At 43.9% G+C, this 576,716-nt stretch overlaps 2 protein-coding genes and 1 long non-coding RNA gene across 6 annotated transcripts in view; 2 read left to right on the forward strand and 1 right to left on the reverse strand.

The window, feature by feature from the left end:
• The window catches only part of WDR37 (WD repeat domain 37), a 45,592-nt gene extending 11,125 nt beyond the window's left edge, over nucleotides 1-34,467 (forward strand). Inside the window, exons 4-15 of one of the 2 annotated variants that reach the window (XM_028751142.2) lie at nucleotides 302-397; nucleotides 550-614; nucleotides 2,089-2,172; nucleotides 8,570-8,705; nucleotides 10,771-10,842; nucleotides 12,018-12,062; nucleotides 13,792-13,868; nucleotides 15,166-15,403; nucleotides 16,964-17,105; nucleotides 29,118-29,252; nucleotides 30,228-30,342; nucleotides 31,076-34,467. In XM_028751142.2, the coding sequence (XP_028606975.1) occupies nucleotides 302-397; nucleotides 550-614; nucleotides 2,089-2,172; nucleotides 8,570-8,705; nucleotides 10,771-10,842; nucleotides 12,018-12,062; nucleotides 13,792-13,868; nucleotides 15,166-15,403; nucleotides 16,964-17,105; nucleotides 29,118-29,252; nucleotides 30,228-30,342; nucleotides 31,076-31,207 (1,337 nt within the window). In that variant the 3' untranslated portion in view covers nucleotides 31,208-34,467. The remainder of the gene's footprint in view (nucleotides 1-301; nucleotides 398-549; nucleotides 615-2,088; nucleotides 2,173-8,569; nucleotides 8,706-10,770; nucleotides 10,843-12,017; nucleotides 12,063-13,791; nucleotides 13,869-15,165; nucleotides 15,404-16,963; nucleotides 17,106-29,117; nucleotides 29,253-30,227; nucleotides 30,343-31,075) is intronic. The other variant, XM_077936764.1, reaches the window with a different exon arrangement.
• LOC144329298 (uncharacterized) lies at nucleotides 19,230-28,717 on the forward strand. The gene is made up of 2 exons (XR_013394782.1): nucleotides 19,230-19,695; nucleotides 20,072-28,717. It is a non-coding gene; the product is annotated as an uncharacterized LOC144329298 (long non-coding RNA).
• A 25,454-nt stretch (nucleotides 34,468-59,921) lies between the features above and the next one.
• ADARB2 (adenosine deaminase RNA specific B2 (inactive)) lies at nucleotides 59,922-422,462 on the reverse strand. Of its 3 annotated transcripts, XM_028750754.2 has the most exons (12): nucleotides 421,818-422,462; nucleotides 296,965-297,099; nucleotides 176,656-176,742; nucleotides 163,649-164,556; nucleotides 122,027-122,141; nucleotides 107,665-107,833; nucleotides 99,955-100,106; nucleotides 90,232-90,400; nucleotides 78,602-78,783; nucleotides 71,204-71,382; nucleotides 61,610-65,395; nucleotides 59,922-61,250 (listed from the first exon to the last, which is right to left on the reverse strand). In XM_028750754.2, exons 1-11 carry the CDS (start codon nucleotides 421,915-421,917, stop codon nucleotides 65,219-65,221), a joined length of 2,373 nt encoding a protein of 790 aa, XP_028606587.1. In that variant the 5' UTR covers nucleotides 421,918-422,462; the 3' UTR covers nucleotides 59,922-61,250; nucleotides 61,610-65,218. The 3 variants fall into 3 exon arrangements, with proteins under 3 accessions (XP_028606587.1, XP_028606589.1, XP_077792891.1); XM_028750756.2 differs by lacking the exon at nucleotides 296,965-297,099; XM_077936765.1 differs by lacking the exons at nucleotides 176,656-176,742; nucleotides 296,965-297,099.
• Nucleotides 422,463-576,716: the final 154,254 nt, after the last annotated feature.

The following is a 576,716-nucleotide window of genomic DNA, read 5'->3' on the forward strand; positions in this document are numbered from 1 at the left end:
TTCCTGAATTTTTATTTGCATTTACTAATGGCTCTTTTGCATCAGAGTTATTCCCGTTGGAACTGTAGTTTTGAAGCAACTTACTCATGGCAAAGCCTGCTGTGAAATTATGTCTGAATCTGATGGCTGCTGGTTTAAGATTACGCTTACTACTGATGCAAAAAGCCCTTTTGGTAGATGGAAACTGGAGACTAGTAGGCTGCACAGTTGAGACCTTGGAAATAGGGAATGTGTGAAAATTTAAAAGTTGTGATTGAATGCCTATTATATTAATTAACATTGATTTTTATGCTACTGCTAGTACGTAGAGAGATTGATACACTTAATGAACGCTTAGCAGCTGAAGGCCAAACCATTGATGGAGCTGAACTGAGCAAGGGACAGCTGAAAACAAAAGGTAAGAAGAAGGTGGACAAGTATACCTCTCTTAGTTGGCTTTTCATAACTTAAGTTGGTGATTTGTTGGAAGGGTGTTATCATAAATGTTCGAATAAAATAATGAAACAGCCTTTAAAAACTCACTCCCTTTAAATTTATTTGTCTTAACAGCCAGTCATAGTACCAGTCAGCTGTCTCAGAAATTAAAGACTACTTACAAGGCATCTACTAGCAAGGTATGAAACACACTGAACCTTTTATTTCCCTGCAGTATTTACTTGCTGGCCTAAATTTGGCAGTTTTCTGTTAAGTACTTTCTATTCGTAGATATGCTTAGTGAAGGCTAGCAAAATCGTTGGCGTCTGTTTTCTGCTCCTCTGAATTGTTGCTTCAAAATAATGTAATGAACGCATTGGAAAGGAAAGGAGGTTTGCAGCAAGGGAGAGCTGTGACAGGGTTTAAAAAAACCTGTTAATAGAAGATAGAAACTAATAGCATTTTGATTGTGAGGAATTCTGTAGGAATAAAATGTAGTTAAGTTAAATAGATGTTACATCCATTTCCCCCATGAATTTTACTAATTCATGGACATCATTTTTGTTGTGTCCTCGTTCAAAATGTAGATTCATAGAACAGATGCATCTTCTGATTGCAGTTACCAGTGACCTGATCGATACTTCGATCAATAGTGTGTTCTTGCCTCATGGAAGTATTGCTCAGAAAGTCACATACAAACCGTTCATGCTGTTATCTTCCACAGGGCTTTCAAAATATATTGCTTTTTAGGTTCAAATGTAAACTTTCGGTGTCTGCTGTGAACAGAGCTAAATAAATATTATAAATTCCTATGGTGGCAGTGTCAAATATAGGATCAGACACACATCACACTTACCCAGTGTTGATCATTAAGTTACATTGGGTTTGCTAGCTGCCCCTATTTACATATTTTGCTTTCTGGCTGGTTTCCGGAACAGCTAAGGTCAAGACCACTTTCCCACCTCTTGTGTTTTTTTCTGCATAAACAAAGTTTGGAGTTGGTCAGCCTTTCTTCTTTCTAGGAAACTCAGAAAGCTGTTGCAATCCAGCAGGGCTTGTAGCTTATACTCCCATCTCCACTGCTGAGTCTATGCTGAATGTTGCCCAAACCATTGCTACTTAGAGAGGTGGCCATACTGGGAATTAGAAAAAGACTTTGATTTCAAATTTGTAGGCCCTCCCCCCATTTGGATTGGGCCAGGAATGAGCTGAAGAAAGTGTGTGGAGCACTCTTCAGTACAGAATACTTCAGGGTAGTTTTTTTAGCTTACTTTTGATCGTACTTTTTAATGCACGCTTATTAGGCAAATACAGTCAATAGATTAAAAAGTTGGTAGTCGATCAGATGTAATTTGAATGTGCAAACCTATGAGAAAATGCCGAGATGCTTAAATTTGATAATGAATTGTGTTTAGTGTTCATTTTCAGTTTAATTTTCATTTTTATTTGTCTTTCTACATAGTTCGCAATGTCAATATGAATGTTGTGGGATGTAAATATCTCCTCCATTTTGCATTAATGTATTATTAATCTATTAAATATGAACAGCAGTTCACTTTCTTAAACAGTCACTAAAATAAAGACATTTACTATTAAGAGAGAGAGTGTGTGTTATAAATTGTTTTTCTTTTAAAGAAAGTGCTGAATACTTATCTCTTCTTACTTGCTATGTAGCGCTCAAATTCTTTCCCAGGCAAATCAGGTGGACCTCGCAACTTCAACGTGGGAAGCTGGGAAATATGGGGTGGAGACTCCTGGGTAACTGCTTTGCTTCCCAGTGTGCTAGTATGCATGCCCAGCTAAACAGTAGTGAGCGGTGGAACATGCAGAATGCCATCTTAACCAGTTTTCTTCTATGGATATCATATCTGTCAACTGTGCCCTCTTGGAGGACCTAGTGCCACCCATCCTTAACAATTTCTTGCTTTTGCTTTTGGATACTAATTGATGAGGTCAGAATCTGAAAGCCAAAAGCAGCTTTCCCCTCATTACATTCCTTTGCTACATTTGATGAAGGTGTTAGCGCCAGTCTGGATTAATACAGACTGACGAGTTCATCCCAGTTAAAACAAACTAGGACATTACTTTCTTTATTAAACTGAATAAATTCGGTATAATTCTCCACACTGCTTTTCTTGGTTTTTAGGGGTTTTGTAGCCAGTGGGTGGGTGGGGAGCTTATCAAGTGTACCTAGGATTCAGCATATGCTGTATTGCAGAGAATAAGTAGCAAAAAGACTGGTGTTTATTTTCTTATGAAGATGCTGCAGAAAATCTTGGGCTACTTAGTAAAGGACTAATTCAGGACTGCTGCTGCAGCTGGAACTAAAATCAAGCAAATTTCAAAACCTCACAGTAGCTCATATGCAATGTATTAAGCAGCGAGAATAACATTAACGAATGGAAAATTATAAAAGATATAGTCTTTTCCTTGGACATTCCTTTAAGAAGATTTTATCTTTTAATGACTGTGAAGTTTATTTAAGCAAATGTGTACCCTACTCTTTTGTGTGTGATAGCAACACAGAAAACGCAATTGTGTAATCGAGTCCTCACTACATAAGCCAGGACATGCAGCAGCTTAGTTCATTTGTAAGGACCTCTTCTGCTCCTGCATCATTTGAGTGGGGGGTAGAAAAGCCCAAGAAAGCGCAGTTAACTAGTTCAGTGCTGACTTTTGCATCCTGGCTTGTTTGGAAGCCACAGCCCATAGTTCCCAGCTTGCATGCAATGGGAACTTGCAGTGTTCTGGTTTCCTTCCCTGCTGGTGTGAAGGAAGAAGCCAAGGGGCTGCATGTGCGTATATAAGGTTTAGGCATTTTCTGGCTTAATAAGCCATGCCTTAATTACATAAGCTGGACATTGAGTGAAACTTGTTTCTAGGTAACGCTCACATCATAATAGATTCTTCTTGCCCTAACATGCCAGGTGGGAGAATCTGCATTAGATTGTTTCTGTTCTAGGCATTATCTCAACAGTTCATGGGGTTTCTATCCTGTCAGTGATGCAGAACTTTTCTCTAGAAGCAATCTCACCAGCACTGGCAAAAGGGACCTTAATCTCAAATACAATCTCCAAAACATGGGGGGCGGGGGATTTTATTTTATTTGTTTCTGCTCAAGGGCTGCATAGCCCTGCAAGCAAACACTCTGGGAGCTGCTTGCCCAAAGCAGATGGGGCTGAAGTAAAAAGTAGATACTTCAACCGATACCTGTGCAGGCAGTTACAGACCCCATAATGCAGTGGAAAGGGGGATATATTAATCCACAGTGCAGTGACGGGCAGGAAGATTTAAATCACATTCTTGGCTCGTTGCCACGATGGGGATAACAGGGGAAAGGCATGCCAGCCAGAGACGCTTATGGCAGCTGTGGGACTAGGATGAGTTGGTTCCCCCTTTCTTCGCAAGCACTGCAAATTGCTACTGAAGATCCCATAGGAGCTGCAGCTAGAACTGCTCTTCACCTAATATTCCACATGATTCATTATTTTATTTTGCTCCCACCACCATAGATGCCACCTCTGCCATAATCGGGATGGCTCAACCATTCCCTCTCTTGTCCCATCTGTCTGCATGAGAACCAAGCCCATTACTAACTGGCAGGCAGCTATAGTACATCCCATGCTACTAAACGGGAAGCCTGCCTAGCAACTGACTAACATAGAAGGTGCTCACATGTGCTGTGGCCTTGGGCCAGTTCTGCAGTGCTTGGGAGCGATAATGTCCTGCTCCACTGACACCTGGGTGGGGCATACAGCAGCATAAGTAGTAAGAAATGATTGCTAATCAATAAGCTGGGTGGTCTGGGAGAAGGAAACGGACATCTATGCTTGGAACATGATTGCCATGCATAACAGATATGGAAACAAATGGGAATACATGCGCTTACTGAGGCTAGTAGCCGTTAGAACAACTGCTGGTGGCACGTGCTACTGAGTAACAGGGTAGGTTTGCAGGAAAGCAAGGGGCAGGATCCTCAGACAAGTAGTATCAATTGGAGATAGACCCTACTTTTTATATTCATGGTTAAAATAATAATTAGCAGTAACCATAGTCTGGAGCTTAATACAGTGGTGCCCCGCAAGACGAATGCCTCGCAAGACGAAAAACTCGCTAGACGAAAGGGTTTTCCGTTTTTGAGTTGTTCCGCAAGACGAATTTCCCTATGGGCTTGCTTCGCAAGACGAAACGTCTTGCGAGTTCTTGCGAGTTTGTTTCCTTTTTCTTAAAGCCGCTAAGCTGTTAATAGCCGCTAAGCCGTTAATAGCCGCTAAGCCGTTAATAGCCGCTAAGCCGCTAATAGCCGTGCTTCGCAAGACGAAAAAACCGCAAGACGAAGAGACTCGTGGAACGGATTAATTTCGTCTTGCGAGGCACCACTGTAGACCCTACTCATTATACCCTACTCTGCAGTCATCCCAATACTGTACCAGGTTTTTGTTTCTTTCTTTTGGTTGTACTTCATTTTAATGGATCGGATTTGAAAATAAATTGCCTTTCTAGCTTAACATACTTTCCATATCTGTAACAGATTTGTAGAATTCTTTAGAGTAGGGCAGGAGGACTCTCCCAACTGAAATAAAGCAGCCAAAAAGGCAGGAAGAAATAATGTAAATGTCCCCCCCCCAAAAAATATATATATATATATAACAAGCTGTGAGGTTATATGTATGCTTGAGTACTTTTGCTTCTTAGAATTCAAAAGCGTTAGAATATTTAGTTTCCTCAGAAGTTTAAAGAACTTATGAAATCTTCCCATAATTCATTTCCTTCTGTGAGGTGAGGTGGGTGCAAGAGCCTAGTTGGACTCTTCCCCACTTCTTATTTAACAGTTGAGAGGTATCGGAGTCCTGTTGCTGTAATTCTACTGTTCCACTTCTCATGCGTAACTCCATTTTGTTTGAAGACATTTATTAAGTCTGACAACTGCATTTTAATACTGCCTTGAAAATTTTATGATTAATTCCACACTATGGTTCAAGTACTAATCTTTACCTAGTTCTGCAAGAATTAACCTGTTTCCTTTTCAATGCATCCATAGTAATTATTGCTTCTACTTGCTTTGAAACAATTCTGCTCATTAACCACTTAATTATGATTCCATCTAGGTCTCATTTCATCATTATAAAGATTAATAAAGAGGGGAAAAATGGAATACTTTCACTACCCATAGCATTGCAGTCTTCTTCTAGTCCTTCCTGTTTTCTTTCCCCCCTGAATTTAATTTAGTATATGGTTAGAACATCTTTTTCTTTTGTTTTTTAATCACTGAACAAGCCTAGGGCCTTATTTGTAATAACAGAATTGGAAATAATCGACCTCCCCCCCCCCCCCCCCCCCGGTTTGCTTACAAGATGGTACATGTTGCATCCAGGATTTTGGCTTAACTAGACTCTGATTACCAAATACTTTATATAACTACTTGTAATTTTAAGACTGCTTCTGGAGTTCTTAATTTTTTTTTAATTAAAAAGTTTAATATAGTAGCCTCCCATCATGCATTTTAATTCTCTTAATGATTTTAATAATCTGAAATAGTTCAGAAGGCATATATACATAATAAATAGTATATACACTTCCCTGATGGTAGTTCCATTGAACTCTGGCTTAGACATGGATAGAACTGGCTGCACTGTAAATTTCCTGTTGAGGAAAATACATGAGTGTAGCAATAAACAAATCTATGCTCAGAAGGGAGCTCACCTCTTTGAATATATTATATCCTCAGTAAGGAGTCCAACTTTCCAAGTATACTGGAATAACTCACATGTTTTGAAACGCTTGCCATGTTTTCTTTCTGTTTGAAAACAGCTCTTAGAAATGCACCTAAAAACATTGACCTCTAGTTTGCATGTAATGCTAAGCTAAACCATGGTTTAGCGCAACCGTGGAGGCTTCTTTTAAATATAGAAGATCCCAGAATGGTTCAGATAACACCCCCCCCCAAATAATACGCAATAAAACAGAACTAGATCAAACAACCCCCCACAAAAACCAATCTAATAATACGAACACATCCAAGCAGGTTAAATAATTCATGGGGGAGCCTATACAGCATATAGTTGAAGCTATGTATATGATGCTCTTTGCTGCACTGTTGCTAGAAGCCGCTGTGCAGGTGCTGTGTCCACAGTGTGTGAATGAGAAAAGGAGGTAGGCTGCACCAGGTGAGGTGCTTCCCTTCTTAGCTTCCCTCTCCACTTCTCTCAGTGGTCTGACAGTGCAGTCAGCCTGCCTACTTACCCTCCATTGGAAGCAAGTGCCCACTCTTGCCCGTCGATTGTGCCCCTGCTCCCAGCTAAATTCTGCACTGCTCAGGCTGTGTCCAGTTCTGGGAGCAACATTTTAAGGAGGGCACTACCCAGAGAAGGAAGATCAGGATGGTGAGAGGTCAGGAAACCCAAGTCCTATGAAATACTTTCCAGTTTAAAGCACTAGGTATGTTTCCTCCCGAAATCTGACATCTTGAGTAGATATTGCTATTTATTTTGGAAAACCAAGCCTGCTTCCTATCCCTGCTTTGCAGCAGGTGTAGTTTGTTGGTGGGGAATATTAGAAGTATTATTGTAACAAAAACCAACCTTCTTAGACATCGGAGACTTCAATCGGGATCATGGGATTTTCATTTAGGCTTTTATCTTCCGCCAGGGGTACTGAACACCCTTAAAACTTTTCGCAAAATCATTAGTTTTAATGTGCATGGGTGCAAAAGTAGGGTCTGTAAGGACATCTCGCCATCAAACCCCAGCGTGCTATCCTTCACATCTCCTCTGCCGCAGCCCCTTCATCAGACCCCATTCATCCCTAACTCTGCTCCATATTAAGTTCCCTTCCCCGTATGTCACTGAGGACCTCCCAAAGTCCTCTTGCTTGTCAAAGCAGCTGCCACTCCCTCCCGTTCTGTCAGTCACATCCTTGTCCAGGTCTTCTCCCTAACCCATTCCTCTCCCCCTTAGCTGCAAACACAAGCAGACCTGCACATTTGACACACGCTACACTTCTTGAAGCCTGCTCTGTGGGTTTAAATTAACTCCAGGAGAGTCTGATGCTGTGCTGCTATGCAGGAGCAGCCATTGGTGGACCAGCCTTTGTACCTTGGGGGCATTGCTTCCTGGCCCTGAATTATGGTTCAGCAACTCTTGTGAAAAGTGGTTGGGGAGCTGCAGGCCATGCTAGGAACATTTTAAAAGGGTATGACAAAGTCCCTAGGCCTCTGGTCCAATACATATTTCTGTACTTTCCTTTCTGTCTCCTGTGGCTTCTTCTACCTTTGACCTAAACTCCCAGCATTTACCAAAATCAAGACACATAATTATGCGTTTAAGCACATAGCTCTTTCTTTGATACAAATAGTACCAAAAATTCTCTGCCCACAGGTTGGGGGTGGATGGGGTGGTGAACTATTATTTCCTTTTTTCCTCTTCACTGTTTTTTAATGTAGCAATTGAAATTCAAAAAGGTTTTTCACCATTCCCCCCCCCCCCAAGGGCATTTAATCAGAACAGGCAAGCAGAGGGATTCATCTCTAAACATTAGTTGCTTCCCTCCCCCCCACCTAGTTTTCCCTTGTGTTGTCAATTTTTCCTTTTTGTTTTGTTTCTTGGGAAGGATGTTTCATTAACATGCAAAAGGAACTGGGCTGTGCTTCCAGGTTAATTGTTATTTCCAGTGTACTGTTAAAACCAGCTGATTTATCTCTTTATTTTGCCATTTCAAATGGCTCTTGGCTTTAGATCTTTACACAGCTCTTTCCTTCTCCCGCACCTTACCCATTTTTGGCCAGCTGAATTTAAGAAACAGACTTGTATGGCATATATAAAACATAGACGGAAGAAAAGCTAAGTGCTCCTCAGATTATACCGACCTGTTTATCAGGAGAAATGAAAGGAAAATCTGAGAGTTTGCTGCATTATGACCTCCTAAAATGCTTACACTGGGCCAAATTCTGCTCTGGCGCGCACAGTACAGTGTCCTGATTTGATACAGGACAAATTTGGTCCCATTATTTTTTAGGAGAGAACATCCTAGAGCTTATGCATCCATAAAATGTGCTACAGTTAAATGTATTAATGGCTTTTATGTTGTGCATTTGTGAGCCAGATAGTAAACAATTGTACATCTCTTCTTGTCTCATATCTACTCTTGCTCTCCTTAGATTGTATCTAGTTTCAAAACTACAACGTCTAGAGCCATTTGCCAGCTGGTGAAAGAGTATATTGGTCATCGGGATGGGATTTGGGATGTCAGTGTCACGAAAACTCAGCCATTGGTGCTGGGGACAGCATCTGCTGGTAATACTCTTTATTTTTTGTCTCCATTGCTATTTATGAGGGTGTACTATCTTAAAGGGTGTACTAAACCAAACATGGCCAACTAATGACCCATGGGTGGCTTCAGATCCTGCCCCATATTTAGACCCTTAGCCCTGCCTATATCAGATACAAAACAGCATGTTTGTGATTCAGAGGTTTGCCTATTGGATTCTTCAGTCAGTGGGGCCAGATCTTCTCCAACCAAACTGTACACATGTGCAGAAACTCTCACCACCACCCTAGCTTTGCTCTCCCCCCAAAAGACTGAAAGAGACCACTCTCATTACTCTAAACCAGTGTTTCCCAAAGTTGGGCCTCCAGCTGTTTTTGGACTACAGTTCCCAGCATCCCTGACGTCTGGCCCTGCTAGCTAGGAATGACGGGAGTTGTAGTCCAAAAACAGCTGGAGACCCAAGTTTGGGAAACACTGTTCCAAATCAAAGCATGCTTTCAGACTAGCATTTGACTTTTGTGTTAATCAAATCCTAAATATGGCCCCATTATGGTTTTGATCTCAGTTTTTTTGTTGCATTTATACTTTCTTGTTTTGCTATTCATCTCCCTTAAGTGTGGTTTTACTGATAACATTAACACAAAAAGTAAAGGTAGCAGTTTTGTCCTAGTTTAAAAATCTCTTTATTTTACATTCTGACACCCCACCTTTCTTCCATCATGCAACCCAGGGTAGCAAGCAGCGTCGTTCCCAGGAGGTCTCCCATCCAGGCACTAACCAGACTCAGACCTGCTTAGCTTCAGCAAGGTGGTGGCCTCAAGTGACTTCAAGTCATACCCTGGGACAGTATCTTTATTAGGCTAAGCAAAATGTCACAAAAATAGTGTAACTCAGGTTTTAAGAGGGAAGAGTAGGAAGAGGTAGTGGACATCTAAATGCAGATGCTATGCAGGTGTCAGGTTCCTCTTGTTACATTCTCTTCTTTATTTTTTCCCTTTCAGGTTTGTCTTTCAGCTCCTTTTCTTTGCCTACCCACTCTTGACCCCAAAACCAAACTTTAGAAATATGACCTAATTTCTGTTATCCGTTTTAAGACTTATCTGTGCTTCCATTGCTGAAAGATTATCCTGCTAAGGACACTTCTTGTATTGGGACTAGTGATAATCCCATAGAATTTGAAATATGCTGGCAGCTATTTGAGCCAGGGGCCGTAAATGTGCATATAACGGCAATATAACTTTTTATCTTTGAAAGAGAGGTAAATGAGGAATCTGAGATACGCTAGCACCATCTGCTGGACATCAGAGAGAGCAGGAGGGTATGATTCAGAGAAATTGGAGACCTGCACTTGGTCAAGAAAGTGCAGCTAACTTCCTCGCCAACACCTCCGAATTCACTAAGGCTGCTTCAGACATGCATGCTCATCGCTTGATGACTGCAGAATTGGGGGGTGGTTCAGGCCTTTCTCACTTGTTTTTTCTCTCCCCCCCCCCCTTAGCCCCCATGAGCAGGGAGGGAAACGTCCCCTTCCTCTTCCACATGCCCCCTTTACCATACTTGCAGTCTTCTAGTGTCCCAGACATTGGGGAATGAACGTCTGCAGCAGGGATCCTGCTGTACTTGAGTAGGCTTTCAGTGTAATTGGAAACCCCCAGTGGGGCTTTTCATGTGTGAATAAGACATCATAGGTAGAACAGCACAGGGAAGTTAGGACAGTTCAAAATCAGTGTTTTTCTGTGCAACCAATAGGCATTCTGCTGTGAGTATTGAGGCAAGGAGAAATCAAATAATGGGCATGCATGTGTGAACGAGCCTGAACTACAAACTGCCTCCATTCACTGTAAAAGTATTCTTCCTACTGAGAGCCACAGGAAAAGTACTCCCCTGAAATGCATTTTCTCTGACTTATAACTGTATGTTTAACTTCCAACTCCCTTTGTTGTCAAGCTCAACATACAGGGGCATACTTTGCTAGCACGTGTCTCACTGGTAGCCGTATGCTTTGTTACCTGTCACTATAATTCTGCAGGGCCTCCATTGCCTAAATTAAAGCATTTTTCTTTCATTTTCCTTCATTTTTAATTCTGACAGATCACACAGCTTTGCTTTGGAGCATAGAAACAGGGAAGTGCCTTGTGAAATATGGTGGGCATGCTGGATCAGGTGAGATGAAATCCCTGCTGTTAAACAGGAATGTCAGAAAAATAACTTTATGTATAATTTCTTCCTGCAATGGCATGTATAGATGTATGGTTTTAGTATGCAAAAGCCACTGGGTTGAATCCAATTGTTCCCTTCTGTGAACTGAAGGAGTTCTTCAATTTGCAGAAAAGTGTTTTGTATGGCAGAGGCTTCCACTAATTTCTGTCAATTTCCCCTTTCCCCATTGCATTCCTTTGTGCCACCTTTCACCATATTCTGTAGGCTTTCTCAAACCCACCCCCCAGGAGATATTTTTGGGGAGAAAGATGAGGAACATTTCCTCCTCTTTCATTGGTGAAGGTGTCCCTTTGATGAATGTAAGTGCACCGGGGGATTCAACCTAGTTTCTTAAGATGGTTTGATTCAAAGAGAAGCATATTAGTAGTCAAAGGAAAAACTTGAAACACAGTGGTTATAATTTGAACATTTCCATAAAATGCAATGGAGCAAGCAAGAAATAACAATATAAATGTTTGGTTGCTAAATGTGCTTTCAGATTTCAAACTTGATAGTTGTTGTGTAACTCTATTGAAATTCTCATGAAGATAAGATTTATTTTACCCATTACACAGACTGAGATGATAGAATTCTGAACAGTACCACCTCAGAATGCAAGAAATCAGGTTTCTGAATGCTCTATGTAAAAAGGTCACTCAGTCTATTTCCATTGATGTGCTAGCTAAATTGGATATGGGAAGTTCTTTTTTTTTCTTTTCTCATTTTTGCATGGGGGATCATTTCCCCTCTCCTTCCCTTGCAGTGTGAAGCAGAAAAATCTGGAATTGTGCTAACTCAGTTTGCATAGTTTTGCTCTGGAATTTTCTACAAGAACATTCCCTACCATTAGTCCTCTTGCTTCTGGGATATCACTAGAATCACCGGAGTTCTATCTTTAAATTATTCCTTACCCCACAATGACACTAGACACTGATCAAACTGCAAGCATATATTTTAACTCTTAGGTTCTGAAATGATTAAAGTACATCCCAACCCTCCCACAAACCACTGAACAGATCTTAAATCGCAGTGGAGGTCCAGATGTGCCCCCTGCCTCTAAGTTTAGCTACATGTACAGTGTGGACTTCCTGTGGATTGGTTGGTCATAATAATTGTGGTGTTGTTTTTCTTCAAAACAGTAAATTCCATAAAGTTTCATCCGACGGAACAAGTGGCTCTTACAGGTATGTCATTATCTTGGGCTCACTGAATAATATTCACAATACCCTTAGGAATGAATGGTTGTTTACCACTTGCTTCATGTGTGTGTTTGCTGATTACCTCTGTCAGGTATAGGAAGCTGCCTAATACCAAGTCGGACTATTCACATCCTAAGAGCAGCCCTGTTGGATAACGCTAAAGGCCTATTTAACCCAGTAGCTTGTTCCCAGAGTGCCGGGAAGCCCACAAGTAGGGTATGAGGACAATAGTCCTTTCCAGTGCTTGTGATTTTGTAGGTAGCATATCTATCATGACTATTAACCATCGACGGCCTGGTCCTCCATGAATTTGTCCAATTCCCTTTAAAGCCATCTTAGTTGGTGGCTGTCACCATGTCTTGTTGCAACAAACCCCACAGTTTAGCTTTTGTGCCATGTGAAGATGTACTGTCTTTCCCGAATCCCCCCTCCATTCCGCTTCATCAGTTCACCTAACTCATTGTTGTCTACTCTGCATGGAATATCGTTGGCTCTCTGGGTTACAAACAGAAATCTTTCCCCATCCTGCTTGGAGATGCCTGAGATTGTACCTGGGAATAAAAATGTGTGCTCTACTTCTGAGCATCTTCTCCAGAGCATTCTGTTGTCCTGACTCACTCACCTTAACAAGGTTTTATTTCTCTTTTCTTTGGCCATGCTCTATTTAAATATGCCTGTGTATGAGAGATGGGGTGCTTGCACTTTTATCTGTTGACTTAAAGGTAATTAACTTTGGGGTCAAAAAGGAAGAAGCTGCAGAATTTTTAAAATTCTGTAATCTGTGTGTGTTATAGGCATTTACAGGTCATCCCCTACCCTACCTCCTAAGGAGTGATGTAATTATTTTTTGGCCGCATAGATGACATAAAATTGTTTACAATGCCATTAAGGAGGAAGGGAAGGGATGTTGGAACTTTCATGAACTTGCACACACATTATAACTTGCATTGGAATGCAGCAGCAAGGAAGACTGATACTGAGGAGGGGGTAAATGTTTATATATTTTTTTGTTTATATAAAACTTGTATAGCCTCTTAACTGTAAATAAAACCTCTAAGTGGTTTACCAAAAAATTCTCTCAATAAGTGCAAATTATTTATATGTATGGCTAGATGTTAAAATGTGTGTGTATGTGTAAATTGAACAGGCTGGTCTCATTCTCTTTGCTTAATTGAACTTCGTGTAGTCCCCAAATAATGGAACATTTAATTTAGGCTGAATGTTAACTAAGTGGTCAGCAGCAGTATTTGTTCAAAAGTAAGTATTGTTTATGCATAAGTAACTCAGGCATTTGAGTCAAAATGGTAAAAATGCAATGACCTTAACACTGATCCTCTTTGGTTTGAAGCAGTGAGAACAAGTTCAAGCTTTCCTTCTCCCACCTTTTACCTGGGTTCCTCAAACACCATTTGACCTTGATGTGCAAACCAGCAAATTACAGTTTGAGCAAGCCAGTTTTGTAAACTAGGATCAAACCATTGTTTGAAACTTCCGTTAAAACTATTTGCCTGTTCATACATTATGGTAAACTGTGGTTTGAGGAAACCAAGAGGTTTTGCATCAAGGACGGGAGAAAAGGAAAGGGGACTGGTGGGACAGGAAGCACTCTAACTCACAACTTGTTCCAAATCCTCTGTACCATAGTTTAGAGGATCGGGAGTGTGACATCTGAATTATCTACTATATTTCCATAGTCTTTCAACTTTCTCTGCAGCTTCAGGAGATCAGACAGCTCATATCTGGAGGTACATGGTGCAGTTACCCACACCTCAGCCTACCGCAGACTGTAATGTAAGTGATTTAACTCCAATTTGATGCAGGATATTGAAGAAAAATTTTATTCTGCATTTTAAAACTTTGCAATAGTATATTAACCTATTTGAGAATATGCACCTTTTAAAACAATTTGTGATTATTTTCCCCCCACTTTGCATTTACTGATTACATTTTCCATTGCTGCTACATGTTTTTGGCGCACCATCGTCTAGGTGGACTGTGTCATAAAGTCCTTTAGCCTCACCCTGCAGCTCTGCTCAGGTGGCTGTTATTGATAGCTTCAGTGGAAGCTAGTTGGCATGTTACCTCTGCCATTAGAAACTCAGTATTAACACTACTAACAGGCACTGTTGATAATGCTCCCTTAGCATTCACAGCCACTCTGTAGTTCATCCACCATCTATGTTGCTTGCAGTCAGTTCCTCATGCAACAGAGGGGGACATGCCCATCACTATACTATTGAAGGGCATGACTGCATGGAAACACTGTTTAATCAAGATTTGCATAAGATCTTCAAGGAAAATATGTTGACAACACCAAGAGGGCCACAGCTTCCTCATACCTACTTCAGAAGACATTTTAAAAAACCCTACTGCTGATGTGCAGATTTATCTCGAAAGGCCCCAAACAAATTTACGTGGGAGTAAATATCACTTGAGAGACGCGGGTGGCGCTGTGGGTTAAACCACAGAGCCTAGGACTTGCCGAACAGAAGGTGGGCAGTTCGAATCCCCGCAACGGGGTGAACTCCCGTTGCTTGGTCCCTGCTCCTGCCAACCTAGCAGTTTGAAAGCACATCAAAGTGCAAATAGATAAATAGGTACCACTCCGGCGGGAAGGTAAATGGTGTTTCCATGTGCTGCTCTGGTTCACCAGAAGTGGCTTAGTCATGCTGGCCACATGACCCGGAAGCTGTATACTGGCTCCCTCGGCCACTAAAGCGAGATGAGCGCCGCAACCCCAGAGTCGGTCACGACTGGACCTAATGGTCAGGGGTCCCTTTACCTTTAAATATCACTCAGCATTGAACTTTACTTCCTATATCCCATGTCTTCTTCAAGTATCTCCTCTTTTGTTGTTGAGACTATGCTAATAGGGACACACTCAACAGCTCAGCTATCCTTTGCCTCATGGAATCTGACTCACTAGCTGTCTCCCAGATTACCTGCTTTGGGCATTATATTGCACAGTGGGAATCCCGATAGCAGAAACCCTTGTGTTTGTGATAGATTAATCCCGCATTAAGGATCATGGAAGCCACATTCAACTTGGGCAGTTTTAACACATGTTAAATATTTTCAAAATTAACAGCAAATGTCTGGAGAAGATGAAGTTGAGTTCTCTGATAAAGATGAACCTGAAGGAGATGGAGATGGTTCTAGCGATTGTCCCACCATCCGGGCTCCTTTAACTTTCCTAAAAAGCCACCAAGGTGTAGTCATAGCAGCTGATTGGCTAGTTGGAGGGAAGCAAGCTGTGACAGCTTCATGGGATAGAACAGCAAACCTGTATGATGTGGAGACATCTGAACTGGTCCACTCTCTGACAGGTACCTCTTTGTGTGGAAGTTTCATTTTTGTCCGTTTGTTTCATAGGCTAATTGTGGGTTCTAGGCTGCCACTGTTAATGTGGCACTTAGAAATTCAAACTTCCGGGCAAGGAAGAGTAACCCCCATTGTTTATAATGAATGTGAGATTCCTCTGTACTCTGTGTCGCCCCGTTTCTTCTTTGAACTTCCATGTTTCTCTTCTCTCAAAGGGTCAGTGTGCAATCTGAAAACAGACTCCCAAGGGGGGGGTGTAGAATATATTTCTAGCACTTTAACTGTTTACAAAGCGGTTGCTTTTCTGTTGTGATCGGGCAGTTTAGTTGCCTTTAATAACAGATATGTGAAGCAGAAATGGCCAGACTGTTGCTTTATTCATACAAAATGTATATCAGTTAAAATTTTTAAATGAGATCTTTGTCACAAAACATGGGCCAAGATGGCCATTCTGCTTATGTAGCTTTCTCCTATAGCTATTTTCCACCTGCTGTACTAGCCACAGAAGCTTAATATATCATGGATTATCATCAGATGTGCAACCAAAGCCTTCAATTAACTAGACATAAGAAATGAAACGTGTAATGTGGTTATGATTATTGGACCAGTTTCTGCCCAATGAAGAGTTTTGTGGAATTTGGTTCAGTTTTAATTAAGAGGTTCTTTCCTACATATGGTCATATTACCAAGTTACCTAGGTGGGGGTTTTTCGCCACTTTCACCCTATAGAGCAATGACATCTAGATTGTTTTTCCTAAACTATTTTGTGTCTGTAGGCACTGGGCATGGTATAACTTGTGTGCAGCTGCTCTGTCGCCAGTGGCAAGCTATAATGTGGCAGTTGTGTGTTAATTAGTAGGAGATTAAACTGCAGTGTGTACCTAAAGTAGAGGGATGAACTAGATGATTTGTGGCTCCTTGCAGCCCTGTGATTTTGCAGCTCTAAGCATAGGCCTTAAATTTTATATTCAGTCAATGTAAACAGCTGCTGCAAATCAGCTTTGACGACAATTTGTCTAAGCCACAAAGAACTCAACATGCAAAGAGCAGACTAACTTGTCTGACATTTCTGGTCACAGCTTTTCAACAACATGGGCAAGTCAGGCACTACTTTAGATGCAGAATTTTCTAGTGCATCTGCCTCAAACATGAACCCTGCACTTTTGAAAAAGGCACACCAAGATAGTTTAGTGGGTTGTTGGCCAGGTGGTATTTCCCCATTCAGAGTACCTTCCTTGCTCCTCTTATCTCTGCATGGTTAATCAAGGAGTCAGGCTGTCTGTTTTTGTTTTGGTTCTTAGCAGATCTTTGTAGAGTAAGCTGTATTCAGTATTGCTGAGGAATGGTAAAATGTTGGATTTATATGCTCTTAAATGCATTCCTTTAGATGAAATGAGGAGTCTAATCTATGTTAGCGAGGATCTGGGGTAGGTAGTAAAATTCTAACCCACCTTTTTGCCACCAAAGCATAAGAATTATGTGTCTGATGTTTTTCCTTCCCAGTGTTTGTGGAATTGAAAGGTCATGCATTCTCAATGCCTTAATATTTTCATCTGTGGTTGTAGGACATGACCAAGAACTTACACATTGTTGCACGCATCCCACCCAACGTCTTGTGGTGACCTCCTCACGAGACACGACTTTCCGCCTGTGGGATTTCAGAGACCCTTCTATCCATTCTGTGAATGTCTTTCAGGGCCATACAGAGTAAGTAACAGCAGTTTCTTAAAGTTTTTAAGCGGGAGGCTGGTTGCGTTGGGCTACTTGTACAAGATACTTGCTTTCTTTTTTATAATTATTATTTTTCCAAATTATTTCAAATCGAACTGATGGTGGGCTGGTTTTCCAACAGCAGCCCCCATTGCACCTTGAAGGCTCCTGGAAAAGTCCTGCCACCCCAGGACAGGTGTGAGGAACCTGCGGCCATCCCCATTGGGGGGTGTTTGAGCAGCCCTGTTCTTCTAGTGCAGAACTTGGGAACCTGTGGCTCTTCAGATGTTGTTGGACTGTGACTCATGGTCATGGACGATGGCAGTTGCATATGAACATCTGGAGGTCTATAGGTTTTCAATTCCTGTCCTAGGGCCTGTCCAGTGTTATAGCAGGAGGACTTAACAGAAGGTTTAGTAGAGACTAGGGATGCTCATATGATCTTGTTTCAAGTATTTATATTATGCTTTTCATTTAAAAAGTTTGGACAGCAGTTTACAAAACAAAATACAGTATACAGTGGTACCTCGGGTTACATACTCTTCAGGTTACATACGCTTCAGGTTACATACGCTTCAGGTTACAGATTCCACTAACCCAGAAATAGTACCTCGAGTTAAGAACTTTGCTTCAGGATGAGAACCGAAATCATGCGGCAGCGGCGCGAGGCCCCATTAGCTGAAGTGGTGCTTCAGGTTAAGAACAGTTTCAGGTTAAGAACGGACCTCTGGAACGAATTAAGTACTTAACCCGAGGTACCACTGTATAAAACATCAAAATCAACAAAATAGGATTCTGCTCAATATACCCCCCCCACTCAACCCCAGACTTGTGCGGTAGTAGGGATTTCTGGACTCCTTTAAAGGTCAAATGGTGTTTTCCTAGGTCAGCTGCCATAATCTGCTGATGAGTGCTTATCCTGGATTTTGGTAGTCCGTCAGATAGAGGCAACAGGGACTCTACATGAGTCTACTCAATTTCCGAGGGATAGTGTGGCAATCTTAATGTTGCAGTGTGTGTTGTGACTTAGGTCCAGGTTACCATGTAGCAAGCAGTCATAAGCATATTTAAAAATTCTTTTTTAAGATCGTAATGATCCTCCCCAGATAAAAAAAGAGGAAAGTGTTGGAACTGCTCAAATTTCAGCTGGAAGATACTATCAAAACAAGGATCATATGGTATGCAAAAGCCCTGCAATAATTATTCACAGTAGTAGCAACAAAGGATTGAGGTTAAATGTCAGGTGAGTTGCCAGGGCTCACTTACAATGGGGTGGTTGGCAGGAAGACTAGAAGTAAAGGCAGTAGAATCACATGCCCTGCAGTGTTCTTCAAAGTCCATGAAGGAGGTAACATTCAGAAGCATAAACCTTAGAAGTGTGGGATCCACCCATTGACTCTCAGCATGCCACAGGTCAGCACAAGTAATTGACTAATCTTATGTCCTGCTTTTCCTTTAGAGAGTTCAGATGAGCTTGCCTGGGTCTCCCACTGGTCTTCTATACAGGCACCGTACAAGTTGTAGCAAGAATATTACTTTGTGCAGGCTGCATTAAAGGACTGGTGCTGAAAGATCTACAGTAATTACCTTTTTGATTTTAGGCTCAATTCAAAGGGCTGTTTTTGACCCTACACAGCTTAGTTTCCATTTGGAGAGTATGCGGCAGACAGCCCTGGGTTGTTTGACCCTTTAACTAGTTCTCTTTTTCTCTCCCATAAAAACCACACTCTCTTTTAAAGTGTGCTTGCAGTTGCAGATTAAATATATAGTGCAGGTGGATGTTTCTTAAGTTGCTCTGACTGTTAAGACTGTTCTCTTAACTGCCATAACTGTACCAACTGCCATAACTGCCACAGAGTGTGTATGACAGCTCTTGCAATTAACCCATTACATGTGCATTTTGGATGCTAATATCCCACAGATCATGCCTATCAGCAGGAAGCTTCCTCCTGTATAACCCCACCCCACCAAATCTTAAGATTGTCCAGATAAATTCTCTCTGCAATCTGAACTGTGGTGCCTGACCATACAGGAGCCTTCTTGGTGGTGGTGCCCAACATACCTTCCCAGGAAGTTTCACCAACTCATCTGTCTTTATGACCTTCAAGTGACAGGTGGACACCTTGTTTCAATAAGCTTTTAGCTGAACTGGGTTATGCGCTAGAGTCCTATATCCCTGTTAATTGTTTTTATTTTGTATGTAATATATAATTGCATGCTCCTGTAAACTGTCAGCCTTGCTGTAGTATGGCATTTAAGCTTACTGAATAATAATAAATAGTTTAAGGAATGAGAGGTGTCAACATTTCGAGGCATCTGCTTTAGATGAAAAAGCTAGGCTCCCCCCCCCCCACCTGTAGTTTTTAGTGCTGCTTAAATTAAAAAGCTGCTTTGTTAGCACTGTAATTAGCTCTGTAATTACCTTTCGGACAAATTGAATTCCATAATGGCAACTTTTGACACCAAGAAATAGAGGTGAACGCATTAAGAACAACCGCTTTCTCTCATAATTTTCTGTCTATTACCAGTCTATTAGCATCCCACAGAGTTTCCTAGCAGGTCTAGCCATAAGTAAGGAGCACTGCAGGTCAGGGGTGGCGCTGTGGGTAAAAGCCTCAGCGCCTAGGGCTTGCCGATCGAAAGGTCGGCGGTTCGAATCCCCGCGGCGGGGTGCGCTCCCGTTGCTCGGTCCCAGTGCCTGCCAACCTAGCAGTTCGAAAGCACCTCCGGGTGCAAGTAGATAAATAGGGACCGCTTACTGGCGGGAAGGTAAACGGCGTTCCGTGTGCTGCGCTGGCTCGCCAGATGCGGCTTTGTCATGCTGGCCACGTGACCCGGAAGTGTCTCCGGACAGCGCTGGCCCCCGGCCTCTTAAGTGAGATGGGCGCACAACCCTAGAGTCTGTCAAGACTGGCCCGTACGGGCAGGGGTACCTTTACCTTTACCTTTAAGGAGCACTGCAGATCTCCATATACATAATTTCTTTTTCTTTTTAGTTAGCCACATCATCTAGCCTATGTGGATTTTTGCTTGTAGTGAGGGAGGCATCCACTGATCAGTGCTGAACATCCAACCCACAAGTCAGTTGTACAGTGGTTATCTGTAAAGTGGAGTTTGGGATAGTCAAAACATAGCATTGGCCCTTCTTTGGAAGGTCCGTCTGGGGTCAGTTTACTGTTTGACACTTTGGCAAGCGTCACCATGAGTATTGGGAAGGAGGATCTGTTACAACTGCCTACTTCTGTTGCCTACTTTAGCTTTGTGGGCTGTGAACACTATTAATGTCAGTGCTTTAAATTTTCTGCCTAGGATATTCTACATGGCTTAGGAGAGGGACTGTGAGAGTAATGGATTGTGTGCTGTGTGTACTGTCTTCAGAAACCACCCAGGTTAACTCTTTAAGGTTCTCTAGAAGTGGCAGGCTAAAAACGAGATTTAGCATGTGAAGGTGGAAAATAACATTTGTACCAAAGACTCAAAAGTTGGTTTCCTTAGAAGCTACAAGTGATTACAGGCAAGTGATTATGTCGGTGCCCCAAAAGTGTTCTCTCCGCCCTGCCCCGATCAGATGAAATTCCTACTTGAAAAGCACAGCTTGTCGCATTTTTTGAGCTAGTAACGTCAAAATTCCCTCCAGTGATTCCAGTAAAGTAGAAGCTACCAATGAAACAATTTGTATTGTATGCATGATCAAGATACTAGATGTATACAGGACAAACACTTTTTATGGATTGGCAGCCTAGCGATATTTGGTATCGCCCGAAGGAATAGTTTGACAGTAACTTTAGTGATCATTTATCTCCAGACAACATTCTTCCATTTTGTTTGTGGCTGTCTGCTTCTTTATCTGTAGCCCACTATATCAATGAATTGCTCCTCAACCTTTCTGTGGACCACCAGAATGGAGCATGTGGACCACCAGCGGTTCATGGACTGGAGTTGCCTTTAAACAGGGAGTAGTCATGTTAGTCTACTAGTGAAAAGTCCTACACACCATCCTCATGATTCAGATGTACATCCTCATGTATATCTATCTCTTCATCTGTTATCACTTGATTTTGTACAGCTCAGTGTGTACATAGGCACTCTGAGAAACTTTTGTAACAAGATTTAGCTCTTGGGGTCAGGAAGACCTTTGGTGGAAATAAACACTAGATTGCCTAGTTGAGTTATTTCCTCCCATGATGGCTGGAGCATGTACACTTGAGGCTTGCTCTCATCCCAGGCAGAATCCAGGGTCAAGTAACAACTGAGCTGGCTTATGTTTGCATGCTACATGGTAGTTGACTCACACCCAAAGATGCTATATAGAAGACAGGTTCATAAGTCTTCTTTGAGCCTATCCAGGGTGCAATAATACAGCACATTCAATAGGTGTCTATTTTCAAACTAAATTTATGAAGGTTGTAACTCTTTTAAAAGTTTTTATAATGAAGGAACATCCTTTTAATTAAAGATGCATCTCTTCATTCTAAAGGGATAGTTCCGTTAGATAGTAAAGGTCTATTGGCTTTTACATATATTGGATATAGCTATATCTATTGATTAGATCCCTTCTGCAAATGGGTGGCACTTCCCAGTGACAGAAGCGCTGTTTTACACCTCATGTAGAAAAGTAAAACTAAAGACAAAGAATCTTGCACAAGTGGAAGCCGAACATGCCTTTGTCAATATTGCATTGTGAAGTCTCGTGTTGAGTATTTGCAGAAGAGCTTTTGCTTCCTCACAGTTCTTTGGATCCAGTCTGATGATTCTGTGCCTATTTACTCCATTTTAATGTGTGTGCATATATATTTTCTGTTGTAAAAAAGCAGATAACACAAAATATGTTTGGTACATTAAAAAAACACAAAAAATCTAAGTGACCTATGGCACCCTTAGGTGCTCTCATCCAGTTTCTTCTGCGAAATTGTGCAGTTTTCTTTGCTCTGAAAGATAGGGTTGGCAAGTTTGCTGCCCCAGACAAGTGGGCAACTGCAAAATTTTAAGCTTTTTGATTTACAGATGCAAGCTATGCTTCTACAGCTGTGGTTAAAAATTAGTTAACCAATCTGGGTTGAATAATCTGGATGTGTTCCAGCAGATGGCGCCTTAATTCTGTTTTTAAAACCAGAAAAACACTATCTTTAACATTTCAGGCATATGCAGTTTCTATAAAGAATGGGAAGCTTAGCTATGTAGACTATAAAACAAAGCAGTTTGTGGTTTAGTTTTTTAAAATTTAAGCTACATGGTTTTTTCCAGTAGGATTTTGCAGGTGCCTTAGCTTAAATTTGTGTGTTTTAGAAACACAATCCCCCCCCCCCCGCCCCAGATAAGAAAGATCAGCATGAAGGATTAAGTGCAGGTAGAAAATGTTTGCTTCTGTGGCTTGGTGACACTTGATGTAAGAAAGTGATGGTCGGAAACTTCCACATGATACTGGTATATATAGTACTTCAGGATTAAAATATAAAACAAGGCTTGACATGGCAAGTTTTTCAACACTGGATAATAAGAGGGTGTTTGCAAGGGAGAGTGTGAAATAAATTTACATTAAGACTAAGGCTAAGAAAATTCAGCTGTGTTTATTTTTACTGGAAAATAAGGGTACCAGAATGAGATTTTGTTTTTTTTCAAAAATACATCTTACTAATGCATGTTTACTAAGAAAGAACCAAAACTGGAATCAGAACTTGCATTGCAATCCTAAACATTTCTAATCAGAAGTAAGTCCTATTGAATTCAGTGGGCTTATTTCCAGATAAGTGTGATTGTGATTGCAGGCTTAGTTGCTTTGAAAAGGGAAATTCATACATAAGCTTCTGCAAACATTTTAACATTCGCTTGTAGGCCAGGAAGCTTGTACACTGTAGAGAAATGCAAAATTGATGCCCTGATCTTGGGTATATGGATATAATCACTTGGTCTCACTGAATACTCTAATACATAAGTGCATGTGTACTCAAGACTGAATTATTGTTTGAAAGCAGTGACCTCCCCACAAAATGTGAGTTACTCATCTTTATCTGTGGGGTGAAAAATCTATAAGACTTTTCTGTGATAGGAGTAGTTAGGGAAGAATGGTGTTTTTCCTTAATGACACATACATGTTTCAGTTTATCTTGAACAGTTGCCTGGTCTGTATAGTAGCTTGTAAGTAAAATCCTAATGAGACTTTGGGAACCTTGGCATTTCTTAGATCCTTGGAAAGAAAACCCTTTAGCTTAAATTTATGCGGAGGTAGATATTCAACATTTAAATCTCATTTCTCCCTTTTTGTCCATGCATATATCAACAGCAAGGCTTTGGATGTGCTTTGACACATCTGACTTCACTTCCATGGAATAGGTGACAGTAGGCCTTGTGCTACTGGTTCTCTACAGATGCTGTGTCAGGTATAGGACTTATGTGTCCACATCTACCTATCTGCCTAGAATGCTTCATCAGCGATGGCATACCCCTGTGCATTCCTTACCATTACTGCGTCCTTTGATACCGGAATATAGCCAACTTACACAGGAGCTTCTTGATTTCAAAAGCCCCCATTCATTTTAACGATGATTTGGGGGGTGGGGGGGGGGTATATATTCTGATGGTTGGCAACTTGGTCAGGCTGACTTTCCCCCAGGCCCCAGTACAACATACCTTATTGTTCCTTTTCCCCTACTTTAAGCAAGCCCTACCATTCTTAGCTTTGATGTTCCTTGATGCCTAAGCACTGGGCTTCTTAGACATCCACTCAGAGTTCGTCCTCATGTTTTTCCCGCCCGCCCGCCAAATGTTTCTGCACCTATTCTTCACCATTAGCATTATGTTTCTGAATGGCTAACTTTGCTAAAGTTTGCCATTTGATCAATAAGGATTACTTCATGCTAGGGAAATGGTAATTATTCACAAACTACCATTTAAACCAGTTGCAATCTCTGCCTCGACACGTTAGCATTTTGCAGCAGGCATACCTCTTCCCAGAATGTAATGGATTTATCTGGTTCTCTCCCCCCCCCACTCCCCACAATGCACCGGCAACCCTCTCTGAAATACCATGCTGTGTGAGTGAAATGGGCACTGCAGTGTTAATTTTTTTGAAGCGGTTCCAAACAGCACACCGCATCAGCATTTCATGGTCCAGCATTTTCTGCATCATATTTTTTCCCCCCATGAGTGTGAAATTTCAGCAGATTGTTATGCAAAACAGTTTTGTGTCTCTGTGTGACTGGGGAGACAGCTGTTAGTCCTAATGAGGAGTGCTAGCATTACAGTATTTCCGTTGATTGAGACCCACGGAGGGAGCAGAATGTTCCAGATCAGGCAGTGGTGTGTGGTGAAAAAGTGCCACTCTGTCAGCTGGAAGTGTATGCTCGGCTGCTCTCTACGACAAGATAAATGAGTTTTGCCGGGGCTTGGCAGAGTCTGAAGTTTTTCCAGAGAATGGTAGTAGCACACCAAGTTCCCTGTGGGGGACCCACAGTTTAAGGGTGTCGTAAGATTACTGTCTCTTTGCCAACTTTTTTTTTTTATGCCCAAAGATACCTGTCACCCACCCGTGAGTTATGAAAAGCCTAATGCCTTTTAGCGTTCCATTAACACAGAGTCTTAATGATCTTTTGTTGACATTTTTCATTAATTTAGCCGAGGGGATGTTAACCACCATTTTAAGTTGGCCACGGTTGCTAGAGAACCCAGCATTGAGTGAGAAGAAAGTGGGGGAAATCTTAATTTACCCTCTGTCCCCCCAGTTCTTTATTTAAATGTTCCAGATTCTGCAAAGATTGAGCTTTGGGCACTATGTGTTTTGTCAATAAGCCTCCACACATTAAATCAAGTGCTTTACTTGACCCCCTGCTTTCCATTGACCTTAGAGTTCAAGCCTCCAATTTTGTCCATATGTATAAAAGTTGGCCTTGCTCCTGTATTGTTTGTTGCAGGAACGGCGATCTTGTAGTCCAGTGTCAAAGAAAGCTACCTGCTAAACTAGCTGAAAGGTGTAATAGGTTTGGGACAAGAAATAATGGTTCCTAGTGTGTTGTTGTGCCATGAGGTGCCATTTGTGGAGGACCTAAATTGACAGACTGCTTATAAAGCAGCATGGTAATTAAAGGGTTGCTTAGATGTCTTTATGCAGTTAGTGAACAATCTGTGAGGATGTTTCCTGCTCATTGAAATAATTCATGGCAGGTGTTTGCGTGCATGAGTATATACAATTTTATTTTTTTTAAGCCAAGTGTCCGCTGGAACCTTAACGGCTAACAAATCTATTGGTTCATAAGCTTTTGTAGGCAGGAGCCCACTTCATTAGATGCGTGAAGTGAACAGGGAAGTGGTAGTGGTGACTCTTATTAGGTGAGTGAGGTTAAAAATGAACATATTCTTATGCTACCATGCAGCCATCCAGTCAATTGAAATAAACATAAGAAGAGCCTGCTGGATCAAGCCAATGGCCAACTAGTCCACTATCCTGTTCTTATGGCCTCTCAAGCAGGACCCAAGCACAAGAACACTTTCCCCCCTTTGGTTTCCATCAACTGGTATTCAGAAGCATTAGAGCCTAACCATTATGGTTAAGTATCTTCTTCTTCTTCTTCTTCTTCTTCTTCTTCTTCTTCTTCTTCTTCTTCTTCTTCTTCTTCTCTTCTTTGGCGATTACTCGTAGCCAAGTAAGATTGTCTTCCATAAACACGGTTTTAACAATTGATTCCGTAAGTGACTGTGGAGGCCAATTCTGGACCCACACGTCCTTCCATAGTGGGGACATTGGTTTCCTGGTGGGAGTTGATCACAGTGTGGATTTGCCTTCCTCTTAGCACATTTCTCCCTTGCGTCCAGAGTTCGAGTGTCTTCAAAGCCCATGACACCTAGGAGTCAAGTCACTAGGAGTCAGCATGTCCAGAGCTGTAAGACTAAAAACAGCCAGCTCTTGCTGGTTACAGATCAGCTTCCATGTTACCACATGTGGCGTTATTATCTTTCTAATGACTTAACCAATCCAGCTCTCTAGTTAAAAGAAATTGCATTAGTGCATTGAGTTAGTCTTTAAGATCCATAAGAAACTTTGATTTTCCTGTTACAGCTTATTACTCTTATTATTCTTAAAGACTATATTTACTCCAAAGTGCTTGCAAGGAAAACAGATTTTCTTGGTGTTCAGTTTTTGGATAAGGAAAGCTCATACATGAAGATTTGGGAGTGCTTTGGGAAGTATTTATTTTACATAGAAATGCAAAGTGTACATCCTTCAAGGTTATTTAGCTTTTAGTAATAATTATTAACAGACCATTAAATTTATTGAGAGCCCCCTTTTCAAAATGAGAGCCTTTAATGTACAGTAGACGCACACATTTACAGCCAAATCAACATACACACATCACACCTAGCTTAAGACATGGTATTTATGGTGAATAAATATTCTTGAGACTTTACTCTGGTATCTGAAATCAATGTAACTGTATTCTCTCAACTTTGAAATGAAAGCCAGCCATGTGCCCTCCTATTTGCTAATAGGTTTTAGTATGTTACTGTAAAGAGGTTTGCATCACATGAAGTTTCCAGACTATCTTTTAAAGGCAGTTGCACATCAATAGTATTGCAGTAATCTAGCTTCGATAACTGAGGCATGGATAACTGAGGCCAGGTCTGTCTCCTCTAGAAATGGTTACAGCTTGTAAACCAGTTGGCAAAAGGCAGTCCTCTTCACCTGAATATGTGAGGAAATTATTGCACCAAGGAGCACCCAAACCAACCACCCAGACCTTTAAGGCGAATGCAACCTTACTTAGAATAGGCCACATAACCCTTACAGATTTTTAAGCACTCTTGAATAGCGGCATCTCCCTCTTGTTCACACCAATCCACTTTGAACTAATGCCAGACATTGGGTTGTCATCTCTACTGCCTCCCTGGGATCAGATGTTGAGAATAAGTGGTAGAGCAGAGTGTAATTTGCATTTGAATGACACTCCAGCACTTCACTCAGTGATATGACCAAAGGGGATATCCAAAGCTGCTGAGAGGTTCAAATGATTGTTGTACATTTGCCCAATGGAGAATTTCAGGAAAATAGCGGGTGGAGAGTGGCAAGCACAAATTGGAAATAGAGGGGATTTAACCAGAACAGAAATCTGATTAGATCCAATTAAGCTGTTCTGTTCCATTCCGTTTGGAAGGGGTTTGATGTGCATTATAATTGTAATGGTTTTAGTTATTTTTATAATTGCATATTCTATTGTTGTAACCCACTCAAGATCCTTAGGGTGAAGGGTGGGTAAGAAATCTTACTGAACATACATACATACATACAAGACATTTGAGAAAATCACTGAATTATGGCAGTCATCCATTCTAGCATGCACAAGGTTCAGTCCTTGGCATCTCTGGATAAACAGGGCCTCAGAGAGCAAAAATGGGGAAAGCTTCTTTCGTAGATCTTGGAGAGACCCCCTGTCAGATGGAGCATGCAGTGCTGGATTAAATGGACTTGTGATATAATGCACTCTTACATGTTTTAAAAATCTACTACTTCTGCGCAAAATCTTTATACTAGCTGTGTTTGATCTTCTCGGTTATCTAGCATTCATAAGATAAGGGTACTGCTAGTAAAGAGTTAATCTCTGGTATTTTCTGTCTTTTTCAAACAACACCACCACATGCAACCTATACTGTAACCTTTTGGGATGCAGTTTGAGATGCAAATTTAAACAAGTGGGGGGGGAAAGTGTTCAGGTCCTTGGGCAGAAGAAGTTGAAAAGCAGAGAGCTTTGAATGGTTTCTCGAAAATACAAGCTTTTAAATCTTAACTAGATGAATAATTTTAATGCATGATGAAAGAATCAAATCTATTGTCATACGTTGTGGAACAGTGAAATGCTCCGCTTGCGCGACTATTTCCGTATGTAATGCATATAGTTTGGGAGACGAAGACGTTCTCCTGGCTGTGAATGTGTATGGTAAGTGGCGATCTTCCATAGATTCTGTGGCTGTTCTTAATTGCTTGTGCCTCCACAGTAGGTCAGGCGCATAGGCATCTGTAATTGGGTATTGGGCTCGGAACGCTCAAGTGAAGACCTTTAGTTCTTGCCACATAATTACCCTGTGGCACTCTGATACAGCATTAAAAAACTTCGTACCACTGACATAATGGTGTTTGGATCTAATTAGACTTTAATTTGATGTCAATTTAAATTAAGAGGGCCTGCACATACTAGTCCATTGTGACTTGGGTAATACTAATCTCAATCAGTAGGCTGACTAGGACATGAAATCAAATTCTCACAGTACAATAGAAGTGACAGGAGCAACTTGACACCTTAAATTAAAATTACTAAAATCTGAGCAATTGATGTGCATGACCCTCAAGCTATACAGGATAGGTCATTAAATGCGATCCATAGAAATTGAGCTAAGAAGCACACTGTAATGAACCAGGGGAGGGAAAGAAAGGCTTTGTTAGCGTGCTGTGTAGGTGGAAACAAGCTCAAGGCTTTGTAGACTAGAATTAAAGCAGTACCTTAAAACCTCGGTCTTTGTCCTTTCAGATGTAATAGATAACATGCTCCTGGTTTCTGGGGTTACATATTTTTATCTTCTGATCCTTGATTTGCTAATAGTAATTCAAACATGGCATTTTTATTTTTTTTAAAAAAAAATCTTGATCTAGAGTAGGCATAACACAGAAACATGACGTCCACTTTTTCCTTATGACTGAAGGGTGATTTTTATATGTCTTATGAAGTCTCATTTCTTGTCGAAGAGATCAGTTGCCTTATTTTAACATGTACTTGTATGTTAAAAATATTAAACTTCTTGTTTGATAAGGGATGCTGTTGATTGATCTCGGTGCTCTGCAGCTTTTAGCTACCAACTTTGTGTTTCCAGTAGTAATCCACTTGTTAGGGTTTTAAAATCATTGGATTTAAAGTTTGCTTCTGTCCGCTCCCCCCCCCCAATAGTGTTGTATTGTAAAAGTGAAAAATGGCATGTCTATTTTAGGTAATAATGCTAAATATGGCTCTAATGTTCCCCCCTCCCTTTAAGCACTGTGACTTCAGCTGTCTTCACTGTGGGAGACAATGTTGTTTCGGGTAGTGATGACCGTACTGTGAAAGTCTGGGACTTGAAAAATATGAGGTCGCCTATTGCCACTATTCGCACAGATTCTGCAGTAAACAGGTAAGCCCAAACAGTCCAGTTCGTTAAATATAGGAGGTATTGGTTTGGTTTTCATGAATTATTATTATTTTTTTGCTAATGCTAGACTAGGCACAATGGGTGCTATGTCTTTGGGATTAATGATGTACATGTACAGCAGAGTAACAACTCTGATTAGACATCTCAGTGGTACTGTTTTAGTCATGGGGCCTAGTTTTTGTAGAAACTATTATAGTATTTTCAGAATGTTGCCCATGACAGTTGGGCTCTTCAAAGAGAGAGAATTGTAGAGAGGTGGAGTATTGCGTGCAAATCAGTTACAAATTCTTCGTGGGGATCCCACATGCATTCTGGGTTGGACAGACTAGTTCCTGATTTTGTATCCCAAAGAGAGCATGTGGCTCTGAAGCATTACCTATTTGAGTGGAGAGCTTGGTTCTAGACCTAAAGCTATCATATGTCTTTGGACCATTCTGTGGACATCAAAGCAAAACCAGTTTCAGGCCTCTTAGTCTGGTGCACCTTAGAATTTTTGTTTTTGTTTTTTAACTGTTTTGCATGACTGAAAATATTTGAATTTGCAGGAACAATTAACTGAATTTATGTAACAGGCCTAAGTCCAAAGGCTTGATCCAAAGTTTCTCATTCATTCAGCTAAAGCATTTTATTTGGATGTATGACCTTCTGAAATGTTCCTTAGTTCTTGGTGGTGATGGGAACCCAAGAAAATTCATGTGTGCCTGAGGAAAGCCTTGCAGTGACGTTCTTGCTACATTGCTGTGTGTGGTGGCAGCAGCAGTGTGAATTTTGATCATCGTCATCTTTAGAAACAAGTGTTTTTTCCAGTACTTGATTTTGTTGTAAAAATAAAGTAATATGTATTTGCGGGAAATGTGTACAAGATAAACCTCCAATTAAATCATTTTCAGTGAACTTGAACAACTGTCGGTTCTCATTTGTCAAGCTCCCTAGCTTATTTTTATCTCTCCTGTGCAGGATTAATGTTTGTGTCGGCCAAAGAATCATTGCCCTTCCACATGACAACCGGCAGGTTAGATTATTTGACATGTCTGGAGTGCGATTAGCACGGCTCCCTCGCAGCAACAGACAGGTACCAGAATTTTGAGTTCTATATGTAAGAAAGATCCCTGCTCCCAACCTCTTTTCTCTGTGTGTATGCATAATTAGAAATATTGATAGCAGAATACCTGATCCGAAGATAATGTCTTTAACAGTCGTCAAGTTGCATATATTGAACAGAGGTTGTTAGTGTAAAACAACTGCCTTGGATTAAGCCTGTTTCTGAGCCCAATTCAAAGTCTTGTCCTTTAAAGCAGGATTATTATTCATTTCATTATGAACTGCTTCCTAGGAACATCTCAGTATGATTTCACAATGCGACTTCACAGTACCAATAAGAAGCTTCTTTTCGATTGGGGCCATTGGCCCGCAGAAATGAACCATGGCCTTCAGGTTCTTATTTCAGAAGCAAATGAATGTTTTCCATTCCAGTACTTCCCTCAGATAAACTGGAATCTGGGCTTCTACATAGGGAGGGGTTGTAACTCACCGTAAGTCCCTGTTTTCCCTTTCCACCTCCAACCTCGAGGGTGGAAAGGAGAAGTGCAGGGAAACTTTGAAAGCCTTTTCCTCCCCCACCTCTTTTGCACCCCCAGAGTTGGAGATGCCAAGGAGTGAAAAAGGATCATGAAGAACTTTCAGAACCTCCCAGCACTTCTCCTTTTCATTCTGAAATGTTGGAGGTGGAAAGGGGAAGTGGCTGATTTGAGATAGGGACAGGTAAGGGAGCCAATATTCTAACGCAGCCATTTCTGTTGTCACAGGGGCATAGAAGAATGGTTTGCTGTTCAGCATGGAGTGAAGACCACCCGATCTGCAATCTGTTCACTTGTGGATTTGATCGGCAGGCCATTGGGTGGAACATCAATATTCCTGCCTTGCTTCAGGAAAAATGAGATGCTGAAAGAATCCTTCCCCGGACCCCTCAGTTTTGTTGCCATAGACTTTTTTTGTGCAGACTTTCCTGTAAGCTGGTCTGCTGTTAACATAAAAGGTGCACCTTGAAAGGGAGTGTGTTGCAAATGTTGTTATCACATTGTGCACAGTTTGCATGAAATGTACAGAAAAAATATGTGACCTTTTCAAAGAAGCTAGATTCTTGCATATGGACTTTTATAACTTGGCATCCACTGGTGAGTAGAAGGATATATGGCTTTCCTATGGAGCATATAAGTGTTCATAAGTTATTCAGCCTAGATGAACAGTAGGGCATTATGTTTGACTTAAATGTGAATTCTGTGTACTTATTGTGAAGAATATATAGTCTGCCTTTCCCTCATCATTTTACATATCTGCCTTGTGATTAAGGAGCGTATAGGGCTAAACTTAAGATGAAGGGTGAATTTCAGAAGTATGGTGGAGATTTCCCCTCCCATCTATATTTGAGCACTCCTGCTGATTTGAGCACTCCAATGTAGTATTTGAGTCTGATTTGAGCACTCCAATGTATTTATTTATTGGAGTATTTATTTCAATTCCCAATTTAAGGGAAAAATACAGGTTTTTTTAAAGCATTGGGCATAGAATGTTGGTTTGCCATGTTGAATATATTCCTATACATTTCAAGAACTAACTGGTTCACCCTTAACCCTGTTGGCTGGAGCCACCATTCTGTGTTTTGGTATTTTACATAACTGCAAACTACAAAATATTATAATCACGGCAATCTGAGCAAGTTTTTAAGCACTTTAGTTTATAGCAGCTGTTATAAACCACAAGCGGCAGATGAAATTTCCTAGAGAATGTGAGGCCTATATCTAAGAAGGATTTACATTGCTACATTTTGTGAAGTTTTTTTATTATATAAAAAAAACAGAGAATAAATCTTGAGGATGTTTGGGTTGTTGTTTTTAAAAAGAATGCACCTGTGTTTAACATATTTCAAAATGGGACCTCTCCCATCAATGTTCTGTTTTTGGGCCAACAACACTATGCCAGAGATCCAAAAGATCAGACTAGTTATACATGCCAATAAACGTGGCAAGCCACTTTTGAAATTAAGTGGCCTGTCAGAAGCAGATTGTAATATGGCGTTGTGCTTGGGAGCGGGTCTGCTGTTCAAAGACAAAAGTAAGGCAGCTCGTTGGACATGCCCCAACCCTTGGTCATGCTAACATTGTTCTTTGGATCCTGGCCATTGCAACTATGTGTGCTACCTCAAAAATGAATGTGGGGCTACTATGAATCTTGCTGTTTAACCTTGATAACACACTTTGGGTCTCATTCCAATGTGCTGTCATAAAGAGTAGAAGACAATCATACCAAATTTCAAGGTTGTACTTTGTCAAGACATAACTTGTTAACTTGGAAGGAAGGTCCTTGTGTTGTTTCACACCATTCGACAGGCGGTCCTTGGATGGGTTTTGCTCTTCCTGAGTTGTGTTGTTAGCTTGATGTGTGCGATTAATATTCCCAAGCATTTCTGGTAGCCAACTGTCTTGAAGAAGGTTAATGAGACCGTACATTAGGACTCCTTCATAGATGTTGTATTTGCAGCTGAGGGCAGGCAGTGCTTCTCTAAACCGTCTGTCCACATCTCAGGGTTGGAGCCAAAATAATCAAAGTGGTAATGTAGGTTGCTTATAAAAGGTTTAAAATTAATTCCCCTACATTACTTTGAGTTACACTTCCTTGATCAGTTCTCCTCTTCCTCCTCCAGTTATTGTGTTCCATAGCACTGTCCAATAGGAATTTAAGAAGCTGACTCTAGGGGAGAGAGTGGAGGCACCATTTATGAGAGTGCTGAAATCATAGCAAGTTGAGGCATAACGTTATAGCATGTCATATAGGAGTTAAAGTAGTTTATGGGGAAGATAATTAATGCAAGAAGCATATAATAAGTGAATAGCTTGATCTGTTTGGGGCAAAAGGATCTGTGATCCCAAAGCTTAAGTGGCTATGTAGCACTAAAGCCTGGAACGAGTAAATGACTGAGGCTTGTGATTATATTATCAAATGTATAATGATAAGTAAATGATGACTTGGAATTTGATTTAAAATCCATAAGAGATACCACTTTTTGCTTCCCTAATCCATGTCATCCTCTACCCATACTCGATGGCAAAACTCAAATGAGTTGTTGATGGCTTTATTGCATGTTTTATTATATCGTTTTGCAGCATGTGCTTCTATTTGGGTCTTGTCACAGAGTGACTGGATGGGGAAGCAGTGTAGAGAGAAGCAATCTTGCCACATCACTCCTTTATTTATCATTGTTAAAAGACAATGTTTTGCCTACATGCTCCCTAGCTAATGGGTGTTGCGGGCATTTCAGTTGAATGCAACAAACTCCTTTAGAATGTCTAGACCTGCCTTAGGGTAGAGCTTGGGTTCTCAGTGGTTTCATTGACTTGGGAATCACCCATTGAGTGGCTTGGGCTCATAGCTCTCCACCTTCAGTGAGAGATGATGGGTGCCAGTTGCATGGACAGTTCATATGAATGGAGTCTTTACATTTTTAAAATACATATTAAATAACAACAGTGGAGCGTGAAATTGATGCCCGCTGTCACTGAGCTTTATATATCACCAAAGGACCACCCTCCTGTAGCAGAGGTATCTACATGCTTGTTCCCACTCAGCCACATGTCTTGGCTTCATTGAAAGGAGCAAGTTAGTTAAGTGTTGTGTTGAGGCAACAGGTGCCTGTCCCAACAGTAGATGAATGGTAGCAGTGAAAACAATTATACATTTCACATTTTCTGGTCTTCACATGATAATGAACAGGTGTTCTAATAACTGCTGTGAGTATTGATTTAATTATGTCTTGCATTTCACATAGAAGGAAAGTGACTGTTACATATTTTCAGTATTGAAACTTAGTTTTGCATAAGATCGCTGTATCACTGGGCAAATCACAAAGACCTGTGTCTGTCTGTCTTTCTCTGTGTGTATGTGGTCTTCAAACAGTGCACATCATTTTTTTGAAAATGAAAACATCTGTACCTATTTCAGAAATCGGAAGAATCTTATTTTGATGCCTAAGTCTTTGAAAACCAACTTCCGCAGAGGAAGAAAATCCTGTACTCGTATGTCAGTGTAGAACCACTTGTTTTTTTGTTTACTGATATTCTGGTGATTTGATTGTGTTTTTTTAGATGTTCAATGTGTGTCTTTGTTGCAATTTGAAAATGCCATTAAATCATTCAGCATTGTTTCCGAATGTGTGTTTTTAATAAGCTCTAAATGACCTGATTTGTGCAAGTCTCACCTTGCTCTCTATGTCCTAAGTGAAAGCAGCCAAGTGGAATTTCCCCCAATATATTTCAGGTGAATCCCCCGCCCCCCCTATTTCTTCTGCTCCTTGAATTGGAACTAGATGTTCAGACTCAAGGGGCTGCTGCTGAAGAAACAAGCCTATGGGTCCTTTTCCTCCTTATCTATAACATTTAGAAACAACACAGTGATATTCATTACCACGGTTCCACTAACTAGCTGTTGCTTATGGGTCAGGAAAATTCACAGCTTGAGGTTAATCACATTTTGCATATTTCTAGACATTACAGATAAGAATGCAAGAATGAGATGCGGAGCTGTCATTATCAATGGTCCTCAGCTGACGGGGTTATGGCCTGATCTAAGGTGGGTCACAACAGGAACCCTACCATCATAAAAATATATGGTTAAAAATCTAAGATATGGCTTGTTTGCGTTCAAGGTGGTTCCTGGGTCTGAAAAAGTTGTAGCCATGGCTGGCAGGAAGAAAGCCAAGTTAGCTGTAGGAAATGGGACTTCTCTGTGTTACAAAATGCACCCTACATTTTGAAGTGTGTAACTTAAAAGTGGCCTTGACAGGTATTTGTACGTTTCCATTTCGTACCCTATTCTGTGCAAGCAAATCTTTAATTGCATCTTGCTACACAGGTTATGAACATCCTCCATGTGGCTTGTTTCCCCAGTGTTACGTTAAATTGATTTTTCTTTGCTTAAAGAAACGAGTCAAAACATAGATTCAGTACAATTTATTTTGATACAACAGTCCTCCGAGTATCACGAAACACTCTACAGGCTGAGCAGAAATAACGGATACAGCTTACAATAAGCTGAAGTCAAGATTGACAAGTGATCCAAAGATTGTCGCGTTCATATAAAAATGAAGTGTTAGGATTGCTATGGAAACATCTTGCATAGTTAACATCCTTCCTGAAATATTCTTGCAAAATTGTCATCAATAGCATCTTGAAGGCCTTATGCTATGGGTTTGTCAGGCAGCACAGGCGAGGCCAGGCATATTAAGTTATTGGAGTTAAACATTTCTCACAGAAGAATCCTTGCGAGCATGAAAATGGAATTGGGAACGGAACACCATGTTGCTCCTCTTTCCTTCAGTTTAAGAGGACGTAACGTAGGCTTGAGAGGAAGAACCCAAAACAGCCGGGGGAATCTACAGGCAGGTGTCTAGCCACTCAGGAACCATAAGGGCTATTGGGAAATGTGCAGATACTGACATGGTCAGGTTTCTTAACACCACTGTACCAACTCCAAATTATATGGAAGTCCCTTGTGTGTACTGCTTAAAAGTTGAAGAGGCTGTATTGCAGGCAGAGTAGGGGTTTGATGTGGTATAGTGGGAATAGGAAGATCGTGGTCCCCTGTGACTCTACCTAAACAAAGGTGGAAGCGATTATGTTTTAAAACAGTAATCGTGCTCCATAAACAATATTAAACGTAAAGCCAGACTTTCTTGATATAGAAGCACCATCTGCTGTTTAAAAGTTTTGTGCAAAATGGACCCTGCACGTAGCAGTACAGTGGTTGCACTGCTATAAAATAGCCCCACTTAATGGGGTGGTGGACAGCCAAGCTGTCTCATAAGGACTTATCCACCAGCAAACGAAAATTAAAGGGTTGTTCTTGAATATACTTACTAGTGCTGTGAAAGGTTGGCCAGGGTGACTGCAGCAGGCCATGCTATGGACATTTAAACAAGTGTTATAACCAGGGTGCTTTGTTTGTGTGGATGGGCAGGCACGAGGGAAGCAAAGCAAATATGCAATATACGATATTGGGAGGGGAGATTCAGCATCTTAAGAATCTCAAATTTCATTTTGGAAAAAAAAGCAAGTTCCTGGTCCAGCCTTTCTCACTGATGAGCCCCCCCCCCCCATTTTTTGAACTTAAACTCCCATCAGCCCCAGCCAGCAAAGCCCAATGGTCAGGCCTGATGGGAGTTCTAGGCCAAATATCCATTGAGCATCAGGTTGGGAAAGATTGTCCTAGTCCTTATAGCTGAGAAGATGTACATATCTGTGATGCTGGCTGAAATAAGAGAAGCCAGTGGTGTGGCCTCTTCTCCCCACCTCCGTGAGCAGAATACCCACAACAAAGGATTCAGGTATGTTTTATTTGCAAAATTTATGCAGGTTGCAAAATTTAGCATGTTGGGGTACAGAATTATAAATATTGGCACAGTACTCAATTTATAGCTGGGGTTTGTCAATGCAAGTCCAGTTTGCCTTCCTGAATGGTATTCTACTGTAAGACTACTAATATATTAAGTTCCCACTTTCTGACATTCTGTGTGCTTCTTCAAACAAAAGAAATGCCAGCAAGCGGGGATGGTAAATAAGTTAATATAACTACATTGTTTAATGTTTGGCTTTCTCACAGGCTAAGACAACATCCCCAGAGAAGGTGCACTTTGCTATTTAAAAGTGAAATGATGGAATAAGGTTTAATCTGATTTTAATTTCTTATCTAGCTTTGTCGAAATGTTATCTGCACCTTTGCAGCATAACTTATCAGAAGCCAAGGAAAACAAAGGTTTTTTTTTTTTAATGGAACCAATCTCGGAGGAAGACGTATAGCACAATACAAGGCTGCTGCTAATCCACAAAGAAAAGGGAATTTGGAATTTTGGTGTACTTGCTGTGTAAACCAGAGAGATGATGGAATTAATCAGATGTGGTGTGGCTTTCTTTCTGTGATCTGTTACTGTACAGCTGAGCTCTTACACAGTCCTTATTTTTGTATGTCTTGGTTCTAATTTTTGCAAATGGAGAAAGAGCACCATGTTATGTACCAGCTTGAAGGTGGCAGCTGTTGATATAGTTGGGTTCCTTGGAAGATGCAAGTCCAGGTAAGATCACAGTGCCAAGGTAGTGGAGGCTGGGCCATGTGAGCAAATGAGGCATTGCCCCACTAACCGTAGTCTCTGCTCAACCAGCCCCCACCTGCCTACACCATTACTTACAACCAGTCCTGGGGGTGAGACTAGCTGTAAGCTTCTTCCTCCTTAGCATATGTGTTGCCCTTGTAGAACTGGTTGAGGAGGAGGAGGGGAACAAAACGAGAAAGTGTTGGTTCTGCCTGTTTTTGGTTCCGGCTCCATCCACTTGTGGTGTCCCTTCCTCAATGAATAACAGCCACCACTGTCCCAAGGGCAAAAGGCCAATCAGGTCTGGTGAGAATGAGACAAAGGCCAAGTCTCTTGTTATTTTGCTTGCTTAGAAATTCCTTTGCTTAAGAAAGCTTGATGATTCTTAGGCTGCACGATAGCCTGCAGTTTGCTGACAAAATGTGGCAATAGAGCCATGGGGGAGGAGGCATGTTTTAGGAAGTGAGAAAAGTTCCAACTCCAATGTATATTTGAAGGCCTGGAAAAGGAAGTTTCCTGGACTCCCAACCTGTAAGCAGTAATCTTTGAAAGAGGATAATTATGTCAGTAACATAACAGGATTAACAAAGGAATGACTGGGTCACACATTTGACCACAAATGGCTCATAAGCAAGGAAGAGTTTTTTCATGATTGGTCTCTGTAGCTGTATTAAGATGAGAGCACTGAAGGGCAGTGAAGGAATAATGCAGGGCCAGAGGTGAACAGAGTTATATGTAATTACATTCTAATATTTTCAGCCCACACATAACATTGCAAAAGCCTTTCTCATATGCTGGACTTTAGCAAGCCTAGACAGATGGCTGGGTTATATTTATATACATACATTCATATAACTGGATAGCTCAGTTGGTTAGACCATGGTGCTGATAACACCAAGGTTGCAGGTTCAATCCCTGTATGGACCAGCTGCATATTCCTGCGTTGCAGGGGGTTGGACTAGATGATCCTCAGGGTCCCTTCCAACTCTACAGTGCTATGTGCTATGCTATGCTATATATCGTTTTATGTGTATGCTACCTTTCCACAGTTCAAATCATGCTCAAGGCATGAAAAAAAATACATACCTACAATATAACAAAAGTAGTCATAAAGAGTACGGTAAGTAAAATGTTTTAAAATACACAACCAAACAGAACAATTTCCACAAGATCCAAAATATACAGAACAAAAACCACCCAGCAACAACTGCCCTCCCAACAAAAAACTCCAAACAACATCCCAGCCAGAGTCTTCAGCAGCCTCAGCTTTTGCAGCTGGAGTCAGTCCTGCCCTCCCAGACCAGGTAGAAAATAACCTGCAAGGCAGGGAGCAGGTCCTCCAGGACTCGCAGCCAGGATGCATCATAAACCCACAAGAAGAGTGCTTCTGAATCAAAGCCAATTTATTCCAGCACTCTGTTCCCACAGTGGCAAACCAGATGTCCATGGGAAGCCCGCAAGCACGACCTGAGCACAACGGCGATCTTTCCATTTGTGATTCCAAGCGACTGGTATTCAGGGCCATGCAATGGAGGTAGAAAATGGCCATTGTGGCTAGCAGGCGTTGGTAGACATAGCCTCTGGGAATTTGTGTGAGCTTTAAGATTGGCAAAGTGGTGTGCTATTTTAAAATAGTACAATAAATGACGTGATATGGAATGGGTCCTGTGGTGGGGAGAGGAGGAAGCAGGTGCAGGGTTTGATGTTGCCTCACTTCTCTTCTTCCTTCTCACAAGGCAGATGGTGTCCATTGGCTCAGGGGCTGAAGAGGGGACTAAAGCAGACTTGTAGCAGTGCTTGCTAATACTCTTGAGTGAATTAAAGCCATTGCTCCCTTTCTATTTTATTTTATTTTATTAATTTGTATACCACCCTTGATCTGTAGATCTCAGGGTAGTTCACAGCATAAAAATACAAGATAGGAACAAACAAACAAAAAACCAACCGTAATCAAAACAACAAAAACAAAACAAATCAATAACACCCACACACAAAATTATCACAAAAGCCGCTGAACCAGTTCTGCCTCCTATAACTGGTTGTGATTCTCCAACATCTCGGACAGAGACGTCTTCCAGCCTTTCTGGAATCCTTTAGCTGGAGATGCCATTGGGTTGAATCTGTGCCATTCTCCTTTTACAGAGAAGTTAAGTGGGGGTGGATAAGAATCTCCATCCCTTTGAGAGGTTTACAGTCCAGAACAGGGGTGCTCATCGTGCTGACCTCCAGATATTGATGAACTTCAACTTCCTCCACCACCACTGGCGGTGCTACCTGAGGCTGATACGAGCTGCAGTCCAAAAACAGCTGGAGGGCACCATATTCATCCCTGATACAGAATAGCATCCATATCTCGATTAGAATATAGGAACACACGAAGAGGAAAATGAGTTAACCGAGAAGAGTCTATGGGGGAACCGGAAAGGATCTTTGCTTAAGGCTAGAGCCTTAAGTCATCCCACTCCTGAGCCCGATTTCCATCACACTGAATTGAATTAGGAAGCCTGTCTGGTTTTGATGCTTCATAACCTGCTTCATATCACTAAACCGCAGGAAATTTGGCATGGCTGCTTGTGCCCGCTTCTAGAATAGCAAATCCGTTGGCAGGCCTGCGCTGGGAAGTTGACACAACATCTGTCGTTAGCGCTGTGCTTGCCTATAGACCCAGTCAGCCGTCAGTCCCTGGTGTCTTGTGTTTCTGCTCAACAAATCCAGGCTGCCTGGTTTTGTGGCTGGGTGTTTTAAGGGTAACGCACCACTAGGAAGGGAAAGTGCACACGGGTCCTAAATCTGAACACCTGCAAAACTTTAGGCAGCTCCAGAGAAGAGTCCCATCTTCACAACAGCTGTGATCCAGAGCTCTGTGTCACTGACCGCCGCTGGTGGAGAAATGTAGGACATCCCAGCCGAGAGGCAAAAGCTTTCAGATAGGAACCTTTTTTGGCCCAATGTCCATAAGCAAAATTGGGAGGACCAAATGGATGTTTGCTATGTACACTAGGCTAGATTTGGGCCACACGAAAGTCAGGGGTTTATACATGTGCACATACCTGCCTCTCCATCCAGGCAAACAAGGGGCGTTATCCCAATTCAGGGACATCTTCTAGGCAAACTTGACGAAGATGCAGAGCAGTGCTTCATGCACCACCAATTCATTTGCAACCTCATGGGAGTTTAAGGCAGGTTCTGTTAGAATAGTGGGTTGTTGAGGAAATTCTCCCAAGTGCCCTCTGGATCACAAAATCCTAGAATTGTAGAGTTGGAAGGGACCCAGAGGATCACCTAGTCCAACGCCCTGCAATGCAGGAATATGCAGCTGTCTCTTACGGGAATCGAACCTGCGACCTTGGTATTGTCAGCACTACGCTCTAACCAACTGCCCTCCAGTGTGTGTGTGTCTCTGAGTTGTGTATACAAGCATATGTGCCTGCTTTTGCTCTGCTTTCATCAGATGCGCCTCGATTCCACTTAACTACATGTCAGCATATTGCTTTTCTGCCTCCGAGATACCTCTTATCCGTGGAAGATTTCTGAAAATACTTGACATGTATGAGGGTTTTCTTAAATGTGCTGACGGTCAGCCTTCTTGATCTCAACTGTTTCGCAGCTGTGCTTCCTTCCTTGGAAAGCCAAGTTCACTCTGCTGTTCATTCCCTGTTTCTTCTTCCCTGTTTTGATCTCAAGCAACCTTTTCTTGTGTCAAACCATGGTGTGTGAGAATAGTTTCACACAATAAGGTGCTCTTAGTGTTAAATTCCACTAGAGGGCAGGGCAAGACATACAAGGAAAAAAGCGTGTGTGTTTAAGTATAAGACTACATTTAGAGATTATTTGTCTAGTAGGCTAAAATGTGAGTAGGGTTAGGATTTATGTGCCTATAAGGCATCATCAGAACAATGCACTTGCTTTCATTCATTCGTAATTTTTGCTCTGTCAAGACAGATGCTTTGCATGAGAACATGCCTCAATCAACGCTTACCTTGAAAACAACCAAGAGAACATGCTGTAACTTTTACTTTTAAAATAATGCTGTACCCTTTCCTAAACCTCAAGGCAGCTTACTAAAACTTCAAAGTTTACGGAATGTTAAAAGGCATAGAATGCAGTAATATAATGTAACCCCCCCCCAAACCTAATATAAGCCATGGATTATAGAAGAAAAATTGCCCAGAAAACCAAACAACATACTGAACAATGAGATACTTTAACGTCTTTCATGAAGGGGTTTACATAAAATAATACAAGCTATTGTGTGTTGTTGTTTTAAAAAAGGGATAAAAACAGACATTAAAATTGTAGACACAATCAGCTTATTAAAACATAGATAAAATCAGACATGTTTAAAATGTACATAATAAAATTACATGGTTTACCTAAGCAAAAAGTGGTTTGTTTTTTTTAAGCAGGCATCAATAACTGTACAATGAAGGTTTCTGACTAATGTTGTTGTTGCCACCTGTCTGTCTTGAGATACAACGGAGTGGGCCTATGGGGACGAAGTCAAATCGTGGAAGAATCACAAGGCATCACCCAACCGTCTTAGGGACACTGTTCCAGATGTGTGTAGGGTGTGCTCCTTAACCTTTTCTTCTCCTGAAGGTGTCCTACAAGGCAGTGGGTACGGATTTTTCCTCAGGGCTTACTCCCAAAGCCTTTAGAAAGGACGAGTGGAGCTGCAAGGCGGTGGAAGTTTAGTGTCAGAGTTTTCTGATGGGCAACATTCCCAGATTGATGGGCCCCATCTGGCCCTCACTTCCTTCCCTCTGCAGCACATACAGAAACTGCCTTCTTGACCATTGGACCCACTGCTACATCCACCGGAGCCTGGCTTCATATGCAGGGGAAGTCCATAACTCACTGAGGGTTTGAGACCCATCAGCTGCCCAATCGGATCCGTTTCCCGGGATGTGGCCACTGTCAAAAGCTAGATAGCTTCTGGGAGCTACAGGTGAGAGCTGAGTGCAGGGTGGGGACCAAAGGTGGACAAACTGCCCCAGAAGGAGACCAAGATATCCCGTATCAGAGGTATTACCCCTCCCTTAACATCCCATACACCCCTGACGAATATTAATAGGCAGAGAACTTCAGAGAAAACAGCTGCTGCCACACTGAAGATTGGTGTCTCACAACAGCAGAAAGAACACTGGGTAGAATTCAGCGTAGGACACATTCATGCCATACATTTAAAGCACTATGATGCCACTTTAAATAGTCGTGGCTTTCCCCAAAGATTTCTGTGAATTGCATGTTTCCAGAGAGTGGTTTGACAACCCACTTTTCACAGAGAACTCTTGGAATTATAGCTCTGAGAGGAGAACAGAGGTCTCCTAAGAACTCTCGGCACCCATAGCAACTCCCAGAATGCTTTGCAGGAAGTATACCCTCCAACGTGCTGAGTCCCCGAACCGGGATGTCCGTCTTCTTGGCTGTGCTTCTGGCACAAGTCACGTGACCTGCACGAGAACCCAAAAGATGCGCTTTTATTGGGGCCGAAATCACAGTGCCCAAAATGGCCACCATGATCTGGCACGATGTCCCACCGGGACAGTTACAGGGTTTGAGGAAGTGTTTAAAGTGGTGTCAGAATGCTTTAAACATGGAGTGACTGGGCCTAAGATTGACTCAGAGTTGGCACATTGACATTAATGGACCTTAGGCATGTTCATGCATTTCAATGGACCTACTCTGAGTAAAACTTAGCTAAAAGGCACCCATTTTGTGGCACTTGCAAAAGCACCAGTTTCACATCGAGCCTATACGTGCTAAGGACATCAAGTAAACTGGCCCCAAACCGGTCCCTTTCAAAGGCTGCTTTTAGTCCATGGTCCCTAACTTCCTCAGCAAAACAACCATCCACAAAACAATGACAGACACCAAGAGCAGTGGGCCACAAATAGGCTGGGAATATTTTCAGGTTTCTTCTTTGCTAATTGGTCACAATGACACCCCTGCGCTGAAGTGAACAGAGGGACACTACTGGCTAATGGGGTCTTTTTGTATGAGGTTCATTCACTGCCTCATCAGAAATTGTCCTTGATACTTCAAGCTCCCTACTGCCTGTAAACTGTTTCAACACAAACACAACACTTTCTTTAACCCGGCTAAAGAATGCAGAAGAGCTGGCTAAGAGGCAGCTGATGAGGCTGTACATGAAGTGTTTTATTTATTTTCTGAAGCCTGTGCTTTAGGCCTCAGGCCTTGATATCCTCACTTGACTCTCAAAGTTCATTAAACACTGCCCTGTAAACCTAAGGCCCAGTATCGTCCCTGGCTGCCTGCTCTGCCAAGTTCTTGCTCTGTTACTCCCTAACCAGGATAATTTCCTAAAAAATCCAGCCAGCAGCAGTATTGGAAGCAGCAGCTGTGCCTAACCCGTCAGAACTTGTGCTCCTTTGTGCGCTGCTATGCCTGTAGCATGCTCAGGCCCCGGCTTTTATTTTTATTTTGAAAAAAGCACCCTGCTCCATTATGTCATTATTATGATCGTGATTGTGCTTAAGACTTTCCTAGGTACTTAAGAAAACAACACAGTCCTTGCCTGCAGGCTTTAATAGATGTGATACAAAAGGGGAAGACAGAATGGTGAGGGAACAAGGGAGGTTTTGGACCCTGATGCCTCATAAAGGCACAGCAAGGTTTAATGATGAGTAGGCTGAATGGCCGCTGAAGAAAAAGGGTTCTGGGAAATAGCTGGTCTCAGGCAATGATGTGGGCTGCTCTCGCTTGTATGTCCCAGGGTCCTTTTGCCACGGAAGACCTGTTGCAGCCATTGTAACTTCCGAAGGTTAAGGACTGGCTAACGGGGTCTTTTTGTATGAGGTTCGTTCACTGCCTCATCAGAAACTGTCCTTGATACTTCAGGCTCCCCTACTGCCTGTAAACTGTTTTTCTCTTTAGCAGGTACCTGCAAAGGAATCACTTGGTTAAGCAGCGACACTCAAGTTACATGTAAGAAAGGCCTTTGCAGTTTATCAAATGGATAAGCGGGAGCCAACTGCCTTGCTTATTGGTGAAGCAATTCTTCTTGCCCTAAGGAAGAGTAGCATTGGAAATGTGTTGGAATTTAAAGGTTCCCTCTTTCGGTTACGCAGCTGGTACTTTTGTGTTTGTTTTTCCTATCTGGGCGGGGGCATTTTGGAAGGGCATCAGTTCTGCGTCAGAAGAACTCTGGTGTACATCTAGGCCTACAGACTTAGATTGATTTTATACCATTTCCCTCCCCCAAAAAGAGTCTCCTCCAGGAGACCTCTAGCCCCCTCACAGAATCACAGTTCCAAAGATGCCCTCAGAAGAGAGAGTGACTGTCACATCTGTAGTGTGGATATGCTTAGATTGTGGCCCACTCACTCTTTGACTCCTCGCACACCATACTTTTAAAGCACCCCTACTGAGAATTCTGGGAACTGTAGTTCACCCACCACAGAGCAACAATTCTCAGCACCCTTCACAAACTACAGTTCCTGTGATTCTTTTTTTTGGGGCGGGGAGAGATTTCCTTAAATGTATGGTGTGTACACAGTGTTAGTTTGGCTGCTGAGAAAGGGGTTGTGTTGTGTGGCAAAATATGTTCCAGCCCCTCGGCCGACAACTCTGGAGTTTGCTCCTAAGAAAACCTTGACCGGCGCTATATTTAATGCAAAAAACCCGACACAAGCATTGACATCTCCAGACCTGAAGACGGCGGAGTCTGGATGAGCTGCAGCTCTTGACACTTGCTTGCTGGGCTGTAAAATATTTGCTTGTTCCGAGGGCTGCTTGTAGGTGACGTCCAAGAAGATGTCTGGAGAGTGCAAGGGAAAGCGCTGGAGAAAATAGGAGGTGAGGACCGTGAAGGTGAAAGAGGTGATGATGAGCTTCCAGTAACAGCTGGCAATTAATTTCCACTATCGAGACTTTCGCAACGTTGGCAGCCACACAAAGCTCACTTCGCCCTTAAAGTCTCACAGTAGCTGTTCATAGTGACTCGGATTTCCTGCTCAGTGTGGAATTCCAACCCTAAGCAAACCGGCATTTCTCACTCTGAAATGGGACAATGCGGTACACTATAAAAAATATAGGGTTTTTTGGGTGGGGAGCATAGCTGTCAAGCGTCCCTTATTTGGCGGGACAGTCCCTTATCCCAGTGCCATGTCCCGCTGCTGTCCCTTATTGATGAGGCTTCGTTTGGCTGCTGGCTGGGCTTTCTGCCTTTGGCTCGGAGGGGCTCAGAAGTTGAACATACCTGTGCCCGGAAAATCCCTTATTTTGGCTGCTGATCCCTTATTTTCGAGGCTGCTGGTCCCTTATTTTCAAATCTGTAAGTTGACAGCTATGGTGGGGAGGGTGGCTTGATGTTGACCTGTGCAGCTCCCACTGCTACCCATGTACCTAGCCTGCTAGGCATCTGGTACATGATTAATATTAGGCTCCTTTAGCTTCACACTACCAATGAATTGTGTAAGTTGCAGGCTCTTGCAACCACAGTGGCAGGCGCAAACCTTGGTGTACACCAGCTACACCTGGGAGACACTCTTGCCTTCATGGCTTGAGTGGAGCAAGTGGTGTGCATGCATGCTAATGCGCCTAATGTATTTGCCAAACTGCCAACATAGGCAGACACCTACTGGGCTGTTTATTAGCCAAATATCTGTATTGCAATTGTGAAGGAGGAGCATCTCTGCCTCCATTTTGCACACTGAGCTCTAGCAGCACTCAGCACAGTCTTGCAGTTGACACTGAAGGCCAAGCACAGTTTTGGGGGGCAATTAAAAACACAGGCTCTTTCCTGCAAGAGTTCTGCCACTGAGCTATATCCCTTTCTCAGCATTTTAAGGCACAATCGGCTAAAGAGAGCATGCATGTTTACCCCTGAACTTGAGTCTTCTCATCTGTGGGATCCTTTGAAGGCTGCTATCCTGTCTCCCAAGTTAGGTGCCTAGCCTGGGTGTGCTTCAGACATGAAAGCTGCATCTCAGCAGAAGTATGGAAACAGTACCAGTCAATACGCTGAGTATTCTCCAAAGCCAATCCCATTTCATTGGATGGGGGACCTATGCCCTAAGTTGTATAGCTTCACATTGGCTCAAGGATCAGATGCCTTTGCTTTATCTTAGCCCATCTAAATGAGCTGCGTGAGGCTGGGATTCCTCCGGCTCTGCATCCTTTTGTAGGGCAGACTGCTGCAAGGTAACATTCTGTTCTTGGAACGATGCGCTGAGCTCGACAACACGCCCTCGCATCCCCCCCGCAGGCCTGAGAGGCCCAGCAAGCATGTAAGAACACAAGAAGCCGGATTCGAGATCTGCCCTGGAGATCTCCAAACAGCATTTTGCCCTGAAACGCGAGGCTTCATCTGGACCTCAGCCATTCCCAGAGCCTTTTTGAAGTAGCGGCAGCTCTGACAGGAAACTGCGACGGAAAACAATCCATCTGTATTCTGTGCACAGATGGAGAGTCTGAATCGGCAGAACTTTCTATTTGTGCGCCTGTGTGCTTATTGATATATACATTAGAAGCCTGGAGCTAAAATGTTGGTTCTGTTAATAATTCAGATCGGAGTAAGAAACTTGGCCGGTTCCAGCACGGATTCTCGGTGTTCGTTGCCTCCTTGCCAAGGCCAGGGACTAAATGTCTTATGTCACCTCCATAGGAAGCTGCCTTATACTGAATCAGGCCACTGGTACGTCTAGGCCAGCATTGTCGGCACTGACTGCAGTGGTTCTCCAGGGTTTCAGATAGGAGCATTTCCTACCTTATCAGGAGAAGCTAGGGATTGGACCATAGCTGTCAACTTTCAGATTTGAAAATAAGGGATCAGCAGCCTCACCTGTCCTGGGGACAGTCTACGGGATATCTAACAATCCGGGATAGCAGCGGGAAGCAGCGGGAAATGGCGCTGGAATAAGGGAATTTCCCACAAAAAAAAAAGGGAAGGTTGACAGCTATGGATTGGACTTGCGCCTTTCCCCATGAAGATCAGCTGAGGATGCCCAGAAGAACGTTAAGTTGAAGAGCTTGCTGAAGCTTGACCCTATAACGTGCCCCCTCTCTGGCGCTGAAAATCATAATGGTGCAAGGAAGCAAGATGAGCACAGGCCGCCCCTGCTATGTGATTGAACCTTCCTCTTAGGCAGTTTTTTTTGCTGTTGTTGGCACCTGTCTGTTTCGAGACACAATGGAGTGCGTCTCCAGGCGCTAAGTCAAACTGCTGCGTTAGCAGCACAGAAGTGACTTCCCCGGGGCACAAGCCTGGGCAATGTGTATGGAGGTCCCGGGCTGCCCAGACAACAAGAGCCCCCTCTCGGTCTTGCTGATGTGGTCTAATGGAAAGCAGAGCAATATGCTTGGCACCAGCTTGGCTGCAGAAGTTGCCAGAAGGAGGCATACAAAATGCCATCCAACAGTCTTGGGGACTCCAATCTGGATTTGTGCAGGGTTTACTCCTTAGCCTATTCTTCTCCCGAATGTACCCCACAAGGCAGCAGAGGTTTAGGATCAGAGTTTCTCTTCTCCTAGAAGGGCTACCTTTCCAGGTGGACGAGTCCCCTCTGCCCCACAGTTCCCTCTACAGCACGTGCAGAAAGCGCCTTCTTGACTGTTAGACTATGGGTCTCATCTGTTCAATCCACTGGAGCCTGTCTTCACATGCACTGAGGTCCAGCTCCGAGGGCCTTCTGGTGGTTCCCTCACTGCGAGAAGTGAAGCTACAGGGAACCAGACAGAGGGCCTTCTCGGTAGTGGCGCCCGCCCTGTGGAACGCCCTCTCATCAGATGTCAAATAAATAAACAACTATCTGACTTCTAGAAGACATCTGAAGGCAGTCCTGTTTAGGAAAGTTTTTAATGCTTGATGTTCTATCGCTTTATTATTATTATTAATATTCTGTTGGAAGACGCCCAGAGTGGCTGGGAAAACCCAGCCAGATGGGCGGGGTATAAATAATAAATTATTATTATTATTATTGTAAGAAGAAGAAGAGAAGAGTTTGGATTTGGATTTCATATCCCGCTTTATCACTACCCGAAGGAGTCTCAAAGCAGCTAACATTCTCCTTTCCCTTCCTCCCCCACAACAAACACTCTGTGAGGTGAGTGGGGCTGAGAGACTTCAAAGAAGTGTGACTAGCCCAGCAGCTGCATGTGGAGGAGCGGAGACGCAAACCCGGCTCACCAGATTACGAGTCTACTGCTCTTAACCACTACACCATACTGGCTCCTAACTCCCTAAGTCCCTAAATCACTGAAGGTTTGAGACCCATCACCTGGTTTAGCCGGCCAGTTGAGCTGTTCCTGGTGTGTTGCTGCTGTCACATGCTGACAGCTTCTAGGAGCCACAGGTGAGAGCTGAGTGCAGGGTGGCGACCAAAGGTGGATAAAGTACCCAGAAGGAGCATGGTGTGTCCTCCACCAGAGATACTACCCCTCCCCTAACACCCAGTGTGAATGTTCATGAACATACTATGGTGTCATAGTAGTCCAGCCAATGGCTGGAGTGCAAGAGAATTTTGCACACTAGTGACAAATGATATGTTCATTACTCCCCTATAAAACCAGCATATATGAACCTTGTCAATCACCATTTTATCTCAACATCATGTTTAGCAGGGTTTTGTCTGTCAACATTATTAGAGGCCTGAAAGTTTACTGGCACAAGCAAATGGCTGATAGCTTTCTCATGGCGGGACAGGGAAACAAGTTCTTAAACGGCCTAATGGAAGCAGCCAGGGTCATGAAGAGTGTTGATAAAAGAGCACATAAACTGCACCAACGCTGGATTTAATTACCTGGGAAGCTAGCATGAGCAGGGTATTCATGCAGAACTATTTCAGCAAAGGGAAGTTGGTGATTATTAATCCCCATTCTCCAAGGCCGCATTACTTATCTTTCAGAGCCTCAGGCCAACAAGATGTTTCAGCCGTTGCTGAATTGCAAGCATATATGAGTGGCTTGTGAGACAGCAGCAAATGTAGCAAAACATTCCTTATTTTTAAAGGAGGTGGTGGCTATTCACTTCCGTGATGAAAACCATAAAGGCACAAAGACTTAACACCTGTGTCTATTTGGGCACGTGGAAAAATTCAGGAGTGTGCCACTTTAGTCCATGACGTACGTATTATGAACAACATGGGGAGGGAACCTACGGGACCGCCTCTCCTGGTATGTCCCGCAGAGGACCTTACGGTCTTCAAACAAAAACATCTTGGCGGTCCCAGGCCACAGAGAGGTTAGGCTGGCCTCAGCCAGAGCAAGGGCTTTTTTGGCTGTGGCTCCGATCTGGTGGAACGCTCTGTCACAAGAGACTAGGGCCCTGTGGGACTTGACATCTTTCTCCAGGGCCTGCAAGACAGAGCTGTTCTGCCAAAGCACAGAATTCTAGCCCAATGGTTGCCATTAATTTGATTTGACCTGATTTTATAATGAATTGATTTTAGAATGCTGTATTATTTTACTGTTGTTAGCCGCTCTGAGCCCTGCTTCGGCTGGGGAGGGCGGGGTATAAATAATTTATTATTATTATTATTATTATTATTATTATTATTATTATTATTATTAATATACAAAGGCAGCAAAGGATGCAGAGCAGGCTGTGGGTGAGGAGGGGACCCAGAAGTACAACATGATGACTTCCCAACAAGGTGGAAGTGATCTCTACACTTATTTGTTTGTTTGGATTTGATATCCCCGCCTTTCACTCCCTTTAAGGAGTCTCAAAGCGTCTCAAAGTTTGTTTAAAGCATTTTTTAAATGAAAAAAAATCTCATTCTTCAGACAAAAAAGGCTCCTAGAGCAGCTTACAGATATCACTGCTAAAGGCAGTCGCTGCCCTTAGGGTTATAATATAAAAGAAACATCACAAAGGGAAAATGCATTGGGAGGGAGGAGGAAAACAGCAAACTCAGCCATGATTACAAGCTTCTTGTAATGACTAAATGGAATGGAAGGATTTGAAGGGCAGGAGGAGCCAAAGCCTGCTGGAGAAACCTGATGAACCTGGCTTTCAAGCAGAGCTAACGGAGAACCCATGAAGCCCTATTGCTCCACCTGTCCTGTAGTTTGATGAAATGGCTGGGAGATGGGAAGAGGTTGCTGGAGGGATGTCATTTTAAGTGGCATATATTCAAAGCACTACGATACCTCTTTAAGCAGGCATGGCTCCCCTCAAAGAATTCTGGGAGCTGTAGTTTGTTATGGGTGCTGAGAGTGGTTAGGATGTCCTCCCAGAGCTACAATTTCAGAGTGGTTTAACAATCAACCCCACTTCGGAGAGAATTGCAGCTTGGAGGGTTGGGGAATGATAGGAGCTTCCTAACAACTCTCAGTGGGACGCGGGTGGCGCTGTGGGTAAAAGCTTCAGCGCCTAGGGCTTGCCGATCGAAAGGTCGGCGGTTCGAATCCCCGCGGCGGGGTGCGCTCCCGTTGCTCGGTCCCAGCGCCTGCCAACCTAGCAGTTCGAAAGCACCCCCGGGTGCAAGTAGATAAATAGGGACCGCTTACTAGCGGGAAGGTAAACGGCGTTTCCGCGTGCTGTGCTGGCTCGCCAGATGCAGCTTTGTCACGCTGGCCACGTGACCCGGAAGTGTCTGCGGACAGCGCTGGCCCCCGGCCTATAGAGTGAGATGGGCGCACAACCCTAGAGTCTGGCAAGACTGGCCCGTACGGGCAGGGGTACCTTTACCTTTACCTTAACAACTCTCAGCACGCTTAGTGAATCACAGCTCCAGGAATTCTCCGAGGGAAGCCATGGTTTTTTAAAGTGGCATCACAGTGCTTTAAATGTATGCATTCATTCATAAGTCAGTTCCTTTGCATTTCCACATTTTAAAAAACCCCTGTATGAAAATTCATATTTAAGTATGTGCTTATTTTATCGCAAAATTACCTAAAAGCACATTTTATTTCAATGTATTTTTAAAATGTACCCTAAACAGTGTATCTTTTTATGCATTTTGGAATGTTTTTTGAGCCAACAACTTCACGGCAAAATTCAGAGAAGTGCAAAATTCAAAGGATAATTGCTTTCAAGTCCAGGAGGGGGAAATTAGGCCAGTTTGCTTAAGAATGCAGACACAACAAAGTCTTCCTTCATTCCTGGAAGCAGATCCACATATGGTAGCCCATTGCTTACACCAGCCAGTCTTCTGTGTTGGAAGTAATGTGGCAGCTCCCCCATGTGAGAGCTATTCCCCGTGTGGGTGGGTGGGTGTCTGCCTGCCAAGTGTGATTCAAATACAAATCTGGTGTTTATCTTTCAAGAAAATGAGATTTAGAAATACAGAAGTCATCCATATGCTTCATCCGAACAACTGATTTGTATTTTTTGCTCTTCTTTTTTCTTTTAAAAAAAGAAACACAACATAAAAAACACCCACGAGACTACAGCTGCTGTGCAACTATTTTGGCAAGGTGAGATAGGTGATAAATCCAAGAGCATAGATGAACCCTAAGGACCACTGAAAAGTTCCTTGCTGAGAATAAAGAAAAGTTATTTGGGCAACTGCAGGGCTGAGGAACCTTAGGTCTAGCAGCCAAAAAGCAGCCCACCAGGCCTTTCTCTTCGGTCCATAAAACTCTTCCCGGGCCACACACTGCACTGCCTCGTCCCCCAAGTGTTTTTGCCTGGCTGGAATTTGTCCTTGTACTCTGATAATGCCTCTTTCCTTGTATGGCTGGAGAGCTGAGAGAGGTATGTGTCGTTGAAGTAGAGACTAGCCTGCTGTACGAAGCTGAAATTCACCTTCATTGCCCCGCCCTCTTTTGCCTCTGGCTCCTCCCACCACTATATAGGGCCAATGGAAGGTTGCCCTCAGGCTGGAAGATATTTCCCATCATGCTCTAGACTAGAGCCTCAGAAAGCCTGCTGCCTAGAAGACAATGCTGTGCATGTCTGAAGGAGGAGTGGAAGTCTTGACCTTCAGGGCAGCAGCTGGTTGAAGGAACTGAGGGAGAGCTGTGGCTGCCATCTTGTGTGATTTGGTAGCTTTACTTAATAGGCTGCTTTTCCACAGTCAGCTGTGCCCAAAGTGGCTTACAGCTAATATTCAAAACACTGCAGTAAGAGCATTGGAGAGACAAATAAAAACAGATTCAAAAATGACAAAAATGAACAATTTTAACACACACAGAACAAATTGCTGCACTCCAAAGAGTCTGCCCCAAATACAGGCTAGAGCCTCAGAAAGCCTGCTGCCTAGAAGACAATGCTGTGCATGTCTGAAGGAGGAGTGGAAGTCTTGACCTTCAGGGCAGCAGCTGGTTGAAGGAACTGAGGGAGAGCTGTGGCTGCCATCTTGTGTGATTTGGTAGCTTTACTTAATAGGCTGCTTTTCCACAGTCAGCTGTGCCCAAAGTGGCTTACAGCTAATATTCAAAACACTGCAGTAAGAGCATTGGAGAGACAAATAAAAACAGATTCAAAAATGACAAAAATGAACAATTTTAACACACACAGAACAAATTGCTGCACTCCAAAGAGTCTGCCCCAAATACAGGGTAGAGGACAGACAACTGGCATACAGGCTAGATGAGGTGCAGTTGGCTCCCATATAATTTACTCCAGAGGAGGGTGACAGCAGCAGAAGGCAAATGTTGGGGAGGGCAAGGAGGGCAAGTCTTTCCCCCAGACTCCTGGAAGCACATACAGACATGATTTTATTTGTATGTCGCCTTTCTCTAAGTAAAGCCGTGCTCAAGGTGCCTCACAACATGAATTTTTTATTATTACATAATTACAAACATAACAAAAGTGGACCTAAACAATGAATGAAACATCAAAAAGCACAACACCAAACCAAACAATTTCCACATCAATCTTAAATAAGCTGAAATAAAGATTCAGGAAAATTTGTATCACTAACAACAACAACAATCCCCAAGAGTCTGTTTAGCAGCTTCAGCTTTTGCAGCTGGAGTCAGTCTGGGCCCCGCCCTCCCAGGCCAGGTGGAGAAAGGCCTGCAAGGCAGGGAGCAGGACCTCCAGGACTAACAGCCGACTGCTGGTGCAGTTGGGTGGATTGTGTGTCCTACTTCACAGAACACAGCTCTCTATTTTGAAGGCTGCCCAGCCCAAATCTACTTTGAAGATAAGGAGCAATAAAAAGGGATAACAGGAGTCTTGAAGCTGCAGCAGAAGGTCAGCAGACTTAGCAGACGCACCTAGTTCCTCCTCCACTATGGTGAGCATTATTTAATTTCTAATTTATTGATAATTATTATTTCTAAATTTGCACCTGTACATATAATTACCATATGCAAATTTTATTCCGATTGGTGTCTGTTTTTCGTGAGGCAAAGCCTCTTACTGGCAATGCATTGCTAACCATTCTTGTGAGATAGAGCTCTGTTTTGGCCTTGTTTACTTAGTGTTCGGCTTTATTATCTCTCATGTATAGTTGGAAGCTGTTAAATTCAGTTGGTTTGTCTTGTTTTATATAATGTTGCATGGGCTGTTTTTTTTTTAATGATGTATTAACTTATTAACATGAAAAGGGTTGTAGCTCAGTGGCACTGCCTGCGATTTGCTTTCAGAAGCTCCTGGGGTTCTTCAATCTGAGACCCTGGAAACCCCTTGCTTATCTGATAATAACAAGTTATTCAGCTTCCTATGGTTATTTTAAATCGTACTTACTGTGTTTTTTGAAATGCTGTTGTCCGTTTCATAAGTTGTGAGCTGCTTTGAGCACAGTTTTATGGGAAAGTACCCCACAAGGAAACATAGTCGTGGTGATGTACAAACTGAATGGCTTTCTAGGACTTGTTGTGATCTTTGGCTTAGCAAGCTGGGGCCAGTGGGTAACCTCTCTCTGCACTAACTGTTAGTTAGTTGGAGGTCCTGGGCCTCAAGGAGGTTAAACTGGCCTCTACCAGGACCAAGGCCATTTCGGCTTTGGCCCCAGCCTGGTGGAACACTCTATCGCAGGAGACCAGGGCCCTGCGGGACTTGACATCCTTCCGCAGGGCCTGCAAGACGGAGTCGTTCCTCTTGGCCTTCGGTCAGGGCCCTATGGGACCCTGTAAGTTACCTCTTTGGCCCTTTTATCGGCTCATGTGGGACCAACATGGATAGCTGGCCCTGATGAATACTTGAGGTTCCCGACCCTCATGGGCAATCGTTTAATTTTATCCTGATTCTAATTTTTAAGCTGTATTTTAATCAATTGTTTGATTGTGTTTTAATGTATTTGATGTTAGCCGCCCCAAGCCTGGTCTTGGCTGGGGGAGGGTGGGGTGTAAATAAAAATTTACTTACTTACTTACTAACTGGAAGTTGTAGCCAAGGTTTGTTCTTGGCTAAGCTGTGGGCAGCAGCAAAAATGACCAGGAAGTAGCACAGCAGTTGTGAGCACCTCTCCAGATGCACCCATGTTTGCACGGTTTAACTAAGCCATGGTTTCGCTTGGTGTGTCTTGTATGTGGTGTGTGAACATCGAAATGAATGCGAGCCAAGCTCTAGTTTATGATTCTTTCTGGTGCTGCTTTTTTCATTAGTAGAGTCATACCTTGGGGTACAGATGCTTCAGGTTGCACGTTTTTGGGTTATGGATGTGCTAAAACCCAGAAGTACTGGAATGGCTTACTTCTGGGTTTCGGCGCTCACGCATGCATAGAAGCACTAAATTGTGCTTTGCACATGCGCAGAAGTGCCGAATTGCAACCTGCGCGTGCACAGACGCAGCGCTGCGGGTTGCGAACGTGCCTTCCGCACGGATCACATTCGCAACCCGAGCGTCCACTGTAGTGTGGTTCTTATGAATGCAAATAGTAGTACAGTGGTACCTCAGGTTACATACACTTCAGGTTATATACGCTTCAGGTTACAGACTCCGCTAACCCAGAAATAGTGCTTCAGGTTAAGAACTTTGCTTCAGGATGAAAACAGAAATCGTGCTCCAGCGGCAGCAGGAGGCCCCATTAGCTAAAGTGGTGCTTCAGGTTAAGTACAGTTTCAGGTTAAGAACGGACCTCCGGAACGAATTAAGTACTTAACCCGAGGTACCACTGTATTTTCATTCTGGCATTATGATCCGATACATCCCGTTGATTTGCCAGGATGCAAACTGGTTTGTGACATGGCAGCAGCAGAATAAGGCCAATAGGGGGAAGTCACCCAATTGGGCTCCATTTTCCAGCATAACTTTGAATTGTTCAAAAGCATAGGCACAGACAAGACTGCAGCCATTGCTCTTTCTGATGGCTGTTTGCTTGCAAAAGTTTAGGTTATTAAAACTTGAATTTCACTGAAGTCTTGTCAGTGAAACTTTTGAGTTTTGATGCTTGAAACTCTCAGCCAAGTCTAGGGAGTGTAAATGTGAAATTTGGTTTCTCTGGATCTCTGAAAGTGCTGCACATTAGTGTGTGTAATTTTCAAATACTTCCTCTCCCCTTCCTCTTCTGTTAGCCCTTCTTGAAAGCAAAGCAAGTGATCTGGTTCAAGGCATTCTAAAGCAGCCATGAATCAAAGGGCTTAAAAAGTGGTTTTTCCTAGTGACATGTCATTTATCCAGTACAGAGGCATGTCCATCAAGCCTTAACTGCAACAGAAGGACTTGTTTATTTTATCTGAGAAACAGACATGCAGCGAAACCCTCAGTTAAGACAATGTATTGCAGAGTTTGTGTTTTCCATTTATTCCAACAAACACAAAGGATACACACAGCAAAGCAATCCATATCTGCAAAGTGTGAGTTAAATACAGATCTCGTATGATCTTTCAAAGAAACTGGATTTAAAAATAGTCACATATATACTATCTGCAAATAAATGAATGTACTGTGCAGCCTTTATTTTTGCAATGGGTGGGGAAGGTAGCAATATGGCTAAAACCCAAAACAAGCAGAAAGCAATTCAAAGGGTTGCTTCCAGATGGCCCATTTATTGAACATTCATTGGGATTTCTTTGTGCAAAGTTTGCAGAGAGTTTATAGGATATTGTCTATTTCTTGAGCAAAATCCTCTGAAATTGTTTCTTGAGCAGGTTACATAACATTGCATCAAGCAATTGTTAGGCCACACCTTCCAGTACATTTTCCTGGCACTTTCCTTATTGTAAAAAGTCTAGTATTTATTTATTTAGAAGTGTGTTTGTTGCACCAGCGTGCGGAAAACTGCTTCAACTGCACATCCAGAATTGGCTGGCATGCGATTGAATGCTACCTGCAAATCAGCAACAGCTCTAGCCCAGTATTTTCTTCAGGGGAATACTGTATCTCAATGGAACAGCATTTGCTATTCATATTTAAATCTAATCATGAGAAAGGCACTGCCAGTCCCTAGACCGTACTTCACCAACCAGGTATCTTCCTGATGTTTGCACTACATCTCCCATCAGCCCCAGCAAACATCCGAAGGGCACCAGGTTGGTGAAGCCTGCATTAGAGAATACGGAGGTAGCTGAACCAACAGTCTCTCTCTATAAAAGCTTGATTTATGTTTAGCGCTGTGCTGAGCCGGTACTCCAATTGCTGCATAGTTTTCTCCCCCTTCAGAAGAGGCTTCTGTTTTTCTGAGTCTTTCACAGGACACTTTGGCATTTTGGGGGGATGTGGGTGGCGCTGTGGTCTAAACCACTGAGCCTCTTGGGCTTGCCGATCGGAAGGTCGGCAGTTCGAATCCCCGCGACATGGTGAGCTACCGTTGCTCTGTCCCAGCTCCTTCTAACTTAGCAGTTCAAAAGCACGCCAGTGCATAGCTGTCAACCTTCCCTTTTTTTGCGGGATATTCCCTTATTCCAGCACCGTTTCCCGCTGCTTCCCCGGATTGTTAGATAGCCCGTAGACTGTCCCCGGAACAGGTGAGGCTGCTGATCCCTTATTTTCAAATCTGAAAGTTGACAGCTATGCGCCAGTGCAAGTAAATGAATAGGTACTGTTCCGGCGGGAAGGTAAACAGCATTTCTGTGTGCTCTGGCTTCTGTCACGCTGTCCCGTTGCACCAGAAGGGGTTTAGTCATGCTGGCCACATGACCTGAAAAGCTGTCTGTGGACAAACGCCGGCTCCCTCGACCTAGAAGCGAGATGAGCGCCGCAACCCCATAGTCACCTTTGACGGGACTTAACCGTCCAGGGGTCCTTTACCTTTTTTTTTAAAAAAACCTTACTTTAGCATTTTTTCTTAATTTTAGAGGTGCAGGCTTGAGCTTATTTATCTTAGCACTCTTAACAGCTACAGTTCCCATGAATCTTTGAGGGAGACCATGACTGGTTAAAGTGGTCTAAAGCTGCTTTAACTGTGTGGTGCAATTTAGAGCCCCTCATTTAAATAGATGAAAAGCCAATTGTTCCCTGGGTGCCTAGGGTAACATAATAATAATAATAATAATAATAATAATAATAATAATAAAAAATTATTTCTACCCCACCCATCTGGCTGGGTTTCCCTGTTCTAGGTGGAAGAACAGTTTGTAAGAAAAAGCTTCCCATCCTGTGTGAATATCTGGAGGCCTACGTTAGGAATTCCTTAACTAGGAAACATTGTTGTCTTTGAATAAAAGGATCTATGATGGGAAAGAACCATCCATCAACACATCTCTGTGATTAAAAATAGACCAGGCTCTTTCTTGCCACTGAAACACGTAGATGACCTCCCCTTCTGCTGCCCTGAGTGTCTGAGTGTCCTCCTCTGTTTGATTTCAGCCTGCAGCAAGCTTGTACCAAACTGTTGAAAGGAAAGCTGAAGGTCTCCTCAGACTGCTCTCATTGTTTGTGTATAATCTTTATTCTGCTCCTGGGTACTTAGTCAAGGGCTGTGTAGGGTGGAATACTAATAAAAGCAACCAGAGTTTTAAATCGTAGGAGCAATGCCGGAAACTTCGGCTGTGGTTGAAACTTAGTGACAGGCGTGGTGAATGGGAAGGAGCAGAAAAAACAAATCCAGCAGAAATCCGTCCAGGCCTTTTATATCTCCACCCCCCCTCCGTCCCAACCTGATGAGGGAGATGGAGATGGGCAAACTAGTCTTGACCCGCCTTCACTGTCCTGGTGCCCTCCATCGTTTGGAGAAATGACTTCTGCAGCAGGAAGCCTTTTTGATCCATGTAGCAAATGTTAGAACCCAGCTTTCCAGAGTTCTAAAACAGGTGGGGATTCTGTGTGAGCTGAGCAGGCTCCTTCTTCCAAGAACTCATGGAGTGTGATGGGGCCAGGGGGCTGGAGCACTCATCTTCGCTCTCCCTCATCGCATATGGGATTTAAAGCAATTTTCCCACACGGTTCTTCACGTTTGCACATCAATTTGCAGATTCTCATGAAAACGTACCAGCATTTTCGTGTTTGTATGCACTTTTGGGCAATGTACACGTTTTGCAAAGCAATTTCCAATCATATAATTCGTTTTAAATGTTATTTTTCACGCATGTATTCAGGTTTATGCACACTTTGCCCCAGTACATGTGTTTCTGTGCACATTTCAAACTTTGGAGAAGTGTGACTTTCAAAGGAGGGCTGTGTTTTTGGTTTTCGTATTGTTTCAGGAAGTGTGAATTAAGAACATGGTGGCATAAGTTTCCTTGTAAGAACTTATGGATTTTTGGATGTATGTGTCTTGCTATTACTTTATTATTTTTGTTAACTTTTTGTGTGTGTTTGTGAAGTAAGAAAACTAATAAAAAGCACGCGTGCGCGGGCACACACACACACGTAGCTGTATGTATATATATACACATACCGTACTTTTCTGTGTACAAGACTAGGTTTTTATACTCTAAAATAATGTTTAAAATCTGAGGTCGTCTTATACACAGATATGTCCCCCCATTTTCTTAAATTAGTCCCCCAAAATAAGGGGGCCGTGTCTTATACATGGGGGGGCGGCATCTTATACACAGAAAAAATACAGTGTGTGTGTGTGTGTGTGTGTGTGTGTGTATCTAGCTATCATCTATCTATCTATCTATCTATCTATCTATCTATCTATCTATCTATCTATCATCTATCTATCTCTATATAGTGTGAATTAGTCTGCCTTTAAATGCATACTGAATCGAATCCTCTCCATCCCTAATGCTTCCCTTTTATTGGACTACAGTGCCCATCATCCCTGACCATGCTAGCTGGAACTGATGGGATTTGGAGTCCAATAAACCTGGAAGGCCAAAAGTGCCTCATCCCTGCCAGAGATGATTGACAGAGGTGTACCTCCCACCCTGGTTGTCATCAGTTTAAACTTGGAAATGACATCATTGTGAAATGCCACAGGAGTCCCTCAGTGATACAAATATTATTAAAAAGATAAGATGACCTGCACAAGAAATCGAAGTGAGTTCTGCAGGGCATGGTGCCCACTTGCAACTGTTCAGCTGGTGCCACTTGGAACGAATGATCAAGTAGCAGCAGAATGTTGCATCTTGCCTGCGGTTTTGTTCCACGCTGCTTGGCCTGTGTGTGTGTGTGTGTCTTTTTTTTGTGGGGTGTGGTGGCACCAAGCTGAATTTGTGTATGACCTGGATCATCTGTCTTTCAAACACAGCAGGGATGTTGCTAGTGCGGTAAAATCCTCTTAGTTTTTGGGCAGAATGAAGAAAGATCAACGAGAGAGAGAGAGCATTTCTTTTCCTCGGCGTTTTATTCACTTATAACAGAAACATTCACTTATCAGGTATCACTGAAGTGCAATTTACAGAACTTAGCAGCAAATTCACATCTGTAAATTCAGATTTAATTCTGTTTGTACAAATCTTACAAATGTACATCCATTCGTACAGTATTGCCATTCACTCATGCTCGCGTATGTACATTGTCTTCCCTTTAGAATATCCTCACGCGTCATTCTCCCTTGCTTCAGGAAATGCAGAGGTGGTGCTGAGCAATGGGTTTTGTCAGAATGCGTCAACAGAGCATCGCACGGGGGAATCAAACTTGGGGGGCCGTGGAGTGAAACAAAAAGAATCCTCCGGGGCTTTCAATGGAGTTATCAAACATAGCCCCCAGAATTTTGCCACATTTCTTGTTTGTTTCTTTTGCCTTGCCTTCAATGACAAGAGATGGTTTGGCAATTTGCTTATTTCTGCAGTATTGGGCTGTTCTGCCCAGAGAAGGTCCCAGGAGTGGGTGGGTGGGAGATTAACACAAAGGGTGAGTGAACTCGGAAAACACCACAAATATTTTTCAGGGCATATTATACGGGGCATTTTTGTAGGTGGCCAATTGGGGCAAGGGGCTCTGCTGCATAAATCCAGAGGCTGTTTCAAACCTCTACTTTTCACAGAAGTTTGCTGGAGCCAGATAAACATTTGAGAGCTCTGATTTTCTTCAGGCCTCATATGATATAGTTCCCTTTGCACTCAACAAAAATTCACTTTATAACAGAAAGTCCTATTGTATGGGCGAGGTGCTGGATGAAAGCCAGCTTCTACGAAGGTAAGGGCGAGGAAAGGAAGTGGGTTTAGAATTCTGCTTTGTTTGCTGTGCTGCGCCAATCATGAGACTGTCATGTATGCGCTCAAGCATGTGCAGAGTTCCAGCTTCTTTATATTTATTTTTTTTGCACAACCTACTAAGTACTTCTATAATGCCCTTCATTATGCTGGCCTGTGTGGGGAATAGCTTTGGGTTCTTTATAAAGAGGGGGGAAGTAAATCATTTCAGATCTTTCTTCTTGCTGGAAAATCCTTTTAGGGGAAAAAACAGCCCTTTATATTTTATTTTCTCCCCCTGCTTCCCTTTGTTACAATGATCTGTTAAGGCATAAGAGAGTGCAATGAAATCTCCCTTTGTATGTCTTAATGACACTGTTCTATTTTTCCTTTACTCTCTGCTTTGCTTAGTGTTCAAATCTGAAGGATTTTCCCTTCTTTTTTGTATATTTGTTCTTTCTCCTCACCATAATTGTTGCTTGGAAGGTCTAATGTTTATCTCTTTAATTTGGGAAGTTGTCTATTTGTAATAGGGACGCGGGTGGCACTGTGGGTAAAAGCCTCAGCGCCTAGGGCTTGCCAATTGAAAGGTCGGCGGTTCGAATTCCCGCGGTGGGGTGCGCTCCCGTTGTTCGGTCCCAGCGCCTGCCAACCTAGCAGTTCGAAAGCACCCCCGGGTGCAAGCAGATAAATAGGGACTGCTTACTAGCGGGAAGGTAAACGGCGTTTCTGCTCGCCAGAGCAGCGATGTCACGCTGGCCACGTGACCCGGAAGTGTCTCCGGACAGCGCTGGCCCCCGGCCTCTTGAGTGAGTTGGGCGCACAACCCTAGAGTCTGTCAAGACTGGCCCGTACGGGCAGGGGTACCTTTACCTTTACCTATTTGTAATGCCTTACAGTGACATGTCGCGACTAAAACGATTTTATCTATATTTTTAATGTATATGTTATGCAAAGAGATTTGGGTGATTAAGCAGTATATCAATCCTGTTTGGCATACAGGCTGTTCTTTAAAAGGCCCCTGTTTGAACCTTACACCCCAGGCTCCATGTTTATCATACTAAGAGAGCTGGTGTTATCAGGAGTCAAATCCCCTCTCCGTCATGAAACTCACTGGGTGACCTTGGGCCTAGCTCTCTGCCTAACTACCACACAGGGTTGTTGTGAGAACAAAAGGAGGAAAGGAAAAACCATGTATGCTGAACCTTGATCTCTTTGGAGGAAAGGAATGGGCATACATGTAACAGTAATAACAGCATCAAATCTTTTCCTTCGATGAATGTTTATTCTGCACTACACATCAGTGGCGACTTAACTTTTCTGAAAATTTTATGAGGGTTTTTGATGGACTGAGGCAGGTCAGTGGGTCCCACTGTGTTTGTGTTTATGTGAAACTTTTCATTCCATCAGCATGTGAGTCCTGTGATGAAAGTTCCCTCACTGTGCCATTTTTCTACACTTAAGTACCCTTGCTTAATAGGTGAGCTGGAGCCAAATTATTGTATTGTGAATGTCTTTTTTTTTTTGGGAGAAATTGAATTTCATGCTTAAAAAAAAAATAGCAGAGAGAATCCTTTAATCTTTTTTCCTGTTCTTGGTTTGACCTGCTGCTTTGATAGAACAGTGCCACAGAGTTATTACGGCCTTGTAAGGTCAAGACTTGAGTGCCTGCTCATATCTCAGCACAGATGGGCACGTTCTGTGCAGAAAACCTTGATGGAGAAATGTAATATGCTAGGACTTCAAATAAACTCCCTCCCCACCCCCCAGATGTTCTCTTTAAATGTCAGGAAAAGATGGGCTCTACACCTTACACACACTTTGTGTGTGTGAAAACTAAAGTGGATGAAAGAACAAAACAGGCAAGATTGACATTTATTTCTCGGTGGCTTGTGCACTGTGTTGAACATGTGGCATCCCAGGCTATGAGAGACTATTCACAAGATCCACATATCATTAGAATGGCAAAGCATCATAAATCCTTTGAAGTTCAGAGATAGAAAATAGGTTAATTTCTGCCTGGGAATTTCAAAAATCCAGTATTTTGTATTGTTTTTCTTTCACAATAGGGGATTATTGTCAAGAGTCGAGAGGTGTGCAGTTTGATGAGGAAAGAGAAGGGGGAATAATGCTGTTTCCAGGAGCTCCCGGAAACCTGGTCCCAGCTCTGCTTTTTCCCATATGCTTTTTAATCTCCCTGCATAGAAAATTAGTATTGTTTGGATGTGCAAGACGAGTGGGAGCATTCAAACATGTGGTAGCCACATGCTTTCCTAACCATGTGATTTCCCCAAATATGTACAGGCCCTCAATGACGCTAAAGTCCTATTACAATTCAGTGGGGTTCAGGCTGCAATCCTCCACACACTCACTTTGGAGTAAAGTACCACTGGTCAATGGGGTTTACTTCCTAGCAAACATGCATAAAGTCAGGCTGCATAGGACACAGGTCATTGGAGAAATTCCATTCATTCCATAGTCTCCGTCTATAATCTTTGAGAATTCTAGGAAAACAGACAAGGCCCCTGCAAACTGGAGGTGGGCAAATGTTGTCCCCATCTTCAAAAAAAGGGGGGAAAGACCCAGGTAACCAGTTTCTCTGGATTCTGACCCAAATCTCTCTTTCCCTACTGCACGCCACAAATCTGGTATTAAGGGCAAAATGCTTTCCAGACCAAATTAACGACTTTTTGAAAGGCTTAAGGCCTGTTACATCTTATTTTAGAAATGGAGCACTTTCTATCCTAAAATATCATTAGTATCCATTCCTAACTCATTAAAGCAATTCAGATCTTCTACTATTTCTACTCTAAGGAATTTTTTTTTGGTAGTTAATATGGAATGTATTATTTTTTGAAAACATTTCTGTAAGGGGAAGAGTTCTTTTTATTTTTAATCTTTAAAAATTCTAGTTTATCACAATCATATCATTTGTACAAGACACTATAGATACATCTTGTAATTTATAATCTAAAAAATAAAAATTTCATCAAAATAGTGTAGCTATTACTATTGCCTGGGCATCGATGCATTAATGTATTTACTGAATATGGCTAGTTTTACTGGCGAAAAGGAAGAAAGTATAGCATAAAGGAAATTCAGTGGGGGAGGGCAGTGAGAATGAGCTATGTGCTTGTGTTTGAAAAGTATTGGATAGCTCTAAGAAAGGACACTAAGACAGGTCACAGATAAGTAGCAGCTTGTTAAATATATACACATTTCATGAAAACCACAAGGTTAAAAACAAAACAGTGGTGGTATACCCGCAAATCCTGTCATTTGCAAAGACAAAAAAACAAACAAAACAAAACTACAATTGGGGTAGAGGTTAATTCTGGAGTTGCTTAGATTTTCTATAATGTTTCTCTTTGGGCATCCTAAATAACATTTCGCATGTATCAGAGGACTGCTGTACCGGCAAATTAGGGACCAGTTTGCACATTTACAGAAAAGAGTGTGTCCTGACTTATGCGACTATTTCACATGGCACAAAATAACTTCATGTGATGCACTTGGTCTGTATTCACATGGAGAAAGAACCACTGGTGTCTCTCTTTTCAGCCAGCGCAATTATGGGAACTGGGGAGCTATGGATGTTTCTGAGAGTTTGGTTCACAGGATGTTGTCCTCCATGAAATTGTGTCTGTGCAGATGCTACAGTTTCATCCAGCAGAAAGGGACTGCTAGGCTTGTTTGCTTGCTTTTGGCATACTTTATTCTGCGTCTTGGAAAGGTGATCAGAGCTGCTGTTCAGGCCAACAGAAGCCCTTTCCCTGATAACAGATGACTCTGCCCATCTCTGCTGGGTTTTAAGATGTTAGTGGACACTGATCACACTTTCGAGCCTATGTTCATAGATGCAGGGGCATAATATTTGTTGTATTTTTATCTGTTTGAATTATCCCAACCCTTTAGACACAAATACACACACACACACTCACACACACAAACACAGAGAGAGGGCTTTCCTCTTGTGTTTCAGTGCAAACGGTGACCTTCTGTGGCGTCCTGATTCTAAAAGTTACCTGCATGTGTTTGCTACCTAGAAAAACCTCTCATTCTCCAATGTTAATTATTGCACTAACGATGAAGGGGAACACGGCAGGGTTTTTCTTTTTTTTGTTTTAGCTAGAAGCGGGACCTGCTGTTGCCCGAAATGCAGGTGCCAGTTGGATAATTACAGTGATCTGTAATGTGCTACGAAACAAGGAACAAACAGTGAAGGTCATTTTTGTAACCTGGGCTTTGTACATCCTTGAGGAGGGAAGAAGGGTATGCAAAAGCAGTTTCCTAAAGTCAAGTTCAGTGCATTAATCAGAACATAATCTTATACTTAATGCATTGTTAGGATTTCCAAATTGAGATGCTTCTACCGGAGGTAAGTCTGGGACAGCATCCGTCACGCAGCCAGCTCCTGCGGTCCTCTCCTGCCCTTCTCTCCATCTTCAGTCAGCTTGATGGGGTCACGGCACAGAAGTGCCAAATGATTCACACAGTTAGCGGGAACTGATCTTGCTCCGGGGGCTTTTTCACCCAGGTGCCCAGACCGGCTTTCTGAAATGCTTTAAACAGCTGCTGCTTGACAGACTGGTATGTGTGCGCCAGCAGTTTGGCCTCGCTGTACACAGAGGGCAGATCTCCATGGCTTAATATCTGTGTGCTCAGCTGTAAGAGAGATGGGGTAGGGTGGGGGTGGGGGTGGAAAGCGGGGGGGGGGGGAATCCAAAACAACCCAAAGTGCAAATGAATGAACAGCAGCTGTACAAAATGGTTCTGTAAGCTACAAACAAATTGTGCTTAAGATTTTACGTGTTGGTTTCAAGTAACAATGGAAAGGGCTGAGAACTGAAAACTGGACATGATATTGACTCCGTCATGCAGGCTTAGTGCCAACAACCTACAAAAAACACTGTCCTGAGTGAGAAGCAGGATTTTGGAGATCAAAAACATAGTTTATACACCACTTGGAAGTGTGAACTGTAGTGCAGAGACTATAAATTATACTAGGGTTTTGGGTTTTTTTGCTTTCCTTTTTTTTGTGGCGGAAGGTCTTACTAAATAAAGTAATAATAATAATAATAATAATAATAATAATAATAATAATAATTTATTATTTATACCCCGCCCATCTGGCTGGGCTTCCCCAGCCACTCTGGGCGGCTTCCAAAAGAATATTAAAATACTGTGATACATCAAACATTAAAAGCTTCCCTAAAAAGTAAAAAGAATGCAACCCCCCCCCCCCCCCGCTGTGCATTGTTGTGTTCCTTCTGAATGGGTCTCCCTTAGCTTCTGGGAAGGGACCAGGGGATTTTGGTGGCCAAACTCTTCCTGTTAGTGTGCATATATCCCAAAAATTTTGTTTGGGATTTTGAAAGGAGAGCAAAATTGAGAATCTTGTGGATTTATTTGGTGCTATTCATCTTCCCCGACCCCAACAAATATGATTCAAGTAAAAATGTTTTACCCAGATTTGAAGAAAGGTGTATTACCACTTTTTAATATTATGTATAACTCCCAAAGTTGGGACGCGGGTGGCACTGTGGGTTAAACCACAGAGCCTAGGACTTGCCGAACAGAAGGTCAGCGGTTCGAATCCCCGCGACGGGGTGAGCTCCCGTTGCTCAGTCCCTGCTCCTGCCAACCTAGCAGTTCGAAAGCACGTCAAAGTGCAAGTAGATAAATAGGTACTGCTCGGGCGGGAAGGTAAATGGCGTTTCTGTGAGCTGCTCTGGTTCGCCAGAAGCGGCTTAGTCATGCTGGCCACATGACCCGGAAGCTGTACACCAGCTCCCTCGGCCAATAAAGCAAGATGAGCACCGCAACCCCAGAGCCGGCCACGACTGGATCTAATGGTCAGGGGTCCCTTTACCTTTATAACTCCCAGATCATATCCTAGGTTAATATTCACTGGAGCAGAAGTCCCCACAATATGAACTTTGACTATGCATTTAAGAGCCAACCATTTCCCAAAGCCCTGGGGCTCATGCATAGGCCTCAGCCCCTACTGTCTTTGGGGGGAAATACAGATTCAAACCCTGCAGCCCAGATTCATAAACCTGACATTCCTATAATGTCTTGTCAGCTCCCTTTGGCTATATCTTGACATGAGATATACAGTGATATACTTGACATGAGATATACTTGACATGAGCCAACAGTGTGACGCGGCAGCTAAAAAAGCCAATGCAATTCTGGGCTGCATCAATAGGAGTATAGCATCTAGATCAAGGGAAGTAATAGTGCCACTGTATTCTGCTCTGGTCAGACCTCACCTGGAGTACTGTGTCCAGTTCTGGGCACCACAGTTCAAGAAGGACACTGACAAACTGGAACGTGCCCAAAGGAGGGCAACCAAAATGGTCAAAGGCCTGGAAACGATGCCTTATGAGGAACGGCTAAGGGAGCTGGGCATGTTTAGCCTGGAGAAGAGGAGGTTAAGGGGTGATATGATAGCCATGTTCAAATATATAAAAGGATGTCATATAGAGGAGGGAGAAAGGTTGTTTTCTGCTGCTCCAGAGAAGCGGACACGGAGCAATGGATCCAAACTACAAGAAAGAAGATTCCACCTAAACATTAGGAAGAACTTCCGGACAGTAAGAGCTGTTCGACAGTGGAATTTGCTGCCAAGGAGTGTGGTGGAGTCTCCTTCTTTGGAGGTCTTTAAGCAGAGGCTTGACAACCATATGTCAGGAGTGCTCTGATGGTGTTTCCTGCTTGGCAGGGGGTTGGACTCGATGGCCCTTGTGGTCTATTCCAACTCTATGATTCTATGATTCTATGATTCTATATCTGAAATCCCAACATTTAGCGGGGCAACCGTGGAGACTGAAACATTTCTTTGAATACCAAAATTGAGTCTTAAAGGCCGAAGTTCTGATTCTGATCCAATTAATTATGTGTCTGCGCAGGAGTTGGCTACTGTGGGCATAGCTCCTGCTGCTCAAAAGCCCTTCCAGCAGTCAACGCTGTCTGTGTGCAGGCCCCACTCACACCATGAGCAATAAGAACAGAAGAGGAGAACTGTTGGGTCAGGCCAAAGGCTCATCTAATCCAGCATTCTGTTCTAAGCACAGCCAGCCAGATGCTTAAGGGAAGCCCACAGGAATGACCCGAGTGCAGCTCTCCCTGCCTGTGATTCTCAGCCACTGGTTTTCAGAGGCATAATGCCTCTGACAGTGGAAGGAGAATATAGCTGTCATGGCCAATAGCCACTGATAGCCCTACCCTCCAATATTTGTCTAATTCTCCTTTGAAGTCACTCAGGTTGGTGGACTTTGTAGTTGAGTGTATACTGTACCATGATCACCATTTCTTTCTTCATTCACCTGAGGTATGGGCTGGGAGGAGGAGGATTCCCTAGTCAAGGGGAGGGTTTTCAAATGCAAATCAAACTAACCACACTCACCCTTGAGGGCAGCAGGATCTAGACTCAATCTAGATTGAAAGCAGCATGTTGAGGATGAACATGAACTGTTCTGGATTGAGAAAAACTACCTTTTTGTAACAGATTAGCATGTGCACAGCCTAAAATAGTTATTAATGTATTCTACTCTCTCTCTCTCTCTCTTTAAAATGTTTATATGGTTTTATAGTTGGAGGTGATAATTATTATTATTTTTAAAAAAATAAATAAATAGCCTTCCACACAAGCTCTGAAAAGTAAGGAAAAAAGGAAAGACTCTATGAGTCATTCAAGGCTTCAGGCAGGCCAGTTTGAGAGAAAACGCAAGGAAAAACCGGCTCCCTTCCTTCCAATCTGTTATAATAAGAGATACTGTGAAACATGCCTAAGAGAGGGCAGTAATCGAGCATCTGGGATTTGCCCACAGCTGAGAGGCTGTCTTGTTGAGCGGGAGAATGGCATCTGAATGTTCTGAAATGCTCACCACCCCTGAGTTGCCTGCCAGAAAGCGTCTTAAGAGACAAAGACACGCATCCTCAGTCCAATAATCACCCCGGGCGCACCTGGGCGCCCAGAGAGAAAGAACTTTTTGTTTTGCAGGAGGATTAAATCAATCGCCTCCTTCCTGACCTGCCAAAAGACATAGCGCAACCAAGCCAAGAGTGTGAGAATTTGATGTTTGGGGAAAGGAATCAGAAGTCTTGGGAGAGCCGTAGACCTGGTGAAAGTTCAATCCGGCGAGTGAATTAGCATTTGCTGTGGGATTCTGCTCCCACCATTCTGGAATATGAGCCTGCGTACAAAGGGGCATTTTCCACCATTGCAACAGCACTACAGAATGCCCTTTCCCTCTGCTATAAATGACTTGATCCAAACTTCTTGTAAAGGCGTATCTTTTTTCTTAGATTTCCCTCCTGACCCATAAGAATAGACGTGGTTATTACTGAATTCCTGTTTTGATCTGGTTTTCTTATAATAGTGTTTTACTAGTTTTTATGTTGTATCTCTGTTTTTATGCCACAGCATAAAATACTGTGTTTTATGTATTTTTGTATATTGTTTAGAGATGGTTTAATTATGAAGCAGAATAGAAATGCTTTTAATGTCAAAAGCGAATGGGGTAAATTATTTGCCACTTCGCTTTTCTCTGATGTCACCAATAAATGTATCCTATTCAAATTGGGCACAATATTTGCAAATTGTATTTTGCCCTTGAGCATGTCTACTTGGAACACACACTCTCTTATTGCCAATGCAGATCTTCAAGGGCTTACATCATTTCAGGAAATTGATTGGCAGAAGGCAAAAAGTACACACTACTTTCCTCAACCACCATGCACACACAGGCCCTGCTATGTGAACACAATGCGTTCTCAGGAAATGGTCTGTTAGGCGAGTGTTTGTACAACAACACCCACCCTCCTCCAGCAGATGTCAAGGAGATGAGTAACTATACAACTTTTTGAAGACACCTGAAGGCAGCCTTGTATAGGGAAGTTTTTAATGTTTGATGTTTTATCATGCTTTTATATGTGTTGGAAGCCGTCCAGAGTGGCTGGGACAACCCAGTCAGATGGGCAGGGTACAATTATTATTCTTGTTGTTGGCATTTCCCATCAATTCCAATGGGAAAATTTCTAACGTGTTCCCAAGCACAGGCTTTTGATCCCCAAATAGTGAAAAAAGCCAGGGGAAACCCTCTGGAACCTTTCAAAAGGCAAACAAGGAAGAGAAATAATGCTCTTATTTGTCTGATCTATGCCCCTGTCTCCACCACCCACCATGTTCTCTGACAAAACCGCTGCCGTGGGCCAGGAAAACACAAAAAGTAAGGCGTGTTTAAGGCTGCTTATTTGTTTACAGTACTACAGGCAGGTCCAGCTGTTTGGATATCTGAATCGGTGGTGTGTTGGATAAGTGAATGATCGTGTTTTATAATGAGCGTTTGAATAGCAGGACCAGTGTGTAATTAATTTATGGCATTGGTTTTCATGGCTTTAAAGAAAGAGTTAGGCAAATGCATGCCAGGAGGATCGGTCTACCAAGGAGCTATTAGTCCAAAGGCAACAATACCACCAAGTACCATTTGCTGGAGAGCAACAATGGGAGAAGGCTGTTGCCCTCATGCCCTGCTTATTGGCTTCCCAGAAGCATCTGCCTGGCTGTGACTGGAAATAAGAAACCTGACTAGATGAACCTTTGACTTGATCCAGCAGAGCTCTTCTTATGTTTTTTAATGCCTCAGAAACCCTGGAAGTGTGTTAGGGCTCCTCCAGATCACCAGATTATTGCATATTCTGGATTTTTATTACTTCTCCAAAATACTTTATTTTTTTGGCACTCAGATAAGCTGAGTTCAATATGTGCTACTGTCTTTCAAGTGTGCATGTTGCATTCTACTTAAAAATACACGTGTTGGTGGTTATTAGCCTTGATCATATTCTCCACTTGTATGTACAGTCATACCTCATGTTACATTTGCTTCAGGTTGAGTGTTTTCAGGTTGCATCCCGCGACGACCCGGAAGTACCAGAAAGGGTTACTTCCAGGTTTCACCACTTGTGCATGCGCAGATGCTCAAAATGATGTCACGCACATGCGCAGAAGCGACGAATCGAGACCCGCGCATGCGCAGAAGCGACGAATCGAGACCCGCGCATGCGCAGACGCAGGTTGCGTTCTGCTCATGTTGCGAATGGGCCTCCGGAAAGGATCCCATTTGCAACCAGAGGTACCACTGTATATATAAACACCTTTCTCTCTCTCTCTCTCTCTCTCTCTCTCTTTCTTTCTTTCTTTCTTCCTTTCTCTCTCTCTCTTTTTCTTTTTCTTTTCACACACACACACACACACACACACACACACACACAGAGAGAGAGAGAGAGATGCTCTGCCCCGCACACTTGCTGGGCACCACATGTGTTTTGGACTATGATCGATATCCGAGTACAGAGTTTGCTGTAGGAAATGGTGCTTTGCTGATGATTCGAGGCCAGGGAGATGGCTGGGAATGCTATATTGTGATGGACACCTAGGTTTGCTTTCACCAAGGCAGGAGTCCTTACCTTTCCATAAAGCTTTGCCCATCGAGTGTAAAACAGGTGCTTGCAGAGTCGTGAAGGACTCCCGCAGTTCCTTTTTCCTGTTGTTGCATTAATAAGCTCGAGGTCTGTAGTGCCCGCTATCCAATTCACACTGAAACCAGGTGATTTCCCTGACTGCCGCATCTTGGCGTTGCTCACTCCTGTCGAAAGGGGAAGCAGAAAACATCAAAGCATTAAGATCAATAGCCCCTACCTTGCTCCTCCTGGAAGATAGGAAATGGAACTTTCTTTTTTTACTAGGAAATGACTTCCATTTCCACATAAACTTATTCTCATATTTCGACGGGATTGGCTCCAGTCTGCCAAATCTTATAGGTCAGAATTGTTGTGGTTGTTGCTTGTGTGTGTTTCAAGGTGTTTTGAGCACAACTGTTTTTGGTAAAGCAGCTTATGAATTAAAACATAATAGAAGATTCTGTGTTTTTTTAGCACCCGGTCCTTAGATTTAGAAAGGGGAAAGGGGACTGTCCAGGAGTAGATGAAACACTGCTTTCTTGTTCCTCCCAGACCATCCCTTCAAAGCCGAAATAAACCTGACTCTAACAAAAGTGATGGGAAGGGGGCTGTGGGAGAAAGGAAGTGAGAGAGTGGAGGAAAGAGGACTCTCTTGCCCATTAGGGAAGGGGGAGAAGTTTCATTCAGTTGCATTTAAAGGTGAACCTACTTAATTCTCACACCTTAAAACAATATGCATACTGAAACACAGCCAGCTTTTGAAATCTGAACTCCTCCTAATTCTGCAGTGCAGTTCTCCCGCCATGCAGTGTGTACAAATAATGCACATAATAGGGCAAAGCGTGCATTAAAATGCATATATTCATGAGAATAACCTGCAGAAATATTGGAGAAAATTGCTTTGCAAAAATGTGCATGTTAGGCAAACTGTACATGTACATTTAGAAAAAAAGCCACACAAAATGCTGGTGAATTTTCAGGAGTTTTTTTTTTTTTAACTGCATACCAATGTGGAAATGCGGAGATCTGAAAAATGAAAAACTGAAATGGACAGAGACCACATTCATCCGGCGCTATACCAGCTGCACTGGCTCCCGGTGGAGTACAGGATCAGGTTTAAGGTGCTGGTTTTAACCTTCAAAGCCCTATACAGCCTAGGACCCTCGTACCTACGGGACCGCCTCTCCTGGTATGCCCCACAGAGGAACTTACGGTCTTCAAATAAAAACATCTTGAAGGTCCCAGGCCACAGAGAGGTTAGGCTGGCCTCAACTAGAGCCAGAGCTTTTTCGGCTGCGGCTCCAACCTGGTGGAACACTCTGTCGCAAGAGACAAGGGCCCTGCAGGACTTGACATCTTTCCGCAGGGCCTGCAAGACAGAGCTGTTCCACCAGGCCTTTGGTCAGGGCGCAGCCTGACTCCCTCCTTTGGCAATCTTTACAAAACTTTAGTTTATGGTTGCCATCAATTTGTATTTTAATTAATTTTTATAATGTTTTTATAATGTTGCGCTGTTTTAGTGTTGTTAGCCGCCCTGAGCCCGGCTTCGGCTGGGGAGGGCGGGATATAAATAAAATTTATTATTATTATTATTATTATTATTATTATTATTATTATTATTACTCACATACCCATTTGCTGCCTCAAACCGCACCAGCTCACATCCTGCTTTATATGGGATTGAGGCAGAGGTGCATTTAAAGGAATAGGTCTGCCATCATCGTGTGTACTTTTGCCTGCTCTAACGCTAACTAGAGTTAAAACACTAACCAGGATTTGAAACCAGGGTTAAGAAGGAGTCCAGTCAATGTTAACCATGGTTATCTTTGGGAGACCTGGAAATAGATTAGCATTAAAACTTCTGTTCTGAATGGCTTCACGGAAGAATGTCACTACTATGCAGAAGGTGAGTTCCAAAATAATGTAAACCTGCTATAAGTCAGATTCATACACCTCTGCCCCCACATGAGGGGGGTGTGTGTGTGTACTTTGCTGGGCAATTTTGAGAAGAAGTTAGATTTAGAATTGGGGTGGGGGGTGGGGAACTACTGAAAATCAAAACTTTTCCAAGTGTAAAAACAGAATAAAAAAAAAGTTAAAATCTGAGATATTCCTGAACATCACAAACAGTGGAAGAGAATAGCTCCCTAATTATTGTAGATCTTCCTAAACAAAAGCAATTGTGCATCTTCCTTCATCCCCTGCCATCTAATTTTGTTAACTTCATTAGTACTACAGGTACAGGAGAGAGAATCGCATCCCATAATGCAGGAGGACTATGTCTACTGCACGGCAGGGGGAGGCTCAAAGAGCATGCTCTTGTCAGTGCTGGAAGATGGCAGCTACAAACAGGCTAATTAGGACTAGGTAATATTGCGGGGCACAAATAAGGTTACTCGGAGCAGGTGAGATAGCGGCTTGGCAGCTCAGCTGACAATCTGTAACGGTAGCTACAAACTCATTAGCTGGCCTTAGAGCAGGCATGGCCACCCTCCAGCTTTTTGGGACTACAACTCCCATCATCCCTAGCTAACAGGACCAGTGGTCAGGGATGATGGGAACTGTAGTCTCAAAACAGCTGGAGGGCCAAGTTTGGCCATGCCTGCCTTAGAGCAGTGTTTCCCAACCTTGGGCCTCCAGCTGTTTTTGGACTACAACTCCCATCATCCCTAGCTAACAGGACCAGTGGTCAGGGATGATGGGAACTGTAGTCCCAAAACAGCTGGAGGGCCAAGTTTGGCCATGCCTGCCTTAGAGGAAAGATCTGTTGTTGTTTTTTTTTTAGCATCAGACCACCTCATCAAATGTAGAACTGGATCAGTGCTGCAACACTGGGGAGGTTCTCTCCCCCCCCCCATTCCCTTTCCTTAGCATCACTTTTATGCTTCCCTTTAAAGTTGTTAGCCACTAAGTTGTGGGGCAGGAGTGTGGGAAACGAGGCATCTGTATTGCACTTGGTTTTTCTGCTCTTAGCCACTTTAGGAGGGGGGAAGGTTCTGGGTGATGTAGTACCCCCCCCCAAAAGCGGACACAGATCTGTATAAAACTGGCGTATGCTGATTTAAATCTACATATGCATGTTTACACATGATTACTATAATTTAAATAGGGATGCGGTACATCTCAGCACAGTGGGGAAGACCGTGACCAGGTCACTTGTGAATGAATCCCTGCTGCCCAGATGTTATCGATAGGGAACTTCAGGGCCCCTGCTCCTCTCCCTTCTTTGGGCTCCTCCTTTTTAAACAGCCCTTCAGATAGAGGCCATCTTCAAACAGAGGGCTGTTCCCTGTACAGCAAACAGAGCACTGCTCTCTTACTTGATTTCCATCAAGGAAATAGTGTGTATACGATACAATACGATATCTTTATTGTCATTGTCCCATACAGAACAATGAAATTGAAAAACTACATAAAACATTCAAAAACCCCTAAAAACTCTGGTATGAGGGATGTGTCGATGCCATTTCCCAGAATCATGGCCCTGATCCAATTCCGCCCAACCCACCTGCAGGCACTTTTAGGCAATTATTTTTTTTAATTAAAAAAACATAATCAGGAGATTTGATGACATAGCTTTCCCACATAATATTTAGTTTGGTCCCAAGACTCCTGCAATCCTGAATGAAGTGGGGTGCATGTCGCAGAAAAGCAAGCGTCTGATTGTGCTGCAGAGACATTTCTTCTTATTATTATGGGAAGGAAGGTGCTGGTGTTTCCTGTGCATGAAAATAGCGTTCCTCCATGAAATGGGAAGTAAATGTCCATGCTGCTGAGTTGGTAAAGTCATTAATGTTCATCATTTGACAGCTGAACACAGTGCAGAGCTCAGCGACTTGGAGGGCATATAATAGGGAGTATAAGATCGCGCATATGGGCTCTGTAGATAATCCTGGTGAGATGCAATATGGCATCTCCTGCGCTGGTCCCTGGCTCATTTATAACACGCAGCATCTGAAATCACATCTCCCACCACCTCCCTGTGTGCATGTGTGTGCGTGTGTTTGTTTTACACAGAAAAGCTCAGTGTGTTTGACAGATGATGAGCATGATTCGGTTTTTTCAGAAACCAAAGTGTAGGTTTTAATGCATGTGTTTCTATTATATTCATTTTAAACCAGGTGATTATTTTTTTTAATGTGAAACTGGATTTTTTTTTAAGGATCAAAAGGGGGGGGGGAAATCACTTGTTTCTTTAATAATTTATTTTTATGCGCCAACATACCAGTTCAGAAAACAGTACCAGAAACCTCACTGTCATAAGTATAATACAATATGGATCAGCCTTCCCTAACCTGGTGCCCTCTGAATATTTTGGATTACACCTGGGAAGCTGATGAGAGTTGCAGTCCTAAATATTTAGAGTGTACTAGGTTAGGGAAGGCTGATACAGGTTATATAAGTGTCAATGATTATGTTAGGCCAGTTCACCTCAGTAAATTTCCCTGCAGTAATTCCTACATGGGCTAAGTATCCCCCCTTAGAGTCAATTGGAAATGCCCAAGTAAAATTCATTGACAGCTGTTTAAGATCCTTCGCATTTCTTGGCTTGCTGTCATAAGTAACATCCATTTGCCTGGCTAAGTGGCAGTACCCTAAACTAGTATATACAGATGAGTTTGGATGGAAACATAATTGAGTTATCATCTCACACAGGGCTTTTAATCACATTTATGTCACTCTAATAGCAATTTCGATTCTTTCACCAGGATAACCGATCAGTTTGTATCTCCCCCCCCCTTTATCTTTTAAAGACAAAAACTACCAGAGATATAGTAATATAAATGTGTGTGCTGACACTGTCGTGCTATTTAAATATTTCCGTGTTGAGTCTATTGCAAGCAGATCTGAATGTATGACTTGACACTAATGCGCCAGTCTCTGTCAAGCTATCACCCAAAAGCTTAGCAGATGGAATGCCAGAATATGACAGCACTTGCTACGATAAGGCCTGCCTGGAATTAAGCCACAGGTAGAAGAACAAACATAGACGCAGCAGCCCTAATGACCAGAGGAAAGCAAAGCATTCAGTCAAATTAACAGCTTTGCATACATGCATTGACAATGAACGCAGAATACAAAAGCAAATTGCACACTGTCCCCAGATAACTACTGTCAATATAGAGAATCACTTCTGATGGAAAACAAAGAGTAACAGAAACTTGTGGAAGCTAAAATCCAAGCATCAATATTTGCTGATTTAGGAATGGAGACTGCGAGAATCTAATCCCCTGTCTTTTCTCTAAGAAAACTTGTGGAAGGAGCTGCAAGGAATTTGGAAACATTAGCATACCCACCAAGTGTCCCAGGGAAAAATGGGAAATCCTGTTTTTTCGTGTGAGATTGTGGTGGCCATTTTTGGTCCTGAGATCTCTTGTGCCACGATCTTACCCCCCAAAAGCACTCTTTTGGGGGACAAGATCGCAATGTGGCTCACATGACTTGCCCGAGAGCATGTCCCGGAAGATGCACACTCCATTTTTTTATCAGAAATATTTGGACGGTATGCATTAGTGCTGTAGTAAAGCACCAATCCTGTGCTATAGTAACTTCCTCTAATCCTACTCCAACAGGGAAGCAGTGGCTTTGAATCTGGGACCTGTACAAAGGTCTCATTGCATCAAATCTGACATGAGGATACTTTTTGGCCTTGGGCAATCACTGTCTCTAGGCCTCAGTTCCTCATTTCTTAAATGGGAACCATAAATAAACTGCCTCAGAGGTCTGTTATGAAAGTTAAATACAGCGAATCGCCTCACAATTAAAATAACAGTGGAAATTATAGTAGTAGTAGTAGTAGTAGTAGTAGTAGTAGTTGGAGGTCTTCCGATCAGCAGGAAGTCTTACAGATGGCCCAAAATACCTTCTAGTCTGTAGACAAGGCTAGAAACAGAGGGAGAAGTTGTCTAAAGAGGAGAAGACCTCTGGAACACAGTTCTTTAATAAAACTATTCGTTGTTCAACTCCCCTGACCTGTTTAGGTCTGCTGCCAGGACATCATGATGTTGTGTGTTTCCCAGCCCTTGGCAGAGGCAACCAATGGTGTGTAGAGAGAGAAGAAGGGAACACCCAACACGATGATGTTATGCCATGTGAAAACAGGAAACTCAACAGTTTTCAGTGGCAGCTCAGTTTGGGGTATAATCTAGCCTCCCAAGTGAAACCACCCATAAATCTACCCCTTACCTGTTGGTCATCTGCATGAAGATTCTTCATTTGCTTCACACCCTGGCTTTTTGCAAATGGATTCCCAGTTTGTTCAGTAATTCCTTTCCCTGGTACTTAGCTTAGTTCATTCAGCTGATGTGCTTTAGCACACCACTGAATGGGGAATAGGTTTAAATCTGTTCTTAAGTAAATTTTATGACTCAAGGCTCTAGTTTGGTTTTAACACTTATGCTGTGGCTTTAAAGTATCTGGATGAGTGGTGATATACATACCAAAGGGCCAAGTATAATGGAAAGATTGCTGTACTGGATAATGATTGCTTCCAACTATATGGCCTTTCAGGTCAGCCAGAGATGGGTTTAATCATGCTCAATGGTGCAAGCCATTTTTAAGAAGTCTAGTAGGATTCGGTCACAGAATAAGCCATCACCATCTGATTTCGAACTTGTGGAAGTTTTCTTTATATAATGTGCTTTGCTACAGTGTGGTACAACCAAATATGATCCTCTGCTCCTTGACAACTGGATCCAGCAGAAATCCTGCTAGTATTACCAAGGGGTATGGAGCGATGTCCTTGATCATGATAATCAGTTTAAGAAAAGTGGGTGCCATATCTTCTGCCCTGGCTTATAAATATATCACAGTAAAGATTCTTGGGACAGGAATTATTTGTGGTGGAGGACAGCCACTTCCAACAGGAATGGAGGCAGAGAGGTAAGAAGAATCTATTTCAGTTAGTATTGCAATCCTATATACACTTACACCTGGGAGTAAGACCATTCAACAAGGTAGAACGGGGTTCCCCAACCTTTTTGGATCTGGGGGCACATTTGGAAAGCTAAGAAACCAGGGGTAACACCACAAAATACCCATTTCACAGAAAACAAACAAACATCCAGGTAATGTTCTACACCCTCCAAACAGACAACTCCCCCCAATGTGACCCCTCCCAACCAAACATCAAAATATTGGGAGGGGCAGGGGACCTTGGCAGGCGCTGAGGGTGCTGTGGGGGTCCCTAGACTCTAAGTTGGGGACCTCAGCAGTAGGACCTACTTTTGGGCTGTGCTCTTAGTGCGGTAGAATGTCTAATCATCAGTAGCATCAAAGGAAAGTGAGAAAGAAGCAAGTATCCCAAGCTGTGAAGGGACACTTGGTTATGTTCCGTGCAGGAGCCCAACAGCACCAGCAATGGGGAAGCAGGCGGTTCATGCTTCCAAGCAAGGGTGTCCTTACCACTCAGGAGCAGCTGATTGCGCCGGTATGAGGCTGGCAGTTGACCGACATCTTCTAGTCTATGGCTCATTACCCGTGAAAGGTGTCCGGTGTGAGAGAGGCTCCCCACAATAATGCTATGCAGGTACACAGGCTCGATGAAGTAGCTGAGGAGAGCACCTTGTAAGCCGAGGACGTTCCACCTGCAAGAGGAATTCGGCAGTGAGAAAGGGGTTCGGCAGGTGACAAAATAAGATACAAGAGAGCACCCTTTTTCATTTGCCTTTTTATCCTGGGGAGAAATAGCAGACATCTTCAGCTGATTCCAACTGTAATTTTTGTGACAGATGATGGACCTTGATGCAGGCCAGAAATTCAGAATTCCCTAGCTTAGAAATGAGAATCTTACCTTTCCATAAGAACATAAGGAGAGTCTGCTGGACCAGCCAAGTGGCATTGGCCAACCAGATGCCCATGGGAAGCCCATGAGCAGGAGCTGAAGGCAACAGCACTCTCCTGCGGTTTCCAGCAGCTGTTTTGCAGAAGGAGACTGCCTCTGGCAGCGGAGGTATACGGAACAAGCAGGCCTCTCTAGTTGACCTTTGGGCCCTCTCCAAAAGTCATACACTGCTGTCCCCAGGCCACAAACCTCACCAGTGCTGCTCCACACCCTCCCAGTGTTCTTTAACTTGGCTGAAACCACATTTGAACTGTGATTATCTCACTTGCTTTTCTGGAGGGAGGACAAAAAGAGATGTTGTGGGTGCATGTAGAAGCACCTGGTTTTTCCATGGCTGGAATTTAGCCTACCACTGGCATGTGGCCCCAAGAAAGGTTGCCCATGAGAGTTGTGTCTCTCGGGCTGAAAATTGTACCCCTACCCCCTGGACTCCTATTCATCGAAGATGCCATCCATGCACACACAATGGAAGACTGAAAGATATGCATCTCAGCTTAATCGCAGTTGATGTTTCATATTGGAGGAAGCTGGATTGAGGGAAAACATATTAAGCAGAAGCATTTCTCAAGAAACGGTGGGATACGCATGGATTGTGGCTAACATCCTGTGTACTCATTGTCGAACACCTGGCGGAAGTGGGCTGGAGCCAGAATAGACTGTGATGTGTACACACAGTCTTACACAGGGGAGAATAGGGGTCCTTGTTTGCCTACATGGATTGAGAGGCACCAGGGTGGTGATGGTGGTAAACGAAAGCAATGTAAGCTGCAGGCAGTGCAAGAATTCTGATTCTTCACGCTTTTGCTATTGAAAGGGACACTCATTCTTCTCCCTTCACATTTGGTTGGGGCAGATCCATCTTAAAACACACCAATCTGCTGTCACCGTTCTTAATCTGGCCCTTGGTTTCTAGGCATTAATGTTGACTATTAAGGCCCTAAGCATCTTGGGTTGATGGTACCTTAGAGAACTCTATTTTGAGCATTCCTGTGCATGAACATTTCCAGGCAAGGCTCTGTTTCAGAAGCCTTCTACATCTGAGATTGGAGTTACATGCACTCAGTTTTGAAGCCCTCTGGCTGACCTTGGGTCAGTCACTGTCTCTCAGCCTAGTCTACCTCACAGGTTTGTTGTGAGGAGAAGCATTGCAGTACCTTGAGCTCCTTGGAGGAAAGGTGGGATGAATGTGATAAATAAATACAATTAACCCACTAAGAGCAGGAGCTTTTTCAGTAGTGTCTCTATTTGTGCAATGCTGTCCTCTATTAAGCCCATGGGACTCTCTGCTGGCCTTTAGGAAGCAAGGTGAAGACTTTTAATTTTGACAAGCTCTTGTGGGGTATAAATAACCAAAATAAGAGCAACAATAACATATGTTAATTGCTTTTCTCTGAACAAAATCAGTCTATGCATTTACAAAAAGCCTCGCTCCATTCTTGAGCAGCACTCCTGAAATGCTTTATCACAAAAATTGTGGGTTGTTTTTTTCCCAAACTTAGTTGCTCATGAGCTGAAATATGCTTGACATTTTAGAGCACTACAGAAAGGGTTAGAGAGATTTTGCTATTTAAGGCAACATCCAGTGGTTGCTGTGCTTAAAAAAAAAACGCATTTAAAGTGCAAATCTGTACCAGCAGGAAGCATTATGTAGCTAATTTCTTACATCATTGTTCTTTTCATTAATTAACATTTCTCAACCGTTAGTGCAATAATTGCGGTGCCTCTGTGCTGTATGTCTCTTTCCATGATTAATAAGGAGCCATTATACTTCCCTTTCCTGAAGCAGTCAATTAACACGAAATACTTTCCATTAATTACTGAATGTTTAAAACCAGCATGCTGTACCTGGAGAGCAATCTGCTCACAGAACCTGTGACAAAAATTGCTTTCAGAAGTTCTTTTGAAATTTTATTCCACACGCGAAAAAGAGCAAACCACAGGCAGTTTAGTTGGCTATATTAATTTGCTTCAGAAGCAGGGTCTGCCAATGAGAAACATCTTTTAATCTCATGGAAGACAAGGCAGCCATCTGGCTGCTGAGGATTTTGGAGTGAGACTGCCCCTCTCTCTTCCTCTCTAAACGCAGGTCATTAAAGTAATGTGTTCATCCTACATAAAACTCAAATGGAAGATAAAAGGTAATATTTATATACAAACAATTTAGTCCCACCATTTAAACAGTCGTTGGTTTTATGAAACATTTGCTTTGCTCTTATCAGATTTGCATAACTTTGTGGTGCCACTGCTGCTGAAGAAAAGATATGCAGAGATGTGTGTGGTCATTTCTACAGATGTCTACCTGTCTGTCTCATTTAGGCTACACGCTGTATAGTGTACACATTTACTTGGGAAATGATGGGAGTTACTTCTGAGTGGACACACAAAGGATTGTGCTGTTAGAGGCAGAGCTTAGCTGGAAAAAACCCTTCCAAGAATGGAAGCATGGAAAACAGTGTCGAATTCTCTGAAGTTATACAGTTTGGGATTTGATAAGTAATAGACTAAAATCATCAGAAAGCAATGATTTATTCGGGGTAGAAATATGTGCATGAACTCAGTAACACTTTTGATGTTCAGATTAAAAAACACCTGCCTCATTTAATTTGCTGGAAATGAAGAAGCATAGTATCTGCACAGGGGGGAAAATATCCAATGTTTAAATATGGCTACTTATTGGCTATAGGGAAAGCTCCGTTGAATTGGATCTATCTAGTCCCAGAATGATGTCTTCTTCAACAGCTAGTATTCAGACGCATTTGCTGTTTCTAAACATGAAGATCCACTGAGCAGTTTAAGAGCTCTAACCACTTCTGCCCCGCTCCCCCCAAAAAGAGCTACTTCATTTTGCAATTCCTGTTTTTCCAAGACAATGTGTGGCTGCACTTGCTCAGACATTTACCCCACAGAAACTTATCATGTCATGGCATCACTAGGCATAGAGGAGGAATAATTACAATTGGTTGTTAGAGAAGCAGGTACAAGTAAGAAGTTACTAAGTTGTGAATGCACATATCTTCTCGCTTTATCATGCAATAAATATACAGTTACAGCAAAATTCCAACCAAGTCGACTCAGAAGTCAGTCTTATTGAATTCAGTGGTGGTTAGGATTACGGTCATGGGCATGTGAGGTTAGGGTCACAGCCTTAGCTATTTACTCTATTTATATATCACCTTTCAGCAGGAACTCAGTTCTGGTACCTCTCAGGTAGGCACCATTGCCTACCTGATATGAGAACAAGGGAATATGATATGAGAACAAGGGAAGAATTCATGGTGAGTTCTGACAACTCTTTCTGCCTTTCTGTATTTAATCGAGCAGCTCTTTGGCTAAATTTGAATTGATTGATTAACATTCACTCATACCCTTTAAATTACCCCCTCCAATTGATTAATCAATGAAAGCCGTCATTCCCAAACTTTCCCCCACCATGGACCACTTGAAAATTGCTGAGGGTGTTGATGAACTGCTTAATTACCATATTTTTCACTCTCTAAGATGCACCTTTCCCCTCCTAAAAAGTAAGGGGAAATGTATGTGCGCCTTATGGAGCGATTGCAGGCTGCACAGCTATCACTGAAGCCAGGAGAGCAAGAGGGATCGGTGCGCTTCAGGGATAGCCCCACAAAGCCTCCTGAGCGAATAGGGAAGAGCACTCCCTCTTCGCTCAGGAGGCTTTGCGTTGCTTTCTTATTTATTGTTTTCCTCCCCTAAAAACTAGGTACGTCTTATGGTCGGGTGCATCTTATAGAGCGAAAAATACGCTGTTTTCCTGCCTCTTGTAGCAATGGTAATGGTCTGTGCTAGAAGCTGCATGATTTTTAATTCTATATTATGGCTTCTTTTGTTTCTTATATATGGTGTTTTGTTGTACTGCAACTTGAATTCCATAGAATAGAAGAAACAAAAGAAGCAATGGAAATAAATTAAAAATCAATATGAATATTCAATATGATGGATGTGCTATTTCCTGTCTTATACCACAAATCCACAGACACACCATGGACCACCTAACTGAAGTTTGCAGAGCACAGTTTGGGAGCTCCTGAACTAAAGCTTTACTTGCAGAATCTTCTGATTATACCGATTCAGTATTGCAGCCCCAGGTAGTGAACTCATTTCGAAGCCCAGAGAGGAGCTTCTGGAAATCTCGGACCAAAAACCAGGAGTAAAACCACTTTTATCATGTGATCTTCTCTTCAAGTGAACTAGGCCTAACTGGGTAAAGGAAAGTAAATTAGCTTTAGTCATAGAACAATTTATGCCTCTTCAGGAACAAAAGTATCTATGGCGAAACTCAGTTCTGGAGGAGGTTTGCTTCTGTTAGGTGCAAGAATGCTGCTGTGATTTTACTGCTTTCTCCATGGGCAACGTTTTCAAAATTAACATTATTATGCAGAGTAAATGTGCTGTTACATTCCAGCTTCTCAATATATCAAACTGACTTGTCTAGGTAAGACATATGATGGATTGTTTGACTCCCCCCCCCCCCTAATTGTGCAAGACTTTTAAAATGCCCCTTTCAAGGACATGTTCCCTACTTAGATAACATATTTTAAATAACTTTTGTCATACTGGAAAAGAAACCTGCTGGTTTACCTGCATAATGCATGGATTTAAACCAAATTATCTCCACAGAACCCAGGTGATCTGAACTGGCTTAAATTACACTGTGGACAGGGCTGTTATAGCTCCTTGTTTTTGATATGGGGAGTATAACACTGGTACTAGGGGCTTTGTCCACTGCCATTACTTCTATATTTATTACAGAAGTTGGGGTGGTCATTCTGCTTTCGGTACATCTAATTCCTACAAACATATGTGGTCCCCATCTGTCTATAATTGAAATGGCAGTAATGACATAGAAGGTATCAGAGAGGAGATAGTCTTCCATTCAGTAGGTGGCACTTCCCCCACCTTTTAAAATACCGTATTTTTCTGTGTATAACACTCCCCCCCCCCGTGTATAAGACGCCCCCCTATTTTGGGGGACTCAAAATTAAGAAAATGGGGGGAGATTGCCCTTGTGTATAAGACTACCCCCCTTTTTTAACATTATTTTTTGGTAAAAAAAAACCCCTAGTTTTATACACGGAAAAGTACAGCTGCCTAACATTACATTTAAGAATGGGAGTTGCTGTCCAGGGTCCTGAACAGCCAGCTCCTGAAAGCCCCATCACGTTTACCTATGGCAATAGACCTGGGTGGATCCAACGGCTGAAATGGACCATCAGTTGCTGTCCCAGGTCCTGGAACACCAAGCATGGTTACCTCCAGCAATAGTAGGGGCACCCAGAGTTTTCCTGGTCAACCTTTACCCCTTTGGTTCACCTCTACAGTACGTAATGTCACTTATACTGTGTTGGCTCTGCTCTTCCTGAGTCTGATGTGCACCATCACAAGGCTTTCCTGTTTACTATGCTGGAGGATCATGCAGCCAATTATCAAAGCTTCCTCCTGTATTTTCACGCAATAAGGATTGTTATTCATGGTAGTCTCCAGTCTGCAGAACACCTGTGGTTTTTCTAGTTACATGACAATTCAGCTATTATTGGTTTGGAAACTGGAACTACTACATTAGGGTTTGATCTGTATTTTAGCAGTGGGTGGTTCGTCTTTTTGTATCTGACAGTGAAGGACCAAGGCCAAATTCTGATTGATGCAGAAAGGGGTTAAGTAAGAAGAGAGAAGATTGCAAATAGACTTGTATCATCTGTGCAGATTGTCTCTAGTTGGGGGAGCTAGTTGTGTTAATTGATTTCCACTTTCATTAATAAGCTGCAGATTCCAGGGTCAAACCTTCCAAGCCAGCATATGCGATCCTGATAGCCTGTCACTAAAAGACATGCAAAAACTTTGATGTTTTTTATAGTTATCTTGGAACATTTTTCTTGCATGCAACTCATTTTGCTGATATCACTGTGTAAACAATTCTGCTTTAGCGCTTAAGCCTTTTCATAGGTGACATTAAGCTTTTCAGGGTCCCAGTGGAAAAGGAAGGGAGACTCCCAGCAGATTGGCCTGGAAAGTCTGAAATATGGTGCTCATGTACTAATCCAGGGGGTGCCAACATAGCACTTGTGAGCACATAATAACAACTTTATTATTTATACTGCACCCATCGGGGTATATGCCCATGGAAGCTTTCTCTGATGCCTGCAGGGTCCCCCTCTCCACCCACCCATCTCCTGGAATTAGGCTTGAAACAAGAATTCTGTTCTAGCCAACAGTGTGTGTTTGGCTGCCATGGGGTGTGATACCCACAACACTGTTTCTGGTTTGTAAATGTGTCCCTAGCCCCCAGAAAGTCATTGACCTATGTACCAATCAGTGGACAGAGCAGACATCTTATAAAAAACACATACACTACACCCAGGAAGTTTTAGAAATTTTAGATCCTCCTCTGGGCAACTCCCTGTAGCTTTTTGTTCCATCTGCTTCTCAAATTGTCCCCAAACTGAAGTGCATTCCACTTTAGCTTCCTGTTACCCATATATAATGTATTCTCAGACCATTTGTCAGCACATTGGCAGGGCCCACTGACACTGCTGAACCCCACACTGGGAAGTTGAGTCTGTGGAGTTGCCATTTTAAATCATATCAGGATAATTGTGGGGAATTGTAAATCATGGCTCCCAGTTGCCCAATGGCACTGCCAGCTAAGTATGTGGCTGATATCTTCCAGCAATATGATATTAGGCATTTCTGATGTTCTTAAAATGGACTTGGAATGCAGAGGGTAGCACTGAATTTTAATTTACTTGGGATTAACATGCACAAAAACTGCTGAATGCTGTGAATGATAACTGAATGGAGGGAAATGCTTTTTTGATGTTGCTTACAAATACCTTGTGAGCAAGAAAGTATGATAACAGCTGTTGGGATAAATTATTAATTGTGCATTATTTGCTCAGCTCCAGTAATTCTTTCCAATATATCAGAAAACTGCTACTCTGGTTCTCCTTCTCTTTGTAAGTCATGCAAAGTAGGCTGTTTTCAAGGAACTGGGGCCAATGTTCTCGATGCGGATTTTTTCTCCAAATCGCTGAAACCCCCAAAGGACAATTCAATCAAAGGACTGCTTACTCAACAATCTCATTTAGGCATATATGAATTCGTTTGAGCGTTTGGACCCCATGAAAATCAAATCAGCCAATATATGAACACATGAGATCAGTGGTGTGCAGTGAAATTTTTCACAGGGGAACATTTAGGGCCAGAGGCACTAACTTGTGAGGGTGACATATGTGTGAGCATTACACCTCCCTCCCTAAGCCAGGCAGAAGCTTCCCAGGCTTTGGGAAGGAGGCACCAGGCTTTAATACACCAATTTACCAGGAACATTTAGGGGACTAGCCTAAATGGGGAGATATAAGGATGCCTACCTCCCCAAATATATGTTTCTGTTATGGTGATGTTATGGACTGGCAGGATGCAGAGGAATGGTGGGAGGCATCAGCTGGGGAACCCCCAAGGGAAGAAAGCTGAGAGCCAGGAGACTGGTAGTGGAGCGATGATGAGTGGTCAGAGGGAGAAGAGGGAGCAGACTGGGAGGAGAAGGTGTCAGAAGTTGAAGAGGCAACAGGGTATTGTGAGCAGGAAGCATCTGTGGCAGAAAGCAGTCCAGGACCAGAGGCAGAACAGGAAGTTGGAGAGGAGGGTCCAAGAGACAGTGATGAAGCAGACTGATTAATAAGCCAGTGGATCTCCCCCTCCTGCTGTGACCAGCTCCCCTCACCCTTGGTGCTTTCCTGAGCTATTTTGTTTCTTTGAATAAAGAGACTTAATGTCAAGGCTGGGGTCAGATGCAGGTTAGCACGAAGAAACAATCAGCTGTCAGTGAAGTAAACTCTTTATTCAAGGAAATGGTCTACAACTCAGCAACACTTCCCAGTAGGTCTTATCCCTGTAGAGCAGTTGCCAGAGCTGAAGGTCCCACCTTCCACCCTTTCTAAGGCTCCTCCCCTCCTAGGCCTAATGAGCACACCAACTTTTCCCGGTAGGAGGTAGTTGCGAGGACAGAAGGTCCCTGCCTTCCACAGCTCCCTAAGTCGTCTCCTCTTCCTGCACTCTGTCTGGCCCTCAGGACTCCCAGGACTCTCCCACCTCTCCAGGACACAACTCTCGCAAGCCTTGCTCCATTCCTTGAATGCCTTTGCCTGGCTGGAATGTGTTCTTGAACTGTGATGGTGCCTCTTGTTTGCCTGGCTGGAAAGATACATATGGGTGTGTGTGGAAATACCTGATTTTGTATGTGTGTATTGTGGGATGTAAGAATCAAGTGCAGTCAAACACAACATTGCTAGAGTAGACATGAAGGTTGTCTCAGTCCTCCAGCCGGAACTTCCGACTTTCCAGGACTGAGACGAAACTTCCTCTATGTAACTTGAGATGGGCGTGGCCTCTCCTGAAGTAGAAAGAACCAGAACCACAGGCTGGCAACCATCTTGTCTCTCTTGTCTCTATTGATGCCATCTTAACAACAGCACTACTAAGATGCACCCTTGGCTCCAGGCCAAGAGAAGAAAAGGGGGGCTTTCTCCCATAAGGAGATAGTCACCACATTTAAACTATGTTCTAACCTTTTAAGACTACCTTCTGGGAACCTTTGCGTAAACAGATGATTACTTGTGAGTAAACGTTTTATACTTTACAGAAGACTGTGTAGCGTCTTATTTTAGGAGGGATTAAACGGGGAAAATACCAGGAAATATTTACCGAGACTCTAACGAGTCTGAGCAAGCTATCTGCTGTGTCTGTGTTTAAAAAGGGGGGATGTTAACTCTGCTGATTTTGTTGAACTTGAAAAGACAAGTTGGGATAGCATATCTTAGAAAATCTATCCTCCCCGCATCCATAAACATTTCCACATGTATGAATGAATGAATGAATGAATGAATGAATGAATGTAGTCTACTGTACAAAGGTAAGCTTGGATACACAGTCCCTGCCTGTTTTGCTACCTGTTCTTGCTATCCACTCCAGACCATTGCCGGGTCTGCTTCCTTCAAAGCCCCTCTGTGAGTTCATCCTCACCGGGACTGGACAGCAACACGAGCAGTTTCTTTCCTTTGAAAGGTGGCCTATACATTCCACTCAGTGCAGAGATGCCACCCAAAATAGCACTCCTCACCCTACTGCAACATCTAGCATATAGGGTGTGGTGTTATTGAGTTGTAAGTTTCTCCTGCTCCCATCAGGCATGTCCAATGGCACAGAGCAGGAGCAAGGAATCTCGCAAGGTGATGTCACTAGACATCATGGCTGGGAGGGGATGGCAGGAATTATGACATTTCTGACAGCATCCTTGTGGCATGTGTAATGCGTGGAATTTAGAGAGAAGACAGGTGGAAGATGAAGTAGGAAGTCTTGACAGCCAAGAAACCTGGAAGAGTCTGAGCCTCACCCCCAGACTGAACCCAGAAGCAGAAAGAAGTCCCCCAGGGAAGGATCTCAGATAGAACCAGGGATGCTTAAGGGATTTGGTTTCTGTGAGTTCCAGTGCAAGTTGACCTGATCTGCACCTTCTGAGTAAAGCACAGATTGAAACAACTATCCTTTGGAATATGCACTTTTCTTCATTTTACAACACAGTTCTCCTTTCAAAAAGTACTGAAATGCTTTAAAAGCATATATTTTAAGGATAAAATATGTTTAGAATTTAAACATTAAAATTTTGGGGGTACTTGAACAAGAGTTTACATATGCATTTAAATATCAAGTATTGTGTGGGTTAAAAATATTTTTTTTAATTCATTTGGAAATGGGATAGAATGGATTTATGAATGAACGCATGTGAAATGGACATGGGCCACAAATAGAGTGATCTAGCCATTCCTAAAAAGAGCCCTGGTGGCGGGTAGATGATCACTAAGGGGAACTTCACCTCTATTGCCTCTCTTCTTCTCACATTAACATGTTAAGAGCTGTCTAAAACCTGAGTTCATATTCATATCATTAATAAGTCATAACATTCACAACTGGAATACTTTTGAACATCAAAACAAAGATTATGCCTTTGATCCTGGAAACACAGAACATGACACTAGATTGCCTTATTTTACAGCTGTGGATGAATGTAAGAAATCTTTAAATACTGTAGACTGATTTTGTAGTGGATGAAGGCAGGTTTCTTTGGAGAAAATGAAGTTCTGGACACTGTATTGCAATTGAATTTCCCGTCAATATTAAATATAATATTGGTTTCTGAGTTTATATTTAATTTACTGTCTATTGACATTCAGAAAAACAGAGGCAGTGACAATATGGTTTGGAACCCTTAATTTACTTAGTCATTCTCTTCTGCCTGAAATTTGATTTTGAAACTCTGGTCATTCTTGGAAGAAACAGGGAAATTGTGTTGGAGACTTTCCCCTTCCCTCTTTGAGAAAATGTATTACAACAGGGGAAGATTTAACCCAACAATATTATTTTGCAATATTTTCATAGTCTGTGTGTCAGATTATTTCAATATATCACCATTGGACTTTTTGCTCATTCCTATGATTGGATCAATCATGTAAAAAACAATTGTGACTGTACAATATTCAAACAGATCATCTACTAAAAGTGAGAGCAAAAAGTAGCGTTTCTGTGCTGTAGCATCAAACCATCACAAACAAACAAACAAACAAACCCTCCTCCAAAAAGCATTACCATCCTCATATGTACAAAATCTTAAGGCCTGTGCATGGATTCAAGTCTATCATTAAAACGTTGGCCTGAGGCATTTTGCACAGTGTGTTCCACATCGCAATTGCCCGTCCAGTGCTCTTTGTGAACTGACACTGCATACCCCAGAATCCTCTACAATGCACAATAGGGTCTTCGTCAAGCAAGTCAAAGTCCTTGAAGCTAGACAGTCTGAAAACCACTGTTCTGAAACATCTGAGGAACAGATGGCAACCACCCCAGGGGAAGCCTGAGTTACCAAAGATCAAATCTATCAAAATCCTAATAGCTCTGATCCAATGGCTCCTGTATATATGTGAGAGAGCTGATGCACGTGGAACATATTCTGATATCGAAGTGCATGGCTGTAGCAATGTTCATGATAGGTGGTTATGGTGGCTACCATTTCCTTAAGAGTTAATTAAATTTACCACCAGAAAACAATCACCGTTTATAATTTTAATGACATTTCTGTGCTTGCTTGCTGCCCGACCGCTTAGCAATTTCACTATAAAGTTACCTGGCAATTTTGTCCGTGCAAGACATGGTGACCAGCTGCTCCCCCAATAACACGCCATCCCACATTTGCACCGCACTGGGATATCGGGCTGGAATGGTTCCTTCCCCAGATTCAATCTTCGTTCGAAGGTGCCCACGGTACTTTCTTACTATGTGCTTAATGCTGTTCACTGGAATGGAAAAAGCAAAGCAAAGCAAAGCAAAGCAAAGCAAAGCAAAGAAAAGAAAAGAAAAGAAAAGAAAGGAAGCGTCATTGATGATAACAACAGATCAAGAGCTTTTATATTTCTCTTCTAAGGTGAACAGTGATGGGCCAAGTAGAAGCAGAGGGAAGTGGTACTTCCCTCCTTCTCCATAAATATGATCTGGAATTTGCACATTAAAGCTGTACCCTATACACATTTACAGGGGAGTAAGCCCCATTGCATTCCACCAGGGATGGGCAACCTTGCTCAGCTTGAGCAACCTTCTGGGAGCCACATTCTTGTGGTAGGTGGAGGCAAAGACAAAAATGGGTGGAACAGTGACTAATACTTTTGTACAGTGGGTTCGTTTCTGCTAGGGCTGGGCGATACCTGGTTTTCAACATTGTGATATATCAGCAGCTAAACATTGCGATGTACTGATATATGATGATGTCTGAAATTGGAGATTGGGTGTGCGGCTGAGGGAAGGAGCAGCCATGGATATTTTGCATGTGGCTGATATACACAGAAGCTCTATTTGCCTGGGCAAAACTAGAATTAGTTGGCTCCAGCTACTGTTGGTCTCTCTGCCTTTTGCCCCATGAGTCCCAATGGACACCACCCCCTAGTGACTAATTCTCTTTTCCTGGATGCTTTAGGCTGTGATTTTGCACACTGAACTCATGGGACTGCCGCTGAGTAGACATGGATAGCATTGCATTGCCAGGCTGTATCCTGCGATTGGCTTCCTAGCTTCTGGCTCATTTGTGTCAGATGCTGCCCGCTGTGGAGGATGCGTCCTGAGGAAAGGCAAAGCACCTTTTCTGCCTTTGCCGCAATTGCAGGTGCCAGCTGTGCAGACTGAGCACAGCATCCCCAGTTGGCCTGCCATGCTACCATCCTGCTCACATCTGGATGCTGAGGATTGGAACGGCTGGACCAGTGCTGTTTATTTCAGGAATAAGTGCCCTCTGGTGGGAAGCTTTCAGATGTTCCATTACCTTGCCTAATTTTCTCCTTGTTTCATCCTTACCAACAAAGAACCTCATAGAGGCTTTACGTAAACCATGCCTCTCCTTTTTCTAACCTTGGCTGGCCTACTCTTTGATTTTTCAGATCTGAAGTCCTCAAATTGCAACCAAAGCACTGCACTGCCTTCTGTATTTCAAAGCTTGAAAATTAGAAATGGCAGAAGGGAGACATACACACACAGACATGCCCACAGATGGAAGGCGCTACCTGAAAATACCAGCAATTCCAGGACGGGGTTGAATACACTGCAATTTGCATGACTTTGATTATACTAAGTAAATGTTAGCTGACAAGGATCAAAGCCTGAGCAAGGTGCATTGACAGGCATAATTACCAAATGCAAACGGATTCAGACACAAATAAGAGCCTGCTCTTGACAGGCATTCTGCAAACTTCACTCCTATTCCAGGCAGATTTCGGGAACACCTGAGACCTACTTTTACATGTTCATTTGTTTGGGATGGAAAGAAAACCCATAGGGTCACCAAGCCCAACCGCCTGCCCTAAGGCAAGATTCTTCAAGGCACATTAGTCAGCCTGCCAAAGATTAGCCCACATCATGCAGCCCGCACCATGCCACCCACATGCAGATTGAAACAGCGAAGACAGGGCACCCCATTGAGATATGTACAGAGAACAGAACCTGCATACAGTTCAAGCAAATGAGCCAGGTGGACTGCAGCTTGAAACTAAACAATTAAGACTTCTGTGATGGGAGTAACGGATCACTCGTTCCTAACAGTAAAAACTGCACTTCTTACTGCATTCGTGCAGCTGCATGTAGAAAGCAATGTCCACAGTCCCAGAGACTTGCCCAGAATGCACCACTGCCTTGGACACCACCTGACTGTACAATCAATGGAGCCTATGTGATTGAGAGGTTCAGGTTTGGGCTTGGACATAGTCAGCCCTCTCAATAGCCTGAGAAGCCATGGACAAAATATGTCAAAAAAGAGCAAGCTGATGTTGAATTCCAGCATTTTAGGACCAAAAGCTTTGGACCAGCTCTGGCCAGCAGACCACTTTCTACCAGGTAATGGGCACCTCATTTCCCGTTACAGTCATAGCTCTTGTTACGTTCGGTTCAGGTTACGTCTTTTCAGGTTGCGTCCCGGAAGTACCGGAAAGGGTTACTTCTGAGTTTCGCCGCTTGCGCAGGCGCTCAAAATGACGTCATGCGCATGTGCAGAAGCGGCGAATCGTGACCCACGCACGTGCAGGTTGCCTTCTGCTCATGATGTGAACGGGGCTCCGGAACGGATCCCGTTCACAACCAGAGGTACCACTGTACTTAACTTGTTATTTAACTGCTATTTTTGCTTCAGCTTCTTTAAAAAGGCACACCTCTCAATATTTATTTTCTCATCCACTGGTAAGCCACAAGCTCCAGCCGGCTGCTGCTCTCTTCTTCAGTTTGATCCGAGCCTCTGTGGCTGTTAAGTCTTCCTGATTTTTGCATCGCTTATTCTCCCCCTTGATTATCTTCGCTAATTGCCGCGGGGAGGGGAAGGGAGGGTGGTAGGAAGGAGCAGGAGGGAGGGAGGGAGAAGTCAGCTGAAGATGCTACTTCATCCGGAACAAGATGTCAACCCGACCCCAGCATTAGAGAGGGCCAATTTAAAAATCATTTGGAGTGGGTTTATGATGTGTGCCTGACTAGACATTAGATGTGTAAATCACTGCTCAGAGCGTCAGAGAAAAGGGAAGAAGGAAGTGAGGAATTATTAGTATCAATTTTGATCCTTTGAATGTATAGAGATAAATCCTCCCCTCCTCCCCCTTTCGTTCCTTTCGTTTCTCTTTTTATATATAAAAAAATCTAAAATACTGTAAGTTCAATTATTTTTGCAATGATTTGCAACTAGTCAGCCTTTGTGTTATGACAGACGATGGATTTTTTTTTTTAGTAAAAAGCAAATTAAGAATTCTCCACTCCCCCACCTTAAAAAAATATAAAAAATTGCTGGAAATGAATGGTGATTAAACAGAATCACAAGAGTAAAAACCTGTCTGAAATTTACGTGTGGCTGCCTCAGAAGTTCATTTTCTATTTCTCTGCTTCACTGCATGCTACTCCCCCGCCATGAAGGGGGGGGGGGTGAGGCCTCTTGCACCCTCCCTTTTATACTCGCTTCTCAGTTCATTACGATAGTTTGTTTATAAAGGCTTGATAGAGCGCTTGGAAACAAAAGCGAGTTCAAACGGCAATGAATTCCACTAATCCTTTGGATGACAAATGCATTTGTAATAGGGCTGAAACCTACAAGCAGATGTCAACAAGGCATTATGTTGACTAATTGGTGAAGGACAATTTTAATAGGTAGGGATTCAAGCTGAGGGCACAATTTTGGTGCTCTTAGCATTGTTATAATACAGTGGAGCATGAATTCCAGATAGCTAACCTTGATAAAGGTAAAATAAAAAAAAATGAAGAAAAAGGTAAAGAAAAAGAAAGCCCAACAACTATCTCTCTGATATCTTATATCTAGGGCTTGCCATACGTCTGGAAAATTCCAGACATATATGGAAATTGGATGCCTAAATTGGCTTCCGGGGGGATTTTTTTTTTAATGTTAAGAGATCTCCAGAATTTCCTGAATGTATGGCAACCAGTTGTTTTTTGGGTGGGTGTGTGTTCCTCTCCCCTCCCCCCCTTTGGTTTTTTTTTAAAAAAATAATCAAAAGATTTATGGGGAAGGCTACACCTCGGCGGCAGTGGAAGTGATGAGAGGGCTGTGTTGGAGAAAGGGGTGCATTAGGGTCTGGCCGTTTTCAGGTTTTTCTGGGGGGCGTGGTTCTTTTTTTTTATTTAAAAAAAATTGCATGGTGAAAATCACTTTCTTTCCCTGCTCGAAGAAGAAGAATCAGCTCTTGGAGATGCTGGCGACGGCAGGGGGTGGGTGGGTTCGTTTGCTTGTTTTTAGAGGTTTCCTTAAAATAGCTCAACTTTTTGAAATATGGCAAGCCTACCTTATACCTTAAACAGACATATGCTTTTGTGGGGTAGAACCGGTTTCAATTTTGCCATTTTCATGCATTTGATGGAGTGTTTTTCACCCAAAGTGAAAAACAGCAAGGCTGTGTCCTTAACCTCACAGTTGTACTTGGAGACTGAAAATAACAATACAATGTGATATTTTCTGAAGTTTAGCCTTTCCCCTTTCTTCCAAATTGTTTGATCTCTTTAGTAATTTGTTTTAAATGTCTGCTCTGCTTTTGGGAGTGCAGTCCCATTATGTGTTTTACAAGCTAGTCTCTGACCATAATAATAAATAATAATAATAATTATTATTATTAGTAGTAGTAGTAGTAGTAGTAGTAGTAGTAGCAATTTGTCATTTCTGGGTCTGGATTATAACAGAATGTCTGAAGTAGAAAACACACAAATTAATCAGAGGAATTCAGATTCTGCACAGGTGGTTTGCTTGGAGATACCAATCAAAGCAAGAGCAGCTCGAAGGTTTCAAGAGCATTATTTTTAATTGCTAATTGCATCGCTCATCTAAAATTAGCACTTGAGCACCTCCATTTTGAAGGCGTTGCAGGGCCCATAGGGCAAAGCATGGACACCTGATGGGGAGAGAGAGAGAAGCACCTCAATTAAACGAGCTTAAAAATCCTGGCTGCCATTTTGTATTTACTCTTCAAAAATGAATTCCGAGAAGCACAGAGGCATAACGGAATGTAACAATATAGTTTTACCTATAATTCATTGAGGAGTAGGCTCTCTATGGCTGCTAGTCATGAGGGCTACATTACGACATTCAGGATCTGAAACAGCATGTATTTGAAAACCAGAGGTATTTGATTATTTAGGAATAACTTTCTGGCAGTAAGAGCTGTTCAACAGCGGAACAGTCTCCCTTAGAAGTTGGTGGAATCTCCTTCTTTGGAGGTTCTTAAACAGAGGTCGGGTAGCTGGCCATCTGCCAGGGTTTTTTTTAGATTCGACTCCTGCATTGGACTTGGGGTCCCTTCCAACTCTACAGCTCTGATTCTACTCCAGTTGCTGTTGTGTTCATGTCCTGGTTGTGGGTTTCCCATTGGCATCTGGTTGGCCACTGTTGAAAACACTATTCTGGACTAAATATATTGGATTTTGGTCTGCTCTTCTTATAGTCACACAACAGAGAGGAGCAAACACAGCTGGAGAGAGAGAGAGAGAGAGAGAGAGAGAGAGAGAGAGAGAGAACAAGAACAAAAGCCAGGACTCGAAGGAGACTCTCCACTATTCACATAAGGTCTGGCCAAATTTGTGTACTAGATACAGCGTTTCAGATACTGCCAAATGTTTTGCGTCACTGTGGCTCTCCTGTGCCATTTGTGCTGCAGCGCTCAAAGGGAGTATGGCTATACATTCCATAATATGCCATGCGTTCACTGTAGCAAGATGCCCACAGTGGGAAACTCATGGGCCGGTCACACATAGGATACTTTGGGTTTTCTGTGCTTTGGCTGGTATCTCTTCACCCTGCTCCCCGCCATCCACCTACCCACACTGATGCACATAAGTTGAGTAACCTCGGTGTGACCAGCTTGGAAACTTAGGTTTCTGCTTCATCATTCTGACACATTTAAATAAAGGGTTTGGGGCAGTGATTTAAAGCATTTTAGCATACATAAGGTAAAAGGTAAAAAAGGTAAAGGACCCCTGGATGGTTACATCCAGTCAAAGGTGACTATGGGGTTGTGGCGTTCATCTCGCTTTCAGACTGAGGGAGCTGGCATTTGTCCATAGACAACCTTCTGGGCCAGCATGACTAAACCGCTACTGGCGCAATGGGACACTAACGGAAACCAGAGTGCACAGAAATGCCGTTTACCTTCCTGCCACAGCAGTACCTATTTATCTACTTGCACTGGTGTGCTTTTGAACTGCTAGGTTGGCAGGAGCTGGGACAGAGCAACGGAGCTCACCCCGTTGCAGTGATTTGAACCACTGACCTTCTGATTGGTAAGCCCAAGAGGCTCAGTGGTTTAGACCACAGCGCTGCCCGTGTCCCATTTACCTTTAGCATACATACCTTGGAAAGACTTTCCTCCTTATCTATTTTTATTCTGAAATGGTACTGTAACATGGAATGAACAATGAGCCTTATCAAATTACAAGTAACCTTGTATGTTTTTTCAATAGTCCAAAAAAGGAACCTTTGCTGAGGGGCTTTGTTGCTAGCAAACTTATTTTGAATCAAAATTAACGGAGGTTAATGTCAAATGACCAAATAAAACTTTAATTGATAAATGTATTGATTCAACAGGCGGGCAGCCCTACTGTTTATGCCAGAGAGCCTGTGGCAGACATGTCTATTTGTGTGCTTCCTTGAGAGACATGTTTCTGTGCAGTGTGGTCCCCTGCTAGCTCTCTTCTGGGGGAGGAAGAATCCTGACTCTGTGCCTCACCCTCAGATTACCTACAAACCCAACGACCCAGATGTCGTGGCTGCATGCCGATCCTGTTGCGATGGAAGCACTACAGAAATGTGTCTGCCTCACAACTCCAGCACAGCTGTAGGTTAATAGGCAAGCAGGAAGAAGACCACATGCAGAGAAGATGCAATGGTGTGTTTCAGACCTAACGGGACTGTGGGATAAAACGGGAGCTGGGCTATCAGGAAGTCAATGGCACAAGGCAAGACAACATGTTAGCAAAAGATAGAAAAAGCAGCCTGGGGGGGAAGACAGCAGAGGCAGCCTCAGGGCAGACTTGATTTGCCTGCCTCTGCTGGTCTGTCTAGAACAGCAAAAAATGCAGGCTATGGAAGAAAAATGAACCGAGAGCAAAAGGGGTGGAAAAAGGGGAAGACCTTGGCCGAGTTTTCTCATGTAAAAAGTTGAGGAATCAAGTTTCCCCCTTGGAAAAACTTCTTCTTTTCCAAAGTCTGTGATTGGAAGAGTTTCAAAAACACAGATAAAAAGTGTACTATTGCTGTTGTCATATACATACACTATCAGGTCACATACTGCCTCATAGAGAAGCACTAGGAGAAAGAGGTCCCTCTTATAAGCTAACTCTCAAAAAGGAAAGCAACAGCGAGACAGAAGGGAGTGGAGGAAGCAAGAAAAACAAAACAAGGGATAATGTGAGCAAATGCACTTTGGCTTTGATTCATCTGAGAATGAGGACTAAGCCAGCAGCTTCCTGGGAAAAAAAGATGGGTTTCGAGGAGGGAGTTGAAAGAAGGTGCCATAGGTGGTTTTAGAGGGCATTTCAGGCATAATGGACAAGGAGGAGGAGAATGGGGCAGATCAAAGCTCAAATAACTTTGGAACAAACTTTGCATAACATAATACAAAGCAGTTCTGTACTTCAGTGCAGAGACACCTGTATGTCCCCTCTGGGCATGCTGGGATCACGTTACTGGCTTTGGCAGGCAGAATTCCACTTGCAGATATGGGAATAGGCATATATAACACTCACAAATTTAGAGAGGGCAGAGGAGTGGCCTAGAGCTTTGACAGCTGGTAAGAGCAGTGGTAATGCTAATTCTATCTTGATTGTATTCCTGAGATTTGGATCCAATTATTGGAGTATGCATGCTTGCTTCCTCCACCAACTTCTCCCAGGTCTAGCTCACCCCGCTTCTGCATTCTGGCATTCACTGTGAATAACATTAACCAGGCTTCTTGTTTAACTAGAACCAGAAACCAGAACTTAATGTTGGTTTAGGACCCTGATACAAGAAGAAACCTGTTTAGTGTTAACCACCATTAAGGTTGGAGTGAGAGAACGGAGCATGGATTGCATGTCTCCAGATTCCTTTGTATCAGCTGCAAATCTGGTCAGATCTGCCCATGTGCTTCCAGATCCTGGCTGGCTTTCCCAGAGGCTAACTGTGGTTAACAGAAATCATGATGGAGGTTCTTACTCCCCACATTCCCAAGGAGAGGTCCATAGCATCTGTACCACTGAAGCTTCCGAGTCCCATTGAAGGGAATTCCCACATAAAATGCTTGGCAGAGGTTACCAAGGCATGGATGACAGAGGCAAGACATACATTTTCTGTGTTGAGTGCAAAGGCCAAACAACGCATTCTATGGAAGATCCTTGATCAGATTTACCAACTTCTTCAAAGACATAGAAAAGCAGCCACATGGAGACCTGAACTGGATCAGGGTTGCAGTGCCATTTCTTCACTCAAAATTGCCCCCAGCCCCAGGAACTATGGGGATAATATGGGCAATTGTAACCCACTCCCTACATGGGGGTGGATGATTATCCTCTTTGGCCAAGATCCAGTGATGGCTCCTTTATTGCTGCTTTCAATTAAAAGATGAAGAAATACACAGATATCCCACACAACAAGTGGGATTGGTATGGAAAGTGTTAAAAGGTAAAGGTAAAGGTACCCCTGCCCGTACGGGCCAGTCTTGACAGACTCTGGGGTTGTGCGCCCATTTCACTTAAGAGGCCAGGGGCCAGCGCTGTCCGAAGACACTTCCGGGTCACGTGGCCAGCGTGACAAAGCTGCATCTGGCGAGCCAGCGCAGCACACGGAACGCCGTTTACCTTCCCGCTGGTAAGCGGTCCCTATTTATCTACTTGCACCCGGGAGTGCTTTCGAACTGCTAGGTTGGCAGGCGCTGGGACCGAACAACAGGAGCGCACCCCGCCACGGGGATTCGAACCGCCGACCTTTCGATCGGCAAGTCCTAGGCGCTGAGGCTTTAACCCACAGCGCCACCCGCGTCCCCATGGAAAGTGTTATACAAATGTTAATAGATAACTAAAGTGGTGTGTATGTCAATTTGCTGCCCTCTGGATGATACTGGACTACAGCTTGCATCATCCCTGACTACTGTCCAAGCTGGCTACAGCTGATGTGAATTAGAGTCCAGCAACATCTGGAGGCACCATATTGGCATTCTCATGGTAATATAGGACTACGAGCTGCTGCTTTACTTGCTATGCTTTAGTACTGTGATTTTAGCTGTGTTTAGTGTTTTTGTAGTAGCATGACAATGATTAATAACAAATGAACATATGATACCCATGGTTAAGGAATCAAGAGCTGGCTTGGTTAGGCTTGACAACAGCTGAATTAACTTCATTTAACATTAGTAAGGGTTAATAAGGGTTCCCCAGAATTATCTGCATTTAGCATTAAAGAAAGGTTTCCCTTGACTTAGGATCTGCAAGCTCCTTCGAACTGTTGTTTCAGATCTTAGTTAGGGGTGAAGTCTAGTTAACTGGGGTTAATGCTGGTGCTGATTAACTGCTTAACGGTGGTTAAGATGGCAGGGCGCGAATTTATTCCAGGGAAGGCAAAGAACTTGCAAAGAGCGAGTTTGTCCCTGAAGCTGGCTCCCAGTTCCTTAACCACTATTAAGAGGGAGCCCGTATTATTTCTATACAGGCCCATTGAGAGAGGTGTAACCATTGCATCATTTTCATAGTCAGCCATCATCTATTTAACAGGGAAACAGAGAAGGAAAACATTAAGGGAATCGAAAAAAGGCGGGGAAAGAAAAGCTGAAATGAAATGAAACCAGGGAAGTACAGTTCTTACAGTCCGTTGTGATTTCATAGGGGGAGTTGAGGCGTGCGTCTCCACAGGGCGAAGTGCTCACGTACAGATGGAACAGAATGTTCTCTTTTAGCCTGTAGCCTCCCTCTTTTAACCGCACGAAGATTGATCGCTCGCCGTCTTCTTGTCGTTTGCTAGGATCACAGAGAAAGGTTGCAGGTCATTTGTTACATTCCGAATCAGAACTAATTCTGCTCTCCCTATGGGATAGCTCGCAGGCTCTTTGTTGTATTTTCTTCCCTTATAATACCTTGTATCGCAGCATCTCTCTAGGTAATGCTTGTATGATCTCCACGGTGTCTGAGTTTAAAGGTCCAACAATTTAAAGCAGCCATACAATAAAATAAAATCAGAATCAAAATATGTTAACAGAATATTGTCATTATTTATCAATGCAAAGAATAATAATGAAATAATTGGTTTTGTATCCAGAAAAGGATCAAAGAAAGAAGAGTCAAAAGCTGGGTGTGTTTCAACTCTCTCTTTGGCAGCAACAAAAAGAGAGTGACTGGTGCCAGTACTATTATATAGTGAAGTTTCTAAATATTCAGTGCTTTACTGTGTTTTTAATATTTTGTTGGGAGCTGCCAAGAGTGACTGGGGCAACCTAATCAGATGGGTGGCATATAAATAATAAAATGATCATTTTACTTAACAGTTGCTGGAAAAAAAGAGTCTTTTTTCAATAAAATGATGGGGAATAGCAAATGAATTCTCCCTTTTTGTTTATATTTGGTGAGTAATACTATCATTAAGAGAACCGCTAACTATTATTTTATAACTGGAAAGCTGCAATCCTATACGCAGGTGGTAAGGCTCATTCAACTACTTTGTATTGCTATGAGCTTGTTCCAAATTGTATTGCTTAATGGATTTTTTGTTTTGTTTTGTTTTTATTTACCGTATATGCTACTGTGTTTTTGATAGTATAGTGATTGTAATGTTTGTTAACTTTTAATGCTGTCGTTATTGTGAGGCACTTTGATCTCAATGCTTGTTGCTGGAAAATCGGAATTCAAATATTAAAATCAAATCAATTCATACAGCAGTTTATTCCATGTCCCTGTTCATTTCCTCATTATATTTGCATTATGTAAAAGCCACTTCCAGAAAATGAATGGAATCTGGTACATGTTTAACACTCATTTCTGTGTTATTTGATTCCAGAAAAATAAATAAACCATGGGAGTTAAGGTAAGGCTACCAGATTCTTTTCAATGAATCCGGGGACACTTTTCAACTTCAATGGATTTTGTATGGGGACTGATTTGCAAATCCAGGGACTGTCCCCGGGAAATGGGGACATCTGGTAACCTTAAGTTAAGGGGTGAAATTTGAGGCAATATATTTACATACGGTTCTTTCCTGCTGTTTTCAAGGGGGAATCATGTGGGAATAGAATCACTCTTATGTGAAAAGGGCCAGGGAGTATCATTATTGTCCAATGATATTGTCAAAGTTCATTGGTATGAATGAACTTTAGTGTGACATGCTGGAATATTGGTCAAATAGCCACAGTTCCGTACTGTAGTGTGAAAGGAACATTAGAAAATGGAAAAGGAGCACTAGCATTATAATTAGAAAAACAAAAGCACTATTCTCTACCTCAGAATGCAACCTTAAAGGTAAAGGTAAAGCGACCCCTGACCATTAGGTCCAGTTGTGACCGACTCTGGGGTTGCGGCGCTCATCTCGCTTTATTGGCTGAGGGAGCCGGTGTACAGCTTCCGGGTCATGTGGCCAGCATGACTAAGCTGCTTCTGGTGAACCAGGAAACGCTGTTCACCTTCCCACTGGAGCGGTACCTATTTATCTACTTGCACTTTGACGTGCTTTCGAACTGCTAGGTTGACAGGAGCAGGGACCGAGCAAAGGGAGCTCACCCCGTCATGGGGATTCGAACCGCTGACCTTCTGATCAGCAAGTCCTAGGCTCTGTGTTTTAACCCACAGCGCAGTAAACATACACAGGATTGTTGCTGTGTATGTTTACTGCTGCCACGTGATTTCTGTTCTCATCCTGAAGTAAAGTTCTTAACCTGAGGTACTACTTCCGGGTTAGCGGAGTGTATAACCTGAAGTGTTTGTAACATGAGGTACCACTGTATGGTAATTCCACCCCCCCCCCGGAAACCTTTCTTACTTTCTACACTCTCTCTTTTTATTTATTTTTTAAGACCAGATGATTATGCAGGAATAGCTGGTAAATCTATTTCTCCTTCTACATGGGCTGAGACCCTAACACACCTATTCAAAGCAAAATAAAGACTCAGCCCACCTTTCACAAGTTTATAGCACACCCAACATACATTCAAAGCACAATCCTTCCCCCAAAAGATTGCTGGGAGCTGTAGTTTCCCTCCTCGTAGAGCTATGATTTCCAGTACCCTTAACCAACCACAGCTCCCAGGATTCTTTGTGAAAAGACGCATGCTTCAAAAGTACACAGGGCAAGCTTTAAATATCTGGTGCAGATCTACCTTGTGGTGCACATTTATTTTCCAGCAGGTGTAGGGATACTCTCTAGCATGTGAAGTGGACTTCAGGTTTATAGGTCTGATTAACAGGAATTTTGCCTGTCTGTCTAGGACAGGCATCCCCAAACTCGGCCCTCCAGATGTTTTGGGACTACAACTCCCATCATCCCTGACCACTGATCCTGTTAGCTAGGGATGATGGGAGTTGTAGTTCCAAAACATCTGGAGGGCTGAGTTTGCCTATGCCTGGTCTGGGAGGTTTTTTCTCACACTGATACATTTCACCCACATTCTCTTTTTCCCCAGGTTGGTTGCTCTTTTCCTTCTAACTCTGAATGCATCTCTCTCTCTCTCTCTTCCACAAGCACAATCAACAACCCTCAGCAGCGCCTTGTGTTTGCTTTCGACTAGCCTGCCTTCCAGCCCGAGCCTCTACCTCCTCCACAGCCTGCCTGCTGTTAAAACCGTTTGGCTGTCACTCTTCCATGCTTTGCTTGTTTTGTCGGTTTTTGATGCTACGATGCGTTTTCTGTCGAGTGAAATTTACAGGCACATTACCCTGCTTGACAGGAACGCTGAGCCACTGGGATCTCCTGAGGAGAGGGTGGACGCCTGCAGCTCTCTCATTTGCCTGCCACCTTCTGTGAAATCTCCCAACCACTTTAATTGCATTATCACCCTGCCACAAAACCCCCAGAACAATCGAGTACCTGAAAAATCCTGCCACTCAGGAGCTTTAAAGCAAAAATCCTCCCCCCTTCCTCATTTGGATGGAATGGCAAAGCAGAATCAACTGGGAACTGAGGGGGACCATGAAAGTGTCACACGTTGCCCTGTATTATTAGGCTAAGCTGTGCTATTGAGATAACCTGGTGGTATTTAACAGCAGGGATGGAGAGGTAAGTTTTTAAGGACTCAGTTCCGTAGGAGTATAGTTACTTATCTTCCTGGATAAAATGGAGCGATGGCACAGCTTCCTTCTTGTAGTATTTCCTCCCACCCACTGTTTACTCCTAAAAGGTGAAAATAAAGAAAACCTTGCTTTGTCAACTGATGCTAAAGTCTTGGGCAAAACCACTCAGAACCCCTGAACATGTTAACTCATGTCAATGGGCAGAGATGGCCTAGTGTTCATTGCTGTGTTTCATTTTGTCAACATCCTTCAGTCCTGTATACTTGAAGGAGTGTCTCCAATCCCGTCGTTCAGCCTGGACACCAAAATTCAGCTCTGAGGGCCTTCTGGCAGTTCCCTCACTGCGAGAAATAAGGTTACAGGGAACCAGGCAGAGGGCCTTCTCGGTAGTGGCGCCTGCCCTGTGGAACACCCACCCATCAGATGTCAAAGAAATAAACAACTATCTGACTTTTAGAAGACATCTGAAGGCAGCCCTGTTTAGGGAAGTTTTTAATGTTTGATGTTTTACTCTGCTTAATGTTTTAATTTGTTGGAAGCTGCCCAGAGTGGCTGGGGAGACCCAGTCAGATGGGTGGCATATAAATAATAAATTGTTGTTAAAATAAGACAGATGCCTCCCCCATTTTCGTGCCTAGTCTTTAGAATAGTCACTTACACATTGCTCAAAAAGAGGAAACGTGTCACCAAAAGTGAGCACACATTTGCATAATATTTACATAAATTAATATAGGTATGTTTCCTTAGATATGTATGAAAGCAGTGGTATACTCAATTTGCCTCTGAATCTGAAGGTGGTCTCCATATATTTATCTGAAAACCATGAATGCTTGGGGCCACAAATGACTCTGTCTTGCGGCAGTGAGTTCCATAAATTAATTGTGCTTATTTTGAAAATACTGCATGAAGAGAAATGAGAAGGATGTGGGCAAGAGGAATGGGAGGGACAGCCTTGAGACACTTTTGCCATCCTTTCACTATGAGTAGAAATTCTGCTCAACTTTACTCTGAAACATGCCCCACTATTTTTGAGCTAAACCCGAAAGACCTGATCAACATCATGTGTGAACAAGGCATAAAAAGGATTACCGTGTTGTGGAAGGGAAGGGAACTTAGCTTTGCAGTCATTTCAACTCAGAAGGTACTGGGGGTAGGCAGCATTTGTGTGTGTGTGTGTGTGTGTGTGTGTGTGTGTGTAGTTCAATAGAGCAGAGGCATCGGCTCCTGGTTAAATTGAGTGTGTGTGAGAGAGAGCCATCTGTAGAAGTTGTTGTGAACAGGGTTTTGTGTTGCTCTGAGAATTCGCTACACAAAAGGAATGTATCATCGATCCAAATAACATAATAACGTAACCGAATGTGCTGTGGAGATAGATCAATACGGAGCTTAAGATACAGTGATTGCACTTCTGTCTTCAGGGACTAGGATGCCATTCTTAACACAAAGCAAGCACAGGGACTACTAAGCAGAGAAAACATAATAATTTAATGTACACCCAAAAATGAAAAAATAAAATAAAATGCAGAGACTATAAGAGACAGTGTCAGTTACGGCCGATCTCTTTCTGGTTCTCGCTTTTACTCTCTTTCTTTCAAGTTATGACCACTTGCTCTGTTACTGACATGCCACATTTCATCAATGCCCAGATGGAACAGAGATGCAAAAAAGAAAAACACCACAATTACTGAATTTTTCACATACAGTGGTACCTCGGGTTACATACGCTTCAGGTTACATACGCTTCAGGTTACAGACTCCGCTAACCCAGAAATAGTGCCTCGGGTTAAGAACTTTGCTTCAGGATGAGAACAGAAATCGTGTGGCGGCAGCAGGAGGCCCCATTAGCTAAAGTGGTGCTTCAGGTTAAGAACAGTTTCAGGTTAAGAACGGACCTCCGGAACGAATTAAGTATGTAACCAGAGGTACCACTGTATTTACAGGTACAGCCCAACATGGACTCCTCCCCGTTTGCAGAGTGAAGAGCTTCTTTCACAAAACCCAGGGATTAATTTGAACTTTTGGCTCCCCAGGAAGCTTCCTCACAAGGGAGTGTGGCCCTCAGGCTGAAAGAAGTTATCTACCTCTTGCCCAGAGGTTTTCCCGTGACTGTGATATAAATAACCAATGTACATAACTAGCTGCATTCAAGCATTTAATATCACATAGTTTGGCCCTTAGATTCAGGGTGAGCCAAACCGGCTGAAGGGCCAAACTACATAGGGAAAGGCATTCATGACCGAGCGACGTCTAGGAAAAGCTAATTCTCCCTTTGTTTCCAGCCCTGTGATGTTTGTTGTCAGACAGAGGGAGCACTACGGTATCCTGTTTGGATTCCAGGGTGACTGTCTGCTTCACGCACCAACGGGCAGCTCTTTTAAGACCCAACAAACGTATTAATGATCAACAGTATACAAGAGAGCGTGTTCATCGTAAATAACCTTCCCCAGGATGACTCAGCAGCCGCGAAGGAGGAAAATGCCCGTAATGAGAAGACGGCTAGTCTTTCATTCGCTGGTCATTTACTGCTATTATCAGGCCTGTGTTTAAAGCATTCATCAAACACAACCAAGAGGCTTCGTGAAACACGGCTTTGTGATTAAAATCTAATAGCTGCTGGAAGAAAATAGGCTGGCATAAAGTGTCTCTCGACTAAATCCGACTCCCTGTGTAGAGTTATTTGGCTGCATGTCAACAACCTGGAAACATATACATACGACGCTGGCCCAATACCTTTTGGCACCTGAGGCGAGCCACAAAATTCCCCCTACCACCACCGCCAGGGAGGAAGATGGGAGTGAAGATCTACAGATGGAACAGAAGGGGAATAAAGATCATATTGGAAATGGTTGAAGTGGGAATCAAAGGCCGCCACTGGGTGGGGGAAAGGGCCCCATTCTGAATCACACCTGGCAGGTGCAGAAGCCAGGAGACCCCAGAGGGAAGCCCCACCATTTCTTCCCTAGAGGTGGGAGGAGACCAACAGCACCTCATAGAATCAGGAGGCGCTGTCGAGGAGGTACCAAGAAGTGCACTGCAGCCATCACTACTACTACATGTCCTAAACCCCTAGCCTACCTGGCGGCAAGTCAGTAGGTCAAGCCCCCAGTCCAGGGTCAGTCCACGTGTCCAAAGTCCAAACTGGAGCACAGCCCCGCAGAGATGCTGGAGCATCAAAGCTGAGGTCCATCAACACGGGCAGTTGAGCAAACTCAGCTCTGCTGACCTTCTGTACTTTGTGTGCTGATTGCAACATCTGGACTTGATGAAGCAGGTGACTCTCACCTGCTCCTAGCCTCTTCCCAGAGCTAGCCAGCCCCACCTGGCCAGCTAGGGAGCTGGGCTGTGGGCCCTTCCCTGCCTCAGCTTACTGGAGCGCCTACTCTCATTGCTCCCTATGCCTCAGAGTCCACCCTCTGGCTCTGGCGATGGGTCCTACTGCTCTGGTTCCTGCGCACTGACCGCAATCCCCTCATCATCCTCTGTCACCCTGTGAGTACTTCCTACGTCAACCTCTCCTTCCCCATCCCCAACTTGCCCTGGTGTGTCCCAGTCTCAGCTACACCCCTCAGTGGGGTCCTTTTCTTCCTCTTCCTCCTCCCCATAGTCCTGCCAGTTCATGACATCATGCCACATTGGCAGTGTCTGATACATATATGTATAGAATACTTTTCCTTTCCTGGTTTTAGCTCCCCCAGCCTTTATTCACTTGGCAGGCAAACATATACTCATTTTTTCATTCTATTTTGTTCTCTGCATAAATATCAGATGGTTGTCATTTCTTGGACATTACCGTATTTTTCGCTCTATAAGACGCACCAGACCATAAGACGCACCTAGTTTTTGGAGGAGGAAAACAAGAAAAAAATATTCTGAATCCCAGAAGCCAGAACAGCAAGAGGGATCACTGCACAGCGAAAGCAGCGATCCCTCTTGCTGTTCTGGCTTCTGGGATAGCTGCGCAGCCTGCATTCGCTCCATACGACGCACACACATTTCCCCTTTTTAGGAGGGGAAAAGTGAGTCTTATAGAGCAAAAATATGGTATTTTAATTGCTGTGAGATTGCATTGAACTCTGTTAATTATTTGCTGAGTTTGTTGGGTTTTGCCTATTTTATGCTTTTTTGGGGATGATATTATTATTATTATTATTATTATTATTATTATTATTATTATTTCGAGAGAAACGTTCACCAATCTTCAGTGTCACTGATTTATTGCGAGCCTCTTTAAGCTCGACGCTCTTGCTGGAGAAGCGGAGTACAAATACTAAATCGAAACCGAACCACTCAAGCGCAGTTTTACCTCAGGTGAAGCTCCAACTGCGAGTAAAGGAAGTGAAGGAAGGCCCTCCGCGCCACAATCTCTGCGTGGCAGTCGTTGACCACGAGCCCTTGGTCGTTAAGGTATTCTCCATTTATGCACTTGGTACCCGATGTCAGCACAATAACCTGAGCCTGCCGGACATCCAAACCTGCAGGGAGGCAAAATAAATAAATAACAAAAAACAACCACACACACACACACACAACCCCACACTGCACCACACCACACTGGCGGTTTTTTAAAGAATCACCTGGCAGCGTTAACACTCGTAATTGCTCGAGTACTTAAAGACCACGCTTTCATGTGGCAGTGGAGACAGCTCTAATAGGGTGATTACACGGCTCCTGGAATATGCAGCCATCTCGCATCTCGACACTACTGGAATAATGTGGGATCCCATTTCAGTCCGGACTGCTAATTCCTAGATAAAAGCCAGCCAGGAAGTTTACTTGTTGAAATCAATAACTACATCGCAAGAGGTGTACATCCCTGTAAGGAGGTAATAAAAGAATCTCTTGCAGTACTGATAAATAGTAGCCTGCTGGCTTTAGGGTGGTTTTTTTTTTTTTTATGATGGCAACATACATCCCTTGTAATGTGAGCTTTCATTTCTGTGCCACTGGAAGCACTAAATAAAAAGTAAGGGAGTTTTAGAGCTGCTCTTCTTTAGAAGTTGTACAGAAAACACAGGCCTTCCTTGTTGTCCGGGTCTCTGTTTTGTCAGCTGCTATTGAAGTGTTAGTTGTTCACCCAGATAGAGGTGCATGCAGAATAAAATCTGAGGCTGGATCTCCTCCGGCTCTCAAGCTCTACCCTTCTACGCTCAGTTTACTTGCCCTTTAATAAGCTCCATTGTTTGTTTGGTTATTTTAAATAACTTCAATTCCTGGCCTTTGTCCTCAGTCCTCAGGCAGGTTACATCTGACCCTCCAAGTGTCCCTGTTTTCCAGGGACAGTTCCGGATTTACAGAAGCTGTCCCATTTTCTGATTTGATCCCAGAATGCACTGCTTTCCCTTAGGAAATCCCTATTTTCATCAGAGAAATGTTGGAGGGTATGGTAGGACACCCCTATTTTCACTGGAGAATTCTTGGAGGGTATGGAGTTATGAGGCCCACGAGCCAAGGAGATAAGCAACTATTCAACCTTTAGAAGACATCTGAAGGCAGACCTGTATAGTAATACCTCTGTGAACGTCCGCCTTGTCTAGCATCCATCCCAGCGAATGTACGCGGCAAACCCGGAAGTACTGGTACGGGTTACTTCCGGGTTTGCCACTCACGCATGCGCAGAAGCACAAACCTCTCTGCACACGTGCACAGACACGCCGCTTTGCCCTGCATCCTTTTCGGCTCATGGTTGGGGCTCCGGAACGGATTCTGGACGCAAAACAAAGTACAACTGTATAGGGAAGTTTTTGGTTTTTTAATGTTTTATTATGTTTTTATATGTGTGCTGGAATCTGCCTTGAGTGTTTGAAGCAACCCAGTTAGATGGGTGGGGTATAAATAATAAAATTATTATAAATATTATTATGGAACAGGACATCCCTATTTTCATCGGATAAATGTTGGAGGGTATGTTACAACAGTAAATATATGAGTGATTTGGAGAAAGGGAAAGGAGGAAGCATCAAGGGGAGAGGACCAGTGGAGCAAATTTATCCTGTCCTCTACTGAGTCTTGGCAACCCAGATGGTTATTGGCTCATTATATATAATGTGGGGCCTGACGCCACCTTTCATATCTGCACTGAAACCACGGGCCATTAGACCACGAACCACAGCATTAATGAGTGACTGCAGTGATTAACAACAGCTCATCGTCAGCATACTTTTGAAGGAATCGTGCAGAACGGAAAATGCTCGTAGCAATAGGACATAAATTCAGAAGCACATCTGCAAGGAAACTAGTGTTTCCATCTGTAGAGAGATAAAAGCATTCTTCCTCCTAGCGTAAAACATTATCCTTTCTTTTATTTATTTGGAAACCTAGCTAGTTCTGATTCCTTAAGGCTCCAGGTAGGTTTCAACACTGCAGGGGTGGGGGGAGCGAGTTCAGCCGTCAGTTATAAATCAAGCTATGAGAAACATTAACCAAACAGCTAAATCATTCCAAGTAACAGACTGTAGTGGTGACCTCCAAAAACTAGCTCAGGCCAAGATGATCTTAAAAGAGGATCAGGCTGTAGCATTCTTCGAATAAAAGGAATTCCACGGTTGCAGGGCAGGCACTAAGAACGTCACACTTAATGTGTCTGTCCCAATATGAAGCATATTGCCATATTTATTCATTAGATTTATGTCTTGCTTTTTCAGATGGTTTGCAGCATTTTACAGTTTTTCTTTTAACCTCCCGTGTTCCTCATCATGGGGCTCATGCCTCCAAGCCCTCACCAACTCTTATAACTCGATCCCTCCGCTACCATTTTTATTGATCCGTAGAATTGTAGCGTTGGAAGGGACTTTGAGAGTCATCCAGTCCGACCCGCTGCAATGCAGGAATCTCAGATAAGCATCCATGGCAGATGGCCATCCAACCTCCAAGGAAGGAGAGTCCACCACTTTCCAAGAGAGTCTGTTCCACTGAACAGTTCTTACTGCCAATTTAGTCAGAATCTCCATTCTTTTAACTTGAATCCACTGGTTCTGGTCCTACCCTCCACAGCAGGAGGAAACAAGCTTGCTCTCTCTTCCATGTGACTGCCCTTGAGATATTTGAAGAAGGAGAAGAAGAGTTTGGACTTGATATCCCGCCTTTCACTCCCCTTAAGGAGTCTCAAAGCAGCTAACAATCTCCTTTTCCCTTCTTCCCCCACAACAAACACTCTGTGAGGTGAGTGAGGCTGAGAGACTTCAGAGAAGTGTGACTGGCCCAAGGTCAACCAGCAGCTGCATGTGGAGGAGCGGGGAAGCGAACCCGGTTCACCAGATTACGAGTATCTCCTCTCCATCTCCTCTTGCCCAACTCCCTCAACCACTCCTCATAAGGCTTGGTTTCCAGACCCTTGATCATTTTGGTCACCTTCCTCTGCATACTTTTTGTAATCCATTAGATAAAATCCATTATCCTCATAATCAGAATCTGAAACCAGGGTTTCAGGTAGATTTGTAGGCTCTGGGTGTGAAGGAATCTGGGCAATGTTAACCACGTAAGAGTTTATTTTTGGTAGTGCATCACTCATATATGATTGCTTCTGTATCTACGTGTGGTAGAGGTCTGTGGCTACTCTCAATCCCAGGTCCCTGATAGAATCATCTGCTTGCTACATGTGCACATGGCAGTTATTGGTATACACTTAAAATGTTTCACATGTATAGGTAAAAAAACAATAATCTGGAAAGACGCATGATCCAAGACGCATGATCCAACATGATCCAAACTGTTGATTTGTAAATAGCAGAAACATTCAGAGTTGATTTTTAGTGTAATAACAATTGTTGTTGTTTTTTGTTTTTTCCCCTGGCCGACCAAATGAAGAATGCTACAGTCACTCTAAGTAATTAAATAACCATTAAAAAGAATTAATCATAACACACATGCACACACACTTGCAGTTTACTGTTTTTATCCTGCTTTAACCCAATTTTTGCAAAGCCTTTATTATAAGACTCACTGACCCTAGAATCACACAATTTAAAATAAATCGGGAGAACTGAACTTCATCCTTTGTTATAACCTTAACACCTGATACATCTGTCTGACAAAGTCTTCTGAATATATTTCTTTCCCCTTCAAATCACTGCATGAAATAAAGCCTTACACCTTCTGGGGATGATGGGGGGAGTGGGGAAAGACTGGATGAAATTAGATATAAAGGGTGAACAATTTATAAATGGAGGGTTTTAATATTGGGCTAAACCCTTATAATAGTTTTCAATTTGAAAAGGAAATGAAGCAAGGTAGTAGGGGAGAATAAGGAGGAAGAGTTGCTTTGTCAGCCATGTGCTGGTGAAGGGGTAATTTAAAGTGGGGAGAAGGGACATAAAAACCCAGTTTGCATGTAATGCTAAGCCAAACCATGACATATCACTGACGCTGGAGTGCCAGGTGCAAATTAATGTCTGGGAGTGAGCAAAATACAGTTGAGGAACAGTGTTCCTCTAGCTCAGGGGTCAGCAACCTTTTTCAGCAGGGGGCCGGTCCACTGTCCCTCAGACCTTGTGGGGAGGCTGGACTATATTTTGAAGAAAAAAAAAAATGAACGAATTCCTATGCCCCACAAATAACCCAGAGATGCATTTTAAATAAAAGGACACATTCTACTCATGTAAAAACACGCTGATTCCTGGGCCGTCTGTGGGCCGGATTTAGAAGGCGATTGGGCCGGATCCGGCCCCGGGGCCTCAGTTTGCCTACCCACGCTCTAGCTCATGTTCAGTCCAGAAATTTGTTTTCAGTACCAGAAGTGAGTTTCCTGTCTCATGAAAATCCCCTCCTGGTCTCCCCCTCAAGATTTCTTCATCTCAGCCACTTAATTTAGAAGGTGAAGATTTAGAAGGAGGCTGTTTTGTTGTGGTCATGGTGGTTAAACGACTGGGAGTCAGAAATCTTGGTGATCTACTCAGTACTTTTTCGGGGGGGGGGGTGTTACGCAGGGGTACGCATACCTCTAAACATTTTGTGAATCTAAGTTTGGCCTCATTGAGGGGCAGTATTTCAAGATGAGTAGGAAAGTGATAGTACCTCTAAACATTTGTTTTTAGGAAAAAAGCACTGGATCTACGGCAAATCACCCAGAGATCTATCAGTAGATGCAAATCTACCTTCTTCCCACTCTGGGGTCAAGTTAAATTGCTGGGGGGGGGGGGATGGAGAAGTAAGAGGGGACCTTCCAGAAGATAAATAAACTAAAAGAGGCAAGGTCTTACCGGGATCATTTAGATTCTTGATAACTTATATATACAACTGGAAGCAAAACCCCAGCATCTAAGACACCAGTGTCTTTGCCAGCACTGCTATCTGGGATTTTAAAACTCAGGAGTGGCTCACCTGTGGCTCTCTATATGTTGTTGGACTACAACTCCCATCATCCCATTGGTCATGCTGGCTGGCTAGGGCTGATGGGAGCTAAACATATGGGGGACCACAGATAACTGGAATACTGAAAGTAGGATGCATAAAAAGTATGTTCTTGATAATGGTCAGTTATGGACTTTCCCCTTATTGTTTTGGGGGGCAGTTATGATCTCAAATATGTGGAGTGGCTAATCAGGCTGGGCTCTAAGCCTCAGCTTTCAAGGAACCATTTCCCATACGATGACAACTGGTTGTTAAAGCAATCCTAAGATCTGCTGAAGCTGAAAATCACTTTGAGGGTTAAGTTCCTTTTTCTTTAGGCATTTGGCCTCAACTGAACCCTTCCTTAAAACCCTAATCGGTCTCTAATACACTAGCGAATAGTTTTGTAAATTGCAAATGTTTTCTGTTACTTGTAACACAGCTTTGCAAATAGACTCTTATCAGCAATGCAAATGATTTCAGCCTTGTAAATAACCCATTATCAGCAATGCAAATGTTATCAGTCCCATGTAACCTAATTTGCTCTCTCTCTGAAAGATGAAATTTTGCTACCTACTTGTTCTGCCTGATTGAGAGATCCATGAAACAAGGAAGCTCATGTGCCCCGGGAAAAATATATAAATAAATGTATGTATGCAACGAACTACAGTACACCTTCATTAAACCAAATATTTTTGTTGGACCTTTCTGCTAGGATGGGTAAGGGAACTCCCAGTTTCTTCTCTGGACGGGATGGGGCTTTGGGGCAAATTGACAGAAATCTGAAATGGCAGAATTAAGTTAGCCACCCAATCCTATTTGTGTCTCCATGTGACAGCCCTTTAGATATTTGAAGATGGCTACCATATGAAGATGGCTAGCATGGGGACTGACGTGAGCTGTAGTTACCAAAACATCTGCCGGGCATCAGGTTGGGGAAGACAGGTCTGTTTCCCCCCCATTTTCCCCTTCCTCTAATGGTGATGACTGACGTGAACAAGTTGTTCGGTAAAAAGAGAGAGCGGGAAATAATGAGAGATTAAAGTCATCCTTGTGAATTATTCATGAGGTACAATTTCATGTAATTTTCAGTGCTGGTTCATATCTAGCTGGTAGGCAATAATTTGCTATTCTTTTTTGTTTGTTTTCCATTTAACAAATCAATCAAACGTGTGTGTGTGTGTGTGTGTGTGTGTGTGTTTTCTAATCACGCTGAACTTCCAGCCCCACTCTTGATTATTTTATTCATTTTATTGTTTCTGGAATAGGGCTCAACTGAACTTTTCTCAAAGCCAAGGTAGTCTCATTGCAGGCTATATCTGTGCCGTTTTTTCCTATAGTGACTTTATGGTCTTCATTAGACCATCCTCTGCCAAGGATATTGAAAAAAGAGAAAGGGGTGCTATATTGGGGTATGCGGGAGAAAACGGACCTCTCCCAGTTAATGTTATTGAATCCAGTTGGCAAACATCACTTTCTACATCAGCATGCTTAGAATGGCAGTCTAAGGCCCAACTGCCCCAACCACTATGAAACCCGTCCATAATGCCATTACCCTTTGGTAAAGGTAAAGGGACCCCTGACCATTAGGTCCAGTCGTGGCCAACTCTGGTGTTGTGGCGCTCATCTCGCTTTATTGGCCGAGGGAGCCGGCGTACTGCTTCCGGGTCATGTGGCCAGCATGACTAAGCCGTTTCTGGCGAACCAGAGCAGCACATGGAAATGTCATTTACCTTCCCACTGGAGCTGTACCTATTTATCTACATGCACTCTGATGTGCTTTCGAACTGCTAGGTTGGCAGGAGCTGGGACCGAGCAACGGGAGCTCACACCGTCGCGGGGATTCGAACCGCCGACCTTCTGATCGGCAAGTCCTAGCCTCTGTGGTTTAACCCACAGTGCCACCCATGTCCGTTATGCTTATTTTCGTGGCACTCTCTTTGAAGTGAACCCAAACCATCACATCCCACTTCTGTCGGCATTTTACATTGCCACCAACTCATCTGCCCAGAACTCCAGGAACCTGTCTTTTAAAATTGCAGTTGCCACCCTAGATTCCACTAAATCAACATCCATCTTAAGAAAGTCACTATTTTGCATTAGGTGACATTCCACCAGACATTCCAGGCTTTCTTTTGTGATGTGCTTTTCCATAGCAACCGCATATCCTCTGCTGAGGATATGAAAGAAAGAGAAAGGCCTGCTGCTTTGGGCGGTGTGTGCAGAAAAAAACTTTCAGATGGAAGATCCATGTGAAGTTTGACAGCCAGCCCTCCCTCTCCTCCCTCCAGCTGCATCCTGGGAGGAGTTGAGCAGGTGACAGGAAGAGTTGGGCACCAGCAGCTCAGCTGCTTCCTGGAGTATGCCAGTGCTGGTTATGGCTTGTGCCATCCATGCAGGGTAGTGGCAAGGGGCAGGAAGTGTGAGCGGAGAGTGGAATTGCCAGGGTGGCATGGAGGCAGCAGGGTGGGGGAATTGAAAAGGATGTTCAAAATAACTTTCGTAAAAAAACCCCCAGAAAAAGAAGAGTTTGGATTTGATATCCCGCTTTATCACTACCCTAAGGAGTCTCAAAGCGGCTAACATTCTTCTTTCCCATCCTCCCCCACAACAAACACTCTGTGAGGTGAGTGGGGCTGAGAGACTTCAGAGAAGTGTGACTGGCCCAAGGTCACCCAGCAGCTGCATGTGGAGGAGCGGGGAAGCGAACCTAGTTCACCAGATTACGAGTCTACCGCTCTTAACCACTACACCACACTGGCGTAGCTTTTCTTTTGGGAATTATAGGGACGGAACTACCTAAATTGTATAGAAATTTATTCATGTATGCTACTACAGCAGCAAGAATGCTACTTGCCCCAAAGTGGAAAGAAGCAGAAGTCCCAGAAAAGGAAGAATGGATACAAAAACTTCTGGAATATGCAGAAATGGCAAAACTTACCAGAAGAATAAGAAGATAACAAACTTTTTATAAAAGAATGGAAATGGTTTGTTGAATATTTACACATAAATTGCAAACAGATAAAAGCTTTGGCAAGATTATTGGAATAACCTGCAGTTTCATAAGAGTATATATTTCAAGTAGATAATTAAATGGATTTGAATACGTGGAAGATATTAAAAAATAAGGGACTGCAGAAAGAGGGGGAAGTAAGTCAGACTTTGAAATGTTAAATTGATTATAGAACGAATGAAATGTATAAACTTGAAAAGTACAAATAAAAACAACAACAAAAAAGCAATGTAGGGATTCCCTGAGGGCCTTCTTGCCCTGGAAGCAGAGCCTAAGACAAGGCCTGATCCTGAGGCCTAGAGATCCTAATGAACCTCACAGAGAGTGGGCTCATAGGGAGAAAATGACTCTCTCTCTCAGGCAAATTTGCTCTTATGTTGGATCAGCTCTCTTCACATCAGTGGGGAGTTCAAAAATAGCAGTGCACCACATTTTACATCCCTGTTCATGCAAGAATAGCCACCTTATGTCATCCCTAATTAGAATTCTCTTGCTCAGGATCGCCACGAATCCGATGTTGACAGAACGGGGCATAAATCAGAGTGGCAACAGAACTGATTAAATGTTTGCAAGCAGAGAATGGCTCCACGGGAGAGATTAAAATAATCAAATATGTATAACTGCACTAATTGATGCACTAAGGTAAGAGGAAAATGGCCTGGGAGCTCTCGAAAGGCGTAAACCCAGAGAAGGTTCTGTGTGAAGCAGGGAAAGAAAGCAACTGTTGTATTATAACGAAGATGGCTTCAGCACAATCAAAGGCAAGAAAATCAAGAAGGAGAGGGGATTATTATCAACAACGAAGGCTACTTAGAGTGGAGGAGGGTTCCCTAAGGAAGAGCCAAAAGACCCGCTGCTAAGTGGTACATTTAAATCTCAAATTGGGAAAGAAAGGCACTCAAGGGTGTAGTACGGGGAGCAATCCAGCACTTGCGGAGGCATGGATGTGATGACTTAGCAGTCTTTTCCGCTTCTGGTTTCTATGGCCCATTTCATTTACTCCCCTGTCCCCTCTGTGAACAGAGAAGAAGGAAAACTGCTGGCCTGGCGGAGAGTACGCTGATTTAGCAGAATCATATGCACCTCTGCCCATGCTTCTGAGGTGTTGCATCTGCCTCCATCAGTGTGCTGCAGTGGGGCACAGGAAGCTGTGATTATAGTCTCCACCTGTGCCATACATTTAAAGCAGTATCATATACCACCCTCAACAGTTGTGTCTTCCTCCAGAGAATCTGGGAGCTGTAGTCTGTGAAGGCTGCTGAGAGTTGCTCAGAGAACTTTATCCCCCTTCCCTCAAAGAGGGACTGACTGTTGAAGCACTCTGGGAAATCATCCCTCTGTGAAGGGTCTCCTGATCATCTCTTCATTCATGGACATAGGTTAGGGTCAACATCAGGCCCCTGCTAATGCTAACCAAGCCCCTGCCCCTGTTCCACACACCCCAACATGGCAGACCAAGCTGCACTAAGTGGATGGATTTCCCACCAAGCCTCTGAATAAGCTTAATTCTGGGGCACTGTGGAAAATTCAAAGGTTGGCTGACTGCTTGCAGCACTACTACCACAGCCAGAGGAGCCTCCCAGGGCCAGCTGGCAGAGGATGGGATCTACTAGAGGATCCTTTGCCCAGGGCCACCTGGAGCAAGCCCTGACCCCAGTTATCTGCATGCAGAGTGCTCCACACAGATCACTTGAAATTGGGCAGGCAGCAGCTCTGCTGAGCTTTTGGTGACTCCTGAAGTTGACTTTATTCACCCATCCAGCCTTTTGTGGGTGACTGATGCCAAACCCTGGGAGGTTATTGTCACAAAGCTACTGTGGCTATTGCTGCATTATACTTATTTATTGCTGTCAAGTATTGAAGTTCTCACGCTGGCCACCAGGCGTATTGTGTATATAGTTTTCATTCAGGTCCATATCAGTTAATTTAGGCGGGAAACCCTGGGTTGTTGTTGTTACAATGTTGACAGCCAGCTGCCTATAAAAGCAGGCCGGCTGAGCTGTTCAGTTCAGTTCAGTTCAGTTCCAGCTTACTTCCAGAACTACTTGGAGAAATTTCTGTGTCATCTGCTTTGTCAACCCACTACTTAATAATTGCCACGTGCTTTCACTCATTTTGTTTTAATGCACTGTTTTATGAAGTTGTGTTTTAGTGATGTACACCACCTTGGGATTTGTATGAAGGATGGCGTAACAAAATGTTAAGCAAGCAAACAAACAAAAACACAGCACCTTTGACCCTCCAATTCAATAGTGGCACCGCACTGGGTAGGTAGTCTACACATACGCTATGTTAGGGCAGGCAAATCACAGTATGGTAAACATGGATGCAGAGAGGCACAATCTCAAGGCTTCATTGTGAGAGCTTCTACCTTCCTTCTATGGATCTTGAGGGTCTTCAGAGCCCCAGGGGCTTCTCTTGCCTTCAGGAAGCAACTGGTCAGCTCTTCAGTTGACTTCAGTTGGTTTCAGTTGTCCCATCCTCAGAGCCCTTCTGAGATCTGTTTCTTTAAGCAGTTTTGCTTCCCCATTAAGCCCTCTGTCATTGGACCTCATTTCCTCCTCCTCAGTTCCGTTTGCAATGGCTTGGTCTCTCCTGCCCACATTTCACTGGACCCCAGAGTGGGCAAAGACCTTCCCCCTGTAAGCAAGCGCAGTGGTGGCTGATGCTGTTGCCTTTTTTCTCATCGACAGAGAGGAAGTCCTACATCTTTTTGCAGTCATACGCCCTCCTCATACGGAGAGCCAGTGTGGTGTAGTGGTTAAGAGCGGTAGTCTCATAATCTGGGGAATCGGGTTCGCGTCTCCACTCCTCCACATGCAGCTGCTGGGCTAGTTCTTGGGCTAGTCACACTTCTCTGAAGTCTCTCAGCCTCACTCACCTCACAGAGTGTTTGTTGTGGGGGAGGAAGGGAAAGGAGAATGTTAGCCGCTTTGAGACTCCTTAAAGGAAGTGAAAGGCGGGATATCAAATCCAAACTCTTCTTCTTCTCTGCTCTTTAAAACGTGGCAGCTATTTTGTGTTACTCCACATCTTCTACAGCAGCCATTTTTTTGTGTCAGATGCCCACAGCACTTTTCCAAAATTTCAAATGCACCTGTTGGCCCCCAAAAGTTGGCTCCCCCTGCTGCAGAGTGTGTCTGATGTAACGCAGCCCCCCAGAACTTGTTTGTGGAGGAGTTTTGTAAAGCACGCCTGCTTGGCTTTGCTGTTTTGACAATGCTTCCGACGGCATATTGGCTCCTTAAATCGCTGGCCTATTGTATCAGTCTGCTAATACATTTTACCAGGCAGTAAACTAAGGGCCAGGAATCAATTGCCCATCAATATTCTTGATTACCTTTAGGTGCCCTGCCTTCCGAATCTTAAAATGACTGGAAGGATCCATGGAGACAGATTGCCAACTTTTTACTTTTCTCCTGCTACCTCACTTAGCAATCATTAAGATCCATTTCATGAGATATGGGCGATAATTTGCCATCTTTTATCACAGCGTGAAATTGCTGTTTAGAGCCCCTTTTGTCCACTTCATCTTTATTTCATATGTAAGATAACTGAAAAGGCCTCCCTGCTTGCTTTTAAGATCAAAGTGATTGTCAGCTTCAGGGAAAAAAAGAGAGAGAAGAGAAAGAGAAAATTGAACTCAAAAAATCAATGTATATTGCTCTTCTGTGAGTTTCCTCGCCTCCTTCTCTGAAGAGGACCAAACTTCTTAGATTATGTATTTTGAAGAGAAAAGCAGACAAAGATGTCTCTATCTATATTTAAACTGTCAAGATGTATCAAGTTCAAATGGGAAAAATAGTGTTTAAATACCAGCCTTCCTCTTATTCACTGTAAGTGTGCAGAGGGCTTCCCCCCACTCTCTTTGAAGAAGGACTTTGAAAATAATAGATTAGCCTTAGAATGTGTGGCAGGGGCTCTTTATTATGTCCAGTAATTGCAGGTGGAAAGGAAATGTGCCATTACAAATCCAAAACATTTAAAAAGCCCTAGGTTAGGTCTCTAGCAAGACACTCCCAAATCAAAGGAATGCAAAACTTTTATATATATATATCTGTCTTTCCTTTAGGTGCAGAACATTTCACAGTGGCCTCTTCTCTCTTGCACTTGGGACAAGGTGAAAGATTCCTCCCATCTCGGAGTTCCCTAGGATGTATAGATGTTGCAGCTGCTTTTTGTCCCACTTGCAAGAGCCATGCCTGCCGAGTCCTTCGGCATGCATGGAAAACTTGGGAGAAGGCTGGGTTCTTCTTTCCCGTTGGAGATAAGTCTTGGAAAAAAGTCAGAAGGTCTCAGGAGGCTTCCCACCTTCCATAATGCTAGGAGAGTTGTGCAGCTTCTGACTTTCTTCAAAGAGAAAGTCTTCGGTTGGCTGCATCCGGTTTGGGCTGCTGAAATGACACATGCAGGCCAGGATTCAAAGTGCGATGCACATGAGTACCTTTTTCAGATCCCCCTTCTCACCACAGATGCTGCGCATCCTCAAAAGCAGCTCCTGAGGCTCATGGGATCATCTGGAGAGGAGTGCAGTGCAGCACAGGGGGACGCAGACAGGGTGGACCAGCCCATCTATGTGCAGGAACATGAATTCTGCTCACACAGGGTGCTGGTTGTCATGGGTGACCATCTTTGTGGAGGCCCAGATGTTGCCCAGAAAGTAACATGGTCCTTGCAAGAACAGATATTGGGTATTTCGTGTCTGGGATCTTTATGAGCCCATGGGTCAGCTATCTGCCCTGAATATTTATAGCTTCTTTAATGAAGGGGTGGACGGAATTGACTCCAATGACCTTCATTCTGCCCTAGACTGAACAGCGGTTCACTTCTGCCTCGTGATCTAGTCAGAGCCCATAGCAGTTAACATATTGCACAGCCTGAGTCTACAGTGCAGTGCCAGTTTGTTCCAGATAATTTAGCAAGCCCCCTCTGAATATGCATTGGATACCTCCTGCCTTCTCTGAAAAATCGTCTGTCAAGCTCGAAACATATGCATATGAGATAATGGTCTATATTTGATACACAATTTGCTGCCTTTGTACTTTTGCAAGCTGAAGTAAAAACTACGTAGGAGACAAAACACCTGGGATTGGATTAGAATCCAAAGTTTTGCCTGCAGAATTTAGAAGCGTCATGAATTTTCGAGCATCATGACAATACCACAGCTATTAAAAAGATTTGGGAAAAAACCACCCAGAAATATAAAATTTGTGAGATTAGACCTACAATGCATTTCTGCACTATAGCATGATTTCAGCTTCAGACATTCTTAGTTATCCAGAATGGAGTTACCCCAATAAATATACTTTTTAATCATTGGCAACTAGCATTTTTGTTTATCCACATCTCCCCCCCCCCCCAACTCAGCCTGCAATAGGACATGGGTTGGTTCCGTTGTGTATTAGCATGTTGCTTTGGGAACAATTTTTTGGACTGGAAAGTGGGGTACAAAATAATTAATTGAGGTAAGGTAGGATGGAATTATGCTTCCTATATAATTATAGTCTCTTCAATCATTTAATGAACCCGCTCACTCTGTTTTATGATTTATACATGTTTGAGTGCCAGGATTATCAGGAGCAGGGGCTTTTCTGTGATGGCCCCTAGCCCTCCCAGGACCCACATCTATGTTAACTTTTTATAAGCAAGCAAATGCTCCTTTATCTTGGGTATTTATTTTGAACTTGAAGACAGTTTCTGTTGTTTATCTTTGTGCTGCTCTTAAGGTGTTTGCAGTAATTTTGTTGACACAGTACATTGTGTATTTAAATGTATTCTGTATTGGGGCTCTTTGAGCTGAAAAGTGGGTTATAAGTTACGCTAATAAATAGTAGCAACTAACAATAGTACATACCAGAGAGGGCATGTGGCATGAAGAGAGCTCCAAGGGCCAGATTCAGAGGCTTGGAGGGCCACATTTGTCCTCTGGGCCTGAGGTCCCCCACCTCCACTCCTAGTGCTGCACAGCACAAAGTCTCAGAGCAACCATTGCAATATAAGAAGTTTGAATCACTGAATTCAAATACTATAAAGACCTCAAATACAATTGCAAAAACTACCTCCCGCCCCTAGTGGCCAGTGTAAACTATGTTTCATCTTCCACTAGAATAATGGAATCATAGAGTTGTAGAGTTTGAAGGACCATGAGGACCACCTAGTCCAACTCCCTGCAATTCAGGGATCTTTTGCCCAACATGGGGATCAAACCCATGATCCTGAGATTGAGAGTCTCATGCTCTACCAACTGAGCAATCCCACAGGACCTAGAAAAATAATAATTCCCAAATTATAAGGTTGCAAACCAGCATGGAAGAAAGTTTATGCTTACCTCTGGTCATGACAATTCCTGCAAGGGATTTGTGACGTGCATAGATGGCAGCAAAATTATCTGTCACCTCTTGAAACTTCTGTGTAATCATTTGATAGAGGGAATCAGCGAATTCCTGAAAAGACACAAGCAGAAGCCAGTCTTTCACTCTGCTGGACTGGAGCAATGGTCTGCAATTGCCAATAAAATAACTTCTTTGCCACCTTTCTCCTTCAATCAAAATGGCTTTGTCATTGCCTATATCCAGGTCACAACAAGCACAATGACACCACTTTAAACCTCAATGTGAAATTAATCTTATTGCTTCCACAGACACACACACAACTTTTTCTACCAGTAGTTACAGCAACCGCCATTGGAGACTCGCATAGATGTTGCCTGGCTCGTTATTGGTAAGACTTCAGGCTTGTTAAGAATTACACTGCATATTACTAGAAGCTCAAGATCTGCCAGCCAGAGACAAACTAGAATGAAAGGTGCTTCTGAGCACCTTCTAAAGCAAGGAATATGTTTTCAGTACCACATCTCGCAGCCCTTTCATGCAACAGTCCTCTCTGGTTTAGCTTCCTTAGTTTCCAACAGCCTAATTTAGGTGGGATGAGTGCAGAGAAAAGGAACGCCATGGTGCACCTGTTGCAGCAAAACTGGACGCCTTCATCTCCCCCCCCCCCGCAATAAAACATGGCTCTCCTGTATCAGTCTCTACAGCCACAGCAGGCGCTGTAACTCTCCAATGGTTTGACCCCTGAAGGTGCACTCCTCCATTGTCTCCTGAGACAGACAGATTACAACAACAAATTTAGGTGGAGAAAGCTATTTTGTTGTTGATACTGCTAACTAACTGGGTATGAAGTAGGATTCCATTGAGGAGGAGGAGGAGGAGGAAGAAGAAGAAGAAGAAGAAGAAGAAGAGGAGGAGGAGAAGGAGGAGGAGGGGAGGAGGAGGAGGAGTTTGGATTTGATATCCCGCTTTATCACTACCCGAAGGAGTCTCAAAGCAGCTAACGTTCTCCTTTCCCTTCCTCCCCCACAACAAACATTCTGTGAGGTGAGTGGGGCTGAGAGACTTCAGAGAAGTGTGACTAGCCCAAGGTCACCCAGCAGCTGCATGTGGAGGAGCGGAGACACGAACCCGGTTCCCCAGATTACGAGTCTACCGCTCTTAACCACTACACCACACAGGCTCATCTTGTGGCTCTGATCCACCATGGAGCAGATGATCTGGACTCGATGCCATCTCCAGCCTTCTTGGATTGTGAGTAGGAACTATAAAGCGATCTGGAAGGAGGGAGGGAGAGGATCAGTTCTGGATGAGACCAGCAGTGAAAGGAAGCCAAGGGGCATTTTTCTAACCTTCGGTTTTCCTTCTCGTTTTGCAGTAGCAGAACTAAAAGTTTGTTCCTTTCAATCCAGTCTTTGTGGATCATTTGTGAACTTGCAAATCCTACACTTCCCGCTCTGTACCCGAAACCTTTCTTTTGCTCAGCTAAAGTTCCACTGAGAGAAGACCTGCCTGGCCCAGGACCTGCCTGAAATTTGTTGGCGGAATGGGCTAAGCAAGAAAAGGAGCCCCCCTCTCTAAATGAAACCCTGTAAGTAAACATTTCATGCTGCGAGAACACCTCTGCCTTCTGCTCAGACATAAAGGAGCAAAATCAGAACACGCTTCCACCCGAGTGCTTTGTCTCGAAAGATTTGTTCACATCCTGCCTGCCATATGGTTCTGGAGCAGCTATAATAATAAGTGCTCATTAATTATTAAGCTTTGCTGTAAATAAATACAGAAAAAGCTGTCTCGGTATAACAGTACATGGATCAAGCTGTCCCAGCACAGATGTAAGTCATGCGTGTGCTCTGCTGTTGACATCTTTCCTCGCTTCCCGCTCCGAGTCTTCCTTTTAAAGTGAATGTTATCATCGTGTCTCTGAGCACCCAGAGACACCCTCTTTCCCAGCACACACACACACACACACACACACACACACACACACCCTTTCAAAACATGTGGCCACAAACCTGAGACTGTAACTGAGTTTGATCAGATGCTGCGGCCCATCCTAGCCATCTAACGCACCTCATTCACACATTGCATCATCATCATCATCAACATCATTATTGATGGTGGTGTAAAGGTGGGATACGCATTAAACGGATATGCAATTGATAACGGTGGGACTGAGGTTCAGAGATAGCGGTCTGATTTAGGCATAATGCTAAACCAGGCATAGGCAAACTCAGCCCTCCAGATGTTTTGGGACTACAACTCCCATGATCCCTAGCTAACAGGACCAATGGTCAGGGGTGATGGGAATTGTAGTCCCAAAACATCTGGAGGGCTGAGTTTGCCTATGCCTGTGCTAAACCATCATTATGTAAAGGAAGCTGCCCAAGCCGTGCTTCATGCAACCCTCTCCTCAGCTGAGCCAAAAGGAAAGAATTGGAAACACACACTTCTTATTTTTAACTAAGTATATGTAGCTTAGTGTTATGTTTGAAGAGGAAGCCCTGTAGTCTTATAGATGATGGCTTATTGAAACAAGCCATGATCAAACTGTGGTGTCAGATCCTTGCTTGTTCTAACCACAGTTCCTCATGTCTGGATGTAAACTATGGATAGTTAAAAACAGGAAGTGTCCACTTTCCTCCTTGCAGCCGTGCAGGAAGTTTAGAGGAGTGGGAAGACTCCAAAACTTGAGCAGGCTTTTTCATGCGATGCTACCCTATGATGCGGTGTTACATCCAAACCAGGTCAGCGGCTTACCTAAGGTAATGCAGGCACAGTTCAGGCAAGATTTCAAGCAGGGCCTCACCCTCTTAGCCACTAGGAAACATCTGATCAAGACCGTACAACCACCAGGCCAGGTGCAGGTCATCTTAAGCTATATAAACCACCATGCACCATGAACAAAAAACAAATGTGTTAGAGAAAGGACATTCCAGAGCAAATATCTCTGGATGGCTTAAGCATGTGAGCCAGTGTGGCAACCAGAGAACGTTCCTGACCTGATAGGAAATTTCCCAGCACCATAATGAGGTGAAATTGTAGTTGCCATTTCTAATAGTCTGGAGATGGGAATGATTCAGTTCAACAAAAATCAGTATGGATTGCTGATTTTTATCATCTTCAGTTAGAGCACAGTATTGAAAAGAAGAATGTTTCAATAACTTTTTTTTTTTAATAAAAAGGATCAAACCATAATGTTAATCTCTCCCAGCTCTACAATCTGGTCCATCTTGGTTTCTGTAGTGCCCTTCATGTAAACATCCCTGGGTGTTTCACACTCATTAGGAGTTAATTAGCTTGGAGGCACATAGGCCTCCTAGAAGAACTGCTTCTAAAATGTTAAGAGGGAACAAATGAAATTTTTAACATTGGCTTTGGAAATCTCACTAGCCACAGTTTCCTTTGCCTCATTTGGCAGCAAATCCTAAAGCAAGCAAGCAAGCAAGCAAGCACAAGAGACCCAAGTCGAGGCAAAACAGCAAATTGGCTCGAGGTAGAGAGAAACAATAAAAGGACTTGGCTTTTGCTGAACTCAAAAGACTGACCAGGGACTTTGAAGAACACTAAATCCATTACATGAGAAGTTAGCAGAAATAAGTCGAGTGGTTATTAAAGAGAAAGGAAAAACATCATGAAGCAGAAAATGTAGCAGTCTTGTGAGGCTTTGCACATGCTCCCATTGACCCAGTGTGCTCCCACCACTGGTTTGGAAAATGGTAGACACACAGCGTTCGTCACAATCCGTATCTACCCTGTATCTATCCTGCTGTTTCTTAGGAAATAATTTCAATTCATTTCCCCCCAAACCAGCTTTGACTGAAATTGGGGAAAAGAAGGGCCTTGGGCTCATCCTTTTATCCGATGCCTAGAAAGTACAGGTCCGATAGATTTCCCCTTTGCCCCATTCCTTTCCCAGGAAAAACCCAATATTTAGCTTTAAATCGGAACAAACAGCAATTTGCTGAAAACCTAACTTACGTTTGCTCTGATTTAAAACTAAATAGTGGTTTTCCCAGGGAGGGGATAATCCCCTTGTTGTGTTTTAAGTTTGAATTGTGAGCCTAGAGAACCACTATAACAACATAACTTAGGTCACAGAAGGTTATGTAGTAAGAGATGTTGTTGCTCAAGTTGTGCATGCTCGTTTCAGAAAGGCTTTGCAGGTGTCTGAAGTGGTACGATGGGTGTGTGTGTCGTCCTGGGCCTTTGATTCCATTTTTATGGAAGTATGTTAGCTTGTGAAAGAAGGAACATAGAAACATGGAGAAGCACATAGGTGGTTGCAGCTTCATGGATAATAGAACCACTCCTACGTATTCTGAGGTATTTCAGTCCTTCACTAGAACTTCTGTCATGCTTGCTCATAGCTAGCTTATGAGGAAAACCAAGTGATAGAAGAGTTTCCCCACTTCCTAGACCAAGTTGTCTGAGGGTTCCTGACAGCTAGACCTGGGCTGGAGACTTCACAGATCTTTCAAGCTTTGTAGCATCACGATGCTGTGTTTGATCAGGGAATTAATGTGTGGGAAGCAAGACAATTCAGTTAAAAGAATGCCTGAACATCTACTAACAATAAAATGGGGTGGGGGGGGTAAGGCACCATGTTGGCTTCCCCTGATCTAGTTCACAGTTGTCTTAATAACTCAGTAACTTGACAAAGGTAATTAAAAGCTTTGCCTGGAGATGCCAGAGTTTGAACCCAGAACCTCGGCATGCTGTGCCACGGGGCTTGGCCCCTTTCTTTTGAGTTTGTTGGACCTTCAGTCTGATCCAGTGGGGCTCTTCTGACATTCTTGTCCTTGATGGACATATTAAAAAAAAGGTAAAGGGACCCCTGACCATTAGGTCCAGTCGTGGCCAACTCTGGGGTTGCGGTGCTCATCTCGCTTTATTGGCCGAGGGAGCCAGCGTACAGCTTCCAGGTCATGTGGCCAGCATGACTTAGCCGTTTCTGGTGAACCAGAGCAGCACACGGAAACGCCGTTTACCTTCCCGCTGGAGCGGTACCTATATATCTACTTGCACTTTGACGTGCTTTCGAACTGCTAGGTTGGAAGGAGCAGGGACCGAGCAAAGGGAGCTCACCCTGTTGTGGGGATCCAAACCACCGACCTTCTGATCAGCAAGTCCTAGGCTGTGTGGTTTAACCCACAGTGCCACCCGTATCCCGGACATATTAAAACACCCCCAGTTATTCACGCAGGAAACAAATGATCAAGTTGCGACTCTCAATGCTAGGACACCAGCAAGAAAGAACTTTTTATTCATTTCTCAGCACTTTCCCCCTCAAATGGTATAAATAAATGAAATGGATTCAGGCTTGCAATGGCAGTCTGCAGGGGGATATTGACATTCAACAGGAATGGTAAGGATATTAAAATCAATAGATTGTAAAGGAAGAAAGTCTTTAGTAAACATTTTTCTACTGAAACCCCGTCTTTGGGCTTATTGGGCTCAAATATTAGAAAGGTTAGATTTGCATATGGGTGGGATGAAATCTTTCACTAAACAGGCACCATCAAGAGCACCGTTGGTTATCGCCACCCCCAGCACTTCATTTTTCAGTAAACTGTTGACATTTGGAGGCAAATGTTGAGCAGAGTAAAATTATATGAATATCTTTCATTGGTAATGAGGGATTTACGCCTACATGCCCAAAATAAAATAAAAGCTTCCTTCTTTGCATGAACCAAGAAAGAAAAATCTGTGGGGTATTTTTTTTAAAAAAATACTTCAGAAGTTCAATGCAGACCATGAGTTAATCATGCTTCAAGATTTCCTGGATCTCTGGGCCATTCAATATAACTCTCACTGCTTAGTGTGATCCTCATGCAGATTCTTGTCAATGGGAAAAGAAGAACCCTGTGCTGAATTATTTCTCTCTTCCTTTTGATGCATAGCCTGTGTGACATTCTTCACCCACAGAGTATTCTGGGCCTCCTATTAGGTCCACTGCCACAACTCATCATAGGGCAGGATTGAGGATGGTTCTTTCTCTTCCTTCTCCTTCCTACCAATACAATAACCATACCCTGGAGCTCTCGTTCAGCTTTGCTCTGTCCTCTTCCACCTCTCTTTCTCCGCGGCTTACAAAGCAGAAACAACCCCTTCCTCTGCCTTTGTTCTTCCAACCCCAGTTGCATACACACCACACATTTTGGTTCTGGGCCTGCTCCCCTCTGGCATGAGGCCCCTTCCAGTTTGCCCATGAGGGAATGTAGGCCTCAGGCTAAAATAATTTCCGCACAACTGTGGTAATCAGTCATCTGTATTATTTACTCTCAAAGATTAAAAAAAACCCCCCAAAACCCTCATATTGTTTATTGGAGAATTAAGCACACAAATAACATGCAAAACAGGTCAGGCATTTTCCTCCCACTGAAGTAAAGTGGGACATTAAGTCCACCTAATGTTCACCTCAGGAAAAGAATTTTTTTTGGCTGTTCTTGGTTCTCCCAGTGAGCACATAGTTGAGTGTTATGTAATCCCCAAAACTGGAAGCGCAAGTGAGTCAGACTTCCTCGGTCGACATTTCCATGGTTACCTATAAAGAGGAGAGGGTCATAGACGTCCCTCATGGAGGGACACACAAGTTGGCTGCATATCAGGTGTCAACACATCTTCTTACAGTGGAGACGTATGTCTTCCCTCTTCAGACTTCACCCCAGAAGATGATGCACACAACTCATCTGCTCTTGTTATTTTGATGCTTTTTGTACCCAGGCTGTGAATCCACCCTCAGAGCAGGGGCCATTAAGGTCTCTTTATCTGCCTTCCAAACTGTTGCTATTTTTGCCTCCGAGATCTTTAGAAGGAGGATAAGCTATTTAAAGCAGTCCGTGCATCATTCAGAACGTGTTCATGTTACTTGAATAGCAATCTGTAGTACCAGCATGCGTTAAAATGCACTGCGCTGAATGTTTTTAAGTGCTACCAGGTAGTGCTGTTGTTAATTTTGAAAAATCCCAACGAGATCTAAACACAATTTTTCAATGCCTCCCTTTAAACGGAATACACTGGATGTTACTAGTTGCTAAAATCCTCACGAGGATTACAGATGTTGGAGAATTCCAATGAAAACAGAAATTGGAGCTGAAATTGCCAAGGTTCGCCTGTTTGCAGGTGTGCAAACAGAATGGAAATCAGTCCAATAAATACAATTCTCCCCATTTGCATTGTGTTTACTTTGCATTGAAATGAATGCGGGTAGAACACCATAACGACAACGCAAGATACGTAATTTAGCCACAGTGGGCAGTGAGATGAATAACGTAGCTTTGGAGTTCAGAAAAAGAGTTGCTAGAAGGAATTACTGGATGGTAGACATGTGCTGTGCTTAAACCACAGAGCCTAGGACTTTCTGATCAGAAGATCGGCATTTCGAATCCCCATGATGGGGTGAGCTCCCGTTGTTCAGTCCCTGCTTCTGCCAACCTAGCAGTTCGAAAGCACGTCAAAGTGCAAGTAGATAAATAGGTACCACTCTGGGGGGAAGGTAAACGGTGTTTCCGTGCGCTGCTCTGGTTCACCAGAAGTGGCTTAGTCATGCTGGCTTAGTCATGTACGCCAGCTCCTTTGGCCAATAAAGTGAGATGAGCGCCGCAACCCCAGAGTTGGGCCACAACTGGACCTAATGGTCGGGGGTCCCTTTACCTTTATTCTTTAGTAGATTTACAAGAAGAAAAACATGCACCAATAAATACATATTGGAAAGGGGTGAGATTAGATGTAGATGCGCAAAGTATTTTTTTTCTTAAACCAAGACTCCTCTCCACTTTCCCTTTCTTTCTTTTTTTTTTAAAATGATATTTATTAAGAGTTTAAAATTACAGGAAAAAAAGGAAAAAGAAAAGAGAGAAAAAAGAAAAGTGCAGGTATAAATATGAAGATCTGCAGAAGGGACATGGAAAAGAGTTAAGAGCCTCGGACAGAAGATCACCAGGTTGATGGACTAGATGGAATAGATAGAAAGAACTGACAGAACCCGAGACCAGGAAGAAGAGACGGTGGATGAAGATTGGAAGAAAGTTTAAAAATTCATTTAGGGAAATATTGTAAAATTAATGAGTGTTAGAAAAATGTTGGAATGAAACTATTTGGCTTTAGTAGAAATGCTATAAGGAGTTATGTACAAATAAGTTTTTAAGCTTTAGGGCTTTTTATGGTAAGATAAGGTTAAAATAAATTAAGACAACCAAAGGACAGAATATAGTGAAAGATGGAAAGGATTTGCTGAGATAATTAATAATTAGAATGCAAAAAAGGGAGGTGTGAGGAGGTCGATGAAACAAGTTAATGAAAGATAAAGATATGGGAATATTGGATTTGCTTTTAATTATTATTTTTTGCTTTTGTTTTTGTATTGTGTGTTTTGTACTCTTTTTTCTTTTTATTGACTTGTATTGTTTAATTTCTTTTTTCCACTTTCCCTTTCAAGGGCAGCTCTGTCTGTCCCTCAGCGGCTGGTCTCTCTGCCTCTTCACCTGCTCTCCAGCAGCTGCTACGAGGAGCCCAAGAGAGGAGGCCGGCAGTGGCAGCCATGGAGAGGCAAGGGGCAGCCATCTTGCTCCTAAGAGGCTCCCTTGCAGCCACCACTGCCACTTGGGACAAGCGCTTTTAATTGAATAAGAAAGGAAATAAGTCAGCACAAAGGGGATGAGGAGGAGGAGGAGGAGGAAGAAAACACCCCCCAAACGCCCCAGTTTTTCTAAAGACTCGCACTTTGTTTCATTGCCTTTATGTTGTGCCTGGGTTTAATTAGAAACTTTAACTTCACATTAATGTGTTAATGTGAGGATGTTAACAGACGAGCCCTTCCATTTGAGGTTGATTCATTGCTGCTTGTACTGTCTTCTCGGTTTTAAAAAGATGCAAACAAACAAGCCCCATTTCAATGAATCGAGAGCAAACAAGCATTTCGACTGAAATAGCAGTTGTTCCCTCAAGGAATCGTGGATCATGGGGATAGGTTGCTGATTTCTCTCCTCTTTTCTTTTTGCCAATTCTGACTCCAGTTTTGCACGTGGTTGCTTAGGTAATGAAGAATGTAAATGCCCATTTTGCAGAATCACGCCCCGAAGATGATCCTGGACCCGCCAGCGAGTCCCTGCCTCTCCCCTCCTTCATTTTACTGATCCTTAACCCAAAAGCTTGTCCCTACAGGGGAAAAAAAACACAAGGCTGGCTGCAAGTACTGAATAATTCAAAACAAAACAATGGAGGCCTTTTCTTCTTCAATTTGCGGCGTTACGGCTGCGTTAGGACAGGCCTCAGGTGCCAAGCTGTTGTACTACTACAGAGATTAAATTAGCACGACTGGGTTTTCTTTAACTAGATAAAAGCTCTATAAAGCCACCGGCACCTGGGAATGGCTAACTCTTGGAAAAGCCTTTTATGCGCTATAAAAATATATATAAAATTAGATTTTCAATTCATATTACAAGCCCAATCTCGGTAATAAAAATCAATGCTTCGCCTGGTCTGAGAAACATCTCAGTTTCTTTATTTCTCCATCTCACCACATGCATCCAAATGAATGGCTTCCTCACAGTGAATCAGTACAGTAGTAGCACCTTCCCGTCACAATACCAGTGACAGGCCGAGGTCCAAAGTCACTTGAATACCTTTCCTAAGCAAATCTGGACCCAGAATTTTCCCGCAAACACCAGTATGAACACAAAACACTTGTGGACTTAGGGTTATCACGACTAAGGTGTTTCTGCTATTTCACAACACTGTATCTTCTGTGTCATGCATCGGGGGGAAGTGCAATGGAAGGTGTTAAAAATACTTCAAAACTATTCTTCCCATTCTACAGGTGGGAAGGTAGAGGCTTCAAGAGTGTGGCTCATCCACAACCAACCAGTTATTCAATAGAGTGGCTGACCAGTGTGTTCTGAACGTATGCTTTGCTGACTTTGGCTATAGACATGGTTATAATCTCCCTGCACAATTCTATACGTATGAAAACGTAGCAAATTTATATATATTTACTCAGTGCTTTTATTTTTTAAAGGAAAAAAAAGCCTCCCTTGTACTCTTACAATGGCACTCACATGAGAGGTGCCAGAACTGAGTTCTGGCTTTAAAAAAGCCCTGTTTTAGCCTGATTTTAATCATTTATTATGTTTCCAGAATAAAGGTGTACATGACACTGAAACATGATTCTTTGGTTTCTCGAAATCCTTGTTAGCCCCCACAACTTATTTTATTTCTACCAGGTATTACTAACAAAAATCGAATCTTCTTTCCTCAGCTATAAGGACTATAGAGTTTTCTTTCATAATAATGAAAACCAATATTCTCAAGAAGCTGTAAATTCCTCATTTGGGCAGTATGGTTGGGCAGTATTCTGTTTTTCTATGCACGGCCCTTGCTATAATGCTTAGTGAGAATTCAGAATGTTCAAGTGTGTCAATAGATGTAGTGTTTTTTATTTTCTATACTGTTTTTCCTTTCCTTTTATTAATAATAATAAAAACCCTCTGTCTCTTCAGATAAAAAGCAAGCAGTGTTTTAACATCTGGCTCTTTTCATATATCACTTGTGTCTTCAGAATGTGTTTTTAAGGCAATTTTGGGATCATAGCTCACTTGCCAAGATGAATGTAACCCAAAGGGCACTCAAATGAATTACATCCACTAACTTGCTGTATCCCATTTGGCCAAAAGTGCTCCACGGTGAGAAATTACTTCTGTCACACTGACTTGCTCTTCATTTTCTTCATACTACAAAACCACAACCCCACTCCCACTTTCTTTGTTGCTTAAAAAGCACACATTTGTTTAAGCTCCATAACATTCAGAGGGTCCATCTGCACTATACACTGAATGAAAGCTGTATTATGCCAAAGAATTATGGGAAGTGTAGTTTTTGAAGGGGGCAGAATTACAGTTCCCAGAGTTTCCCCTCTCCAATATAAAGGTAAAGGTAAAGGGACCCCTGACCATTAGGTCCAGTTGTGGCCGACTCTGGGGTTGCGGCGCTCATCTCGCTTTATTGGCCGAGGGACCCGGCGTACAGCTTCCGGGTCATGCGGTCAGCATGACTAAGCCACTTCTGGCGAACCAGAGCAGCGCACAGGAACGCTGTTTACCTTCCTGCCAGAGCGGTACCTATTTATCTACTTGCACTTTGACGTGCTTTCAAACTGCTAGGTTGGCAGGAGCAGGGACCGAACAACAGGAGCTCACCCCGTCGCGGTGATTCGAACTACCAACCTTCTGATCGGCAAGTCCTAGGCTCTGTGGTTTAACCCACAGAGCCACCCAGTATAAATGGCACTAAATCAGCTCAGCTCCAAATAACCTTCTGTTTATTAACACTTTCTGATTATTGATTATCTTTTGCGAAGCAACTTTTTTGCTTTCCAGGTGAGCTTTCTCACCCATGTCCTAAGAGGGTTCTAGGACTGAAGACTCAACACAAATCGAAGCCTGGCAAGCTTCTGATAAAAGCCCAGACTTCTTTATTTTTGTTTATACTCCACTACCTTTGACAAACCGTCCTCTGGAGATTTATATCTCCTTTCTTACTGCCTTTCAACTGTTTGTCAATATATTTAGCTTTGCAACTGAACAAAAAAACAAAACAAAACCCACCAAAAAAAACCCCCCTGACATCAACCTTGGAAGATGTACTGCTTGGAGATTTCTCTCTTCACTTCCCCCTCCCCACCCCTCACTCCCAATGTGATAAAATCTTGCCTAAAACCATGTCCAACCTTTTCGACAGCATAGTCCAGATGGCTTTGCAGCCTGTACAACAGACTTCTACTCGCTGATGCCTCTCTAAAAGTGTCAGCAGGGTGTTGTCTTCCAAGGGCTTGTAAATGCACAACAAGAGGCAGCTGGGGGTGGATGTGGGGGGAGAGAGAGAGAGAAAAAAAAGGGAAAGGCAAGAGACAGAGCAAGGAAACAAGAACCCAAAGCAAACTTTGTTCTTTGCAGACAGTCAACTGGAGGAACGTACAGGCCACGGATCTGAAGGAGAGTTCAGGGGTGATAATGGGTGACAGTTCAATGCAAGGCAGCCAACAAACATGTCATCTGAACAGGGTTTTTTCCCTAGGGATGGGGGAAATCATCACTGAAAGATATGGTAGGGATGGGTTACTCACCTGCTAACCTTTTTACTGATTTCCCCCAGAATAGCCCTTTAAAGGTACTCTTCCCTCTTGGGCTTATGTGTACTCTATGCTGTAATAAATCATCCACATCCTACACAAAGGTAACCCAATGTTGACCTTTGAAAGCCATTGATGGCCTGGGGACTGTGGGGACCTTGGAGAGGCCTCTCTCTTTATTAGGGTGGCCGGGTGCAAAAGAGGACAGGGATCTAGCATCTTTAAGCATCTTTATGAGTTGTGTAGAAGAGGTAATGTGCTAGGGTGGGGGAGCAATTTGACTGAGTTTGTCTGTAAAGGTGATTTCACCTAATTTGTACTCTCCAGAACAAGACATGCACCAAAACATCCATCCTTCGAAACTTGCACTTCTCTGAATTTTGCAATGTAGTTCTTTGGCCAAGTAATGCGTACAAAGATGCACAAACTGGGGGTAAGGTGTGCATATAGAGAAATATATTGGTGAACATAACTTGCAAAAATGCATTACAGTGCGAGAAATTGCATAGCAAAAATATGTACATTGGGGGGGGGATCATACAAAAATGCTGTTCAATTTTCACGAGGACACCATTTCCTATGGGGTAATACAGTCCGTTCGACTTCCAAAATGTTCGCAAACCAAGGCGTGGCTTCTGATTGGCTTATTGGCCTTGGAAACAATGCCAACAGCTGAAACAGACGTTCGGCTTCCAAAAAACGTCCGCAAACAGGAACACTAATTTCCAGGGTTGTGGCATTTGTGAGCCAAAACGTCCGAGTACCAAGGTGTTTGGCAACCAAGGTACGACTGTATCAACCAAGTAAAATGTATATAGCAAGCTGCTTTCTCCCCCTTTCTTCTCAAGAATAAATGGCTGTGAAAAATGTGACTCTTGACAGCCAGAAAAGAGGAGGTATTGGTATTGTGATTTCAGCTGTTTGAGCTGCATTTGATATACCTTTTTGTCCCCACCATATTCCAGGGTGAAAAAGCCATAGTCAGGTGTTGTGAACTTAAACTGGCAGAGAGTAGTGTGTGTGTGTAGGTGGTATTTGCCTGTGGGCTTGCCATCTGAGGCCCTTCTCTATATTCCCTCTCCCCAAGACGTTCAGAGGGTGACAACATGAGAATTGGTCCTTTCGGTGGTGGCTCCCCATCTGTGGAATGCTCTCCCCAGAGAGGCTTACCTGGTGCCATCATTACATGTCGAAAACACTGATAGAACACACAGCTTGTCCGCAGAAGGTTCAAATCACCGACATTTCACTTGAAATAACAGGGAGCAGATAATGTTTGCTTGGGACCCTAGAGAGCTGCTGCCATTCAAAGTAGACAATTCTGAGTTACAAATAGTCTGACCTGCTGTTGAGGCTTCTTCTTATCTTGCCGCATACATGGCTGTTGTGAGATACATCTGGCAACAACAGCGGCAGCAGCAGAACGCCGCATGCATTCCATTAGGCGTAATGAAATGTATAAATAAAAACACATATAACAACTATCTAGCACTTTCAGCATAATTAAGTGAATAAATAAAATTCATATTAAGGGCCTGGCGCACTCGATTGCTGTTAGGCTGCCGTGTTGGCAACAAGTCTAGAGAAATTTCCTGTGGAAGTACGGTGGCGGGGGGAGGCCGAGAAGGCTGTTGAAGCCCCTGAGAAAAGCCCCCTTTGAACTCTTCATGTCTTGCTGCTATTGACCAGCTCACTACTGTCTGGTAAGACTGTGACAGGCCACGTCTTAGACTCTGTCAGGCAATTAATCAGGCGGCTACGTTCTGCAGGTGAGGCCTGCAGCGCTGGGCTGTTTTGTGTTTCTTTTCAAAGCGCCAGGTGTGTGTGCCCGTGTGTCAGGGTCCACCATCAAGATTACCTCAGGAAAAAGTGGGGACCATCTTTCTCCCCTCCCTTCCAGGTGGCCACCAGGGAGCTTCTCAAGGGACACCTTGCCCCAAGGAGAGAAGAGGTCTGACTTTTTAAAACATCCCTTCTCCCTATGGCTTGTTTTTGCAGTTTCATTTCTATAATTTTCTTATTGTCACCCACCTCCCAAAGTCTCTCCTTTGACTTTTATGGTTTTTTTTTGAGTGTGCTGCATTTCATCTCCGCTAATAGTTTAGGTTTTCTAGATTTTAATCGCGTTTGATGCATTTGCAAGCTGCTTCCCTGTTTTTATCGGTTTGACATTTTTGTTGTCGCTGTCAGCTGCTCTGAGGGTTGTTTCTGGGAGAAAGGTGGCATATGCATTTAAATGTAAACAAATGTAAACAAACAAACAAAATGTTTTTTTTGCCAAATTGTTTGGCCGGTTATCTGAGCAGGGAAAGCTGTTATTGTAGTAGCAAAGCAGATCTAATCTGAATTTTTCTTCTTCTTGGGGGAACTGCTAGTTATCAGAATGCATTTCCCATGTGCTTCTGTGTTGACTAATTACCTTCTAATGGGCTTCTCAATTATCCTCTTAGTGCTTTTCAGTGCTAGTCAACAGCTTTAAATTCTCATTGCATTTTTGGAGGTCCACAGTGATTTTAATACAGTTTGGTGTTTTAATAAACTCCACCACACTCCTTTATCTTACTCTTCAATAAAGTGCACATTAAGGAAATATCAACATACTTTTTCACCGCATTACCTTTCCTTCCCTCCCCCTCCCTGTGCGTATCATGGAAACTGCATCTCAAAGCAGTGCTTTCCATTCATGTTTCACCTCCTAAGACTTGTCATGTTCTTTCTCTCCCATGGCAGCCTCTGGATGAGCTTACACTTTGAACAGATGAGGCATTTCCCTCAGCTTCTAGCTCTAGAGAGGATGCTGTGGGAGCAGACACCACTAGTCATGTATTGTGAAGGCTCCCTTATACTGAGTTTGGACATCGGTCCATATAGCTCAGTATTGTCTGCACTGCCTGGCAGAGACTATCCAGGGTTTCAGACTGGGGACAATCCAAGCTGCACCTGGAGATTGAACCTGTGACCTTCGTCACACAAAGCAGATGTGCTGCCGCTGAGCTATGGCCTGTCCCCCTGAACAGGAGGGTTGTCAAGACCTTGGTGGGTTGCCATACATGGCTGATGAGATGTATTTGGCTCGGTGAGCCACAAGTCCTGTAGATCTGACCCACCGTATTTTTCGCTCTATAAGACGCACCAGACCACAAGACACACCTAGTTTTTGGAGGAGGAAAACAAGAAAAAGAATATTCTGAATCTCAGAAGCCAGTACAACAAGAGGGATAGCTGCACAGTGAAAGCGGCGATCCCTCTTGCTGTTCTGGCTTCTGTGATAGCTGCGCAACCTGCATTCGCTCCATAAGACGCACACACATTTCCCCTTACTTTTTAGAAGGGAAAAAGTGAGTCTTATAGAGCAAAAAATACGGTACATTGCTGCTGTCTCTTTCCCGCATCCCACCAGGGCCAGTTTCAGGTTCGACTACGCCCCACCACATAACAGGAGCAAACATGGTTCCTGCAGTCCTAAAAATGGTTCCTGCAGTCCCTGGACCTGATGAAGTGGGTTTGCACTACAAGCTGCAAGGGAAAGAAACTGCTACAGTCCCTAGGGCCGAAATACGTCCAGGATTTCAAAGGCGGAATTGATACCTGGTGGGAATTTTGAAAGGCATTGCCTTGTCCTGGATGTTAGGCAAGTCATTATATGATGTGGGTTTTCCTTAAAAAAAGCTCAACTTTTGGGGTGTCCTGGTTTTTACTTTTTGAAATGTGGCAACCCTAACAGTCGCCAGCTAATCTGCTTTGATGATTAATTCCCAAAGCCAAATATAGAGGACTAAATCACACATGCCTTTGCATCACTGAGTTTCACGTCATTTGATGACGTGCGCAGGCAAAGGGTGGGTTCTGGAAGCTGGAAGCCAGCTGCCTATATGTGGGCATAGGAAGCTGCCTGACACCACTGGTCCATTTAGGTCTCCAGGATTTCACCCATCCCTCCCTGGAGATGCTGGCAATTGAATCAGAGACCTTTTGCATGAAAATCAGGCACTCTGACTGCTGCACTATGACCCTTATGGCTATTGGCAAGCATCCCTCGCTTTATCTCTCACCCACTTTCTCTCAGTTTTAGTGCCTTGCTTCCTAGCAACAATACCAGCTTATGGACCAGTGCCTGCAAGAGCATATCTGGAAGAAGTGGCAAGAAAGATAAGAGGGAATGGATAAGAAGCAAATGAGATGACCCCTAGCTGCAGAGCTTGTGGGAAAAGCCAAGCCCCAGGGTAGTTGTTGTAAGGATTATTAAGGTATCTCAAGGGCTTTGCTTACTGAAAAAAAATATATATGCAGAGAGCACCAACTGCTTCAATTGTTTGTTTGAGGTAAGGTCATAAGAAAGCGCCATCTGTGATGTTGGATCTGCAATGGTTGCTCCTGTCTTGCAACTTACTTCTTGACAACCACTGCATTCCCTATGGGAGATATTACTGGAGATATTTCTGCTCCCTTGTGAAATTTGTAATCAGAGGCCTGCATGTTCCACTTCAAATCCTATATGCGGAATGCTGATCATTTCAGGATTTCATTCTCTTACTTGGAACAGATTTTCTGGGGTCTAGAGTGCAGGGTTTCTGCATGCTGCCATATGGCTATTAGTATATAGATCTATGTATATTTCTCCTGAATGTAGGGCTCTGTAGTGCACCGTATTTTTCAACTGTATGCAGATCATCTCCAGCCTCGCCTGTCATTGCCACTCAGGATCGGCAGAGAAGGTGTGACTGGGGGGATCAGAAGGAATTAAAATAATTAATTAGTTGTAAGGCTGAGTAAAATGAGTTGCAGTTCCTCAGTTGCTGATCTCAAGAGGCTTCTCAAGAGGCCGTAAGTGAGGCGTTTGGAAAAAAGAAAGGGCACTGCAAAAATGGACTTTTATTTATTTTAACAACTGTTCCCTTCTGCTTTGATGGCATCTTCATCATCTATTCATTAAGGTTTATTGCTGCTGCCGATCACCAGAGTATTGCAATGGTTTCTCATAAAATAAATGGATTAAATGGATGCTTTTGGGAGAAAGGCATATAACCTCTTCTGTCATAGACACACGGAAAGAAACACACACATTCACACATTCATACATATACAGTGGTACCCCTGGTTGCGAACGGGATCCGTTCTGGAGGCCCGTTCGCAACATGAAAAGCCCACAACCTGAAGCGCCGTATCTGCGTGGTGCGATCTTGCACTTGTGCAAAGCGCGATTTAGCGCTTCTGGACATGCGCGAGTGGCAAAACCCGGAAGTAACCCTTTCCAGTACTTCCGGGTTGCCGTGGGACGCAACGTGAAAAAACGCATCATGAAGCAAATGTAACATGAGGTAGCTGGTTTTCAGTGTTTTATCTCTTTGTCACTCTCTTAAAAGCCCATGTTTTTGCTATTCATGCATCTCTTCATCAAAGAAGCCAATGGAGCAATATACAGATTAAGGGGAGGGGGTTTGTGGATAGCTCAGTTCTCAACGACTCCCATTGAATGCCCGTGAGGCAAAGTAAGTGCTGCTGCTATCTAGGGCCCAGTTGAGAATGGTGGTGGGGTGGTTGGGACTGAAAGCTGGCTGTACATGCAGTTAGACTCCTGTGACTGCAGACTGGGCTGGACCAGTCAAGCAACTAGTGGGAGATGTCATTTATATGGAGGGTCTCCTAGCCAAAAAGGGTCTCTCTGCAAGTAGGAAATAAGTAACACATTAAAAAAATAAAAATAAACCAGCCCTTCACCATACAGTTCTAGGGCAGGTTACAGGAATCTAAAAATGTAGAATTGAAATCAGTTTAAAACAAATTATAGTCAGGACAATAGGGTCGGTCCTATATATATTAGTGGGACGTTTTGAAAAACAAGCAATTCTGCCACCTTCAATCTGAAGTTCAGAATTCTACCACTTCAGAACCCTAAGGCCTGATCCTTCTCATGTCCTAGGGCAGGGGTAAATGACAGGCTTAGCTCCACTCTGGTGAGATCTCTGGGTGTGCCCTTTCACCTTCCTGCCCTATGGGTAAAATGTGTCATTACGGTGGGGACAACACTGCCTGTCAACAGTGGTTGGGTAGGCATTCACACAGGTGACATTCATACCATATATTTAAAGCACTATGATACCACTTTCAGCTCATGGCTTCCCTCTAGAAATTCTAGGAGCTGTTCTTTGTTCAGGGTGCTGAAAGTTGTTTGGAGGCCCCCTATTCACAGAGATGCAGTTCCCAGAGTTTCCTGTGAAGAGGGACTGACTGCTAAACCACTGTGGAAGTTGTAGCTCTGCAAGGGGAGTAGGGGGTCTCTCAGCACCCCAAACAAACTACACTTCCCAGAATTCTTGGGACTGATTATACTATGAATACAGTGGAACCTCGGGTTGCAGACGTAATCCGTGACGGAGGCACATCCGCAGTGTTCGTAACCTGCAGTGCCGCGCCTGCGCACGCACATGACGCGATTTAGCGCTTCTGCACATGCGCGAGAGGCGAAACCCGGAAGTAACCCTTTCCGGTACTTCTGGGTTTCCTGCGGTCCGCAACCTGAAAACACGTAACCCGAAGCGTTTGTAACCCGAGGTACCACTGTATGGCCTTAGAGAACTTCTGAAGGGGGGAGGGTGCATCCATTTGCACACAGCCCACCCATTGGTGCACATGGCATGTTCAAGAAGAACATCAAGGTTGCAGCTGAGAAAGTCACCCCACACTCTGAATACCTGCCTCTCTCTTGCTCCTAGCCTTGGAAAACACAATTCATAACAACAACAACAACAACAACAACTCTCACCTGCTGTCTATCCACCAGGCTTAGGGTGGGGCCTGACAAACTACAAAAGGATGCCTGCTGCCCAGCAGATAATAATAATAATAATAATAATAATAATAATAATAATAATAATAATAATATATTATTTATACCCCACCCATCTGGCTGGGTTTCCTCAGCTACTCTGGGAGGCTTCCAACAGAATATTAAAATACAATAGTCTATTAAACATTAAAAGCTTTCCTAAACAGGGCTGCCTTCAGATGTCTGGTAGCTGTTTTTCTCTTTGACATCTGGCGGGAGGGCGTTCCACAGGGCGGGCGCCACTACCGAGAAGGCCCTCTGCCTGGTTCCCTGCAACTTGGCTTCTTGCAGCGAGGGAACCGCTAGAAGGCCCTTGGCACTGGACCTCAGTGTCCAGGCAGAGCGATGGGGGTGGAGACGCTCCTTCAGGTATACTGGACCGAGGCAGAAAGTACTGTTTACATTCTTTTAAACTGCTTTTTAATTGTGTTTTTTGATTTTTTAAAAAAGACTAAAATGCTTTTTGTGTGTGTTGGGGGTTGTTTGACTATTTCTGTTTATATTTTGATTATGTATTTTGTGTTTATGTTGTAATTTTATCTTGTGAACTACCCTGAGACCTGCAGGTATAGGGCAGTACATAGTTTTAATAAATATCCTCCTCCTCCTCCTCATATGTCCCAGTGATTTCAGTGGAGCCTCTTCTTTTCCATGCTGGGCTGCTATGAACACACACACACACACTGCATGCATAATGATGACTCCTGCATTCATTTACTGCAGCTCTGGGCACAGAGCATGGCTGAGTGAGTGCAAAGCATAGCGGGTGTCATTTCTGGCATGGCCAATGTTTCAAAAGCCTCCCAGCAAGCCATATATCATGTTATATTGATATGGTTCCACAAGGCTGCCACATCTGACATTTGATGTATTGCTTTAGGTGCTCCTTGTTATTATTATTTCCCATATATATATATATATATATATATATATATATATATATATATATATTTCACACCTCTAACCAGTCAATGAGGAATCAAAGGAAACATCAGCCTGCAAAGCACAGATCTGACACTTGCCAAGCTAACAAAGGCAGTTCAAGAGCACAACATTGTGCTCCAAGAGATCAGAATGTCAGCCTGTGACAATTTTGACAGTCTTGTTTTTGAAACTGCAAAACTGATGAATGCAGCGCCGGGTGGAAGTGGAGATGCTTAACCCTTCTCCCACCTGCCAATTCCACTTTGCAAATCAACTCCCCAGCAGTTTTATATCCCCCGCTACCAAATCGCTGAATTCCAGAACTGCAAGTTAGTCCATCAGGGAGGAAAGCAGAGCATTTGGAGGTGAGAATGGGCAGACATGGGACGGGTTAAGCAAGACTCCCCTTTCCCCTGTTGGCTGGGCCTTGCCAATTCCCCCAGCCTCCATATTCTCAAAAACTAACTTGTACTTCGACACTGATGACAGGACAGCATTCTTCCCTGGACCAGAGGCAGTAGGCTACTTTAGGGGGACCAAGAGAAGGCATGACGCATACACTGTGGGGGAGTTGAGCTGAGGAGGACCAACAGCATCTACCACCTGAGTTTATCTTCACTTTATCTAATGGTAGGGCCTGTCTTTTGTGTACTATGGGTGGGGAAATGATCAGGAGATGCTTGGGCTGCCTAATCTTCCAGTCAGCAACAAATGGAAAGGTACAGGCATGAGTGGGAAGGGGGTAGGGAATGCAGGCACCCCCCAAACAAGCAGCTTGCCCTCCCACTTGCCCTCTATTGCTAGATTCCTGCCATTAACACAGACTGCTATTTTTCTTTCAGAGTTCTTAGTGTGGGACACAGCTTGCTCACTTAGAAATATGCTTTGTTCCTTCTGTGTCTGCCCTTGATTTTTTTTTTTTTGGGGGGGGGGTGCCACCACTTGCTACAGGGGAAATCTGTGGATTGCACTCTGGTAACCCTTCTTCACTCCCCTCCCTCTAACAGTGGTACCTCGGGTTAAGTACTTAATTCGTTCCAGAGGTCAGTTCTTAACCTGAAACTGTTCTTAACCTGAAGCATCACTTTAGCTAATGGGGCCTCCCGCTGCCGCCAGAGCACAATTTCTGTTCTTATCCTGAAGCAAAGTTCTGAACCTGAAGCACTATTTCTGTGTTAGTGGAGTCTGTAACCTGAAGCGTATGTAACCCGGGGTGCCACTGTATTTATTTCTTGTTCTTATGGAAGCTTACTTAAAGGTAAACCTAGGTCTGTTCCTCAAGGCTTAGAAAAGTATGCATCATGCTGTTGTAGATTGCTTTTTGATTTTTTAAAAAATATATATTCTATTTTCATTGCTTTTTTAAAAAAATAGTATTGCTTATTGACTTGAACATTGTTATAATCTATTTTCATAGAAAGGCAGAATAGGAATGGTGGGAACTGAAAATGCAAAAATTAAAAGTAACACTCAAATCAGCTCAACGTCTTGGTTGCCAACTTTTTTCTGTCCCTGCTCCTATGCCTTTAACAGCAGCTGCACTACCAGAAATTAAGAAGGTGAAATGTTTCTCAATCACTTGTCTGTGTGCACTGAAGGACTTCACTTACTGTGTGTCGTTACAGGAGCAGAGCCAGTTAAAGAGCTGACAACTCTCTGTATAAACTATGGAAATACTTCATTCTTTGAAGGGTTTTTACATCACAATTACTTTTTATTGTTGCCATTGATAAAAATAAATGGAGGAATAATTTTGGATGACTTACATAAGCATCCAAGGAATCAATAACTGGATCGTAAAAAGATTTAGAATTTCTCAACTATATTCATTTTCAGGCCCCCCCTCACATCTTTAAATAGCATCTCCGTAGCATTCGATTCCCCTCCTCCCACAAAAGTCAAATATGGAGCATTAAGGGTATAATTACCATTTTAATTATAACTCAATCATCCTATCTACTTTGCATAGAAATTAAAACTTTTATGTCAGGATTTCTGAGTACACAGAAATGTTCAGGAGCAATTAATGCCAAGGATTTTACAGTATAAATGAACTTTACTTTAGAGCTTTTAATTTTCAGCTTCAGCCAGGATTCATTAAAAAAAGGAGAAATGATTTGCATCTTACATCTTAAAAGTGAAAATATTTTTACAGCTGGGTGGTGCCGAGCATATCAGAGAGCCACATATTCTTTATAGCACACTGCCATTTTTTGTTCCTGTATGAAATGCACTATAGCAGTTACTTAGGATAGATAATAGGGATAATTGATGAGGTGGAGAAAGGTGAAGTTACATCACTCTTAGGAGGGTGCCAGGTCAATGGTGGCGATGGTACCTGGTTGTGTCAGGGTGTTAGATGTGAGAACTGGTCTGGTGCCTTCATATGGCGCATGGCCTGGGGATGAGGGGTGGGAGGGATGGATATGCAAATTAGAAACATAGCTCTCCTCAAAATCCACACTTCTCTGAATTTTGCAGTGCGCTTCTCCAACCAACCAATGTTGACGCAAAACCGCATATAGCAGGGGAAAGTGTGAATAAAAGTGAAGATGTTGGTGAAAGTAACGTGCAAAATGCAGTGTACAGTGGTACCTCGGGTTAAGTACTTAATTCATTTTGGAGGTCCGTACTTAACCTGAAACTGTTCTTAACCTGAAGCACCACTTTAGCTAATGGGGCCTCCTGCTGCCGCCGCGCTGCTGGAGCATGATTTCTGTTCTCATCCTGAAGCAAAATTCTTAACCTGAAGCAATATTTATGGGTTAGGGGAGTTTGTAACCTGAAGCGTATGTAACCCAAGGTACCACTGTATTTGGGGAAATTGTTTGCAAAATTGCAAATTGCAAAAATGTGTTCGTTGGAAGAAATTTGCTGGCGACTTTTCAGGAGGATTTGAAACAAATTTGCAAATGTCTGCAAAATGTGGAGAAGGAAGTTTAAGGCTGAAAAATAAGAAACGGAGAGAAGGGACAGATCCTTCCATCCCTAGCATGGACACACCTCTGCCATGACGCGCGTGATTGCAGCAGCCTGAGAAAGGGGCACTACGATTGTAGAAACTGCATGAGTCTCCCCTGACCCCATGGCGATGTGAGTATAGATGACAGTTCATATGCATGGAGCGGTTTCCGTTTACAGAATCTGTTCTGTGCGAAACAGTTCCAAGGTGATGCAAATGTGAATTCTGGCAGCAAAAAAAAAAAAAAAGATCTAAAAGATAGCTGAAAACCTGGTGCAATGTCAGGGAAAAGGAGTTCAGTCCCTACGAAGGATAATAGTATAGTACAGACTTACTGTACACAGTTGTTGTAAGGATTGCAACTAGATCTTGCAAGTGAAGTGCTTTGAACAAAAACACTCTACAAATGCTAAGCAGTATCATGTAACTAAGCAGTATCATGTAACTCAGTATCAAGTAACTCAGACTTTCCAAGTCTGTGGATCCTTACGTGGCCAAAAAGGGCACTATCCACATGTAAGTGGGAGGTAGCCTCAGCTTGAGATGAATGCTAAGGTATTCAAAAGTACTCCTCAAATCCTAGGGGAGGAAACCGCCAACAGTAATGACTGAGCATATTCTGTGGACACAATGCAGATGGTCTGTTTTGGGTCTGTTTTTGGCTGGAGGTAGAGAGCTGGAACACCACTAGGGAGTAGGAATGGAATGGAGTATCCAGGAACCCGGGGTGGCTGGCTGGCTGGCTCCCTCTACTCCACATTAGAACATTTTATTGCAGATACAGTGGTACCTCGGGTTAAGAACTTAATTTGTTCTGGAGGTCCGTTCTTAGCCTGAAACTGTTCTTAACCTGAGGTACCACTTTAGCTAATGGGGCCTCCTGCTGCCGCGCGATTTCTGTTCTCATCCTGAAGCAAAGTAGGTACTATTTCTGGGTTAGTGGAGTCTGTAACCTGAAGCGTCTGTAACCTGAAGCGTCTGTAACCCGAGTTACCACTGTACCACTTATTACTATTACAGTTTTTTTAAAAATAAATAAATTAAAAGGCAGCTTGGGTAAAAACTGAAAACGGACTGCTGAGAACACTGCTAATGGAAGGAAGCATTTTGAACTCTTCCTGCACTCCTGATGTGCAATATATTTTAAACATCTCTCTCTCTCTTAAGGCTACAGCATAATATTCTTCCTATTTGCACCCTTCCTGGGCAGAAGAGCAGATAAGGAAATATTTTTTCATGAGTGTGGCTGCAGGGCAATAAAAGTGTTGTGTCCATAGATAACTGGACAGTGTTTCTTATTTTACTTGCTTGCTGCTTCTTGCAGAGCTTTTATGTTCCTTTCTGCTCCTCTTGCTTGCTGCAGAATGAATTTTGCCAGTGCTGTTCTTTATTTACTGCCTTTAATAGCACAGTGAATCTTTGCAGCCTTATGGACCTAAACTTCTACCTTATGCTTATATCTTGTTATAAAAGACAGTGGCAACTTGATATCTCCTAATGAAAAGAAAACCAGATTGAATGGAAGAATAAACGAGAGCTGGGCACATCCCCCCCGCAAAGTCTCCATCCTATTTGTGTTCAGAGAAACTGAGGGGAGCAGTTCGCTGAATTTCTTCAGGGGGAGCAAAAATTCTCCAACAGTTTCTCAGAGGGGAGGCTCACCATTAGCATGGCAGTAACATTATCATCTTCATTTTTTCCTGAGGGTTGTTGGGTATTTTTTTTGCTGCCTCTCCTGTGTGGCAGCAAGAGCAATTAGGTCAGCAATGCTACAGGACCTGGCGTTTCTTTCTTTCTGTATGGGGAAAGTGGGGGGCACTGTGTGAAGTGACAGCGCCACAAAAAAATAAACATGGTGAAGAACATTTGGTAAAAATTCTGTAAAAGCCCCTTTTTCTCTGGAGGCTTTTTGGTTCTGAGGGAAAAAATTCCAGGAACCCCCCCCCCCGACATCTTCCTAGAAAAATGTCTTCTGAGAAATTTCGACTCAACTTTAAAATAAGCTTCAACTTTTTCAACTTAACTTCAACTTAAAATAAGTCTTCAACTTTTTCAGATCCAGAGCTTCCTGCCACAAGTTAATCTGGTTACCTCAGTTCTTTCTCCTTATATTTATCTTCCTGCTCACTCATCTGTTCTGTTTTTTTAAAAAAAAACCACCCCTTCCAAATGTGTGGTGGTCCCACTGATGAGTTGCACCATAGATCAGGATTCTATCCGCTGATGACTAATAGGATAAGCAACCATCGCTCTGTCCAGTGGCATTGGGGTAAAATTTGAAGTGTGGGCACTCATCGTGGCAGTCCCTAAATGCATGCACCCAGTGCCGGATTTACGTATAAGCTATAGCTAAGGGCCCCACTCTCTTGGGGGCCCCAAAAAATTCAAAGGAAAAAAAACTGGATGTACATTTCTAAAATATAAGATAAAAAACAAATAAAATAAAACCTACATACAGCAACAGTGTATGTGTAGGTTCCTGTGATATAAGTAATGGGCCCCGCCTGCTAGCCTGCTCCCTAAAATATAAATGGTTTGCCCATTTCTATATCAGTTACTTTGATAAAATACATATTTTGTTATCTGCAAATGGCTTTAGATACCTATTGGGTCCATAAATTACCATACAGCATATATTCAAAAACAAAAAAACAGCGACAATTTGTTGTTGACAAAGGACAGCTGGGCATATAAAGGGCCCCATTACCTTCAGTAGCTTAGGGCCTCATCAAACTTAAATCTGGCCCTGAATCCACCCACACTCAGTGTAAACCCATTTAAATTAATGGACAAGTTCCTTAAGCGCACAGAACACTGGAAAAATATCTCTAGTAAGCTGAAATGTGAGTTATTGCTTCAGATTCTAAAGGCAAGCAATAGTTAAACTGCTCAAGAAATGGAAAATAAGTACCCAGCTTCTGCTTTATTATTTTCTTAGGTAAATGCATGTCAGACATGCTACTTCCACCGTCCCAAAAATCATTGTTACATAGAGAAAAATATTATTTAACTCCAAGGCTGGGAAACCTGGCCTTGAACTCACATCATCCATGCTAGCTAGGTCTTGTTGGGAGTTGGAGTCTAGAAACACCTCGAGGGTTGCAGATTTCAGAGCCTCAATGTAAACCACTGTGTACAATAGATTATATTCTCACAGCAAATACTACTAGAGCTTGAAATATAATGGGTGTGCTCTTTGAAGCAGAGCTGGCAACTGGAGCCAGATTAAAGCCCATTTGAACTGGCAAGATGAGTGGAAGTTATCCGGACCTTATAGGGGTGGGTGATGAGGCTGTGGTGATTCATGCAAAGTCTGCTTTGTCATGTTGGCTTTCGACCAAAGAGGGAGGCTGGTAGCTCTGAAGGGCCGCCACCTCTGTTCTTGCTCATTGAGCCAGTTTTTCCCCTTTATGCATGTATGACAAATGAGGATGGAGTGGGCCCAGTAGCTCTCACTGTCTTGTCCAGGAAATATCCCCAGTGGATCTTGTCCTCTTGTCAAGGCCTGGCCTTCTTCCCACTCCATAGCTGCTTCTTAGCAGAGGCAGAAGTAAGGCTGATATCCATAGCCAAAGAAAAATGACCGCTGAGGCAAATATGAGCCTTACATTCCCCTTCCCGTAATGCCTCCAATTTAATAACTGTCTGCAGAAAAGAGTGTTTCTCACCATGAGTTATTTAGTCACTATTCCATCTAGGGTATCGCTGACATTCTGAAGGGAGCATCTAAAGGGATGATTTGCTGTCAGTCTCTTGTATGCTTTAAGTCCATTCATTTTCTACCTCTAACAGGGGAAGATAATGCTGTGATACAAAGTAAAAGATAGATGATAAAAACAATTCTTTAAAGGGGGAAAGGAATCAGGCACCGGAGACTTGGCTGGGGGGAAAATATATGACAGAATGCTCCATTCTCCCGCTCAAAGTAGCGCAATAAACTATATTGGAAGCGAAATACAGTTCATAGGAGGAGTATCAGAATATGTATTTCAGCAGTCTCTACATGGTACTGAAACGCTTTGAAAGCCGATGATTTGTGTCACCATGTTCATATTTCCCTGTCAAGAATACAATGCTCCTTGCTGCTATTTCAGAACTAATATGAACATTATTAAAACAGGTGAGAATTACAAGGGATTGGTGGTTAGAAACTTCCAATTTAAATATAGGTAAGCCCAAATTATTATTTTCCCTTCTTTTTTTCCACCTGTGCATGTGAGATCACTTTTTATTACGTTAATACCTGCCCTTCCTCCATGGAGCTCAGAGGGATGTATGTGGGATCATTTCTTCCTTATTTTAGTCATTATTTCCATTTCTCTATCCCACTTCCTCCCTCTATCCCACCACTACATGTCAACGGCGGCTAACAGCAGTGAAAGATAAAATTACAATGTTCCTAGTTCCTTTTGGGGAAGCCATGGCTGTTTAATGGGACATGATAGTGCTTAGAGTGCAGGTATATTGAACGGAAAATCACCAACCAGGAGCAAGAAAATTTAAGCAGCCCAACACACCAAAGGCCTGTCTACACAAGATGAAGCATGTTCCAAAGTCTGGGCAAAGCCTCTCTGAAAGCCCTTATCCCATTTATCCTCACCAGGGGCGTTGCATGAGCTAAAGGCGCTTGGGGCAGGCATGCACGAGCGCCGGGAGGGCGAGGGGAGCTGGGGCCCAGCGCGCCAAGGGAGAAATGAGCCCTCTTGGCCACGGTGCCTTGTGGGGTCAGGGCCAGTGGAGTTTCAGGAAAGTGAACATTCCACCTGGAGATGCCAGGATTCAAACCTGGGACCTTCTACATGCAAAGCAGGTGCCCCACCACTGAGCTATGGCTCTCCTCCATCAGTAGGCTCTGGGAGGTTTATCTAGTGGCAGCTGTGGAAGGCAGCAGTAAGGTAAAGGTAAAGGACCCTTGGACGATTAAGTCCAGTCAAAGGCAACTATGGGGTTGTGGCACCAATCTTGCTTTCAGGCTGGTGTTTGTCCACAGACAGCTTTCTGGGTCATGTGGCCAGCATGACTAAACCGCTACTGGCACAACGGAACACCGTGACGGAAACCAGAGTGCATGGAAACGCTGTTTACCTTCCCGCCGCAGTGGTACCTATTTATCTACTTGCACTGGCGTGCTTTTGAACTGCTAGGTTGGCAGGAGCTGGGACAGAGCAACGGGAGCTCACCCCGTCATGGGGATTCGAACTGCCAACCTTTCGATCGGCAAGCCCAAGAGGGTCAGTGGTTTAGACCACAGCACCACCTGCAGCAGTAGCAGCACTCTTGAGTTGGGTCCAGCCGCATTTTAAATTTCTCTTTTAATGCAGTGCTGCTCCAGGGAAAATGACTCAGCTGCCCATTTGAGCTTGGAGTATTAACCAATTTTTGTAAAGAAGTGGGGAGACATGTGGGCATTATCTGCGGGCCCTACCAGCTGACTACGGATACCAGGGGTTGACCAAGGCCCTGCCCTTTATAAAGAACTCTACACACAATCTGAAGTACACAGAATCGTAGAGTCTGAAGGGACCACAAGGCTCACCTAGCCCAATTCCCTGTGATCCAGGACTCTTACGACTCTGAGAATAAGAGTCTCATGCTCCACCAGCTGAGCTCTCCATAACTTGAAGTTAAGCGATGAGCACCTTCATGAACAAGGTCTTCCACTCTTCGCTGCAAGCAACTGGGGTGGGACCTGCTGAATTTGGGACTTACACCCAAGCAAGCATGGCTAGGTTCAAACTGTATATATGCAGATGGTGAGCGAGATACCCTGTAGTTATTACTTCCAGTGATGACCTTTGTGACTTCATAGAAGTCCTTCCCCACAAATTAATCATGAGCTATTAGGAAGCTATTCCCCATATCTCACGCCAACTCTCTCTGCAAACCGCAAAACTCTCTTCCAGAGGGGAGAAAAATATACTTCCTTAGTCTATTGAGGATTACCCATGTCAGGGGAAGTTATATGATTGTCTTTAGCGCTGATAGGAATTACTTTCAGGGTGTTCCAGCTCATTACATCCAGCCTTCATCAGCTATTTTCCAAACTGCAGTAACCTTTGCGATACAGGTGCTGTAGATCTCTGTCCTATTGATTCCACTTTTGCAGCTACACGGTGCTCATGTAAACAGAGTGCAAAGCCAGATAGGAAACTGTAAAACAGCAAGCAATTTGGCACCTTGAAGAACACAGATAAAAACTTAAGGTAATCAGCACAAATGTTGTGGAACTCATTTCGATGTATAGTGGGGGCTGTAATCCGCATCTATCTAAGGTAGAAGCTCTGAGATACAGATCCGAGTGATACAACAGACTGATCTAAGCCTAGTTGGTAGTATTACAGCTTCGGCAGATTTCTGTAATACTACCAACAAGGCTTAGAGTTGAGCTAGATGGTAGATCATGTTCCACAGAAGGTTGGTCCCTCTCCTGACAGATATTTTATTGCAGGCTCATTCTGCACCCAATAGGAGGGCTTTGGTGGTGGATTTGGAATAATAGAATCATAGAGTTGGAAGGGACCCTGAGGATCATCTAGTCCAACCCCCTGCAATGAAGGAATATACAGCTGTACCATATGAGGATCGAACCCGCAACCTTGACGTTATCCGCACCATGCTCTAACCAACTGAGCTATTCTATTTCTGCGATACTTCCCCAATGCAACCACATTATTGCTGCCTGGAGGGGCTATAGCGCAACAGAAGCAGGGCAAAAATAAACCAGAACATATGTGGTATAACAAGTTACGGGGTTCCAGCAGGAAGTTACAGGATATGCACTGGTTGCAAATGAAGCAGTGTGGCCGCCCCAAATCATTTGCAGGTTCAAACGGTATTGAAATATTGTTCTATGGGTTATAAATGTCTCATTGGTTTGGTAATCAAATACAGTGGTACCTCGGGTTACATATGCTTCAGGTTACATACGCTTCAGGTTACATACGCTTCAGGTTACAGACTCCACTAACCCAGAAATAGTAAGAACTTTACCTCAGGATGAGAACAGAAATCATGCTCCGGCGGCGTGACGGCAGCAGGAGGCCCCATTAACTAAAGTGGTGCTTCAGGTTAAGAACAGTTTCAGGTTAAGAACGGACCTCCGGAACGAATTAAGTTCTTAACCCGAGGTACCACTGTAAAATGACTTATACTGTAATGGTGATGTTCAGCTTATTTTTTAGTTGCTGGATGGTTTGTTAATTATATCTTATGATACATGCTGTGCTTATGATGTTCTCTTGTGTTACTGTTACCGTTTGTGAGATGCTTTTGGGGTTCATTTGAATGGAAAGTGGCATAGAAATACAAAAAAACCCAAACCAAACCAAATAAAAAGCCGGATAGTGTGTGACCACTCCGGTAGCATCAAGAGCACAAATCATTATAAATGTGCAATAAAAAAGGATGGGGTGGTGGTGGGGCGGGTTAGCTCTGGCTGAATGGCACTGAAGTCAGTGCCATCTTAGTTGCAACACTGAGATCATTGGGGAAAGACTGTGGCTCATAGCATGTGCTCTGCCTGTGGTAGAACTCAGGCTCTGGCCCAGGTTTAATCCCTAGTATCTCCACGCAGGGCTGGAAAAGGCTCCTGCCTGAAATCCTGCCAGCATAGACAATAAAAGGCAGCTTCCTATGTTTTAAACATAGGATTTCAATTGTATCTAAGCAAGACTCTTGAAGCTCCTGGCATTAGTAGCCTCCTCAATGTAGCTCCTTTCAGGCCACAGATCTCAGTGTACCTGATGGGTTTTAGTGGAGAGGACAGATGATCAGCCCTTAGATCCAACATCAGCTCCCGTGGGTACAAGGTACCAGGGAGAGTCAGAGGAGCAGGAATGATGAGAACACTGGGAGTCCCTGTACCATTTCAGGGGAGCCTGGGGAGCACTTGTACTTTGCACAGAGTACTTCAGACCCCACAACAAGAATCTCCAGCCTTGGAATTACTGAAAGTTATCCTGAGCTGCTGGTGTCCCATGCAAGCCTTCTTCACATTATTAGAAGAGGAAACAAAACACCTGGTTTTCACCAAATTGTCCATCCTTCCTGTGCCGTTTCTATCCCACCCAGTGGCTAGATCTCGAATCCCCCCGAAAAACTACCAACTTTGCCTTAAGGTCTGCAAGCTTCACTATTGCACGCCTTTTCCGGAAACGATTAAAACAGCAACAGAGGAGCCTAGCTTCCATTATCGGTGACGCCTTATATTCCCACCCCCTCCCCAGTAACTTCAAGCACTGCAGAACAAGTGTTTAATTTACTCGGATCAATTTCTGTCAAAGGCACAAGGGGAGCGCCTTTTCAGCTTGCCTCTGCGACGTTTCGTCTCTTCCCTGCTGATCAGTCTGGTGCCACTGGTGTTTATCTTGCGAACCGGTCGCTATTGCATGCTTACTTAATTGATCCTTTGTATTCACACAGGTCACCCCGGATAGGTGAGCATAGCATCCCGATGTTCATTTTCTGCTCCGTTTTGACTTTATTTCAACAACAATCCTCCCTAAGGTGCTGCTCTGCTCTTTGCAGAACTCAAGGTTTAACTCCTACCTTGTTTTCTAGCTTTTCTGAAATATGAAAGGGATCGGATGGACTTAATATTTTGCTCTGGCCTGTACATGGACCATCAACCCGCAGCTGCATCAACAAGAACGTTCTTGTGTCTTTTATTCTTAAAAAAACAGAGCACAAAAACTTACATCCTTTCCCCTGCTCTTCCATGTCTGCAGAAGAGAATATTTCAGAACAGCAACATCAAAGGCACCTAGTAAATCTGACAGACATTTTACTGAGCTCTTCCACTTTCTTTTTTATGAATGCAAAATTTAAAGAGGTGAATTTATGCACTTGGGTCTGTCAGGCTCCCCCCCCCTTTTCTTTTTGGAAGGGGGCTGAAGGAATGGTACTCATTTATCTCTTGTCATTGCTCTACAGTACATGATGACAGCAGTATCTATATCTTTCTGTGTTAATTTCCATCAAAGCACAGCTACATGTAAAGTATGTAGCCGGAGGTTTTACCCTGTAAATACAGGGGGCATCTCCTTCCCACGACTGTTATTATCATTAATGCACACATTCCCAAAATCAGCCCGTCTTCTTTTTTCCCTGATTGGAGTTTCTATGACAACACAGGAACACTGTGATTTTGATTTATGGAACTTCTGCAAATCTACCATTCTGCTACTTAGGAGGAGAAATGATCTCTACCTAGGACACCAATGCTACAGGAAAAAACCCAACACTGACAGAAAGGAAACTACATGCCCAGAGAAACCACATTTTGCCCCTAGAAGCTAAGCAGGTATGATCCTCTTCAAGACCTGGATGCGAGACTCTGTGCGTGTTTGCTGCTCTCTGAGTTCTGTGACATCACAGCAGTTCAACGAATAGGAAAGAGAGGATTGCAGGCAACAGGTAACTTGCAGATAATCCGTGTTCAGCTACGTAATTTCTGCTATTGTGTATTTATTTGTTATGGTTTTGTGCTCCGTCGGAACGGTTAGGGATAAAGTGTCGAATAAATAGCAACAGTGTTTGAGCTATGCCATAAATACTCTGTCGGCTTCCTGCGTCTCAGTAAGTGCAACCCACACTTTTTATGTATATAAAAAACCCTTTCTCTCTTACAGTGAGGGCGGCAGACATCTTTGCATACAGAAAATAGATAATGTTTGAAAAGCCCCAGGCATACTCTCATGATGGCTGATTATGTTGTGTCAGATGTGTTGCACAAGTGTTGTTTTTTTTACACCAAGCCTTGCTGCTGTGAAGTTCGAATGATGTTTGTCATTAGGAGCCCCTTGCCTTTCAATGCACATCTGGCCTAATAATGTTTAAAGTCAGGAGATGGGGGGTACAAATGAAAGTCACAAAGGAGCACAAGGTTGAACCCTCCATCTCGGCAGCCCTGTTCCCCAAGTACTTTATCTCCAGGATCTTGGTCTATAGCCCCTGAAGGATTAAGCCACACATCAGGGTTCCTTGAGAGCCACAAGCATAGGAACCAATTCCTAGGGGTCAAGGTCTCTTTGCATAAAATGTTTGAGGCTAGTGCCTCAAAACTGGCAACACATGAAACCTGTACTCAGAATAGTTTTGTTGCCATGAGTAGTATAAAAGGTAAAGGTACCCCTGCCCGTACGGGCCAGTCTTGACAGACTCTGGGGTTGTGCGCCCATTTCACTCAAGAGGCTGGGGGCCAGCACTGTCCGGAGACACTTCCGGGTCACGTGGCCAGCGTGACAAAGCTGCATCTGGCGAGCCAGCGCAGCACACGGAACACCGTTTACCTTCCCGACAGTAAGCGGTCCCTATTTATCTACTTGCACCCGGGGGTGCTTTCGAACTGCTAGGTTGGCAGGCGCTGGGACCGAGCAGCGGGAGCGCACCCCGCCGTGGGGATTCGAACCGCCGACCTTTCGATCGGCAAGCCCTAGGCGCTGAGGCTTTTACCCACAGCGCCACCCGCGTCCCTAGTATACCTTTTGCTTTCTTCATCCTTTCAAACAGCAGTACTGTATTGCTATTTCTTTCTGCACACCCCGCAATATATTTACCAAACTCCAGCTTTGTTCCGGATTCAAGATCCTATTTTGCAGAAAATAAACAACTTCAGAACCTGGTATTTCTTACCAAAGCTCTGATTTTGCAGGAAACAAGTGGCTTTTGTGGTTGGGGTTGTTGTTGCGGTGGTGGTTGTGCTAAAGCCTTGTAGACCTGATCTGGATAGAGTGGTTGTCATGCGGATGTTTGTTCAGAAAGAAAAGTTTCTGGGGATTTCAAGTATGGGATTCAAACATACTTTTAAAGCAATAGATAGTTTGACGCTTTCAGTCTCATGCAAACTCAGCCCATCTCATGCATGTGAAACACGAGAAAGTGTTGCAGAATTACTGGATGTAGTCCTGCAGTTAAAATGTCCCTTATTGACTGCTGCACAGGACCAAAGAGACACTAGAATATTTCCCTGTCCGGCTGCATGAACACTCTGGAGTGTTCCATTGTTGGGATTTTTTATTTTTTGGTCTTACGCGCTTTCAGTCTTTCCCAGGGAGGCGAACATGAAAACATCATGTTCATGTTTGTCAGGAACACCACAAGAGGGAGTCAGAACTCAGTGGTAGCTCAGCTCAGCCTGCTGCTCTGCATTCTGGAAATGAAAAGCTGTTAGAATAAATTTGAAGCTTCCTTGATGTGCACTGAATGCCAGCCATAAATAGATAAAGAATGCAATTTTGGAACGGATGCCAGCAGCAGCCCAGCTCCGGCAGAGGAGTTTTGCATGGGACCCAACGAGAGAGAGAGAGAGAGAGAGAAAGAGAGAGAGAGAGAGAGAGAGAGATATGGACGTTCATACAGGCTGCACACTCATATCCCATGGCCCTGCCTGGGGGGACAGGACACACTCTCTTATCTGGTGTAAAGTAGATCATAATGAAGTCTTTATAAACAATATGGGGGAGGGGGTGCAAGTCGAAGAGCCGCTTTAATGAGGGCTGGCAGGATTCTGAAGCGCAGCCCCTTCTCACCTTCTCGCAGAGCTGGACAAAAAAGACCCGAGGAGTCTCTGATGGTTGTAAAAGTGGCTGCTTTGAAAGACATCTTTATGAGATGATGACTCTGGACCGAGACTCCAAGCTTTCATCTAATAAATAGCCTTGCTCCTTGGCTCGAGATGTAATAATGTTTCCGAACAAGCCCCTCTCACAATAATGCCTCAGAGCAGTAATAATTCACTACCCAATTGGTGGACAGATCCTTGCCATCAACTCCCTGCAGAGGAGAGGTTGCTCTAAATGAGGAAATAAGTCAAAGTTAGCAGGAGCCATAATGGGCCCCACTATGTTCAAGTGAGGCGGCACTCGCTATCTTCAAGTGAGGCAAGACTTGTTTGAGCTGAGCCGTGCTTTGGAACAATGGATGCAACCTTTAGAGTCACACAAAACTCTTCTTCGGAGGACGTGGCCCGCCCCAGGCAGGCAAACAAATAAAAACTTTTAAAAAGGGAGGGAATCAATTCTGCTTTTTTAAAAAATGCTGATCTGTCTAGCTATGTTCCCTGCCTTTTCAAAAAAACAGAAGTTGGCGGTGACTTCTATGCATATCATCCAGCCAGGGTAAGAAATGCATGAGTCCCATTAATTTTCAAAGGGGGATTCTAAACATCTCACATTAAAATAAATGGTGCTTAATTGTGGTTGGATTAAAAAGGTAAAGGTACCCCTGCCCGTACGGGCCAGTCTTGCCAGACTCTAGGGTTGTGCGCTCATCTCACTCTAGAGGCCGGGAGCCAGCGCTGTCCGAAGACATTTCCGGGTCACGTGGCCAACGTGCCGTTTACCTTCCTGCTGATAAGCGGTCCCTATTTATCTACTTGCACCCAGGGGTGCTTTTGAACTGCTAGGTTGGCAGGCGCTTGGACCGAACAACGGGAGCGCATCCCGCTGCAGGGATTCAAACCGCCGACCTTTCGATCGGCAAGTCCTAGGCATTGAGGCTTTTACCCACAGCGCCACCCGCGTCCCATGGTTGGATTAAGGACCTAATAATAACTCGGCTGGATCAAACTAAGGCCCATCTAGTCCAACATCTCAAAGGCCAACCAGATGTCTATGGGGAAACCCACAAACAGAGCTGTGGGGAACAGCCCCCTCCTCTCTTTTAACACCCAACAACTGATATTCAGAGGCATAGATGGCCTATGATGTCAGGCCCAGAGGCCCCTGCTGGGACACTAAGTTCCTAGCATTTGCCAAATCATTTCTGTTAAGGTAAATTGATGGAAGGTAAGGCTATCAGAGGCTGACTATACCTTTGAATATCAGTGAATCAGTGCTAGATCAAGTGATTTTTAAAGAAGCTCCTGTTGTACACACAGATCAGCTGTCTCTCTTGAAATGAATGGTGCATGTCTTTAGATGAGGAGCTCCACAAATGCATTGGAGCTCTCTTATCCACAAGAAATTGCAGGATGGGTTGTAAAAGTTTGTGCCTTTAAGAAAAATCTGGCTGATTTTACAGTGTCAGCCTTTTAAGCCTTACTCTTAGGAAATGCATAAGGTTTAATTACTGACGACAGAAGCACATTTAGAATGATTCCAATGGTTTTGTTTATAAAGCTCTGGGATTGTTTTACTTAATTTTATACCCTGGGTAATGAAAACTAGCTTGTATATTTCTTTTAATTAAAAATTGCTATACACCAATCTATAACTTAGGGCAATCCTATAGAAGAAATTAAATGAAGAAATCAGTCTCCTTAAGGCTTAAAAGGACTGAGTAACCAGCACTCACTCTAGCACTGATGCATGGGCTTTTAAAGCTGGTGAGATAGCTAAAATGCATGCAAAATTGGGTAAGGCTGTGAGAGAATGAAAGGCTTTAATTAAAACCACTAATTTTTATTGATATTTGTCTCTTTTACCTGAGAGGAGGGAGAGCAATTTTTGACTTTAGCACTTATCAGTGATTGGTTCTGCACGATTTTTGCTGCCAGGATAAAATGAACGGGGATCTGATGAACTGTGTTTCAAGGCCTTTTCATGATATTCACATATTGTGAGTGTGTATGTGTGGCCTCACCCAGAACACATGTAAAGTCTCCTTTCTCTTCCCATCTCCTAAAATATGCAGTGCTACACTCTTCTGTCTCAAGTTGTTTAGTCACAGGAATATTTACCAGGAATGTGTGAAACCCCCAGAAGGAGTTGCTTTGAATGCTGTTTTGCCATTCCTGATGATTACAGTTGCAGTAGTGAGCTGAGGTTCCTGGATTAGGCAAATTCATTGAGGAGAAGACCATTGATAGCCACTAGCCATCATGACTATGCTCTGCATGCGCTGCTGGAGACTGTGGCTAGAAACCACTGGAGGGGAGAGGGCCCTTGTGCTCCTACAACCAGCAGCGGAGCAAGCCGATTGGGCACCTGGCCTGTGCCCAGGGGCGGGGCCACCCATCCGCAGGGCGGGGCCAGCCGGGGCAGGACACTCCACAGGGCCTCCAAGGAGTCTGCTTGCTTCCTCCCACTCAGCCGCCCTACAGCTGAGGGGGAGGCGGTGGGCGGACCATTTGGGGCAGCGTGGTGCCTGTGGGAACCCAAGCTACTGCGTCACTCCCAGGAGAGACATGTGGCTCGGGCGCGCTGCAGGCCCTGCGGGGAGTGCCGCCCAGCATTTTGCCACCTCCCCTCAGTGGTGACACCCGGGGCGGACCGCCCTCACCGCACCCCACTTCCTCCGCCCCTGCCTACAACCAAGGTAATTCTGAGGAAAGTTGTATGTATGGCACAGAGACATGGGGGTATACCAGTGTATCTACAGTGGTACCCCGGGTTACAGACACTTCAGGTTACAGACGCTTCAGGTTACAGACTCCGCTAACCTAGAAATAGTACCTCGGGTTAAGAACTTTGCTTCAGGATGAGAACAGAAATCGTGTGGCGGTGGTAGGGCAGCAGCGGGAGGCCCCATTTGCTAAAGTAGAAAATCAGGTTAAGAACAGTTTCAGGTTAAGAACGGACCTCCAGAACGAATTAAGTTCTTAACCTGAGGTACCACTGTATTTTGGAAGTGGTGCAGAATTCCTTTATGAGAATTTCAAAACTTCAAGTGCCCCATTTTTCCAGGAACAGTCCCAGAATTACAAAAACCATTCTGGCTTCTGATTTGATCCTGGAATGTCCCTGTTTCCCCCGTCAGTGCTGCCAGCACTGAGTTCAGGGAAGATGATGAGCCGGCATTTGTCCCAAGCGGCTCCTGCTACGAGGAAGCATCCCATGGCCTCTCCTCCCTTGGGCAGCTCTTGCTATGCCTCTTTTATGGGTGAAAACTGGACCAATCTCTATGGAAACTTGCGCTCATGTTGCACTTGCCTCATATTGTCAGAAGCTTGTTTTCAAGAATGACTCCTGTCTGCCAAAAAAATGCTTTCAGGTACAACTGCAAAGTTTAGCCCAATTGTTTTGAGCAAATATTGTTAGAAGTATCCTACACGTTTATGGGATTAGCACTGGAGCTTTACCTTCTTCTTCTTCTACTAGAGCTAAGCAGATGTTTAGGGAGAGAATTCACCTCCATTCTAAGCGATTTGTATTCAGCTGCACAAATGTCTTATTCTTATCGGTATCCATTATACAGAATGACATTTGGCCTGGAGAATTATTTTATAATCCTTACTGTTGCTTCTTGAAGAAAACCATCTACAGCCTTGCGTCTCCAATATATGCCCTCTGCTTTCTTGGATGGGAAGTTTAATGACATTCCAGCTTGCCAAAGACTCTGTTATTTGTGAGTCTGGCGAGATTGAGGATGTCTCCCATTGCCTGTTAAGCTGCCCCTTATATGAGCACCCTAGGCACAATTATCTTACTTGTATCCTCCAGTCTCTGTCAGACAGACCCATCCTAGACCAGATATATGCCGTGCTTGCAGGCAAAGGCATATTCATTACCATCCAAGTAGCAAAATTTGTTCTGGCAGCCAGGAAAACATGACCCAGGTTCCAAAAACCTTAGGTAAGTGGGTGAGATGTGATTCTGGTTTTTAACTGTAGTGTGTGACTTACATGGGGGGAGGGAGTACCCTCCCCATTTTCTTTTGTATACATATCCATCGGCTGACTATGTCAGAACACCTCTTTGCTGTATTTGTATTGTGGTAGCCTATTACGTGTCTGTTTATTTGTTTGTTATCTAAGACATTTATGTACTGCTTAATCATTAGCATTTTTGAATGCATTGTATATAGCAACACACTACACAGAAAATGAAGCAATAAAACAAGTGTGGCAGCACCTACACTTTGGAATTCCCTGTCTATTGATATCAAGCAGCTGCTAAAAACTAGCCTATTTAGGGCGTGCTCTGGTCCACGGGGTCACAAAGAGTCGGACACGACTAAACGACTAAACAACAACAACAACAACCACCCAGATGCTTAGAAAGCTAGGGTAATTTTAATCTGTTTCGGTAATTTAACTTTTGCAAGTTTTTAAGTATGGGCTGTAATTTCCCCCCTAAATTTTATTGTTTACCCTTTTGTAAACCGATTTGATTCTTTACAATCAAGCAGTGTATAAATTTTATGAAATAAATTAATAAATGAAAATGTTACTATTTATACACCGCCCATCTGGCTGGCTTGCCCCAGTCACCCTGGGCGGCTTCCAATACATATAAAAACATAACAAAGCACCAGACATTAAAAACTTCCCTAAGCAGGGCTGCCTTCAGTTGTCTTCTAAAAGTCAGGCAGTTGTTTATTTCCTTGACATATGATGGGAGGGTGTTCCACAGAGCGGGTGCCACTACCAAGAAGGCCCTCTGCCTGGTTCCCTGTAACTTCACTTCTCGTAGTGAGGGAACTGCCAGAAGGCCCTCGGAGGTGGACCTCTGCACCTGAGCCATGGGGAAATACTAACAGGGGCTCCCCCCCAAGATCTCAGTGATTGGGCCAGGATATAAGGGGCCAGGTGGTCTTTAGGTTATCCTGGACCCAAGGTCCTATAAGGACCTTGTAAATTAATACCAGAGTCTTGAACATGGCCCAGTGATATATGGGCAGCTGGTGCAAGCTTTTAAGCACCAGGGTTATGTGCTCGTGGTCATCTGCCCCCATCAAAAGTCAAGCATTTTGCACCTGCTGAAGCAAGAGTAGCTCCACAAGAAAGTTTCATTCGTAAACAATATTCCCAGTCTAGGCCTGTGTCCCGATTGTGTGCACTCTAATTTATTTACCTTTACCTTAAGCACTGTAAAAGCACAGCCACTGAGTTCTGCCCTTGCTGTATCTCACAATGCTTGCATGTGTCTTAGGTCCGCCGATGGCACTTTGCTCATATTGCCTTAAGCCAAAGCCCTTCATGTGAATGTTTCTGCCTTTGCCCTAGCTGTTGTTCACTCTCCCCCAGCCCCAGTTCAAAAACTGGGGTGTGGGGACTGTTTTATTTGACTGCTCAGCTCCACATGGTTATTTGATGAGCCTTGATCTCTGTGCTGGGAAACAGGACAGAAAATACCCAGCATCCTTGTTCAAAACCAGGCATGCCTACAGCCCACACATGTGTGAGTCCGCAGTTTGTTCAATATATTTAAAAGCAGAACAAATGTACAAAGGGGACTGGACTCTCAAGACAGCCCATTTGCTTTACCGTCATGAGAGTGAGGCAAAAAGAAAAGAAAATGCACATTAACAGCACACCAGGCAAAGAAGAGTTGACCTGGAGTTAGAGATGTCAGAGAATTCTGCCGCAAACACAAATGGGAACAGAAATTTGCAAGTTCACCTGAGGTCAGGAACAGAAACCACACAAGTGAATATGAGCAGTATTTGCTATTGTTTGGGGTTTTCTAAGTCCACAAATTTTATGTAAAGAATTACATAATTTTGTGCATTGCTTTTGACGTTTCCCATCCACCAATGGTTTCCACCATCATGGGCAGCAAGACAAATAACAAGTTTTAGTGGAAGCTGAATTGTAGCAGAACGAAAACAGTGTTGACTGTGATGAACAGATGAAAGGGTGGAAATTGCTGCCTCTTTACATTCCTATCTGCAAGGCAAAACTGCTCACCACACAACCCCTCTCCACAACACACTGATCTCATCATGCACAGCAGCAAGCGAAACATATGACTGTATAGCTCTCTCTTACGAAAATGATTTTTGGGGGTCAAGGTATGGATTCCAAATCCCATTTTTAACTCTTGAAGTGCCAACTTACAATCCTGTTCTGAAAATAGGAAAATACAACCAACAGCAATAAATGAGAAAGACTTCAGAGACAGCCCATACGAAGGTCAGGGAGAATATGTACAAGTGCCCTATCTTTCTCCAACCTCTCTCTTCAAAAGGTGAAGGAAAACAAAGGAAATCCCACTTGTATGGAAAATCTGGCCAAAGTACAATAAGACATGGCAGAAATGAGAGCTTATTCCAGACAAAACTGTGGGTCACATTGAACAGAGAAGGGAGGCGACGGCATCCAGGCCTACTAAATCTTTCTACAGCCTTCTAACCAATCAAGACATATATATTTCACATTACTATCTGGAAAACACGAGACTCCTTGAAACTAGCAGCATTTCCCAAATGTGAGAACAGAAGCTTGTTCAGCTTGTTATCTGTGATTCAGCAGTCATAAACGTCTGCTGTATATTTTTGCTTTTTTTATGTGTCGGTCCACATAAAACATATAATCAGCAAGACACTGTAGAGATATTTTCCTTTCTCTCAGTCAGACATTTGACAACCACACACAAAGATCTTTAAGCTTTGCCAGAAGCAGAATTGTCTGGGGATGAGATCGTGGCGGGGAGAGGCATGTTGTGCACCACGGGTTATTTTTTAAGAATGATGTCCCCTTTATCTCTAAACACAACTTGATAGAATAAGAAACAAGGCGCCATATCATAATGCTACTTTTGGTTATTCCCTTAAGAAACACTACACCCTGACAACAACGAAAAAAGAAGAAGAAGAAGCAGATCTCTGCCTTCATTACATGCAATTGTGTTACAATCTGTGTTTGAAATATTGACGGTCCTTCACATTTCTGTACTCTCTGCTGCCTCTTTAGAAAATAAGCCATATTATGGCTCTTAATGATGTAATAATGGAAGCATATGCAAAGGTCTTTGTGTGCGGCTTCTGCGAGAAGATGGGTTTTACTTACTTCACGGTGAGGAGAGCATTCTGACAAAGTCACCATATAGGGCTAGAACAACAAATCACATTAATCTCAAAGAACTCCTTCAGCTGGGCGGTGGCTACCTGAGAGTTCTCACCTGTGGCAAATGATTACATTTACTCCTGCTGGGAATGTGACTGGGCAGCCGAATGTTAAAGAGGGCCTGTAGCGCAGCCTGTGCTGCTTGACCTTTAGCCAGCTTCTTGCTACGTCCCGAGCCTTCAAATGTTCTCCCATCCACTCTTACAGCCATCACAAAACTCTTGATGTGCTGCTTCTCCACAGTCTCCGAAAGGCAGACGTACCTCAGTCCTGACCGCAACTCATTGAGCAACACCACTGGGTTCTTTTCGCTCTCAGCGGCGGACGCCATCTTGCGCTTGTTTTGTTTGGTGTGGCCCATTAAGTCCAAGGTGTGGTATAGCAACCTCCCGTGCCGATAGGCTGTAGAAAGCAGTTCGTTATTAACTGGGTTGTAGACCGAGAAGTCCTTACTGTGCGTCGATGGTTCAAACTCCTTGAACAGAGTGTCCGGAAAGTCCGCCTGGTCCGACGTAAAGTCTGTGGAAGGGTTGAAACAATTCCCCATGGCAAAGTGAGCTTGACATGCGTTGGGGAACTGAACAAAAGACTTGAGGGCAAGTTCTGCAGCCCTCATTTTGGCCTTCTTTTTCGTTGGTCCGGTGCCTTCAAATGTCAGCCCGTTTACTTCCACGGCAACTGCAAATACCGGTGCATGGACAGGGCCTGTCTGGGAGACCATTTTATACTGTAAACCTGGCTTAAGTTCATGTAGTTGAACCAGGGCGTTCTTTGGCGTTACTGACCACGAGACTTTCTTCCAGATGAGCTGGAGTTTGCAGAAATGTCCATTGTTGCCCTCTTCTAGAGGCCTTTTCCTTTTGATACTGGAAGCGCCCACCCTTGATCTTTCGTTAGAGGTGATTGGATGATCTTCTAGGTTGCCAATGTTACGATTCTCCTTGACTTCTGCACTGCTCGTACCTGTTTGAAAAAGGAAAGAGAAAGTCCGCCAACATTATTGGTGTCTTTGTGAAATCAAAGAATAAGAGTGTGAAAAAGAGATTTCACCAATATATTTATGAATCGATCTAGGAAGACCTCATTTGGGGAGTTGGTGAGGATTTCCATCTTTATTATAGCTACTTGATTATGACTCCTCTTCCCCATTTTTTAAAAAAATGATCAACATGACAAAACCCCAGTTGAATAGCTTATGATCTGTCTATGTGGAGTGGAGAAAAGTGACGAGAGATATTTTCCCTCCCTCTCTTGGGAGGGAAATCTTGGAGCCATCTAGTGCTAAATCTTGGAGCCATCTAGAGAAGCTGGTGGGATATTCAGGTCAGACAAAAGGAAGGACTCCTTCACATAGCACGTAGTTGTCATAGAACAAGCATCCCCAAACTCGGCCCTCCAGATGTTTTGGGACTACAATTCCCATCATCCTTGACCACTAGCCCTGTTAGTTAGGGATGATGGGAGTTGTAGTCCCAAAACATCTGGAGGGCCGAGTTTGGGAATTCCTGTCATAGAATCATATAGAGTTGGAAGGGACCCTGAAAATCATTTAGTACAGCCCACTGCAATGCAAGAATCCCCAACATGGGGCTTGAACCCATGACCCTGAGATTAAGAGTCTCATGCTCTACCAACTGAACTATGCTCCCATAGTTAAGCTATGGAAGTCACTACCACATGATACCACATGGTAAGATAAGACTATTAAGTGGCTATGAAAATAAGGCTATTAGACTCCTCTGAGTACCAGTTGCTTGGAAACAACAGTGGGTGAGGGCTGATGCTTTCACACCTTGCTTGTGGGCTTCCTATAGGAATCTGATAGACTACTGCAGGAAGGATTCTGGACTGGGCAGGCCTTTGCTTTGATCCATCAGGCTCTTGTGTTCTTACAGACTTCACACTGCAGCCTTTTAAATCACTCCACATGGTCACCTAATGACCTCCATGCTTCAGTGCAGTCGTCTGCAATGTGGCGTCCTCTAGATGTTTAGGTCTGGGATGACCACGATTGATGGTAGATGGAGTCCAAAACATCTGGAGGGCATCAGGTTGGCGAAGGCTGCTTTAGTGTGATTTGAACCTGGATTTTCCTAGTTCTTCCTACTATACCACGCTAACTCTGAATTTATTAACTTTGAATCTCCTGGCCTTTGGGGCTGATTTGGAAAATGCACTGCTTAAAAAACGAACCAACCCACCCAATATACCTTCACAGGGATGATGTATTTCTTTCTACACTAACTTTAAACACACAGTCCTCCACCAACCACACACACACACACACACATGGATGCAACCTATTTTGTTCCTAGACATATTTGTCTACAGGAAAGCAGGGCAGCTCCTGAAATTCATACCTCTCCCCTCTCTTCATCTAATAGGTTTTTACAGACTCAATTATCGTACATAATGATATTGAAGCTGGAAAGCATGGAGAGAAAGATAGCGCTTGTTTCACACTCTGTTCAGGTTTGAAAATAATTTGTATTGATTCTGCACCACTGAATAAGAAAACACAGGGGGTTATTTGTATTTATAATTCATATTGCCTTTTCCAGACTCTGTCCCCCCCCCCAACTTACTTTCATGACGCTGGTTGCATGGCTTTGTGAACATAAAAAAAGTATTCTTAGGCCTCCACATGCATTCATGAACACACAGAGTAACCAGTTCTGATAATGTAAAGTAAATAATTCCCTTTGAGATTGGAAAGTTTTCTCACTGCTCTTGCTTCAAATCTCTGCAGAGTAATATCCCCTTGTGATTGTAGAAAGATCTGCCCAAACTTGCTGTTTACTATTTATAAGGCATTTTGTAGGGTTTAAATCAGCCCACAGAATCAGGCCTTGCAAAATGACTTGTGAATGGTGCAATGACGTGTAGCCATGTGCTGTTTACTATCATGTGTAAACAAAAGCCATGGGTTGCAGGCAGCAAACACATCACAATTCCTCCTGCAATAACTGCATGCAGTCCCAATGTGCAAACACCTCTTACATCCCCTCCAACATGTTGAAGTGAAAAACTGGGACACGAGTCTTCCAGGACCATGCTCCCCTGCAAGTCACGTGACCTGTGCGAGATTGCAGCCCCAAAGAAAGCTCATTTTCCTGGGCGAGATTGCATGATCTCATGTGAAAAAATGGGGTATGCTCTTATAAGAACATGAAAAGGACCTGTTGGACGAGGCCAATGGTCCATCTTGTCCAGCAGTGGCCAACCAGGTGACCATGCATGAGGCTAACCCACTTTTATCCCCAGGGAGCAGTCCTGAATAAAGTACTCATGGGGACCCAGACAGATTCACCTCAACCCCCTAGGCCCGCCTGCCATTGGTCAGTCTGGCAGACGGGCTTGATTCAAACTTTTTCCAGCAGAGGGAGAGGGCTGTTACGTCTCCCTCCAGCTGGAAGACCAAATGTTGAGGCTTCCATGGCGGCAGGCTGGCCCCGTTCTGCAACCTCATGTTACAGGAAGGTAAGCGGTATTCCCAGCAACTGGCCTTCAGAGGCGAACTGCCTCTGTCAGTGGATGTAGAAAATAACCATCACGAGATGCTTGCGTCTCTCTCATTACTGACTTTCAGGAAGTATTTGTTTTAATTTGTTATCGACTTCCGAAAACAAAATGTTGCTATTGACGGCTAAAATGGTTTTATTGCCTTTTCAAAACTATTATTGTGGTTGTTAGCTGCCTTGGGTAGTCTCTTTAGAAAGGAGGAATATACATGGGGTTGATCGATTTGATTTGATTTGATTGATCTGCGCCTGAGATTGGACTGTGCTGCTGCTATCTGGAGACTGAGCAGAAGAATGTGACTATAAGCCTCCACAACAAGGAACTGGATGCCTAAATCTCAACATCAGAAGAACGCTAAGGCTGAATCCATGCATTCAGCAAGATGAGGTAGTAGAACGAACTATACCATTTCAGGTAATGGTAAGGGAGCATCGTTTTCTGACTTGCTCCACATTGTAACAAAACAAAGCAAACCCCTCTGTGTAAACAGGAAAAAAAGCCCAGTTGAGGCAATAGTCTCTTTATCCCTATTTTACCAGTTTCTTCTGGCAGGGAACCTTTTAATGTGGGAGAGCATTTTTTTTAAAGGACCTCCCCCTCTGAAGTGGTACAGTTTGTTTTACCACTCAGGACTTGATCTCATTTTACCAGATATATAGACCAGGTCTATCATTTCGTGTTCGACTGCAGAAGTGTTTTGTCCCTTCATCTTGGTTTTATTTCATTTAGCAGCAGGAGACTGAGCCAACAGTGAAATGTATTTAGCTGTGCATTTGTGAAATTTCATCTTAGGTGCCTCTGTTATTGCTCTCTCGTATTATTCTTCTGTCACTGAGGAAGATTCCTCCTAGGTGTCTCTATTCTTTTTCTATTATTTTCTCTCCCCCCCCCCTCTCTCACTCATGCACCTCCCCATTCAATTCCCGTTTTTGGTCATTATGCATGGTGGTGTTAACCCATGGATCATGAAGTGCTATTGAGGACTATTTATAATGTGCCACTAACAATGACGTTGCCTTTGTCTCTGGGTCACAAGGGTTCAGAAGAACCAGCCATCCGACACTCCATGCTACATCTGAAGCGATATTATTGTGCCTCTCAAAGGTTATTCTGCTGCCAGGCAGCGTGAACTTTGGGTGAGGAAAAGAAAACAAAGGAGTGGCGATCTCTTCGTTATAAATATCTGCAAGCAACACATTCCAGGTAGCCTCTCTTGCAAAGGATAAGGAGTCCTTCAGAAACATGCACAAAACAACAACAGAGGAAGGTAGGGGTGTGTGTGTGTGTTGCTACAAAATATTCTCCATTTTGCAAATGTGCATCACAAACTCACCCACCCACCGCACCTAGTCTAATGGTTATAATAGAATGCTTCTCTCAAGCCCGTTTCTGGTGGGGGGAATTTCTGGAGGAGGGGATTTTCTTGGCAGCAGAGAAGGCATGTGTGGGCAGAAGTGCACCCACATGGGCACCATATTGGTGGCCCCCGCAAAAGAGCTTTGTGATGCCTTAAGTAAAGGTAAAGGGACCCCTGACCATTAGGTCCAGTCATAGCCGACTCTGGAGTTGCGGCGCTTATCTCGCTTTATTGGCTGAGGGAGCCGGCGTACAGCTTCCAGGTCATGTGGCCAGCATGACTAAGCCGCTTCTGGCTTACCAGAGCAGCGCACGGAAATGCCGTTTACCTTCCCGCCAGAGCAGTACCTATTTATCTACTTGCACTACTTGCTTTCGAACTGCTAGGTTGGCAGGAGCAGGGACTGAGCAACGGGAGCCCACCCCATCGCGGGGATTCGAACCGCTGACCTTCTGATCGGCAAGTCCTAAAGATGAACGAATATATGGTAGCACAAGCTTCTATGCGCAGGGCACTTCACCAGATGCATAAAATGCTATCCCCAGTTGGCAGGCATTATAGAAATGGAGCTGTTTCCAGTCTGAGCAGGGCCCCAGCCATAGGAGCATTCCCATTCAAATGGTGTGTGCGCACTGCATCATGTGATCGATTATGTGGGCCAGGGCTTACCTGGGACCCCACAATATTTTATTCAAGTTGGCACCCCTGGCCCTAAGCAAGTGCCCTCTGGTGTAATGGGCTACCCTCAGACTTTCCTAACAATGGCAGCTTCCCTCCAAGCTATTTCCCACAGTGCTCAGAGAACCTGATGCAGTATCACTCCAGGGCACTGGGAAAATTGAAGTGCAAACTTGCTGCTTGATGTGAAGGTCCCAGGGCTGGTGCCAGCATTCGTATGCCCTGCTAGGACTCTGAGGCTCCAGCAGCTGCCCTAGTGTGTCAGGTGTTGATACCAGAAATGGTAGAGGGGGAAAAATGGTACTCATTCAGGTCAGAGGGAAATGAAATACAACAGGATGAGACAATTTATGGAAGCTTAAATGTACGGAATCACTGTGGGGCAGACAATAAAACAAACATCTTGGCATTTGTCAACTAATCCACACCTGTACAGTGAGTGGTACCTCGGGTTACAGATGCTTCAGGTTACAGATGCCTCAGGTTACAGACTCTGCTAACCCAGAAATAGTACCTTGGTTTAAGAACTTTGCTTCAGGATGAGAACAGAAATCGCGCAGCAGCGGCGCGGCGGCAGCGGGAGGCCCCATTAGCTAAAGTGGTGCTTCAGGTTAAGAAGAGTTTCAGGTTAAGAACGGACCTCCAGAATGAATTAAATTCTTAACCTGAGGTACCACTGTACTGGGATTAAAAACCCGTTCTGTGGACTCAGGCTACAGGTGACAGAACTGAATGTCCTGAGGAAAAAAAGCAATTTAGCCATCTCATGTCTCCTTCTGAAATTTCTTTGTTCAAAAATGACCGCTTTAAGTTCAGTAACAGAACACCCTGGGAGATTGGTTCTTCCCTGCCCCCTACTCACTTCTGAATATTGCCCCTTTCTGATGTCATTGTGCATCGTCACGTGACAGGCTGCACCAAAGGCTCAGCACATGGGGGTGTACACAGGTGGGGCAGCTTAAACATGCTGCACCAGCCCCCAGGCACAGCTTGCCCCCCGATTGTCCTGTGATTTACAAGCCTTCCTAGGTTTAGATTTAACATCAGGAAAAGCTTCCTAACTATAAGAGGAATTAAGCAATGAAATAAGCGGCTTAGAATCAGAGAGTCGAGAAGGATGAGAATGCTACTTAGTCCAATCCCCTCCTGCAAAGGAGAACCATTCTTATGCTAGCAGACCAAACTGTGCCCAGTCTCATCTGAGATGAGGTGCACTGCTCCACGTATCTCAAGCAAGTGTGGACAAAGCTTGGAATTGTCATACAGGAGAGTCTCATTGGACTGAAAATTGGTGAGGAAACTGGATGCCTGAGTAGATATCTGCTCTGTGACCTCCCTTCCCACGGGAAGCTCATTCATCAAGGCTCCACCAGCCTACATTGGCCATCTAGTACCCTGACTGGTCAACCTTCTCCAGGGGGTTGCAGTGTCTGTCAGCTTCCTCCTCCTTAGCCTCGTTGTTGCCCTTCTAGAACTCAGCAGAGAGGATGATGGAGACAAAACGGGTCTTAGTTGGCTGTGCCTGCCATTGGTCCTGGCTCCATATTTCATGGGCTCTGGCTCTATCTTCCGTTGGTCTTTCTGCCTTTTGCCCTACCAGTTCCAACGCTCACCAGCCACCACTGACTCTTCCTTGCCACACAACTACTTCTCCCACACAAGCATTTGGAAAATGGAGAGCTGTACCTGAATGTTCTTGCTAAACATAGGTTACTCTGCACAAAAAGGTTAAGGGACCCCTGACCATTAGGTCCAGTCGTGGCCGACTCTGGGGTTGCAGCGCTCATCTTGCTTTATTGGCCGAGGGAGCCAGTGTACAGCTTCCGGGTCATGTGGCCAGCATGACTAAGCCACTTCTGGCGAACCAGAGCAGCGCACAGAAACGCCGTTTACCTTCCCGCCAGAGCAGTACCTATTTATCTACTTGCACTTTGATGTGCTTTTGAACTGCTAGGTAGGCAGGAGCAGGGACCGAGCAATGGGAGCTCACCCCGTTGCGGGGATTCGAACCGCCAACCTTCTGATCGGCAAGTCCTAGGCTCTGTGGTTTAACCCACAGCGCCACCCGCATCCCTGTTACTCTTCATTCTAGCAGTCTAATCAGAAATTGGTACCCTTTGCTCACTTGCTTTTTTTTTTTACAGAGAAACAAAACAGATGCAAAACCAAAGAGTCATTAGCAAACAACTTTGGGAGTGCATTCCTTCCCAAGTCCAAGGATGGCACCGGGATATCTCCCCTTGTACCCTTACAAGGAAAAGTCTCAGAAGCAAGTGCAAAGATTCTTTAGCTTTACAATGCAGTTTCTTAGAGGCTCCATAAAGTCACTTCCACCTCCAGGAGCTGCTTTCGGATGTCAGGAAGCTGGAATGGAGTCGGTAGGTGGACAGGAAGCACAAGTGCCTTCCACTTCCTGTTTACATTCCAGGAAGTAAAAAATGTATGACATGAAGATGTGAAAATTGAATTCTGTTTTTCTGCCTCTCCATAGCTTTTGCAAAACCATTCCTGCTGGAAAAGCAAATATTAATCTTGAAGAAACTGCACAACAGGTAAAGGTAAAGGGACCCCTGACCATTAGGTCCAGTCGTGACCGACTCTGGGGTTGCGCGCTCATCTCGCTTTATTGGCCAAGGGAGCCGGCGTTTGTCCGCAGACAGCTTCCAGGTCATGTGGCCAGCATGACTAAGCTGCTTCTGGCGAACCAGAGCAGCGCACGGAAACGCCGTTTACCTTCCCGCCAGAGCGGTACCTATTTATCTACTTGCACTTTGTGCTTTCGAACTGCTAGGTTGGCAGGAGTGCACAATAGGTGGGTCTAGTCAATTAGGGGAATGGGGTACTGCCCCACCAACTTCCTTTTGCTCTCAGCCAACCCCAACCTGCCTGCCAACTTACTTAGAACCAGTCCAGAGGGTGACACTGCCTGTCAGACCCCTTCTCCTTAGTCTCAGTACTGCCACCAGAGTTGCTTCTGCTGGTTGTTGGCTCTTACTCCACCTACTTTCTGACCACCAGTCAGCACTGGCACAATATCTGTATGCGTGTCTTAGTTGATGAAAGGAGACAAAACCCCAGCCTCATGCTAGATGCTCTGAAAAGGACATTTTCACGTTAAAGGGTGGCATGTGAATTTCCTGCATTTGGAAATCTAGTGGAAGGAGCTGCATGGATCGGAAGGAAGATCTCAAAGGTATATCTGCAAGTTGCATGAATCGAAATGACACCCTGAAGGCCTGGCATAAAAAGAGAGACATCCTTAGTATTTCCCTTGTGAAAATGTCCTTGCAAAATTTCCCTGTGTCCCAAAGAAGTCCATTGGGGGAGCTGGGGGCGGGGTTTTTTTTGCCAGTACCTGCCCTACAGCTTTTGCTCTCAGAAGTATTATAGTGAAGCACTGAGCTGCGGTGTTGGCTGTTCGGCTTAAACAGCTGCTATTCACGCATCATTATCAGGCTGAAACCTGGGCCACAGACACTTCTTTTAGGGCACCCATGAAAGTATCTGTAATCATTTAGGTTCACTGCACTCATAATGCAGACTGGCTTTGTCAGATTGCTGCCTGTGGATTCAAAAAGGCGAATATAGAAACCCTTCATTTCATGCTGCCAGCTTGCCAATAGCTCTCTCTTTCTCTTTGCCCTTCTCGCACAGAGCAGGCTATTTGCTGCCCATCTGCATCACGTTGAGGACAGAGGGGAAAAGGTTTCACCTCCATCACTTTTTGACATACTGTTGGAAAGAACGAATTTCACTGGAAAGGCAATCTTTGGAAGCTCATGATCACGACAGGACTGGGCTGCAACCCAGCAGCTATATCATATTACCAGAGATGCAGCTGGGTCTGATGAGACTTCTTTATTTTTATTTTTTTTTAAAAAGCTTTTGCTGGGGATCAGTTGAATAAATGCAGATCTCAGGTCCTGATTCCAGGACGCTAAATATGAACTCATAAACTGAGTGAACACAGATGCCCACATGCAAGCATCTTTCAACCTATATATCTGTCCACCTGGCAGGCCTACATGAGTTTGTGATAACAAAGATGAACATATTTATGGCAATGGGAATATCCACCTGTCATTGTTCCTCCTGCCCACCATTGCCCAGTCAAGACAACGGTATCAAGTTTAACAAGCCCCTGGCAAACCACCATCTATGACAAGTGGCAAAGACATGTTCTCAGATTCAGTTCCAGCTATTCATCAGCAATTGATAAATAGGGCTGCAAACATGGGTTGGGAACTCTTTGGAGAAAAGCTGTTGGGTGTCAGGACGCTTTTGTTGGGCACTTTGTTCCCAAAGTCAATGAACTTTGATCAGAGGGTGAAAGTACCTGAGACCCCACCACCACCAGCATCACCACCAACCCTGAGAAATTTACTGGTCCTGAAGATCCTTCAGCTTGCCAACTGCAGCACCAGAATCCTGCAGGCCAGTTGCCTGGGCTCTTGACTGGATCCCAAAACCTGTTCATCACCCCCACAAAAGCAGAAGTGGGAAGGAGCTAGAAACTGCAGAGCTGCTCATGAAATGATGAGCTAGCCTCATGAGGCTACCTGTCCCAGGAGGAAGCGGAGGAAGCATGCTTGAGAACCAGGAAAGACCAGAGCCTCCAGCTCCCCTGGACAATGGGGCAAACTCCAGCATCCCAGCTAGCTACCAGCTTCTGTTTGTGATAAGCCAGCTGACAGGTTCTTTCATACCTGCCACTTTTTCAGACCCAGGAGACTGGATAGCAGAGCAGGTGAGCTTCCGAGGGAAATGAGAGGGGCAAATAAGAAAGTCACAAAGCTCTCTCCTGCACACATCAGAGCACCCTGTTGCTGCTCTGCATAATGAAGGAAGTGTTGGCCAGGAAAGGTGTAGTTAGTTGCAGCCTTAGGCATACAGAGTCTTGGATTTGTGTGTGAGGCTTCAGAATAGAAAAAGGGATTACTAACATCACAGGGACAAATTTATTCACCCATAATTTCTAAGGGGACAGCCCTTCATAGTTTCCAGCTGGTAAAAAGAGCCATCTGGCAGCTGATGCTGAAATAAACAGAAGTGCATCGTTTGATCGGAGCACGTCCTCCCTCTTCCCCCAAATCCACCAACATGTTACAACAAAAAGGTAAGATGACACTTACAAATTAATGTCTGGGCTGGTGAATATGATAATATGCCACACACACTCCCCACCTGGTTCCACTTTCTCTTCATTATTCAGTTTTTCTTTCTATCTAATGTGACTTATCTTAGCCTCATATTCCAGCAATCACTGGCAGAGTGCACGACAATGTTCTGGATGCATTAAAACAGGTGCCGGAGAACAGACAGGGAATTGTTTTGTCTATCCTCTTCTCCACTGGGGACATCACTAGCGGGTGCCTCAGGGGGTCCTGGTTCTTTTGCATTGGGTCTTGGATTTCCTGTCTCTCAGAGAAACTTAATAGGAGGAATTCACTACAGCTCTAAGTTAGCCCCTTAGCAGTGCACTTGTTTTGCTAATGGAATGGCTTGAGCAAGAGAATGTGCACAGACTTCCAAACAGGATGGGCTCGTGTGTCAACACCGCTGGTGACAGTGAATGTGGCAGGACAAGTACAGTGTATAAATCAATTGCCAATTCTCTTTTCTTTCTTTGTTGGTTGTCTCTCTTGTTACAGAGGCCCAACTGGCCTCCACTAGGAGTTGGGTATTTGGTGTCATCTCTTGAAGACTTTTCTTTTATGCCAACAGGCCTGTGCAGTTGCCCAAAATGTCATTTGAATAACTGTAGGTGTTCTATCTTCTCTCTCTCTCTCTCTCTCTCTCTCTCTCTCTCTCTCTCTCTCCATACACACACATCCATGTGTTCCATTAGACCGCATTAGTGGGAGATGGGAAACAGGGCTCATTCAATCAGCTTTCCTGGAAGACCAGAGGCACAAATACAAGATGGGTGACACCTGGCTTGAGAGCAGTACATGTGAAAAGGATCTAGGAGTCTTGGTTGACCACAAACTTGACATGAGCCAACAGTGTGACGCGGCAGCTAAAAAAGCCAATGCAATTCTGGGCTGCATCAATAGGAGTATAGCATCTAGATCAAGGGAAGTAATAGTGCCACTGTATTCTGCTCTGGTCAGACCTCACCTGGAGTACTGTGTCCAGTTCTGGGCACCACAGTTCAAGAAGTACACTGACAAACTGGAACGTGCCCAAAGGAGGGCAACCAAAATGGTCAAAGGCCTGGAAACGATGCCTTATGAGGAACGGCTAATGGAGCTGGGCATGTTTAGCCTGGAGAAGAGGAGGTTAAGGGGTGATATGATAGCCATGTTCAAATATATAAAAGGATGTCACATAGAGGAGGGAGAAAGGTTGTTTTCTGCTGCTCCAGAGAAGCGGACACGGAGCAATGGATCCAAACTACAAGAAAGAAGATTCCACCTAAACATTAGGAAGAACTTCCTGACAGTAAGAGCTGTTCGACAGTGGAATTTGCTGCCAAGGAGTGTGGTGGAGTCTCCTTCTTTGGAGGTCTTTAAGCAGAGGCTTGACAGCCATATGTCAGGAGTGCTCTGATGGTGTTTCCTGCTTGGCAGGGGGTTGGACTCGATGGCCCTTGTGGTCTATTCCAACTCTATGATTCTATGATTCTAAGACCGGCTCCATCAGGGACCTCCTACCTCTGAACTCTGCCAGCTGGCATTAGAAGAACAATTGTTTAAGAATGGGCGCCTGACTTGGATTTCTTCCTCTTCCCTCCCTTTCCCTTGTGTGCCATGTTTTCTTAGATAGTAAGCCTTCGGGCTGGGACTGTAATTGACTGCATGTAAGCCACTCCAGGAGTCTTTATGGCAGGGGAAAAAAACCACGGGTACAAATGCTCTAAATAATAATCATTACACACAGAGAGAGATAAGCACACACAAAATATAAATATAATACAATTTATAAAACAAACATAATACTGTATATAATATATACACTTCCCATGAGTATAAATTTATGCATACCCATCATCCTCAATAATTTCTAACTTTATCATGAATAGCCTCTTATGATAAAATGTTTCATGATAACCATAAGAAGAATCTTTTAGGTATTATCTATCGCCAGATATAGAGGTATCAATTCTTATTCATCTGTTTACTGAAAGGTGTCAGATTCCCAGTTGCAAAGCTTTCTGTAAACAAGCACTATGTGATGAATCCAAAAGACAACATGCCAGGATGCCATAGGTCAGAACCCAATAGGGAAAGAGGATGAAGAACCACAATCCCTTGTTATTGGGTGCCCCATGCAACCAGGGATACACGAGGACCACACAATACCAGGACAATGTCACTTTGATATTCTCTGTCCTGATTTTCTCCTTGGCTGAAATGGTAGTTTGGATGGGCTCTTAGATGACACACATTACCCAAAATGCGTTTTGTTTTTTAAAAATCTGTACTCAGCCACATACACATATGATACAGAACTTCCTATTGGCTCTACTATTCACCTCAATATGAAGAAGAGAAACTGCTTACTTAAATTGTCTTCGTCTTCCATATTTGCTGCACCAGGACTTAAATACTTGAAGGGTGCGATGAAAGTTGACAAAATGCTTACTTTTTCTGTAACGAGAGGAGGGGGGGGGGGAGAGTACATACGTGTGAAATGTGTGTCAACCTAGTTCCAACATGCTGTGCTCTGATCCCTTGCTGCTCTTGTCCACCCCCCTTTCCCCTTTCTACCTTGACCTCCCAAACCATAGATCACTTGCACTGCTGTCTTCACCAAATGCTACGTTTGGATGGTAAGCTCTTAAGAGGCCAGGAACCCTTCATTTTCTGCTTAAGCGTAACTGGGGGCTGGGCTCCCGCTAACATCACTTGCCACTCTCCACTGCCATAAAACTTTCTAACCTCCCCAGCTTAGACCTTCCCGTTCGCTACCTCATTGCTGTCATTGCAGCCAAGTAGGAAGAAGAATCTGCCCAGCAGAAGGAACAATGTGAGAAGGGGGCCAAAAGCAGTGGCTTGGGGATCTTCTGCCACCTTACTCAGGTTGACTTTTCATCTTAACTGGTTGCAGCAGCAGCAGCAGCAACAACAGCAGCAGACTACCAGGCTAGCTAGCCAATGTTTTTGGCTGTCTTCCTCTTCCCCATGCTCCTCCTGGGCTAACTTATCATTCTAATCAATGGTGGCGGCAGAAGATCTTCAAGCTGGCCAGGGAGGAGGAAGGTGAAGGGTAATGTTGCTGACCAGCCTGAGGATCTGGATTCCAGGGTCAAAGGCTCTGGGGCTGGCAGGGAGGGGAACCAGTTGAACAGGTGGTCTGCTGCAGCCTGTTCTAGCTGTTCTTCTGCAAGCAACAGACCCACCCACCACATTGTAGTTCACAGTGCCAACTGTGAACAAGCAAACTGCGGCATGACAACAATCTTACATTTTTATTATATGTATAATTTGAAGTGCCATTGGTACTGTAAAGAATAACTGCCCGTGGCTAGACACCGTGGGACTTCTGCATTTCTCCAAGTGTAAACTTCTCTTTTGATTTTTCTCTGTTTTAGACAGGACCTTTATATGTGCAGAGCTCCCCAGATGAAACCTGTTAGGATTTGCTGTTGGATCAATCAGCTCACCTCTGTGTCCCTTTATAGATTGCTTCCACCACCTTATGCCCCAATTCCTTCCTTCCACTGGGTGGATGCTAATAATCCCATTAGCACAAGACCCTAGTGCAGCATACTCTGCATGTTAAGAATTACCCATATTTGTACTTCAATAGAAAGTGCTTGCTTGAGACTGTAGGAGTCTTCATTCATATATTAGTTTAAGCAATGCAGTAATCCTTTTCCATGGAGAGAACAAAGCTGAAGGAAAGTCTCCCTAGCATGCAGCAAGGCGTTATGCCCATGCACCTTACAAAGTCAGCAGCTCAGTTCTGTCGTAATGCCAAGCCATGCTTGGCACTAAGAGAACAAGCCTGGAAAGAGCCTCGGGCTTTTGTCTGACTCCCTTCTTCTCCCATGTGCACCAAAATCCCTTCCTTTCTTAGCTCTGTTGAAAAAGCCATGCAATGTGGAGAGAGCGTGGCTGGGATCATGGAGTCCTGATTCCCCTGTTGCATTGCCATTGGAGGTTGAAAGTCTGCAACAGGCTCCCTTTATGGTTTTAAACCATGGTTATCCAGGGTTCCAAGTTGCATGGGGTTGAGCTAGTATTTCCCTGCTCTCCCCACATGCAGTTATCACCATGTGACGGCTGTAACACTTGAATAGAGCCCATGTTTGCAGCCAAGTATCATTTGTAAAGAAAGAAAAACTTCCTCTGTGCCTCTGTTTAGATGTAATGGTAGGCCATGGTTTGGTGCTATACAGCCTGGAAGGAGCCTAAAGCTCACACATTATTCCGTCCTCTGCTCATGCTCTACAACAGGCTTCCTCAACTTTGACCCTCCAGATGTTTTGAGACTACAATTCCCATCATCCCTGACCACTGGTCCTGCTAGCTAGGGATCATGGGAGTTGTAGGCCAAAAACATAGAGGAAGCCTGTTCTAGAATTACTTTCCCTGCCCTGACACTTGCTGGAGGAAAACCATAGTTTTGTCATCACACTGAAGTGGTAAAACCATGTTTGTGCTTTCCATGAAAACCAGAACTGTGAATCAGGGTAGTTCAAGAAACAAAATAAGTGAGGACACTCTATAGCCTTACGGCACCCCCACCCCCTGACCACATTCACTGAAGTGGGAGCTAGACCATGTCTGCTAGCCCAGCTCTCACCTTTGCATGTGCAACAGACCCCCTATGTGATTGGGGTTCCTGGCCTTATGTATGCATAGAAGTCCCTTTCAGAACTTCTACTAAACTGGCATAGGTTGGGGTTGGGAGCTAGTGAGTGGGGTCCCACTCCTAATGCCTGGGCAAGGAAATATCTGCCTAGGCCTGCTTTTTGTGGGTCATTCTCTGCCCCACATTGCCCTCGACTAGGGATGGGGAAGAAATTCAACTCAGTTCGCGTTCATAGGCAAACCTATTCAATTCACACTTTCCCAAAACCATATATGAAGTGAAGCATAGTGAAAACACAGTAACACATCGAAATTTGCACGGCTCTAAATTTCACCGTGTAGTTCTCCAGCCAAGAAATGCACTTCCAGTGGTAAATTGTGCACAGAGATGCATATATTAGCAAAAAATTGCACATAATATGTATAGTAGGAGGAAATTTGCACTAAATCCTGCTGAATTTTCATGAGGAACTTTTTTTAAAAAATCCACAATTTGATGTGGAAATGTGGAAAACTGAACTTAAAAAGTGAAACGAGAACCAGAGAGAACGTGAGAGATTCACTTATCCCTAACCTTCCCCACCCCCCCTTGTGATCTTGCTCCACTTGGAATTACACCTTGTTCCTTTGACTATCCTCTAAATTGACTGATAAGGAAGGTCAGGCCAACAGCCAAGCAGCTAACCCCGTGCCCAGTGCCCAGTCTTTAAAAATGGAGAACGCAGTCAGAATGCTAACTGCGATGGAATCAGACATCCAGTGAAACTGAACAAAGTTGAAGAACTTTGCACCTATGCAACCCTCCCCCTCCCCCTTGCCCCCATCAGATTACGTGCTGAGGCATCACAACCTCCCTTAAATCCTCACAGCTGCTGCTTGCAACGCCTCCATCTCTACTTTTGAAACAGCCGTGAGATCGAAACCAGAAGATTAATTTTTGTCTCATGTAAAAAAATGTACTCCCAGTTTAGGCAAGGCTGCGGCTAGGTCAATAAAAGACGACAAAAGTGATTGTTTAGTATTTGATCCCAACGGTTTACAAATGGAAGATTCACTGCATCTGGGAGAAGTGGGCGAATGAAAATATTTGCGGAAGATTTGTGGAGGGAGGGTGCCTTTGAGCGAGGGATCTGAGGGAAGAAAAATTGCCCTGTGGACTCAGTGCAGACAAATTATGGGCTCTGTGGAGAACAACGAGAGAGAGGAGGAAAGATCAAGGGTGGAAAAAATGAGAAATGGAGAGAGCCAAAATGGACAGATCTGTCAATTCCTCATAAGGGCCAGAATAAAAATATATCTTGGTTCAGTGAGTGTATATATTTGCTGTGTCTGTGTTCATCAAAAGTCAGGCCCCTTAATCCATTTCATACAGTAACATGTTCATGAGCCACAAAGGAGAAGCACCCATTTCCATTCACACACCATGCAGTTTAACCTGACGATGGCAGTTTCCAGGCATTCTTGCTTGTAATAAAATCCAGTCTCTTAAGCACATCGCAACGAAGCTTAAACAGCCCTTTCTGCAATATTTATGTTCCTTTTTGTGCTTCATTACTGTCGCAAACAGCTTCCCATGCTCAGAAAGAGTAGCAGAAGAGCCAAGCTCTTGACCTTTCTGTTCCTGACAGTGACGTTTATCTTGCTTGCTGGATAATTTCCTTCATTTATCCCCCATTTCCTCTATTCTGCCCAAGCTCCTCCTTTCATCTACTCCTCCAGCTATGTTTGGTATTTCCTATAATTCTGCCCCCCTAGACTTCTTCCTCTCTGGCTCATGTGCTCATGTAACTAATTTAATTTTCCCATGTGGCGGAGAGGGAGTACAGATGATGTCTCCACATGTTGGAAATAACAGAGATTTTGATGGGACTTCAAGGGCCATGTAGTCCAACTGGCTACAATGCAGGAATCATAGCTAAATCACATGTGGTTGGTTGTTAGGCCTCACAGGCTAGCTTTGCCCCTGCTGCTGGTAGATCTTGACAGCCTCCAAGGCTCACATATTAGGGCTGCCTGGACATAGCAATGCTCCTGCACAGAGCTCCTGCATTTGAGAGGAGGATCGTAGGGATGATGGGAGTTGTAGTCCAAAACATCTGGAAGGCAGCAGCTTAGCAATATTGTTAATTGACCCCTGATTCGAGGAAATCAATGGAAATTTCATCATTTTCTTGCCCAAATCCTCATAAATCCTCATGTGGCATGCTCTTTGTTGCATGGACGTTAATGAGGACTATTAATAATTGTGTTTTAAAACGTTTTCTGACTATGTAGCAAGGATTAGACAGATGGTCACTGGTCGCTTGCCACATCAGCATTAATGATGTTTTACTGAATTGCTTCCATTATCATTTTATTCTAATTGATTCCTCTAAGCTACTTTGCACATTGGTGATTTTTTTTTTTTTAAAGTGGGATTGTTTTAAACAAGGGTATCGGTGGGGGGAGGGGAGACATCCTACCATTTTGCAAATCTTGCAGGATTCCAGGTTACTGAATGAGGAGCCTTATCTCTCAGCCATCCTGCTTTTCTACATATCCAAAGTGGCTAAGAACCTGCTTTAAAAACCTGTCGTTCAATACACAATAGACTTACAGAATAGCAAACTCACCAATGGCAGCAGTGGAACCGTTAAAAGTTGGACAAGAACAGTCACATGCTGCTGCAACAGATGGGTGATGAGCACTCATCTGTAGGCAAGAATAGGAGGATCCTACCAGAATCTCCCTAGGAAGGATATTGCAGTTTTGGTAGCACAACAGAAAAGGCTTTGCCAGAAACAGCTGGGGGGGGGGGCTGTGGTCTCAACCTCCCAACTGTAGCATCACTCCTGTTTACTTGGGGTTATGCAGGGCAGCAGCGAGGTCCAGGGATGACGACGACAACAACAACAACAACAACACCACAGTGGATGCTCGGGTTGAGAACGTGATCCGTGCGGGAAGCATATGCACAACCCACAGAGTTCACAACCCACAGTGCCGCATCTGTGCACGTGCGGGTTGTGATTCAGCACTTCTGCACATGCGCAAAGCACGATTTAGTGCTTCTGCACATGCGCTGAAACCCAGAAGTAACCCATTCCGGTACTTCCAAGTTTGGCATGGTGCGCAACCCGAAATTGTGCAACCCGAAGCATCTGTAACCCGAGGTATGACTGTAATAATAATAATAATAATAATAATAATAATAATAATAATAATATATTTATACCCCACCCATCTGGCTGGGTTTCCCCAGCCACTCTGGGCAGCTTCCAACTAAGTATTCAAATACAGTGGTCTGTTAAACATTAAGCGCTTCCCTAAACAGGAACCAGCAAAACCTATTCAGCATTCTTGCCAGCACATCCACACAACCCAGTTCCACCTTTATCCCTTTGGCTGCCCCTGGCTTTGTCTCTTATTCCCACTTGCAAGGCCTCTATCAGCAGTGGGACGTAGTACAGGGGACCCAAAGCCAATCTTAAGGACCGATTCTTAAAGAAGCCGACAATCATTAATTAAAAAGGCTGGCTGATGGTGGGACCTCCGCCCTCTCCCCTTTTAACATTTCTATTGCATAAATTCCTGCACCGATTTAGTCTATAAGCCATGGCTCATCCCCCAAAGTATATTTTTTGAAAGTGCCAAAGTAAAAGGAGGATCCGTGCGTTAAAAGACTTAGGAGAAAACATGTTATTTGTTGACTGCCAATACAGCCCAAGCCAAACCACATCATATGGCGTAATCCTCACTCTCAGAGATGGAGGTGCCCATAAAGTGATAATAACTCAAGGTATTTTATCTCTTCGTGTCCTCCGGCTCAGCGGCAGAAGGGAGGAAAACACTCTTGAAACCAAATTAAATAGTTTTAGATCCAATTTTAGTTGCCCAAACCAGATTTCAGATTGATTTCTGTGGAATCTAATGGAGAGCAACACACACATACTGCCTCACTTACTGAAAATCCATCTCACATGCTTGGGTTTTAGATATATAATACACATACCCCTTATTTTGCTATTTACTGGAAGTAATAAAAACTGAATATTTCACAATGAAACATTCCTCATTTTGTAAATGGTTGTACGTCTTTAAGATGGTTTAGAGTGGATTGTTATGATATGCTGCTAGCAAGAGATGTCTAGTCAAACACCCATTTGCATTCATTTGTGGAAACTGCTGCTAAAACAGATTTTATGTATAAATTCAGCGGGCCACTGAGAGCTCAGCATTGCACATGATATAAAGCAGTATCGTATTTTCAAATCGGGGTAGGGAACTTATAGTCCTCCAGGGGTGGTTGAACTCTGGCTCAGAGGGCCTTTATAATAACTTGAACCTTACCAGAGAAGCCTACTTGTGTTCTAATGAATAGAATCTGTATTGTATTGGCTTTGTCCTGAAAGCAGCATACACGGCTAGCTAAACACCAGATTAACAATGTAATATTGATCTTTTTTGTTGTTGTTCGTGCACTGAAAAGCTGACTTCCATCACAGTTTAAACAGCAGTGCAAGTAAAATATGTCACACACCTTAATGACCTTAAACACAAACTTTTCAAAATACCGAAAGTTTGGCTTGACTGTTTTTTTTTTTTTGCTGGGGTTGGCACTAAGGGAGTAAAAGGCAGAGCCTTTTGAGGAAACAGGAGACCTTCAAATGGCTGAGAGTAAGAAGCAGGAGGTGTGAAGGTCATGGGTGGGGATGTCTTGGGACAGAAGACTGGAAAGAAAACAAGGGAGGAGGGCTCTGAAGGTCAGAGGAAGCAGGAACTTGTGTTGAATCCAGAAGCAGACAGAAGGGTGGATGTTATGGCTGGGCTGTAAACTATCCATACAGATGCTGATGCCATGGCAAACATCAAGTGAAATCTGAGCCTAAGATAGGGTGCAGAACCCGTGGCCCTCCAGATGTTGGACTCCCAAGTCCCATCAGGTCCAGCCAACATGGCCAATAGTTGGGGTTCCCTAGAACTGGCTGCCCAAAACCAAGATGAGTCTCAAGTGAATAGCTTGAGACATCCAGTCCATTGGTCTAGGCAACAGATGACCTACAGGCCATTGAGTTAGTCACTCCTTGCTTATGGGCAATCAAATCCTCTGTGATATACAGCAGAGTTCTTATTGTATGCACGAGGCAGGGACTGTGGTTGTATTGTATGCATGTGGCAGGGACTGCGGTTGTTGCCACAACATTTTGGACCTTCTCACAATCTCCTCACCTGCCTCTGCCCCAGAAATCAAGGGGCTTTGATGGCCTTGGCTAGTCAAAAGTGATATCCTAAGCTCCATCTCTCTGGCGGCTGTTGTTGAGCTTCCCGCTGATTTGTAGGCTGTGCAGCAAGAGCTGACTCATTGCTGTTTGTCTTTTATGTACTGCCTCTGAAAGGTACAGTAAGTGATTAGTGATTAAAGGCTCTCTGTTTAATCCTGTATCTACTACAGACTGGGGGAGGTATGACCTTCTTCTCTTGTACTTTTGCAATAATGCATATTTAACCCTAATCCTCTCCTGGCCTCTGCTTTATGCCATGAGTTGATCTTTTGCTGCTCATTCTACTTCTGGATTCTCTTAAAAGGGCAAAATGTTAAATGGCTTTGCTGGTGCATTCTTAAAAGGAGGTGATTGCGGTGGCATGCTAATCTATTTAAGAGGGGCGAGGGCAGGGCAACAATGGCTTGACTTTACCTGTTAATACTAGAAATGGGCATGTGGGGAAACTGGCCCTTGAGGAGCAGGAGTGATATGGAACTGAATTCAATCTTGTACTGAATTCAATCTTGCTTCTGTACGGATAGCCAGTTCACAGGACTGAGTCTCCCCGCCCCCCGTGGGATCTGAGGGGTGCCAGGTGGGGATTTAGCTCATGTCAAACTACATAAGAACTGGCTATGTCAATCAAGCACATCTCCTTGCACTGATGAGCCAGAGCAGGTCAGGTGATATTCCTTGACACCCACAAAAAGTTTTGCTTGCTGATCTCAGTGCAGGGTTACCCTCCCATGAGCTGGAGCGAACCTCTCAGCAGCATATCAGGAGAGGTGGCAGATCACAGTCACCTGCTGCTTGCCACCTACAAGCCCACTGCCCTATCAACCAGGGCTGGCCCAAGACATTTTGGCCTCTGAGGTGAACCACAAAATGGCTCCTCCTCCTGGCCAGGGAAGAAGGGGTGAGTGAAGACCTACATCAGGAATAAGAGGGGAAATAAAGCTCTAAACTGAGAAGGGGGGGGAGTGCAGTGTCAGCAACAGATCTGCTGCCCCTGTGAATCCTGCCACCTGAGGCGCTTGCCTCACCTTGCCTCATGGGTGGGCCATACTTGCCCATTGTTTAAGCCAGGCATAGGCAAACTCCGGCCCTCCAGATGTTTGGGACTACAATTCACATCATCCCTGACCACTGGTCCTGTTAGCTAGGGATGATGGGAGTTGTAGTCCCAAACATCTGGAGGGCCGGAGTTTGCCTATTCCTGGTTTAAGCCATCCCATCCTACTTATGCCAAAGGGTGTGCCTGGTAGCTGAGGCTGTGGAGCAACAAAGAGAGTGAGAAAAGTTCAGTTTACCGCAGCAAAGCACCTTTGGCACTCCATCATCTGATGTTCTCCAAGTCCATCTGTGCCCCCAGCACCTCACTCTGAGGAAGGATCCACCATCATGATGTAGGATCCCTCCTCCGTGTGAGGCACCATGCAGAGAGACAACCATGGAGAGTGCCTCTGTTGACACTGCTTTGACAGCCTTCTTTGGGAAGGCTGAGATGGTTGCACTGCTGGGGCTTCTGGGGAAAGGGGGGGAACAGACAGTGGCCGTCACCATGGCTGGGGGCTGTTAGAAGGGAGAGTTGGCTGTGGAGGGAGCCAGGCATCTCTCAGCTGCATGGAAGCCACAGGTGAACATTTCCCCATGGCCCACAACTGCATAGAAAGACTTCTGTATGAGCTAGTTACTTGCACTGGGACCACTGTTTAGACTTCTCTTTTTTCTTTATAGGATCAGGGACCCAACACCCTGCTTAGAGTGCTGTAGTAACCCCATCTGGCCATCCACCTTGGTGGCGCTGCAGCAAGCCATCCTCCTTCACCAAGCCACCAAAGTGGCAGGGCAGACCTTTAAGGGACCTGGGTCCAGCTGCTACCGTCCATGGCTCAAGACTGCTATGCCCAACCAAAGGTTAGTTAGGGTGGCAGTGAAGACAGCGACGGGGGGAGGAGAGGCATGCCCTCAACTTCTGAACCCATGCCGAGGAAGCCCTAGCCTTAGTCCTCTGTTGCAGGTATTTTCTTTCTCTTGTTCGTTCAGATGGCTGAAGATTTGTGCCACTCAGCACACCCTGGGAAGAAGGCTGGCACTGAGGGGGAGGAACAACACATGACATGCGACTCCCATCAGTGATAATACTGGGGGTTGTGTCATCTCGGTCCTTTTCCATTATGCTGTCAACATCCCCCTTGAATGTTAACACAGTCCAATCACTTTCTGGAGATGAGTTTTAGCTTATTTTCTGAGCTGCTGGCACTTACGCTGCTTTCTAAACTTTTTTTTTTTATAACAGCTCTTCTCTGAAACACTGTCTGTCAGAGTTAGCCATTGCAAGGCTGGCAACGCTTTGCGGGTGATTTGGGATGGGTGTAAATAAGCGACGATAACCGGATGGCTTGCTTGTGGGCAGTTTTATAAAGAAACCTCACACCATGCAGTAAAACATAATAATAAAAAAGCAACGCTTTTGAAAGATGGGAAATCAGGCTAATCTGATGTTGCTAGCAGCCTCTGGTGATAGACTGAAGTAGACTTATTGCAACCAGAGAGAGCTTGGGATTCCTTTTTTAATTCCCCCCATCTTTCCATTGGAAAGAACAAACCCACACCCACCCACCCACCCACAAAAGGAGGATGCAAAAGTTAGGCACGCAAAAGGAGAAATGATGTTGCTACGTAAAGGAGCTATCCTGTTGCTGAAACTCAAGTTCTGCAGGAATCTCTGTGGTCCAAAGATCATAGAGATGATCTACATGAGAAGGACAAACCAGCTTTGCTGTGCTTCCTGCTGTCCATAGATAAGGACCAAAGAAGAGCCCTGCTGGATCAAAACAAAGCTCCATCCCATCCTCTTCCCCTCATTGGCCAACCAAGTGCCCATCGGATGTCCACAAGCAGGACTTTAAGGTAATAGCCCTCTCCTGCTGTGGCTCCAGGAAGCTAGAACTCAAAAGCATAGAGCTGGATTGCAGAGTAGACTCACTGACATTAATGGACATGACTGAAAGTGCATCAAGACATGGGGAATACTGTGTGTAGTTTTCCTAGTTAAAATGTTAGCGCTTTTGTCCTGTTTTCTAATGTCCCGTTCTCACTGCAGTACCTGTTGGCCTTGGAACTAAAGCTTTTGGACCGATATGCCAGCATGTCACACAAAATTTTGTTAACACCAGTGTGACACAACAATGAACATCATTGAACAATGCCACTAGTCCCTCACCCTTTCCACACACGCCTGTTTATGTTCCCCCATGATTTCTCCACAGAAACAGTGGGAAAGCTACCTCGAATTTTGCCACTTTGCTCCCATGATTTTCCCTGTTAAGAAGGTTGCAAATTGATTTTTTCCTCGAATCAAATAACATGGAAATGAGTGCTAAATACACACTTAATTCTGTTAACTTTATGGAAGTGGCTTTTTACTGCGTGTGAAGGTCCGAATATAATGCGAAAATTAACAATTAGGGAGACATCAGGGAAACTGAATAAACTGCTGTGTGACTGCAACCTAACTTGATCTAGTCTGGGTAGAATTGAGCTGGAAGCAAGCAGGACTCTCTCTGAGTGGTCATGCCTAGAAAACCTTGACTTCTTTTCTATCAGTTGGTGGTGCTTCCAGACAAGGGTTTATTCTGGCACCGTTGGCATTAAACTGGCAGCCCAAATCCCCACACCCTCAATTTAATCTGGATTTTCGCTTCCCACAGAAAACCAGATGTTTGTTTGTTTTCAAAGCTGTTGACAATGTTTATGATATCTGAAGGGCCCATTTGTAATATTAAGCCCCCATCTGGAAAGAGACTAATCCTCCTTAAAGCAGTCAGCGGCCACCCCCACATTTTGGGTGTGAATTCCATATATTAATTGCATGAATAAATGCTCCTTTTTTCTTTTCTTTTTGGTCTGTTTGGAATCTCCTGCCAATCAGCATCACTGTATGACCCTGACTTCTATTATTATTTAAATTTCTATCCTACCCCCCTCCTTCTCCTAAAGGAGCCAAGGATGGCAAACACACAAGAGATAAAAACAATTACAACATCTAAAACCAATTCCGATATAATGGGAGGGAGCTCTGACCCCATTGAACTGCTCAGATCCTAGCAGGAGCATGCTGGGCAGACAGGCCAAGGGAAAGGGGAAATGGAAGAAACAGCATCTAGTTCTGCGTACACACCAACCATTTAAAGCACATTTAAAACACATGGCTCCCCCCATAAAGAATCCCAGGAGCTGCAGTTTGTTAAGGGTTCTGGGAACTGCAGTTTGGTGAGGGGGTACACTACAGCCCCCAAAACCATAGCTGCCAACGTTTCCCTTTTTTAAAGGCAAAACAAAAAAAATTCCTTCCAGTAGCACCTTAAAGACCAACTAAGTTAGTTCTTGGTATGAGCTTTCGTGTGCATACACACTTCTTCAGATACACTGAAACAGAAGTTGCCAGATCCTTCTATATAGTGAGAAGGTGGGGAGGGGTATTACTCAGAAGGGTGGTGGGAATGGGTGATTGGCAGATAGCTGTGATGAGCCTGTTGACGACTCTTAACGACTGCAGTAGGTCTTACAGGAAAAAGCAAGGGGTGAGAAGGTGAAAAATGGCTTTGTCGTGTATAATGAGATAAGAATCCAATGTCTTTGTTCAGACCAGGTCTCTCCATGGTTTTAAGTTTGGTAATGAGTTGCAATTCAGCAGAAATTTTAAAAATTTCCCTTTTTTAAAGGGAAATTCCCTTATTCCGAATAGGATTCCTCACAAGAAAAGGGAAAAGTTGACAGCTATGCCCAAAACTCTTGCAAGGTGCATTCAAAATGTAAAAGGTAAAGGACCCCATGATGGTTAAGTCCAGTCAAAGGCGACGATGGGCTTGCAGCGCTCATCTTGCTTTCAGGCCGAGGGAGCCGGCGTTTGTCCACAGACAGCTTTCCGGGTCATGGGGCCAGCATGACTAAACCGCTTCTGGTGCAATGGAACACTGTGATGGAAGCCAGAGCGCACGGAAACGCCGTTTACCTTCCTATTTATCTACTTGCACTGGTGTGCTTTCGAACTGCTAGGTTGGCAGGAGCTGGGACAGAGCAATGGGAGCTCACCCCGTTGCGCGGATTCGAACCGCCAACCTTCTGATCGGCAAGCCTAAGAGGCTCAGTGGTTTAGACCACAGTGCTGCCTGTGCTTTAAGTGTATGGTGTGAACGCAGCCAAGGAGAACAGGAGACTGCAAAGGTCATGTGGGGGTTGTGGGGCTTAAGAAATGAAGGTTGCGACCTGAGAGGTTGAGAGGTAAGAGGTCAAGTGGAGCAGACCAGATGGAGTCCTGTCTGAGAGGAGAAGGAAATGTGGGGAATTGGACAGGCAGGGAGAAGAATGGCATGCTAGGGGCAGTAAGCTCAGTGGTGGAGCATCTGCCTTACACAAAGAAGGTCTCTGGGTCAATCCCAGGGATCCCCTGCCTGAAACCCTGGAGATCCTTTGCCCATCATGAGGACAGTGGTGAGCTAAATGGACCACCAAGACAGCTTCCTATGTTCCTATGAAGCCACAGGCTGCAGAGGGGAAGAACTTCCCCTCCCCAAAGCCTCCGTCACAGAAGGAAAAGCCGCCAAAAATTGTGCTTGTAAGTTACAGACAAATGCCTGAAAAGGACGATCTGCAATCCAGGAAGGATTAAACAGTTGTTGGAAGGGAGGGAGGAGGCAACTTGCTCTTGGCTTCCCTGATGAAATGCCCATAAAGCCCAATTAGCTTTATAACTTTGCATTAAATTAAATATGTTATTTTACACATGCACTTACAAAAGAGTCCTAAGTATCCAATAACAGTTTCCTTTATTCCCTTGTTAGCAGCTGACACTTTGGCGGTGCTCTGGCGCGCACCAAGTTGATTTAGGGCATTGATTTTCAGCTGGCACACATCCCTTCATCCTCAGACAGAACTGATTAGCTTAGCAGGAAAACAGCACTTACTTTGTATTGTCTTTTGGATTTTGCTCGTCTCCCTTTGGAGGGTGCCTGCAACGGCAGCTGGCGAGAAGAGACCTCCTGATTAAGCGGCCTATTTTCTTTCTAACAGGGGGTGCATACAACCAGAAACCAGCCCTCAGTGAATGGAGAATCAATCAAACACAGTCTCTTCAAGTGCTTCATCTCACAGTGTATCCAAGGATCTCATTGTTGTAATTGTAAGCTACAGTGCTCCAGGCACCACCCTTGAGTGGTCAGGTTCCAGCCTAAAGATGGTTCTTGTACCCTTTTCATTATTTTGGGAGGTGGACATACCCACCCTGGATTTACCTTCTTTAGCAAAGTCCCATCCAGGGTCTTGCTATCATTCCCAGTGTGGTGTAGTGGTTAAGAGCAGTGGACTCGTAATCTGGTGAACCGGGTTCGCTTCCCCGCTCCTCCACATGCAGCTGCTGGGTGACCTTGGGCCAGTCACACTTCTCTGAAGTCTCTCAGCCCCACTCACCTCACAGAGTGTTTGTTGTGGGGGAGGAAGGGAAAGGAGATTGTTAGCCGATTTGAGACTCCTTTGGATAGTGATAAAGCGGGTTATCAAGTCCAAACTCTTCTTCTTCTATAGCCTTTCCTCTCTGCTGATGGCCCCTATGCTTGGTGAACTGGGCTTGACTTCCTATGCCTCTGCCAGGCTACCCATATTTGCTCAGTTCTCAGATATTCACTACTACAGCCAATCAGCATTTACAGGAAACCCACTGGGATTGGCTACTCTACAGAGTTCCCTACTTCCTTACAGGAAGCCCATTGGGATATTCACTTGCAGCAAAGTGGGGCTACCCATAAGCACCAACTGAATTGATGCTGGTGGTGCAAAGGACTTTCCTCTGCAGGTGTGGCTCAAGCTGTGCCCCACCCATATGACCTTCAGGAGATGAGGTAGCTGAGCATCAAGTATGCTGGCCAGATTCGGTTCACCACCCCTGATGTAACGGCAGATATGCAGTGCAGGAGCGCATCATGGAGAGTCAAAAAATGCAGGCAGTTGTGTTGCTTTATAAATACATACCCCCTGCTAAAGCAGCAGTGTACAGCATAATGCCCAGTTCATTGGGATCAAAGCAAAAGCAGCTGGCAGTCATAGAATAGACTTTTATACTGTAGAATAAAATTGAGCACATTGAGCTTTCACAAGAGATCTTAGTCAACTGAAATGCAAACTCTAACTCCCATTAATTTAGGAATGTTAATTTAGCAATTTGTGAATTATTGTCCAAGTGTATACAAAGGGCATTAACCGTATTTTTTTCCATTCTGTTATACAGTGGTACCTCGGGTTAAGAACTTAATTCCTTCTGGAGGTCCGTTCTTAACCTGAAACTGGTCTTAACCTGAGGTACCACTTTAGCTAATGGGGCCTCCCGCTGCCACTGCGCCATCACCACACAATTTCTGTTCTCATCCTGAAGCAAAGTTCTTAACCCGAGGTACTATTTCTGGGTTAGCGGAGTCTGTAACCTGAAGCGTCTGTAACCTGAAGCATCTGTAACCCGAGGTACCACTGTATCTTATTTAAGTAATTAAATAGAAATATTTCAACAAAAGAAGAAAGGAAGAAAAGCAAATCTGGTAAAGAAGTCTTGCCATGTAAAGTGCTAGCATGATGTAGTAACCTCATCAAAGAAAAGGGGGGAAAGTATGCAGTCTATGCTTGATTATTACTGTATTCTCTGACTTTCCTTGGGCTCATCTCAAACTATTGGAAAACACAACAGTCTCCTTTCCACCTCTGTCACTTGCCTAAGTGCAAGGAGGGTCTGTCAAATACCTTAGCAATAAAGCAGATGATGTCATACCTGCTGCTTAAAAAACAGCAACCACCACCTGGAGCAATATTCCCCTATATTCCCTTTCTTGCTATACCATAGCTGCTGCTACCTGCCAGTCAGGGTCAGGACAAAGGAATGTATTTAGAAACATCAGATTTTGGTTCAGTCCATCTCTCGGTGCCATATTTACATATTTACATCATACATAAACATTCATGATTATAGTCCACAAAATGCTTAATGGATAATTCCGGGCATATAAATGACGAGAGCTTCTGCTCAACGCCATAGCTGTAACCGTGTTAATTAATGATACCAACAACATTGCAATGAATTCCTTATCCACAAGCTTCTGGGAATGCAAAAGAAGCAATAAACCTATTGTGTCGTCCATTTAACCTACTTCTTTTTCTTTATGGGTTGCTTCCCCACCTCTTTGCCAAGGGGCAACAGGCAAAAAGATCCCTCTGGCACAATCAACGCCCCAACTGCTTCCAAATGATGTTTTCAGTCTTCCATGCTGCTACCAATAACAGACTGGTGCTAATCCACTTAAGTACTGATCATTATTGTAATTATACAGTTAGTGATCCTATTCACTAAGGCATGGCTAAGCTTCCAAGTACATTGATTAAAATATGTGAGATTCTTATACATGGCAATAGCTAGAGGCTGCATTAATGCCAAGAAGCTTGTCTTCTGCCAGAATGAAAGAAAACAGGTGCTCTAGCCAAAAGCAGGAAAACTACCTGCATTCTCTCTCACAGACACTCACACACAGTGTAAGCAATGCACTGGATTATTTTGCATTCATTTAAAATAGTTGCATGTCACCTTTCTATTACAAGGATATCCAAAGTGATATTGGGAGGGGGCAGGTAAAGGCACCCACAAAGCCTTATGCAAACGCAAAATGTGTGTGTGGGTAGATAACTTTACAAGCACTAATAACTAGCTGATCATTGAAGTTTGCAGCCTCTGCCTGCACAGTTTGATGTCCGTATGGGCAGGAGGCAATGATTGCCACCAACTCAGTGTTAGAAACTCAGATATATAATCTGATCACCAAATGGCACTTTAAACCTGGGTTACAGTTGCCACAATGAAATGTCTAGGTGCTTCCCCAGTGGAACTTATTATTATTATTATCATCATCATTTCTATACCAGTTTATATTTTAAAGAACAAATCTCAAAGACGTTTATAACCCACTGAAACATCAAAGTAAACAATCCAGAATAAAACAAATTCAGGCACCAAGGAATATATTTCAGATCCTTCTCTAAGTGACATTTGGCTTTCCCTAGTCACCAGACTGGCATCCAGTCGCAAGGCATGCCTGGCTAATTTCTAATGCTGCACTAACTTTAAAAGAGGATTAGACAAATGCAGGACAGACAAGGCTATCAATGGCCACTAGCCACGATGGCAAAGTCTGAGGTGTTATGTCTCCGTATACCAGTTGTGAGCATTGCCAGTGGGCAGAGTGATGTGTTGCACTCATGTCTAGCTTCCCACTGGCACCTGGTTGGCCTCTTTGAGAACAGGATACTGGACAAGACACTGGCCTGATCCTGCAGGCTCCTCTTATGTACTTATGTTCTTGATATGCTAGTTCACGGCATGCTGGAAACTCTTAGGGAGCATTTAATAAGCCACTCGAAAACCAGCGTTCTGAAGGCGTGCCGTCCAAAATCCAGTCCCTTCATTCTATGCAATGTGTGGAACTGCTCTTATGACTTTTAAAAACTGTCCCCCATTCATTTCAGTGGGGCTTGTACAGTGAGTTGTGCCCCACGCTCCTGTCCAAAAAGCTAATTCAAATAAGGTGCTCAGTTAATTGCACCAAACAGGGTGGATTGATTATAATGCAAAGGATAAATTCGAGCACTTTTTTCTGAGAGTGAAGGAAGGTCATTTCACAAACTCCCCTTTAAGGGACTTTGTTGACGGAAGCTTTCCTCCAATAGTTTAATCTGAATGATACAATCTATAACCCTTTGTGTAGATTTGTCCTTCCAACGCATGCCATTGTCGGCCGTGAGATCTGGCAGGCTGGCTCTGCTGATAAAAGGGCGACACAAGGGATGGCTGCTAAGAGATGGCTTTGGTTAGAAAGCACCCAATACAGATCAGGGTTACCAAAAGTCTGGGTTGCAGCTCAGTCCTGCAGAAGTAGGTCCTCTGAGTCTGCTTGCACTTCTGTTATAAATGCTGCAAGGCAAAAGTGGATGCAGTGTTGACAATACAAAGGAAACAGGCTGTTGTACAAAGGTTCAGGTCTACCCCTGTCAGAGGTCGCCTATCCTTTCAAGTTTCTCCACTCCTAGTGAGACCTAGCAGGAATACATACATAGCTCAGTTGAGCAGGTTGGATCTGGATCTGGATCTGTCCAAGGTTCTGCAACTCTGGGCTGCTCACTTGCTCTGCTGACTATATTGTCCTTATATATTTATAAGGGACATGGGTGGCACTGTGGTCTAAACCACTAAGCCTTGGGCTTGCCAATCGGAAGGTTGGTAGTTCGAATCCCCGTGACTGGGTGAGCTCCCGTTGCTCTGTCCAAGCTTCTGCCAACCTAGCAGTCCGAAAGCATGCCAGTGCAAGTAGATAAATAGGTACTGCTGCAGTGGGAAGGTACATGGTGTTTCTGTGTGCTCTGGCACTCGTCACAGTGTCCTGTTGTGCCAGAAGCGGTTTGGTCATGCTAGCCACATGACCTGGAAAGCTGTCTGTAGACAAACGCTGGTTCCCTCGTCCTGAAGCGAGATGAGCTCTGCACCCCATAGTTGCCTTTGACCAGACTTAACCATCCAGGGGTCCTTTACCTTTTACCTTTACCTTTATATATTTATTTATAGAAAATACTTGCATGCCGGAGTATCATTCAAAAAATCAAAATGGCTTACAATCTATCTATCTATCATCTATCTATCTATACACACACACACACTAAAAACTACTAAAAAATTAACTATCATCTAAGTATTGCAGATATTTTCTTAACTGCCTGCATAAACCTGGGGGCAGGGGAAAGTTTTCAGCAGATGTCTGAAGGTTAAAATAGAATATGCCTGCCGAAATCTCTACTGGAAGAACATTCCACAGGACTAAAGGCTTGGTTTGTGTCAAATGAGTCTCATCAGTTCAGGGGGTGACCAACAATGCTCTTACAGTCAGATGGTTTGGGCAGCCCTTAAGTTACCTTGGACCTGTTCAGGGCTTGACAAAGGCCTAGAAGATGGGCAGCCATTGCCCTGCAGGCTTCTGCTCATGGTCAGGGTTGGAAATTTACAGGGTGTTACCTGCTTTTATTATTTTAAATCATTCATGTGACCAATCCAAAGAGCTCACTTTAAATAAACTTTGTTTGCCTGAAGTGGCATAAGGACAAATCTGATTGGGTATATCGTGTTGTGTCAGCATTGTGATTGGCTCTGTGGGGGATGGAAAGTCCTAACCAAGGGCAGGAAATGAGTCGGACGAACACTCTCCATTATTAAGAATGGAGGTGCTAGAAAATGTTTTGTTCCCCACATTTTTGGCACAGAAATAAAAATAGATGAATATTTGATGCAGCCATTTTATCTATGCTGATCCCTGAATGTATGCAGCACTTAAGAGAGTAACGTAAGCAACAAAGGCTGGTCCCTCCACTGTGGTGCTTGTGGTGTGGTCCACCGACACATGAGTAGCCTGTATATAAGGTGTGAAATGACTGGATGACAACCTGAGAGACACATGGCCTCTCCTTCTGAATAATGGCTGGTGTGGTGTGTGTGTAGCCAGAAGTGGGAGCTCAACAGCTCAGCTGAGCTCTGCAGGGGTCTCCTGACATTCACACTACTGCCTGCATGGAAGAAGATGAATCACACTAAAAATTATTATTCTTTTGTCTCTGATCATGTATTACTTTTCGCTAACTGATTTTATTAACAGCAACAATAATTTACTACTTGTTACATTCTGTTGATGGATCTCACTTCCCACTGAATTGGGACGAAGATGGGATAACTAACAGTGGATTGGGCGGAATGAAATGCAGGCAAATGTGTTTGAGCAATAGAATCACATGCCAGCAGAATCCTTTGCATCGCCATTCAGGAGTAAGCCTGATTGAGTTCAATGACTTTTGGACTATGGGGGTCCCACAAGGGAGCTGTCCAAGGTGCTGAAACTCTGTCTCCTATGCTATTTAACATCTATATGAAACTGTTTGGAGCTGTCATGACTATATTACTTTCTTAGAGCATAAGCAAATGCAAAGTGTATATATTTCTGATAGTTACTCCATGATAATAATGCTTAGTAACCTAGAAAAATATGAAATATTTCATAGGAATCTGGATTTCCCCCTCTTCCCCCTCTGCCCATATTTTCATGCAGACAGATTTTCACGCATGAATTTCCAGCATGCTTCCGATAAATGGTGTTTACTGACTAGACCTGTGAAGTTTCATTTTCGCAAGTGTGGCAGACGTTTATGGTCATTTTCCTACCGTGCAAACAATTATTTAATCTGCAGTTATTAATTTTGAGTCTCACCAGTTAACAGCTCTCCATTCGGAACACTGCGAACGAGGCTTAATGAATGCAAGTTAAGGACCCTCTTAATACTTTCCAAAATAAAAGGCCTATTTAGTGGTACTGCATTCACACACATTCACCGAAGGGCAGTATAATGCACCAAGACTGATATATATGTTTGTATGATCTATTTGTTTGAAATATTCTAAGGAAGGGGAACCTGTGACCCTTCATACGTTGAATGAATGTTGAAAGAAGGAAACCCAAGCTATGGTCTACACTCTTGTCACCTCCTGACACAATCCATCACTCAGCCTAAGGGAACTCTCTTATTCTACTTTTTGGACATCTTGTTTGTTTTAGTCTTTTAAAACCAAAGAACACCTTGTCAGGTGTCGTTGTCAAGTGTTCTTTCAGGTATCAGAGTCCTAAGCTCTTTAGGTCTTTAAAGGTAAGCACCAGCACTTTGGATTGTGCTTTGAAATGGAATAGAAGCTAGTGAAATCCCATCAATACTTGAGAGATATATTCTCACAATTTGTCCTAGTCAGCAGCCTTGTCAGTGTATTTTGAACCAACTGAAGCTTCTAACACAGTCTTCAAAGGCAACCCCATGGGCAATGCATGGCAGCAGTCAATCTTGGATATTACCAGATGATGGACACTGAAGATAGTGTGGCCACAAAATTTCTGTTTATTTAACTGTGTGTCCTTTTAAAATACATTTTTGTGCTTCTAGGGAATTTTAATTAAAAGTTTGAGTCCATATTCAAGATGCACGGGGACCTATTAATTCGGGTGTTTAATATTGGTTTGTAGGCACAGTAACCTTTATTAGCTCTAATTATGTTCCAAAATAGATCTTGTTATCTGACAGAATGAATTATTTTGTTCAACGTTACTGCTTGGGTAACCTATTGAAATCCATATTGTTCCCCCTTTTTCATCACACGCTTCTAAATGTTAAACACTAACAAGCAGTTAGTTAAGCATTACACTGGAGACTGTCATTATGTCTTACGACTCTGAGCACATGCACATTAAAAAAAATAAATCTTAGATTAAAGATGAATCAAAGCATTTCATCTCCAACTTCAGGACTGGAGGTGCTTCTCCCCGCAGACGGAGAGAAACTGCCTGTGTAAAAACCCAACACAAATGGCTTTTTAAAAAATTAATAATTCACCCAATCTATGAGTTCAGCACAGCCTGGCTGGAGCAGATAAGTAAAATAAATACAGTAAAGTCAATTTTTAATAATCTCCGGCATGAAATTTAAGCACAAGAGAAAACATTTAACAATCAAGTTGGAGGCTTTTTTGTAAACGATCAAATGAGAATTTAAAAGCCCCTTACCTACCAGTGGAAAAGGCTCCCATTTATCCTTTAGCACACATTGCATGTTTTCCCTGTGTTTTCTCTGCCAAAGTGGTTTTCAAAACTCCTAATATGCAGCCGCTCCCAACAGCAGCTCTTCCCATCTATTCACTGAGGCCAAACGGTGTCAGAACAGCAAAGACATTTGGGGAAGGGGCTTTTTCGCAACCCTCCCTGCAGCAGCTAATTAGTTCCTAGGTTATTTGGGTAGCAAGTGCTCTGGTGTATTTATCTAATTATTATTTACAACAGAGGGTATTTCGACATAAGAGGTTTATAAAACTCTGGTTAGGCAGATCTTTTCTTGCAGACAGCCATGCAGAAACTGGCCTGCAAGCTACAGCTTTACAGACTGAAGAATAAAACCCAGAATGATTTGTGACAAGTCACTGTGCAACCCCCGCCGCCCTTAAAACAAAAATCAACATGAAAAGAAGGAAAAATTAAAATGGCACAGGGACCCCTCCTTCCCGACTTTACCTATTTAATGCACCAGAATTGCGAAACTGTACAGCCTGGTTGCACTGGCATTATCTGTACGATGTAAACAAAAGGAGCTTGTGGGCTATGTCTTTTTCTTCTATTATGTGCCAATATACTTTGGGTTTACAATACCTTCACACAAATAACAAGGGATGCTTTTGTCCATTATGGTTTCCCCACAGGTGCCAGCATTGCTGGAGCCAAAGCACTGGGCTTGATGGTGCTTTGATCTGCTCCAGGCTTCCAACAATGTGTTTTTTAGGTCTTTACTTCCATAAATGAGAGATGGATTAATAGTTCACTATTTTTCTACAGAAGGGCAGGGCAGAAGGTAGATCAGGATGGATGGATGGATCTGCCTCTCTCGCTCTAAGTTGTGGAATTCCCTCCCCACAGAGATGTGTTTGGTATCTTCACTATACCACTATACTTTTGGAGAATGCTAAAGACGTACCTCTTTACACCTCTGACACCTGAGTTGTGTGTATTTAGGACCCACCCTATTCCTGTGACCATGCTTCGCTCTAACTCAGGGGTCGGCAACCTAAGGCCCATGGGCTACGAGCGGCCCATGGGGGTCATTTAACCAGCCCATGAGCTGCCCCGAACTGAGCTGCCCGCTTGTCAAGGCCCAGCACGCTGCGCTAAACTGGTGCAAAGCGGACGGGGACCCACTTCCATGGTGCCGGAAATCGCGTCTGCACAGACACTGACACCAGAAATTGTGGCCATGCGCAATCCAGGCCACAGAGGGATTTCCTCTGGAGTGAACTGGCCCAGGTGAGGTAAACCTTGCCGACCCCTGCTCTAACTGTTCATAATTCTGAATTTCAAATTGTTTCATGCTGGGACCTACATGAAACATTTATAGTTCATGTTTATATTTGCAGTGTGATCAGAAGAGCTCATATGGTAGAAAGATAATTTAAATGTTAAAAGAAATGCATAATATTTTATTATAATGCCCTAAGCTCCTATACAGGGACGCGGATGGCACTGTGGGTTAAACCACAGAGCCTAGGACTTGCCATTCAGCAGGTCAGCGGTTTGAATCCCTGCGATGGGGTGAGCTCCCGTTGCTCGGTCCCTGCTCCTGCCCACCTAGCAGTTCAAAAGCACGTCAAAGTGTAAGTAGATAAATAGGTACCACTCCGGCGGGAAGGTAAACAGTGTTTCCGTGCAATGCTCTCGTTCTCCAGAAGAGCGGCTTAGTCATGCTGGCCAGATGACCCGGAAGCTGTACGCCGGCTCCCTCGGCCAATAAAGTGAGATGAGCGCCACAACCCCAGAGTCAGCAACGACTGGACCTAACGGTCAAGGGTCCCTTCACCTCTAAACTCCTCTACAGCTGTCTGTCTGTTCATCGGACCACTTTCTGTTCCTGTTTGTCATGTGGGGACAGCACTGCTGTGTTTAAGGAACAAATCACCAACATCGTCTCAAACCCATTTCCATGCCTAGCAACCAACACACTTCGCATTAAGGAAATAAGAAGCAAACACTCAGGTCCCGTCAAGGGGCAGAACAGCACTGAACGCAGTCCTGATCTCTACAGCCCTTCCCTGAAAACCCAGAGCATTTAAAACTTGTTGCAACTTTCAGATAATTCTTTAATTTGGCACTAGATTTTCCAGTCTCTCTCTCTCTCTCTCTCTCTCTCTCTCTCTCTCTCTCTCTCTCATTAAAATGAATTTTAAGTAGGAAAAGCTTTCAGCGCATGATAAGGCCAAGACCCAAGACTGTTTAAAAACACAGACCAAATGTTTACAGTGCTTCCTATTCCATAAACCGTGGCTGCTTGAAAAGCACAGATGGGGCACAGACAGCTTTTCAGCGCTTGCTCCATATGATAGAACCCAGCACATCTGGTACGCTCTGCAAAGCATCTTGCCACTAATTTGTTTGTCAGTATCCATCGGGAGGGCTATCTGTCATCCTGTCGCATTTTGGTTGCCCCGAGATGTTTGAAGACGAGGCTAGTCACAAATTGAGGCTGCCGGCCACTGGGGAGTTAACCGGTGGAAATCACCAGCTGTTCCAAATGCCATCAAATGGAGAAGGTGGTGGTGGGGCAGGCATATGCATGCAAGTGTACAAGGCAGGCATCTCAGGGAGGCCAACCACATTTGCTAGCAGGAAGCAAAACCATCTGAATAAGAGACAGACTCTGTTTATCCTCTTTCTCCCTGCTCCTGCTCCCCACCTGTGTGTGCGTGTGCCCAGCTGTCATTGCATTCAGGTGCTCGCTCTCTGAAACGATAGACTGTAGATTTAAAAATCAAAGGACAAGGGAAAACATGTGTGTATGTGTGCATGTTTACCCGAAGCATTTGTATGTGTTTGATCACATTTGTCGCAAACAGTAATATATCAAGAAGAGCTTGTTAGATGGAAGTAATTGTGGGGATGTTTAGGGAGGCAGGAGAGGGTATATTATTTTATGATATCCTTTCCTAGCCAGCGTGGTGTAGTGGTTAAGAGCAGTGGACTCGTAATTTGGTGAACCGGGTTCGATTCCCTGCTCCTCCACATGCAGCTGCTGGGTGACCTTGGGCTAGTCACACTTCTCTGAAGTCTCTCAGCCCCACTCACCTCACAGAGTGTTTGTTGTGGGGGAGGAAGGGAAAGGAGATTGTTAGCCGCTTTGAGACTCCTTAGGGTAGTGATAAAGCGGGATATCAAATCCAAACTCTTCAGCAAGTTCTATGACTTAGCAGAGTCGCTAAACAATCCCCCTTTTAAATTACACAGCGGTTAGCTAGTTGCAGACTCGTCTGAGCCTCAGTATTTTGGATTCCTGGTAAGATCCCTTTTTATATCCCACCTAAAAGGATAGACACGGCCATCTGATTAAAGTTAACATAAAACTAGTTTGTTTACAATCATCCAGTTCACAATAAGATCCCTGAAGGCAGACTTAATTTACAGAACAACATACACTCATACCTCAGGTTAAATGTGCTTCAGGCTTAGTGTTTTCAAGTTACGCTCCGCGGTGACCCAGAAGTAACGGAGTGCGTTACTTCAGGGTTTCACTGCTCGTGCACATGCAGACACACAAAATGACGTCACGCGCATGTGCGGAAGCAGCAAAATGCAACCTGTGCATGTGCAGACGCACAGTCGTGTCTTATGTTCTACTCAGGATGCGAATGGGGCTCCGGAACGGATCCCATTCGCATCCAGAGGTACCACTGTATGTGAACTATTCCATAAGGGAAATAGTCTCAAGTGACTGCGACTCAGCAGTCACTTCGCCTAACTCTTAGGAACACAAAAATGGAGAACAAAAAGAAGAGCAGAACATGGAGGCCGTGCGCTCCTCTGTCCAAGAATAGGCCACACCCACATTAAGTCACATGCAAAGGAAGTCTGTCCCAGCTCTGGAGGAACTAGCAAGTTTTCTCCTGAGTGAGACAAAGCATTCCCCAGCATGTGCATTGTAGGAATGTTGTATCTGACTGCAATACGTTTTTACATCCCACAGTAATGAGCCCAAAGGAAACAAAATCTTTAAGAATACAAGATCAATGCATTTTGAAAATAAAATAATAATAATAATCCCAGTCTGGTGAACGTGGTTTCCTCTCTTTCTTTTAACTTGCGTAAGCTTTCTGTTCAAAAGACAGGACTGAAACTTCAACTGTGATTACACCCTCCTGCCTCCTTTAGCAAAGTATGTGTCTGTGTAATAGGTTCAAAGAGATCTAACAGCCAGCCTTGGCAACTGTAATGTTTTGGAGGTTCTCTCTCTCTCTCTCTCTCTCTCTCTCTCTCTCTCTGACAATATTGGCTGCAGGTTTGGGAGAGCATCTGGGCAGGACTCTCCCTTCCACGGGCTCCCCACTCTCAGGGAGTCTGTTCATCCAGGGGGCTCTTGTCAGTGGGTCCCAATGCGGGGTGCCAGCCCTTGACAGATGCCCCAATCTTGATCCCAGCCCTCGCTAAGAATCTCTAATGCCAGAGTTTCAGCGTGGTGCATCTGAAGGGGCCTTTCCTGGTGTCCACACAATACTCTCTCTCCCACCGAAAACAGGCATGGAAGATTCATTCTGTAACGGGCAAAATAATCTTCAACATTCATTCACCAAATGTTGTATGGTGAATCTCTGTAGGGAGGAGATTCCACAACTTAGGGGCTGCCACAGAGAATGCCCTCTCCTGCCATCCCCTTAATTTCTAAGGGAGGTGGCTCCACCTCTGCTGATCTTAACACCCAAGAGGGTCTTGTAGGGAAGGAGGTCGGCTTTCATATATTTTTACAGTACAGAAAAGAATAGCTCTGCTACTATGCACAGTTAGGCACCCTTAAATCTGTGCTATCTAATTACACAGGAAAAGAGGCAAACCTGTTATTTATTTATTTAAACATTACACAACATATGCATATTTCCACCCTCTTCTGTTAAGACAGCTAAATAAAACCTTATTCGGAAAACGCTTGTCCACTGTGTTTTCGCTCAGTGCAAACCGGATGTGACAGGTTTTTGCAAGTCTGTTCTACCTTAAGGGTCTTATATCTGGTGGGACTCAACGTGTTATATATATATATAACTCTGCCTGGAACCAAAAATAGGACAATGTACTCTCTATGGAAACAAGCATTGAGTTTGCTTCTGCCATTGCTTCTACATTCCCCTTAAAAACATGCTGAGAAATGAAGGCTGAACTGGAAGATGGGGTGGGGGTGGGGGAAACGAACACCTGAAGTTTTCCAGACTTCCCGGCTTTTCTGCCACCTTAATTCATCACAACCTGGCAAAGATGAGAGGGATAAATGGAAGGTAAACAATGAGCTTGAATCGATTGCAGACTTGCAGTCTGACCTATGGGAGGATTAAGCCCAGAATGTCATTCTTGAGCAAAGGCTGAAGCGGCGAAAAAGGGGGAGGAAATGTTCAAAGGCACAAAAGAGGATGCAAGAGTCATACTGTTGCTGATAGAATAAGCAACTTTTAGACGGGATGCAGAAAGGCTCTGAAGGAAACCAGGAAGCACGCAGAGCAGGCTATCCCTAGGTATCTCTCTCTCTTCCCCACCATAGCAGAAGAAGACCGTTGCAAGACAAGAGGACTCTGCAGCCCAGCAAAATGTCTGCTCCACCCCTCTTCAGTTTTTAAGTGGTGGGAGCAGGATGGGAGAAAGATGAGAACATCCATGCCCTGCAGGAGCTTCTCTGCAGTTGACTGCAGCTAGCTGCCAGAACTGCTAGTTCTGGGGTCCTCAGTGTGGCACCTGTGGGCCCCTTGGAGTTGTGAAGACACCTGTCTTGGCACCCAACCAATGTTTACAATTTATTTATTTTTGCTTTTTTGCTTGTTCGTTGAGGACGATTGTCCTGTTTTGGGGTTTTGTTGCCTGTTTTTCGGTCTGCCTTTTATTTGTTTGGATGTGGTTTTTACCTGGTTTTGTGTGGTGGTGGTAAAGTGCTGTGCATTACACGGTTTCTTGCCCTACGGAACGGGTATTTTGCAGTGCCTCCAAAAGTTTCTTAGAATTCCAGATGTGGCTCTTGGACCATAAGGGCTGGGAACCCTGTACTAGCTGCTGCAGTCACCATGGGGCTTCCTTCCATAGACTCCTGTGGGAATTTGTCTATTGGAAGGACGGGATTTCAGGCGCTTTCCTCCTGCTTTTACGTAGCACGATAATGCAGTGCAATTCCCCTCATTTCCCCTAACTCCCTTCTTCCTCCTGGCTGCTCAGAATCCAAGAGAAAACCAGGCCCATTGAAGGGAAGGTGGCAGCAGGAAGGGTGGGTGGCTGTTGTGCTGAACATGAGATGAAAGGTGGTTCTCAGCAGGTGGGAGTAGCAACTGTCATAACTACTAGCTGCTGCTGTCACCTGGAAGCTTTTCACAACAGGATTCTCTGGGAATTGTCCCAATCTGTCTAGGTCTATGGAGGAGATCCTCAGGCAAAAATGTTACACACAAACAAGAAACGGTTTGCCTGTCATTCTCTATTTTTATTGCTTGGCTTACCATTTTGGTTTGGGTTCTGAAGATAGCTTATGAACCAAACAAATGAGGATGGAGGGGATTTATTCAGTAGAAGGAAGGCAGGATGGCCATTTTAGATGCAACCTCCCCACTATAATGGCAATAAATCTTTTACAGCTATCCAAATTTATTTACGACCAGATTGAACGTCTCTACTGAAATCTGATCAGCTTCTCAGAAGCTACTTTCATTCACGAATTGCTCGTTAATTGATTGACTGCTTGCAACAACAGGGAAGAATGCCAAACAGAGGTTGCACGACTGTTCTTGTTGCAGCTATCCAGGGATGCTGGGTGCTGATGCTGCTCCTGAGGAGCAGAGGGAACTGGCGGGTGATGCCTCCACATGAGGATCCCTTCAAAGGATCCCTGCTTCAGGAATCACAACATCTTGGGCTGAGATTTCAAACTGGAAAGGTTTGCTGACTCTTCTCAGCTCATTCCTTATCACAACACATCTCTGGGCCCTCACATCTGCAAAAAGATTAATACAGTGGTACCTCGGGTTACATACACTTCAGGTTACATATGCTTCAGGTTACAGACTCCACTAACCCAGAAATATTACCTCAAGTTAAGAACTTTGCTTCAGGATGAGAACAGAAATTGTGCAGCAGCAGCGCAGTGGCAGCAGGAGGCCCCATTAGCTAAAGTGGTGCTTCAGGTTAAGAACAGTTTCATGTTAAGAACGGATCTCTGGAACGAATTAAGTACTTAACCCGAGAAGCCATTGTACTGATATATTGGAAAAACAAAAAATGGCTACCTTTGCCCAATGGACAGACGACATGACAGCTCTCGCAACCTGTAAGTGGATCACAATGACAATGACAAGGATACAATAGGACTTTCTATGTATGTATACATTATATATTTCTGTAATTCTGATTACATTTTAATGATATTTCATTATTGTTATACTATGTATACTCTTGTTTTTCTTCTTTCTTCCCTCTCCTTTCTTCTTTATCATTTATTCTAATCTACTGTAATTCTCTCTCTCTCTCTCTCTCTCTCTCTCTCTCTCTCTCTCTCTCTCTCTCTCTCTCACACACACACACACACACATTATGCTCACACACTAGAGACATCCTGATATTGCATGAAGTTTGAGCCCAAATTTAATTAAACAACCAAATCCACCCGATTTGATAGAACAAGTAATGAAATAACAGCAGCTTGCATATGTTAGCAATGAATCAAGAGATGGGTGGGGAAACTGTGGCCCTTGAGATGTTGCTAGACTACAACTCCCATTATCACTCCTACTGGCCGTGATGACTGAGGCTGCTGGGACTTGAAGTCCAATAGCATCTGGCAGTCAGGGAAGCTCAGGCTCCCCACCTCTGAATTAGCAGAATTTGGCTCTTCTTGCTGAATATTGTGTTCTGACCAGGAACATACCAGCAGGATCCCTGTATAATGTAAGTAACCGAGCGTAATGCTTAATTCCAGCCTTCAAAGAACCCTTAAATTGAACAGCTTTAAGTCGGGGAAAAAAGCTCAGTATTAAAACTGATAATGTACCTCGGTACATCTAAATTTCCCCTGAGGATAGCATGCCTTAACTGTCATTTAAGGTTTTACATTCTGCCTTTAAATCAGCGATTCCATTTAAATAAAAAGCTCTGATTTTCCCCGGATGAAAATGCAGCTGCTTCTTGTATCCCTCCAGCATTTTGATTTATTATTGACTACGTTCTCCGTCAAGGAGAAGATTCTCTTAGAAGACGTTCCTTGTTGAGTTCTGTAATTCTGTGACACTTTGTATTAATCTCAACCTATCCGTATAGATGCAATTTGGGTGGAAGAAAAATGTGGTGATTATGGGGTTTTTTGGGGGGGGGACGACGCACATTTTCAAGACTGAATGCTTCCTGAATAAGCAACGCTATTGTGTGCTATTAGGGATGTTAAGGGAAATGTTATCTTGATCTCCTAGTAAATTGAAAATAGCAAGGATTTTTAAATGTCTCCTGTGCCTTGCCTAAGCTGTTGGAACAACTTGACCCTTCTTTGTCTTTTGACTATCCTAGTTATACTTGAGAGTTGTATATATACCTTACTTACGTTAATACACTGGATGGGGGGGTGGGAGAACAAAAATGCAGACCAGTTGCCAAATTCAGCTTCCTTTCTTAAAAATAAAATAAAAATAAAACAAAAGCATGTTCCTAGTCTTTTTTATTTTATTTTATTTTATTTATCTATCAAATTTGTATACCACCCTTCATCTGAAGATCCCAGGGCTGTTCACAGCCACTGGCGGAGGAAGAGGAGTGTGTGGGGAGTCCCCAGCGGCGTGATCCCGGTGGGGTGCCATCGTGGCTGCCCCCCGCCCGCGCTGGGCTCCATGCCCCCACAGGCGGTGTGCCACACCCCCAGGATGTGTGCCACGCCCCGTTCGCAGCATAAAAATACAAGATCAAAACACAAAATACATAATAAAAACAAGAACAAACCAAACCAATAACACCCCTCCCCTACCCACAAACACATTTAAAAGGCTGTAGGATGCTAGCCAGCCAAAACCTGTTGAAGACGGAACATTTTTGCCAGGCACCTAAAGGTGTATAATGAAGCTCCCAGGCAAACATTCCACAAACGGGGAATCACTGAAAAAGGGCCCGGTCTCATGTTGCTACACTCTGGAACTCTCGGGGAGAAGGCCTTGTGCCTGTTAAAATATGGTTGCAAGTGTGGGTAATAGGGATGCATTGTATTTCTGCTTAAAATGTGCATCTATATATACATTGGGGATGCGGGTGGCGCTGTGGGTAAAAGCCTCAGTGCCTAGGACTTGCCGATCGAAAGGTCGGCGGTTCGAATCCCCGCAGCGGGGTGCGCTCCTGTCGCTCGGTCCCAGCGCCTGCCGACCTAGCAGTTCGAAAGCACCCCCAGGTGCAAGTAGATAAATAGGGACCGCTTACTGGCAGGAAGGTAAACGGCGTTTTTGTGTGCTGTGCTGGCTCGCCAGATGCAGCTTTGTCACGCTGGCCACGTGACCCGGAAGTGTCTCTGGACAGCGCTGGCTCCCGGCCTATAGAGTGAGATGAACGCACAACCTTAGAGTCTGGCAAGACTGGCCCGTACGGGCAGGGGTACCTTTACCTTTATACATACATTAGCTGATGCAAATTTTATGCATACCTGTCTCTTATCTTTTTTGGTGACGCTTTCCCTGTTTTTGGGAGTAGAGTGGTCAATTTGCAAGTGGCCACTCCAATAGGGAGAAAGAGAGAATCTGTGTGCCCGAAATCTTTTATTTCATGCAGGTTGCCTTGCTAACAAATCAGCAAAGAGTTACCGGACACACTCCCAAACCTTCGCAATCGTTAACTTGTTTTAGGTTTGGCTCCTCTTACCCAGGTATCTTTTCATCTCCAGCTGAAGCTGGAATAAAGAAAGATGCAACTCTTTCCACGTGTTTTGCCTAAAGTCCCTTTGTTTACCTCTTTCCTCACCTACTATTGAGGAAGGTGGAGGCGGAACATGAACGCTACAGAGGTAAGGGGTTAGACAAGAATGGGAAATCTGAGGCCCTCCAGAACTTGCTGGAGTACAATTCCCATCATCCCCTGACCATTGCTGGTGCTGGCTGGGCCTGATGGGAGTTTGAGTCCAAGAACATCGGGCAGTGGGGATGAAGGACAGGCTGTTTAAATTTGGATACTGAAAGTGCTATTGTCTGAGTGTCTGGCCTAAAAGATACACAGACTAGGTCATCATCTGAATGCCATCTACTAATCCCTCGCCTCCACTTACCTGAGTCAATCAAGAGAGAAGGGAATCCCAGCATTTGTCAAACCCAACAAGCATGCTGCTTATGTTATCTCCTTTGCAAACAATTAATTCTTTTGTGGCTTCCAGGCTGCAATGATTTACATGCATTCCTCTCCCCCCTCACCCTTTCCTCTTACTGCTTGAAGAAAGGATCCCCTGCAAACTAAGTGAGAGCTTTTTGTGCAAATACGATGTAGTAACTTTAGAGGGAGAGGCTGTTGCCTGTAATTCATTATTATTATACAAATTCCTATTTCAAGAAAAAGTGCTGGAGATAATAAATCCTCATGTAAATTCATGCACCGAACGTCTCTGGATTTCAAGAAGCCTCTTCATCTCAGCTGCAGTTAAACTAATGTCTGCTCAAGTCCTCAAGGCCTGGTGACTCCAAATCCTTTGGCGGGAGAGAAGAGGCTTACAGTGCAACCCTAGGCAAAGAAGACCCATGCTGGATCAGACCCAAAGGCCCACCTAGTAGCAGCATCCTGCTTCCCACTGAGATGCTTTGGGGAAGTCCAGCTACATCTGGAGGACATAAAGTTGCTTACCCTGCCTTGTGGAAGTCAAATCTCCCTTTAGAACCCACTTAAGCTAGTGGCAATCACCACATCTTATGGAAGATTGAGGTTGAATCCTGACAAGACAGAAGTACTGTTTTTGGGGGACAGGGGGCGGGCGGGTGTGGGGGATTCCCTGGTCCTGAATGGGGTAACTGTGCCCCTGAAGGACCAGGTGCACAGCCTGGGAGTCATTTTGGACTCATAGCTGTCCATGAATGTGCAGGTCCATTCTGTGTCCAGGGCAGCTGTTTATCAGCTCCATCTGTTACACAGGCTGAGACCCTACCTGCCCACGGACTGTCTTGCCAGAGTGGTGCATGCTCTAGTTATCTCCCGCTTGGACTACTGCAACGCACTCTACGTGGGGCTACCTTTGAAGGTGACCCGGAAACTGCAATTAATCCAGAATGTGGCAGCTAGACTGGTGACTGGGAGCGGCTGCCGGGACCACATAACACCGGTTCTGAGAGATCTGCATTGGCTCCCAGTACGTTTCCGAGCACAGTTCAAAGTGTTGGTGCTGACCTTTAAAGCCCTAAACAGCCTCGGTCCTATATACCTGAAGGAGAATCTCCACCCCCATCGTTCAGCCCGGACGCTGAGATCCAGTGCCGAGGGTCTTCTGGCAGTTCCCTTACTGCGAGAAGCCAAATTACAGGGAACCAGGCAGAGGGCCTTCTCGGTAGTGGCGCCCGCCCTGTGGAACACCCTCCCACCAGATGTCAAAGAGAACAACAACTACCAGACTTTTAGAAGACCTCTGAAGGCAGCCCTGTTTAGGGAAGCTTTTAATGCTTGATGCATTACTGTATTTTAATATTTTGTTGAAAGCTGCCCAGAGCGGCTGGGGAAGCCCAGCTAGATGGGCGGCGTATTAATAATAATAATAATAATAATAATAATAATAATAATAATAATGCCCCATGTAGACACAGAGCCAAATTCCTCAGCTCCAGGAGATGGGTGGAAGGAAGAGAAGCATGGCATGGAGAGATACAGCAAGCAGACTCCACTGTGAGTGTGTGAGTGGATTTTTGGGTCTTCCAGAAACCTGCTAAGTATTGAAAGCATTTCTCTCTCTCTCTCTTGTAACTCAGCAGCAGTCCTTTTGAGGCACACCGCTTAGGAATTGCTGTGTTAAGCCAATGTTCAGGGCCAATTTTCACAATTGCTTTGCCAGCAGGGGAAAGAGAAGAGCATAGTCCCACCCCCCTTAACACAAATTGTATGTTCGGGAAGTGGGGAGGACGCAAGATCATGCTTGAACGCACCGTTCTTGTTTGACTCCTGCAGCAGTGTAAAAACATCAAGAGTTGCGTTGGTTGCAGTCCAGCACGATGCCTATGGCAGCAACCAGTCTGAATCCTCCAGAAAAGGAAGAATGACAAAGATGACACCAATTTGCCAATTATTCCTCATCATCTGGCAGAGATATACTGCTTCCAAACATGGAGATGGAATTATTATTAAATAATAATAATAATAATAATAATAATAATAATAATAATAATAATATTGCCAAGTTCAATAGCAAATGCCATGCTTGCGCCCCATGACGGTGCATGATTCATTTTAAAACCATCTCAACTAGTGGGCATCAATATATATTTTTCTGGCAAAAGAAATTAAAAGTATGCAGTCCATCATTCACCATGAAATATTTCTTGAATGTTTCACATACCTATTGTGTGCTGACTGTTGTATAAATACAGTCGTATCTCGGAAGTCAAACAGAATCAGTTCCAGAAGTCCGTTCGACTTCCGAAACATTCAATTTCCAAAGCTCGGCTTCTGATTGGCTGCAGGAAGCTCCTGCAGCCAATCGGAAGCCACAGAAGCCCTGTCAGACTTTCAGATTCCAAAAGAACGTTCAAAAACCAGAACACTCACTTCTGGTTTTCGATCGTTCGGGAGCCGAAATGTTCAACTCCCAAGGTGTTCGGGAGCCTAGGTACGACGGTATTGTATTTTCATTAGTGACTATGTTTTAAGGAAAGAAGGAAAGCTAGATGCCAACATTCTGCTACGTTCAAGACTAATGGAAAAACACAACAACTATGAAGACAACAAGACAAGACTATGAAGATGAAGAGGTGGAGCTATGTAGAGGCAGGAGCTGGCTTGATACCTAATAACTTGAAGAAGAAGCAGAAGAGGAGTTTGGATTTGATATCCTGCTTTATCACTACCTGAAGGCATCTCAAAGCAGCTAACATTCTCCTTTCCCTTTCTCCCTCACAACAAACACTCTGTGAGGTGAGTGAGGCTGAGAGACTTCAGAGAAGTGTGACTAGCCCACGGTCACCCAGCAGCTGCATGTGGAGGAGCAGGGAAGTGAACCCAGTTCACCAGATTACGAGTCCACCGCTCTTAACCACTACACCACTGCTTGTGGCAGTGGGGGGGGGGGAGAGGTGGGTCACCAGGGATAGCGAGCAAGCTATGACCCCAGTCAGATCCTACAGACTGCCCCTTCAATTTCTCCCAAGTCCAAGGTTGCCATTTGTGTCGTGAAATGGAAAGTGTTGGAGTGAGAATACCGGGGGTTCTTCCTGTGCCTTCTCCGCAAGAGGTCCAGAGGTTGGCAGCATGAGAACGGGCCTTTTCTGCAGCGGCTCCCCATTTGTGGAATGCTCTCCCCAAGGAGATCCAGCTGGCGCTTTCATTATACGCCTTTTGGCACCAAGCAAAAATGTCCCTCTTTAACCAGGCCTTTTTGTGGCTGATTGACATCCGATGCCCTTTTTAAATGTGTTGTGAAAAGGGGAGAATTATTGGTTTGTTTTTATTAAAGGTAAAGGTAAAGGTACCCCTGCCCGTACGGGCCAGTCTTGCCAGACTCTAGGGTTGTGCGCTCATCTCACTCTATAGGCCGGGAGCCAGCGCTGTCCGGAGACACTTCCGGGTCATGTGGCTAGCATGACAAAGCTGCATCTGGCGAGCCAGCGCAGCACACGGAACGCCGTTTACCTTCCCGCCAGTAAGCGGTCCCTATTTATCTACTTGCACCCGGGGGTGCTTTCGAACTGCTAGGTTGGCAGGCGCTGGGACCGAACGACGGGAGCGCACCCCGCCGCGGGGATTCGAACCGCCGACCATATGATTGGCAAGTCCTAGGCGCTGAGGTTTTACCCACAGCGCCACCCACGTCCCTCAAAGTTACTCCCTCATAGTATTATTACTATGTATTTTGTGTTTTTTACATTGTAATTTAATGTTGTGAACCCGTCCTGAGATCTACAGGTACAGTGGTACCTCGGGTTACAGACGCTTCAGGTTACAGACTCCACTAACTCAGAAATAGTACCTCAGGTTAAGAACTTTGCTTCAGGATGAGAACAGAAATCGTGCGGGGGCAGCGGGAGGCCCCATTAGCTAAAGTGGTACCTCAGGTTAAGAACAGTTTTAGGTTAAGAACGGACGTCCAGAACGAATTAAGTTCTTAACCAGAGGTACCACCACTGTATAGGGCAGTATACAAATTTAATAAATAATAACAATTAACTGGTAATGATCCTGCAGGGGTGTGAATGTACAATAAGTGTGTGCAAAACAACCCCCACCCCACCCCCACTCCCTTCCCCTTTGCAAGTACAGACATCTTCAGGTTAATAAAAGACGTAACTACACTTTACAGGGATGCGGGTGGCGCTGTGGGTAGAAGCCTCAGCTCCTAGGGTTTGCCGATCGAAAGGTCGGCGGTTCGAATCCCCGTGGCGGGGTGCGCTCCCGTTGTTTGGTCCCAGCACCTGCCAACCTAGCAGTTCGAAAGCACCCTTGGGTGCAAGTAGATAAATAGGGACCGCTTACTGGCGGGAAGGTAAACGGCGTTTCTGTGTGCGGCTCTGGCTCGCCAGAGCAGCGATGTCACGCTGGCCACGTGACCCGGAAGTGTCTCCGGACAGTGCTGGCCCTCGGCCTCTTGAGTGAGATGGGCGCACAACCCTAGAGTCTGTCAAGACTGGCCCGTACGGGCAGGGGTACCTTTACCTTTACCTACACTTTACAAGGTAAAAACAGGGCGGCCAGCTCATCCCCTGCTCCAGTAAGGAAAAGGAAAGGTCGGGAGCAGCAGCATTGGGGTGCTTAACCCTTTCCTGCCTGCCAATTATCCCCTGCATTTGCGCCTCCGCATTCCACCTGTTTTTAACCCCCCTACCTTTGGTGCCTTGTAGTTCTGCCAAGAAACAAGGCAACTTTTTGGGAAGTTATAACACTTCTGTCTTCCTTGCCTTGATAACACTAAAATGGTTAATGTCAAAGCTTTCATATTTTTCCCAAAGTTTGTTTAACTATTGCTCTATTTTAGGTCTTTCAACTACTTACCATCAGATATATATATATATGTTCTATTTTCTTTGGTGGTTGTCAGGGATCTAACGAGAGCCCTTTATTGCTTAATGTGGATTTTGCCTTTTGGATAACCCATTAATGTGACAAGAGGATGAAAAGGAACTGTGTGTACTTGTGATCTCTTGTATAGCTGTCAACAGCTACAGAAAGAACTCATGTCATTACGAGACCACTACATGAACAGATAATTGATATATGAATCTTTGAGTTTGTAATGCGTGCCAGAAAATATGGGGCACAACAGCTCCATTCGTCCTGGTGTTTAAAAAGACGTTGGTATAAAATTTTGAAAATCATGTACAGCACAGTACAGTGGTACCTTGGGTTAAGTACTTAATTCGTTCCGGAGGTCCGTACTTAACCTGAAACTGTTCTTAACCTGAAGCAGCACTTTAGCTAATGGGGCCTCCTGCTGCTGCCGCGCCGCCGGAGCACGATTTCTGTTCTCATCCTGAAGCAAAGTTCTTAAACTGAAGCACTATTTCTGGGTTAGCGGAGTCTGTAACCTGAAACGTATGTAACCTGAAGCGTGAGTAACCCGAGGTACCACTGTATATGTATAAAGTTAAACAGTGATGGTTGAAAAAGGCTGTTTCTGGGTTGTGTGAGTTTTGCATTTGTTCATTCATAAGTCTGCTCCATCCTGTTTCCCCATCATTCAGCGTTTTTTTAAATAAAAAATTAGCATTTTTTTAAAGAAATCCCACCTATCATGGGAATTGGGGTTGCTTGTGTGTAACCTCCACCTGCTCCAAACTGCGTTAGGTGGTTGCGTTTTCCCTGGCTGAGCAGCCCCCCTTGGGCACGACTACTTCAGTCGCTGGCAGAATCCGTCAGTGGGCGTTTCCTAAACTTCTTCCAACATAAAAATTCCTTAACGGACAGCCTCCTTCTCGCCTCTCTGCGCGGCAGCCTTCTGCGCAGAGTGGGCGTGCCTATCGGTGGTCCTCCACTCTCCTCACTGACCTCACTAGAAGAGTCTCGGAGCCTCCCCTCCGAAGTGCTCTCCAACCCTCCTTCCTTCCTGGTGTCACCTGATTTTCCTCCCCCCGCGGGAGCCCTCTCTCCTCCTGTACTGGTTCCTTCTCCGGCATCATTGGAGAGCCTCGCCTCTCTATTTTGCTCCGATGTCAGTTCCCTGACACCACCCCACAAAATACACATTTTAGTTAGGCATTCTATCCTCAAAGATGTATTTTTGTAGGCATTCTGACCTAAAATAATCTAACCGACCCAATTAGGTGTTGTATCTATTTTTTCCTATACTTTTTTAGTGGATTTAATGTGCCAAAAGCAGTGTTGCATAATTTGGAGATGAGCAAAAACTGATGGCTAACTGCATTTCAATCTGAGTATTTGTCCGGGAAGTGTGAAACAGGATGGCTAGCTTAGAAATGCAGATGGAACGAAATACTCAAGCTCCCTGCCAGCAACATTTGGGAAACAGCCCCCCTAACACTCCCAGATAGCATTTTATATACTGTATATATTTAACAGTCAGAATTTTTGTTGTTGTCACATAACCTCTCACTGCTCAAAGAGAAGAATATGCAACATTTCCAAATTCAGCTTGCATTGGCAAAGGGGTAAGATCCCGTTTCCAAAAACGACAGGTTGTAGTTTCTCTCTCTCCCCACCCAAATGAGTAAAATTAGGATGTAAGAGTCAGCATTCAGATAGAAATCCAGTACAATGGTAACTTTGCACACCCGGGACTCAGTCCAGCAGAACATGTTCATTTCAGTGGGCCTTCTACAGGGAAGAAAACCCTGGTAGATGGGCTCCCTTGAGAGAAAACAAACACCGGGCCTATATCAAAAACAGGAAATGTGAATCCTATGCCATTCATATCAATGAATAATCTCCTGCCTTTTGCCTCTGCAGTGGAGCACAGGTAACGGACAATGTGAAGATCAGAGATGAAAGCAGAAGTTTCAAGCACCATCAATAACACAGCAAGCAGACATCATACATACCTGCCAAGTGCCCCCTGCCCCTGGGACATCCTGGTTGTTGTTTTTTTTGTGAGATCATGGCAGCCATTTTGGGTGCTGTGCTGTCTTGTGATCTCACACTGCACTCTCATGTGGTGTTTTCTTTTTGGTGCCATGTGAAATTTTGCCCCCCCCCAAGTGCTTTTTCAGGGTGAGAGTGAGGCACAGGTCATATGACTTGCCTGGGAACATGGCCCAGAAGATGTGCATCCGGTTTTGGATCTGAAAAAGTTGGACGGTATGCATCTTAGCCTGTAGTTAAACACATTGCAGGAAACCGCACCAAAATAATAAAGTTCTCACTCGGCCACTTGATTTTGTAAGGCAAAACATTCCATAGGGTTGGTGCCACTACAAAGAAGGCCCTGGGCTTTGTGCCTGACAACTTCATTTTAGATAGAGGTGGGATGTGCAGAAAGGTCTGCTCTGAAGATCTAAGTACACGGGAAGGTTCATTTATACTTCCTTACTGTGGTCTGCCTTGCCCACTTAAAACTGTGAGGCATATTAATAATCATGGTCAAGTTTGGACAGGCAAAAGAACACCAGACAACCCTGCAGGATCAGGCCCAAAGCTCATCTAGCCAAGCATCCTGGTCTCGTAATGGCCAAGCAGATGCCTATGGGAAGTCCACCAACAGGAACCTGACTGCAGCAGAGCAACCTTTGCTGGTGAAAAAGAGCAACTGGTATTGAAAAAGGGCTGAGCAGCTTTTGCCCAACGATGACAAATACAAGCCTGACAGGAACATGATAGCCCTTGAAGGATTCACTAAACTCCATTGCTTTACAACTTGCTTGGATCTTCTAAGAACAAGGGGCTTGTCAAGGCCCTGTCATGACAGGTTATATGGTTGGTAGAGAGAGAGTTTGGATTTGATATCCCGCTTTATCACTACTCTAAGGAGTCTCAAAGTGGCTCACAACCTCCTTTCCCTCCCTCCCTCACAACAAACTCTGTGAGGTGAGTGGGGCTGAGAGACTTCAGAGAAGTGTGACTAGCCCAAGGTCACCCAGCAGCTGCATGTGGAGGAGCAGGGAAGCAAACCCAGTTCACCAGATTACGAGTCCACTGCTCTTAACCACTACACCACACTGGCTTTCGTCCTAGGCTATACACATACACAGTGGGGAGATTCAGGTAGGTAGCCGTGTTGGTCTGACACAGTCAAAATATATAAAAAATTGTCCAGTAGCACCTTAGAGACCAACTAGATAGATAGATAAAGCTTTATTCACATTAGCCAATGGCCATAGCAACAGTAAAACATTACAGTGTACGCAGAAAAGGAAATTTGATATAAGAGCACAATTTAAAGTCCTGAATCAGCCGTCAACTAAGTTTGTTCTTGGTATAAGGTTTTGTGTGCATGCACACTTCTTCAGATATGTGGGGAGGGAAATCTTAAAGGGGCCTATGGATTCATTTGGAGGAGCAGAAATTACACGCAGTGATTCCCTTATTATCTGCTTGAATACTGGAGGCATAAAAAAGGAGACCTCGTGGACTATAAATCATAAATAGGACAATCCTGCGTAAAGGGAACTCCCTTGAGGAAAACTCCTGCTGAACATAAGGAGCTGAGAAATATTCTAACGCTCAGATCCCCTTGTATTCCAAAGCTTCGTAGGCAGAGAATTATAAGGACAGGAATATTAATCAAGTTAATCAAAGAACAGAGTGGGTTTTATGTTGCCGAGGTAATAACCCACCCTGTGAGATATGTATGTGCACATTATATATCTATAACTGTATCTACACACACACACACACACACACACACACCTCAAAATAGGGATATATTATTTGAAGCAACATTATGCCATGATGATTTCATCAATAATAATGAATAATGCGGGAAGGAAATGCACAGTTTAGGCAAGGTTGTCACAGATAAAACTAAAAATTTGAAAAGAAGAAGCGATGGCTGAGATCCAAAAATTAACTGATGTGACAGTAATTCCTACGGTAATCAAGGAGTTTGCTACTAGGTAAAAAGTATGGCTAGGATGGAAGTGAGGAGTATTTTGCTCTGGTTTGAGATCAAGACAGTCTTTGTGGATACAGACACATTTTCTGGTTGAATTGTAAGTGCCTCTACATTCTATGGCAGGGCCTTCTGGGGTGTGGCACCCTCCTTGTGAAGGCGAAAAAAGAGGGGGAGGAAACTCCAGGTTTTTGAAATGACATTTATTCTATCCTCAATGCATTTCTGGATTAAATATTTTCTCAGGGACACCTTTGTAGCAGCAATTCTCACGAAGGGCAAAGTTCATTGAGCACCTGGTGAGATGCAGAGGGCACAAATGCTGCTAAAAAGCATTCCCCGGGAAGGGCTTGGTCCAAATTGGGCCTGGAATAAATTTAAAATCTTACACCTGGAGTTTCCTCACCCATTTCCCCCCACCTGCAATTTGTGCTTTCCCAAGTTTCCTGGTTGGTTTTCTGCCCTCACTGTGAAACTTGTTCCTAGTGTAGTCTGTCAAACTACCTCCTTTGGTCATTTTCCCTGCCCAGGAAAGTAGTAAACTCTTTTCTTTTTCTGGATCACTTTTGCGGGGGGCAATGAATGCTGTCTTTTTAATCATATCAAAGAAAAGTAGAAGGATGGAAATCAGAACAAATATCCCAATACCTAAAAATGTACCTGTATAAAGTGCTCCTATGTAGTTGACATATGGCTGCTGAAATTAATGTGCACTCTGCACAGTTCATGGCTACAGGTAATAGCATGCAAGTATCATTGCAATAACCGCTCCCCCCTCACATACACAATAGGACGTAAAAATAGATACAAAGTCCCACAAAACAGCTGAAGAGGTATGCTAATATAGCATCATCATAAGAAAAGGGCTGCAATTAATCCACATAAAATTCAAGGCATGTATCATTTCATGCAAGATGTCAAATATTGGCTACGATCAACCCACACTTTCTAACAACAGTGCCAACAAAAATGCAGATCCATCTTTGAATCCCTTTGTTTTGCTCAAATATCTTGACTCACATCGCAGCCCGTGAGGAGCTTGATAAATCTCGTAGAGCTCAACTGCGGTGGGCAACAGAGCAGCCCTGGACCACCCTCCTGTATCTCCGAACCCAGAACTTAAGAATGAGGCAACCCCTCACTGTGGCCTGGAGATCACACGAGAGCATGCTATAAATGTGCAAATAATCATGAAGCAGCTCTGATGGAATACTTTAACAGCAATACTACTCTGGACAGTTCCCTGGCCACAGTATGGGACATAATGAACACTGTCTTGCATGCTCTTCCCACGTAAGATGTCTCTCTGTTGCAGAAGCACAGGAAACAAACGCAAAACCTGCTTATGGAGATTGGGATGTTAGTTCTGCACAAGCATATAGGAAGCTTGAAAAGCTATAGGTGCTTAGTGGGGCAATTGACACTATATAGTATGTCACTGGTATTTGGGAGGTGTTTTGAATTTGGCAAATGAGCTATTGTCTATGAGTGAATGTGGTTTAAAATAAGAAATCTGAAACCATGGTTCAGAATGTAGATGGTAAGAGAAGCTGGCATTCTGAGAAGATCAGTACAGCTTTTGCTTGATAAGGCTTAAATGGAAGAAGATTGCCTTTTAGATACCATGATCTCATGTTGTTTGGGAATTAAAAGGTTGTCCATTAAAAATGAAGAGGGACACACCCATTTTGCAGCCACATCTTCCTTAATTAACCACCATTCCTCCACCTGGCCACTTTTGTGTGTGTGGAAAGATTACCTTGGGTTTAGCTATTCTGCTTTCAGTTTGGTTCTACAAGTAAAGCTGCCCTTCCATCTCCTTTTCACCTAAATGGTATTATATGCAAAGCTTAATTGGTTCTTAAGGAGCCCATCAATTAAAGTTCACAGGTTGGATTTAGAATGGGAAAAGAGAAAGACCCTGAAATGGCAGCATGGCGTTGAAGAAGAGGTTGCAAGGTCAACCTGCCCTGGAGAGCACATGGCTGAAAAAGAGAAAACCAACCCAAAACATATTACTGCTGCATTTAAATAATGTGTTTAGTTAAACTAACCTTGAAGGGTTAGTGTGTGCTACTTCTCCGCTGGCATCTCATTTATCTTGAAAAAGAAACTTAGGTGGATAATGAGGATCTGGAGTTTCGGATGTGGGGTGGGTTTTTTGTGTGTGAGTTAGTCTCTGTTAGTGTAAAGACATTTATCATTGTGCCCTTTGCTGGCTCGCAGTCAGATCTGCATGCACAAACAGACTCTCCGTTATGCAATGGAAGGAAAACCTGTGCCAGATTTTTGACCTCTCAATATTCCTTTGGCATTGTTGTTAGAATGTTGCTGAGCTGATGATTCCACTGCATGGAAGAGTACCAATAAAATGGCCAGATGAGATTTGATCCCGTATAGTCCAGTGGTCCCTAATTAAGTGATGGCTTCTTGTGGGGACGTTATTGGAAAACAAAACCAAAAATCCAGTGTACACCCACTGACTATGGTCCAGATTCCTTGAGGATGGGGGAGGGAGAAGCACCCCTTTTGAGGCTACACAGCAGATGAAAATTCTCTTATGGAAATGATTGTGAGATGCTTTTAATAAATGTTAAATCAATGCTTGTAGATTGTTAGAGAGACCAGCCGGTCAATAGGCTGCTTACTGTCATGGTTCAGAACCATCTCTAACATCTTCTATTGACATCCTCATAATAGTGCCCCCCAGTAATCATCTTTCACCTTCTATGACCCTAAAATATACTGAGTAACTGATTTTAGCCTACTAAAATGTTCCTGGCGCCTTGTTGATGCACATACAGATTCTGATTATGACTTTAAGGCAGAAACTGGGGTGCTTCCATATGAATTCTGCTTCTGTGAAACATTTGGGCTTGGTTCAGTAGCTGTCAGTGGGGCAGGGCAGGGCTGCACAGCTTACCTGACTTCCCAAGGCTGTGGTTGCTGCCAATAAGTTAAAGTAAAAGGGGCAAGGCAATGGGGAGGCCAGCATGGTGCAGACACAGCCCTGGAAGCATCAGGTGGGTCCTACTGCTGCACCTGCACCAACCTCCCTGCCATCTCCTCCATCTGCAACAGGCAATGACCTGGTGTTAGGAAGCCACCTTGCCCTGCCAACTTCTACTGGTTGGATTTCATTGTCATGAATGGGGCCATCTTAAAGTCATTGGAGCAAACATCATATATTTTTGTTGACCTTCTGTGTGCTAGTTCACACATGCAAGCATATACTTGTAACGTGATCACGTGACACAATGATTCCTGGTAGAATGTGTGAACTGTCAACTGAAAAGTATTTTCTCTGAGTTGCCATCAAAATGGAAAAGTTCCATCTGCCCCGATAATCTGTAATGTCTCATTCGCACAGGCAAGTCATCACTAGTCAACAAATGATGGAACTTGAAGACATGAAGCATGATTCACATTACTTTTTAAAGCTTGTGTGGGCTCAGTGTTGCATCTGTCTTAAGGCGGCTGCCATTCTTTCTTTGCGTATCCAGTTCATTGTGCCAGTCATCTAAATTTTTTTTGGAAACTTTGTCATATATACTGAGCACCCATCTAATTGGGTGCTGAAACGGTCTTCTCAATGGATTCAAGAGTCATAGTGAGCCCATACTATGAGAGACTCAAAGTGTCACATGAACTGGTCCCCAGATGTGTTTATTTAAATCTAATGCTTTCCTGGTGTCAAGCAGTAGCCGCTCAGACTGAGAAACCAATTTATAGGACCAAGTGGAGGTCCCCTTTGTCACCTGATTCTGGCTGAGTTGGGGAACTGCAATACCACCTGTTGACCACTTGCAGTAGTGGCGCTGCAGTACAGCAGAGAGGAACTGGCAGTTCCTTCCTCCAGCTGCCTATCATGAAGCTGTTCCCTTAGCGCAAAACCTCTGGGAGTTTACACAATCATGGCTGGGATTCAAGGCAATGGAGATTCTGCAAGTATATTGTAATTTTATGTTGTGAACTGCCCTGAGATCTATGGTTTATATTGGTATATACAATTTATATAAACAACAACAACAACACTTCTGAGCTTTCACTCCTGACACATCACTTCTCAAACCATGGGAACCATCTCTGGCAGTGTAAGAAGCTTAGAAGTCCAAGTCCATCACTCTAACCGCTACACCATACTTCTTCTCAATCTTAACTGTATAGCTAAAGAAGGTGCAAGGGAGAACAATCTATATCAGGGCCATGGAGCAAGGGGTGGGCATTTAACCCTTACTGCCTAGAAATTTCATGTAATGCTGCTAAAATAGTACTGATAGTGGCAAAAAACTATTAAAATGAAAGGGGCTTTTTTGTGAGGGGGAGACATGGCCGGGGTGGACTTTGGTCATATGGTATCCTGTGTAAGGCCAAAATGTGATGCCCTCCAGTCCTTGTGCTGCCTTCCCAAAGTCAAGTAAGTGCATCTCCTTTGGGAAGGAGGTGCAAGGGCTCTGGCAGGGTCCTAGAGCCCTCCCAGCTCCTTCCCAAAGCTGGCCATGCACTTGCAGGACTTTGGGGAGGAGCTGGGAAGGCTCTAGGACCCTTCCAGAGCCTGCATTCCTCTTTCCCAAAGCAGGTAATTACTAGGCTTTGGGAAGGAGGCAGAAAGGAGATCTCTTGGCTCGGCATCCTATGCAGGGAAATAGGTCGCACTGCCTAAAAACCGCCTCTGTAAAACACCTTCCCCAGTGCTGCAATCCTGATTCAGATCTGAACACTCCCATTGCTGCCGTTCTAAGTGGCACTGCATACACACCAAACCTTTAAAGCACATTTTCCTTCTCAAGGAATTTCTGGCACTGTATTTTACCCCTCACAGAGTTACAATTGCCAGCAAACCTTAACAAACAACAGTTCCCAGAATTCTCTGAGGGAAGGAAATGTACTTTGAAGGTATAGTGCATTATGTAGGCACAATCAGTTCTAAGCACATTAGTTAAAAACATTTTAAGCATGACATGTTGTTGGGCCCCTGGTCTGCCCTCTAAATCTTGAATCTTGGGGCAAACACACCAAAGGCCCTGTTTCTTCTCAATAATGATTGATTGCCCCTTTCCTCTCTCTGTATGTCAAGAATCACTGCGCTAGCTCCCTGCAATGTGACTTTCACAGGTCCAGCTTCTGTACCTGTGCGATCCAAGTCCTGCTTATATGCACAGTCAGCCGACAGATGCTTGTTAGTGGGATGTCCTAGGGAAAAGAAGGCGACTTGTTAGGAAGCAGATGCTTCCTGGTTCTTCTTGCCAGATGCATAGCAAGCAGCCCCTGGGAAGAATTTAATCATCTGATGTCACTTTAAAATATAGCAGGGCCTCATGCTTTCTGAATTTGGAATTTTAATTTATTGGGGTTATGCATGGTAATTGCTTAGTAAACAGCAGCAATGATCTACTTTGCATGTTAGTTCTGATATCTGACTCGTTTCATATACGAGCAAATTAAATAACTGACGTTGCTTTGATGTGATATTAAAAAAAGCAAAATGCACACTTCTTTTATTGCAATGGTATGGGTAAGCAAAGACTGAAGAATTAAAAGGAAAAAAGCGGAGGCCCATATGAATTCACTTTTTAAAAAAGCCATAGTAGGGGGAATACCTTTCATTAGGATCAGCTACAGTGTCACAAAGTAGCGGGCAAGTTGCTGAGATCTCCAGAACGCTTCTTCAGGTGGAAGGGAAGGGGGCAAAGAGAAAACATCAGGCCTCTACAGTCAAGAGGCTGTAATGCTTCTGAATACAGTGGTGCCTCGCAAGACGAAATTAATCCGTTCCGCGAGTCTCTTCGTCTAGCGGTTTTTCCGTCTTGCGAAACAACCCTATTAGCGGCTTAGCGGATTAGCACTATTAGCGGTTTAGCGGCTTAGCGGCTATTAAAGGCTTAGCGGCTAAAAGGCTATTAGCGGCTTAGTGGCTTAGAAAAAGGGGGGGAAAGCGAGAAAAAAATGGCAAGAACTCGCAAGACGTTTCGTCTTGCGAAGCAAGCCCATAGGGAAAATCGTCTTGCGAAGCAACTCAAAAACGGAAAACCCTTTCGTCTAGCGGGTTTTCCGTCTTGCGAGGCATTCGTCTTGCGGGGCACCACTGTACTAGGTCTGGAAACGAGGAACCAAAGAGTTTCCATTTAATTTATTGATCTGGAAATTTATGAGCTGAAATATCAGCCCTGTAAGAACGAGGGACAAGGAAGTGGTTATTGCTGTTGTAGTCATTATCTAGCTGATACCCCATAGGTATCTAGAGCTCTTGGGCTCCAGTTCCCATCATTTCTGACTATGGGTCACACTGGCTGGGGCTGTTGCATGTTTGGAGTCTAACAACAAATGGAAAGCCCCACTTCCTGCTGCAGTATAAGCTCATTAGGTTCATTGCACCACACACACACACACACACACACACACACACACACACACACAGCTCAACTAGTATTAGAAGAGATTGTGAAGGGGGAAAAAGCAAAACAACAATACATCTGAAATACTCCTATGCCTATATAAATGGCATGCGATGGACTTAAGATGCCTTAAGAGATTAAGGCAGCACTTGTCTGGCTGAGATCAGAAAAGAGCCTGTGACTGAGTTGGTCCAAGAGGCTGTACAAAGAACTTGCCAGAGGGAGGCAACACAAGTGGGGTAAAGTGTCCAAGCAACCAGAAGTACAATCAGAGGAGATTTGGGGCACAGAGAAAAAATATGCCCTGTTTCTGACCCTTGGGACTCTACCTTAACCACACACACCTAGGTTGCAACCGCCCTTGGCCTTCCTGCCCTCTCCTTCAAGTGTTCTCCCACCATGGACCACAGATCCGCAAACTGCATTCAGAAGGCAACAGAATCAGTTCCAGATTTACAGAAGCCGCCCCGGTTTCTGATTTGATCCCAGATTGTCCTGCTTTCCCTTAGGATGTCTCTATTTTCATTGGAGAAATGTTGGAGGGTATGGAGTTATGTGACCCCCCAAGCCAAGGAGATAAGTAACTGTGCAGCCTTTAGAAGACAACTGACCCTTTACAGTGGTACCTCAGGTTACATACGCTTCAGGTTATATACGCTTCAGGTTACAGACTCTGCTAACCCAGAAATAGTACCTCGGGTTAAGAACTTTGCTTCAGGATGAGAACAGAAACCGTGCAGTGGCGGTGTGGCAGCAGCAGGAGGCCCCATTAGCTAAAGTGGTGCTTCAGGTTAAGAACAGTTTCAGGTTAAGAACGGACCTCCGGAACAAATTAAGTACTTAACCCGAGGTACCACTGTATAGGGAAGTTTTTTTAATGTTTAATGTTTTATTATGTTTTCATATAGGTAACTGATAAAGGACCCCTGGAGGATTAAGTCCAGTCAAAGGTGACTATGGGGTGTGGCGCTCACCTTGCTTCAGGCCGAAGGAGCTGGCGTTTGTCCACAGAAAGCTTTCCTGGTCATGTGGCCAGCATGACTAAGCAGCTTCTGGCACAACGGGACATCGTGACGAAAGCCAGAGCGCATGGAAACGCTGTTTACCTTCCCTCCACAACGGTACCTATTTGTCTATTTATCTCCCAACTTAGCAGTTTGAAAGCACGCAATGTTTTCATATTTGTTGGAAGCCGCCCAGAGTGGCTGGGGCAGCCTAGTCAGATGGGTGGGGGAATAATAATAGCAATAGCAATAGCAATAGCAATAGCAATAGCAATAGCAATAGCAATAGCAATAGCAATAACAGGACATCCCTATTTTCATTGGAGAAATGTTGGAGAGTATGCAAGAATTCTAGCATTCTCATTTTCTTTTGAAATTATGCCTGGTGGTTCAAGGCAATTTACATGGCAAGGAAAGCCTATCTGTGTTTTTTTTTTTTTTTTAGGGACAAAGTTCATTAATTTAAAAAGGACTGGGTTCCTAGACAGCATAAATTCAAACCAAAACGATTTATCTTAATGTACACTTGTTGGATAGTTAATAGAGGAGGGAACCTCAAAATACAAAGAGACCAAAGAGTTTCAATTTAATTTATTGACCTGGCAATTTATGAGCTGAACTACCAGCCCTGTAGTAATGAGGGACAAGGGGGGTGTTTTTTCTGGCTTCGTTATGGGACCTGCTCTCTCATTATCCAGCTGACACCCCATCGGCGTCTGTGTGCTCGTTCAGTAACTTACTATGTCATCTGTGCCCTTGGGAGCAGCTTAAGAGTGACGTTGCTCTGGAGAGTGTTTTCCCCTCTTGGTTTTAGCAAGTGGTGGATGTGGAGTTCTGGGTAACCCCAGGCTCTTAACTCACAACAGGTTTAAAGGTCCTCTACTCCAGTTGGGCCTTCTCAGCTGGCAGCCACTTCGACACTTTGAGTTTTATTGCCGTGGAAACGTGGCATTTGGAATTGTCCCTAAATATGTGAGGGGGGGGGGGGCGCAGAGAGAATGACGTATTTATTACAGGAGGGAAGGAAAAGGTCAGTTTTTAAGGTTTGCTTGTTTGTTCTTTAAAAAAAAATCAACTCTGATCTCTTTCATGTGGAAAAGGCGAAAAACTCCCTTTGACAGTCTGCCTGGTGAGAGGTTTGTCAGCTGGCATGACACACAAACCCAGGCTGAAATCTGACTGCAAGCCATGTATTGGGGCATAACAGGTGCCTGGTAAACACCCTTTTTTTTTTTTTTTGCAAGCTATCTCAGCTTATCAGATGTCTGGCAGGAAGGTTGGAAAATTACATTTTCAAAAACCTTTGGCACCACAGACTCAGTGCATAGTGTGTTTCCTCTCCAGGAAAGCAAATGTCTGATTTATTTTATTAAACCTTAATGAAGGACAGAGTATTTCTGAGAACGTACTGAGTACTTTCTACTCTGGAAGTATAAAGGAGGAGGAGGAAGAACCATTCCTGCTTGGTTACATACAGATTAAAAATTGAGCTGCTCTTGCTGTAGGTGTGAGGTTGTAATTCTGTTTCTGTTTGGGAAACCATGATACTGAATCAGTGCCGGATTTACGTATAAGCTAAACAAGCTGTAGCTTAGTCCCCCAAAAAAATTTAAAGGGAAAAAAACCTGGATGTACATTTCCAAAATATAAGATAAAAAACAAAATAAAACCTACATACAGCAACAGTGTTTTGTGTTGTACATATTTTGTTATGTGCAAATGGTTTTAGATACCTATTAGGTCCATAAATTACCATATGGCATATATTCAACACAAAAAACAGTGACAATTTGTTGTTGACAAAGGACAGCTGGACGTATAAAGGGCCCCATTACCTTCAGTAGCTTAGGGCCTCATCAAAGCTAAATCCGGCCCTGGTACTGATACACAGGTGCAAAAGCTTCACTTCCCCCCCTTCTCATACAAAGCCCCCTCTCCAGGGGCTGCTCCATTAACTTTAATGGAAAAGGCACTGATAGACTGATTTGCAGCAGGTGCAGGAAGTCCAATTTGGGATGCTCTGGTTTGATGCAGGTGCTCCCGTTTTCAGGCCCATTTGCTAACTTTGAAGAGGGGATAGCTCTGTGTTAAGTACAGTGGTACCTCGGGTTAAGAACTTAATTCGTTCTGGAGGTCCGTTCTTAACCTGAAACTGTTCTTAACCGGAGGTACCACTTTAGCTAATGGGGCCTCCTGCTGCCGCTGCACGATTTCTGTTCTCATCCTGAAGCAAAGTTCTTAACCCGAGGTACTATTTCTGGGTTAGCGGAGTCTGTAAACTGAAGTGTCTGTAACCCGAGGTACCACTGTACATAGAACCACTCCTATTTAAGTGAATGGGGTAGCTCCCTTTTCTGGACACAAACCATTTCAACTCCTTAGAATTCCCCACCATGATGCATAGATTCTTCCCTCAAGGGTTTCCCTTAAATCCCCTTTATATCATTAACCAATTTAGAAATTGAATACAGCAAATATTCAAAATACAGAAGATTGTTCATGTTGGTGTTCATGTGTTAATGCCAATAATGCCAGGCAATTTTTTTAAACGAATATGCAAAAATACTATGATGCACAGTGGATATTGACTGTCAGCATTTGTTGGTGTTTGTCCACAAAATGGATATTTAAAATATTATTTGACATTCACAAAATTCAGATGGGATTGTTGGCATTCACTTTTGAATATCAACATTCATCACATTTTTGGACACACATTGTAACATATATTTGAATAAATATTTTCTCTTGACTAGTCTTTGCAGCACTCAGAAAAGGCAACTGGGATGATCCAGTAATGAAAAATGAGGTTATTAAAAAAGCTCATAATACTAGTCTTGGGGTGAGCCATCAGGAATAGATGCAGCCCCTTTGCACTCCTTTTTTAGCATTTCAAAATCTGTTTTTGAGCTTTCTCTGTCAAAGACCTTCAACCGGCTGCACGTCTGAGAGACACACTTCATTAACTGACATGCACATCACTGTCTGGTGAGATTTCCTGTTGTGCCCTAACAAATGTATGTGCTGCGTATCTACAGCAGAAAAAAACACCAAGTATTGCTTGCAAGAAAGCTGCATGTCTTAAGCGAGCAATAACTTCCAGCTTGGAATAAATGTAGTAGCAGCAAGCTATCAAGTAAATATGCAAACAGACCATATGTGGAAAGGCTGAAAGAGCAAGAGATATCCAACCTTCAACAAAAGACGAATAAGGCTGAAATCCACAGAAGACAGGACAAGAGAGGCAGATACAGACTAATGGGGAGAGAGAGGAGTGAGTTAGCTTTACGGAAGGATCATGAACAGGGTTATGTGTTTGAGAATTTGGTTTTGCATTGTGCAAAGAATTCAGCATCCTCAGAAAGGCAGCTTCCTTCCTCCTCCTTAGAGCTGCAAAAATTCGCACCCGCCACTTAGTGATTAAAAAATAATAATATTCGAGCAGTTTATATATTTTTATAAATAAAAATAAATTTCTTTGTAAGATCACAAGGAAGGAGGATAACTCATACGCTTTGCATGGCTAAGCTTCCAGGTTCCTAAGAACATAAGAAGGGCATACTGGATGAGTCCAGTGGCCCTTGCAGTCTAGCCTCCAGTTCACACAGTGGCTGACCAAACTCCCTAATGGGAAGCCTGCAAACCATTAAAGGCATTATCCTCTCCCCCCAAATGGAAAACGAGTGAGGTCCCAGCTAAAGAAGAATGGCAACTTAAACTGATGGAATATGCACAGCTTGCAGACCTAACATACAGAATGAGAGAACAAGAAGAACCTACGTTTAAAGAAGATTGGATAATGTTTATTGAATATATGGGGGGGGGGGAATTGTGTACATTTTAAAAGGTTGGCAGCATTAAGAGAAATTCAACAGTGTAAATAAGTTTTGATGGATGTGATAATGGAACACTGAATGGTTTAGTTTATGTAAAATATGCAGGGATTTATGTTATGCAAAATGAACCATGGAAAGAGAAGAAGGGAAGTCATTGATATTTTAAGGTTGTTTAAATGAATATTCTAAAATGTAAAACAAAAATTATAGAAAAAAATAGCATTATCCTCTCTATGATCCTTCATGAATTCAACTAATGCTCTTTTAAAAGCTATTGAATTTTGTAGCCCTCACTGCCTCCTGAGGGAGGAACTTCCATAGTTTAACTGTATTAAGAATTGCTGTTGTTGTTTAGTCGTTTAGTCGTGTCCAACTCTTCGTGACCCCATGGACCAGAGCACGCCAGGCACTCCTGTCTTCCACAGCCTCCCGCAGTTTGGTCAAACTCAAGAACACTGTCCAACCATCTCATCCTCTGTCGTCCCCTTCTCCTTGTGCCCTCCATCTTTCCCAACATCAGGGTCTTTTCCAGGGAGTCTTCTCTTCTCATGAGGTGGCCAAAGTATTGGAGCCTCAGCTTCAGGATCTGTCCTTCTAGTGAGCACTCAGGGCTGATTTCCTTCAGAATGGAGAGGTTTGATCTTCTTGCAGTCCATGGGACTCTCAAGAGTCTCCTGCAGTACCATAATTCAAAAGCATCAATTCTTCGGCGATCAGCCTTCTTTATGGGTGTTAGGAAGTACTTTCCTTTATTTGCTCCAGGAGAACCAACATCTGAACCCAGAAGATCAAACTACTTCTTCCTATACCAGGGATGTGCCACCTTAAGCTCAGGGGCCAAAAGTAGTCCTCCAGGCCTCTATATGACCCTCAGCCCTGTCCCCTGGTCACATGTCTGAGCGCTACCCCTCACCAGCCCTGCTTCACACCCACATTCCAGGTTTTGCTTGGCTGCACTGTGTTCCTTGAACTCTGGTTCTCCTTGTTTGCTTGAACAGATGGATGAAGAGGTGTGAGTGGATGTGAAAAACTAGCCTACTGAAAAGAAGAAGAAGAAGAGCAGTTGTTGCTCCACTCACTTCTGGTTCCATGGAAGATTGTGACCCTTGGGTTGTAAAGATTCCCGAGCATTGTCCTACAACAACGTGGTTCAATTTAGCAGGGAGAAGCTCTGGTCCAGGAGGTTGCGTGTCTAGACTCCACAACCACCCCTCGTTGAGGAATAAAACACACCAGGGCACAGATATTAGGTTAATGTTAGTGGGCAAATTTTGGCCACAACTTTATTGATTACAGAATGTGAGCGGTAATTGGCTTAGGCATTGAATGGACCTGACTATATCTGACTCCTGCCCACTGTGCAGGGAGTCTGGTAAGAGTAAACCACCAGAAGGGGGAGCCCCGTCGATGCAGACCAACTCGAGCTCCCCCAGGTGTTCCCGAAGGGGTCGTGTCTTGGCCCTAGCCCCGCCCTGGGCTTCGGACAAGATCCACACCCCCAGATTCCTTTAACAGAATACCTGTAGGCTTGGAGGGGCAGGTGATGGCCACACCTCCCCTCCCCATCAAAAGGTCAAACAATACCTAACCGCAAAACCTTACAAAGTTGTGATGATTGCTACGAGGTAGGCGAAAACCAAATGGCCCATTCCAGTTTTGCCAAGTGGAAAAATTCCTACCAGGCCCCTCAGTGGCGACCAACCAAGGTCCATAGCAAGGCCAATTAAAACCTGCAAAAAAAGGGCGGGAGATTGAAGGAGCGAGCCAAGAGGAAGCCCTCCGGCTCGTGCCTCCACTTAAATGGTCCTGGCCACGCCCCAACCAGCCAGCGGATTGGCTGGCTGAGTGTTGACACGGCCAGGATCCCCAGGGCAACGCGGGGAGAGTGGGTGGCCACGTGGTCCACCGCAACTCCTCCCCACAAGGAAGTGGAGCGGACTAGGAAGAGGCACCAATGAATTCAAAACAACCAGACAGGGAGAATTTGTTCTACAGGATTTGTAAACAGGCCTTGTAAAATCAATAGAAATCAGGTAAATGTCTTCAAAAGAAGATTTTCAAACCTGAGTTAGAAATAAAAATAATAGGTCTTTGATCCTGGTGAATATAATTCTACCACTTACTTTACTTCCTGTAGTACTTTTAAATAGAACACATTAAGCTCACCAGGGGAATCCAGTTCTGACACGAGTCTGAGTTTCCTCTCATGAACTGAAAGCAATCTGTCCAATGAGGAGATTTGAGGACCAGTAATTTACTACCTCAACTGTAATTTTAAATGCTCACTCACTGCAGGGATTGAAGCTTTCATTCTATAATTACAGAGGAATCAAAAGTCTAGTGCACTAATGTATTGAGTTACGATGCCGGCTATTTATAACACTCATTTCTTGAGCAATGGATTTTTAATATGTTGGTGTGGCCTGGCTGTTGGTAATAATCCTATTTACACAGTTGCTTCATGGCTATGGGCAGCAATCCAAGCTCCTGAAGGGGGGAAAAACGTTTATAGCATTGTTGGTGCAAAATAAAGGATTTTGTGAGGTGTGTGTTTGTTTACCAAAGTTGCAATTTTACACTGCTAGGGTGCTTAAATCCTATTGACTGCAATGGGGCTTATACAACAGAATTGTGTGGTGCAAGATTACAATCCAAATCCAAAATTGTGGTTCTTTTCCTAGGGTACAGAAAGAAAGAAAACACTTCTTGATGTGCTCTTGCTGTTTGAATTTGGCAGAGTGACACTATATTTGCAGGGACATTTGGGTTATTCTGAAGGGAAAAAAATTTGCAGTGAGTCAGCTGGATCTGTAAGGCTGTTTAGGGCTGGTAAAAATGTGATCATATGCCAGTGAGATGCATGGTGCGTATTATGGCATCAAATTAAGTTTCTTCCTACCTTTGGTGATTGTTGCCATTTATATTTCAGCAGGAGCATGAGGATTAAAGGAACAATTCATTGATCTGGAGACTGTTAAAAATATAGAGGAGAGCCAGCGTGCTGTAATGGTTAGGGTGCTGAGCTACAGACTCAGGAGGCCTGAGTTCAATTTATCAGTCATCCATGAAGCTTCCTGACAGTGGGCTAGTTGCTTTCGCTTCGCCTGGAGGAAAGGGGGACTGGAAACGCAGCACATGAATAAATATTTAGGATGTGGTTTGAAGGCACATGAGGCCACCACCTTGCTGTGAAGCTAAGCAGATCTGAGTCTGGTCAATGCCTAGATGAGTCATCTCCTGTAAATATTATTATCAACCGTGTGAAGTATTATTTATTTATTCATTACATTTGTATACCGTCCATCTTAAGATCTCAGGTAGGTTCACAGGTAGGTTAGGCTGAGAGACAGCAACTAGTCCAAAGTCACCCACTGAGCTTCATGTCTTGAAGGAATGACCACCGAGTGTGGAGCAAACTTCCACCTGCAGACAAGCTGCAGCTGTCTGAACATCATGCCCTCTATCTAACCTTTGGCTTTCTGAGTGGTCTGCCATGCCCTGCCTGTGACCTTTGTCTCCTTCGTCATACATTGTTCAAGGGGAAAGTGATGTGGTGGAAGCAGGTGCCAAAATAATTTTGTACCACCCCACGATCGCATGATTGGCAGATGTAAAGGGCTCAGTCCGAAATGTATCTGACTGGTTTTGCATATTGTGCTAATAAAAAGAGCCTCAGCAGAGCTAGCTGGCAGCTTGCTTATGCACAGCTCACCTGCATTACCAACTCCTGCCTCATGTCCTTCACTTCAATGTCTGAGTGGGGATTTGAACCTTGGTCTCTCAACTCCTAGTCTAGAATTCTAACCACTACCCCACAAGTAAGTAACAGTTGGACAGGCAGACTTTCCCTTAATTACATATGAACCCTGCCTTTCCTCCAAAGAGCTTAGGGGAGTATAGATGGGGGCGGGGAATACTCACTTTATCCTCACAGGCAACCCATTCAGACAGATTAAGCTGAGTGATCTTGTGAGGCTCAAGGCCACTCAGTGACCTTTCTGGCTCAGTAGGGACCGCAACCAAGGGCTGAAATCCTCTCTTTAACCCCATTCCTCCCCCACCTCTATATTGCGTCTCTGCTGTGAGCCCTGCGCGCCTTCAGAGATATAAATGGTCACAATTACCAACAATGGGAAGCAGCCTAATTTGATGCAGGATTACCCATCATGCACTGAGCTGGGCATACCCTGGCTCTGAGCGGGCCTTGCTGCCAAGCAATTAGTGTGTTGGATCAAAGCAATTCCACCTGAAACCGTTTTCTGCAGAAATTCCCCACAATTTCCCCTCCGTTACTGCGAGCCTGGCTCTGGCTGAGTCCAGAGATGAAGTTTTAGTCCTTCTGTTCTGCTCTCCTGCCCTTACCCCCAGCCTCTCTCGCCAAGTTTTCTTGTTTTGAAAATTGACTCCACTACAAAGCAGTTACAGAAAGAATCCTTGACACGTCAGTCGAGAAGGCTCTCCAGGGCAGACTGACAACGCCGCCACGCAGTCCATCATTTTTAAAGAGAAACACACACGGTTTACTACTGCCCACAGTCAGCCAGCAGACATTTAGAGGCTCTAGGGTACAATTGTTGTCTGCGGCTCTTTCAATTAACTCCTACCTTTGTAATGCACTGAACCTGGACAGGACATGAGGGGATATTTCCTCTGAGTTCACAAAACAGAGTAATTGGAAATGTATCCTTGGTAGACGGCACCTCTGAACAATAGGTAACCTCCCCCCCCCCCCGGCCCCTTCTCCTAAAAGATAAATTATTCTTTCTTTAGGGCTATAATTCACCATGGCCAAGGTTTCTAGAAGTAGCCAGAAAATCCTAAGGAATCTTAAAAGTTTAAAGAAGCAGGGATGGTTCAGCACTGGACAGCAGGCTGCAGGCTACTCCCTCAGCTATTGGGGATTTCAGATCCTCCAAGTGTCCCTATTTTCCTCGGACAGTCCCAGATTTACCAAAGCTGTCCGGTTTCCGATTTGATCCTGGAATGTCCTACTTTTCCTCAAGACATCCCGATTTTCATCAGAGAGATATTGGAGGGTATGGAATAGGATGTCCCTATTTTCATTGGAGAAATGTTGGAGGTTATGGGGTCTGAAGAATGGAAGAAAAGTCTTGCTTGGAAAGAGCAAAGGGTTGACTTTGCCTGGCATGCTGCCCTTGACTTTGGCCATCCGGGTTCATCCAGGTGAATCTTTTTTACCTGGGGGCCATGTGTCCTTCTGCACAACCTTCTATGGAACACACGGGCACGGTCAGAGGCAAAAGTAACACAGCAACAAATGTAAAATTTACCATTGCCCAATAGGTGAGTTTCTACACACCCCGCCCCCTCTGAACTTCACATAGGCAATATAGGATATTATTTTACTGACCTACCTAACCAGGTGGTTGCAAGGATGTGGTTTAAGGTAAAGCATCCTTAAAATGAAACCTTGGCCAATCTGGAAGCCCATATGATGAAGGGGGGGGGGGGAGGTGGGTCTAATCCACTTTGTCCTCTCAGTAGCACGTTCCAACACCAAGTGTGTGAACGTTCACCTGACACTATGAAAACTGACAAATGAGCCCCACTTTCTCCATCAACGCCACAGCTGTACAAGTGACACAGACAGGTGAGTGGCTCTGGACACATCATATACTTCCACCCATTATTGATGAACCATCATAGGTAAGTCTTGGCTTCGCTTCATTGAGATCATCCATTTATTGAACGATGATATCCTAGAGTCTGGGCTTTCGATTGTCTCCCTGGGTTCACTCCCTGGCTTTGCATTTCTAACAGCCAAAATTGCGCTCTATCTATCTATCTATCTATCTACCCATCCATCTATCTATCTATCTATCATCTATCTCCATATATATATAACAAAAATCAGTGAAAATATTATGGTGCCCCCCCATGATGTAATTCAGAGTAAAACAATATTAAACCGCAAAATAAAATTTAACAACAACAACAACAGATTCACTGCAGCACTCCCATTATTTTGATCTACACTAGTAGGGCACTAGTGAGGGAAGGGTGTGGAGTGTAAGGAAATCTAATGATTCTTCCATTATGACTACTTCAATGGTTGTTTTTTTAAAGCAAATGTCAAATTCTTTTGTTAATCCCCCCCCCCCCCTGTATTTTGTCAGTGTCCCTGCTGTACTGGTGTCCTGAGCATTTGTTCAGTTTGCCTGTTGGGTAATCCAGCCTGTGTATGCGCGCTCTCTCTCTCTCTCTCTCTCTCTCTCTCTCTCTCTCACACACACACACACACACACACTTTAAACCTCCACCACATGATTTAATTATCCCTGTAAGCTAAACCAGAGCCTTTGTATCCATACAACCAATCCTTCAAAACAATGTTTTGCAAACAAGACTAGAAAAATTAACGCAGGCAGCATTTTATAGGAGTAACCGGAAGACAACAACCCATTCCTTTATTAGGCAGCACTGTGTGGCTGTTCTATACAGCAGGACGATCCAAATGGAGCCAGAGTCCAACACCTTTGAGAACCAGAGTGACCAGGCCCACTTTGCCTTCACAGATGCATGTGTGTATCTCAACACCCACACAGATCGTGCTTAACACATTGCTCCTCAGGCGACGTGTTTTTTCGCACGAAACGGGACCCAAAGCAACATTTCCCACGAGTTTCCGTCAAAACGCATTAATCCACCAGATATTTCCCAGGACAATATTATCTCACACATGCAGGCTATCTTCCTCACATTCGGCTGGGGAGCAGAGTAGGGCGGGAGACGAAGGAAGGGGTGAATCCTTGAAGACGTGTTTGAAAAGTGACATGCCAAAAAAAAAGAAGAAGAAAGCCACAGGTAAACTGTATGAGATGACTTATTTTTTCATTCTGCGTTTATCACTGTAATAAGCAAATCCGGGCTGGGGGAAAGAGGGAGGGGAGCACCAATAATATATATTCAAGGCAGTTATCTTTCCTCTCATTTTGTGTGTGTGTGTGTGTGTGTGTGTGTGTGTGTGTGTGTAGGCTCCTGACTGCTTTGAAATGTCACTGTTGTCTTTCAGCAAACGTCTCCTATCAACAGAATGTCCCCTCAATGGGGGCAGACAGAAAACGATGCCCTCCCCCTTGGCAATTTGTGTGTCGTAGAGTATTAAACTCCTGCCATAGTTTTTCCTCACGTGGACATTCAAGGCTGTATCTACTGCCACCCTGGATAAAAGGGCCATATTAAATGTTTCTGAAGCTCTTGCAAGCTGCCATTGATAACTGCCTGCTTTTGACCTACAAGGTTAAAACTCTAACTTGTTCTTTCCTGTGCTGTCAGCTAGTGGTGATAAATGCTTCGGCCTAAAAATAAAAAACCCTTTACAATCAGGTTTTAGATTTAAAAAAGAACTAGTTAACGTTGTAAAGACGAGGCAGGATTTTTCTCTCCCCCCCTCCACTTTTGGGCAAACACTGGGCAGCTCAAAGGAGCGTGTCTCTAAAATTTATGGTGCAAGCAGCTGGACACACATGATTTTAGAGATTAAGGCAGTGCTGTGGCCTTGGAATGCTGCAATTTGACTTCATTCCCATCAGAAACACATACCTGTTCCTTCTCCTTTAGTGACTTTAGCGGTGATTTTGCAGAGGGGTGGGGCGGGCTGGCAGAGTGATTTACATTTTTCAGAAGAAAGGCAGAAAGGACCCCATTGTTTTAAAAAAGAGTTGCACCTCCCTCAGGCTCATACATTACAAAGGTCCCCTGTTTGGAAGGGACACCCTTATTTGTTGCAATTTCACTTAATAAATTGCCATCCATATTTTACCTTTGAATGCCTTTTCCATTTTTTAGTGGGAGTTCCTAAGATTGTCATTTTCCAGTGCCTGCTCCAGGATTTTTTTTTTTTTTTTTTTGCTGAGAAGCGGTGTTTTGGGGCAAGATGCCCTTAGGTGGCCTCAACCCCTGTTCTTTGTCTGCCTTAGGAAGCTCAGAGGACACATCAGTCAAGAAACTAGACAAGGACTGCATCTACACAGCTATAAAAAAACGCTCTGGAAATACTTGGGGGGGGGGGGATGTTTTAAAGCTCACAATGGAAAATTTCATAGAGCTCCTATTTCAGCTCTACAGCACCATCTGGTGTCATCTATAATGTTTTATGTTTTACTAATGTAGCTGAGTGCAAGAACTTTATTAGACCCTCTTAACCAAGAACAGTGCAGCACTCGGAGCCTCCTGTCTCCATGCAGACATTAAGTCCAGTGCCACCTAGTGGTTAAAATATATAATGGCATTATCCACACAATGTCCTACCTGTACAGCCACTAAGAGGGAGAGCTCAACTGGAATACAGGATGCTGCTCCTTTTCTTTACACCTATTATGGTATTTTTAGTTGGAAGCCCAGCCAGATGGGCAGGGTATAAATAATAAATTACTACTACTACTACTACTACTACTACTACTACTACTACTATTATTATTACTATTAGAATTACTTGTATGCCCAAAGAAGGCAACTTTGGTAAACTAAAGGTAAACCACTGTGGGCTGGGGAGGGGAAATGTGGATGCATCAATACTGTAGAATGCATATAAGAGACCACAGAACTCTTACAAACCTTTAGAAAAATAATTGGGGGGGAAGCACAGTGAAGACTGAGCATACTCAATAGCCGTTGAATGCTGACTATTGTTGGGGGAATGGAGCTGGGTATTATGGAGAAGAAGAGAAGAAGAAGAGTTTGGATTTGATATCCCGCTTTATCACTACCCAAAGGAGTCTCAAAGCAGCTAACATTCTCCTTTCCCTTCCTTCCCCACAACAAACACTCTGTGAGGTGAGTGGGGCTGAGAGACTTCAGAGAAGTGTGACTAGCCCAAGGTCACCCAGCAGCTGCATATGGAGGAGTGGGGACGCGAACCCGGTTCACCAGATTACGAGTCTACCGCTCTTAACCACTACACCACGCTGGCTCACATGGAGGGCTCACATGGAGGGGAGCATAGACAGCACAGGAGCACTCCATACTGTAAAATTTTGTTACAGATCCCACCTGTGCTGTGCCAATACTGATCCGAACCAGAAATCCTCTTGGGCTTTTCAGCCATCTGTCATATTTTTTGTCTTCCAAAGGTGTGTCAGTTTCGTTTACTGACCTAAAAGCATTTCGTTGGTTCAGTTCCTCAATCACCCTCAATACTGCACCTTATTGTTGTCACATGGCTCTAGTAAACTTGCCATATTTACGAGGAAGCAGAGCTTAAGGCTACGTGGGGCTTGGTGATCTGCCAAGCTGAAAATAGCATTTAACAGGCTTTTAATCTATTTCATAGGTTATTGTCCCCGGGAGTGCTGTTAAGAGTCTGTGGGAGGGGCGGGGTGGAGGGGGATGAGAACAAAGGGCTATTTTCACTTACAATTCAGCCACTGATGGTATTATTACTCTGCCATTGGTAATCAAATGAAGGTGCACTAATAACAGTACCCTTTAAATGTGCAATGAGGGGGACCCACAGCAGTATAGGCTTTTGTGTCTCTGTGTTTGGTTTGTCTTAAAAACAAACAGGCTGTAAGGAACTTGAAAGTTGTTTCCATCAAAGGTTAGCATGCAGATGAAATGCTGTCAGAGACAAGGCTCAGCTTTAGCAGGGGCAGTCAATGTTGTGCCTTTCCAAATATTGTTGTTGTTTAGTCGTTTAGTCGTGTCCAACTCTTCGTGACCCCATGGACCAGAGCACGCCAGGCACTCCTGTCTTCCACTGCCTCCTGCAGTTTGGTCAGACTCATGTTCATAGCTTCAAGAACACTGTCCAACCATCTCGTCCTCTGTCGTCCCCTTCTCCTTGCGCCCTCCATCTTTCCCAACGTCAGTGTCTTTTCCAGGGAGTCTTCTCTTCTCATGAGGTGGCCAAAGTATTGGAGCCTCAGCTTCACGATCTGTCCTTCCAGTGAGCACTCAGGGCTGATTTCCTTAAGAATGGATAAGTTTGATCTTCTTGCAGTCCATGGGACCCTCAAGAGTCTCCTCCAGCACCATGATTCAAAAGCATCAATTCTTCGGCGATCAGCCTTCTTTATGGTCCAGCTCTCACTATGCTGGACTACAATTCCCATCTGCCCCAGCCAGCACAGCCAGTAGTCTGGGATGATGGGAGTTGTAGTCCAAAACATGTTGAGCTAGGCAAACAGCTTCACTTTTCATAGTGGAAGAATGATGGAAAGGGAGGAGTTGGGATAAAAATAAAAAGCCAGACAAAACCAGCCTGCTCTCCTTCATCTTTCAGAGCTTAATGTGGCAAATAATAAATACTTTTAAAAATAGCAATTACTATATATAACATGTTACTTTCAAGCTTGTATCTGAGAGGGATTCTACACATTGAGCCAAATGAGATAGTAGGCAGGGAATTTTGGCCTGGATCTGTTTCTATTGCAGGTGGAAATGTGCGTCATCTTTTTAAACCACCTCAGAATAAAACTTACACACCAGGGGAAGGGGTATGCTAAACAAAGGGAGAGTGCTACTGGTCGCACTGGGCATGGAGCCTTGGGAGAACTGCAGGAGGCTCCACAATTATCATGTAGAATGGAATTTGAGTGGGAGAGGGCCCCTGAATTTTGATGCCGCTGAAATTTGAGACCCCAAGGTCTGCCACTGATGCTGAACCTTCCTCACTGTTCTGCTAGGGGTCAACAGCCTGCCCCCATGATCTCTATCATTCTTAGGCTTCAATGAAGCAAGACTTCCAGATATATAATGAAGGTGCCAGGTGAACCTCCCTGGTTCACCACTTCAGAAAAGGCCTGTTCTTGTGTTGCCACTCCCCAGACCTCTTGTGGAGAAGGCACACAGAGATGGTGAAATATACTCAGAGTCGAGTGTGGATTTCATGCTCTTTATTCAGCTCAGAGTAGTGAGGAATGAAAGTTCCCCCCAAATATATGCTTTATATACATTATTTACACAATGGGCCGCACGTGATTGGCTAATTCTGGGATTCTCCTGTAGGCCAATCAGGTTGCGGATTCACTTCCACCTGGAGCTGGATTGGGTGGCTCCTGCGGACCAATCATACTGCTGCATTGTTCTATGACCAATCAGACTGCTGCATTCTGGATCCTATTGTTCTAGGACCAATCAGACTGCTGCATTCTGAATCCTATTGTTCTAGGACCAATCAGACTGCTGCCTTTTGGATCCTATTCAACTCAGTACATAACAGATGGGCCTCAGATAATGAACACAGAGTCCGAGTTGGTTTATATGGAGAGAGGCAGTTCTTCAGGTATTGCGGACCCGAGCCATTTAAAGTTTTAGAGGTCACGTTTCAACACATGCTTTCTAGGCACGGGACAAATGGCAGTGTGGACGAGCAGTGAGGAAAAGGCACTTTGCACATAGTGTGCTGTTCTTCTTTCACATCTTCCAGGTGTGAGCCCTGGCACTGACAAGTTCCATGGCCAGGCCATGGCGAACCCTGCCTTAAATGGAGGCCTGAGGCTTCAGTGGGCAAAGAGATTGGTAGATCCTGGAAGCACAGTTGCTCCTGAGTAGCCCAATCCTTTGAAAGCTTCCAAACAGAAGCTCGGTGCAAGATGTTTGGACACCTTGAGGATTTCGTCTCTGGCACTGCCGAAATAAGCACTGCAAGTCAACAGTGTGGGTCCTGCTCATCCCGAGACTTCTGCTGCCTTCAACACACACACACACACACACACCACATAACCAAACTCCTATCTCATTCTTCTCAGCTGAGCGCTCTTTGGTGACAAGCCAAGGGGTGACATACACTTCAGGATAAGGAAATCCGATTTCAGACACCACTGAGTTTGATAAGCCACTTCAATTTTGAAGATGAGAAGGGGAAAATACTTTGAAAATAACTTTGTGGAAGCTTCAAACAGGGCCTCTGCCTATGTCCCCCCCCCCATTCCAACTACCTATAGCTGCCCCGATTCGGCAGCATAGCTTTCCCCTCATGGACAGAGAAGACTCAAGGTAGTATCTCTGTAAAATGTTAAGTTGAAAAACCAAAAAATAAAAAATAAAATAAAATAAAAAAAGACTAAAGGTAGCTTATGCAGCTCAGAGAAGCTCCCCCCCCCCCCCGGATTGTTTCAACTGCGTTTTCGTACGCCCTGGGTTTTCAAGTCCAACATCCACCATACAAAATATTTAAAACGACAATGCCCCATATGCTAGCCTCATGCAATGGTAGTCAATCAGGTATTGCATATTATGAAAATAAGATACAAAAAAATGAATGGTATTAGGGAAAATTGGTTGGGAAGCATGTGGATGATAGCAGACTTGCATACGAAAGTGTGTTAGGAGAAAGCACAAGAAAATCATGGTTAATTTTCACAAGCTTTTTCTTTGAAACTGCAAACTGATGCGGAAATGTGGAAAACTGACCTTAAAGCAGGAAAAACCAGAAATGGAGAGAAACCTAAACTGACCGTTTCCTCCATCCTTAGCTCTGGCAGCACACCTTTCAGGGCAGCTCTGTGCTTGATTTATTTGTTCATGTTGATGAAAATGTTTTTTTAAAGAGCCTTTCTGTGAAGGAAGCCAAAATAGCTACCAATAACGAAACTCACAAAGGAGCAGCTGGCACCTTAAAGATGATGGGTGGTAGTCAATTAAGTCTTCCTCAGGGTAGACCCATTGAAATGACTTAACTTTGTCCTGTTCGTGAACTTCAATGGGTCTACTTGGAGTAAAGCCATCCTAACATATTTATTGTGGCATAAGCTCAATCCACTTACTATTTCTCTCTGCACCAGCAACATCAATCCACACGAGTGCAACACGGATGGGCAAGTCAAAATCTTGGGCTATAAATGTCTGTCAGGTTTCTTGCAGAAACTGGGTGAGTCTTGGCGCCACAGTAAATGGTGGAGACGGTCAGCAAACCCGTTTGATAATGACAGCAAATAACAATGGGGGGGCCATTGTATTTAGCGGAGCTCCTCTAACAGCATTAGGCCTTTTGTCTATTTTTACACCAGTTCAGTGATGCTGTTGCTGAAGGTCACTCTTCAGGAAAGGCCCTAATTAAGATTTCTGCCTGCAGCAAATTGTAAGAACTATAATACATCACACTGGAGCAACCCAGCCACAGATCATTGACTATCCTGAGCCAGTCATGTGGTGGAAGCAAATAATACGGTTTTCATAGCACCGAGAATCGTTTGACAACGTGATTAAAAATGCAATACCTTGGGTTTTCCGGCACAATGTCACTTAAAAAAAATAAAAATGTGTTGTTGCCAGCCGAACAGAATTGTTTAAATTATGAAGTGAAGGGCAATTGCAAAGAAACTCATTTGTACTGGCGTGATTGCAATATTGTTTGTACCACTTTGGGTGTTATATATGTTTGGGCTTCAGAGAAGGCATATGTGGCAGTTCTCAATGTCCTGTCTACCCTCCCTTCCCTTGGCTCAAACTTACCCCCAGACCCACAAACAGGAAGAGAGACTCCATGGACAATTAAGATATGTTGACCCACCCACCTTTGTCTCTGGCCCCACCCATGACCCCAGGGGAGAATGTGATCCTCAGACTGAGGGAAAAGATTGCAGACACCCGAGTCTGACACTAGTTTTCACGTCTGCGCCTGTTCCCCAACCTCTGTGACCCTTGCAATCAGATCACTTTCTTATTCAATCCCTTTGATAGTAAAAAAGTGAGCTGGGAATGAGAGAGACAGCTCATGAGCTGATTAACAGTCATCTGGTGTGATAGGAGTCCAAAGCAATTATCTGAATCCTTGTTGGCCTCATAACTGTTTAGCTTTAGCCAGAAGTTCTCTCACCCAAATGTCACTTGAGATGACACTGAGAGCAGTAACCACCCTGCTGCTTTGCTTTTGAATGTTTTATGTGTAGATCCAAAACATAGCCTAGATTTGAGAGGTGGAGAACACCCAGGGCTGGACCTTCTAAAGCTGACTCTCCCTCCCTCCCTCTTTTAGAAAACTACTAACAGGCACAACCCATTCTGAAATGAGCCAGCTGCAGGGATGGGGAACCTGTGACCCTCCAGATGTTGCTGGACTTCAGCTCCCATCCTCCCTAACCATTGGCCATGCTGCCTGGGGCTGATGGGAACTGTAGTCCATTTGGAGGGCCACAGATTCCCCTTCCCTGGTTTACTGCATAACAATTGTTTAGGGGCATGAAGAGCTGTGCTGGATCAGATAACATATTGTTTCCAACAGTTGCTAGCCTCTGGGAACTTATCTGCCGGGCACAAAGGCTGTAGCTCTGTCCCAGTGTTTGTCCTCAGAATGTGGTGATCTGAATATGGAAAATCCATTTAGCAGGTCACTCTCTGTAGTGAAGACTTCAGAGCTCGCTCTGAAACCAAACCCTGCATTGGCAACAAGAACTCTGAATACCATAGTTTTCATTCCTTCTGTGGTGGAGCCATTGATAGATGTGTCGGCTGTCAATGTGTCTACCCTATCACCTAGCTTCATTGCCACATCTTGTGGTAGTGCATTAAGAACAGAAGAAGGGCCTTGCTGGATCAGACCAAAGCTCCATCATCACAGTGGTCTCTCACAGTGGCAAACCAAATTTCTATGGGGAGCCCACACCTAGGACATGAGTACCATTGCCCTCTCCCACAGTTGATTCCATGCCGTTGGTATTTAGTGTCATACTACCTCTGATCCTTGAGGTTCTACCTAGCTATCATGATACTGGAGGTCAGTGATGGCCTTAACTACTCAACTATGTATTGCACACCATAGAAGTCTCCTGTTCTTGTATGTTTAAATACCACAACTTAAATACCACAGCTATTCAAGTTTTATTCTCTGCTTTAAGATCTCACTTAAGCCAAAAGGCAGGTTTAAAAATGCTCAGATAAAACAAACCAGGGTAGACACAGTCACATCATGGTGCACTTTAACACACACGCCTCCTTCCTGAATAGAGAAGGGTCGGGGTTCAAGAGTGACATTAAGATGCGTAGGGATTTATAACAACAATGTGAGGCACAGTCAGACTGAGTGCTCCCCGGAGCACCACTCATTTCAGCTGTGCTTGTGCAGAAGAACTGAAAGGCTGAGCCAAGCCAAACTTTATTGGAAGAAAAACTCATGGGAAAGTTTCTGAGATTTCTCCTTTCCTGAACCCCTTATTTTAAAAAGGCACTTTGCAAAATAAATAAATCCAGCTATCCATGTGTGTGTGTGTGTGGGGGGGGGGGGTGCCTGTCATTTCACTCTCATCATATCCTGGGAAAAAAATAAATCTTAGGATTCAGCTATATTATTTAAAAAACCAGTGTTTTGAATGCAGTATAAAAATGCAGCTCACTGGAAGGACAGATCCTGAAGCTGAGGCTCCAATACTTTGGCCACCTCATGAGAAGAGAAGACTCCCTGGAAAAGACACTGACGTTGGGAAAGATGGAGGGCGCAAGGAGAAGGGGACGACAGAGGACAAGATGGTTGGACAGTGTTCTCAAAGCTACCAGCATGAGTCTGACCAAACTGCGGGAGGCAGTGGAAGACAGGAGTGCCTGGTGTGCTCTGGTCCATGGGGTCACGAAGAGTCGGACACGACTAAACGACTAAACGACAACAACAATAAAAATGCAACATCAGAGCACAAAACTTTTCTATGAGATTTTACATAGATTTTTAATTTTTTTGTTATAAAAATTTTATTTATGACTTATTTATAGTGTCCCCCCGCCCGTGTGGAGATCCACCCTTAGTCCAGGCCAGGATGGAAGAGGCAGAATTGTTGTCAGCCTTCCAACACAGAAGCTGTGCTAATGTCAATGCTAAAGATGAACCCAACCAAGAATAAAAGTTGGAGTAGTTCTTCTCCTGAAGAAATGTCCTCTCCAAAGTCTTTGCCCATGAATAGGGTGGAGGATTTTGAGAGGTCATTTCTGCACCGTTCTGTTTCAAGGTTGATTGTTTCCTGAGGTAATCTACTCCAGGTGTGGAGAACCTCCGGCCCAGAGGCCAAAAGCAGCCCTTCACACCTCTCCATCTGGCTCTTGAACCTTTCTCCAAGCCACACCCTTCCTCCCCAGACCTCACCCCTTTACTGGCCCTGCTCTGTGCTCTCCTTGAGTGCTTCAACTTGACTGAAAACTGTCCTTGAAATGTGACAATGCCTGCCTGGATGGAGAGAGAGAGGTGTGTGTGGATCCATCTCCTGCTCTACCATGTGGTCCCTGAAAGATTGTCCACAAAGCAATGTTCCCCACCTCAATCCAATCATCCGCCAGTTCTTTGTGAAGTGACCCCTTCACCCTCTTTCCTACCCTTCATTCTGAGATCTGCAAACATTTTTCAAGCATGCTCAAGGTGACTTTTAGTGTTTGGGCTGGCACCGTTTTTTGCTGTGTGCCTGTTTGCAATCTCAACAAAGGAAGAAGTGATGTTGGATGAAGATAACCTTTGAAAAGTAGCCTTAATACTCAGCTTTTCGCCAACGTCGAGAAAAGATTTGGACCATGAGTCGCAAAGTGTTGACGCCACTGGAGCAGCATTGATAATGCAGCTGCATTTGTTGACCAGCTTTGGGGATCCTAACAACATCTATAACAGCAAGAAAATGAATGCCTTCAAACCAGCTCAGAACATCTCTCCATTCAGGATATACAGAAGTGTTTGTGCCCAATACGAAGCATAAAACAGGCTTGATGTTTCAAAATGCAAGCATTGACTGATGGATTGATTGATATTATTGATCCATTTCTCTCCCCACTCCAGTGTTTGTATTTAGATGCTTTCAACCAGATTTATTTTTTCCTCCCCTGCTCTCTTACTCTGAAGTCTCACCTGGAATTTAATGCAGCATAGAGGATAAGCTGCTGGATTTGAGCCAAGGAGGCTTCCATACAAATCCTCATTCAGCCGTGAAGCCTTCTGCCTTTCTGTCCAAACTACCTCACAAGAGGAGGGGAACCTTAGGAGAAGGACAGAATACAAATACTGTGTGCTAATGAATGAAGAGTCACAAGAAAGGGGAGCAACATTTGAGCAATTAATCTAACCAAATGATTAATTAATTTTTTTAAAGAACCAACTAAAATATTAGTTGATTACCTGGGCAGCACATTTTGCTTAATGCACAAAGGTTACTTTTTGATGAGACTTTATGGGAAATTACACTTGTAAAGTAGAGGAGAATAACTACACTTGGTAAATAAAAGCTTTTAATTCTCAAGCACAACAGATGGGCTTTTAAAAGCAGAGATTGGGTGGCCATCCGTCATGTATGATCTCGTTGAGATTCTTGCATTGCAAGGGACTGGGCTCGATCACCCACGGGATCTCTTCCAACTCCACAGTTCTATGATTCTACCTGAACAGTGCAATCCTTACACAGAAACAATCCCTACTGGGATCAATGCACCTTGATCCCAGGAATGTGTGCAGTCTTGAAGAAGCATCCCCAATTCTCATATGATGAGGCCTACTCTTCTAAGATGGTGGCTGCTACAACATCTATAATGAGGCTGGGGCATTTTTTCACCCCAAGGGCTGCATTCTTCCCAGCCAAGCTAAGAAAATCAATGTGGGTGTGGCCTCTAAAGGGGTGTGGCCTGGAGAGGGTTCTGAGGGTCAAATAGAGAGGCTCAAATCAGAGCTGTATACAGATTAACAAGGAATAATTACTTGCATTCTCATGGCACAGAAGTCACTCGGAATACAACATCAGATCAACACGTCCACATTGCCTAATAGAGTTTATGAGACCTATTTTTTAAAAACTTGTTCCCTTTAAGAAAGTGAAGCACACACAAATCATAACAGGTATAAAACTTTTTTTCTTGTATCAAACTGTTCCCTTTAAAAGACTATTTTTCTAGTGCAGAAGATCTGTCTCCAACCATTTAATAGCAAATAGCTCAGAGACGCAGAGAGCTTTAAGACATGAATGAATTATTTCAAACCATTATTTTAACGATGTTTCTACTGACAGCTCATAAGTAAAAAACGTTGGTGAACTATTAATGACAGAAAGTGTAGGATACAGTACTCGCTTTTCCTTTTGCAAAGGTTCCTAAAGAGATCAAGTTCTTTCCTCATTCCGCTACAAACTTACTCCTTACTTGTGGTAAATTCCTTTTACTAGGTGCAGTTCAAAAAAAGATTGTTAAAACAATGGCACAAAACATTCAGGTTTTAAAGTTCTCGGAATCAGGCAATATAATAATAATAATAATAATAATAATAATAATAATAATAATAATAATAATAATAAAAAAAACAGTTTCCCACAATATCATTGGATATTTTCTTAGGGCTGTTGTCTGAATTTAAAAACCTTGGTTGATTAATCTTGCCAATAAGTATGTCTGAACCAGGAACCACACTTTCTTGGTTTGAGATCAGAAGTGGAAAATCTGAGGCCTGCACACCAAAAACAATGCTTTGGGCAGGGACAAAACTAGGCTTTATTTCACCTGGGTCAAGGACCCAGTTTGGTACCACCACCCCAGGCAGATTTGCATACACACAACACACACACACACACACACACACACACACACACACGTAGGAGCTCACCCCGTCGCGGGGATTCAAACCACCGACCTTCTGATTGGCAAGCCGAAGACCACAGCGCCACCCGCGTCCCTTCATATTAAAAGTACCAAATCAGACCTGATCATAGCTGTCAACTTACAGATTTGAAAATAAGGGACCAGCAGCCTTGAAAATAAGGGACCAGCAGCCAAAATAAGGGACCTGCAGCCTCACCTGTTCCAGGCACTCCAGTCTTCCTGTCCTCCTGCAGTCTAGTCAAACTCATGCTGGTAGCTTCGAGAACACTGTCCAACCAACTTTGTAACCAGAGGTTCAACTGAATAGAATCTGAATCACATGCACCACAAGGCCTATGCAGCCTCAACTTAAGATGGCTCCCCGGCCTGGCTTTGCACTGCAAAGTTTGCAGCAGCACGTGCAACAAAATGGCGTCCAGCATTCAAAAAACCCCTCAGCTTGCATTAACTAGCCACACACAAGGCATGCAAGCTCCACCCCCCAGTCGTTCTTAGACTTCTTATTGGGTGAGCAACACAGCCAAGCAACACAGTTGGAGCCTCCCTCCTCCCTGGCCAGCAGGGAGGGAGGGAGGGAGGGAGGGAGGGAGGGAGAGGAGCTGCTTCCTTTGAAATTTAAGGGACATCATTTAAGGGACATTTAAGGGACATCCATCAATAAGGGACAGCAGTGGGACATGGCGCTGGAATAAGGGACTGTCCCTTCCTGCTTGGCAGGGGGTTGGACTCGATGGCCCTTGTGGTCTCTTCCAACTCTATGATTCTATGAAATAAGGGACACTTGACAGCTATGGACCTGATATGGTTGGGAGATCCATGATCAGATAGCTCATTAATTTTTTTTATTATTATTTTTTAATGCTACTGGCAGCTGCAGATCTGAATCAGGTTTGTAATACAGGAGACATGGGGTGTGTGAACCTTTTCGCCCAGGAGAGTTTTCCTGATCCAAATTGCCTAACTGGAGCTGTTGTTTGCCCCATGAGTGAATCTTACCAGCACCACACAGGCCCTGTAAGTTTTCTCCATGAGGCAAACAGCTGCTGTGTGGATGGGTGAGGGAATTAGGATTGGGAAAGCAACCCTCCTGCAGTTCCATGGCTCCAGTCTGAATCATGACCCCCTTCTCTTTTGTGACCACTATTAACTTTTTTTAAAAAAAGGCATGGGGGAATCTGAGCAAGGAGCTTTTAACGCCATGTTTACTTTGGACCATAATATGTAGGGCAGGTAGTGTTTCTTATGTCCACCGTCCTCATCGCTCCATCCCATGTCCACCTCCAGCAAATACAGGGCCAATTCAATTCAATTATTTTCTATCGAATCAAGGAGCTGCGGTGCATACAGCTTAGCTTTGCAAGGAGCCTGCATTATCTTCCTTCTCAAGCAGAAAGTAACAAGAGTATCTTTCTTCACAGGCATCTCAGCACTTCCGACTGCTCAGATCTCTTTTCAGCTTGGCAGCACCCACCAGACTGCCGGAATCTAACTCATTACCAGCTTCAGGGCTTCGGATTCAAGCTCGTAATGAAAGCACTTTCAAAGTCTGAACAGCAGTTGTGCAGAGGAATAGACATGGCATAACATCGAACAGAAGGTCCTATGCTAGCCCAAAAAACCAAGGCAAATCCCCTGAGCCATCAGGGTCTCTATCCTTCAGCTTTATGAAATCACATTCTGAAAGTATGTAGGCAGCTTCCAGTACTCTCATGTGGGGACCAAATTGGTTTCTGAAGCCTTTGGAAGAGGTGTTTGGAAGGTACGAAATGGGATTTCCCAAGTTATTTGGGTCCCTTCTTTGGCCAGTGTTAAGACTTCGGATGACCGGGAACTGGTGGCAACATCTCTTTGGAACTCCACGCCTCAAGATTCATTGTGCTCCCTCCTTGGCAGTTTACAGAAAGGCAGAACTTTTCAAAATCTAAAATACTAGTAGCAACTAGTAGCAACAATAACTTATTTGTTGCCTCATATACCACAGTCTTTAAGGCAACTCACAGAAGACATAGTAAATGCAATTTTTTTTAAAAAAATATAATGCAACTGTCAATAATAGGTGCCCACAACAATACCCACCAAAATAATGTAAAACATCAACAAAAATAAGCCTCACAGTATATGGGCCAAGATAATGAACTCAATCAAATATCTGGGAGAAGAGGTAGGTCTGAACCTGGTGCCGAAAAGATGTTATTGTGAGTGTCAGATGGGCCCTGCTGGAGTGAGCATGCCACGGACAAGGAGCCACAACCAAAAAGGCCCTCTCCCACATCACCACTCTACAAACCTCTCTCAGAGGGGACACTAATAATAATAATCAATCAATCAATCAATCAATCAATCAATTTATGCCCCACCCATCTGGCTCGGTTTCCCCAGCCACTCTGGGCAGCCCCCAACAGAATATTAAAAACATGATAAAACATTAAAAACTTCCCTAAACAGGACTGCCTTCAGATGTTTTCTAAAAGTCAGATAATTGTTTATTTCCTTGACATCTGATGGGAGGGCGTTCCACAGGGCAGGCGCCACTACCAAGAAGCCCTCTGTCTGCTTCTCTGTAACCTCACTTCTTGCAGTGAGGGAACCGCCAGAAGGCCCTCAGAGCTGGACTTCAGTGTTTGGGCTGAACGATGGGGATGGAGATGCTCCTTCATATACACTGGGAAGAGGGCCTCTGCTGATGACCATGGGGTCTCAGCATGTTCATACCAAAAGAGGCATTCCATTAGGGTTTATCCATCAACCCTTTCCTAGGTCTGAGAACTGATGAAGCCACTTGAAGTAGGCTCACGTAGGCTCTGCAATATTTCCAGAAGCCTCCACAGTACTAATTCAGTCAGTCTTCCTGTATATCAGAAGCCACTGAGTTTCCTATGACTACTTTCCCATGTAAGAACTGCCTCACTTGGCTTCTACTACAAATACCTTTCACTTCATGCAATCTGAAATTAGAAGCAGTGGGAAATCTCTGAAACCAAGCTAAAGTGGAACGATATCTTAATATTCCAAGTATTCTTCACCAAGACGAACCATTTTCCTTCTGAACTCATTCTCCCTTGCCTCCTGAATTCTACTATTTCATTATCTCAGGATGTCCATTCACACAGGCCACCCAGCTCTATTCATTCCACTTTGACCTGTTCTGGACCCTCTGAAGCTCAAGGAAATTAAGTGGTTTGCTCTGCTAAAGAGTCATACCACAAGCATGTCCAGCTATACTTGGGGTTCACCTTGAATTACAGCCCCTCTTCCTCTCTAGGATTCCACCTTTACAACCAGCTGCTCTGAGACAGTCTCTGCATCGGAAGGCAAAGGTGGTGCTTCACTGATCTCTCTAATTTCTGCCCACCTTCTCTGGAGGTTAGAGGAAGGATTTTATGCTTGGTTTGTTGAGTTGGGCTCTTAAACAAAGCTCTTGATTTCCCCTTATCTGTCCCTTGCTGGCGTTTTTATTCCCCCGCCCTCCCTGACAAGTTCCCACTATATCACACGTTTATTTTCTAGTCCCAGTAACTGCCTCTCCCCTCTTGTTTAAACTGGAAAGGAGAAAAAGGGAAAAGATTGTAAGAGGTGGTGCCCAGTGCCCATTTGGATCCGTTCCGATGTATTATAACTCATGTCGGCGCATCTCTGCAGGCAGTAAGATGCACGTAAACAGAGAGGCAAGCTTCAAAGAGACGCTTGGCATTAGAAGCTGGAAATGACATTCAGGTAGTTACCTGCATTATATCCAGCAACTGATTAAAATGGGGCCGATCGCTAGCCAGACACTTAATGAAGCTTTTGAGCAGGCTGTGGGAAATTGTCTTTGGTAAGCCCCAGCACCCCTGAGTCTGTCACACATTTTAATATTTGTTCATTGGCTACGTTATCATAGCCACACAGCCCCATCCTTCTCCCTCTTTCCTTCGTATCATGGGGACTCTATACAGTGGTAGCTTGGGTTACATACGCTTCAGGTTACATACGCTTCAGGTTACAGAGTCCGCTAACTCAGAAATAGTGCTTCAGGTTAAGAACTTTGCTTCAGGATAAGAACAGAAATCGTGCTCCAGCGGCGTGATGGCAGCAGGAGGCCCTATTAGCTAAAGTGGTGCTTCAGGTTAAGAACAGTTTCAGGTTAAGAACGGACTCTGGAATGAATTAAGTACTTAACCTGAGGTACCACTGTACACTGGAGGCTGCCCCATTAAGGCTAACGGCACTGTCCCACCAAATTCAGTCTGACTCCACCTTCCTGCCTTTTCCAGACAAGCAGCCCAGGGGGTGGGCACTGCCTATCAGCTACCTATTTCCAGCTTCCTGCTCTGGAACTCGGCAGGGAGGAGGATGGGGACAAAATGAGACTTAGTTGGCTCCGCCTACCGTTGGCTCTGGCTCCACCTACTGTTGGGTGGGTCTTCTGCTCCACCAATCCTAATGGGCAACACTGCAAGAGTCAGCAAACTTTTTCAGCAGGGGGCTGGTCCACTGTCCCTCGGACCTTGTGGGGGGCCGGACTATATTTTTTTTTTGGGGGGGGGGGGGATGAATGAATTCCTATGCCCCACAAATAACCCAGAGATGCATTTTAAATAAAAGGACACATTCTACTCATGTAAAAACACGCTGATTCCTGGACCGTCCGCAGGCTGGATTTAGGTGATTGGGCCGGATCTGGTCCCTGGGCCTTAGTTTGCCTACCCATGGGCAACAGCTTCCACTGAATGTATATACTGTACTGCAGCCTTCCCAAACCTGGTACCTTCCAGGTGTTTTGGGCTGCATCTTCCCTTAGCCAACACAGCTACAGTTTCAGTTTCAGGACATTTGGCCCCAGCTACCCAAGGACATAGGGGACGCGGGTGGCGCTGTGGGTAAAACCTCAGCACCTAGGACTTGCCGATCGTCAGGTCGGCGGTTCGAATCCCCATGGCGGGGTGCGCTCCCGTTGCTCAGTCCCAGCGCCTGCCAACCTAGCAGTTCGAAAGCACCCCCGGGTGCAAGTAGATAAATAGGGACTGCTTATTAGCGGGAAGGTAAACGGCGTTTCCGTGTGCTGCGCTGGCTTGCCAGATGCAGCTTGTCACGCTGGCCACATGACCCGGAAGTGTCTTCGGACAGCGCTGGCCCCCGGCCTCTTAAGCGAGATGGGCGCACAACCCCAGAGTCAGACACGACTGCCCCGTACGGGCAGGGGTACCTTTACCTTTACCTTTACCCAAGGACATAGGGGGTGCGGGTGCCACTGTGGGTTAAACCACAGAGCCTAGGACTTGCCGATCAGAAGGTTGGTGGTTCGAATCCCCGTGACTGGGTGAGCTCCTGTTGCTCGGTCCCTGCTCTTGCCAACCTAGCAGTTCGAAAGCACATCAAAGTGCAAGTAGATAAATAGGTACCGTTCCGGTGGGAAGGTAAATGGCGTTTCTGTGTGCTGCTCTGGTTCCCCAGAAGCGGCTTAGTCATTCTGGCCACATGACCCGGAAGCTGGACGCCTCAGCCAATAAAGCGAGATGAGTGCCGCAACCCCAGAGTCGGTCATGACTGGACCTAATGGTCAGGGGTCCCTTTACCTTTACCTTACCCAAGGACATACTACTAGGAACCAGGCAGAGGGCCTTCTCAGCTGTGGTGCCTGCCCTGTGGAACGTCCTCGTATTAGATGCCAAGGAGATAAGTAACTACACAAGCTTTAGAAGACATCTGAAGGTTGCCATGTATAGGGAAGTTTTTTTAATGCTTAATGTTTTATTATGTTTTTATATATGTTGGAAGCCGCCCGGAGTAGCTGGGGCAACCTAGTCAGATAGGCTGGGTACATTTATTTATTTATTTGGGGGATTTGCTTCAATTTGCATTTTGATGTGAAACAACACATGAAAGGTAGTCCAGCTATCCTCAGAAGTTTGTGCTTTTCTGAATTTTGCAAGGCTCTTCTCCAACAAACCAATATCTATGAAATAATGCATATATTAGGAGAAAGTGTGCATGAAAATGACTATGAAAGCAACATGCAAGAGAGCATTAGGAGGCACTGCAACAATGTATACATTAGTCAAATTGCAAGCAAAAATGCAGTTATTAGGAGAAACGCACCCTAAAATGCAGGTTTTAAAAAAGTCCCCATGAGAATTTAAGTAAACTTGCAAACTGATGGAGAAATGTGGAGTGTGGAACTTAAAAATGGAAAAATGAGAAGGAGAGGGCTACAGAAACTGGAAGGTTTGACCATCCCTAAATGGTACCCTCTGGTGCCAACCATCTGAATTTAATGTACAACTTGTACCAGAGGGGAGACTGGTGTCCCCCCCTGAAGTGGTTTGTGCTTAATTAAAGGTAAAGGTACCCCTGCCCGTACGGGCCAGTCTTGACAGACTCTAGGGTTGTGTGCGCATCTCACTCTAGAGGCCGGGGGCCAGCGCTGTCCGGAGACACTTCCGGGTCACGTGGCCAGAGTGACAAAGTTGCATCTGCCGAGCCAGCGCAGCACACGGAAACGCCGTTTACCTTCCCGCCAGTAAGCGGTCCCTATTTATCTACTTGCACCCGGGGGTGCTTTCGAACTGCTAGGTTGGCAGGCGCTGGGACCAAGCAGCGGGAGTGCACCCTGCCGCGGGGATTCGAACCGCCAAGCTTTCGATCGGCAGCCCCTAGGCGCTGAGGCTTTTACCCACAGCGCCACCCGCGTCCCTTAATTACCCGCGTCTGTGCTTAATTACCAGATCCCATTTCAGACCCGTGCCTTTCCCTATACATTAGGTGGCCCACATGCTTTTGTGACTCATGGCAGCCACTATGTAGGCCTGAAATGTCACTTTGCGGATAGAATGATCCATCTCCTTGACTTTGCTTGTAAACACGTTTCATCAGGGGGGTCACTAATATGCTTTTATTACCTCACGGTCAGAGATTATGCCATTCTGGAGCCTGATAAAGTATTCCGACGGAGGGATCCTCTTAATGTCCCTCCCCCGGCACACTTTATGCAATCGCGAGAGACGATAACCAATAAATTTAGCCCAATGTTTTCTTGCCGTTAACCATTTCTGCGTAAATCTGCAAAGGCGCAAACACTTCAAAGAATTCCTCCCCTCACACTCAGGATATTGAAAATGATATTCACTTTGGGATGGAGGTTTAAGTACAGAGCACCTTCTGTTTTCTTTACCATTAGAGCTATGTAGCTGCTAAATGTCATTTACTCAAAACACTGTAGTCCACAGGATTTGTAGCTTGAGATGACTATTTGCTTTTAATAAACCTACCACATCGTGAAGGTTACCTTATTTTATGTGTGTGGCAATGAGGAGGGGAAGGAAGAATCGCATCTATTCATTAGGTTTATCAGGCAGCCAGTGTAGCGCAGTGGTTCCAAGCATAGGCAAACTCGGGCCTCCAGATATTTGGGGACTACAACTCCCATCATCCCTGACCACTGGTCCTGTTAGCTAGGGATGATGGGAGTTGTAGTCCTGAAACATCTGGAGGGCTGAGTTTGCCTATGCCTGGCTTAGACTGCTGGACTAGGGCCTGGGAGACCTGAGTTGAAATCCACACTTGGCCAAGAAGCTCACTGAGAGACCTTGGACCAGTCATTCCCGCCTCCCTCAGGCTAACCTACCCCACAGGGCAGTTGTGAGGATAAAGTAGTGGGGAGGGAAAGCATGAACTTATTGAAGGAAAGATGGGATATAAATGGAACAACCACAGCAACCATTCAACAAGACATTTTGAGGGTGGAATAGGACATGATACAACCGATGAAAATGGTGGCACTGTGTTCAGTTCATATAAGCTAGTGGTCTCCAGTCTTTTCAGACCCATCTTTAATTCCAACATGCAACAAGATCAGTGCAATGAATCTTTTGCTTCCCCTCTTTGGGAATTTCGGAGCAAGCCTAACCAAGTTTACTCAGAAGAAACTCCTGTTGAATTCAATGAGGTTGGGATTGCAGCCTTAGAAAACTGTCTTAGATCATTGGTTCATCTATCTTAGAATTTACCTGCACTGATGGCAATTTTAGTGCCATATCCATCCAAACACAGCCAGTACTTTAATCTTTGCAAGGAGACCAGCCTCACTCCTCCTGATACAACACTGCTGAGAAAAAGGTGGGTTTCTTTTTGAAGCCCACAATACAAGCATTTGGTTATAAACTTCTCAGAGAACAAAACCAGTCGTTAAATCTCTATGGGCAGTGAAGTGCTTCAAATTAAAGACGGATGGGGGTGGGGAAGGAAAGAACAAGTAAATCTACTGTATAGGAGGAAAATGGCACTTAAATATAAAAAAGGTTTGGTTTCGGGGTTGTTGTTTTTTTTGCTGTAGCCTTCCTTTTCTTCCTCAGGGAATCATACATATCTTTTCAAATACTCTTTCTTTAAAAAAAACCTAGCCCCAAACCTTGAAAGGAAACTAAGGAAGACACTTGATACCACCTTGTTTATTAACTTGTTTTGTCAAGAGTCAGACTTGGGGGATTTCAGATTTCTAAAGTTGTAGGTTTCCTTCCCCTTCACTGCAAAATGGAACAAAGCACCTGAATTGTATAAAATGATGAAATAGGAACTGAGTCATGAATCCCATTTAAGCCTACTTTTCATGGATGGCTTTCTTTTAAGACTTCTAAGCTGCGTCTCTGGCTAAAATATGCAGATATATAAAAATAGCTTTAGAAGATGGAGCAACATGTTAAATGAAAGACTGGTGGCTGCTGCCTGGTCCCCCCCCCCCCTTCAATGGCACAAAAGATATACCTTCTATAAATATTCAGGAACCAGATCTTTATATATCAACAGTAGCAAGGTTAACGTTCTCAAAACACCAGAACGGATGACAATGACCAATGAAACAAATGACCAAACAGAATTGGGGGGGGGGGTATTCAATCTGCTACAATGAACCACATGCCTAAAATTCAGTGTTAAGTGCAAACCTGTTTATGGAAGTTGCAAGTCCTTTTAATAACAAATACTGTTCTGATATTTCTTTTGGGTTTTGAATACTTGGGAGTGTTGTTGAAAACAAAGGACTCCTAAATAGATTCCACACACCCCCGCGCAGTATTTTAATGCATGCATTTGTATTTCCCTCTTAAAGTTTTATATATGGATAAAAATGATGATTGAAACAGAGATTTGTTTAGAAGGTTGAGCTTTGTTAGTGATTTGTAAGTTACCAAAACAGCACAGGTCTTCAGCGGGAACCTGTACTTCCCCAAGATTAGAACAACAACAAGGCAAGATGCAGAACATTAGCTAAGAACCAAGGTTGTGGAACATCATCTTGTTGGTTGGAGGGCTAGCCAATGAAGTCCTACTCAGAGTAGACCCACTGAAATTAATGGCTATGACTAACTTTGGTCCATTAGCGCTGGACAGAACCCATAAGAATTACAATATCAGATAAAACATTCAAGAGACAGCTTGTGGCCCACTGCTGAAAAAAGTAGCCCCTATGTTCTGTTCTTCCTCCCCCCGCCTTAAGGTGAAGTAAAAGAGAATTTGTGACGTTATGTCATTTCCTCACTCCAGCGAACAAAGCTAAGAGTTCAGTGTCACAATTTGCTCACACCCTCACCATCCATTTAAAGCAGACAGATTCCACCAAATAATCCTGGGAACTGTAATTTAAGGATGCTGGGAATTGTAGTTCCGTGTGGGGTGAACTTCAGTCCCCAGGATGCTTATTTGCTATTTGTATATCACTTTTAAAATGGAAACAACCAGAACAATGTAAGACTGAAAAAATGAAGTTCAATTAAAAACAAACAATCCCTATTCAGGTAACAGGGTGTGCTTTAGCTTCTTGTAGTATATCAGGCAAGGCATGCTTGGCAAATCCACACCGTGATGAACTCCCGCCTGTAAACCAATGTCCCCACTGTGGAAGGATGTGTGGATCCAGAATTGGCCTCCACAGTCACTTACGGACTCATTGTTAAAACCGCTACGAGTGATCGCCAAAGAAAGAAGAGTATATCAGACCTGGTAAGGGATTAGCATGATGATTAGCTCTGAGAACCATATTCTTCATCCTTAAGCACACATTTAAATTGGGTAAGGGATGCAATTTCTATTTCTTTACTTGTTTGTGTACAAATTAGGGCTATGGGCTTTAATTGGTTTACTCAATGAGACTTTACGCTAGTAAGGAACAATTTTAATCAGTGGGACTTAGAGTATAAGGACATGCTGGTTCATTTTAAAGGCTATTTATGTATTTGTTTAAAATGTGCATATATTTCAGCTTCTTAAAATAAAATTTTAAAAACCCTCTCAATAAGAACTGTCAATCAAGAGCACCAATGAGTGAAGGAAGCTTCAATTGGACAAAATCAGACATTGATCAATAACCATAGCAGCTACTGGTCACCCATTAAAAGCCTTGCAGAATAAGAAGGTCCTAACCTGAATTCCTAAATTATACTTTCTGAACCTGTCTCAGGGTACCACCACTGAAAAGGTCCATTTCTTGGTTTCTCCTTGCCTAAACATTCCTAGCAGAGGCTCCCAGAGGAGGACCCGGGAAGCAGATCCTACATATTGCGCATCCTCATGTGGGTCAAGTTGGTCTTTCGAATATTATAATTCAGGTGTGTTAATGTTAATGTAAAATTTGCAATTCTTTCTGACAGTGAGAGTTGCTTTTGTTTATTAAACTATAGTTATCCCAAAAAGGTAACCACAATTATGATCACAGTAAATCCATCGCCATTTTAGGTTGCTTTAAAACGTTTGTTTTTAGTATAACACGGCAAATAATTTCAGTGCACATTTCTGTTTAGAGGCACATTTTCAAAAGCAATTTCCCCAAATATAATGCTTTTTTAGATGTTATTTTTTAAAAAAAGGATTTTAATGCACACCTTTACCTAATATATGTCACTTTTGTACACATTTTTTGACTGGAGAATGCAACATTTGGAGAATGTTTTTCAGTTTGCATACTGTTTCAAGAACTACAAATTATGCAAGTTCAGTGCAAACATGACCAAATTTCTACTCCATCCCTAGATGTGACAGACAGTGCTGTTAACCAGTTAAAAGGCAGATGGGCTGAATAACTAAAAATACAGTGGTACCTCTGGTTAAGAACTTAATTTGTTCTGGAGGTCCGTTCTTAACCTGAAACTGTTCTTAACCTGAGGTACCACTTTAGCTAATGGGGCCTCCCGCTGCCGCCGCGCCGCCGCCGCATGAGTTCTGTTCTCATCCTGAAGCAAAGTTCTTAACCCAAGGTAATATTTCTGGGTTAGTGGAGTCTGTAACCTGAAGCGTATGTAATTTGAAGCATCTGTAACCCGAGGTACCACTGTACTTCTGACAACCGTAGAGCTATTGCATAAATGTTCTGTGGAGGAAGGGGAGGCTATGCTGCTAACGGAGAGAAGGTGGATGACTGGTCAAGCAACTCTAGAAATAACAGTTCTTCTCACTGAACTGTTGCTGGAACAGTCTGGGAAAAAAATTCTCATGCTCTTTTTGTGAAAGTCGCAAGGATATTTTCAGCATCACCATCCATTCATCACTGGCTTGAGAAAACTTTCACACCGTTTTCACGCCTGCCTCCAAACTCAACACAAAATGAGTTGAAATTTGCCTGGACAAATAACCTTCGCCGAGGTGAAACCTCATTGGGTATTCTACAGGAATTTGGCTTTGATTGGATTGGATTGATTTCCATCCGGCTTATCAGCATGTGCGGTATATACAGGGTTCCCCCCATTAAGCTCATGAAATTGATGGCTAAGGAAGACTGCACTATATGGATTTGCAATTCAAACATTCAGAAGTGGTTTGGGAATATATATTAATGGCTTCAGGCCCTATCAAGTGTCAGCATCAGAAACATCTGGCATGCAGCAGCTAAAAAAGTACCCTTCCGTAGACACTACTCCGATGGGGATGCAAAAAATATAGACTCCACTGTGCGATTTTCAATAAAGTGCATGATGGGGAGGGAGGGGGAAGACTTATATTAAATTCACAAGCGTTTATATTAAAATTCCATTACAGGGAACCTAAATGTAGTGTCGGAAAATGCCTTTATAAGACATTTGTTCAGGCTTGGAGTTTGCAGTGGCAGAGTATTTGGACAGTCAATATTAATTTGAAATAGCGAGCCACCTCATCTCTTAAAACCCACAGACACACTCTTCCCTCCTCCCGTTTTCATCTCGCTGCCCACTTGGCTCCGAGTGAGGTGTACAGGCATGGGCCCAGTCAGTCAAGCCACCATTTGAGAAAGATCTCCTATCTGCCATTTTAAATTCAGAGTTAGGAGTCCTCAATGCCAAGTGCATGAGGGACTATGTCACTCATGGCTGGAGCCAGAAAGTATGGGAGATAAGGGGGGAATGGAGAGGGAGAGAGAGAAGAGACTAACTGCAAATGCAACACATAGCAATTGCTCTAGAAATGAAATGATCTCATCTATGAAGAGTGCAAAAGAACAATGCGCCATTTTAAACTCCTTTGGTTCAATGTCAAGCAAGCCATTAGAACAGTGATGAACCTGAGGCCTTCCATACATTGTTGGGCTCCAGTCTCCTGAACTCCTGGCCTACCTGGCAGCAAGTTGGTATGTCAAGTCCAAAGGTCAGGGTTTTCGCCTACCTCGCAGCAATCGTCACAACTTTGTCAGGGCTGCGGTTAGGTATTGTTTGACCTTGTGTGGGGGAGGGGAGGTGTGGCCATCGCCTGCCCCTCCATGCTTAAGGGTATTCCGTTAAAGGAATCCGGGGGTGTTGATCTACTGAAGCCTGGCTGGGGGGGGGGCGCTAAGGCTTTGACACGACCCCGACGGGAACACCAGGGGGAACTTGAGTTAGTTCGCATCAACAGGGCTCCCCCTACCGGTGGCTTACCCTTACTGGGACTTCCTGCACAATGGGCAGGAGTCAGATATAGTCAGGTCCAATCAATGCCTAAGCCAATCCTGCTCACATTCTGTAATTTCAATAAAGTTGTGGCCAAAATTTGCCCAATAACATAAACCTAATATCCGTGTCCTTGTGTGAGTTATTTCCAACGAGGGGGTGGCTGCAGGGTCTCGACACGCAAACAGAGCCATAAGGAAAGGACAGGTGGGGGAGACAAAGAATTGAGTAAAGCATGAGAAAGGGAGTTTTTTGGTCTAGGGAAAAGAAAGGATGTGTGATCACGGTAAGGAGGACACCCTGGAAAAAGGAGCTTTGGACATTAAAGGACCATGGGTCAAGGGACCAAGTGAGGATGTGGAATTTGTCTGAACTAATTAGAAAAATCCTTGGTTGCAATTTTGTAGCCCTAACGTATAGCTTTGGTACTTTCCATAGCAGAGTAGAAAGATTATCTCTCTGTAGTCAGCTTCTCAAGGCAAACGTGCTAATGGTTTATCTCCCAGCAAGTTGCTAATCCCCGTGGATGAATCCTAAAATACGGTAAGTTAAGGAACTTCATAAATGGACTATTTCTCCCCCCCCTCCTCCCCCTGTGTAGCCACCACATGTGATCCCTCCAAAATGCTTTTCCTGTGGATCGGGGAGCCTTTCCGGTCCATGTGGGATAGGGCAGGAGGGACTACTGCAGGAGAGGAGAGGAGAGGAGAGGAGGGAGGGAGGAAGGGGAGATAACTTCCCTAAGTTATCTTAGGATTCAAACCATCCCCTGACAGACCCCTGTTCCCCCATCCCAGGTTGTCCAGGGGGGCTGTCTGCAGGACACAGGCAGCTGCAGGGGAAAATGGGACAAAAAGCCTTCTTTCAGTGAACTTCCTCAAGTTAGGATCTGTATCCTTTATTATGTACTCTATTATTTAGCACAGGACTTCTGCGCAGCACAAAGTGTGATTTAGTGGTTGTGCGCATGTGTGAGCGCTGAAACCTGGACGTAACCCATTCCGGTACATCCGGGTTCGACATGGTGCGCAACCCGAAAATGCACAACCTGAAGCATCTGTAACCCGAGGTATGACTGTACATACAGCAACAGTGTTTTGTGTTGTGTATGGATCTATTAGGTCCATAAATTACTATACAGTAGTACCTCGGGTTACATACGCTTCAGGTTACATACACTTCAGGTTACAGACTCCGCTTACCCAGAAATAGTACCTCGGGTTAAGTACTTTGCTTCAGGATGAGAACAGAAATTGCAGCAGCAGCGGGAGGCCCCATTAGCTAAAGTGGTGCTTCAGGTTAAGAACAGTTTCAGGTTAAGAACGGACCTCCGGAACGAATTAAGTATGTAACCAGAGGTACCACCGTATAGCATATATTCAGCACAAAAAAATAGTGACGATTTGTTGTTGACAAAGGACAGCCGGACATATAAAGGGCCCCATTACGTTCAGTAGCTTAGGGCCTCATCAAACCTAAATCTGGGCCTGATCCCAAACCTCTGTTTGCCAGCATCTTCATGGGCCATGCTACCTATTTCTATTGTCAGTACTCGTTTTGTTTCAGAAAGTGCAAATTATCAAAAATGGCCCAATTTGTGATTATATGGCAACCCTTCTTATGGTATGTGGCAGGTCAAAAAAGAGACTCATTGCTTTCCAGACCCCCTCAAATCACCTTGATTAGACCTCTTACCTAGACATCTGTTGTTCTAAAGTCTGAGGACTAAGCTATGAGAGAAGGTTTCCCCAGGATCTGCAGCTTTGGCTTTTAACCATTTCTGTGGTGGTTTTCCATTCTTGAACATGTGGGATAGTTGTGCTGTTTTTGTTATATGTGGTTCATGTGTATATCATTGACTTGTGCTCTTTGAAATAAATCTGAAATAAAAAATCATTATTTTAAATAAGGAGGTGTAAAAATAGGTTTGCTTTCAAATGTAAACTGGATTTAGTCCTCCCCCCATCCCTACCTGTGTGTGATCTAGCCCTTAACGTTCATGAAATATGCCTGCGAAGGTAACTCTTTGCAAGCAATCCATCAGGCCTGGCTGGTGCCCAACCCACAGTCATTTTCATTGGGGCAGCTTTGCAAAGGAACTTGTGCAATCTCCATGGAAATAATTGTTTACCTGGCTGCATTCCTTGATGGATGGGATCCTTGGCATCCTGTCTAAAAGGCAAAGGTTAGGGGGTGCCTGTCAAAGAGAGAGAGTAAGAAAAAGTATGTCGCCTCTTTCTCCCACTCAGTGTACTAAGGGGATATACATTGGCTCTGTGGAATCACCAGAGCAGGCTGTAAATGATGTATGAAATGGAAAATCTTTTGTCCACTGCACACAGAGAATATGACAGTACAATGCATTCTCAGTGGCCCTGTCCTATCTGTTGTGCTAATCAAATAAGACAGGACCAGGGGAAGAAAATCCAGTAAACAAAAAGGAAGGGACAGGAAGTCGCCAACATCCCAAGCATTGCGCAGAAGGGAAACTAAGCGCTTGCTCATGCATTCATGTTCATCACTTGTTGGTTAATGACTTATTACTCTTCTTCAGCTCCCAGCTGAATGTGCAAACAGTCTCCACTGAAAGGCACTGAGCTGGAGCAATGATATCAAAGTCCATTTCTGTGGGGCTTGATGTGTTGTATCACATGTGCAAGTTCTCACTTTAGGTTGCAGTCACAGAGAGATCAAGATGCATAAATCAGGCTTTTTGTGTATGGACATGCAGAGGAGGAATGTCAGAGACGTGGCTGAATCGAACGCCTGGGAAGAGTTTGACTCTAGAGATGAAAGAATGCCATTACAGAGGGAGCAAGACTCAGACTCTGGAGATGAGGGAATGCAGGGGGGGGGGGTAGTTTGGGCCCCTTCATTAAGAGTTCCCAGACTCAGATAGAGCAGCAGACTCTGAAAGCTCACAGGCGGAGGGGGGGGGGAGAGATAGACGGCATTGAGGGGGTTGCTATGCAACCAAGAGGGAGGCAGCGTTTAGAGGGCTTTTTGTTTGAGACCGGGGGGGGGGAGAGTCCACCCACCTTCTCTCCAAACCAGAAGAGCTGAAAGGGTTAAAACGCAATGGAAGCACAAGAGAGGAAGGACTGGATGTTGGCGCCCTTCGTGCTGTGAAAGGGGAGGAGACTCAGAGTGACCAACTCATAGCTAACAGAGGCAGGCTCAGAACCGCTCTCTGGGTGTTAATTGTAAACAAACATACCATAAAACTGCCAGAGATCCATTCATTCTTATCGGCGCTTGCTTGTCTGCCTGAGATCATTGCAAGGAAGAAGCAAGAGTCATTCATGCTTTCCACTTTCTCACCTGATCTCTTTGCGAAAGTGAGGCAACGCAGGCAGCAGTAGCCTGGGTATCTGGGCAGTGGAGAAGATGCATTTCCCATGCCCTTGAGTGAGAGCAATGCAAGGTCTTCATTAGTTCACAGTGATGTAATCACACAGACAAATATGACTGGCTTTGTGGCGCTATGGCATCATCATGTGGCATGATGACATCATGATGATGATGCCTGATTGGTTGGGCTCATACAACAAAGAGTTCTCAGAGAAGAGCAGCTTCTTGGGGATGCAAACCAATGTGAACAAAAATATGTAAGATCACTAGGTTAAGTCCCCTTTCCCCCCCAAAAAAGTATTTTTGTCTCATCAAAAGTCCACTTTTTCTTCTAAAATGGTTGGATGTAAAATTTTTTAGAGCAGCACTAATAATTATCCAGCTGAAGCTAGCAGTAGATTCTTGTTTAATCTGTCTCTACTTTGATCTGTGAGAAGATGTTTGACAGATGCAAACCTTCCCTTCCATTTCTCCTTGGGAAAGTCCTCAAATACATATTTATCTTTATAAAATGGTTTCCCCACTCAAATAGAACAGGAATCAGCATAGAAGCAAGTGGATGTATTGCCAGCTTCTTATTTTGCTCAAAATCATGGGGTATCATATTTTTTTTAAAGGCAGCACAATAAAAGGGGTGGATTCCTGCAATGAATCGTTTTGTAGCTATACAGAAAGCACTGAAACCGTAGATGTGGAATAACTGTTAAGGGTCAGAAAACAAATCTCAAGAAATGCAGAAGGATTGCTTGCTTTGAATGCTCATGAATTTCAGGCAGTGTCTCTGTTCTCAAGTGGGGAATCCTACTGATGTTAACAGTATCGTGTTATCATGCCCGTATGACATATTCCTGCATAAAATCCAATGCCCATGTTTCAAAGCCTGTGGCTGGCTTATAATGGTGCAATTGGAACAATGCTGCAATAGATGCAATTGGAACCATGGCCCATGCCAACAGTGGGGTCAGGCCATGAGATTTCATTTACAAAAAAAGTAAGTCTGTAAACGCTCTTTAAACGGACATCATGAAGCAAAATGTGCAAACAAGGACAGCCTGGCTACTCTTGCATTTCAGTGATTTTAGCCAATGAGTGAAGTCAGAGCTGGGATTGAGAAATGGGTTTCCTGAGCTATAGGAATCCCCAGGGCCTCAAACGTGCTGGTAACAATTGATCTATTTTGCTTATCAGCCTCAGATGTCCCTAGACACATGCAGAAATAGGGAAATTTGGCGCCTGCCATCCCTGATATCTGCACCCCAAGCAATGCTGTGTGCTACAAACCCTGCTTCGCCTTTCTCCAGCTGTTTGCTACATTACCCTGAAGCACCAGCTTGGCTGGAGACTCTGTTTGTGCCATAACCACTCTGCAGGGATGCCAGTGGAGAACAGGCCCAACTCTGACACCATGCAATGTTCTTAACTGGGTGCCTTGTGCTTCTAGTCATGGGTGCCTTAACTGGGTGCCTTGTGCACCTAGTCATGTGTCAACCATGCACCACAGCAGGCTTCAAAAGAAGAAGAGACAGCTGCTTTATTAAACAGAGAATATGCAGGAGTGATTCAGAGGCAAAGGATATAGCCACTGACCCTCTTTCCCCTCATCAATAGGTGAAAGAAGAAGAGTTTGGATTTGATATCCCGCTTTATCACTACCCGAAGGAGTCTCAAAGCGGCTAACATTCTCCTTTCCCTTCCTCTCCCACAACAAACACTCTGTGAGGTGAGTGAGGCTGAGAGACTTCAGAGAGGTGTGACTGGCCCAAGGTCACCCAGCAGCTGCATGTGGAGGAGTGGAGACACGAACTCGGTTCCCCAGATTACGAGTCTACCGCTCTTAACCACTACACCACACTGAGCAAAGTAGCAGTTGCGATTCAGATTTTTGTGCAGTGGGTTGCCATCAGTCAGGGTTTTGAATGCACACATCTCTCCATCTAGGCCAGTAAGAGGCACCATCATGGTTTAAGAACATGCAGAAGCAGTCAGGGAGAGTGTGGTGCTAGTGACAAGTGTGACCTAGAGTGGAAGCCAGGTCAGAGTCCCGACAGCCCGTTAGAAAGGCCTGGAGGGTGGCATTTGAGCCCAGGCTGATTCTAAATGCTAACCTCTTCAAATCAGCACTAGGTGGTTTTCACAAATGTCACAGTTTGGAGAGAGAAGAGTCCTGAGCACTACAGACATTGGTGACATTTGCACTGCACAGTTAAAGCACATGGCTGCCCTCACAAAGTTGCGATTCCCAGAACCCTAAGCAAACCAAAAGCAGAGACATCACCTTGCCAACAAAGGTCCGTATAGTTAAAGCTATGGTTTTCCCAGTAGTGATGTATGGAAGTGAGAGCTGGACCATAAAGAAGGCCGAAGAATTGATGCTTTTGAATTATGGTGCTGGAGGAGACTCTTGAGAGTCCCATGGACTGCAAGAAGATCAAACCTATCCATTCTGAAGGAAATCAGCCCTGAGTGCTCACTGGAAGGACAGATCCTGAAGCTGAGGCTCCAATACTTTGGCCACCTTATGAGAAGAGAAGACTCCCTGGAAAAGACCCTGATGTTGGGAAAGATGGAGGGCACAAGGAGAAGGGGACGACAGAGGACGAGATGGTTGGATAGTGTTCCCGAAGCTACCACCATGAGTTTCACCAAACTGCGGGAGGCAGTGGAAGACAGGAGTGCCTGGCGTGCTCTGGTCCATGGGGTCACGAAGAGTTGGACACGACTAAATGACTAAACAACAACAACCAGCAAACCACCGTTCCCAGGAGTCTTAGTGGGGGGGGGGGGAAAGCTATGTGTTTAAGGGTATGGATCAGAGGTGGTGTGTCCTGTTTCACACTTGACACAAAATGGGAAGTGCCATCCCCCCCCCAGCTCTGCCACGCTCTGCCACTGTGCCCACCTCTAGTTTAGGGGAGTCCACAGCAGCTTCTAATTCTCACAGTTTGACAGATAGCTTTAATGGAGATGTGGAACTTTGAAATGCCTCTCCTTTGTTTAGACTGCCAACATTCCCAAAATACATTTCCTGCAAGGAGCCATGTACCGCCAAGCATATGATATTGTTAAGCTGTCAGGTGGTGGTGTGGGAAATTAGAAATCTCTGAACGTTGCATCCCTTCCTCATCAACACCGAAGCACAAGGCAGATAAAGTGTTCATATTGTGGCCCTGGTCGACGTCAGCTACAAGTTTTGATTGTCGGGAGGGGTAAAAGGCTGCTTGATAGATATCGCCTTTCGCGATACACCCATGCAGCTATCTGTACTCATGTTCAGCCTGCTCCCTCCTCTGCCTACAATTAATGAAAATGACATTTTGGAGGCCTAGAGGGATAATTGCAAAATTATATCTGCCATTTCTATAAGGAAAAGATATAGATAAAGGTATCTAATTTGCCTACTAATTAGTATCGCTCAGCTGTGTTACATGACCACCCCTAGGGTAAATGCAAAGGAATCTTCTGAGTTTAGCATTTGAAAAGCAGTTTGTAGACATGAAGGGTTGAGCTAAATATTAATATTTTACAGAAGACACAGCAACATAGAGTTGAATAGAGACCTCGAATGCCACCTAGCTACCCCCTACCCCCTACCCAATTACCACCATCCACACAAAGTGCAACACCAAAAATGCCTAATTCAAACTAGCAACTTCATGGTCTGGACTGATTGTGTGAGGCATCACTCCCCCCCCCCCCGAAATTCTGTGTAGTTCAGGAGATACAAAGATAGGTTTGTTGTTAGAAGACCCCGGTAAAAATCCCATTGCTGACACAAAGTCTGTGGTTTCCCCTCTCTCCGATACACAAGCAGCACCTGGATGGCAGCTTCCAAAGCATTCACGTCCACATGAAAAGCCATTTGTGTGAAAGAGCTGCAAGACTGACTGATTATTTCAACCATATCCTTTGATGGTTTGCATTACCATGGCTGTAATCTCTCCAGCCACATGAGAACTGGGATGATTCAGAAGCCAGTGCCTTTAATATTATTATTTTTTAAAAAAACAACAACACACAATTGCAAACACAACAAACAAAACAGCAAACTAAAAGACACCATAAAAACAGCCACAAAGGTAAGGAGAGTAAATATACAAGTTTTTTTTTAAAAGAATAGTGTAAAATATATTTAACAGTGATTGCTGAGAGTTCTTAGGAGACCCCCATTGGTCTCACAGAGCTACAATTCCCAGAGTGGTTTAACAATTAATCCATGGGTAGGTAAACTAAAGCCCGGGGGCCGGATCCAGCCCAATCACCTTCTAAATCCAGGCCGTGGATTTTCCCGGGACATCCTGGAATTACACAAGCCATCCTGGCTTCTGATTGGATCCCAGAAGGTCCTGTTTTGGTGCCATGCTCTCATGCAAGTCAGCTAGCTTGGCACCAAAGGACGTGTGTCCTGAATTTAATCAGTGGAATGTTGGAGGGCATTTAGCATACTACAGTTCCCATAATTCTCTGGGGGAGGCCATTACTGTTCAAGAGTGTTATCATAGTGCTTTACATGAATGGCGTGAATGTGGCCTTAGATTAGGACCTGGGAGACCAGGTTTCAAGTTCCCACTCAGCCATGAAGCTCTCAGTGTAACCTACTTAAGTTTTGAGAATAAAAATGGGAAGCCGTAAATGCCATATTGAGCTCGTTGGAAGAAAGCTGGGATATGAATGTACAGTGGTACCTCGGGTTACAGACGCTTCAGGTTACAGACTCCACTAACTCAGAAATAGTACCCAGGGTTAAGAACTTTGCTTCAGGATGAGAACAAAAATTGTGCAGTGGTGGCAGTGGGACGCCCCATTAGCTAAAGTGGTGCTTCAGGTTAAGAACGGTTTAAGGTTAAGAACGGACCTCCAGAACGAATTAAGTTCTTAACCCAAGGTACCACTGTAATAAGTAAATAAATAATAAGCACCACCCCCACCACCCCTCCAAACCAGACTCCTCCAGGGAGTTTTTCTGCATGGATCCCATTGAAAAGAAAGGTAGCCATGTAAGACCCCCATTCCTTTCAGTAGTGCTTACCCAAGTGAGCTTCCTGGATGAGAAGCTTCAGAAAGCAGCATCAGAGCGGCTGCAACAGAAGGCTAGTCTGGCCTTGAAGAGACAGGCTCATTTGCCAGTTGAGCTTTTATTGGTTTGCTAATACAACTCATTTTCTCACTATGTGGAGAGATCACTGCAGTCCAGCTGCTCCTGGTGTAGCTGCTCAGCAGATATAAAGGGGCATTCAATTTGATTCCTTTCAAGAACACTTCTTTTCTTTTTTTAAAAACACCCCTGGTGGTATATTACTCCACCTGTCCCCCAGGCCCACCTCACAAATGCATGCCATTGTTATTTATGGCAAAGCTCGGCCCTCTAGTTTTGATATACACCTCTGCCGTCCCTCACAAATACATCAACTCCCAATCTTTATCACCCGCATTATATATCAATGCCTTTACAGCATTCACTTCTCAAGGATAGCACTATATTGAATGTAATATGGACTCCTCCCCGCCCCCCACTCCCGGCACCAGCCACCATTTCATACACTGCAAATTACACCTCTAAAGTGTTATAATGCAAACAACTCTCTTGCTTAAGATACTAAGCAATTGAGATTTATTGTTTATTAAGGCACATCAGAGGTTTGAGGAGTAAGGGAATTATTTTCAGAATGCAAATCTCGTTGCCGAGAAAAGGGGTTCTTGGCACACACATTGAAAGTGAAGAAGTAATGATCCATGATAAAGTGTGCTGAACATCACGAATGTTTGCTAATGGGGAGATCTAGCAAAGTGTCGAGCAATCCCCCAAGGGAAAGTTCATCCTCTTGGGATCTAGGACAAAAAGCCATTGTGTTATAGTCAGGGAGGCTGGTCCTTTAGAGCAAGTGGGGGACTGCCCCACTGACCTCAGTCTGCCCTCAGCCAGACTGTACCTGCCTGCCTTCCTATTTACTTACAGTCCAGTGATGGAACGGCTGGCCATCTTCCTCCTCCTTTGTCTCAGTATTGTCATTGTAGGATAGCTCAGCTAGTAGAGCATGAGACTCTTAATCCCAGGGCCGTGAGTTTGAGCCCCACATTGGGTGAGAAATTCCTGCATTACTCAGGGGTGGCCTGGATGATCCTTGTGGTCCCTTCCAAATCAATGCTTCAAGATTCAAGAACTCAGCACGGTGGAGAATGAGGCCAAAATTAGAATCAGTTGGCTCTGCCTGTTATTGGTTTTGGCTCCAATTATCCTTGGCCTCAACCCCACCTGTTCCAGTGGGTATGAGCTGCCACTGGGTGTAGGGGAAATGAGGTATGCATCAACTGGGAAGGGGCGCACACCTGTTCCCTCTTATACTGCTGTCAGGAGTCAGCTGGCAGCAAATCACACTGTGCAAGTTGGAGATAACTCTTTACTAGCAAGAAAAAGATCAGCAAAGCCTTGGTGGAGTGTCAGGCACAATAGGCAGCGCATCCCTGGTAAGTCCTGCCCCATGGATCAGTTGCTGAGACTGAAATCCCTTGCCTCCCCACAGCCATCTATACCCCACTATTCCTCTGTGCCCAACAAGTCCATGACAACTGACCTCCTCACCAAACTACAATTCTCTGTGTGTATGTATGCGTGTTTGTCTGCTGTATGCTGTGTTGGGAAACTGTGTACGTGCAGCTACTCACACAGAGTCAATTAAGGTTTGGCAGACAGCCAGAAGGCAATCTGAAGAAGTAAGTCTGCCTGGTGATAACAGAGACATGGAAACCGCTCCCTGATTGGTCAAGCTCTCTCAAGGGAGTGATAATTAATGGCCTACTAACTGGTAGTTCCAGAGTTCAGTGGTTCAGTGTGTCAGTGTAGGAGTTGTGAGTCGTGTCAGAGAGAGCTAGCATAAGATCCGTGTTCTGTTCCTGTAAATAGTTCACTGTATATAATAAACACCTAACTACAAGTTCCTGGTTCCTGCTTCGTCTATCCTGTCTGCAGCCAAGTTGCCAATTGCTTCCGTGGATTCTGTGTGTACTCTGCTAGGTATGGCTAAGGTCCTGCAACTAGTCAGAAAGTTGCGAAACACCAAATAGGTTTTACCAATATGCTATACGCTGTATGCTGGTTATAAAACCAGCATATGCTTGTAGTGTAGATGGGTCCTCTGAGCTCCCAAAGTGATGCAAATTAGAGAACGAAGCTGATCCAACCCTCCCACTTCTTCATCTGCAAGGGATGGAAGGTCTTACCATCTAGATTCACTCCACTGTGCCCCATGAATTCAGACACCTGCTCTTGTTTAAAAGTAGAACTATTTTTCTAAAAAAACCAAACAACCATTAAAGGAAATGGCTACCCCCAACCCAAAAATGTACAATAATAAATGTAGCTAAGAAAAGGAGACATGCTGACACAGTTTCACAATGTGATTGAACATTGGAAGAGGTGTGGAACATTTTCGCTGGAGAGACTTGACTGGCATTGACTTCGCTCACTGTTCAGTGTCTGGTTATGCAGCCTGGGTAGCTCAGTTGGTTAGAGCATGGTGCTGATAACCCCAAGGTTGTAGGTTCAATTCCCATATGGGACAACTGCATATTCTTGCATTGGGTTGGACTTGGTGAGCCTCAGGGTCCCTTCCAACTCTACAATTCTATGTTTAACCAGATATGTTAAAGGGGTTACATTTGTCTATAATCTGACTTTTTGGTTTCAGCTGTTCTTTGTTTTAGTTTCCATTGTCTTTTGATGGATTACATTTTGCTTTTATCATGTTTTATTGTTCCTGCACAGAGTCCTGGATCTGTCTGGATGCAGGGCAATGTAGAGATAAACTAACTAACTAACTGACAACAAAAACCCATGTGCAACGCACGGCAAGAATTTGAAACCACAAAAAGATTATCGTGTTGGGCAGCTAAAATAATTCTCCAGTGAGCTGGATCCCTGCTTTTCCCCTCTTTCCTCCCTCCCTCCCTTTCAAATAAACATCAACCTGCAACCTGCAACCGACAGAAAGATTTCTCAATCTGACTGACTGAAAAAAGCTTGCAGCGTTTCCTGTACTTTTCTCAGGTTCCTCTCGCAGCTCCCTCTCCTTCTTGTTGACATTGCCCCCAAACCATTTCCACAGTGGTAGAAGCTTTATACTGTTTAGTAACAGCTTCCAAAAGGTGATAGAAAGGGAAGTGTGCGAGCTCTCTCTCTCCCTCCCTCCATACTATATATATAGAGAGAGATATATAGTTTAGAAGTCCTGAACACGCCTTCCAAAATGAAAACACCGAACTAAAGGTTGTTTGAGTCCTGAGGGGTAGAGGAGTGGGAATGGCAGTGTTAATGCTTTGCACAGCGGTGGGCCGGCCAGCTGACACTTAGAAAGAGTTGCATTTTGTGCCACATAAAGCCACCGCTGTCCTCAATGCCTTCCATTAAGAACTGTGCCTCACCTCAGGGAGGCTCCTGCTTGGCGATTACTGCTGCCTCCCATGGAGTTGAAAAAATGGCTTTTCTCACAGTCCCTGTGAGGAAAAAGGTGTGTCGAACCTGGAGGGATGAAAGCCAAAGCAAGGCAGGCAAGGGGTCAGCATTGGGTGGCTGGATGGGGGAGGGACAATTAGCAGGTGAGCGTATGTGGAGAAACTAAGTTAGGCAAGATGACTTGGAAAGAAGGTTGGGGTTGCACACATACAGCTGTTAGTCCTGGACATCATACATTTCATTGCTATGTTCCCAGTCATAGCTTCCCTCAACAGAAGTATAGTGTCCAGATCAAGGGAAGTAATAGTACCACCATATTCTGCCTTGGTCAGACCACACCTGGACACCACACCAATTCTGGGCACCACAGTTTAGGAAGGATGTTGACAAGCTGGAAGGTGTGCAGAGGAGGGCAACTAAGATGATCAAGGGTCTAGAAGCCAAACCTTATGAGGAACGGTTGAAGGAGCTGGATATGTTTCGCCTGGAAAGGAGGTGACTAAGTGGAGATATAATAGCCACCTTGAAATATCTCAAGGGCTAACACATGGAAGATAGAGCAAGCTTGTTTCCCACTACTCTGGAGAGTAGGACTTGAGCCAATGGCTTCAAGTTAGAAGAAAGGGGACTCCAACTAAACATCAAGAAAAACTTTCTGACAGTAAGAGCTGATAGACAGTGGAATGGACTCCTTCTGGAGGTTGTGGACTCCTTCCTTGGAGGTTTTTAAGCAGAGGTTGGATGGCCATCTGTCATGGATGCTTTAGCTGAGATTCCTGCATTGCAGGGCTTTGGACCTAATGACCCTTGGGGTCCCTTCCAACTCTACAATTCTATGATAGATGTTAGGAGATCAAAGTGGTTTAACCATCAATCCCTTTTCAAAAGGAAGTCCTAAGTATTGAAGCTCGGTGAGGGTAACAGGGGACCTCCTAACAATTCTTAGCACCTGTAACAACTACAGTTGCTGGCCAACTCTGATGGAGGAAAAGCCATAGCTCAGTGGTAGAGCACCTGCATTGCATGCAAAAGGTCCCAGGTTCAATCCCTGGAATCCCCCTAGATAGTTTTGAAAAAGACTAGCTGTCTGGAAAGTTGCTCCCAGTCATTGTAGACAATACTGAGTTGGATGGGCTCTTGGACTGATCTAGCATTAGGCAACCTACAAGCCTTTCCAAACTTTAGGTTCCCAGATGTTGTTGGACTACAACACCCATCACCCATAGCCAGCAAGGGAGCAGTAGTCCAACAATATCTGGGAACTCAAGTTTTAGAAAGGCTGTCCTGTGCTGCTGTTTCAATGTCCCTGTGATTTACAATAATGCGTTGTTTTAATATTGGGGGAGGTGATGCTAGCACATTTCAGACATATTCAGGTGTTCAAGTCTGCCATTGTTAGAATCACAGGAGCACGAGGGTGGAGCCATACTTGCTGGGCAAACCACCACTGCTGGATCTCCAATAATGAGCTTCACACATTGGAGGAGGAGGTCTGAAATGGGAAGTCTGCTCTACAGACACAGGCTCCTTGTTTAGAACCTTATGTGGCCAGATTTCAGCTAAATCTTAGCAGAATGGTAAAAGCAGCTCCACAATGGGACTAATGACCTCGGTGGGGTTGGAAAGCTCTCCATCACTGAAGGTCTTCAAGCAGGGGATGGGTAACCACCTGCTATGGGTAGCTGTGAATTGCCCACCTCAAGCAGGGGGCTGGGCCAAATGGATGACAAGGCCTCATCCAAGTCAATGATCCCCATTCCTTTTTAGGATCTCAACCAGGTTTGAGATCTCTCTTAAGAGAGAAAAGCACACATTCCCTCTATGGGCTGTGAAGAGCCCTCGTCATTTGCTGTCATTCGTCTTAGCAAGAATTGGGTAAACGGAGGGCTTCTTGTGAAAAGAAACAGAAAGGAAAGAAGACAACTGCGGAGCTAACTTCTGGCAGCTGCTTTGACGTTGATGCTCTGCTCTGTGAATAGCAACTTTCCGAAGAATGAAACAAGGTGCCCCCTACAGAGAGGAGCATGGAGAGACGAGGGGAATCCTGCACTGCTCTTGTTAGCATCTGCTGAAGGTACTGTTGCAGTGTCACGTTTAAAATGTGCCTCCTGGTTTCTTCCCAAGCAGCAGAATAAACACATCACAATCTCCAAGCTAAGAGACTGGGAGGCTGTTTCATCACTTCTGTCTGACTTTCACATGTTGAAGGATTAAAAAGAAAAAGGAAAAAAAAGTAACAGCACCTCTGGGGTTTGATTTATTCAGTATAGTATAAAAACTCCACTGCACGTCTCATCCCTGTCTTATCAATACTCAAATCTACTTCCTGACATGCTGAAGTGAGGATTTAGAGGGGTAGGAAAACTAAAATGAGGATTTAGAGGAGAAGCAGAAAAACGTAAGACTTGGATATGAGATTGGCATAGGGGCCAAATTAGATCTTTACATCCATATCTTCGTCTCCGTCTTTATTGGGTAATGGGCAAGATGCTCTCTCTGAGGGGGGTGGGGATGCAATACTGATTAACAATAATGTAACAGTTTGGTTAACAAAGCTCTCACTTCATCTGAACGGCTGATTTTGTTTCATGAAATTTCAGGAATGGGGAGAGAGTCCTTGAATAGTTCTGTGGAGTTCTGTGTTCTGTTGGGATAAATACCAAGTGCACACAACCGAGGGGATTTCTTTCTCTGCAGAAGGGCAGCAGCGTCTCTCCCCCAATCCCCTCAAGCCCCCTTGAGTTGACCTTTTAACAGGAAAATGCTCAAATGGTTCCCACCCCAACAACTCCCTCTCCCTGACACCTGAGCTCCCAGATGTAAGAAGGGTGAAAGAAGTGGACTTGGCTGCTTAAGAGCAACGGAGTTGTATAGTACCAGACCCTCCAGCATTCGTCAGATGAATATAGGGACATTTCTTATTTCCCCAACTGACCCTCCTCAACTCCCCATTTTGCTCCCCCCCCCCCTTGCAGAGCATTTCCTATGAGAAGGAGGGCCACCATAACTACACCAAGGGGACATAGCACACACACCAGGACCGGATTTAGGTTTGATGAGGCCCTAAGATACGGAAGGTAATGGGGCCCTTTATATGTCCAGCTGTCCTTTGTCAACAACAAATTGTCATTGTTTTTTGTGTTGAATATATGCTACAGTGGAATCTTGGGTTGCGAACGTAATCCATGCAGGAGGCATGTTCACAACCTGCAGCGTTCGCAACCCGCAAAGCTGCATCATTCAACATTAGTGCCAAGAAAAATCTGTATTGGGCCTGCATAACTTGTGGCCTGTATGGCAAGTTATCCCCTTTACATTTGGTAGTCCACCTGGACGTTTGTTAAACCTCTGAGTTTTGTTTTATGCCTGTTAAAAAAAGGGTGTTTGTTAGCAAATCTCAATCTCAATCAGTCAATCAATGGCTCACGAGACTTGTTGGGCTTGGCAAGCCATAAACACAATTAAGCAATAACTTCCTCCAAAGGATAAGAAGTTTTCACTGAACCCTGAACTTTATCAGGGTACTTAAAGCAGCCAAGACCTATAATTTTCAATTTCAAGCTGGGTTTCTGTTTCTGGCAAAGTTATTTTTGCTAAGTTTTGAAGCTGGAATCACAAGAAGACAAGAATTTTACTTGCTGGCTAATTGCAAATTATATCGTATTGTTATGGGCTTCCTTGGGGGGCCATTGTGCAGGCAGAAAGGCAGCACGGAACTTCAGAAATAAAAGAAATAGAGAATTAAAAACATGCCGTTCCGTAAGAGAATATCTACCCACCTTCCGGGCCCCACTCCACGACCGAAATCAATCTCAACATGTACAGAACTGTATGCCTTTGAGCTTCGCGATCTGTTCCCCTCCTCTGTTGACATCATAAATGTTTGGGTTGAGCTTTCTCCCTTCCTAACGGTAATGATTGTGAGAATCCTCTAGAAGTTGTTATAGTGCTCCCACGAGAGGCGGCTTCATTTGGAAGAATAAAAACAGAAGAAGCGACTCGCAATAACGCGACGATCAGTGCAGCTAAGTTCTTTGTAAACAGAAGATACCAAGGGGATGTTGTGCTCCGTTTCCTCAGATTAAATATATCTTGTCCTTAGATTTATACTGACACTTTATGGCTTCTGCAAATGACTGTCTCAGCATCGCAAAGTAATTCTACCCTGTCATATTTGTCTTTGGAAATTGTAACAAATTATGGTGATTTATAACATCAAACTCAAGTCTCCTTTCTCTCTCTCCCCCCACCCTTTCTGCCCCCAGATGGGAATGTTGCCGATGGAAAGATTCTAGGCCATCCATTTATTCTGTGTGGAGGATGACAGTGAAACATGTTTCATCTCTCCTGCGTGACACACTCCTTTCCTGTGAGGGGAACCTGTCAACATAACTCAAGCTGTCAGGGCACCTTTTGCAATGGGGTCTGAAACAAATCTAAAACCTCCACTACCTGCATGCTTACTAATGAGGTGTGGCTGGCTTCTCTCGGATGGCTGGACTCGCCAGATCTCCTTGCCTCTGACCCGGGTGGTCTCTTCACAGTCAATAGAAGTCAAGGCATCATTTGTCTTCCCGCTAAGGGCATGTGATGATGAGACGAGAGCACAGAGAGAATTTGTGGGAAAGGAGCGCCAGGAAAAGGCCTTCCTCCAGCTGTTTCTGTTTTTAATCTTTTAAACTGTTTTTATTCATTCAGTCAGTCAGTTTGGAACCTACTTTTTTTTTTTTGACCCAGAGCAACAGACAACATGCTTGTAAACAGCAAAATATCATTTAAAATTAAAGCAACAATGAGACCAACAGACCAGGCAGATTTGAGGCCCAGAAGTAGCATGGGTCCTTAATGTAACAGTGTGATTCCAATAATAATAATAATAATGATAATAATAATAATAATAATAATAATACTCCACTCATCTGACTTGGTTGCCCCAGCCACTCTGGGTGGCTTCCAATAAAAGATAAAAACACAGTGAGACTGCAAACATTAAAAACTTCCCTATACAAGGGTGTTTTCAGGTGTCTTCTAAAAGTCATATAGTGTGTTTTTTTTATCTCCTTGATATCTAATGGGAGGGCATTCCACAGGGCAGGTGCCACTACCGAGAAGGCCCTCTGGTTCCCTGTAACATGACTTTTCACAATAAAGGCTATTGGAGCTGGACCTGATGATGTGGGTGGAGATGCTCCTTCAGGTATACAGAGTTGAGGTCATTTAGGACAATCTACAGTTGCCAGGTGCTTGTTAGTCTTCTGCAACAAATCTGGCAAGTTTCTCTCTGGAGGGAATTTCATATTCGAGGGGCTACTCTGACAGATCCCAGGTGGCCCAGCTAAACGCCCACCTTATATTTAGCTGTTTAACAGAAAACCAAAGTCTACAAGGAGAGCAAGCAGAAAACTAGTTTGGTGCCCATTTATGAACAAGGATTCAAATTTCCTTTTGAAAAATCTGCTAAACAGGAAGGATTTTTGAGTCCATTTTATGATGGAGGATATAGTTAAGGAGTTGCTTTTAGTAATTTTTTAATCAAGCGATGTTCAAATTGTTATAGTGTGGATTGACCCTTGTTTATATTTGAGAAATAAACAATAAAAATATAGGATTTTTTTAAAAAGTGATGCTAGGATGAGAATGATTTAGATTAATGTTTTTGCAGATTGCATATTTTAATAATTGGCAGTTTATTCATGGATAGGTTTTGCCATATAAGCTATTTTCATATTTAATTATGCTTTCGAAAATTTGTGTGAATTCATATTCTCTCCTCCCACGAGAAGAAAAGGACCTTTGCTGATCTCCAGCTAACAAAACAATGCAGAAATAAAAGCAGCCACAACAAGCCTCACAGTATAACAATGGAGAAAAGAACAATGAGAAGCAGCTTGGGACAAAGTTCAACTTTCTCCCCTTTTTGTAATTAGAAGACAAATCAGAGGATCAAGTGGCTAAGAGGTGACGGAGGCAGCGCTCAAAGATAGTGGCAGACAAGTGCCTAAGCTGAAAAGGATTCTCGCTCAGCATTGGAAAGTAATTTTCTGAGGTAATTTCCTGCCAGGATCATATAATCCATACTACCACCTACTTGTTCTGCCTACTCGTTCCTCTTCACGGATACACCAGGTCTAAACTGAAGTGGAATTGCAAGAACTGGCATTTCTAAGCAATGTGGTAAGGCTTACAATGGGAGCCTGCACTCATTCATTTATTCCAGCAGGAATTTTAGCTGAATTCTGATTTTGGAGTTTTAACTAGGGGTGGACAAATCAGTCAGTTTGGGTTTCTCTGATCCCCCACATGTCCACATCAGGGTAGTGTTTTTTAAAATAAACCCTTGTGGAAATTCTTCCGCATTTTAGTGTGATTTTTTTCCTAATAGACACCTTTGTATATGCGGTGTTGCCTCATTTTTGCCAAGCGGTTTAATATTATGCTTTGCTAGCTGTTTCCACATACATTTTTAATGCATGCTTTACCCCATTATATGCATTTTTGTACATAATACTTGGCTAGGAAGCTGCACTGCAAAATTCAGATTTCGAAAGGCGGCTGTGCTTCACTTCTTGTCTTGTTTCAGAGATTGAGGGTTGGGTAGGTTCACCTTTAAATACAAACTAAATCAAATTTCTGTCCCATCCCTAGTTTTAGCTGATTTTTTTTATTTAAATTCTCCCTGTATTGAGTCACTAGTACAGCCTTGGAGAAGGCTGAAATTAAGTGGTATATAAATAACTGAAGTAAGTAAATGAAATTGGGGGCTATGGCAGAAACTGTTGGTTTGCTGGTGCCTCTGGCACATTAGAAGAACCTTGGTGGATCAGTTCAAAGGCCCCTTAAATTCAGCACTCTGTTCTTACAGTGGCCAACCAGATGCCTATGTGAAGTTTCCAACAGGAACTGAACACAACAGCACACCCCTCTTGCATCTCCCTGTTTTTGGAGAGACACTGCCTCCAATGGAAGAGGGAGATCATAGTTAGCATGACACTTCTTGCTCCTTGACCCACCCAGGACACTGAGCCCATCAGCAAAGAAAACTGCAAACTTGGCCTAAAATAAGGGTTCTGAGCTAGCTTAAGAGGCAGTAGTAAGGCAGGTAGCTACTAGAAGCATGGCTTTTTGGATAGTGGAACCAGCCCCATGAAATGCCCTTCAAGTGAGTTTTGACATTGTATTCCTTCAGGAATTCGCCTATAAGTTGACCATTGTTATGTTGTGGTTTGTTTATATTCCATTTTTTTGTTTGGTATAGAGCAGTGGTGGCTAAACTTGGCCCTCCAGCTGTTTTGGGACCACAACTCCCATCATCCCTAGCTAACAAGACCATTGGTCAGGGATGATGGGAATTGTAGTCCCAAAACAGCTGGAGGGGCAAGTTTGGCCAACTCTGGTATAGAGGCTCCCTAGGCAGTGAAAATCGGGACGTGGGTAGTGCTGTGGGTTAAACCACATAGCCTAGGGCTTGCCGATCAGAAGGTTGGCGGTTCAAATCCCCACAACGGGATGAGCTCCCATTGCTCAGTCCCTGCTCCTGCCAACCTAGCAGTTCAAAAGCACGTCAAAGTGCAAGTAGATAAATAGGTACCGCTCCGGCGGGAAGGTAAACAGCCTTTCCGTGTGCTGCTCTGGTTCACCTTAGTCATGAACTTAGTCATGAACTTAGTCATGAATTTAGCAGCTTAGTCATGCTGGCCACATGACCCGGAAGCTGTACGCCGGCCAATAAAGCGAGATGAGTGCCACAACCTCAGAGTTAGCCACGACTGGACCTAATGGTCAGGGGTCCCTTTACCTTTACCTTAGGCAGTGGAAAATTAATGGAAATGAGAAACCAACTTAACTATTATGGAAAGGTACATTCTTCATTGCCTTCATATAAGCCTGACAGAATAGAAAAGCTTTCAGAAGGGGTTTAAAACTTGAAACAGAAGGTGCCTGCTGAATCACTGTTGGCAGAGTATTCCAACAGAGCCTTAGAAACCAGCTCCTAGGGGCTGAGGTCCCTTCACCCTCCCAATAAAATATTTGAGGCCCTCCACCAAAATTGATAGGCACTGCCATTCAAATTGTGTGTGTGTGCCATGTCATGTGGTCAGTTACATGGGGCAGGACTTACCTGGGCCCCCCAAACATTTTATTCAAGTTGGCACCCCTGCAAGAGAGTATTGGAGTACTCCAATATATTACTAATTTACATACTTGGGCTGCAATTCTGTATACACTTATCTGGCAGTCAACCCCATTTGACTCAATGGGCCTTACTTATGAGTAGCTGCATGTGTAGGATTGCTCTGTAGGAAAATCTATCTTTCTGGCTTCCTTTCTATGATTGCTAGCACGCACGCTTCACTACCGCTCTGCTCTTGGGGTGCTAAACTTTTCCAAAGACAAATTCACTTTTTTTCTCTCTCTCTGTTTTTCTCTGTCTTCTAGGGTGTGAAAAATATAATGATGTTAGGGTGAAATGGGTGTGCATAACTCCTTCCACCAGTCCTCCCTGGCCAAACCTAGCAGACAAAATAAAATAAAAAAGTATTATCCTCCCTCCTCAAAATTGGCACAGATTTGATACATTCTGTAGCCTGTTAGTTTAGCTCATATACCAACTGGCCAACAAAAGGATTGCTTATTGCCTACAGCTGTGGGAAGTGGAAAAGGCTGAAGGATTTTAACAGCTATCAGAGGAAATTTCTCTCTCTCCCTTACATTCTCTTTGGCAGCCTAGGTTCTGTTAAAACAGAAAGCGAAGGAACCATAACCTCAAACATCTAGCAACTGTGGTTGATGTAAATGTGTCAAGTATTAAACGTATCCCTGTATTTTAGCCTGGGAAGGAGACAGCCTCCGTCATTCTGCTATATAGCAGTTATAACCATAATGACACCAGCAGCATTCAAGACGGCTGCCTCTGATATCTTGTGGCAGCTGCTTATTTATTATCAGCATCGCAGCAAGGGGAGCAAAAAATGAAAGCCACTGAAGAGCACACTCTGAGCCCCCAATTCTTCTGAATGAAATCTTCCACGGGAGTAAAGCTAATAGATTTAGGACAGAGGCACCCAAAAGCCCACACGCTGAAGGCCCTGGTTTGGTGTGGCATTTGAAAAGTCCAAGTATGCTGCCAAAGATTCAGCTGCCATGTTGGATGCTGACAGCATCTTCATGTACCATCCTGTGCAGCACTGACCCACCCTCAGGAATGGCCAGCGTGGTGAGATGTTATGGACTGACTGGACACAGAGGAATGGTGGGAGGCAGCAGCTGGGCAACCCCCCAAGGGAAGAAGCCTCAGAGCCCAGGGATTGGTGGTGGGATGACAATGAGTGGTCAGAGGGAGAAGACTGGGGGTAGGAGGTATTGGAAGCAGTTATAGGGTTTACTGAGCAGGGGAGAGTTTGTGGCAGAGAGGAGTCCAGAAGCAGAAATAGGAGAGGAGGGAGACCAAGAGGCAGAGATGAATCAGGCTGGTGAAGAAGCCAGGGTGTCTCCTCTTCCTGCTGCGACAAGCTCCCCTCCCCTCTGGTCTCCCAGGACCAGAAGAGGGGTGAAAAGGGAGAAGCAGAGACAAGCACATCAGTGTAGTCTCAGATTGCTTGGGAACGACCTGGGGGATGAAGAGATTTAGGCAGCTTTGGGAAAGCGGGGACTTTGAACCCCTGCAACTACCTCATAGGGGCAAGACCTACTGGGAAGAGTTGCTGCGCTCATTAGGCCTGGCTCCCATGAGCAGGCCCTGCTTCTTCTAATAAAGAGTTAACTTCATGTACTCTGTGTGATTTATTGCTGGCTGGCTCCCTGACACAGGGTGGTGCTGTGTTGCCAACCTCCCTACAGTGGTGTCACTGGCATTTATCAAGATGGCGCAGGGTTGGAAAGGGCAGCGACATGGTCAGCATTGGCAAAATGGTAGAGTCAATCCAGTGCTCTTTCTGATGGACCTGTGCAGCCTCAACCTTGCCACTGCCCATCCCTACCGCTACCATGAAAGCACGGCTACAGTGGACCCCAACAGAGATGGCAGAGAGTGGCGGCAGTCTGGGGCCCAAGTCGGCGCCTCTACAAATGAGGGGGCTGGCACTGAGAAGGCCTCGTCATGGATCCCTGCCCACTAGACAACCCTTGGTGGCAGCTCCTCAGGCCAGAGGTTGCCCACCCCTATTCCATGTGAACAAAAGTTCCCATGCTTTCCCCATCTTTGCATAGTTAAGCAATCTATGAATTGGCTTTCTTCTATCCTTTCTCAATGCAATTTATTTTTTAATCTGCTGTGTCAGATATGCAGAACAGGTCAAGAAACGAAGCTATTAGGGCAGAACTACATGCAACATATATGAATCTCCAGCTTCTGACATTCCTCAGGAAAGTGCTAGGCCTCACATAAATAGGCCTATAAAGCAATCCACAGAATTATACAATTCTTCGTCAGAGCTACAGTAACTACACTGAGAAAGCAATCAGAAGAATTTCTGCTCTTTTATACAGCTTGGAAGATTTATATATATATATTGCAGCTGACAAGTGAACAAAAACTAATAAGTGAATAGCACTATCTTGCCCAGAAGCCAAGCAAATAATTAGAGGTTTAACAGCCCGCATTTAATCTGAGCACAGGAAAATACTAGACTTTGTGTGTTGTTTAGGGACCATATCACACCTGCTCTAAAGGAATGATCCTAGACCAGTTCAGGATGACATATATATTCAAGACTGATTAGAGATGGGTGAGCTTCTCAAAAACTCTGCCTGCTTTAACTCAAAATGTTTCTAAGCTCCCCCCATCTGAAAATACATTCCCCATCTGCTAGAGGTGACAGAGGCAGCAGGAATAGGTGGTGGCAGCCAGGAACTCTTCCTGAACATTCCTCCCTGCTTGACGGGACCTTAAGACCTGCTCGTCAAGAGTTTAGATTGCCTGTGACAAGCAGCAGGGCCTTTTTAGTAGCGGTCCCACATAATGAAATTTCCTTTTTCTTGAAATGTGCTTGGCACTTCCTCTTGATAGTTTTGGAGGGGAGTAAAGAGCCTTTGAATGGACCTCACCTGAAAATTTGGGAGCACTGACACTGACATTTTCTATCTTCTTCTTCTCTTGTACCTGCTCATAGCAGTTTTAATTGCTCCTTGAACTGAACATTGCTGTTTTATCAGCATTTTGGACTCTTTGAGAACCATTACGGTTGAAAATTGGTGTACACATATGGTAAAGAGGCAAATAAAGCCATTTTGATAACATTAGAATTTAAAAAAAAACACCTCCGATGAGGAAACACATATGTCAGTGAAGCCTCCCTGTGCTTGTAGTGGCTTTAGAATCTGACAGCTAGCACAAGTAGTCATAGTTAGAGAGCCATTTTCCAGTCCATACTCCAAGATCCCAGAAGACAGTCCTGACACTTATGCTATTCGCTTGTCCTTTCTTCCATGGGGAATTTGTGTGTGTGTGCTGTTGTGAAGGTGAGTATGCCATTCCAAGCAGGGCCTTTTAGTTAGGAGTAGTAGAAAAAGTAGTTTTGGAACTAAATCATTGCGTCTGTTTCTGAGGAGCATTACGGTCACTGGTACAATGCATGTATCAGCTTGATTTGAATGATACCACCACCCAATTTAATGTCGCCTCTCCCAGGTTTTTGCTTTGCCCTGTCCTAGATTTAGGTTCAGAGGCAGGGGGGAAAAATGTGGGTCTCGTTTGCCAATCACCAAAATGATTAATTTCCCCATGGCCATCACTTCTGAAAAACTGAGAAACAAGGCAGAAGAGGTCAAATTTTAAGCAATCCAATTATTTTTCTTGAAATAAAATTAGAGGCAAACCAGAGTTTCAGTGCAACTCCGTATTAGTACCCAATGCATAAATCATGATTAATGGCACTGTAATGAGCACAAAATGAATTAATGATGACTGGCCACTTATTTTAAAATTATTCACATTCTTTATGCTTCATCTTATGCTGCTGACAGGCTCTAGGCATAGGCTATATCCTTCAAGGGGCGGGGGAAGTTACATTCAACTTTCCTTTTTTAAACACCCACCTACCCACCCCACAACAATGGAAGCTGAAATTGAGCAGTGGTCATTATGCTAAAAGAGTCGTTTTTGAAACTTTGGGAACTCTTTTCTCATCAATTCCTCTGCTTAGGAACCTCTCGACATTGCGCCATACAACCTGGTACACATTCTAGGGTGCCCACGGGATGCTATTTAGTTAGTTATGTGTCTGTTAAAATCATTACAAACATCCAAGAATCCCAAGTTTGAGGAATAGAATGCAAATGTTAAGTAAGGTAACTGGGGATAGCCTGAATAAACCATTTTTTTTTAGCATTCTCGGGAAGCCTCCTACTGCAGGTGCCTCCCATATGGGAAGAGCAATGCAAAGACTGGGTGCCACTAGAGGATGTCCACATGCCAAGACTCCTGGGGGCATCAGACGTGGGACAGGCATGTTCTTGGTCTGCATCATGCGCAAGGGAGCAATCAAACTAGAGTATTATCCACTCCCGCCCAATGTTGTTCTTATTATGAGGACCCAGTCTGCTGCAGCAGATAAGAGTGCAGGAGCTGGGAGACCAGGCTTCAAAGCGTTCGCGAGGCTACAGATTCACTGGGTGCCCTTCAAGTCACTCAGCTCTCCCTCTGAAAAATGGCACTGGATGCGCCGCGTGCCGCAGAGTTGCTACGAGGGAAAACAAGGTCAAGGCGGTAAAGCACACTTAAAATAATATACAATAAAAACGCCACTTTGTTTTGATCATGTTGCCTTTTCATGTCCTGGGTACGTTTCCAAACCAGTGACTGATATTTAGGGGCCTTATTAACACCAGGAAGAAAGCAAAGCTCCGGGGATGGCAGTGGTGTAAAATACCTAATAAAGTTGCACCGATGTTCCATCTGTGTTCATTTCGTCGCCAGGAAATGGGAACAAGAGCTTAGCAACATCCCGCCTGGAGTCATAACCTCTGTGAAATCCTAATGCTCCCTTTCTTACAAAATTCTTCGGGGTCGGGAGAAATCCATAATACGGAATCCATTATGGAGTAACTAAAAGGGATCCATAAATGTATTATGTATGTAATTTAGCTCCCTGTAAGGATCTGAGTGTAACCGTCACTTTAGAAAACCATAGCCTTCGGGCTAGAGAAATGAGAGCCACAAATCAAGCAGCAAAGCAGTAAAAAAAGATTAATACGTCATACTATACTGGTGGGCAGATGATGTTCAGACGCTGGTCTTAAATGGACCCAGCAGGCTCTTAGCAGACGACTAAGTTCCCACATTTCCCCCCTTTTGGTGACAAAATGATACTGATTTGTCACAAAGTTCCCTCCATTATTGAATGCTAACTGCTAGCATTGCTTTTTCAGGTAATGATACTCATTCCTGACAAAGTCCACAAAAAGCAAGGCGTTTCCTCGCCATTCTTAATTCGCTCCATCAGCCCTCCGGATTGCAGGGATGAAAATGCCCATGCTGTGAAAATGTTCCAGAGTTCAACATCTCCCAACACAATGGCATTGAGTTAAGTATGGGGTTTTTACTTTGCCCTGAATTTTCTGCTTATGGCCAAAATGCCGAGGTTACGATTTTGCAACCAGTTAATACATTGTGCGTGATAAAATCTTACTGAGTTGGAAAAAAATGTTTAGAACAACAATTGGTAAAAAGCTGGAAGCATTCCTTTTAGGAATCATAACAAATGACACCCCCAAAGACATGAAAGAGAATTTTTTTTACATGCAACAGCCGCTGCAAGGTTATTGGTTGCTAAAAATTGGAAATCAGAAGAAGTACCATCAGTGACAGATTGGCAACATAATTTTTTTGAAATGATTGAATTAGCAAAAATGACGGCAACAATTAGAATGCAATCTAACCAAAATCTCAAACAGGAATGGAAGCGTGTAGAAGAATACATGAGCAAAAGATGCTCCAACAAAAATGTATTGATATGCATAGACTGATTTCACAAAGTTAAACAGCTATACAAGAATGTATGTTTAATTATGAAGATACAAAAATACAACCACAATAATAAAGTTATAAAATAAAAACAAGGAAGGCATGCATGGATGGAGGGAAGACATAGGTCAAGAATTAAGAAGAAAATAAGAAAGGACTAAATGTTGGTACATAAGGAAATGTGAATTTACAAATACAATGTATATGTAGTACTATGTAAATATTTCATATATGTATCACAACATGAAAGAAAGAAAGAAAGAAAGAAAGAAAGAAAGAAAGAAAGAAAGAAAGAAAGAATCTTACTGAGTTGTGATGGCGCTGACAAACATACAGCAGGAATCAGGACTGCGGACATAAAAAAGTTAGTCTTAATAGAATTGCTGGTGTTAGTAATTTGAGGCATCTGAAATGTACCGTGTGTGTGTGTGTGTGTGTGTGTGTGTGTGTGTGTTTTAACCATTTCCCCCAAGCCGAAAAAGGAAGCTCCAGAGGCAGCTGCAAATGGAGGACATGATTTTAAGGGAAATGCATGAGAGACTCACGGCATAATCATGGTATCTGTAGATCTGAAACTGGTGGCCATGACTACCTTAGCTTCACTGATTTCAGTATGTCTGCTCTGAGCAGCATTTAGCAAGGTACAACCCTGGGTGTGGGGTGAATCAGGCAAGCTTCTGGAGAGACAATGCTATGATGATGATGATTATATAAAATAACTGAAACTACAAAATTAAAATCATGGCACAATACAGGAAGCACAATACCAGGGACTACTAGATCCCACGGCACATTTATGTCCCCAAAGTCTAGGCCAGGGGTTGGCAAAGTTTTTGTGGCTTGGGCCAGTTCACGGTCCCGCAGATGCCGCTGTGGGCCGGAGTGCTCACACACACACATGCACACGCAAACGCTATTTCCGGTGCTCCTTCCGGTGTGGAGGAGGTGTGCACAGCCTCCCATTGGCTGCAGGAGCTTCCTGCAGCCAATGGGAAGCCAGCCAGCATCGCGGAAGGCGGTTCCCACTCTGCTCTGCACCAGTTTAGTGCGGCACACAGGAGCCGACAGAGCAGGCGGCGGGGGGGGGGTCTCCAAGCAGGCGGCGAGAGCCCATTGGCCGGTTAAACGACCACCATGGGCCGCTTGTGGCCCATGGGCCTTAGGTTGCCGACCCCTGGTCTAGGCAAACAAATATGTATTTTAAAAAGGTAAAGGGACCCCTGACCATTAGGTCCAGTCGTGACAGACTCTGGGGTTGCCGCTCATCTCACTTTATTGGCCAAGGGAGCCGGCGTACAGCTTCCGGGTCATGTGGCCAGCATGACTAAACCGCTTCTGGCTAACCAGAGCAGCATACGGAAACGCCGTTTACCTTCCCGCCAGAGTGGTACCTATTTATCTACTTGTACTTTGATGTGCTTTCGAACTGCTAAGTTGGCAGGAGCAGGGACTGAGCAACGGGAGCTCACCCTGTTGTGGGGATTCGAACCGCTGACCTTCTGATCGGCAAGTCCTAGGCTCTGTGGTTTAACCCACAGCACCACCCGTTGACAGCTAAAAATTCACAGCACAGATCTTTCATGATCCTGGGATCAGTTGCCCTTTATTCAGGGGAATTGTACCCAAAAGGGGAGCTGCACCCAAAAGCACATTTGCAAATGGAACCTGTGTTCGCAATGCACCTGCAACATGATGCTACCATATTGCCACCCAGCGACTCAGAGGATATTGTTGGACTTCAATGACCATCAGCCTCAGACAACATGGTCAATGGTCAGGGGTGATGGGAGTTGTAGTCCAACAACATTGGAGGGCCGCTGTAGTTAAGGGTTCCCAGGTAAGCCAACAGTTCACCTATGCTGTGACTCAAGCCCACCCTTGTAGCTAGAAGCCCTTCCCCTTCATTTCAGCCAATTTGGGGAGTTGGGTTGGTTGCAGTTACTCATGGGTGAGCAAAGAAGTGGCCCAAAATATTGTTGCGCCTGAATGGGAAAATGCAAATAGCACCCTGAGTAGCAGGAATAGATGCCTGAGTGAACAAAACAAAAGATAAATGTGCTATCACTTCATGATAGGGCCGGACCTCTTTGTCTTTCCAGTGCTCAGAGGCATTCACACTCAGAGTGCTCAGAGAGTAACTTTTACATTGCGTCCAAGGGATGGATTCTAGGTTCTGGTTCTGGCCCGGGTGAGTTTTGGTCCCAAATTAAACCCCAACTTCTGGTGATTATTATTGACAACCATCTCATTAATGTCGGTAAGCCTCATGCCCAGTGTTCCGAAGCCTGAGTCCCTATATCGTAATTACTAATAAAAAGGAATACAAGAAGGAGCACAGGGCAGCCGTAATAGACCTGCCAATCACATGCCTGCACTTTAGGCCCTGAACATTTATTCTGTGTTGCTCAGAAACACCCCAAGCAGAGCAGCTAATGTTTACCTTCATACCAATTATTCCCAAGAGAAACACAAGGACATTTCTACCTACAGGCCCAGAAATGCACCATAAATTCACAAAAAAAGAGGACAGCTGTGCCAGGTAAGGAACGGGGGAAAGAAAATAAATGAAACATTATATAAAAAAAGGCTCTTGCGATGGAGAAACCCATTGGTTGTTTTCGTCTCCTTCAGTCCCTGATCCCACAGAAACTATTAAATAAGATATTTAAAGTCACTTAGAAGAACAATAATCTAGAAAAAAATGTCAGTTCATTAGGGCCAGTGCTGTGGATCATAACTGGCAGAAGAAAGTCAAATCGTGTTTACCTGTAATTAGGGATGGAGGAGGAATTTGATTCAGTTTGCATTTAAACTGGGTGTAGTCCTTATTTCTTCTCTCACTCCCATAACCCCCCCCCCCCAATCTACACAGAGCATAGTTGAGAAAAATAGAAGAATTAACTATAGTGATGAAAGGCAGTCATAAACAATCTTTTAAACTTCACATGTACTGAAATCTACCGGAATACAGTGATAAAAATAGCTGCTTGCTGCTATGTGTGGACCGGTTCAGCAAATGACAGAAGAAGACATCGCTAAGTTAATTTGGGTATTTGAACAGGAAGATGAGTTAGAGGTACGGATTATTTGGATTTATAAACCAATTACAATCTGAAAGATCTCAAAGCAGTTTACAATAGGTTATGTATACATACAAGAAGTACAATAAAAGCATATCAACTGCTTCACATAACAAAATACATAAACGATAGCCATATACTTACATTTTATATGTATACATATAATCAATGGAGAAGGAATTCATTTGGTCTCCTTTTCACAGTGGACTGACTCAATTTGATGGTCATGACCCTGCTAACTCAACACCCCCCCCCCATCGAATTGTGCATCTCTCTGGATTATGCAATGGAGTTTCAATGTGCAAAAAAATATGCATATTTACAGGAAAAAAAGGAAAACATATTTAGGGGAAATGCATACAAAAATGTATGCAACAATGCATACTATTTAAATGTAAACTTTCATGAATTCTTCCCTCTTCCCTCACCCCCCCCCCCCCAAAAAAAAATCAAGACAGGCAACTATGAGAGTCAAGAAAAATGGAATGGGATGGACTTAGGGTGATATGCCCTGCTCAAATTACAGGTAGAGATGAATGTATCTGTTAATGTTGGTTTCTTATTTTTCCAGTCTTAAATTCAGTTCTCCACCTTTTCATGTCAATTTGCAATTTTTTGCGACTTGTTTTTAAATCTTCATGAAAGTCTACCAGCATTTTAGTGCAAATTTACCCTAATATGTTTTATGCAATTTTGTCTAATATGTACAATATGCAAGCAACTTGGTCTCATAGAATGCATTTTATATGTTATTTTCACTAATATGTGCATTTTTATGCACACTTTGCCATATGCATTTTTGTAGGCATTTAGTCACTTTTGGTAGGTTCGCCTAAACTCCACGTGTTGATCATTGTGTGTGTCTGCATTTGGCCCTAACGTGTAAGATCAAACTGTACAATCTCAGCACCATAAAGCACAATGTATAACTTAGATCAGGGGTGTCAAACTCAAATTCATCGGGGGCCGCATCAGCAGTTTGGTCACCCTCAAAGGGCCGCTAGAGGGCAGACGTTCTCTGGCTTGTAGGCTGCCGCGCATGCGCCGAAGAGGCGGCTTTCTTGTGTAAAAAAAGAAGAAGCGAGAATAAAAGGTGAAGGCTGGCGGCCGGCGGCGGCTACACGGGCCACATGATGAGGTCTGGCGGGCCAGATTCAGCCCGCGGCCCTTGTGTTTGACACCCGTGACTTAGATCATTTGGGACCAGACACATAGGTCACACTGCAAATGTGGCCATATATAAGAAACAAATGTCTGTATAATACAAACACACACATGTGGATAGCAGCATTATATGATCTAGTCAGTAGGTGGCATTAGACTTATTTCCATCTAGGAGCAGACATGGTTTTCCTGTTCAGGTTCTGTCCTTGCCTAGCTGCCTGCTGTGTCCTCAAAGTCCTTCATTAAATTTATCAACATCTACCTCAATTTGCTAACAGGTTTGTTTCTGTAAAGCTGCGGGGAGAGATTGTTTGAGGTTTCTGTTGGATCAGAAGCCATCTCAATTAAGTACCAACCAACCAACCCACCCCGGAATATACACAAACATACACGCACGTATTAATGGTAAGTAAGGCCCTCCATTAAACTACAGATGATATTCAACCCATGTCAGGAACTTGTAAAGCAAATAACACTGTTGCTAGATGCATTTCTGGGAAAGGGTTTGGCATCCATCCCAATGTCGTTTATTACTCCACAGAAAGCAGCTGGAAAGGATAGCAATGCCAGTCATTGATTAAAAAATAAATGTCAGCTTACACTGTGATCTGCTGTAATAAACAGACAACAGTGTCCGTAGGTATTTCATTCAAAAGGCAAGAAAACATTGCTCATCCTTTTAATTAGTACGTGTTGCATGAGGTGGAGAAACTATTTGCATGCCACAAACCCCACTACAGTGGTACCTTGGTTCTCAAATGCCTTGGTACTCAAACAACTTGGAACCCAAACACTGCAAACCCAGAAGTAAGTGTTCCAGTTTGTGAACATTTTTCAGAAGCCGAATGTGCTCCGTTTTGAGTGTTATGCTTCCGATTTGAGTGCCACGCTTCCGTTTTGGGTGTTACACTGAGGTCTGTCTGTTTTTGCTATTTATTTTGTGTGTTTTTGTGTGTGTGACTGTGTAGATCCCAGTTCAGCTACTGATTGATTGTGTGACTGCAGTACATTGTTTATTGCTTTCATTTTATGAATCAATGGTCTCTTTAGATAGTAAAATTCATGTTAAATTGCTGTTTTAGGGGTTGTTTTTAAAAGTTTGGCACAGATTAATCCATTCTGCAATACTTTCTATGGGAAAGTGTGCCTTGGTTTTGAAACGCTTTGGTTTTGGAGTGGATTTCCGGAACGGATTAAGTATCAGAACCAAGATACCACTGTACTCCCAAGGGACTGCCAATTTATTCTTGGGTGCATTCTCCAGATAAGAAAACAGAGCAGGTATTCAGGTAGCAAAGGAAAGCTGAAGTTCTCTGCTGGTGCCCCTTAACACCAAATCCAGTGGATATCAGAGCTAGCTTACAGGGTGGGTTACATCTGGGCCAGCATTCGCACCCAGCACCCTTGAGGAGCTGTCGGTATTGGCAGAGGAACTCATTCCTTCTGTGGCTACTGGTCTTTCTTGCTAGAGGCTGGACCTTTCACACCCACATCTACCACTGAGGCATGAACTTCCTGCACTTCCAGATTGCAGTATACTGTGGATTCGTCACTGCTCACAAATGTAGGTTTATCACAGTGCTCACACAGCATGTCCTCAACAAAATACCTAAAAGATCACTGCACCTCTTACAGACCCAACCCCTCCTCATTTCCCCACATACCCAAATGACCACTGTGTCCTGCAGGAGAGGGCATTCTGCAGATACCATCCTATCATTAAACACAACATTAAAAACTCATGCACCTGCCAGTGCAAGAGCCATTGTGCTAGCAGACAGAGAATGATGAAGATAGCCCATACATATATGCAGGCAACGACCAATCAAAATGTGTAACCGTGACCATTGCGCTGAACCCGGAAGGGACTTTAAAATGGCAAAAATGGCCTTAAAAGAGCCCAGAAAGGACAGAAAAGGTGCGAAAACAGGCCCTAGTAATCCCAGAAGCCCTTGTGTTGACCGCTGAGGCCTGTGGAGAGTTAGAGTTTGAACAAGAAGGTTTGGAAGGAACGATTGTGGTGGAGTTTGGCAGTCTGGTAAGTGCTGCTGGTTTTTAAAATAGTTTTTCAAGGGTTTGCAGAGGTTTAGAATGTGTTTTCAGACTTTTCCAACTGTGTTTTGAATATATGCAATTTCACTTAAACGCACGGTGCCTCGGAATGTAACCCCCGCATAAATGGGGGGCTGCCTGGATACATAAAGAAAGCATGTTGTGAACACCAGCACTGTAGCTATAAAATCCATGTTAATGGGCACATGTGGAAGAAGCACACTTTTAACAAATCAGAACACAGCCATAAATTACCCTTCTGTCCTGTTTTTCCTTTGTGTATTATTTGAAGCAGGACTTACTGGCACATATCACGGAACAACGATGTGGCAAGCCACACTCCTATTTCTCCCTTCCACTCATTTCAGATTTACCAGACTATTTTGCAGATCAGTCGGACTGGCCGAATACCATATGGGGGCTCCCTTAGCTGCTAAGGGGGGACTCTGTCACAAATCAGTAATAGTGGTGTTCGTTCAATTCCAAGAGGAAAGGCAGCATGAAAAGCTGGGTTGGCAGATTTATTGATTACATTTCACCAGTGACCAGCAAGAGGCAAGCACTCTGAAAAATCCCCAAAGGTGATCATTAGCACTGAGTAACTGTCACTAAACATTAACACCAGCAGCAGACTGGAGCAAAGGGGGAAAAAGCACAATACTTTAAAGTCAAGACCCGAGTGGCACAGCTGGCAGTGCAGCCAGAAAGGGAGGGGAAGGGAAATTCCACTTGCATTAACGCTGCTGTGGGAGACGATGGAAGCACAATGACAGATGTGTAAGAGAGATCTTGCAAAACCCTCCCATTTAGCATTGCTGTATAGATCAGGCCTGCACAACTCATGACCAGCGGAGAGGGAGGGAGAGAGGGATGGGCAGATCTGTCCATTTCAGTTTCTCCCTGTTTCTCATTTCCCCACTCTTAATTTCAGGCCCTCATATTTCTACATCAGTTCAAAATTTTTAAAAAAGGCCTCATGAAAATTCACCAGCATTTTAGTGCAAAATTCGTGTGTACATTCTTTTGTAAATGCATTTTTGCAAAGCAAGTTCCCCATATGCAATACATTTTGCATGGTTATATTAAGCCTACCCAGCCTTGTAATTTTACAATGTACTTTAAATTTTAAAGTTGTTGATTTTATCTATTTTTTAAAATTTTTATCATGTCTACTTTTTAAAAAAAATCAGTTGGTTTTATCATTATTTTCTTATGAACAGAAATTTCATTATGAATATGTTATACTGTTTTCTGAAAATGTCTTGAAAATGTTATTAAGTGGTATATAAATCTTTCTGATTAGTTATTATTATTATATGATGATGATGATGATGATGATGATTTCTAATAGTGAGGCCAGGGTTGAAGACCTGAAGGACAGATGGAAAGAAGGTAATATTTTCAAATTTGAAATGATGGCAACTGGGCTAATATTCAATATCACCACCTTCAAGTGACCCTGGACGTGCCATTGGTGGCGATACTATTTTGTTTTTCTGCAGCTAGCCCTCTGCCGTGAAGCAGGAGAAATCCCTTACTCTTCCTTTTCGCTGTAGCAGCAGAAACATACCCAGTGCACATGGGAAGTGAGCTAATTTTCTGGCTGTCCCTCCTCTAAACATAATAGTAGATCTGCCGTTGGTGTGCATGGGCCATTACTTCTGGCAGGCAGGAGGAGGGAAAATCAAGGGACTTTAATTTCCCCTTCACCCTCAATAGACATTGCTCAGTCCGCCATATGAAAGTACTTTGTGGGGAGGCCGCTTTGCTCCTCGGAGGGTTGCAGCAGAAGGTTGCGCTACATCAGCTTGGCTGGACTTCAAAGTCAACACAGCTATCCTTGAAAAGCGTCCAGCTGCCCAGCAAGAGGCCTTAAGAGGTGAACGTGAGGGTTCATGACTACCGGAAGGAGCGGTGACACAATATCCCTCTTGGCCCGAGACCAAACTGTGGAGTTGTCAAGCTGCGGCACAATTAGGAAATGCAATCCGGACGACGAGTGTGCCAGCAGAAAGGTCACGTAGACGCTTTGGCGATAATAATAATAAAACAGAAAAGGAGGAGGGTAAGACAAAGGTGCTTGTCGACCAAAATGGCTCAAGCTGAGCCATTTGCTACAGGGAAGGACAACAGCTGTTGCAGCTAAAGCAGGACAGGCTGAGGGACACGTTCTCTTGGTGGCAACCTTCTGAGGGCTGCTAGTGAGTGGAGCCAGAGAAAGAAGTTAATGCAGCAACACTTGTAAAAGTTTGTAAGGTACACTGGCAGACCCTTCAAGTGTCCTTATTTCCCCAGGATATTCCTGGAATTACAGAAGCCATCCCTGCTTCTTACTTGACCCTCGAATGTCCTTTCCACACACATCCCTCCAGTGCTGCCGCTGAGCTCAGGGAGAAAGATGAACCCTCATAAAGCGGAACCCTTGTGTGTGGGGGAAGTAGTTCTCTGCCGGAGCAGAAGAAGAAGAGTTTGGATTTGATATCCCGCTTTATCACTACCCGAAGGAGTCTCAAAGCGGCTAACATTCTCCTTTCCCTTCCTCCCCCACAACAAACACTCTGTGAGGTGAGTGGGGCTGAGAGACTTCAGAGAAGTGTGACTAGCCCAAGGTCACCCAGCAGCTGCATGTGGAGGACTGGGGAAGCAAACCCAGTTCACCAGATTACGAGTCCACCACTCTTAACCCACTACACCACACTGGCTCTCAGAGGCGGTCTGCAGAGGTGCCTCTCAGAGCACAGGCGGTCAATGTATGTGGCAATCTGGCTGGCCTCTCTCTGCCACTGCTGATGCTGCCACCATCATGGCGGCTAGAGGGGCAGCACGGATGAAGAAATCAAGGGAAAGGAGAGAGCAGCGGCCAGCTTGGGGCTGTGGCAGGGGAGGCAGCCAGCTGACCATACAGCGGTACCTTGGGTTAAGAACTTAATTCGTTCCAGAGGTCTGTTCTTAACCTGAAACTGTTCTTAATCTGAGATACCACTTTAGCTAATGGGGCCTCCCGCTGCCGCCACGCGATTTCTGTTCTCATCCTGAAGCAAAGTTCTTAACCTGAGGTACTATTCTGGGTTAGCAGAGTCTGTAACTTGAAGCGTCTGTAACCTGAAGTGTCTGTAACCCGAGGTACCACTGTATGCTTTTTATTGCCGATTTTAGTTAGTTAGCTCTGGACAGTGGTTGGTTTTTACTCTGATTTTTAGAGATTCTTGTTTGCTTTTTTGGTTTTCAATTTTTAGCGCAAACTGCCTAGGGGATATTGCTAGCTGGGTGTCCAACTTTTTCCTTAAGAGACTGCCTTAAGGAAAAATGACTGAAAACTTTACAAGGAACTTAAGCTTTCAAGAAGAACAGACTTGAAGAACCTAGCGTCTAAATTGAAGCGTCTTGTTAATTTTCTTCTATTGCTAGATGTGATTCCTCACCACCTTATGCAGCCTTAAGATGCTCTAGGAACCCCCTCTTTGCAAAATAAGAATAACAACTAGAGCAATGTCATTCATAATGAGGGCAATACCTTAGTAGTGAAAACTTTTTTTAAAAAAAGATGTCTTTTGAAGGAGGAAGGTGGGGGAAGCTACCACAAACACCACAATTTACAACACTTTGCGGATACTGACTTCCCCCTATATTTCCATACAGTTTTGAGATATTGGCAATTATTATTTAAGTCAAAAGGGAAAAAGAAGAATAATTTACACCATCCATCATTGTTTCCTTGCATGAATAAATTACAAGACACCGCAGCAAATCAATTGTGGGGAAAGAAACAGCCCATGCCAAACGGTGTGCTTGTGTGTATAATGTCCTTAATGTTTTCCATCCTCATACATCAAAACTACAGACTGAATTTGGCAAACCTGATGCAGGAGAAAGCTCATTAACTAGGGAGCAAACCTAACTAGGGAGCCAGAGCATGTAATAGAGAAAAACAGGTGCTTCTAATCCCCAAGCACAGACCTCGCAACCTAAGGCACCTTCTTATCCCTCCCAGGGCCGGCCCTACTTTTAGGCAGAGTTAGGCAGCTGCCTCAGGTGGCAGATGCTGGGGGACAGGAGGGTAGTCTCTCAGGATTCTCCCGAAGCTAGACTGCCCTGCATCCCCTAAACTAGCTGCTGTCTCCCAGGTCTAGAGAAGGATGCTGTCCCATCCCCAATGCCAAAATATGAGCCGAACACTGGCTGATTCTACACGTGGAAAGAGAGGGAATCTTCTTGTACTTTTTTTTTTTGCCTCTGGTAGCAAATTGTCTTTAACCGGTCCTGGTCTCTTACCAGCTCCACCTTTCACCAAAGAGTCTCACAGGATATCTAAACGTGTGTGCACCATGCACCAGAATACCTGAAGTCTCAACCTGAGGCTCAGCTACCAACTTCCAACTTTATTCTGGGCTAGCACTACTACAGCTCAAGTGCCATCCAGGATTAGTATGCTGCCTTATTCCTGATCATACTGTTTGTCCACCTAACCTAGTGTTGTCTACTCTGGCAGGTAGCAGATCTGCACAGTTTCAGAGAGTGAAAGGGCTTTTCCACCATTACCAGCCAGATTCTTAAAAGAAAGAAAGAAAAAAGATATCCACCCACAACAGGAGATGCAAAGAACTGATTTGGAATTTTGTGCCCGGACCCCAGATTCTAATTTTTTTCTCGTCTTAAATAAAGTTTTCCACATTCCCACATAAATTTTGAGATTCTCCCCCCCCCCCAAAAAAAGGTCTCATGACAGCTCGCCAGTAATTTTGTGTGGATTTTTTCCTTATTAACATTAGGAGATATAAAACTCACATGCAATTTTGCCTAATATATATGTTTCCTCAGAGCATTATTTTGTATGATATAAGGCATTTTGCATGTTATTTTGAGAGGGGTGGTCAGTCTGGGTGATACCCTGAATTCCTTCCAATTCTTGGGGTTGTGTATCTGCAAGGGTAGAAGCTTGCCAAACCAGCTGAATACAGTTGGGGTGTAAATATTTGAACCAATCAAGGACATGCTTCCAGTTCATAGCTGTCAACTTTTCCCTTTTCTTGCGAGGAATCCTATTCGGAATAAGGGAATTTCCCTTTAAAAAAAGGGAAACGTTGACAGCTATGTTCCAGTTAAGAATGTATCCTCATAGCAACAAAACACCATTCCACACCCACACCCAAAATGCCCCTTCCCCTCTTCATTTTTAAAGAAGACTGGTTTCTTTCTTTCTTTTTCATTTCAAGTGAAAGTTATACACTGATAAAGCACTCGGAGAATCAATCAGCTCAAAACATTTTGCCATGTGATGCCCACTTGAAAAACTTACCGTGTGGCGGCTCCAGCCACGTGGTGAGGCGGTTGTCTGTCGCCTCCAGCCACGAGCTGAGCTGAGTGTTACAACGTTCCTGCAAGCGCTGAGACATCCGAGGAATCAGGGTGTGAACCCACCCTGCATTCTCTGCTGTTGGACAAAAGAAACATTGCTCTTATCAGACGGTTCTACAAATCAGCTCAGGAGATGTGCTGAGTTCCAGTTTACCTTATGTCTCTGTGTCGTACCCCCAATTCATACCCCCATTTTAGTCTTGGGTTGTTTTTTTTAATCACAGTTGTGTAAGGTATCTATTCTGCATTGCACTTGCAGCAATGAAGCCTCAGACACTCATTGGCTGAGTGCAGTGCAGGGTGGCACACAAGGCCCAGATGTCTGGGGGAACAAAAGGATTTGCACAGTCCAGCTTCTGTAAGGGAAAGGGAAGGTGTTCCAGTTAGTCCAGTATCAAAGCAAAGCAAGGACAGGCAAGAGGTCCTGAGAGCTAGAGAAGCTAAGGACAGGAAGTCTGAAGGCATGGGAGATGAAGGAAGGAAGGAAGGTATAAATGGGCCTGAGAAAGGTGAAGAAAGAACAGTAGGTGGGAGATGAGAATATATGAGGAGAAAAGCAGAGGAGTCGGGTCACTGAGGTAACCAGGGGCTCATCAGAGAGATGACAAGAAATTTCACTTAAGATGATGTTAAACTGTAAGCATAGGAGAGATGTTAAACTGTACATAGGAGAGAAGAGTAGAGGAGGTTGTTCAAGAGAAAGGAAGTGGGGCAAAATAGACAATGACATGAAAAGCAGGAACAGGAAGTTGGAAAAAAGAGGAGTCAAGAAGTATATAGAACTGGGACAGAACTACACAGAGGGTCAAAGGACAAGTAGGGCTATGAACTACTGGCAGGCAGGAAGGCAAGGGAGGCTGCCCAGAGGGCACTGGACAACCACCTAGAGTCTAGATCCTAATGGAAGTGTGTCATCAGTGTCAACACTGTAACCAGGCAACGAGTCCAAGAAGCAGTGAGTTGAGGGACTAAATTTGACTGTAGACTTCTAATTGGCTGCCCTTTCTTGTCAAGAGAGACAGCGAGAAAAAAATATCACCCACTCAGCAAAGCTCTAAAGTAACATGCCTGAGGTTGGAAGAGGACATTGGGGTGATTCTTTTAGGAACTAAATTAAATGCAGCTGTGACTCTAAGCAGTTGGCAGGTTTGATTTGGGATGCAGGGTGCTGCTAGATCATGATAAGCAAATGGTTGGAACCAAAAGGAATTAAAAGACTGCTTTGGTTTAATGGAGTAAATTTCTTTCAACGCTTGATCCATTGTCAGCACAAGGCAGACAATGTAGTTAACTTTTTAAACTGTAGGTTCCACAAATGCTAAGGGTCGGCTTTGCTGCTACACCACTTTGACATTTGAAAGAAAAAGATGGTGGAGTTATGATTCATCCAGATACTAATAAGGACTCTGACTCAGTTTTGAATGCTGGAGCATAGCGCTGAAGCATATGGATAAAGTAGAAAGGAAAGGAAAGAACATGGAATTAGCTGAAGGCTTAGAATCACACTTTTCATACTTCTCTTTCTGGAAATTACTGCCAAATCGAAAGAATACTTTAGCCCCAATCAGGTTTCATTAATTGTAGTTCAATGCACACCACCCCCTCCACTGTGACCCTCCGACCTGGAGCAGGAAGGTCTGAAGATGCCACTTGTAAACTTGTTCAGTTGAATGTGGTTACACTGTCCCTTGTGATCAGTTGCAGGGAATGCAACTCCCCTTCAAAGCTTCCCACTCAATGTCAGTCAAAACTGGGCTTGTGCTGTCTATGACTTACTAGGTTGGAGTCAGGGTGGTCAACAGGGGAGCACAGGGGGTATACATATTCTGGGCCCCAGTCCAAGAAGGGCCCCAGACTCTTAGGTTTTAATAATAACAATAACAATAGTAATAGTAATAAGCTGATTGGACACCTAGGAAGAAAGTTAGAAAGCAAACTGTGAAGGCAATGTTCAGATGCTTATTAGGAAGATAAGATGCTGCTGCTAAGGGTGCTTATTCATTTAATCACTGTTGCTAAATGATCTGGATAAGGAATGCTGGTGGAGTGGGAGGGTGTTACCCAAAACAGCAGAAAAAAACAAAAATAGAAAAAACTCATTGTTTCTGTTAGTGCAATGCTGGACAGGGGATGAGAGCCTGTCTGTATAGTGAGGTATGTCTACTTAAGGACTTTCCTCTGTGTCCACATTCTTTCGTTCACTCCCCAAGTATGTGGCCTTTACAGTATAAAATACAATTGCTGGCTTTGGTATGCTTTACTTAGAAGTAACTCCCTTGGATAAATGAGGCTTCCTTCCTACTGAGAAAAAAATCACAATATTGCAATGCTCCACTCTCCTTGAATTTCCATTTTCCCCACTCAGCCACTGCTTGTCTGCCGGTCATCACTGGTTTGCTTTTTGCTAAAAGTATTACAGTATTTGTTTCTACCCGTTGTATATTTTTATCTTGGTTTTCCTCCCAGGAGCCCTCCCCCTTTATCTTTACAACAGCCCTGTGAGATAGGCTACACTGATAGTTCAGATACAAAAATTGTGAAACTGCACATACAAAGTGTGCAATAGGGCAATGGTTCAGTCCATCTTAGTTCTCATTGTTATTTTTTGTGGTGCTTTCAGACAATGCTGTAGTGCTTTCCATAATTACTTCGCTAGGTTCCCATTTGGATTTTTCCAATGTCTCACATTTGGATTTTTCCAATGTCTCACATTTTGATTTTTCATTTCAGTAATTCAGTGCTTAGCTTCTGCCTTACACTTATGATCTGATCAGTGATGCGACAGTTGTTGTAGCTTGCCAGCATTCTGGACTTTCAGACTATCCAAATGCGTCCTCGGCTTCCATTCGGGTTCAAAGATCCCCTTCCATGCAGTTTGCATGGAAATGTCAGCACTTTTTCTCTAGAAAGGTGTGACCCATAATGCACAAATTGTGTTAGCTGTGCAGACCACCCCAAATGTAACAATGCTGGCCTGTGCAACCAGAGCCTTAAAACATCCTAGGTGGGTCACCAATCTCCCCTGATACACTCCCGGAAGTGATGTGTGCCCATCAGCTATATGGAATAGCTCTTAAAGCTGCCTTTGAGCAGGCCTGATGTGGGTCGTGTGACAACACTGCACACAGGTCTAGGAATGTGAGAAGACAGAGATGGTATTTTCTGAAAGCAGCTTGTACTTTTTTGTCCAAACCTTTGCAGAGGCAGTTTCAGTTCAGAAGTACCCCCGCTTTGGGGGGATATCTGAGATTTATGACTTCCTGAAAATAAAAAAGCGTATAGGAATACTGACTTAAGCAACTTTACTGCACTGTACTAGTGACCTTAATATATTGGGACTGGCGATACCAAGGTATCGCTTTATCGCTGATTATGGTTCATCAGATTTTCTGACATCTGAGCTATAAATTAAATGGAAAGTACATTTGTAATGTGAAGTCCATGTCTACTTACTTAATCTAATCAAGACTCAAATACTTGCTTTAGCAGGCTAATAGCCTCTTGAAGAAACATGGGGCTGTTCCACATTTCATTTACGTGATGGATGGGATGGGGAGATGGATTAAACAGCGGATGAGCACCTTGGGATGAGAAGGAAAGCGACTGCGCTAGGCTGTATTGTGGGTATTTCAGCTACAATTAGGCCTTTTTCAAAGACCACAAAATTTAGCCCCTCAGTGGTAAGCTGTTATCATTTATTATTGTTTACCAGCCAACTGCACACAGTTATGATATAAAAAGAGCCCTGAAGGATCAGGTTGCGAGTTCATGCAGCCTTATATCCTGTTTCCAACGGGGGGGGGGGGGGGATGAAATCTCTCTCTCTGCAACTCACAATTAGGCAACTGCTCTGCTCTTTTGCTTGTCCCAGCATCTTGCATTCACAGATATACTCCTTCTGAGGTTTCATTTAGGCATCATTACCTCTGTGTAAAGGGACACGGGTGGCGCTGTGGGTAAAACCTCAACGCCTAGGACTTGCCGATCGTATGGTCGGCGGTTCGAATCCCCGCGGCGGGGTGTGCTCCCGCTGCTCGGTCCCAGCGCCTGTCAACCTAGCAGTTCGAAAGTACCCTTAAGTGCAAGTAGATAAATAGGTACCGCTTTATAGCGGGAAGGTAAACGGTGTTCCATGTGCTGTGCTGGCTTGCCAGATGCAGCTTTGTCACGCTGGCCACGTGACCCGGAAGTGTCTCCGGACAGCGCTGGCCCCCGGCCTCTTGAGTGAGATGGGCGCGCAACCCCAGAGTCGGTCACGACTAGCCCGTATGGGCAGGGGTACCTTTACCTTTACCTCTGTGTCACATATTCAGGCTGTGAGTGTTGCTCCTCATGTAAAAAAAAATATATAGTAGCATCTATATACAAAGAGGGACATGGGTGGCGCTGTGGGTTAAACCACTGAGCCTCTTGGGCTTGCCGATCAGAAGGTCGGCAGTTCGAATCCCCGCGTCGGGGTGAGCTCCCATTGCTCGGTCCCTGCTCCTGCCAACCTAGCAGTTCGAAAGCACGAAGTGCATGTAGATAAATAGGTACCGCTCCGGCGGGAAGGTAAACACCATTTCTGTGTGCTGCTCTAGTTTGCCAGAAGCGGCTTAGTCAAGCTGGCTACATGACCCGGAAGCTGTATGCCGGCTCCCTCGGCCAATAAAGCAAGATGAGTGCTGCAACCCCAGAGTCGTCTGCGACTGGACCTAATGGTCAGGGCTCCCTTTACCTTTAAATACAAAGAGAGATATCAGTAATCAAGGTTTGTGAAATCTGCTGGGGGGACCCTAAAAGTGTGAGTGCATTGGGGGGGGGGGAGTCTGTAAATCCCCAAAGCTGCCAAATGGCAGCTGAGCATGCTCAGTAGCCATGGAATGTTTGCTGACTGGGTGAAGAATGGAAGCTGGAAATGGGGAGGGAAAACGGACTGGAGCAGATAGAATCCAGAGCAGGGAGCACTCCACACTGCCACTTTCTGTTTCAGGTCCTATTTGGTGCTGCTAATAGCCATTGACACACCCAAGGCAGGATTCAATCACATAGTGGCAAATTCAGGTTGCGCAATAATGCTTGATTGGAAAGAAGGGATTGCGCAACAAACACGCTTCTCCTAAAGATTGGTGTTTTTGCGAGAAGGACAGCGATAGGGAAATAAACTGGAAAAGTGTGGCAGAACACTTGCTTTGATGCAACACCATCTAACTGCACCACAAACAAATCATAATAAATGCTCATTGGCTAGTCAACACCATATATCTCCTTGCAGACAAATCAGGGTGAATGCTCAATAAACAGAACATGTGGACATACCCGTTCTCCAAAGAAATAAAAATGCAATAAACTCCTAAGCAACTTCTAAAGCCAATTTAGCCCATAGCAGTGAATTCCTTAAGTTGGTTGTGGAGTAAGTGCTTCCTTTTGTCTGTTCATTAATTTTCCTTGGGTGGTTAAAGTCCTCGTATTGTAAGAGGGAGAGACAGAATCTCTGACCCTACCTGTACTATATATTTAAAGCAGAATCATAGCACTTTAAACAGGAGAAGTGTAATTTATTGAGAGTGATGAGAGCTGTTAGGAGACCCTTATTTCCCGCACAGAATTATAATTCCCAGAATGGCTTATCCATCGATCCCTCTTCCCAGGAAACTCTGGGCCACAGCTCAGTGGTAGAGTGTCTGCTTTGCATTCAGGATATCACAGGTTCAATCCCTGGCCTCTCCAGGTTGGACTGGGAATATCCCATTGGAAAACCTGGACAGCCAATAGCAGTCAGTGTAGACAATATTGAGTCAGATGGGCCAATGGTTTGATTCAATATAAGGCGGCTATGTTCTTACGCCTGGGTTTGCAGTGCATTATCTTTCCAGAGGCACCAACTGGCCTTGTTTTATCTCTTTCCCTAGCATTTGATGCAAGCACCAAATGTTCGCTTGGGAGGTGGGTGGGTCTTTTTTTTTTTTAATACTCCCATGAAAACGTAAATTGAATGATTTCTCCATTGCTATCATTTACATTTTAATGAGTTCTAAAACTGAAATGGAACAAGTCAAATGAAATCAGTATATAAACCACTATTTTTCATTAGAATTGGAATTATGCAAAATATTATGGTCGCTCTTGACAAAAGACATTATCTAGCTTCAAAACAATGTGTAGGAACAATAAATTTTCTTAAGTATCCACACTTTGTAAAAAAGGACACCGGTTTTGGCAGTATTGCAAAAAATGAATGAGACTGAAAACACCTTTTGCTAGCCAGCTAGGAGAGCTATTAAAGATGAAAAATGGGAAATCTGTTTTCAGGTTGTGTGACCATGAACTCAAATGCAATTGATAATCCTGCCTTTGAAAGGCACATGTTGCCTTAACTCTGTCCCTGCCTTTCGTAGAACTGTTATCATGGCACTTTGTGCTAAAAAGAGATCCCCCCAAATTCTCCATGGGTGAAGTTTAATTCTGAGACCTGAATCAATTTTGCAAATCACGCAGAATGACATGCTCTCTCTCTCTCTCTCTCTCTCTCTCTCTCTCTCTCTCTCTCTCTCTTTTGCATTTCTTTTGCATTATTATTTTATTATTATTTTAGCTTTTTTAACCAATGGCAAGGGGCAAAACCCTACAGAAATCATTGGGACTCCCATACTATCATCCAGCAAACCCTGGGTGAGACCAAGGCATTCAAAGTGTTGGTGCTGATTTTTAAAGCCCTAAACGGCCTCGGTTCGGTATACCTGAAGGAGCGTCTCCACCCCCATCGTTCCGATGGTCTTCTGGCGGTTCCCTCACTGCGAGAAGTGAAGTTACAGGGAACCAGGCAGAGGGCCTTCTTGGTAGTGGCGCCTGCCCTGTGGAACACCCTCCCTTCAGATGTTAAGGAAATAAGTAGCTATCCTATCTTTAAAAGACATCTGAAGGCAGCCCTGTGTAGGGAAGTTTTTAATGTTTAACAGACTACTGTATTTTAATACTTTGTTGGAAACCGCCCAGAGTGGCTGAGGAAACTCAGCCAGATGGGCGGGGTATAAATAATATATTTATTTATATATTATTATTGTTGTTGTTATTATTATTATTATTATTACTATTATATCAAGCTCATCACTCTCCAATCTGGACCAATCTGGACCCTGCTGGACCAATTCCCATGAGATGCAGCCGGCATCTCGGCATGTCCAATGATGGGAGTTGTCACCCAACAACACTGGAGAGTACCAGGCTGGGGAAGGCTCACCCAGCCCAACATCCTGTTTCTTACAGTGGCCAGTCAGATGCCTCCAGGAAGCTCACAAGAAGGGCATGAAGCTACATAATAGTCTTCTTCTGCTTGTGCCCCTTCTCCTCCCCCAGCAAGTGATATTTAGTGAAGATGGGTGTTCTACTTACTCATCAGGTGGTGCCTCAGGTTAAGAACGGACCTCCAGAGCGAATTAAGTTCTTAACCCGAGGTACCACTGTACCAAGTGCAGTGGGAGATGCCTGTTGCCCTCATATTCTGCTTGCAGACTTCCCACAGGCAGCCCGATTGTCCTTCAAGGGAATGCAGGATTAGGGAGCCTTTGGTCTGATCCAGCAGGGCCATTATCTCTTATGCGCTAAGGAAATTCACCAGGCATTGCACAATGCTTCCAAGCGCTTCTTTGCTACTATAAGGGGGAAACGGGAAAGCCAAATTCTGTGGCCAGTTGCACATTCCGCACCTTTCCAATGTTTTCGCAGGACTGCAGCATACGCAATGGCTGTGAGTTCTAATGAATGGCAGGCTTATGCACTAGCTTTGCACACCCTTGGCGTTAAGGGAGGTTTCTCATGCAATGTGTGGCACTCAAATACAGACAGCCAACTTAAAAAAAAACACGTCGGGTTGGCAGAGTGCACAAGATTACTGCTTATCTTTTTTAATGCATGAAAAGGAGTCGGGGAACAAGGCAGAGAGACTCCACCCTGGTGTCTCCACACGAAGCTTCCTGCTGATGTCCGTGCATGAAAAGACAAAGTAAATTCTGACACGATGAGGTGAGAGAATAGGATTAAAGCTCAGGTGAGCAAACATAACTGGCAATCCCAGAACAAATTTAAAGAAACACGTATTTGAATGTGAAATCAAAATTACGGCTCAACACCCCCCCCCCCCCCGCTCCAAGCTGCATGGTTTGTGATTCTTATTATTATCCATTTCTGAAAGTCAGGGGACAACGCAACACTGTGGAACTGGTGACACAGCGTCTATCTGGGAGATGCGGCTAATAAGTGTTCTTTCCACAAGAGGTCAGAGGGCTCCTCCCTGCTCTAAGTTTTGAAAATAAACCAAGCTAATTCGGATGTTTTCCTTTTTTAAAAGTTCAAGCCCAGTGTCATCTTTTTCTTTTAAAGCTGTCACTTTGGAAATATAGCAGTGTTTCAATTTAGCAGAGATATATTGAGAGGAGGAGGAACCATGCACACAATTTTAATGTGTTTTTCAAGGTCTGCTGGTATTTGCTGTATTTGTTTTTAGCTAGAAGAGAAAATGAGATGGGAAACGGAAAGGAGAGCTGGGTGAACGGTTTATAAAATTAGTTTGAACTTCCCCAAACTCAGAGATTTTTTGCATCTCAAACCTCTTAAGAATTATTATTTTTTTAAAAAAAAAAAATTCTGGATCTTTCCTCTTGCTTCTCTATTGTACCTCCAGAGCTCATTCTTTATGAAAGGAAAAACAAAAGACATTTCTGGACTGCTCTAAGCCTTCAGGTTTGTGCACTGCCTGGCATATTACATGCAATAAGGATGGAATCAGGGGTGTGACTTTTAGAGCTGTTTCTTATCCCCAAGTAAACTTCAAGGAATTCATACAAAGTTTCAATGGTTAATTTAAAAAAAAATAATTCTTTTTCCATGTTGAAAGTTACATTTGCTACTCAACAGTTATATTCCAATTCAACAAAACTAGTGACTTCCCACTCACCCAACACCGATGTTTGTAACCCAAATGACATACAATTGCATTTTAAAGTTCTGTCTTACCTAATTTCATCCTCTTTAACCTGTTTCTTAACATAGCCTGCTATTTTCTTACACTTCAAACCCCACTGTGGTCTTTGCATATAGGAAACAGCTTACTAGAAATCTAGTGGAAGTTGAAGGTTTATTTCCACGTTATTTGCATCCAGAAAGAAAAAAAAGTGTTTGCAACCCCACTAACCCATTAAGAAAATCATGGGAATAAAGTCACAAAATCTGGGTGGGTTTTCCAGCATAAAGTTCTTTCCTGCTGTTTTCATGGGAGAATCATAAGAGGACAGATGCATGCATGTGCAGAAAGGGTGGAGGAGCAGCAATGTCGTCCAGTGCCTTTTAGTTGCTGGGCCACCCCATGCCCACTGGCACGAATCAAATTTAGTGTGACCTACTGGTATATCAGTCAAAAAGTTGCAGTTCCATAACACAACAAGCGCTGCAGTGTGAAAGGAACACCATTAGAAAATGGGGGGAAAGTGCTAGGATAATAATCAAGAAGAAGAAGAAGAGTTTGGATTTGATATCCTGCTTTATCACTACCTGAAGGAGTCTCAAAGCAGCTAACATTCTCCTTTCCCTTCCTCCCCCACAACAAACACTCTGTGAGGTGAGTGGGGCTGAGAGACTTCAAAGAAGTGTAACTGGCCCAAGGTCACCCAGCAGCTGCATGTGGAGGAGCGGAGACGCGAACCAGGTTCCCCAGATTACGAGACTACCGCTCTTAACCACTACACCACACTGGCTCTCCAAGAAAACTAACACACTATTTCCCGATTCAGGTAGGTGGCTGTGTTGGTCTGACACAGTGCTAACTTCAGTTTTCCAAAGCAGGTGTCTTTGTAGGAAAAAAAATATGAAAAGCACAAAACTCGAAACTGCTAGATTTATTTTAAATTGCAGGACTACAAATACAAAAGTCTTTGACTATGTTTCTCACATGCAAAAGAAAATGTTTTAGCGCACAAATAATTTTGAATTGTGGAATTGTGATGTTAAAATTTAAGTTTCTTAAAAGTTCCAATTTCAGGCACTTCAACATCTCATTTTATGTGCCTTTTTCTTTGCAATTCCTCCAGGTCACTTACTGATGCTTGGGCACATTAAATTGATATAGTTGCCAAGCCAACTAGTCTATTTTGCAACATTGTTGAGTTTTTTTATACATACATTTTTGCTTTGAGAAACTGTATTCACCACCTTCCGCTGATACTGGAAGTTTGAGAAAGATCCTTAGAACAACAGAAATGTTAGGCACATTATCCAGGACTTTTTGTTGTAGTAAGAAGAGAAGTACTCCTTGTGGAAGCATAGACTTTGGAAGTATTCAAGCTATTGCTGTAAGTTCACAGCACAGCCTCAATATCTTTGTTTCCATTGTGCATCAATGGTTTCTCCAAATTCTTGCAGGTCGGAAGTACCTCTCCAGTATATTTTTTGTTGTTGCTGTTGATACTGTATATATCACAGAAGAAGCCAAATAGGGAATTATATTGTTGTAGCTGTTAGAACCTCTCTTCAGCCGATTGTATGGCCATGTCTCAGACAGCATAGTAAAAACCTACTTTGAATTTCTGCTTTGGTCTTGCCATGCCCCTTCTCATATTCAAACCACTGTTTCTTTCTCCTATGCTTTTTCTGGTATGTTCTGTTCAAAGTTTGGTAGTATTTCTAGCTCCTTTGCAATGTCAGTAGCATCTATTAAAACTTGTTGAAAACGCTCATCACTTGCAGCCCATGGGGTAATTCTTGGTCACTTGCAATTGGCTTGTAGCTGAATTTAAATCAGCTTCCATATTTTGTAATAGCTTGCTTGTAAGACTGACTTCAGCAAGGCTGTTGTATCATGTAACAAGGGATACCGCAAACTTACAAATTTCATCAGGAAGGGGTTAGCTTCAATTTGAGAAGTATTTCCAGATAAACCTTGTAGGCTTTTGTCATCAAAGATCTCCATTAAAGCATCATATAGACAACCAATATGGTCTCCCGGTGGTTTCAAAGCATTGATCCAACTCTCCCATCTTGTTTTGCTCAATGGCTTAACAGTTATGCCTAAATATACATGGCTAGTTAGAACTTGTCAATGCAGAGAAATAAGTATAGACTGAACCAAATTGAAGAAACTTGATTAGGAAGTGACTGTAAGATTTTAAATTTAATGCATTAGCATAACCTTCATTCAACTCTACAGTCTATCTGTTTTATATATACATTAAAAAACCCCAATTCTAATGTATCAATTACTTCAAAAATGATAAAATTCTTCAAAATATAAAAATAAAATATAATCAGAAATTCATAAGACAGAACAGAAACCGTGACCCTCAAAGGTTAGCACTGCTCCCTTCTGAGATCTGCACCCTAGGCAGCTGCCTAGTTGCCTAATGATAGCCCTGCTTGTGAAGAAGGCAGGGAAGGGAAGAACTTCCAACAGCGCTGGAAGCAACTCCATCTCTGATAAGACTAGAAATTGTGGACATCCAGTGAAGCTAAATGTTGGAATATTCAGGACAGACAAAAGAAGCTGCATGTCTGCCAGCCAGCCATATAGTTGGTGGGGCACAGCTGGAGGGCGAGCAAGGAAAGGGGAGGCTGCTGGCAAAGTGCTCCCCTTCGCTAGGGCACCCCTGAGAGACCGGCACCCTGGCGCAACGAACCAGTAACACCAATGGGAAAGACGGCTCTGAGCAGAGCAAACCACAGTGGCTTGGTTGGGTTGTGGGGGAACACTGTGGCTTGCTTGGTTTCCCATTGCAGCATCTCTGCACGGATTGAAGGAGTTAGGAAATGGAATTTGAAAGGAATTTCTAAAGGAAATGGGGTGATAAAAATATTGCTTCTCCCACCTTTCCCCATAAGCCCCCCCAAACTCATTAACCTTTTCCTGTCTCCTACCCCTGCAAGAAAATAACCGAAAACACGTTCTGCATTTGCAGCCTGCAGATAGGACTGCAAAAGCAGGGCGGCATTCTTCTCAGATCTAAATCCACCTTTTAGTGCCCTTCAATAATCACCAAAGAGGGTTCATTTGCTGCTGCACGCTTTTTAAAAAAAATAAATAAATCAGCAAAACCACCGCCCCCCCCCCCCCGCATTTTGGCTCAGCCCTACTTATTTGTAAGACTTTATGATGTCAATGTGAAAAATCTTTGCTGTGTGCTCCACAGCTGTGCAAAAATTCCGTTTCCACCTTTGTGGATTAACATCAAAGTCACACGCATCAAGATGGTTTCTCCCTCCATTTATAAAACAGAATGGAACTGAGGGAAGCATCAATAGCATTTTTATTCAACATAGCAAGTGATTTTTTTTTTTAAAAAACCCAAAAAAATCCAGGCAAAACTCAATAGTGCATAACAACGACACATGGTGACGGGGATAAAAAAGAATGGCAAACACGAAAGGTCAAAACAACATGATATTTAAGCTCAAAAGTTGGTACTGAGCTGTGAAACGAACTGGGGGGAAAAAGGAGAGCTCCTCTTTCTAGCTTCCAATGAGGAGCTCTTCCCCTTTTTGCAGAGTTCATAATGAAGCTTCCCGTCTGCCATTCATTAGAGCAGAGATGGGGAATGTCTGTCCCACAGGCCAAATGCAACCTGTTATGGCTCTCCAGGCTTTTGGGCAGATGTTTACCCCAGCCCTACCTAGCGATCTTGTTTCTAGAGCATGTGATCTACCACAAAACTACAGCTCTTTCTTCCCTTGCCTTCAACAACTTGGTTAGATGAATAGCCCCAAGACACAAAGGGACAATACAGGAGAACTTCTACCTTCGTAAGGTCATGTACTGTATACTTGCTCTGCAACTGATCCAATTATGCCATCAGCAAATCTGAGGCCCTTCTCTGTGCTTCCGTGCCAAGAGATTTGTACCAGGTGGGAATGAGGGATGGGATCTTATCATTGGTGGCCCTCCTTTGGTGGCCATTTTGTTGCCTGCTTTGAAAATAATAGTACCGTATTTCAGCAGGACATTGCATTTTGTAAAAACAAAACAAAACAGTTTTGCCTCTTCAAATGACTTTTAAAACCTTTCCTCTGCTTTTTGTGCCATGATCGTCTTTTTTTACTATATTGTGCTATGTGTTAAAGACTTGTGAATCACCCTTACTAGATCTTGAGTAGAGTGGTTTACACACCCACCCACCATAGAAATGCAATTAAGTAAACAAAAATGCTATAATTCAAAGAGGAAAGCCCTTTTAATGCCGTCAAAACAGATCCACTGGTGCCTCTCCCCCCCCTGCTTTAACAACGTAAAACAGCAAGGCAGAGCCAAAAAATGCTCAGATGATATACTTTTATCTGAGACACGAGAGAGAACACAAAACCCCACAGGGAGAGAAGCTTCTGAACCCCAGTGAGGGGAAAAAAATTCCCCAAACTCAGCACATCGAACTAGGCAATGAGAGCTGATGAAACCCCAAGTGACTGTTAGCGAAGGCAGGCAAATGTTTCAGTATCTGTAGGCTAGAGGGGGGAGGGAAATGGAGACACAGAGAAGGGAGGCAGATGCCAGCTCTGTCAGCGAGTAGTTCATGGAGGAGAAACTGGGCTAAGGCTCCATTGGGACCTGCCAGCCAGCTCTTGCAGCTGGATCGACGATGCTATAAGAGGGAATGAGGCAAAAAAAAAGAACAGAAAAAGGAAACCGAGTGTCATGGCAAAGGGATCTTTTAAAAATATCACAGTACCAGCCCTTGAACTATTTTGGCTACGGCATCTCTGCCGCCTTTGTTACTTGTCGGGGGAGAGAGAGAGAGGCTAGCCCGTCGCCATGGCGACACGTCTCACGAAAGAACCATAGGAAAAGTAAGAATCCCTTACAGTTCCTGAGCCTGTTAAGCCCTGGCTGTTCCCAGGCCCCTTAAAGCCCATTGAAAATGCTAACTTGTTAGTCGGAGGGAAGGATGGCAGGGTAGCGAATCCAAGTGCATAATTAACACAGCCAGAAAAGCGGCAACCCAGCAGCGCTAAAGAATGCAATGTTAACATTCCTGAAAATAGAAGGCAAATGGAGCCTTGAGTGGGAGCCAGTTTTCTAGGTAGAAAGAGATCTGCTTAGAGGTGCCCCCCCCTCTTTTTACACTCAGCATATGTATCAGATGAGAGGGATACAATTAATGAATGTGGCCTGAAATTAAGGATCATGTAAACTGTGCTCAATATTTGGTGTGGATGCAGTATCAATATATATATTTTTTACAAAAGTTGGGTGCCAACCCCCACTCTCTGCAAGATTCCAGAGGGTTTCAGGCACTCGGCTTTGGAGGATTGAGACACAGCAGAGAATATGGTTTATTCACCTATTTAAACCTCAGTCTGCATGGAGGGAGTCCAAATCTTACAGCAAGGCAGCTCCAGAGTCCAAGGCATCTCTCTCAGCCAGCCTTCAGCCAGCCTGCCCAAGATGGTTCCCAGTCTTTCTTTCCCCCCTCTTCTTCCCAGAACACCTTGCTTAAAATATCTCTTTTCCAGTCACTTCAAACATACACCCCATCAGCTTGGCGCCATCTGTCTCCCCAGGCCAAAGCATTCTCCTCAGATGGCCCTTCAACACCTTTTGTCATGTTAACAGATTTGTTCTTCACTAGGCTAGCCAGGCTGGTTTGTAATAAGCCATCCCAGGGATTCCCTGCCTGGCACAACTCTGCAGCTTGTACTTCCAGGCATATCTCAATTAATCAAAATCCTACCATTTATTAATCTCTAGGGTTTAGGGGGTCCCCCCCAAATATATAACTATAGAGATATAAGTGAGAACAGTCTTCCTCAACCAGGTGCCCTCCAGACATTGCAGGACTACAACTCAACCTCATCATGGCCAAGTGCAGAAACACCTGAGTTGGAAATTGGCTGGAAGGTGACAGGGCAGGGATGGGAGCCTTGCCCCCCCCCCTTTATCAGTAGATAAAGACCTAAGCCACATTCATGCCATGTGTTTGAAGTGCCATGCTACCACCTTAAAGAGTCATGGCTTCCCCCAGAGAATTCTGGGAGGTGTAGTTTGTTAAGGATGCTGAGTGTTTACACACACACACACACACACACACACACACACACACACACGGCCCCCATCTCCCTACAATTGTTGGAGTTCCCTGCCAAGGGGGATTGGTTGTTAAGCCACTCTGGGAATTGTAGCTCCATGAGAGGAATGGTGGTCGCCTAAGAATTCTCTGCACCCTTAGCAAGCTAAAGCTCCCAAGATTCTTTGGGGGAAGCCATGGCTGTGGCATCACAGTGCTTTAAGTGTATGGTGTGAATGTGGCCTTAGATAAACCCTAAGAAGGGAGAAGCGGACATATAACTGAGAAGCTCTGTGGCCTACAATGCCAGCAACTGGAAGCATTTACTACCCTGAAGGAGGAACACAAAGCAAAAGAGGGAAATGTTCTGGACTCTGAGGGGAGAGGGTAAGGTAAGAATTTTGAGTGGCAGAACTCCACAGCTCTGTAGAGGGAGAGTGGAATGAACTTAGGGGGTGCATAAGGATTAATTAAATGAAGTGACCAAACTACATTATTTGAAAGCTAAGGCCTGACCAGAGGAGAAGCTGACATTAGCTGCAGGGATAACAGCCTCACCAGATCTCCTCTAAAACCTCAAGGCAGGCTCTGAATGAAACTCAACTGCTTAAAGTTGCCAGACATCTATTAAAGTGAATGTTAATTGTAACAGAGTTGAAATAAATTAAAATAAAAAATAAAAAATTGTCCAGTAACGCCAACTAAGTTTGTTCTGGGTATAAGCTTTTGTGCGCATGCACACTTCTTCAGATACACTGAAACAGAAGTCACCTGACCCTTATATATGGTGGGAGGGTGGGGTGGGGTCAATCATTGAGTCAATCACCCATCTCCTACTACCCTTCTGAGAAAAACCCCACCCCACCCTCCCACTATATATCACTAAGTCTGGTGACTTCCATTTCAGTGTATCTGAAGAAGTGCACATGAAAGCTTATACCCAGAACAAACTTAGTTGGTCTCTAAGGCGCTACTGGACAATTTTAAAATTTTTATTTATTTATTTCGACGGCGTCAGACCAACACGGCTATCTACCTGAATCTGTAACAGAGTTATTTCACTTATAGTTTATTCATTTCTTACTTTTATGTAGCACCTTTTCTTCCAATTAGTTCAGGGTGGCGCATATGGTTCTGCCTTCCCCATTTCATCCACACAACAACCCTGTGAGGTAGATTAGGCCGAGAGACAGTGACTGGCCCAAGGTCACACAGTGAGGTACATGGATGAGTGAGGACTCAAACGTGGTCTCCGAGGCCCTAGTCCAACACCCCAACATTTACACCACATTGGGTCACTATTTCCCTTTGGTGAAATTGTCATTTTAACCCATTGCTCAGCCTTGGGGTGCAGGAGGCTAGAAATAGATATACTGTATAAAAATAATTACACACAGAGAGAGAGAACATATGGAGCCACACTGTGGTGCTGAAACCTTAAGACCCTTCTGCTCCCTAAATACAGCAAACCAATAATACTTCCTTCTACAGCTGATAATCTTCACAGGAAAAAAATATGATCTCTCTCCTCTTGCAAATCAACATAATCATGCCTTGCCTTCTTCGGAGCTTGCTTTCATTAGGAATCAGCAGCTCAAGAGGCAGAGCTGCAGTATTTACTGTGCTTTCTGTTGTGGTGGCTTTATGAAATTCATCTCTCGGAATAAGGAAACGGTGACACTGGGAGGGCTGGGGAAATGCAAATCATTATCAGATGCTGCTGTCGCCTTGTTAGCATCATAGCAATTTATTCAAGGCAGAACTTTTCTCTCTTTTTCTTTTGATGGAAGTAGCCATCTGAATACTTAGGGCAATTTGCAGGCTGGTGAAATAACATTGCCTTTTACTCACTGCTCTTCCGCTGGCAGGGAATAAAACGTTGACAGGGAAGGAGGTGGAAGAAAGGGAATAACTTGCCTAAAGGATCGCATTGTATTATGTTGGGGAGAGTACCTTGGGGGGGAGGGCGCAGTTCATAATTAACTTGCTGTAATTAATACACACTCAACATAAAAATTGCACACACAAAACACAGCTATTTCTATGGTCCAAGGAATGATGGAGGGAACTGGACTCTCTCGCCTCTCCATGAGCCAGAACTGCCTCCAGCCAAACAGAAAAACACCTCCTTTTGCCTAAACTCAAGAATCCCCCTTTGATGTATTGATGACTGGTCATCATCACCTTTGTACTCCTTAATGGCTCCCCCTCCGGTAATGCCCTGGTCTGGAAAATAAGCTTAGTCGGCCTTTTTACACTGCCCAATCCAGCCACCTGTTAGCTCACCTTGTTTCTCTAAACACTGATTAAACCCCAACACCCAGGAATCTAGGGGGAGGCAGGGCACCCACACACCTTTCACAATTTCCAAGGAACAGTAAGTTTGTTGAGACATTTTTTGTCTCGCCCTCTGTTTTGTTCTTCCTGCGGTAGCTCTGGAGCAGCCATTGCACCACATCCAAGTCCTTTCCCCTGTCAGCTGCTATCTGCTGAACAACTTACAGCTGGGAGGGGACCCAGAAGCCTGTAAGAAATCTGGCTGTGGGCCACATTTGGACCTGCCCACCTCCAGTAAAAAATGATAATAATACATAGACTTCTTGAATTTCTTTGCTGCCTTTTGAACGAAGAAACTATCAAATCAATTGAGTAAGCCTTGACACTTTCCATTGCCTTTCTACAGTTGATACAAATGCCTAAGACTTATACAATAATAGAATTATTATTATTATTTGGATGGCCATTATAGAGTCCTGCAGATGTTGTGGACTTCATCAGCCCCAGCCAGCATGGCCAATGAGCAGGGATGATGGACATGGGAATTCAACTATCCGTGGTTCATTGTGTCACAAAACAAAGCAATAAAAGGCTTTTAACAAGAAAAGAAGTGACATACTTCCTGGACAGCCCCTTTCTTTCCCATCTAATAAAAACTAGACACTATTCTGTGACCTTTCAAAAGATTTACACAACAATCCTAAAATAATTAGGCTGGCAGAGTAATAATGATATGATGCACGAGCCACTAGCCATTTGTTGTTATGCCTTTGATTAACATCATATTGACATTTTCAAGCCGATACAAAACAATGCTTAATTACCATTCTCTTATTGTAAGGAGTTCTGCCATTTTGGGGGATGTGGAAACAATAAATCGCAAGCGAGAATGTTATAGCATCACCACGTTTTCCCATATGAGGCATTCTACCTATTGCTATCGCTTTAATGTATATTGCCACAGGACAGAGATAGTTTTATGTTTTTTCTTGCCCATGTAGACAGAAATGGGCCCATAAACCCCTCAGGCAATAGGAATGGGGGGAAAGTAGTCAAAAGAGCCCATACTCCATCAAGCAATGGCTAGGTCCCATAGAAGCACTAGGAGTGATAGCTGCAGGAAGAGAAATGTCCTCATCTGAACTCCCAGGAGCTGAAAGCCTTAACCCACATTTCAGCAGCAACATATCTATCAGCATAGATCATTATGTCAGTTTCAGTTTCCCACCTTTTTCATTCTCTAGTTACATTTCATCCCATTTCTGCATCAGTTTGCTGGTTGGTTGTTGTTGTTTTTAAAAAGAAATTCATCAGCATTTTAGTGTTTTTTTTTTTTTTAATATACACATTTTTTTCCCTATGGAATTTTGCCCACTACACACATTTTCCAGTTTTCCATAATATAATGGAATTTTTGTGTGCTGCTTCACCAATATATGCCCCCGATCTACACATTTCAGGTTGAGAAAATGCACTGCAAAATTTGGAGAAGTGCAGATTTCAAAGGACGGCATGGTGTTTTGACTTGCATATTGCTTCTGAAAGCGCAAATACGGTACTTTCGCAATAAATTCTGAATCAGACTGGATGTGTCCCCCATTCCTATCATATACACTACTTCTTTGACTAAATTCTTTTGATTACAGGAAAAAAAAGGCGGACATTCAGCCCTTGTATATCAACGGGGAACGGGTGGAGAGGGTGGCGGAATTCAGGTTTTTGGGAGTAACTATCGATCAGGGCATGACTTGGAGCGCAAATACCACTGCTCTGGTGAAGAAGGCCCAGCAGAGAATTTATTTCCTCAGACTTTTGAAGAAGAACAATCTGAGTGAGAGACTGCTGGTGTCCTTCTACCGAGGCTCCATAGAGAGCATTCTTACATACTGTATTTGTGCTTGGTTCTCCAGTTGTACAGCTAGGGAGAGGAAGGTGCTCCAGAAGGTCATAACCACAGCCCAAAGGATTATTGGTCATCCTCTCCCATCTTTGGAAGAACTGTACGGTTCCCGTTGTCTTAGGAAAGCAAACAACATCCTGCAGGATTCATCTCACCCGGGACACAGTCTGTTTGCACTACTGCCTTCTGGCAGGAGATATAGAAACATCAAGTCAAGGACAAATAGACTGAAAAACAGTTTCTATCCAAGAGCTGTGGCCTTTTTGAATGCTGTAACTTGATAGTGTGACCTGGGAGTTTGATGGGTGTTGGTGTGGGTGTGGCTGGAATGTGGTTTGTTTGGTTGTTGTTGTTGTTTTGCTTTTGTTGTTTTTAAGGGATGGCATCCAATTTCGTTGCACTTGTGCAATGTTGCACTTGTGTAATGACAATAAAGAATCTATTCTATTCTATTCTATTCTATTCTAATGCTGGGCTAACTCCTTTTAGGACTACTTTGAGGCGTTGCACATGAGGTTGCCTGAAAGGCAAAAAATATTTTGCCTGCTGGTTGTTGCTATTGGGTGGCGGACGAATACTTAGAAGGAATAACAAGGACAAGAAGTAATAATGGAGTGGATGTGTCAGAGAACCAGCCTCCCCAGGAACATTTCCTGATGTTATGATGGATCTCTTAGTCTGAGCTGATTCGTGAGATGTCACCACCAGCTAATCTTCATGGCAAGTGCGAGGCTCCAACCCTACCCGCAACTACTTGAAAAATAAATGCATAGCAAGGGTAGCCAACACAGTACCCTCCAGATGTTCTTGCACCAAAACTTCCATCACATCCTCCAGTCGTTGGCTATGTTGGCTGGGGATGACCCACAACACCTGGCTAGCATGACATTGACTACCTCTGATCTGTAGGCACTCATCTTGGTTGGAAGCCTCTGAAGCAACCCTTCCAACCAGTATGAAGACCCAGCGGAAAGAGTTCCTCAAGGAATGGTATAGGAAAGAGCTCCAAAGCAATTCAAAATAGTTTCCTTTTCTATGTGCTACATTTCTGCAAGCTGTCTTCTCTCGCTTCTCTAAAATGTAGGCCTGATGTTCCAATAATGGTTTTTTCCCCTGCTACGAATTGACTTGGAAAGATCTGTGTGACCTATTCTTTAAGAAGAATATTTTATACAGTGGGGGTGGGGAATCCCTAGTTTGCTACAGTCAAACTACATTAATTTCCCTTTAAAGCTATCTTGCCTTGCTTTAGGCCTCTTAAGTACCCTGTATAAATGAATTAAGAATGACAGTTCCTCTAGCAAGGAGATAGGTGACCATGTTCTTTTCTTGTACAGTACATACTGTGTGAGGAAAAGAGAATAAAAGGCAGCATGTTAACAATGTGCATGTTATTTAAAGGCCTCCCCCCCAACCCCTCTGCTTTGTGAAAGCATAACAATTCCAGTGATGTATGCAGAAAGCCTTTGAAACAGAAAAATAGGACTACAGATAACACTAAATTAAGTTCACAGCAATAAATATGCTTAGACCTGTTACTAGCCTGCAGATGTGCAGTGTGAATGAGAAAGGGGGAAAAAGGGGGGGGGGAGGCCATACTTAAAATTTTACATACACATTTATAATGCACCAGGCTCAAAAGCCTAGCCGAGCAAAGGTATTCAAGCGATCCTCTGCAGCGATTGTACACAGGTAATAATGTTCTATAATAAGCTGGCAGTGCTATTGTAATGTGGATGCAATGTGGAGACTCTCTGAGAGCAGGCAGGCAAATTCAAAGTTTCTTTCTGAGGCAACCCCCTCGCTGCATCTGGCACATTCTTATGCTTCCTGCAGATTAAAAAAATAAATAAATCAAGAAAGAAAGCTGGTATAGTATAGCAGACCAACCTACAATATCATACCCTCCAACATTTCTCCCATGAAAATAGGGACATCCTATTATTCCATAATAATAATTTTATTATTTATACCCCACCCACCTGACTGGGTTGTCTTGGTCACTCTGAGCAGCTTCCAACATAGCTAAAAAACTTAATAAAACACTGAGCATTTCCCTATACAGTCATACCTCGTGTTGTGTTCTGCTTGTTACAGACTTTCAGCTTACGAATGCGACAAACCCGGAAGTGTTTACTTCCAGGTTCGCCGCCCGTGCATGCGCTGAAGCGCTCAATCGCGCCATGCAGATGCGCAGAAGAGGTGCTCTAGTTGCGGACTTTTTGGGGTGTGAACGGCCCCCCAAAACGAATTAAGTCCACAACTAGAGGTACCACTGCACAGGGTTGCCTTCAGGTGTCTTCTTATATTCTTACTTATCTCCTTGGCTCGAGGGTCCATACAGGCCAACATTTATCCGATGAAAATAGGGACATCCTACCACACCCTCCAATATTTGTCTGATGGAAATAGGGATGTCCTGTGGGAAAGGATCAAATTGGAAACTGGGATGGCTTCTGTAAGTCTGGGGCTGCCCTTGGAAAATAGGGAGACTTGGAGGGTCTGCAATATGGAAAGGGCAATGCTAGGCTGTTCCCTTCAGGGCTGTTTGTAAAGGAGGATTATAACACGGCAGTTGTGTTCATAGGGTCCCAAACACTCAAACATAAGAAGAGCTGGCTGGATCAGACCAGTGGGTTATCTAGTCCAGCATCCTGTTCTCACAGTGGCCAACCAGATACCTGGAAACCTGCTAACAGGACCTGAGGACTCCTGTGGTTTCCAGCCACTGGTATTCAGAAGCATTGCAGCCTCCAGCTGTGGAAACAATGGTGTAATGCAGAGGCGATGCACGAGGCTGCAGGGTGGGACTTCTTAAAGAGCGGGACCAATGGTATCGTTGGCCAGAGCAGCAGAGAAATGGATGGTACTCCTCCCTGCCCAAAGTCCCCATGTCTGCCACTAGCATGCTAAGCCACATGCCCCTTCTGCCATCTTGAAACTTTCCAGCTCTATGGTGGCTGGTGCCCTTTGGGACTGGTGGGGCAGAAGGCAGGGAGCCAAACAGCAGGTGGCGCTAGAGGCAACAACAGGAGCCCAGGCCAGCTCATTCCAGTTAATTCTCATCTTCCTCCCTGCTGAGTTCTGCAAGGGCAACACTGAGACAAGGGGGAGGAAGCTAGCCATTCCCTGGAGTGGTTGTTGAGCAGGAAAACAGGCTGGGAGACTTGGGAGGTTGGCTGAGAGCAGACTGAGGTTGGTGGGGCAGTGCCCCATTTGCCCTAACGGACCAGCCCCCACTTCTCCACCTTCACTTCCATGCTCAGAACTTGCAGCTGTCTATTTCCACACAGCGAAGCCAGAGCAGTAGCATTTATTTACCACAGCAGGCAAGCTTCATTCACGCCACAGTGTTTCCCGCACACTTACAAAGCATGCAGTTTCATTTCAGCTGCAAATCAAGTTTGCCAGGCATGACCTCGATATTAACATCGTACCCATACCCAACCAGGCAGTTTCACATTCATATATACCCAGAGCCTCAAAGTGCCCCTATTTTCCAGGGACAGTCCCGGATTTACAGAAGCCGTCCTGGTTTCTGATTTGATCCTGGAATGTCTTGCTTTTCCTATCTTCATCGGAGAAATGTTGGAGGATATGGAGTTATGCGACCCCTGAGACAAGAAAATAAGTAGCTATACAACTGTTAGAAGACCCCTGAAAGCAGCCCTGTATAGGGAAGTTTTTAAAATGTTTAATGTTTTATTATGTTTTCATATATGTTGGAAGCAGCACAGAGTGGCTGTGGAAACCCAGTCAGATGCATGGGATATACTTATCATCATCATCATCATCATCATCATCATCATCATCATCAGTGCTTTTTTCTGGGGGTACGCAGGGGTACACATAACCCTAAACATTTTGTGAATCTTTGTACTTTTGTCAATTTACTGTATTTATTTTTCCCAATTTGAACTATAAAATGATGATTTTCTTGAGTCAAAATGAGAGTACCCCTAAACATTTTTAAAGAAAAAAAGCACTTCTTCTTCTTCTTCTTCTTCTTCTTCTTCTTCTTCTTCTTCTTCTTCGGTAAAGGTACCCCTGAATGTTAGGTCCAGTTGCAGACGACTCTGGGGTTGCGGCGCTCATCTCGCTCTATAGGCTGAGGGAACTAGCGTTTGTCCACAGACAGCTTCCAGGTCATGTGGCCAGCCTGACTAAGCCGCTTTTGGCGAACCAGAGCAGCACATAGAAATGCCGTTTACCTTCCCACTGGAGCGGTATCTATTTATCTACTTGCACTTTTAACGTGCTTTTGAACTGCTAGGTGGGCAGGAGCTGGGACCGAACAATGGGAGCTCAGCCTGTTGCGGGGATTCGAACCGCCGACCTTCTGATCGTCAAGCCCTAGGGCTCAGTGGTTTAGACCACAGCGTCCCTATTTTCATCAGAGAAATGTTGGAGGGTATGATAAACTGCTCCACGTTCTATATATGTTTGAACACCTAGGATAAGGTGTTGGAGGTGACATAAGCATTCAAGGGGCGTTGTGTGTGGAAATGCCCCTCCTGAAATGCTCTCAAGCAGTATTGGGGTGAATGTAGTTCAGCTTAGTTGGGGAGGGGGTGTTCCACAGTCCTTGGCACAGAATCCTTTCCCTCCAAGGCTGTGTATGTGTGTGTCTCCTGCACAATTTTTGTGCGTGTGGAAGACAGGAGCGAGCAAATTCTCTAGTCTCAGGTTACTGTTCAGACTCACTGGGGAGGGGGGAAAAAATGGCATGCTGTGGAGGTATTTTTACCATGATGCGGAATTTATATTCTACTGAAAAGCTACGGCTGAAATAATAAGGTTATGTTTCGGAGCAGGTTGAGACTGTATTGGTAATTTACGCTTAACTACATGTGCATAAAATATCTGGGATTAAATCTGAAATGTAATTTAATTCCATTATTGGACCTAACAGTTGACCAAAGCAGCTGGTGCAGGAGAAGGGGAGAGAGAGAGGGAGAAAAAGAAAGAAGGAGAGGGAGAAAGAAAGAAAGCGACTTTTCTGCGGGAATTCTAGAGACAGCGAAACAGTGGCATCTCATCTTTCTCCACACGCCGTCTGAATTTCTCATGGCGAAGAGCATTACACGCCTCACATTAAGTGCCGGTTACAGTAAAAACAAAACCCACTTCACAGTTCATGCAGCACTGTGGTGTGCTGGGATCAATGTAGTAAACATGTAATATGTGCAAGGGAGTCCTCTGCTACCAAATCCTTGCGGACATGTTCTAAGGAGATGTGATTAGCTGTGGGATTCTGGTGTGCGTCCTATTCAGATCAGAAGACACGCCATCTTCCGCTTTATATACCCACAGCTGTAAACACCCGTTTATACCACATAAAAGTATGACAATGGCCTCTTCATGAACACTTCGGAAAGGCAACTCTCTGGTGCAAGCGCATCGCAAGCCAACACGGCGAGTGCAAAAAAAGAAAGGAAAAAGGATGCATGTTTATGGGCGACGGCAACAAAGTGGTGTGTGTGTGTGTGTGTGTGGGGAGCAGTGACGAACAGTTTGCAAATGAAAATTAATTGCACCAGAAACCTGAAGGAAAGAAACTGGTTGGCTCCCGTTAGAGGGGAAAATATCGTACTGCAGTCAAGCCTGACCCTGTCCCTTGAAAACCATTTCTCCGATTTGTTCAGGTCACAAGCGGGATGGAAATGAGCCTCCGTGCTGCTTCTTCACACATCCGGATTTAATAGACTTTTTTTCCACTGATAAAAGAGCACTAATGAGTTCATTTTCAAGCTATTAAATTGGCTATAATAGCTAGTTCTACTGATGATTGCACAGAGACCTGCCCGTCACAGTGGGTTTTGTCTTTGGCTCTTAACCATTTGCTGTCCTTGGGTTAGGAGATAAATACATAATTTGGAAAAAAGAGAGAGAGAGAAAATGAAAGGAGGTGGGGGGGATGAGGAGGAGGAGGAGGAGGAGGGGAGGGAGGGAGAGAAAGACATGTCAAATGACAGAGGCCACAGACATTATTTTCCTGCCAAGCAGTTCATTGGTCTCACCTGCCTGTTTTGCCGTTCTGGATTTTTGCAGGAAGCACTAAAGAGCATTTTTCAGTTTTACACACACACACACACACACACACACACACACACACACACACACACACACCCCTTTTGCCTGGAATCCCTGCATGATCCAAAAAAGGATTCAAAGCCTGTGCAGCACAATTGCAGTTTTGATGGCTGGGAATACAGTGGAGATTTTCAATCGCTTCTTCTGAAAATGTTTTTGTTGCAAAGTGCAGGCCTTACTTTGCGTATTGTATGTGGAGCTCGAGGATTTCTCATTCTTCCTCCTTCCTCTCGCTTTCTACCTTCCCCGTCCTCCTCCTTCTCTTCCTTCATCCCACCACATGCCCTTGTTAAATGTGCAAACCAAACACTGGGTTCAAGATTCCTGCCTTCAATTTACTGCAGAAAGCAACTTTTCTTCTCCCCCCCCCACCTTTTTGGTGGCATAGTCATACAAATGAATGCAATTAAGGAATCACTAGGTGATTTCACGTCTGGTTTAAGTACACATCACTTGCATTATTCCTTCAATCTATCAGTCTCCTTAAAGGCAGGCAATTAAAGGCAATTCGGCTTGCTGGCATAAACTCTGCCCTTCTCATTACTCTGGAGGGGGCTTTGTTTGGGAGACCCTTTTAGCAATGCCGTCTGGCTGCTTTCTTTAGGGGCTGCTCAGTCTGGCAGCCTGCGGTGGCACATGCTAGGAGAAAGAGCCGATCGCTGCCTTTGGTAATACACCAGAGATGCCTGAAGTGGTCCCTTCAAACATAATTGCTACTATGAGCAAAATATAATGAAAGGGGAGGGGGAGGATAACTCAAATAAACTGTAGTTTACCCCTCCAAGAGTTACAATTCCCAGCGACCCTTAAACTACAGAGCCCAGAATTCTTTGAGCGGGCAGGAAATGTGCTTCAAATGTGCTTTAAAAGTATACTGCGTACATGGCGTTTGCAATACAGTGGTACCTCAGGTTACACACGCTTCAGGTTACATACGCTTCAGGTTACAGACTCCGCTAACCCAGAAATAGTGCTTCAGGTTAAGAACTTTGCTTCAGGATGAGAACAGAAATTGTGCTCCGGCGGCGCGGCAGCAGCAGGAGGCCCCATTATCTAAAGTGCTGCTTCAGGTTAAGAACAGTTTCAGGTTAAGAACGGACGTCCAGAACAAATTAAGTTCTTAACCTGAGGTACCACTGTACTTTAATCCCACTGAAATCAGTCTAGCAAATTATCCATGACTAACTTATATCCCATTGATTTCAGTGGGACTAAAGCACAACTAACTTGGTCTGGATCCAATCACTTATCTGAACATTTCTCCCAATTTTGTTCTTCATTTCATCTTCCAACATGGCGTCCCAATGATTCTCAAATGAATGGTTTCATAAGCCCACCAAAACAAGAAACAAACAGTATCTTTTAAGAAATAACAGTATTGGGGGGGGGGGGATAAAGTTGTCATTCTTGACTGTTGTTAAAGATCCACCTTGAAAATACGGGGCAATCACAACGCGCACACATTTCACTTGTGCAAATTAAATTATACACCATTGGCTTTGGTGGCAGCGGCCTTCCGGTGAAGTGGCTTTGAAATAAGTGGGGAGGCAATGGAGGCTGATGGAGGAAGAAAAAAACACGGGCTTCTTGCTGAAGAAGTGAGGAAAGAGGCAGAGAGAGAGAGCTGTAGGCAAAAGAAAAAAGCTAGCGTGGATCTGGGATGTAGCTGTAGCTTCTGCCTGCCTTTCCCCTCCCTTTCACAGCTGAGGGAACCAAGTTTATTCTTTCTGCATCCATTGCAGAAAATTAAAATTATGTGTTGTGAGTGAAGTATTAAGGTGTGCAGGACTAAAGTATCGAGCAATTAAGTTCCAACTCCGGCTTCAACTTCCATTCCTAACTTTAAAAAAAAAAATATGTGCGAAAGTACACGGAGGATTAAAACAATATATCAACTCGAGTTTCTATTTCTGACAAATTCAAGTTGTGGACTTGTGTGTAGCTGTGAATTTCACGCTCATTGAGTATCTTCTTCCAAGCTTAACTAATACTTTTTCACAGACAATCAACCTGCCTTTCCAATGACACATCCCTTGTTCAGCTTCAAAAACATTCTGGAGAAAGCCAATGGTTGCGCTGATGCAATTCACAAACCTTATGGTCCCAGTTCAGTTTTTAACTAATTTGATTGGTCTTATTTGAACTTTCCCTTTCTCCTAAGGAATCCTCTTCTGGTCTGTTTACAGCAGGAAGTTGAGGGCTTAATTTTTAATACCAAACCTGCAACAACAGAGCATATCATCGAATTCACGAAACCTGCCCACCTTTCTCTTTACCATCACAACCGCATAAATATGTGAATCATGTTCAAAACGAGTGAGTACTTCATACGAGGGAGCCGCAAGATGCTCTGTTTCCTAAGGAAGAGTGATGCTGTTTTCTCAGGCACACCATTCATCTATTTAAAATAGTTACTACCTGCTCTTCAATGCAACAGCAATCCTAGAAAGGGTTCCATCAAAAAGTCAACATACAAACATATGTAGTGGTACCTCGGGTTACAGACACTTCAGGTTACAGACGTTTCAGGTTACAGACTCCGCTAACCCAGAAATAGTACCTCGGGTTGAGAACTTTGCTTCAGGATGAGAACAGAAATCAGGTGGTGGCAGTGGGAGGCCCCATTAGCTAAAGTCCTACCTCCGGTTAAGAACAGTTTCAAGTTAAGAACGGACCTCCAGAATGAATTAAGTTCTTGACCCAAGGTACCACTGTACAATAAAACTGCAGAATTAAATGTGACGTGTCCATCCCAGCTACCAGAAAGAAAACAAAAAACAGCAACAAACAGGCACTAAAATCCAGAAAATGCCTTCAGAAAGACAGGCGTCTTCAGCTGCCAACTAAAACTCAGAAGCATTTTAGAGGAGCAGCAGCTCCTTGATTGGGATGCCATCGCCAAGAAATTAAACTATTCATCGGGATGTCAGGATCCTCTATCATAGACAGTGCAGGCTCTTGCACCAGTTCTAGCTAGAAAGAAAGGATTCAGTCTCTTCACGCTTCTCCAGATATGTTTACTCAGAAGCAAATTCCACTAACAGCTAGGAGATTTACTATCAATTTTAGTCATCTTTTGAATGTTTCTAAATACCTGCTTTTGTTGCTAATTTTAATGTTTCATATTATTATATTTTTGGAAACTGTTTAGAGTTTTTCTTACAATAAGTGGTATATAAAAAGAAAAGGTGCAGATGGTGACAGCAGCCACGAAATTAAAAGACGCCTGCTTCTTGGGAGAAAAGCAATGACAAACCTAGACAGCATCTTAAAAAGTAGAGACATCACCTTGCCAACAAGGGCCCGTATAGTAAAAGCTATGGCTTTCCCAGTTGTGATGTATGGAAGTGAAAGCTGGACCATAAAGAAGGCTGATCACCAAAGAATTGATGCTTTTGAATTATGGTGCTGGAGGAGACTCTTGAGAGTCCCCTGGACTGCAGGAAGATCAAACGTATCCATTCTGAAGGAAATCAGCCCTGAGTGCTCACTGGAAGGACAGATCCTGAAGCTGAGGCTCCAATACTATGGCCACCTCATGAGAAGAAAAGACTCCCTGGAAAAGACCCTGATGTTGGGAAAGATGGAGGGCACAAGGAGAAGGGGACGACAGAGGATGAGATGGTTGGATAGTGTTCTTGAAGCTACCAGCATGAGTTTGACCAAACTGTGGGAGGCAGTGGAAGACAGAAGTGCCTGGCGTGCTCTGGTCCATGGGGTCATGAAGAGTTGGACATGACTAAATGACTAAACAACAACAACAAACAAACAAAGGGACCCCTGACCATTAGGTCCAGTCGTGGCTCTGGGGTTGTGGCGCTCATATCGCTTTATTGGCTGAGGGAGCCGGCTACAGCATCTGGGTCATGTGGCCAGCATGACTAAGCTGCTTCTGGCGAACCAGAGCAGCGCACGGAAATGCCATTTACCTTCCCACTGGAGCGGTACCTATTTATCTACTTGCACTTTTTGGGGTGCTTTTGAACTGCTTGGTTGGCAGGAGCAGGGACCCAGCAACGGGAGGAGAAATCCTTAGCCAATCATCAGAGGTTTAGGGGGGGGGGAAATGGTTTTATATGGGGTGGTGGTGCAGATAAGGCCCCCAGACTAGGGGTCAGCTAAAGGCCACCTTTACCTTACTCTCTTTAAAGCCTGAAATGTGTGCCTGCATGTTGCCCAAGCTATCTACTGCACCTCATGACAGCCATCTACAAACAAGAGGTCAGTGAAATCTAGCAGGAAGGTTTGATACAGTCGAAAATTCAAGCAAAGTAAACTTGGGGGTGGGGGAAGTGGCACACGTTCCCTTCTAAGTCCTTGATTGTCTGGGTCAAATGAGACCAAGGACCTTAAAAGGTACTGCTGTTTGCTGGATAACTTGTCATTGTTGTTGAAGACTGACATGGGCCCGTATCAGGGAAAAACATCAATACAATTGACATTAATTAGTCCCTTTGGCAGGAACTCAACTCTCAGCCATTGTGCTACTCCTTAATAACTCTTCCAGCCAATCAGATTGAGCACCAAATCTAAGCCAATTTATAACAACTGCTATCGCAAAATTGCAAAAATAGAAGCTAATCTAAAATTAAAAAGGCCTACAGCTGGAACGCTGAAAGAAAGTTTCTTTTTCCCTTTGTTTGAAAGGTTGGGAGAAAGGTTAGCGTTTTGCTTTTCAAGTTTTTGCTGCTCTGTGCTTCGACGTTCACATATTTTACCTGAACTCTTAAAAATTCCTCTATACGCACAAAATTTAGGGGAGGGGTTTGCACCAAACTTCCAGTACATACTGCTGATTTTCTTTTTCTTTTTTAAGAAGAGAAAATGATCTGTACTGTAGTAGCAGCATCCCCTCTCTCCAGTGTTAGATGCATGCTGAATGTCTGTCAGAGGCTTTTTGATTGGAGAAATCTGCTACTTCCTTCAATGAAAGATGGTAATAATAATAAAGAAACCTTATTGAACTGGATGCTGTTAGTTTTTGATTAGCATGTTATGCCTTTGTGTACAAAGCCAATAAAGATAAGAGTGGAAAACATGGTTTTCCGTTGTACTCTGCATTCAGCACGGCAGTGGTTAAACATGCACACTGATATATTTGAGTAGTTTATTTCTCCAGGCTTACAAATTTGATTACTATGGAGTATAAAGCTATTAAAAATATGACCTTTCTATACTGTACATCTTGGCAAGGAGCCAAATAATAACTTTGTTTGACTTGCTCAGTACAATAGAATGCCTATTCAGCTGGAAATAAAATGACTTTTCTTGACTGAATATTATACCTGGAAGATTAAATGTTCATCATGAGTGTAAGGCACATATCGAGACATTAATTCAGAGTCGCAAGAGCCCAGGTAGTTGAGAAACGACATCCCCCCCCCCCCATTTCTGACAGAAAGCAATGCAGACTTTGGCATATCCCCCCCCCCCCCCGCTATCTGAGGAAAAATCAGAGGCAAAATGGTCCAGAAATACTTGTGCAATTAACAAAAACCCAAGTTTTCTTACTTGGGATGGATGGATTTGTTCATGTTGGCCTCTCAACTTCCAAATCTTAAGTACAGATCGCTACATTCCTGGACTCCTTTGGGCTTTCAGAAATATATTTAAAAACCCCCCAAAGAACCACACCCAAGGGGCCAACCTGCTCCAAACAGCTCAGTGAGTAGCAGCTATGGAATATTGAGTGTCAGTTGAACTAGAAATCTGGAGGGAAGAGTGAAAGGTCTTGTGCCATTTGTGCATCTAACATTTAAAATGTGTGAATAGATGAAATGCATCCATAAGCAGAGGGCCAGGATTGGCTCCAATCCCCATTTAGCAGTGGTGTAATGGAAAGGGAATGCGGAGGAGAGCAGTTCTGGGACATATCCACCCCCCCCCCCCGCAAGAAAGGACTGATTAGATTATCTGATAGAATGGCAGATGGACCCTTGCTGTGGCAAATAAATGAAGTGATAAGAGGTTTTCAGATTTTCCTGCTCTTTGTGACATATTAGCGTAGAGAAAGTCAGAGAATGAGGGAAATACAGTCGTACCTTGGTTTTCGAACAGCTTAGTTTTCGAAAGTTTTGGCTCCCAAACACCACAAACCTGGAAGTGACTGTTCCAGTTTGCGAACTATTTTGGGAAGCCAGACGTCTGATGGGGCTTCCGTGGCTCCCGATTGGCTGCAGGAGCTTCCTATAGCCAATCAGAAGCTGCGCTTTGGTTTCTGAACGTTTCGGAAGTCGAACGGACTTCCGAAACGGATTCCATTCGACTTTCAAGGTACAACTGTAATCAAGTGGTGGCTGGATACTTCTTTTATTTGAGTGGGTTCCTACTTCATGCCAGCAGTTTAAATGATAACACTTCTTTGCAAGTTATAATCAAAAGGGTAAAGGTTGCTAATGGTCTATTGTTAAAGCTCAGTGTATTTTGCAAGTTGAACCAGAAATAATCACTACCAAGGTCAATGGAGCTTACTCTCAGACAGATATCCATGGCATTGCAGTCATGCTGAACATACTATGTATGATGATCCTACTAAATTGGGTGTTATGCACTGCGCCTCTTTGAGGGGAGCGCAAAATATGGTCTGAAGCTCAACATAAAAAAAAACCCCTAAGATCATGGCCACTGGTCCCATCACCTCCTGGCAAATAGAAGGGGAAGAAATGGAGGCAGTGAGAGATTTTACTTTCTTGGGCTCCGTGATCACCGCAGATGGTGACAGCAGTCACAAAATTAAAAGACGCCTGCTTCTTGGGAGGAAAGCAATGACAAACCTAGACAGCATCTTAAAAAGCAGAGACATCACCTTGCCAACAAAGCTGTGGTTTTCCCAGTAGTGATGTATGGAAGTGAGAGCTGGACCATAAAGAAGGCTGATCACCAAAGAATTGATGCTTTTGAATTATGGTGCTGGAGGAGACTCTTGAGAGTCCCATGGACCGCAAGAAGATCAAACGTATCCATTCTGAAGGAAATCAGCCCTGAGTGCTCACTGGAAGGACAGATCCTGAAGCTGAGGCTCCAATACTATGGCCACCTCACGAGAAGAGAAGACTCCCTGGAAAAGACCCTGATGTTGGGAAAGATGGAGGGCACAAGGAGAAGGGGACGACAGAGGACGAGATGGTTGGACAGTGTTCTTGAAGCTACCAGCATGAGTTTGACCAAGCTGCGGAAGGCAGTGGAAGACAGGAGTGCCTGGCATGCTCTGGTCCATGGGGTCACGAAGAGTCGGACACGACTAAAGAACAACAACAGCTGTCATTATGAGCTCCTGCACTTCAAAATTTACCACTTCAGCACTGCTGTTTATGGTGCGCTCAGTGGGAAACCTGGGTTTGCAGCTTGTGGCAAGTTTAAATTGGTATGAAAGCAGGCCTAAGCTCCAGCAACACCAGAGCACTAGATCATCTCTATATTGGAGCTTTGGTAAAGTTAACCCAAGGAAATGTGTATCTAAAATACCCAGACAGGCTCATTTCCACCTCTATCAAGTGTTTCCTATGCACATGAATGCTTGCTGTCTAAATTTGGGCTCATTGCAGTGCACTAGCGAGTCGTTAAGTATTTTGGAAGTGCGAAAACACTGATTCACAGTTTCCATTTTTGGGGGAAAGGGGTAGAGATAGAAAGGAAGTGGAGCATATTTCACAGAGTCATAGCTGCAGGTGAAAGGGGCTACTTCTTTCCTGCATCTTATTTATAAATTGACATTGATGGGCTTGTGCTTCTCACATGTAGGAGGATCAGCATTTGGGTAAAGCAATTTAAAAACAACAACAACATAGTAAGAAACTATTTTTTCCAAAACATAATCTCAGATTCCCTTAAGGTGGAATAGAAAGCAGACAATTTTTTTGAATGGAACGTCCTAGGGCTGAGCTGAAGCATTGCTTTTCCGTTTGAATTCTTGATTCTGCAAAGCAAAAATGGCACATGTTGGAGCAGGGCATGGCTTCCACTATGTACACCCTCACCCAAAAGCCTCAGATGTAGCATCAATCTTGGGCACTGTGGGGGATGGGGAAATGGCGACTTACAAAAATAATAATGATGTCATGCCACTTATTTCCCAAATGCTACAGGGAGAGAAAGGAACATTGGATATAAGGCTGATGTTTTAGGTAGCGATCCTGGGAAGCCAGTGTGGTGTAGTGGTTAGAGTGTCAAAGTAGATCCTGGGAGACCAGGGTTCAAATCTCCTGGATGATCTAGGGCCAGTCACTGCCTCTCAGCCTAACCTACCTCACAGGCTTGTTGCGGGGATTAACTGAGGAGGGGGAGAGCCACACACACTTTCTTGAGCTACTTGGAGAAAAAGGTGGGATATAAACCACCAACCAACCATGATGCTTGGTTCAATTCTAAATGTTCCCCTTGTTAAAAGAGCTTGAAAGAACCAATAGGCACGACTGATCTTTGGAGCTGTTTGGGAGGAATATGCGACTTTCAACATTAGTCACAGCAGCACAGAACATGGTACAAATTGGATCCAGAAAACAAGTGTAAACTCTTCAAGAAATATCATCATGGCAACATGCTAAATTGGGAGCCAGATCCATGGTGAAATATGGCACCACCTCAACATTCAGACCAGACTGGCACACTGGTAGACACGCACACACAAAATTCAGCATAGATGGGGAAGAAAGGCTTAGAAAACTTAATTGGAATTGGCTCTAAACTGCTACAGCTGAGGTTGGCAATATTGGTTTGCTGCAATTGGCTTTTACTGATTTGCTCATAGAGGGCTTTGCTGTTTTTTGTCATGCTGAGGACTCCTTTCCAACAGTGTTTTTGAACAGCATCACTGCACAAAAACAAATCTTCAAAAGGAAGTTTTCGTGTGGCAAGAGAGTTCAGTTGTTTTTAATAAGCCGCATATTACAGGGTATTTCCAGGCTACTGATTTATTATTTACTACATTTATTTCTGGAACTATTTGGATTTTTCTGCTGCAGAAGGAACATAGCTCAGTGGCAAACCATCTATCAATTTGCAAAAGGTCCCAGGTACAGTCTCTAGCATCTCCAGGTGTAGCTGGAAAAGACTTATCCTGAAACCTTGGAGAGCCACTGCCAGATAGTACAGGCTGTACTGAGAAAATGAGCTAATGATCTGACTTGGTATCAGGCAGGTTCCTATGTTACTTGGGGGGGGGTGTATTTGTTTGTGAGGAATGGACCGAAAGATCACTGCAAGTGTCCCTAACGGACTTACTCAAAAGAACACCTCCAATGAGCATTAAGGTAGGGTGCCTCCTGCCACACCTATGCTTGAGTACAAACTGGACTTGCAATGTGTGCATGTGTATGTTCTGTCTCTCATCTGGGCATTCTGGGATTCAGTGGATTGGCCTCCCAACTTGCTACAAACTCGCTTCAGACTCAGCAGGTTAAGATTCAAGTCAGTTGCCAAATAGCTATTAGAGTGGATCAATCAAGTGGAACATGATAGCAGGTGCAACAAAAGGAAGAAAAAGAATATGCACATTTTCTTTTCTTAAAAAATGAATCATGAAGACACCTGTACAGAGTGTAATAACTTATCAACCACTTTCAAACTAGGCAACGAAAGGTGGGAGCAGGAGGAGGAGGGCAAGAAGAGTAAAAATGCCCATTTATTATTGTGACCATTTCTACTTCGGCTTGCTTCAAGACACAGTGGATCCAAACCAGTTTTACCCACCCTCATATCTGCAAATGTGCTTCATCTTCCCATTCAAAGTCATAAAGAGAATATGAATTAAATCTGATTTGAATAATTGGCTTAACCGAACAATAGCACGTGCCATTCGGCCACCACTATTTTGCATCTCCAACAGTGACATGGCCACATTTGGGTTTTGCTTCAGGAGCAGAATATCTCGGGTGTTCATTCACAGAGCCCTTCCTCTTTACAGCCATTTCAGCAGATCAGACCATCCTTGGACAAGCACACCCACAGACAAATGCAATATGTTAACAGATTAACCCAAGAGATGTGGCAGCAGGAAATTCCCATGGCTGTCCATGATGGGGAAATTGCCTTTGATGAACATTTGCATTGCTGTGATGCTGTTTAGAACCCCTTTGTTACCATCTGCTGCTTCCTTTCCTTTGATGGCAGACTGATTATGAACTTGCTTCATAGGCATGTTTGCCCGGTGCCTTCCTTATTAGCTTTTGGATGTCAGGCTTAGGATACCCTTTCCACCTGAGCTTCTGGTGTCCCTTGATCTGTTTTCAGTTACCTATTGGCTGCTGATTGCTGCTTTTAGACCTGCTCTTTCATATATATATCGCAAACACACACACATCATTGAAAGCCCTATTGGTGGAAATTCATTTAAACTAAATAAAGGTCTTGCACCTTTCCCCTTTCTTCTTCCACTTCACGTTCCTCAGCCTTATTTTCTCGCAACAATGTTTGATCCAACGGGCTGTGGCAATCCTTGTAAAGAAGCATCCACTATATTAAGGCTAAGCGCTTGAACAAAAATCACAAGGGTTGCCAGAGTGAATAACATTTAAAAGGTGGCGTGGGGAAAGGAGGTTGAGGACAAAAAGGAAAAGCCAGAAAATGGCACCAGGAAGGTCAGCACCAACACACACAAATTTGCATTAGCAATAAGCCCCAACATCTGCTGAAAACAGGAGGCATTTTTTCCAGCACTCCTGAAAATGCATCCCCAGATGAGCTAAGTACTTTTTGCCCAATATTCAGAGACCTGATCTGGAGGTCATAGGAAGGTGCCTTATACTGAGGCAGACCAATGGTCCATCTAGGTCAGCATGGTCTAACCTGAGTGGTAGCAGTTCTCCAGGATTTCAGAGAAGGATCTCTCCCAGCCCTACCTGAAGATGCTGGGGACTGAACCCAGGACCTTCTGCATGGAAGGCAGCATCTCTACCACTGAGCTACGGCCCTCCTCACTATATACACTGGGAACTGTCATGTCTTCTGCATAGATTAGAAAGACCGAGCCGCTGCTTGTCCTTGATACCGCCATCCTCCGAGAATATCAGTGAATAACTGCATAATGGAGCAATAATAAACATATTAGGTGATACGCTCCTCCAAGTGTTCCCTTCTGCTTTCTTTTGAATATGGAGAGGAGATATTTTAACACACACACACACACACACACACACACACACACTGCATCCAGGATTGCAAAGGGGGCCTCATCAGTGCTTTTTAAATAACCGCATATAAATCCTAAACTCTATGGGTAGTATCCATGATTAATGGCATTCCTTCGACATTAGGCTGAGTCATTATCAGCCCGTTGCCTCTCAACACTTGCGATGCTGTTAATTATTGTTGTCTAGCTCGAAGGGATGTTTTCAAAACAGTCTCACTTTCCGCAACTGTAATGGCATTGTGAAGCCGGCATGCCAAAGCAGCAAGCTGCAACTGATAGTTAACAAAAAAAGGCAACCAAGAAGTTTAGAATAATTTAGCGGCACCTCAGATTATCAAGCTTTAAAAGCTGTTTTGAGATGGTATTAACTGCCAGCATTCTACTTTGGTCTCAATCTGGCAGGGCCGGAGGTTTCTGTCCCTATTACAGAGCAATATCTTATGTTGAAAATGGTATATGTACACCAATTTACAAGGGGATAGATTATGACTATTACAAGGGGATAGATTATGAAGTTTCTGATTACAGTTGGCCTTCTTGGTAGTGGCGCCCGCCCTGTGGAATGCCCTCCCATGAGATGTTAAGGAGATGAGTTAAACCACAGAGCCTAGGGCTTGCCGATCGGAAGGTCGGCGATTTGAATCGTGCGACGGGGTAAGCTCCTATTGTTCAGTCCCAGCTCTTGGCAACCTAGCAGTTTGAAAGCACACAGTGCAAGTAGATAAACAGGTACTGCTCCAGCGGGAAGGTAAACGGCATTTCTGTGTGCTGCTCTGGTTCGCCAGAAGCAGCTTAGTCATGCTGGCCTCATGACATGGAAGTTGTACGTCGGCTCCCTCGGCCAGTAAAGCGAGATGAGCGCCACAACCCCAGAGTCATTCGCGACTGGACTTAACTGTCAGGGTCCTTTACCTTTACCTTTTTAAGAGCATCCAACAGAACCTATTTTGTGGGCTAACTGCACAGACAGATGACTGCCATCTGCTCTGTGTAAGTTGCCCCCCAAATATGTTTTAGAAATGGAAGCTAGTGCAGAATTGGGGTGGCTCACCTCTTGACAAATACAGATCAGGAGAAGCATATTATGATGGAGCTTCATTAGTACCCTGGCTGCAAGTTACTTTCCAAGCTAAACTGAAGGTGATCAAAGCCTGGATCAAGGAGCCAAAGTAAAGTCATTCTTTTCCAGGAGCAAAACACTTTGCAGCAATGTAATCTTGTTGCACAAGAGGATGCAACTTTTACACAATGCGTTTCCACTAGTGCAACTGTTGCCTCGGATTCTTCTGCCTGGCAACGTTGAAACTTGCCCTTGAACTAGCCGAGAATGTGGGATGAAAGCTCTGCAAGAGTGTGAGGTGGCCTTGCCCATTGGGTGGCCCCAGAGGGTTGGCGAAAGGGGAATGTTAGCCCCTTGGTTTAAAAAGTTAGCTTCCACTGCTTTAAAGAAAAGGAGCAAGATATTCTGCCATCTTCCTGCATGTGCACCCGAGGTAGGTAGGATGGATGCAGCATACTGTTGGGGAAACTCAACTCAGCATTTTCTGTGATATCAAAGAAGATGCTTTGATATCACGGTAGCGAATGCTGGAAGCTCGGTGCCACCCGAAAGATGCGCTTCAGCATGCTTTGGGACTTGTCTGTTCCACAAGTCAACATGAAAAGGATTCTTTCAAGACACTCAGTCTGCAAAAGCAAACAAATGCCTCATCTACGCCATCACAATTCAGTGATGCAGTTGTGATCCACGTTACACCGTTGCACAGCTACCCTATACATATGTATATACTGATCATTCAGTTTGTAGTTATTTATTCCGTGCTAATTTTAGTTCCTTTGTTCATTTTTGCATCATGTGTTTCCTTGGTTTACATTTATTCCCCCCCCCCCCCACTTTGGCTGAATCCATTTCATTAGCAGTGGAACCAACATTGGCATATGGAAACAATGCAGTCTAAATAAACCAACAGGTACTCATGTTGTCAATAAATAAATAATCCCCCACTATCCCCAACAAAGCTTTCCACCCAAACCACTAGGCACACACCTCAAAACAAATGCATTTTAATTTCTCTGAACTGCTTGCTGCCTTCCCCCTTCTTTTGCCACACTTGGATGCATTGAAGTAAACCAGATGGTATTTATAGAAGCCAATTTTTATTGAAGCCCTCGAAAGATAGTCTCAGTGTTTCTCTGAGATCCAATGCATATTAACTGAAACTAATACATTTCTGAAATGGAATAGGTTGCTGCTACTGAACCAATTCGGGGTCTTTCATGGCTCATTTGCATAGTTTCAAACTACATTTGAAGCACATCAATATATATAATTATATGCACCCCTGATGCAGCAGCCCTCAAGCGCAATGTTAGGATTCTCATGCCTGCATGGGTCCTTTGGAAGAACAGAGGCCACCCCATTCTTCTCAGGACTTGGGAATACTCAACCTACTCAGAAGGTGGAACATTAGCAAACACTGAAGAGCATGAGATGGCCTTTGCTCCATGTCCAAAACAGAATTTCACAGGGCTATGGAGCCAGAATGCCTGCCAAGTATTGTCAATTGGCTGGTTCATTATTTGGCCATGTCCTGGCCTGGTTAAATATCCTAGGGATGATATGGCTCTCAACTGCTGCTAGCCATGATGTCTCTGCTCTGTCTCCACTGCTGGAAGCATTCATCCTTCTGTATATTGGTTGCTGGAAACCACAGGAAGGGAGAGTGCTGTTGTGCTTGGATCCTGTTTGCGGGTTTCCTACTCTTTGGCTGGCCACTGTGAGAATGGAATGGTGGATTAAATGGGCCATTGGCCTAATCCAGCGGGATCTTCTTATGTTCGTATGGAGTCAAGAAGACCCATATATAAGAGGCAATCTACAGTGCCCCATGGGACCATTCAACAGCAGCCGCAGCAATGAGGGCCTCTTGCTCCTCAGCCTTGCAGTGGTCAAGGTCACAGGTGCATTTATGCCTCACTTAGGAACCCCTCACCCCAACCTGTGGCTGTCTCCAGGGGGCTTCTGTGCATTTCTCCCTGCAACAAAACCAGTTAAACCAAATGGACCAGCTTTTCCTACTGGTTACTACAGTGGCACAAACCAGGACAAGGAACCAGTATTTCCACTAGCTTCACTGCATTAGCCATGAGAGAAATAAGGGCCTCCGATCTGGCTTGGCAAGCTTCCCAAACAGGACAGGACACTGTGATTTATGCAACTAATGTAACCATATAAGCACAATTCTCTCTGCTCATTGTTAATGGTCTAATAAATTAGTCCTTTAAAATGTTTGACTAGTATTTGACCAATATTTGAACTTGGACGCCTGGAACTTCTCTTCCCACTTCAGTCCTGTGCAATTGACATGTGCACGGAATATAAAGTTGGAAAACAGAGCTTTGGGTGTAGCTCTACTAACCTGAATTTCATGGATCCTTTTAAAGGAAAAGTCTCTAATTTGAATTTTGCCCAGTCATCTAAGAAGATGATGCATTTTGCCAGCTGGGAAATTTAAAAAGTAGTATTAAAACCTGGGGGGTGGGAGTGGAGAATCTGATTTTTTCCCAAAACCAGATTTTCAAGAAAACTTGCTTAAATCAATTGGATCCATGTAGCCTCCTGCTATCTATGTCACCTGACAGAGTAACCCTCCATTCTGAGGTCTTGGGCAGAAGATGATTCTCAGCTGAGCTAACAGAGATACCAGGATAGAACAGGGGTCCTTCTGTATGCATCCATCACTATGCCAAGGAGGAGGTAACTCATATACTATTTCCTGAAAGGAAAATTTATAGCATTGCCCAAATAAAACACAGTGTTTTATTTGAATGTTTCAGGTTTCAAGTGACATACATTTTCTTTAAAAAACAAACAAACACCCACCGGTCTTTCAGTTTTTATTCCACTCACGGAATTCAGAAAACAAAAGAAATCTCTTACTTTTAGGAATGGGCTTCAGAGACCAGAAATTTCTTAAGGTAACAAGGTATGAAATTTCCCTTTTCATACACCTCTAGTTTTTAAGTATCTCTTCTGAGAAGCTGCTGAAGTGACTCCAAGAGGCACTCAGTACTTCCTTTGGCCCACTTTCTAGAGAAATCTTGTGCAGTCTCTTCTTTTTCACACAAAAATAATAGTAATTGATAGCTCTTAGCAATGTAGTGTCCTAGTAGAACCTCTCACAAGTGCAGCTAGACAGATTGCTTTGATGGTTTTAATGGTATTCTCTTGGATTATTGCATTTTAATTTTTTGCAACCCAGCTTGAGATCACTCATTGTGATGAAGGGCAAAGATATACAGTAAATCTTATGGGTAGTACACCATTTCTACTAAGAGCAGACCTGCTTAATGGATCCAACTCAGTCATGCTCATTAATTTCAATGGGTCTGCTATGAGTAAAACAAAGTTGACAATTACCCTTTAAACAAATTAAGTGTCCTGGCTAAGGTGAAAAATATCCACCACATTTTCTTCATTGCTGTAACACCAGTCTTGACCATGCCCCTGCAAGCCCAGGAGGTTTGGCCAGGTTCCAAAGCAGAGGTCTTTTGTGTGTGAGAAACAACAACTCATATTGCCAAAACTTTGTTCTTTTTGGCCATAGATTCTCAAATTGATTCAGATATTGGAATCGAAACTGACTGAACTTAAACTTGCAAAAATGAGAAACCGGGGGAAACCAACATTGACAGATTCATCCATCCCTATTGCCACCTTGGCCACAAAACTGTTGCATGTCTCCGGAACCAGTTGTGCCAGCAATGGCTGCAGATGTCCTTACTGCTGCCAGAGTAGTACTCCTATGGCCGGAGCCAGCATCTTAACTGCTGTAGCCTCTGGCTATGCCCTCTCTCCATCCTCTCAGGCTTTGGCACATTAAGGAGAGTCTCTCAGACAGCATCCATCTGGAATGCATCTCCAAAGTCCTTAGCTCAGTGGTAGAACATCTGCCTCACATGCAGGAGGTTCCAGGGTCAATCTCCAGCATCTCTGGTGTCAGGCTTCAGGAAAGCGGCTCCCTCCCTCCCTTTGGCCATGGATAAGCAGGACAAAGCAAAATGAGTCTCTTACCATTTAAAGAGATTTTAATGATCACAGCTCAAGAGACCATCTTGGAGAAAAGGTGATCCCAATTAAGGTTTCCCCCCACTTCCCTCTTAGTCACTTCCTCTGCTTGCAACCTGATCTTGCAACCACTGTGCTTTTTGTGCAGCCACCTTACCTGCTCCACATGACTTTGGACTGATAGGCTGGACACTTTCTAGTAAGAAAGAGCCTGTTAGCTCTCTCTCGTCCAGTTCTTCTTCACCTTGGTGTTCACCCCCCAGTCCTTCCCAACTTTGGTCTTCAGAACTATGCCCCTTGGCAAACCACTGTTCCAAATCTATACTGCTCCTCTGCTCCTGGGCAGCTCCAGGATCCTGGTCAGGAGTAGGGGGAGGGGGAGCCTCCCACCATTCCTCATCGGAGCTGTACTCCTCGGCCTGGTCTCTGACATCTGGGTAGGGCTGGGAGAAACCCTTGCCTGAAAAGCTGGTGAGCCAGTGCCTGTCAGTGTGGGCAATGCTGGGCTAGATGGACCAATGCTTTCACTCAGCATTAAGCAGCTTCCTGTGCCTAGCAAACACCACCGATGGGCAGAGTCCAAACAATGGGCAAGTCCCCTTTCTGTTGGTAAGGTTCGAGGCCAAGACACAGGATCAACAGCAAGCGCACCGAAATGAATAGCAGAGAAAGAGGCCTGCACAATTATCTGAGAATGAAATGAAAAACGTCAGCTTCCTTAAAGAGCCTGTGTAATAATGTGCGCCTGTGTGTGTAAGCCTTTTCTCCCTACTGATACAGATTGCACCACATCCCCGTGTTTTACTAGCTTAGGAGCACTTCACAAAAATGTGCAGTTAATGATTTATTAATAATTAGTTTAAATAATTTACTTTACAACTGAATTAACATGCCGGCAAAGTTGCACACCACTCAGAGCGGGAAGCAAATGCTTTTTAAGGGTCTAAGTAATTTAATTAGCATGTCCTTTCTCCCTCCCTCCCTTCCTTCCCTGGCTTTCTCTGCCGCTGATGTATCTGTTTGAGTCACAAAATATGTTTTTTCTCTGTTGTTTAGTGGAAAGGGGGAAACATGGGGGGGGGGCTAATTTAGGGATGCGGGGAGAAATATGTTGGGGAGAGGGGGTTTGTGTCATTTTGGGATAAAAGCTCAGCTGAGGTTTTTGACTGAACTTAGGTGGCTGGAGTTGATTTTTTGAAGCTGATAGCTTCAAAAGAAGACTTGGGATTGCATGATAATAATGGGCATTAAATTACCTTCTCTCCAGCAGAGTGTATCATTTGGAGTCAGGTCATAAACAGGGAAAGGAATCTTTGGTTCTCTTTTCCTTGATGTAAGGGCGCCTTGCAGCAGCAGCAGCAGCGAAAACTCTCTTCCCTGCTCTAGTTAGATGGCATTATGATTCTCAAAGCACAGCCTTAAATCAGATGCTAAGTGGAGAAAGGAACAGACTTCTAATCATTGATAAAGATGGGATTCATTTGAATGAGAAAGAAGGCTTGATGGGTCGGGGGAAAGGGTGACATGTGGTTTTTGTGTGTGGTTTTTGTGTGTGTTTTCTGCTTTTACCTTTCAAAGCCATAAGTTTCAAATGTTAATTTAGATGCAAAACAACGACATACAGTTTGTTAATGTGATGCCAGAGTCTCCCCTCCCCACACATGGGTTGGAGATGTACAAACAATGAATAATAGCAATTGTTGCAGCATTAGTCAAATAAATAAGCCATGGAGTCAGCCTGCTGTTCCAGGCTGATATCAAATGGAACACCATGCTGCTTCTCCATTGCTTTATGTTCACAGCACAGGGGTACATAGGGAATCTAGGGGCATCACAAAATGAGCCGCCAGAAGCTCTGTATTTACCTTTCCAAAGGATAACAAGATCCCACAACCAAACTCTCTAAATTAGCGTATTAAAAGAGGAAAAAAACTTTCTATGTCCAGGGGACCATCAAGCCTCACCATGAATCTGTATTGGGGTAGACACTGTGGCACCCTCTAAATGTTGTTGGGCTGCAACTCCCATCATCTCTCATGCTGGCAGGAGTTAGAGTTCCACAATATCTGGAGGTCACCAAGTTGGCTCTATAAGAACTGAGAGTGGACCAAGAGATGTGCCTCCTCTTCCTACTGGCACTTTTTTTTTTAAAGGAAAACTCTGATACTTGGAGACACAGGGAAGCTGAACAAATTTTATTTTTCAACAAAACTGGTAAAACAAAAGATGCGTCAGGAGACAGAATTCTTTCAAGAAACAGTAGACGTATACACAGGGTGATTCATAATGAAGTATACTGTTTCCATTTAGCTGTATACTTCATTATGAATCACCCTGTATATTAAATTCAGTGGATGTTACAGGCTTCTGAACACACAGCTTATTTTCATTTCAGTTTCTTAAACTAATTGCAAAGGTGTTACAGGTTAGGTCTTAATATTTTGGTTCTGAAACAAGGTGGTATAACAACACCAACAATTTGTTATTTATACCCCACCCATCTGGCTGGGTTTCCCCAGCCCCTCTGAGCAGCTCGCAATAGAATATTAAAAAACACTTTCTGTTGATTTCCAAACCTTCCATAAATCCTGACGCTCCTCTTTTAGACCAGGGGATCCCCACACCCTTCTAACTGGTTTGGAATTGTTCTTCTCTCTCCAGAAGATCTTTCCCCTTCTTATGGAACTGAGTGCCAAGTAGACTGTTTCCTCACAACTCCACTTCCCCTTTCTCAAATTCAGCCTCCCAGTTCTCACTTGTCTGTACACACTGAAAAGACACTAATCACTGTATTTTACTCCAACACCCAGCTCAGAGACTTCCTTCTCTGGCTGCAGATCTTTTTCTCAGGGTGAATTACAGTGGTACCTCGGGTTACAGATGCTTCAGATTACAGACACTTCAGGTTACAGACTCTGCTAACCCAGAAATAGTACCTCGGGTTAAGAACTTTGCTTCAGGATGAGAACAGAAATCAGGGAGCGGCGGCGCAGCGGCAGCAGGAGGCTCCATTAGCTAAAGTGGTGCCTCAGGTTAAAAATACTTTCAGGTTAAGAACGGACCTCTGTAACGAATTAAGTTCTTAACTCGAGGTACCACTGTACACACAAAGTGCTGTCTCCACCCCACTCTGACTAGCTGTACCTTCAGCCAATCAGAGTGGGGCTCTAGCCCAACACTCTGTGAGACACTCCCCTTTGGAGGAATTCTGCTACACCGCCTGACCAAACTCTGATCTACCTGAGCTTCCCATCACAACCCCATGTGATATTTTCGTGCAACAGCGTATCACAGGGGAAGATAGTCAGAGGAGGGAAAGCTGACTTGCAGGGCAAAATGCCTGCCGTTGCATAGGAAGCTTCCTTATAAGAAGTCAGATCATTGGTCCGCGGTGGAGGCTGGGGCTCATTGGGACTGGTAGGGTGGAAGGCTGGGAGACCAACAGTAGGTGGAGCAAGAGTCAATGACAGTCAGGCCCAACAAATTCTAGTTCTGTCCCCATTCTTCTCCATGCTGAGATCTTCAAGGACTAAGGAAGAAGCAGCTGACAGGCAGTGCCAGTCACAAGCTGGCTGAAGGCAGATGGATTTTGATGGTTGGTCCATTTTCTCTAATGGGCCAACCTCTACAGTTAGTCCATCTACTTCAGTAGCCTATCAAAGATGACTAGTAGCCTTACCTGGAGACACCTAAGGGCTGCATTCCCTTCTGGACAACTTCAGAGGACCACATATCAATGCTGAGCATTGATGCAAATTTTAGCTTTGTACAATAGGCTAGTTTCTGCACATGCTCACACATGCTGTATCAGAATTATCAGACATGTTTCAATGAATCAAAAAACTTGGGGTGCAAAGCAGGGTTAGTGAGGAGTGTGGCCTGGTCTAGAGGGGGCTGGAGGCTCCCATTGGATTCACACTCCTGGTCTACAAGGACCACCTAAGCTTCAGACTCCGAAGACTTATATATTTGAGTCATGTGATATAATTCCTCTAACCCTTCCATTGCAGATACCTTATTCTTGCATGTGACATCTCTTTTCAGAGTATAAGCCCACAAAAGTAGGGGCTGTTAATCCAAAAATTGTGTTTTTATTCAAGATGGGAAGACTCAATTTTAATTCCTAGAGACAATCTTAGCCCGAGAAGACTACGGCTTCCAACCTCATTTCCACATCTGTAAGAATACAGTTAACTTGGAAGGGGGCATCTGAATTCTATAAGGATTGAGCTCATGTTAAACGACTTTGTGAACTGTCAGACATAACAAAGTAGAATGAATAAAATTAGCTAAGGTAAATGGGTGGGGGGTGGGGGAAGAGAATCTTATTAAAAGCCCAGAGTGAGAAATCAGGTTCATTATTCCAAAAAGAGACAGATTCACTTTTATTTTAAAACAAAATGGGAAATCCAACAATGCGGTCACCTTTAAGTAATGAAACCTAAATTCAACTCTGGTGTCTTCAAATAGGCTGGAAATGCGGAGAAACGCCCCCAAAAGATGTTAACTTTGGCAAAGGTGATGACAAGGTTTGAATGGAGCTCAATTGAATGCAGATGGCATAATTGCGATCTCATTTAAACTAATGATGTGAACAATCTAATACCAGTGCTTGCAAATGCTCTGGGTCTTTGTTCACAACAGAGCCTTTAAAAAGGGGGAGGGAGGGAGAAGAGGTATATTTGTCCTATTTACATAATGAATGAGTGTGTGGGCATCAGCTGCTAACCATTTACTACAGAAAAAGATTAAGAAACACACACACACACACACACACACACACACACACACACACAGCAATCTCTGCTATCCTTTCTTGAACCAGGAAAAGAAATATGTGGGTGTACTTCAATGCCACACATATGTAATCATGTAATTAACAATTATGTGGGCACTAGGTTTTATCACACTAACAACACTTTTTTAGCACTTCACTGACTGCAGTCCTTATACCACCTTTGGCATATAAGGACTTTTTTCAAGAGCCAACCTTCTGCCAATATTCCAGGCTCCCAAGACATGACCAGGCAGTTTCCATTTGCCCAAGGTCAAGATTATTCCTCAGTCACCCTCACTGGAAGGGTACAATGCCCATTTCTGCTCCTGGGCATCTTCAAGCTACACAGTGAAATTACACAGTGGCCTGGTTTGCAGATAGCACTAAGCCATGGTTTGTTTAACAAAGCCATGTTTTTGTCTCACAGAAAATTAAGCAAGCTGTACCTTGTTCCTCCCAAGTTTGGGGTTTCCCCCCAGCTATACTTGCTTCATGTACACAGCTTGGTGATCGTCTTAGATGGAGCAATGCCAAGGTCCATAAGCCAACAACAAACTATAGCTTCAGATGGTGATTTGTTGATAAGAAACAAATAATAGTTACGTCACTAGGCAGTGAAGGAGAAAAGGGGAATTTCTCTTGTTACAAAATCAGAGTCAATCGGTAAATTTAGTTGTGTGCTTAAATACAAATACACAAGCAAAACTAAACAAAAAATTCATATTAATCCAACATGCACTCCTACTTGTTTTGTTCATTAGTTGAAATACAATTGCTCTATCATTACACGTTTTAAAAGAAATAGGCTTGGTAGCTCACAATTCCTATTGAATTAGTGTCTTACAATTGCTGTGCACAACCGGAAATATTACAAAATCTATTTTAGGTTTATGATATGTAGGCATAATTAGAGATCAAGAATTCGGAGACTCAGAAAACAAAAAAATTCTAATAAAAATAATGTGTTTGCCACAGTGCACTTTGCAGGTGACAGCAAGGATATATCACCAAATTCCCCATATATAACAGGTATGTCCAAGGCATAATTTTTAAATGCAGGAAGTATTTCTCCAGGGCTTTGCTCAATCTGCAGCATGCTTGCAAGTTTGCCAAGCTGTTCTGCCCCTGATTTACTGTACTGCGAGCAGCACTCTGTCACTGTAACTAAGCTGGCTGCTTCGATCAGGGTTTTGCTCTCCCTTAGCATCTTGCTTACAGCAAAAAAATTATGCACTTGCTTGTATGTTACACATAAACACACACTGTTTTTAGCCACCTGCATCTATCATGGAAAGTTCCTAACAAGACTTTGGGGCTGAGGGAAGGGAAGAAATACAGGTGTCTTCTTTTGGACAGTATGTACACACACACACACACACACACACACACACACACACACACACGTGTTGTAGATTGTCAAGAAGAACACAGAAATGCACCAGGCCTTCCAAAAACTGTCACCAAAAGATTCAGTTTCTCTGGTCCAGATACCAGCATGAACACTCAGGGTAGACCTTGACATGATGCTGAAGGTGGCAGACTTCCCTTGTCCATAATGTGTAGCTAGGAGTGACTGTCCTTTCTCCACAATGTTGGCTTGCGACAACTATGTCACACATTATGGAGACAGGGTGCCGAATGTGGCACAGCACTGCGAACACACCTCATTCAAGACACAGCATCTCTCGCCCTTGGAGATTCTGTTCAGTGGCATTCTCTAGCCAGCACAAACACGGAATTGTTTGGTTATCAGGGCTGGGGCCAAATGAGCAGACGAGGGCAAAGAGGTCAGAGGTGAGAGGGAAGTCTTTGATGTCACTCCATAGTCAACAGCGGCAAGAGTATTCTTATCCCAGAAATGGAAGCAAGAAGAAATTCTGACAAAAGAAGAATGGCAGACAAAATTAATGGACTACGCAGAATTGGACAAAATAACAGGAAGAAATTTGAAACCTGCGAGACCAGAGATTAACAAAAGTTTGGAAGAAACATATGAACTATTTGAAGAGCAACTGTAATCAACAAATTATGCTAGTAGGACTACAATAAGTTTTGTAAGGAGAAATATATGAAACGTTATAAATTAGAAAAAGAATAGATATATTAGTTATAAGACTTAAATGTATTAGGGGAAAAAATGTATACTAAGTGATTAGATGGGAAAATTTTCAGACGAGATTGGTGGAAGTCAAAAACTTGTACAAAATGTAAAAGTTTGTTTAATTATTGTTGAAAATGATATTTTAAAATCTGTGTGTGTGTGTGTGTGTGTGTGTGTGTGTGTGTATGATGTTACTCCATTATCACAATGAGGAGTATAGTTTGGAGCAAGAGTTATACAGGACCAGCCAGGTCTCTAATGGTTCCATAAGTCACATGTTCCTGGGCAAGCTGAAAAGCTGCAATTCCAGCTCAGAGATTGGCTGGTAATTCTTGAGAGCTGTTCTGGCACTGCATAGAATAAAGTCCCTGTGCTCTGCCGCCTGACTCCCTGGTTCACGTTTCCTGGTGCTTTATTTTCCTCTTCCAAAATTAAACTGCAGCACCATAAATTCCTTTCAATGGGAGTCCAAATTCACTCAAGTGGGTAGCTGTGTAGTGTCCACCTTAAATCCAGGCATGTGGATGAGGCTTGTGTGGGGAGGTAAAGGTAAAGGTAAAGGTAAAGGGACACCTGATCATTAGGTCCAGTCGTGGCTGACTCTGGGATTGCGGTGCTCATCTCTCTTTATTGGCCAAGGGAGCCTGCGTGCAGCTTCCGGGTCATGTGGTCAGCATGACTAAGCCGCTTCTGGCGAACCAGAGCAGCACACGGAAACGCCGTTTACCTTCCCGCTGGAGTGGTGCCTATTTATCTACTTGCACTTTGACATGCTTTCGAACTGCTAGGTTGGCATGCGCAGGGACTGAGCAACGGGAGCTCACCCCATCATGGGGATTCGAACCGCTGACCTTCTGATTGGCAAGCCCTAGGCTCTGTGGTTTAACCCACAGTGTCACCCGCATCCCTTAAATGAGGTAGTCCTCATTTAATCCCCAAAACAACCCTATGAGACTGAGACTGGTCCAAGTTCACTCAGTGAGCTTGATGGCTGAGTGGAGATTTGAACCATGGTCTGAGAATCTAACCACTGCACCACACTGTCCCTATCCTAAGCAGCTACACTGGTTAGTCAGTGCAGAAAGTCAATATTTGGTGCTGGAAAAAGAAACGGGAACAGTAAAAATAAACAATACTGAACAGCAATATAAAAAGACTTGAAGAAGCATAATCTCATCCCACTCACTCCAATTCCACAGTTGTTTCCTGTTTCCCTTCACACTCGTATGCAGATCAAAACTTTACTCCGCTGTGTTCTGTTTTGATCCTGACTCTAATGCATTTTCATGTTTTATTGCTCATGTTTTATAGGTGGCTTTTATTTGGGTTGATTTCTTTTAAACACGAGATTTAAATATCTTGCTATAAGTCGCTTTGTGAGCTTCTTGTAAGGGAGCAAAAACCCCGAAGAAGAAGCCATTAATAAGTGAATAATTATAATAATAATCCCCCCAGATCACAACTCTCCTTCCCCTTTTGCTGAGTGTCTGGGGTCTGCTTCAGCTTGACAGCTTCTGACGCAGAGATTCATACTCATGCTGGGAGTGGGGTGGAGAATCACATGTAAATGTGCCACACAGACACACAATTGTCTAATCTTCCGGGAGCCAGAATGTCTCAACCCACACTTGTTGTCAGATTTAAATCAACAGGTTGTTGTTGTTGTTAACATTTCAGATGCATGCTTTATCAGGGTGTGAGCCTGATAAACAGACATGTATGAAAAGAATTTCAAATGACTGCCCTAGAAATTGTTTCCCTTCTGCAAAATTCGAATCAAAGATGCAGTATGTTTAAAGCATAATTCTCCCTTACAAAGAATCTTGGGAACTGTGGTTTACCCCTCACCTAGCTATAGGTCACAGCACCCTTAAACTACAATTCCCAGGATTCTCTAGAGGGGGAAGCATGCTTTCCATGCACAGTGTACAGTGGTACCTCGCAAGACGAATGCCTCGCAAGACGGAAAACTCGCAAGACGAAAGGGTTTTTTGTTTTTTGAGCTGCTTCGCAAGACGATTTTCCCTATGGGCTTGCTTCGCAAGACGGAAACGTCTTGCAAGTTTGTTTCCTTTTTCTTAAAACCGTTAATACAGTTGCGACTTGACTTCGAGGAGCAACTCATAGCACACGGTGTGGTAGCCTTTTTTGAGGTTTTTGAAGACTTTGGTGATTTTTGAAGCTTTTCCAAAACTTTTCCGACACTGTGCTTTGCAAGACGAAAAAAATCGCAAGACAACAAAACTCGCGGAACGAATTAATTTCGTCTTGCGAGGCACCACTGTATGCAGTTGCAGTTTCTGCGATGTAAAGATAAACATAACACAAAATTATTTCCTTTCCCTTCCACACTGTAGCTTCCCAGACAAGGACCATCCCTTCAGCATAGAAGACGCCATAATTTCTGCTGTTCTCAGGTGTGACTGTGTGCGGAGTGTGTCTGGCACTAAATATGGGAGCTGCCTGGTCCCAGAGAAACAGCCCATGCATCATACTAATGTTATCCTGCCATCTTCTGTATACCCTTAATCAGCCGGCAGCTGTGTTTTGCTTGATTCCAGAAATATAGCAGCTCTGTATATATCAAGCAGAAAAAGTGGGGGTGCAAAAAGCCCTACTGCGCCACATATCTGTTTCCAAAACCTGCAGTGGGGCGGGAATGGCTATGGAGGGGGCAGCCAACCCCTCTCCCCTCCATGTGTCATTTCCGTTTGTTGTTGTTGTCCGGTTTTATTTATTGCTACCGCCTGATCCTTTTGAGGTATAATTAAAAAAGATAAATAACCATATCATAGCCCATAAAGATAAATGGATAGTTTGAGGCTTTTCCTGTATGTATTGCATTTCCTCCTTCCTATGCGGGAAAATGAAGATTTTGGGCTTTTCATTCAGATTCCTTTTACAGTGGTGCCCCACAAGACGAATGCCTCGCAAGACGAAAAACTCGCTAGACGAAAGGGTTTTCCGTTTTTTGAGTCGTTCCGCAAGACGAATTTCCCTATGGGCTTGCTTCGCAAGACGAAACGTCTTGCGAGTTCTTGCGAGTTTGTTTCCTTTTTCTTAAAGCCGCTAAGCTGTTAATAGCCGCTAAGCTGCTAATAGCCGTGCTTCGCAAGACGAAAAAACCGCAAGACGAAGAGACTCGCGGAACGGATTAATTTTGTCTTGCGAGGCACCACTGTATAAGGAAAGTGGGGCAGGGGACACACACCCTAAGAAGCTAGATTATTTTGATCCATCTCCCTTGCACCGGAGCAACTGATTTTATGACAAACACAATAAGGTCATCCGTTATCTGTCTTCAGTGGCTATCCTGGCGGGCAAATACTTGGCTTTGTGTCAGGAGGAAAACACTGAACGCAGCACTGGAGCCCGCCATTAGCACCATTAATTGATCCACACACGACTAGAGGATTTTCCAGCAGGGATAACTGCCAAACCACAATAAATGTTAAAACTGATGGCCACTGCTCTTGGGTGCTCCTCTTACCTCTCAAACCCCCAAACATTTCTGGCAGCTTAAAAGAATTTTAGTTGAACATTTGCCTCTCAGCCAATGAAAACCAGACCCAAAGTCCACCTAAGGCCACCATCCCATTACCAACAATAAGCAGACAGATGCTTCTATGAAGTCTACAAGCAAGCAGTGGAGGTCACTGTTCCCACCCATCTCTAGCAGCTGAAATTCAGAGGCATGCCACCTCTAAACACAAAGAATGGCTTTCAGTGGGTCTACTGTGAGTAAAAACTAGTGAACACAGCACATGGCTTAGGTCCAAGCTATCTAGATAAACGGTATCCCTATTGGATGGATTTTGATAAGTAGGGGATGATATATTAAACTTAATCTATTTCCCCAGTCTCATGTGAGTGAGGTTTAGAACTTTAAGGTACCCCTGCCCGTATGGGCCAGTCTTGACAGACTCTAGGGTTGTGCGCCCATCTTACTCAAGAGACCGGGGGCCAGCGCTGTCCGGAGACACTTCCGGGTCACGTGGTCAGCGTGACATCGCTGCTCTGGCGAGCCAGAGCCGCACACGGAAACGCCGTTTACCTTCCCGCTAGTAAGCGGTCCCTATTTATCTACTTGCACCCGGGAGTGCTTTCGAACTGCTAGGTTGGCAGGCGCTGGGACCGAGCAACGGGAGCGCACCCCGCTGCGGGGATTCGAACCGCCGACCTTTCGATCGGCAAGCCCTAGGCGCTGAGGCTTTTACCCACAGCGCCACCCGCGTCCCGTTTAGAACTTTAGCCTTTGTTAAAATATTACAGTCGCTTTGCAGAATTAAAATGGAAACTAAGGCTGCTTAGTCTTAAATACACTTATCCAGACAGCCCCACCCTCTTTCCCTCCTACAAAAATAATCAGGAAACAAACTGTGTAGTAAGCCTAAGAAAATATAAAAATTACTCACACATAAGTCTTGCCAGGATTCAGCAAACTACAGTGGTACCTAGGTTTAAGAACAGCCCTGTTTACGAACTATTCGGTTTATGAACTCTGCAAAACTGGAAGTAGTGTCCTGGTTTGCGAACTTTACCTCAGTCTAAGAACAGAATCCGAATGGTGGAAGGGCACCGGCGGTGGGAGGCTTCATTAGGGAAAGTGCACCTCGGTTTAAGAAAGGTTTCAGTTTAAGAACGGAATTGCAGAATGGATTAGGTTCGTAAACTGAAGTACCACTGTACAGTGAAGAATACAAGTTACTTTCTACATATTAAAATTGCTAAGATGGCATTTGCTCTCAGGAGAGAGGAAATGACAAGTCCATCTCCATCAGCACACAAACAAAAGAGAGAGTGATCTGGGGCAAAGAGGAAATGCTAAGGATTCATGGGAAATGACATCACAGAGGTGTCCTCTCTAGGAATTCTGCTCTCTGAGTCTTAACCCATTTATACACTTGTACAGTGGTACCTCGCAAGACGAATGCCTCGCAAGACGGAAAACTCGCAAGACGAAAGGGTTTTTGGTTTTTTGAGTTGCTTCGCAAGATGATTTTCCCTATGGGCTTGCTTCGCAAGACGGGAACGTCTTGCAAGTTTGTTTCCTTTTTCTTAAAACCGTTAATACAGTTGCGGCTTGACTTCGAGGAGCAACTCATAGCACGCGGTGTGGTAGCCTTTTTTGAGGTTTTTGAAGACTTTGGTGATTTTTTGAAGCTTTTCCAAAACTTTTCCGAAACCGTGCTTCGCAAGACGAAAAAATCGCAAGACGAAAAAACTAGCGGAACGAATTAATTTCGTCTTGCGAGGCACCACTGTACAGTAAACATAAATTGTCGTTTGGGCTGCAGATTTCCCCCACAATTCCCTCATATAAATCTGCCACCCTCATAGGCAGGATGCAGGAGAGGGGCTTATTAGTGGCTGCCCCCAGACTTTGGAACTCTCTCTCTCTAGAGAAACTAGACTGGCTCCCTCCTTGCTGTCCTCCTGCTGGCAGGTGAAGACTTTCTTGTTCCAACAGGCTTTTGGGAACTGGCTGCTTTTAATGGAAGGATTGGTGCTGTCCTGATTTTTATTTTGTCGTTATTTGTATGGTTTTAATAGATTCCATATGTGTATTTACTCCTAACAATGTTTAATTAGTTCTTAATTATTGTTTTTTCTATGTTGAAGCACCTGTTGAGTCAGCTGCACTGGATGATGCCATAATATTCAAAAGCCCCCTCTCACGCCTCCAGCCATCATTTGTCCTAAACTAAAGAGCTCCGAATACATTCAGATAATTTTTGTTGCCATTCTCCACACCTTTTCCAGCTCTTACAATGCCTTTTTTGAGATGTGAAAAAAATCACAAGCTATTCAAAATCAGACTGCACTTTAGATTTGTATAAAGGCATTCTAATACTGGTAGTCTTATTTTTACTCATCTATGCCCGATTACCTGCATATAAGTGCTTTTTGTGGCATTGTAGTATTTATAACTTGCACTCTAACAGCCAAATCTACCACACATAATTAGAAGGAAATGCCATTACAGTCGTACCTCAGAAATCAAACGGAATCCGTTCTGGAAGTCTGTTCAACTTCCAAAACGTTCAAAAACCAAAGCGCAGCTTCTGATTGGCTGCAGGAAGCTCCTGCAGCCAATCGGAAGCTATGGAAGCCCCGTTGGATGTTTGGCTTCCAAAAATAGTTTGCAAACCGGAACACTCACTTCTGGGTTTGCGGTGTTTGGGAGGCAAAATGTCCGAGAACTAAGTTGTTCGAAAACCAAGGTATGACTGTACTTTATCCAAGTAGATGCCATACATTCCCAATAATCCTGGGAACTGCAGTTTACCCATCACAGAGCTACAATTCCCTGCACCCTTAAGCGATGGCTCCTGGGATTCTTTGGTGGTGGTGGTGGGGAATGTGCTTTAAATGTATGGTTCACTCACAGCCTGTGTTTGTGCTGGTCCATTAGGTTAAATACAGTGGTACCTCGGGTTACATACGCTTCAGGTTACATACGCTTCAGGTTACAGACTCCGCTAACCCAGAAATAGTGCTTCAGGTTAAGAACTTTGCTTCAGGTTGAGAACAGAAACCGTGCTCCGGCGGCGCGGCGGCAGCGGGAGGCCCCATTAGCTAAAGTGGTGCTTCAGGTTAAGAACAGTTTCAGGTTAAGTACAGACCTCCAGGACGAATTAAGTACTTAACCCGAGGTACCACTGTAGAGCACTGCTCCACTAACGCCAGTCTGCCCTCATCCAGCCCCAGCCACTTTCTTACTTACAGCCAGTCCAAGGAGAGGGGCAGCAATACCTCTCAGCTTCTTCTTCTGTAGTCTATGTGTTGCCCCTTACAGAACTCAGCAGCCGGAAAATGGGGACAAAACTGGAATTAGTTTGCTCCAGTGACTTGGGCTCTGCCTACTGTTTGGGCTACCTGAATTCTGCCCCATCAGCCCTGATGGGCACCAGCCACCGCTGAGATGGACCATTGCTCTGACTCTGTGTAAGCCAGCTCCCTATATCCCTGTGCATCAGTATATCCCTGCAAATATTCAATGACTCTACCTACTTTTATAGGATAGGTAGATGACATCTCTAAAAGGCAATGATTTATTGACTATCTCTTTCTTTCTTTCTGTTTTTTTTAAGGCTCGCGATCTTTCCCCTGGGGCCACTCATACTCACTAAGTGTCATTTGTAGTGGAAAACGCTACGTTTGCATTGGCTGGGATTTGTGCTTGCATTCAGTATAGTCAGCATCCACATTATGTGCCTTAAAAAAAGTTGATGAAATATTTGACAAGTTAGCTGCTTTAGGGAGTTTCATTTTTAGGGATGGGGAAAGGGGGGAGATGGTCATATTAGCGTGAACCAAAGAAGAAATGGTGTCTCATACACACACACACACACACACACACACACACACACACACACACACACTGCAGGATAAACAGACATAAAATGTTTTATGCACTCAAACAAGATTCTTGAAGCCTAGCTATCAAAATGCTTAACTAAGCCTCCCAAAAGGAGGTTTACAGAAATATTCTGAAGGCAACCATTGCGATTTCAGAAAAACGAAGGCTGAACATAAGCAGCTCTATGTTATCATGAAGATACAGGTGTTTCTGTTATTACATTTATATGCCACTTGTCTTTCATCATAGACGCCAAATCGGCATACACAGAATTTCCAGGCACTCGCTTCTCCAGACATTGAACAAACCACAGACTTGGGTCACATCTACACCATACATATGAAGCACACTTACACCACTTTTCCTAAGGAATCCTAGGAACTGCAGCTTGTTAAGAGTGCTGAGAATTGTTAGGAGACTCCTCACAGAGCTGCAATACCGAGCACACAGTTCCCAGGATTCTTTAGGGGAGAGAACAGAAATGTAGTGGTCCAGGGTCATGGGCAGCTGAAGACCTATCACTATTTCTGTGGCAGAGTCCACGTCCCCAGAGACCTCAAGCCACCCACTCAGCATGAAAGGGGAGCCTTCTAGTCACTGAGAAGAAGTCTTCCCACCCTTTGTGCTGATTGGAGCCAATCAGAGTGAAAGGAGGCGAGTCAGCCTTGAGGATTGGCTCCTAGGGTCAACCTGGAGAAGGTGTGTGAGAAGCACAAGGTGCTTTGGTTTCAAGAGAATGGTGTGTAAGTTTTGATATGTACAATGGAACTTCAAGGAAAATATAACTTAACGCCCTGAAAGAAGATATTGGAGCACCCCAAATCTGCCCATGTGCATGTGTAGAAAACAGTCAATACATGGAGATCTGTAATGATTGCTGCCCAATTATTTTTATTGCATAATTACAAGATTATTGACTAATCTTCTAAGGGGTGTGGCTGTGAGGGACATGGCTGAGACTGTCATGAAAGGACCCTTCATTTCTGTATTTTGCCACTACACTATTCTACTCACGGTGGGGGAGTGGCAAATGAAATTGATGGAATATGTAGAATTAGCAAACCTAACTAATCAAATAAGGGAACAGTAAGAAAGAGTCTTCAAGGTTGGAAGATTGGGAAATGCTTGTAGAATATTTGAAGAGCCATTGTAAACAGGTTAAAACATTAGCAAGGTTAGAGTAAATTCAGCAGTCTAAACTAAGTAAAGATATAATGAGAAAGGGGGGGATAGGGAGTAATTATAATATGCAGTAGTAATGGATAATTACGGTAAAATGAACCATGGGAGGGGGAGGGAAGGGAAGTATGGGTGTATGGCTGTATTGATTGAATGTAAAAAAAAAAAATGTAACAGAAAATTGTGAATACAATTCTACTCATGGTGGAGGCAGGAGAGAGCCATGACTGGTCAAGTGGTATAAGAGTGCTTTAAATGTATGGTATGACCTTGCTCAGTGTCAGCAAATTCTCAACCCATTTTGCCTTCACTGGTCAACAACAGCATAAAAACTGAGGAAAGGTTCCTCAGAGCTACATCAAATCTCTTTTGTGGTACCTAAAGTGAGAAGCCAGGATATTCTACAAGACACTGATAGAGGACATTATTACCATTTAAATGGTTTTCTTTCTCTCCCCCCCCCGCCCTTTTCTTCTTCTCTGGAAAAAAAAAAAGATTTTCATTATTACAGTTTGGCTGACGAAGGCAAGATTGACCTGACTTTCACAAACTCGCAACTGACTTCTGCGCAGAGGTTATCTCAAGGGTACAAAACGGGAAGTGTGCCGTTTCTCCTCAGGTGCGCCAAGGTGAACGGCTCAGAATGCCTCCACAATCGCTCTCAGCTATTCTCATGTGAGACAGATTGCGCAGCTTCTGTTTGGCTTTGAGGACGTTGGCGTGCCAGTCACCGGGGCCAAGGAATGACAAATTACCTCTCTGCCAATATCAGAGCTGGGACAGTTCTCTCCACAGCCTCCACCAGATGGGCCTAATTAAACTATTAGCCAATGAGCGAGGTCTGATGGCTCCATTAGGAATCCTCCTGCGCTTAAAACAAACAGCTCAAAATAAACAGTTTCCCCTCAATTAAAGTGTGGCTTACATGCCTTTCCGGGCTATTGGTTAGTAGGCAGTGCTGCTACTGCTCTCTCTCTCTCTCTCTCTCTCTCTCTCTCTCTCTCTCTCTGATGCTGGGGCCAGCATTTCAGGGGTAACAGTCAGTGTGGTATCAGGCTTGGACTGGGATGAGCTGGGTTCAGATCCCCACTCAGCCACAAAGCTGAGTTGACCTTGAGTTGGCAACACTCCTTCTCTCAGCCTAATTTCATCAGGAAATAAAATGGGGCACCTTAACGTATGCTACCCTGAGCTTCTCAGAGGAAGGGTGGGATACATGTGTCAACAAATAATGTTCCCAATCCCAGGGAAAAGGCATGGCTAGCAATCAACAACATCAGAACCCATTCAACAGCTAATGTGAGATCAGAATGCTACGGGTGGTGGTCTTCAGCACAGGAGGCCACATAGAAGAATAGAATTGTAGAGTTGGATGTTCTTCCTTTGTTTTCTGAGGCAGGATGACACACAACCCAGTTGCTGAGCAGCACAACTCAGGAGAGCACTGGTGTGCACTAAAGTCCTGCTTATAGTGTTCCCATATGCATCTTGTTGTTACTAGGAGAACAATAGTTGTGGTTGTCCCCCCCCCCATCTCAAATGTTCACATGCACAACCTCAAGCCTACCATACCAAGTAAAGAAACAACAACTTTGTGTGTTATATACAGTGGTACCTCGTATAGTTAAAGCCATGGTTTTCCCAGTAGTGATGTATGGAAGTGAGAGCTGGACCATAAAGAAGGCTGATCGCCGAAGAATTGATGCTTTTGAATTATGGTGCTGGAGGAGACTCTTGAGAGTCCCATGGACTGCAAGAAGATCAAACGCATCCATTCTTAAGGAAATCAGCCCTGAGTGCTCACTGGAAGGATAGATCGTGAAGCTGAGGCTCCAGTACTTTGGCCACCTCATGAGAAGAGAAGACTCCCTGGAGAAGACACTGATGCTGGGAAAGATGGAGGGCACAAGGAGAAGCGGGCGACAGAGGACGAGATGGTTGGATAGTGTTCTCGAAGTTACCAGCATGAGTTTGACCAAACTGCGGGAGGTGGTGGAGGACAGAGGTGCCTGGCGTGCTCTGGTCCATGGGGTCACGAAGAGTCGGACACGACTAAATGACTAAACAACAACAACAACACCTCAGGTTACATTCACTTCAGGTTACATACTGCAGTGGCAGCAGGAGGCCCCATTAACTAAAGTGGTTCTTCAGGTTAAGAACAGTTTCAGGTTAAGAACAAACCTCAAGAACGAAATAAGTTCTTAACCCGAGGTACCTCTCTCTCTCTCTCTCTCTCTCTCTCTCTCTCTCTCTGTGTGTGTGTGTATGTATGTATGTATGTATGAAGATGACGAGTGAGACCTCGTCGAAACGTCGCCTAGACACCCCAACTTTTACACGGGAAGACACCCGAGGACACCAAAACCTGCATATATATATATATATATATATATAACACTACATTGCCATTTCATGATTGTTCTGAAAAGGGAAAGGGCCACAGCAATCACAGATTTTGCAAGAAGCACATTCATGACACACAACCCAAATCAATGACTCCAACGCACCCAGTTGCATGCTCTCCATACTCGTGAAGACCTTGAAGCTTCACCAGCGCAGCACCAACTTTTGGGGGGGACCTGACTATACTTGAGGGGATTGGATTGCTCTGGATAAGTTATTTGGAGACTATATTGAGGCCCCTAAGAATGAAGTTGACTTTTGAGAGATGCAGAAACATCCCACTAATTTTTCAGTGAAAAAAAGAGAAAAAGATGGACCACCACATCATTTTCGTATTTGTGCTGAGCGATGCAGAGCAAGATCCTTGGTGCAGTCAAGGATTGCTAACTCAGATTCTGATTTGTCACGCTATCAACTTTTTTTTTAAAAGCTCAAATCCTAACCCTGACCAATGAGGTTTGATCTTCAAATATGCACTGGGTGAAACTCAGGAACATCTAACAAATTAGGCCTATTTTGGACTTGAAAACCTTAAACAGCAACTTGCTAATGCTCAAGCGGAATTACAACTCATTTGCTATCGATTCCACATTTACTCTTAAGTGGACCTTTGTAAAGATGCACTTATGTGTCTTCATTATGATAGAAAGGAAAACAAAGTTGTAGCTGGTCTGTGTTACTAAACAAACTGCATTGTGACTCCATAATTAAGTGTGGAGATGAGCAGATCCTCCCCATTCTGTTCTGTTATGGTTTCAGCATTCTGATATCCCTCTGGCTCAGTTTCATTTGTCGTCCGATAGGAATTCCAGATTTTGGAACATCATCTACGTATTAAAACACATACCACAAGCTCCAACCCATTTCCCTGAAGAATAAAAAGAGGGTTGGGTTTTTAAAAGCACCTGTAGGAGCACATTTGCAATGCATTGGGTTAAAAAAATGAACAAAAGGAAAGAGGGGGGAAGGAGGGGGAGGAGGCAGGTGCCAAGGTGGCTGGTTTGGTGAACATGCACCAGCGGGAATACCAGATGGACCCTGCCACTATGTTTGCACTACACTGACCTCCCACTGCCTTGCTCTCTCTGTCCCAGTAAGACTCAGCAATCCACCATGTAGTGACTCCATGCCACCCAGTCAAGCTTCCCCATTAGAGCTGCAGCCAGTGCTTTGTACAGTGGTACCTCAGGTTACATCCGCTTCAGGTTACAGACTCTGCTAACCCAGAAATAGTACCTCGGGTTAAGAACTTTGTTTCAGGATAAGAACAGAAATCATGCTCTGGTGGCGCGGCAGCAGCAGCAGGCCCCATTAGCTAAAGTGGTGCTTCAGGTTAAGAACAGTTTCAGGTTAAGAACAGACCTCCAGAACGAATTAAGTACTTAACCCGAGGTACCACTGTGTAGGCAAGAAAAGAAAGCAACAATGGCAAAGATGGCCCATGAAAACGGCTCCTTCCCTGCAGACCCTCTCAGGTGCTCCTCCACCCTCAAAAGCTCAGGGGGTGGCAGCCTAGGAAAGGGGCGAGCCCCTAAGCTGTAGAACTCCTTCCCCACTGAGGTGTGGTCTGGTACTTTAGTTGTGTAACTTCTGGTGATGTTGAACATGTCCCTATTTACATTGGCTTTTGACACCTGAGGTGTATATTCTTAGGATCCCCCTTATCTTTATGACTGCAAGCTGTTTTCAACTTTTTTTAATACGGTGTTTTAATGTTGTAACCTGCCCTGGGACCTGGGGGTGAAGGGTGGGTAATTAATAGCAATAATGAACTGGGTCTGAACTAGGGTAGGGTTAGGGCTCGGTTCGTAGTGAATTTGGGCAGGGAGCTCTGAGTCGCACAATTCTGAATGCAGATCTTGGGGGTCTCAAATTTCAGCGGTGCCCTGTGTGACACCAAAATTTGACTCCTCCTGCCTCTTACCTTCCATTCTACATAATAGTTGTGGCTAACCCCCAAGGCTCTGCAGCCAGCACCACTAAACCGTCACACTTCCCCTAAATCTGTCTCTGCTGAATTTTGCCTTTCAGAGCTACCACTAAGAGAGGCTCTGGAGCCCTGGGTTGTTTTACATTCTCCCGGCATACATATTTTAAAGCATGTTACTTATGGCACACTTCACTGTACTTTCAAGATAGTGCAGGATGGGTTGTTGGTCCTTGTCAATTCATCACATTCCACTAAAGTTTTCTTCCCACCTCCACCCCCGAATGCCAAAAAAACAAAACAAAAACCCAACCACAATCGCCCACAAGTGGGAGAAAAGGGTTGACTTGAGATCAAATATTTTCTCCCCACTGGTTCTATTCAATTGAATTCACTCAAGTGGTGGTTAACAAACACTGCGGAGAGTATGACATGTCAAATTAGCAGCTTTGCAAATCTCCTGTTAATTGTCAGCCTAATTAAAAAATTGCTAATTATAATGTTTATAACTTCAAATAACTGCTCAACTATAAAGCACTGGCTGTCAGGTGTAAACATGGGGACCAAAGTCGGGGGAGGGGAGGGGAGAGGAAGAGAGGGGGGGGAATCAATCGACATCTGTTAATTTATCAGAGGCAGTACACTAAATTGAAAAATGGATTGCCTAATGCACTGTAAATCTGCATTACAATTAAAAAGACCAATTCATTTCAACACCTGTTTAATAAAAAGGATAATGACCATCTTTAGTGGGCAGCCCCAGGGTTTCTCCTGCCAATCAGACTTAAAATCTGTATTGCTTGCAGAAGACCATGGGCTGGCTGTAGGTTTTGCTGAACTTAAAAGGATATGCCAACAGGTCTTTTCTTAAAGAGATAAGCAATGGTGAAGGATTTGTCCAGAACTGATGTAATACATATTAATGATACGGCCGTAATAGACTGCAAAATAGAAATCCCAGCATCGACAAAGAAGGAAGATATATTCAAGCTCATAGTTACATTTTATTTCACAACTTCTTAACTTCCATGCAGGAAAATAAAATAAAAAAGACACTGAAATTCAGATATCACCCTTTACCAAAAGGCCACAAGGCCACAACTTAATATGCATACAACACAAGAACATAAAAAGCTCTCTCTCTCTAACATTGTCACACATGCACCAAACTCTGCTTGTCTCAATTTGGAATCAATTTGTAATTATGAACTTTCTTGGAAAGTGTTCCAGACAAATATTGTCTGTTGTTCTTCATAAATAATTTCCAGGCTTGTAATATTGATATCTCCACACCGATAATCCAACACACACACACACACACACACACACATCTTCCTATTGCACCACGTGGAAACTCAGTTACCACCTATACCAAAACAAACACACTGAGAAACAAGAGAGGGGCTTGGGGTCCAGACAAGGAACAAATGTGAAATGCTAACTGAGAGAATGGACCCAAAGAGAGAAGAGAGAGATGATCATGGCCAATGGTCAGGCAGGATGGGAGCTCAGAGTTGAAAAGTTTCTGGAGAAGAAGAGAAGAAGAGTTTGGATTTGATATCCCACTTTATCACTACCCTAAGGAGTCTCAAAGCGGCTAACATTCTCCTTTCCCTTCCTTCCCCACAACAAACACTCTGTGAGGTGAGTGGGGCTGAGAGACTTCAAAGAAGTGTGACTAGCCCATGGTCACCCAGCAGCTGCATGTGGAGGAGCAGGGAATCAAACAAAAGGAAGCTTGATCCTATAGGCCTTTCATGCACTTCGCAGAGATCCACAGAGAGTACAGGGTTAAGATTAGAGAATGTATGTGCACAGCAGCTGGTGTTGAACTTCTAAAGAAGTGACCACGTGTACTCAGAATCACATTTTGCATCCTGAACCAGAGAATATATTCCCTTTGAATAGGTATTCAGTTCAGAACACATCCAAGCATGGAGGTAGCCAAATTTGTCACCCAAACAATCTGGTATGAGCTTCAGTGACACTACTAAGCAGACATCAAGTATGATCATCACCTGGGAAGTTTTAAAGGTCCAGCGCAGGGTTGATTCCCCTTGAATTTTAGACCATATGTTGTTATTTTCTCTTTTTTAAAAATGCTTTTTATTAAATTTTCAAAAACAAAGTTAAGTAAAACATAAACTCTTACATTCAACATTTTAGTATTTTCTTATTTACCCTGCGCTTTGTTGTGCTCGGACTTCCTTCGGACCATATGTTGTTATTTTCAAGAAAATCTAGTCCTCTGGGAATTATGAACTTGGTAAAACATATGAGCTCAAAAGACCAAGGTTTTTGTTTTTTGTTTGGGTAAGTTTATACTGAATGTCTCCAACAATGAATTTGAACTTTTTGGTGAATCTTCCCCACTTCCCCTTAGGAGCACCCTAAAACACTGCACAAGAGTCTATTTTGCTGTGTGTATAGGTACATTTGGAAGCACAATCAATTATGTCCACACTGGAGCTAGAAAAAAAACTGTATGTAAAGCTGTTACACCATAGTCCTTAACTGAAATTACTTGTTTGTATTCAGGACTTGGGAAGAACTAATGGGTGCACTTTTGTCAAAGCTCCAAATACTAGGGTCATCTCTCACGATGCACCAGGAAGCTGCTCTAAGATCTTCACTATGCCTTACAAAAATGCAAGGATGTACTGAATTGCAGCCAATATGTACTTCTGCATCATAAGACTTACCACCATGATCCTAGGCATTTTTATTTATAACTGCAGCCTGAACCTACTACAGTATAGGGCAAATATATTTAAGATTGAGCTATGAATGGCTTATTGGAGCAATCAGTGTCCACGTTGCTATAGAATCTCTTGGGTTCTTTGATTATGTCTTAGGGGAACCTTGTGAGATATAGCTCTGTATGGTTAACTCAACTGTTTATGCAGTTTAAAAAGATAACAAAAAACGCTTCTGTTTGGCATGTTTGCTTTAGAAATTAAAACCCCTTCTCTTTTTCAATTTTTTAAAGATGCAGTTGGTTAGTACTTTCTAACACAAGGCAGCTGATGTCAGCATAAAGAATGCCGTTTTGTATGTGTGTTGTGTTAAAAGGAGATATAAAACTATTTTATATTAGCGGACACTTGCATTGCCACTTCACATCCTCCTCCTTTTCTTCCCCAACGCCCTAGAGTGATTATTCCTCTCTCGTCCTGCCTGACCCTCAATTAAAGCCCTAATATTTCTTCTAAAGCATATGAAACCCATACAATTTGGCAGACGTAGGCAAACACCCGCCTTTCAAGGCTATCCCATTAAAATTAATGTAGCAGCATGGAAGTCCATCTGGTACATCCACACTAGCCAGGAGAAGGAGCTCACAAACTCAAAGAGTTACCCCTAACAAAATACGTTCAAACCCTTTGCAAGTGACTCTGGGAATTATTTTTTTCAAAAGCGTCTCAACTTTGCTAACAATATAAATGCAATAATAAATAAATAAATAATAAAACTATCTTTCCTACCAAGGAGGAAATTTGTATGTTTCAGAACAAGTCTTCAAAAAATTCTAACAAGACTTTCAGGAATCAAAAACCACCCCAGATAGGTGGATGTGAATGAATGCCAGGAGAGCCAGGATTGGCCAACTGGCAGGTCATTCCATAAGTCTGGCTCCTGAAGCAAAGTGTCACCAGCTGCTGGCAACCCTACCAAATTTCAATCAGTTTTACTCAAATGGAAAAGGGAAAGAAGGTTTTTTGTTTATGTTTTTTTAAGAAAAGAGAAGTTGAGAGAATTTATTTCATTTCTCCTTTCCCCACCAAGTAACTCAAGGCAGCATAGGTGATTTCTTCCTACCTTCCATTTGATCCTTCTAATACCTCTATGAGGCAGGTCAATCTCAGATATAAGATGGGGAGAAAATTTTATTCAGTTTGCATCTAAAGCCAAATTTATCAAATTCGCACTTTCCAAAACAATATTGGAACTGAAACACAGCCATATTCAAAATTCACATTTATCTGAACACTTGAGTATAGTTGACAGAAACGGACACATCCTTCCGTCCCTGGTTCTGAAAAAAGTGGAATTATTATTATTAAGCATAAACTCTCTGCCAAAACATACAGAGTTGTGGTCATAATTATGGGTTCAGCCTCTGTAATAGTATAGTTCATGCCACAAAGTCTTGGCCTGGGTAATTCTTTCTTGGGCTAAGCTGCTTGCCACCCTGATTTTTTGCCTTCAAATCCAGATCTGCAGACCTCATACTTCATCTCTGACTGTAGTTCCTTGGCCTCCCAACACAGCCTGGTGCATATAGCTGCTGTTGCATATTTAGGGATGGGATATGAAAAGTTCCTGTAGTACTGCTACCCTGCATGGGGATGAGAAGTCATACCGATGATTCCATTTGATGGATGTCATAAAATCCCAGAATACACTGCTCATTTCCCCCTTTTAAAAAAAACCACCTAACTTTGCCTCAAACCAAGCTTCCCACTGACACAGGTGCTCCCTTCAACAGCCCACACAATCACAAATCAGGCCATTTAGCAAAATGGTAACATCTTAATTCTGCTGATAATAAGGTGTCAAGAAAAGTTATTCTGCATTTCGAAAGCAGTGTACTGCAAACTATGCATTTTTCAACAGGGCTAAAAAGTAAGTTTAGTTTCTGCAGCTAAATACTCCGTGGAATGTTTATTAATAATTGGAGACTCCCTGGCAGTTTAAAACCTGTCAGTTTGTAACGTCCTCTTGTGAATCTAACCAGGCAGGTTTGCTATCAGTGTATTCAACAAATGGAAGGCCACATTCTTTTCACAGGAAAACTTCAACTCCTCTTTCTTATAGTAATGATTCTGTCAAGTTTCTAACTCCCATTTACTATTTCTGGGACTTTATTCAAAATTTTATGCCTGCAATGATGGTAACTATCATTTCATCTGCAGGCTAAGTTTTATTTACAGATTTCTTATGCTCATGACCTCCTTCTGTACAATAATTTGCCATTCTGTACTACAGGGTTGGTCAAATGGTAGACACTCAGATCTTGCCTCCCCAGTGACCCTGACCAAATTATTTTCAGGATTGAAGAAGTAAAGGTGCTCCACATTGGCTTTCCAATTTTGCACCCAACATATATGCAAACGGCATATATAAAATGCTACCCCTGAGGCAACAGTCCATAACTGTGAATTATTTGCTACGACTAAAGGGCACCAACATTATATGATGCCTGACTCCTCAGTAAGGTGTTCTGTTTACAAGGCAAAATACAGTACTGTCTAGTGATGGGGTGGAATCTAAAAATGTGGATTTCTAGACTTCAGGCATTACACTTAAATGGTTCCATAGCCAGGGATGCATCCATCTGTTTTGGACCACATAGCTATATAGCCAATTTCCCCACCAATTTTCCTCCCTCAGACTTACCAAGATAGAAGAGCAGCAGGAAAGGTTCCTGAAAACCACCACTACTGGGCCCCACAGCAAGCATGGATAGAGCATTGTGCGCATAATGTGCTACTGGGGCACTTCTGCATGGTAGCGTTTTTTTGTGGATTTGGCGTTGTCGATCCTTTCATATTTTTTTTAACAACGTCCACATAAGCTCATCCTCATGAAAATGCTATCCCATACCCCGTTTCCCACTTAATCAGGATTTATCATTTCTGCAGGTATCATTTAATTCAGATTTTCCATGGAAACAAGAAATCTGGATCAAACGGGAAGATAACACGGGATGGGATTTTGATGCAGGTGTCATGTGATTGCTGTGAAAAACTTACAGGCCATGAGCAGCACTAATTTTGCAATAAGTTGCAGCTTGGAAGCAAGACAAAGGATCTCAGGAAAGTGGATTAGGGAGATTTCTTGGTGGATGCAGGCTGAAGCTGAACCTTGTGGCAGCGCTGGGGGGACAGGTCATTGACTACCCCAACATCCAATTCAGTAAGGTGGCCCTCTACTGCAAGGATGGCGTTCATCTTTCCAATGAAGGAAACAAGGTTTGGCTGGCTGACATATCTGCAAGGATTAGGGATTGGTTGCAGGTTTGAGGGTATTGGTGGCGAGCTTTGCTTGAGTGGCGGTTAGGCATTGGTAGGGGTATTGTTATGTAGATGAATGGGGGGGAGGAGCGCCATCACCTCCCCCGGTTAATGAAGGGTAGTCCGGTAAAGGATTCCGGGGTGTGTGGCCCAGTCCGAAGCTGATGGAGGCCAGGGCCCAAGGCACGCCCCCGAGCGGTGACCCCGGGGGAGTGCCTAGTTGATGTGCATAAGCAGGACTCCCCCTGCTGGTGTTAACCCTTCCCGGTCTTCAAGCAAGCAGGCTGAAGCCGGATAGTCAATAGGACCAATGCTTAAGCCAATACTGCCCATCACCTGTAACCAATAAAGCTGTGGCCTAATTTTAGCCCATTAACCTAAATAATGGTGTCCTGTGACTTTATTTCTATTGGTGGGAGGCGGGAACTTGCCACGCAATGCTGCCTTGGTTGCTGATGCAACTGGCTCTCCCGTATTTGGCACAGGCCTGATTTTAAACAGACTCACACTGCATTGGATGTGTGATGGGTGGGTGGAAGGTCTACTTCTGCTTCATGCTGTGGTCCAAGGTCAGGGGAAAAAATGAGAAAAAACCCTGAGAACTTGGGCACCCTGCTCTGCTATTTCAGTTCCCAGAATGCAAAGTGGCTCCCAGCTGCTGGCTAAGTCTGAACATTTCAAAACTGAGATTAATGAACTGATTAAGCCACATTAAGTAATCAATTAATGTCTCGAGCCATACACACTTCATAAGATCTCCATACTTTTCGGTGATAAGGAAAAGATAGATAAGCAGGCTGCAGGCTTGGGATCAGAAAAGAGAGACAGTTGCACGTTCTTGGAGGATATAAAATGCAGACCCAGTCTGCAGACTGATTTCTAGAGAGCTAGAATGGGGTTGCAATTCATGTGTGTACTGTTTGCCTGGGTCAGGAGTTGAGAGCCTGTGGCTCTGCAGACTTCATTACCCATCGGCCCGAGCCTACATAACCAATGGTCAGGGATGTTGGTAGCTGGATCTCAGGAACATTTAGATAGGCCAAGGAGAGTCATCCCTGGCATAGCTGCTGAATAGATATTGCTGAACTGCGCACCCAAGTTCTAACATCTCAGTGTGTACTGACATTCTTCCCTGTTACAAGGCAGATAGTTGGCACACATTTGGGAAAATAGGACAGTGCCCACCCCACTCTTCTAAAGGAAGAGGCAGGGGGCAGGTAGCTTGCTGAGTCAACCTCTCAGCTTGCACTTAACCACACAAGTTGCCTGCTGTGCCTTTTGTCCTTGCCTTGCCTATGAATTGCTCAGATTCCTGCATTCAAGAATTCAGCAGAAACCAAAACCTGAGTTTGAGTTCTCTATCTGGCAGGACACTGACCTCCAATGCGAGCCACTCTTCGCTTCCCCCTGCACTGTAGTGCTGAGTGGGAGCACTGGTTGCATTTGAGTGTGTACCCAGTTTGCATGGGACAAGACTGTGTCTCAACAGCCATAGGCAGTTGTGAACTGAGTATACTGTACGTCCAAGAAATCCTTTGCAACATGACAATATATCAAGGCAGACAAGATCAGGCACAGTTTGTTCCCTGAAGGCATAAAGTTAAAGGTCTACCAGCCTAATTCGCTGTATAATTTTGAACAGCAACACCATTTAAAAAAAAAAAGGAGAACACCACCATAATACCCATATATGATTCACTAGTGTTGGGACCGAACTGTCAGTTTGCTATATACGGTGTAATTTAATGTAGGTAAACTCTGTAGGTGTGGGGTGTGTATATATAAATATGCACACCACACCATGCATTTAATTACAATCTACAGAGAGCCACTGAGAAAAAAGAGCAGCCCCATTCAAGAGAGTGCTGTGCACTTCTAACTACTTTTATTCTCCTTTGAAAGATGGAGGAGTGTAGACGCCGTCAGCTGGGGATATTATCCCATTAGTCACTTGCATTTGGGTAATTCATTTGCAATATCCAATTATCCACTATGTTAATGTCCCACATCTGTGTGCAAACCTTGCCAATGAGACCACATTTATTTATTTTATTTATTTATTTATTTATAAAAAGATACCAAACATGGACGGTAGCAGAACAAAATCACATTCTTCCCACCCAACAGATTTAACTAGCTGTAAACACCGGCAATGCTCTCTTTAACCAACACCAGAGAGATATTTACTGTTCTTTCCCTAAACATGCAGTCTTACCCTTGGCACATTTACTCAGAAGCAAGTCTCTTTGAAGTCAATGAAACTTACTTCCAGCCAAGTGTGATTAAATTTGCAGACGGGACTGCAGAGAGCTTTCTCTGGTCAGCACTTGATTAATCTTCAAAGTAACCCCATTAGTAGAGCATAATCCAACTAGAAGCAACACTAGTTGATGGTGATGAAATGAGCACGGATGGGAAAGGGAGACTTGGTATTTCTTGGTATTACATGAATAGATGTAATAATAAATGTGATAGTATGGAGGTGCACGGATGTAGCTGGACTGACTGAATTTTTACCTACCATGCAGGTATTAAAAGAAGAAAGTCTCTAGCACAGGCATAGGCAAACTTGGCCCTCCAGATGTTTTGGGACTACAACTCCCATCATCCCTAGCTAACAGGACCAGTGGTCAGAGATGATGGGAGTTGTAGTCCCAACACAGCAGGCGGGCCGAGTTTGCCTATGCCTGCTCTAGCAAGATAAAAAGTGACAACCCTGTTGCTTGACCCCCTAACAAAACTGGCTCATTTTCTGCGGTGACAGGGAATGTTCACAAGCATTCTATGTGCTGAGTGAAAGGGCTAGTTAATGACTTTGCTCACACCATGGTCTAGCATTTGAGGATAAACCCCAATGAGTCCCAGGCTCATGCGCTTCCTTTACTCCCCCAGCAGGCTTGCAAGAAGCAATTCAGAAGCTTTCGCTTCCATTTTGGACTCATTGTGATGTCCAAAACCAGAAAAGCTGTGGTATACCTTAACTATTGTGGAATCAAGCACCATTTATGAAGCTTTTTATTTCACTAACCATAGCTGTAAGCAAGACATAAACTAGGATTTATTCATAACACTAATCTGCAGTTACCGTAATCTAAAATGGAAGCAGAAGCTTCTTGTCTTTTTATGGCCACGCCAGAGAAGGAGACAATGAGAGGGGGCTTTGCTGCGGCTCATTCCTATACCACTAAAACCACAATTGACCTGTGAAATGGGCAACTGCTCAACAGTGCAGTTGCTATGAGCAGAAACGGCAGATCGGTTTGGTGGAAAAGGGTATTATTCCCAGAGTCTAGTCTTCTTGTGACCGGAAGATATAAAAAGCATGGCAGCTCAATGAATGGTTGAAAATGTCATCCCAGGCAGCAGGTAGCAGTCAATTTTAGGCTCCTATATAATAACAACACAAGCCTAACCCTGTCTACTCAGAAGTAAGTCTCACTACATTGAATAGGGTTTATGCACAGGTGAGGGCAGTTAGGATTCCATCCCTAGCCTGCATCTTTACAATAATGTCACATGTACCCCTAAAGCACAGTGATCACCACTTGCATAAATTTATAGTTACAGAGCAATTAACCTCCAAGTTATTGCCCAAGACTGTCCTTACGAAGTACGTTAATTTTTCTCCCCTCAAAGGCCTACAGAGAGACTCCCAAGTGAGTGGATCACTGACCTGGTAGAATGTGATGCTCTTATTACCCATCGGGCCAGGGGCTCATTTGATGATCTCTGCTTTGTGAGTCATTTACTTTTATGGGCCAAGGTTTCAGTCCTCAAAACTAGACTTTGAAGTAGCACCATCAAAGTAAAATGAGCTTAATCTGGAGGAAGTGGTTGCAAGACCGACAGTCCTAAGCCATTAAAAAAATATACATTATGAGAATTTTGATAGCTTAATATTCTGGCCATGCTCAATAGCCTTATTTAAGAAAGCTTGTCCTGAGCTACTTACCATTTTGTGTTATACAGTGCATGGAATTCTTTGGTCTGGGGAAAAGGAATGTGTTTGTCCTAATGTACTCCTGAAGTCTAGCTTATTGTCACTGATGCTTGTAAAAGCAGGAATCCCTAGTTACGCATTATTCCACCAGGTATTTCCTTTTCCCACCAGATTTCTGTAAAATAGAGCATTATGGGCCATCGCTTCTCTTGATAGTCCCCTAGATTATTTCAGGTGCATTTCATTTGCAAAGCATGAAAACAATGAAGGCATTGGCAAGGGCTGAGGATCACAGGTCTACATACTTCCTCTTACAGGGCATGATGCCATGCAATAAGGGAGGGTCAGCGATGTTATAGTGGTTACAACATTGGACTAGGACAGGCATAGGCAAACTCGGCCCTCCAGATGTTTTGGGACTACAACTCCCATCATCCCTGACCACTGGTCCTGTTAGCTAGGGATGATGGGAGTTGTAGTCCCAAAACATCTGGAGGGCCGAGTTTGCCTATGCCTGGACTAGGACCTGGGAGGCCATGCTTTAAATCCTTGCTGAGCCATGAAACTCACTGGGTGACCTTGGTTCAGTCACAGTCTCTCAGCCTAACCTACTTCACAGGGTTGTTTTGAGGATAAAATGGGGAGGAAGAGAACCGCCCCTTGAGCTCCTTGGAGGAAAGGTAGAATATAAATGTGACAAATCAATCAAGAAAAGCAAGCAAGCAAAAACAAAAAAACTAAAAAAAACAGATTGCTTGTCCAATCCATTCATGTCTTTCAGCCTGCTCACTACTATAGCATACCGTCCAACATTTCTCTGATGAAAATAAAATTATTATTATGGAATAGGACGTCCCTATTATTTACACCCGCCCATTGGACTGGGTTGCCCCAGACACTCTGGGCGGCTTCCAACATATACAAAACCATAATCAAACATTTAAAAACTTCCCTATACAGGGCTGCCTTCAGATGTTTTCTAAAGGTTATGAGGTTATCTCCTTGGCTTGGGGGTGGGGTGGTGGTGTCACATAACTCCATACCCTCCAACATTTCTCTGATGAAAATAGGGATTTCCTGAGGAAAAGTGGGACATTCCGGGATCAAATCAGAAACCAGGATGGCTCCTTAAATCTGGGACTGTCCCTGGAAAATAGGGACACTTGGAGGGTCTGCTATAGCCTGTAGAATGCTTTGTTGTCACTGCACAGATTGCATTCTGGAAGACGACCCTGGACCTCTTGAGCAGCTTTCTGTCGGTTGGACTTCATTCTACTGGAGTTCAGAAAGCAGCCCTCTCTGATCCCGGCCTGATCTGCCCATACTTTGGGTCCTGCTTGATCTAAGTATACTTTTCTTTCATTAGATCACACTTATATTTAATATAAAGGGTTTTTCCTAGTGGAGTTGGGCCAATAGGCATAAGGAAGTGGAGAGAGAAATCCTGAAGCCAGTTTCTGTATGACTTAATTGGAGTTTTAAATCCGTTTTACTGTGTCCATCTTTGTATACGTGTTTTACCAACAACTGTGAGTCACCAGGAGGCTGAGACTATGGATGCTGCAAAACAAACAAACAGCCTTAATCCAGCTGCTTAGCTCCCCCATCCAAAATTGGAAACCCCCCATTTAGCTCATAAATCAAACTGTTTGCTCTGCTCTGCAAATGAGCTGGCATCTCCTTGCAAAGGTGGGCATATCTGCTTCCTTGAGATGAAATAGCAAGTTAACCGTGCACATGCTGAAGGGTGCTCTACTTTCTCAGCATGCAAATCAATTCTGCCTTTGTTAAAAAAAAACAAAAACCAGTGGGTGAATTAGTCCTGCCAGGGCTGGATAGAAAAGATGGATAGGAAGGTGGGAGGGTGGGGGAAGGAGAATGAATCACTGTGTGGTGGTGGTGGTGAAGAATGGATATTATGAATCATAGAGATGGACAGGGCTTTGTAGACCATCCCATTTAACCCACTGCTCAATAAACTGAGCTTGGAGCAACCCTAAGAGATGGCTGTTCAGCCTCTGCTTGAAGTCCTCCAGTGGGCAATACCTCACTGCCCTTCTAGGTAAAGATAGGGGGCAAATTTGGACCTATAGTAAGATGCTTCCCCCCTTGTAGATGCTGAACCTGCAGTAATGATGGGCTGTACCCTTGGAATTAAGAAGTTGGTAATTTGAGGACTTCCAAGGGCCTAGAAGTTGATGCACAAGTTTGCCTTATAGGTCCCAAAATTGTTCTTAAGACATTCCTCATTCCTCTAGTTTGTTTGTGGACCCAACATGGTGTCAGAAGTGCAGAATGAGGAGTGCACTGAGCATGTATTGTGGCAGGTAGAAAGAGACTCCTGCTTCTTTTGAGGGGTGTGTGTGTGTGTGCCTGGGTATAGGGGAGAATTTCCCACCTGAGACCTCAAACCAACTTGGGATTAATTATTTTTTTAAAAAATATTTCGGAGCATCTTGGGTAATTTTTGAGATACAGTGGTGCCTCGCAAGACGAAATTAATTCGTTCCGCGAGTTTTGTCGTCTTGCAATTTTTTTCGTCTTGCAAAGCATGGTGTTGGGAAAGTTTTGGAAAAGCTTCAAAAATTACCAAAGTCTTTAAAAACCTCAAAAAAGGCTACCACACCGCGTTCTATGAGTTGCTCCTCGAAGTCAAGTCGCAACTGTATTAACGGTGTTAAGAAAAAGGAAACAAACTTGCAAGACGTTTCTGTCTTGCGAAGCAAGCCCATAGGGAAAATCGTCTTGCGAAGCAACTCAAAAAAACAAAAATCCCTTTCGTCTAGCGAGTTTTTTTGTCTTGCGAGGCATTCGTCTTGCGAGGTACCACTGTAATCCGAAGGAAGCTTTGGAAAGCTTGCCCGTCACTCTCTCACACAGCATTATTAAAGTTATTTAAAAGCAGTACACAAAAGATCCAGTAATATTTAGGCTCCAAATGCAGAGAAATCCAGGACCACACTCCTTTGTACAAAGGAAGATATGGTTTAGCATTCAGTCCTTCTGAACAGATCATGTCAAAGGCCATCTTGGACTCAACTGCAACAGTGCTCTCCTCAGTTTTGATTCACAGCAGCTGCTATTCAGAGGCATACAGCCCCCTGACGGTGGAGGTACAGCATAGCCTTATCCTTCATGAATTTGCCTAAACCTCTTTTAAGGTTTTACAGGCCATTACCACCTCTTGTGGGAGCAAATTCCATAGTTCAACTACGCGCTGTGTGAAGAATCTGTGTGGAGACTGGACTACCCAATGGTATACATATAAAAGAGTGGTAAAAATGTTGGTACCCATCCCCTCTTTAATTACCTGTCATTGAATGGAAAGGGTGTTGTACATCCCATTGCTGAAACCATCACACACACACACACACACACACACACACACACACACACACACTAAAAAAGCAACCTAAATGAAAATATGCACAGCAGAGAAATATATATGGATAAATTAAATTTCTCTTTGGGGGAGCCCTAAAGAAGAACAATTTTGCCACTGAGTGGATTTTCAACAGCTACGAGCTGAATCATTTGCATACTGCACAGGAGAATTTTTTTTCGGGGCGCGGGGGAAGAACTAGACAACCCCCTGAACTGTAGCTGCTGGTAATGGTGCCGCCAGAATTTCACAACTCATTTTCTTGGTATTAAGATGCTAAAGTGGTTTAAAGGAGATTTGTTCAAATGAGCCTTGGCAATTTTTCTGAATAATTTAATGCCCCGGATTAAACGTTTGTGAAATTTTCACATTGCTGTGCGGCTCCCCCTTATGAGAGCGACACAATTCTCCCTCCTTTTTGGGAGGCGAAAGTTGTCAGAAGCAGATTGCATGAGTGGCACAAGCAAATGGAAAACACTTCCGCCTGAATTACGCTCATTCAGAAAGATTAAATAAGGTGGCCCCTTCATTTTGGAAAGTTCCCTTCAATGGGCTAGTTATACTTTTCATTTTTTTACAAGTCCAATTTTACAGCTCTGTCTGCAGGAATTTCCCTTCTTCTTTATTAAATGCACTGGGCTGACGTCAAAGAGTTAACATCATCCTTTCCCACATTTACACTCCCCCCCCCCCCCGTAGCAATTACCATTTGCATAATTCAATTACAGTTATGGAAAAAAAAACCCTGCTTGGCACAGACAATCACCTGCCCCTTTAAACTGAAACATTATGAGCCAACCGTCTCCAATCTCTGCTGATTAACAACAGCATATTCCAAATTTATAGGGTCTATTACCAGCCATCTGAAGAGCAGACAGTGTGCCAAATCTCCCTTCCCAACTTCTCCAGGGATTCCCTTCTCAGATGCTCTTTTCACAACCGGTAAACAACACTTTATATCTTTTGCACAGATAGCAGATAATTACCATATGCTTCAAAACATGCTTGCTCCACTCACTTTCCCACAGTAAACTTCCTTCATTATGACAGCTAAGGGGCACCCAGGGATCTAAGCCTATAATGTAGACCCCTGTAGGCTTGGTGGTTTCAAAGGTCAGTGTCTATTGAAATAAAAGTTCGGAGCAGGAGTAAGCGACTTTGTAAGAAATTATTTTTATAAGCCAGCAGGAGAGAGGAGGAAGGAGATTTCGAGGCAGGTAAATGGGCGAGAAGAATCCACAAAACATCACCCTCAGTACCAAAGTATTTTTTTAAAACACTGCGTGAAGTACAGTAACAAACACAAGGATAATGGCCTGGAAGAATAGCTACAAAGATTTATGGAGAGAAGTAGATAAAAGAACTCTCTAGTGCCGCTACACTTTCAGCAGGCTACATAGCTTTGCCAACTGAACATTTTGCAAATGTTTTCATCTGCGCTGAAAGGCATCCTTGCCCAGCCCACAAGTTTTTTAAAAACATAAAGCATTGCCCTCATTCCCAATTCAATTGATGGGCTCTTGACAATATCAATGGACAGCCAAGTCTGATCAGCTAACCATCCTTGATTAGCTTTAAGGTATTATGAAAAAAAAAAAAAAAAGGGGACGCGGGTGGCGCTGTGGGTAAAAACCTCAGCGCCTAGGGCTTGCCAATTGAAAGGTCGGCGGTTCGAATCCCCGCGGTGGGGTGCGCTCCAGTTGTTCGGTCCCAGCGCCTGCCAACCTAGCAGTTCGAAAGCACCCCTGGGTGCAAGTAGATAAATAGGGACCGCTTACTAGCAGGAAGGTAAACGGTGTTTCCGTGTGCGGCTCTGGCTCACCAGATGCAGCTTGTCACGCTGGCCACGTGACCCGGAAGTGTCTCCGGACAGCGCTGGCCCCCGGCCTCTTAAGCGAGATGGGCGCACAACCCCAGAGTCTGGCAAGACTGGCCCGTACGGGCAGGGGTACCTTTACCTTTACCTTATTATGAAAAATGGCACATAAGTAACAGGTAAGGGACAATAATAGAAGCATGCAGGTTCAACATGGTGGGCATTATCAATGATCAGAGATTGGGGAGAAGATTCCCATTCCCTCAAAAAAACACTTTTTTTTTTTGCTTGAAAAGTGAAATGGAAGAAAATTCGGTGAGATTGATCTACATGGAAGACTGTTGAGAAGATGATTTCTGGATGCTAGGAGCCAGAAAAGAGTCCTAGAGCTTAGTTTGAGGTCCTTGAGTATGAAGGCACATGCTGCAGTAACCTTGAGGAAACTAAGCAGGTCTGGGTCTGGGATCAGTGTCTGGATGGGAACCTTATTTATGCTTCCTTGAATTCCAGAATAGAGCAGGGTGTAAATGTAAGTAAGTAAATAGCAGTACTGAGCTAGATGAATGAATGGTCTGACTCACGATAAGGCAGCTTCCTATGTCCTGAAGCAAGAGGAATTATTTTTATTTTTTTGGTTATTTGAAAGCAGTGTCAAACAGACTAAAGAAATCATGGAGCCCAATCCTACGTGGCTCCCCTGAGAAGAGAGGCTGATTGTTAAACCATTGGGAAAACTAGCTCTGTGAGAAGAATAGGGAGCATCCTAATAACTCTTAGTGCCCTTATTTCCGAGGATTACTTGGGGAGAAGCCAAGACGGTTTAAAGGGGTACAGTACTGCTTCAAATGTATAGTGCAGACGGGCCCTGTGTTTCTGTTCCCATTGGAGCTCAGTGGGATTAGTCTAAGGAAAGTGTGTGTAGGTGTTGTTGTTGTTTAGTCGTTTAGTCGTGTCCGACTCTTCGTGACCCCATGAACCAGAGCACGCCAGGCACCTCTGTCCTCCACTACCTCCCGCAGTTTGGTCAAACTCATGCTGGTAACCTCGAAAACACTATCCAACCATCTCGTCCTCTGTCGCCCCCTTCTCCTTGTGCCCTCCATCTTTCCCAGCATCAGTGTATTCTCCAGGGAGTCTTCTCTTCTCATGAGGTGGCCAAAGTACTGGAGCCTCAGCTTCACGATCTGTCCTTCCAGTGAGCACTCAGGGCTGATTTCCTTAAGAATGGATGCGTTTGATCTTCTTGGAGTCCATGGGACTCTCAAGAGTCTGGTGTGTGTAGGACTGTTGCCTTAATGTACATGGAACTTTGTATATAGATTATAATTGTTTATTTGTTCTATTTTTTTTTTAAAGAGAGGATGGGTACCCAGTAGGCACAAACTTGGAATTAATTATTATTTATTTACAGTATTTATAGCCTGATCTTCATTGAATGTTTGCAAACCTGGAGCAATTTAATCGGGGGTAATTTTTTTTAAAAAAAGGTTTAAATTGATTAGTTTGATTAATCGATTAAAAATGCTGCCATCTTAGATTTTGGGGCGTTTCATTTTAAAGTTTAAATACTGCCAGAAGGGATAAACAATAAAAAGTGTGAGACTGTTGAATTAACAGATTTTCAGCACCATTTGATGCCAGTGGGTTTATATAATTTAACACTCCTCTCACAAGGATTCTTTCGAACTAGTGATGATAATATAAACTAGAACAGTCCTAGGAGTGTTCATTAAACTTATAAGAAACTTAGATTTACTGTGTGAATGTGGAGTGTGGTGATGGAGGTTCTGCTCCTATCCTTATGGTCAGTACATGAGGGTAGTGCTGAGAAATGGCTGTACAGGACAAGGGAAATGGAGTGTCATGACCCCGGACTGGGAATCTTAAGATGCCAGATCCTGCTACAACAGCAATTGCTAGGAGGAGGAAACATGGACTCCCTGTTCCTTCTCGCATGGATCTTCTGGCACTTCAACTCATATTTCATGCCCATATCAACCTCCCTGAACATCAAAATCTTCCACTAAGGCCCTTCTTAGGAGTGTTGCCACCCCCACTGGAGATCATGCAAATGGCTGCTGCCATCTGTGGGACCCTGGCTATGGACCTCCCCCAGCCCCACCCCTGAAAGTGGCTTTCCTGCTGCCCAGTGTTGTTCCTTAAGGTGTCAAGTTGAGGCATGTTTTATTCTCTCAGATAATTAAAATGTGAACCATTAAAGTATTGGAAGGATATAAAGGAAATGAAGCTCAATTTTAATTGTTTCATTGCATATAGGTAAAAAAAGCAAAGGTAAAGGGCCCCAGGGTGGTTAAGTCCAGTCAAAGGCGACTATGGGGTGTGGTGCTCATCTGGCTTTACAGGCCGAGGGAGCCGCCGTTTGTCCACAGACAGCTTTCCAGGTCATGTGGCCAGCATGACTAAATCGCTTCTAGTGCAACAGAACACCGTGACGGAAACCAAATCGCAGGGAAATGTCATTTACCTTCCTGCTACAGTGGTACCTACTTATCTGCTTGAACTGGCATGCTTTCGAACTGCTAGGTTGGCAGGAGCTGAGACAGAGCAATGGGAGATCACTCCGTTGCGGGGATTTGAACCACTGACCTTCCAATTGGCAAGCCCAAGAGGCTCGGTGGTTTAGACCACAGCGCCATCTGTGTCCTGTGTCCATTGCCTATACTGTACTGCTGTTGTTTGGTCTTAATCTGCATTGCAAACCTCCACAGTACAGCTGTTAAAAAGGGCAGTGTGTGCATATACTGTACTCCACGTAGAGTACAGTATGTAATTTATTTATGTATGTGTGTGTATATATACCTTAAATAGACATACATAAATAAATTTAATACATAATGCATAAATCTATTTAAGGTGTGTGTGTGTGTATATATATGTGTGTGTGTGTGTGTGTGTGTACACACACACCTGAAATAGACATACATAAATAAATTACATACTGTACTCTATGTGGAGTTAATCTATTGAGTAAAATGACTGAAAGGCAGGCTCAGAAAGCAGATGCCGAAAGGGGTTTATAATGATCCTTGTCTGAGCACTTCTTAGGTTGTGCATTTTGTACAATAACAACAGAGCAGCCGAGCAGCCAATTTGTATGAAACCAGGAATATGTTTAAGTAGTGTTTGCCTTGAATAGGAGATCTGCAGTTAACAAGGCAGTGGGCGGTTTACAGGAAGAGATTCCCAAGGACCCATTGTTCTGCTGGGTCAGCGTATTGTGCCCATTATTGCCAGACATCTCTTGCTACCTTAAAGGAATATCTCTTATCCGAGAGGGTCACATCCGAGAGAACGTGAAAGGGATGGCAGGACTTCAGAACCTTCTTTCTTCCGAAAACTCACCTGTGTTTTCAATTTTGATCTTGGCAAAATTCATGACGTACAATTTCAGAGGGAGGAGAAACAGGAATGACAGCTGAGCCACACTTTCTTACTCGGTGCACACCTGTCTCATCCAAAAACATTTTTTAACATCTTCTCTCTGGGGAGGACATATTTAAGGTTATTGTTATAGCTGCTCTTCAGCTAAAGCTCTCAGAGCAGCTTAGAAACTAAAAACTTATTAACAGGGTAACAATAAAACTGATCAAAGCACAGCGACTAAAACAACTAGCAGAAAAACCATGTGTGCACATCAAAACAACTAAATGTTAAGGGTGCTTGGATCAGTTTTGCCCTGAAAAGAAAGCATGAACAGAGCCTGGAAAACCTGCTTGGGGAGGCAATTCCAAACGGAAAAGCTTCCATTTGTGGTTACTATACATAATCTCTTCTTAGGGGTATTGGCATGGTGGAGCAAGAATGATGTCAGGCAAGGCGGAGAAGCTTAGCTATGATTCCTGGATTGCAATGGGTTGGTCTAGATGATTCTTTGTGTCCCTTCCACACCTGTACATGTATTTTGTGTGTGTGGACTGCAAGATCATCAAACCTCTCCATTCTTAAGGAAATCAGCACTGAGTGCTCATTGGAAGTACAGATCCTGAAGCTGAGGCTCCAGTACTATGGCCACCTCATGAAAAGAGAAGACTCCCTGGAAAAGACCCTGAGGTTGGGAAAGATGGAGGGCACAAGGAGAAGGGGACGACAGAGGACGAGATGGTTGGACAGTGTTCTCAAAGCTACCAGCATGAATTTGACCAAACTGCGGGAGGCAGTGGAAGACGGGAGTGCCTGGCGTGCCCTGGTCCATGAGGTCACGAAGAGTTGGACACGACTAAACGACTAAACAACAACAACTGATAGGGATCGGGGCATGAATTTGCAATTCTTATGAAGCGCTACTAAATCTACCTTTTCCAAAGCAATATGCAAACCAAAACACAGAGACCCTTTGAAATTCACACTGCTCTGAATTTTGCAGTGCAGTTCTCCAGCCAAGCAATATGGACGAAAGCAAATACATTAGGGGAAAGTATACATAGAAAAATGCATGGGATTAGGGAAAATTGCTTCTGAAGATGAGTGTATTAGGAAGTAGAGCATACAAAGAAAAAGCCACAAACTTAATGTAAGATTATTGAGAAACTGAAGCTGACAGATTTGTCCATCTTTACAGACAGACCTGCTGCTCACCCCATGGAACTGAATGGACAAATAGGAACCAAGTCTGTTTCTATGGTGACATTGCCCCAGTTCACAGGTAAAGAGGCCATATCCCAGCAATGTTATTAATTTTTCAGGACACTAGGATCATTACCCTTTCCAAAATCCAGGACCCTCTCAAAGTTGCCTTCCCACAGACATGTTTCCATTCATGATGAGAATACAGTGGTACCTCGGGTTAAGAACTTAATTCATTCTGTAGGTCTGTTCTTAAACTGAAACTGTTCTCAACCTGAGGTACCACTTTAGCTAATGGGGCCTCCCGCTGCCACCGCACTGCCACTGTGCAGTTTCTGTACTCATCCTGAAGCGAAGTTCTTAACCCGATGTACTATTTCTGGGTTAGCGGAGTCTGTAATCTGAAGCGTCTGTAATCTGAAGTGTCTGTAACCCAAAGTACCACTAATTTGCCTATACGAAACAACAACAATTGAAAAAAACCAGTCAAGGCAGACAGTTTCAGTGTGCAACTATGTGTTGACCAAGTCTGAATGAAATGGTTCAAAAGTGCACCTAGGTTACTTAGGTAGAGGCAAAGGCTTGCAGTAAACTTTGACAGTTACATAGGGAGAAGTAAACACAGCATGCCATGTTGTTTTATCCACTCACCAGCTAGATTACTACCTGGTAAAATAGGGCACTTGTCCTATTTATCCCTTAATTACAAGGCCCCTCTACTTGCTAATACCTTAAATTGCTTGGTAGGTGTCCTTGGCTCAGCAGGCAAGGTGGAATTTCTGTGATTATGGAAGAAAATAAGGAGAGTAGTTTTTTTTCCACCTGTGGTGGCTGCCAAGGCTAAGCAGAGATGTTAGTCTTTTGTTTGTTTGTTTGTCTGACACAGGCAACCCAAGCTAGGCCTCTGAATTAAGAGATATTTTACAAGTTCTGGGAGATGTTGCCCTATTATCATATTGTGGGTGCTCAAAATGATCAAAAGTTCTGTGTTGAAAGCAGACCTGTCCTTGTCTCTCTGCTCTCCAAACAACATTGCTCTGATCTGGAGAAAATTATGGAAAGCGGCCTAATGTACACCCTCCTTCATGTAGCCCCCATTGAAGTGGAAAGTTGCATCCCTTGATGGGCATGGTGATGAACGCTTCCTGCCGGAACCAGCAGTTTGCTGTGTTTGACTAGTTGCCCACCATTTGAGCCGGATCAGAACTCTTTAATGTAGTCCTAAAATAAGTAAGTACAGTGGTACCTCGCGTTAAGAACTTAATTCGTTCTGGAGGTCTGTTCTTAACCTGAAACTGTTCTTAACCTGAGGTATCACTTTAGCTAATGGGGCCTCCTGCTGCCGCCACGCTGCCACTGCACGATTTCTGTTCTCATCCTGAAACAAAGTTCTTAACCCGAGGTAATATTTCTGGGTTAGCGGAGTCTGTAACCTGAAGTGTATGTAACCTGAGGTACCACTGTAAAATAAATCGAAAGGCCAAAGAGAGTTTCGTCCCAATACAAAATGCAGTTCTGCATCTGTGTATGCATTACTTTCCCGGCGTGTACTGCTTATTTTGAGGACGCTGACAAGTGTAGAAGAGAGTTTGGATGAGAATAGGATCCATGCAGACATACGAATGTGCAGAGCTCACCAGATTGGAACTATTTGTTTTCTCTCTCCCCCAATGTGTTATTATTTATTAATTCATATGGAGTAAGAATTGGAAACCTGTGGGCAGCGGTGGAGCAAGCCGATCTGGTGCCTGGGGTGGCGCGTGTGCCCTGTGCCCAGGGGCAGGGTCCGCCTCCTGTGGGGGTGGGGCCAGCTGCCTGCGGGGCTGGGTAAGCCGGGGCAAGATGTTCCGCAGGGCCTCTGAGGAGTCTCCTCCCCCTCAGCTGCCCTACAGCTGAGGGGGAGGTAGCGGGCAGACCATTTGGGGCAGCGAGGAGCCTGCGGGTGCCCAAGCCACCACATAACTCCCAGGAGAGACACGTGGCTTGGGCGTGCTGCAGGCACCATGGTGAGTGCCGCCCGCCATTTTGTCACCCTCCTCAGTGGTGACACCCAGGGCAACCCGCCACCGACTCCCCCCCCCTTCCTCCGCTCCTGCCTGTGGGACTTCAGATGTTGTTGGTTGGACTACAAGTCCTATCATACTTGACCACTAGACTGAAGGGGTCCAACAATATTTGGAGATTCGCAGGTTTCCGCAAACAACGCAGAGCTACCAATGTGTGTACAGCTCCATCGTGGTTAATCAACACAGCATAGTAGAATTAAGGAAGTCTCATTTTACACAAGCATCAGCACAGAACATGAAGTATGAATCCAACACCCCCCCCCCAGTAGAATAAACCAAATAATTATAAACCAAGTAACTTTGTTGTTTAGTCGTTTAGTTGTGTCCTACTCTTCGTGACCCCATGGACCAAAGCACGCCCATGCTAGACCATGCTAAAAGAGGCCGTTCCATATGACTTTAATATAATGTACTTCTTATTTTTTGCCACTTGCATCTTTTAGTCATCTGGTATACACGGATAAGCAAAGTAGAAATGCTATATAGCTTGGTAACGTTTCATTTGTTTATTTATTTATTTTTTAAAAATAACATTTCTTTGGGGAACTCCTGCCCATCTCTAATGCTTAACTAGCCATTGGATTTTATTAGTAAGAATCAAGGAATGAATGACATTAATGAGAACAGCATAAAACATTGACCTACTTTCATTAGATGAAAGCAAGCAGACCTTCTTGGGTCTGCTGGGTTTTCTAATTTACTTGCCCTTTTAAAAGGCTTGATATTTTTCTTAGCAAGTCCATAAAATACAGCGTGTGCTTAGCTCTGAGTGCGTCGCAAATGGAGTTCGCTGTATAGCTTCTGGTGGTGTTTCAGATGCTCGGACTTTTGGCTGAAGCTGTTGGTTTTGCTTTGGTGGCCACAAGGAGGGGTCAGGAGAGGAAAACAGAATAAGGAGACCAGGAACATCATGGCCACACACTTAATGACAACTCCAGCAAGACACTACATTTCCCACACAATTATTCCACAGGCAATAAGTAGGGCAGCTGGCTTTCACATTGCCCCAAAAGAGGAAAAGAAAAGAGCAACAGAGCTCACTGATTTCCACATGCTAATTTATAGATGCACGTATGGAATTAATTGCTACCCTTCAAATAGAAATACATCTCGCCATAGCTGAGTAAGACTGACCAAGTGTCCTGCTGCTTGCCCCCTTCAGTCCGCTGGCCAGGTGTTACCTGATGCCAAACTCCCTGCACGGCATCTCCCTTCTTACCAGTTTTCATGAAACCAGACTTGAACCAGAGAGGCCTTCAAGCAGAAGACACCTTCAAACAGATGTCTGTCCTTGGTAAAAGAGGACAAAGGGAACCCAATTCACAATCCCAACAGAAGATTGCTACCTTTACAGTGTCTCAGAGACCCCACAGCACCAACAGGATCCTGATAACAACATCTATCTGCAGGGCCGTCTTTACCCAGGGGTGCAAGGGGTGCGGGGCACCCAGGCGCCGAATTCTGGGGGGGCGCAAGGAGCCTGCCGCTGAAGCTGCCTAAGATTGTGTTACGTATTGTATTGAGCTGCTATGCAGCAGCGAGGTCAGAGGCACCTTTGATACGACTGATCTGGCACCGGTGGCAGGCAGGCAGTGCGAGATCAGTCGTGTCAAAGGTGCCATGCGTGAAACATTGCAAATTGCATTTTAATTTCATCACTTACAGTTCAAATTCGTTTAGAGAAATGTTTAAAAATAATCATGTTTATTTTCACTAATTGCCGGCATTTTCTTTGACTAACTACTTAGTACTTGGGGCTCTACTACACATGCGTTTCAGCACACGATTTTAGCTTTCCATTTCCGCAAAAACGCGCCTAGAGCACACACTATGAATTCCGCGAGCTGCATGTTTTCTTCATTTTACGACGAAGGGTAAGTGTATAAATGAGGAAATAAAAAAGTTTGTTTATTTTTCCTCCCTTCTTTTGTAAACAAGAGATAAGGCATAAGTGTTGTGTCTGACAAAAGCATAACAAAAGTTAATTTGGGAGCTAAACTGAATTTTTTGGGGGGAGGGAACTGGGTGGATCTTTGCACCCTGGCGGCGCGTAGTGGCACCCGCCCTGTGGAACATCCTCCCACCAGATGTCAAAGAGAACAACAACTACCAGACTTTCAGAAGACATCTGAAGGCAGCCCTGTTTAGGGAAGCTTTTAATGTTTGATGCATTACTGTATCTTAATATTTTGTTGGAAGCCACCCAGAGTGGCTGGGGATGCCCGGCCAGATGGGCTGGGTATAATTAGTAAATTGTTGTTGTTGTTGTTGTTGTTGTTGTTAGTTAGTTAGTTAAAGATGGCCCTTTCTATATGTGCACTATGTTTAAGGTCTACATGGCTCTTTCAAGAAGAAGATGATGCTGCTATTCTCAGTAGAATTCATTGAACTCCCTTCTTTACACTGGAGACCTGCCCAAATAGTCTGAATGCATTCTGGGAGCGAAGGAGGAGGAAGCAGTGAAAATAGCAACACTTTCGGTGCGGAACTACCAAAAGAAAATAAAAGACTGTTTATGTATGCAATGACAGCAGCAAGGATGCTCTTAGCCCAGAGGTGAAAAGAAGAAAAAGTACTGACCAGAGAAGAGTGGCAGACCAAGCCGATGGAATATGCGGAAATGGCAAGTTTGACGGGAAAGATCAGAAACCAGGAAGACCAACTATTTTTGAAAGCCTGGAATAATTTTGTAATATATCTGAGAGACCACTGTAAACAGCTGAAATCATTGGCAGGAATACAATGACACTTGTAAAATAACATGAATTTTGGATACTATGGCTATATAATAGATAGATTATAGTAAAAAAAAGCAGGAATAAAATTTAGAAATGGAACCCATGGAGGGAGGGAAGGAGGCCTGAAGGTTCGAGAGAACCCTTTTTTCTTTTTCTTTCCTTTTTTGGAATTGTTATGTTTGTTATGTATAACCTTTATGTAAAACCATTTTTTTTAAAAAATAAAATAAAACCTTTATGTAAAACCATTTTTTTTAAAAAATAAAATAAAATAAAATAAAATAGTGACACTTTCATTTGGGCAGGTATTTGGAGGCAATGCATAGAGGTGAGTCCTTTTTTTTTTTGCTGCTATTTTTAAATTCACATAATTGCTTAAAAATTAACAAACCAGGTTATCTGGATATAGTGTTCATATCTAGAGCAGACCTTCCAAGTGTCCTTAATTTCAAGGGACAGTCCCGGATTTACAGAAGCTGACCTGGGACGTCTCTATTTCCATCGGATTAATGTTGGAGGGTATGCCATGGAAGTCATGGGAAGTGATTCTTGAGTGAACCCTATGCTTAACATAATCCTATGCTTTGACATAAATGCAAACACAGGCAGAATTTTACACCCTTGGAGGGGTATGACGCAGCAGGTCCTTTAATCTGGTAACGATCACACAAACAAGCACTTCATATGAGAAAAAATTACACCCTGCCTTTAGAAGACAGGACCATAGAAAACCACCACTGGTCCATCTAGTTCAGTACAGTGGCACCTCGGGTTAAGAACTTAATTCATTCTGGAGGTTCGTTCTTAACCTGAAACTGTTCTTAACCTGAGGTACCACTTTAGCTAATGGGGCCTCCTGTTGCCACTGCACCACCGCTGCACGATTTCTGTTCTCATCCTGAAGCAAAGCTCTTAACCCAAGGTACTATTTCTGGGTTAGCGGAGTCTGTAACCTGAAGCGTCTGTAACCCAAGGTACCACTGTATTGCCTACACTGACTGGCAGAAGCTCTCCAGGGTTTCAGGCCAGGGTCTCCCCCAGCCCTACCTGGAGATGACAGAAACTGAATCTGGGGCCATGCAAGGCCAATAATCAACTCTCGAGCTATGGCCCTTTCCACTTCCTAGTCCTCAAGGTAGGTTTCCGCATTGAAACACAACACAACAAACGAATCAACTGTCAAATGCCTGGTGGCCATAAAATATAGTTTCAGCATGGCACCTACAGCACAGCAAATATGTTTGCGAAGAGGAAAAGTTATTGATGTCTCTTCCTCACTTCATTTCTCGCTCAGATCCAGCTCAATACGTTAAGCTAAACTTGTAAACAGCCACTTTTGCTGGTGGCGTAAAGATCGCCTCTAGGTGGCCAGGAAGGAACATTAATAAAACTTTATAATTTTGGTCTACAGTCTCCAAGACCCTTCACAAATGACATTTCCCAGGATACTGTGGGGGAAACAATGGCTGTTAAAATGGCATAAAATTGATATACATGAATGGAGTGGATGAGGCCCAAGAGATTTAACAGTGGGGACCATATATGGTATGCAGGGTGTGCCCAGCAAATCCATAAATCTTAATATATTATCATACACAATGATGCAGTGGTTACATGATAATTTTGGTTTGTTTCATCTCTGATCAGAAGGCACATAATTAGTCATTGGTATATGATCAAACAAAATCGGGAGGTCTATATATATATATACATATACATAGCAGCGGGGATTGTCTGGCACTGCCTGGGATTTTTTAGAAACAAAAAAAAAAAAACCCATTGTGTTTTTTTAAACAGTGCAATCCACCACATCACATTTCAGTCTGCCATGTTGATTCAAAATGGCGTCCAGAGATCAACAAAGATCCCCACCCCACCCCAAATTGGGAACCCTTGCCCAGAGGTTGGCAGCAGTACAGAGGTTGGCAGCAATGGACAGAGACAGACAGACAGAAAACCACTTTCCAAAATATACTGTAGATATTACACAACGGCTCCCGACAGATTCTGGCTGACACCGGAGATTTCTCAGGCCTTCAGAATTGCTTAACTGAAGCAACTGCGGTGCTGCCGTGAATAAGGCCTTTGTTCGGATCAGCACAAGAGAGTCGGAGAGTGAGAAGAAATTAGCTTGATTTCTGTGTGGCTGTCCTCCCTTGCCTTTCCTCTGCTCCTCACGCTTGATGTAAATATTTGCATCTGACTTTGCTGTAGATCTGGGTTTTTTTTGTTTCTGAAAAACACACACACACCACATTTGCCATTAATTCACTCCTCATTTCCATATGCTTTTTTTCAGCATGTCATTTCATCTCTTTTGATCCACTTCCATTTCTTTTCTTCCCTCGCATCCTCTTCCTTTCCCTTTTCCTTCCTACACTTTTCTGTATTTTGAGCTGGATTTTATGGGTTGATAAAGGGTTGTTTGAAAAGCTTTCAGAGCCGGAGAGAGACGGCTGAAAAACACAGCCTTAGCAGATTGCTTAATCACATTTCTCACCTAGAACTGGTATAATAAGGGTGATCCATAGGGTGTGAATCAAGATGCTACAAGTGGAGATGAGCTAATGGACCTTGGCCAGACTTAATTAGAGTTTTCAAGCCAAGGCCTTTCCCCCTCATCTGGTCACAAGAGTGTCAGCCTCTTGGTTTTATAATAGCTGTCAACTTGCTCTGAGCAGTTTATCTTCATATTTCGTATTTTGTCTGTGTTGGAAAACACTCTGGGCCCTTTGACATCAAAGCAGTGCTTGTTTCTAAGGAGGAAAATGGAGAGCTCTTTTGTTCTCCCTAACAGTAACTTTGTTCTACATAGCAGTGACTGTCCTGGGTTCGGGATCTTCTTCCTACCCAGCCCAGGAGACCACCGACCTTAGGGCTGCCAGGTGACTCTTAATTTTAAGAGGCATAATTTCACATCACTCCTCATTTTGCAACATAGGACAAATGACTGACCCCCTTTCCTACTTCCTGTCAGTGTCAGTTACAGAATGGGTGGCAGGCAGGTGCCTTCCCTGTCCGAGTGGAGATCCCACTACTGAGATCTCAACCATCACTTTAAGCTGCATGGCTGGAATTTTGAAGTTCTTCCACCACCACCCTTTGCACCTTAAAAACCCAAGATCAGCAGTTGCAGCAGCCTGAAACTTGGGTTTCATTTGCTCCCAACCCTCCCCAAGTGGGGCTTATGGGGTCTTGAAGTCCTTGGTCCTGAAGTTCTGCAACTAACGGAGCCCCAAAACCCACTTTCAGCTACTGTATGCTGTTTACATGCCTTACAACACAAAATAAAACCCATTAAATTGATAATACACAAGGCAGAAACTGGTCCCATAAAGCTTCTTCAGAGGAACTTGACAGGAAACCCAACAGCCACCTAATGTATTTCCTTGTAAAAGGCCTTCTCAGATCTTTGGCTGTCAAAGCAGAAAAAGCAGGTCTCTTGCATTCAACTGCTTATCAGCTCCTTTTCCTCTAAAAGTCTCTTCCTACTGCTGATTTGAAAGCTTATTTAGGTTATTTATGTACGGCTTCACATTTCAAAGAAAATCTAAAAACATCACAAATAAAGTCAAATACAAAAAAATTCAATACAAATTCCATGGAGGGGGGCAGCAAACAAAACAATTAATATGTTCTTAATGTAGCTTCCAGGTGACCTGGTTATTGAGCACTCATCTTGATTTATTCATTTGTGTATTCATTTGTGGAGAGGCTGTGGACATCAAGTACCGTATTTTTCGCCCTATAGGACGCACTGGCCCATAGGACGCACCTAGCTTTTTTTTGGGGGGGGGGGGGAATCAAGGGAAATTTTTTTATTTCCCCCCCAGGTTTGCACAGCTATCCCCAAGCGCTCCGTCTCCCTCTTCTGCCTTCAGGGACAGCCTCTCTAGCCTCCGTGGGGCAGCGGCTCGCTGTCCCCCGAGCTTATGGGGCTTGCTTCTCCCCCCCCGCCAGCCTCCAGATCAGGTTGGGGAATAGCGGGGTGGTGGCGCTCCGCCTCCCCCCTATCCCCCAAGCTTATGGGGCTGGCGATGGGGAGAAGCAAGCTTGCTTCTCCCCCCCCCCCCCCCGCCAGCCTTCAGATCAGGTCGGGGAATAGCGGGGTAGTGGCGTTCCGCCTCCCCACTATCCCCCGAGCTTGTGGGGCTGGCGGGGGGGGGGGAGAGAGAAGTAAGCTTGCTTCTCCCCCGCCAGCCTTCAGATCAGGTCAGGGAATAGCGGGGTGGCGGCGCTGCGCCTCCCCGCTATCCTCCGAGCTTGTGTGCTGCAGGCTGCTGCCCGCAAGCTTTGCGAGCCAGCGGGACCTCCCGCTGGGCTTGCAAGGCTTGCGGATAGCTTCCTGAAGCCTGGAGAGTGAGAGGGGTCGGTGTGGCTTCAGCGAAAGCCTGCATTCGCCCCATAGGACGCACACACATTTCCCCTTCATTTTTGGAGGGGAAAAAGTGCGTCCTATACGGCGAAAAATACAGTAAATATTATCTGAAATTTTCCAGCGCATTTCCCCATCACTTTCCTTACCACAAACAGCCCAGTTTCAGGTGGGAAAACAGGTTTGTTGCACAAGAGCTCCAAAGCAACTTTAATCACGCAACCTCAATTTGCTGCTATGTGATTCCACCCAAAGATAGTGACAGTCTGAAAACACCTATAAACATTCAATATAACATGGAAACAGCTAATGTATAGAGACCATAATACCTACCAGCAGATCCAAAATACCCACATAGCAGGCGAACTCTAACTTCTGCTATTAATGGATCCCTCCTTTCCTAAGCTGACTGCACAGAAATCTTCCCATATCCTGTCCTATTGCAACATCGGACAGATACACCAAAGCTTCTTCCATTCTTCTTCTACATCAAGATCTCTCAACATTTACAAGAGCTACGCCTCTGTTTTCTACCACTGAGTGCAGACAAGTTCTCCTGATTGTCATTCCTAGAGGAGATTCCATTTGCTTCATGCACATGGGGCATGAAGCACATTGAGGGGTGCTTCTTTGTCTACGAATAAATGCAAAGATCCGACATCTATAATCCAGAGCTGTGGCTTCAGATTCCACATTTGTGCCAAACTAACCATGCAATGCGTAAATCAAATTTGACGCGCTGGTGAGTAACTCACAATCAGCTAAGCAGATTCTTGGGATGTGGTAGTAGACGACTTGGTGGCTTTTGAGTACGACAAATGCAAAAAGACAAAACAAAACCACACACACAGAAAACACACACACAACAACCCATAACTTTCAGAAATGCCAACAACATCTTGAAAGGGTTGCTTTTTCCCCACCAAAAACCAGGAAAAAGAAATAAGGCTATCATTTCTCCCTATTTGATTTTGGCCTGAAGTCTTCACATTCAGGAGTTGTATTAGAAAGGTTTTAATCTGCCGCTGGCTAGCTGCAATACAGCTTTCTGTTTTCTTTATTAACTTGTCTGTTATTCCCCCCACCCTCTCCCTTCGATAGTCTTTTTTTTTTCTTTTTAGGGGAGGGCTGAGTTGCACTATTCTAGAGCAAAGAACTGCAGGTTTGTGCTAGTTAATGACTGTGTTTTCCTCTGTCTCTCTTTTTTTCCATGAGGGAGAAATTAAAGGAATTGACCTAAATGAAGGTCTGCCTTTGCACCATCCAGACCTTTGTTTAGCACTTTTGACACACACACAAACACGGGAAAATTGCCCCGTCCATCCATATGCTCATCTTCATCCCTTCACCTACACCAGACGATTACCTCAGCAGCTCAGCTGTGTTATTGAGACATTTTCAGCGTGAAATTTGTTTTTCCTCACTGAACTTTAAGCGGAATTTCAAGTGCCAAGTCTCTAAAGCCAAGTGGGGCTATTAAGAGATAATTACTAATTATGCTAATTTGAGAAGTTGTGCTATTTCTTTCCCTGGTCATTTTATCTGCAAAGCTCTCCTGAGAGAACAGTCCCCATTCAATGCTAATAACCTTTCTCTGCTAAAGCCGCTTGTGGAGGACGGTGTGTCCTAAACCCGGGAATATTTTACAGTTAATCAGGATCTGTGGCAATGAATGAGAAGAGAGAAGAGGAGCAAGTTGAACTCATGCTAATGAGTCGCTTTATTAATTTTCCTCAGCACCAGAAGCGTTGGTGCCCTCTACGTCCTTATATTGATACATGTTTTGTTAGCGGTTTCCATTTGAAATGATCAGAATACGGAATGCTTTCAACGCTTTCCAACAGCTGTTAGGGGAGGTGGGGAGAAGGATATTTCTGACCTGAGCTGGAAACAACTTGGAGGATATATTTTAAGCAGCTCAAAGGTAATGAGCACAATGGAGCAGTGCACCTGGCTGTTAGCCAAAAGGTTGGTGGTTCGAGTCCACCTCAGGGATGACTGTGGGCAGGATCCCAGCATTGTAGGGGGTTGGATTAGATGATCCTTGGAGTTTTTTACAACTTCACAATTCAAAGTGTTGGTGCTGACCTTTAAAGCCCTAAACAGCGTCGACCCAGTATACCTGAAGGAGCATCTTCACCCCCGTCGTTCAGCCCAGACACTGAGGTCCAGCTCCGGGGGCCTTCTGGCAAGAAGTGAAGCTACAGGGAACCAGGCAGAGGGCCTTCTTGGTAGTGGTGCCCGCCCTGTGGAACACCCTCCCACCAGATGGAGGAAGCTAGGAAGTCAAGGAAATAAGCAACTATCTAATTTTTAGAAGATATTTGAAAGCAGCCCTGTTTAGGGAAGATTTTAATGTTTGAAACCCAGCCAGATGAGCGAGGTATAACTAATAAATTATTATTAAATTATTATTATGATTCTATGATTCTATGACTCGTTCCATGACATGCTAATGCTAACTTGGTTTGTTGCTGTAGCTCCAGTTAAGACAGGCATAGGCAACCTCGGCCCTCCAGATGTTTTGAGACTACACTTCCCATCATCCCTAACCACTGGTCCTGCTAGCTAGGGATGATGGGTGTTGTAGTCCCAAAAATCTGGAGGGCTGAGTTTGCCTATGCCTGAGTTAAGATCTCAGATCTGTGAACCACCCTGAGATCTTGTGATGAAGGGTGATCTATAAATCTAATAAATAACAAATAATCTTAGGGAAAGACATTTAACCCAAGTGGTAGAGCATCTGCTTTGCATGCACAGAGTCCCAAATTTCAATCACTGGCATCTCTAGATAGCTCTGGGAAAGACTCCAGCCTGAAACCTGCTGGTGGTTAGGGAAGGCAATATTGAGCTAGAGCTCAACATCCTCCAACCTGGTCTCCTCCTGGTGTTTCAGTCATCATAGTCAATGATCAACCAGTCCCCCAAATTCCTCGGAGGAGGAGAAACCAGAGGTTGGGCATGGGGAAGGCTGAGGAGCCGACCTGGAGAAGGGCTCTATTGCATTGTGGCTGGACAGCACAGGAAGAGAGGGACAGCCATCTGAGTCCATCTCCACTCCACCAAAAATGAGGTTTCCATGGCAATGGAGGAGGCAGTTGGTGAACCAGCAGGGCTGGCCTAATCAGAGGTGGAGGGAGAGTTGCGGGGTTGGACTTTAAAGCACAGACCTCTGCCTAGAAAGCATGGGGCAAAAGGTAAATGTGGGTGAGCCCTTGGTCATCTACCTTTGAGCTCTGTCGTGCAGCCTGTACTCCGGGCTACTGCTTAGCCTGTGTGCTGACTTCTGGAAGGACGTTTTTCTTTTTGCCTGAGCAGTGGGTCTGCGTACCATATCTGACAGTGGAAGCCAAGCTAAATACTGAGTTAGATAGACCTATGAAAGGTCTGAGTCAGTGTCAGGCAGCTTCTTGTTGGACAAGGATAATCTAGACCAGGGTTTCCCAAACTTGGGTCTCTGGCTGTTTTTGGACTACAATACTCATCATCCCTAGCTAGCAGGACCAGTAGTCAGGGATGATGGGAACTGTAGTCCAAAAACAGCTGAAGACTCAAGTCTGGGAAACTCTAATCTAGATGGACCAATAGTTTGACTTGGTACATCACAACTTATATGTCCACTTCACAGCCTTCTTTGTAACACTAAGATGCTTGCTCTGATTGGGCAGGATGATGGGCATGGTTGTTTTCATGATGAGAAAGTGAATCCTGAAACACACACAAGCCTCTTCTTTGTCTGTGCACAGCAGTGGAAGATTGACAGTAAGACAAGGAGACCTTCAGGAAACCTTGCTTGCCATCACTGATCCCATTTAAGACAATGTAGACAATACAGAACTAGATGGACCAGTGATCTGAGTCACTATCCGGCTGCTTACTATGTTCCAAAATGTATAGTAAAACTGTCGTTTAAACTTGCTGAGCTCAGCCCCATCCCCAGAGGGAATTTATAGACCTGCTTATTTATTTGACATTTTTTATACCTCACATCAATCCCCACTGGGCAGTTCATAAAACCTATAAATCAATAAAATAAAAAGTACAATCAAAAATAGATTTAAAAGCAATACCAATGCACCATCAAAACCACATAAAACCACCCATCAAAGCAAAAAGAGCGAGTGAGTGAGCACAAGATCTGCATAAAACTAGTCTAAAAAATTGCAAGGGGGGAACAATTAGCGTCAAATATCTAAAGACACTCAAAACATACAACCTCAATGGCCTTGGAAAATAAGGAGGACCTCATCTGGTGCTGAAATGACCACAACATGTCAGTGGCAGGTAAGCCTTTCTGTGGAGGAGATTCCATCACCTGTCTCACCTGAGAAGGCAGGACAACCTGGAGAAGGGGCTCTGATCTTATAGGCTGGATGGGGATGTAGAGGAGGAGATGTTTAGGGCTTTTAAAGGTTAACAGCAGCAATCTGAAGTGGGCTCAGAAACACATTGGAAGCCAGTGGAGATGATTAAGTATTTGTGATCACTTCTACTAGCCTCCATTAATAAGTTCACTGCCCCATTTTGAATTGCTTCCAAGTTTCCAGGAGGTTACCAGAGCATGGATAACCCTTCAAAGGCTTTCCCTGCTCATATAGGATCATAGCTAATCTATCATTGTGAAAGCTGATAAAAGCTCTCTGGGCTGCTGAGGCCAGCTATGCCCCGATCCTAGGGCTTAAGAGCACCATCAAATTACAATTTTCCCTTTAATTGGGAAGGCCCAAAATGAGCTGAAAACCACTTAAATAACCACACCACTGTCTTGTTTGGAATGAGTCCATTACAGCATCCAAGATGGGTTCAGAACTGCCACTGCCTCACCTGAATCTGACAAAAGGAGAGAAGTGTACAGCCAGGTGTCACTGCTAATTGGCAATACCTCCACTCATACTAGGGCCAGGGCCTTTTCACTACTGGCCCCGACTTGGTGGAACGCTCTGTCACAGGAGACTAGGGCCCTGCGGGACTTGACATCTTTCTGCAGGGCCTGCAAGACAGGGCTGTTCCACCTGGCCTTTGGTTTGGACTCAGTCTGACCCTTATGTCTTCCCTCCCCTTACGGTTTTGATTTATGGGCTATTTTTAAAATGTGGCTGCTTTTTAAATTGCATTTTAACCTGCATTTTAAATTGTCCCCCCCCCCCCTAGGTTTCCATTGTAATTTTACTGGTGTTGGCCGCCCTGAGCCCAGCTTTGGCCGGGGAGGGCGGAGTATAAATAAAATTTATTATTATTATTATTATACCCCAGATGACATTATCCTAGTGTTTTCATACATGATGTTAAACAGCAGGATATGCATATCTGTGGAAATCTATGCCACAATTGATGCAAGGCAGAACAAAATTTCCCCATTACTGCCTTCTGGAACCAACCAACCAAGGGGAGCAGTCCAGTACCTCCAGCCTTTAACCCAGATAGCCTATTCAGAAGGATATCATGATAGATGGCAGTGGTGGCCCATCCCACTTCATCACCTAAGGCAAAACACGATGATGTCACTGCTCTTGTCCCCCGCCCCCCACCAAAAAGCCTTGGTTCCTGGAGTCACATAGCTGCAGCATCTTTTGGCAAAATCCTGTGAGAATTCACCTCATGGGTGGGTCAGCCCTGATAGATGGCCCTGGAAATATTAGGACCAGTAATTTCCATACATTTTGCAGGGTGGGTGAATGAATTAATCTGGAGTGGCTGAGAGCTTTCCTCCTTTGCTTTTTAAAACCAGCAAAAAAACAACAACCCAACAGCAACTTGTCTCTGCTTCAAGTTGCCCCTTGACCACAGCCTGGACAAAATACCCCTGGGGTATTTTGATGCGTTATGATGCAGCATCAATTGACTTTCTTAGCTAAACGTACTTATTGCAGAAGAGACAAAGAAGGATGAGCACCTCAGAAATTTATTGAAAGGCGGAGCCTTTTCATAAACCATTGAAACAAACAAGTTCAAGATAATGTGTAGCCTCATTCTTTATTCCCACTTACCCGATATTATCTGTTCCACAAACTCTCTGGCAATTACATAAAGGTCGATAAGCTTAACTTTTAGATGCTTGCTGTTCTGTTGCCATATATACTTTTAACAACTTTATTATTACAGCCAAAGCAAGTGCTAAATCTATGGGAAACGGTTATAACAGTACACTTAGATATGTCTAGTGTATTTTTTATCAGACAGCACAAGTATTTCTGTAGATATTTCTAATGTTCAGCTTTTATAATTTTTATATTGTAATCGTATGTCACAATCTTTGTGCTGTAACCTTCTTTCTTTCTTTCTTTCTTTCTTTCTTTCTTTCTTTCTTTCTTTCTTTCTTTTCTTTCTTTCTCTCTTTCTTTCTCTCTCTCTTTCTTTCTTTCTTTCTTTCTTTCTTTCTTTCTCTCTTTCTTTCTCTCTTTCTTTCTCTCTTTCTTTCTCTCTTTCTTTCTCTCTCTCTTTCTTTCTTTCTTTCTTTCTTTCTTTCTCTTTCTTTCTTTCTTTCTTTCTTTCTTTCTTTCTTTCTTTCTTTCTTTCTTTTTATAACAACACCCAACCCTGATGAATCTGGGGAGTTTGCTCCAAAATAGCGAAATTCAAAAGGATGCACAAGCATAAATAGTCAGCATCGGCTTTGTCTGACCCCTCTGCTCCCAATTTGCATCATCATTGAATGCAGCAGGTAGAGAACAGGTAAGAAAAATGCCAAGATATTGTAAGATGATGATCCCCGAGAATGAAATACGGAATTGTGCTGTGGGTGGGGTGGGGAAGGTGGAGGAGAAGGCCTGCCTGGACCTCTTGGTCAACACTTCAAAACATGATTCCTGCATTGCTGGGGATTGGACTCTATGACCCTCGGGTACTTCCCTTCTTACTCTACAATTTTATTATCCTATGAATGTTGTAGACAAAGCATTTGTGCTTGGTGAAGTGAACCTTTTAAGTTCCAATGTCTGAGCATTCCCTACTTGAAATGCTTCATGTTGAATTAGAAGCCCTCATTCCTTGCTCTGACATATCCATAAGTGGTTTTGCTTTGGTAGCAAGTAAACAGTAATTGCTACATAAATTATGGGACATTTGGTGAGAACTAGTTCTTCCTAGATGGATAAATCTTATTGGTGCTCCCAGTCAGAGATGGAAACAGTGACTTAAAGTACTATAAAAAAGGAACAAGGAAATAAATATCAGATTCATATTCGTTCTAGCGTGTTCTCGGGCTGGCACGACTTCACGGCAACATTTATGTGCCCTTGTTAGTGCTTGCATTGTAAAGAGTAAATTCAAAAGGGGTTCATCCTGACCCCGCTGCATGGCTACACAACAAATTTGAACCTGAGGCCAGCAACAAAGGAAGCCTGTGGATTTTAGTTCCAATGGAGCAGAACTACAGACCCCCTTAGCATTATCCGCACACAAAAGAAGCTTTCCAGGTTCTTTCAGGGAGGTCAAATTGGAAGCTGAGGGCACGTCTAAGGCATTTTACTTAGCCCAAAGTATTCTGGCCTCTGTAGTTTAGCCCTCACAGAGCTATAGTTCCTAGCACCCTTAACAAACAACAGTTCCCTGGATTCTGGTGTTAAATGTATGGTTTGTATGCAGCGTTAATTTCAAGTCACTTTCAAAGCTGTTTCAAATACAGGGCCTGTTCAGCAACAGGAACAGATGGCAAAGGGGCCTTTGCCAGAGATGGCAAAGTTTGGGAATTTGCCCTTCCCTGTGGGACACGGGTGGCGCTGTGGGTTAAACCACAGAGCCTAGGACTTGCCGATCGGAAGGTCGGCTGTTCGAATCCCCGCGACGGGGTGAGCTCCCGTTGTTCGGTCCCTGCTCCTGCCGACCTAGCAGTTCAAAGCACGTCAAAGTGCAAGTAGATAAATAGGTACCACTCCGGCGGGAAGGTAAATGGTGTTTCCATGTGCTGCTCTGGTTCGCCAGAAGTGGCTTAGTCATACTGGCCACATGACCCGGAAGCTGTACGCCGGCTCCCTCAGCCAGTAAAGCGAGATGAGTGTTGCAACCCCAGAGTCAGCCACAACTGGACCTAACAGTCAGGGGTCCTTTTTATGACCCAAGGTTAATCTGCCAGATGAGAGGTCATAGAGATGCTGAGTTCCCCCCTCTTATCTTTTAGGAGATAAAAACTAAATGGTGGTTTGGGCAGCATTGGGCTGGGAACCTTATCCACTGATAGACGAACACACAAGGCAAGGGAGGTTGGGCATGTACGATAATAAGAATGGGAAAACAAAGTCAGGTTGTAAAAGAGGAGCAGGCAGGGGCCAGCTCAAGATCTGCGTCTCCTAAACTTGTCACGAGTTTCCTGAGCACCCTTGGAATCCTATGCAAGATACTAGAGAATTCTCGGGCACACTTTTCGTGTGTGATGCTGGCCCATCCTGAAAGAGCCTGGACTCTTCCGCTGACCTTGCTTGTGCATCAACAGCAAGCCACAAATCACAGTTTACTGTGCAGGAGCTAAATTGTGCCTGCTTCACTCTGCTCGCTCCTCCTGGCTCATGCTGGGAGGAATCAAATCACAGTCCCTATGGCAGATGCAGGATGCTAAGTCAGAGATCTTGGCTTCCCCAGGCAACCCCAGTATGAGCAGAGAGGAAGGAGACAGCACAGCACACTGTGCACATGATTAAACCATTAACCATGGTTTACCATGCTGTGCAAACGTGTGTCAAGCAAGGCAGGCTTGCCAAGAAGCCACCTAGTTTGCCTGTCTAGATGCATCAGCTCTTGGGGTGAGGAAGGCAAGGCTTGGGGGGGGGGGGCAAAATGCAGCCCTCCAGGTTTCTCTTTGTGCCCCCGTGGGAGGACCCACCCCTCACTGGCCCTGCTGCACACCCAGCTTCAGTGTTTCTGACTGGCTGGCATGTGCTCCTGAGCATCAAACATTTCTCTGATGAAAATAGGCACATCCCATTCCATAATGATAATTTTACTATTTATACCCCACACATCTTACTGGGTTTCCCCAGCCTTTCTGGGCAGATTCTGACATATATAAAAACATAATAAAGCATTAAGCATTAAAAAAAGCACCTTCCCTATACAGGATAGCCTTCAGACGGCTCAGGGGTTGGATAACTCCATACCCTCCAGTGAAAATAGGGACACGCTACCATACCCTCCAACATTTCTCCAAGGAAAATAGGGACGTCCTAAGGAAAAGCCAGACATTCTGGGATCAAATCCGAAACCAGGGTGGCTTCTCTCAATCAGGGATGCCCTGGAAAATAGGGACACTTGGAGGGCTTAGATAGAAGAAAGAAAAACTAGCTTATTGTACAAAGGTAAAATTCGCACCCACTGCTCTGCCCTCTTTCCCCCTGGCCCTTTTGACACAAGGATGCTCAGAAGGGACTGTGACCCTTGGGCTGAAAAAGTTTCCCCCACCCCAGATTAAAGTAAGGTTACAACAACCTGACAAGCAAAGCCCATTTCTGGTTCATCTGAGGCTGTGGACACACTAGATACTTAAAGCACATTTTCTCCTCCCAAGGAATCGTGGGAACCCTAGTTCATTAAGGTTGTTGGGGATGGTAGCTCCGCAAGGGAAGTGTGCTGGGCATTGTAATTCTCTACATGGTAAGCTACAGTTCCCCTGATGCTTTTGGGAAGCAATGAGCTGCAAATGTGTGATACAAATGCAGCGTCAGCTAGGAAATCTTACCTCAAGATTTTTAAAAATTCTTTAAGGATGTATACACCACCCATCATCAGAAGATCTGGGGGGCAGTTTATAGGATTATAAAGCGAGATAAACAGACAGACAAATGCCGGCATGCTATATTAGAACAAAACAGTGCTAAGAGCAACAATGTTTAAGAGGCAACAACCTAAAACCAATGAACTAGAAAAAAATCACAACTCAAAATGTTTTTGCAAGGCCTAAGAGAGTTACAGTGGTACCTCGGGTTAAGTACTTAATTCGTTCCGGAGGTCCGTTCTTAACCTGAAACTGTTCTTAACCTGAAGCACCACTTTAGCTAATGGGTCCTCCCGCTGCTGCCACACTGCAGGATCACGATTTCTGTTCTCATCCTGAAGCAAAGTTCTTAACCCGAGGTACTATTTCTGGGTTAGTGGAGTCTGTAACCTGAAGCGTCTGTAACCCGAGGTACCACTGTAAAAGGTTCTTGCCTGGCTCCAGAAAGAAAGTGATGCCAGAGCTAGGCCAGGTCAGGTCCCCATAGATGGGATGCCATGATCAAAAATGCCGCTTCTCCCGTCGTCTCACCTGCGGACAACAGAAGCACCTTGAAGAAGATGCTGGCAGGTGATCTCATGGTACGAGCAATTTTTTTTTTTTAAATTGAGCCATTGATCTTCCCAACAATTACCTCAGCTCAGGGCACACAAAGGGATTCTGAAAGGGTCTGATCTCTTTGCCCCATTTTACATGGACTGTATTCTGAACCGACTGCATGAATGACACAGCCAGGCTCGCTGCAAGCCAACACCCGCTCTTTGTCAAGCTGGCAAAAGAGCGGTGCCTGCTCCTTCTGGCTTCCGTCCTGGAAATCATGCTAGGAAACAAAAGGGGGGGGGGAGAACAACATTCAAAAGGCCGAGTGATCTGTGGGTGAGAGGCCAGCTTTACATCCTACACCCTCCTCCTTCTGCCTAATACTAGGATAATGGCTATTGTGAATGGGCCTTATGAATGGCTGGATAAAAAAGTGTGTGTGTGTGTGTGTGTGTGTGTGTGTGTGTGTGTGTGTGAGAGAGAGAGAGAGAGAGAGAGAGAGAGAGAGAGAGAGAGAGGGGAAGGGAACCCTCTTCATGAAGAATGCAAAAGATATGAGGTGATTAATTACAGGGCTGAATTTCCATCTCAGCTTTTCCGCCGAGGTAACAAATGGCTGAAGCCGGGTGGGGGGCAACGCCTGCACCTCAAATTGCTAATTAATCTATCAATTAACATAATAGCATAATGGAATAAAAAGCAAGATTATATATGCAGAAAGGAATTCAAAAGCAGGAGATGAAACAGACAGGGTTAGAGGTGGGATGGAGGAATGGCTGAAGGATGTGTAAGCAGCCGTAATGTGAAAAAGGAAAGGTTATCGTGCGCCTGCATTTTGACGCCTGCGGTTCTCGATTGCAGGTAATTAAAAAACAGGAGAACCCCCAACCCAAAGCCAAGTTTACACTCCAATATTGGTCCTAGTTTTCTTGAGGCACACTGAGCCGGGTTCCTTTCAAAGCCAAGGGTAAAACTTTAATTGAGTTCTGTAATGTCAGGCGCTGAATGCGTTATGTAGGCTAACAGTCACGTCGCTAGAAGGATACTTGTGAACGCTTACATTAATGGGGATATTATTAGATGAAGTATTGAAGGATTCAGTCTATGATTGGTGCCTGGCTATGTTGATCAGCCCACAAGCTTTTGAGCTGCAGAACGCTCACTTTCCAGTGGGAGAAAAACGGGAAAACTAAAGGAGAAGCGGAAGTTTAAATGCAAGCCGTATCCCCCAGCCCCTCTCATCCTTTTAAGGATAAATGAACATGGCCCTGTAACAGAAAGTTACTGCCCCACAATTTTTTGCCTGCTGAGAACCTGTGGCCACACCATACCTAAAGCACTCATATCACTTTTAAAAGTCATGACTTCCCTGCAAAGAATTCTGGGAACTTTAGTCTGTTAAGGTTCCCCTAACAACTCTTATCTCCCTTAAACTACAGTTCCCAGCATTATTTGGATGAAGCCGTGATTTTTATAGTACTGTCATGAGTGCTTTAAATATATGGTGTCAATGTGACCCATGCAGACTTTAGCAAGCAATGAAACATACCATACTTTTCCGTTTATAAGACTATGGTTTTTTTCTTTACAACTCTGTGCCATTTCCCCCCCCCCCATTTTTTTTTTTTTATTTCAGTCCCCCAAAATAGGGGTAGTCTTATACATGGGGGCAGAGGCTTAGGAAAGTCAGGTGGTACCTGGTGCAGAAAATTTCTTGCCACCCCCCCCCATTGCCCCCCCCCCCTGCAAAAATAGTTTTACATTATTTCATATTTTCTTACAAAGGAATGTGGATTCTGGGCCTCTGATAACAAGTAGGCGACTATGGACAGATACTTAAATCTACAGGGTGGATTGTTTTTTGGCTTCTGTTATTTTATTTTATTTAGTTAGTTTATTTAATAAAATTTATTTTAAAAAAAAACCTGCAAAGTGAACTTTTTTGGGAAAGTGCCTGCTCCACTGAATTGAAATTTCAGCCTTCACAACATAGGAAAATGGCCAATTATACTGCTATTTTTGTGGAGGAGGGTCAAGATATTAACTAATATGCATGAAATTTCATATATAGCTATATAATCCCTACTGTAGTAAGACAAGACCTTTGGAGTAGGCATTTAATTATTATTTTTTTATGAACCGTGCTAGTAGGGCAGTAATTGTTCCTTGATATTTTGTCACCCCCCTCCATGATGGCACCTGGGGCGCACTGCCCCCCCTTTCCTACGCCACCAGGAGCTTCTTATAGACCAGCGGTTCTCAACCTTTGGGTCCCCAGATATTGTTGGACTACAACTCCCATCATCCCTGAGGTCTGACCTTGCTAGCTAGGGGTGATGGGAGTAGTAGTTCAACAACATCTGGGGACCCACAGTTTGAGAAAGGCTGTTATAGACGGAAAAGTCTATAAGACTTTTTCTTCTACCAAATAGGCTAATGGAGGAGGGGGCCAATCACCCCACCTCTTTGTCAGATAGTCAGATTTTTCCATGCTGGCTGTGGGGACCAAGGGGGCATTGCTTACTCTACATCTATCATGGAATCTGTGCAGGGTTGTGGAGGAGAGAGGGAGGGAGCAACCAGCTATCCTTTGACCCCCTGCTCATTAACCTGCATTGCGTTCCTTGTCACCTCTGGCGAGCAGTTGAGTTGTTAAATATAAAGCTGAATTATCACCTTCAGTTGGCACATTTTGGGTGGTTCCCCCAAGCTCTTGAGGTTCAGCCAGCCTTTACCAGGGGCTGAGCTTTTAGGAGGCCCTGCCCTGTGGAACTCCTTGCTGGTAGAGGTTTGGTAGAATTCCTCCCTGCTTTCTTTCAGGCATTCCTGTTATTGTTTGGGCAAACCTTTGGGAATGTGATTTATTTATTTATTTACATTGAATATCATATCACCTTGTTTTGTTTTCCATGAAAACACTGTTTATAAATATCTAAATAAATAATGTGAAAAATCAACAACAACCAGGAATGCAAAACCTGAGCAAGAATGTGCACCTGCTCAAGGAGTGTTGATGTACAAGAAAATGAGGACAGTTCCCGGCCAAAAAGCTGGGTGTGGGCAAGATTATAAGAAGCATTTGCAGTATAAAGCTAGCCTCTTTGTTCAAAGCCCCTAATGTAATGTGAAAAAGAGTTGAGACTTCCAATTCCCATTCCTATCTCTTAAAGTATTAAGCCGAATTTCCTTTCCCCACACATAGATCATCATGATCACTTTGGTCTGGTTCACTCACAAAAAAGAAAAAAGAAGAAGATGAAGCCGTTATAACTGTTCCTGAACTATAATAATTTTAATAATAATAATTTTACATTATCTGAGTTGCCACCACTTCATGCTGCTACAATCTAAGGTGACCATGGCCTTTTTAAAAATAAATTATTTTCAAAATACAAATATATGCAAATAAATGTACAGTGCAAAAGTTGTCTGAAGAAAGCAAAAGGACCAAAAAAGGGCAAATAAATAGTGATACATAACAGTGTTCCTGACAATATTTGTGGTTCAACATTATCTTGACTTTTGTAGCATCAGGAGGTTCATCTTTCAACAAAATAATTATCCACCTGCTTACCTTCCCTCACTAATAATTTACATCAGTCTTACCATCTGAAGATCATATTTTCACAATCCAGTTGTCTAATGTGGGAGCATGTATTTTTCTCCAGGTATAGCTGATGACGTTCCTGGCATTGGGCAATCGGGACAGATTCCATCCTGACCCAATATTCTGGGCCATTAGGCTCCGCCCCCTGTTGCTTGGCAGGGTCACAAGGATGCTTTTTCTGTGCGCTCTGCGAGCCTGCGGGCAAGAGATGGCAGCGTGGACGGGGAGATAAGCAAGGGGGATCAGGGGCTTGGTGGGGCTGTGTACTTCCAGTTCTGCCTTCTGAGTTCCAGGTCCCCTCTGCAGTGGCATAAGAAGGGGGGTGCGGGTCACCCCAGATGTCATCACTGAGGGGGGTGACAAAATGGCAAAAATACAGTCATACCTCGGGTTACAGGCACTTCAGGTTGCGTTTTTTCGGGTTATGGACCCACTGAAACCCAGAAATACCAGAACAGGTTACTTCTGGGTTTCAGCAGTCGCACATGCGCAGAAGCACTAAATCGCGCTTTGCGCATGCGCAGAAGCGCCGAATCGCAACCCGCACGTGCACAGACGCGCCACTGCGGGTTGCAAACGTGCAGCAATCAGAGAAATGGCCTTCTTTGTGGTAGCACCCAAAGTTTAGATGTCGGGCAAGCATCAGCCTTGACTGGTTTTAAGCACCAGTTGAATACTTTTGCATTAACTGAAGCATCTGCTTATTACATAGCTTTTAAAGTTTGCATTTTTGTATTATGGCTTTTTCTGGTTTTAATGTATTGTTTTTATGAAAACGGTTGTAGAAACATCCTGGAAATTTCAAGGACGGGCAGTATAATGTTTTAATTAAAAATAATAAAAAATAGGATTATGTGCCTTGCAGAGGGAGGCTTTTCCTATGCTCAGCTATTTTAAATAGGATGGGGCAGACAGAAAATGATACTGGGCTCAACTGTGAATAAGAGCTGATTTCAGCAGCTGTAGCTTTTATGACAAGCTACATTTGCTGAAATTCCCTCTTCTACATATCTTTTCAAGGTGCTGGAGCCCTGACCTCTTTTACAAGTGTCCAGCCTAATCGGAAAAATGGTCTACAAGGCTCAAAACTGACCATACTAACTGTAATCATTTTTGGAGCCACTGAGTGAGTTTTGAGCCTAGAACAGAGACATTCAAAACATACACTGAGAATTCTAGGAGATTTCAACACCGCCTCCCCCTCATTTCCTAGTACAAATTGGCAAAATGGATAAAGGAGGGGGCAACATCGAATGACAAAAGGAAGCAAAAGACCCACAAAAGACCCTAGTCTTTATGGGAGATGTTTCTCAATAGAAGAAACTTAATATTGTGTCCTTGAGGAATGCTGCTACTAGCTGAAGCACGTGGGTCTTTTTGAATATGTAATAGCCTTTGCGGAACAAAAATGCCCAATTTTGCCTGTTTTTAGCCTTTGCCCCCCCCCCTTTTGTATTTTGTTTCTTTCTACAATACAGCAAAGCCATTTTTGTCTGCTCTGCAGTGCAAACACCCTTCTGATGGCAGATCTCATTCTTGATATAATTTTCTTAAAAATGGGGAGGTACTAATGATGTGTGGGATGCGGGTGGCACTGTGGGTAAAACCTCAATGCCTAGGACCTGCCGATCACATGTTCGGCGGTTCAAATCCCCGCGGCGGGGTGCGCTCCCGTTGCTCGGTCCCAGCGCCTGCCAACCTAGCAGTTCGAAAGCACCTCCGAGTGCAAGTAGATAAATAGGGACCGCTTACCAGCGGGAAGGTAAATGGCGTTCCGTGTGCTGCGCTGGCTCGCCAGATGCAGCTTGTCGCGCTGGCCACGTGACCCGGAAGTGTCTCCGGACAGCGCTGGCTCCCGGCCTATAGAGTGAGATGAGCGCACAACCCTAGAGTCTGGCAAGACTGGCCCCTACGGGCAGGGGTACCTTTACCTTTACCTTTACCTTACTAATGATGTGTTTGGTTTTTCATTTGAAAATTCATCCGGACTGAACATTTGTTATCCCAATTGCTGCATTTTGTTTTTAGGAACAACAACAATGCTTATTCCCCTATATCTAATCAGAGATTATCACTATATTAACAGGTGTGGATAAACTAAGATTTCTTCTGCTTCTCATGCTGTTTAGGGATTGAAGTGAGACAACTGTGCCCCTTTGGACAACCACTCTATCCTGCAAATGTTTTCAGTTGTTTATGCAGTGTGTTTTTTAGTGGCTCGCTGTTTATCACGGGAGTGTTTTATTTGCCCAAACGAAGAGCATATTTTAAGACTTTAAAATGTTTAAAGAGAGAGAGGAAAGCAAATCAACATTTAAAGGATAGCAAAATCACTTCCAAGTCTGCTTAGATTCTCACTATTTTTTTTGTCACACAACTCCCCCTCTCCCCAAATCAGTGGAAAAAAAATAATAATCCAGAAAATTTCTTAGGGATTATTCTGTCAAATCAAGTGCCTGTCAAATCCTAAAACAGGTTCCATCTGGCGGAGAAACTATCAGAATAATTGTCTGGGCTTTCATCTGATGAATATGCATTGAGACAGCCAAAATGGAATTTACACTTTAATCTACATTATTTGGGCAAGTTGATAAAAGAATTCTACGGTGGGTGAAATTAATCTCAAACGGTGTACAACCAAACCTTCCTTTACCAAGGAATTACAATAGATTTTTACATCTATTTTTTTATTATTGTATCCAAAGTATTTTTATGTATTCTTGATGCTCCAAATAAAGTAGTGGTATGGTTTATAAATGATCACTCCTAAAATTTGAACTAGAAATCTTAAGATAGCATTCCGTTTTGGGTTACAGGTATATTCTCCCCCCGCTACTCCCCCAAAATGAGTGGTTTATCATTCTGCATATCAACAGACATATATATTTTCAAAAGCAACAGCAGTTGTTCATTCAGAGAAACTCGGAGATTGCTGAACAGGTTCTTTTTCTTAGCCTTGTGCATTGTTCCAAATCAGTGTAACCTTCACTAAAAAAACATCAACTTGCTGCTGAATACCAGGAGAAAAGGAAAATCCAACATATGTTGTTTGTAAATATATCAACATGAGCATGACTGTTTTAATACTGCTTATATTTTCAGCCACGCAGGTCAAATGTTAAAAACTGAACTCACAAAAGCTAAAGGTGCCGCATCAAGGCCGACAATCTCATCCTTACTCAGCTCATGTTTTTGTGTCTTGCTGTTCATGTACTGCAGAGAGAGCGGAATATACAGGAACTTTTGCATAGTTTTCAAGCACAATGGGATCCTTGAAGGCCAAGGAGCTATGGCTATGGTCCTTGGCTCAGTTACCTGGGAGTCGGGGGCGGAGGAAGGGGTGTGTGGTGGGGGTGGAACGCCCCGGGTGTCTTTGCTGAGGGGGGTGACATTTTGCGTGCCGCCTGCCCATGACTCCCAAGCCTACCCTGAGCCATCAGGGGAAGGGGTGAGCTGTGTCACTTTGCCAGCAGCATTCCTCTTCATTTTGACAGCTGGGGGAGGCTTGGGATTCGCAGGCAGTGCGCTGAATGCCCACCATCTGTGCACCCGAGTGGCTATCCCGTGCCTTGCAGGGCACCGTCTTCCCCCTGCCCCCCTCGGGAGCGCACCCACCCTGGGCATACACTCCACCGCTGCTAGGAGCAAAGTCCACCCAATTCAAGGATGGTTAGGACCATGGATATAGACGGGGGGCAGCTGCGTCCAGTCAAGTAAATCAATACAAAATACTTAACTGAGGTTCTGCTTCCCCAACATAAAGCCTGCCCCCCCCCCACATTATCCTGGTTATGCCCACAGTTAGGGCTGATGCCTTAGAGCTCATCTACACTTCTGCTTATGCCATTCCCCCCTGGGAAAACTCACTCTTTACTGCCAAATCAGAGACAACATCAATTTGGTTTTCTGAGGCTTAATGTTTGCTCTGATTCAGTGATAAGAGCAGGTTTTCTGGGGGAAAGTGGCAGGGCTAATGGAAAACGTCTTAGACCCGTGTCTAGAAAGCATGGAAACAGTGGAAAACCTCTCAGCCCCATGCTTTCTAGGGTTTCTCGGCTGAAGGCCTTCTGGTGGTTCCCTACCTGTGAGAAGTGAGGTTACAGGAAACCAGGCAGAGGGCCTTCTCGGTAATGGCGCCCGCCCTGTGGAACACCCGCCCTGTGGAACTCCGCAAACCCAGAAGTAGCATCCCGGTTGCGATCTTTACCTCGGTCTAAGAACGGAATCCGAATGGTGGAAGGGCGCCGGCGGTGGGAGGCCTCATTAGGGAAAGCGCGCCTTGGTTTAAGAACAGACTTCCGCAACAGATTAAATTTGCAAACCAAGGTACCACTGTATCTGACTTTTAGAAGACATCTGAAGCCAGCTATGTTTAGGGAAGCTTTAATATTTGATTAATTATTTTATTTTCATATTTTGCTGGAAGCTGCCCAGAGTGGATGGGGAAACCCAGCCAGATGGGCGGGGTATGTATGTAAAAATAAATAAATAAAATGGGGACAAGCAGAAGTATGGACAAGCCCTTAGTCTCAAACTATATATCTAAGCCAGGTTTCCTTATTTTGAGAAGAGATTGGTCACAGAAAGTATTGCCACAATTAGCAAAGCTAGGCTGGTCTTTCCTTTTTTAAAAAAATGTTACAGTCCTTGCGATATGAAAATCTGAGCACCCGACACTAACCAAAGGGAGAAATGGCACATCAATGTAAAAACAAACAAACAAAGGATCCCAAGGGCCATAAATAGCTCTTCCCTTCCACACTGTATCCTCACAACAAACCTGTGAGTTAGGTTAGGGCGAGAGACAGCCCAAGTTCCCCCCTTTGAGCTAAATGGCAGGTCTTAGTCCAACACTCTAACCATGACACCAAACTTGCTTTACATCTGGATACGTGTTTCAAAAAGGCCCAACAGCCGACTCTTGTATTGTAAAAAGTAGGTTATGGAGCAGTCGGTCTGGAGCAGAGGGATGGCTTAATATACACCTAAAACATCTGGGTGATCAGTGTGAGAAAAGGATGGTGAACTAGATGGGCCATTGGCCTGTTCCAGCAGGCCTTCAAAACCTTCTCCAGGTGGTTAGCGATGGACCTGCTGGAGCAGATTTCAAGGGCCTGCCGGAAAAGGAAAGGGAAGTCCCATTGCACAAGCAGACTGTGACTCTTGCGGCATTGGAAACAACCCTAACTAACTAAAGACACTTGAGAAGGAGATATACCCACCTCTGCAGTGAGTCTAAAGGGAAAGATCTTTTCACAGCCAAGCTTGTCCTTGTGTAAATAGCAACCTGAATCACTGGTACTCAAGAGTGGCTGGGGAAACCCAGCCAGATGGGTGGGGTATAAATGAAATTATTATTATTGACAGAAGGTCGATTGGTAGATTTCTGGGTGACTTGCAGTAGGTCAGCAAGGATCTCTGACTAACAACGGCAACAACAAAATGTACACCCCCCCTCAAATTATGAGTCTGAAATGAAGAAAGCTACAGAGCGGCATCTGGAGTGGATGTTCCTGTGGCAGGACTGGGAGCTGAATTCACATTTGGCAGTCAAAATAAATTGCTGGGCTGAGAATTATTTCATTCTAGATATGTATCTCATGCACCTAGATCCAGTTGGTGGGTCTCAGGATTCCAGACCAAAAAGCAGAACACATTAAATCAGTCCACTCCTAAGTGAGCCATTCTATCTATCTATCTATCTATCTATCTATCTATCTATCTATCTATCATCTATCTATCATCTATCTATCATCTATCTATCTATTATTTATTTGGCAAACACCATCTACTGAAACTGAAAATAATACTAATGTAAAAATCCCTATTATCCCCCATATCTTGCTTTACCTCACTCTCATCTCCTTTACTGTCGTAAGTTTAGACCGCAACCTGCCCTATTCTATTGCTGTTCTTCTTGCTCGTGTCACTCTGCAGAGCACCCATGCACACGGAGAGCAGAACAACAGCAAACACCCTGAAATCTGGCTTAAGTAACCTGTCATCTACAAAGTGCTTTCCCCAATCATGTTCAAACACATATTGGCAAGTGGTTGGAAAACAGTTAAGAGTGACAGCTTCCCATCACCTAAATAGCCAAGGAGGGATTTGTCTGAGCTCTATGCTTGGTGGACCTGTCTCAGGGAGACTTCCCAGCCACTTGTCTCAGGATATAGAATGCACACAGCTTTGTTGCATTTCTGGTACATTGTCTGAAGCAAAAAGTCACATGCCTGAATGAAACACCCAAAGTTCAAGTGGTGAGTACAGTTATGTCTTCTCCCCATGAGGTAAACGCACAACTCTTCTTGGCACTTCCACTAGTCCAGAGTTGTTTGCAGGCCTCTGCACTTTTTAGGTATTTGTGCATGTAATGGAGCAGAAATTAAAGTTGCTTTCATTCTTATCTCAGGCTGCCTAATTCCTGAAACGAGACACGAGCCAAAACACAGCCGTTCTTCAAAATTCCCAATTTTGCAATGTGGTGCCCCAGCTAAGTAATGTGTCCAAAAAATGGGGGGAGGTTGTGCATTTGATGCATATAGCAGTGAAGACAGCATATGAACTTGCATTAAGTTAAAGAAAATCACATGCAAATATGTGTGCGTTATTTAAAGGTCTACACCACCCTTGCTTCAAAAGGGACTCCAAGGTGACAAAACATCACTGTTGAAAATAGAATAAAGATAAAAGTGTGTGTAAATACAACAACATACCCTCAGAGCTAATAATTTCAGGGTGGCCAGGAACAGTATCTTTCAACAATCAAATTGCTGGGTAAACAGGAATGTTGTAAAGTTGCTCCCGAAAGTTCATGAAGAGGGAGACATGAAGAGGGAGACAGACCCACCTCACCAAGGAGGGCATTCCGCACCTATTAAGCAAAATTGCATAGCTAGGGTTGCATCTAACACAGTGGTGAAGAATCCGTTCCATCAGGGCAAGGATTTCTGCTTACACAACAGGACTCCCCCCCCCCCCCACTCTTCTTCCCAGCACATCCCCTAAATCAGTTCTAGGGGTTCCCTCAACCATCTGGAGATTTGGGGAGGGTGCAGAAGAAGAGGTGGAAAGTCCCGTTGTGCAAGCAGAAATCATTGCGCTGATGGGGCACATGAGATGTTTACCACCCAGAAACAGTATATTTGGATGCATTGGCACTAAAGTACTCCTGAATTTTTGTGAGAACTTGGGAAAAAACAAACCCAAAAAACTGGTGGACAGCCAATTTTAAGATTGGAAAACTGGGAAACAGAAATCAACAGATTTACCTACACCTGTTTCATACACACATCTTAAGAGCAAATTGGGAGAGCAAACGAAATACAACCTGTTCTTCATCTCTGTGCCTTCTTTGCAAAATTCTCCCGGAGAGTATTTAAACTGGGCTTTAAGCAAAAGGATTACAGCAATGGAAGACTACAGAAGAACAGTTTTGATGGAGGGTAGTTGAAGGCAAAGACAATTATACTATGTGAATTATACATGGGTTTGGGGTTGTTTGCATGGGGGGTGGGATTTGCAGGACTTTGTTTTAATAAGTACCCACTGTGAAGAGAGCAGCTTCCTCGGCGCTTTTATATTTTAGGCATATATCTGGTGGCGACCAAGCTGCAAGAGATTCAGGCAGTTTCTGCTGTGTCCTTTCCACATAGACCTTAGGTTAGCATTCTGCAAAGCCTTAGGAGGCTGTGTGTCTAAACAAATGAGGCAAAATAATTTGTCTTCTGCAGGGTGCTTATTTGTTATTATAAAACGAAGCTCCCCCCCAATGCAATGTCCTAACTTAGATTCTTCTTCTCACTTTCCCCTTATTTTGCACAATCAGAAAGAAGTTTCGCGATTAGCCATCCCACCTCCAGAACTCCCTCCTTTTCCTTTAAGATTCAGCAAAGTGACCCTTCCTCAAGGCACTACTTTAAATATTTTGCAACTTGTTCTTGGCCACTAGTGCAACCAGTTCTTGTGTGGAGATAAGAGACTCTTAAGAGAGAACAGTACAAAGTGTCCTTTAAAGAAACAGGAACAAATGTGATGAATATTTAGGTCAGCTACCTATTTTCTGAGCACTAAAGGAATTGATTTGACCAAAACAATAGCTCTATTCAGGTGCTATACCAGCGCAACATGTGAGTAGGGGGACAAAAGTGCTGGTTATGTCCAGGGCTTTTCCTCCAGCTGGAACTTACCAGAATTCAGTTCTGGTACCTCTCACAAGGGCGTGCCATTTAAGAGAACGAGGGAGGTATTCACGGTGAGTTCCGGCAGTTCTTTTTCTAGAAAATTAGCACTGATTACCAATATGTTGATGTATGGAAGTGAAAGCTGGACCATAAAGAAGGCTGATCACCGAAGAATTGATGCTTTTGGATTATAGTGCTGGAGGAGACTCTTGAGAGTCCCGTGGACTGCAAGAAGATCAAACCTCTCCATTCTTAAGGAAATCAGCCCTGAGTGCTCACTGGAAGGACAGATTGTGAAGCTGAGGCTCCAATATTTTGGCCACCTCATGAGAAGAGAAGACTCCCTGGAAAACACCCTGATGTTGGGAAAGATGAAGGACACAAGGAGAAGGGGACGGCAGAGGACGAGATGGTTGGACAGTGTTCTCGAAGCTACCAGCATGAGTTTGACCAAACTGCGGGAGGCAGTGGAAGACAGGAGTGCCTGGCGTGCTCTGGTCCATGGAGTCACGAAGAGTCGGACACGACTAAATGACTAAACAACAACATGTTCTCCCGGTCCCCCTGTCCAAGAATTGTAAGGCAGCCAATTGCAGAGGACAGCCTCCTGCACAATTCTGGCTAAAATGGAGATTTTGCATTCCTCCAACCTAGATGATGTGGAGACAGGTTAACAGGAAGCACAAGATCTCCAGTCTTGTGCGTCTGTCTATTTCAAATTTTCGCAAGATTGGCTGAACTGAATGTGATTAAACCAGGCTCTTCTACAAGTACACTATTTATCTAAGCCAAATTTACACTAAGCTGAGGGTCTCGCCCTCTTTGCATTTTCATTTACTCCACACAGTCGGCAAAATGATAGCTTCTGTCTTTCCAGATTCGTGGGATATTTCATTAGGGAGAGCGGAAGGGCTACACCGGGAGGAAGACACATGACAAGTGACTGAAGCTTCTGAATTGGAAACTGGCTTACACTCTCTCTTTAGCTGGGATGGGGAACCTGCAGATGTAGTTGGACTACAACTCCCATCATCCTCAACCATTGGTCACACTGGTTGAACCCGTAGTCCATCAATGTCTGGAGGGCCACAGGTTTCGCAGCCCTGTTCTACAGGGGTAGACACACACACCTGGGTTTCTGCTGCTTTACCATTCTGTCCGACAAAGAAGGCCAAAAATGAAACTCAAAGGCTTGCATTATCCCCCTTCAACCATTTACAGTTCAAATAGTCAAGTCTGTGCAATTCACCCATCATTCTTCTTGGGGTCAATGTACCAATTTCTTCCTAGTTTGCCTTCAAATATTTAAATGCCAAGAACAACTTTTAAGCACCGCCATGGTAGAGTTTTGACTTTTAGCTAGCCCAGTCTCTGTCTCCACTGCCTCATTCACACACCCACACACCTCTTGAGGGAAAATACACAGAGAAAAATAAGAGTAATTCACGCCATAAGTCACCATTCTATAAACACGCAAGTCACAGAGCCAGTAAAACTTGTGGGTATCAAGTACACTGAATCGTCTAGTGGAGATAAAAAGACAGTGTGTAAGTGCACAGAGGTCCCATGCTGTAAAGATGAGCACCTCCACTGCAAATGTATTGCATCTTGGCAATACTTTGGAGCACTGAGCAAGCCTCAGTGAATGGCTTAGATCAGCAACAGGCAGTGGTGAGGCAGAGGTGCCAAACTGCTTGTACCAACCCTCCAGCAATACCCCATCTAAACAATAAATTCATCCCAGGACTGGGAGCAGAGCACATACATAATATCTCAAGAGATATGCATGTGTAACATTCAAGGGCTCTGTCACAGCTTTGGATGAATGTGTGGCGGTCACCCAGTCCCAATCTATGCATTCCTATCTCCCAGGTACGTCACATGAAGCCGTTAAGTGAGGTGGAAGCAGTTTGCACACCCACGTTTCTGTGCTGAAAACAAATGCTTCCCAGTTTAGAAAATGCAACAAATAGCTTCAAATTTCTTTAGAGCGTATCCCTGTTTTTACATTCACACATCACCTCCATCTTTTGATTAATGCTTATTTATTTATTTGATACATTTTTCTCCTGCTCTTCAAACCAGAACAGTTCTCAGATGTAAGGAGGGCAGTACATGTATGTGTAAATATAAAAAAGACGCATAGGGACCCTTGGATAATCGAGACTTCCAGTGTAAATTCCCCAGATTATACATACTCCTGTGTGGTCAACACACTGTGAAAATGCAGAAAAACCCACAATCTTTTCCTATAACATGTAAAATCCACCAATGCAATCAAGCACCATGTTTGCATATTCACTCACCCCGCCCCCAAAGTTTGGGAATGAGTTGGTGTGGGTTTCTTTTTTTAAGTCAAGAATCCGTGCTCATACCACAAATGCTGCATGGCATGTTGGCTGTGTAAACTGCAGAGAGCAAGATAAACTAAGTATCCTGGCTGGCTTGTGGCTTTAAAACCACGTGGGTGATGCCAACATTTTGAATATTATCGTGACTTTGAAAGACCAGATTGCAGAAGCAAACATCAGATGTTTAGCATAAATAAATGGTACACCACAGATTAATCAATATGTCTGGTGCAGTGGTTTGTAGCTGCAGGAAAATCTCCCATCAATGACATTAGGGAACATTTATTCCCACTTTCCCCTTTAAACTTAAGATGTAAACAGCAAGCACTAAGGTGCAATCTAATTACTGTCTGCGCTGCTTAACAATAGAGACCTCTAATGTTTTCCCACTGCCTCTGCGGCTTCCAGCTTACCATTCATATAAACTGAAGCATGCAAAGAGCTGGTAATGACTGGCAGAGGGGGAGGAGACCGGTAATGGCACCTGTATCAGTGAATACTACATAATTAGGTGCTGTCATTCATTTACTCCATCTTATACAGTTTTTCATATGCAATTTCTAAATTTTAATAGTCTAGATTCCTTAACTGTACTTTGCACCCACCATTTTAGACTAGCACATATTTAGAACACACAGAAAGCTAGAATTCTCTGGCGAAAGACCTGCTGAAAGCAGAGATTTTGCTTCAATCTTCCCCCAATTCCCAGTCCCTCAGGTGGGACCTGTATCAGACATTGTGCCCCATATTGGTTATGGCATCTACAAGCTACATATTATGAACTTCTCTGAAAATACATATGGACAAAGGATAGCTCTCCCCCTCCTGTTCTGCTTAATTTGATTAGGAGGTTTGCAATCTGTATGGATTCAATAAGGCTAAACGGAACCATGTTCATGACTGCACAATCACATTGTGTTGACATTGGTCACAACTGGGTCACTGTCTCTCACAATGAACATTGCCTTGCCCAGAAAATAATCTCAGCCAGCCTGCCTGCTTCTATCAGGGAGGCTGCTATTCACTGTAATCCACCATTCAGCTTTAAAGCGTCATGCCGGGACTGCCATCCCTCAGGCTCATGCCTAAAACACAAGAGGGGTGAGATCTCGACAGTTTAAATACCAAACCAAACTTTTGCAACTTCTAAGCGGCTAGATATGTAGTCTGTCCAATTCACCTTTCCCTATCCTGCCCCTTGCACTGCCCAGCACCTTCAGGTGGCCTTGGCTGTCCATGGGGAATATTTCATATGGACTTGAAGAGGCAAGGATGCCGCTGATAATGACAACAACTTTCTCCTGAAAATACAAATCCATGCATACCGGCAGCCTGTGGGTTGAAACTGATTTTGCACAGCTTGAACACCCCACCCACTTCCAGCCTGCAACTCTTGATCTGACTGGCTTATGCTTGCAGTCTTAATTGAGCACCCAGATGCAGAGCAGGGATCGGATGCTCTTACAGAAAAGAAGGGTGCTAGCCATCAAGCCCTTTTACATGCCGGACTATTGCTCCCAAATCTCTGAAGCGACTGACATACGGAAGCAGCACAGCTTGTGCAGTGCTAGTTCACAGATCCTCTGCTTCTCAACAACTCCCTTAACATGTGAGGCTTCAGAAGAATATAACTTGCGGATCAGGAAATTGTGAATCTAGATCTACTGGATGACTTTGGCTCATGGGAGAAGGTGATTCCCATGGAAGCAGGCTGAGAAGCATCCAAAGGTGATGCAGATCTTGGAATAAGGTACCTGGAGGAAATGCAGGCTAGCAGATAAAAAGCTGCATTAGGCATCAGGTCATGTGAGCTCCCAGTGGGATGCTTTCCCTTTCAGCACCAGACCTACAATATAGTGTCATATTCCACAATGGAGACTCCCCCCACAAGTAAAAGTGGTATCGTCCCGCAATGTAGGAGGGTGGGGTGTCTCTGTTTCTTGAAGTTCAGAGATGACTTGGATGTACCGAATTAATTGCATGGTTCCTGGGAAACTAGCTGTGGTCACTTCCTCGGAAATTGGAAGTGTCGCTGGGAGAACGCTGCATTGTGCTGTGGGTCCCTGTCTACTCAGCTGTGGCCATTTGACGGGAAAGGGGAAGAACATAATGGAAAACAATGATGCTAATCTGCTTATATACAGGAAGCTTCTTTGTGAGCATATACGCTCAGTTTACTAAGCACAAGTACTAAGCAAGTAGTACTCTGATCCTATAGATCTACAAAGCTGAAACAGGAGAGCAGAGCTGTAGCCTTGGCATGTCCAAGTCAAATTGAAAAGCAAGCCCCACTCCTGGCTAGAACACCCAAACTGCAATTTCCCAGGAAAGCCTTCCCTACTTTTGCTCAGGTGCTTAATGCGCCATGCCATGCTGACCACAATGCTTTGGGGATGCCATGCACATTACCATACCAGTTCTGCCCCTTCCTCTTCAACCCTGTTGCCACGCATCATGCTTGTGCATAAACCGCCATGCCATTGCGCATTGCAGGTGAAGGTGTCGCAACCCTGTGCTTTGGGCCTAGGCTAGCTCAAGGCACAATGCCATCTTCCGCTTGCAAAGATGGTGGCAGCATCCTCAAAATTTATCAGCCCCTTGACACGAGTGACAAAATTATTAACGGCACCTTTTGTCACTCGTGTCACTGAGCAGCTATATAAATTATACAAATAACCATCATTATATAATCATTATTATATAAATTATAAAATCCTTATGATTAGTGTTATCTAGAACTGTGCACACATGGCATCTTGATGTTTTCTACCCTATGTGTGAGGAGAAAAGTGGTGGGGACCATTTCATCAAATTTCTCCAGGGGGGAAGGAGAAATCTGGAGGTTTCTCGGGGATGGGACCCATCAGTGTAGTTTATTTATTCTCTCCCCCCTAGAAAAGCGTCTCTCTCTTTTTGCTACTGCAGGTGTCAGCAGCAGTGTTGGCCACACAGCCTCCAGTTTACACCTGCCCCTTTTTCAGGACCTCATGTTCTTCTCAGGTGGCAGCAGGGCAGACAGAGGAAAATAGTGCCCACCACCAGCAATTATATATATATATGGGGAGGGATGATACAAAGTGGTATTTTTCAGGCGGGTGTGAGAAAAAGAAAATCTCACACATTTTCTAAATTTAATGTTACCTTCTGAATTTAATGTTACCCACATGCCAGTTTCTTATTATTCCTGTTGGCCATTTTATCTACTACTTGTTAGTACCAGTTCATTGCGAAGCCTGAATTAAAAGTTAATGGCAAATCGGTAAGAGTTCACTTTGCCTGGTTTCCTACTGCTCGTCCCAAAGCAGTGGCTTTGATACACCTAACATGGATTCCAATAAACACATAGGCCTCTTTCCCTCCATGGCTGTTGAATTCCCCCACACTGAACAAGGCAGCCCCTCCTGCCGTGGAGCTATTTTTTTTCCCAGTGACTTTCTCTTTGTTCTCCTCTCCTCACTCAGGAGAATCCCCTCCCAATTTACTTCCTCCACAACTATGCATCATTTCATCAGTGTTGCTGCCGTTTCAGGTTTTCCAGGAACACAAGCTGCTTCCACATTTTGTAATAATTTTCGTTATCACCTTTTAAAAAACAATTTGACCAAAAGTAATGTGATATAGCCAAGGGCATAACACCCCCACCTCTCTCATTTCCATATTATTTTTCATTGAAGTCTTACTATAGCCTAACATTTTGGGAGCTTTTTTTTGTTCCAGGCAGGGAACTTGCCTTAAGAGATCTATCAAGCTGACTGATGAGCCTCTGTTCTTCATACCAACCAATTACATTTTTGAAGCTGAAATTAATAGCACTTTCATATACTGCAAGCAAAACCTCCAACAGGCTATTAATAAATTAGTGATGTTATAAAGGCCAAGCAATATAAGCTGCCAAATTACTTGATGCATTCATACTAAAGGCATATTATTTGACAGTCGTGAGCCACCTTTGAAAAACTAGCAAATTGTTGCACTTCATCAGTCGCCGCAACTTGCTTTTCTGAAAAAGTCTGCTATGTTGCTGGTGTTCCTGGACAATGCAAACAGACAGGAAAAGATCAGATAAAGGAGGCACGTGTGTGCTTTTATCCCCCACTATCAGAAATTATACAACTTTTGCGAGAGTCAGAGGGGTTTTACATAGGAATGTGACAAGACCATTCCAGGCCCTTGGAGAATGATGGATCTTGCATTGCCTATCAAACTTCCCCTCTGCCCAGCTAACTCATCATTTACACACACACACAAACACAAGTACCAAATTTGTAAACAGTTGGCAAGATGAGAGAGACAGTTGGGTTATAAAGCTGGGAAGAAATTCAAGTTCACTATTATTCACATCACCCGGGTAATTCTGTAGAGGGTACTTGACCCATATGAAACCACTTTCCTTTCCTTCTCCTGAATTTAATTATTCACTGTTACTTAGCAATGTTTCTTTTCTATAAAGGTCTAATGTGGGCTTCAGTGAAGTGCAGCAAGAGCAATTGGGTGGAGTATAACTTTAAGGCGGGAAATAAAAGAGGGTTGTTTTGATGGAGGGAAATCTTCAAGCAGAATGCAGATTCTACGTTCAGGAATTTTCTTCCTGGGTACTGCAGTTCTGTCTATCCTATTGTAAAGTGGAAGGAAGAGGCATAAGGAAACCCACAGAGATTTCTCTTTATAGCGCTCTGATATTTCATTAAACATTTCTGCACAGCCTTTACTTCTTTTTTAAAAAATATATATGCAGGCATTTCACACATGTCAGTATCAACGCAGGCACTCCCGTCACCAAATCTTGTAAATACTCTATTCATCTCAATTAATAGGCAAACTCCGCTAGAGTAGCTGGAATACGGGTGGAGGGCGAGATTTCCGCTGATCCAAGAGGTCTCACTCATTTGAACTATCATTTCCTGAGTTTGGATACATGAAGCACCAAGTACTTGTACAATTATGAGGCGGAGAAACAAAAAGAAAAACCCTTAAGAAACATGACCAAATTTCTTTCCCCCCTCTTTTTTTATTTTTTAAAAATACATACTGGAAGGTAAAACAGCCCAAGTACTCAAATAAGTGATTAATTTCCTACATTGCACATTTTAACCTGTACCTCCATTTACCCTTTTTGTTGTTGCTGCCAGAGTACTTCATTTTATTGCTCTTTTGAACCTTTCCCATTCATTTTATTATCATTATTTTTGCTAGAAAGAGGCAGCTCTACTATTGATGCAACGCTCCGCCACTGCGCAGATATGGAATCGTGAATTCCACAATTTCCCCCTCATTCTAAATGTTAAGTTCAGGCATTGCAAATTGCTACCTAACAGATCACTAGAAATCAAAGGTGAAAGCCGGGGTGGGAGAGAGGGAAGGGAAAACCCAAAATAAGATGGGTATTAAGTTTTAATCAATTTAATTTAATCTCCAAATCCCAATCCTTGCTCACAAGCTGCCGGGGTTGTGGACGTGTAAGGTAAGGTGCACATCCTGAAGCCCGACACTCAGCCTATTGTGAGGGGAGACATTTGTCCCCGAGTCTAGCTCAAGATGGAGCACACACATTTATTACCTTGATGTAACAGGGAGAATGCACAATGCTAATCCACATGGACTCAGTAGCCTTTTCCTTAATTTCATTAATTTCCACAGAAATTTCATTGCACCACAACCTCTTTTTTTTACACACGCACACGCCCTCTCTACTTGGCTGCACATATTTGGCTCCCTTGTTACCAACCCTTTGTGCTTGCTCTGCCAGCGGTAACCTTGCCTCTCCTTCCAGATAGTAGCATTTAACTTTGTATGTTTACTTCTCTCCCTGCAAATGCCTCAGATTTAGTCTAACCCCCGGGAAGCCCACATGCAAACAATGAGTCAGCTTAATTGCTGCTGGGGAACAAGCAAACAAGGAAAAAATTCAACCCCCTAACTAATATGTGTGTGTGTTTTTTACTACTAAGCGGTGTCTGAAAGTTTTTTTTGTTGGTGGTGTTTTTGGCATACATGCTTATATACACCTTTGCCATCTCCAAGGGCTTCGTGTCCCTAAACAAGCTATTTTTAGAAACCCTCACATGGCTGATACCCAGTTTTGTACAGTACATACCCCACAATTTCTCAGCAAGCTAATCAAAATCTACCGCATTTAAAAACTCATCACCCCAAAAACTCTCCCAAAAGCTGAGCTTTAAATCTAAACAACAGCAAATTCTTCCAAAGCTCTGGACCCGTTTTCCAGTGTCAGCTCAGACCACAGATTGACAATGCAATAAATTGCTGGAGAGAGAGAGAGAGAGAGAGAGAGAGAGAGAGAGAGAGAGAGAAATATAATTCTATAAATTTCGGCACTCATTTACTTTAGACGGATTATGAAAAAGGATAACATATTTACCTATATCCAAGCTTCCCACCCCTCCTTCCAAACGATGGAGCAAATATATTGCATGCTTACAATCATGTGCCAATTGGCTGTCAGTAAGTGGTACCTTGTTTTTAAACATTATTCCGAGCAAGGTCTATTGAAATCCACAAGGTTTGCTTTCAGATTATGGTTTCAGATTTCAAGAGGCAAGCAGAAAAACTTTCACGTTATGCATCTGTGGAAAGGGCATTTGGTAATGACTGAATTTTAAAATCTTCTGAATGATTCACTTTTTTAAAGACAATAGAACAAGCACACAGCAAGAACATAATATAGCCCAAGTTAAGCACCTCTAATTTTAATTGATTAGAGCAGGAAAAGTTACATGTATCCTTCTGTATCCCACTGAAATCAGTGTGACTTAAAGGAACTTAACTTTGGCTGGATCGGGCCCTAAGAACAAAGCAATATTACTTTGACGTTTACAAATCATGCGGCAGATTTACCTCAGAATCAGTCACAGAAGTTGAGAAGCTGCTCAGGCAGATCCTTTAGTTCTAAATATATACTGATTTTTAAAAACTATTTCATCCAATGTAGAATCAAGGTTTCTCTCCTTCTGAGAAAATTCACAATAGCAAAGTGCTTCTAAGAAGAAGCAGATACCTGGAGGTTGTAAATTACAAAACTAACTTTACACCTTTGCAGTGTTAGGGAATCCTATAAAGTATATGGGGGGAAATGAGGAAACAGTATTATCAAATGAAGATCAGCCATTTTAGCTTCACACGGGTGGTTAAATAAACACCACACCTTTGCAGCATTAAATGTCAATCCATCACGCAGACATTTTCAGTAGAATTCTCAGTTTTCCAAATATAATCAATGCACATTTGTCAGCTGAACAGCGAGTGTATATGAACCTTTTATTTTCTTTCACTGTTCAAAGCAAAGCTGAGATGTATCAAGGTATCATCAAGCATCTAAATGATGAAGTGGATGTAAACATTTTTGCAGACATAGGTTGTTGCTTTTAGAACTCTAAAAGTATAAGAGTATGCAGTAAAGTATGCTTTGGAACATCATTAAATGTGCATATCATTAGAAATATTTCACCATTTTCCAAGAGAAAATGGTATGTATTTGACATAAATGCACTTTCCTCCACTATACCATGTTGATACATTTTTTCTTCAAAAGCAGCAACAAATATTCCTTCACGTTGTTTACAGAGATCTGCTCTTATCTGCCATTTATACAATTATTGCTAAATAAACCACTTCTAAACCCTACCTGGGACTGCTTAGCATTATATAGCCTCTAAGGCAGACTAAACACCAATTTACAAAACTATTATCAAACTATCAAATTCAACAGGTTGAATATAAACTGGGTTTAAAAAAATGAATTTTTTTATAAACCCAGTTTGTTTTTTTAAATGTAATTTTCAGTGTTGGGATACATCCATATCCACCTTGTTTTATAAACTGTGGGTCTTCAAGTAGAGCTCTATTTGTCAAATAAACCCTTTGCTACCTTTTATCCGAAAAGGTAACACAAGATATAAAACAGTCCCAGAACATAGCTCTCTTAAATGATCAAATAATGCCCTAACATAGTTATTAAGACTTTCAACTCCTAATTCCATACTCCTGTTAACTGTCCTCAAAGCAGCCAACATGTGTCAAACTTGTTCTTTTCACTAGTAATCCTTTGTTACTCAGTAACACTAAGAGAGATTAAGAGGAAAGTGTAAGAAATGAGGGAATCTTCATTACAGGTTTTTTCTTCTTCAAATATATTGGCTTAGAAATAGAGCGGCCTTGTGAAATTTGCATAGGGAGCAATCTTAACACAGAGTTATTGGCTGAAATGAATTATTGATTCCGTTCAAGAGACAAATTTAGAATGTCACTAAGTTTAAAATTCCTAGAAAGCAGGCACTGCTTTAACTGACATGCACTTTGTACAATAGATACCTTACAGGTAGAATGTGAAATCTCAGGCAGAATAGCAAGTGCTGGCGTACAAGAATAACACTGGAGATTTAACAATTGAAAGAAACTCCAAAGTTTTATAGTTTTATAAATCTTTTTTTTTTTTTTGACAATGCCCCCCCCCCCTGATGCTTCAAATACTATTTCTGGAACTCAGGACACTTCCAGAAGTTCCTTGTGCAACCAAAGTTACAAATAAGATTTTTACTTAAAACCCAAAGAGGAGATTAAGAGGGCATACACAAAACTTTTCATTCACCGACCTTCCTACAGACACATCTGACAGTTTAATTTGTCCATGGCTGCCTGCTGTGGAAAGTTTTAACTGATAGAAGATATAGCATAGAAACAGCTGAATTAATTAAGAATGGATGTCTTCATTCTAAGCATCTCCCAAAACTTATCTAACCACCATATACATATCATGGCCTTGATGATACATGAGTCAACAATTAAAACACAAACTTGTGCCCTCTATATCTTAGGCCTCTGACAGACTGACTGCTTAATTCTCAGAGAGGGAAGAAACATTCCCATCCCAACTGCAAAAAGAGTCTTGAGGTGATTGAGTGAGCCAACATAAACTTATCTCAGACAACTCTAGACTAGGTGGATTTTGCTGCTCTGATAAGAGACTTTGGACTGAACATCTTTGCAGCAGAACACACTTCCCTGAGTGAGATTTTGCCTTACTTTGTGCCTGTCACTTGACTTTCCACTATGATTTCACAATATCTTTAATGGTAACTGTGGAGACAGCATTAGCAATCTGCCGGCACCGTCTCATCCTTCCTTTACGAGGAAACAGGACAGCTTTGGGAAAACCTTTAATCTCAGGCAGACTTTAGCTTTTTATGACATCCGGCAGCTTCTCTCCTTTCTTTTTTGGATTAGGATAATTATTCCTCTGCCATTTATAGAACGCTGGTCCCCTTAGAGAATCAGAGCAGCGTTAGCACACTCCCTAACTTTCAAAAAACACAACAAACCTTGGCAAGAAAAGCCCATTCACAGCAAGGGCGAGAGAACTGGTAGCTGCCAGGTGCAGCCTGTCCCCAGATTGGGGGCCTTTTTTTATTGCTCCCCCCGCCAACTGCACAAACCCTGCTTCTTCGCTTAAAAAATACAACCCCGTGAGGTGAAACGTGATCAAATGAGATGCCGTTATCCTCACACCTTTTTAAAAAGCAAACAAACGGCCAGCTTGCAGCAAGGCTACATACTTACCCTGTCACAATCAACTGGGACGGAGATTATAGTTCTCATTTTATTTTATTTTTTAAAAAGGAGGCAAATGAAAAACCTGCAATCTGGAAACCTTTCAGAGTCTCAGACTAGTCCAGTCTCCCCCCCCCCCCACTTTCACCCATTTTACGAATCATGTGATAATTTTTTTACCTCTGACAGGGTCAAAGGAATCACCTGCTAGAGATGTTTTGACTTGCGCTGCGGAATCTGGCTGTGTTGATGCCAGCACATGGGAAGGAGGGAGAAAAAGCTCTTTCTCTTCCCATCACTCTTGGCTTTAGCCCTCCGCAAATAATCCCCCACGTAAAATATATACTGTAATCCCCCCCTTTACTAGCACACTCCGCCAGCCAGACATTTACCTGCCTGTTTGGGTGGTGGTGCGGGGAAGATTTCGGAGGTAAACGCAGGTGGAGTGAAACAACTGAGACAGCCCATCCCCGAAACCAGCCGCCCAGAAGATGCTCGGGGGATGCCACATCGGAACAAGAGTACCAAAAAGCCATCCCTTCGTCCCCGTCCCCGCAGTAAGTCGGCACAAGCAGGACGTCCCCCGCCCCGCCAACCTCTCCAAAATCAAACCAGGAACCAAACAGATGCAGAAGGCGAAGGCAAAAGGGAAATTTTGGGAAGGGGGGGGGGAGTGAGAAAGAGGCAGCGCTTACCTTTCCTCTTCGACCGCCTCCTCCGCCTCCTCTTGGACTTGCATTTCAGTTGGCTCCCCGGCCCTCCCGGTGCTCGGCCGGTGCCCAGGACGGAGGTCATCGCCGGTAGTTGAGGCAACAAGGAGAAGCAGCGGCAGCGCGTTGGCTCCGCGCTCGCCTGGCTCGGGGACCGCGCAGCGAGAGCGAGAAAAGTCGGCTGCCTGCCTGCGACGCCCCCTCCCTGCTCCCGATCGCCCGTGGTGGTGGTGCCGCCGCCGCTTGCGAGGGCTACGAAGCCGGGTGGGACTTTTATCAACCAGCAAACCCAGAGCAGCTGCGCGCGGATCGTGCGCCTCTTTTTAATTTTTTTTGCTTTTGGCCAGCTGCGCTCAAGTGCCTGCGCTGCGACGCTTCCCAAACCAGGGACGGAGAGCGCGCCGGGCGCAGGTAGAGTTTCCAAATTAATGAATTAAAGGCGACGACCGGGAGGCTCACCTGTGATTCCTCCCTCTTCTTCCTCCTCGGCAGCTTTCCCTCACTCGCAGGGCGCCTTTGCTTTATCAAGGGCTGGAAATGCACGGCGCCCACTTTTTTTTCCTTTTCTCTCTCTCTCTCTTCTTTCTTTCTGTTTCTTTCTCTCGTTCTTTTTCCCCCCTCTCCTTTTTTTTTTTTTTTTGCACCTCTCTCCTAGTTGTTTGGCCCCAGCAGCCACTTTGAAGGCGATCATGCAGGGAGCGCGTCTATTTGCTGCTGCAAAGTCTAATTAGATCCAATCACAACTGTCTCCTGGCTCTGACATCAGCAGCACCACCAGCAGAAGCGCGCACCCCCCCCTTCATCCCTACCACCAGCCACCCCCGGTCTCCATCCATCCATCCCTTGTCAGCTTGCACACTCAGCTCCCATTGGGGCTGATGGATGTGTCCGGGACCTGATAGGGAAAGAAGGCAGAACGGGCCCGGAGGGGAGTTGTTGTAAAGGGAATAAAAAGAAAACACAAAAGCCCCACCGGCAGCCTGTCGGCCGGTGTACTACTACGAGCCGGCGGGAGAGTTTATTATACAGTCCGATCCGATGCATCCTCCCCAGTAACGCACCGCTGCCCCATTTGGGAAAGAAGTGCGTCCCGCGGAGTTGATGGTTTTTGTGCGCGTGCGCCTTACTCCCGAGTAATCGCGCAAAGAGATTTTCAGTCTGATGGTGCCGTTCTTCGCACGTCTTAAGTACCAACTGCGTTCTGCGAAACTTACCCGGGTGCAAGAATGTAGCCATGAAAAGGACAGTACATAAAAAATGGCCAAAAATCCCCAGCAACACTCCCCCCTTTCAGTGCTTAGTTTACTGCAAACTCTTTTTTTCCCACTCCCCTCTTGCAATTTATTTATTTTTACGCATATGTTCCACTATGTTCCAAGGAATTCAATAAAGTGCCTAAGCTGGAGGCTTTACAAACCACAGTACCAGAAAGTGCAATCTTTCGCTCCGTCACCAAACAAACCCCAAACCAAGACGCCTTCCTATGCAGTTTCGTTCCTAGGTTTGTTTACTGAGAAGTAGATCCCACTATGGTCACTGGGATTCACTCTCAGGTAAACGTATAAAATACTTAATAAATGATACTGTACCAAAATAAACACACACACATAATCCTTCACACAGCATGTCTGAATATACACACGTAATTTTCCTGGGGAAGGGTAAATCTGGATTAGATGCATGGGGTGCATGCAGGGAGAATATGGCAGCATAGGAATAACAGAATCTTAGATTTATGGACTTGGAAGGGATCCAAGGGGTCATCTAGTCCAGCCCCGTTCAATGCAGGAATTGCAGCTAAATAATCCCCAATAAGGGGGCATCCATTCTGTTTCAGAACGTCCAATGAAGGCAGAGCTGGATTAAACCCTGTGGAGGCCCCTAGGCAGTTGAAAAAGAAGAAGAAGAAGAGTTTGGATTTGATATCCTGCTTTATCACTACCCAAAGGAGTCTCGAAGCGGCTAACATTCGCCTTTTCCCTTTGTCCCCCACAACAAACACTCTGTGAGGTGAGTGGGGCTGAGAGACTTCAAAGAAGTGTGACTAGCCCAAGGTCACCCAGCAGCTGCATGTGGAGGAGCGGAGACCCGAACCCGGTTCCCCAGATTACGAGTCTACCGCTCTTAACCACTGCACCACACTGGCTCACACAGTCGAAGTCTTGGGGTCCCCCTTGCAAATTATCTCCTAAAACTAAGAAAGCTCGATTGTAATTTTCTTTCAAGATCAAATCAAAATTATTCCGACCTGTTGTTGTGGAGCCCCTAAAAGGTGCCTCTTTGGTAATCCAGCACTGATTGAAGGAGAGTCCCCCACCTTCCTAGGGAGTCCGTTCCACAGTTAAACAGCTCTAAGGAAAATGCCTTACACTGAGTTCCGATTTTGGGCCCATCTAACTCACTATCATCTACACAGACTGGGAGTGGTTCTCCAGCGTTTTATGCAGCTCTTCCTGGAGATGCCACCAGAATACTTTCTGCATGCAAAGCTGGTACTCTTCCACTGTGCAGGGCAGTAAATGATAAGCAGAGTTGTTGGTCATTGGCAGAGTTACAACAGAAGACCCTCTAAGTGTCTCTATTGTCCTTGATTTAGAGAAGCCACCCCAGTTTCTGGTTTGATCCCAGAATGTCCCTCTTTTCCTTAGGATGTCCCTATTTTCATTTGAAAAATGTTGGAGGGGATGAAATTATTGGACCCCCCAAGCTGTGTGAAGGCAATCCTGTATAGGGAAGTTGTTTAATGTTAAATATTTTATTATGTATATGTATATGTGTACACACACACACACACACACACACACACACACACACACACCACACACACACACACACACACACACACACACACACACACACTGGAAGCTGCCCAGAGTGGCTGGGGCAACCCAGTAAGATAAGTAGGGTATAAATAATATATAATAATAATAATTTATTATTTATATCTGGCTGAGTTTCCTCAGCCACTCTGGGCGGCTCCCAATTGAGTGTTAAAAACAATACAGCATTAAATATTAAAAACTTCCCTAAACAGGGCTGCCTTCAGATGTCTTTTAAAATAGGATAGCTGCTTATTTCCTTGACATCTGATGCGAGGGCGTTCCTCAGGGCAGGCGCCACTACCGAGAAGGCCCTCTGCCTGGTTCCCTGTAACCTCACTTCTCGCAATGAGGCAACCGCCAGAAGGCCCTCGGCGCTGGATCTCGGTGTCTGGGCAGAATGATGGGGGTGGAGACGCTCCTTCAGGTATACAGGACTGAGGCCGTTATGGAATGGGACATCCCTATTTTAATTAGAGAAATGTTGGAGGTTATGCAACAGTCTAGTGCAAACCTCTAGGCCAGAGGTGGGAAATGTTGAACTGGGAGCCAGCGTGGTGTAGTGGTTAAGAGCAGTAGACTCGTAATCTGGTGAACCGGGTTCGCGCCCCCGCTCCTCCACATGCAGCTGCTGGGTGACCTTGGGCTAGTCACACTTCTCTGAAGTCTCTCAGCCTCACTCACCTCACAGAGTGTTTGTTGTGGGGAATGAAGGGAAAGGAGAATGTTAGCTGCTTTGAGATTCCTTCGGGTAGTGATAAAGCAGGATATCAAATCCAAACTCCAACTCCCACCAGCCACAGCGGCCAGGTATGATTGACAGGAGTTGGAGTCCAGCAGCATTTGCAAGGTGACAGCTTTCCCATTCCTACTCCCATCTGCTTTATGTGGGTTTTTTTTTAGCATGGGAAACAGGATGGGCTGCTGGTTGGGACTGATGGGAGTTGTAACCCAATGTGCCGTGCAAAAGGCTGTGCTTGCAGTGCAACGGCTGGATGAGGATTCATGTGTTAACTGAGGTCTTGTAATTGCCTCAAGAAGTTTGGAGGCTGTGGTCATTGGCATGGTTGGGAATGGTGTAGATTCCCATCCTTCATCACCGTCATCATCATTTACTTGTCCCTCCATGCATCATCTTCCCAGTCTCACTCCCTTCCTCCAGCTCTTCCCCCTTGTGGTGCTGTTGGAAAAAACAGCTGCCAGTTTCACTTCTGAGGTGAAATGGTGTCAAGTCAGGATTCATAAGAAAAAGGAATGGAGATGTGTCCATTTCACCACTGCCATGCCTGTTCCTTTCCACACGGTGTTGTGAAGATGTTGCAAAGAAGAAGAAGAAGAAGAAGAAGAAGAAGCAGCAGCAGCAGCAGCTTGCTGGCACAACTAGCACCCATCCCACAAGGAATACCTACCTGGAAGCACCCTTGATCTACTTACTCCATCCAGAAATAAGTCCCACTGTCTTCACTACAGCTTATGTACAGGTATGTTGGAACAGGGCTGCAGCCCTAGATTCCTTTAATTCTCTATTTTGACACTGCAGCCCTAGATTCCTTTAATTCTCTATTTTGACACAGCTAGGGAGGAAATGTGCTATTCTGTACAGAACAGGGTGACCAGGGTTTTTATTATTCTATTAAAGGACAAGGCTTATTTGTCTTCAGTGTCCAGTGAGATTCCAGCTGGTACCAGATGTCTTGCTGGGGTGAGGAAAGCAGCACCCATTGTGAAATAATAATAATAATAATAATAATAATAATAATAATAATAATAATAATAATAACCATTTATATACCACTAGGCTGTAATAAAACCTCAAAGTGGTTTAGGAAAATAATAAAATACAGTTAGCAGGGGAATCAGTTAAAAGAAAGTATTTAAAACATTAGAAAATAGTTAAAAGCAACAATAAGCTAAAACTAGATGAAAAAACATGACAACTTTTACATGTCTGGGTAGGCTTGCCTGGACAAAAATGTTTTGAGCAGGTGCTGAAAGGAGTACAGTGGTACCTCAGGTTACAGATGCTTCAGGTTACAGACTCTGCTAACTCAGAAATATTACCTCAGGTTAAGAACTTTGCTTCAGGATGAGAACAGAAATCGTGCGGCGGTGGCATGGCAGCAGCAGAAGGCCCCATTAGCTAAAGTGGTACCTCAGGTTAAGAACAGTTTCAGGTTAAGAACGGACCTCCAGAATGAATTAAGTTCTTAACCCGAGGTACCACTGCAGTGTGGAGATGGCTGCCTGTCGTCAATAGGTAGGGAGTTCCAAAGTATGGATGCTGCCACACTAAAAGGATTGCTTTCTTACAAATTCAGAATGGCATGGCTTACTAAACCACAAACATGGCCGATGAGCTGATAAGGGAAATCTTTTTTGGTTTTGCTTAGTTCAGAGCAACGGATGAGTGAAAAAAAAGGGAGATGAAGAGGTTCTAAACTGCTGTGTTTAGGAAACCGTGTGATTAGTTGATGGGTACGGAGAGGCTTAAGCAAGCCAAGAAAGAAGGACAGAGAGCAGGAAAACAGCTGTCGACTGAGAAACTCAGAAACCATGAAATATAAACGTTGGCAAAACAAAAGTTAGGCAACAGATTTAAAGGCACAGAGGGCAACAAAACTGGTTTCCCCTTTAACCAGTCTGCCACACCACTACTCTTTCCCAGGGGGCACCTTTGGGATTCTAGGGCTGAACCAAATTAAGTAGAAATATCCTCATGCAAACAGTCACAGCTCGAATTCGCTTGCCTATGAAATTTCCCCGCCATCACATTACTCCATTGGGATCCTGCAGGATTTAAGAATGTTAGAGAAAAGGACACTCAGCAATCAAAGATCAGGGAGGACAGGGATTTAATGCTGTATTGTTTTTAACACTTGATTGGGAGCCACCCAGAGTGGCTGGGGAGACTCAGCCAGATGGGCGGGGTATAAATATTATTATTATTATTATTATTATTATTATTATTATTATTAGGCTAGACCTGTTGGCATTCCCTCCTCCACATAACTCTTTGAGGTACTGAATTCTGGTTTAGTGCCAGATCCCACAACCACAAGGCTATTCAGAAGATACTGGACCATGGAGAGCAGCAAATGAGCAACTTCTTCCAACAAATATTGGGAGCAGGATGGGGCGATTAAGCCACTGTCTCCAGACCACCTCTTCCAGGCTCCCTTTCAGAGCCTTAAAGGAGCATCCCTATGGATTGAAGATGGCCACTTCTTCTCCATTCCATACCCTCCTTGCTCTGCTGGACTGGTCATGTGCAGTGCAACCTTTGGGGGAGGCAAGATCCATGTCAGTGGTGAATGTGGCCACCCTACTATCTTGTGCAGTATGCCCCGCACCCTATAGTTGATCAGCTGAGCAATGGGGTTATCAAGCGGGGCACAGTGGTGAGAATTATACATTCCTGTCCATGCAGCAAACCTTTCTGATTTTCTCTCTCTTGTTGCTGCTGCCACCAAGGTCAGCGGGGTCTTGAGGGGGCAGGAAACATTGCTTGAGCCAGGGGTTAGCCACCCCCTGCCCTGCCCTATATTGTATTGTGCTTGTGTCATTGATTAGCTGGACTGGAGGGATGATGGCACAGCATTTTTCAAAACCATTCCAACCTGGTGGAGGAAAAGCTGTTAGAACCTGTTTTGCAACCGTTCTATGAGGTGAGGGAAGCTGTCAGTTCGGCTGAGATAAAAAACATCACATAGGATCTGGAGATAGGAGTGGTTTTGAGGAGCAGTTTGATTACTGAGAAGTGATCCCAGCAGGTAAAGAAGGCAAGGGCCACAACTGAGGAAGGGGGTCAATGGAGACAGCTTTCAGAAATGCAGGAACTTGAGGAAAAAGTAGGTGAGTGAGAAGGCTATTTTGGAAGAAAGAGAGGAGAAGAATGGAGACTGAGGCAATTTCACATCCTGATTTGAGTTAAAGAGTCAGTAATTAGGTTGCATAGTGATGTATGGAAGTGAGAGCTGGACCATCAAGAAGGCTGATCGCCGAAGAATTGATGCTTTTGAATTATGGTGCTGGAGAAGACTCTTGAGAGTCCCATGGACGGCAAGAAGATCAAATGCATCCATTCTTAAGGAAATCAGACCTGAGTGCTCACTGGAAGGACAGATCGTGAAGCTGAGGCTCCAGTACTTTGGCCACCTCATGAGAAGAGAAGACTCCCTGGAGAAGACACTGATGCTGGGAAAGATGGAGGGCATAAGGAGAAGGGGGCGACAGAGGACAAGATGGTTGGATAGTGTTTTCGAGGTTACCAGCATGAGTTTGACCAAACTGCGGGAGGTAGTGGAGGACAGAGGTGCCTGGCGTGCTCTGGTCCATGGGGTCACGAAGAGTCGGACACGACTAAACGACTAAACAACAACAATTAGGTTGCAGGTTGTTGTTGTTGTTATTATAGGAGAAAATGAGGGTGTGCAGTCTAATGGGCACAACTAGCTGGTAAATAAATAGGTAAAGGTAAAGGGACCCCTGACCATTAGGTCCAGTCGTGACCAACTCTGGGGTTGTGGCGCTCATCTCGCTTTATTGGCCGAGGGAGCCAGCGTACAGCTTCCGGGTCATGTGGCCAGCATGACTAAACAGCTTCTGGCGAATCAGAGCAGTGCACGGAAAAGCCGTTTACCTTCCCGCCGGAGTGGTACCTAATTATCTACTTGCACTTTGACGTGCTTTCGAACTGCTAGGTTGGCAGGAGCAGGGACCAAGCAACGGGAGTTCAACCCATCGTGGGGATTCGAACCGCTGACCTTCTGATTGGCAAGTCCTAGGCTCTGTGTGATTTAACCCACAGAGCCACCTGCATCCCGGTAAATAAATAGACCCTTGCAAAACAGCCATACAATATGTACTGAGAGTCACACCTGCTTTAATCATCAGTTCCCACGAAGCCAAATTCAGAAGACTGCATTGTAAGTTTCAGAATTCTAAACAGAGAGAAGGTGGAAATGCTCAACACATACTTAGCCTCTGTCTTCTCCCAAAGGGAAAGCAGGGCCCAACCTTGTGATAACAGAATAAATAATGCAAGGAGGGAGCTGCAACCCAATATAGGGAAAGAGGTGGTAATAAGGTGGCAATGAATTCAACTATCCAGGGCCTGATAAGCTGCACCCATAGATGGTCATCTGTCATGTGTGAACCAGTTGAGATTCCTGCAATGTTAGGTGGTTGGTCTAGATGAGCCTTGGAGTCCTTTCCAACTCTTACAATTCTAAGTCATGAAGCACCTGTCAAAGTATTTCTTTATCCATCTCCTTAAAGAGCGATATTGGAAGCAAAATCTGCGAACTCAGAGGCAAGGAAAATTATGCTAAATTATTCACATTCTGATTAATCTTTCCTCTGCCTGCACTCAGTCTTGTGAGAACAGCCGGGCCATGTTCATTGGGGCCCCCCCTTTAGCCTAAAAAAATAAAATAAATAAAGTCAAAACTCTCTGGTCTCAATCTAGGTCATCTCCCCTGATGTGAAATGGTTTACTCTCAGTAACTTTCCGGTTATTACAAACTTGTTATTTCAAGTCCTCGATGCCCGTGAAGCTTCGCTGAGTTCTTCCAACCCTCGCACAAGCTTTCATTTGAAAGTAAAATTGTACTCACATAGTCTGGGGACTTTGTTACTCTTCTGCATCTGCGCAGACAACACAGGTCCTATCCATGTTGGCTCAGGAGGAAGTCCAATTGATTTCACAGGAAAGGAAATGAGCCTCATTGGGGTTTTTTTTAAATTTTATTTTACAAAAAAAGTCAAATGTAGCTTGTGTCCTACTTCAGAGGCCTGTCCTGTATTTGAAGAGCCTCCCAGTCCCAAGTCTAATTTCAACACAAGAAAGCTTTAAATGACAAAGTGGGACCTTGAAGGTGCCCATCAATGGTTAGTTAGCAGCATCTGGTCAGCAGACTGAGCAGACACATAAAACACCTGGTGTCTTTCAGTTATGGTGAAAGGCATTGCATTTCTACTGAAAAATCAGAGCAATTATTTCTAAAGTTGTGCCTAAACAAATAAATTACTACATGCACATATTACACAGATTGATGTCCTCTTTTATTTTGGTGACATAAACCTTCTTTTTTTGGGGGGGAGGGGATGTATAGCTGGCCAGCCAGGAAACTTGTGTGTGTGTACCCATGATTCCTTTGTGGCCATTTCCACACCATACCTTTAAAGCGCCACTTTAAATAGTAATGGCTTCCCCCTATGAATTCTGGGAGCTTTGGTTGGAAAGGGAGCTGAGAGTTGTTAGGGTGCCTCTGTTGTCATCCCAGAGCTACAGTTTTCAGAATGGTTTAAGAATCAATCCCTCTTCACAGGGAACACTGAGAGTTGAAGCTCTGGGAGGGGAATTTAGGGGTCTCTTCAGTTCTGCATTATGTGCATTAACATGCTGTGTGGTTTCTCTCTCTCCACAAATAGTGTTATATTAAAAGAGTTGTTCTTACTCATTCTCCTTGTGGCCACCTCTTCATGATGTTTTTCAGAAAAGCAAAGTTTGATCCCCATTTTTGGAAATGCTCTGATGTTACCTGGATCTCTTTCATGTGGAGTGCACTAATAATAATAATAATAATAATAATAATAATAATAATAATAATAAAAAGGTAAAGGTACCCCTGCCCGTACGGGCCAGTCTTGCCAGACTCTAGGGTTGTGCGCTCATCTCACTCTATAGGCCGGGAGCCAGCGCTGTCCGCAGACACTTCCGGGTCACGTGGCCAGCGTGACAAGCTGCATCTGGCGAGCCAGCGCAGCACACGGAACGCCGTTTACCTTCCCGCTGGTAAGCGGTCCCTATTTATCTACTTGCACCCGAAGGTGCTTTCGAACTGCTAGGTTGGCAGGCGCTGGGACTGAACGACGGGAGCGCACCCCGCCGCGGGGATTCGAACCGCCGACCTTTCGATCGGCAAGTCCTAGACGCTGAGGCTTTAACCCACAGCGCCACCCGTGTCCAATAATAATAATACTATATTATTTATACCCTGCCCATCTGGCTGGGCTTCCCCAGCCACTCTGGGCAGCTTCCAACAAAATATTAAAACACCATAATGCATTAAACATTAAAAGCTTCCCTAAACAGGGCACGTATTGCTGGTGAGGCAAAAACCAGCTGTAAAAAGAAACATGGAAGTCCTTATTTTGGTAAGACCGGAGGTTAATTTGGGGTAATGTTTCAGTAAAAGAGTTAACTGAAGCCAAATTGCATAGCCTTGTCTAGTGGCTGGTGGGGATGTAATGTTCAACATGCAATTTCCCTCTTCTGGAGTTAGAAAACAATTTCCCTTTGATCATGGATCTGCCCTGAATGACTAGATTTGGTAGTCTCCAAGGCAACACGAAAAGCAAAGGTACCTGTGTTTTGTACATAAGGGGTGGCAGGAGGGAGGGAAGCACACATTCCAAAATCCACAGGTGGGTTGATACAAGACAAAAGATCTCAAATGCGAGCTGCTGTGGCATAGTGGTTGGAGTGTTGGACTAGGACCTGGGAGACCAGGGTTCAAGTCACCACTGAGCCATGAAGCTCACTGAGTGACCTCAGGACAGTCGCTCCCTCTCAGCCTAACCTATTTTACAGGGTGGTTGTGAGGATTAATGGCCTCTTACCTGGTCCACAGGTGGGCGGCAATTGCCACCCAGTGGCCCCTCACACACCCAGGGGACAAAATGACTTCACCATGGCATCTGGCTGTTGGAATGCCTCCATGGCCAGCTGCCATCCTGGAGTTTGAAATTGCCCTATCAGAGCGGTGGAGCCTGGTTGGCAGGCCAGAGTGGAGAAGTCTTCACTCAGGTCCGCCACCTGGGAATAAAGGCCAACTGCGTCCAAGCATGGCACCTGAGGCATGTCCCTGCTTAAGCGTTATCCCTTCATCTGGAGGCTGATAATGATTATGCATGCAATGCCTGAGCCAAAGCCTACCTACATCTGTAATCAATAAACATTGCGGCCAATTTTAAATTGTTTACCTGGGTTTCCCCCCTTTGGGAGGGGGGCACTGCAAGGGAGTCTACAAAGGAGGAGGGGGAGAACCATGAATGGGATAGAAATACAATAGACTTTTGAGCTCTCTAGAACTTTTCATCAGCCAGGAAGAAAAACAGTGTAGGGTGGGTGGGATGAAGCAAAATGCCAAAGCGCAAAAATTAGGCTGGTTATTATTGATTGAGTGAGCTTATATACCGCCCTATACCCGGAGGTCTCAGGGCGGTTCACAGAAATGATCACAACGTATATAATCAGAATAAAAACAACAACCCATCACACACACACACACACACACACACACACACACACCAGAAAAGAGCCACATTTTTAAAGGGTTTAGGATGACTCTGTGCCTTCAGTTTTGCCTGGCAGTTCACTCTGTTGCCTCACCGGGTGGGAGGTGGGGTGGCGCAAGGGGAAAGCAGCTGAGTTCTCTAGACTTTAAGAGATAAAGGATGCCGAAGAGCACTGAAGCAGGGCCGAAATGCAGTCCTGAGCTCATACAGGTGAGACACCAGAGCTTCCCGCTACAAAATTCCTGCATTAATCCACTCTTGCCCTACTTTCTCCCAAAGAGCTGCTGACGGTGTGACTATTTGCAGAGAGAGCGCCTATAGCTCGAGAGGCCAAGCATCCAGGGCTTTCAGGAAAGAAAGAAGGGAGCGGATCCATACCCACTGGTTAACATTTGTCATCTGGAAGAAGGGGAGAAATTACTCGGCACCAAGCAAGCCAAGCAAGCCTTTCTCTCTTTGAAGTTGATCTGATTCTGTACATCAAGTGCATTGTTAGGTTCCCCCCACTCTCTTTTTGCAGCAGTTGCAATTTGCAGGGTTTGAGGCTTTGATAAAGACCTTGTGAACTCTAATTAACCTGCAAGCAAAATTCAAAGAACGGAAGGGGGGGGAAGGAAGGTTCTGGAATAGTAGCTGCAACAACAGGCCAGGTTTAAACTCCGCAGTCACCTGCCCCTTTCCCTGAATGAAAGCTTTTTCACTTTCCTTGGCATTTTTGTATGAAATAAAAAAAAGGGACAGTACAAGAGAAGTTAAGTAAGCTCAAAGTACGGAGCATGCAGACAGAGTGATGCACTTCTCGCTGGGAGGCCCTTATAATTTCAAACTAACAGAATGAACTTCGCTGGCGGACACAACATTAGAGGAAGGCAGAAGCAGAGGAAAATGAAAAGCTGCAGTGAAATGGCAACTTTGTCATTGCTTCCCAAGTGATAGGAAGCTGTAGGTAAGAAGGGGAAACTTTTCTTTCTTCTTTTTGCTTCGTCTGTTCCTCTCAGGGCAGCCTTCCGGGGAGTGCAGGCCAAAGTGGGTGGAGGAATGAGTATAAATGTTACCTTTGAGCAGTTGGCTGGCTTTTCTGCACACACTCACATGCCCTTCTGTGTCCTACATCCCGGCAGAACCACTCAATGAGGGTGGGAAGCAGGACCAATGATGGGGTGCAGCCTGGGAAGCATCCTGATCAGTGTCGAATTTAAGTATAAGCTCAACAAGCTATAGCTTAGGCTCCCACTCTCTTGGGGCCCCCCAAAAAAATTTAAAGGAAAAAACCCCTGGATGTACATTTCCATAATATAAGATAAAAAACAAATAAAATAAAACCTACATACAGCAACCGTGTTTTGTGTTGTGTAGGCTCCTATAATGTAAGTAATGGGCCCCGTCTGCTAGCCTGCTCCCTAAAATATCACTGGTTTGCTCATTTGTATGTACAGGGTGTCTACATTCTGCATGTGCAAATGGCTTTCGATACCTGTTAGATCCATAAATTACCATACAGCATATATTCAACACAAAAAACAGTGACAATTTGTTGTTGACAAAAGACAGCTGGACATATAAAGGGCCCCATTACCTTCAGTAGCTTAGGGCCTCATCAAAGCTAAATCCGGCCCTGATCCCAAGCCACATAGAGGGGCTTGTAGGGCAACATTTGGCCCCCCAGGGCTAAGGTGCACCACTCCTGCTATGGTGGAGAAGACCCAATCAGGTGGCTCCTAGCCACCCAACACCAGCGATCCTTAAAGACACATCTAGTCATATTTAGCTACAAGCTGAACAAAGCATTCGATAAAGGCTTTTCTCTTCAGCTGAGCACATGCAAGCAAGAGAAATAACTCTCGGGTCAGTGGGTGCAGCTCATCAGTTGCACTCCCTGGGGACTGAGTATATCACAGGAACGCAAGAGAGTTTTGCCTGCTCAGTCCAGCCGGTGTCTACAGGAAGCGGGTCAGCAAAATGCCGTGGCCCACAATATCAGAGGCAGCTGACAGGTCAATAGGATTACACAGGGACACTTATTATCCAAGCATGGCTGCAGCTGTGGTTCCAGCCACACAAGTCTAATCTGTCTTGGGAGTTTTACCTGGTTGGACTGGTGGGAAGATGGGGAGTCAGAAAACCTTCATGTTCTGGAGAACTCCAAGGCTGCATTCACATGGCAGACAGGCTTGCTAAAAAGAGAATTCTGGCTTACTACCTCCATGATGTTCCTGACAACATATCTGCTGTCACCAGAAATGTAGCTAAATTTTGTACAATAGCCATAAGTCAAAGAAAGAAGATTATACAGCTCCACAAACAGCTCACAGTCAAATTCTTCTGTTTTTTAAAAACAAAACTTTTAATAGAGTATATATTTCCTTGGATATGTATTTTAAATCTATTTAATTAGTATATTGATTGTTAAATTCCACTTGGACCGTTTTAATGTTTATGTAAAAATTATGCTGAAATTCTGGTTTTGCTATGCTGGCTGCTTAGCCGTAATAATAATAATAATAATAAACAAACATACCTTCTGTTATCCCCCTTTCTCTTCACAACGACCCTGCAAGGGTGCGAGAGAGCTTGTAATTTGGGAAATGCTTTGCTTTCAAAGTATTCAGCTAGTCCTGCTTACAGTTTAGGAATGTGCCACACTCACTCTTGGCGCACCCTTAAAAATAAAGCCTCAGTCGTGTGCTTGAAGCAGATAATGTATGAAAAAGACTCTTAAATAAAAAGACAAACTGGACAGACTCAAGTCAGGGTCAAGTCAGGAGAAAATGATTCCCCAAACTCTGCCAACCAAAGATGTTATAGTTCAACATGGTTTTAATCATTCCCTCCCACCCAACCCCCCACGCCGGTACTAAATCAACTTCATTAGCATCATTCCTCAGGATTACAGGCCAAAGCACTTTCAGGAAAACGAAATTCTACATCAGTGCCTGGCTCAGATTCCATCCATTTTTCATCCCAGAGATGTATTGGTATCTTATATAAAGATGCCTTATTTAGAATCTAAAATTTATTTTATGCCTTCCTGTTGACAACCTGAGGCACTGGGTGGGGAAAAAATAGCTGAACAAAGGGTCCTCTGTAGATATTTCATGTTTGCTGACTCACTAGATCATCTCCCGTGACACTGAATTATTGGTTTCAGCCAACACCGAAATACCAAGAGAAAGCTTCTCTTCTCTTTTATCTTCTTCAATTGTTCTCGGGTTTAAATGACTCACAACTTTTGAGAAAACAAACAGAAATCTCAAGAAAACAAAACTGTACATGCACTCAAGGGGATACAAGCAAAGGAAGCTGCCTTATCGAGAACCGGAGCAGTATTGCCTACTGCTAGGGCAGTATTGTCTACTCTGGCTGGCAACAGCTCTCCAGGGTTTCAGACAGGGGTCTCTCTCATCCCTACCTAGAGATGCCATGGACTGAAACCGAAACTTGTTGCATGCAAAGCAGTTGCCCTGAGCTTTATCCTCACACCCTAAGAGCTTTTACTGAAGAAATTTGCGAAAATTAGAAGAGTTTGGATCTGATATCCCGCTTTATCACTACCCGAAGGAGTCTCAAAGCGGCTAACATTCTCCTTTCCCTTCCTCCCCCACAACAAACACTCTGTGAGGTGAGTGGGGCTGAGAGACTTCAGAGAAGTGTGACTGGCCCAAGGTCACCCAGCAGCTGCATGTGGAGGAGTGGAGACGCGAACCCGGTTCACCAGATTATGAGTCTATCGCTCTTAACCACTACACCACACCAATTAGGTTTCACCCCCTAAAATGACATGTCCTACAGTTTTCCCCAGCTGTGTCTGGAGTTGCCAGGGATCAAACCTATGTTCTGCCACTGAACTATAATACTTTGTGATCTTTGAAGCAGGCATGGCAACTCACAAATGACCTTGAGGCCTAGTTGCATCTCACATCAGCCATGAGGAGGTACACTGGGCCCGTTGCCCTGGCAACCCAGCTGCCTCCACCCTGCTCAAGCCTGTCCTTTGCTGTAGAGGTCTGATGGTCCGACTGAGTTCAATGGGATTTCCCCTTCATAACCACCAAGTTCAGCAGTGCGACTGGTTTCCAAGTTAACATGGTTAGGACCAGGCTGCGAAGGCCTTCCCTTGGGAGCACCAGTTACCCATAGCAACTGTGGTCGGAAACCTAGAGTCTTGGGCCCAGAGCAAAAAGAATAGCATATTTTTTTAAAAAAGGCAGATAGAATTAATGGCTTGGTATGTTAATCAATGTGATAAATGGAATGGAGCTGCGGGAAGCGTGTCAAGAACTTACCTGTGATGTTTAAATAAAGACAGGCTCGAAGAGGCATGCATTTCATTTAACGATGCATTTGAGCACTTCGCACCTGGGTGCCACTCATTTCTCTCCTTCTTTTGACTTACCAACAACTTGGCTCCCCCTCCCCTTTTGCTTTAAGTGATTCGTGCGCATGAAGACTCCCTGGAAAGACATGTGATGGGTGTTTCAGTGGATTTGACGAGAAATGACATGGGATTTGGAAACGGCTCTCTACTGCCCTTGAGGACTGGGCTACCCTTAAGGATCAGAGTGACTAGGGCTGCAGCTTGGAGATTCTCTGTGAACTGCTAACTCAGGAGAATAAGGAGGCAGCAAATTCCCACTGGTTTTCCCCATAGTCCGATTAATTTGCCCTCCATCTCTGCCTTTCGTGTGGCACACCAGGGCTGAGATCTAGCCTAGGGGAGCATCTGCATGTTATGAGTTTTGGGGCTACTTTTGATGCAAAGTTGTTGGCTATTTTCACTTGACCTTTATGCTCACTTAAATTTTGATAAGCTAAATGAACTGCTAAATTGTTGATATTCACCCATTAGTGTTATTTTGCAGTGATACTTTCTGTTACATATTGTTATTGCACTACTGTATTTAGACTGTTTTTTCTTTTTTAATGCGAGCTGCATATAATATAATAATTTGACTATGACTATTTATTTATGTTTAAAAATCGTATCTTGTCCTTCTGATGCCCACATAACGCTAAGGGCAACAATTAAACCCAACAATGTAGTACAACATGATTCCCCCCCCCCAAAAAAATGCAATATAATAAAAACAGGCAGCTCATTTGATAATAAAAACTCATTTGATAAAATACCTGCCTAAACAGTTTTCACCTCCATCGACACACCATAACAGACTGAGCCAACTGGGTTTCCTGGGGCACAGAGTGCCACAGTTTAGGTGCAGCCACAGAGAAGGCCCTTTCTCTGGTTCCCATCAGCTGAGCCTCCTATATAGATGAGACGCAGAAAACTGCCTCTGTCTGATGATGAAGTTCAGACAAGCTAATATGGAAGAAGGCTGTCTCTAAGGTATTGCCACAGCTCTGTCAGGCAAGGAATGTCCAGAGTGAGGAATTAACTCTTTATTGTCACAAGAATACTTACAACCTCAGCCCAGTATACCTGAAGGAGTGTCTCCACCCCCATCATTCTGCCCGGACGCTGAGGTCCAGTGCCAAGGGCCTTCTTGGTAGTGGCGCCTGCCCTGTGGAACGCCCTCCCATCAGATGCCAAAGAGATAAACAACTATCTGACATTTAGAAAACATCTGAAGGCAGCCCTGTTCAGGGAAGTTTTTAATGTGTGACATTTTGATGTATTTTTAATCTTTGTTGGAAGCCGCCCAGAGTGCCTGGGGAAACCCAGCCAGATGGGCGGGGTACAAATAATAAATTATTATTATTATTATTATTATTATTACTACTACTACTACTACTATTACTACCACAGGTTAGGGAAAGGCATGTCCATCAGTCCTATGTCTCTCAGCTACTCCTAGGTATACGCCTTATGAGGCAGTTGCCACAACAGAGAGGCCCCGCCCTCAATCTCAGCTTATATATCTCCCCAACCTGAGTAGCACACAAGCAGGTGAAGACTCTGCCTGTGTGTAACCTGATTCTGCTCCTCCTTCTCCAATCCTCACCTGGTCCTGGGAGACAGTGGAGCAGGAGAGGTGGGGACACCAGCCTTACCTATCTCTCCATCCTCCTGTGCCTGTTCTTCCCTCTCCAATCCTGCAGGTTCTCCTGCCTCTGACTCTCACCTCCTGGCTGTTCCAGGCTCCCCCAGTTCACTGATCCCTTCTTGCAAGTCAGTCTCTGACCCCCTTTAACCCGGAGCCTACTCATCAGCATCCAACCAGCATCAGTGTCCAGCCAATCCCTGACAGGTAGCCTGGAAGGACACCACTTAGAGCTTTGAAGATCAGCACCAGCATTTTGAGCTGGGCCCAGAAACAAATTGGCAACCAATTCAGCCCTTTCAGGACAGGTGAAATATGCATGATACATGTCCAACCACTGATGTCCACCATTCCTGCATTCTTTTTGCTAATTCTTTCTTTGTACACTTTAAAGGTAATCCCATGTAGAAGGTATTGCAGTAACCCAATCCAGGTATAACTAAGGGCTGGTTTGACTTCACCAGGAACAGATGCTCTTGGTGCACCAACCCAAGCTGGGCAAAGGCTTTGAAGGCATTCCAGCTGAGGTCCTTGCCATCTTCATCAGAAGCCCTTCTCTGTTTAGCAGCTTCATCACAGGGAGCACCAAAGCAAGAACTCCAGCTTTGATCCTGAACTGAACTGGTAATTCCCAGTAACAAACAGTTATTACCTCTACAGCCGAAGCTCAGATGGAGCAAAAAAACAACAACAAACCCCTCTTTTGAACGAGCGGTTCCCGATATTGCTGATGGCAGGAAGGAAAGCCAAAGACCACCCGTCTGATAACCTCCTTGACCTTCGCTTGCCTTAAGGAACTTCACAAATAATTTAGCAAACAGCAGGGAAGAGAGTGGCACCTTGACATTTTGGGCAAAGCAAGAACCAGCTCGGAGTTTGATGAACTGTGGCATATTTGCTGATGGTGGTGCTTAGAGTCACATTGCTTTCCAGGAGACAGTTTGCTGTGCCTCTGAGGTCCCCAGGAGAAAGCTGATGACTCCTCTGAAGGGATATCCGTTGTGTTTGGCCGCCGTCCCCTCCCCCCCTTTCAGAGGACGGTCACAAGTGATCCATGTAAATTGCCGTTTGAGTGCAATCAATAGATGTGACAGGCAGCCCGACGCTGGCATCCAGGGACATAATGAAGGTGCGACTGTGTAAGCGGCTAACAGATAACAATGCTATCGCAAATTATAGGGCAGTGGTGTATTGAATAAGTGCAGTGCAAAATGAGCGGTGCCGTGCAGGTCATGCTTCCCCTAGTACCGAAGTGTCTTTCGCTCGTGTCCTTTGTAATTGCAAGTGGCAGCAGGGCCCGGCTGAATACGATGGTGGGGGGCAGGTGGTCAGCCCTCATTTATTCTGCATTACAATGCAATTCACGCTGTTAACCGCTCATCCGGCATGTGAGTGACCACCTCCCAAGTGGGCAAGACACCGAATCTCATTTAAATCAAGAATCCCCACCCGTTGGAGGACGGAAATCGGGCAAATTATTCCATTGTGTGCAATTTATGCACCAAGAAAGCAGATCTCTCTCCCCCCCCTCACAAATGGCTCCTTTTTGGCACTTTCTCACCTGCCTCCTGTAAGGGGGTCAGACACACCCCATACCAGGAATTTTAATAAGATTAGTAGCTCTGCTGGTGCAAATGTTCATTAAATTAATGGTTTCTGCTTTAAAGAAAAAACCCAAAAAGTTCAATGGAATGTTATTGGGTGCCTATTTGCAGCGTCTCACAGTGTTGCTTAGGACTGTCCATTGACGGTGGACTTTTGAGTTGATTAAAAGCCTCCTTTTTTAATGGACTAGTCATTTAATTAAATTGATTCAATGCAAATGTCCATATAATCAGAACTTCAGTAGGGATGTCTTTCTGGAGAGAGTGAACAGTGCATAAGAGTTCCTTTGAATCTGATAAACAGGAGGTAAAGGTAAAGGTAAAGGGACCCCTGACCATTAGGTCCAGTCGTGACCAACTCTGAGGTTGCGGCGCTCATCTCGCTTTACTGGCCAAGGGAGCCGGCGTCCAGCTTCCGGGTCATGTGGCCAGCATGACTAAGCCACTTCTGGCGAACCAGAGCAGCGCACAGAAATGCCGTTTACCTTCCCGCTGGAGTGGTACCTATTTATCTACTTGCACTTTGATGTGCTTTCGAACTGCTAGGTTGGCAGGAGCAGGGACCGAGCAACGGGAGCTCACCCCGTTGCGGGGATTCGAACCATCAACCTTCTGATCAGCAAGTCCTAGGCTCTGTGATTTAACCCACAGCAACACCCGCGTCCCTTAAAACAGGAGGTACTGTAGCACCCTGCTTGTGGTTAACGCTTAGCTGGAATGAAATATTCAACGCAGCAATAGAGAAATTAAAATAATAATTTATTTGTCAGACAAATAAATGAGAGGCACAGTGGTATATGGTTACCAAGCTCTGGCCTGGCCTCCTGCCATTATGGCCAGCACTTATATTCCCTTAATCCAGCCCCCTTTGCTCCTCCTGTGGCTGCATCTGTCCAATCAGCCTGGTTGAAATTCCTATTGGCTGCCTGCTATATCCAATCACAAAAGATACACCCATTTCCTTCTATCCTTATAAGGGAGACAAAGAGCTATATATTGTTACATCTATAAATGACAAATAAGTAATAATATATCTTACATGGAATCTTAATTACCAGCTCACCTCTTGCCCTCCTTGCCCTATTGCCTTCTAAAACAAATGGTTAATCTTAAATTTTTATCTTAAACATATGTCAAGGATCTTGAGTTTCACATCAACATTGAAAGATCTCCTTCATTTGAAGGTTTCTAAACAAATGTTTGACAACTATATATATCAGGACTGCTTGGATGGCGTCTTCTTGTCTGGCAGGGGGGCTAGGCTGGTGGCTGACTTAATTTCAGGATAAATACAACTCTTACAACTATATGAAATAAGAATCTAGCATTTCTTAAATCCTTTGCATAATTACATCTATGCCAATATACTTAATACACAACACAGGCAGCCTCTTAAAAGGAATAAGGCCTTTGTAAAGTAGAAAAAGGATCTCAATAAAATACAGCTTCAAAAAGAAGCCTCTCCAGTCTACACCCCCCCTTCAGCCAGTTGTTTTCAAAACCATTTGCTCTTGGCCTTTTACCCTGTGGCTCAAGTTTAAGAGAGGCCCATGGTATCATTTTACTATTTGCCCATTCCTAATTATGTTTGGTCTATGTAACCTTGCTCTTGACCTGTAATTCCCTTTTTACGACTTTGAGAATTGTTTTCTGCTATAAATCAGGGGGGCCCCTTGTCTTAGGAGAATGGCCAAGGTTTTCTCTGCCTGGCATGAAACATTTGTGAATTTAAGCCCATTTTAGACTTTATGAACCTGATCAAGATATAAGCCAATATAAGCCTTGATTAAAAATACAGTCTATATTCAGATGCCACATTCCCCCCTTTCAAGCTCAAGGACCTTGCTTACCAAGCGTCCTTGATAGCTTGATCTTCATCATATTCCTGAGGTAAAGCTCTGTATAGGGCCATGATATGAGGTAGAGTTTCATTTGAAACCATCTTGCTAATTGTACTTCTAAAACATGAAATGATACATGGCACCATACATAAAACCATTACCACTACTGTCAAGAAAAACAAGCAAGACAATAGTATCCCTTTGAGTCCCGCAACATTAGGTAACCAATTGGTGAGCCATCCCATATCCCATCCTTCCCATGTTTGTACTGGGACATGTGCTATATTCTCCATCTTTGTAGCCAACACACGGATTGCCTCACCATTATCAGAAATGTTAAAGCAACAGGCATTCCCTGTCAAGTTCAAGACTCCACATAGGCCTCCCTGCCTGGCAAGTACATAATCCATTCCCATTTTCAGCTGCAAAATGGCGGCTCTACTTTCATCCAACTGTTGTGCAATAAGTCTCAAACTCTGGGCCGTTGCATTGGTTACAAGTTCCACTACTGCTTGCAATCGAATTATTCTGTTTAGATTATAAATAGGATCCCGTGCCCCTTGTATGAGCTCACCAGGATTCCAGGAGGCAGGATCATAATAGGCTATAATGCGCTCTGGCGGCCAATCATCAGTACCGCTCCAACTTTGGGTACTTCCTCCTGCTATACGAGAAATATCAGCATTCCTTCGTGTTCGCTTGGCCGAACTAGTGGGCATAATCCACATTGGTGGTAATACCCATCCCAGGAAACAAGTCCCACTCCATTTGGAAGGGAGTTTCTTGTATGCCCATTCTCCACATATCCACCACAACCATCGGGTCTGAGGTTTTTGGTACGTGGAGTACAGAAGGCGAAATATCAAAAGAGGTAGAGAGTTCACAGTGCAGTATGTTAGATTGCCTTTTTCTGTCACAGTTATGTTCCATACCACTTTCCATGCATGAATAAAAGGAGGTGCACAGGGCAAGGTATTCCGAGTTCGATAGGTAGTACCGTGTGCCCAGGTATGACTATTCTTAATATAATCCCAAGTATAGTGACAATGAGAAGAGCCTATCATGGTAGAATCAGCTGCATCTGATGATTTATGTACACAGAATTCCCCTTGTACAGGTATAACTCGTAATGGTTTAGTTGAGTTCCATCCGGGGAAATTCTGTATTTCTGTTTGGTGTGGCATTTCGCTTACCATACCAATGGCATCTAATGGTATCGGTAATAAGGGCATAACTCCCTCTGAATCATCTGGCCCAAGAGAGCAAACAAGGCAATTGGTCCTATTTGCAACATTGGCTACCATTTCAGCTAAACCTACCCACATATTGTGGTCATAGCTGAATCCATATTTAGCAAATTTGGTCAGATTCAAGGACCCTTCCCCTTACCAAGGGATCAGGATTAATAATAAAATCATGTTGATGTCTAGCATATGCATTCCTTCCACAAAAGATTACCTTATTGTGATAGCAAATAAATATTAGTCCCAATATAATTCCCCCAGTGACAGAAATGGGGAACCACCAAGACCAAAACATATATCCCGAGGATCCCCAATGTGTAATATCTCTGATAATTGTTCCACAAGGGGGCAGTCAATCAATTGTATAAGAGAATCTTCCCTTTCACAATCGCTGGTTCAGACGCTCCTCAAGCTTCAGGCGTGCGCAGGTCAGCCAGCTTCCAAGTTGTGGCTGCAGCAGGCCGGTCGTCTAATGTTGCCCGTGACCTAGCCCGTTCCCCGTAGGGCTAGATACAGGGGTTTTTGGAGAGAGTTAGTTTTAAAGGATTAGAGGGGTCACCTTTGCACGTCCAACTGCCTTCGGACTTCTTCAAACGGGAGTGATGAATCCAGGGGGTCACCTCAGCTACCTTCACCGCTGTTGGAGTAGAGAGCAGGACGGTGTAAGGTCCACGCCACTTAGGTGCGAGTGCATCACGTTTCCACTCTTTCACCCATATGCTATGCCAGCCTGGAGCTGATGAATCGGCACGGCAATGCTGCACGGCGTGTGCTTGAGGGCCCACCTGTTAAGATAAAAAACAAACAAACAAACACGAGAGAGAGACAAAAACACGGGAGAGATTGCACTTGTCCCTGTGTCACATGGTCTCCTATTTGTTTGAGGTCAGCTGGAATATCCTGAACAAAGGAGGGCGGCCTCCCATACAGGAGCTCAAAAGGTGACAACTTAAGTCTTTTTGTGGGTGCGCACCGAACACGAAACAGTGTTATGGGTAACACATCTACCCTCCTGAGACTTTAGACATATTAGTGGGCTTCTGGCATGCCCTGCAGATACCTTGCACAAGCGTCTGGCGGTAGGTGGTAAGCCTGGCCAGGTGAATTGCATTGTTTGGATCCCAATTAGGATCTTCCAAGGGAAAGTTGTCCTGGAGATGACGGTCAATATTATAAATATTTCCCACTCTGGCCTGCTCACGCAAATATATCTGTGCCTTTTCAATTATGTCTCTCCTTTCCTCAGTGGTGAAGAGAGTATTCAGGAGCTGGCGACAATCTGTCCAAGTAGGACTATGAGTATTTACTATTGAGGTCACCAAGTCCATCATAGCCTGAGGTTTTTCTGCGAAAGATGGGGTGTGTGTTTTCCAATTCATCAGATCCGTAGTTGTGAATGGAATGTACTGAAGGGTCGAAGTTCGAGGTGGCCTTGGTCCGGGTTGCCCGTTAACCAGCACAGGCTCCTCAAGTGCATCAAATACTCTTCTGAGAGGGGCTACTACATGACCTTTCTCTTCACTTTGCTCTAGGGGCCTCAAATCATAGGGGATGGTATTTGTCCCAAGGCGTTCTTTTAGCAGCTTAATACGCCTGGCTGTATTGCTTGCTGACCGATTAAGGTCTCCCTGTAACTTCTGTAATAATTCTCTAGGACTTGGATGTACAGGGGTTTGGGGTGGGCAATTAGTTGTTCCACTAAAGGAGACTGTAAATGGAGTTCTACTGGGACTCACAGGTGGAATAACCACTTCTGCTTGGGCTTCATTATAGGACTCCAATGCCTCCTGAAGATATTTATCATAATCTATCAAGGAATCAAGTTCTGTGACTCCACCCCCATTATTCGTTCCACTTTCTTGTCTTGGGGTTACAACTGGTGGAGGGTTTGGATTAGGCTCCCTTTGATGTGGAGCATAGGGTGGAGGTGGAAGCACCTCTTCCTCTGGTCCCTCAAAAATGGGTTTGAGTTTATTTGGCAAGATTCCTTTCCTAGCTTCGGCTTTTACAGCCAATAATTTGCATCGTTGGACTTTGCATTCCCTTATCTATGGAGGATTTTTATTTAATGTGCTCAGCCAGGAATCTATATATGAAAATTGTTCTGGGCACCCTCCAGTTTCTTTGGTGATGTTAGACCAAAGTTTGCTTACTAAATTTATATCAAAAGTTCCCTGAGATGGCCATCCAGTATTTTGTTTCGGCCATTCTAATTCACATAACGTTCTCAAGCGCTCTGGCGTCATTTTGACTCCATATGCCCCTGAGAAGGCTTTCTTAAAATTATTTAACATACATTCAAGAGGTGTATTTCCCCCCTTTGAACCCCCAACTCCCATTGTATGGCCCTGTGAAGTATCCACTCAGTCACTCACACACACGCTTCGTGGGGTTTCTTGCCCAGATGGAGTCGCCTCACTGGGAACCGAAGTACTACCCACTCCACACTCAGGTCAGCTACAGATTGCTCTGTACTTTCTCACACATACAATGCGCAAGATACTTCACCACACTCTACCTCCCAATCTTCCCTTTTCCCTACACCAGATCACCATCTGATGTACCCAGCCACCTAGCGTACTCAGTTCCCCTTTACTGAGACGCAGAAGTTTGATCAGGACTTCTCTTCCTCCCAATTAATTGGAGGGCCAAAACCCCTTAGTGCACTTACCCTTAGCTGGTTGCCTGTTTATTTCTCTGGTCCCCCCCGGTCCGTTGCCGTCAGTGGGCAGGGTATCAGACAGACGAGACTTCTGCGTTCCCCCTGGAAAAATTTACCAGTGCGCGCTGGGAAGCAGTTTAGAGATCCTCTCTCTTGTACCCTGTCCAATAGGGCGAAGGGGCTGCGTTCCAGCAGACCACTTATCCGAGTCACAGGAGCACCATAAAATGTAGCACCCTGCTTGTGGTTAACGCTTAGCTGGAATGAAATATTCAACGCAGCAATAGAGAAATTAAAATAATAATTTATTTGTCAGACAAATAAATGAGAGGCACAGTGGTATATGGTTACCAAGCTCTGGCCTGGCCTCCTGCCATTATGGCCAGCACTTATATTCCCTTAATCCAGCCCCCTTTGCTCCTCCTGTGGCTGCATCTGTCCAATCAGCCTGGTTGAAATTCCTATTGGCTGCCTGCTATATCCAATCACAAAAGATACACCCATTTCCTTCTATCCTTATAAGGGAGACAAAGAGCTATATATTGTTACATCTATAAATGACAAATAAGTAATAATATATCTTACATGGAATCTTAATTACCAGCTCACCTCTTGCCCTCCTTGCCCTATTGCCTTCTAAAACAAATGGTTAATCTTAAATTTTTATCTTAAACATATGTCAAGGATCTTGAGTTTCACATCAACATTGAAAGATCTCCTTCATTTGAAGGTTTCTAAACAAATGTTTGACAACTATATATATCAGGACTGCTTGGATGGCGTCTTCTTGTCTGGCAGGGGGGCTAGGCTGGTGGCTGACTTAATTTCAGGATAAATACAACTCTTACAACTATATGAAATAAGAATCTAGCATTTCTTAAATCCTTTGCATAATTACATCTATGCCAATATACTTAATACACAACACAGGCAGCCTCTTAAAAGGAATAAGGCCTTTGTAAAGTAGAAAAAGGATCTCAATAAAATACAGCTTCAAAAAGAAGCCTCTCCAGTCTACACCCCCCCTTCAGCCAGTTGTTTTCAAAACCATTTGCTCTTGGCCTTTTACCCTGTGGCTCAAGTTTAAGAGAGGCCCATGGTATCATTTTACTATTTGCCCATTCCTAATTATGTTTGGTCTATGTAACCTTGCTCTTGACCTGTAATTCCCTTTTTACGACTTTGAGAATTGTTTTCTGCTATAAATCAGGGGGGCCCCTTGTCTTAGGAGAATGGCCAAGGTTTTCTCTGCCTGGCATGAAACATTTGTGAATTTAAGCCCATTTTAGACTTTATGAACCTGATCAAGATATAAGCCAATATAAGCCTTGATTAAAAATACAGTCTATATTCAGATGCCACAGTACTACTGTTTAAAAAGGGCACCACTTCTTATAGAAGTGTGTTTGCGGCATGAAATCCTATATGTGGGGGGTGAATAGGAGGGTCCTAGAAATAGCTTGGAAAGAAGGGGGAGGGTCGTAGCTCAGTGCTAGAGCAGCTGCCTTGCATGCAGAAGGTCCCAGGTTCCATTCTTGGCATCTCCAGGTAAGGCTGTGAGAGACTCCTGTCTGAAGCCCTGGAGAGCCACTACCAGATAGTGTAGAACAGGGTTTCCCAAAAGTGGGTCTCCAGCTGCTTTTGGACTACAGTTCCCATCATCCCTGATCCCACTGGTCCTGCTTGCTATGGATGATGGGAGTTGTAGTCCAAAAACAGCTGGAGACCCACGTTTTGGAAACCCTGGTGTAGACAATACCAGTCTGACGCAGCATAAAGCAGAGTACTATGTTCCTAAGGAAATGCACAGGAATTAAAATATATAACGAAACCAAATTAGGTCTAGATTTGAGGGTGATTTTCTATGGTCAGAAAAGCAAGGTATATTGTTTATATGCTGCCTAGACTTCGGCTGCGTTGCAGCCAACAGATTGTTGTTGTTTTCTTATTTGCCCCTTTAAAATTCATTAAGTGAAAAGTACCTGAACATATTGATTCCTAATATTATTTCAGAATACAGCCCTGTGAGAATCCTTTCTTTATTTGGGGCCTGACATTTGAGTTGAGCGTCAGCAGTTCTGTTCTGAAAATCTCGGCTCCCCAAGCTTTTCTGGCCTGATTCCCATTTATAGGTTTACGGATTAAGTTTAACATTTGACCCTGATCAAAACAGAGGAGGAAAACTTAAGGCACTCTGTGTACTTAGCTGATATTTCATTATCACTGATCAATGCTGCCTGCCATTTATGAGTTTATTTCCCCTTCTTTCAAATGTCAAGCTAGTTTTATTTATGGTTTTCTCTGCCCATCTTAACGATGATATGTGGTGTATGTCCCGTCCATTTAAAACACTTGCTCAAAAGGCCATTTCTCAATCAATTTCTAAACTAAATGACTAAAAACCCGTTCAGTGCTTCAAGACTGGTTTTCACATCATTGCATTGTTGGCATCTGTCAGTCTTGGGAGGCAATGGAGGAGTGAAGTCAAGCTACTGGAAGGTTGCAGTATCTGCTGTGGCTGTAGAGACCAATGTGGGAGAGACATGTTTTGTTGCAGCTGGGGCAGGTGAAAGCGTCCAGTTGTGCCACAGTTATAGCACAAAACAGCAATATTATAAATGGTGAAGAGGGCAACTGGAAATAAGTACAGTCTCATACAAGGGTAGCCACTGTCTATTATCTGACACAATTCTATTCTCTGGGTCAGGAGCAGGGAACTTATAGCCTGCAGGCCAATCTTGGGGGACCACAAGGCCATTTCCCCCCAAATCATACCTGCCCACTTATCAGCTGATGTCACTCATGATGAACAGGAAGGCAGGGTTAAAGCCTATGACAGCTGTGTGTGCAGGGAATATGTGAATGAAGTCAAATGGAGCAGGATTCAACCAAATTTGGCCCATGAGATGCACCTGGCTTTTGGCAGTGTGTGTGTGTGCATTTTTTAGGACTCATTTTATTTCTGTGATTGTAAGTTGTTTTAAACTGTTTTTAAAAAAAATAAAATATTGTGCTTTAATTGTTGTAATCCACTCTGGCACCTTATGGTGAAGGGCAAGTTAATCATCATAGTAGTAGTAATAGTAGTAGTAGTAGTAGTAGTAGTAGTAGTAGTAGTAGTAGTCTGGGGGCATCAATTCAGATATGGCACCAAGGCATGCCCTGGTGTGACATCAATGTGTTCTGTGCCTCCTACCCTCCCCGGTTCTCACTCCTTTCAAACTCCCTTTGACTAACAGCTTCCTGATTTTGGGCAAACCATTGTTGGTCATTACATCTGACACAGCAAACAATGGTGTCTGCAAGTGCTTCAGACTGCAATAGGAACTAATGTGGAACCACACATTACCTCAACAAATACAATTTGTCAAGCAACCCACCCACCCCTTTTTGCCGACGCAACACAAACAGAGAGTGTGAAGGGAGCATTCTGTAAGACTGAATCAGTGAAAAAGGAAAGGGAGCTGCTCGGCTGTTCTCTTGCTTGCCAATTCTCCCCTATAAATACTCCCCCTGAGTCAAGTCATTTTCTTCTCAGCTGGGCATATTTCCAGGTTCAGAGACTAATATGGTGGAGGGAGGGAGGACATTTGCTTGAAAGATTGGGTGGGTGGGTGAAGGTTTAAACACCTCTTTCTCCTTGCCAGTTCTCTGCCACAAATGCCCATCCCTGTCCCCCTGACCCGGCATTTTCCTAATGAGCAAAAATGCAGGCTCGGAACCCCTGTGATTTCCTCATAATGTGTGGTTCTGCCCTGTTAAATTGTAAGGGGAGTCATTTCCAGAATTCATTAAGGACAAATCCCCAAGGCCGCCTTTCTCAGCTGTTCCTGATGATCTCCATTACTGGGACAAAACAATGAGAGGCAATGCAAGGCTTGATCGCGAAAGCAAACAGACGATCAAAGCGCCATCAGCCAGTCACTCAGCAGCACCAGATTTCCTTTTCTGGTGCTTCTTGTAAGGACCTGGTGCTAAGACAGGACAGATGCAACCCTGTCTTACTATTAAAATATAAGTTATTAATTGAGTGCCCAATATAAGCTATTAATTGAGAACTTAAGGTTCTGAGCATCTTATAAAAGTATAACATATAAGAAAATCTTTCTTACTTACTTGTACTCTATTTCCCATGGAAGTTGTCTACAGTAGGGGTAGTCAACATCATGCACTCTGGATGTGGTTGGACTCCAACTCCCATGAGGTCCACCCAGCATGGCCAAAGGTCAGGGATGATGGGTGCTCTGGTCTAACAACATCTGAATGGCACCATGTTGCCTACCCGTGCCCTACAAGGTACAGCCTCCAAGCAGCTGGTTGGAAGGGCCAGAGGTGAGTATGGAGTCTAGATTGGCAGGGCAAGACAAAGGTCAAGGTCAGGCTGATTGTCCCAAAGCAAGAAAGACAGGATGCTTTGCATGACTACTCTAAGCAACATGAGCTGTTATTGTCTATTGCTGGAGTCCTTAGTTTGAGTTCCCTAGTACTGTTCACACCAATGCCTGCAGCACTAAGGATGCTAACTAGGGAATAAGTCTTGCTGCACTCAGAGCTGAACCCTTACTGGCAGAGAGTCCCACAGGTCAGGATCTGCTGTATTCAAGACTTGGTCCCTAGTGAGGGTCAACCAAAACTCAGGGGTGTGGGGAACCACTAGAGGTGGTGAGCATCTCGGTGATCAAGGTGAAACATGAGGAATCAGATGGTCCTTGAATGTGGATAGCTCAGTTGGTAGACCATGAGCCTTGTAATTTCAGGGTTGTGGGTTTGAGCCCCATGTTGGGTAAAAGGTTCCTGCACTGAAGAGGGTTGGACTAGATGACCCTCATGGTTGCTTCCAACATTACAATTCTGTGATTCTGTGAACATGGGACGTCCTGCAGATGCTCTACCAGTGAGGTATGGGTACAAGAACAGTGAGAATGCATATAGTCTGGGGAGGTATGGTTTGCAGCTGCAATCCCTTCCTTTGCAGAGATGGTTTCAGGGTAGCACTGTTAGGATTCTTGCTCCATGCTTGCAGTCATGGGATTGTTGTTTATCACATAGCAGTGTATGTTTTCATTCCACAGTGTGGGAAGTTATGGAGACAGGATGTTTTGGTATTACTGTGTTCAGTGATGTGGGACTATTGTCCTTTGTTCTTCCTCTCTTTGCTGTCTGATGAGAAAGAGGAAGGAGCTAAGTCAGAATGCTCCGAGTGTATTATATGTAAATAAACGTCGATTAGCCAAAATGCTGTGCTACTGAGTTTGTTACGCGAACTGCTAATACTCTGCAGGTTCTGTAAGTGTGCTGATGCTTCTTGGTATCAGTCGCTGTGATGTTTGGGCTGGAGAAAGCTTTTGAAGTTCCCGAAGGACCGACCAGGCGGAGAAAACATGCCAGTAGGGCATGTGTCTCTGCCAGGGTCCCACACGGAAGTAGGATGATCCTAACATTAGGACAACTTATTCGGCTGCACAGCAGGGGATGCCACAACAATGCTGTAGAACGGAGTGCGAGAGGCGGAGGGCACCAAATTTCAGTCTCACACAGGGTGCCACTGCAATTTGAGAGTCCAAAGTGCACCCCTGCTCCTTGTTGAAACCACACTGTGTACACAGTTGTCATCCGAACAGGCCTTAGGACTGTGTTGAATGCAGTTTTAGCCATGCTCTGTGACAGGTCAGTCAGGTCAGGCGCAAAGGAGATTTAATAATTGTACAGAAGAGGAAATAGTGTTGGGCAAAACACCCCCTGCTAAGATTCCCTATTCTGAGATCCCTGACCTCCTTTGTGCATGGACACCCTTGTCTCTTGCATGCTACTCTCGGCAGCTCTGCACTCATCTTTAAAACCATGGAGAAAACGATTAACTCCTAATGACTTTGCTGCTGCCTAGTCAATTGCACACTGGCATTATGGTTGTGCCTCTAGAACTGGTAACGTCCGTGGGATAACAAAGGAATTTACTGCTGGAAGCTGATCATACGTGCAAGTTTTGAATCAGTTCACCCTTCCTCCTCTCCTGCTTAAAGACCTCTTGCAAAACCCATTCCATTCCATGTAATGCACAGAGCCTTGTGATATTAATCATGCCATTCCACAGATTGGAAATAAGAATTATGCCACTTTTCTTGAGAAAATTAAATTTTTGACATTTGAAATAATATATTTACCAAGGTAGTTGGAGAAAGGCTGTCACCGAAGCTATTTTCTGTCTGTTAAAAAGCACGCTTTAGTGTAAAAAATTGGTTTTGTCTCCAGCGCCACAAAAGCGTGGCCAACATTGATTCTATTTAACATTTTATCAACTGAACTGGAGAAGAGATATTACCTCTTTGAGTACCAGCCAAAGGTCATGTAGCTAATGCTGACCTCTGTCAAACGTTACACATTGTACAGGAAGGATTGACAATTATTGTTCTACTGTATTTTGCCAGACACCAGGGGTCATAGCAATGGAATTGTTATGTTGTAGCACAGCAATAACTCAAAGCTTGTTTGCCTGTACTGTGTGCAGAGTTGCTAAGGTCAAATAATGTAGTTGATGTGCTAGGCTAGGACTGAAAATGGCATGGATTTGGGGAACGGATTGGTTTGGTTGACTTTTAATTTCTTTTTAAAAAAAAATTTATTGAGGGAGGAGCTTGTGATACACAGAACAAATTGTGAGGCTGTGTTGCCAAACAATGTTCTCAAGTACTTTTAATAGCAAGCTCCCCCAAGACGCATGCATCATGCAGGGACTGTTTGAAATTTCTTCTGTATTATGACTGCCCCTGCCGTGTCCATAATAAGTACTGCTGGCTTTTGGCGTCTCATTTTTCCAACCTTAATTTCAGTTCACCCCATTTCAGCATCAATTTGTGATTCTTTTTTTCTTTTAAAAAAGTCCATACAATTTTTTCTCCTCCTCCTCTTCTTCCCACCCAGTCTTCCACAGGAGATTTTGGTGGAGGGAGTATTGCAGAAATTCTAAAATGCAGAATTAAAACAGTTAAAATATTAAAAATTCACAAGAGTCTTGAACACACATATCTCAGGTGTCAAAAGCCAGGGTAAATATGTGTTGTTGTTGTTGTTGTTGTTGTTGTTGTTGTTGTTGTTGTTGTTGCTGCTGCTGCTGCTATACCCTACCCATCTGGCTGGGTTTCCCCAGCCACTCTGGGTGGCTTCCAGCAAAATATAAAAACTATAAAACTTCAAACACCAAAAACTTCCTGATACAGCACCATTTTGCCCAACATACACATTTTTTGCAAGTAATTCCCCCTAATATGACGAAGCTTGGCACATTATTTTCACTACTATATACATTTTTGCACATTTCTGAATTGGAGAACCGTATCAGAAAATTCATAGAAGTGCGAATTTTGAATGAGAGCTCTGTTGCAGTTTGCTCATTGGGTCAGGAAGTGCAAATTGGAATGAAATTCTTTCCCCTTCCTACTGGAGGGCCTCTGTCAGTCAGGATACACAATACTGAGCTAGATAGGTCTGTGGTCTGACTCACTGTAAAACAGCTCCCTACATTCCTACCTTCTTATATAAGGATGTCTACCTCAGCCTTCGTAGCTGGATGAATTACAAAGCATGCCTTAAGCAGGCTTGGTAAAAGTCCCACAGCCATCGCTCCCTGGGAGCCTCACTCCCATCAAATGGAAATGGGTGGATTTGGCCAATATGCCCTAAATGTTCCCAACTACAAGGGGGCAGTTTGTAAGGGAAGGATTGCATAGTGATTCCAGGGGTCAAAGTTGGTCAAAGGCAAGCAGGAGGTACTATGTCCCAGTCAGAATCAGACTCCAGGCATTCCTGTACACAGGAGTTTGAATTCCTTTATGACAGGTGGGGGACTGGATTTGGCTGGTGGGACAATTATACTCACAATTATGTCAGGTGATGCAATGCTCTGAAGCTCCAATAATCCTTTGGTTGCTGAGTTCAAAGAACAGGGCTCTTTGGAAGCCCCTTGCAGAGAGCACCACACTTTGATGCTTCGATGTCCCAATGATCAGCTGATTGTCCTGCTGGACTGCGTCCCACCCTCCAATCAGGAAGCTCTAACAAGAAGATAAAGTCCCTGCCAGAGAAGAATGGCAGATCAGGTTGATGGACTATGTCAAAATGGCTAAAATGACTGGAAGTGTCAGAAATAAGGAAGACTCAATTTTTAATAAGGAATGGGGAATTAAAAAAAACCTTATCTTAAAGGCAGTTAAAATTGTTAGCTGGATTGGAATATCACTTGTAGTTTAATGGTGGATTTTGCATACAATAGAGAGATAAAAGATTTGGATTATTATAAAAGAGGCAGGAGGAAATGATTAACAATAGGACCAACAAAGGGGAGGAGGGAAGTCCAAGAGATCCTTTGGAACCTTGTTTTTATGTTGTATGTTGGATAAAGGTAAAGGGACCCCTGACCATTAGGTCCAGTCGTGGACGACTCTGGGGTTGCAGCGGTCATCTCGCTCTATAGGCCGATGGAGCCGACGAATAGCTTCCAGGTCATGTGGCCAGCATGACTAAGCTGCTTCTGGTGAACCAGAGCAGCGCATGGAAACGCCGTTTACCTTCCCGCTGGAGTGGTACCTATTTATCTACTTGCACTTTGACGTGCTTTCGAACTGCTAGGTTGGCAGCAGCAGGGATCGAGCAACGGGAGCTCACCCTGTCGCGGGGATTCGAAGAGCTGACCTTCTGATCATCAAGTCCTAGGCTCTGTGGTTTAACCCACAGTGCCACCTGCGTCCCTTTGTATGTTGGATATGCGACTGTAAAATTTTAATCTGAAAACCCCAAAATTGATCAAACCAGGTCCCTTAGTGAAACATAGAGCTCTGCCTTCTGCAGAGCCCAGATCATTGATCCATCTAGCTCAGTACTGCCTACATGGGTTGGCAGAAGCTCTTCAGTCTTCAGCCCCACCTGGAGATGACAAAGTGGGATCTACATCTATCTACCCCTGCCTGTGGTCTGCTGCTGAGCTGCAGCCTCTCCCCTGTTAGGTGAGTTAAGGATCAGGCCATGAAGCTGTGGGAAGAACTCCTGGAGCTTTGAGGTGCTACTAGTTGCATGATCCCGTAAAGGACCTCGTCGAGATATGATATAAAAGGAAGTGGGGGAGGAAGGCATAAAAATAGATAATAAAAGACATCTGGTAAGAACAATAGCCTCCAAACTAGCTGATAGACGAGAGCAGAATCACTTATCACAATGAGGCCCTCTGCTATTTTTAAAGCAACTTAATTACTACTTTGGGAGGGGGAAGTATAACACAGAAAAATACAAATCTTTTGTAATGCAATGTGTTCTCTCATGTGCCCATGTCTAAAATAATGGGCCGCTGTGCGATAAACGCGTTTTAATTAATGCTAATTTTTGTTCTGCGTCGGTAGTGAGATCATAAAGAAGGCGAGAGATTTTTTTAAAAAAAGGATTTTAAAATACATACCATGATTGTTTATCAATAAACTCCACAGAATACAAGATGAGATGCAGTGGTGTTAAGTCATAAACATTGACCAGCAAATTAAAGTTATAAAATATGTACAAACTGCGCCACCACTCACGATTATTGAACCATGCATGTCCTTGCCAGCTAAGCTGTCAGTAAATATTTTATCAGACACACACATTTAAGCTCGTGCAATTAAAGTTTAAAAAAAATACTTAATCAACACACTGTTACATCTGGCTGCAAAACAAAACTAACAGCAATTATTGTTTTAAGATACGCTGTGTGGTATATGACATTACCCCAAGTGGAACTGGCATCAGAAAAAAAATCAGATGGCTCCACGGTTTGTCACTCAGGTGAGAACGAAAATATCAGCTTTGGTAATTAAAACTGTAATGAATACTGTAGCATTTGTTCCTTAAACTGAATTTCAAACAGAGAGTCTCTTTCTTTTCAGCTACAAAACAATGCTATAGAATACAGATACAATACAGAATGTTCCTGACTAGTTTATGCTCTGAAGTTAGAAGACTGAGCGCCATGTTCAGGAATATAATGTGGTGCAGTGCTTCCTGGACTATACCACTTCAGTCTGTAGGTGGAGGGGGGTGCCAAATATTTGAATGCCTCTCCACATAACTACTTCAATACTTATGGAAAATTTGCACGAAAGGCAGATTCTCTCCCCCCCCCTTCACTTATTATATAACCTTCCAGACAGACCAGTTTCAATGTGTAAAGAGATTTCCACATGGAAGAATGTTCAAACATCTGATCCTTAACCTATAACCGGAGTGGTAAAGACCAGGAAGGGCTGTTCCATGTTAGACCAGATCACAGAAACAAACAGCCCCAGGGTGGCTGTTTCAAAAGTATCTAGAGTCATCTTTAGATATTCTATAATACAGCTAAGTAAAGGTAAAGGACCCCTGGACGGTTAAGTCCAGTCAAAGGCAACTATGGGGTTGCGGCACTCATCTCACTTTCAGGCCGAGGGAGCTGGCGTTTGTCCACAGACAGCTTTCCGGGTCATGTGGCCAGCATGACAAAGCCGCTTCTGGAGCAACAGAACATCATGACAGAAACCAGAGCGCACGGAAACACTGTTTACCTTCCTGCCACAGCAGTATCTATTTATCTACTTGCACTGTGTGCTTTCGAACTGCTAGGTAGGCAGGAGCTGGGACAGAGCAACGGGAGCTATCCCTGTTGCAGGGATTCAAACCGCCAACCTTCCGATCGGCAAGCCCAAGAGGCTCAGTGGTTTAGACCACAGCACCACCCGCGTAAATACATGTGAGGCAGCACCAGAAGCAAGTGTACTACCTCCAATGCCCCACCATCCCAGTCGCCCTCCATGTATTAGAGGGTGAACGTCTGAAGAAGGGTACCTCCTATTGTTCAGAGGAGGCACCCTGAACAATTTAAAATCCTGGAAAATCGGGGTTCTAAAATATACATCATATAGAGCCTACATGAGTAGAGTAGATTCCCGGCTGTAGACCGCCATCCTCCAGATGGCAGAGGGCGACAGGAATGGTGACAGGGCAGAGCTAGCACAATTGTCCACACTGCCCCCTCTGGGCGGTTGCATAACTTCAGCTCAAAATGCCTGAAATTCATTTGCCTGAAATTAGAGAAATTCACGGAGAAGGCTATCTGTGGTCAGTAACCAGGATGCTTTTGTGCTACCTCAAGTGTAGGAGACAGTGTGCCTCTGAATGCCAGCTGCTGGGAATCACAAACATGGAGAGTGCGGATGAGCTAATGTTCTGCTTGAGGACTTCCCATGGTATCTGGCCATTGTGAGAACAGGATGCTGGCTTGACCTAGAAGGGTACTTCTCATGCAGTTATGAAGAGGGTTTATTCACACGGAAAAACATTCCTCTGCAGTTTCTTGCTGTGAAGAAGAGGCAACTTTTAGCAAACCACCACATATCTATTTCTGACAGTCCCTTTGATGAGAATAGCTAGATTTTGACCAAACTGCGGGAGGCAGTGGAAGACAGGAGGGCCTGGCTTGCTCTGGTCCATGGGGTCACGAAGAGTCGGACACGACTAAACGACTAAACAACAACAATATCAGTTTAACACAAGAATGTTGCAAGACCTTTATTTCTTGACTTGGGAAGGGGTTAACACAATGGCTTTAGGTTGTGCATTTTTTTGCCTCTGTTAGGTTTTTATGCCCTTTTCATTGGATTTTAATGGGGTAGTTTTGTAAATTTATTTTTAATTCATTTGAGCTGTTGTGTTACAGTGGGCTACACATTCAGATGAATGAACTGTCCCACTTACAGCCCAGCAACCCTGATCTAATACTGAAGAGATTCCTAGAACCCACAACAGCAACAACAACAACAAAACCATTCAAAGGCCTTCCTTGAAAATGAATGAATACAGACAATGTATGAAGCAAGTGGTAGTGAGAGCTATTCATTGATATTCTACCAGCAGAAAGAGAGGTTAACTTTGTCAAATCATTCACTGTGATTTATTCATACGTTTCACTAATCTCCTGAATACTCAGCCTGACTCTTCCTCTCGAAGTCTGGACTCTGACTTGGTCATATTTCACTCCCTTTCCCATTCAGCTGATTATGGATTTGCAAGTGCTATGGTGGCATAAAAATTCAGGGCTATTCACACAATTGTTTGCCAGATGTTAGATCCAAACACAGAGAACAAGACTGACATTCTCAAGCATGTAACCTGTATTGTAATTACAGATGAGGAGTCACAGTTATATGGGTCCATTATGTGGAATATCCATCCCAAAGTCTGAGCAGAACTGTCTTGAACAGGGTTGCTCAAACAGCATAGGTGATCATGGGGATTCCTTTATGTGGAATTGATTCATCTTCAAAAACGTAGGCAGAGCTGGAGCTTGGCGGTTGACTTGTCAGGACAATCTGTCAGTTTCGGTTTCTCCTCTCATTTTTCCAATCTGAACGTCAGCTCTCAACCTTTCCGCATTGTTTTGCAATTTATATAAAAAATAGCACTTTAGTGCGAATTTCTCCTAATATACACCTATTCTTATGCAATTTTGCCTAATATACACATTTTTGCAAAGCAATTTCCTATAACATTTTTGTGTGTGCTATTTTCACTAGTAAATGCGTTTTTATGCACACTTTACCCTAGTATATGCATTTTTGCTCACATTACTTGGGTGGAGAAGTGCATTGCTAAATTCGGAGAAGTGCAAATTTCAGAAGGTGGCTGTACTTCCGTTCATGTGTTGTTTCAAGAAGTTCAGATTAGGTAGGTATGCCTTTAGATGCAAACTAAATCATACTTCCCCTTCATCCCTAGCCAGGCACATATTTTGGGCTGGAAGGGCCCCCACCAGCAGAATGAGAAGAAGTGTCCTCAAATGCAGTAGGATTGACTTACTACATTTTGAAGTAAGCAAAGTACCACATGCCGCCATCTGAAGAGGGGGAGGAGGCACAGCCGTGACACCATGAAGTTCAAAGTCTAAAATTACCTAGCTGTACCACCATAGATTAGTCCTACCTGGATGCTGTGCCCTTGGACCCAGAAACGCTGCAGCCTTAAGCCTGAGGCTTGGAGAGTTTAGGCTTTGAAATGGAGGGGCAGCATAGGACAATGATTAAGGAAATGCGCTGGTGGAACCAATCACTGCTTTAAATCTCGCCTAAGCCACGAGCTCATTTTGGCTTTTCAGTTATGGATGGATGCATCTGTCAATTTCAGTTTCTCTCAGTTTCTCATTCTTCCAGCCTTAATTTCGCTTTGCCATTTTTCTGCACCAGTCTGAGATTCATTTTGTTTAAAGTCCGCAAGAGAATTTATCAGCGTTTTAGTGCCAATTTCTCCTAATATACAAATGTTTGCAAGCAATTTACCTTAATGTAATGCATTTTGGGAGGTATATTGTTGTCTGTAATATATCCATTTAATGTACATTTTTTAAAAAATACATATTTCCACACACTTTTTTTGGTTGCATAACTACATCACAACATTCAGAGAAGTGCAAGTTCTGAAGGATAGCTGAGTTTTGATTTGTGTATTGTTTTGGGAAGTACAGTTTAGGTTGGTTCACATAATTAGGTGAAGTGAACTGAATTTCTCCCTCATCTCTAACTTGTCATCTCAGTCCATCATATACAAATGATAATATGCTGGTATATGTAAATGGAGTTTATAAAGATTGCTGCATAAATATGTATAAAGCACTTTGAAGATTTAGGAAAAGTAGCATCTATTGATGCAATAGCATTACAATACTCTGGGTATGCTCAGTTGGTAGGAGTGGGGGACAAATTTGATTGAGTTTGCATTTAAAGGAGAAACTTCCTCATTCACAGTTTCTGAAACGTGTGAACTGAAACACGTATTACTTCAGTATTCACACATCTTCAAATCTTGGAAAGGAATGCTTACAAAAAAGATAAAGCATACCTACAAATGTATATATTAGTGAGAATAACAAACAACAATGCACCATATTCTGCAAACCTGCTTTGCAAAAATTAGGAGAAATCCACACTTCAAGGCAGGGACGCGGGTGGCGCTGTGGGTTAAAGCCTCAGCGCCTAGGACTTGCCGATCGAAAGGTCGGCGGTTCGAATCCCCGCGGCGGGGTGCGCTCCCGTCCTTCGGTCCCAGCGCCTGCCAACCTAGCAGTTCGAAAGCACCTTCGGGTGCAAGTAGATAAATAGGGACCGCTTACCAGCGGGAAGGTAAACGGCGTTCCGTGTGCTGCGCTGGCTCACCAGATGCAGCTTCGTCACGCTTGCCACGTGACCCGGAAGTGTCTGCGGACAGCGCTGGCTCCCGGCCTATAGAGTGAGATGAGCGCACAACCCTAGAGTCTGGCAAGACTGGCCCGTATGGGCAGGGGTATCTTTACCTTTACTTACACTTCAAGGCAGATATTTCCATGAGCACTTTAAAAAAACCAAACCAAACCACAAACTGATCTCGGAATGTAGAGAGCTGAACTTAAGATTGGAAAGATGAGAAACCAAAATACACAAATTGATCCAGCCATGTCAGTTGCACTCTTTTTATGAGAACGTAAGTCCTGGTAAGCTGTGACTTTAAAAAAGCCTAATCTCTGCTGCCCATGTACAGCTACTTGCAAGGAAAGCCAATGGTCCACTGGGTGATCCCATCTTCTCTGCACTAAATTCCCTGTTACCCTACAGCCTAGGCATGGTAACTGGTGTGTCTACTGACTGACCAATGGTGCTTGCAGGCAAAATATGCTGGATGTGTTCATGATGCTGGAGCAATACTAGAGGTGATGGCTGAGACACAGTGACCAGGAAAGCAGGTCTCTTGAGTTCTTAATAATTGCACAGAAAGGAGGTTTTCAGAGGATGGTAAGAGGTGCCTGACTAAATTTGTTCCATTGTAAAGTAAGTAAGAGTACGAGAACATTTGCCTTTCGTTTTGTTTTCTTTTGTTCTTGCAGGTTCTGCTAGGATTGGGTCTCTAAAATGGGATCTCATCTCTGAAAACCTCAACCCCTGTTCAGATAAGCTCTCCTTCAGGGAACTGCAAATAGGAAACGCACAAATATTTCTAAAATGAGTACCAGGGACACCACTTCCATGCATGCCTTTTGTCAATTGCATTTAAAAAGACATCTCAAGTTAATATGTCTTCACTTTCTTTATGGTGCATTTTGTTTTATGCTAAGCAGAAGCCAAAAAAGCCCCATTAATGAAGATGGTTTAATGCCTATGCATTATTATAATGGGCTCCTTTGTTCTACACTTTCTCTCTGTGTCATAGACTAAGTCATTAATCAATGGGTGCTGAAAAATAATTGTCTAGTTCTTTACAATCATCCATTGTTGAAACATTTGGAATTTTAAGATAAAGATGTAATGTCTGCTCTGGAAAAAAAAAAGTAGTTTAAGATTACCCTTCATGGAAGTGTGGGCATATTGTTAGGAATGCAATGCAGATGACCTGGTTTTAATGTGTTTTAGAGCACTGTTGTTCAATTGCCTATTCAAATTGCACCGGAAAAGTAGACTTCATTAATGTCATGAAATAATGATTTTGTGTGTTATTTTATTATACTGGCACATTAATTAAATGGAAAAGCATCACAGAATTACACAGGGTTTAAAAATAGAAGGATAAGACCTTTTCTTGGGGTTTTTAAATTTGCAGTAATAATAATAATAATGCTGATGATAATCACTTTTAGCCCATTTCCAGTTGGCTCCTATGCTGCGTTAAGCAGGTCTAGGTCAGCTGAAATCAGTGGGCTTAGGTGTGTCTGATTCTGCCTAGGATTGCAGCCTTTAAAAATCATCATCTGCCTTTGGGCATCTGACTGTGATGCAAGCTATAAACACGAAGGACGTCTTTCTGAGCGATTAGGCGGCAGCTGGAAACACATGGCTACACAGAGCCATTTTAGTGTCCAGGCAGGGATTTTTGCCTGACTGACAACCTTCGCACTGAAAGAGGAGATTTTACTGAAAACCTCTCTTAATAGAGAAAGAGAGGCAGAATTGACTGAGAATCCGCCTGTGGAGGGATACTATAAATTCTGCACAATTCCTATAAAGGTAAAGGTAAAGGACCCCATGACGATTAAGTCCAGTCGAGACACCTAGCACAGGTACGCCATTGTGCATGGACAGTCCTCTTTTTAAAAAGCAGCGGCGGCAAATGCACTTAGGCAGGGAATGGGATTAAATTCAGACCCTCTCCCCCAACAGCTGATGGATGCAATTGCTGCTGTTCTAACACGGCCCTTTGAACTGAGTAGGGCTTAATTCTTAGTAGGAATTTATACAATTGCAATGTAGGGCTGCTATCCTATCCATGCTTTCCTGTGAGCAAGATTTTCTGTGAGGAAGTGACCACGTTCTTGTATGTACTGAGATTTATTTCAATTTAAACGTGCATGACATGAGATGCTTCTTGTGTTTTTCCGTAAGGGGGGAAGCTCTTGTCAACCACACCTGGTGATCTCAAAAGGCTGTGCGGTATTCATTATTGTAGTATGAGAAGGCCCAAGGGCATGCGAGCCAAAGTGTTGAATCTATTCCACTACCTGCCTTTTATTTTTTATTTTGTAATTCAATCTTTATTGGATTTTCATTTTAAGGATTGCTTTGTAGAATGGTACCTCCGGTTGTGAACAGGATCCATTCTGGAGGTCCGGCCGCATCCTGAGGAATTCACAAACGGAAGACTGCTTCTGCGCATGTGCATGGCATGGTTTAGTGCTTCTGCACATGCGTGTGGTGCATAGAGCGCTTCTGTGCATGTGCACATGGCGAAACCCAGAAAAGTACTTCCGGGTTTGCCGTGTTCACATCCCGAAGCAGAGGTACAACTGTATTATCATTTTTAAAATTCATATCCTGCCTTTCTCCCAGAACTGGCTCATAAAAAACATACATGAATAAACATGGAAAGCTAAAAACATAGAGAAGACAATAGTTAAAAAGTAATTAAACTATAATGGAATTAAAATGATATGAAAACAAAATGCAGATAGTGAAAACAGTGCAGCATTATTAAAAGTCCTTTCCTTAAAAGCAGTCAGTTCCCCAAAGCTTGTGGGAATTAATTAGCCAATGAAAGGACAGTGAGGAGGGAGCCAGTCTAGCCTTTCCAGGAAGGGTGCTCCAAAGTCTGGGAGCAGCCACCAAAAAGGCCTTGCATTGCTTTTATGATTCATTGCACTTCTAATATTGACTATGACTTGATATCTTCTTATGTGAGTTGGTAGCATGTGAATATTTTTATGAATAAAGGAAAGTAAATAAATAATAAACAATTGATATAGTTTGCATAAATATTTACAAAATACAAGTAAAAACCACCGTAAAATTACCCATAAAATTCCATAAGACACAGAGCGAACAACAGGGCAGGAAAGCAGTAAATCAGAAGGCTAAAAAAAAAAGCAACTCCTTAAGGAAATGGCCGGCAAAATAGAAAAAAAAAGTTTGGGAGTGGACTGTATTTCCCTCAGGATGGGGTTCCAAAGTTGGGAAAATGTTCTGCTCCATGTCATCCCCCTCCTAGCAACTTGTAGGAGTGGAAACATGAAAGCTTGTGCCATCATAAATTTCTTCAAAACTCCTTCTGAAACTCTGTTCTAGTGCAACAGTCATCCAGCAATGTTAGTATAATAGTCATAAATAAAAGGGGGAGGAAAGAAAACCCTGCTGTCTTCATCCTCTTTCCTTTTCAAATGTCCTGACCTCTTTAAGAAAAGGTTATTGTGTGTGTCACACATCATGGAGGAAAGGATAATTATGGTCCAGTTCTTAGCCATCTCCTATTGTCGACTTAATTTGAATTTTAAGATAAAGACATGCAACGTCTTGGAAAACATACACTGTGGCTTAACATTACCCTTTATGAAAATGTGGTCCTATTGTTGGAAATGCAAAGCAGATGACCTGGTGTTAATGTATTTTGCAGCATTGTTCAGTTTGCCTGTACAAACTGAATTAGAGGGGGGAAAGTTGATTGCATTAATACTGTAATGTAACAATGTGAATTTTAGTCCATCGAACTTGCATATGAAGGAAAAAGAAAGCAGTAAACTCTTATACAATCTTTAGACAAATAAACTGTGGTTGGTATTTAGCTAAGTTGGAGTCTAACAGCCTTTGGAGGGCACCATGTTGGTTGGTTGATGCTTTTTAATTATGGTGTTGGAGGAGACTCTTGAGAGTCCCATGGACTGCAAGAAGATCAAACCTATCTATTCTGAAGGAAATCAGCCCTGAGTGCTCATTGGAAGGACAGATCCTGAAGCTGAGGCTCCAATACTTTGGCCACCTCATGAGAAGAGAAGACTCCCTGGAAAAGACCCTGATGTTGGGAAAGATGGAGGGCACAAGGAGAAGGGGACGGCAGAGGACGAGATGGTTGGACAGTGTTCTCGAAGCTACCAGCATGAGTTTGACCAAACTGTAGGAGTCAGTAGAAGACAGGAGTGCCTGGCGTACTCTGGTCCATGGGGTCACAAAGAGTCGGACACGACTAAACGACTAAACAACAACAACAACATGTTGGTTGTTGTGACTGGCATCATTTTTTGAGTGCCTCAAAAAGACACCCTTCCCAGCCCTAATTCCTAAGATCCTGAGAACTGCAGAAATCATGAACTGAACCCAAGACCTTCTGAATGCAATACACAGGATCTGTTCCTGAGCTATGGTCCAACTGCTGTTGTCCAGGCAAGTCACAACCAACAACTTTGGTTACCTCTGTGTGTGATGTATTTTCACTTTTCTTCCACTGGCATAACTCAGAGTAAATGAGTTGTTAAAACATGTAGGCAGCAATCTTATACCCACTCACCTGAGAGTAAGCCCCATTGAACTTCCGAATGAATGCGTAGAGAGTTGAGCTGGCAAGACAACAAACTGAAGGGAAGACTTTGAGACAGAATTGAGCCATACAACGTCCAGGCTGTAATTAAGTCAGTAGAAGGGAATACATTTTCCAAAATAAATGCTTGTTTTTAAAGAGAGAAACATGACAGAACCTTTCAAACAAATAAGGAAGTGCCAGCCTGAGAGACACTGCCTAGCTGCTGAAGAAAAGTAGTAACTGGAGTTCCTCTCTGAATAATGTACAAACAGGGTTGTTGGTATTTTTTTAATTAAATGGGCAACCTGAAGTCACTAACATACATCAGAGTCTATTGCAAGCATAGGCAAACTCGGCCCTACAGATGTTTTGGGACTACAACTCCCATCATCCCTGACCACTGGTCCTGTTAGCTAGGGATGATGGGAGTTGTAGTCCCAAAACACCTGGAGGGCTGAGTTTGCCTATGCCTGGTCTATTGCAGTGTTTCCCAACCTTGGGCCTCCAGCTGTTTTTGAACTACAATTCCCATCATCCCTGACCACTGGTCTTGCTAGCTAGGGATGATGGGAGTTGTAGTCCAAAAACAGCTGGAGGTCCAAGGTTGGGAAACACTGGTCTATTGTATTGACCAAAGGCCATAACAATTTCATTACAATTTGCCAAACTGCAACCCATAATATAGATATGACAATTACGTAAGACAATGGTTTAACGAAAGGGAGTCAGATTTCATAAGTTTCATCCTCTAACTCATACTCATCTAAACTTCTGTTAGACCTCTGAATCTTTACTTGTGATATTGTCTATCTCTCTCTTTCGTATCTTTCTTGCAGCCAGAGCAAAAAGCACCACTTTATGCGCCACAAAACTGCTAGCGTCATTCAAAAGAAATTGAACTATTTCTGCCTTAGGAAATCTGCTTCCAGGAATTAGTAAACCGACTCTTTCAGGAACCCGACTCTTGGACCCCTATCCAAAGGATAGATTAACAAGTAATTTGTGAAGTCTTCCACCTGTGATTGGCCACATATGCAGAGCCTGTCCTCATATGGAACCCTATTGTAGTAGGCATCCATGACTGCCATGGGCAGCACCTCGAATTTGAGATCCATAAAGGTGTTTCTTAACGTGGCAGGCATGAGTTTGGTCAAATAGCTTGCTCTGAAATGCATGTCAGAATGGTCCAACAAAAGAACTTCACAGGGAGACTTGCCCTTGAAACAGCTGAAGCAGAATTTATTTGTAAGTTTAATTCTGTTTGAGTGGGATTTAACGGAGATCAAGGCTTTCTCTCCTAGGATTTAGGTGTCAAATTTGCATGGTGAAGATAGAAAGATTGTAGGGTGGTTCAGTCAAACTGTAAACAGTGGGATCAAAAGGCGACAAATTGGGAGTGTCCCCTTGTTCTATTGTCAATTTCTGCTGTTGCAGATGGTCCCAGTGCTGGTCTTGTATACATTTAGTCTTTCCACAGGAATGCCAAAGATTACATCTCTTGTATGTTGTGGCCTTTTGGTCCCACTGTTTACTTTTCTAAAAACAATGAAAAGTAAAACAGTTGTCATCCATGTTAAATATATATATATTCACCACCCTTTTAGGTTGATTTTTCGTCCTTCATGAAAATCATTTGCTAACCTTATTCACAGACTTTGCCCACATTTGTACCAATGTGAGTCCTGTGCTATCCAGCCAAGGTTGAGATTTCACAGGGACTGTGGACAGAGCAGAAACATAATTTGTAAAATTTGGTCCTGCAAGTCCTCAAAGAAATGAAGTAATACAGAAAGAAAGTTTTGAGAAACTCATAATGAGAAAAGCATCCAAATTGTGTGAACTTCTCATTGTAGCCCATTGTATGAGTACAAAAATTAAAGTCCAGTCTTTAGATAATGATGTGAAAACTGCCAACTATATATTTAACCATGATTGGATTTCCCCTTCACTTTATTAGCAACCAAATAAATTTATTATGATAGAAGAACCTATTAGCATTTTTATAATTTTACTCGTGTCTAGCCAATGACATTGGGTCCCCCTAATTTGAGCAATCTTTTATTTAAATTTAACTACCTTTCCCACAGCAAACAACACCATTGACCTTAATGTCAGGCAACATTATCTGTTCAGTAATTTGCACCAATAGTCTCATTGTGTTCCTTTTAGCGCATGGGCTTATCAGAAGAAGTCAGGAGAGAGAAAAATCCACAGCTCTTTGTAAAAAAGAAATGGAAGTCATAAAACAAAGATAATATTATTAACAAGTCTATGGAAGAATTCTGTTTCAGCAGCAATTAAAAGGAAAAGGAAAAGATGGGTGCTAGCCAGTGAAAGAGAAAAAAAAATATTGTTCAAAGGCTGGCTAGCCAGCTCAAAACATGAGTCTCCTCCTCTTTTGTTATTTCTCCTTGGGCTCCTTTCCCCCCAAATGCCTCAAAAATGTCCCACCTTGTTGAAACCACTGTTATGGATCATTTGCTACAAGTCAGTGACTGGCTCCTTCTTGGTTGCCTTCATCAGATCCTGAGGTAATTCATGAGGTGGGGGAATCATAGTGAAGCTTTGGTGCCATAGCTGGACATCACTGCAGCTACATGTCAAAATTCTTTAGTGACTAGAGTTATTATTTGCATATAGACATTTAGAAGCAGTGAAGGCAACAGAATACTGTTTCTTATTAGTACTTGTTACTAATAGCTGTTTCTTGTTAGTACTAATTTCCTTCCTGTACAAAGTGCCTCCCAATTTTAAAATACTAAGCTGGCATGACTAACAATAATATTTTTTGCTATATAATATACTGCTATCATTATTAAATTTATATACCGTCGTACCTTGGAAGTCAAACGGAATCCGTTCGGGAAGTCCGTTTGACTTCCAAAACATTCAAAAAACAAAGTGAGGTTTCTGATTGGCTGCAGGAAGCTCCTGCAGCCAATCGGGAGCCACGGAAGCCCCGTCAGACATTTGGCTTCCAAAAATAGTTCGCAAACTGGAACAGTCACTTCCAGGTTTGCGACATTTGGGAGCCAAAACGTTCGGGAACTAAGCTGTTCAACTTCCAAGGTATGACTGTACTGCTTAATGCCAAAATAAGACATTATTTTGTGTCTCTGTGTGTGCATTTATTAGGGCTGTACTCAGCCCCCCCATGCCTCATGGCCCACATCTGGGGTCTCAAATCAGGTTGACCCACCTTTGGTTAATCCAGGGACCGCCCACCCTGCCCTGGGTCTGGTTCCTGATGAGTGCAAGGGCAGGACTAATCAGAATGTTAAAAATAAACATAATTAAACCTATGTCATAAGGGGAGGGGAAAGGGGACATTGCACTCCCTACTGAGACCAGAGGGGCCAATTCTGTGACACGCTCCTTTGCAGGGTGCCTAGGGGTACATTTGGAATGTTGAGAGGGTGCTGTGAGCACCACCCCTTCTGGTCCATTCTCCCCCCATCACCAACGGATAGAAAGCACACACCTGTACACACCAAAGATGGATCTAGGGGAGTGTGAATGGTTCAGTTGCATTGGGCGGGTAGTTTCTGGAGTGTTGCAGTAGGCACCACAACTATGAAGTCCAATGGAAGGCGGAGGCACCCAGATTTTGATGTCACATAGGGCACCACTGAAATTTGGGATGCCAAGGTCCACCACTGCACACATACAAACAGAGATATTTTTTTTTGCTTTTCCACGAGATCTGGGTAAAAGTTGGATCCAGTAGAATTAAAATGGATCCTCTTGAATTTGCACGTTAAGTGGTGCCCCCCAACCTGCAAATAAACAGAAGCAAATTAACCTCACCTTGATGAGAATTGTGTTTGAGAACACATGAATTTGCCTTCCAATTCCCCACCCCCCTTTGAGCCTTTTGATGATGAATATTCTACAGATGTCCTCTGGCCTTCTAGCTGAAAAGAGCATGAAATAATCTGTGTATGGCAAAACTCATTTTGTGAGATGTCAAGAAGGTTGGAAATGGGCAAATGAGATCAGAACATTTCCCAAACTTTGGAAGCACTTGGTGGTTTATTGGGGAGGCTGGAGTGGTTTCTTTTTTTTAGTATTGGTGATCATTGCTATCCCACTTAAAAATGCACCAGATATTAAACAATATACCTAAGTTTAGCCAAGGAGAATCAATTCAGAGGTCTCACTCCATTTCCCATTTACTGCAAATTTCACGGCTGGAAATCTATTGTTGAACTTTGCTATTCAAGAGACACCTATTTTCCAAGTCCCAGAAAAGCAGTATGTTGCAACAACAACAAAAAACCAAACTGATTTAGAGCTCCTGAAAAACTAGCAGTTTTAGTATGGCAGAATGTGGACTAGAGTCTGCTTCATCAGATGCAATATTTATCAGATGTCTTTTACAAACTAAAGAGCTAAAAAGTCAATCCTTTATATGCACTAACCTTTTTCAAATTTGTGCCCTCCTGATAAATTAGGCTAGAATTTCCATCATCCCCAGGTTGTATTTACTATGTTTCCCTAATTGTTAATTTCCATACAGTCGTACCTTGGTTGCTGAATGCCTTGGTATTCGGATGCTTTAGCTCCTGAACGCCACAAACCTGGAAGGAAGTGTTCCGGTTTGCAAACGTTTTTTGGAAGCCAAACTTCTAACACGGCTTCTGCTTGAGTGCAGGAAGCTCCTGCAGCCAATCGGAAGCCGCACATTAGTTTTTGAACCATTTCGGGAGTCGAACGGACTCCCAGAATGGATTAAGTTTGACAACCAAGGAACGACTGTATTATATTTGAGCTTTCTCACAACATTAAAGTAAATTTCTGGAAGTGCAGTACTGATTTCCATGTTACTTGGCTTCCAGAAGTAATCTGCTTGCGACCACATTAACACGGGAAATCGCAGAAGTAAAGTGGCAAAATGGGGCCGTATACTGGCAAACAGTTCTTTCCTGTTGTTTTCATGGGAGAATAACGGAGGAACAGAAGCACACATGGGTGGAAAAGTTGGAGGAATAGCAACAATGTCCAATGATAGTTTGCTGTTGTGCCCTGTCATGCCCACTGCTGTGAAGGCTATTTCGTGTGACATGCCAGCGTACCAGTCAAACAGCCACAGGTCCAGAATGCAAGAATGCACTGCAGTGTGACAGGAACAGTAGAAAACATAACGGAAGGTCTAGCATTATCATCAGGAAAAATAATGCACCTCTAGTTGTCTGAAAGGGATGCGGGTGGCGCTGTGGTCTAAACCACTGAGCCTCTTGGGCTTGCCAATCAGAAGGTCAGCGGTTCAAATCCCCATGACGGCGTGAGCTCCTGTTGCTCGGTCCCTGCTCCTGCCAACCTAGCAGTTTGAAAGCATGCCCAAAAGTGCAAGTAGATAAATAGGGACCGCTCCGGTGGGAAGGTAAACTGTGTTTCCTTATGCTGCTCTGGTTTTAGCGTTCCATTGCACCAGAAGCAGGTTAGTCATGCAGGCCACATGACCTGGAAAAGCTGCCTGCGGACAAACACTGGCTCCCTCAGCCTGTAAAGTGAGATGAGCGCTGCAACCCCATAGTCGTCTGCGACTGGACTTAACTGTCAGGGCTGGACTTTACTTTTACCTTTAGTTGTCTGAATGCACCTCTAGCTGGTAGTGGTTGGTGAGGTGGCACTGGTGACCTGAACTTCCATCACTGTGTTGTACCAGGCATGGGTTTGGGTGAGGTGGGTGTGGTGCAAACAAAGCAGCAGAGCCAATCCTGAAGTCCTGCTGGTGCATTTGCGCCACGTTGACCTCCCTGGCACTCCACCCCTCCTGGTATGCCACAGGGAGGCAGTGCTGGGAGTTCAAGTAAACAACTCTCCCATCTGAGCTGCAGCCTCAGATATCTTGAGGGCACCCACTTGGGGAAGGCTGATACGCTCCTTTCCTGTTTTGCACAGATACTGCTTTAAAAAAGAACCATTTGGAACTCAAGGAAGCAGCCGTCCTCCAATGAGACACGAGGCTACCCCGCTGGGAGCTGCTCTGGCTGGTATTTTATCCATTTACACAGAGTAGGATTATAATATTTAAGCACTAAAGTGTGATAAAGCAACACTTGGCAAAGTATATATTAGCTTCTTAAATATAAGCTTATAATCAGATATAATCACCATCTTAAACAAATACATTCTCCGGTAGGTGAGGTTTCAGCACACAAAGCAGGGAAATAAGTTCACAGGAATTTAAACTGACACCTTCTCGTTTCTTTTGTCTTACTCGTAAAAGCGGTGCTATTGTTTCAGGGCAGAATGTGAGGAATATTAAGTGAAAGGTTGCTGAGAGGTAGCTGGCAGCCGCACCCTGCCATTCATTGTTATGCTGTAATGTGGTAGTTTACGGCTAAATTCAGTTTTACCTCAGAACACATATATCGTCTCAGGGAATAATGTTACTAGTCCCGTAAGATGACTCAGTAAAAATTGGGACCCACTTCACACACACACAATATGCTGTAGATTTTATTTTGACAATATATATACCGCTTAATTACAATAATCTCTAACCAATGCATAGAAATTCAATTAAAAATACTGCTGGAATAATCATTTTTAAAAGTCTCCACTAGGTGCTGGAAGTTCAGCAAGGAAGGGGCCTGTCTGAATGGCTACAGGTTCAACAATCCTGGTCTAATATTTATTGAACGCTAGCAACATTTCTTTTCTCAGCTACTCCCTTGATACTTTCTTGTTTCTTTGACCCCCCCCCCCCAATGTGAAATAAAATAAAATAAAATCTGGCATACATGTTGGAAATAATTAGCTTTTTCTTCAGTATTAGTGATTATTAATTTACCATGAAGGACAGTGGAATAAATGAAAGCACATCTGATGAGAGTAGCACGCCTACTGAGAAGAGTGTCTCTTGGGACCTCAAGTCAAATTTAACCTCTGGTTTCAAATATTTCAATACACTGTAAGCCAAATTAATCTGGTTGCTGCAGACTCCTTCCAAATAAATGCTCATCAACTATTTTATGTAATCATTATTTACTGTATGTACAGCACTGGATTTTTTAAAAAGCTTTTTTCTTTTCTTTTCAAAAAAGCTTTAGTATAGAAAATAAATTGCTAGTGCATTACAGCTGGGGAGCCATTTAAAAGAGGCATGTTAAGCTAATGCTTTGATCAGTCTTAATTATCGCTGTGGCGTCTGTGGTAGAACACGAGAGTCACAAATGACCTGAATCGTTCCTTACTAGTTTGCTTACTTTCTGATCACTTGATAATTGCAACTTCAGTACTCAAAGCTACAAGCCTATAGTTTGGCAGAACAAACCAAAAGAGAACAAGGCAATAGTTAAGGGAGGGAATAACATATCATGGGAAAGAAACAGATCAGATCTTTTGAAATAACCAATGAAGAACCAGGCAGAATTAGTAGACTGAAACCCAGACTTTTTGTGTTTTTATACAGGCAACTCCCGATCAATACACATCCAAGTGACACGCAATTGCTGGCACGTGTCAGGAGCTCGTCCTACTCTTGAGTAGGACCCTGGCAGAGACACATGCCTGACTGGCATGTTCTCTCCCTCCTGGTCATTCATTCCGGAGCTTCAAAAGCTTTCTTCAGCCCAAACATCACAGCGATCGATGCCAACATACTTAGGGATCCGCAGAGTCTTCACAGCTTGCATAACAGACCTCAGCAACTCAGCATTTTGGCTAATCTACTTTATTTACATATAAAAACACATGGAGAACTGCAACATGGCTCCCTCTCTCTCCAGCATCAGATAGCAAAGAGAAAAGGAACAAAGGACAACAGTCCCACTTCACGGAACACAGTAACACAAACATCCTGTCTCCGTCACTTCCCACTTTGTGGAGTCAAAACATATACCATCATATGATAGACAACAATCCCATGACTGCAATCACGAAGCAGGAATTCTAACAGCATGTGCATGATGCTGAAGCCAGAAGTGACCTGAAAATGTCACTCAAAGGGTGGAACAGGGGCAGGGCAGGGCAGAACTTTTTATGTGGGTCCTTGCCAACACATGTGGGTGTCTGGAATGTAACCCCGGTGCAAAATGAGGGTTGCCTGTTTTGTAAATCACCCTGTGATCCTCGGATGAAGGGTGGTATGGAAATCTAATAAAGAAATATATAAGAGCTGCAGGTGAGTTTTGAGTAGCTTTCAGGTAGGTGGGGCTGGAGAAGAGCTGGCTGGAAGAAGAAGTCTTCCAACCTGAAAGATGAGCACTCAGCTCCCTGTATTTGTTGGCAATGTTTGCCATGTTTTCAAAGATGGCGTCATTGTAAGGATGTTTCATGCATTAACGGCCAAAGTTATTATCTTGATTTCACAAAGGAATGGCTTATATATGGTGAGGTGGGGCATTTCAGAAGTGTGGTCTGCAGACCGTCAGTGGTCCATGAGCTTCCTTCAGGTAGTCCATATGGATGAATGCAGCAGTCTACCTGCAAGATGAGGGGAATGGACCAGAAGTGATGAAGAAGGCTCTGCCTTCCTCAGAGAAATAAAGCAGTGACTGGAGGCAAGTCCCTCCAGAATTTTGCTTTTGTGAATAATGCTGCAATTAAAATATATATGCAATTTTTAAAAAATCATACGGCATTTTGTACAGCCCTTGTACAGTTGTACAGGCAGAAAAACCATTAAGTGGTCCATCAAGATCCTCAGCAATTTTCAAGTGACCGTGGGGGAAAATGTTTGGGGTCCACTGCTCTAGAGAAGGAATCCTGGGGAACTGCCCTCCCCAGAGCTCCCAAGGTGCATGCGCAGAAGTGATCTGCACGCTTCGCGCATGCGCAGTAGCGGCGCTCTACTTACGGACTTTTTGGGGTGCAAACGGCACCCTGAAATGGATTGCGTTTGTAAGTAGAGATACCGCTGTATATGACAATTAAAGGAGAAGGGAATGGTAAGTTGCTTATTATAAATCTCACTTCATGCTTTATTCACCTCTTTAATAGCTTGACAAGCCACTACCATTGTGCCCGCAAGAAAACTGTATGAGATTTAATCCTGTATTTTGATTTTAGGGGCAATTTGGAGCACTTGGCTGGCTGAATTCTCTGTCGAATGAGCTGTTCTGCTTGACAATCAAGTGACACAGGCTGGCCTGGACTTATCGGGGCTGAAATACCATTTTGGAACCACATTATAACTGTAACACATTGGGGAAGTGTAATTTCCTTTCCTCAGCATTAAAGAATAACCACATTGTTATCTAAGATGGAGAGCCTTGATGAACTCCCCATCTGCCGCTTTTGTGGAAATATGATGGGATGTGGGTTTGAGTTGTGAAGCAATTAGGGCTTCTATGCCCTCACATGCCACGGACTGGATGCAACCCAAAGGAGAGGTCATTGGGTAGTCCTAGGCAAGGTTATCAAATATGTCTAATCCTCCAGTCACTTTATTTGATAAAGATTTTAAGACATATTAACTCACATATGTTGGGAAAACACACCCTTCCTCACACAGAAACAACTGGAATGTGTTATTATATTGTGATTTATTTGATTTCTTACCCACCGCTAAGGCCGGTCTACAACAATTTAAAATTTAGTCTCATAAAACCATTTAAAACAAATTACAATTGTAGGAATAAGGTGGGCTCTGAAAACCCATATCTTAGCTGTCAAAGAGGTGTGTCTTCAGCATTCTCTGAAAGCTGTATCATGAAGGTGCCGGACATATCTCTGGGGGCGGGAGTTCCACAACTTATTTATTATCATTATTATGTTTATTTATATCCTACCTTTTCCCCAGAACTGGGACTTAAGGTGGCACACAATAATTTTTTAAAAGATGGATAAAACACAGATGTGTATTGTTGGTATCTGTCTGTCTCAGGAAACAATGGAGGTGTGAACGTCCACCTCACGGAAAGTTGCAGTGCCTGCTGAGACTGTAGAGACTGATATGGGAGAGACATGTTTTGTTGCAGCTGGGGCAGATGAAGGCATCCGGTTGTGCTGCTGCAGATGCACCATGGCATTTCTTGTCTCTGTGCTCCTCTCAGTGGTCATTCCTCCTCTGGTCTGTCTCCAGACACTGCGGTCCTGTGCAAGGGATTCCCACACACTGGGGTCAATGTTGTCAGCCTTCATGTCACTTCTTTGTAACACAGAATTGGTCTGCCAGCGGGCCTGGTGCCTAAAGCTAGCTCCTTGGGGATCCTGCCATTTTCCAAACAAAAACATACAAATGATAATAGTTGAAGAGACATTAAGAGAATGCCCAGAGAATGTCCGCTCCTGGAACACCACCACTGAACTTCTCTGGGTGGTGGAACTACTAAGAAGGCTCCCTCCGCTGATCTTAACACCCAAGAGATGTGAATGGTTGTCCTGACATGGACAAAATTAGAATTAGTCAACGATGCCTATGATTGGTTGTGGCTCTGTCAGTCATTGGTTCTGACTTCCCCCTACTGTTGGCCTCCTTGCAAACTCCCCTACCAATTCCAATGGGCACAAACCACCACTGCTTGGAGCTCCTGTGGCATCAGCAAAGAATTAGACCGGGCTCCTGATGTTGGTAGTTTGGAGTGCACCAAACCTAAGGCCGGTGGTCCAGAGTCTGCAAAGCTTGAGCTGGGATCTTCACAGATGATCCCTTAGATCACCTGAGGCTGGTCCACCAGAGAAGCCTAGTGCTTCTGCACTATGATACCTGCCCAATGGTGCAAGGAGCCAGTGGAGGCTGGTGCCCATTAATTGTACTGAAAAGCAGGAAGTGAAGCTGATGCCAGAGCCAATGTTAGGCAGAGCCAATTAATTCTAGTTTTGTTCCCATCTTCCTCCCTGCCAGGCAACACAAGCACAACACAAAGTTTCAGGAGGAGGGAGTTGACAGACACTGCCAGACACTGAACTAAGAAGGCACACAGGTGGGGGCTGGCTGAGGACAGACAGACGTTGGTGGGGCAGTGCCCAATTTGCCCAGTCTCCACTTCAGGTGGGCACACAAAGTGAAGAAGCAGTCGCCTTCAAGCCATGCAGCTGGCCCTTTAAGATGCAGTCTTCAGGTCAAGGTGGTGAAGCTCCAGAAAGTTGGACTGAAGACAGAAAATTAAAAGGTCTCAGTTCTGGTTTTAGCTGGCATCGTCAACCATCAGTCTAACTTGGTTGAATGAGTACCTGATATGGACACACCAAAACTCTGGGTGAGGCGGGTATTCATTGAACCTGCAAGAGAATGTTCAACTTTACAGTGAGTGGGGATAGTCCTCTATCACAAACTGAACATGAAAAAAGCCATGGGTTGTATCCAGTGCTGTTTTTTTAACTCCAAACAGGTCCAGTGAAATTAATGAACCTAAGTTCATCATGTCTATTAACTTGAATGGGCCGGCTTGGCGCAGGATTAGCACTGGATCCAACCGTCTTTCTCTGAAGGAGAGGGGGAAAGAAGACTGATATTAATAAGGCTGCCTCATTAAAAAGAACAAAAGCTATTTTGGGAGGATTTTAAAAATAAAGCCGATGGAAGACAGCCATGGAATTTATTTCACAACTAGACTGGCAGTGTGTTTCTGTCAGCATAAGAGAAAAAGACATCTTGAATTGCCAAGAGTTGAAGACTGTCCAGATTCAGTTTTGAAAGGCAACCAAGACTGATCCAATGTGACGAGACAGTTCTCAAGGACCCAACCTCTGAACGGAGGGGAAATGTAATGTTTCTGAAATGTTGATACGCCAAGGAATTGTAGGACTTTCTTTCTGTATACCTGCCACCAGGCCTTAGGGTTGTATTCAATTAGTTTTACTCAGAATAGGTAAAGGTAAAGGTACCCCTGCCCATACGGGCCAGTCTTGCCAGACTCTAGGGTTGTGCGCCCATCTCACTCAAGAGGCCGGGGGCCAGCGCTGTCCGGAGACACTTCCGGGTCACGTGGCCAGCGTGACATCGCTGCTCTGGCGAGCCAGAGCCGCACACGGAAACGCCGTTTACCTTCCCGCTAGTAAGCGGTCCCTATTTATCTATTTGCACCCAGGAGTGCTTTTGAACTGCTAGGTTGGCAGGCGCTGGGACCGAACAACGGGAGCGCACCCCGCCGCGGGGATTCGAACCGCCGACCTTTCGATCGGCAAGCCCTAGGCGCTGAGGCTTTTACCCACAGCGCCACCCGCGTCCCTTTTACTCAGAATAGATCCACTGAAATGAATGAAGATGACTATGTCATTAGTTCCAATGGGTCTACTTTGAGTAAAAGTTGGTTGAATACCACCCTCTGTAGCCCTCCACACAGACATGGAGTTACAACAATACATCATGACCAACCTGCATTCAAATACCAGATGGTAGCAAAATTAGGAAAATATTAGAGGGAAAATTTTCAAGGGAGAAGGGATAGAAAGCAAAGCTTGGAATTCTTTATAGGGTGGCTGGGGGTAGTTAAGGAAAGTCATTCTTTACTAAAGACTGTTGTTGCATGTTAGTTTACCCCCAACAAAGCTACAATTACCAGCCCTCCAAACAAAGTGCAGTTCTAATTTTTTTTTTGAGTGGAAGCCATGTTCTTTAAATGTATGGCACTATCCCCATTACTGTAGAAGGGATGCAACAGCTCAGTGGCAGAGCAGTTGCTTTAAGTTCCCTGATCCAGTCCATAGTGTCTCCAAGTAGGGCTGAGGAAAGATTCCTACCCTAAAACCCTAGAGAGCCACTGCCAGACAGTGATGGCAATACTGAGGGAGAGGGACCAATGCTCTCACATAGAATCATAGACTTGGAAGGGGCCACGAGGGTCATCTAGTCCAACCCCCTGTGATGCAGGAATTTTTCACCCGATGTGGGGATTGAACCCACAACCCTGGGAATCAGAGTCTCATGCCCTAGCGACTGAACTAGTGATCATGGCAGAAGACAGCTTCCTATTCGGCAGTGGTGCTTCCAGTCCCAGTCCCAGTCATGATGTCCCACCGCCTGACTCCAGAATTTCCACTTCTGCTTGGGTACTTACATACACCATCCTCCACTGCAAGATAGGAAGGAAGACTGTGTATGGAGGGCACATGTCATGTAACCAGGAAGCTGTTCTGGGGGGGGGGGGACTGCCAAGCAGGGAAGGCTGTGGCCAATACCCACATTCACCATTGAACTGCTAAGGCCTTTCTCCTCTTCTACATTCTAACAGCCTATCCAAGATACGTGGTGGACAACAGTCTTATTCATGGCTTGCCCTCACCCTATGTCACCTTGGTGGCAGTGTATAGGCACACATGCACCAAAACCTTATGAGTCAGTTTAAAGGTAAAGGTAAAGGGACCCCTGACCATTAGGTCCAGTCATGGCCGACTCTGGGGTTGCGGTGCTCATCTCGCTTTATTGGCCAAGGGAGTTGGTGTACAGCTTCCGGGTCATGTGGCAAGCATGACTAAGCCGCTTCTGGTGAACCAGAGCAGCGCACGGAAATGCCATTTACCTACCTGCTGGAGCAGTACCTATTTATCTACTTGCACTTTGATGTGCTTTCGAACTGCTAGGTTGGCAGGAGCAGGGACCGAGCAACGGGAGCTCACCCCATCATGGGGATTTGAAACGCCGACCTTCTGATTGGCAAGCCCTAGGCTCTGTGGTTTAACCCCCAGTGCCACCCGCGTCCCTTTGAGTCAGTTTAGGACTCTCTAAAAATCCAATCTCAAAAAAGAAAATCATTATTGGCTCTAGTACAATATGAGTGGTTTACCTATGTGTCTAGCTTTAAACCCTCCAAGAAAGCTATTTTCTTTTTGTGCTTCTGCTGCTACAGACTAGCTATTTATTTATTTTAAAATCCGATTCTGCCCAAATTAACAATTGAATATCTCTTTTCATCAACATATATTCGGCAAGATGTGTCTAAAAAATAAATAAATAAATCCCTCCCATTAATATGCAAGCTTTACACCTCAACAGTTTTGTTCATATGGCATTTTTCGCTCTCTGTCATTCTGCATTAGCTTCCCTTCCTTGTATTTTTCAATCGAGAGGGAGCGGCGGCTGCCAATAACATGTTCCAAACGCTGGAGCGTGGTAATGGTATGGCAACATCTGTTCTCCTACTTTGAAGGTGCACAGAGAGGTTAACTTTGCTTGCCGTGCAAAAGTTCCGATTTGCAGATGTTCATGTCTTCAAAATGACAAAAAAAGGAGAGCTAACTGTTTAAAAATTAGGCGATGCTTTTTCCAGCCTGTCGGCGAAGTGTAATGTTCCTGAAATATGTTCAGCTTGTCTCCACTGCATCAAAGGTGTTAAGCCAGGTTTTTTTTTTAATTAAAAAACCCAACCTAACAATGAACACCCCAATCCATGATTGCATTTAACTGTTCAGCTTATCCTCCTGCCATGCTCTATGTGTGCTTCTGTACATGCCACCTCAGGCAGCAGGCCAGATGGTGGCTATGAAAGAATAGACCTTTTCCATAATAGCAGCGGTCAGTGGCTCTCGTAACTGGGTGCTGCTTAGACCGCCTGCAATAGGGGCTGGTCCATTAGGGCAAAAGGGGCGCTGCCCCACCAACCTCAGCCTGCCTTCAGCCAGTCCCCACATGTCTGCCTTCTTACTTCCATCCATGTCAGGAGCTCAGCCTACTCTCGAGTAGGACCCTGGTAGAGACACATACCCGACTGGCATGTTCTCTCCCTCCTGGTCGTTTCTTTGGGAGCTTCAAAAGCTTTCTTCAGCCCGAACATCACAGCGACCAATGCCAACAGACACCGGCACACTTAGGGATCTGCAGAGTCTGCACAGTTTGTGTAACAGACCTCAGCAACTCAGCATTTTGGCTAATCTACTTTATTTACATATAAACACACAGGGAGCACTGCAACATAGCTCCCTCTCTCTCTAGCATCAGACAGCAAAGAGGGAAAAAACAAAGGACAACAGTCCCACTTCACAGAACACAGTAACACAAACATCCTGTCTCCGTCACTTCCCACTTTGTGGAGTCAAAACATATACCGTCATGTGATAGACAACAATCCCATGACTGCAATCATGGAGCAGGAATTCTAACAGTGTGATGGCTGTCAGCTTCATCCCCCTTTGTCTCAGTGTTGTGTTTGTAGAACTCATTGGGAGGAGGATGAGATGGCTCCATCGGATATTGGCTTTGGTGCCCCCTACTGTTGACCTCCCTGTGTTCCACCCTACAGGGGTGGAGCATATGCCCGCGCTGCCCAGGGCGGGCGCATTCCTGAGGGGCGCAGAGGGTGCCCTCCCAGGCGCAGGATAGCCACGTGCACACCCACCGATCCCGCTTCCATCCTCTCCCCTTCCCGCTCGCCTGCCTCCTTCCCATCCTCTCCCCTGCCTGCCTCCTCCAGCCGGGAGCACGGGGCAATGGTGCACCACCCACCCATGACTCCTACACCTACCGCCAGCAGTCAAGGGAAGAGGGGAGATGCTGTGCCACGCTCCCGGCTGGAGGAGGCAGGCAGGCAGGCAAGCAGGCAGGGGTGTGGAGGTAACGCTCTGCTTTGCGAAGGCAAACCTCGCACCAGACATTCAACAATGTGTCAAGGAGCAATGCGCCCACACTCCCTGACCTTTTGCCTTCTTGGCTAGAAAACAGGGTCTTTCCCCTGACCGTTTGCCCTCTCACAGTTTTGGTTACTAGACATAACGCTTGGCTGGAGCATGACCGGGGACACATACGTAATCGGGGAAAACGTTTTAGGGAAACACCTGCTGACACGTGTCTTTGCTAATGCTGGAAATGTGCCTTACTGGAAATACGTCATCTTCAGGGTGGTTTCACTACTGTTTCCAATTGTTGACTTCTGCTAATAAAAGGAGCCTCTACAGAGCTAGCCGGCAGCTTATTTTGGAGCATGCTTGCCAGCATGCTTCTGCACAGCTCACCTACATCCAACCTCCCATCATCCTCCGTTATTCCTACACAGGGGAGAGGGCGGGAAGGAGGCAGGCGAGCGGGAACGGGAGAGGAAGGAACTGGTAAAGTGGTGCAGCAGCTCCCCCCTTCCCCCAATGGCTCTTGGTAGGCGTGGGAGTCCGAGTTGCAGGTGGGCGACGCACCAAATATCACCCCCACTCAGGGATGACACCTGGAGCACTGCGCTCCCCCGCACCCACCTTCCTTTGCCAGTGCCACCCTACCAGTCCCAATGAGCACCAGCCAAGACTGCCTGTTTGCTGTGACACTGCAGAAGATACTAAGGTTCCTCTCCAAATATGAAAACTCGGGAATGCTGACTGAGTGTATACATTTACCTGGGTTCAATTTGAATTGAATTTGGCTTAGGGAAATACTCTGCCACCCAGCCCAGCCCGTAGACACTCACACAACCTTAATGCAAAGTAAGCCCTGATTTCAACCCAGTGTCTACACCATAAACCTTACGTTCTTTACATTTTTATGTAGAAACAGTGACTAGAAACAAGGCGATAAATGAAACAACCTTGAAAGAGAAGCAGCTCGCACCCAGTGCACTCTCTAATCACTGCAATTCACTGTGAATTCATTTGAAAAGACTAAAATCTGTCACGTTTAATTAGTTTTAAGCACTCACATTCTCCACAAGTGGAAAAAACTGCTTCCATATACATATATGTAACCTCTGAAACTAGACGTTGCCTGAAATATTTGAAATGATCCACGCCTCCAGATAATGATTCCCAACATTATCATAGGATACATTCCTTTTTAAAAATAATAATAAAAAATAGACTTTGCATCCCGCCTTCTAGGCTGGCTGGTGCAGCTCTTCTTGCACAAAATTTGCAGACATGTGCATTCCGCATCCTTTCCACACAACATGCATTAATGTAGTGCCGCTTTGTAAAGCTAGCATTTTTGCATACTCGGTTTGCGTTAGGTACTATATGCTACCCGGCTTCCCAGGGGTGGCTTGCAACAAGGATAAAAGCAAATTAAGACACACAATAAAACAGATTAATCTTATTTATTTATTGAGAGATTTCTGTAGTGCACTTCATCGTAAATGGTCACAGGGTGATTTACAAAAAACAACAACAACAACCTCCCCCACAAAAAACCCTTCATAAGATAATATAAACACACAATACATAACAAACAAAAAAGTATTAGAATAATTCTCATAAATTATGTAAATTGCCTAATTAAAAACACCATAAAGCGATACAACCCACCAGGACTGAAACATTTAAAAGCAGCATAAAAAACCTAGTGCAAAAATATTTTTGTTTAGTCTTGGAACAGAATGAGGACAGTTTTTTTCTGGTGTGCGCATAGCCTCTAAACTTGCAGCTGCCTTGGCCATGAGGTGGTTTGGGTGTCTACCTCCCTGCCACCCTTCAAAAGTACACAGAGCTGATAGAGGAAGTTGGAAAAGAGACACACACTTTCAGCTTTCCAAGATTTTAATGGATCTGACATTCATCGCTTTCCCATGCACCTTCTCTCTCTTTCTCTGATTTGGGGAAGGGAGAAGACAAGGGACCAGAGGAGCTGGCAAGCATAGCACTTGCTCAAATATCCAAATGTGCCCATGGATTAAGGGTACAGTCCTATTCTGCCCGTCTGTGAAGGGCGCTAGAATTTGGTGGATGAGGCACTTGGGGCAGCAATGATCTGATGTGACTAGAAAATGAAACTTGTGAATGAGTCTAACAACAACAACAACAACAATGCAGTTGGTGTTTACAGTTATTTTAAGGCACAGTGCATTGTTCTTTTTATTGAGGTGCATACCCAATTCATACAGCCATGGCCATGGTTACATTCATTCTTCCCAAGGATGTGGAATCTGTAGCTCTTCAGAAGTTGTTGGACTCCAAATCCTACCTGCCCAAGCCAGCATGTCCAATGGTCAAGAAGGATGATGGGAGTTGTGGTTCAACAACATCTGGAGGGTCACAGGTTCTCCACCTGAGTTATATTTTCCCAGAGGTAAAAGCCACATGCTTCCATGCGCTAAGATGTAACATGCGATGGAGTGCATGCCACTTGTTCCATGATAATAAAACGATGACACTCTGAAGGAGCGTCTCCTCCCCCATCGTTCTGCCCGGACACTGAGGTCCAGCTCCGAGGGCCTTCTGGCGGTTCCCTCACTGCGAGAGGCCAAGTTACAGGGAACCAGGCAGAGGGCCTTCTTGGTAGTGGCGCCCACCCTGTGTAACGCCCTCCCATCAGATGTCAAAGCGATAAACAACTACCTGACATTCAGAAGACATCTGAAGGCAGCCCTGTTCAGGGAAGTTTTTAATATGTGACATTTTAGTGTATTTTTCATCTTTGTTGGAAGCCGCCCAGAGTGGCTGGGGAAACCCAGCCAGATGGGCGGGGTACAAATAATAAATGATGATGATGATGATGATGATGATGATGATGATGATGATGATGAAAAGTAGTTCTGGAAGTCTGGTTCCAGGAAAGCACCTATAATATAATTTCCTAATCATGACTTCTGCTTTTTTATATGTACACCAGAAACATAGACGAAACAAAAACGTCTTTTCCCCACTCCGCCATCCCCTTCCATGTTTTTCGGTTCCACCTCCCTGCTGTTTTTTATATTGAGGCCATGTTTTGCAAGGCCCCGCCGATGCGCTGCTTCTTTACACAGCTGCCTGATGCATTACTCAGGTGGGAGCCCTGGTGGTGTTTTGTAATGGAAGTAAATACAGGAATTAGAAAAGGGGAAAAAATCAATTTAGCTATAAAAGCAGAAGTGTCAGTACAGAATTCGTTTCAGTACCGGCGGCCCTAGGTTGCCAGAATACATATATATATTTAAAAAGGGAGAGAGGGAGCTCTCTAAAACAACAAAAGGGATAATAACCAGCAGCGTGTCTTTTGTGTCATTCACAAACAATTGGGCAAGAGGGGAAAAGAAATACCCGCCCACCCTATGGATATCACAGGTACTTTCATGTCCTGCAGGGATGGGAAATGTCTTTTGGCAAATAGGTGGCCTAACCGGATAAAGGTCTGATTGAAAGGGAAATATGTCACAGCGAGACATGTCCGCCAGAGGCGTCTTGTTGGGTGGAATCACCCGAGTGCGGAGGGGAAACGACACAACCGATATTTGACGGGATGCGACATGTAGTGCAATGCGAGCGCTGGCAAAGTGCAGGCAATGCATTGTGACACGGCGCATCCCCTTTGACAGTCAGGAGCAGAGGAAGTTGCAGCCGCGGTTAGAGGAGCATCTGCGGATCCTGGCACAGAAAACTTTTTAAAGAATTGTCCTCCAAGTAGCGAGGGAAGTGAATTAATTTATACGTCGACGTGCGGGAGACGCCGCAGCCCCTATTATCGTGGCCGTCCACTCTGTAGCGCATTATATCTTCAGCTAGATTTAATTTAGCGGGGAGAAATCTCAATCTGTCATAGCTGCAGTATATTCTCCCTTCTCTTTTATGTCCCTGTTCAGAAGAGGCATGTTAATTAGCCAGGGAGAGCTGCAAGGCCCCCACGAAGCAAGGCGGATATGGTGCATATTCATGATTAGGCTGCCAATCTGAATTGTATTCGACTTACGAGGCTGGTTGAGGTGTCTCTGTCTCCCAGATGCTGAGAAGTCAGCATGTATGCTGCCCATCATGGAGTCAAGAGGGTGCCCAACGTTGTATCACTTGGAGTGGGATTCCTGTGTGCAGATTCTGAAAAGCTACAGGAGGAGCCTCGTCACTGGATGGTGCTCTCTGACTACTTTGCAATGGTGTAAATCTGAGTTAAAAGGAGGGCATTATCAATAAACTTTTATCAGTACTGCAGTGGCTCCTGTCATTCAGCCAGGGTTGATCCCAACAAGTGGAGCCTGGGGAAAGATCTGTTTCTCTTTCCGTTTCTGTTAGTTTCTCATTTATCCTTGCTTCAGTTCGGTTCTCTACATTTCCACATTAGCTGGTGATTATTTTTTTTAAGGTCCACATAAAAATTCATCTGTATCTTACTGCAAATTTCAACAAAAAAAATTTATATGCAATTTTGCCTTAATAGACACAGTTTTGCAACGCAAAAGTCCCTACCACAATGCATTTTTGCATGCTCTTTTCACTCTTGCTGGTGGCATCCATCTGTCTCGGGAGACAATAAAGGAGTGTGTCTTTGGATGTGAAGTCAAACCACTGGAGAGTTACAGTGCCTGCTGTGGTTGTAGATACTGATAAGGGAGAGAGACATGCTTTGTTGCTGCTAGGGCAGATGCAAGTGCCCGCTTTTGCTGTTGCAGATGCACCATGGCGTTTCTTCTCTCTGTGGTCCTACAACTGCAAGGAACGATGCCTCAACACCTTCCACAACACCTTCCATCATGAAGATTTTGGGCATCACATGGCAGGACAGAGTCTCAAACAAAGATGTGCTCTCCTAAGCCCACATTCCCAGCATGTTCACACTCCTGTCTCAGCGACATCTATGTTGTCTTTGTCATGTCCACAGATTGGAAGATGGCAGGACTCCCAAGGAAGTGCTCAACGTGGATCTGCTAAATTCATAACAATATTTTTAATATGCTGCTGTTTCTTTTCTTTTCTTATGGTGGATGGTCTTTTGTTTATTCATTTCCAACTTGTGAGTTTGTATCTGGCGTGTACCAATAGGCTTGGTAGGGAAAACCTCAGGCCCTTGAGCTGAATGATGGCCCTCTAGATTTCTCTCTGTGGCCCTTGGGCCTCTCTCCAGACCATACTCCACTCTCCATGCTCGGAGCCCTTGCGTGTTTCTGCCTGGCTGGAACGTGAACTGTGATGATACCTCTTCTTGCCTGCCTGGGTAGAGGATGGAGAGATGGATGAGTGTGCATAGAAACCTCTGGATTTTGCATGACTGGGAAGTAGCTTATGGTGCTAAGGTCAAATCCATTGCTAGACGCAACTATTTCCCTGGCTCTGCTCACTTTGGGGCTCTGAACACACCCACTTCAGATCCTGGAATTGTAGCGCCCGGAAACTTGTGCATGGAGGAATGGCACTCTGGGTCTGAAAGGGTTCTCCATCACAGAGATAGATTGATAGATAAACAGATCATCACATTTCCTTAAATACATACATTATCACCATTAAGGAAATTATATCAAAGCTATGTTTTCACCCTCACCTTCAACCTCCTTATGCAGACATTTCTTTCTCCCCGTAATGAAAGAGTGCTGCTGGCATTCTTATCTATCCACTCGTCCTTTCTTCAATAAGGGCCCTTTCTGTGAAAACATTTCCCTAGCATCTCTGTTTGGAAGCCATCTGAGTTCCCAGGAGTGCCTTGACGTTTATTGTATTATATCTGATCAATGAAAATGTATATACGTAATCCATGGTTTCTAAACTGAAGATGGAGGTTGGGTTTCATTATAACCGTGCTGCAGAATAATGTTTTTCAAGTGACACATTGAGAGCCGTTACATTTGTACCTGTAGCCACATTTCTGATAAATGGCATCTTTTCTTCAAAACTGACAATGTAAAGCAAAGTAATGGAGGCCGCAGCAATACACCAACGTGATGGTATCACTTTCCTTAAAATAAATCGGAAGAAGAAATGAAGAATCTCAAGAACCTCATTTTAAAACATTGTAAGTGAAGGCAGAAAATATAGTGCTGGCATTTGCTGGAGCTTTTATGCATGATGTCCCTGGATTTAGAAAGAGAGTGTATTTTCTACAGTGTGTTCCAATACACTGTACTTAACTACAGATATTGGAAGTTCAAACTGAGATTAGCTGTAGTAGCAAGTTATGAGAAGTTGGCTGATGGTGGTATTACATCTGAAGAATAATGTACAGTATTATAATTTCTGAGTGATCCCAAAGAGTTTTCATCACTCATGGTAGGTTTGGGGTCCCAGACCCCTCATTATGATGGCTACTCTCCTCTGAACGCGCTCCAGTTTGTCAACGTCATTCTTAAATGACAGTGTGGTGTAGTGGTTAAGAGCGGTAGTCTCGTAATCTGGGGAACCGGGTTCGATTCCCCGCTCCTCCACATGCAGCTGCTGGGTGACCTTGGGCCAGTCACACTTCTCTGAAGTCTCTCAGCCCCAGTCACCTCACAGAGTGTTTGTTGTGGGGGAGGAAGGGAAAGGAGATTGTTAGCCGCTTTGAGACTCCTGAAGGGGAGTGAAAGGCGGGATATCAAATCCAAACTCTTCTTCTTCTTCTTCTTAAATGTGGCACCCAGAACAAGAAATGCTACTGGCTGCAGCTGACTCTTGATATCAGATTATAAGTCTCCTTCAAATGATTCTATGTAACACCCCTAAGTTATTGTTTGATTCTAGATGGTAGCAGCCATTGCGACACTCCAGCTTCATAGCCCTACAATAACTTAAAATTCACTTTCATGTCCACCACTCTTGCGACAATTCCCATTGAAGCCAAGAGAATTTGCTTCAGAAGTAGTGTCTCTGTCCCATCAGGAATCCTCAACAGACCTTTTTCTGGCCTAATAAGCAGTCTGGTATAGTATTTTTTTTAACTCATCAAGATATAAATGATTCACTAGCTAGGTAGGGATGTTCTTAATACATCATATATCCTAGGACATCTGCTTTCAGGGGAGAACATTCTGGTTTGAAGGGCTGGAAAATTCAAAGAGGGAGTCTCTTAGGGCTTTGTGAAGAGCACCTAAACATTCTAGTAAGTTCCACTGACAACCATGGGACTCAAACCTTGCTGTGATAGAGACAGCTTTGCCTGTTGTCTGGCAATGTCTCATTACGAGACTCTCCAAGTAGCATGAGGCTGGGGGATTAAGACATAGCAGAATATTTTTTGCAAATATTCTGTGTGACAGATCTACACAAATTAAAGCAAATGCAAAACCATCACGAAACCTTTTTGGGAGATGGGAATGATAGTTTATTTCCCTTAGTTTGCCTGTGCTTGCTTAGCCTAAGTCTCTGCATAGACAACACACTATTGGTGGAACATATTGAAGATGGTACAAGAGCAACACACTGTGTGCAGCTGGCACACCAGCTCCTGCTTTAGAGGTCTTGCTTTGGAAGACCTGTCATAGTCCAGTCTATGGGTGATCAAAGTCCCAGATGAGGATGTCAGGACCAGGGGCAAGATGGTGGGATGGGAGCAGGAACAAGAGTCCAGAAGCCAGGGGTCCAAGGGTCAGGAAGCAAGGAGTCACAAAGTCAAGGGTCTGAGGGTCGAGAAGCAAGGAGTCATGAAGCCGAGGTCCAAGGATCAGAAAGCAAGAAGCCAAATGCAGCAAGGCAGGAAATGTGTTGCTGTGGCAAAGAGCCGATGGGAAATGCTGACCTTATATCCCTTCCTGGCTCTTGCCACCAGGTGCAGTGAGTTACCAAGCGGCCTCACCTGTGTGGCCGCGCCTTGCCTCTCCAGAACAAACTTAGGAAGGCCCCAGTCCTGCGAAGCCCTACTGGTCACAGGGCCTGGCTCCTGCACACACTCCTGACAAGACCTTCCCCCTTCTATAGCAGTACATCTATGTCTCTTCCCAGAAGGGAGCAGCACTGTCTATCATCTATCACCATCTATCAAGGCTATTGTACCTACATTAAAGATCCTGCACTGAACAGGCATTGGACCTTGCCTTCTTTTGGCCCATTGGCTAGAGTTCATCTGGAGCTGGACTGTTTTCAGGAACATAGGAAGGAGCCTTATACTCAGACCATTAGTTGATCTAGCTCTGCATTGTTTGCACTCAATGGCTGTGGCTCTCCAGAATTTCAGACAGGGTTTTCTCCCAACCCGATCTGGAGATGCTGAGGAGAGAACTGTTGATGGGGTAGATCTCTTTCTTGCTCTGACCCAACCTCTGTCAGAGGTACTCCTAGCCTGCCTGGCTCACTTTCCATTTCCCACTCCATAGGTCCACTTTGAAAGGTGGGCAGGGGTCCCTACCTGCCAGTCACATTGCACCACTACGACATCACATTTTACTCAGGTGGATTGCCCCACCCACCTGTCAAAATTCCTTGCACTTGCAAATCCTGTTCTGTGATGATTCTTTCAATCTCAAATTTGGAGGTTGAAAGGATCAAAGGGTGGGGGAAGGCTTTCCAAGGCTCCCTGCACCCTTCCTTTTATGCTCTACAATCAGAGCTTGAAAGGAGGGGCAAGGGATTTTGACAGGGGCAACCCACCTGCCAGTTATGCTTGGGAAGCATTTTGCCATGCTGTTTGAGGCAAACTCACCCCCCTGGAGTTGCTTTATGGCAGACCCTGCTCTCCTGTTGGAGTCCAGGGACTTCCTTAAAGCACTTCTCCTTGAAGCAGGTGGTGGTAGCAGCTGGGAGAGGCAAAGAAGGCTGTACTGCCCAGGCTCCTTCAGCCTTTCCTCCACTTGGAAAGTGTCAGATGGTGTCAGATGGTGGCTGGGTGGGCATAGTTTGGGGCAATGGCCTTGCAGGCTAAATTGGATCCCCTGGAAGCCAAGATTGGCCCATGGACCAGAGGCTCTCTATCACAGATCTACTCCTTAACTCTTCCTAACAAAGCAGTTTCAGGCTGGGGCATGTCCCTCTGTGGCCAAATTCATTTACCTTGGTCTTCTGCTGTATTTTCCCCTGCAGATGATGCCATTTGCCTTCATAATACAATGCCACTGGTTATGATGCACATCTCTCAAATTGAGCAGAGTGTGGAGAATTTCTGTTGAGAATGTCTTGAGCTTATTGATTTCCAGCCAAAGGCTTAAGAATATTCATCATTTACTTTGCAGTTTTTGCCTTTCTTAAACGCACCACATTCTTTCTTATAAGCCTACTGAGTGCTTTACAGCAGAAATTGTAACAGATTCCTTGATGCCTCCTCTGCTCCCGCTCTTCAGGTTCTGTTACCCCTTCAAGCATTTCACATGATTTCTCGGCACTTGCTAGCATACTGCCTTGTTAACTCCAATTTTTGTTTCTCACGGGTTGTTTGTTCATACTTACACTCTGACTCGCTCCTACCGGCTGCCGAGCTGGTAGCCCTCTGCCACTGCTCTTCCTCTAGCTGTGAATCTGCCACTCGGTGCTTTTTAGCAACTCCTTCCATAGCCTTGTCGAATGCTCTGCACCAATTTCACAAACCCCTTTTGAAATTGTCCTCTGTCAGTTCATCAGCAGAACATGATGTGACGAGGGGCTTTTTGACAACCTTCAACTTAACCTTCAATGATGCTATTAGGAAGTGGCGATCACTGCCAAGATCAGGGGTTTGCCTTTTTCAGCAGCACATTTTTCACATTGCATTCCAATATTTTGGCTTGTGAACCTGAGTTGCACTTGGAAAGAGCGGGAATCATGGATCAGGAAATGAACGAAGTATGTGATTTCAGAAGCAAATCTAACTGTGTCTGTTGGAATTTGCTCCTACGTATGGGGATGTAAATTTGGCTGCCCTGTGCTGCAAACAAAGATGCTAAGGGAATTGTGGAGCCATAGGCAGATTCAGATGAACCCTTTCACATAGGCAATGGATGCAGGAGGAATTGTGCCTGTTCCTCGCACCCCACCTATTGCAGATGTGCCTGTTGGCTATGCCCCCTGCAAAGGATTCTCTGCTCAGGTGGAGAATCCTAGCCAATCAGGGATCTTCAACAGGTGGAGGAATCTTACGTGTACACAGCTGCATGTACACAATCTTCTACATCACATGTTTGTCGTGTGTACATGAGGCTCAGGATGTGTGACTTGGAGAGGCTCTGGTAGCTTTTTCTAAACTGGATTTGACCCAGCTTCCAGCCAGTGGTTTAGAAGGCAGGTTGTTAGGGATGGAGAGAGCCAGTTCAATCCATTGGAATGATGGGTCACTTTTAGGTTCTAATCAGGAAGAAAGGCTTTCCCTTCCGAATTCATGAAGCGATTAATTAAGTGTTAATTCCAGCCACTCAGGAACTCAGATGTTCTGATAACTGACATTTAAAACTGTACAGAGTTTGGGGGAACTAAAGCACTTTTTTTCATCCTAATCCCCCAAAGAAGTTTAAAATAATAAACAAACAAAAAACTTAAACCAAATTTAACAAAAAGTGTGTGTGTGATATATATATTCGAGATTTAGTAGTTATGCACCCTTATGGGGAAAAATATATATAATATTGCTTAAATTTCTGGAGGTTAATAGCCTTCTTTCATGATTAGGGTTCTATTCACTGCAATAGTAGGCTTGGTAATTATAGCCTGCAAGCTGAGGGCATGCGATAATGACTACCTGCAAATGTTTACAAGCTGAGAGAAATGGTGAAATATGGCTCTCTTTCTCTCTTTCTCAGGAGATAGTAAAACGCCTTTCAAAATGTGCTATATACTTAAGAAAGAATGTTTAGCTGTGCAGTACAATGCCAGGCCCTGATAGATTTGAACTCCACTTATCAAGCAACCTTCTTCCTCATTGCCCTACGAGCCTGGGCTACTGAGACCAAGAATTGCATAGATCAACTCTGCTTTCTGCCTCATGGAGATTCTGTGGCTTTGGCAGAAGTTAAGATGAGTTGCCAGCTGATACCCAGGCCACCACAGATTGTACACTTGACCAAATCTACAGCCAACAATACTATATAGCTCCAGGATACATCCAGCCTGCCAGAGTTTTGCCTCCCAACCCATGTGGTGAGCCTGGTAAGATCTGCAAAGCATGCATTGTCTTAGCCTCCTTAATAATAGTGAAAGGTGATAGCTCCGTGGTATCTGCTTTGCACATAGAAGGTCCCAGATTCAACTAGCTACCAATTAGCTTCTGGGCCCAATTCAAAGTGCTGGTTTTGACCTATAAAGCCTTAAACAGCTCAGGTCTGCAATACCTGAAGGACCGCCTCTTCCCATATGAACCTACCCTGTCCCTGAGATCATCTTCTGAGGTCCTTCTTTGTGTGCCTCCTCCTCGAGAGGTCCGGAGGGTGGCAAGACGAGAAGGGGCCTTCTCTGCAGTGGCTCCCCGTCTGTGGAATGCTCTCCCCAGGGAAGTTCACCTGGCGCCTTCATTATACACCTTTGGCACCAGGCAAAAACATTCCCTTTTAACCAGGCCTTTGGTTGATCTGATTGACTTCCTATGCCCTTTTAAAATATGCTTTTTTTTGGGGGGGGGGAGATATTGGGTTATTGTTTTTAATTTTTATTATGTATTTTGGGGTTTTATATCTTGGGTTTATTCTGTGAACAGCCCTGAGCTCCCACGGTATGTTGTTGTTCTGTCATTTAGTCATGTCCGACTCTTTGTGACCCCGTGGACCAGAGCATGCCAGGCACTCCTGTCTTCCACTGCCTCCCACAGTTTGGTCAAACTCATGCTGGTAGCTTCAAGAACACTGTCCAACCATCTCGTCCTCTGTTGTCCCCTTCTCCAGGGTATAAAAGGTAAAGGTAAAGGTATCCCTGCCCGTAAGGGCCAGTCTTGACAGACTCTGGGGTTGTGCGCCCATCTCACTTAAGAGGCCAGGGGCCAGCACTGTCTGGAGACACTTCCGGGTCACGTGGCCAGCGTGACAAAGCTGCATCTGGCGAGCCAGCACAGCACACGGAAACGCCGATTACCTTCCCGTCAGTAAGCGGTCCCTATTTATCTACTTGCACCTGGGGCTGCTTTCGAACTGCTGGGTTGGCAGGCGCTGGGGCCGAGCAACGGGAGCTCACCCCGCCGCGGGGATTCAAACCGTCGACCTTTCTATCGGCAAGCCCTAGGCGCTGAGGCTTTTACCCACAGCGCCACCCGCGTCCCCCTCCAGGGTATAGGGCGGTATATAAATTCAATAAACAACAACAACAGCAGCAGCAGCAGCAGCAGCAGCAGCAACAACAACAACAACAACCCCCAGCATCTCCAGGTAGGGCTGGGAATGTCTCTTGCCTGAAATCTCAAAGGACCAATGCCACTCAGTCTGGGTAATGCAGCAATGGTCATTCTATGGCAGCTTCCTAACTCCATATGAGTCTCCACACTATCTCTTGTGACTGCTGGGAATATGGCGTAATAGTGTAAAAACTCACAGGTTTACAGTTAGGACTGCATTATCTGCTGCCTACAGAATTTCCATTTCCATTTAACAGCAGCAGGAGAAGGTCCCTCCTGCCTGGAACCTGTCACTAGCCGTTCTCCTACTACCCTCAGTGCGGGGGAAAGAACTAATCTCCTTTGTTTTGACAGGAAGTTGAAAGGAGGGCAACGGAAGCAAGAAATGAACAGGAAGAGAGATGCATCAATGCTGGCTTTGCTGCATTTGGCTTGTTTGAGACAGGGGTGGGAAATCACAGACCAAGGGCCACATCCGCTTCTGGGCAGCTTCCCAGAGCCCCCATGGTAGTGAGTGTGGCCAGAGGCAAAAGTGGGTGGAGTAATGAATCCAAATTGTAGCTTTATACAGTAGGTCAGTTTTGTGTAAATTCTCATATCCCTCTCTATTCTACATCCAGACCAAGAAACGGCAACACAAGTGTTTGAGGGCACATTCCGGCTTAGCAAAAACACTGAACGAGGGTGCAAAGTAGGGCAGGTGAAGGGTGTGGCCTTGGGAGAGTATTGAGGGCCAGGTTAAAATGGAGCTTGAGGTTCCCCACCCAAGATTTAATATTATATTGAAATATTTGAGTCGCAACGAGTGTGACAGCCAATGTAGTGAAGTAGTTAGAAAGTCAGATGAGAACCTGAGAGACCAGGGTTCAAATCCCCAGCTGGCTATGAAACTCGCTGGGTAACTGTGGGCCACTCACTTTTTCTCAGCATAACCAACCTCACAAGGTGGTAAGGTAAAGGGACCCCTGACCATTAGGTCCAGTCGTGGCTGACTCTGGGGTTGCGGCACTCATCTCGCTTTATTGGCCGAGGGAGCCAGCGTACAGCTTCCGGGTCATGTGGCCAGCATGACTAAGCTGCTTCTGGCAAACCAGAGCAGCGCATGAAAACGCCGTTTAGCTTCCCGCCGGAGTGGGACCTATTTATCTACTTGTACTTTGACGTGCTTTTGAACTGCTAGGTGGGCAGGAGCAAGGACCGAGCAACGGGAGCTCACCCCGTTGCGGGGATTCGAACCGCTGACCTTCTGATCGGCAAGTCCTAGGCTCTGTGGTTTAACCCACAGTGCTACCTGCGTCCCTTTCACAAGGTGGTAGTGGGGATGAAATCAGGAGAGGGAGAACCATTTGCACCACCTTGAGCTAGCTCCTTGGGGTGAAGCAGTGGAATATAAATGCAATATATAAAATAAAATAAAGAAACCTTGCGACATTCGTTATGGCTCAGATCATTTCCTAATAGTAAGGCAGTAAGATGAATTAGTATCCACAAGGAGGCAATGTTCTCTCTTGGACCATGGCTATGTATTCAGGCCCAGCCTTTGTGAGAAGTTGGATCTCCTACACCAAGCACCAGTCTCTCCCAGAGTCCTTCCTGGTGAGCCTTTTGCAGATCACAGATTGGATTTTGAACTGCAGCCTTAACACTCTGGGGAATACCTAAAACATAGTGTCTCTGCCTGGCAAGCCTCCTATCCGTTTCTCCCCTGCCATCCCTCTGATATATAAATGGGCTCTTTCCAAATATAGTGGTGGCTTGTGTGTCGAAACCTGCTGTTCAACGAGCCCAGCTGTATGCATCTCATTATCCCAGTGCTGATTACAAGATCCCATTGACCACAAGCTGCCTGTCTGCCTGTCAAGATGGCATGATTACTATATAATCAATCTCTAATCCAATCAGAAGTCTCACTGCCTGCAACTGATAAAGGACTCAGCAGGGGACTGATGAGGCCAAAACCTTGGTATCTCCAACGGGACACCTGCAGAACGAGAGGTGCTGTAACTAAGCAGGCAGATACTGGAGAAAGCAATTAAAGTGGTTTGTAAAGAATTCTGATAAACAGCATTTAAAGAGAGGCAAGGTGGGGGGGACTGAGGCATCTAAGCGACAGCTCTGAAGAACACTGAAGAATATTTTCTCCATTTCCACTTAACCTTCACCCAAACGCAGGATTACTTCCCCCTCTCCCCCTTCTAAAGGATCATCCATGGCTTAACCTTTACTTGAGGGGGAACGATGTAGTTGGCAAAAGTTCCACACTCTGGTGGCATTTCATCCCCCAGCAGGAACCCCTCCTGTGCCATTTAGATTTCACACTCTTCAATTCTAGAGCTTTTCCAGACAGAGGGAAATATAATGTGATTATACATTTGCAAATTACAGTGCTGTGTAATCAGCGATTTCCCCCTCCCTCGCCCCCTTTTAACTTCTTGACCCAAATTAAATATCTCCTTTATCTTTTGTGTCCCTGTCTAATTCCAAAGTTTAAAACAAAGAACGCACTTAGACTGTGAAAGAAAAATAAAGTAAAAAGTAGACGGGGACAATCTAAATGTGATGTAGCGCTCCATATATTAATGATCATCTATTGCCTGCTTCAGGGGACAGCTGACAATGATCTCAGTTCCTTAATACTGACTTATTATCACTGATTTTTAAAAAATTAAGTAAAATGCATCCGGAGAAAATCACTGGATTGTAATATGAATGCACGTTGGGATTTTATGGGCAGCTGAGTCTGACTATTGGTGCACCAAGCAGAGAACAGGGGTCCTCAACATGGCACCCATGGGTTCCAGTGTGCTTGCCAGCACCTTTTATAGTTCCTGTGAAAGGTCTCAGAAAATACCCTTTTAAAAAACCCGCATCAACCTCTTCTGTCTTGAACGTCTTCCCTTAAATATGTCCACATTTCATTGGATGCCAGGTTTGGATGTTCCACTCTCACCTCTTCTGAAAAGGGCAGAGCACAAAAACCTCTCTCTGGAAGGGAGTGTGGTGATCGCCTCCCCACACCTTGTTGGGGCTGGCATGCCCAGACTATTTCATACCTTCTTTCCTGCCATAGCTGTCAACTTTTCCCTTTTCTTGCGAGGAATCCTATTCGGAATAAGGGAATTTCCCTTAAAAAAGGGGAAACATTGACAGCTTTCTTTCCTGCTCTTTTAGATGTGGCAGCCGTTATGCTACAAACTCATGGCAGCCATTTTGAGACCCTCAGAAGAACACAAGCCTGCTGGATCAGGCCAATGGCCCATCTAGTCCAGCATCCTGTTCTTACAGTGGCCAACCAGGTGGCTGCGGGACTTGACAAATAGGACCTGAGCACAAGAACCTCCTCCATAACCCCTCCTGTGGTTTCCAGTGACTGGTATTACTGCCTCCAACCATGAAAACGGAGGATAGTCATCATGGCTAGTAGTCATGTCACCCATGGTCCTTTTTCAACTTTCCAAATATGCCCCTGGTCATCTCACAGACTATTGACCCGTACACCACTAATCTGCTGCCACCAACCAGGTCTTCCCCGGTTAATCACTTAGTCTCAATCAGGTTCTTAAGTTAACAAAGAAGAGTGTAGCTTATTGCAAACACAAATAAACTTTAACTGCATTCAAAACGTTGTTACTCTTTACCTTCTCAGTCTTATTTTATCCTGTCTCTAACTCTTCTACCTCCCCTCACACAAGAACCAACTGCACTAACTGTCTCTCTATTTCCAACTGTCTGCCAACTGCTTTCCCAACCAACCAACTACCCAAAACCTAACTCAAACCTCAGGCTAAGCCCTTTTATAAACAGGTAGGCTCCGCCTCTGGCTTTCCTATTGGTCTACCTATTAACCCTTTCTCTCCCCCTGTACAGACATTTTCAAATGAACGGGCAAACGGCACATCCCACAATCCCAAAAAGATTGGTGGTCCTTGGACTAGTCTGCCTGGAGCCAACTCTTCAAGGACTCTTTCCCACCTCTTTTAACTGGAGATTTTGAGGATCAAATCTGGGACATTTTGCCCTGTGCTGGAGCTAGATGGACTCAGTATAAGCTAGCTTTTTACATTCTCATGTATGCAAAGCACTTGCTCTGCCATGAAGTTATGCTCCCCCCTCTGGATAGAATACTCAACTCACCTGGGGTGCGTAGTCTCAATCTGGAGCAGTCTATTGTCTGTCTCATTACACCAAGAGGTAGGGATTGGGGGTGTGTGAGATTAAGGTAGCTTTTCAATATGAACCTACCAAAATTGCATTTTCTGAGACACAGCCGTCCTTCAAAATTTGTACATCTCTGAATTTTCATTGTAATTCTACAGCCGAGTAATTTGCATAAAAATGCACATATTTAGCAACAACAACATACAGAAACGCATTACATCCGGGGAAATTGTTTTGCAAGGATGTCTCTATTGGGCAAAATAGCATGCAGAAATGCGTTTCTATTTGGAGAAATTCGCACTGAAGGCTGATGAATTTTCAGGACGATAGAAGGAAATCCCAAATTGCTGCAAAAATGTGGAGAACTGAATTTAAGATTGGAAAAATGAGGAGCTGTGAGGACCAAAATTGACAGAGTCACCCATAACCTCTTACCGATGGACAGCGGGGATGGGAGTTGAAGGAGCTGCGAGGAGGTGCAGGTGTGGCGGGTGGGTGGGTGGGTGGGTGGGTGGGGTTGGCAAGCAATGCAAGCAGGGGCACAGCCCCTAGTAGTCCAAAACTGCTGGAGGGCACCAGGTTGGCAAAGAAAGAAGACTGGAATAGATGGAGGAGTGGCCAGTCTCAGTAAAAGGCAGTCTCATGTCTAGTTTCCCCAGAGTACTTGACACCCATTTGAGATACCTGGAGCAAAGCTTATATTTACCAATGTGCACAATAAAGCTGAGATATCATAATAAATAACATTAATCTTTCTTCAGTATGTTATTCCTCCCCCCCCCCCCAAAAAAAGCATCTATTTTTGATCTAATCGTTTCCCTGGTTTCAAAGCTTCTAATCAGCAAACAATAGACAGCATCACAGAGAAATAATCTAATTGTCACAGCTGTAGCATCGCGTAAAAGAAAGCTTTCAAAACTACTTTTTTTACTTGGCGATTTAAGGAGGGCTATTGTTGGTGGCTTAGGATGCTTAAAAATAAGGGGGGGGGATAAGAAAAGAATCAAGTACATAGAGGGTTTTTAAAAGCCTTCACTTCAAAGTCTATACAGACTTCTGAAAACCATCTTTATCCCCCCAAACCTGATACATAGGCTTTAAATTCAGCATGAACAAAAGTCGTTTCTGTCAAGGAGAGCTGACAATACCTCTCTTTTTTGGTGGTAGAAATATGGAAAATATCTGTACTTCATAGACTATGACCTTCATAACTCAATTTATGGGTCATTTCCTCGTTTGTGGGAATATTCAGGGCCATAATTGTAAAGAAGAGGAAGAGAGAGAGAAATACATTTTGGGAGATTCTTTTTTCAAGACCCCCATTTTTATTAAAAGCAGAAATAACATTAGATGAAAATCGTTCTGCTGATAATTTTAATGAAATATGAAGTGCTTTGAATATAGTTTATTGCAGGCAATATAGAAGGGAAAGGCTGTGGTTTCTAACTGTCTCATTTAATGAAGGAGTCCCACAGTGATTGGCCATGCTGCATTGTGGAAAATGTGGACTTTGGCATTCCAAATAGTTCTTTGCTTCCAGTTAAGGTTCATTTATAGAAACGGGGGGCGGTATGCAGACAGCCAAACTATCCCAGCGAGAGTTTTTCCCCCTGGAATACTTCGGTCATCATCATCATTATTGTTATTAGGCATGGATATACAGCAAAGAGTGTAGTTAATTTTTTTTTTGTAAGCTACAGATAGCACAGTTAGCTGAATTCTCCTTGATATATCATCCAGTCAGAGAATTTTACATTATGAGACAAAGCCAAGCATGTCACAAATGAGCCTCAATTAAATGTTGAAGGGAAATCAAGGATCCAGTATTAGATCAGAGAATTCTTAACTTCAGCATCCCAATGGTTTGGTAGGGGAATAATCACCTGAAATCTAAGGAAGTCAGGAGAAAAAGCACACCTATACAGTTTAGAGATCTGCTCCACCTCTGTTCTTTCCCTGTGGTTGTAGTACTGTAGTACTGTAGTACTCTGTAGTACTCTATAGAAACTGGAGCAGTTATATCCAACCCAGGTATAATTTAGAATTCAATGTCTCTCCCCCTGCCTCTTTCATATATCTTACAAGCTAGACCTAGTGAGGCAGCCATACAAAATCCTGGTAGGCCTCTGCTCTGGAAGGGGTTAAGGGTGTGAGTTGAGCTGGAAACAAGGAGCTATGAGACAAAGCTAGCAGTGGAATCAAAGTTCAAACCAACACACAGAAGCAACTGAGGAGTCAGGGCCAAAGAGCATGTCATGGCTGAAGGACAGGATTGAAAAGCAAACTAGGACCAAAGCAAAAGCTGGGTGATAGGACTGAGGAGCAAGCTGTCATGGCCCAGACTTTGAGCTCAGAGTTGGGGGATTAGTGGGCCAGGTCTGAGACTGCCATGCTGCTGGCTGTGAAACTGAACCAGGCTCCTGTCACTGATAGTAGTCTGTTGATCAGGAGACAGCTGAGACTGGAGTGTATGGTCAGGAGCCTCCGGAATCAGGGCAAGGTCTCTGACAGCATCCCAGAGCCCTTGTGATGCATTCCCAAAGCCTGGTAAGTGGGGGTTTGGGGAAGGAGGCATGAGGGCACTGTCTCCTTACTGGGATTTGGGAAGGTCAAGGTTGTGCAACCTTCCCAGACCCTGGTAAGCAGCCCTTCACCTCATGGACAATGTTACCTTTGCACATGGACCCCCAGAACTGAACCCTTGCATAAGTGGTGGGCCCATTGTATTGCTCTGGGAAACTTTGGATTGGATAACAGGATATAAACTAAATAAAGAATAATAATTAAATAATAAGAAATGGAGACCACGAATCTGGAGTGAGGACCACCTTCAAGTCAGGGACTTGGCCCTTTAAGAATGCATTCTTTAAGCAAGAGGGTGAAGCTGGAAGCAGAGGCACATAAGCACTCAGTTCGCCTTCAGCTCTTGAAGCAACAAGTAGTTTACTAGGAGCTATCCACAGTGCTGCAACCGCCATCCTGCCATTCTGCTTGGCTGCCTGGTTGCTATCATGCCTTGTGGGTACTACTTACAGTACATACAGACTGGAATACAAGCTAGCAGACAGGAGCAAAGGATACAGAGACACGCTGAGCTCTGCAAGACTGCGCTGCTCAAGCAAGTTTTAACTGGGATGATAATCCCTATCATAGTCCTTCCTGTCCAGAAAGGTTTGATTCATAGCCTGGTCAGTCCAACAACAGGGGATACCAAACAAGGCAGGTGCTGTAACCTGAATTTCAGCATCTTGCCAGTCAGAGGAGATTCACGGTACCTTAAAAATGCTACTACAAGTGGAGGTTGCAATTGTAGGACATGGGACAGCTTGTGTAAAACTCTGAGCATTTATTTCCAAGTGCCTGATTTCAGCCAATTGTATACTAAAGTTCCATGTTCCACTGCTCCTCACATGACTTTCTCTTTTTCCAGAGATGAGAGCTGTACCTTTAGTACAGGCCAGAGCAATCAATCCAGGGGAATTGTGAATACAAACACTTAGTGTGAAGTGCAAGGATTAACACTGATTTAATTCCACAGACTTCCCATGACAGTTTTTCATAGTCAAGTATGTAAACAGATTCAGCACTCAATAATCTAAACACCATCAGATAAAAATGGGGCATAAATCAGCCCAGAATCCTTAAAGCCAAGAAAACACAGAAAACAATAAATAGGCTTTAAACATGAGGCATATTAGGCCAGTTGTTGAATGCCTTGCCCAAAATATGTAAGGTAGATCTTTAGTAAGAATACTTTATATTCAATAGCAAACCTTTGTTCTCTTATTTCCATGGATTCATAGGCCTATCAGTAGGACTTTTTTTATGTAGGAAAAAATATTGAACATGAAAATTCTGGTGATAGAGATTATGACACTTCTCATTTTAAAGAGCTACCATGTTCGAAATATAGCAGGGTGCAAACAATATTAAATCTAGCTTCAATTTCACTGGTGGTGGGAATCCTGATTGGGAGCAAGCTCATTTCAGTATATATGTTCCCAGAACATGGCATGAATTTGTGTATAGGATATATGTATTGAAATTATTCAGAGAATTGAAAGAACCTTATCTGCATTATTGGCTGACATACTATTATGGAAATGTATCTACTCTCAGCAAACATTCCGTCGCATGAATTGATCAGCTCATGTTTAGTGATTTGGCTTCACACGTTAACTCACAGTTAGTATAGATATTTCGGGTGATAGGATACTCTTTGAAACACATATCAATGTGCCTGCTTTAAAATGAAAGCAGCATAGGGGCTAAGAAATGGGGGGAGGGGGTTAGAGTCTAGCTTGGGCCATCAGCGCATCTCTTTCTAAGGCAACTTAGGGGAAATTTCAGAAACAGCCTCTGGGACAGTGGTGTTGCAGGGAAAGGAACAACCTTGGAACCAGGAAGCTGAAAGAAATAGATAGTGTTGTATGAATGGCTTTGAAAGAGACAAATTCATGGGGGATAAGGTTATCAGTGGCTACTAAAACAATGGCTATGTTCTAGCTTCACAGTCAGAGGCAAAATGCCTCGAATACTAGCTGCTGGGAATCAACAGGTAGGTATTGTTGCACGAAGGTTCTTCTTACCTAAGCTTACCATGGGCATCTGGTTGGCTGCTATGAAAATAGAGGACTGGACTAGATGGACCATTGGCCTGATAAAGCAAGGCTCTTTTGATGTCCTTGTAGAGACATGTAGATTTAATGTCTACATCTTATTTAAAGAAGAGTTTTGTGAAAGCTGGAAGGTTGTATATTTCAGCACCAACGAAACTGCTGTAGTAATATCTCTCTTTCTCTCTCCCTCTCCCTCTCCCTCTCTCTCTCTTGCAGGGGATAGGGAAACCATGACCTCCCAAGAATTGAAGATGAAACATCCTAGGGGTTAACTCCAGATTCCTCTTTGCACGGACTAAAACAAAAGTTTCATAAGGTGCATCAGCTCCCTCTAACCACCCAGAGGAGTAATGCACCACCATTCTTCCCAAGGTGTATGAGACGTATCCTTCCTGTAGTCGAAACAATTAAGCGCAAAGCCTTTTGTGAGTGTTCTTGCTCCTTTTGAAGCCAGCCCTTGTCCTGAACAGAAGCTTGATTTTGACAAAAGGCCTCGAAAGACACTTCTCTCTCTCCCACCCCCACTCCAGAAAGGTCATTTCATTTTCCGCATTTCATGGCCAAAACTTTCCACCAGGCTCTTAGGGCGCGCGGAATCCTGCTACCCATGCAATTTTGCTAATCCCAAACACCAGATTAAGAGAGAGTGTTAAATCAAGCAAGAAATGGAGTTTTAGTTTGGAAGTGGCTTTTCTAATGAAAGATTGCTTGGCGGCATGAAGAGGCAATCCCAGGAGGGAGTTTTAAGTGGGATTCCCAAATCAAGTGTGCCGAAAACAGGACCACGCAAATTACAACCTGTGATGAAGAGCAGCGGTCTAAAAGCGCTTCCCTTGAGATGCTGTGCTCAGAATTATTGCCTTCTTGCTCGCTGAAGACAAATATTGACAGTTGGCTGAGCAGAGGCATTACTGGGAAATAATGTTACAGGGACCTGAACTGGGTAACCCTCATGATCTGCAACTGAATCCCTGGTAGCCAAGTTGCATGGGCTACTTGCCAAAAATAGCCCCTGTAGGCACCTCTTTCCAGCAAACCACTGTCCTGATTTTGACCCCATTTTTGCCTTTTGTGAGATACACAAAGAGGAAGGTGAATCAGTCCATCTAGCCCAGAGTTGTCTACCCTGATTAGCATTGGCTCTCTGGGTTTCAAACAGAGATCTCTGCCAGCCTTACCTGGATATGCCAGGCTTTGAACCTGGGACCTTCTGCATGCAAAGCAGATGCTCTGAGCTACAGTCCTTATGTATTGAAGTGCCTTTCAAGATGCCTTCTGGAAATTAGGGATTCCTCCAAAATTCTCCTTATCTGAATTCCGTTTTCTTTCTTTCAAAAATCCTGCTTGTTGTTGTTTAGTCGTTTAGTCATGTCCGACTCTTCATGACCCCATGGACCAGAGCACGCCAGGCACTCCTGTCTTCCACTGCCTCCCGCAGTTTTGACAAACTCATGTTAGAAGCTTCGAAAACACTGTCCAACCATTTCGTCCTCTGTCGTCCCCTTCTCCTTGTGCCCTCCATCTTTCCCAACATCAGGGTCTTTTCCAGGGAGTCTTCTCTTCTCATGAGGTGGCCAAAGTATTGGAGCCTCAGCTTCAGGATCTGTCCTTCCAGTGAGCACTCAGGGCTGATTTCCTTAAGAATGAAGAGGTTTGAACTTCTTGCAGTCCATGGGACTCTCAAGAGTCTCCTCCAGCACCAGAATTCAAAAGCATCAATTATTTGGCAATCAACCTTCTTTATGGTCCAGCTCTCACTTCCATACATCACTACTGGGAAAACCATAGTTTTTATTCCAAAGTGGATTCCTTTTCTGGAGAGGGTCTGAGGCTCAGTGGCAGAGCACATGCTTTGCATGCAGAATGCCTTATGATCAATTTGTGGCATCTCTACATAGGGTTAAAGAACCCTGAAGAACTACTGCCAGTCAGGAGACAGCGCTAAGGTAGGTGAACTAATGGTCTGACTTAGTATAAGGCAGTATGGCACTTAAGCTTGTCTTAAAGTTAGATAAGGGGTAAAGGGACAACATCGACTCCTGTTCTTGGTGGGCAGTATGAAGCCTCTGCATTGCCTTGTCTGGTATCAGTATAAGAAACCTGAGCCTTTTCCAGATGTGTATTTCTGCAGAGAAGGGATGGGGAACCTGTGACCCTCCAAGCTGCTGCATAAAGAAGGTTCCCTTCAGATCTTCTGCTGAACACATTTTCCTACCATGAGTTTTTTTCTTTGCAAGTGGACTATATGCTTAATCAGTAGAGTAATAGGAATGCATGGACTTCTGTCTTTGCAAATACTGAAGCAATCTACCCTAAACCCAGTAGTGGTCGGTAAGAATAAGAAACTGGAAGAAACTGAAATTGTCAGATTCATCTGAACCTACTTGCTACAAAGACTTGCATATCCGTGGTGAAGGGGTGGGGAATGTATTTCAGAGACTGTTCCTTTCCAAATACAGTGGAACCTCAGGTTAAGAACTTAATTCGTTCTGGAGGTCCGTTCTTAACCTGAAACTGTTCTTAACCTGAAGCACCACTTTAGCTAATGGGGCCTCCTGCTGCCGCCGCTGCACGATTTCTGTTCTCACCCTGAAGCAAAGTTCTTAACTTGAGGTATTATTTCTGGGTTAGCAAGTCTGTAACCTGAAGCGTATGCAACCCGAGGTACCACTGTAAACTTTCATTCTAGCACATTTTTCTTTTTCTTTTTTAAAAAATAAGTTTAGCTCACTGCAGTGCATTCTGCTTCTCCAAGAAAAGTGGAATAAACTTGTAAATTGCTTCATATTTATAGCATGAACTAGAAACAGAAAAAAAGAGTTCAGGTTAGGACACCTGTAAATCAATGCAGAACTCTCTCTCTCTCTCTCTCTCTCTCTCTCTCTCTCTCTCTCTCTCTCATTTATTTAAAAAGGCATCATGGCTATATCTATGTCTCTATTTATATCTATATCTACGCATGCACACACACACACACTTTTTCACTTTATGCCATTGCAAATTCCTCGTTTGTGATACTTTCCTGAGAATGAAGTATTTTTTCATGTCCCCCAATGAATACAGCAAATGCAGGTTATTATAAAGGCTCTCTGGCATTTCATTCTGACCCTTATTTCTTTATAATTGATGCCTATTTATAGAAGAACAGCTGAACTGCATCTTTCAATTTGGATTCAAGGCTGTGGCGCCACCAAAATAAAAAAATAAAAACCCCTCACACAAAACCCGGCTTTGGATTTAAATCCTGAGCTGAGAACTGCAATGTACGGAGGGTGAAATGTCAGGGGAGACAGACAGAGGGGGGGGGGTGATGGGGTGGAAATAAGTGCCATACAACTGGAAAAGAGATTTGTTAAACCATTTGAGAGCTGCATGCATTGTGCTGAATTTTGCCTGTCTTTATCCAACATAGCCACCTATAAGAATACCTAATCCTTAGTATTTATATAGTGCCATGGAACGCACCAGGAAATTTGCATACATTATCCTGGCGATACTTACATGCCACCTGTCAGGTAGATCATTACTATTACCCCCATGTTGCAAATGGTGACCTGAGGCTGGAAAAGAGGAACTGAAAAAGAGTTGAATAAAGCTGCCTACTGAGTTTGTGGTGGAGGTAAAATTTGAACAGGGGATATCCCAGCTCAAAACCATTACAGTGGTACCTCGGGTTACATACGCTTCAGGTTACATACGCTTCAGGTTACAAACTCTGCTAACCCAGAAATAGTGCTTCAGGTTAAGAACTTTGCTTCAGGATGAGAACAGAAATCGTGCTGCGGTGGTGCGGCAGCAGCAGGAGGCCCCATTAGCTAAAGTGGTGCTTCAGGTTAAGAACAGTTTCAGGTTAAGTACAGGCCTCTGGAACGAATGAAGTACTTAAGCTGAGGTACCACTGTACTTCATCTCTGTATAAAAACACCAAATCGAGGTCACATTGATGCACCCCTCTGATGATTTATTTGCTCCAAGGTGATGGCTTGCTTAAAAATATCTCTTGCTTAAAAACACCTCTCCAGGTGTGCTGGGTTTCATGTTACCATGAGACAAAACCAAGAAAGGAATTCTTTAAATATTTGCATGTTTACTTAGATTTATTACTTGTCCTTTCCGCAAGGGCCCTTGGTGGGTTACGGCAATGATGCATACAACTATAAAACAGTTGCAACCGCAAAACAATACAAATGTGAAAACAAGCAAAGACAGTTCCATATATGAAAACAATACAAACATTTAAAACCAATTCCACATATGAAGATAGTTAGATGCAGACTGGGATAAAGATCTCCACTTTAAAAGCTCAGTGTACAAAATGTGTGAGAGGGAAATAACTGGTGCCATTTTTGGACTGAGTCTGAGGTAACCTTTGTAAGTAAATAAGTAAGTAATTAAGGGACGCGGATGGCGCTGTGGGTTAAACCACAGAGCCTAGGACTTACCGATCAGAAGGTCGGCGGTTCAAATCCCAGCGACGGGGTGAGCTCCCGTTGCTCGGTTCCTGCTCCTGCCAACCTAGCAGTTCGAAAGCACGTCAAAGTGCAAGTAGATAAATAGGTACTGCTTTGGCGGGAAGGTAAACAAGTCCCCCAGCTTGTCCCTTCTGCTGACTACTCCTCAGTGTCCCACCACTAGGCTCTAAGGCAGTGTTTCCCAACCTTGGGCCTCCAGCTGTTTTTGGACTACAATTCCCATCATCCCTTGCCACTGGTCTTGCTAGTCAGGGATGATGGGAGTTGTAGTTCAAAAACAGCTGGAGGCACAAGGTTGGGAAACACTGCTCTAAGGTGTCATCTTCGGAGCTCTTCCTGGGGGAGGGGCGCTCTTGAGAGGCAGGCTCCCACTAGTCTTTTTCATCTAGCCAGTCCAAGCCCCTCCCTGGGCGGCTCTTGGGCTGGCAGTTCCCGCTACTACGTACTCCTCATCCAGCCTGTCCCTGGCATTAGGGCTGACATATGTCCGGATTTTTCTGGACATTACCAGGATTTCAAAGGCGGAAGTGATGCCCAGGGGGAATTTCCGGAAGGCGGCGGTATGTCCTGGATCTTTGGCAGGTAGCAGCTTTCAGGATACCATGGTTTTTACTTTTTGAAATATGGCAGTCCTGCCTGACATTGAGCATTGGTCTGACTCCCTACATCCCTGTGTTCTTCCAGCTAGTGCTTTAGGGCATAGCTGTCAACTTTTCCCTTTTCTTGCGAGGAATCCTATTCGGAATAAGGGAATTTCCCTTAAAAAAAGGGGAACGTTGACAGCTATGCTTTAGGGTGTGTGTGAGATGGAACAACTCTTTCTTATGATTTTCACTTTCTAAGAGTCATAAAGGTTCTTAGTTTGACAAGAGAGAGAGAGAGAGAGATCGCGTATTTGCTGAGATGGAGTCATTTTCAAAAAAATGAGAAAAGTCTGTCACACCTTTTCCAGTAACATATGCAAAGAATACAAGGAAACATGCTTCATATTAGCTGGTGGAAGACACCTATTTTTAGTTGTTTTCCTAGTTTATATTCTACTTCTCTGCTTCCTTTTTGTTAATGCCTGAGTGGCGCCCTTGGGGAAAAATTCTCATCTTCATTAGAACTACCCTAAGGATTAAGTTGTCAAGCAACAACTTGAAGAATAATAATGTGCCCTGTGGCCAAATGCATTCAGGTACTCACAGATTCAGTAGAATATATAATACTATATATAACATCCAGTAAAAAGATTATTCCCCTCTGATGTTGTTGTGACCACAGATAGGCCTCGCCCAACATAAATGTGTAAAAAGAGTAATGGCATCTTAAAGGTGGGGGCTCACATCTAACTAAAAGGTGGAATTCAACCAATTTTTACTCAGATCCATGGAAATTAATGGACATGACAAACTGAGGCCTATTATTTCCACTAGGTCTACTCTGAGGAAAACCTGCTTAAATACCACCCAAACCTAGTTGAGCTTTTGTAGTGTTAGGTTGTGCCAAACTGAGGCCACACCCACACCATATATTTAAAGCACTATGATGTTACTTTAAAAAGTCATTGCTTCCTTCAAAGAATTCTAGGAGCTCTCCATGAATGTTGTTGTTGTTGTTGTTGTTGTTGTTGTTGTTCTTGTCTTATAATGCAATCTTGCACATATTTACTTGGAAGTTATTCTCATTAAGTTCAGTGGGGTTTACTCACCACTGACGGTGGCGCCGTGGTCTAAACCACTGAGCCTCTTGGGCTTGCTGATCAGAAGGTTGGTGGTTTGAATCCCCATGACGGAGTGAGCTCCCGTTGCTCTGTCCCAGCTCCTACCAACCTAGCAGTTTGAAAGCATGCCCCAAAGTGCAAGTAGATCAATAGGTACTGCTCCGGCAGGAAGGTAAACAGTGTTTTTGTGAGCTGCTCTGGTTTTGCCAGAAGCGGCTTAGTCCTGCTGGCCACATGACCTGGAAAAACTGTCTGCGGACAAATGCTGGCTCCCCCGGCCTGTAAAGCGAGATGAGCGCCGCAACCCCAGAGTCGTCTGCAACTGGACTTAAGTGTCAGGGGTCCTTTACCTTTTTTAAAAAACAGTGTATAAAGGATTTCTTTAAACTGGTTCATCCCTCCATTTGTTTTTATTCTAAATCAACAAGCCACCAACATGGAGCCCTCCAGATGTGGTTGAATTACAACTCCCATCAACTTCAGCTGGAATGGCCAATACTCAGGGACTATGGGGGTTGTAGTCCAACAATTTCTTGAGGGAGCCATGTTGGCTACACCTGGGCTATTTTCATGGATGGGGCTGGTGCAAACATGCCTTCTTTATAAAGGAGAAGCTTCCAGTTAAGGTCTGGAATGGCTCACAGCACTCTGAACTAGCTGGTCTGATCCTGCAGGCTCTTCTGACATTCTTATGTTCCCTGACAAAGCTCAAACACTATGCATGATTTCTTCAAGTGGATTATCCCACCCTTTTCATTTGCTGCTGCTGCTGCTGGAATTTCCTTTTGCTAGAATTATAGTTTCAGTCAGATTCACGCCATTTTCTTTTTAAAAAAAAAAAAATGATCTGCAGAAATGCCAAACATTGTTTAAGACAGAACCCCCTGCCCAATCTTGCCTATGCTGACACTATAAAACGGGTTCAGAGAAAGGATGTGAAAAATAATATGGAGGCTATAAAACCCTTAGATGCAGTTAGGGTCTGTGTAATGTAATTACCAATTTTACTGAGCATATCCGCGTTGTAGGGGAGTGAAGGAGGCTCCTGGGCAGCACTTAATAAACTCCCTAAAGATCTATTCCATCATGTATGGCCGTCTGCAGCTCCTCTATTTTCCTTGAGATTGGAAGTCATTGCCCCTGTTTTCCACGGAGATGCACTGGAATAAGGAAACCAGCATCTATGGGTGAATCTCAATGGATCAGCTACCAAGTGGGTAACTTATCACAATGTACAAGTAACCATTTGGTAAATATGTCTAATATGTACCATCTTGCTGAGTGGTAAGAATTGCTATTGTTCCTGCATTATTGTGGATTTTTCAGCAGGGTAGAGACATATGGTTTTGAGCTGGCAAAACCAGGTAGCTGAAATTTCAGCAGCTGGGAGTTTTGTGCATGGGAGGAAGAGGGATGCATTTGTTTTGGTTTTAGATATTTTAAAATATTATATGGATTGTGTTTTCTATCTTGTCCACTGCCCTGGGCTCCTAGGGAAGGAATGGTGTTATCAAAATTAAAGAAATACATCGCACCTTTATAAAAAAGCCTTTCCCCCCTTTCCAATTAGAATCAAATGCAGTATGTCAGTGGTAATAACATTCACTTGAAAGGTTTCTGGATTCTGCTTTCCATAGCTGCCAAACCCTTCACTTCAGAAAGAGAAGCTCACCAACCTCTTTTTCATCTCTGCTTGTCTCCTCAAAACTCGATCTCCTTTCACAATAATCCTCTCCGTATTTCTCTCTTCCTCTTTCTCGTTCCCTAGGAAAGGTCTGGCTAGTCCTGTAATATCATCACCCATTCCAAATGTTTGTGTGCTGTCAGCTCTCCTAGCTTTGCTACTAAGCTTCTTCCATTTGTATATAAGCACTTTAATAACCTCACTCCTTTTTATCTCCCCCTCCTTTCGCATTAGTATTTCTAAATCCCAAAGTTAATCTGACCTTTCTTTAACTCATTTTCACTGAAAGTGTCAGCTTTTCTGATGATCCATTCTTCATTTCCATTTCGGGGGTTTGTTTTCATCGTTCTGGCTTCTTAAGTCCTAGTTTTATTATCCCACTTTCCATCTTCTGAATTTGTACATTAACATGACCAATCCTGGAATAATGTGATGGGGAGATGGGATGGGATGTTTTCATTTTCATCTTCCTGATCCGAATCCCTTCCACTTTGATTCTGCCGGCAAGAAGCCCGTGTTTCTGGGATGCCTAGTAACCAGCTTTAAATGTGCTGCAGATGGGCTAAGGCCAGTTTCTAATGAGGTGGTACTCTGATGGTGAGTCTCTCATGCTTAAAATGTAGGCAGTACCACTTTTGAAATCAAATCCCAAACCATAACTTACCCTCCACAGCAATAACTCAGGAGTACAGTGGTACCTCCATTCTTAAACCAAAACCATTCTTGAACCGAGGCGCACTTTCCCTAATGAGGTCTCTCGCCACCAGTGCCCTTCCACCACTCGGCTTCCTTTCTTAGACTGAGGTAAGGTTTGCAAACCGGGACACTACTTCCGGTTTTATGGAGTTCATAAACTGAATTGTTCTTAAACTAGACTGTGCTTAAACCAAGGTACCAGTGTAGTTGAGGAATTCGTTCTTTATGGATTCCAGTATAAGTTTGGCCTGAACTTTATTTGCACAACAATATGCTCTGCGGTGAAATAATCTTAGGAATTGACTGAAGATGTGAAAGTAGTCATTTCTACATTTGAATCTTATGCTCAGAAAGCATTCCTTCACTTTCTGGGGAAATCTCTTCATTCTATTTGTGTTTGTGTGTGTGTGCGTGTGCGCGTGCACACACACACACAGCTTTCTTCTGGCAGCTATATCTCCTGTGGTCCAAAATGGGCATGGATCCTTCCTTAGTCAACTCTGAGGATAAAAGTGAACCTCAGAGGCCTTGTCTCATAATCTGCTAGCTCCATTTCACAAATTGAAAGCAGGTGAGTTGCCTAAGCGGATTATGCAGTGAATAATTGGATGCTGCAGCAGAAAATGGTGCAGGCCAAAAGCTGCCAAACAGCTAACTGCTACCTCTTGGGGATCTCATGGAAGTTTTGCACAAGGAAGGTTGTAAGATTCTTTTTGCACAAAATGAGATAGCAGGATTATATCAACCCACCCCTTTTTACAATGACAGCAGGGGAACAATAATTAAGGTATGCTCTCATTATTTGTTTCTTCTTTCATATTTAATAAATATAGATCAGCACAGGTAAACGAATAAACCCAAAAGTCCTTTTACGGACCATGACCCTGATCTAGCTTTATGTATGCAAAGTAGCCTGATGGTACATATACCTATGAATGGCTTGATGTACCTGTTTCAGTTTCTCATTTTTCAACCTTCAGCTCACTACATTTTAGCATCAATTCATGATTTTTTTTTTATTAAAAAAGACCTCACCAAAAATTGCATACAGTTTCATTCACATGTCTCCTAAAACATACATTTTGTATTCATTGTTGCCTAATAGATACATTTTTGCGATCAGTGTCATCTGATATGTCATAGTTCTCCACATGATTTTCATTAATATATGCATTTTGGTGCACCCTTTCGGTTGGAGAACAGGACCACAAAATTCTGAGAAGTGCGAATTTTGACAGCTGGCTATATTTCAGTTCACTTGGTGCATGATGTAGGGAAATTTCTTATCCACCCCTAGTCTTGGTCAGATACTCTGAATAGTGCCGATCAGCTGTTTAGCAGAGGAGAGAGAAGAAAAGAAATAAAGGGATAATAAATAAAGAGGAGGAGGGGCAAAAACCCTTAACCCTCTGTCCTGAATAGCTGATTGACATCTTCAGAGTATCTAGCATCTAGTCCTCAAGGCTAGATTTTAATGGTGCAAATGCACCAGGGCCTTGTCTGCCTGCTTGCCTTCCTTGGAAACCTCTACTCCTGCTAGAAGGAAAGTTATAAAGCAAAATGTGCAGGCATCCTTCTAAGCACTTTCTGTGAGATAAGCCAGCCTAGCTACCCCTACCTTTCAGTGCTTCAGCCAATGAGTGCCAAGACAGAACTGTAACTGATGAGTGAATTATTTGGAGACCAGGCTATAGGAATCCCTGAAATTCATGAAAAGAAACAAAAAACTAGTTAGCCACTGAAATGTCTCTCACTAGTACTGGTCACCAAACATGCACACATACCATTATGCAGTGTTGAAAATGTTTAGGGGTACTCTCATTTTCCTACTCTTATTGAAATACTGCCCCTCAATGAGGCCAGACTTAGATTCACAAAATGTTTAGGGCATGGGTAGGCAAACTAAGGCCCCGGGGGCTGGATCTGGCCCAATCACCTTCTAAATCTGGCCTGCAGACAGTCCTGGAATCAGTGTGTTTTTACATGAGTAGAATGTGTCCTTTTATTTAAAATGCATCTCTGGGTTATTTGTGGGGCATAGGAATTCCCCCCTCCCAAAAATATATAGTCTGGCCCCCCACAAGGTCTGAGGGACAGTGGACCAGCCCCCTGCTGAAAAAGTTTGCTGACCCCTGCTTTAGGGGTATGTGTACCCCTGTGTTCCCCCCAGAGGAAAAGCACTTCAATTATGTGAACATATAAGGCTATAATTACATATATACTTACATGGAAGTGAGTCCATTGAACTCAACCAGACTTGCATCTGAGTAGACCTGCCTGAGATTGCACTTTGTCTTTAAGCTTGGGTACTAAAGACATGTAGGCCTTTAGAAAGTGAAAGTTATCATGAGCACTCATGGGTTGCAGCAGTGCTCCTTTCCTCCTACAAGGCAAGATTATCCCTTCTCAGCAAAGTAAGGTAAAGGTAAAGGGACCCCTGACCATTAGGTCCAGTCGTGACCGGCTCTGGGGTTGCGGCACTCATCTCGCTTTATTGGCCGAGGGAGCCAGCATACAGCTTCCGGGTCATGTGGCCAGCATGACTAAGCCGCTTCTGGCGAACCAGAGCAGCACCTGGAAACGCCGTTTACCTTCCCGCCGGAGGGGTACCTATTTATCTACTTGCACTTTGACGTGCTTTCAAACTGCTAGGTTGGCAGGAGCTGGGACTGAGCAACGGGAGCTCATCCTGTTGCGGGGATTGGAACCGCTGACCTTCTGATCGGCAAGTCCTAGGCTGATAATTGATGGTTTAACCCACAGCGCCACTTGCGTCCCTTTCTCAGCAAAGTATCCATCACCTAATACAAGTGGACAAAATTCCAGACTGCTTATGTGGTGCTTGATTGAGCATTGCTTTAGTATTGCACAGAAGGGGGAAATCAGGTGCTTTTTAATCGCCCAGAAAGGCCCAAAGTCTAAACTTATGCAGAAATGTCTCCTTTGCTAAGTGCCAAATAGCCGTTGCAGCAGTTAGATGCTCAGCAATAGTTTGCGGGGGGAAATTATTGCAGTTTTAGACAATTTTTCTTCTTTATAGGGGCAGGGGTAGGAACAGCTCTTTTACATAAATATAATGCTGCAGGCCTCCCTCGTTCCACTTCTCTCTCCCCATTTTACATTATTGATGGCATAATTTTTCATTAGGCATTTTTCTATACTTGTTAGAAATTCAGAAGCGTGCCCTTTTATTTAGAAGAAACAATGAGTTCTTAGCAATCGTCCCACATTACACACACTCACACCCTGAACTGATAACACTAAATAGCTGGAAAACTCCTTTCTGTTATACATAAACCCGTCACCTCCTAGGTTACTCAAACCACCCTATTTATTTGTGGGTACTGGAAGTGGGGCACCTTCCCTCTGTAGCCTCCATTTTTGACACCGAACGGGAAGAAGATCCAAGGGGGTGAGAAACACCTTGCATACCTGGAACCTCCTTTCTCTTTTTATTATCATTTCAAATTGATCCCACGTTCCCAAGTATGATTCTTTGGACCAGGCTGTTTGAGATCCACGTGAAACAAGAAACAGTGAAAATATGCTGTTTCACCACCCCAACCCCTGCACAGATTAGGATTAGTAACTTCAGTTAGTTCAGAATATGTAAGCAAGGCTGCTAATGGGGGACAGGGTAACATGAGCACATCACATCAGTGCTTGGCCACCCAGAATAGCTCCTTCTCTTTTTCTGGGTCCAATCAATGTGCTATTTTTTTTAAAAAAATGTTGGATTGGGACTGGAGCGCCCAAAGGACTGCTCCTCTCTACATATTCCCAAGATCTTTTTGTCAGGAGCTCGTCCTACCCTGGTAGAGACACATGTCCGACTGGCATGTTCCTTCCCTCCTGGTCGATTGTTCGGGAGCTTCAAAAGCTTTCTTCTGCCCGAACATCACAGCGACTGATGCCAACAGAAACTGGCACACCTAGGGATCTGCAGAGTCTTCGCAGCTTGCGTATCAGACCTCAGCAACTCAGCATTTTGGCTAATCTACTTTGTTTACATATAAACACACATGGAGTGCTGCAACATGGCTCCCTCTCTCTCTAGCATCAGACAGCAAAAGAGCAAAAACAAAGGACAATAGTTCTACTTCACAGAACACAGTAACACAAACATCCTGTCTCCATCACTTCCCACTCTGTGGAGTCAAAACATAACATCGTCATGTGCTAGAGAACAATCTCATGACTGCAATCATGGAGCAGGAATTCTAACACGTTTTTGAACGTCCTCCTCAAACTGCCCCTGGCAGGTGAAGGGGCGGTAGGTGGTTTCAGGAGAGAGGGCCTTTTCAGTGGTGGTATCTCACCACTGCTATCTTGTTAATTCATTGCATGTGATGATGATGATGATAATAATCATAATTTATTTTTACCCTGCTCATCTGGCTGGGTTTCCCCAGCCACTCTGGGCGGTTCCCAACAGAATATTAAAAACACAATAAAACATCAAACATTAAAAACTTCCCTAAACAGGGCATGCCTTCAGATGTCTTCTAAAAGTCAGATAGTTGTTTATTTCCTTGGCATCTGATGAGAGGGCAAGTTTTGATGTAATATTGCTTTCACAAAATACGTGTATTTGTTTTGTATATTCTGCCTCATTGTGGGCTTGTTTTCAATGTAGTGTGGATGAGAAACTCTCTAAATAAATAGAAATGAAATAAATAATGAAAACAAACACTCAAACACATAACGTATTATAGGTGGAAAAGACTGAATCAGCCACCAGAATTAAGATGATGTAGGCCCTTACCTGGGAGCAAGTCCCATTGAACTCAACATGCATTACTTCTGAGTAGACATGTACTGCACAACAAGTTTAGTGTTGACATGCTATTTGTGAATAACTATGTAATTTTCATTTTTTAGAATATTTCATTAAATATTCTGTGCGTTTCTGAAAGGATTTTTGTTTCTTGATTGGATGTTTTTGTTAATATATTTAAATACCAATTCTTTAATATTAAATGCAATCTGTTTCCGGCATAATTATTAGAGGCACAGTACGCATTTTCCACCATAGGTGTTGCTATTATTGCTGCACCTGCGGGGGATGAATTTCACCTCAGCTTTGAAAAGCAAATAAGTAGCATTTACTTTCATGAAAGAAATCTGTGGGAAGGCAAAATGGCTTTAACAGCTATTTTGAAAGAAAAGAACACAACAACCTAATATTCCCATAACTTAATACCCCCCCCCCAAAGAAAGTGGATGTTTTATTCTAAACATCTCTGATTTTTTAAAAATAAGCAAGTTCATTAGATGAAAACTGATTTCCCAGTCTATTTATTTATTTAGGGCATTGATACCTTGCTCTTTAACATGGTTTTTGTGGGAGATTTTATGCAGCCAAACAAACTGTGCATAATTACCAGTAAGGAAGGAGTTAAGGACCACAGAGCTGTAAATTTCTAGAGAATAATAATAATAATAATAATAATAATAATAATAATTTATTATTTATACCCCGCCCATCTGGCTGAGTTTCCCCAGCCACTCTGGGCGGCTCCCAATCAGTGTTAAAAACAGTACAGCGTTACATATTAAAAACTTCCCTGAACAGGGCTGCCTTAAGATGTCTTCTGAATATCAGGTAATTATTTATTTCTTTGACATCTAATGACATCTAATGAGGGAGTGTGACCTAGAGAAGTCATGGCTAGGTCACACTCCCTCACCTTTGGAGAGGGAGGAACCATTGTTTGTTTTCTGTTCCTCTCTCTTTCCCCCTTCTGTATTTTGCAACCAAGAATACCTTGCCTGTATTGTTTCTGCTATAGCGTTGAATGATGCATGAGTGAAATCTGTGATTACTGTAAGTAAAGCATTTAAACTTACCAAAGTTTGTGGTCTATTCGCTCTGAGAGGGGTAGAAGCAGGAAAGAACAGTGAGAGCTTAATACTGGGACATTTAAAGATCCAAAAACATATATTTCCCCCACTTTGAAAATGCTGCATATATCTGTTTGAACTCTGCCGGGGGCAGACTTTAAACACTTTTGTTTGTTTTTAAATTCAGTTCCCCACACACATGGGAGTTCTTTCTAGTTCCCCACACACATGGGAGTTCAGGATTAACCCAGTTATTTCCAAACAGTTCCCAGGGTAGTATTAAGCAGTATGTTGACAGGTGTTCCAAACTGGATTTGCTGCGACCAAACATCCCACCCCTGTATGTGTCCCTACTAATGATATTTAGTTTTCCATAGCTAAGATCTTCAACAGTCTGAATACAGTGGTAACTTGGTTCTCAAACTTAATCCGTTCTGGAAGTCTGTTCCAAAACCAAAGCGTTCCAAAACCAAGGCACGCTTTCCCATAGAAAGTAATGCAAAATGGATCAATCTGTTTCAGACTTTTAATAACAATCCCCAAAACAGCAATTTGACTTGAATTTTACTATCTAACGAGACCATTGATCCATAAAATGAAAGCAACCAACAATGTACTGCAGTCACACAAGCAATCAGTAGCTGAACTGGGTTCCACACAGTCAAACACATAAAAAAGAGCCACAAAAATACAAAATAAATAACAAAAACAGACAGACCTCAGCGTGACACTCCAAACGGAAGTGTGGCACTCAAATCGGAAGCGTAACACTCAAAACAGAGCATGTTCGACTTCCAAAAAAAGTTCGCAAACCAGAACACTTACTTCTGGGTTTGCAGTGCTTGGGTTCCAAGTTGTCTGAGAACCAAGGCATTGGAGAACCAAGGTATATCCCTTCAGTGGGGGAACGTGGAAATCTGCCTTATAGTGAGTCAAACTATTGGTCCATCTAGCTCAATACTGTCTACACGGACTAGCAAGTGGCGGTCCAGAGTTTCAAACAAGGGAGTCTTTCCCAGACCTACCTGGAGATGCTGGGGACCTTGAAGCTGAGATCTTCTGCATGCTTAGCAGATGCTTCACTGCTAAACTATGCCCCCTTTCCATGCCTCCACCTATATTCCTAAACAAGGTTGCTTTTCACCTCCCTGAACCTCTTTTGGAAAGCCTTCACCTTTGCTTGTTAGTCCCCTCAGCCCCAAGTGAGCTAGGACCTAAACTAAATTTACTTACTCTGTTATCTAGCTCAGTATTGTATGGAGTGATCTCCAGGCAGGATTTTTCCCTACTCTAAATGTGGCTTGAACCTGGAACCTTGTGCTTTCAAAGAATGCACTTTACTGCTGAGTTCTGGCCCTTCCCCAGAGTGGTTAAGAAGAGATCAAGAAACGGAACCAGTTCCTGTTCGTGGACTGACTTTGCCAGTTGGAGTACTCAATGTGAGTATATTCGTTTTCAATGTGTGTTGAAAGGGTTTGACTATCACCATAAGCATAAGCAGCGAATCAGTCTGAATAACATTATTAACATATTTCTGGACAAATCTCTCTCCTGCCTCCCCCCCCCCCCGCCTCCATCCTGGCCACCATGCACTTTGTCTATCCCTGCTTATGTCTCCAATATTCCTTCTCATAAAAAGATGATGGCTTGACAAACAGTACATTTATTCTATTAGCATGATTATTCCACATTTTAGTGAGCTTCAGCATAATGGAAATGGGCCTGTTCGTAGGCTGATAAGTGTATATTAATCCATTACAACTTACAGTAATATAAATTATAAATTTCCCCAACTATAAATACCATTTTATAAAAATGCAATTACACAATTAACAACCCCATTCTTCCTTTCACCCTTATGCTAAGAGCTCTAAATGCAGCTCTGTTCGAATTCTATAGTGGTAACCTGTTTTGACTGTGGCGACGGGTGCCAGAGAGCCCTGAAGTGCCTTCTTTTGAAAGAGCTCCAGTGATTAAGGTCACCTTGACAAAATATCAGAGTCCTGCTAGCTGCTTCACTAACACCTTTGAAACATGCCTGGCCTGGGTTCAGTAGCATCCATATATTCCTTTATCTGGTCACCACTCTTGAATCCATTTAGAAGAAGAAGAGGAGTTTGGATTTGATATCCCGCCTTTCACTCCCCTTCAGGAGTCTCAAAGCGGCTAACATTCTCCTTTCCCTTCCTCCCCCACAATAAACACTCTGTGAGGTGAGTGGGGCTGAGAGACTTCAAAGAAGTGTGACTGGCCCAAGGTCACCCAGCAGCTGCATGTGGAGGAGCGGGGAAGCGAACCCGGTTCACCAGATTATGAGTCTACCGCTCTTAACCACTACACCACACTGGCTTTTTCCAAAGTTCTCAGTGCTTCTACCTGCAATGGGTCTCATGCTCACCCTCAGGTATGAGAGCCCCCTCTGCTGGGTTCTCACCTACATCTGATGAACTTACCTGCTGACAATGAAGAGAACAACAAAAGAAGATGCCTTATTGGTCCATCTACTTCAATATTGTCTACAGTAACTGGTAACAGCTCTCCAGGAATTCAGACAAGGGGCATTTCTACCCTGCCTGGTGACACCAGGGGTTGAACCTGTGACCAACTGCATGCCACAGATCTGCAGCCCTTTTCTTAACCTGCTGTGGGTGCCTGTGATCCATACACCATATTAATTATTATGACCCCAGCATTGCATTGCTGAATGGCATAGTGGGGAACTAGAATGGTGTGCAGCTTGCAGATCCAGCCATCCTGGCCTCATCCCATTTCTGTCCTCCATGACTTCTTCTAATCCTCTTTTAAAGGCATCCAAGTTGATGACCATCACTGTCTCCTGTGGGAGCGAGTTCCATGGTCTAACAATGCACCCTCTAAGATATGTATTATCCATCTCCTTATTGCACTGACTGTTAGAGACCATCAACATGGCAGGTGTGCAGGATGGGATATATGACATTTCCCAACCCCTGGGATATTGTCTGGAAGACAGAGTAAGCTACTGATAATACAGAACTTTGTGGCCATCTCTGAGCTACCCCAGTCATTTCATAATGACTCTTAGCTGCTTCCCATCCTCGCTCGCTGCCAGCAATTCAAACTCATCCATTCCAGAGCTTTCACCTATTTCAAATCAAGATTGACATTATGAACTTGGTAGCAGGTCTCTCGGAGGTATATTTCATCTCCAGAATGTATACCACTATGCGCTTGAGAGAACACAAAAAGGGGGCCATGTTTCATTCTAATGGATTTCCCAGCCATTCCGGTGCTTGATGCTGATGTTTTCTCAGAGCTGAGCCATGATTGTACAAAGGCTGGCCAGAGTAGTAGATGGTTTTGTTTCTGTGACCAGTATGCTATAACACTCCATAAATGCGACAGTTGCCTGTGTGTGTGTGTGTGTGTGTGTGTGTGTGTGTGTGTGTGTGATACAAGGATTCTTAACATTGTGTGCTGGGCAATGTAGCAAACCCAACTGCTTTCAGATCTCCATTTACATGGAGCCATGTGTGGTGCAGTGGTCAGAGAGCCGGGTTAGGGCCTGGAAGACCCAGATTCAAACCCTCACTCAGCCATGATGTCCACTGGGTTACCTTGGGCCAGTCAAAGCCTTTCAGCCTGGCTTGTAAGTTTAAATGAGGAAGGGAGAAACCACATACATCCCCCTTGCTCTCCTTGGAGAAAGGGTGGAATATAAATGCAACAATACACATTTTTGAAAAGCTGACAACTCTGCTTGATTTCATTAGAATTGACTAGACATCTGGGGCTATGGGGTTCCCCCATCATAATGATGAAAATCAAGCCAAGAGGCTGCTATTAAATTTCCCACACCCTAAAGGAAAACCTTGCCGTAGTCTCTTTCCCCACCATTGTCCTTTCCCTTGAACTTGTGCTCTTGGCAACATGGGCACTGAATGGGAGTGACTGGGGACAGAGCCTTTCCGCTGGTAATGTCTTCATTATAGAATGCTCATTGGCCAGCAGAAACTTTGTCTACCATTGAGGCAGCAAGTGAAAACCTTTTATTCCTCCAGGATGTTTTTAACGGATGGTTGCTTCTATAATTGCTTTCATTAAAATATAAACATGCTTTTAGACTACTGCTGCAAGTTTTAAATATTGTTTTATGGTGGGTTTTATTACGTGATGTCAGAACTAGTTGCAAACCGTGTTGGGTGTCTTAACCGAAAGGCAGGAGTGAGGTATCTGAAGGAAATGAATAAAAACACCCAAATATGTGCCTGGTAATGGCTAGGAAAATCCTGGTCCAAATCCACTCTGCAGAGCGTCTTCCAGCAGTCCAGGATGCCTCTTGGTAATGAGGCGAGATGCCTTCCTAATTGACAGGAAGACCAAGTCATTAAATCTGGGTAGAATGCAAAAACTGTAAGTGGCTCTTAGCTGGTGAAATAGCCTCAGCAAGGAAGGCTATAAACACAGGGCGTGGGGAAGATTCCAAGCACCCTCCATACAGGGCTGGCAGGCTACAGATGGAACAGGGGGAGCAGGAGTTCAACAGAGATGCTTTGCTAGAACCGTGTGTGTGTGTGTGTGTGTGTGTGTTGCACAATCAGCCAAGCTTGATGAAATCTTTCCCTGGTCCAATTATTGATGTTCATAGCAAAACATGGATTTGCATTTTCCTATAGGCAGTTTTTACACTCCTCCTGATTCTGTTTGAGCATCTGTCTGTTGTTGGGGTGGCAGAGATCCATAGCAGATGGGCGTTCTTTTTCATAGCTCAGGGATCTGTTTAGCATTTACAGCTAGCTGGTGGGGAAAAAAAATTCTCTTTCCAATGCAACACATCTGCTGCTGGAGAAGAGAGATGTTGAAAGGTGGGGCTCACCGGTGGGGCATGTTCTAAAGATGTCAAGGTGGTAACTGTGAGTGAGACACATGTTTTGAATGTGACGCATAGATCTCTTTGGTACATTGTATTCTAACCCCAAGAGGCAGGACAGATGTTAGGGACAGAAGAAGTGTAAATATTCACTGGAACTTTAGAAACAATTACATTTCACATTGAAGGCAAATATCCTATTGTGTTGATACAACTAATACTTAAATCAGCAAGCTTAAATAGGAAATACAAGTCACAATACAATACGATAATCTTTATTGTCATTGTCCCATACAGAACAACGAAATTGAAAAAATCTACACCAGACATTCAAAAACCAACAAGCCTGCTATCCCAGCTTGATTGATTGATTGATCTTTATTACGGCCATTGGCCCGTTACACGACAGTTTCCCATACCAACATATTATACTTAAACCTCCAAATTTAAAATCGCCAAAACTTACAAAAGACAAACAATAATCGAAGCAAAACAGAAACAAAAACCACCATCATACAAAAACAGAAACCACCATCATACATTACAATAAATATCAGGGATATCAATGGGGATATCGCCTAAAACATAGATCATGGTTTAAAACAATGGTGATATCACCTAAAACATAGGTCATGGTTTAAAGGGGTTATCCGAATCACACAGGAGACCGTTTCTCTTCTTTAGGGATAGGACGCTGATCAGGAATCTGGCAACCATGAGTGATTTTAGGGGGTCATCATCAGTTAGTAGATATCTCAGTTTGGCTTCAATCGTATCATCGGCAATTCCCTTAAGATATTGAGCAAGAAACTTGCTCCTGGCCGGTAAGTGAAAAGCACAGTCAAAGATTATGTGGTGCAACAATTCCGGTGCCCCACTATTACAATCACATAAGAGTGATATCTGTCCATTGGAGAATCTATTTCTCAGCACGTTCGATGGGAAGGTGTTGAATCTTGCCTTTACAAAGGCATATCTATGAGCTGAGGAAGTTAGGGAATTCAAATAGTTTGGGAGCCTTAAGAGGGGTAATAAACCAAGATTTAGAGGTGAGCAGGTACCATTGCCCAAGATCATTTTCTGCTGCAAGTCCATCTCCTCTAGCTTACAGGTTACTGTTCTTTTAGCTGGGACTATGTCCTGCTCTAGTAATTTGGATGGGGAGATTCCCATTGCCGTTATTTTCAGCTGTAAATTTTTTACCCATGGGCTCTGGAAATCATCTCTCCACATACATTGTATCAAGTACAAGTTTGGGAGATTGTGCCATAGAGATAACCAGTGACAAAGTATGTGCTTCCACAGAGCATTTTCCGCTATCCCAGCTTGGTTAACCCCCTAAAAACTCTGATACCCCATAATTAAAAACAATATACTACCATAGAGACTACCTTACACTGCGTTTAAAACCAAAATCGCATTTGGATAGAAACTGTTTCTCAGGCGGCTAGTCCTAGTCTTTATAACCCTGTACCTTCTTCCAGAAGGAAGAAGCTGAAAGAGATCATTTCCAGGGTGCGCACTGTCCTGCGCTATCTCTGCAGCTTTCTTATGACACCTGGAAGCATAGATTTGATCCAAGGTGGGAAGAGTGCACCCAGTTATTCTCTCCACAGTCTTTACAACCCTGGACAGCATTGTTTTTCCCCTGACAGTGCAGCTCCCAAACCACACACACAGACCATAAGTTAATACACTCTCAACAGTACAATGGTAAAATGCCATCAACAGGTCCTTTTAGAGATTATTTTTCTGGAGGATTCTCAGAAAATATAACCTCTGCTGTGCTCTCTTCATCAGGTCCTTACTGTTTTCTCCCCAGCTAAGGTCATCTCTCAACTCCATTCCCAGAAATTGAAACACCGAGACCTGTTCCACACACTTCCCCCCAATAATGAGTGACACAAGAGTAAAATGATATACGGTACATTGAGGCAAAATATCCTAACTTCACACACTTGCTTATGAAGTCAGAACTGGTGGTGAGTGGTGAGGAAAGAGATATTGGGGTCTTAGTGGGTAGCTTGATGAAGATGCCAGCCTAAGTATGTGGCATCTGTGAAAAAGGTGAATACTGTGTTAGGGATCATTAGGAAAGGGATTGAAAATAAAACAGCCAATACCTTAATTCCATCAAACCAATCTCTGGTGCAACCACATGTAGAATACTATCAACAGTTCTTGTAACATCACCTCAAAAAGAGTAGCGGAGAGCTGGAAATGGTTCAGAAAGGGCAACCAAAATGATTGAGGAGCTGGGGAAACTCCTGTATGAAGAAAGATTACAATGTTTGGGGCTCTCTCTTTTGGTTTAGAAAAGGGACAAGTAAAGGGGAAATATGATAGAGGCACCATATTTTTCACTCCATAAGACACACTTTTTTCCTCCTAAAAAGGGGAAATGTCTGTGCGTCTTATGGAGCGAATGTGTGGTCAATCGCTGGCTCCCTTTCTGGCCCCGCCCCCTTGCCTAGGCCTCCATTGTTGAATGTTCTGCAGACGGAGGCTGTTTGTTTCCCCAGCGACATGTGACTGGTTGATTAGATTATCTGTCTGGAAACTGTAGAAACGGCTCCCTTTCCTTTCCTAAAGAAGCTGCACAACTGTGAGCTGATCCCCCCAAAAATGGGGCTTTCCCCCTTTCCTCCTCTAAAAACTAGGTGCGTCTTATGGTCAGGTGCGTCTTATGGTCAGGTGCGTCTTATGGAGCGAAAAATGTGGTATGTAAGGTTATGCATGGTAAGAAGAAAATAGATAATACTGTACTAGAACCCAGGGTCATCCAATGAAGGTGAATATTGGAAGGTTCAGGATCAACAAATGGAAGTACTTTTTCCACACACAGCATTGTGGAATATGCTCCACAAGAAGTAACAAGGGGCCACCAACTTGGATGGCTTTAGGATGAAATTAGAGAATGTTATGGAGCCATAAGGATATCAGTGGCTACTAACCACTCTGGCTATTTCCTACCTCCACTCTTGGAGGCTGGGTGCCCTTGAATGCCAGATGTTGGCAATCCTGGGTGGGGAGAGTGCTGTTACACTCAGTCCTTGCTTGCAAGCTTCCCATGGGAAACTGGTTGGCCACTATGAGAGCAGGATGCTGAGCAAATGGGCTTTTAGGCTGGATCCAGCAAGGCTTTTCTTATGGTTTTTTTTACGGTGTGCAAACTCAGTATAATCAGCTCAGTATTTCTGAGCATGGTCAGAGAGCATTTGGAAGTTTGCTTTTCTTGCATTGTATCCTGCCTAATAATGTTCAATTTTTATTTATTTAACAAGATTTATGTACCAATTAATCAACAGAAACCTCTAAGCAGTTTAAGACCATATCAAAGGGTCATTTAAAATACTGATCAAAAGATGAATGAACATAGGATTTATGTTCATAAAATTTATCAAGATGTAAATAAAACTAGTAGCTTTAAAACACATATACGTAATAACATTCAATGTGAAAATATTTCAAGGGAGAATTTGCTTGACTGCAATAAAGTATTGGAGGAATTTCAGAGGAATCAGAGAACACAGAGAAGACTAACAAAATTTCTTAGGAGATTCTTCCCCATTCTAAGAAGAGCAATGCTGAGGATGTATCCATGTGTTGGTTCCAGTTTCTGGTTTTTCCAATCTTAAATACAGTTCACTCAATTTTTGTATTTTTTAAAAAATATATCCACACAAATATCCATACCCATTGTCATGTGTATTTTAATATATTTCATAAAATTTATATACCTCTTGAGTGTAAGAAATAAAAACCTTCACAGTGGTTAATATAAGCATTTTTGTCTGCATGTTGCCCAATATATGCGTTTTGGCAAGAAATTTTCCCTAATGTAATGCATTTTCTCTCCCCCCCCCCCAATATATGCATTTTTGTGCAGACTTTCCACTCCAATATACACTTTTGGGAACAGCATCACAAAATTTAGAGAGGTGTGAATTTCAAAGGATAGCTATGTTTCAGTTTGCATATTGCTTTGGGAAATGTGCACTTGGTAGATTCTCATTCAGCTGCAAAACCAATGAATTTCCCCTGCCATCTCTATGGCCACCTGCTGAGGTTTATGTGGACCTCTCTTTCTTTCAGCACACTGTTTGGGTTAATTTTTTTTAGAATATAAATGCTGAGCATGAAGCACTGTTACCTGATCAGCAGCCCTGGGGATGCAACAAGCTCAAAGTCCACATCAATGTTCATCCTGTTTCTGCTGAGCTTTCCAAAAAAACATATTCATTTGTGCTACTGGCTTTGCAACGTGAACAACACATCACTCTGAAAGGGACTCGCCAACTCATTTAGTGCAAGTCAGACACCACGTCCATTGATTATTCAATAGCCATTGTTTCAATTACCATCAAACTGCCTCAAATTTAGCCTATTAAACTAGATGAAAAATGCTCTGGAGCAAACTTGTAAATCTCCAGTTCTGGTAATATCTCAAGATGGCAGGTATTATGTAACTATAAGTATGAACTCATACCATACTCTTGGGGCTGCTTCAAGCACCACATGTTCAAATTTTTCTATGTGCAATAGCAATTGGCCACCATCAGTGAGATAAGATGGACCACAAATGAGTTGCACACAACTCTTTGGTGCATCATGTCCATATTACAGTGGACCCTCCGGATACAATTTAACTGGTTCCGGGGTTCTGTTCGCACCCCAAAAATTATGTAAGTAGAGGTGCGCTTCTGCGCATGCGTGCGGCACGATTGAGCGTTTCTGCGCATGCGAGAGCGGCAAAATCCAGAAGTATACACTTTCAGGTTTGCCCTGGCCGTAACCTGAAGATTCCATATCCAGAGGGATATGTAAGAAGAGGTACAACTGTACAACACAAGCTAAGCCTACCAAGGCTCCTAGGAAGGGATGGGAAACAGCTCTGTCTAAAACCCTGGAAAGTCACTGCAGAACTGGGGAGATTCAAACTCTTTCCCCTCCCACCCCAAGCATGCTGAGATCCTATCATACCTCACTGGTTCTGTGATGACCAGCTAACTGGTGCTTGAAACAACTGACTGCATAGACCCATGTGCCTGCTACTCCTTAGATATTTCCAGCACCAATCAGGTGCTGGGCAGCAGGGAGAGGGAAGAAATATGATGGGATCATCTGCATCTTCTTCCTCAGCTGATTGGCACTGAGAACCACAGAGTAATACAGAGATCTCTGTTTCTCAACCTATTTTATATTGTGCGTGCTCAAGCACCAGAGTTCTCTTCAACAAGAAGAAGTAGAAATGATCAATGTTGGATCTAACAATTGCCTAGCAAGTCTCTGGATTGGTTTTTACCAGGCCTCACCAGTCCACAGGCTTGCCTGGCAGTTGAAAGGACCAACATTGCACACTTCAGTTCCTTTTTGCTTGTTCAGACCTTTAAACCTCCCCCTTAAATAAATTCAGACAAGACTCAAATTTTGGTTTGATTTTTGGCAGAATTTAGGCCACAACTTTATTGATTACAGCAAGTGAGTGGTTGCATAGGCTCTAGTTCGACTAGCTCCCTGCACCATTGCAGGTAGCGCTGACCCAGGGCACCAGCATAGGTCAGCCTAGGGTGAACACCTGGATAAGCAGAAAGCCGGGAACGGGCTATCTCAGCCATCCAAATGTCCCCCTGGACTCAGGCACGGGCAAAATCCCCTCTCAGGGGTTGACCAAACCATCGAGTCCCTGGATTCCTTTAACGGGATACCCTTCACATAGGGATGGCGAGAGCTTTCTCCCATCCCTATCACCTGAACCAGAGACTATCCACAACCTTATAAGTTGTGATGGTTTGCTACGCGGCAAGCGAAACCCAAATGGCAACAGCCAATCAGCCAAGTGGGGGAAATTCCTGCCGTACCCCTGTCCCAACGACAGACGACACACAACGGCATAGCAAGGTCAAGCCGTAAATATAGGGAGAGGTGGGTGGGTGTTCCGATGCACGCACTGAAAGAGGAAGCTCTGGGTCACGTGCATAGGTATATATAGGTCCCTTGATCCATTTAGCTTGAGTCCCATTGGCCTGATTAAACCCTGCATCAAGGCACCTACCAATTGGGTGTTGTGGCTGTCCAATCTTACCCACCTACAACACAGGGTTTGGTTGCCAGGTCTCACCACAACACGTGCCCTCTTTAAGGGAGGACCTGATTTACTGAAGAGGACACTAAAGCATGAAAATGCATAATCCAAAACAGGCTTGATCCCAAAGCCTCATGGTGTCCTGGTATAAATATACTAAGCCTGCCTCTCCTCTTGATCCTGTGTGGGACCAGCGGTGACCTTTGATCTTTCGAGTTTCAGCAGTGGTCCGTGTAAGACAGGCATAAGCAAACTCGGCCCTCCAGATGTTTTTGGCCTACAACTCCCATGATCCCTAGCTAGCAGGACCAGTGCTTACACCAGGCATAGGCTGCATTTGCCTATGCCTGGTGTAAGACACCCATTGCGGGGGAACGGGTCATGCTGCCCTAAATCTGCCTCTGATGGGGCAACAGATGCTGTCCTCCCCAGCTTCAACAACGGACTGTAAGCATTTGAGTACATTTCTTCCCAAGGCCACCACAGTTGCTTGACCCTTTGGAAGTGCCAATAGATTTTTGCCAGAACCAAAGAGTTTGTAAGGAATCGTTTCATATTCTGTATTTTCACTTTGGTGTTTGTTTCCTCGAGGACATCTTCTGTTTGCCATGCATTTGATCACCTCCACTGTAATTTTTGCATTGAAGCAATTTCATTTCTAGGGTTTGGAGAGGCTACTTTAAGTGGGCACTAATTCTGGAGTGGGCACTTCAAAACTGGCAGCAGCTGGGTGACTGGCACTGGCAGCGAGTCCTTATTCTGTCACATCTCAGAGAGCGTTAGCTTGAGGAACAGCTGTTGTACAAAACACAGGATGCACATAGAGTATTAGCTGTGTGGCTAAGTTCAGTTTTAGGGCATTTCTCAGAGGCCATTAACTCAACAGAAGGCATGTTCTGTCACTTCCTTGCTACTTCCGAACATTTTACTCTTTGGATGCTTCATAAGTGCTAAATAAATAAAAACAGCCCAATGGGTTAAAGAAGAGCCGTGTAAAGTGAACACCAAAATATTAGGGCAAAGTTTGCAACTGCCGACAATTTCCAGCTTCACTTTCTTTGAATAGGATGGACCAGTCACTATTTCTTCCTTCCTGTTTTTGGAGCACTCAGAACTGCTTGCAGTGGCAACATGCAAGAGGGAGAAGAGGTGCCTTGTTCAGTGCTCTTGTTGCTGTTGCTAGTGGTAAATACAACCTGGGGGCTAGTAGGCTTGGTGGGCCTGATTTGGTGTACAGGTCATAGGCTCATTACCCCTGTGTTAAAGCCACAGAATTCAAAGCTGATAAAGTAAGAATTGTACTCCACCAGCCATTGGATACCTCTAGACTAGTGTTTCCCAAACCTAGGTCACTAGCTGTTTTTGGACTACAACTCCCATCACCTCTACCTAGGAAGACCAGTGGTCAGGGATGATGGGAATTGTAGTCCAAAATTGGAGACCCAAGTTTGGGAAACACTGCTCTAGACCAAGGTGCAAACGGAATCCAGGTGGTTCAGGTGATCCTGGCTTCCCCAACCATGGTGGACCAGTTTGATAGGTGGATGGGGCCCCACCTACTGTCAATCACTTGACATCACTATGGTGTTAGGTGGCCAGATGCACTACAAAAGAAAATCCAACTCAAGTGAAGCTTGAAGTTATTGCCTATCAGTTTACAGGCGATGACTCCAAGCCAGCTTTCTTCAGAGACTGGCTGCATGAACAAGTTCCTGACCTGAGACTTTTAATGGGCGTTCAGTGCAAACTTTTCATTCAAGTTCTGCTTATGACACAACATTTAAAAGCTTCCCTTAACTAGGCCCAGCTAAATAGGAAATAAACATATCCCGTTTGAATTGTGCTGTTGAGGGCTCACCGAGCTGTAGTGATTATTTTGACAGCCATACAAAAATGTCCTGTTTACTGAATCAGAAGTGACATTGGATGACGCTGTGATGTTAAAAACAAGAAATGTTGCCTTAAGCCTTAAAGTGACAGTATAGTGACAATTTCCTTTTCTTTCCCCCAGGTGCTGCTGCATTTTCATTGCAACCATACTCTCTGATTTCTTCTCTCTCGCTCTCCTTTTGCATTTGTCTTGGAGGGAAAAGAACAGGTTTTGTAATACAGCACAATTCACAAGCGAAGCTCCTGAAGTTGAATGAATGTTGACATTCACCTGTGAATGTTGACAATCCAACATGATTTCTGTGAGAAAGTGTGTGTGTGTGTGTGCGTGTGCTCACAAACAAGCAAAATGTCAACACACTCTTTCAGGTGACTCTCAGTATTCGTATATCCAGTATCTGAGGAACTTCCCCAAAGCAGTCTGAGATTCAACATATCTTGGATGTTCACTGCACATGATTACATTGCATGAGGGGAAGAGCACAGGCAAACCCATTGACCCCCATCTTCTCCACTGTATTGCTGTAGCCAGCAACATCATCTTGCCTTTGTTTGGAAGGCAAACCTCTGCAGCGGATAAACATTGCTGCACATGGAAGCTCGCTGTGTGGCTTAGAACTCCCATATTCCAAGGACATATATTGTGCCACGAGCCAACATGAGAAGAGGGCCACTGCTGCAGAAATTCATCCCTCCAACTTGTGGAGAGTGATGGGGCTGGCAATGGAAGAGCTCATGTGCTTGTTCCCACTCTCCCAATGCTCATGTGAAGGACTTAACCACTACACCACACTGGCTCTCTTAAGAGTGGTGGACTCATAATCTGGTGAACCAGGTTCGCGTCTCCGCTCCTCCACATGCAGCTGCTGGGTGACCTTGGGCTAGTCACACTTCTTTGAAGTCTCCCAGCCCCACTCACCTCACAGAGTGTTTGTTGTGGGGGAGGAAGGGAAAGGAGAATGTTAGCCGCTTTGAGACTCCTTTGGGTAGTGATAAAGCGGGATATCAAATCCAAAATCTTCTTCTTCTTCTTAAATCCCATATTTTGTGATTATAGTGCCCCGTAAAGGCATTAAGAAGACCAAATGAAACCTGGTTAGTCTTACCTGATGATTTATGGCAGGCTTCCTCAACCTCGGCCCTCCAGATGTTTTTGGCCTACAACTCCCATGATCCCTAGCTAGCAGGACCAGTGGTCAGGGATGATGGGAATTGTAGTCTCAAAACATCTGGAGGGCCGAGTTTGAGGAAGCCTGATTTATTGGCTTGTGGTGAAGCCTACCTCTGAGAGATGGGCATTATTTATTCTCTGCTGAAATAGGAGATGTCCCATCTATACTGGCATTCCACCAGCTTTATAAGATATACCTGTTTTCACAGACATTCCCTTGAACTCTTGAGTCACCTGCTTTAAACCCAGGTTGTTTTGAAGGGAGTGTCTTATTTGTGCATTTTAGAATTATTGTATATTTTGATAATTCTGTATTTTAACAGTTTTTATTTTCTGTAAACCACTTACAAGTGAATTTTGGCATTAAGCAGCATCATGACGATGATCCAATTATTTGTTAACAACAATAAGAATAATAGCAAACACGCTGCTTTATGCCAAAATATTGGTAATATTAGCCATTATTATTATTCATAATAATATATTAGCCAAGATAAATGTCTTAAAATACAGTACAATAAATAAGAGTGTGATAGCTGACAGAAGCACCCCAGGGAAGCTTTCCAGTATGACCCAATCACACAGGCGGAGAAACTCAGTTCAGTTCACATCTAAAGTAGAAACCACATAATTCAGACTTTTTGAAACAAGACACAAACCAAAACAGAATCATTTTTCAGAATTTACACTTCTCTGAATTTTGCAATGCAGTTCTCCAGCAAAGTAATATGTACAAAAAATAATAATAATTCAGTACTGGGGCAAAGTGTGCCTACAAATGCATGCATTAGTGAAACCAATAAACAAAAATGCATTATATTGGGGGAAATTGCTTTTGTAAAATGTATATATTAGGAGAACATGTATATTTGGAGAAATTCACACTGCTGTTGAATTTTCATGAGAACCATGTTTCTTTTCCTTATAAAGAAAAATCACAAACTGATGTGCTCAGGCTTATAATCACTAGAAAACATGCATTCAGTGTAGTGGGCCCAATCCTGTGGAACTCCCTCTCAATGAAATTATACAGGTATTGTTCTTGCTGCACTTCAGACATACAGCTAAGACTTGAAAGGCAGTGCTCAGGTTTATGAAACATTTTTGTTTTGTTCCATTTTCTGTGGGTTGTGTGGTGTAGTGGTTAGGGTGCCGGACCAGGACCTGGGAGACCAGTGTTCAAATCCCCACTTGGCCATGAATGAAGCTCACTGGCTGACCATGGGCCAGTCATTCTCCATCAGCCTAATCTAATTGAGGAGGGGGAGAATTATGTATGCAGTCGTACCTTGGTTCTCAAAGAGAATCCATTCTGGAAGTCTGTTTGACTTCTGAAAACATTCAAAACCAGGCATGGCTTCTGATTGTCTGCAGGAGCTTTCTGCACTCAATCAGAAGCCATGTGGGATGTTTGGCTTCCAAAATAAGTTCGCAAACCAGAACACTCACAGGTTTGCGGCGTTCGGGGGCCAAAACATCTTACTACCAAGGCGTTCGACAACCAAGGTATGACTGTACCACCTTGGGCTCCTTGGAGGAAAAGATGGAATATAAACACAATAAACAAATAAAGGTACACCATGTAGAAATGTGAACAATTAGGCAGTATAGAAATGCCTTAAAACAAAACAAGACAAACAGATTCCCAGAATTAATCAATCTGAAGATCCCTCTTTACCTTGAATGTCTTCCTGCCTCCCTCCACCCCTTTGAGCCTCTGCTCCGTGTTTCTTCATAATCTTCAGGCTTCAGTTTAATAAATAAAACACAGACGGATTCAGTGTTCCTGTCCCCCCCCCCCCTTTTTGCCACATCCTCTCTGGCTCTTATTGCTAGTCAGCGCCTCATTACTCGAAGCCGAAACCTCACTCCATCCACGCAGTCTGTTCGAAGGCACACACACACTCTGGGTCAGATCATTAGAGAAGCTTTAATCCTTTAGAACATTTTTTTCAATACTCTTTACACCAGGGACTTACTTGTACAAATCCTCTTTACACAAGACAAGAATAACACAGGAAGAAACTATTTGTCTCTGATCTCTGCAAAGGAGGAGAGCAAACCTGAGTCCTCAGGGGGGCTTTCTCTCACTTAAACTAACCAGGAGGGGATTAATCAAAGAGATCTTGACTGCCTGGTATACAGCCAGCTTCAGAGCTGCAACTGTCCTGATCAATGGGCCAGCAGAACAACAGAATCACAACTGCTGGTGTTTGGAAGGGAAGGAAATTGCACAGTTCCCATTGACTCCAGGCCAAAATAAAATAAAATAAGGAATGCTGTCGTCCTGGAAGACAGCGGCTTAACAGCACAATCTTATGCATTTCTACCCAAAAGAAAGTTCTGTTACTTTTAAAGGGATTTGCTCGCAGGGGTGTACACGAATACACCCAAACTTATTCCACTGCCACAGGGGTCCTCATTTTTATTTTGCATGGGGGCACATTTGAAAATCTAAGAAGATGTTGAGCAACATGTCCATTTCAGATAAGAAAGAAACCACTGATTTTTACTGCTCCCCACAAAACCCAAATCACAAAATCATAGGCATGCCCCCCAATACAGGCACATCCAAATTTGAACAACCCAAAAAAGTTCATTTTTTTTTAAAAAAAGGGAGTGGCAGAGGGCCTTGTGTTTGTGTGTGTGTGTCTGTCTGAGGACAGTGAGGTATCCATGGACCCCCGAGTTAGCACATCTGGAGAAGCATGCAGAGTACTTCAAGAATCAGATCTTTCGATAAGCAGAAATACTACTTTTATAAAACCCCGTAAGGAGCCTCAGCACACACTAGAGATGAAATGGTGCCCAAAGGCCTCTTCCCGAATATCTTCTGGACCACACCTGAAGCCAGAATCATGCCTCTGAATACCAGTCGCTGGGAATCACAGGTGAGCAGAGAGCTGTAGCAATCATGTCCACCTTGCAGGCATCTGGTTGGCCACTGTGAGAACAGGATGCTGACCTAGATGTACCACTAAGGGGATCTTATGCTCAGACACATGGGAGTGTGGTCCAAAATGCATCTGCAAGTGAAAGAACCTTCAGATCAGGCAAAATACCCAGCCTTTGCCAATTCTGCAAGAACTCAACAACATTTTCTTTCCTGCTTATTGACTGGAGCTTGGGAAGGACATGTTCTGGATATAAATCCAGGCAAGCAGCTTTCTGTATGTGCCTTGCTTATAATGGTGACTGTGAGGTATATGAGGGGCTTGCAGACTTCAAGTGAATTAGTTCCCATTTAATAGAGAGCACAACTAACAGACCATTCTAAATATAAGTGATATTTAAGATGTCACATTCTAATTCTAGTTTGATGGGGGCTTTCTCTGAGAGGGGGGGGGGACATCTCAGCACACTGAAGCAAGTTGTTCATGACTGAAGATGGTCAGCCTTTATAGTTGCCATGGCAAAAACTGGGATTTGTTTTGCATTTTTTAACTTTATTCCCCAACTTGACTTTTCCACCCACAGTGATTCGCGAAAGCCTGAGATCCTCGAACAAGGAACTAGTCAACGGTTGTTGACAGCAGCAAGATCTCCCAAGAATTTTTAATTTGAATAATGAAAGGCAGTTGACTGCAGCACGGAAGAAGAAGAAAAGCAACCTGTGATATTAAATAAATACTCTTTAAAAACAACAACAACCAGCAGAAAACTCAGGTTTTAAGGCACTGGTTTTTTTGCTTTTTGTAAAAATGGGACATGCACTGCTGCAATTTTCAAACAGATGATTCCAGGAAGCTCAGCCTACCAGGTCACAGTTAATTCCCTTTTATGTGCCAGAAATATCTCCTGCAACCTTTTGACCATTCTCAAAAGATGGCAACCCTATCTTACTTCTTAGATGGCCGAGGGGCATTTATGACACCCCTTTCCTTCATTTCTAAAAAGAGTATCTCCAATGGTCCACACTCTGCAGCCTTCCTGGGTGCCAAAGCTTAAAGACTAGGGAAAGACACCATGAGGCAACTCCTCCTGTGGGTTCCAACTCCCCCCCCCCCCATCAGGCATTGTGGGCAGCCGAAGAGGCCAGAGAATGCTGGAGAAACAGGTAATGGAAAGGGATCACGCACACACATCACTCTCATCCATTTTGCAGCAGCAAAATAAGCTCAAAACCTGTTCCCAGTGAAACTCTAAAAGAAATTCTAAGTAAATCCTCAAGTGTTCTGAGAACAAGGCAGAAAAATGGAAAACTCTTTTGCAGACAAATTGGAAGACAGATTTCAGCATAGCGCTATCTGGGGGTAAAGGGTAATCCTTTGCAAGAGGGAACCCACTAATATGTGCTTTCTGCAGTGGTCAGGAAACCCGCAAGATGCTCGCAGGGAACCCACAACCAGGGCTTGGAGACAACAGCCCCCTCTCTTTGTAGAGAGGCTCTACATTAAGGATATCACAAGGTATCAAACTTGGGTGCTTGGAAAGGCTACCAGCCATGCTTGACTCCTTGTGAACAGGGCCAAGGTGAACAGGAGCCCACACGCCAAACTACCACGAACAGGCTGTGAGGAGGCCTGCTTTGCCTATTGTCTGCTGCTACTTCCACTACTATTCTACATATGCATCAGTTTTGCCAGTGGAAGGTGGGAGACAGCATTTGCCAGTTCCCCTCACTCTGGGTCCTCTAGCAGCACCTCCTACCCTGTTCCTCTGTTGGAGAAATGTGGGCAGATTGGAACCTTCTACCACCTGTGGCAGTTGTGTGGAGATTTTAGAAGACAATCATCCGGGAGATTAGCACCATTACCCAGCAGTCAGTTCTTTGTCCCCCACAATAACCTCTGTTGATGGTTTTGGATGGGGAGAACAGAGACTTACTACATAAAGCTTTTATTACATTTCCATTGGTGGCAGCAAGGTAGCCTAGTGGTACACAACTGGAAGAACCTGGGCAATTTATTGAAAGACTGTGGGCATCAACAATTTTGCTCAGCTGCTCTTGTGGAGTGTTCAGTTGTGGGTGAACATATCAGACGACACAGCGATTCTTCAAACAGCTCTTGTTTATGCACAGGCCAGAAGAGAACTGAACTGAAGGGCTCAGCCAGCCTGCTTATACAGAGCTCCAGTACAACACAACTGTAACAACTTTCTGTAACTATCCAATCACTGAACGTCACTTTCAATCCCTTATTTGCATATGTGGACCTGAGTGAAAACTATAACATGGAGAAACTTACCAAACAAGTATGGGCTTTAAACAGAGGGGGGGGGGGTGAGAGGCAGGTTACAACAATTAAAACACAATAGTCACAATAATGATTTTATTGAGATTTAGTATGCATTTATTGCATTGTTTACAATAGCTTTTGGCAAAATGATCTTAGTTAACTCTTGAATTTTTTATCTGAGAGTCAGGGCGGAGACCAGGGATGTTAGTTTTGTTTCATTGTTATTGTAATCAAAACGGGGGGAAAGTGTGAATTATAGGTTCACATTTAAATATGAACTCAAAGGCCTTCAGTGGATTGAAGGAGTCTTTTGACCCACAGAAGGCAATGTGCTGATCCATCCGAATATAATTAAGGCTCCTTCCCAGACTCCTGCAAACCACACACACACACACACACACACACACACACACAGAGACAGAAAGAGCAAGAACAGAAATGGAATATACGCATTTCACAAGCATAGACTGGCTGTTTGTTTGTTCTAGTTTGTGGATGTGAAGTGTCTACCAAACGGTATCTCTCATTTCCAAGGCGCCAATTTGAGTTAATGCATTTGGATTTAAAATTGTGCAAACTCATTTTATTCATTTTAAGTAGAGGTTTGAAAAACGAGGATATTATGGGAAATAAAATGCTCATTTTTGAGGTGTTGACTGGATGGCAATTACTGGGCATGCACAGAGCAGTAAACAGAAAGCATGCAATAGAGACTAAAAGAACTTGCATTCTGATGGACAAAATGATTACAGGAAAGCGATGATAGTTTTGATTGTGCTATTCTTTGGCTCTTAAGAAAGTGATGGAACCAGGCACTGTTTACATTGTGCTCCATTTATTCTGCAAGTACGCAAGGCAGACTAAGGACCATTCCCTGCTGCCAGTGCCATCATAATGGCAGCAGAGACGTTAACAAATCAGAGCAAGGGGCCCAATCCAGCTATGTGAACAGTTGGGTCCTGTACATCAGTGGTGACTGGTGCTCATTGGGAGCTGGTAGGGCAGAAGTCTGGAAGACCAACAGTAGGTGGAGCCGGAGCTAATGATAAGCTAATTTGAGTTTTGTTCCCATTCTGCTACCTGCTGATCTCTACCAGGCAGAACGGAGACTAAGGAGGAGGAGGATGCCAGCCAGCACCCCCTCCTGGAAGCAAGAAAGAGGAGGCTGGCGGGGCTTTGCTTTTTGGCTTTGCTTGGTGAGGGGTAGAGAGACTATAGTTCCGTTCCACCTTAAAAGGAACAGGCATGACGGTTGTGTGTCACATGCCTGTTTACTTTCCAGCACAGTCTGCTGGGAACTTCCATTTGTATATTGCTTTTGCTATATTCCTGTTTGCTTAGAGACGAAGGGAAGCAGACATGTTTTTCCTTTGTTCCTGATGCTGAATAAACACTTGTAAATAATGCTTACACATGTCTCTGTCTGCCTCTTCCGTTGTGAGAAGTTATTCACTCTGCAGATAAGAGCATGCTCAAGTCCTCTGAAGGCTTCTGAGACATGAGTCGCTGATTGATGCTGTTCTGGGAACCGGAGTTCGCCCGGCTGCCGGCTGGTGGCTAGAGCCAGTTGGGGGCCTGCCAAATGCCCCCGTCTCCCCAGACACATCCCAACACTGACAAGCCCAAACCCTTTCGTAAGCCAGGATCCGTGGCAGATTTTGGCTTCTCAATTATCAGTGGTGCCCTGTGTGGTGCCACCTCTCTCGCTCTGTTCTACAGTGTTGGTGCCCCCTTCAGCACGGCACCCAGTGTGACCGTGCAGCTTGCACTACCTTAAAACTGCCTCTGCCATGATTGAGCTTATAGAGGGGGCGAGGCTTTCAAAACTGGAGGACTTCATATTTTGAACTCCCCCAATTCCAAATTCACCTCATCACTATAGCCAAGGGCTTCTTATGTCTTTCACAGACAGTACTGATGTCTTCCTTTGGCCTCCATCTTGGCTCCTTATACATCTAATTTAACTGTGACCCTCCAACTTTCAAAACCATCTGCATTCCACTATTCCAAGTGGAGCTTATTTTAGCCAACGGGGGAGAAATATCCAGGCAAACTTTCTACTTCCCACGATTTTGCAGTAGAACTACTCACAAGAAACAGGTAGTGGCACAACCCAATTCAGTTAATTATATGAGCTTCTGACTACTACTTTTCTGATTAAATTTACATGGATTTGCATAAAACAGTATTTCTGGATCAAGAACCTGGGTGACCAGAGTTCAAATCCCAACTCAGCCAAATCTCTCAGCCTAACCCTACTTTACAGGGTTGTGGTGAGGATAAAATGGGGGGGGGGGGCAGGAACGACCATGGATGCCACTTTCAACTCTTTCAAGAGAAGGTGAGGTACAAATGTAATAAATAAAATAAGTATTTAATATAACCAACTATTTATATCTCTATGCTGCTAATTATTCTAATTATTTTAATTAATGAGGCAATTTTAATCAGTTATTCCAACTGATGAATTGATTGGACCTCCCAGCCCTAAAAATAGGTCATTAAAATTTCTTCCTCTTAAGTCTTAAGTCACATACACTCAAGACCGACGTTATTAGTATTATTATTGGTATGAGTTAGTCATTGCCTGGTACTTTGCGAAGTTTCTACCTCACTTTGCTGTGTTCCTCAACTTCCTCAACTTGGGAAAGTTTTCTCCTTGCCGTGGTTTGCTTATGCAGCTCTTCATAAGTTAAGGTAACCTAGCCTACTCAGGTCATTGCAGAACTTTTTTTTATATGATGGTAATAAAGTAAGCTCTGCACAGCCGATAGCGAAGGATGTCAGAGTTCAGGAACAGCTGGTACGCCCCCATAACCAGTTAGAAGCTGTACTCTGAAGCTGCTACTTTGTTTTCCAGAGTCATGTACTTTATTAAAAAAAAAAAATACTACCTAGTCCTGATCATCAGAGCATTATTTTTGCCTGAGTCCAATTTGTCATTATCAGCTCTGTGCAAATCTACATTATTAAAGGGACCCAAAGACAGCAAGAGCAAAAACCTGAAATAAAACAAAACAAAACTATGACTCTGCTTAGATCAAACCTACATAAGAAACTTTGCTTTAGCATAGAATGATAGAGTTGAAAGAGACCAGTCCAGCCCCCTACGATCTTTTTGCCCAATGTGGGGCTTGAATATACTTCCCTGAGATTAGGAGTCTCATGCTTTACCAACTGAGTTGTCCAGCAACACCAGCTGGGCTTCCAGCCCCTCTTGTGTCCTTCCATGAGAGTTCCTCATGTCCAGCCATCTCTCTCCTCATGCCTCTTACAGCAGTAGGGAAAGCTTCTGCTTTGCATGCAGAAGGTGCCAGGTTCAATTCCTGGTGTCTCCAATTCGTGCTGGGAGAGAGATCCCTGTGTGAAACCCCAGAGAGCAGCTGCCAGTCAGGGTGAACAATACTGATTTTCATGGACCAATGGTCTGATTCGGTGTAAAGCAGCTGCCTAAGTGCCTATGGTACTAACTGTGTTGGTTTCAGCGATTATAATCCTATGTCTGCATGTTGTTGTTGTTTAGTCGTTTAGTCATGTCCGACTCTTCGTGACCCCATGGACCAGAGCACGCCAGGTACTCCTGTCTTCCACTGCCTCCCGCAGTTTGGTCAAACTCATGTTAGTAGCTTCGAGAACACTGTCCAACCATCTCGTCCTCTGTCGTCCCTTTCTCCTTGTGCCCTCCATCTTTCCCAACATCAGGGTCTTTTCCAGGGAGTCTTCTCTTCTCATGAGGTAGCCAAAGTACTGGAGCCTCAGCTTCACGATCTGTTCTTCCAGTGAGCACTCAGGGCTGATTTCCCACTCTCATCCTCAAGAATAATAGGTGCATTAAAACTAACCGCAGTGATTAAATACCAGGAAAGAGTTATACATGCTAGAAATAGTCAAAATTTGGTTACCCAGTGTGTTTTAAAAACAACAATTAGAAATCTCAGGGAAAGGATATTGTATCGGATCCTGTCACAATACGGCAATGTAGATGTTCTCCTTTGAATTACAATCTGATTGCATTTAGTGTTCAATAATGTTTAATATTCAGTATTTGTCACTAATTCAGACTGAAGAGGGGTTTAGCTGAAAATAGATTGAATGCATTTATATATTTATATAGATTTGTATTATGTGTTTTTCTATTTTGTACCTTGAATGCTTTTCTCTTATAATCACTGATAAATAATATTGTATAATAGATTTATATGGAAAGAAAAAGGGGGCAGAATTGTTGTTGTTTAGTCGTGTCTGACTCTTCGTGACCCCATGGACCAGAGCACACCAGGCACTCCTGTCTTCCACTGTCTCCCACAGTTTGGTCAAATTCATACTGGTAGCTTCAAGAATGCTGTCCAACCATCTTGTCCTCTATCGTCCCCTTCTCCTTGTGCCCTCAATCTTTCCCAGCATCAGGGTCTTTTCCAGGGAGTCTTCTCTTCTCATGAGGTGGCCAAAGTATTGGAGCCTCAGCTTCACAATCTGTCCTTCCAGTGAGCACTCAGGGCTGATTTCCTTCAGAATGGATAGGTTTGATCTTCTTGCAGTCCATGGGACTCTCAAGAGTCTCCTCCAGCACCATAATTCAAAAGCATCAGGGATCAGCCTTCTTTATGGTCCAACTCTCCATGGATAACAGGCATGTCTGCATACTCGACAGCAAGTCCCACTGAGCAAATCAGATCAGGCTGTTCCTCTCATGAGTAAGAAGGCTTAGATTTTATCACAAATTGCTTGTCAACAATTTCAACCTGACCTCCCTAGGGACATAGATAACGTGGAAATAGGGACCATTCTTAATCAAATTCTGCCACCAGTGCTGGACACAAATGTAGTCCTCATAAACTAAGGCCCCATCTGCACTATTCTAAGCAGTATCGTACCACTTTAAACCACCATGGCTTACCCCAAAGTATCCTGGAGACTGTAGTTTGTCCCCAGCTACAATTCCTAGAGTTCCCTGGGAAGAAGGTCTGCTAGCTTAACCACTCTGAAAATTGTAGCTTTGTAAGGGGAATAGTGCTCTCCTAATAACTCTCAACACCCTCAACAAACCACAGCTCCCAGAATTCTTTGGTAGAAACCATGATGGTTTAAAGTGGGATGATACTGCTTTAAATGCATAGTGCAGATGGGACCTAATTGGTGATACCGCTGCTCGGTTCCTTGGGAAGGGAGACTGAATGTAGTTCCTCCTGCCTGCAGAACAGCTGCAGAACAGGTGTTGACCGCCTGACTAGAGCTACTCACCCACAGTTGTGGCTTGTGTGCATTGTTGGACTGGAGCCTTAGTCTCCTTGTCTGGAATATGTCTGGTCCCAGAATGGTTTCTATGGTGAAATCTGAAATTGCAGCTCTCCAGAGGTTGCTGAACTACAACTCTCATCCTCCCTCATCATTGGCCATGTTCAGCAGCGTCTGGAGGGCTGCAGGGTAGCAGTTCTTGGTTTAATGTATCACAATTTATTCCTCACTGGAAAAAAGCTCCCTTTGTCATCCCTTTAGGCAAGCTGTGGCCCTCTAGATTCCGCTGGACTACAGTTCCCATGATTCTTGACCATTGGCCATGCTGACTGGGGTTGATGGGAGTTGGAGTACAACAGCATATGGAATGCCACATCTTCTTTGTCCCTGATGCAAAGAAACAAAATTCATCCACGCATTCAGTTTTAACCTTCCATCTGGCATCTTTTTACAGCAAAGTTGTGGGAGAATAGGTAACCTTCAAGGAGAAGCTGCCAAATTTCTATTTTTGATGCATAATAGGTGATCAGGGCATGTATTTTGAGCAGGGTTATTATTATTATTTTTTTTGCACCTTGTCCCATGTTGTTTTAAATACATGGCTTATTTTAAAACCCCATGGAATGTTGTAATTTATGAGCAACGAAAAGAACATTAGGTCTGAGTAATATATGCCATATTTTTAGTTCACACCTTTATATAAATGAAAATGCTTTCCGCTATTTTTCTCTCTCAGCAGTATAAATAAGGCATTTTTAAAAAACGCAAAAACAAACAAACATTCCACTAAAATCAAGACTAATAATCAGTTAAGAATGTAAGAAGAGCCTTGCCAGATAGGCGAAAGACACACCCAGTCCGGCATCGTGTTCTTATACAGTGGTACCCCGGGTTAAGTACTTAATTCGTTCTGGAGGTCCGTACTTAACCTGAAACTGTTCTTAACCTGAAGCACCACTTTAGCTAATGGGGCCTCCTGCTGCCGCCGTGCCACCGGAGCACGATTTCTGTTCTCATCCTGAAGTAAAGTTCTTAACCTGAAGCACTCTTTCTGGGTTAGCAGAGTTTGTAACCTGAAGCTCATGTAACCTGAAGCGTATGTAACCCGAGGTACCACTGTAATGGCAAATCAGATGCTTGCAGGAAACCTGCAAGCACCCGAGCACAAAAGCTCTTTCATCTCCTGCAGTTTCCAGCAACTGATATTCAGAAGCAATATTCCCTCCATCTGTGGGGACAAGACCAAAACTACCATGGCTAGAAGCCACTGGCAGTCTTATTCTCAATAAATGTGTGAAAACCTATTTTTAAAGCCATCCAGGTAGGCTTTAAAACTATGGGCAAATCCCATTGTTTAACAATGCTATGTGTGAAGTAGTACTCTCTTTTTTCTGCCTTGATTCTCCCAACATTTTGTTTCATTGAGCGCCCATGAGTTCTAGTGAGACAAGGAGGAAAATCTTTCTCTGTCTGCTTTTTCCATGCCAAACAATTTTTTAAATATATAAACTTCTATGATCTCTTGCTTTCCTTTTCTTTAAATCGAAAAGCTATTGGGGGTTATTGGGTTGTTGTTTTTATGTTTTTTGTGGTTTTATATTTTGATTTTATTCTGCAAACCGCCCTGAAACCTACGGGTATAGGGTGGTATAATAATAATAATAATAATAATAATAATAATAATAATAATAATAATTTTTCTCCAGAACAAATGTTAAACTGGCCAGTAATTCCTAGAACAGGGGTCAGCAAACTTTTTCAACAGGGGGCCGGTCCACTGTCCCTCAGACTTTGTGGTGGGCAGGACTATATTTCGAAAAAAAAAAAAATTCCTATGCCCCGCAAATAAAAGAGAGATGCATTTTAAATAAAAACACACATTGTACTCATGTAAAAACACCAGGTAGGCCCCACAAATCACCCAGAGATGCATTTTAAATAAAAGGACACATTCTACTCATGTAAAAACACGCTGATTCCCGGACGATCTGTGGGCTGGATTTAGAAGGCGATTGGGCCAGATCCGGCCCCTGGACTTTAGTTTGCCTACCCATGTTCTAGAATCTCCACTGGAGTTATAATTGTCCACTTTCCATTCCTGAGGTATGGAGGGTGATCTTAGGGTTGCTACATGTTTTTGTTAGGTGAACAGCAATTACACAATTGCCAAGAACTCTCGTGTGGATGTGATCTGGACCCAGTGATTTGCTTATTTTAAATCTGTCAGTAGGGCCCAGAAATTCATCTGTTGTCACCACTTTTTATCTCAGTTCCTCAGACTCTCTTCCCAAGAAAGTTAATTCAGGAACAGGGATTTGCCCTACAGCTTTGCCATTGGAGACAATTTATTTTGCTCTCTGCAATCTGTCCCCTCCCCCCTTTAGCTGAGAAAAGGCTTGTTGTCCAAAGGGCCAGATGCCTCCCTATGCAGTTCTCTGTTTTAATGTATTTTTTTTAAAAAAAATCTTGTCCTTTAAGTCTTTGTGATGTGCTCCTCAAATTCTTTTCTTCTTTGCATCCCTCTCTGGTCTCTGTCATATTTTTTCTGCATTCACCCACAAGTCCGCTCCATCTCCTTTTAAATATCCTAATATAAATTCATACTGTATTTAAATATGTATTTTCAAGCATACTGTATCTACAAATACCCATTTCTAAATGTATTTGATCTCAAAAACATGCACTTATAAACATTTCTGATACATTTTGTGAGCTAAGAACCAGTTTGGACGTTGAGAACTGCAGGGCTGAGAATATCAGAGCTGAGAACTGCATTCAGGAAATGCAAATACCATTGGATAATGAAGTTCTGAACCACATCTTTGTCCAGGAGGTGCAGATCAGGTGAGCTTGTATTGAAATCTGCAAACACTGAATTCCTCAAGCATCCCTAGGTCCCTACCAGCAACCTAGAGAGGCTGTGTATACAACTATAACGGCGCTTCTGATCAGCTGATCCTTGAAAACACAAATAACTCTGTCTAGGCAGTGTGTTTGCGGCTGTGTGCATGCAGTGGTGGAGCCAATCTGACACTCCTCTCCATGCAACTCTGACCTTGCTGCCACCTTGCTCTGCTCCAGGCGAGTTGCAGCTGTGCTAGTGATGATGATGATGATGATGAATATTTGTACCCCGCCCATCCGGCTGGATCTCCCCAGCCATTCTGGGCAGCTCCCAACAGAATATTAAAGACACGATAAAACATCAAACATTAAAAACTTCCTTAAACAGGGCTGCCTTCTGATGTCTTCTAAAAATCAGATAGTTGTTTATTTCCTTGACATCTGATGGTAGGTGTTCCACAGGGCGGGTGCCACTACCGAGAAGGCCCTCTGCCTGGTTCCCTGTAACCTCACTTCTCGCAATGAGGGAACCGCCAGAAGGCCCTCGGCGCTGGACCTCAGTGTCCGGGCAGAACGATGGGGGTGGAGATGCTCCTTCAGATATACTGGACCAAGGCCGTTTAGGGCTTTAAAGGTCAGCACCAACACTTTGAATTGTGCTCGGAAACGTATTGGGAGCCAATGTTGGTCTTTCAGGACCGGTGTTATATGGCCTCGGCAGCCACTCCCGGCCACCAGTCTAGCTGCCGCATTCTGGATTGGTTCTAGTTTCTGGGTCACCTTCAAAGGTAGCCCCACATAGAGCGCATTGCAGTAGTCCAAGCGAGAGATAAGCAGAGCATGCACCACTCTGGCAAGACAGTGATGAGAAGCTCGGTGGCTCCACCCCATCCCACTGGCTGCTGCTGGCAATGTGGTAGCTATTTCAGCCCTGTGTAGACAGGCCTGCAGGTAATCAGTGTGGCTCGTTCAGAAAGAAATAGTAAATCTCACCCCCAAGCATTCAGTTTCTCATTTTCTGTTTCGCAGGCCAGAATGAAATAACCCAGGGGGCATCCAGTTCATCTTGGGGCTAACACCATCCACTTTGCAGAGTTACCCCAGGGATGTGCATGGCCAATTGACCTTAATATCAGAAATTTTCAATGTGATGCTGAGCACACAGTTGTGTAGCCCAGCCTGTCCCAAAGGTCCTTGCAAATTGATTTCCAAATTGGAAATGGACATTGGGCATGGCGAGGTGTTTCAGCGGCACGGAGCAGATGAGATGGGGAGCAAAGAATCCTGGACCAAAGTGGGGGAGATGGCAGAGGGGATTTAGGGAAGCAGACGGCAATTTCCTGAGAGCACTGTACGGAATCCAGCCAAGCCAGATCCTCTCTAAGCATTCCAGAAAGAGGGAGAAGTTTGTGGGTGTTATGAAGCTGCTGCAACCAGTACTGTATGCTGCAAAACAAACAGAAGTGGTAAAATATTTCTCTCATCTGTAGCTGTTAGGGCCTTCCCTGATGTTTTTTAAATATATTTTTATTTGCTTTTCTGTTACGATTCGTCGTCAACACATGCTATGCTACTGTCATACATTTAAAAAAGATAGCATAGGTAGAAAACAGAAACGTATGATAGCGATAACGTATCTAAATTCTTCCAAGATTCTTTAAATCCTCTATGTCTTAAATTATACTTCTACTCTTTCCAGGGTTTCCTCTCTACTATCCTTTTAACTGTGTTTTCTTATTCTGTAAATCAGGGGTCAGCAAACTTTCAGTCCACTATCCCTCAGACCTTGTGGGGGGCCAGACTATATTTTGAAAAAACAACAACAAACGAATTCCTAAGCCCCACAAATAACCCAGAGACACATTTTAAATAAAAGCACATATTCTACTCATGTAAAAACACCAGGCAGGCCCCACAAATAACCCAGAGATGCATTTTAAATAAAAGGACACATTCTACTCATGTTAAAACATGCAGATTTATGGACTGTCTGTGGGCCGGATTTAGAAGGCGATTGGGCCGGATCCGGCCCCCAGGCCTTAGTTTGCCTACCTATGCTCTAAATTATTTTCATTACCTTACATAATCTCACGTTATAACATCTACTGCTGAGTATTTTTTCAGCCTGATATGATTATTTTCATGTTGTAATATTTTTTCCATATAATCTGTATATAACATCCAATCCTCCTTCAGTCTCATATCATCTTTATTTCTTAATCTATCTGTCATGCTGACTAGTTCTATGTAATCTAATATTTTGAGATGCCATTCTTCTCTTGATGGTACTGTATCTGTTCTCCATTTTTGTGCAAACAGAATTCAAGCAGCTGTTGTCACATACATCCATAATTTAATTTGGTGGGGGGTTTTTTTGGGGGGGGGATTTCCGTCATTACTATTCCCAGAAGAAAAGCTTCTGGATTTTTGGGGTATGTTCTTTAAAACATTTTCTCAAGTTCATTATACACCATATCCTAGAATTCTTTTGTTATCCTACACGACCACCATAAATGATAGAATGTACCAACCGTTTCTTACATTTCCAACTTTTGTCACTTTTAGATTTGAACATCTTGGCTAATCTGCTTGGTGTCAGATACTACTTGTGGATCATTTTTAAATAGTTCTTTTAGTGAATAACAGAAAGTAAAATTTAAATTTATTTTCCACAGTTGCTCCCATAGATTTAAATCAATATTGTGACCCGCATCTTGTGCCCAACTGATCATGGATGCTTTCACTAGTTCTTCTTTCATTTCCCACTCAATATTTTATACATTTTAGATAGTTTTTTTTACCTTAGATCTTAGGGGCAGAATGAGACACAGATCTTCTGTTGTCCGTGACTGCCATGCATCTTCTGCAACACCCACTTTCAGATTTCCTAGACTCTTTTAGTTTTTCTCATAAGATATACATATGTTTTGCCTGAGGAGGAATTTCCACTTGATACCCCACAAATTCTCTTCAAATTCCACCTTTGTCGTGATACAGCGGTGAGCCAGAGATCCAATGTGGGTGGCATATTGATTCCTGAAGCCAGACATTCTGAGGAATTCAGTCTTTCCAGAATCATATTTGATATGGCCTCTTGAATAGGATGTGGGTGGCGCTGTGGGTTAAACCACAGAGTCTAGGACTTGCCGATCAGAAGGTCAGCAGTTCGAATCCCCGCAACGGGGTGAGCTCCCATTGCTTGGTCCCTGCTCCTGCCAACCTAGCAGTTCGAAAGCACGTCCAAGTGCAATTAGATAAATAGGTACCGCTCTAGTGGGAAGGTAAATGGTGTTTCCATGCGCTGATCTGGTTTGCCAGAAGTGGCTTAGTCATGCTGGCTACATGACCTGGAAGCTGTATGCCGGCTCCTTTGGCCAATAAAGCGAGATGAGCGCCGCAACCCCAGAGTCGGTCACGACTGGACCTAATGGTCAGGGGTCCCTTTACCTTTATACACCACTTGAACTACTCAGCATCCAACCGGCATAGTACTTTTCCAAATTTTCCAAAGTGCTTATCAGCAGTTTTGGGTGAAACACACATTATGCTGCTTATTTTGAGATAAAATATGCAATATGCGTTTAAATTGAAAAAGGATTTTTAAAGAACCCAATTGCCAATTGTAGTTCAAATAGAATGGAATGCTGGGTAACATCACATGAAAGTGACCAGGACCAGGAAGGGATAAACTCATCCACAAAGTTTAGAAATTCCTTGATGAGTTCCATCGATCTTGCTGAAATTCTTTTCAGTTCCCTCAGAGTTTCTACAGGAGTGGGGAACTCCACCCAGATAGTTGGCGGGTTTTGTGGTATGTTGAATGGCAGGAGATGCATTCAAAAATAAAACAAATGTCCATTTCCCATGTGGATCTGCCCTACTGCTGCAGGAAACCAGAGCACTGGCCTAGATGGACCTTGAGTTTCCTTCAGAGAGGCAATTGCCATCTTTTCAAAACACAAAAAAGTGCTGCTGCACCCTAGAGACATATGAGCTGTCATAGGCAAGAGCAGACTTCACCCAACGTGGGATGCAAGACTAAGAAGTTGGCCGAGCCGCCAGCACATGAGTTGACAGAAGTGAATGGCTATTCTTCCGAACCAAGGAAGGGAAGCAAGAACGAAAGGGACTGCATCAAATAATACATGCAAATTGAACTCCGTGTATGCTTATTTTTTTTTTAAAAAAAGTAAGTCCCTGCAGTGATTCATTATTATCAGTAGGTGAAATATTAACACCCTGCATATGCTTCCAGATAGCCTGTTTTCCTCTTGCATTAAGAGAATAAATCACTACCTAGTGCTATTACACTCCGACAGCAGCAGGCCTACAATGGGTTTTGACTGAACAATATCAATAAAGCTCATGGAAAGATTTGCTGCCTAACTGCCGTCGGCAGGAGAAATTAAAATGGTGGGCCTCCCTCGCCGGGCTTTCTTCTCAGATCAAAGCCAAACAACAGAACGGCGGTGCCCAAAACTGGAAAAGTCACCTCAAAAACTTCTTCATGAGAGTTTCTACCTTTTGTTGGGGGTGGGGGGTGGAATTGGGCAACTTTGATTAGCTAGCCCAAGAGCATTTTTTCCTCCTCTCAGAGATAGCCAGGAAGGTCAGATGGCCCTTTCCTAAAAGCTTTCTGTTTTAAGACTCCTTTCATTTCAAAGCATTGCTAATGTTCAGATCTGCACCAAAGGACTGGAACAAAAGGCCAAAAGGATCTCCTCCGCGACGTCACTGATAAAAACAGGAGCACTTTGTAGCATTCCGAATATCACACCTGAGCTCTGCGCTTGCCCATGATACACCGCCCCTGAGCTTTTCTCTACCTACGGTTCCTTCACGCTATTTATTTCGAGAATTTATGTGCCAAGCGTTGCTTTTAAAAAATGTGCAATGCGGTGTATGGACCCCACCCCCTAGCCGGAAATGCCCAGGCAGATGGGGAAAACAGATGTTTGCCTGCTGCTGAAATGGCATAGAAGTTGGCACCAGGAGAGCCTTTCTGTGGAGGGTATTCCACAGAAGGGGCACAAACAAACCAAAAATACCTGTTTCCTTTCTCCTGTCAGGTGGTGGAGACTCTCAGATGATGACCACAGAGTTTGGTGTAAAAGTCAACATTGTTACGTTTGGCAAAGAGAAAATATAAACAGCCAAACATTAACACCACAGATTGGCAAAGAACACACTAGTGGTATATTTAAGTAGCACCATTCCTTGTTGACTTCTAGGAGGGAAAGAAGACAGACTAGTTATCAGAAGTGGATCTCCAGCTGGGGCAGAGCTGCGGCCTCAGCTTCCTGACAGGTGGGTCATGGTAGCTCATCAGAAGGGAGAGGCAGCAGGGAAGACAGGGGGAGGGTTGGCAGACGGTATGTCTAAATCTGTCCAAATTAAATGCTTTCAACCAGGATAAACTGTTTTCCCTGAAATGCATGATGATGAAGATGAAGAAGAGTTTGGATTTGATATCCTGCTTTATCACTACCCTAAGGAGTCCCAAAGCGGCTCACAACCTCCTTTCCCTTCCTCCCCCACAACAAACACTCTGTGAGGTGAGTGAGGCTGAGAGACTTCAGAGAAGTGTGACTAGCCCAAGGTCACCCAGCAGCTGCATGTGGAGGAGCGGGGAATCGAACCTGGTTCACCAGATTATGAGACTACCACTCTTAACCACTACACCACACTGTCCAAGTTAAATGCTTTCAACCAGGATTAACTGTTTTTCCTGAAATGCATGAAACAACCACCAACAACAGCATCATAGGATCATAGCATTATCAGAACCTATGAAGAGCCTGCTGGATCAGGCCAATGCCCCCATCTAGTCCGGCATCTTGTTCTCAGAGAAACTCACAAGCAGGATTTGAGCACAAGAGCACTCTCTTGCGCATCACTGCCACTGATAGTCTTATCCTCCTTGATCAGGATGGATTTTTTCTCCTCTGAAAGCACTTTGCGGTGTGATAGGGCCAAAGTCTGTTGCTCAAAGACATAAAATGGTGGACATTTCACTGGACAAATTCAAGGCCTCAAACAGGCCTGAGTCACTCTCTTGACAGAGGGGACTTTTCCCCCCTTCAAAAATCCTGCACATAATGTTTCCTATCGTCTTCTTTTTTTAAAAAAGAGGCTCTTAATTTATTGGGCTCTTATATAACCATAACAAAGCTCATCAATCCGATTCAACAGCCGGGCCCTCAGGGCTTATGGTAACCAGTGTGAAATGGATAGCATAGCAGGACGTTTCCTCAGGGAACATGCACGGTTGTCAATATTACAAAGATGAATTAAAATGTATATCCCAGCATTATTTTCCTTTTAACTCCACCGGTTAAGCAAACAGATTATTCTGCTGAAATGTTAGCAAAGTGTACTTTTGCCGTTCAACAGGATAAACTTGTTCAGTGGATAGAGTTGGGCCTCGGTTTCAATTCGTCTGCATTCATTCCTGGTATGCCTTTCTTAGTGATGAAATGGTGAAAGGATAGAATGAGGTGAGAAAAGTGCTGTAAGGGTGGGTGTATGCCAGTTGTTTTGGGACTCTCAACTCTCATCAGCTCCAACCAGAATGGCTGGTCATCATCAATAATGGGAGTTGCAGCCCAACAACATCAAAAGGATCACAGGCTCCTCACTCCTGGTAGGCATGGTCTTTTTACCTGGAGAGACACCCCATACCATCCAACATTGCTCAGATGAAAATAGGGATATTCTATGCTACATCAATATCACTGCCGCCACCAAAGTTTTCCATGATACAGGAAATCCCTGCAAAGCCCAACTAGCTCCAGCACCCACCTGCCACCCTCATAACCTCCCTGCCCCCAGCACAACCCTCAAACTCCAGCCCCTGACAGGCCTGCCTATACCCCACCAACTCTATCTTTCCCTCCCACCCCACTACACCCAGGGCCTGCTCCTGCCCAGGGTCTCCTACAGCCACCGCCTGGTCTTCATGCCTTCTCTTCTCTGCAATATAATTTGACGTATTGCTTGATGATGATGATGATGATGATGATGATGATAATGATGATAATAATAATAATAATTTATTACTTATACCCCACCCATCTGGCCAGGCCTCCGCAGCCACTTTGGACGGCTCCCAACAGAATATTTAAAACACCAAACATTAAAAACTTCCCTAAACAGGGCTGCCTTCAGATGTCTTCCAGAAGTCAGATAGTTGCTTATTTCCTTGACATCTGATGGGAGGGCATTCCACAGAGTGGGCGCCACTACCAAGAAGGCCCTCTGCCTGGTTCCCTGTAACCTCACTTCTCGCAGTAAGGGAACTTCCAGAAGGCCCTCAGCGCTGGATCTCACTCAGTGTCCGGGCTGAACAATGGGGGTGGAGACGCTCCTTCAGGTATACTGGGCCAAGGCCATTTAGGGCTTTAAAGCTCAACACCAACACTTTTTAATGCTCAGTTTATGCCAATTATTCCTAGAAAATTGGGGGGGCTGGCTGGCAGGGAAAGGAACCTGAAACAGTTATTTAAGTGCCTGGCAGCTTCTATGGGATGCTGAATCTAATCCTTTGCTAACCTGGGGAGTGAGGGAAACCTGCTATGAGGTTACGTTGACTTGAAATGCCATAGCATGCTTTGCATTCATGGATCAACACATGAGTAATGTAAGGGAGTGGGCATGATCTTCCCTCCCTTCCATCTCCATAAGTCCATCTCCTGAGATACGTCACTTGCTACCAGGGATAAAGAAGCCTGACACGGACATTCAGCTCATGTGCAAAACCTATAACACAAGCAAGTAAAGTGGGTATGAATGTGATTGGCTCCTCCCACAATTGCCCTCCAACTTACTGTGCTGGGCCCAGGGGTAACCCAAGTAACACAGTCCAGGTCCAGGTCCAGTCCCAAATCCAAGGGTTCTGCAAGGAGTCAGTCCAACAGGGCCAAGGCAGGAAACCAGGCTAGGTCAGGCACAGGATCTCAGGCAGGTTCTGGCAAACAGCAATGTTGCTCCCACAACCTGGGGCAGGGTCCGACAGCCTTTTATCTCTGATGGGGTAATGGCCAGTCCTGATCCCCTGGTGACTCACCTCCCTGTTTCGCCTGAAGGTGAGCACTCCTCCTGTGACTACTCAGGTCTCTCCTTCTCTCAGACCTTAGTCTCTGCAGCTCGGGAGATGTCGCTGGGTTACTAGACCCAGAGGCCACCTCAGCCTCTCCTGACCCAACTGGTAGTGGAGCAGCTGTAAGTGATGGCCCAGCTGAAGGCAATGAGGTCATCCCCTCATCTGGAGCCAGGTCAGGCTCAGGCCCCTGACTCAGCCCAGCTGGTGCTTGTAGCAGGGGAACCTGTGCAGACTGGGGCTCTTCAGAATCAGGCCCCAGACTTGGTCCAGATGCCGCCTGAGGCAAAGGATCCGGTGTGGACTGAGACTCCTCTGGTTCCGAGTCCCAGGCCATCACACCTACAGAGGTAAATGCCCAAAGTAAGGAGCTTCCTTTACTCAGAAAGGAGCACCCACCTGATTTGGAACCCTGTTTCTAAACTGGGTGGGGAATTCCTATGAGTAGGGAGGCTCTCTGCTTCAGACCACCTTTGCCATCCACAAGTTGGAGAACGATGGAGATGGTTATGGAGCTGAGTATGCCCAACTTGGCTCCTGTGCATGTTCTACACCCAAACAGGGGAGGAGGAAGGGAGAGGGAGGAGCAGGAGGAGGAGGAAGAAGAGGATATTGCTTAAATTTCAAGGCAAGTCTACTAAGGTTCATCTGGATGGCCTGTTTACTGATTTGTTTGCACATAGCTTATGTGGAGGTTAGACTTTGTCTGGTCTTTACTAAGTATTTGTTCTGATTTGTTTGCAGAGAGGTTATATGACAAAGGATGCTCATCCGAAATTCATCCTGAGTCATTTGAGGCACCCCACAATGTCTTCCTATTTGTCATTTGTTCAACCCACACTTTTCAATGCCTCCAAAGTTTGTTCTGCTAGGGCGACAGAGCCCTTTTAACCCACTTTTACTGGGCAAACCACAAATTCTGGTATGTGCTTGAATGCCTCCCATAATTTTTTAACAGTCAGGGTACCCCTAACTTCAGTATTGACAACATACCTGGAGCAAACTGAGAGCAATACTTCATTTTCAGATACTTGGAAAATGAAAATAAGCCCTTTCTTTGGGGCGGCGGGGGGGGGGGGAGGAATAGCCTTCATTGGGGGGAAAACACACACCCCTGCTTCCACATAATTCGGCATTTGCATTCACAAGCTTTATTTGTATGCCTGCCCTTTCCCAGACACGTAAGCAAATAGAGATATGATTTGAGAGGGGTAATGACAGTCTTGTGCTTCTAATGCATTTGCCCAAAGGTGTACTTACGCATATGCTTCCTATTCATTTCTGTTCTATATTGCACATTCCCCTCCATTTAATTATTCCATTGATTGTAATTAAGCTCCCTCTAAGCTTGCGAGTGTGGCATGCATTTTCGAAATGAATTGGAGGGAGCTGATACGCCTCGCAAGCACCACTAAACCCTCACAGGTTAGAAAAGGCACTTTGTCTGGGAAACAAATGCACTCTTTCTTTCTTTCTTTCTTTCTTTCTTTCTTTCTTTCTTTCTTTCTTTCTTGAACTATTCCTAGGCCTTTTATACCTTTCTGCTTTTTCTTCCATCTGTGGGAAGGTAAAGTGCTTAACTGCACATTAAGACTGAAATGATGACCGCAGCAGCAGCATCATTCCTACGGCCATTACTCTTTCATGAAATTAAAATGTGTATCCAGAGTCTCTCTCTCTCTCTCTGAATCTCTCCCTGTGTGTGTGTGTGTGTGTGTGTGTGTGTTAGATAGGAATTTGAGATAGTTACTACAGTGGTACCTCAGGTTACATACGCTTCAGGTTACAGACTCTGCTAACCCAGAAATACTACCTCGGTTTAAGAACTTTGCTTCAGGATGAGAACAGAAATTGTGCGGCGGCGGCACAGCAGCAGTGGGAGGCCCCATTAGCTAAAGTGGTGCTTCAGGTTAAGAACATTTTCAGGTTAAGAGCGGACCTCCGGAACGAATTAAGTACGTAACCAGAGGTACCACTGTATTGCCATTTGGATTCTCCTCACCCTAGAGACACCATCTGTCCCTGTCTTCATAGGTAAGAGCAGAGATCTGAAGAGACTTTTTCTCCTCTGAGAAGGTTGACCCACCTTATTTTAATTCAGGGGTGCAGGCCCTCTTGTGGCAGAGGCCTTTCGCATGGCTGTACCATCTCAGAATGCACCCAGCATTTGTTCATTTGAAAGCAACAGAGGAAGCCTCATTATCCTGAATCAGCCCACTGGTCCAACTAGCCCAGTATTGTTTGCAATGCCTGGCAGTGGCTCTCCACGATTTCAGGTAGGGGACTGTTAAGTTCAAGATCAGTTCCCCTCTGAACACAACAGGGGTATGACCAGCTGTGCCTTGAGATATTGACCCTGGGACCTTCTGCATGCAAAGCAGATGCTTTGCTACTGAGCTATGGCCTATCCACAAATGTCAAACCTCCCCCTACACGGAAAACCTATCTGAAGGCTTCTGTTTGTGTACTGCCTATCTGGACTTTACGAACTCCATCTGAAGTCGTTCTCTGAGTACACCTACCAGGTGGTCACTGAGGATAGGGTATTTTCATTGATGGAGCCCTATTTATGGAATACAGTGGTACCTCGGGTTAAGTACTTAATTTGTTCCGGAGGTCCATTCTTAACCTGAAACTGTTCTTAACCTGAAGCACCACTTTAGCTAATGGAGCCTCCTGCTGCCGCCGCGCTGCCGGAGCACGATTTCTGTTCCCATCCTGAAGCAAAGTTCTTAACCCGAGGTACTATTTCTGGGTTAGTGGAGTCTGTAACCTGAAGCGTCAGTAACCTGAAGCATCTGTAACCCGAGGTACCACTGTACTCTCCTAGAAAGGCTGGCTTGCTGCTTACCTTTTAATGATAGGTAGAGATCTTTTTTAAAAAATCCAGGAACTGAGCCTTTCCCAATTATTTTCTGCTGCTTTTTAATCTCTCTCTCTCTCCTCTATCTATCATCTATATCTATCTATCTATCTATCTATCTATCTATCTATCTATCTATCTATCATCTATCTATCTATCTATCTATCTATCTATCATCTATCTATCTATCTAATCTATCTATATACATCTATATCTATCTATCTATATCTATCTATCTATCTATCTATCTATCTATCTATCTATCTATCTATCTGTCTATCTATCATCTATCTATCATCTATCTGTCTATCATCTATCTACCCATCTATTATCTATCTATCATCTATCTACCCATCTATTATCTATCATCTATCTACGCATCTATTATCTATCTATCTATCTATCTATCTATCTATCTATCTCAGTGTTTCCCAAACTTTTTTGGGCAACGGCACACCTGTTTACTGAAAAAAAATCTCGCGGCACACCACCATTAAAGCCCCGCCCCGTGACGTCAGCGCGCAGCGTCACGCCGGGAGGGACGCACGAAAGCTATCCTATGTAAATACGGATTTAGCCTCGGTTTGCTCTGGCTTTGAAGCTAAAGGTTAAAGGGGGGGGGCAGAGAGACGTGTAGACCCGTTTGCTTAGAAGTAGGTCCCCAGTGTTTCCCCATGGGGTCCCAAGGAAGAGCGGCGCCACCCGATTGGATTTCCTAAACTCCCGCCCTGAGCGCTGGAGTTCCGCGTAACCCAAATTAAACCCGGTTGCTTACACTCTGTCCAGGAGGACGCACAATCCCCGCTTGACGGATGGGTCTGTTCCAAGGCTGGCTCCGCTGGCAAAGCCGGCTTGCTGGACGCCTCTTGGCAGGGAGAGAAGCGGACGGACGAGTTTTAAGAGGCTCTCCGTCGCTCCAGAAGAAGGCAGGGCGAAGATTTCAAGGGGCATCGCTCCGGCTGCTCCCTCTCCCGGCGCGCAGGAGCGATGCCTCTCTCTGGCTCTCCCTCCGCGCAGGCTGAGGGAGGGAGGGAGGGGCGCGTGTGACCCGTCTCTGCTGGGAGACCAAACCCAGCGAGGCAGAGTCGCGCGGAGGCGCCCAGGCAGCGCTGCCGGCTGCGAGGAGGAGCGCCAGGCAGCAGCAGGAGGCGCGGCCTCTCCTCGCCGCCGCCGCCCCGCCTCTCGCCGCCGACTCGCCCGCCTCCCTCCAGGCATCTCGCGGCACACCCGCCGATGTCTCACGGCACACTCCTGTGCCGCGGAACACCGGTTGGGAAACACTGATCTATCTATCATCTATCTATCTATCAATCAATCATCTATCTCTATCTATTCATTATAGGCTGCCTTTATGAGTAGTACCCCCCCAGTGGTTTACACAATTACAGATGTAATTTGGAAAATAATAATCAAACGGTAGAGTTGGAAGGGACCACGAGGGTAATCTAGTCCAACCCCCTGCAATGCAGGAATCTTTTGCCCAATGTGGGGCGCGAACCCACAACCCTGAGATTAAGAATCTCATGCTCCATTGACTGAGCTGAAACAGAGTACAATACAAAACCTTCCATAAAACCACAACATTAATACAAAATTAAAAGAGCATTAGGCAAATTCATGGAAGGCAAAACTATCAGTGGCTACTAGACATCCTGGTTATGTTCTATCTCCACTGCTGAAGTGCTGGGAATCACTGGTCTCTCTCTCTCTCTCTCTCTCTCTCTCTCTCTCTCTCTCTCTCTCTCTCTGTGTGTGTGTGTGTGTTTGTGTGTGTGTGGAGAAAGTGCTCTTGCACCAAGACAGGTCCTTCTTATGGGTTTGCCATAGGCATCTGGTTGGTCATTGGGAGAAACAGGATGCTGGACTACATGGGCCATTCATCTGACCCAGCAGGTGATGCTCTTAGGTTCCGAGGTTAACCAGCAATAATAAATACACATGCAGCCCTCACATGGAACACAAAATCCCTGCTGTTGCTTTTATTCTATGTTGTATTTTATAAAAACCACATTTTCTTCTTTCCTTGTTTTTTACTATTCCGTTTATATAAGTCACCTTGGGAACTTGTTGAAGGGCAGCCTGTAAATGCTTAAAATACAAAGGCCTAAAATAAATGCATAAAATCATCTGTGTAACCTGTTCCTCCTTCCAATTGTGAACTCAGTTGCTGAGTGGGCCACTGAGAAAAGAAGAGGGTTGTGTGCTTGAAGATAACTCAAAAGCTTGCGTCAGTACAAAATAAAATAAAATAAAATAAAATTACCCTAAAGAGCACAATGAGGATGCTGGGGGCAGGGGACAAAAACCAGTGAAATGGAATGAAAAATTCTGGGATAGGATATGGCTGGTTGGCACCAGAAGTGGCAGCTGGCTTGTTGTTGCTGACTGGGAGAGAGACGACCTGACTACCCCCCGCCCACAAACTCTGTAAGCAACAGTACGTTTATGAGCACAATTCAAAGTGTTGGTGTTGACCTTTAAAGCCCCAAACGGCCTTGGCCCTGTATATCTGAAGGAGCATCTCCACTCCCAACCTTCAGCCCGGACACTGAGGTCCAGCTCTGAGAGCCTTCTGGCGGTTCCCTCACTGTGAGAAGCAAAGCTACAGGGAACCAAGCAGAGGGTCTTCTTGGTAGTGGCGCCCGCCCTGTGGAACGCCCTCAGGTATCAAGGAAATAAACAACTATCTGACTTTTAGAAGGCATCTGAAGGCAGCCCTGTTTAGGGAGTTTTTAATGTTTGATGTTTTACTCTGTTTTTAATCTGTTGGGTGCCGCCCAGAGTGGCTGGGGAGACCCAGCAAGATGGGTGGGGTATTATTATTAATTATAATTATAATAATAATTACAGTGACCCACCTGCTAACAGTAGAACTCATGGATATCCAGTGAAACAGAGTGTTGGGACCTTCAGGACAGATAAAAGAAAGTATTTCTTCATGCGGCACATAGCTAAACTATGAAACTTGCTCCCACAAGGGGCAGGAATGGCTTTAAAAGTGGACTGGACAAATTCATTGAGGCTATCAGTGGCTACCAGCCACAAGGGCTATGCTCTGCCTCCAGAGTTACCAGTTACTGGAAAACACAGGAAGGGAAGTGCTCATGTGCTTGGGCCTGGCTTGTGGGCCTCACACAGGCATTAGGGTGGCTACTGTGAGAACAGAATACTGAACTAGATGGGCCATTGGTCTGTTCTATGTTCTAGTGTAGTGGCTTCACCCCATCTGGTGAGCCACTTCTGGCTTGAACGCTGAGCAGGAGCAACCCATAATGTGGCAGCTCCCGTTCTTCTATGTCTAACTCAAATCTCTTCCAATTGCCCCAAGAGTTCTATAGCATGTAGCCCTGCTCAAGGGCACACCAATGCTATGGACTTTTTGTCCGCTGTGAACCATTCAGTGAATATTTTCTACTGCTCCTTTCTCTGCTTTTTCCTCCCAGCCAATAGATATTTAGGACCCATTCAAGCCGTCCATTTAAGGCACTATGGTTGTGTTTTAAACCATCATGGCTTCCCCCAAAGGATTCTGGGAGCTGCGGTTTGTTAAGAGTGCTGAGAGTTGTTAGGAGAACCCTCTTCTGCTCACAGAGCTACAGTTCCCAGAATGGTTTAACAATCAGTCCCTTTTCACAGGGCATTCTGGGAACTGTAGCTCTGGGAGGAGAATAGGGGCCTCCTAACAACTCTCAGCACTCTAATGAAACAACAGCTCCCAGAATTCTTTGGGGGAAGCCATGACAGTTTAAAGTTGCATCATAGTGCTTTAAATGATTGGTATGAATGTGGCCATTGGCACCAGACTGTAGCTGCTTTGCTGGCAACCGTCTCTCCCCCCCCCCCCCGCCACATACTACTGAACTGATTTGGGTGTCTTCTGCAGGATTTATGCCATCATGGCTGTTGATTCCTCCATTTGTGGCTTCTGGTCTGAAGTGCTGCATTTCTCTACATGTTAGTCTGAAACCAGAGAACTTTATATATTAAAAACCCCTACAATTTGTTCAGTGCACATTGTGAGCCCAGCATGTATCGCGTTTCCGAGCTTCTGATCAGCCGTCTCGCACACAGCCTCTCTTTATCGCATTGTGCCATAATTATACGTGCATTTAAATTTCCACCTTGGTAAGTGTTCTCGGTGGGTTTTCAAATATCCATGTGTGTGTTCCGTTGCAATATGTGTTATTAAGTCTCATTCCAGCCATTTTAAATATTAGTGGCATAAGAGTTTCAGGTGAGTGAGTGCCAGGGGACCGAGCTTTTATGCTGTGCGTCGGGATGCAGATTCTTTGGGAAGGAACATTAACGGAAGTGTTTGTTTAAGTGAAACGACCTCACTGCACTAAGCAATCAGGCTGTTTGCCTTTCTCGGGATGATTTCTAATAGCATTGTTACTGCATCGGGAAAATTAATTAAAGCAAATTGTTTGGCACGTGAGGGACTGGCAAGCAGATCAACATGTTATTTAATCTGAGGCAACAGTTGCTTTTTTACATTGCCATGTTATTTAGATAAGAAGTTGTATTTTCATTGTGAAACTGAGAGCAGTCTAAGATTGTCCTTATGACACTCTTGTTGGATGAATCTTGCCACGTCAATCACAGGGAAAGAGGCAAGACACAAATGGGAAAATACAAACATCCAAGCAAGATTTTGAATTCCACCCACTTCCCAGAGTGATGGATGGATTGGCCTAGTTCCATTCCATGTCACAAGTCTTTCCGAGCCTTTTCCCTCTGGATTTGAAAATTGTACAAACATACACTATATCTGACTGCTTTGATATGAAGTGGAGCATGATTTTCTTCGTCATTTCCCTTTTCCTTCAATAAATTTTGAACTGTGAGCCAATGACCTTCTGGAGCAAAGTGGATATGTTAGCTTCCAATCCTGCAAGCACTCAGCCTGGCTTTGAATAAGTTGCAAAGCCCTCTGAAGTTTCAGAAGAGATGCCATAAATATGCAATGTGCAGTTGAATAAGAGGGCGCTCTGGTTTTAGCTCTGTATGACAATGGCTTTTGAAAGACGCTGTCATTGAGAAAGATGTGGAATTTCATGAAATGTCACTACCATTTTGCAATTCTTAATTTTTGCCTCAAAGACGTCACAACTGTTTTGACATTTCCCAACATTAGAGCATCGTAAACTCCAATTTTCGTTCAAGAGAAATGTCATTTCCATTTCATTCAAAAACTGTGAAACTTATTTTTAATTTTTCATTCATATAGCAAGTGCTGTTTTGACCAGTTATAATGACAATGCCAATTAGGATTTTCCAGCACATGGAAATTTTGAAATGACATCCACAATGCTTTTCGTCTGAATATTAAACAGCAACAATGTCTGCTTCTGTTTTCGTTTCAGCGAATGGTGTCTTCTGTTACATTCAGAAGCCCCTTCCCAGATTCCAAAGACAAAGGTGTGAACGCTTCACACATTCATTGAAAATACAATTAGCAAAAATATATATTTTTTAAAAATGATGCATGTTCTCCAAGCACAGTATTGTATGCACATGAGACTGCTCTTCTCCCCAGTTACACTAGACATAAACGAAAGGTGTGAGCTTTGAGTGGAGTCTCATGAACTAATTGAATTTCCTTAGTAGCAGTAATGAAATCAGACAGTTTGAAATTACAGGGTCACCACAAAGGCATTGGGAGCAAAATGGTCCTTCTGTCTACTCCTGCACACAGCTGCAATCCAGAAACTACTTGCAAATCCCTCAGTTGTATCTAGTTGTGTCATCCTGGGCCTGTTGTTGTTCATCCTTATAAATGACTTGAATGAAGGAATCAAGAGCGGTACCTCTATTTTAAGAGAGACGCAGTGGTTTGTTTGCCTTACTTAGGAACCAGGACCCAAAGCAATGTTTATGGAAGGACATTTGTACAAAAGGAATTTCTCCCCCAGTTCAGCCTCTGCGTTCTCCTCACAAAAGTCATGCATTGAGGAAGGGCTGCAGTTGGTGGAGGAATTGAAAAGAATGAGGCAGGTATAATCTGCATCTTAACACACACACACACACACACACAATGGAGAAAACCTGTTACACAGACCCAGCTCATATATTCTATATAGCTTATTTTATACAGTGGTACCTCAGGTTACAGACGCTTCAGGTTACAGACTCCGCTAACTCAGAAATAGTACCTCGGGTTAAGAACTGCCTCAGGATGAGAACAGAAATCGCGTGGTTGGCAGCGGAAGGCCCCATTAGCTAAAGTGGTACCTCAGGTTAAGAACAGTTTCAGGTTAAAAACGGACCTCCAGAACGAATTAAGTTCTTAACCCAAGGTACCACTGTATATTTATTTTAAATGCACCATTTGTGACGTTACACATGTGAAGAAGAGGAAGAATTATAAGTGAATATGTTTAAAAATGGCTGTGGACAGTATACTCTGCAAAAGCACATATATCTTGCAATCCTATTACCTGGGAATAAGTCCCATTGAACTCTGTGGGGCTTACTTCTGGGTAGCTATGTATAGGATTGCAAGGAAATTATTCTTAATTGGAGAAGATCTTTTCTGGGGGAAATGATTCTCAGTTCCTATTTCTGCAGAGTGCTAAGCTGCCTGCGCTCACCTTACAAGCCAGGTAACGGCAAACTTTGGCACCATAGTTAGTTTCTTTAACCACTGGTTTATAATGAGGTTTCCCCCCCACTCCATGTGCAATGCCTAATTCCACTCCAGTTGTCAGTGCTAGGTGCTGTTACTTTCCCTGACTGCAGCAAATGGATGGATAGATAAATAGATAGAGAAACAGATAAACAAACAAGCACAGCTAGAAAATCTCCAAGAAAACCTTTCTGGAACAAGTACTTTCAGGAAGTTTTTTTTAAAAAAAGTCTTATCAAGCTCTTCAAAAATTTGGAATGCTTATCTCTGGGGGCACCTTGCAGTCTCACCAGCAGCCCAGTAACCAAAACAAACAAAATGTTTTTTAAAAGAAGAATAATCTTTTCCAGTATTTGGTGTTGACAGTCAAGATGATGAGAAGGAAACCTTGATCATTTTTAGGTTACAATTAGAGAAAGTTAAATCATTGTACCTATCTATAAAGCCAAACTGCTTCTCTGCCCAATTGCTGATGAGATCATCTTATGATTCCTTTTATCAACAATAGAAAGTTTCAAAGAATAGCTTTTACATTGGGGCAGTGAATAGAGTACAACTGGGTTTAACATCCTTTCAATTTACATAGATGAATCCCACGATGTAAGATTTAAAATGAGGGCCAAGCATCCCTTCTGAGAGAGATAAACTGAATTTTCTCCCTAGTGTGTGTGATTAGTTACCAGATAAAAACTGAGCAAAAGGTCATAAGAATTATCATTGATAATGCAGAGCTATAATCAGCAAGGCAAATAAAATCTGATAAAGGGTCAGAATGTGTGGGTGGTAAAATCATAGATGAAGGATTTTGGGGGAGAATCTGCGTTCCAGGCACAATCTGCCTGCAGGGCAACTTTGCCCAGTAGCGTTGGGACTGGGGCTCACATATCTCCATCATGTCCTTGCAAGGTCTTCATGGGCTTGCATATCCCCACAACACCCATCCTTACGTCTTCTGGAATGTGCAGTGCTCTATAAATGGTGTTCACCTACCGACACCCTGCTCTCACATCAAGGCTGGGCATGCGCAACCATACATCACAGATGGACTAGATCTTTCCCCTAATTGATTAATTCAGGGGGAAGGGTTCAATTTTAATCAACTAAGACAAATGCTTATCAGTGAGGCTGAGATTTAAGTGCACATTTGTTTATTTTTGAAGGTTATTTTTGGCGTGGGCATGTTAGTGTAATTAAGGGAATGGAAATAACAAAAGGTGACCTTTTTCTTCTAAAACCAAACAGTAAGTTGTAATTTAATAAACAAAAGCTTCCTAGCCCCCTTCCACGAGTACCTCAGATGGGAAACCTGTTTTGGTTACGTGCTAATGTATCTGAATTTCATCAGCACATTCATTGTCTTAGAGGCAGTGATCAACAGGAAACACTTCCATCATTTGACAGCGCTCCTTAAAATTTGCGAAGCTTCTGTGCAGAAAGGGTGAGGAGTTCCATCCAGACACCTGTTACGTGTGCTTCGAAGTTTAACTTCTGCCCCGAAAGCGGTGGTTTCTAAAATGCATTCCAGTGACATCTTGAAAGTTCCTTGAAAGCTTCTCAAGGTTTCTTCAATGAGATTGGTAATGGCAGACATGATTCCCTGAAAGAACCATTGCCAAGCACTACCAGTCTTCCCCTGCAGTGTGCAACCACTGGTGAGTATTAGGTGTGTTTTAGGATGGACTCCCAGTTCATGAGAAGCCAAACAATCTTGGACTGAATGAAATGAGTGACTATCTTACAACGCTCCCAAGAATGCTCTATGATACTCATATAAGCTATCATATACTAAGTCAAACCATTGGTCCATCCAGTAAACTGTCCACAACCTCATCTTTTGGGTAACCTGGAGGCGCAGGTTAATTCTGTGTCCAGGGCAGCTGTCTACCAGCTCCACCTGGTACACAGGCTAAGACCCTACCTGCCCGCGGACTGTCTCACCAGAGTGGTGCATGCTCTAGTTATCTCCCGCTTGGACTACTGCAACGCGGTACGTGGGGCAACCTTTGAAGGTGACCTGGAAACTGCAATTAATCCAGAATGCGGCAGCTAGACTGGTGACTGGGAGTGGCCGCCAGGACTACATAACACCGGTTCTGAGAGATCTGCATTGGCTCCCAGTACGTTTCCGAGCACAATTCAAAGTGTTGGTGCTGACCTTTAAAGCCCTAAACGGCATCGGTCCTGTATACCTGAAGGAGCGTCTCCACCCCCATCGTTCAGCCCGGACACTGAGATCCAGCACCAAGGGCCTTCCGGCGGTTCCCTCATTGCGAGAAGTAAGGTTACAGGGAACCAGACAGAGGGCCTTATCGGTAGTGGCGCCTGCCCTGTGGAACACCCTCCCTTCAGATTTGAAGGAAATAAGTAGTTATCCTATCTTTAAAAGACATCTGAAGGCAGCCCTGTTGAGGGAAGTTTTTAACATTTAACGCTGTATTGTTTTTAATACTTGATTGGGAGCCGCCCAGAGTGGCTGGGGAAACTCAGCCAGATGGGCGGAGTAATAAATTATTATTATTATTATTATTATTATTATTATTATTATTATTATTATTATCATCATCATCATCATCATCATCATCATCATCATATACTAAGTCAAACCATTGGTTCATCCAGTAAACTTTCCACAACCTGATGTTTTGGGTTACAGTGTCCATCATCCTTGACCACTGGCCATGTTGGCTTGGGCTGATAGGACTTGGAGTTCAAAAATCTGGAGGGCACTGGATTGGGGCACACTGATCTAGCTCAATATCATTGACACTGACCAGGTAGGAATCTTTTAAAGTCCTACTTGGAGATATCAGAGGTTGAACCTGGGACCCTCTGTTTCATAGCAGATACTCTATCACTGAACTTCACAAGCTGGTGTGGAATGGGAGTTGATGGACTCCAACTCCCATCATCCCTGACCATTGGTGGCTGGTGCTGTTGGGAGATGGTTTAAAGTGTTTCTGTGTAAAATGGAGATTTCCCAAAACTGACCAGATTCAGATGAAAATCATTTTTCCTCCCACTTACGAGGGAGAGGCAAGAGGTTTGCTGCTGTTGGCGTCTTTAGAAACAGCATGTATTCTTCATAATTCTTGAGAAATTGGGCTGTATATTTCTTGCTAATAAAAAAAAATAAGCTGATTACTTCTCCCTAGAATACCAAATGTGGAGTATTGTTTCGTAACCCTACATCATTTTTATCATGCTGTTATTGCTCTTTACATTCTGCCATAAACATCCCAGTAGGGCTGTTAGTTCTTTTAAAGCATTGCAGTTTTAAGTTTTAGATGCAACAATTAATAGTCTGGAGGTGTTGTTTATGAAAACTGGTGTGCAGCATGTTTACACTCTTGTGATATCCCCCCACCCTGCCCCAGGCATAACCACTAGTCCTAGGTTCATATCCAATTCAAACTGAATCTATTTGAATAGCACATTAATTAAGAAGGCATCTATTAGATATCTGAAAGTACAGTGGTACCTCGGGTTACATACGCTTCAGGTTACATACGCTTCAGGTTACAGACTCCGCTAACCCAGAAATATTACCTCAGATTAAGAACTTTGCTTCAGGATGAGAACAGAAATCGTGCTCCGGCGGTACAACGGCAGTGGGAGGCCCCATTAGCTAAAGTGGTGCTTCAGGTTAAGAACAGCTTCAGGTTAAGAACGGACCTCCGGAATGAATTAAATTCTTAACCCGAGGTACCACTGTAACATGTTTTTCGATGAACCACTTCAGAGGAAAGCCTCTAGCCCCTATGCAACCCCTGATGTGATTTCATAGAAATCTGAGAATGATTCTAGGCAATTTTAACCTAGTTAGGCCATTTCTACCACCACATCCATTACTAGAAGCTTCCAGCCTTACTGCATTGATGGGCATCTTGGGGCATGTGATACCACCCAGAAATCTCCCTATACTCAGCACTTAACCAAGACAGAGTTGTCCATCCCATCCTGTCCCATTTATAACCTGCTTCTGTGGTGATTACTTTTGGTCCAAGGACTCCATTCCCTTCTGGGCCACCTTCTGAGGGTCTCCTGCCAGTGGTTGGAGGGGCCAGAGGCAAAAGTAGATGGGGTGGTGAAAATAAAAATTACCTTTGTACTGTAGGCTAATTTCTGCACACGCTCATACACCCTTCTCTGGTCTCCATCCAAAGAGAGGCATTAGAGTTCAAGGTCAAATGCATGGTGTGGCCACTTCAAGGGCCAGCTAGAAAGGCTTGGAGGATTCCTACCATTGCAGGAAACCTGAGCCTGAGGATTCCTACCATTGACACTGAGAATGAGGAAGCCAGTAGGCTGCAGGGAAGTCTCCTGTGCCCATCTAGGATGTGCAAGGCATCTGATCCTCATGGGCATTGTAGTTGATCATCAGGAGCATGCCAGGACCGATAAGTCTTTTGAACTTATCTGGAACAATTTTGGAGCCTGAGACCTTTACATGTGCTCAGAAATGAAGCCGAACATCCCCGATGTTCAGTGGGTGAATCTGAATTCTGTTTGGATCTTTCTCACTTTTATGTGCTGCTGTAATTTTGAACCCCCACCCCGTGCCAATTAGCAAACTACAACCAAGAGTGCTTCATTTTCATCCAGCTGTTCCTTGGAAGCCTTCTCTAAGGACACTGATAGTTTGCCATGCTCTGTCCTTTTTGCAACTCTAATTTGTTTGTGGCTCTGTGAAGTTTAATTATGCCTTTTCATCCTGCTGCTGCTTTTGTTTCATTAGCCTGTGTATCATGAGCAATTTTAAATAGTTATGACTGCAGCATGAGAGCCTTTCTAGATATGTCTAAGTGGCTCTTTTAAGCTTTCCCATGCACCGCGTATCCATATGAGCTTTCCTTGATATAGGTGGAGTTGGGCTTTGTGGGGGTGGCTGGATTCTGAGCTTGCCACCACCAGGGCGAAGGAGACCTCTCTGCAGCAATCCCACAAGGACTGCGTTGAGAGGCCAGGGTGTGGAAAGCAGAGCATTTGTAATGGCTGAACCAAAATGCATTTACTTATTTGTATTTTCTTTGTTGCTTTTCAATAGAATTATATGGAAAGCAATGCAGGGAGGGGGAAACAATAATATAGAATGTGATAGAAACATAGGAAGGTGTCTTATACTGAGGGAAACCACTGAACAATATAAGTCAGCATTGTCTACACTGGCAGCAAATTTCCAGGGTTTCAGGCAGGAAATAACCTGGAGATACCTACCTGGAGATAACCAGGGATTGGACCTGGGACTTTATAGACACAAAGCAGATGCTCTACCACTGAGCTATGGTTCTTCCTCATGATGGGATCCACATCATGAGATACATGAGTCTAAATCTTATGGGGGAGAAGAGAAGTCAACACAAGGCTGCCATTTCTATTGGCAGCCCTGTGCCACACTCAAAGGGCAATTCTGCCCTAAGACAGTTTTTCATTTTGAAAGGCTTCACAACTTAGATGCTACCACTGAAAAGGCACAGCTCAGGGTCATAGCTGATCTTTCTTCAACATCCAAAAGGTCACCAAACAAGGCTGCATTCATAAATTATAATGGAAGAGAAAGAAACATATGAGAAGATCTTCATCAGCTCTGATCATCTTTGAGAAGGGGACCTTCTTCCTATGAACAATGTCAGCGTTAACAGTGCTAATTGTTTGCTTGGTGTTGTTTGTGTATATCGTAGTAGTTCCTAGCTATCGTTGCAATTGCAGGAGTGCATCAAATTATTGAATTAAAAGGAAAAGGTTGTGTGCCTGATGTTCAAAACCTGCCTTGTGAAAAGGAATGATAGCATTCAGCTATTAAGATTTCCATCTGTTTTGTGGTGAGGTCCAGCCAGTTAACTTGGTACTTTCTGTACTGGAGATTTTACAACACTTTGAAACAGTTTGCCTTTGGTTTGCCACAACCCCTTCATCTTTCCAGTCCACCAACATCCCTGAACTGCCAGTAATCAAAGTAAATGCAGCATTTTACAGGCACAGACTGAGAAGTATTGCCAGCAGAGGGAGGCTGTGTACAAGGGTGGGCTCCTTTGAGAATGCTCTGCTGCTCTTTCCAACTTTGGTTTTATATGTCTATAATATTCATATCCCACCTTTTACTATAGAGAGGGTTAAGGTGGCCAGAGAGCAGCAGATGAAACATGAAGTTTGTTTTTAAACTTGTTTGGGGGTTGTGAAACTGGTCTGACCTTACAATTTCCCTTTGCACTTAATGGAGGATTTTGGGCACTGAATATCCATGGAATCAATCAAGACATGTCATGCCACGGAGAGTTATGAGTGTAACACATTCATAGTGATATATGGGGCCAAACATGCTCCTGGCAAACACATCCAAAGGAACCAATCATGGAGAGCTGGTTGTAAATCAGGTTGTGATTTGGCCCTTGGACTACAGCCACAAAGCCGGATATCTGTTATAAAATACATGCCAAGCTCTGCCGTAAATTTAAACAAAACCAGCATGAATTTTCCTTTAATCAGCGCATGCCACCTACGCCGATGGGGGCTAGCAGTCCTTGCAAGTCGGATGGATGGCCGTTGTCTGCGAAACCCGTAGCACGAGACAAATCGCCAGGGAGGGGACTATAAATGGTGTGCCTATATTAATGCACTCGTTTCAGAATGCAATTTAGATGCTAATTGATGCTAATTTGGCTCAGCACTGGTGCAAGTCAAGTTGCACCATTTCTGTAGATGCTGGAACGTTGCTAAGGGGATGATGATTGGAAGTTATGTGTAGCCTAATGAATCTGAGGCTCGGGAGCAATTCAGTTTATAATGCCATGTTTGTTGGCCTTCACTGATTATTATACTCGCTTGCTAATGAGCTCAAGGTATAATCAGCAAAGGACGTTAGCAAGCGCTCCTATGAGTAAAGGTCTTGCTGGCTTGAGTGCCACTTTCTCGGTGGATCATGCCCATGGGTATGCATCAGACTGCTTAAGGCAGGGAGGTGGGTGGAGACCACCTCCAGGCCAAGATCTTGCAGGAAGGAAGATAATCCAAGATTCAGAAATGTCCTAAGATGGTGAGATGCAGAACCTACAGAGCACTAGCTGCAACCCTCAACTGTATGACCAGGAACAAGGGGACAGCCAATGGCTGTACCAATGACCAGGACAGATGGCTCAGATAACTCTTGGCCAACAATGACAGTATCAGGGTAGGAAGCAGGGACTCTCAGCACCAGGGACAGCTCCAAAGCAGGAGGCAAGCTGTTGCTTTTCTCTAGCTCAGCTCCAAAACAACTTTAGGGGTTTTTTTCTGTGGTGCAAGCCTGAAAAAAGATAGCCCAAATTTCATCTACTAATGTGCTGAATGGCATTGTACTTAACAGAGCAGCACTTTCCTTGGGGCCATCACTTAGCAGTTTCCCTACATTCTTCCTAATGCCTCAGGTGGGCATTAGCTGAATTTGAAGCACTCCTGAAATTGTGCTAATAGTGAGCTCCCAAGTCATTGTTTTGGGTGAAGCAATATGAGGCGGGTTTGGGGAAAGTTATCCTGGCAAGAGGGAATGCAAGGAAGAGTGGTGATTCTAAAGCAATGCTCTACTGCGCTGATGACAAGATCTGCAGGCTAAAACAGGGAGCTTAAAGAAGGCAGGGCAACTGGCTGTTTGTTGGAGTTCAAGATGAATGTCATTTTCTTAACTAAACTCACTGCTGGAGTCCCACCATGGCCAAATAGACATAAGCCAGTGTTGGACAACCTGTGGCCCTCTAGCCGTTGTTGGACTCCAACTCTCATCAGCCTCAGCTAGCATGGCCAATGGGAACTGGAGCACAACAGCATCTGCAGGATGCTATGTTGGTTACTCCTGGTCAGCAGCCAGGAGAACTGCTATTGGAATTTAGACATGGGCCTGACAATGAAGCCCTCTTCACACATTACAGCTTACTACAGTTAATGCAATGGATGGCCATTTGAATGCATCTGAATGGCCTTTGCTTTCCTTCATACAGTGGTGCCTCGCAAGACAAAATTAATTCGTTCCGCGAGTTTTGTCGTCTTGCGATTTTTTTCATCTTGCGAAGCACGGTGTTGGAAAAGTTTTGGAAAAGCTTCAAAAATCACCAAAGTCTTCAAAAACCTCTGAAAAGGCTACCACACCGCGTGCTATGAGTTGCTCCTCGAAGTCAAGTCACAACTGTATTAACGGTGTTAAGAAAAAGGAAACAAACTTGCAAGACGTTTCCGTCTTGCGAAGCAAGCCCATAGGGAAAATCGTCTTGCGAAGCAACTCAAAAAACAAAAAAACCCTTTCGTCTTGCGAGTTTTCCGTCTTGTGAGGCATTCGTCTTGCGAGGTACCACTGTATTGCATAATACACAGATCTCTAGAAAACACATGAGTCACAGCGAGACTGTTTTTTTTTTAATTTTTAAAAAGCGAAAGGAATATGTTTTGCACTGGGAATGGAAAGCTGTGAAAGTCATAGCAAGGTTCAGCTCTTAGTGATGACAAACTACAGTTTTATGGTCTTCTTTTGGTCCCTCCCCATCCAGATTTAATAGGAATATAGAATAAAAATAAATGTAAAGTTCATAAGCTTGCTGATATGAGTATTGGCACAAGGTTGTGAACTTCACATCTATTTATGTGCATAAACTATTTGGTGGCAAACATCAAAACACATTTGTAAGTTGCAATCTGTTCATAGAGAAAGAAGGAGAGGGAGAGGGGGGGGGGAGAGAGAATAGGATAATTTACTTACCATAAGCAAGTTGGTCAACATCATTTTTAACAAGGTTCACTGTATGGGTGCTGTGCTGGTGCTTGATATATGTTAATATAATCTGCATAGTCAGTAAGACAGCAGGGTCAACTTGTTCTGGGCTCGGTGCCAAAGTGTTGCCCTCGGTTACCACCACAGAAGTGTGTGTGCCGAAGCATTATAAGAAGACTGGGAAGAAAAAGGCCACAGCTGGTGTCATCTTGGGGAAAGGAGTATAAAATACTACCAGATTGATTGCTGGCTCAGGTGCAGATGTAGTGGCAAAGAGTTGGCTGTCAGGTCAGAGACTTGCAGCATGAAAGGTAGGAATGTCTGTAGCTGGAAAGGCAAAGCCAGACCAGACTTATATGAACCTACTGTGCATCATAATGAAGGAAGAACCCAAGTAGATTAGCTATTATCATCATAAGGACATTGACCTATGGACTCTACTGTTTATCATCAGCATAGCACATTTTATGTTGGAATTGTGCTACAGCTTTTTATGGTGCTGTGGAATGGACCCCTGTTGCTCTCAATTCTCAGTTGGAGCACCGAGGCAAAGAGCAACTTGCCTAATGGGCACTATGGCAGAGGTGAAATATGAACCCAGCAATCCTAGGTTTCAATCCAGTTCTACACTTGTTCTCACACTAAGATGATTTCTTCAAAGGCAAAATAATGTGTGAGACAAGTTTGCTCTCAAAAGTGACCCATGTCCTGTCCATGGGTTCACTAGCCCTAAATGCAAGTCTCTGGGATTGCTGTTCACCAGCAAAAGTGGTTTCCTTCCTGTTCCCTTTCCTGCACATTCCTGCCAAACTGACTACATCCCCGCCAACCTTTCTAAGTTCAGATGGCCATACTAGCTTCTCCTCCTGTGACCCATGGAACAGAGCAAGGGAATAAATCACATTCTGTCCAGCCAATGTGAGAATGGAACAACAACGAGGGTCCTCATGAAAATTCACCAGCATTTTAGTATGGCTCTCTATAATATGCAAAATTTTAGTATGTCATTTTGCCTAATATACTCACTTTTGCAAACCAGTTTCCCCTGACATTTTATGCTGTTTTCACTAATTTTGGGGCGCATTACTTACTTGGGGCGCATTACCATTGCACAATTCAGAGAAGTGTGAATTTCAAAGGACGGCTATGTTTCAGATAATACATTGTTTTAGAAAGTGTGATTTCAGTAGATTCACCTTTAAATGTGAACTGTATCAAATTTCTTCCCCTTTCCTATGCATGGCTATACATTTCTTTCACATATATCCACATTGGGGGGGGGCAGCTATAATTAAGCCTCTGAGATGCATCTGAGATAAGAGTTTGTTTTTAAAAGAACGAAGGTTTCATAAGTAACCCTTTGAAAGGTTAGTTTCTAAAAAAAACTATAATGCATTATGAAATTAAGAATAATAATCACCTTCTCTGCCTCCCCACCACCTGTCATATTTCAGAGGGAGGGGGGTGTTGCTAAGATGGTACAATGAATGAGCCAAGGAGGTGTTTTTCTCCCACCTGAAAGCCCAAGCTAATAGCAGATAATAAGAATTGTGTGTGTCTCTTATTGTTAGCACTCACTGTAAAAAGCCACTCCATTTGCCCTCCAATCATTCCTTTATTCATTTCTGGGAGAAAATAGGTCCTATTGAAACATGTCGGATTGTGCCATTAATTATGTTACACATGCAATGTAACAGAGGAAATCTCTGCAAAAGATAATGGGTGGATACTTTTCCTCTCTAGATCTTCATAAGTAAATGTGGTGCCTGATCGTTACATATTTGTGTAGAGAGGGGCAAAGACCCTTCTTAGATTATATTTTTGTTTTGGTTTATTACGTGTTCTTTCAGCCGGAATCAGAGTAATCCGTTCTCTAAATGTTTCTTTTTGACTTCATACACTCTGGTCCTGTGAGTAGGCACAATGTTGTAAAAGTGCCTCGTGGTGACTGAGCCTTTCCTAATTGGAAAAGCTCCTTAGCTGGTTGTGTTGCATGGATGACTAGGCTCAGTTAAGAACAGGCACGTTTTACAAACAAAGTATTTGAACAGCACAGTGATGGGGGAATGGGTACTTCAAGTGGAATGGGCAGAGGCAAGCTGACAGATTTGGGCTATTTAGGTTCACACTGGTATGATTTTGGGAAGCATCCAGAAAGCATGGTTCTGCCGCACAGTTACAACATATTGAGCAAGGAAGACTTATGCATCTTATGTTTAAAGACTATCTCAAGGCAAATCTTTTAAAATGTAGTATAAACACTGACAATTAGGAAACACTGGCCTGTGAGCACTCCAACTGGAGAGCAGCCTTTCCAAAGTCCCTGCTGTGGGAAGACGTGTGGATCCAGAATTGGCCTCCACAATCACCTATGTTCTCACTGTTAAGACCGTGTTCATGGAAGACAATCTTACTTGAATATGAGTGATCTCTGATGAAGAAAGAAGAAGATCAGAATGTAGGCAGATGCTATCAGTGGAGTCCAGTGAGGGATTCTGAAAACAAAATTGTTGGTATATGTCAGGCACGTCCAATTTCCAAGAGACTGCGATCTTGTTGTTTAGTCGTTTAGTCATGTCCGACTCTTTGTGACCCCATGGACCAGAGCATGCCAGGCACTCCTGTCTTCCACTGCCTCCTGCAGTTTGGTCAAACTCATGCTGGTAGCTTCGAGAACACTGTCCAACCATCTCGTCCTCTGTCGTCCCCTTCTCCTTGTGCCCTCCATCTTTCCCAACATCAGTAGACTGCAATCTACTCCCAGTATAAAAAAACTGGCAGTGATCTACCCATTGTCATTGGCAACAGTTGTTGAGCTTTTGGCGGGGATCAACTGAAAACTTCCAACAATTTACCTAGAACACCTTCACAATCAACCAGTAGATCACAATTGACCTGTTGGACATATCATTCCAACAACATTTTATCTAGTGTAGCATCTACAGAGTGGTTTGCACTCCTTTATTATGCCATGCTCATCGTCAGACAATGGTAAGCCCGATCAGCTTTGGAAGCATAAGAACACATGATGAGCATGCTGGATCAGGTCAATGGCCCATCTAGTCCAGAATCCTGTCCTCACAATGGCCAAACAGGTGTCCATGGGAAGCCTGCAAGCAGGACATGAGCACAACAGTGTTTTGCCCACCTGCGATTCCTAGTGACTGGTATACAGAAGCTTCACGTCTCTGGCAGTGGAGGTGGAACATAATCGTACTGTTTAGTAGCCGTTGACAGCATGAATCAGTTATTTGGTGGGGCCAAGGAACTAAATCATTCCATCTCTTCCACTGAAGAGAACTGCAGGAACTGCAGGTCATCAATGCAAGGCAATTGAGGGGGAAACCATGATCCAATTGGATATAACGAGAGCGTCAATGATAGAGATACATATGCCATTTTCATTTTCTCCAAGTTTCTCAATGTTTCAATCATAAATTCATCTTTTTAACAATTTACTTAATATTTGTATGCCGCTTCCCCTGTGATGAAGCTGAGCTCAACGCCACTAATGATAACAAAGAATTAATGTATAAGAGCAACACTTCTTAGTGCAAAAGAAATGTACAGTAGAGACACAATACATGCAACAAATGAATCAAAATATTATGAAACAGAAAAGCCATAAAGTAAGTCATACTGGGTGTATGTTAGAAACACCAATTAACGTTGCCGAAAAATACAAAAAAGCATTAATTAAGCCTGTCATAACTAGAACCTGGAAGTTGGGGTTATTCTCCAAAGCTGTCATACAAATCCACCCCCCTCCTGCCTCTCAGATCTGGAACAGTAGACTCTCACAGTGCAGTTGTCCACATTCCTATATCACCTTGTCCCCTCCACCCATTGACTCAATTTTGCAAAGTGGGTTTTCTCTACTTTATGTATTCTTTGACACATTACGTGGCTGGAGAACTGTAATGAAAAATTCAGAGAAATGCCTATTTCAATGGGCAGCCGTTCTTCAGTTTGTATGTTTTTCAGAAAGTGCGAATTGCATAGGTTCGCCTTTAAATATGAACTCAATCCTATTTATACCCCCATCCCTTATCAGCATTAGGCAGGATTAGAGCGAGTGAGCCAGGAGCCAAGACTAGAGAAACCAGAAAACAGTTCTGAAGAGCATGTCTAGAAAAACAAGCAGAGCTCAGGTAGACTTCATTGCTCAAGCTAACCAGCAGTGAGACACCAAGCCCTCTTGTACTTATTTCTGGTCAGGAGGACACCTTGGCAGGGATGGCTAACCCAGAGTCTGGGTTTCACTAAGAGGCTGCAGTTATGTGCTTCACCACATGGGGCAGCAGTTAGCAGTACCTGACACATGCAAACATATGATTCCTGATTGGCAAGTCATTCACTCTTCAGGTATGGACGTCTGATCTCAGTGGTGTGGCTAGCGAGTCCACACATGTGCTTACTGCCTCTCAAGAGGTTCTGGCAAGGATAATCATTTTTATCTCCTCAAAGTGGCAGTTGGTGGTTCCGACAATTATAGAGTTTCGCAGGCCATCACGGCTTATCATATGTCAAATAGGTGCTCCAGACTAAACTTCAACTTTCTTTTGGTGATGTGCAAGTGATACATTTAGGTATTAATTACTATCAAAATACTGAGTCAATCATTTCAACTAATTGCAAGGAAATCAAAATGTTTTGATAACCTGATGCTATTTTCAAGATTTCTGCCCCAATCAAGTAAGAGTGACTGGCACATGGAAACCAGCTTCTGTGATGACAATTTTGTTAATTTCCATAAATCCATAACTCTTCTATAAATTGATCGTATTGATGGAGATGTTAACAGGATGCTTCAGGAGAGACACACTACCCTCAGGCAGGTCCTGAACCTGGATCTATGCATTTGATGATCCTGGTTGGCATGGAAAATATGCTAAAGAAAATTTAAAATATATATAAATATTCCTGCTGACGTGGTTGTGTTCATAAGCCACAAGATGAAGCTGGCATGTCTAAAGCTATTTAAACATCAGTAGCTTTTCATTCTACTAGATTTTGAAATATCTATTCTGCCCCCTTTTTCTTTCCAGATCAATCTATTATACAATATTATTTATCAGTGATTATAAGAGAAAAGCATTCAAGGCATAAAATAGAAAAACACATACCAGTAATACAAATCTATATAAATATATAAATGCATTCATTCTATTTTCAGCTAAAGTCCTCTTCGGTCTGAATTAGTGACAAATACTGAATATTAAACATTATTGAACACTAAATGCAATCAGATTGTGATTCAAAGGAGATCTACATTGCTATCCTTTCCCCGAGATGTCTAATTGTTTTTAAAACACATTGGGTAACCAAATTTCGACTATTTCTAGCATGTATAACTCTTTCCTGGTATTTAATCACTGCAGTTAGTTTTAATGCACCTATTATTCTTGAGGATGAGAGTGGGGACTCTGCTATATCTCTGCTGATGAGACAGATAATGTCATTTTGCTTTCTTTCTTCTCCACAGCCAGGAAGAGCAATTTCTGCTCACATCAGAGAACTGCATATACAGGTCTGGACTTTCCCCACCATTCCTCCACCCATCAGAGCAGAATGTGTTTAAGTGAAATTAACAAAATGTGAAGTGCCATCCAATTTGTGAACGTCACCAGTTCCTTCTTTTTTCCCTTTCTTGCACATTCTTCACCAATCCACTGCAGGCTCATCTGCCTAGCTTGGATCTAGGAAGTGAAGAGAGAAAATGCAATTAACATAATGCATCAGTAATACCGTGATGAAATAAAAGGAGACGGGCCAGAGGCAAATGTTTCCCCCCACTGAATTCAATATATAAGCCCTCATCTGCACTACATGTTTAAAGCAGTATTATACCACATTAAAAAGGAATGGCTTCCCTCACCCAGAATCCTTGAAACAGTAGTTTGTTAAGAATGCTGAGGGTTGTTAGGAGACCCTTATTCCTCTCACAGAGCTACAATTCCCAGAGTGGCTTAGCACTCCCTCCCTCTTCACAGAGAACTCAGTGCTTTGAGATGAAGTCTGTGGCAACTCATCAGAGGGAATTCTCAATTCTCAGCATGGAGTAGTGGTTAGAGCAGGGGTCAGCAAACTTTTTCAACATGGGGCCGGACTATATTTTGAAGGGGGGGGGGAAGAATTCCTATGCCCCGCAAATAAAACAGAGGTGCATTTTAAATAAAAGCACACATTGTACTCATGTAAAAACACCAGGCAGGCCCCACAAATAACCCAGAGATGCATTTTATATAAAAGGACACATTCTACTCATGTAAAAACACGCTGGTTCCCGGACCATCTGCAGGCTGGATTGAGAAGGTGATTGGGCCGGATCCAGCCCCCAGGCCTTAGTTTGCCTACCCATAGGTTAGAGTGTTGGACTAGAACCTTGGAGGCCAGGGCTCGAATCGCCACTCAGTCATTCACTGGGTGACCTTGGGCCTTGGAGGTCTCAGCCTAACTTACCTCATATGGTTATGTGGATTAATTGAGGAGAGGAAGAACAGTGTGCTGCCCTGAGCACCTTGCTGAAAAAAAAAGGTGGGCTATACTGTTGTTGGGTACGCGGAGTGGCGCTGTGGGTAAAAGCCTCAGCGCCTAGGCCTTGCCGATCAAAAGGTCGGCGGTTCGAATCCCCGCGGCGGGGTGCGCTCCCGTTGCTTGGTCCCAGCGCCTGCCAACCTAGCAGTTCGAAAGCACCCCTGGGTGCAAGTAGATAAATAGGGACCGCTTACCAGCGGGAAGGTAAACAGCGTTTCCGTGTGCTGCGCTGGCTCGCCAGATGCAGCTTTGTCACGCTGGCCACGTGACCTGGAAGTGTCTCCGGACAGCGCTGACCCCCGGCCTCTTGAGTGAGATGGGCGCACAACCCCAGAGTCTGTCAAGACTGGCCCGTACGGGCAGGGGTACCTTTACCTTTACCTTTATACTGTTGTTGGCATCTGTCTGTCAATGGAGTGCACCTCTGGGGGTGAAGCCAAACTGCTGCGTTAACAGCACCGAGGTGACGTCCCAGGGGCGCAAGCCTGGGCAGTGTGAATGGAGCTATAAATACAGTACAGTCATACCTTGGGTTGAAGTTGCTTCAGGTTGAGCATTTTTGGGTTGTGCTCCACAGCAACCCGGAAGTAACGGAACGTGTTACTTCTGGGTTTCGCCACTCGTGCATGCGCAGATGCTCAAAATGTAATGCAGACGCTCACA

The sequence above is a fragment of the Podarcis muralis genome, chromosome 12, assembly GCF_964188315.1.
Source record: "Podarcis muralis chromosome 12, rPodMur119.hap1.1, whole genome shotgun sequence".
Classification (NCBI taxonomy): Eukaryota; Metazoa; Chordata; class Lepidosauria; order Squamata; family Lacertidae; genus Podarcis; species Podarcis muralis.

Bases quoted from the DNA above. Each gene is read 5' to 3' on its own strand.
- ADARB2 (XM_028750754.2), bottom strand. From the start codon at position 421,917: ATGACCTCCGTCCTGGGCACCGGCCGAGCACCGGGAGGGCCGGGGAGC. The intron at 164,557-176,655 runs GTAAGCAGTTTC...TTTTTCAAACAG, and splicing joins GGAAGACGAAGACAATTTAA to GTACGAGCAGTGCAGAAGTC. The intron at 65,396-71,203 runs GTAAGGACTCCT...TCTCTCTTACAG, and splicing joins GGGCAAAGCTTTATGGAAAG to CTGAGCACACAGATATTAAG.